General features: G+C 43.1%; 3 protein-coding genes across 6 annotated transcripts; 2 read left to right on the top strand and 1 right to left on the bottom strand.

Annotated features, from left to right (window-relative positions):
* Positions 1-46,392: 46,392 nt before the first annotated feature.
* Positions 46,393-88,958, bottom strand: GEMIN6 (gem nuclear organelle associated protein 6). Of its 2 annotated transcripts, none has more exons than XM_030195896.1 (3): positions 88,717-88,958; positions 49,073-49,220; positions 46,393-47,101 (listed from the first exon to the last, which is right to left on the bottom strand). In XM_030195896.1, the coding sequence occupies exons 2-3, from the start codon at positions 49,198-49,200 to the stop codon at positions 46,732-46,734; spliced, it is 498 nt and encodes a 165-aa protein (XP_030051756.1). In that variant the 5' UTR covers positions 49,201-49,220; positions 88,717-88,958; the 3' UTR covers positions 46,393-46,731. The 2 variants fall into 2 exon arrangements, with proteins under 2 accessions (XP_030051756.1, XP_030051757.1); XM_030195897.1 differs by having other exon boundaries at positions 49,073-49,217; positions 88,717-88,957.
* Positions 88,472-139,406, top strand: SRSF7 (serine and arginine rich splicing factor 7). 3 transcript variants are annotated; one of them, XM_030195894.1, is made up of 8 exons: positions 88,472-88,563; positions 89,613-89,793; positions 97,663-97,839; positions 98,737-98,811; positions 115,397-115,450; positions 122,115-122,168; positions 138,068-138,100; positions 139,081-139,406. In XM_030195894.1, exons 1-8 carry the CDS (start codon positions 88,536-88,538, stop codon positions 139,133-139,135), a joined length of 657 nt encoding a protein of 218 aa, XP_030051754.1. In that variant the 5' UTR covers positions 88,472-88,535; the 3' UTR covers positions 139,136-139,406. The 3 variants fall into 3 exon arrangements, with proteins under 3 accessions (XP_030051754.1, XP_030051755.1, XP_030051752.1); XM_030195895.1 differs by having other exon boundaries at positions 97,660-97,839; positions 122,115-122,144; XM_030195892.1 differs by having other exon boundaries at positions 97,660-97,839.
* Positions 139,407-158,297: 18,891 nt separating this feature from the next.
* On the top strand, positions 158,298-506,133 carry LYST (lysosomal trafficking regulator). The gene is made up of 52 exons (XM_030195890.1): positions 158,298-158,359; positions 200,354-200,552; positions 203,883-203,973; positions 215,421-217,491; positions 221,438-222,488; positions 224,897-225,058; positions 231,124-231,277; positions 245,924-246,150; positions 259,353-259,419; positions 264,660-264,769; positions 276,772-277,183; positions 281,415-281,553; positions 283,814-283,987; positions 289,885-290,045; positions 291,622-291,812; positions 297,231-297,476; positions 300,530-300,703; positions 306,738-306,884; positions 307,553-307,690; positions 315,686-315,884; positions 317,383-317,514; positions 323,723-324,356; positions 330,146-330,323; positions 337,847-338,016; positions 348,549-348,779; positions 350,029-350,195; positions 352,148-352,300; positions 364,234-364,425; positions 368,559-368,737; positions 374,011-374,217; positions 374,424-374,600; positions 382,863-382,939; positions 387,351-387,539; positions 397,589-397,734; positions 397,839-397,932; positions 403,878-403,939; positions 407,867-407,922; positions 413,372-413,524; positions 418,128-418,372; positions 433,335-433,401; positions 435,171-435,327; positions 444,108-444,248; positions 456,357-456,574; positions 460,913-461,143; positions 463,371-463,560; positions 463,760-463,896; positions 470,385-470,483; positions 471,970-472,109; positions 481,478-481,575; positions 490,097-490,253; positions 495,170-495,241; positions 501,382-506,133. The coding sequence occupies exons 2-52, from the start codon at positions 200,361-200,363 to the stop codon at positions 501,518-501,520; spliced, it is 11,394 nt and encodes a 3,797-aa protein (XP_030051750.1). The 5' UTR covers positions 158,298-158,359; positions 200,354-200,360; the 3' UTR covers positions 501,521-506,133.
* The last annotated feature ends 46,201 nt before the right edge of the window (positions 506,134-552,334 follow it).

Below are 552,334 nucleotides of genomic sequence, written 5' to 3'. Positions count from 1 at the left end.
AATGACAGTTGAAGAGCACTTTTCAAAATCCACTCAGCCTGAGTGAGTTTTGCATAGAGTATTCAACACAAAGCCATTAAAATACCATGGACTTAGGCCCAGATGCACTAAACCAGCCCCCCCCCCCCCCCACACCACCACACACACACACAAAAAGCCCTTACCTTAGCAATCTGCATTGCTGCAAACCGATTTGGAGAAAACCGGGCATGCACAAATGAAATTGCATGCAAATGAGCTGCTCCCTGTTAGCTCATTTGCATTCGAATTCCTTCATTGGGAGGGAAGCCAGTCAGTCAGCTGAGCATGTGCAGATCAGCTAATTGCTAAGCGTGGCCGCTCTGAGCATTCATACACGCAAAGAAGCTTCATGTATGAAAGCCGTGTAAAACCTTTTTTTTTTCTTTGAAAACTGCATTACTGAAGCAACGTACAGCATTGGGGCATGAGAACTGTTGTGCTGCAAACAGACAAGGCAGGAAATCACTCTAATCTTCCTTCTCTAAACACAGGCTTCAGTTGCTATCAGAATTGCTTGCCTGCCTGCCAATCACAGCGCATTTAGCTGACACCAGAGAAGCTAAACGCACTGTGATTGGCTGCTGAAACGGCTCAAGCAGGGAGCTCAGGGGGTGGGGTGGGGGATTTGTAGCTGCGTGTATGAGAGCCTTGCAAAAGTTTTTTTTTTTTTCTTTGAAAATTGCTGTGTTTCCACCAGGGGTGAAGCAGCAGGGCATGAGAACTGTTCCATTAGGGGGACACAGAGCAGCGAGTGATTAAACAGAAATGTTGTGCTGTAGACAGATGGAAGGCAGGAAATCACTCAAAGCTACCATGAGTAAGAGTGCATCGCAATCCCATAAAGACCCAGAGCGCCATGCAGTGAAGCAAACTAGCAAGGGCCCGCGACACCACGTGTCTCCGGCTCCTCACTCGGATTTGGCGGCATCTCAGTTGGAGTTGCGCCCTATTGCTGCGACGCAAGAGTTAACGAGAGAGCTAGCTAAATCTCTCCAAACTATAAGAGAGGAGATTAAATCCTCTAAGAATGAAATACTTGAGAAGATGGAGATCTTAAGCACTGACCTGAAGGAGTTGGGTGGCCGCGTGGAGGATCTAGAGGGCCGAGTGGAGGAACAAGCTGTGCAATTCACTGATCTAGCCTCAAAGGTGGATTTGGTTTCTTCTCAATACTCTGCTCTCCAATTTAAAGTTAATGATCTGGAGAATCGCGGTAGAAAGTGCAACCTTTGTTTCCATGGCGTTCCCGAGTGTGGAGAATTGGAGGATGTCCCAACCGTTGTTCGGGTCCTATGTGCAAAGCTGCTGGATACGGATCCATCTGAGGAAACAATTGAGATTGATAGAGCACATCGGGCTTTTGGAAAACCACTGGACAATAGACCATGAGATATCATTGCTAAATTTGCTTCCTAGGCTGCACAAGAGTGTTTCCTAAAAAAGGCCCGTCAAACGCCATATGTGGATTACAATGACTCTAAAATTCAGATTTTCCAGGACTTTCAGCCTTTACGCTGTCCCAAAGGCATCTCATGAAGCCGGCTCTGGAAATTCTAACCAAGGGGAAGATTTCCTACAGATGGGCTTTTCCGTTTGCCCTGCTTTTTACTCTAAGGGCAAATGCATCGTGTCTGTCATCTTGCGGAGGCATGGAAGGCTTTGCATGAGGCAAGATTGGCCCAGTCACCTGTCCCGCCGGTGGAAATAGCCACCTCTACAATGGATCGTTTGCAAAAATGGAAGCGGGTTGCACTTAAGTCGAGGATTTCCTCACATAATGTTTGACTCTCTGATGGGACTGTCTAATGATTTGCGCTTACTCATGTGATTGTTTTAATAAGGGTTGAACTGCTATTATTAATATCTGCTTTTAGATAATACATGAAGGTATGAAGGTTGGGGGGTTTTGTAGTCTATAGCAGAGGGGGAGGATGCTTGTGGTGGGGGGGGGGGGTTGGGTTGGCTGGTTGGGTGCTGTGATATCTTTTCCTTTCTGTTTTTTACCCATCCTGGTCTCCCTTGAGGCCATAGTTTGGTGTGTGATGGGAGGAGGGGTTGGGTGGTGGTGGGCGTTGATGGGGGGGTCTGATGGAGAGTGTGAGTGGTGGGTTGGTGCTGCTTAGAAGTGGGTAGTGTCAGTGTGGAACTGTGTGAAAGAGGTTGGGCAGGGAGTGGGGGGGGGTTCTCCCCCCCCCCCTTCTCCTTCCAACATGTTCTAGTCTGCTTGGTTTTCATGTTCTACTAGAGTTAACAAGCCTGTATATAAAATGAGTGTGGATCTAAAGTTCTTGACATACAATGTTAAGGGTCTGAACTCCTCAAAAGCGTCAAAAGCTATTTAAGGAATTACTGTTCCATAAACATGTTGTATTTCTACAAGAGACTCATTTAAAGAGGGAACATGAAAAATATTTGACTCATCATCATTACCCACATGTCTATTGCGCTTCTGCTGCCGATGCATCAAAGAAACGGGGGGGGGGGGGGGGGGTTGCAATCTTGCTTCATTCTTCCTTGCAGGTTCAGGTATTGAAAATCAGGCGTGACCCTGCTGGTAGATTTTTGCATTTACATGTATTACTGAATAATTTAGCTTTTCCCCTGGTCGCTGTTTATGCGCCCAACGAATCTCAGGGGGAATTTTTTGTCAGGCTTGGCAAAGTTGTCCAATCTGATCCCTATGGTAAACTGGTATTAGGAGGCGACTTTAACGCATCTTTTGACCCAGTCTTGGATAGGTCTGGTGTAGTGTCGGGAATCGATGTTAAAAACTCTAAAGCGCTGGTTGACCTAGCCCGAGCTTTAGCCATGTGCGATGTGTGGCGACTATATCATCCTATGGAATGGGATTATTCCTTTTATTCCCATTCTCACAATTCTTACTCCCGTATTGACCATTTGCTATTTGATATCTCTTTGATTCAGGGGGGTTGCCTCTCAGGTATTGACCCCATTACTATTTTGGACCATTCTCTGACCTGGGTTCAGCTTTTATCCTTTTGTGAGGAAGACAAGATAGTAAGTGGACTTTAAAGGTCTCCTTGCTGAAGGAGGATAAGATTTTAGCCAACTATTGAACACTCTTGAGGGAATACCTTGACATTAATTTGAACTCGGGTCCTTCTCTGGGGATTATTTGGGATGCCTTAAAGGCTGTAACAAGGGTTTTTTTCTTAAAACAGGCAAGCACTCAGGCTCGGGCCAGGCGAAAGGAAGTTGCAGACTGCATTTCACAATTGTCTCATTTGGAGGATCTTCATAAGTCTTCTCACTCGATCTCTATATTGAGGCAGATCCAAGCTCTCTGTTTTAGATTAGATAATATTTACTCGGACCAATTGCACTTTATCCGGGGCCAACAACAGCAACTTCAGTACTTTAATCATAATAAGCCTGGTCATTCATTGGCCCTTAAATTGAGGCAGCAAAGATTTGATCATGCTATTCTTCAGATTGGAGACGGTAAGAATACAGTGTTGACTACGTCTTCTTTGATTTAGTCCTTCTACCAGTCTTTATACTCGGCCGATTCTACGATTCACCCGGATGCTATTGGGGCCTTTTTATCATACAAAATATCCGGAATGGGTAGAATACAATATCAACACAACTCGAGCACTTCTACCTTATATATACTAAGCTTGGGGGCACTCTGGCAGGCACACCATAAAAAAGTGGAGAAAAAAAGACTTCAGAACAACCGGTATCACCTCGTTTTTAAAGGACACACCTTAATTATAATTATAATGAGGGAACCATATACAATCATGTGTCTTCACAAAAAAAACTCCACATACATTTTTAAAGAGGCACTGCCATGTGTCACCACAAACTTTGTAGGAGACTCTAGTCACTCATTTAAGCTTGGAGAATCATACTTAACGCACGGATGTCTTCGCCATTTTTCATTCAATCCAGGTCAAAGTGATATATTTTTTTCAAAATTTCTTCAAATCCCGACAGGGAGACCCTGTTTCACTATTTCTTAGCTGCCTCAGGGGAATATTTTTCTTTCCTTCTCATCCAAGCATTTTAAATTCACGTGCGTCTCCAAGACACCCTGGAACAGAAAATGGCCTTTTTATCATCCCAGAACCTTCCTTCTTTGACAGAGGTTTCATTGTCTGTTAGATGGCATCATCCAAGTGGATGAAGTTGTTAAAGTTATTAAGGATTTGCCCACCGGGAAGGCACCTGGCTTGGATGGCTTACCAAATGACTTTTATAGGACTTTTAGGGGGGAGCTTGCTCCTCTCTTGGTCGAGATTCTTAATGGAGTCCGGGAAGGGGAGGTTTTACTTCCTTCTACGATGGAAGCCTGGATAGCAGTGATTCTGAAGCCAGGCAAAGGCAAGATGGACTGTGCCTCCTATTGTCCTATCTCCATTCTTAATTCTGATGTTCAAGTTATAGCTAAGGTCCTAGCAAATCGACTAGCCAAAGTTCTTCCTGATCTAATCCATCCTGATCAAGTTGGGTTTGTTCCCCAAAGACAAGCTAATGTTCACCGAATGGTTAACTTGCTGCACGTAACTGCAAAGTCAAAAAAACCCTTGTGTCTTCTGGGGTTAGATGCCTTTCGTGATGGGTGTTATGGAGTGATTGGGATTTGGGTCGGGATTTAGGGATTGGACTCAAGATAATACCAGAACAGAGCTCTAGCACCAAAATAACTAGTGCTTATTCAAAAAATGGAGAAAAAGCCCTCAGAAACCGTGGGTAAATCACCCAGGGTTTAGTGCGTGGTTATATGTTATTCACATTGACCTATAACACACGCCACAGTTCTATCACTGGGCAAAAACCTCCATTTTGGACAGGCTCTTGATTTTTGGCCTTAATGTTGCTATTAAACAAAAAAATAATGTTATTTTGAATCATTCAAAAATATTTTTCAAATAAATTTTTCTTTTCAAATTAATTTAGCTTTTCTTTTTCTTTTCTCATGTAAGTAAAGCTACCTTCTAGAGTGACTTTAACATCATCAGCATATCAAAACAGTTTGCACTTAGCTTTTAAATCAGGCACTCTTCACTGTCCGTTCTACGGGAACCTGTTTCACCCAGTAACGCGGCTTCATCAGGAACGGAGTGCTTTGAAGTATATGCTGGAAATCTGAAACAAGCAAGACCGATTATACAGTCATGACAATAGAAAAAGAAATCTGCACAACGTAGCAACTGCGCACAGAAAAAAATATATCACACCGTGATCCAACATACTTTAGATAGAAGCATTTCAAAATGGCGCCTCAGCGTCCACGTATGACCAGCTGACTTAAATGTTTACGTGTACAGTGGTGGAAATAAGTATTTGATCCCTTGCTGATTTTGTAAGTTTGCCCACTGACAAAGACATGAGCAGCCCATAATTGAAGGGTAGGTTATTGGTAACAGTGAGAGATAGCACATCACAAATTAAATCCGGAAAATCACATTGTGGAAAGTATATGAATTTATTTGCATTCTGCAGAGGGAAATAAGTATTTAATCCCTCTGGCAAACAAGACCTAATACTTGGTGGCAAAACCCTTGTTGGCAAGCACAGCGGTCAGACGTCTTCTGTAGTTGATGATGAGGTTTGCACACATGTCAGGAGGAATTTTGGTCCACTCCTCTTTGCAGATCATCTCTAAATCATTAAGAGTTCTGGGCTGTCGCTTGGCAACTCGCAGCTTCAGCTCCCTCCATAAGTTTTCAATGGGATTAAGGTCTGGTGACTGGCTAGGCCACTCCATGACCCTAATGTGCTTCTTCCTGAGCCACTCCTTTGTTGCCTTGGCTGTATGTTTTGGGTCATTGTCGTGCTGGAAGACCCAGCCACGACCCATTTTTAAGGCCCTGGCGGAGGGAAGGAGGTTGTCACTCAGAATTGTACGGTACATGGCCCCATCCATTCTCCCATTGATGCGGTGAAGTAGTCCTGTGCCCTTAGCAGAGAAACACCCCCAAAACATAACATTTCCACCTCCATGCTTGACAGTGGGGACGGTGTTCTTTGGGTCATAGGCAGCATTTCTCTTCCTCCAAACACGGCGAGTTGAGTTCATGCCAAAGAGCTCAATTTTTGTCTCATCTGACCACAGCACCTTCTCCCAATCACTCTCGGCATCATCCAGGTGTTCACTGGCAAACTTCAGACGGGCCGTCACATGTGCCTTCTGGAGCAGGGGGACCTTGCGGGCACTGCAGGATTGCAATCCGTTATGTCGTAATGTACTACTACTACTTAACATTTCTAGAGCGCTACTAGGGTTACGCAGCGCTGTACAAATTAACAAAGAAGGACGTTCCCTGCTCAAAGGAGCTTACAATCTACATCTCAGTGAGGGAGGATGCATGACCGTGGTACGTGGATTAGTGGTATGTGGATTAGGGAGATCCAAGAAATTACAGGCCGGTGAATCAGACGTTCATACTGGGACAATTTATTTCTGTCCGGAGCGTACTACCATAGCTGGTGGACTCCTATATTCAGAACTTTCTATATTCAGAACTTACCCAACTATGGAACGCCATAGAGATAGGGTTGGAGTTTGTAGCCCTATTTAACTGGTGTCCTTGGTCACCCTTCCTCTTCTCCTCAGGATCCAGAGAATGGCTAGTTTTTTGCTTATGCATTAACCGGTCATTTTCAGCAGTACTCTCTCTTCCGTTCTTTTATAGATCTAAGAGGATGTTCATTGCGCTCTTAGGGTCATTTCATTCTTACCTAGACGACTGCCTAATTGGAGAAAGTCTTATCAGCAGAGTTCTCAGGTCACGCACCGGGTGTTGCATTTCTTACAGTCTCTAGGTTGGGTGGTGATTGTAGCCAGGCCTCTCATTTGATCTCTCATTTGATCTCTCATCAGATATCTCTGATTTTCGCTTTGTTTAGTCAGGTTGGCGCACAGTCTTTTGTCTCCTCTGCAAACATCCCAGTTTATATTTTTCTTGGTGACCTTGGGCCTTCGGCCATTTCCTCGCTCTATTCTGCAGAATGCAATTGTTTTCGGGGGATTTGTGTTGTTAATTGAAGCGCTGTTTAGAAAAAAAAAAACGAACGGCGGCCATTTTGAATTCGCCCTCTCCTTCTCCCTCGCAGCCTGCAGGGCTTTCGGTACCTCCGTTGGATGTTTTTTCTGCAGGAGCACTGAAGATCACGGAAGACCAGATGCCAGTCTCCGAGGCTGGGGAGCGCATTGCCTGGGGCAGTGGGCCCAGGGTCTTTGGTCTCAACTGGAAGCAGTTCAATCAATCAATTTGTTGGAGACCAGAGCGATCCGGTTGGCCCTGCAGCACTTCAGGCCTCTACTAATAGGCAAAGCGGTCAGAGTTCTGTCGGACAATGCCTCGGCAGTGGCCTATGTCAACCGTCAGGGGGGAACGAAATGTCGTCTATTGTGTCGGGAGGCGGAGAGTCTCCTCGCTTGATCTGTATTTGTGTGGAAGCCCCAGTCTGACCTGTTTTTCACTGCTCAACCCTGTTGTCCTATGGTTGTCATAGTTAGCACAAGTATGTAGGTGCAGCACACCTTGGGCTTTGTTTGACAGATGAATTTGAAGCCAGATTAAAACTTTTTTTTTTTTTTAAGGGTCCAACCGCCACCTGAGACTGAACATGTCCAAGACCGAGCTTATCGTCTTTCCACCAAAACCCACTTCTCCTCTTCCTCCACTTTCTATCTCAGTTGATAACACCCTCGTCCTCCCCGTCTCGTCTGCCCGCAACCTCGGAGTCGTCTTTGACTCCTCTCTCTCCTTCTCTGCGCGTGTCCAGCGGATGGCCAAGACCTGTCGCTTCTTCCTCTTTAACATCAGCAAAATTCGCCCTTTCCTCTCTGAACACACCACCCGAACTCTCGTCCACGCTCTCATTACCTCTCGCCTGGACTGCTGCAACTTGCTCCTCACCGGCCTCCCACTTGGCCATCTATCCCCCCTTCAGTCTGTTCAGAACTCTGCTGCACGTCTCGTGTTCCGCCAGAACCGATATGCTCATGTCACCCCTCTCCTCGGGTCACTTCACTGGCTTCCGATCAGATACCGCATTCAATTCAAGCTTCTCCTTCTTACCTACAAATGCACTCGGTCTGCTGCCCCTCACTACCTCTCTACCCTCATCTCCCCTTGCGTTCCCGCCCGTAACCTCCGTTCACAGGATGGATCCCTCCTCTCGGTGCCCTTCTCCACCACCGCCAACTCCGGGCTCCGCTCATTCTGCCTCGCCTCACCCTATGCTTGGAACAACCTTCCTGAGCCCTTGCGCCGGGCCCCCTCCCTGCCCGTCTTCGGGTCTTTGCTTGAAGCCCACCTCTTCAATGCTGCGTTCGGCACCTGGCCCTTGCCGTTCAGTGGATCCGGGCTGCCCCGGTTTGGCTGCCCCTGTCGGACCGACCGTTCACTTGTCTATTGGATTGTGGGCTCTTTGAGCGGGGACTGTCTCTCTTTGTTAAATTGTACAGCGCTGCGTAACCCTAGTAGCGCTCTAGAAATGTTAAGTAGTAGTAGTGTTACCAATGGTTTTTGTGGTGACAGTGGTCCCAGCTGCCTTGAGATCATTGACAAGTTCCCCCCTTGTAGTTGTAGGCTGATTTCTAACCTTCCTCATGATCAAGGATACCCCACGAGGTGAGATTTTGCGTGGAGCCCCAGATCTTTGTCGATTGACAGTCATTTTGTACTTCTTCCATTTTCTTACTATGGCACCAACAGTTGTCTCCTTCTCGCCCAGCGTCTTACTGATGGTTTTGTAGCCCATTCCAGCCTTGTGCAGGTGTATGATCTTGTCCCTGACATCCTTAGACAGCTCCTTGCTCTTGGCCATTTTGTAGAGGTTAGAGTCTGACTGATTCACTGAGTCTGTGGACAGGTGTCTTTCATACAGGTGACCATTGCCGACAGCTGTCTGTCATGCAGGTAACGAGTTGATTTGGAGCATCTACCTGGTCTGTAGGGGCCAGATCTCTTACTGGTTGGTGGGGGATCAAATACTTATTTCCCTCTGCAGAATGCAAATAAATTCATATACTTTCCACAATGTGATTTTCCGGATTTAATTTGTGATGTGCTATCTCTCACTGTTACCAATAACCTACCCTTCAATTATGGGCTGCTCATGTCTTTGTCAGTGGGCAAACTTACAAAATCAGCAAGGGATCAAATACTTATTTCCACCACTGTACGTTACGTAATAAGCGTCAGTAAAAGTTGTACCAGTCAATGGAGTTGTTCAATCCATTCAGTTCCAGAGTATCAAATTCAAAGATCCACCTAGCCTTAATAAAGTAAGTTTACGATTTCCCCCTCTATGATGGATCCCTACCTGATCTAGCACAAAACATTGTAGCTCTTCAAATTTGTGTTTGTGTGAGATGCAGTGTTCCACGATTGGTTCTTTAACAAGAGTTCTACGGATGTTAGATCTATGTTCCAGGATTCTGACCTTCAGTGATCTTGTTGTCATACCTATATAGATTTTATTACAGGGACAGCTTAAATAATATACAACGTGGTCAGAGGAACAGTTTGTGAATTGTGACAATTTGTAAACTTTTTTGGTTTTAGGATTGACAAACTGTTTGGTCTCCTTGGTAATTTTGCATATCTGACAGTGACCACATTTGTAATGTCCTAGAATTTTACTCTTACTAACAGTGGAGAGTCTAGCATCAGCCGGACTGATGATCTCTTTGATATTATTCGTCCTAGCAAAAGCAATCCGCAAATCAACATTTTCAAACATGCTCATTGATTTCATAATATCCCATCTGTTTTTAATTAAATTTGCAAGGTGAGGATTGTGTTCATTGTATTGCATGACCATCGTAAGTATATTTTCTTCTGTTTGACATTTTGGTGTACTGGTCAAAAGCAAATTCCTGTCATCATATTTTGCCCTGCGGTATGCCGTCTTGAGAACGAGCTTGGTGTAACCCCTGTCAGATTGAGCATCAGTTTTTTCGCCTGGATTTTGAATGTAGATAAATCAGTGCAGATGCGTCTCAATCTTAACATCTGAGAAAATGGAAGGCTATTTTTGAGATGTATGGGGTGACAGCTCGAGTTATGCAGGAAGGTGTTTCTATCTGTGATCTTCTTTAACACTTTGGTGACAAATTTGAAACAATGTTGATCTCTAAATCCAAATAATGCATTTGTCCTGTTCAATTGTCTGTTATTGGACTCAAGCTCTTTACAACTCTCCTAGAGCATGTGTGCGAATTAATGGTAGCAATTCTCCTACATTCCCTTTGTCTAGGGGGACACGCCAAGGATGTCCTCTCTCGCCAATGCTATTTGCCTTGGTTATGGAACCCCTTGCTATTGCTATTGCTATTGCTATTCGCTCTAATCCTAGTATCTCGGGCATTATAGTAGGTGGTCAGGAATACAAGTTGGCAATGTTTGCTGATGATATCTTGCTTTCCTTAACCAAACCGTTACTCTCCATGCCTAACTTAATTAAGCTTTTAGTGGACTATTCCTCCGTTTCGGGATTCAAGCTCAATATGACTAAATCGAAAGCTATGGCTATTGGTATCTCTAGTCCAATTTTACAATCCTTACAACAAGCCTTCCCTTTTCGGTGGGTAACCCGAGGTATCAAGTATTTGGGGATTCTTCTTACCAAGAACTTTTCTGATTTATTTTTGGCTAATTACCCTCCCCTCTTGCGGGAACTATATAAAGATCTGGAGGTTTGGGGTTCCATTGAGTTATGGTTTGGACGGATTGCTACTCTGAAAATGAATGTGTTGCCACGTTTGATGTATCTCTTCCAGGTTCTCCCTCTTATTTGTTTCGTAACTTTCTCTCAGGTCTCCAAGATCGCTTTCTTTGCTTCATTTGGTCTAATAAAAGGCCACATCTCTCTAGAACATTGCTGTATCGGGATCAGAAAAAGGGTGGTTTGGGTGTTTTGAACTTGTATTGGTATTACAAAGGTGCTCGGGCTGCTATTGATGGTTTCACGCGAGCCCCCAGAAGCGGTGGATTGGGTTGGAGCAGGACTTGGTAGGTTCGTGCCCTTTGCGTTCATGAGTGTGGCTTCCTCAGAGATATCATTCATTGGGTAGGGATGTTTGTCCCTCGATTTCGACAACGTTTTACTATTGGGATAGTTTATTTGCCAAGCCTGACTTGGTCCTTTCCAAACTTACACCAGTTAAAAATAACCCCCTTTTTCCACCTGGTCTTGAACTAGGGCCATTCTTGAATTGGTTTTCTGCGGGTCTAGATCTGGGGTCAATTTTTTGATGAAGAAGCCTTTATTCCACTCAATACTTTGGCTGAAGCATATGCAAATTCTCCTAAGAATATTTTTGCTTATATTCAAGTGAAACACTTTCTTTCTGCTGTTGAAATAAAGGCCAAGGTAATTCGAGAGGACTCCTTTTTGGAAGATTTGTGTGAGGACTCTAAAGGAACGAGGGGTCTTATCACTTGCTTATACACTTATCAGCATAGGCAGGTGCAGCCTCCCGTTGAGCATCGATTACGCTAGCATCGGGAACTGGGCTTGACATTGGGTGATGATGATTGGAATTTTATGGAATACGCTTTATCAAGGATTTCTATTTCTGTTCCTTTTAAAGAAAATGCTGTAAAAGTTTTATACAGGTAGTATTTGACTCCAGCGCACCTTCATCACATGTTTCCGAAGGCATCCCCATTGTGTTGGAGGGAGTGTGAGAAGGGTACTATGGGTCATCTCTGGTGGTCTTGCATTAAGGCTCGGGCTTTCTGGAAAGCAATTCAACACAGACTCCAGAGTTGCCTCTCTAAGCCTATAAAGTGGTCACCTGAATTTTTTCTTTTTCCTAAAACACCTCCTGGCCTTACTACATCCCAGTCCTTATTGGTTCGCCATTATATGTTGGCCGCTAGGGTCACTGGCCGCTTATTGGAAGTCTCCTCAGGTTCCTTCTTTGATAAAATGTTTAAATAAGTTGTGATATATTTGTGAAATGGAGAGGCATTTGGTGCCATACGTCGCAAAACTCTGTCCAAGTGGGAAGCTATTTGGGAACCCTTTGTGTCACGTTGTTCGTGTTGAGAATCTGCGGTTGGAAGGAGGGGGGAGCGGGAGTTGGGGGAGGGATGGGGGAGTTGGGTTTCTTTTTTTCTCTCTCTTTGGGGGGGGGGGGGGAAGAGATGTAAAATCTTGTTACAAATCTTAGGAGTTTTTTGTATGCCAACTCTCTAGTTTTGAGAGATTAATATATTGTTTATTTGTTTCTGCTGTTCGTTTGAAATTGCACGGTTTTATACCTGTGTTGTATTTGCTTATGTTGATGGGTGTGACTTATTTGCCTCTAATGTCTCTCAAAACCTAATAAAGACTAATACAAATTAAAAAAAAAAAATTCAGTGCTGAAGGTAGCGGCTGTTCTCCGAGGACAAGCAGGCTGCTTGTTCTCACGACTGGATGACGTCCGCGTCAGCCCCCACCAACCGGAAGAAGCTTCGCGGGCGGTCCGCACGCAGGGCACGCCCACCGCGCATGCGCGGCCGTCTTCCCGCCCGTGCTTGACTGTTCCCGCCAGTTCCTTTTTTTCCGCGACTGGAGAGAGTCGTGCCTTCGCCGCTCTCTCTGTTTTCAGCCCCGGAAAAGCCGTCGCGTTTACGCGAACCTCTTTATTTTATTTTATTTAGTTGCCGCGCGCTCCACTTTTCTTTCTTTTATAAAAAAAAAAAAAAAGGAGCACACGCTCCCATTTTCCCTCGTTTCTAGCGGGGGCGTCGCGTTGCGGCCTAGTGGCCGCACGGTTGATTTCTTTTTCGAGATGTGATTACCGCCACCATCGACGACTTTAACTTCGCCGACGCGATTTTTCCGTCGATGTCATCGAAGGTCCCGAGTGGATTTAAAAAGTGTGGTCGCTGCGGCCGGCCGATCTCGCAGACCGACACCCACGCTTGGTGCCTCCAGTGCCTCGGGCCGGAGCACAATATCAAGTCGTGTTCCCTGTGTCTCGGTCTCCGGAAACGGACTCAGGTTGCGAGGCAAGTTCTTCGGGACCGTCTTTTTGGAACTTGCGCCGGCCCCTCGACGGCATCGGTATCGACGGCCGGTTCTTCGGTACCGGTATCGATGCCCGAGAAATCGGCACCGATGGCATCGACCCCAGGAGCACAGGTCCCGTCGGCCCGCCGGTCCTCCGGTGAAGGTAGGGGTGAGAGGCCGCGTGGGCAATCGGCCCCGGTCACTCCCTCGGCCCATGCCCCTCGGGACCGAACCCTGTCGGACCCGGTTCCTCGTGACCGAGGGGGATCGACCTCCTCCTCCTCTGCTCCACCTGGCGCCGATGACGGGCATCGCAAAAATTCACACAAGCACCGTCATCGGTCGCCCTCGATGCACCAGGGTTCCGGTGCCGGCAAGGAGTCGACGCCGAAGCGTCCTCGTCGAGAGGAGAGATCCCCTTCGGTTGTGGAGGTACCGCCGCGTCAGGGTCCCAGCACTTCGGTGCCGTCTCCTGGACCCGAGCAGCTTCTGGCACCGACACCTCTACCGGCCCCACCGTCTTTCCCGGCAGCGGGCCTGGACGAGTGCCTCCGAGCCATCCTTCCGGGGATCCTGGAAGGGCTGATGCGCCAGGCTGTGCCGGCGCCGGGGGTGCTTGCGCCCTCGGCGCCGTTGACTGTGGCGCCGGCGAGCTCTAGCCCGGTGCCGAGGCCGTCGACACCGCCGCCGCTTGCGGCGCCGGTCTCGTCCGCCACGCAGGTGGAGTCCCCGTCGATGGAGGGAGCTTCGTCCCCGCCGGCACGGGAGTCCACCGCTCGACGACACAGAGGCCTCGGTGCCTCGACGTCGAGCCGGGCCCGGTTAAGGACTCAGCTACATGAGCTTATGTCCGATACCGAGGAAGAGGCCTCGTGGGGGGAAGAGGAGGACCCCAGATATTTCTCCTCAGAGGAGTCTGCGGGCCTCCCCTCTGACCCCACGCCTTCACCGGAGAGGAAACTCTCACCCCCGGAGAGCCTCTCTTTTGCCTCTTTTGTCAGGGATATATCTATCTGCATTCCCTTCCCCGTGGTCTCTGTGGATGAGCCGAGGGCTGAGATGCTCAAGGTCCTCGACTATCCATCACCACCTAGAGAGTCCTCCACGGTGCCGTTGCACAATGTCCTCAAAGAGACACTGCTTCGGAACTGGATGAGACCATTATCTAATCCCACCATTCCCAAGAAAGCAGAGTCCCAGTACAGAATCCACTCGGACCCAGAGTTAATGCGGCCCCAATTGCCCCATGACTCGGCGGTCGTGGATTCTGCTCTCAAGAGGGCACGGAGTTCGAGGGATACCGCCTCGGCACCCCCGGGGCGGGAGTCTCGCACTCTGGACTCGTTTGGGAGGAAGGCCTACCAATCCTCCATGCTCGTGACCCGCATCCAGTCATACCAGCTCTATACGAGCATCCACATGCGGAACAATGTGAAGCAACTGGCGGACCTGGTCGATAAGCTCCCGCCGGAGCAGTCCAGGCCTTATCAGGAGGTGATCAGGCAGCTGAAGGCGTGCAGAAAGTTCCTGTCCAGGGGTATCTATGACACCTGTGACATGGCATCTCGTGCTGCGGCCCAAGGTATAGTGATGCACAGGCTCTCATGGCTGCGTGCCTCTGACCTGGACAACCGCACCCAGCAGAGACTGGCCGACGTCCCTTGCCGGGGGGATAATATTTTTGGTGAGAAGGTCGAGCAGCTGGTGGACCAACTGCATCAGCGGGAAACCGCCCTCGACAAGCTCTCCCACCGGGCGCCTTCAGCATCCACCTCAGCAGGTGGACGTTTTTCCCGGGCTCGGCAGGCTGCGCCCTATTCCTTTGCAAGGCGTAGGTACACCCAGCCGGCCCGAAGGCCTCGTCAGGCACAGGGACAGCCCCAGCGCGCTCGTTCTCGTCAACAGCGTGCGCCCAAGCAGCCCCCTGCGCCTCCACAGCAAAAGCCGGGGACGGGCTTTTGACTGGATCCACGGGAACATAGCCGCCCTCAAAGTGTCCGTACCGGCCTCTCATAACCTCCGACCAGTGGGTTCTCCAAATAGTGCGGTGCGGTGCGGATACGCCCTGAATTTGGCCTCCCTGCCACCAAATTGTCCTCTGGGAGCTCAATCCTTCAGCTCCCATCACAAGCAGGTACTTGCAGAGGAACTCTCCGCCCTTCTCAGCGCCAATGCGGTCGAGCCCGTACCACCCGGGCAGGAAGGGCAGGGATTCTATTCCAGGTACTTCCTTGTGGAAAAGAAAACAGGGGGGATGCGTCCCATCCTAGACCTGAGAGGCCTGAACAAATTCCTGGTCAAAGAAAAGTTCAGGATGCTTTCCTTGGGCACCCTTCTGCCAATGATTCAGAAAAACGATTGGCTATGTTCCCTGGATTTAAAGGACGCATACACTCACATCCCGATACTGCCAGCTCACAGACAGTATCTCAGATTCCGCCTGGGCGCACGGCACTTTCAGTATTGTGTGCTGCCCTTTGGGCTCGCCTCTGCCCCACGAGTGTTTACAAAGTGCCTCGTGGTGGTGTCGGCGTATCTACGCAAGCTGGGAGTGCACGTGTTCCCATATCTCGACGATTGGCTGGTCAAGAACACCTCGGAGGCAGGAGCCCTCCGGTCCATGCAGTGCACTATTCAACTCCTGGAGCTGCTGGGGTTTGTGATAAATTACCCAAAGTCCCATCTCCAGCCAACCCAGTCTCTGGAATTCATAGGAGCTCTGCTGAATACCCAGACGGCTCAGGCCTTCCTTCCCGAAGCGAGGGCCAACAACCTCCTGTCCCTGGCTTCGCAGACCAGAGCGTCTCAGCAGGTCACAGCTCGGCAGATGTTGAGACTTCTGGGTCATATGGCCTCCACAGTTCATGTGACTCCCATGGCTCGTCTTCACATGAGATCTGCTCAATGGACCCTAGCTTCCCAGTGGTTCCAAGCCACCGGGAATCTAGAAGATGTCATCCGCCTCTCCACCAGTTGCCGCACTTCACTGATCTGGTGGACCATTCGGACCAATTTGACCCTGGGACGTCCATTCCAAATTCCGCAGCCCACGAAAGTGCTGACGACGGATGCATCTCGCCTGGGGTGGGGAGCTCATGTCGATGGGCTCCACACCCAGGGTCTATGGTCCCTCCAGGAAAAGGATCTGCAGATCAACCTCCTGGAGCTCCGAGCGATCTGGAACGCACTGAAGGCTTTCAGGGATCAGCTGTCCTGCCAAATTATCCAAATTCGGAAAGACAATCAGGTTGCAATGTATTACACCAACAAGCAGGGGGGCACCGGATCTCGCCCCCTGTGTCAGGAAGCCGTCGGGATGTGGCGTTGGGCCTGCCGGTTCGGCATGCTTCTCCAAGCCACATACCTGGCAGGCGTAAACAGTCTGGCCGACAGACTGAGCAGAGTCATGCAACCGCACGAGTGGTCGCTTCATTCCAGAGTGGTACGCAAGATCTTCCGAGAGTGGGGCACCCCCTCGGTGGACCTTTTCGCCTCTCAGACCAACCACAAGCTGCCTCTGTTCTGTTCCAGACTACAGGCACACGGCAGGCTAGTGTCGGATGCCTTTCTCCTCCATTGGGGAACCGGCCTCCTGTATGCTTATCCTCCCATACCTTTGGTGGGGAAGACCTTACTGAAGCTCAAGCAAGACCACGGCACCATGATTCTGATAGCGCCCTTTTGGCCCCGTCAGATCTGGTTCCCTCTTCTTCTGGAGTTGTCCTCAGAAGAACCGTGGAGATTGGAGTGTTTTCCGACTCTCATTTCGCAGAACGACGGAGTGTTGCTGCACCCCAACCTTCAGTCCCTGGCTCTCACGGCCTGGATGTTGAGGGCGTAGACTTCACTGTGTTGGGTCTGTCTGAGGGTGTCTCCCGTGTCTTGCTTGCCTCTAGGAAGGATTCCACTAAAAAGAGTTACTTTTTCAAGTGGAGGAGGTTTGTCGTTTGGTGTGAGAGCAAGGCCCTAGAACCTCGTTCTTGCCCTGCACAGAACCTGCTTGAATACCTTCTGCACTTGTCAGAGTCTGGCCTCAAGACCAACTCAGTAAGGAATCACCTTAGTGCGATTAGTGCTTACCATTATCGTGTGGAAGGTAAAGCCATCTCTGGAGAGCCTTTAGTCGTTCGATTCATGAGAGGCTTGCTTTTGTCAAAGCCCCCTATCAAGCCTCCTACAGTGTCATGGGATCTCAACGTCGTCCTCACCCAGCTGATGAAACCTCCTTTTGAGCCACTGAATACCTGCCATCTGAAGTACTTGACCTGGAAGGTCATTTTCTTGGTGGCAGTTACTTCAGCTCGTAGGGTCAGTGAGCTTCAAGCCCTGGTAGCTCATGCTCCATATACCAAATTTCATCACAACAGAGTAGTGCTCCGCACCCACCCAAAGTTCCTGCCGAAGGTGGTGTCGGAGTTCCATCTTAACCAGTCAATTGTCTTGCCAACATTCTTCCCCAGGCCGCATACCCGCCCTGCTGAACGTCAGTTGCACACATTGGACTGCAAGAGAGCATTGGCCTTCTACTTGGAGCGGACACGGCCCCACAGACAGTCCGCCCAATTGTTTGTTTCTTTCGACCCTAACAGGCTAGGGGTCGCTGTCGGGAAACGCACCATCTCCAATTGGCTAGCAGATTGCATTTCCTTCACTTACGCCCAGGCTGGGCTGGCTCTTGAGGGTCATGTCACGGCTCATAGTGTTAGAGCCATGGCAGCGTCAGTGGCCCACTTGAAGTCAGCCACTATTGAAGAGATTTGCAAGGCTGCGACGTGGTCATCTGTCCACACATTCACATCACATTACTGCCTCCAGCAAGATACCCGACGCGACAGTCGGTTCGGGCAGTCGGTGCTGCAGAATCTGTTTGGGGTGTAAATCCAACTCCACCCTCCAGGACCCGAATTTATTCTGGTCAGGCTGCACTCTCAGTTAGTTGTTCTTCGTAGGTCAATTTCTGTTATGCCCTCGCCGTTGCGAGGTTCAATTGACCTGGGTTCTTGTTTTGAGTGAGCCTGAGAGCTAGGGATACCCCAGTCGTGAGAACAAGCAGCCTGCTTGTCCTCGGAGAAAGTGAATGATACATACCTGTAGCAGGTGTTCTCCGAGGACAGCAGGCTGATTGTTCTCACCTACCCTCCCTCCTCCCCTTTGGAGTTGCGTTTTCATCTTTTTTGCTTGTCATTCAACTGGCGGGAACGGTCACGCACGGGCGGGAAGACGGCCGCGCATGCGCGGTGGGCGTGCCCTGCGTGCGGACCGCCTGCGAAGCTTCTTCCGGTTGGTGGGGGCTGACGCGGACGTCACCCAGTCGTGAGAACAATCAGCCTGCTGGCCTCGGAGAACACCTGCTACAGGTATGTATCATTCACTCTTCTGTGCATTGGGTCGGAAAATGGCTGTGCATCAATTTACATGCACGTTTGTATAGTAATTAGCTCATTATAATAGCTTTGCATTCTGTTTTCTTTAGCTGCTACTGTGATAGGAAAATAGCTCAGAGAGACCTTTTGTGCATGTCTTTTGTTTTACTCCTTTCTTGCTAAAACTGGTATAAAACCTACATTGCTGGTTTGTTAGGTTTAATGTATCTGGGCCTTAGTGAATTTTGGTACAGGCGTAATCTATAATAAATGAATCTTGCCTTGGTCAATGAAATTAATCACATAACTAGCACTGACCTAAAAAATGAACTCTGTGAGTTTTGGAGAAATGCTCTTCAGTTTGTAGTTATATGAAAGTTGTTAGCCTTCAATGTGAATTAGTTCCTGCAGTTTTCCAGTGGAGTTCAGGTACGATGGTATGGCACAAAAAAAAAGGTTATCATTCTTCCCCCCCCCCCCCCCCCCATCTTTTTATTTATGCTTGTAACAGAAAAATAAAACAAGTAACACTACTTACAAAATCATGTCAGAAACAGAAGAACCATAAAAGAAATAAACTGTCAAAGCATCAACACCCCATGACTCTACGTTGGCTGCAGTCCACAGTTAATGAGCAGTTTACCTATGTAAAAAGGGTTTCTGCAATGAAGTTGATGTTGAACGTAGACATGGGTGCACAACATATTAAAATGCATGAAAGAGAGCCTATTAATTACCCCACTATGATGTCTACAGCAGGCGGTACACATGAGAAACATACTGCCGGACCCAATCTTCCTCCCCCCTGCTGACCTGACCCACCTGCCAAATGCTTTCCCTATTGTCTAGCACACCCTCTCAGTCTCTGACATGACCATCCTCCCTCCACTGACTACATTTAAAAATCTTTGGTGTCTGGTGGCACCCCCTTTCCCCGGACTTAATTTAAACATGTTCTAGTGCAGTGGTTCTCAAACTTGTCCTGGGGTACCACCAGCCAGTTGGATTTTCAGGATATCCCTAATGGATATTCTTTAGAAATCTGCATATAACAGATGTGACAGGCATGCAAATCTGTCTCATGCATGTTCATTAAAGATATTCTGAAAGAAATAGGTTCCATGAGCTAATGCTCTGGGAGGCCAGGGAGGCTTGCGGTAACCCAAAGAAAAGAAAGATCTTTGTTAATATATGGTCTAAATATTTACAAAGTATCTCCCACAAGGCTAGAAGTGCAGTGCTTAAGAAATTGGATACGTCCTAGATAGTGAGACATCCAGCAGATATTTGCTCCGGATTTTGGACCGGTTAAGACCTGTAATAGATATTGCTAGTATAATTACCATGAAATAAGTAGATAAAGGTAAAGGAGTAAAATAAAGGGGAGGTTTGGGGGGGGGGGGGGGAAGGGGGAGGAAAGGATGTAAAATAATGATGATGTTAGACTAGATGCATATGTACAATTATGACATGACTGAATGTTTACAAAATGTTTGACTTTATTGGTTTTGTTTGACGTGGTACATCATCAATAAAAACCGTTGAAATATTTAAAAAAAAAAGATATTCTGAAAACCTACCTGACTGGTGCTCCCCCAAGACAGGTTTAAGAACCACTGGTCTAGTGCACTACCCAACCTGACTGACCCCATTGCCCCTGACTTAAAAATATAAATGTCCTTCATGTGGTGTAAATGTTAATATTGCAGCTATGTACTGATCTACAACATGCTACCTGAAGGCAATGGTGTTTAGTTTGCAGGTAAGTATTCACATGAGCGAAGTCAGGACAAAGCACACATGTCCGTAAATTATAAAATACTAGACATGATAAAGGCATGATTATGTCAAAATCACTTTGAGGTAGATATTTGCCCATTTGCACAGATTAGAGAATGACACGGGGACATGCAGTAATCCGTGGAAAATCTGTCTGTTTACTGCAGATGTGAGAGCAAAACTTTTTACCGCCCTGCGGGATCGGTACAAAGCTTTGCTCCTGTGGTAAAAAAATAAAAAACAGTTGCTGTTACCATTCTTGGTCTGGCATTTCCATGCCTTCCTCCCTCCCTCCCGCAGTAGCTCTACCTTATGCAGCTAGACCAGCTGAGCTGACAACAATCCTCACTGGCTTGCACCAGGACCTTCACTCTGGCGGCTCCTGTGTTCTGATACAATTTCCTGTTAAGTGAAACAGGAAGTTGTATCAGAAGGCGGGATATAAAAGTTGCTTACCTGTAATGGTTGTTCTCGGACAGATGATCTTGCAGCCACACAAGTGAAGTGAATCTCCTGCGATGTCACTGACCCGGACCAATACCAAAGCATTAAAGCTTGTAAAGCCATATTACAATACGCATGTGTGCAGATTTCTGTTCTAGTCAACACTATATACTGTCATGTAAGAACGTCATTCTTTTCCTTGGCTGCTGGATAGTTAGCTCATCCAGTGACCTCAATTAAGTGATAATTAAGGGTGGGGGAAGTAGAATACTTGCATAGGTTGCTGAATCAGTTTAAAAGAGCCTGTTCAAAAGAGGCCCCTTAGATTCAAAAGTATATAAAGAGGAAAGGTCCCACTGACCTTTCTTTCTGAGAAGTTCTGAGAGAAGAGGACATTTCTCTGGTAAGTGAATGCTACTTTGCTTTGTGCTTTGGGAACTTAAAGATTGGGGTTTAAAGGAGGAATTGTAGGTTAGTGTTAGGCAAAATTAAAAAGCAAATTTCAACAGCTAACAGAAAACAGCTAATCTCCACAGTCTTTTCCACTTAGTTTTAAAAGCTTTGTACCACAGCATTAACAGATAGAATCTAACAGCCACTGCAGGATCTAATTTAGTATTCCCCCCCCCCCCCCCACCCCTTGGACAACTCCTCATTTATAGTCAGTTATTGTAATTAGGGTAACAAGCAAGGAGTGCTCTTATAGAGTTTTAAATACATTTCATCACCATCTAAGAAGGAAATACTAAATAAATCATACAATATACTATATAAAGTAAAAGACACTTTTATATTAGGCTAATATCCTTAATACTGTAGCAAGTTTTAAATTATTGAAAAACTCAAAAACATTAAGATAGAGTCAGCAGTCCAGCAGCGAGAGGGGTGCTATCCAGTCTTTTGCATTGAGTGTCACATGTATGATTATCTCCCAGTTGGTGAGATGTCATATGTTTGCGCACAATGCAAAGAGCTCCTAGCTCTTAGAGAACGTGTCTGTTCTCTTGAGGCTAGAGTAGCAGACTTGGTGGAGCTGAGGGAGACAGAGAGGTACATACAGGAGACCTACAGGGATGTTGTAGAGAAGTCCCACCTCCAGTCTAGTTGCCCTTGTGCTACCTTGGAGGAGGGAGGTCTCCTAGAAGGACAGCATCACCCTGGTGAAGTAGGAAGTACTCCTGTAGCCAGGACCTGCCCACCAGGGGATGTACTAACCTCTCGCACCGAGGATATGTCTCCAAGTGCTGCCCGGGAGGGAAAGGTTAGGACAGCTGTTGTAGTTGGTGATTCGATCATTAGGCATATAGATAGCTGGGTGGCTGGTGGATGTGAGGATCGCCTGGTGACTTGCCTGCCTGGTGCGAAGGTGGCGGACCTCACGCGTCACCTAGATAGGATGACGTTTAATGTGAGCAAGTGCAAGGTGATGCATGTGGGAAAAAAGAACCCGAATTATAGCTACGTCATGCAAGGTTCCACGTTAGGAGTTACGGACAGAAAGGGATCTGGGTGTCATCGTCAATAATACACTGAAACCTTCTGCTCAGTGTGCTGCTGCAGCTAGGAAAGCGAATAGAATGTTGGGTATTATTAGGAAAGGTATGGAAAACAGGTGTGAGGATGTTATAATGCCGTTGTATCGCTCCATGGTGCGACCGCACCTTGAGTACTGTGTTCAATTCTGGTCGCCGCATCTCAAGAAAGATATAGTAGAATTGAAAAAGGTACAGCGAAGAGCGACTAAAATTATAGCGGGGATGGGACGACTTCCCTATGAAGAAAGACTAAGGAGGCTAGGGCTATTCAGCTTGGAGAAGAGACGGCTGAGGGGAGACATGATAGAGGTATATAAAATAATGAGTGGAGTGGAACAGGTGGATGTGAAGCGTCTGTTCACGCTTTCCAAAAATACTAGGACTAGGGGGCATGCAATTAAACTACAGTGTAGTAAATTTAAAACAAATCGGAGAAAATTTTTCTTCACCCAACGTGTAATTAAACTCTGGAATTCATTGCCGGAAAATGTGGTGAAGGCGGTTAGCTTAGCAGAGTTTAAAAAGGGGTTGGACGGTTTCCTAAAGGACAAGTCCATAAACCGCTACTAAACGGACTTGGAAAAATCCAAAATCCCAGGAATAACATGTATAGAATGTTTGTACGTTTGGGAAGCTTGCCAGGTGCCCTTGGCCTGGATTGGCTGCTGTCATGGATAGGATGCTGGGCTCGATGGACACTTGGTCTTTTCCCAGTATGGCATTACTTATGTACTTATGTAACCGCCCCCTTTCATTTTGATACAGTAGCTAGCGGCAACGTAAGGGAGGGTTGGGAGGGATTGTGTGGCTGCAAGATCATCTGTCCAAGGAGAACTACCGTTACAGGTAAGCAACTTTTATTTCTTCCTGGACAGAGTATTTTGTAGCCACACAAGTGAAGATTCCCAAGCTACACAGGTAGCAGATTGAAAAAATATACATATGCATACTCAAATGTACAAAAAAGGGTATCTGGTACCTATATCAGGAGGAGGTGGTAGTTGATGCCCCAAATTACAGAAGAAAGGACAGCATGACCAAAGGCTGCATCAGTAGATGATGCTGTTTCGATGCAATAATGTTTCACAAAGGTGTGCATAGTTGGCCACGTAGCTGCTCTGCAAACGTCCTGTAAAGAAGTTCTTTGCAAATGAGCCTTTGTGGCTGCCATGGCTCTGAGATTATGAGCTGTGACACAAGGAATGGTTGAGGGACTAGATGTCTCTGAAAGTTGATAATATAAGGTGATACAATTTGGAATCCATTGAGAGAAAGTTCCTTTCATTACTGGTTGTGGTTGGAGAGTAGACCGAAGTGACAAAAATAATTGAGAGAGTCTGTTCTTGGATTTGGTTCTATCCAAGTAAATGGTTAGGGCCCACAGACAGTCTAGAGTATGAAACCTCTTGTGATCCTCAGAGTCATGTGGAGAAGGATAAAAAGTTAGAAGTACTATTATCTGATTTAAATGAGAAGGTGAGCTACTTTAGGTAAGAACTTCGGGTGAGTGCGAAGCATGGCCTTATCACAAAGTAACTGAGTATACGGGGAGGGTAGTGGACCAAAGCCTGTATCTCACCAATACGGTATGCTGAAGTCAAAGTTACCAAAAACATTTTCCAAGTAAGATCTTTGAGTTCTGTGCTGTGAAGTGGCTTGAAAGGAAAAGTCATAAGCTCATTGAGCACTAAATTAAGGTCCCATGCTAGTGTTGGTGATCAAATGGGAGGGTAGAGGTGCATGAGCCCTTTTTTATTATTTCTTTATTTATAGTTTTATATATAGTTACACAAGTAATAAACTTGTTACATGTAACACAAAGAGTCAGGGAAATTTAAAAAAATATTTTGTCTTAAAAATTATAGACCATAATCAAATACATTTTCCCTTTTAACCCCTTACCTTAGACCACAAACAAAGGGAGGAGGGATAAATAGATCGAGAAAATCAAAACCGGAAAAGCTAATTAAACATAAGGTTTAGCCCTAACCCAACTTATCAAATCTCTTGCCGGCTGTTCATATAATTACCCTTGCACCTTCTTCAGTTCTATAAATGCTCTCAACTGGAATAAAGAAAACATATTTAACCCCCAAATATCTTATTATACATTTGCAAGGATAAGCTAGTAAGAAAGTTGCTCCCATCTTCTTCGTTTCTTCTTTCATATTTAGGAATTGTTTCCTCCTTTCTTGAGTAATTTTGGTTACGTCAGGAAATATCTATAGCTTTTGGCCACAAAACGTTTGATGTGCATTCTTGAAATAAAGTTTTAGTATGCTGTTAAAGTCTTGCTCAAACACAAATGAGATCAAAAGTGTGGCCCTATTTATAACTTCAGATAAAGAATCTAAAATTAAAGAAATGTCTCTCAAATCTTCTTGTTTCTCCTCTAACTGAATTTGATCCACTTCCTCAGAAATCCTCGCCTGAACTTTCTTAACAGAAAGAAAATATATCTTATTTATTGGGGGAATATTATCAACAGGTATCTTCAAAACTTCAATCAGATATTTTTTAAACAATTCTAAGGGGAGGATCCCAACCGGCTTTGGAAAATTCAATATTCTCATATTAAATTTGCTCTTTTTCGTCGTAAATTTATATTGTCCTGCATAACCATCGAGACATTTTCCTTGATATTTGAAATATCATCTTTAAAAGTCTGTACCTGATCCTGGAAATATCCACTGTAGAAACTAGATTCGTTATCTCAGACGTTGATTTTTCTATTGAGGCATTCATTTTCTCTATTGCCTTCCAAAAGATGTCAAGAGTCACCACCATGGGGGGATTCAAAGATCCCTTTCCAGATTTACACCACTTGCCTTAGATCGCTCCAGGGGAGAATCGTCTCCACAGGCTCCCAAATCCACGACTTCCGTGTTCTGTGAGCCTAGTTGCTCCTCCCGTATCATGGCAGGGCATGGTGGGATACCGGCCTCCGGGGGGGGAAAGCATAGTATCATGCTCCAGGAGCATTGGGTTCTCGTCCCTGGCGTTCAAGGCGGAGCTACCCCCCAGTCCCATCTTGTGGGTGCCAGAGAGTGAAACTGTCCAAAGTCTGCTGTCTTGGGGAAGAAGTCAGGGCTGGAGACGGTAAGGCCCTTGTCACCCCTTTTCTTTTTGTATGGGGCATATTGGCACCGAGAAAAAGCTCTAATGAGAAAAGACGCCAGCAGATCGTGCATGAGCCCTTTAAAGAATCTTTTTGAAATAAGATGCTGCATAAGGGTCAAATCGTCAACAGGGTCATGGAACACTGAGAGAGCTGATAGATGTAATCTTATTGAAGAGTTTGATAACCCTAATTCCGAAAGATGGAGAAGATAATCCAACAGATGAGATATTGGGGCAGGGAGGCCTTCTGTCCATGGGATCTGGAAGGCATCTTCAGCTATTCTGTTCGGACTGGAAAACTTTGAGCAACATTTTTCACATTTGGTATTGAGAGGGGACGCAAATAGATCTACTAGAGGATGACCCCCACCTGCTGAAGAGGGCGTGCGTAACAGTGGTCTTGAGTGACCACTCGAGTGGTTGTAGTTTCTGCTGAGAGGGTCTGCTAGAGCATTTTGCACCCCGGGTAGGTAGGATGCTGAGATTGTGGACTGGAGACTTAAGACCATATGCCAGATTTATAGAGCTTCCATGCACAGTTTTCGGGAACCGGTACCCCCTTGTTTGTTGATATAGTACATCACAACCTGGTTGTCTGTTTGAACGTGAATCTGCTGATGAGATAGGTGAGTGTGAAATGCCTGAAGAGCTAGCCTGATTGCTCACAGCTCCAGGAGATTTATACTGCACGTTGCTTCTTCAGGAGACCAAAGACCATGTGTCTTGTAAGAATTCATGTATGTTCCCCAACCCTGCTTGGAATCATCGGTGGTTAGATAAATGGAAGGCAGAGCAGGACGAAATGGCATACCTTGAAGGAGATGTGGGGTACGAGTCCACCATTGCAGAGAAGTGTTTAGATGGTGAGTAAGCCCTATTTTTGCTGACATAGGGTGAAAGGCTTAGATCCATCTGTCTCGCAGGTGCCATTGTAAAGGCCTCATATGCAGCCTTGCTAAAGGTACCACCGGTATAGTAGCTGCTTAATGACCCAGAAGGACTGATAATGTTCGTGCTGTTGTGAATGATACTTGAGTCAGGTGAGAAATGAGAATGTGAATTTGCGTGGCGCTGCTGAGAGACAGTACACTAACATCTGAGGTGTATGAATAACAGCTCCTATGAATTTGATTTCTTTGAACTGGGAGGAGTTGAGATTTCTTTTAGTTGATGAGAAAACAGAGTCTTGAGGAGAGAGGTGGTCTTCTGCAATATTTGGAGAGCATCTTGAGCAGTTGGGACGAGATGAGCTAATTGTCTAGGGAAGGGAAGATGGTTATTTCCTATTGTCGAAGATGGGCTATGATCGTAACAACACATTTTGTGAACACTCTCTACACTGAAGAGAGGCCGAAAGGGAGAACAAGAAATTGGTAATGGTGAGATCCCAATGGAAAACGAAGATACCTTCTGGAAAAATGGTGAATTGGAATGAGTAAATATGCGTCTTGAAGGTCGAGAGCAGTTGTGTGGCTGGTAAATGTTTAACAACAGGCTCTCTCCCCGGTCCACCTCTGTGCCCCCCCCCCGCCCCCCTCTGCCCCCCCCCCCAAATTGCAGAGCTGGCTATAGCCGGGGAGAGAGCCTGGGGGGGCCAATGCATTACTCCAGGGGAAAAAAAAGTAAATGATCCCAGGTTCCAATCTAATTCATGTTTAATGTGGGATAAAATGCCATAAATAAGTAAATAAATAAATATAAACTTTTAATGTTGAGCACCTGATTCTCAAAGTGAACATATTCCAAACACTATAATGAAAATAAAATGATTTTTTTCTACCTTTGTTGTCTGGTGACTTTGTTTTTCTGATTATGCTGGCCCAGTATCCGATTATGCTGTTATCTGTTCTCTTAACTCCGTTTCCAGGGCTTCCCTTCCATTTATTTCTTTACTTTCCGCCTTTCTTATTCATTTCTTGCCCTACATCCGTAAGTAAAAGCTGGGTCCTCCGCAGACTTGACTGTCCAGTGGATCCAGCTTCTGCCTATTTTCTTCATCCATGTGCAGTTTTTCTCCTCTCTTCCTTTTCCCTCATCTCATCTCCTTCCTCGCTTTTCCCTCCCCTCCATCCATGTCCAGCATTTCTTCTCTCCCTTCCCTCTCCTCCATCCACACATGTCCAGCAACCCTCCTCTCCCCCATGCCCTCCCCTGCATCTACCCATGTCCAGCAATCCTCCTCTCCCCCTGCCCTGCCCTCCCCTCCAGCCACCCATACCCAGCGATTGTTCTGTCTCCCCTGACCCTCCTCCAGCCACCCATGCCAGCGATTGTCTTCTCTCCCATGCCCCCCACTTCAGCAACCCATGCCAGTGATTGCCCTCTCTCCCCTGCCCCCGCTCCAGCCACTCATACCCAGCGATTGTCCTCTCTCCCCTTCCCCCCTCCAGCCACCCATATCCAACAATTGTTCTCTCTCCCCTGCCCCCTCTCCGGCCACCCATACCAGCGATTGTCTTCTCTTCCCTGCCCCCTCTCCGGCCACCCATACCAGCGATTGTCTTCTCTCCCCTGCCCCCCTCCGGCCACCCATGCCAGTGATTGTCTTCTCTCCCACCCCCCCTTCGGCCACCCATGCCCAGCAATTGTCCTCTCTCCCCTGCTCCCCCTCCAGCCACCCATGCCAGCAATTGTCCTACTACTACTACTACTTATCATTTCTATAGTGCTACTAGACGTACGCAGCGCTGTACACTTGAACATGAAGAGACAGTCCCTGCTCGACAGAGCTTACAATCTAATTAGGACAGACAAACAGGACAAACAAGAGATAAGGGAATGTTAAAGTGAGGGTGATAAAATAAGGGTTCTGAACAAGTGAACAAGGGTTAGGAGTTAAAAGCAGCATCAAAAAGGTGGGCTTTTAGCTTAGATTTGAAGACGGTCAGAGATGGAGCTTGATGTACCGGCTCAGGAAGTCTATTCCAGGCATATGGTGCAGCAAGATAAAAGGAACGGAGTCTGGAGTTAGCAGTGGAGGAGAAGGGTGCAGATAAGAGAAATGTACCCAGTGAATGGAGTTCCCGGGGAGGAATGTAGAGAGAGATGAGAGTGGAGAGGTACTGAGGAGCTGCAGAGTGAATGCACTTATAGGTCAATAAGAGGAGTTTGAACTGTATGCGGAAACGGATAGGAAGCCAGTGAAGTGACTTGAGGAGAAGGCTAATATGAGCATAACGACCCTGGCGGAATATTAGTCGTGCAGCAGAATTTTGAACAGATTGAAGAGGAGAGAGATGGCTAAGTGGGAGACCTGTGAGAAGCAAGTTGCAATAATCTAAACGAGAGGTGATAAGAGCGTGGATGAAGGTTCTGGTAGTGTGCTCAGAAAGGAAAGGGCGAATTTTGCTGATATTATAGAGAAAGAAACGACAGGTTTTAGCAGTCTGTTGAATATGTGCAGAGAAGGAGAGGGAGGAGTTGAAGATGACCCCAAGGTTACAAGCTGATGAGGCAGGAAGGATGAGAGTGTTATCCACAGAAATAGAGAATGGGGGAGGAGGAGAGGTTGGTTTAGGGGGAAAGATAAGAAGCTCAGTCTTGGTCATGTTTAGTTTCAGACGGCGCTGAGACATCCAGGCAGCAATGTCAGACAGGCAGGCTGATACTTTGGCCTGGATTTCGGCTGAGATTTCTGGTGTGGAGAGGTAGATCTGGGAGTCATCAGCGTAAAGATGATACTGAAAACCATGGGATGAGATCAGAGTACCAAGGGAAGAAGTATAGATGGAGAAGAAAAGAGGTCCCAGGACAGATCCCTGAGGTACACCAACTGACAGTGGGATAGAAGTAGAAGAGGATCCACTAGAGTATACACTAAAGGTACGCTGGGAGAGATAAGAAGAAAACCAGGAAAGAACAGAGCCCTGAAATCCAAGTGAGGACAGCATATCAAGGAGTAGGCTGTGATCAACAGTGTGAAAAGCAGCAGATAGATTGAGAAGGATGAGGATAGAATAGAGACCTTTGGATCTGGCCAGGAACAGATCATTGGAGACTTTAGCAAGGGCTGTTTCAGTTGAATGAAGGGAGCAAAAGCCAGATTGAAGTGGATCAAGAATAGCTTGAGATGAAAGAAAGTCAAGGCGGTGAACAGCACGTTCAAGTATCTTGGATAGGAAAGGGAGGAGGCAGATAGGGCGATAGTTGGAAGGACAGGTAGGGTCCAATGAAGGTTTTTTAAGGAGTGGTGTGACTACAGCATGTTTGAAGGCATCAGGAACAGTCGCAGTGAACAATGAAAGATTGAGGATATGACAGATAAACGGGATGACAGTAGGAGAGATAGTGTTAAGTAGATGGGTGGGAATAGGATCAGAGGAACAGGTAGTTAGTTTCGACGAGGAAAGAAGATGTGTAGTTTTCTCTTCAGTGATTTCAGAAAAGGAAGAAAAGGAGGCACGGGTTGGAGGGTTGAGAGAATGGACTAAGGGAAGGAGAGGTGGAAGTGACCTGGTTGAGAATTCGAGTTTAATCTTGTCCTCTCTCCCCTGCCCCCTCTCCAACCACCCATACCCAGCGATTGTCCTCTCTCCCCTGCCCCCCTCCGGACACCCATGTCCAGCGATTGTCCTCTTTCCCCTGCCCCCCCTCCGGACACCCATGCCCAGTGATTGTCCTCTCTCCCCTGCCCCCCTCTAGCCACCCATACCCAGCAATTGTCCTCTCTCCCCTGCCCCCCTCCAGCCCCCCCTCCAACCACCCATACCCAGCGACTCCCTTCTCTCCCCTGCCCTCCTCCTCCTCCAGCCACCCATGTCCAGCAACTCCCTTCTCTCCCCTGCTCCCCCTCCTCCAGCCACCCATGCCCAGCGACTCCCTTCTCTCCCCTGCCACCCCCTCTAGCCACCCATGTCCAGCGACTCCCTTCTCTCCCCTGCCATCCCATCCAGCCACCGAGGTTGTTCAGCGAATTCTTCAGGGCAGGCAGTCTTGCCTGCCCACTGCCAGCGCTGACTCTCCCCCGCTGCTGGATCGCTTTTCAACATGGCTGCCGAGACTTACAAGGGCGGCCTCCAAGACTTCAGCAGAAGTCTCGCGAGGCCGCCGCTGGAAGTCTTGGTGGCCATTTTTAAAAAGCAATCCGGCAGCGGGGGAGGGTCAGCGTCGGCAGCGGGCAGGCAAGACTGCCTGCCCCGAAGAATTCGCTGGACAAGGGAGGTGAGGGACTGGACCCTGTAGGAGGGAGGAAGGAAGGAAGGAGAGCCGGCTCGCCCTCAGGAACAACCGGCTCGCAAGTCGGTAAAAAATTTAACAATCGGCTCTTGCGAGCCGGTGCGAGCCGGCTCCAGCACACCACTGGTCGAGAGACACTAGCCAGGCATTTTGATCTATAAGTGGGAGAATCCTTTGAAGAGTTGTCATTCTGAATTTTTCTTTTTTGATAAATTTGTTCAGGGATCGTAAATCTAGAATAGAGCGTAGGTCACCCTTCTTTTTCGGGATAAGAAAGAATTTGAAACAAAAGCCTGTATTCCGGTGAGATTCCTGTACCAGTTTGATTGCACTGATTTGCAGGAGACGATTTATTTCTTCCTGAAGGATATCGAGGTGATAGGAATGAACCTTTGAGGTGAAAATGGGAGTGTGAGGTTGAGGTTTCGCAAAGTTGGAGATGTTATCCCTGTTGCACAATCGAAAGAACCCATCTGTCTGACGTTGTTAGGAACCATTGTGGAGTGAAAAATTGAAGTCGGCCTCCAACTGGTAGCTCTACTGTGATTGCAGGGTCAAAAAGAAGATAGCGGTTTAGATGCCATAGCGGGTGCTGGCTTAGGTGTTCTCCTTTCTCTACAGGACTTCTTTGATTGCTGAGGCCTATTTTGCTTATTATTGTACTTGTAGTTTGAGTTGTACCTATTGAAAGGGAATGGTTTATGAGAATTGTATCTCTTTTTAGATGTGTAGTATGATGAACGTTGAAAAGAAGATCTAGGTTGGTTTAAGTTGTCATCTTCCAAAGTATCTAGGGTTGTGCAATCTTGTTTGATGTTATCTATAATGTCTTTAACCCTGTCACCAAAGAGGTTATCTCCTGTACAAGGAGCATCAGCTACACAGTTGTGAACATCTTCGCGTAGACCTGATGCCTTTAACCAAGCCAAACGTCTGGTGGAAATGCCCACTGCAGCACCTCTAACTGAAGTGTCATAAGAATTGTGGGCGGCTCGGATTAAGTTAGTTGCACATTCCTCCTGGTTTTGTAGTAGTGGTCATAGTTGAGGTTGTATTATAGCTGGGAGAGATTCAACCGCTTTGCATAAATTTTCCAGTATGGTGAATTGATAATCAGTATAATGAAAAATATTAAGCCCTATCCAGGCATTGAGCATGGCACTTTGATACATTTTCGTGCCTAATAAGTCCATTAGTTTCATTTCTTTAGTTGGTGGACAATTAGAGTGGTCCCACATGGCTGAATGAACCACAATGGACTGATGAGACAACTGAGGCTTACCAAATCCCAAAATGTCCTGAACTTTGTATTTTCTATCCAGACTTTTGTTGGTGTAGAAGTAAAAGGTATAGACCAAAGAAGTTTATGTTGATCTGCTAGAACATCATGTAACGGCAAAGCTATTATTTCTTTTGGCGCTTCCTTGTAGCGAAGAGCCTGTAATTTATTTGAATGTGGATCAGGTTGAGAAGTTGAATGAATTTCTAAGGCTGATGCCAACTTTATGAGAAATTTCGGATAAAATGTATCCTCAGGTTGAGAGGATTTAGATCGTTACGGAGGAGAGGGGTCTGAAGATAAACCCGGAGTGTCCACATTGTGGTCAGAAGAATGATCAGGAAAGGAGCACCTGGAGTGATACTGAGAATGTATAGGAGAAGAGTCATAGTCTGAAAAATTTCTGCTGCCATAGATTCTGATGTAGACACTGACCATGAACGGTTTCTATGCGACGGAGAATGACCCGAATGTGGCAGAGCAGCTGCAGAGTCTGAAGGTATCTGAGAAGTAGAAATCTGGTGGTGATAGTGCTGGTGCTGATTTTTTTAATAAAAAATCACGAAGAAGATGGAAAAGGTCCAGATTAGATTGTGCCACTTGAAAAGAAGAGGAGACATTGCCAATAGATACCATATCTAAACCCACTGGTTTGTGCATAGGAGACATCTTTATTGTTTGTGGTCTGCCTGCATTCTGGAACGAGAGATGGTATCTGAATTGGAGAGGCTTGAGTATGAGAAGGAGAAGAGGAGCCATAAAATTGCTGAGATGAAGCATTGTGCTGATGAGAAGGGGAAGAGCTTGTTCGGTTCTGATGAGAAGGGGAGGAGTTAACAATGATGATGAGAAGGGGAGGAGTTATGCTGGTGCTGACGAACAGGAGAAGAGCTACTTCGGTGCTGAGAGTGGTGATTGGAATGACGGTGCTGACGAGAATGAGCTCGGTGTCGATGAGGCTGGAAAGAGTCAGATCGGTGCCAATGAGAGTAAGGAGATTCAGTGCCGTGCTGAAGAGCAGTGAGCATTCTAGCTCATTTAGCAGGAGATTGTGACTGCTCCGATGTAGGAGATAGGAGGGACATGCACTGACACTAAGTCTTGGCACTGACAACTGTAAGCTCTGTCAAGCAGGGACTGTCTCTTCATGTTCAAGTGTACAGCGCTGCGTACGTCTAGTAGCGCTTTAGAAATAAGTAGTAGTAGTAGTAGTGAAATAGCAAGTTGTGGTGGCAGAGACTGAGGAGAGATCAACAGCTGTTGAACCGGCTGCTGATTTCGGACAGAAACCGCAGCATCCAGATTTTTAACAGCCAGGGGTTCTTCTGAATGTTTTCTTTTGCTTGTAGCTTTTTTGCCAACGTGCTTAGAAAGCTTCTGATGAGGTAAGTCATCGGCGACGGCTCTCATTTTAAGATCTCTGATTTTGTGTGTTTGAGGGAGCATGCTAGCACACTTGTCACAGTTAGAATCTAAGTGTGCCTTCCTTAAGCACCGAATACACTGATCGTGGGGGTCTGAATTAGATATCTTGTTATTACATTCGCTGCAGCGTTTGAAACCCTGTTTCTTTGATGACATGACAGGGAATATAACAGCTACTAAATTAAATTCCTTGAAGGATGAAATTATGAAAAAAAAAATTTGAAAACAACTAAATTACTTGTGAGAAAACTGCACTGTAAGGAGATATTGAGTCAATGGGTCTGACTGTTAGTGTGGAAAGAAATAAACTGAAAGGAGGCGGTTCTTACAAGACAGTATATAGTATTGACTAGAGCGGGAATCTGCATGCATGCATATTGTAATATGGCTTTACAAGCTTTAATGCTTTGGTATTGGTCCGGGTCAGTGACGTCGCGGAAGACTCACTTCACTTGTGTGGCTGCAAGATACTCTGTTCAGGGAGAACCAGCAGAGGGAAGGACCTGGAACAAGCCTGTGTTGGCTTAGCTGACCTGACTGCTGCATAAGAGAGCTGCAACAGCCATCACCACTTGCGCTACTGGATGCTTCATGTAAGTCTGGACTCTGCAGTGGCACAGGGGCAATGGCATGAGCATGCGTTCTGCTGCTCCCTTTGTGCTGGGTATTGGAGGTCAGCTCACACACCAGGAGTAACAACCAGAGAACCCACGTGCTCTTCCTGTCTCTCCCATGCGCTGCTGCACTTGAGGGAATGGGGAGGTGGGGGTTTACAATGCTCTGAGGGAAGTTACTTTAGGTTTGAACATTTTTTCTTAAGAAGAAGTGAAAAACTCATTGGAGAGCGTTGCTTTCATCTCCTCTCTGCCTGTTGCAGGTTTTGTTTTTAATACCATCATCTTTTTGACTTTCTGATGGTTATTGCATGGTTTTTGCTGTTTGGATTTCAGGGCTGAAACCTGAAAGAGCAACTGAACGCAATCCCAGGCTGTTGGAGCTTGCTGTACCCTAAAGGCCCTCTTCTGAGCCAGAAGCTTATCCATTATTTCTAGAGTAAGTAAAACTACTCCTTGGCTGGTGTCAAAGTGCACCCCTAGGTACTCCAGCACCTGCATGGGTACCAGGTAGCTCTTGGCATAATTCATCTCCAAGCCAGGTGTTCTAGCAATCTGATCACTCTGGCCATTGCTGTTCATGAATCCTCCAAATTGACATGGATTAACTCAACATCCTACTAGGGGTGAACTTGAATTCACTCCAGGTGCAGAATGCTGCTACCATGTCCTTAGCAAAAGTCTGGGTGCTGATGCAAGCCTGAAAGGAAGCACCCTCAACTGAAAATGTTTAACCATCACACAAAACTGCAGAAAGCACTTGAATACATTCCTGATGGTTATGTGGCAATCCTTGGAAAGATACTGGGAGGACAAAAGCTTTCCAGGCCTGACAGGCACTATTACTGACTGCAAGGTCTCCATGCAAACGTATGGGACCTTTAAGAAGGCATTGGCCCTCATTAGTTTCAGAATAGGGCAAAAACATAGCTTCCTTCATGGTGACCACAAAGTAGATGGAATAGTGCCCCTTGTCCCATTCTGAAATGGGAACTGGTTTGATGGCTCCCAACTGAACCAAACAAAATGTGTCTGTGACAATTCATTTGTTTGATGGACAGTCCATGGGGCAACACCATAAAACCACCTGAAATGGGCTTCATGAGTGACAAAGTGTTGCACTGCTTTCAGGACCCACTGGTCAGAAGTCACCAGGGCCCACTTCCAGTGGAATAAATAGAGCCAGCCCCCATCTGCATTCCCCCAGAAAAGGCTTGCTGATCCTCATTTGAGACTTTTGGCAGCAGTGGAAGAAGAGAATAGGGTTCACCATCCTCCTAGCTCCCTGAAAAGGCTGACCCTTCTCTCTGACCTGGAGGGAACAGAGATTTTTTTCACTGTGGCAGAATCCATCTTTTAATTTTAGACTGATTCCCAGAACCTCTGGATCCTGAACCTGAACACACATTTCTCTTGGGAGACATCCAAATTCTCGACTAACTTCTCCAAGTCCTCCATGAAGAACAACTGACCCCAGAAAGGGAAGCTTGCTCAGATGAGATTTGGAGGCTGCATCAGCCAACCAATTTTTGAGTAGGAGGCAACTGTGACCAACCACTACTGAAGCCACTGATTGAGCACTGATGTGAATCAAGTTAAAAAGAGAATTCAGCTATAAAAGCTGCTCCCAACACCTGCCAGACTTCCTTCAGCAAAGCAGCCAGCTGCTCAGCTCAGTGAAACACGGCCCTAGCTATGTAACCGCTATAGACCACTGTCTAAACACTGATTGTCACTAAGCCCAAAACTCATTTGAAGAGATGCTTCACCTTCCTATCATAGGAGTCCTTCAAAGCCTGCCTGCCATCTATCAGAATGATCTTTGTCACCACTGTCACTAGCATGCCCACTTTAGGGAAATGAAGAAGCTTATTCAGAACGTTACATGGTAAAAGACTAGAACCCAGCCCATCACCTTGGTGCCCCATTGCACCATATTCAGAGCCTCCTATTCTACCAGGACCATCTGAGAGAACCTTGTGTAAGAACAAAAGCCTCAGCAGGGTTTCAAAGCCCTTCTAAAATTGGATCCCCATCAGTGACTTTTTCACAAGCTCTGCCACTCATGTGGACACCTCAACTGCCTGGTCAATAAGGGAGGCAACTGTTCCTGAACTAATGGGGAATTGTTATCATCTTCTGAGGAGATTTCCTTGACTACCATGGGAGAGCCATCCTCATCCTCTAGCCCCCAGTCCTCCTCCAAGATAGATGCAGTTGGGATTGGAGCCTGCCCATTCTTTGAGACCCTGCAGGGCATCCTAGAACCCTTCTCCCCCAGCTTGCTCTCTGCAAGGGCCCTGGGGCCACTCCTGCCTACCTGAAGACCTGACCTGCTTCAGAACCCTGCACAGGTGGACCCTGGAGGCCTGCCAAGGCAGATCAGAGGTACATTATCAGAACCTGAAGATACTGGGGTCCTGAATTCACATGGGCTCTTGGGTGGGATCTCTGTTCTCTGACTACTAGTAGGGGTAAGGAACAGTACCTCTCTTGGGGGGGGGGGGGGAGGACTGAGGCCTCAGCAGAGTGAGCCATGCAAGATCCATGCAGTATGGCGGCAAAAGTAGTCTTCCCTGTTGTAGTAGGAACCAGCAGCACTGCTGATGCACCAGTTCCTACATCGTGCCGTGCATCAGGACTGCCACAATCGCCACTAGTTGACCTGTACAGAGATTCCCCGTAGCTACTGCCTGAGGCCTGAGCTGTCCTGCTTCTCTGAACCATTTAGTGTGTCAGCTCAACTGCAGCAGTTTTCCAGAGTTAGGGAGGCAGGATCTAAGAAGACATATTGGAGGGTTGGAGCCAAAAGAACTCGCCCATTTGGTAGTGGCCGTTTGGGACCACTGCCAACACAGCCACCCAGAGTGAGAACTGGTGGGTTAAGGTGCAAAGGGACACAATCCTTTCCGAGCTCAATCAGAGGAAATGGCCATGGACTGATTCCTGAAGACCACTAGCCAGGGACTCCTACCATAGGGCTGCAGGCCATGGACAGTCAGGGCTGGCCAGAGGAATTCCGCTGCACCAGTCTAACCTGCACCATCTGCTAGAGGTAGAGAAATACTGGCAAGTTTTAGGCTGCACCACTACCCTCCATCTGCTGGTAGGGTGAAAAGGAACACAATTTAGGAAATAGGTACATGCAAAACTAATTACAAGTACTTAAGTTGCACCATTGGCCACAGGGATATAAAAAAAAGAATGTAAATAAAACAGAATACTTGGTTGGGCCACTGTGTATTCATGGGTCACAAGATACTGTACAGAAATATAACACATAACACACAAACGTGTCAAAATATCAGTAAATGGAGACATCAATAAAATATATATAAACATAAAACTGTCAGTAGCATTAGCCAAAAAATAAAAAAACTAAAAATACATATCACGTATTGACGTGTTTATATATTGTTTTATTGATGTCTCCATTAACTGATATTTTGACATCCTTACGTGTTATGTTTTATATTTCTGTACAGTATCTTGTGACCCCTAAGGCAGGCAGTCTTATCCACTGAAACATAGTCCCATGTCATGTCCCTGTATGGTGCTTTTCTAATAAAGTTTGTGACTGTATCAATTTACCCATTGGAAATCATTGAGTCATTCCCTTCTCCTCTCTCTGCATCTTGGATTTAATGTAGGGGTTCCATTACTGCCTTTTGTTTTTCTGTTATGCATTTATCCTCCAGGAATTTGTCCAAACCTTTTTTTATTTTAAACCCAGCTTAACTGTATGTTGAGTGGAAAACACATTTTCTCCTACTGGTTTTAATGTGCTACTGTTTAATTTCATGGCATGGTCTGGACACTGGACATTTCCTCTTAGATGGGCAGGTGACACCATTAAATATTTAGGATTGCTAATCCCACATCATTTGTCCAGTTTACATGCACAGAATAGTGACCTTGGAGAAGTTAAATAGGGGGAGACTTATCCCTTTTATATCTGATACATGCTAAGGCAAATTGCTTCACTCGAGAGAGAAAAACTGTCCTTTGCTCAAAAGAACGTAAGAATAGCCATACTGGGTCAGACCAATGGTCCATCTAGCCCAGTATCTGGCTAGATGGACCACTGGGCATGGACCATCATTGGGCTCATTTTCAAAACAGAAAAGCATCTAAAAAGTGGCATAAAGCAGCATTTGGGTGTTTTTGTCAGACCTGTGAGTTCTTGTACCAAGCAGAGTGCGGCCGAGCCCGGTACTCGGAACAGGTTCTGCTTGGCGGCCAGACAACCCCGGGTTTCACCTGCGCTGCCCGCTGTTCCCCAGAGGTTGAGCCCCTGGGTGCGGGCGGCCTGTAGGGCTTACAAGATGGAGCAGGAAGCAAGGTGATGAATGTGATGGCCAGACAGGCAGCAGGCAAGAGAGTGATCCAGGTACAGGCAGAGTCAGGAGGCAGGCAGCAGCCACGAGAGTAATCCAGTTACAGGCAAGGTCAGGAGGCAGGCAGCAGACAGGAGAGTAATCCAGGTACAGGCAAGGTCAGGAGGCAGGCAGCAGACACGAGAGTAATCCAGGTACAGGCAGAGTCAGTAGGCAGGCAGCAGACACAAGAGTAATCCAAGTACAGGCAGAGTCAGCAACGAAGAACAAAGTAGAGGAGAAGCACACTACTGAGCAAGTAACACCTACTAAAGTAGAAGCCGAAGCAAGGAGTCTAGGGAGCGCTCAGCTGATAAAGTATTGGTATCTGACATCAGCAGGGAGAAGGGGCACAGCCATAGGACAAGAGCAGGGGAAGGAGGAACCAGAAGACCAATAGGAGAGAAGCAAGGGAAGCCAGGTAGAGGAACAGCAGACCCAGGTGCGTGGAAGCAAAGCAATCAAGGAGCCTGGAATCCAGGCAGAGAGAGAGCAGAGCCAGTTGCATGGAAGCAAGCAATCAAGGAGTCTACAGCCAGAGAAGAACTACACACATATGACTCAGGGCTGTGCTAGTCAAGTGTGCGTGTTGATGGGACCCTGCGCAGCCCAAGGACACCGCTTGCATTGAGGTAGGGGACAAAACAGTTTTTCTCACAAAAACGTCCAAATCAGTATTCTCAAAACCTATTTTTAGACGTTTTTCTATGAAGTCCGTCAGAAGTCCGTCCAAAGCTCAAGGGGGCATGCCAAGGGCGTGTTTAGGGTGGGACTTGGGCATTCCTAACACTTAGATGTTTTTCAGCCATAATGGGACAAAACAAAAATGTCCAGAACTAAAACGTTTTGAGCTAGACCTGTTTTTATAACCAATAAGGCACAAAAAGGTGCCCTAAGTAACCAGATGACCACTGGAGGGAATCAGGGGTGACCTCTCCTTATTCCCCCAGTGGTCACTAATCCCCTCCAAGCCCCCCAAAAATGTGATGAAAAACATTACTTGCCAGCTTGAGATGTTTTACTCAGATCCATTAGATAGCATGTAGGTCCCTGGAGTAGTCTAGTAGTGGTGCAGTGCACTACAGACAGATGGACCCAGGCACCTACCTCTCCCTACCTGTTACACTTGTGGAGTAAACTGTGAGCTCTCCAAAACACACCAGAAACCCACTGTACCCACATATAGGTGCCCTCTTCACCCGTAAGGGCTATGGTAGTGGTGTACAGTTGGGGGCTCAGCAGACAAGGTAAGGGAGCAATGGTGAGATGTGTACCTGGGAGCTTTTTATGAAGTCCACTGAAGTGCCCTCTAGGGTGCCCTATTGCTGTCTTGGGATGTCAGGGGGACCAGTCTACTAAAAATGCTGACTCCTCCTACATTCCAATGGCTTGATTTTGTGCGTTTTGCACTTGGACTTTTTTTTGTTTGTTTTCAAAAATAGACCCAACAAAAAACATCCAAATCAAAAAACGTCCGAAAAAACAAAATGTCCAAATCGCAAAACAGTATTTTCGGGAAAAGCAAAACAGTATTTTCGGGGAAAAAAAAGATAAGACATTTTTCGTTTTTTAAAATGACTTTCTTTCCTATTTAGATTTTGGACGTTTTTTGCAAAACGTTCAAAGTCGGACTTAGATGTCATATCAAAAATGCCCCTCTTTCTGAAACAGAAAAAAATATCCAAAACGTGGCATAAAGTAGCAGATGGACCGTTTTTTTTGCCAAAACATCCAAATTGCTATTTTCAAAACCTATTTTTAAGACATGTTTCTATGCAGTTTGTACACAGGCTTATTTTCGAAAGAGAAGGGCGCCCATCTTTCAACACAGAGATGGGCATCTTTCAAATCGGCATAATCGAAAGCTGATTTTGGGCATCCCCAACTGCTTCCCCGTCGCAGGGATGACCAAAGTTCCTGGGGGCATATCAGACGTAGCGAAGGCGGGAGTGGAGCGTGCCCAGTGGTGTGCTGGTAAATTTTTAACAACAGGCTCTCTCCCCGGTCCACCTCTGCGCCCCCCCCAAATTGCAGAGCTGGTTATAGCCGGGGAGAGAGCCTGGGGGGGGGGGGGCAATCTAATTAATGTTTAATGTGGGATAAAATGCCATAAATAAGTAAATAAAAATAAACTTTGAATGTTGAGCACCTGATTCTCAAAGTGGACATATTCAAAACACTATAATGAAAATAAAATGATTTTTCCTACCTTTGTTGTCTGGTGACTTTGTTTTTCTGATCATGCCGGCCCAGTATCCAATTCTGCTATCTGTCCTCTTAACTCCATTTCCAGGGCTTCCTTTCCATTTATTTCTTTACTTTCCGCCTTTCTTCTTCATTTCTTGCCCTACATCTGTAAGTAAAAGCTGGGTCCTCCGCAGACTTGACTGTCCAGTGGATCCAGCTTCAGCCTATTTTCTCCATCCATGTGCAGTTATTCTCCTCTCTTCCTTTTCCCTCTTCTCATCTCATTCCTCACTCTTCCCTCCCCTCCATCCATGTCCAGCAACCCTCCTCTGCCCCCTGCCCTGCCCTCCATGCACCCATGTCCAGCAGCAACCCTCCTCCCCCCTGCCCTCTATCCACCCATGTTCAGCGACCCTCCTCTCCCCCCCTGCACTGCATCCACCCATGTCCAGCAAACCTCCTCTCCCCCCTGCCCTCCATGCTCCATCCACCCATGTCCAGCAAACCTCCTCTCCCCCCTGCCCTCCATGCTCCATCCACTCATGTCCAGCAACCCTCCTCTCCCCTCCATCCACCCATGTCCAGCAACCCTCGTCTCCCCCTGCCATCCCCTCCATGATCCACCCATGTCTAGCAACCCTCGTCTCCCCCCTGCCCTCCTCCCCTTCATCTGCCTTCTTCGAGCCCCCCCCCCCCCCCCCCGGTCGTCTATCATCCAGCTGCCCTCTGCTCCCACCCCGACAGACCTGGTTTCCTTCCTGCGCCGCTGCTTGCCTTTAAAATTTTTATTTTCCCTCGAGGCGCGCCGCTGTTAAAGCGAAGGCAGCAGGCTCAGCTGAGTTCCAGCCTTCCGTTCTGTTCTCTTCCCTCGCATCATGGCTCTGCCCTCGCGCAAACAGGAAATACGTCCGAAGAGGGCGGAGCCATGATGCGAGGGAAGAGAACGGAACGGAAGGCTGGAACTCAGCTGAGCCTGCTGCCTTCGCTTCAACAGCGGCGCGCCTCAAGGGAAAATAAAATTTTTAAAGGCAAGCAGCGGCGCAGGAAGGAAACCAGGTCTGTCGCGGTGGGAGCAGAGGGCAGATGGATGATGGATGACCAGGGCAACGGGGGAGCAGAGGTGAGCCGGCTCGCACTGCCCAACAACCGGCTTGCAAGATGCCAGTAACTTCAACAAGCGGCTCTTGCGAGCCGGTGCGAGCCGGCTCCAGCACACCACTGAGCGTGCCTAACAGATGGGCGTCCTCGAGTGATAACAGAAAAAAGAAGAGCACCCCTGACGAGCACTTGGCCGACTTGACTTGGTCCATTTTTTCTTACGACCAAGCCTCAAAAAGTTGCACGAACTGGTCAGATGACCACCGGAGGGAATCAGGGATGACCTCCCCTGACTCTCCCAGTGGTGACTAATCCCCTCCCACCCTGAAAAAAACAACTTTAAAAACTTTTTTTGCTAGCCTGAAATGTCATACTCGTCCCTCGCAGCAGTACGCAGGTCCCTGGGAGGGGAGGTATGTGTGTGTCAGTGGAGACATAGTGAAGGCGTGGACGTCCTTCTTTCAAACATTTTGGATGTCTTCAACTTCCCCCCCCCCCCCTACAGGGATGGCCAAGGACGTCCTTCTCACAGAAACATCCACATTTTGGACTGCCATCGCAGGGAATGAGGTATAGCAAAGGATGTCCAACTGCCATTGCAGGGACAGAGGCATAGCGAAGGACGTCCTCAACTGCTATTGCAGGGATAGAGGCATAGCGAAGGACGTCCTTCACCCATACTCTAAAAAAAAAAAATAATAATAATAATAATTCTCTGGCAAGCACTTGGACGTTTTCACCTGGACTTGTATTTTTCTAAAGTTGTAGATGGCAATTTATTTAAGGTTGTAGACGGCTATTATACACGCAGCTTGTCTGCATGTATGAAGCCGTCTTTGGCATGTGCAGAGCAGCCATGCATAATGCTTGGCTGCTCTGCACTGGCTTCCGCTCCTTAGGAAGGAAATCGTGTGCAAATGAGCTAACAGTGAGCAGCTCATTTGCATGCGATTTCCTTCATGCATGCCCGTTTCTTTCCAAATCGCTAAGGAATCAGTAAAGGAAGGGCTTTTTCCGTTCAATTAGTGCATCAGTTAGTCCACTGCAGTGCCCCCTAGGGTGCCCGGTTGGTGTCCTGGCATGTCAGGGGGACCAGTGCACTACGAATGCTGGCTCCTCCCATGACCAAATGAGTTGGATTTGGTTGTTTTTAAGATGGGCATCCTTGGTTTCCATTATGGCTGAAAACCGGGGACAACCATCTCTACATTTATGTCAACCTAAATGTTGAGATTTGGACGTCCCCAACCATATTATCGAAACAAAAGATGGACGCCCATCTTGTTTCGATAATACGGGTTTCCTCACCCCTTTGCGGGGATGTCCTGCAAGGACTCTCTCAGGAAAACTTGGGTGCCCTGTTCGATTATGCCCCTCAGTGTGTCCAAATCACAAGCGGGTGTGTCATGGATGGGATTTCAGCATCCCCAATACTTAAACATTTTTCTGCCATAATGGAACAAAGCAAAAACGTCCAGGACTAAAAGTTAGGTGTTTTAATGTAGACCTGTTTCAATCACAACTGAGTCAGAAAAAGGTTCCCCCCTAAATGACCAGATGACAACTAGAAGAGTTAATGCATGACCCCGCCTATTATTTATTATATTTGTATCCCGCACTTTCCCGCTCATCGCAGGCTCAATGCGGCTTACATAGTAACAAGAGAATACAATCTGTAGTATCTGAATCAACAAAGGAGGTATGTGGTAGGACAAATGAACAAGGGTAAATGGGATAAAAGAGGTATGAGAGAAAGGATAGGGATAGGTAAGGAAGTGGAGCGATGAAGAAGAGGTAGGGGAAGAGCATGGAGGGTAAGAAGATTGGTAGGAGGTAATTTCTGAGCCATTGTTGTTAATGATTAGATGAACTGGTAAATGGATGGGTTGCTTATGTTTGCTTATGGTAGTTCAAGTCATTTGGGTAAATCTGTTTCAATAGATGGGTTTTCAATAGTTTCCTAAAGGGAAGGCATTCACTAGTTGATTGAATGTATCTTGGTAGAGCATTCCAGAGTTGGGATCCTGGGGTAGGGGAAGTTAGATGCATGATATGCTTTATACTTTAGTCCTTTGCAATTGGGAAGGTGCAGATTAAGGTATGTCTGTGAAGATGGTGACCTGTTTCTGGATGGAAGATCTAATAGACTGACCATGTAACTTGGTGAAACTCCACGGATGATCTTGTGTATTAGTGTGATGGCCTTAAAGTTGACTCGTTCTCTAATAGGGAGCCAATGAAGTTTCATATGGAGGGGTGTTGCACTTTCAAATCTAGGCTTCCCATAAATAAGTCTAGCTGCTGTATTCTGGGCAGTCTGAAGTTTCTTCACGATTTGGGTCTTACATCCATCGAAGATACTATTACAGTAATCAGCGTGGGTGAGTACCATGGATTGTACCAAATTGCAGAAGGTATTCAAGGGGAGATAAGGTTTCACACGTTTCAACATCCACATCATGTTGAACATTCTCTTGGTGATGGATGTTGCGTGGTCTTCAAGGGATAAATATTTATCCAATGTAACTCCAGGGATTTTCAGATTGTTGGATATAGGAATTGTGGTAACGGGAGTAGTGAGAGTGGTTGGATATGTGGAATATTGGGAGGAGAGGATTAAGCATGCCAACCGGGCACCCTAGGGGGCACTTGTACCAATTAAAAAAAAAAAGTTTCATACCTCCCAAGACCATAGCTCCCATCCCTTGGGGGTTGAGCCCCTCAAATCCCCCGCAAAACCCACTGCCCACAACTCTACACCATTGCTATAGCCCTTATGGCTGAAGGGAGGCACCTACATGTGGTTACAGTGGGTTTTGGGGGCGGTTTGGAGGCTCCCATTTACCACCACAAGTGTAACAGGTAGGGGAGGGGGGGGATGTACCTAGGTCCATCTACCTGAAGTCCACTGCACCCACTAACAACTGCTCCAGGGACCTGCATACTGCTGTGATGGAGCTGGGTATGGCATTTGAGGCTGGCATACAGGCTGGGAAAAAAGTTTTTAAAGTTCTTTTTTTTTTTTTGGTGGGAGGAGGTTAGTGACCACTGGGGGAGTCAGGGATGGTCATCCCCAATTCCCTCCGGTGGTCATCTGGTCATTTAGTGCACTTTTTTTGGGACTTGTTCGTGAAAAAAAGGGTCCAAAAAAATGACCCAAATTCGCGCTAAAAAAGCCCTTTTTTGATTATCGGCCGAAGGCACCCATCTTTCCTCGACTGATAACCACGCCCTAGTCCCGCTTTCACCATGCCTCCGACACGCCCCCGTCAACTTTGCCCATTTCTGCGACAGATTGCAGTTGAAGACGCCCAAAATCGGCTTTCGATTATACCGATTTGGGCGCCTTTGCGAGATGGGCGCCCATCTCCCGATTTGGGTTGAAATATGGGCGCCCAACACTTTCGAAAATAAGGCTGCTAGTGTATCTGGATTTTCAAAGTACCTCATGAAAGACTCCAGAGGAAATTGGCGAGTCATGGGATAGGAAGTAGTGTACTATTGTGTATTAAAAACTGGTTAAAAGATATAAAACAGAGAGTATGGTTAAATGGTCAGTATTCTCAATGAAGAAGGGTAGATAGCAGGGTTCCCCAGGGGTCTATGCTGGGATCGCTGCTTTTTAACATATTTATAAATGATCTAGAGATGGGAGTAACTAATGAGGTAATTAAATTTGCTGACAACACAAAGTTATTCAAAGTTGTTAAATCACAAGAGGATTGTGAAAAATTACAAGAGGACCTTACAAAACCTGGAGACTGGGCATCCAACTGGCAGATGACATTTAATGTCAGCAAGGGCAAAGTGAAGCATGTGGGAAAGAGGAAACCTACTCCTACTACTACTATTTAGCATTTCTATAGTGCTACAAGGCGTACGCAGCGCTGCACAAACATAGAAGAAAGACAGTCCCTGCTCAAAGAGCTTACAATCTATAGCTACGTAATGCAAGGTTTCACGTTAGGAATCACCAACCAGGAAAGGTATCTAGCTGTCATAGTTGATGATACGCTGAAACCCTCTGCTCAGTGAGCAGCAGCGGCTAAGAAAGCAAATAGAATGTTAGGTATTATTAGGAAAGGAATGGAAAACAAAAATGAGGACGTTATAATGCCTTTGTATCGCTCCATGGTGCAACTGCACCTCGAATATTGTGTTCAATTCTGGTCACCGCATCTCAAAAAGGATATAGTGGAATTAGAAAAGGTACAGAGAAGGACAACAAAAATGATAAAGTGGATGGGACGACTTCCCTATGAGGAAAGGCTAAATCAGCTAGGGTTCTTCAACTTGGAGAAGAGAAAACTGAGGGGAGATATGATAGAGGTCTTTAAACTAATGAGTGGAGTGGAACGGGTAGACGTGAATCATTTGTTTTTCCAAAAATACTAGGACTAGGGGGCATGTGATGAAGCTACAAAGTATTAAATTTAATATGAATCTGAAAAAAATGTTTCTTCACTCAATGTGTAATTAAACTCTGGAATGCGTTGCTAGAGAATGTGGTAAAGGCGGTTAGCTTAGCAGGGTTTAAAATTGGTCTGGACAGCTTCCTAAACGAAAAGTCCATAGACCATTATTAAAGACTTGGGGAAAATCCACTGCTTATTTCTGGGATAAGCAGCATAAAATGTATCAAGTTTTCTGGGATCTTGCCAGGTTTTTGTTACATGGATTGGCCACTGTTGGAAACAGGATGCTGGGCTTGATGAACCTTTGGTCTGTCCCAGTGAGGCAATACTTACGTACTCCAGTCAATGTAAGAAAAAAAGGAGACTCTTAGAAGGTGGCTGCAGGTGGATAGTTGCTGTAGACTAATCCTCTTTTCACCCTACATTGACTGAGATACTGTCAACTTGGATATAAGCCACTATCCTCTGTTTGTCTTTAAAGTGGAAGAGAACATATCTGAATGACCAGACACGGAGCTGCATCCAAGAAACTTTTTATCAAGTGAAGGGCGACTGCCACAACAATAGGAGCTGAGTTTAAACAATTTCCTGCTTTACTGAAGATGTTTCAATGAATCTGATAATACATGTTTGTATCTTTTTACAGATGACACTGTACCAATAGTCCAGCACAGAAGTACAGCAGCAATTTGTATGAAATAAGTAAACTGACTGGAGTTACCTCAAAATGAGTTTAGGGCTCATGTTTTCAGTAAGGTTGTTATATCAACAGCTGACTTTAGTACACAGAAAACTAGGCACAGAATAATTCTTAACAGTATGTTACACTAAAATAACATTAAAGCAACCAAATATAAACATGTATGAAAGCAGTTTGATAAAAGTTCCTAGACCAGTCTCCATTCGGTAATCAGTGAGTGATAGCACTTTGGATGAGGGCCTGGACTCTGGACAAAATAATCTCATTAGAGCTGCTGCAATTTTCTGGCCCATAGGGTGGGTCTATGGTTAACACACCAGCCACACATAGTGTTCTTTGTTCATCACCTTGTTGTGTCACAGGAATGTGGTTTTGCTCCAGCCAGCTCTTCAGACTGTTCTTCCGCTTCTCCAGGTCCTCTTTACTAAAGGTTTTGATTTCTTCTGGCATGAATAAATATGCCAGTCTCTCTTTTATTTCATCATTCCCTTCATCTAGTATGTCCACCTTCTGCACAGCATGGCCCATCACCACTGTGACAGACACTTTGCCGTCTTCCAGAACATTTACCAAGACTATGCTGTAAAGAAATAAAAATTAGATGGTCAGAAGACAAACAGCATCTGAAAGGGTACAAAACTATACTGCTATAGGAGGAGAGAAGATTTCCTTCTTTTAGTGAGCATTGAGAAGAGTTCGGCCACTTGGTGGGGATCTACCTGTCAGTGATACAAGTACAACATTAAATGGGAACAGAGGAGGCCGTGAAGAAAGGAGTATGAGTCAAATCCAAGGCCTGTAAGAGTCCACGACTGCACTGAAGTGGGCAATAACAAAAATATATGAGAACTTTTAGGATGGATATTTTCAAATTTATGGAGACATGGGAAAAAGATTTGGTGAGGAACTGACAGCATGAAGGAGGGGTTTTAAGGAGGTTTGCAAGTATCCAATAAGCAACTTGATTAAGGTGAATGCTACAAAATTCTTTATAGGTGGTATATGACTCTGGCAAGGTTGAAGAAAATTCTCAACAGCAATGTACAGACAGTGGAGGGATTGTGATAAGGAGGGTTCTTTTTGGCACGTTAGATGGCCATGCCCAAAAATAAGGGAGTATTGGAAGACAATGGTGAGGTAATAAAGGATATGACAAGGAGGGAGTTGGATTTAGACCACAAGCACTTGTTATTTGGGGCTGATCAGAAGTAAAAGAAGATTAATCAAAATGAGAGTGATAGATGTGAGGTGTGACACTGTAGGCCATTTGATAGGGTTGGAGGCTCCGGCTCTTAAGTTGTAGGAGTAGACTGAGTTATATTGGAAAAATTAACAGACATTCAGAATAAAAAGTACAGTGAAGAAGCTGAGCAGTAGGAATGACTAGTGGCATCTATGGGGAAATGAAAATCAAATATTCCACTAAAGTGGGGGGAGAGGAGGATTATGTTAGCGAAGGGGACAAAGGGAGGATTCAGCCAATTTACAAGGAGGGAACAAAGAGTGAGAGTTGATGCTATGGGAGAATATGGTGTGGGGGAGGGAGATGGGCACACAAAATCTCATCTTTGTTGGTATGCTTCACATACCAGCTGGTGGTGAAAAGGAAGCATTGTAAATTAAAAGTATACAAAAGAAGAATGGAGTGGCATGGAGGATGGAGGAGTAGCCTACTGGTTAGTGCAGTGGACTTTGACCCTGGGGAACTGAGTTCGATTCCAACTGCAGCTCCTTGTGACTCTGGGCAAGTCACTTAACCCTCCATTGCCCCTGGTACAAAATAAGTACCTAAATATATGTAAACCTCGCTTTGAATGTAGTTGCAAAAACCTCAGCAAGGCAGTATATCAAGCCCCATTTCCCTTCCCTTTCCCATATTAGATAATGAAGGGCAACACATATGTGAAGGGAAGTGGAGGGAGGAAGTGGGGTATAAAGTCGGGGAGCAGGCTGAAGTTGAAGGGTTAGTGGGGGAAGAGGCAGCTATGCACAGGATAAAGGTTGGCAGAGGACATTAAGCAGTGAGGGAAACGTATATGTGTGTTTAGATAAAAGGTGACAGTGTGATTATTCTGTAAGTTGTATGAATAAATAATGAGTTTTGCCCAGGCTCTGTCCATGTACGCCTCTCTGTCAAATACATGCTATGTAAGATCTACATATATTTACAGAATAACGCTTAGGCAGATTTTTGGCATTTATATATGTCATTATTCATGCATGTATTTGGCATGTAAATTTTAGCGCCCACTTGGGCTGAATATTGGCACTTCCAGCTTTAGTGGTTAGAAGGGATAGTCAGTGGCACTGTCCAGATAAGTATCGCTGAATATTCCCTCGGGGTCCAATCAGTGTGAGTTAACCAGATATGAGCCTACTTAACCAATTAACTCATTTTGAATAAATCAACCTCAAAGTAAATATCTACATGCACCAGGAGCTGCTTATTGCGACCGACCGACCGATGCTGTTTCTTCAGTTAAACAAATTTTGGCTTTCCCATCATTAGGCTGTTACACACAAGATAAGCCAGACCTCACTAATAACTTACTTTGCAGTCACTGGGTCTACTGTTAAAACCCATCCCCGATACTCATTCTTCTCATCTGCTGTCACCTTGATTTCTTTGTTCATGTAATCTTTCCAATCTAGAGGACTTTTCTTACACCAGTCTGTCATGATTCATAAATTCCAAGCTGCTGAAAAAAATGTAACATATTCTTATCAATTTCTAATCTAAAAGTTCTACACCTTAGCTAATCTATGTCATTCTAATCTTGATTGCGGACTTGGTGAATGTTTTTCATTTTATGTTACATTTATAGATTGCTTTTCTTTTAATTTTACAAGGGTCACTTGCAAACAGTAATAGATTGCTTTTCTTAAACAAAGGTCAACCTAAAGTGGTTTACAACTCAAAAAAGTATAGCAAGACAATATTTTTCAAGAAGAATTTAATAGGTAAAGAACTAGGTAAACCAGGAGTCATGCCCCGCTGTCCTTCCCTCCCAGGTGGTGGTGAACAATTCTTTGGGGAGAGGGGCAAAAATCTGGAAGACGATGATGGCTGAAAACAATGTAAATGCAGGCCAGGAAGCAGTAGTAACCCATGTGGGCCAGAAGAGGCAGGTTGGGAGGAACAGCAGCCCATAAGATGAAATATTTATTTTTTATTCACATTTATTTACTGCCTCTATGACAATACCGAGGCTATTTACAACAGCCTAAAAACAGTACATTCTCTCTGCTACCTACATAACATAAGAACATCCATACTAGGTCAGACCAATGGTCCATCCAGCCTAGTATCCTACTGCCAGCAGTGGCCAAACCAAGTCACAAGTACCTGGCAGAAACATCATTAGTAGCACCATTGCATGCTACCAATCCCAGGACCAGGACAAGCAGTGGCTTCTCCCATGTCCATCTCAATAATAGGCTATGGGCTTTTCCTCCAGGAACTTGTCCAAACCTTTTTTAAACCCAGATACACTAACCGCTGTTACCCACATCCTCCGGCAACGAGCTCCAGAGCTTAACTATTCTTTGAGTGAAAAAATATTTCCTCCTATTTGTTTTAAATGTATTTTCTTGCAATTTCAATGAGAGAAAAATTTATTCACCATCACCTGTTCCAATCCACTCAGGATTTCGTAGACCTCAATTATATTCCCCCTCAGCCTTTCCAAGCTGAACAGCCTTAACCTCTTTAGCCTTTCCTCATATGGGAGCAGTTCCATTCCCTCTATCATTTTGGTTGCTCTTCTTTGAACCTTTTCTAATTCTGCTATATCTTTTTTGAGATACGGCGACTAGAATTGAACACAATACTCAAAGTGAGATCACACCATGGAGTGATACAGAGGCATTAATTTTTGATCTTATTTTGCATTCCTCTTCTAATAATTTCTAGCATCCAGTTTGCTTTTTTGGCTGCCGCCAAACACTGGGCAGAAGATTTCAGCGTATAGTCTACAATGACACCTAGGTGTTATCCTTGACTGCTGACTACTAAAGTGAACCCTAGCATTAGATAACTATGATTCAGATTATTCTTCCCAATGTGCATCACTTTGCATTTGTCTACATTAAATTTAATCTGTAATTTGGATGCCCAGTCTTTTGTAAGGTCTTTCTGCAATTCTTCATAATCCACATGCGTTTTGACAACTTTGAATAGTTTCATGTCATCCACAAATTTAAACACTTCACTTGCCCTTCTGATTTCCAGATCATTTATTAATATGCTACATCCTTTTTAATGTTCTTTGGCCAAATATTGTCAATTTATCCTCACATTCTGGGAAAATTCATCCAGGCCTCAAGCCTCTCAGAAAGCTTGTTCCTAAAACCACACTTTAACCTATTTACAAGAGTGCATATAATTGGATTCTTGACAAACCCACACTGGTAGCCTATTCCATAGACTTGGAGCTACCATCCAAAAAGCCCTGTGCTTTATAAACTCCAACCGCCCGCCACTCCTTACCTGAAGGTGGCTGCAGCAGTTCTGTATCTGCCAAACATAACTTCACCAACAACTGATGCGGACTAGTAAATCTGCCAGATAGTGCCATTCCATTCCATACACCAGGACTAAGATTTTGAAAATGCTCCTGAACTCCACTAAAGTCAATGGAGTCTCTTCAAAACTGGTGTGACATGCTCCCTACTACCCAGCTGACCCACTAGATGAGTTGCATTTTTCTGCAGCAACCGCCCCTTCGGCAAGCACATAAAAAGTGTATTTCCACAGTCAAGCCTGGAGAAGATTGATACTTGAACCACCACACAAACCTGATCCTATGTAAGATAAAACAATCTGTTGTGTTGAATCAATCTAGGCTACCAAAAAACTAAATGAATAAGCCTTCCTATATGATCATTGAAAATTAAACCACTGTCCAACTGAACACCCAAGTTCCTAACAGAATCCTGCAGCAGAATATTAATACCCCATCTACCACAGCATCCTGCATCCCATTCCCTCTAAACTAAAGTGCCTCTGTCTTATACACACTAAGACAAACTAGTACTGTGCAGACAATTACCAACAACCTGTAGCTTACCATTGGGCTAGTGACTTTCCTTCAAACCACCAGTATGAAGTGGAACAAAAATCTGAATGTCATCCACCTAAAGATGGAACCTCAAACTGACTGATGCCAATACAGCACACAATGAAGCTAAAAAGATATCAAGACTAGTGACAACACCGAGCCCTATGTGATTCATAGTTAATTTTCTACTCCACTACAAAATCATCTTGCCATCTCTTCATCTCCTCAAATGGGCATGATTAATAATGTCAAGAGCAGCTGACAAATCTAAAAAGTCTACCAGCATGCCCTGTTCTCTATAAAATTGCCTTATAAACCTCACCCATCAAAGCCACAAATACTGTCTCTGTACAGCAAAACCAGCTGCAACAGCTTTCTGGTGTACTCCAGGATGTGTGTGCTCAGCTGATGGCCTTGAGGGCTACTACTACTCGGAACCCCAATCTCACGGCCCAAGCACCACCCCAGGTGGCTGCAGCTACTATCCGGATTCCTGTTCCATCTTGGTTTGATGGGACTCCTCAGGCCTCCAGGGAATTCATGTTTAATGCAGTTCGAATTGCAACCAGCTTGTTTTCCCTCTGACCGTGTACAGGTGACTCACATCGTGTCATTGCTGTCCAGCCAGGCCCTTGCCTGGGCAACACCGCTTTGGGAATAACAGGATCCAATTCTTACGGACCTTACTGCCTTTCTAAGATGATTTCGTCTGGTTTTTGATGAACGTGAACAACCGTCCTCTGCTGCCAGTGAACTCCTACACCTTCAACAGGGCTCTTCTTCTGTGGGAAAATACGCTATTCCTTTTCGGACGTTAGCAGCAGAACTGCATTGGAATCAAGAAGCCTTGGTGGCCATATTTTGGCACAGTCTAGCAGGGAAGATCAAGGATGAACTCACTGGTTGGGAGCTCTCCATAGCCTTAGATGAACTCAATGCTCTATGTATTCACATGAATATACGCTTTCAAGAACAAGCCCAAAAGAGGGCTTCATCCTGGCGAGTGGCACATCTGGCCCCTCTGTTTCAACAATTGCTTGCACCTTCTGAAAAACGTACAGACGAACCTATGCTCTTGGGACGCTACCAGCTCTCCAAAGATGAAGAGCCAAAAAAAAGATATAGACGAACCAAAATTATGGGGAATCAGGCCAGTTTGTGAATAGTTGTCCACACAAATTGGGAAACTCCCAGGCCTAAAGCGTTCAGGGGAAGTAACTCTAGGTCTGTTTCCTGCTTCCCCTGTCTCCTTATGTACCTTCTTGGTTCTCCTATATTGGAATTCTCATCAGTTGGAAGTTCATGCCCTGCTGGAAATTTGTTTGATGGAGACCTGGTACAGAAATATCAGATCCCCACTACTCCCTTGACTGCTCCTCTACGCATTTTATTTTTATATATTTTGGTTGTTTCACTTCATATGTATGTACACACACATTTTTTTATTTACATGTTTATAACCTTTTATTTACATATTTTGTATTATTTATTATAGACCCCTGAGGCAGGCACTTCACCGAAACACAGTGCCGTGTCGGGATTTACCTAATAAAGTATTTCCATTCTACTTATCGGCCTCCTGTTCTTGGAAGAGCCCTGCTGATCTCACTACTCTTTTGGCGAGGATTCTTACACATAGTGGACCACAGTCTTCTGCTTTTGTGGCTTCTGCCCAACATTTTAAGGGGACAAACAGTTGTGCATCCAACCAATAGATCTCCGCGTAGGCCTCATGGGCCAATAAAGAAAGTGACATGGCCGGCAGAGAGGCCACGTGGAGGGGCATAATCGAACGCAAACGCCTATCTCCATGGGCGTTTATCTCCGAGAACGGGTCCGTGAAGGGGCGGGCCGAACCGTATTTTCGAAAAAATGGACATTTTTGAGCTGGGCGTTTGTTTTTTTTAGCGATAATGGAAACTAAAAACGCCCAGCTCAAAAACGTCCTAATCCGAGCCATTTGGTCGTGGGAGGGGCCAGGATTGGTAGTACACTGGCCCCCCTGATATGCCAGGACATCAACTGGGCACCCTAGGTCAGTGCAGTGGACTTCAGAAAAAGCTCCCACATGCATAGCTCCCTTACCACGGGTGCTGAGCTCCCAACCCCCCTCCCCCAAAACCCACTACCCACAAATGTACAACACTACCATTGCTCTTAAGGGTGAAGGGGGCACCTACATGTGGGTACAGTGGGTTTTGGAGGCCTCCCATTTACCAGCACAAGTGTTGCAGGTGGGGGGGGGGGGATGGGCCTGGGTGCACCTGCCTGAAGTGCACTGCGGTACCCACTAAAAGTGCTCCAGGGACCTGCATACATGCAGGCCTCTACGACTTGTTGCTGCTGTATAACATTGGCACACCAGTTGACACCTGAAGGCTAATCTCTCCAAAAACGTCCTTTATTGGAATAAGCACGTTTACTCACAGTTAACTGCAGAGGTTCTGCCCCACTGGCAACGAGTCTCCCTGGTACTGAGATTAGCAGTAGGTCAGAGCTGGCAGAATGCTGTACAATGCCCTCTTTCAGCCACATTCAAGGTAAGAACTAAGTTGTCTAACGTGGCTAACACAGGAAAGGGAACTAAAACTGGCTTACAAAAATGGCCACTACCGCATGGACTACAACAGGAAACACAACAGGGCACACTCTGACCCAGTAGGCAGGGGGAAAAGCACCATGGGAGAAGAGCCTATCAACTACCAACATCGTGAGACTGTAACACAAGCTAATGAAATCATGGAGCCCAATACCCTACACCCACCACAATGCAATGCTGATGTGACCCTGTAGTGCACCCGAGAGCCACATCTGACTCAGGGAAAGGCTGTGAGAGGATCGAACACATTCTGCTGTCATGGAGATGGGTACGGCATTTGAGGCTGGCATACAGGCTGGGAAAAAAGTTTTTGAAGTGGGTTTTTTTTTGGTGGGAGGGGGTTAGTGACCACTGGGTGAGTCCGGGGACGTCATCCTCGATTCCCTCCAGTGGCCATCTGGGCAGTTGGGGCACTTTTTTGGGACTTGTTCGTGAAAAAAAAGGTTCCAAAAAAAGTGACCCAAAATCGCGATAAAAACGCCTTTTATTTTTTCGATTATCAGCTACAGACGCCCATTTCTCCTCGGCTGATAACCACACCCCAGTCCCGCCTCCGACACCCCCCCATCAACTTTATTCGTTTCCGCAATGGAGTGCAGTTGGAAACGCCCAAAATCAGCTTTCGATTATACCGATTTGGGCGCCTTTGCGAGAAAAATGCCCATCTCCCGATTTGGGTCGAAATATAGGCGTTTTTCTCTTTCGATTATAAGCTGGATAATGTCTCAGTTGGTAATATTGAAAATATGTGCTATTCCCGAGTCCATACTCCCATTGCAAGTCTGCCATAGGACATATTTTGCCCTTTTCTGTAACTATATGGAATAAGTATTGTGCACCATGGGAGGCCCAAGTATCAAAAGTGATATGATGCATCCCGCTTGCCAATTAAAGAAGGTGCAGGTCTAAAAGGCCCAGTTCCCCACTTCTCTTGCGGTTTATATAGTGTCGCCATGGGTAAGCGAGGGTGCTTTCTACCCCATAAAAAAATGCTTAGCAAGCCATCAAGGAGCTTACCATGAGTGCACGATATCAAAAGTGGCAGCATTTACAGCACATATAGACATCGTGGTATCAATACCATATTATATAAGACAATTCGGCCCGAGATAGACAAAGGCAAATGCTGCCACAATTGCAGTTTGAGGCTCAAGTGAGAGATTAAGGGGTTAAAATTGAGCAAACACAGCCAGGTGAGATCTTGAGGAATCACAATGCCCTACTATTTGGGCATTGTGATTCCTCAAGATCTCACCTGCCTGTAAATCGGAGCGCCATCATATAATAAAGAATTTCGTTTTGTTTTGTACTGGCAATCTCAGCTTTATGTGCATAGTTATGTATTTTCGCAATCACCACTTGAGGCCTCAGGTCCCTAGTGGCTCGTTGCCCAAGGCGGTGCGCTCTTTCCAACCTTATAGACCCAGAGTTACCACCCATTAGAAATTCAATGGCAAGCCAGTCCTCCAGAGTGGTAAGCAAACAAGCCTCTGCTATAGTATTCGGGAATCCCAAAAATCAGATTTCCTCATCTGGAACGGTTTTCCAAATCATCCAATTTGTCAGATCGCTGTTGTAGGTTTAATTTCAAAGCATCCAAATATGCCAGCTCCGGGAGTATTGCATCCTCAATGGTCAACACACGTGCCTCTAACTCTGTAGTGCACGACCGTGTCTCAGTAAGCAGGTTTTCCAAGTGATAAATTTGCCCCTAAAGAGTCAAGTCGGGGGCCCAAAGCTCCTGAAATGTCTTTTGTTATATCCGCCTACACTATCTCCATGATCTCCGAAATTGCTGCAGGTAAAAGGGCCACCATCTTGCCTTCTCTGGGTTTCTTTCCCCCTCTAGAAGACATTTTGCCACTCTCCCAGCACAGAAATTTGTCCATGTGCACTCCAAGGACGTGATTATAGTGTTGTAATGTCACTCACGTAAATCTAGAGCAGTTTAAAAAACAGTATAGAGCAGTTTAAAAAGGAGCATAGGGCCCAGGGCCCAGGATCTAGCTGAGCACATGTCTGCCAACTGCTACAGCATCACGTGACCTCGTTTTAACATTTATAACTGATATGGAAATTGGAATGACAAGTGAGGTGATTAAATTTGCAGATGATACAAAACTATTCAAGGTTGTTAAAAAAAAATGTGTGGACTGTGAAATATTGCAGGAAGACCTTAGGAAATTGGAAGATTGGGCATCCAAATGGCAGATGAAATTTAATGTGGACAAATACAAGGTGATGCACATGGAAAGAATAATCCGAATCATAGTTCCCTGATGCTAGAGTCCACCTTGGGAGTCAGCACTCAAGAAAAAGATCTAGGTGTTGTTGTAGATAATACACTGCAATCTTCTGCTCAGTGTGCAGTGGCAGTGGCCAAAAAAGCAAACAGGATGCTTGGAATTATTAGGATAGGGATGGTGAATAAGACCGAAAATACTATAATGCCTTTGTATCGCTCCGGTGGATCCGCATCTCGAGTATTACGTTCAGTTCTGGTCACCGTATCTCAAAAAAAGATATAGCAGAATTAGAAAAGGTTCAAAGAAGAGCGACCAAGATGATAAAGGGGATTAAAGTCCTCTCGTATGAGGAAATGCTAAAGAGGATAGGGCTCTTTAGCTTGGAAAAAAGACAGATGAGGGGTGAGGTCTACAAAATCCTGAGTGGTGTAGAATGAGTAGAAATAAATCAATGTTTTACTCGTTCTAAAAGTACAAAGACTAGGGAACACTGGAGGAAGTTACATGGAAATACTTTTAAAACAAATAGAAGGAAATATTTTTTTCACTCAACAAATAGTTAAGCTCTGGAACTCTTTGCCGGAGGATGTGGTAACAGCAGTTAGTGTATCTGGGTTTAAAAAATGTTTGGACAAATTCCTGGAGGAAAAATCCATATAGTCTGCTATTCAGATAGACATGGGGAAGCAACTGCTTGTCCTGGGATTTGTAGTATGGAATGTTGCCAAGATTTGGTTTCTGCCAGGTACTTGTGACCTGGTTTGGCCACTGTTTGCAAAACAGGATACTGGGCTAGATGCACCATTGGTCTGATCCAATATGGCTATTCATGTTCTTACACAAATGAAACGGACACTAGCAAGGTTTTTCTCGGCTTCCCTGCAGCCACCCATGTCCAGCGACCCTCCTCTCTCCCCTGCCCCCCCTCCAGCCACCCATGCCCAGCGACCCTCCTCTCTCCCCTGCCCCCCCTCCAGCCACCCATGCCCAGCGACCCTCCTCTCTCCCCTGCCCCCCCTCCAGCCACCCATGTCCAGCGACCCTCCTCTGGACATGGATCAGCTGTGAGTCATGTTTTTTTTTTTTTCCCCGGGTTCTGAAGTTGCCATCATAATGACTACGGTGGTGTCAGCCTGATCTACAGAGCCTAGCAGACCAACTCGGAATGAGCCACGGTCCCAGGCAAGTCAGAACGTTGGAGGTGAGAATTATTATATAGGATGCATCATAATGGGTCTAGTGATATCAGCTAGGGCTTCGGAGCCCATCTGTGAAGAAAGTTACGGACACAGGCAGGCAAACGCATAGAATGTTGGAGGTGAGAATTATCATATAAGATATGGGCTAGCACTGACTATCTAGTCCCAAATCTGCCCACAGCAGTCAGCGTTTCAAAAACTGCTGACTGCCACGAGCTGAATATCCTCGTCTGCTTTTAAGTAGCACGTGAAAACCTAGGACTAACTCATTTGGTTGTGATAACTTGGAGCTAGTAGTGGCCCGGTGAGAATCCAAAATCTTTACTAAGGGGCCACAGAAAACAATATGGGACAAACTATAATCTTCCAATTGATTGTCTCAGTAAAGCGAAAATACTTACATGTAACAGGTATTCTCCGAGGACAGTATGCCTTATATTCTCATTTATGGTTAATGCGATCCTGCATTGCCTGGTCCAGAGCTTATGATGCTATGAAGAGCTGTGGAGTGCAAGACACACTCCACTGCCCATGAGCGAGTGTCTTCCCGCCTTCCACAAGAGCGTAGTTATCGCAGTACAATATTACAGCATATATAATAAAAAGGCAAAAAAAGGAGACAACTCTAAGGGGACATGGGAGGGTTATGAGAATGTAAGGCCTGCTGTGCTCAGAATACCTGCAATAGGAAAGTATCTTTGCTTTCTCTGAGGACAAGCAGGCCTATTTATTCTCATGTATGGGGGAATCCCTAGCTATCAAGCTCACCAAAAACAACCATTTGTCAATTGGGCCTCACAATGGCGAGGAAAGAACACAGATTAACCTGAAACTATATACAACCTATGTGAGCTTGCAGCCTGGAACAGAAGAAAATGGGCCTGGGGGGGGGGGGGGGGGGGGGGGGGGGGGGCGGGGTGGCGGGGTGGAGCTGGATTCTAGACCCCAAACAGATTCTGCAATACTGTCTGTCCAAACAGACTGTTGCGTCGGATATCCTGCTCAAGGCAGTAGTGTGATGTGAATGTGTGGACCGAAGACCATGTTGCAGTCTTTCAAATTTCCTCAATGGAGGCTGACCACAAATGGGCTACCGACGCAGCCATGGTTCTGACATTGTGAGCCTTGGCATGACCCTCCAGGGTCAGCCCAGGCTGAGCATAAGTAAAAGAAATGCAATCTGCCAGCCAATTAGAGAGGGCAACCCCGATCCTGTTGGGATCAAAAGAAACAAACAGTTGGGCGAACTGTTTGTGAGGCTTACTCCGCTCCATATAATAGGCCAATGCTCGCTTGCAGTCCAAGGTCTGCAAGGCACTCTCGCCGGGATGGGCATGAGGTCAGGGAAAGAACGTTGGCAAGACAGTTGAGTGGTTCAGATGGAACTTCGACACCACCTTAAGCAGTAACTTAGGGCGCATGCAGAGGACTACTCTGTTGTGATAAAATTTGGTATAAGGTGCATCCACTACTAAAACCTGAAGCTCATTGACTCTACGAGCTGAAGTAACAGCCTTCAAGAAAATGACCTTCCAGATCAAGTACTTCAGATTACTGGAATTCAGAAGTTCAAAAGGAGCTTTCATCAGCTGGGTGAGAATGATGAGGTCACATGACATTGATGGAGGTTTGACAAGGGGCTTTGACAAAAGCAAACCTCTCATGAAGCGAACTAGAGGCTGTCCACAGATGGGCTTACCCTCTACACTTTGATGATAAGCACTAATCACATTGAGGTGAACCCTTACAGAGTTGGTCTAAAGACCAGACTTGGAAAAGTGTAGAAGGTATTCAAGCAGGATGTGTATAGGACATGAAATGGGATCGCAGGCCTTGCCCTCACACCAGACGGCAAACCTCCTCCATTTAAAAGAGCAACACTTCTTAGTGGAAACTTTCCTGGAAGCCAGTAAGACCCTGGAAACACCCTCTGACAGATCCAAGGAAGCAAATTTTAAGCTCTCAACATCCAGGCCGTGAGGGCCAAGACTGGAAGTTAGGACCAAGAAGAGACCCCTCGATCTGCATGATGATGGTTGGAAAACACTCCAATCTCCATGGTTCTGTCGAGCCCAGTAAGGAGCGATCAGTATCATGGTCCTGCAGTCCTGCATGAGTTAACAAAGTCTTCCCCACAAGAGATATGGGAGGATATGCATACAGAAGACCTGTTCCCCAATGAAGAAGGAAGGCATCCGACGCTAGTTTGTCATGGGCCTTGAGCTTTGAACAGAACTGAGGGTCCTTGTGATAGATGCGAGTGGCAAAGAGATCCACCGAGGGGGTACCCCACGCTCAGAAGATCTCGCAGGCAATGTTCAAGTTGAGAGGCCACTCATACGGTTGCATTATCCTGCTCAGTCTGTTGGCCAGACTGCTGTTTCTGCCCACCAGATAAGTAGTGCAAAGGAGCATATCATGCTGCAGATCCCAATGCCACATCCAAATGGCCTCCTGACACAGAGGGCATGATCTGGTGACCCTCCTACTTGTTGGGGTAATATACTGCAACTTGGTTGTCCATTTGAATTAGTACAATTTGGTGAAACAGTTTATTTCTGAAAGCCTTTAGAGCGTTCCAAATAGCCCGAAACTCTAGGAGATTGATCTGCATAGCTGTATCCTGGGCAGACCAAGTACCTCGAGTGTGAAGCCCATCTACATGAGCTCCCCGCTCCAGGCAAGATGCATCCGTCATCAGCAATTTTTGTGGCTGATGAATTTGGAATGGAAGTCCCAGAGTCAAATTGGATCGAATAGTCCACCACAACAGGGAGCGAGGAAGCTCCGTGGACACTTGGATGACATCTTCCAGGTTCCCTGTGGCTTGGCACCACACTGAGAATCTAGGGTCCATTGGGCAGTTCTCATGTGAAGATGTATCATGGGCATCACAAACTGTGGATGCCATGTGTCCCAACAATCGCAACATCGAACTCTAGTAGCTCGAGCATCTGAATAGTCCTCCATATGGACTCCCGAGCACAGTCCTCCAAAGTGATCTTCACCAGCCAATCACTGAGATAAGGGAACACATGGACTCCCAGTCTGCACAGCAACGCTGCAACTATCACTAGACATTTGGTAAATACCCTGGGACCTGATGCACGGTATTGGAAGTGCTGTGTTTCCAATCAAAACTGTAGATACTTCCTGTGGGCTGAAAGTATCAGGATGTACATATATGCTTCCTTTAAGTCCAGAGAGGATAGCCAATGATTTTCCATTCTAACCATTTTAAACTTTTCTTTGACTAGGAATTTGTTCATGGCCTTTAGGGCCAGGATGGGACGCATCCCCCGTCTTCTTTTGCATGAGTAAGTACCTGGAGTAGAATCCTTTCCCCTCGTGGAACAGGCTAAAATGCATGGACCTTCAGAAAGGAAATGAGTTCCTCTGCAAGTACCTGCTCATACTGACAGCTGAAGTAATGAGTTCTCAGTAGGCAATTTGGAGGTTTCTGATACCAATTGAGGGCGTATCTGAGCTGGACAATTTGGAGAACCCACTGGTCGGAGGTGATGAAGCCAGCTTTTGTGAAAATACTTTAGTATCCCTCTGACCGGCAAGTCATCTGGCATGGACACTTGGACAGTGGGTATGCTCTGCTGGAACCAGTCAAAAGCTCGTCCCTTGCTTTAATTGGGGACCAGCAGGTGCCTCAGGTGCGTGCTGTTGATGAGTAGTAAGTACCCCTTCTCAACTTGCCAAAAGACCTCCCAGAAGAGAAGGCATATGCAGAAGGCGCCTGGTGGGAGAAGGAAGAGATACTAACAGTATGTTTATTGATCTGGTCACCGACCTCTTCAATCTTCTCTCCAAAAAGGCTATCCCCTGGCATGGGGCATCCGCCAATCTCTGCTGAACCACTGGTTCCAAGTCAGAGATATGCAGCCATGAGAGCCTATGTGCGAGACCACAAGCGAGGGTGGGAAGTGGGCCAGTGGAATAACACAGTTGGACAAGTATGAATGCAAAATATTTATTTACAGGATTCCCGGGCCTGTTAATTCACAGGGCCCAGGCCATAGTGTTATTAAACATGCCTCTGGCAGCAGGCCTACCACACGACTAATATTTCGCCAGTGTCGTTATGCTCATATTAGCTCTCTCCTCAAGTCACTTCACTGGCTTTCTATCTGTTTCCGCATACAGTTCAAACTCCTCTTATTGACCTATAAGTGCATTCACTCTGCAGCTCCTCAGTACCTCTCCACACTCATCTCTCCCTATATTCCTCCCCGGGAACTCCGTTCACTGGGTAAATCTCTCTTATCTACACCCTTCTCCTCCACTGCTAACTCCAGACTCCGTTCCTTTTATCTTGATGCACCATATGCCTGTCCTCTCCTTTTCCGGCTCACCCTCCAATTTCCACGCCTCAGCTCTTCCTCTCTCTAATCATCACCTGATCACCTTCACACTTCACCCTCCCCTCAGCCCCGCCCCAACATTAACCACTACTTCCAGGAATTTCCAGGCTATTGACCCTCCCACCTTATCCTCTAGTATTTCTAATCTTCTCCCCTCCATCATGTCCTCAGAGTCTGTCGACAAGGCTGTCTCCGCTTACAATGCTACTCTCTCCTCTGCTCTGGACACCCTCGCACCATTCATCTCCCGTCCCACAAGGTGTACTAATCCCCAGCCCTGGTTGACCCCTTGCATCCATTACCTTCGCTCCTGCGCCTGATCTGCTGAACGCCTCTGGAGGAAATCTCGCACCTATTCAGATTTCCTTCATTACAAATTCATGCTATCCTCCTTCCAGTCCTCCCTATTCCTTGCCAAACAGGACTACTACACCCAATTGACCAATTCTCTCAGCTCCAACCCTCGTCGTCTCTTCGCCACCCTTAACTCCCTCCTCAAAGTGCCCTCCGCTCCCACCCCCCCTCACTCTCTCCTCAATCACTGGCTGACTACTTCCGCGACAAGGTGCAAAAGATCAACCTTGAATTCACTACCAAGCCACCTCCTCCTCTTCCCTCTTCAACCCTCTCCCTCAACCAACCAACCAACTCTTTCTCCTCCTTTCCTGATATCACTGAGGAGGAAACCGGCCGCCTTCTTTCCTCCTCGAAAAGCACAACTTGTTCCTCTGATCCCATCCCCACCAATTTACTTAACACTATCTCTCATACTGTCACCCCCTCCATCTGTCATATCCTCAACCTCTCTCTCTCCACTGCAACTGTCCCTGACACCTTCAAGCACGCCGTAGTCACACCTCTCCACAAAAAAAACATCACTTGACCCTACCTGTTCCTCCAACTATGGCCCCATCTCCCTCCTACCCTTCCTCTCGAAAATACTTGAGCGTGCCGTTCACAGCCGCTGCCTTGATTTCCTCTCCTCTCAGGCCATCCTCGATCCACTTCAATCTGGTTTTTGCCCTCTACACTAGACAGAAACAGCACTCTCTAAAGTCTGTAATGACCTGTTCCTTGCCAAATCCAGAGGCCACTACTCCATCCTTATCCTCCTCGATCTATCCATCGCTTTTGACACTGTCAATCATGATTTACTTCTTGCCACACTGTCCTCATTTGGGTTCCAGGGCTCTGTCCTCTCCTGGTTCTCCTCCTATCTCTCCCACCACACCTTCAGAGTACACTCTCATGGTTCTTCCTCCACCCCATCCCGCTCTCTGTTGGAGTTCCCCAGGGATCTGTTCTTGGACCGCTATTAAATGGACTTGGAAAAATTCCGCATTTTTAGGTATAACTTGTCTGGAATGTTTTTACGTTTGGGGAGCGTGCCAGGTGCCCTTGACCTGGATTGGCCACTGTCGGTGACAGGATGCTGGGCTAGATGGACCTTTGGTCTTTCCCAGTATGGCACTACTTATGTACTTATGTACTTATGTACTTCTTTTTTCAATCTACACCTCTTCCCTGGGCTCACTGATCTCATCTCATGGTTTCCAGTATCATCTTTATGCTGATGACACCCAGCTGTATCTCTCCACACCAGACATCACCATGGAGACCCAGGCCAAGGTATCGGCCTGCTTATCCGACATTGCTGCATGGATGTCCAACCGCCACCTGAAACTGAACATAGCCAAGACCGAGCTTATCATCTTTTCACCAAAACCCACTTCTCCTCTTCCTCCGCTCTCGATCTCAGTTGATAACACCCTCATCCTCCCAGTCTCATCTGCCCGCAACCTCGGAGTCATCTTCGACTCCTCCCTCTCATTCTCTGCGCATATCCAGCAGACAGCCAAGACCTGTCGCTTCTTCCTCTTTAACATCAGCAAAATTTGCCCTTTCCTCTGAGCAAACCACCCGAACTCTCATCCATGCTCTCATTACCTCTCGCCTTGACTACTGTAACCTTCTCCTCACTGGCCTCCCACTTAGCCATCTATCCCCCCTTCAATCCATTCAGAACTCTGCTGCACGTCTTATATTCCGCCTGAACCGATATACTCATATCACCCCTCTCCTCAGGTCGCTTCACTGGCTTCCGATCAGATACCACATACAGTTCAAGCCTCTCCTTCTCACCTACAAATGCACTCAGTCTGCAGCCCCTCATTACCTCTCTACCCTCATCTACCCGCCCTAAACCTCCACTCCCAGGACAAATCCCTCCTCTCAGTACCCTTCTCCACCACCACCAACTCCAGGCTCATTCTGCCTCGCCTCACCCTATGCGTGGAATCAACTTCCTAAGCCCCTACGCCAAGCCCCCTCCCTACCCATCTTCAAATCCTTGCTCAAAGCCCACCTCTTCAATGTTGCCTTCGGCACCTAACCTTTATACCTTTCAGGAAATCTAGACTGCCCCAATTTGACTGCCCCTACTTGACTGACTGTACATTTGTCCATTAGATTGTAAGCTCTTTGAGCAAGGACCGTCCTTCTATGTTAAATTGTACAGCGCTGCGTAACCCTAGTAGCGCTTTAGAAATGTTAAATTGTAGTAGTAAAATAGTAGTAATACACTTCCTGAGCCGGTATGTCAAGCTCCATCTCTGGCCGTCTTCAAATCTAAGCTAAAAGCCCACCTTTTTGATGCTGCTTTTAACTCCTAACCCTTATTCACATTTTCAGAACCCTTATTTTATCATCCTCACTTTAATATTCCCTTATCTCTTGTTTGTCCTGTTTGTCCTAATTAGATTGTAAGCTCTGTCGAGCAGGGATTGTCTCTTCATGTTCAAGTGTACAGTGCTGCGTACGTCTAGTAGCACTTTAGAAATGATAAGTAGTAGTAGTAGTAGTTTGTGGCTGCCGGGGTTGCCACACCCCAAACAAAGCCATGAGGTTTCAAGTCTCTGTCAAAGTTCAGGTCTGGTTCCCGACAGACCTCAGCAAGCTTGTAATGAAAACACAAAAAGATTGGCTTAACTCAGCCAGATCATAGATTTGTTTAGTTGGGGCATACGCTGGGGCTTCTCCTCTTCCTCCCCTGGGCCTCCTTAACTTCTATCTGGCCCTGTCTTTTAAACTTCCCAGTTCTGTCTCTGCCCCTTCTGGGGTGGGACTTGCTCTCTTATAAGGTGGGCCAGGCTAATTAGAGAGGGAATTCTCTTAAGGGTGAGGGGCAGTGTCCTATACACCTCATCACACTGTACATTGCTATACTTTGGGCAGAGATCCTGGATGCCGCATCAAAAGTGTCGTAGGTGCCTCTGGTCAAGAACCTACAACACACCATCTGCTGCTTGGCCAACTGGCAAAGTGACTTGGCCTGCTCCAGTGGGAGAGATGTCAGCCAAATGTAGCAGCTTGCGCACCGAGTCCCACGAGTATCCGCTCATGAAGAGCTAGCACGATTGTATACGTTGTTGGATTATTTGTAGTAAATAATTAGCAGATTTGAGTACACACAGCTTCAGCTTTAGAAATGTTAATTTCTTTCTTCATCTCTCTCTCATTCACCCCTGAATAATTCACTGCTGAGTCACTTTAAAGTTGAAGTAACAAAACATCTGTTTACTCACAGTTTGTAGTTAGATTATAATCAGACAGGCTTATATATACATATTACTATACATTTGTATTATCAGCTCCTTCCATGTGCTTAGATGGTAATGGATGCTCACACCACCATAGATCCTCTCAGGTTAGGAGAGATCATGAGCTCCATGTGCTCCATGTGCTGCATGTGCTGTGTCTGCTGCATCTAAACCCCCACAGGAAGTTGCATAGCTGTGTGACCTCTCTAAGTAATTCACATCAGAGGTCACAGAGTAATCACAGAGAAATAATAGGTGACAGGCAATGCATGTAAAATACAATACATTCCAACAAACCCCTTCTCATGCATAACTGTCATGCAATTATTTATTCATACAAAGTCCAAGCTTTATACGCAAATTCACAAAATGTTCTCTGGGTAACGGTTTGGTCATGATGTCAGCTGTCATCTCACTGGTGTGACAATAGTGTAGACTGATGACCCCTTCTTTCGCCAACTCTCGCACGTTGTGGTATTTCGTTGCGATGTGCTTGGTGCGTGACTGAACCTTGTCATTCTGTAACAGTCGGATGCAGCTCTGATTATCTTCCATTATCTGGATTGGTCTCTTTTCAGCTATTCCAAAATCCAGCAAAAGTTTTTCAATCCACATCAGTTCTCTGCACGCTTCCGATACGGCCACGTATTCAGCTTCTGTAGAAGACAAACTCACAATACTTTGTTTATGACTGGCCCATGAAATTTGTACATTTCCATACATAAACACATATCCACTTGTGGATTTATAATCAGAATGATCCCCTGCCCAATCTGAATCACAGTAACATATTAGTTTTGGATTACTATTGGCTGAAATCTTTAATTTACAATCAATGGTACCCTTTAAATACCTTACCATCCTTTTAACTGCAGTCCAATCTGATTTGGTAGGTGAGCTGACCCTTCTGCTCAAAATTCCTACTGCATTTGCTATATCAGCCCTGTATGTGGTAGCTAGATATAAAAGCTTACCTATGGCTGATCTATATTGGATGTTATCTGGTAAAGGTTCTCTTACTGTTTCATCCTTCAGAAAATCAGTGATCATGGGAGTGCTTACAACTTGGGCATCTTGCATACCTAAACTTTCAATAAGCTCATTTATTTTCTGCTTCTGGCTTAGAAGATAAGAACCATCATTTTGTTTCTCAATTTCTATACCAAGATAGTATGACACATTACCAAGTTCTTTTATCTCAACATTGAGGTTTAAACACTTTACAATGTCCTTGTACTCTTGCTCACTTTTGCTTGCAATGAGCAGATCATCAACAAAAGCTAAAATGTATGCATATTGTCCATTTGTGCACCTAGTGTACAAGCATTTATCTGCTTCACCTTGCTTAAATCCTAAATTTGTCAATATTTCATGCAATTTTTCATTCCAACATTTTGCACTTTGCTTTAATCCATAAAGACCTTTGTTTAATTTACATACTAGCTGTCTTTGTTTTGTATTTATGAAACCTGTTGGTTGTTCCATGTACAAGTCTTCAGTTATATCTCCATGAAGAAACGCTATTTTCACATCAACGTGGTTGACTTGCATGCCTTTTGAGACTGCAATGCTCAGAAGTGTTCTGATTGTCGTGTGTTTCACTACAGGTGCAAACACTTCATCAAAATCTTCTCCATATTTCTGAAGATATCCCTTTGCCACTAATCTGGCTTTATACCTTTCCACTTTTCCTTGTGCATTCCTTTTTAACTTGAATACCCATTTGCATCCTATAGCTTTCTTGCCAGGAGGTAATTTTGTAAGAATCCAAGTATTATTTTTATCCAATGCATCAATTTCTTCTTGTGCAGCTTTATGCCATTCAGCAGCTTCTTCTGCTGACATTTTCTCAATCTCATCCCATGTTAAGGGCTCTTGAGCTTCTGCTGACTTTGTTAGGTAAGACAGTCTTGGGGGTGGAACACCTTTGTTTTCCCTGGATGAGCGTCTGACAACAGGTTGGTCTGACCTTTCCGCATCCTCTAAATCTGAGAGTCCTTCTCCAATTGATTCCCCTTCTCCAACTGTACTGTCTTCTTCAATGATCCTTTCTTTGTCTGCTTCCTCTGCCTGTTCCTCGTTAGATACAGGTGAGTTGCTTTCAGACATCTGCCTTGGTATGGCATTTATATACACTGGCATGTCTATTATGGTTCTAGTTTCATATTCTGGATGATAAGGCTCATCTGGGATAATCCAGCCTTTATCAACCCTTTTGTTTTCATCAAAATATGTAACATGTCTTATGCCAACAATGCCAGTTTTCAGATTCAAAATTCTATATCCTTTGTGTCCTGGAGCATAGCCAACTAAAATGCCCCTTTCTGTTGTGGAATCCAGCTTATGCCTTCTTTGCTTTGGTACATGAGCATATGCTGTACTTCCAAATGTTCTTATGTGTGACAGGTTTGGCTTCCTACCATGCCATGTCTCATGTGGTGTGCGCTCAGCGCCTTTAGTTGGCATTCTGTTTTGTAGGTACACTGCTGTGAGAATGGCTTCCCCCCATAGTCTTTTAGGGAGATTGCTATCTGACAGCATACATCTGGTCATTTCCACAATTGACCTAAATTTTCTCTCTGCAACAGAATTTTGCTCTGGTGTATAAGCTACTGTTGTGATATGTTGAATGCCTTCTTGTTCTAGAAATGTGCGCATGCTTTGTGAAGTGAACTCACCACCATTGTCGGTCTGAAGAACCTTTGGTTTTCTTTCAAATTTATTGCTCACCATGGCTACGTATTTCTTCAGCATGTCTGTGACTTGACTTTTTTCTTTCAGCAAATAGGCCACACAGTATCTAGAGAAATCATCCAAGAATATTAGCACAAATCTGTTATTTCCCAATGATGGGATATTAAACGGTCCACATAAGTCACTGTGTATTAAGTCCAGCACTTTATTACTCCTATTTCCTGTGTATGCAGGAAATGAGGGTCTCACACCTTTTTGAGTAACACAGTCTATGCATTTCTCCATTTTACCAGCATCTGCACTTATCTGAATGCCGGTGGCCAGTTGCTTACTGTAAAGATCCTGGATCACCTTAAAATCACGATGTCCCAGGCGGCGGTGCCAGATTTCCGGACTACATTTACCATCATTCTTCCTTACTTGCGCCATATGTGAGGCTTCACCTGAAATGTTCAGCTTATAAACATCATTATGCATAAAAGCTTCAGCATACACTTCATCATTTTTAGAGATTGTGCACTTACTGTTTTCAAAATGAATCACAAATCCCTTCTTATCTAATGTAGATACACTAAGCATATTGCAAACTGCTTGGGGAATATACAAGACATCACTTACAGGAATTTCTTTAACTTCATTAGACACTTTGCATTTTAAGAATCCAATACCTTTTGCTTGGATCTTAGCAGTCCCTGCGTTTGCAGTTTTAAGAATACCTTCCTCTGGACACATTTCCTGAAAGAAATCTTTACAATTGGTTAAATGGCATGTGCTCCCTGAATCCAAAATCCAAGTACTTTCATTTGAATTATTATTTACCATAGTCAAAGATTTTTCTGCCATTAGAAAGCCCTTGTGTTTATCTTTGTCCTTCATACATTTCCTGGTTTGAAAATTCTTTAGTTCCATTGGCTTAGGTGAGCTAGAGGGAGTGTTTTGTGTTTCCTTACACCATTTAGATACATGTCCCTCCTTTCCACATGAGTAGCAAATCAGCTTGCCCTTGGGTGGAGTTTTCCCATAGCTCCGCCTTCCTCTGTTCTTTGCCAAGAAATTTGTTTCATTTCTCTCTGACTTGCTTTGAGAACACATCTCCTCAGAATCATTTATTATGCATTCCTGCCTTAGTTTTGATGTTGCCTGTTCAAAAGATTGCCCTTCAATGGCCTCATTTACAGACCTAAAAACATCAAACTTCTTTGATAGTGAGGTAAAAAGAAATGCTCTTTTCAATGCATCACACATGGGAATTCCAGAAAGTTCTAGCTTTTGAAATGAAGACATAAGATACATAATGTGATCATTACATTTACTTTTATCCCTTAATTTGGTTTCATTCAACTCTGCTAACCAAATTGGTTGCTGCTTTGCATATGTAGTTGCATACATAGTTCTCAGTTTATATAAAATGTCCTTTGGTGTATCTTTTCCCTCCACTAATATGGCTTGTTTCTCTGAGAGAGCTTCCAAAAGCATGCACTTCACATAATAGTTTGCATTGTCCCATTCAGCCATATTTTCAGCTGTTCTGTCTTGGTCTAAGCATATATTTAATCTTTTTGCTCGAAGGAGACATATGAATCTTAGTTCCCACTTCTGATAATTAAACTCAGTTAATTTAGGCACCTTGAGAGAATAGAACAATGGTGAATTTCTTCCCTCAGCCATTTTCTTAGCCTTCTGTCTGCTGTGTGGGGGGAGAGAGAGACAGACTGAATCTTTCCTTTAAAACTTAAGAGAAAAATGTGGCCTTTTTTTCTGCCTGGTAATATTTCTCTTCTTTTTCAATTCCTGAGCCCTGGGCCCATAACCCTTTTGTTGGATTATTTGTAGTAAATAATTAGCAGATTTGAGTACACACAGCTTCAGCTTTAGAAATGTTAATTTCTTTCTTCATCTCTCTCTCATTCACCCCTGAATAATTCACTGCTGAGTCACTTTAAAGTTGAAGTAACAAAACATCTGTTTACTCACAGTTTGTAGTTAGATTATAATCAGACAGGCTTATATATACATATTACTATACATTTGTATTATCAGCTCCTTCCATGTGCTTAGATGGTAATGGATGCTCACACCACCATAGATCCTCTCAGGTTAGGAGAGATCATGAGCTCCATGTGCTCCATGTGCTGCATGTGCTGTGTCTGCTGCATCTAAACCCCCACAGGAAGTTGCATAGCTGTGTGACCTCTCTAAGTAATTCACATCAGAGGTCACAGAGTAATCACAGAGAAATAATAGGTGACAGGCAATGCATGTAAAATACAATACATTCCAACATACGTGACATGAACATAGAGGCCTGAAACATCTTCCTTCCAAAAAAGTCCAAGGTTCTAGCTTCTCTGCCTAGTGTCGCCGAAGCATAGACACTAGAACTCTTGGCTCTTCTAAGGGCATATTCAACCAGAAGGGAATCATGAGGCAACTGAGGCTTATCAAACCCCTGGGTGCTGTGAATCCGGTACACGGTATCTATCTTTCTGGGCAGTACCGGGACATAGGGGACTCCCAGTTCAGCACGAGAATGTCCTGCATCTCATACAGTGGTACAGTCACAGCCTCTCTAGGAGGAGACTCGTAGTCTAGGACCTGGAGCATCTTGGTTCTTGGCTCATCCTTCACCTTCAAAGGAAATGGAATGGCAGCCACCATTTCCTTGATAAAAGAGGGAAAGTAAGGCTCTCAGGAGGAGGCTCTCCTTTCCTGTGGAGAGGAGAAGTCGGAAGGCATGTCATAAGATTCATCCTCCAAGAAGTACCTGGCTCCTCCTCTGACTCCCATGAGCGCTTCTCATCAGTATCAGTCAAAAAATCCTCAAGGGAGGGCTGAGACTGAGCCTGCCTCAACTTAGAGGAACCATGTCCCCAAGAGGGGTGTTGAGAAATCGGCTCCCACCTCAACTCCAGTGAAGCTTCCTCCACAGACATTGAGGGGGTACCGGTTTGAGTGACAGTCGACACTGGAGCCACATTCGACACCAGTGTCAGAGGCTGTACTACAGGCTGAGGGGCCAAGCGGGACCACAATGGGAGGCGCAAGCACCCCCGATGCACTCCATTGCAGGAAGCCAGCCAGCAGCTCAGGAAGCAAGGCCCAGATGCACCCATCAAGGGCCAACACTGGGAAAGGTTGGGGCATCAGCTCAGAGACAGGCTGCAGAACTGCTGGGGTTGAGCGGGAGGATGGTCCTGGAGATCTCTGCACCTCTTGGCACCGACACTTCTTGGGTACCGAATCTCTTGGTGCCCCGGAGCACTCAGCACCATGTGTTGAGGGGAATCTATGCAGATGCTTCTTGGCCTTAGCCCTGAAGCCGGTCATCAATGCTCCTTGGTGCCGACGAAGATGTTGAATCCTCACGTCACCTTGGTATTGGGTCTGACACAGGCCAGTCCCAGGGGCCCTGCACTGTAGTCGGCATTGAGGCAGGTGGCCACCCACTCAATGCACAACTGCTCCACAGGTCTAGCAGCCATATGCACCGATGCAACACCCGGTCTATGCCACCATTATCGAGGATTCTGACCATGCTCCAAAAATCCTCTTCCGCTGAGCTTCTCTGGCTAACTGGGTCATTTTATTCATATGAAGACTCAAGGAGTATCATGTCCTCGAGGCAGGACCGGAATTTGTGAGCCCTTGGACCACTGCCGAGGAGCGGCAGAGGCAGGCAAGACCACCCTGGAACTGGACACAAGGATGAGCAGGATTGGAACTCGGGACTGGAGTAGTAACAGAGGCAGGCAACTAGAACAGGCAGAACAGGAACAGCTTCACCTGCGCTTGACCACCGTTCCTCCGGAGTTGAGCTCCAGAGTGCGTGCGGCCGGCAGGACTTGCAGGACAGGGCAGGAACTGAAGACCCAGAGAACCCACCCTGGGTTCAGGATACACGAGGAAGGCTTGGCAAAGCAGACAGAAGAAGTAACCAGGAACTAGCAGAGTCTTGGGGCTGGCGGCAGACAATAGAATAAACTTGGAGCTAACAGAGTCTTTGGACAGGCGGCAGACAATAGAATAAACCAGGAGCTAACAGAGTCTTTGGACAGGCGGCAGACAATAGAATAAACCAGGAGCTAACAGAGTCTTTGGACAGGCGGCAGACAATAGAATAAACCAGGAGCTAACAGAGTCTTTGGACAGGCGGCAGACAATAGAATAAACCAGGAGCTAACAGAGTCTTTGGACAGGCGGCAGACAATAGAATAAACCAGGAGCTAACAGAGTCTTTGGACAGGCGGCAGACAATAGAATAAACCAGGAGCTAACAGAGTCTTTGGACAGGCGGCAGACAATAGAATAAACCAGGAGCTAACAGAGTCTTTGGACAGGCGGCAGACAATAGAATAAACCAGGAGCTAACAGAGTCTTTGGACAGGCGGCAGACAATAGAATAAACCAGGAGCTAACAGAGTCTTTGGACAGGCGGCAGACAATAGAATAAACCAGGAGCTAACAGAGTCTTTGGACAGGCGGCAGACAATAGAATAAACCAGGAGCTAACAGAGTCTTTGGACAGGCGGCAGACAATAGAATAAACCAGGAGCTAACAGAGTCTTTGGACAGGCGGCAGACAATAGAATAAACCAGGAGCTAACCGAATCTTTGGACAGGCGGCAGACAATAGAATAAACCAGGAGCTAACCGAATCTTTGGACAGGCGGCAGACAATAGAATAAACCAGGAGCTAACCGAATCTTTGGACAGGCGGCAGACAATAGAATAAACCAGGAGCTAACCGAATCTTTGGACAGGCGGCAGACAATAGAATAAACCAGGAGCTAACCGAATCTTTGGGCAGGCGGCAGACAATAGAATAAACCAGGAGCTAACCGAATCTTTGGGCAGGCGGCAGACAATAGAATAAACCAGGAGCTAACCGAATCTTTGGGCAGGCGGCAGACAATAGAATAAACCAGGAGCTAACCGAATCTTTGGGCAGGCGGCAGACAATAGAATAAACCAGGAGCTAACCGAATCTTTGGGCAGGCGGCAGACAATAGAATAAACCAGGAGCTAACCGAGTCTTTGGGCTGGCGGCAGACAGAGGAATTAACCAGGAGCTAACCGAGTCTTTGGGCAGACAGCAGACAGAGGAAATAACCAGGGATAACAGGGTCAGGGCTGAAGCTTCAGACTCCAAACACAGAGCAAGGCAATAGAAGGACTAGCAGTCCACACACACAAAGCAGAAGGGCAGGAGCCCACTCGGAAGGACTAGCAGTCCACAGAGACAAATAGCAGATGGGCAAGAGCCCCAGAGAAAGGCTAAGTAGCAGCGCAGCAGTGCACTCACTAACCTGTCGACCTTTTAGCATAACACATGCAAAGGTCCTGAATGCCAGTACAGCACTTCCTTATGAAGGCTCTCACTGATGATGTCACCTACAGCAGGACAGAAGCAGGAAACACACTGCCACCAAAGAGAGGCTTGAAGCACATAGGAAGGCAGACAGGAGCCAACTTCGAAGCTGGAACAGAACAGGCGGACTTTTAGTATAACACATGCAAAGGTCCTGAATGCCAGTACAGCACTTCCTTATGAAGGCTCTCACTGATGATGTCACCTACAGCAGGACAGAAGCAGGAAACACACTGCCACCAAAGAGAGGCTTGAAGCATATAAGAAGTGCACACACAGGAAGGGCAGACAGGAGCCATCTTGGAAGCTGGAACAGAATATGCGGAAGCCATCTTAGATGCTGGCTCCCCAGAGAGGCATAGCCCACACAGGTGTGGTCTAGTGAAGTAATCAGCACACAGAGACAGAGACAAAACTAACACAGAAACAGACAGAAGCCAGCACAGAGGCTGACCCCCAGAAATAAGGTAAGTCTGAGGGTGGTCACGACCACAGATGTGATAAGGAGACATTAGAACTTACCTACTAATTTGCTTTCCTTTAGTTCATCCGGACCGGCCCAGGAACTGATGGGTTATGCACTCCTTCCAGCAGGTGGAGACTGAGAACTCTGACTCTAGAGACCAATAAGAGCTCTGGCCATCTAGCCCTAGATTCAGTATATAGATAACAAAGCAGGAGAAGAAGAAGGAAAGAAATACCCCCATTCTGTGGCACCAGGAATCTCAGCAGCCACCCTATTAGAATTATAATGTGCAATAAAAGACACAGACTCCACTGTCCTGCACATTCATAGAGTTGTTCGGCCAATTGTGCCTCTTGTCTTATATATATATTTTGTTTTTTTTAAAGCAACGCACAAAGCAGCTTCATCCCCAACAGTGGTGTAGCCAAGGGTGGGCCCAGGCCCACCCACTTTTGCCTCAGGCCCACCCAATAGCAGCACACCTATGAAGTGGCAGGCAGGGATCCCCAGGCCCTACCTGCCAAAAATTCTCAACAGCTGTCCCTCTTGCATACCTTGTAAATAGCAGATCTTCACCTGCAACAAGCAGCGACTGATACATGCTGTTCGCACCGGTCCTACAGTCTTCCCTCTGATATGTTCCTGCCTATGCAGAAACAGGAAGTTGCATCAGAGGGAAGACTGTGGGGCCAACATGAGCAGTGTGTATTAGTTGCTGCTCGCTGCCGGTGAAAATCTTCTACTTAAAAGGTACGCGGGGGAGGAGGGATGTTTGAGAGACCATATGGCATGCAGGCAAGAGATGGAGAGACCAAATCACTTGTGGGACAGGGCGAAGTTCTTCTGCCCACCCATGCTGGGCCCAGGCCCACCCAAAATTGGGTGCCTGGCTACGCCCCCGATCCCCAAACCAATATACGCCACCAACACGGAACAAATCAATCAGTAAACTCTCAATACTGATAACAATGAAAAATGGGTGGGACCTGGACCAGTCCATAGGGACTAAAGGAAAGCAAATTAGCAGGTAAGATCTAATTTCTCCTTCCTTAGCGTGCCTCTAGACCGGCCCAGGAACTGATGGGAAGTAACAAAGCAGTACTCTAAGGGAGAGACTCTAGCAATCCTGCCGTGAGCACCCTCATACCAAAAATTGCATCCTGACGACACTGCACATCTAATCTGTAATGCTTTGAGAAACAATGCAAGGAAGACCAAGTTGCTTCCTTACAAATGTCCAAAGGCAGCACCAGAAAGCGTTTTGCCCAAGAAGCCGCTTGACCTCTAGTAGAGTGGGCCTTGACTCCCTGCAGAGAAGGTAAGCAGAAGCTATCATCTCCTTAAGCCACCTAGAAATGGTTGGCTTAGAAGCTGCTAACCCCTTATAGGAGCCTCCAATGAGCAGAAACAGACGGTCTGAACGTCGGAATTCCTCCGTAACTCATAGTGTTTAAGAACTCTCCTGACATCCAAAGTGCGCAACTTGCACTGTTCTTCAGAATCAGAGGAAGAGCCTAAGGCAGGCAACACTACAGACTGAGAGATATGAAAACGCAGGACAACCTTAGGAAGAAAGGAAGGGATGGGACGCAACACTACTTGCTCTTTAGAAAACTCCAGAAAAAGGCTCAAAGAGAGATCTAGTAAGGACTGACAAAACCAAATTAAAATCCCAGGCAGGAAAGATAAACCTAGAGGGAGGACGAAGGAGACCTACTCCTTTCAAAAAATGAGACATCTGGATGACTAGATAAGGATGTACCCTGCGCACATCTCCGAAAGAAAGACAAAGCTACAACTTGCACTTTAAGAGAAGCGAGCATCGAGCCTTTATCAAAGCCATGTTTTAAAAACTCCAAGAGCTCCAGAATGGAAGCCCGCAAAGAAGAAATATCCCGATCACCTCACCATGCCTCAAAAATTCGCCAAATCCTAATATAATTCAGAGACGTCAAATGACAACATGAGTGAAGAATGGTAGAAATGACCTTGGATGAGTAACCCCTCCTCGTTAACTGTGCTCGCTCAAGAGCCAGGCCGTAAGATGAAACCAAGCCGGATCTAGATGAAGAATCAGCCCCTGAATGAGCAGGTTGGGACTCTCTGGAAGCCAGAGGGGAGGGGCAGCTTGGAGGCGCATGAGATCTGAGTACCACAGTCTGCGAGGCCAATCTGGAGCTACTAAGATCACCTGGCCTCGCAGATCTATTATCGCTTGAGATACCTGCGGCCTGAACTGAGAAAATCTGCCTGGACGTTCTCCATCTCTGCCGCATGAGACGCTGAGAGGGCAGCCAAATGAAGCTCTGCCTGTGTCATAAGTTTCAATGCCTCCTGAGGCAAAAGTTGACTCCTCTTTCCTCCTTGTCAATTGATGTATGCTAGAGCTGTAGCGTTGTCTGACAGAATGTGTACCGATTTGCCTTTTATCAGGGAAAGAAACGCCTCGAGAGCCAGACGAATTACCCTGGTTTCCAAGAGAGGAGACCCTATGCAAACCTCCCCAGTCAGTGGGCTCCCCAGCCCTTGAGGCTGGCATCTTTAGTTGCCACTATCCACTGAGGCAGATACAATTGCACCCCTTTGGTCAAATTGGTTCATAGCCACCAAAATAAGCTGCTGCGCCCCCGCAGCCGTAGAGGCACTCACTTGTAGGGAGTCCGTTTGAGGAGACCATCTAGACAGGAGGGAAGACTGAAAAGACCTCATATGCGCCCTGGTCCAAGGTACAGCCTCTATTCCTGCCGCCATAGAGCCCAACACTTGCAGATAGTCCAAGGTGCAAGGAACATGACTGAACAAAGCCTGACTCTGACTCTAACGTGAGGATTCTGCTGTGAAGAAGAAAGATCAGACTTCGAACTGTATCGAACAACACTCCCAAGTACTCCAGGGATTGAGAAGGTACTAGGTGATTATTGGCTGAGTTGACCATCCAACCAAGGGACTGCAGAAATTGGACCACTCATTCTGTAGCCTGCAGACTCTCCTGATACGACTTCGCTTGAATCAACCAGTTGTCTAAATATGGGTGAACCAAGATGCCCTCTTTTCTGAGGGCCGCTGTCATGACTACCATAACCTTGGTAAACGTACAAGGAGCTTTGGCAAGGCAACGAGAGTGTTCGAAAGTGAACATGCAGGCCCAGGACTGCAAAACGGAGGAAACGCTGGTGCATGAGACAAATCAGAAAATGCAGAGATATGCCTCTGTCAGGTCCAGTGCTGTTAAAAACTCTCCTGGCCGGACGGCAACTATCACCAAGCAAATGGTTTCCATCCAAAAACTGGTAACCTTAAGGTTCGATTGACCACCTTGAGATCCAATATTGGGCAAAAAGAGCCTTCCTTCTTTGCAAACACAAAGTAAATGGAATAAAGGCATTGCCTGACCTCTGACACAGAAGTGGACAGATAGCCTTTAGTTGCAGGAGCCTCAACAGAGTGTCCCAAACTGCACCCGCCTTAACGCGAGACCAGCATGGAGACTCTAGAAAGGCGTCTGAAAGAGGCAGAATGAACTCTAAGGCATACCCGTCTCTAATAACCTCTAACACCCACTGATCTGTGGTAATCTGGGCCCGCCTCCAATAAAAATATGTTAACCAAGCTCCCACAGGAATCAGAGGAGGGACCCTCGCACCTTCATTGGGCTGGATGGGCTGAGGACTGGAAAGAAGAGCCGGGGTCTCTACCCCCTTGGAGGGAGCCTCGAAAGGACTGATTTCTCTGGAAAAAAAAAAATCGAGACCTCTGAGTTTGAACACCTCTACCCGACCGAAAATGGCAGAAATCTCGCCCTTGCACACAGCTAAGCGCAGGACCCCGAGGAGAGACTCTAGGTCGGTCTTCCGGAAGACGAGGGACTTTCGTATCTCCCAAACTGCGAACCAACTTGTTTAATTTGTCCCCAAACAAAAAAGTACCTTTGAAAGGAAATTTGCTTCATTTGCACTTCGAAGCCACATCCACTGACCAACCTCTCAACCAAAGAGAATGGTGAGCCGATATCCCTAAGGCCATAGATTTAGAAGAAACTTGTACTAAATCAAACAAAGTGTCTGCCAAAAAGGCCAAACCCATCTCACTTTTGTCCACCTCTGCATCTATAGAGGCTAAGTCATTGGAAGACTCTCTCGGCTCACCGAAAGCATGCTCTAGCCACCCAGGAGCTACAAATGGCCACTTGCACCGCTAAGGAAGAGATGTCAGAACTACTCTTCAAGAGGGTCTTTACCTGACGATCCTGAACATCTCGAAGAGCTGTGCCTCTATCTACTGGAACCGTAGTGCACTTAGTGACCACCGACACTACAGCATCTACAAGGATCATCAGAAGCAACTTGTCAGCATCTGGGACTGGATAAAAATGAACCATTGACCTAGCTAACCAAAAAGGAGAATCGGGAACCTCCCACTAAGCCTGAATGTCCTGATGCATAGGAAAGGTTTTCCCAGGTCACCTAATACCTTTAACCAGCAGATCTACCTTACGTTCCTCCAGGATTGTGGGCTGATCCTCCTCAAAATGCAATGTAGTAGCCACCAAAGAGAGAAGCTCCTGTAGATCTTCCTTGTGGAAAATTTGAACGACAGACGGATCCTCACCTGGGAGCGAAGAGTCCGCCCCCGCGTCGGATGAACCAGGATCCTCTAATTGCTGATCTAACCCATCTATCTCTTCTAGAGAGGGCATATCCAAGTCCTGGTCTGGGGTCTGAGCCTCTTCTAGCCCCCAGGCCCCTCTGGTCCTCTTTGCAGGAATCACCTGTTTAGTCATAGACCCCCCCAGGAGAAGAAGAACCTGCCTGCTTAAACAAAAAGGCCTGATACATTTGTAGTACAAACTCTGGAGGGAACTCCCCCCCCCCCTCCTGGAATCCCATCAGGTCGGGCGGCATTACAGCCAAACGGGCAGCAGATTGAGGCAACACTGAAGAAGGCCAGTCCTCTGAAAGAGCAGGGGTTGGCAAAATGGCGGCTGTTCCCGCTAAGCTGGGAGCATTAACTGCTGCACGAGCAGCTGAAGAAGAGGAAGGTGAGGGAACCGCTATCAGCATCATGGAAGCCAAGGGAGTAGAACCGGCTACCCCAGTGAAAGTACTTACATGAGCAGGAAGCTCCTACTTCCCGGCGCTGATAGACAGTGCACCTCCACAGTTTCTCTGACATGACACAGCTCTCGTTGCTGGCTCCCTGCGCGATTTTCTCTTTTTTTTTTTTTTTAAACTCAGAAGTGACAGGCAGTCCTTGGGACCGGAGCAACATTGTGCACTGAGCTTCTCTGCTCATTCGCGCCCTTTTTCTGTCCTGTGGCACTTTTTTTTGTTTTTTTAAATGTGGCTGCCTCTCCGTTAGCTGCAATGTTCTCCTGCTAGAGAGAATATTATTATTATTACATTTGTATCCCACATTATCCCACCTTTTTGCAAGCTCAATGTGGCTTACAATTCATCGTGGATATTGGAAATAGAAAAGAATGTACATTTGGATTTACAGCAAGTTTTGGGTACATGATGGTGAAATACATAATATTGGGAATAGAAAAGAGTATACATTTGTTTTAGCAGAAGTTTTGGTTACATGATGGTGAAATACATAATAGTGTTAGAGTCAAAGGCATTAGGTACAAGAAGGTATGGGAGCAAAAGACAAAGAACATTCCTGGATATCTAGAAAATCTAGAAGAAGGTCGAGTTAAGCATGTTGTACCTTATGATATATTTTGTCGAAGAAATAAGTCTTCATGGATTTGCGGAAAGTGGTCACTTCGTAGACCGATTTCAGGTTATGTGGTAGTGAGTTCCAGAGCTGTGTACTTGTGTAGGAAAAGGTTGATGCATGCATCGATCTGTATTTCAAGCCTTTGCATTTAGGAGGATGAAGATTGAGGAATGTGCGGGAGGATTTTTTTTGCATTTCTGGATGGTAGTTCTATTAGATCCGACATGTAGGCTGGGGCGTCTCCATGGATGATTTTATGGACCAAGGTACAGAGTTTGAACGTGATGCGTTCTTTGAGTGTGAGCCAGTGTAGTTTTTCGCGGAGGGGTGTTGCGCTTTCGTATTTTGGTTTGCCGAATATAAGTCTGGCTGCCGTGTTCTGGGCTGTCTGGAGTTTTTTGAGTATTTGCTCTTTACAACCGGCGTAGAGTGAGTTACAATAGTCCAGATGACTAAGTACCAGTGATTGTACCAGGTATCGGAAGACATTCCTTGGGAAAAATGGTCTGACTCGTTTTAGTTTCCACATTGAATGGAACATTTTTTTTAGTTATGTTTTTTGCATGGTTCTCAAGTGTTAAATGTTGGTCAATGGTGACTCCAAGGATTTTTAGGGTGTCTGAGACTGGTAGACTTAGATTGGTTGTGTTGATGGTGGTGAATTCCTTCTTGTTGCGAGGTGAGTACTAGGCATTGGGTTTTTTCGGCATTTAGTTTCAGTCGAAATGCATCTGCCCAGGAGTTCATAATATGTAGGCTTTGGTTGATTTTGTTGGAAATTTCTCTTAGATCGTGTTTGAGTGGGATAAAGATTGTTACATCATCAGCATATATGTATGGGTTTAGATTCTGATTCGATAATAACTTAGCCAAGGGTGTCATCATTAGGTTGAATATGGTCGGTGAGAGGGGGGACCCCTGTGGAACTCCGCATTCAGGTGTCCATGTGGCTGATGTTGTCAAGTTTGATGTCACGATATGAGCGGGTGGTTAGGAAACCCTTAAACCATCTGAGAACGTTACCTCCGATTCCGAAGTATTCTAGGATGTGTAATAAAATTCCATGGTCGACCATATCGAATGTGCTTGACATGTCGAATTGTAGCAGTAGTATGTTGTTGCCATTTGCTATCAGTTGTTTGAGTTTGGACATAAGCGTGACTAGTGCAGTTTCCGTGCTGTGATTAGATCGAAATCCTGACTGGGAATCATGCAGTAACGAGAACTTGTTTAGATACTCTGTGAGTTGTTTGGTCATGCCTTCTGTTATTTTGGTGAGTAGGGGAATGGATGCTACTGGTCTATAGTTCGTTAGTATTTTTCTTTGCATCCTTGGGGTATGGGGGTGAGTAGAATATTACCCTTCTCCTTTGGGAAGAGTCCATTTTGTAGCATGAAATTCATATGGTTAGTTAGGTCCATTATAAATTGTTGGGGGGCCGACTTCATGAGGTTGTTTGGGCATATATCTAATTTACAGCGAGATTTGGCGAATCTTTTAAGTGTCTGTGAGATAAGATAGTCTGGTAGTATGGTGAATTCAGTCCAGATCCTGTCTGCTGGGTGGATTCCGGGTTCTGGGTCTAGGCATTCTAGGAGTGTTGTATATTCAATTGGGCTGGCTGGTATTTTGAGTTGTAGTTTTATGATTTTCTCGTTGAAGTATCTCGCCAAGTCGTCGGCTCCTGGAGTGTCTTTGTTGTTGTTGGTGACTGGGGTTGTATCTAGTAGTTTGTTCACGAGTTGGAAAAGTTTGTGTGTGTGTTTGTAATTTGGCCCGACTTCAGTTTTGTAGTATTGTCTTTTGGTTTGTCTTATGGCATATTTGTATTTCCTGCGGAGTAGTTTCCACGCGTTTAGAGTGGGGTCATCTTTTTTTTTGTTCCACGTACGTTCCAGTTTCCTAACTTGTGTTTTGAGTTTTTTTCAGTTCTTCATTGAACCATGGTATTGAGGTTTTTCCTGTGCGAGGTTCTGGTTTGAATTGGGGCAATGTTGTCTAGTATCAATTTGCATCTATTATCCCAGTTAGAGAGGAATTGGATTGTGTTTGTCTTTGTTGTCCATCCGTCATTGTAGATCTGTTGCCAATATTCAGTTGGGTCTATTTTTCCTTTTGTGGTGTTTCGTGGTTGTTTGTTTGTTAGGTATGTCTTTCCTTCTCCATTGGAGGGTGATGTTTGCTATGTAATGGTCTGGCCATGGTACAGGTGACCAATTAGTATTAGTTAATATAAAATTTGCGTTGTGATCAAATTTGTGTGTTATAATGTCTAGTGTGTGTCCTTTTTTGTGTGTCGGTTGTGTGTTTGGTTCTTGTAGGTTCCAGAGCTGTAGGAATTCTTTGCAGTCTTGGGTGCTTGTTATAGTGAGATCTTCCAGGTGTAGATATCTCCTATTATGATAAGGTTAGAGGAAGAGATACAGGTGTTCGAGATAAAGTCCATGAGGTGTGTTTGGCTATCTCGCCAGTTTCCTGGAGGTCTGTAGAGAATGACTGCGTTAAGGTGTTCCTGTAAGTTTGGGTGACTTATTCTTATGGAAGCGATTTCAAGTTGTGGCTGAATGGATTCCGCTGTGTTTGTGATGTTGAATTCAGATTTGTATAATATGGCTATTCCTCCTCCTCTTTTTCCGTTTCTTGTCCAGTGTGTAATTCTGTATCCTGGCGGACATAGTTCTAAGATTATAGGGTCTTGAAGGTTATGGACCCAGGTTTCAGTGATAAATAGGAGGTCAAGATTGTCTGCAGTAATCCAGTCTGTTATGGTTTCTGTTTTGGATATTACTGATCTAGCGTTTACGTATCCCATTTGGATTGAATGGTAGGGTTCGATTCGGGGTGTTGATGTCTTAATTTGTATTAGTTGTCTGCTTTCCAGATGTCTAGTTTTGTTATGTCCTTTCTTCCCTTTCTGGTGGTTGTTTCCGTATGTATTTGTTTTTCCTTTTAGTTCTTTGTTATTCTTTTGTTCTGGTGGGTTATACGTAGATTGCATATGGGGTGCGTATGTTGTGCGCAGGTTGGTGTCTGTGTTTGGAATGGTCCATACGTGATGTATTAGGGGGAGTAAGTAAATTATCATGATCAGTATGTTGGTTTTCATTTTGGCTGTTATTCTGGGTTCGTAGTATGTAATTCGATTTGTGTAACAGGTGATAGTTCAATTTATGTAGCAGGTGATAATTCAATTTTTGTAGCGGGTGATAGTTCGTGTTGTTATTAAATGTTTGGTGGGTCGTATATAGAACTTTAAAAGGTCTGATTTCAAGAATGTTAGGACATTGGCAGATGGAGAGGTTTTGGCGTGTGTTTCACGGTAGCAGAACAGTTAATACGTTTATATTGGCATTACATGTTTAAATGGAGTAAAACATTTGTAAAGCAATGCACTCGGCAACAATTGTAAGCAGGCACTAAAAGCAATGCATTTAGGATCAGTTGTAAGCAAGCATCAGAAGCATTCTTATTACAGTGATTTTAGCAATCATGGCAGCCATGTATTTAGAGTGTCTATGCATGCAATTTGTCATAAAGGTTCTTGCTATAATGTTGTAGCAGATAAACAAGCAAAAGAAAGAGTTAAACTGTGCAGGCATGCAATTACCACCGGAGTTCCTTGCTACGGTGTTGGCAGCAGACAGACAGCATAGCGTTAACCTTTGTTGGCTTTCTCGTCCTGCCTGGTGTTGTGTTGGTCGATCGTGAGTCGGGTCAGTCCAGGGTTTCGATGAGGTCGCTGCTGTTCCACTCGTGTACAGCCTCTCTGTCGCTCCATAGGCTCCCTGCTCCGATCAACGGTACTTTCGGGGGTTATATCCAGAGGGGGGTTCTCTGCGTTCTCGGATGGCTTGGGGAATCGGCAGTCGGGTAGCAGTCTATGTCTGTTCGGATGCGCGGCTCCTCGTTCCGTCATCTCGGGCCATGCGGTCGGCGTCTCCCTTCTCTCATTCTCCGGGCGCAGCGATGCCTTGGTAGCCTCTCTGGTGTGCTGAGCTGGAGTTGCGGTTAAGGGAACACAACCTCGTGGCACCTCGTGGAATAAGCACTCCCCAACTCCAATAGCGAGTAGTGCTGCCAGGGGCTACTGGAGGAATCTAGGGGGAGGGACCCGGTATCCACAGGTGTAACATCCCTGAGATTGACTGAAATGTGCACAGAACTCAGCCGCTAAAATCAAAATTCTCCAGTGCCCAGAAGAAAAAGACTAGAGAACCAATCCCTTTTTATTTTATTTTAAATATAGAAAGAGAAACAGGAGACAAAGAAATAAGTCCTAAAAGAGACTGAAGGGCTCACCTCCTTCCACCTGCTGGACATTGAGAATACTGAATCTAGGGCTAGATGGCCAGGGCTCTTATTGCCTCTCTAGAGTCAGAGTTCTCAGTCTCCACCTGCTGGAAGGCGTGCATAACCCATCAGTTCCTGGGCCGGTCTGGAGGGACGCTAAGGAAGACACAGTTAGAAGGACTACAGTTAGGACCTAGGCACTAAAGACACCAAGAATGGATGACCCTGTCAGCGATTGTCCAATTGCACCAGGTACAGCACTTAAAGCCACTGGGAACCTGAGTGGACATAGAAGGAAAAACCTCTGCAGCCAAATCAAACGACTCAGTGGTGCCTGAAAAATGGGCAAGGCACCAGAGAAAAAGAAAAGGAAAGCATGACCAAAGTCAAGGTCTAAAAACAGCCCAGTGATGTGGAAAAAGAAATAAAAGTTAAAAGTGGGAAAAAAGAACTAAAAAGAATGAGGAAAGTCACCTGAAAAGGAAACCAAAAAAAAAAAAAAAAAAGAGGGCAAGCCGAAAGGCACTCAAAAAAAGCTCTCAGGACCGAGATTGAAAAGCAGCAGGAATAAAACAACCACTCTTCACCGTGGTAAAAAAGAACTGCAGTAACTGTGCTGTCACTGCAGGCGCGAAGGCACTCGCTCATGTGCAGTAGCAAGTCTCGCTCTTCGCAAAGCTCTTCTTTGCTTGTCAAAAGCTCTAGACCCGCAACACCGGATTACCCTACCCATATGTGAGAATAAATAGGCCTGCTTGTCCTTGGAAATATAAGTTCACAATAAGAGTCCCTGAGCAACAGTTTCTGAAAGAACACATAGAATCTCATTTGCAACCTCCCTTAGATCTTCTAAGATGAACCTCCTCCCACCCTGCTCTATGTTCATTTTGCACTGCCCCCCTCCCCCCAGAAACTGCTACCTTTGCTTAGATAGACTATATTGAACAAAGGTTTCTTTGAGTGACAAATGTATAAAATTGTGTTTGTGTTGATCTGACCTTCCCTAGTCAAAATGCAGGCAGGAAAGCATTTTGAACCAAAATCCAATTCAAAATCTGAGGCAAGCCTTCAGAAGAGGTTGAGGAACTGAAAAACATAGGGTTAACACATGTCTTTTTAAATTCTAAGAAACTGCCTTGCTGAGCTCACCTCTCGCCTAGACTACTGCAATTTGCTTCTCGCTGGTCTCCCGCTCAGCCATCTATCTCCTCTTCAATCTGTCCAAAACTCTGCTGCGCGTCTTATATTCCGCCAGAGTCGCTATACTCACATTAGCCTCTCCTCAAGTTGCTTCACTGGCTCCCTATCTGCTTCCGCATACGGTTCAAACTTCTGCTTTTGACCTACAAGTGCATCCACTCCGCAGCTCCTCAGTACCTTTCCGCTCTCATCTCTCCCTACACTCCTCCCCGTGAACTCCGTTCGCTGGGTAAATGTCTCCTGTCGTCCCCCTTCTCCCCCACTGCTAACTCCCAGCTCCGTTCTTTCTATCTTGCTGCTCCCTATGCCTGGAATAGACTCCCTGAGCCAGTACGTCAGGCTCAGTCTCTGGCTGTCTTCAAGTCTAGGCTTAAAGCCCACCTCTTTGCTACTGCTTTCGACTCCTAACCATGACTCTCTTACTCAACACCCTCACTTATCACCCCTACCACTGCAATTTCCCCACCCCTAGCTGTCTGTTCGTCTGTCCAATTTAGATTGTAAGCTCTGTTGAGCAGGGACTGTCTTTTTTCTTTTATATTTTATTTATTGGTGTAAATCATTATTTCACTACAAATTATGAATCTGCAATAGGCATTTACAACAGGAAAAAAAAAAAAATAAAAACAAGAAATAACATTTAAAGCCTGTTTGTCCACAGATAAAGAAACATGGTTCCAAGAATCAAGAAATAAAAGTGTAAATAACAAACAATAATTAATCCCCACCAGTTGCTACCTCAGGGTACTGATCCCAGCCTGCATTTTATGGAGGGCACACCACATTCATATCTACTCTAGCATCAAGAAATTCTTTTAACTGTTTAGGGTCAGCAAATTGAAACTGTTTACCCTCAAGCGTTAAATTACATATACAAGGAAATCGTAGTACAAAGTTTATTCCCAATGCCAACGCTCTAGGACGCTGTTCCAAAAAGGCCTTGCGCCTAGCTTGAGTGGGCCTTGAGAGGTCAGGAAAAACGCGAACCTTTGAACCCATAAACAGGTTTTCTAAGTGTCTTAAGGAAAGTCTTAGTATTGCATTGCGCTCAGGTTCCAAGACAAAAGTAACAAGCATAGTAGTCCTCTGGGTAATAATCTCCAGTGAGCTCTCGAGGAATGAAGTTAAATTCATTCCATCCCCCACCATTGGGAGGTTTCCATCGCCCCCCTGTGGATTCCAGATGTAATAGGCCCGTGTTATGGGGGGCAATGAATCCTTGTCCATTCCGAGAATGTCCACCATATATTTCTTAATCATTTCAACAGGTGAAATCAGAGGAGATTTAGGAAAATTTAGAAACCTAAGATTAAGTCTCCGAATCTGATTCTCCAGATATTCTGTTCGTTTATGGAGAAAAACATTGTCCTTAACCAAAGCAGTCTCTAAAGTTCCCATTTCTTGTAATTTAGTATTTAAATGTTCCAATTTCAAGGCCTGCTGCGCAGATACCTGTGCTTGGAATAACGCAGCTTCAGAAATAGTTCTTATATTGTCAGTATTTTCTTTCAATGTAGGTTGCATGGAGATTTGAATATTATGTACCATATCCCATAGTGACTCTAATGTCACAATTGCTGGTCTAGTCACGCCAAAGATTCCAGGAGGGGATTGAATTTGAGCACCAACTTCAGATAATTTAGAAACAATTTCCAAAGGAAGTACCTGTAAAGCTGATTGAAAAAGCATTTCTTTCGGTTGGGGACCATTTTCTATCGCCGCAGTCCTTCCCTCGAGCAGGTTAGGTTGAACGCCTTCATTCTCCCTCCCTGCTTGGGCTATCGGCAATTCCCTTCCGGGTTGAGGCGGAGCAATGCGCTCTACAGGGCTCAGGGAAGCCCCGTTAGCGCTCTCAATCGACGCCGATGCGTCGAGAGCGGCAGAGGGGGTCGAAGTTCCCCGAGGTCCCGGTTGCTGCGTTGGAAATTGCAGAGTCGTCTGCCGGAACGCCGAGGGTGTCCCAGGAGCCGAGGAATGCTCCCTAACTTTCCCCCTCCGTTTCCCCATTGAGGAGGGCACAGAAACAGCGAGAACAGCAGAAAGAACTACAAAAGACCTCAGCAGCAAACTCAGGTGCGTCCGGTCAGAGCGCCATCTTGGAACCTGGGACTGTCTTTTTTCATGTTAATTTGTACAGCGCTGCGTAAGTCTAGTAGCGCTATAGAAATGTTTAATAGTAGTAGTAGTAGAGGCACCTCTTTGCTATTCCCACTGACCTGGGGGGGGGGGGGGGGGAGACCTAAGAGTATTTTGTAAAGTGGTATGCATAAATTCTAATGTGCTGATCTCAAAAGTGGGTGTAGCCATGGGCGTTCCTAAAAATTATGCAGTGTTATAGAATATGCCCAATCCATGCTTGTTAGACTTCCCGAACCTGTACGTCTAGACCCCTTTGGCCGTTTTCAAGTCCAAAGTTAAAGCCCACCTCTTTACCACTGCTTTTGACTCCTAACCACTGCTCACTTGCCCTGTCCTTTTATCCGCACCTCTTTATTCCCTTACCCTTAATTGTTCTGTCTGTCTGCCTTATCTAGATTGTAAGCTCTTTGAGCAGGGACTGTCTTTTTTGTGTATGGTGTACAGTACTGCGTATGCCTTGTAGCGCTATAGAAATGATAAGTAGTAGTAGTAGGTTTTAGTTGGTGTAAATGGTTGCACGTAAATTTTAGTTGCAGGAACTAGTGTTAAACTATGTTAAACTAGTGTTAAACTATGCCTAATAGCGCTGCTTTTTTTTTTTTCCAAGCCCAATATTTTTGGCACAATCTATAGATTTCACCCCTTCATACTGGTGTGGATGGGCAAAAATGGATAGACCACTTCGTCTTTCTCTCATGTTTCTATATTTCTTGTGTACACAAGCTATTTACCAATTAAGCAAAAGTTAACCTTTTTTGCAAGTTCTATTTCGCCCCGCAGTTCTGTATTTGTATTTTAATGCAAAAGTGTCCGACATTTAAAAACTGCATTTATAAATCTGCGCAACTAAACAGAATACAAACGGGGTTGCCATGGAAACTAACGTCTGTTTCTTCCCCCGCTGACCCGCTTTGTTTTTACACAGTAACCGTTCACGCGCATGCGCAGCAACCCCCCCCCCCCCCCCCCCCCCCCCAAGAGTACGAGTCCGACGCGCGCCCACTAGAGAGCGTACTACCTACGCAGCAAGTGAAACAGTTCGTTAAGAGGGGAAGCATGTCGCGCTACGGGCGTTATGGAGGAGGTAAATACCAATATTTTCCTTAAGGGGCAACACTTAAAAAAATAATTCTGTAATAGGATGGTCAAGGTGATGCGTTTTGTTGTTTTTTTCAAGCCCATGTTGAAAAGAGACGTGGTCTTAGAGTAAGAAGTTGCGAAAGATGGTTAGACTTACCTTCGTATGGAAGCTGTATACGGCCACCGATAGCGTAATGGCACTTTTATGTATTGGAAGCCCTCGGTACTGGGAAAAGGAGTAGAGCGAGGCAGATTATTTGTGTTTGTACGTTGAGGCGAAGGGATAACCGCGTGCGCTGACGGATCGATGCAGACTAGAAGGCCTATGGCCGCCGCCTCCTCATTTTCTTTCTCCCTCCCTCCCTTTTCTCCGTGTCTGTTTTATGGCGCGGGTGAAAGTAAGTGGTCACGTGTCGGGCCGCGCGCGCTCTGGAGCGGGAGTGGTAAGGTTGCGGAGCTTATAAAAGATCCGGAAGGATCGTAGTCTCGTGGCCAATTAATAAAAGGTAGGGTACATTTGGTAAAAGCTCTTATTTTGGGGCTTAAAGAAACAGGCGAGGTTTAGTTGTATACACGTGATGAGGTTTCTGCAGTAGAAACGCAGCTTTAAATGTGACTGGGTATGAAAATACCTGACTGTAGCTCGCTTTGTAGACAGATCGCAGGTTGTTGCAAGGAAGGATGGAGATGCCGCAGCGTGTGTTGCGCGCACCTTTTGTATTGTCTGTGAAATATTTGCGGTAGAGGGATTGAGGGTGTGTGGGGAGGATGAAATCTCGCCCGTGTCGTGGTGTGAAAAAAAAAATGGTGCAGCGGGTATGGCGAGAGGAAAGGTGACCTCGCTTTTTCTTTCGGATCACGGCGAAAGAAAGGATGGCTCTCTGCTGCCATCTTGTTTATATCTAGGAAGAGAGCATTGTTAATGAACATGTTCCAGTATTGCGCCATTTCTAAGAGGCGACTAACTACTAGGAACAGGCTGCATTAGGATCGACCCTTCTTTAGACATGACGAGCTTCTAACCATTTTGGTGTTATTGTTTTTAATCAACAGAGACTAAAGTGTATGTTGGCAATTTGGGAACGGGGGCTGGTAAAGGAGAATTGGAGAGAGCTTTCAGTTACTATGGTCCATTAAGAACAGTGTGGATTGCAAGAAATCCTCCGGGCTTTGCTTTTGTCGAGTTTGAAGACCCAAGAGATGCAGAAGATGCTGTCCGTGGATTGGATGGGAAGTAGGTACTCTTATAAGTATAGTGATTTTTTAATTTGAATATCTGGTTAGTGTTAACTTATGTCTGCTTTTAATTAGCATTAAATAAAATAGGTTTTCATATATAAAACTTACTGGTATTTATTTCTCTTTAATGAAATTCTGTAAACAAAACTGTATAATCTGCCTACCTCTATATAAATTCCGTGGGTAGTGTGTGTGTTAACAATTTCCTTGAATAATTATTGTTGGGTTGGGGGTGGGGCTAGGGGTAACAATAGATTTTGTGCCTATTTTTGGCAGACCTTTTTCCTTCAGAAGTAGTACATGTATGCATACAAGTGTCATCTTACCTCTTATTTGTTTCCCTAGCCCTACAACCTGGCCTTGAAAATGCATCCATACAATGAACTACGTAGATGCAATCAAATGTTTTAAGTAGGGGTGGGCAACGATTAAAAAATTTAATTGTATGGTTAGTCATGGCATGCATTCTGGACAATAAAACTCAAGGAGTAGAGTTTGCGTTTTTATAGTCACATTTCCTGTGGGTTCAGCATCTTTGTTCTGGCTGTCATCTTTCTTGCCCCAGTGGCCCCCACCCACACACAGAACTTCTTCCTTGGCCGCCTTCCTCCTTCAGGAGAGGGGTGGATTTGAGTGGAGAATAAGGAAGAGGTACTGGATTTGTGAGGTGGGAAGCTGAAAAGTGTACTGGAGGAATGGGGGCAGAAGAGGGAGAGGACGATGCTGCTACCTGGGGGGGGGGGGAGACAGACATCAACTGCATGCTACTTCTCTGCCTGTGTGCCAGCCCTATGCAGCACACCAGTTGAAAGCCTTGGCAGCTGGGTAAGAAGATAGCCAGAAAAACTTCTCTGAGTAAATGACCCTTGTAAGAAGGGAATGATAGCCTTGGGAAACTCCCTGTCTCATAGCACGAGATTAGAACTGTAACTAAAGAAAACATGTATGCCGGAGCAAATCCCTGGATTATTTTAAATAGAAAACAAACTTTGAAGATTATTCTTGCCTCTGTCAGCAACAAGTGGAGCTGAACATACAATTGAAGACACCTTGTTGAACTTCAGACAACAAATACGTTGTATAGCCATGTTCTGTAATGTCTGTATCTTTCTTTGTAATTTTTAGTATATCCCAAATATATCATATTACAGTAGTCAGTTATTTCACACAGGATAAGTTTAGATTGATCATCTTAGATTTGTATTTCTAAAATTGCTGTCTGAATGACTGCTAATATTTTAAAGTTAAATAGTGAAAAGACCAAGTTTCTCTTGATCAGTTATAATGGAATTATTTCACAGTTTAAAAAAATTGTGGGTGACCTATCAAGTTCCAATATATAGATCAGAACTTGGGAACCTCAGGTGACTGGGCTTGTAGAGAGATTCTTGTGGCTAAAGCACAACCTTAAGATTTTATTTCATAGACCTTGTTCAAAGTTAGAATTAAGAATGTGTGATATCGGCATACACAAGTATCTGAAATTCTGCAGCCTCTAGATTGTAACACAACGATGACATAAGCACCGTGATCAAAATTGGAGAAAGTGGAGAACCCTGAGGGACTCTGCAAGGTGCAATCCACTTCTCTAAGTAACTTCCATTCCTCTTGACCAAATAAGATCTCTCTTAAGAAAACCCCTAAATCAGTCCAGAGCATAGTCAGTTATACCAATATTGGCTGAAATTCTCAATAAAATCTCGGTCCACCACATCAAATGCACTTGATAGGTCAAACTGCTCTTCTGAAGCTGAGGAGCTGTCCTCCTAAGAATGACAAGTCTCTGGCCTTTTTAGTTATCATTGTTGAGGGATACAACCAGATGTGTAGGAGAACCCCCCCCCCCCAGGCTTTCCCTTCCATGGGGCTCTTGATTGTTGTATCAGAATGGGTACCAATGAGATAAGAAAATGTAGGAGAGGTTCTGGCAGCCAGATTTAGGTTCTTAAGCAGAAAACTCAAATCCAGAACCTCTAGGGTAGCATTTTCTGAAGAGCTACCCATTCCACATGCAGGGCCCAAGAGTCAGGAAGAGCTCCAGAGTCTCAATGCATGAATGAGGCGATGGTGCAGGGAGGGAGGGTTTTAGATTTGTAAGGAACATGGCAACATTCTGGGGAAAAGGGGGAGCCTATTCCAGAAGGATGGGTTCCACTTTAACCAGGATGGGACCAGGCTGCTGGCAATGGCATTTAAAAAGGAGATAACGCAGCTTTTAATCGAGAACCTGGGGGAAGGCCAGAGGACCAATCGCTGGAGTTTGTGCTACTCATGCATGGGACATTCTTATTGAAATGAGCTTGGGGTAGGGGGAGCTCAGGGCTAGGACACCTCCCCCTCTCCTCCAGGATCTTGTTCTTTTTTACAGCTGCTCTTGGCTAAGTGGCCCAGGGTTGAGGACATTTGGACCCAGACGATGACTGCTTCTCAATTGCCCCTCAGGAGCCTTGGAACTTCTGGAGGAGGGAGAACTGCTGACGCAGGAGGGGCATGACCCCGCAGCGTCTTGTTTATTTAGGAAGGAAGAGCTTCTCACTTTGATCATTAGGGCACTCAAATATTTCTCTGCCGGAGGAACTAAAAGCTGCGCCAAATCTTTTCACATACATGAGGCTGTGAGGATCCTGATATCAGCTCATTGGGATTTGCTGGATGCATGGCTACGAGTGGCACAGGCGATGACATGCCTCTATTCCCTGCCAGCGTCTGGTTGAAGTCCCTTAAATTCCCTATGGTGGGTTCTTTAGTCACGGCGGTCACAAAGAAGACCACTTTTCTGGTTGAGAATGGCATGGTTCTTGAGGATCCTCAGGACTGAAAGCTGGAGTTTTCTTTTGTGGTGGCAGCACTTAGTCTACAGGTGACCATGTGTGGCTTCTTTGTGGCCTGAGAATGCCTTTCATGGGTGCGCGTCAGCCAAGAAAGTCTCTTTGGTAGTCACGGCACGTTGCTGGATTTGGCTACAACATTGGGTTGCAGATGTGGCCTCTAATTCGCAGCTGACAAGGTTGCCTTTCAGAGGGAAACTTTGTAGAGAAGATTAAGGCACAAGGGTCATCGCTTACCTGAAGAGGCTAAGCACTGGCACCCGGGACGGACGCAGGCATTTCAGAGGCCTCGCTTTCAGCAGAAATAGCAGTCCTTTTGCGGTGAACATTGCTCCTTGGCTTCTGCCTCTAGAGCGCAGCCCTTGGCAAGAGGCCCAAAATGATGGGTCCCTGGCCCATTCCCAACTGGCGGTTGGGGGACAGCTGTCCCGCTTTCTGGGGGAGTGGGCCAGGGTAACTGCCAACGAATGGGTCTTGGAAGTAATCCGAGACTGCTATATGCTCGAGTTTGCCTGGCCCTTGCCTGACTTCTTCTTGGAATCTCCCTGCAAATCCGAGGCCAAGAGAGCAGCGGTGTGAGACCCTTGCCATCTTGTTGCAGTGCGTTCCGTCCCACTGGGGGAGTGTGGCTTCGGTCGGTAAGGCGGCTTTTTGGCCTGTTTTGGACCTGATGGTCGTAAACAAGGCCTTATGGATTCAGCACTTCAGAATGGAATCCTTGCACTTGTTCATTGCTGCAGTGCAAGCGGGGGCATTCTTGATGACTCTCAATCTGAGGCATATCTGCACATCCCCATTTGGCCTCCTCATCAACAGTTCCTGCGATTTGCGGTGCTCAGTCAGTACTGGCAGTTTCAGGTGATACCCTTCAGGCTCACGCCTTGGACCTTTTCAGAGGTGATGTGGTCGTCATGGGTGCGCTCAGGAAGGAGGGGTGCAAGTAGTATACCCCTATCTGGCCAATTGGCGTATTTGGGCACCATCCCATGAATAGATCCTGAAGGCAATGGAACAGGGTGATCACTCTTCTGCTGTCACTGCCTATGAGTGTCGTGCTGGGAGTCACAGAGGGAAGGAGATGTGTTGTCCCCTTTTTGCAAAGCATCTCAATCATCAAAAGGAAAAATCCCCTTAAGCAGAACTAGGCTGGGCAGAGGTCAAAACAGACCAGTTCAAATGCATGCCAGGCTTTTTGCATATGGTAAATAAGACAGTCATAAGAAAATAAATGGTCACAGGGATTTGCTACAGCACTGTTACTTGGGCAGTATGGTAAGCTCATAGAAACCGTTCTCCAAAACTCATTGACTATATTCTCTTTATAGGCCAGATGCTTTACCATCAGCATATTGTACCGCCCCTGCCATGTTGGCTGACATCTGGGCTTTGGCAGGCTTTCATTACCAAAGGTGTTATAATCCCCAATTCCAGCTTGTTGGCATTTGCATCTAAAATAGAGTTCAAATAGGTTTTCAATTTCTGGACCCTTTGGGCTGTTGCCCCTTGCATACTGGTTTGTCTTGGAGAAGACATTGTACGCTTTCCTTCACTTCAGAGAGCCCTCCCACACCTTCCGTGGGCAAGCTGCAAAACTAAACCATGGGCTGGAGTATTTTCATTAATTTTCCATCTCATTCAGCTGATTTCAAAAAACACAGTTCCTTGGAGTAACAACAAACAGGATCCCTACATCAGCTTAGCTTCTGGTCTGAGCAACTTTAGCATGGCACTATGCCCCTCCCCTTTCCTGCTGACTCTGCAAACCTAGGTCAGAGTGTTTGTCTGATTGAGGCTCCTGACAACTGCATATCCCAAGTGACCTAACAACTCCTTCACAGGGCTTCTTACTACAGGTTTGGTAGTCTATTTGCCCCTCCCTCCATAACCTCCACGTTCCCCACAAGTAGCCTTGAGCACAGGTTTCTCCTTTACATACTGTGGGGACCTCTGGTACCAGAGGGCCTGAGCCACTCCTAGTATTTTCCTGGGCCTTAACCTCAGTACCCCTCACTATGGCTTAACTGGGGACTCTATCAACCTGCCCTTAGTTTTCAAACCTAAGCATCCATGGCTCCCTCAGTTTCTCCTGTCATAATTCTCAGAGACTGTCAAATAATCAGGTATGCCTAGGGTCACCACCAGTCCTTGCTGCCTGGTGGCACCAAAGGTGTCGACATTTTAAACACTGGGCTGTGAAATAAGACAGTGTGGTACATTGGGCTGACTTACCCTTTTTTTTTTTTTTTTTTTTTGTAATAGGAAGCCTTTAATAGACGTCTAGCTGCTGGATTCCCATTCAGATGTAGCTTGCTTCCTTTTGGGGGGGGGGGGGGGCAGATGTGTCCCTGAAGGGTCAGTGGTACCTAATTTTGTTTTTTGAGGACACTCGCTGTGCTGCCCATTTGAGAAGGACTTTGGTGCCTGATCTATCTTTAAGCAGTATTTTAATGGTGATTTGTTTGGCTCTGAATATCTGAATTGCAAACTTTTCATGTTGAGACCCTTTCTTACATTCTTCAGAGGATTTTTGTTTCCATTCAGACTGTCCTTTTTGCCAAAGGTGGTGTTATCCTTTGATTTCAACTATCAGGGTGACCTTGGAAGGTGGAAGTTGGGCATTTTCATGGTTGAACTGAGCTAGAGGATGCCATGATAGGCTGTTCTGTAGCAAGTCCTGCTGCTTTTTTTCCCCTCCCCCCTATTTTAATGGCATCATGCTATGGCAGGTAAGAACTCCTTACTTTCATTTTGAGGTATGAAAAATGAATTGTCGACAAATGTCACGTCTTTCAGCGTTTTACTACATTTCTATAAATCCACTATGTCCTTGAGCAGTCATGTGAACTTATGCTGCTTTTTTTAAATAAAATATTGGGTAGAAACACTGCATTTACCATTTTTGGCAGTTAAAATGTGACTTTTTGAAATGTGAAATTTGAATGTTGAAAAACTGATTTCAGCTAATGCTAAAATTGCATATAGTCTTTTTGACAGCTCACCTTTCTGTAAGGGCACTGTGGCACATAATTAGGTGAATCTTTATTGTAAGATTGTGTTTAATTTTGTAGTAAAATAGCAATAATGGTTAGATGCTGTTTATATTTACTTTTTTTTTTCTTTCCAATCCATTGGATATTGGGAAGAAGTTAAACAGTTGAGAATGTATGTTGGGGTTGAAAAAAGTAGCTTTTTAATGGAAGGGGTCCAAATTTTGTGATGAGGAAAAAGCAAAGAAGTGGAAAGGCAGCATGTGAAAATGGGTGCTGAAAAAAATGTTGCCTCTTTATTCCTTTGGTTCTCATTTTAAGTGATGCGTGTCTTAGGCACCAAATTGGTCCACAACATATTCTTATGGGGAATTGTAGTAAGAATAAGCATGACAAACTTGGTTTTAGTCTTAATCTTCAAACATTAATATATGATAGCAGGATGAAATGGAACAGCAAAAGATTGATACATATCTCTATCACTATTTAGGTCTAATGAAACAACACATGAACAGTAAGCATAAAGGTGGAAGACATAATATTTTCCCTTCATATGGAAGGTACAGGACACCCAAGGGGCCCACTTATTAAGGTGCAGCAAATAGTGGCCTTAGCACACCCTCTGTGCGGGTTTTCCCCATGTGCTAAGCTTTTCTATTTTTATTTTGCTGTAGCCATAAAATGTCCAATTGTCCCTTAAATTTTATATTAATTCTCATACACAAATGCTGCTAGTGTGTAGCCAATTAATTTATTTTTTTTAATTACTGTTTATGCACTTGCTGCTGCCTATTTTCTTGGTGTTAAGAGCTTGCGCGGTAATCTTGCACTAACCAATTAGGGCAGCTACATTATCAAATGCTGATTAGCGCAGGAATGCCCTCCGACACACTCTCCTCCAAAGAAAATAGAAAAATCTTTGAGCTCATGGATTAGCATATACTAAAATGGCACTTCCTGCAGGATGCCTGAAGTGTCCTGCAGTATGCCATTTTAAGCTACATTAGGCACATGGTTTCATGTACGGTAGAAGTCCAGGAAACCGTGTTCCTAATATAGCTTAAAGTGGCATACTGTAGGACACTTCAGGCATCCTGCAGTACGCCTGAGAAGACGGGCCACTACCCAAGAATCTGTACTCCCACTCCTTCTGATGCAACTTCATTTCAATTTTTGTGACGACTTCCTGAGAATTTGGAATCTGGACCCCCCCCCCCCCCCCCCCCCCCCCCCCCCCGTGTGGATACAAACCTTTTAAGAAGTCTTGGATGTTGCAGTATTAGCAGCCCACATCCTGCTTTCCCTTCCGATGCAACTTCATGTTTTTGGAAGGGGCAGGATGGGTCAGAGGGAATGGCAGGGTGTGGGTTGAGGCAGCCTGTGAGCTGCAGCATCGAAGACTTCAGGTTTGTAGACTGGGGAGCCTCGGGCAGGGCCATTGTGGGGGAGAGAGACGCCAGACTGTGCGGGGAGGGAAGGAAGGGGTCATAGACGCTTGGGGACTTGGGCTCCTTCCGACAGGTGCTTACTTACTGTCAGTTTCCTATTATCAAAATGACTCCAGCTCAGCACCACCATGCATTTTGACTGCATTACAGTTCAAATTGTGAAGCCAGCGTCAGTTTTGATAGAGATGGGATAGACTGGCAGGAGGAAGATAGGTGCTGTCTGAGAATTCAGAAAATCCAAAAATCAGGACTGACCTAAGCCCAAGCAGTCTAGATTTTTCACTTCTACTATAATGCAGTCCCTAAATTCCTGATAGTGTGTAAACCATTTAAAAGTAACCTTTTTTTTTTAAGAGAGGAAGTTCGCTCTGTTGCAGGCCACTTTCTAAAGATTACCTGGCAAATCCTATTAAACCTTGACCATAGGGAATGGTACTTTTCAAATGATTCAAGCTGGTCGCTGTCGGAATGCTGGATTCAGGTGTGGAAATACTTTAAGCCATGTGTGTGTAACTTAATTAGACCATACCTAACTTTCCTATCCCAACAGTAACAACTCTTAGTAACTTGTAAAATAATGTAAACGTATGAATTGTTGTAGGGTGATTTGTGGCTCCCGTGTAAGGGTAGAATTGTCAACAGGAATGCCTCGTCGTTCTCGCTATGACAGACCTCCAGCAAGGAGACCATTTGATCCTAATGACAGGTGCTATGAGTGTGGTGAAAAGGGTCATTATGCTTATGACTGTCACCGTTACAGCCGTCGCAGGAGGAGCAGGTAAGCTTTTCTTTAGTGAGATGGTATATGTTTTTATTAATCACTATTTTATTTTATTTTTTACTAGCAAAGAAGAGAATTTTATAAAGCGTACAATGTAATAATTAAGAATAGTGTAATGTTCCGGTGTGTATTATTTGTTTTTATTTTTTTACTTGTTAAAATATTAATAATCAACCTGGTCAAAACCTTTCAGGTTTCTTCGTTTGAGTCAGTCGCCTTGATTCAGAATGTCACGAGCCTTAAGATTTCATGCTGAGGCGCCTTGCAAATCCGACCATTAAGATTCTCCTAGACCTTGAGGTGATCAGCATAAGAGGCCAGATCCCCTCGTGCCGCCTTCACCTAGCTTCACCATTAAGATTCTTTAGAGGCCAGAAAATTTGAGACGACCACCATAACACAGTAAATTTTGGCTTTCAATTGTGGGGCCCCCTTCCGGTTTAGAAAGAGGAACACCAGATTGACCACATTCCCACGTAGAAAAATCTACTTGCGTCAATCAAGCCTCACCCTGGCTCATTTGTGGCTGTCAATTTGATCGTCGTTAGATTGAAGAAAACTACAGTAGATGCAGCGAACGGCTGATAGATACTTCTAGATCGTCTAGATCTTCTAGACCTTGGGCCAAAGAGGGTCGACCTGCAAACTTGCAAGGTTTATTTTACCTACAAATTAGTGTTTTTTTATATTAATCTTTTAAAATGTTAAACTGAAATGTTGATTCAATTTAACCACTCTCTTCTAGGTAGTAAATGTAATAGGCCCATAGTTATTTTTCAAACTGGCAGACATTCTTTTTATAGTTGTTTGAAATCTTAATTTTCAGCAGTGGTACATGAGCAGCAAAAAGCTAATGCACCATTTAACACTTGTCCTTTCAATTTGATGCATTAGGTCCAGGTCTCGATCACATTCGCGGTCCAGGGGAAGGAGATACACTCGTTCACGCAGCAGAAGCCGTGGCAGGAGGTGAGTTTCACGTTGGGCACTACTTTTGCTGAATAAAAGGCCTTTTAAGCTTTCAAAAGTGTATTACATATGGAACATTGGTTTTATATGCTATAACTGCATGCCAATTAGATGCCTTTGGGCTTGGTCAGATGCTTCTGTTGCAGAATAGTAACAGGGTAAAGCTTTAAGCAGGGCCTAGTGGTTAGTGCAGTGGACATTGATCCTGGGGAACTGAGTTCGATTCCCACTGCAGCTCCTTGTGACTCTGGGCAAGTCACTTAACCCTCCATTGCCCCTGGTACAAAATAAGTACCTGAATATATATAAACCGCTTTGAATGTAGTTGCAAAAACCTGAGAAAGGCGGTATATCAAGTCCCATTTCCCTTTCCCTAATAAAACATGATTGTATTGGGAGCGCTTTACCTTCAGAATGTGCCACTTCGTGACTGCTTCCAAGGTGCAGACTAGCTTAGTAAAATCAGTAACTACCACAAATCCATTTTTTTCCACCAGATCAGAATTGGGAATATCCCTCTTGGTGCAGGTGGCACCGAAGAAGGTGGATACACATGGGCTAATTTTCGGAAGAGGAGGATGCCCATCTTTCGACACAAATCGGAAGATGGGCGTCCTCACAGGGTCATCCAAATCGGTATAATTGAAAGCCAATTTTGGACGCCCCAGCTGCTTTCCATCGCAGGGACAGCCAAAGTTTAAGGGGGTGTATCGGCAGCGTAGCGAAAATGGGACTTGGGCGTGCCTAACACTAGGAGGTCCTCGACCCATAATGGGGGGGGGGGGGGGGGGGGGAGGACATCCCTGATGAGCACTTGGATGACTTTACCTGGTCGTGTTTTTCTCACGACCAAGACACAAAAAGGTGCCCGACATGACCAGATGACCACCGGAGGGAATCGGGGATGACCTGTTACATAGTAACATAGTAGATGATGGCAGAGAAAGACCTGCACGGTCCAGCCAGTCTGCCCAACAAGATAAACTCATGTGCTGCTTTATGTGTATACTTGACCTTGATTTGTATTTGCCATTTTCAGGGCACAGACCGTAGAAGTCTGCCCAGCACTAGCCCCGCCTCCCACCACCGGCTCTGCCACCCAATCTCGGCTAAGCTTCTGAGGATCCATTCCTTCTGAACAGGATTCCTTTATGTTCCACACATTTTTGAATTCCGTTAGTGTTTTCATCTCCACTACCTCCCGCGGGAGGGCATTCAAAGAATCCACCACTCTCGCCATGAAAAAATGCTTCCTGACATTTTTCGAGTCTGCCCCCCTTCAATCTCATTTTATGTCCTCTAGTTCTACTGCCTTCCCATCTACGGAAAAGATTTGTTTGCGGATTAATACCTTTCAAATATTTGAACGTCTGTATCATATTGCCTTTGTTTCTTCTTCTGTATTGTATCACCCCTGTTTCTCCTTTCCTCCAGGGTATACATGTTCAGGTCAGCAAGTCTCTCCTCATACGTCTTGTAATGCAATCACATACCATTCTTGTAGCTTTTCTTTGCACCGCTTCAATTCTTTTTACATCCTTAGCAAGATACGGACTCCGAAACTGAACACAATACTCCAGGTGGGGCCTCACCAACGACTTATACAGGGGCATTAAAACCTCCTTCCTCAGCGACCCTCCAGACTGGTCAAGACGCTTGGGTTATGCACTCCTACCAGCAGAGGAAGACTGAGAAACACTGAGCTTTGAATGCTGTACATATAACCTGTGCAAAGCCCCAACTAGCCAGTCTTTTCTCAGTCTCCAGCAGAGGTAGAAGTACAGCCTGTGCAGTCTTACTAGTCTGGTGAGGTATTAAAAAAAAGGTAATTTGGGAATTTTTATTTTTTTCCCTGTTACTTGCTTAGAACCCTGTGCTTGGTTTTAAAAATTAAAAAAAAAAAAAAAGAGGAAAAGTGCTTCAGGGGTCTGGGTCTGGTGGGGCTCGGTCTTTCCCCTTGGGGTGTCAAACCTGCTTAGTCGGGTCCCTCCCCCTCTGCTGCTCCCTCCGGTTTTGGCAGCTTTGTGCCTCGGCTCCCGTGTCTGGACGGGAGCCTTGAGTGCCCTTACATTCTGCAGCTGTCAGTCTTCATTTTACTTGTTGAAAAAAAAAAAAAGAATTCTCGGAGCAAAAGAAGGAGGAGTGGCCTAGTGGTTAGGGTGGTGGACTTTGGTCCTGAGGAACTGAGTTCGATTCCTGGCACAGGCAGCTCCTTGTGACTGTGGGCAAGTCACTTAACCCTCCATTGCCCGCCGCATTGAGCCTGCCATGAGTGGGAAAGTGCGGGGTACAAATGTAACAAACAAACAAAATAAAACAGCTCTGTTAGCTTCCTATCGTTTTTGTGCTGACCAGAGGAGCAGGGCTGTTAACTTTTAGTGAGAGGCAGATCTGCAGTTTAGTGCAGGCTTTTACCTGGGGTCGGCAGATGTCCACGGCTAAGCTTCTCCGTTGCCGTGCGTGCTCGTGCCGAGGGATAGAAGCGCCCGGGGGGGGGGGGGGGCAGTGTCGGTTCTGCGGGGAGCCGAAGCAGGTATCCGCGGCTCCCCCGGAGTTGAAGGCTGAGGTCCCGGTAGTGTCGGCAGCTCCTTTAGCATTGGGCACGCCCGGCCCTTGGCGGGAATGGCCGCCATTTTTAATTCTTCCCGCCCTGCAGACCCTGCTGTATTGGAGCCGGTGTATCCCTTCCTGAGTCAGCCTTTAGGAAATGAAGGGGGGGGGGTTGGTTTTCCCCTGAAACTTGTTTGGACACTTTATCAGGCATGGAAATCGCCCCCTCCCCAGTTGGATTCTACAGGGGGAGAGGGCAGTCCCCTTCTACCTAAAAGACCCCGTCTAGAGTGGGCAGATGAGGTAGAGTGTTTTTCCCCTACAGGCTCAGAAGCTATCAGTGAGTTTGGGGAGGCTGATATTTTTGAGGGCTCTCAGGAGCAGGATTGTGTGATCCCTGGGGAGGGTCCCTCAGTGGTACGGATATTTCATAGAGATGAGCTTGCGGAGCTTATAGATCAAGTGACTTCTACGCTTAAGTTTGAGCAGGCAGACATTCCTGTGGGAGAGGTGAAGCAGGTGGACCCTTTGGTTAAGGGTATTCAGCATAAGGCGTGGTCCTTTCCCATGAATAAGGATCTCTGGGAGATGATTTCTCAGGAGTGGGTGTCTCTTGATTCTCTGTGTAAGGTGACTCGGGCAATGGCGAGGCTTTATCCTCTTCCTCAGGAGGATAAGGACTCTCTTAAGGCTCCCACAGTGGATTCTGTGGTTACAGCGGTCACTAAGACTACGGCTATTCCTGTAGATGGTGGTGCCGCTCTCTGTGATCCCCAGGATAGGAAGTTGGAATCTTTTCTGAAACGTAGTTTTGATTTGTGGACTCTGGCCCTCCAGGCTTCTGTGTGTGTGGGGGTTTGGTAGCTGGAGCTTGTTTTCGCTGGTCAGAGAAGCTCTGTGATGATTCGGGGATGTTGGGGCTTCTTGTGTGCAGGAATTAGCCAAGTTAGAGATGGGGGTGTCGTTTTTCTCCAATGCGCTTTATGATTTGTTGTGAGCGTCAGCCAAGAATATGGCCCTAGTAGTTGGAGCACATAGGGCTCTATGGTTACGAGGTTGGGTCGCAGATGCAGCCTCAAAGTCTAAATTATGTTCTCTTCCCTTTAAAGGTTCCATGCTCTTTGACGAGGATTTGGATAAATTGGTACGTGGTCTTAGTGACGCTAAAGTTCCTCGTCTTCCGGAATTTCGTCCCAAAACAGGTGCCAGAGGGGGGGCTTCGCGGGGACGTTTTTGGGAAGCCTGACGGTATAGACCAGGTAGGTCTAGTGGAACTAATAGAGGTCATTTTTTTTTTTTTTTCAGTGCACCCAGTCCTTTTGTGGAGGATGTGACTTCTTGGGGGTTCTAGTTTGGCGCGCAACCCAAAATGAAGGTGTGGGGGCCAAGCCTCTGGTGTGGTAGGTGCTTGTCTGAGTCAGTTTTACCAGAGATGAGTCCAGATCACATCAGACCAGTGGGTTCTCGAGGTTATTCGAGATGGGAATGTGCTGGAATTCAAATGTTCACTCCTCGAGTTCTTTCTGGAGTCCCCATGTCATTCTCGTATAAAGGTGGCAGCAGTACGGGACACGTTCCATTTGGTCAATCTGGGCAGCAAGGAACAGATTGTTCAATTTATTTTGTGGTGCCAAAAAAGGAAGGATCCTTTCGACCTATTTTAGATCTCAAAAGGGTCACTTCTTCTCTAAAGGTTCCCTCCTTTCAAATGGAAACGTTATCAGTCATTGTGGCAGTTCGGAGTGGGGAGCTCCTCACTTCAATGGATTTGACAGAAGCTTATCTGCACATTCCCATTCGGGCATCTCATCAGCGTTTCCTTTGTTTTGCCGTCTTAAGGAACCATTTTCAGTTTTGTGCGCTGCTTTTTGGTCTTGCAACAGCTCCTCGTGCTTTTTCCAAGGTTATAGTAGTGGTGGCGGCAGCGTTGCGGAAGCAGGGCATTTTAGTGCACCCTTATCTTGACGATTGGTTTGATTCGAGCCAAGTCAAAGATGGAGAACGAGGCGGCTACTGCTCGAGTGGTGAGTTTCTTGGAGTGCCTTGGTTGGGTGGTGAATCTGGCCAAGAGTCATCTCAGTCTGTCGTAGTCTCTGGAGTACCTGGGGGTCCTTTTCGATACGGTAAAGGGCTGGGTGTTTTACCGCCGCTTCGGATAGTCAAGTTGCAGGATCAGATTTGGCGGCTTCTTGCAGTGAGATATCCGACGGCCCGTGCTTACCTTCAAGTACTGGGGATGATGGCGGCGACCATAGAGGTAGTTCCTTGGGCCAGGGCGCACATGCATCAGTTGCAGTCAGCTCTTCTGAGCCGTTGGTCTCACCAAATGCAGGACTTGGAGGTGCATTTGCCGTTGACCGGCCTTCCCCGTCTCAGCCTGCAGTGGTGGCTCCACACGTCCAACCTGGAAAAAGGAATGCCTTTGGAATCCTCAGAATGGATAGCTCTCACAACTGATGCCAGTTTGGGAGGTTGGAGAGCTCATTGTCTTGGGCAGGTAGCCCAAGGCCGGTGGTCTTGGGAGGAAGCGCAGTGATCCATCAATCGGTTGGAGCCCGGGCCATTCGGTTGGCTCTTCAGTCCTTCCGGAATCTGCTTTTCGGAAAAGCAGTCAGAGTGCTCTGCGACAACGCCACGTCCATGGCCTATGTCAATCGGCAAGGAGGTACAGAGAGTCAGGCGGTCTCACAGGAGGCGGCGGAGTTGTTTCATTGGGGAGAACTTCATCTTCAAGCTCTTTTGGCTGGTCATGTGGCCGGGGTGGACAACGCGGGCACTGATTATTTGAGCAGACATACTGTAGATTCCGGAGAGTGGGCACTGCATCGGTCGGTTTTCGCTCGCATTGTGTTGAAATGGGGTCTTCCAGTGATGGATCTCATGGCGACAGCGGCCAACGCGCAAGTACAACAGTTCTTCAGTTGAAGAAGAGATCCTTGGGCGGAGGGGATCGACGCGCTTCTTCTGGCCCCAGGAATTGCTGTATGTTTTTCCGCCGTGGCCTCTAGTCGGCCGAGTAGTTCAGCACATCGAGCGTCACTCAGGTCTGGTGATTTTGGTAGCTCCGAATTGGCCGCGTCCGTGGTTCGGAGATCTGGTGCGTCTAGTGGAAGCGGATCCGATTCCATTGACAGAGGCAGTATTATTGTGTCAGGGTCCGATCGTAATGCCAGACCCGTCTTCGTTCTCACTTATGGCTTGGCTCTTGAAAGGAACAGGATGAGAAAGAAAGGGTTTTCTTCTAGGGTCATCGCTACGAGGTTAAAGTCGCACAAGTGTTCCACTTCTCTGGCGTATGTTTGCGTCTGGAGGCTTTTCGAGCACTGGTGTCAGGGTCAGGCATTTCTCCCTTTTCATACTTCAATCGCAGAAGTGTTGGATTTTTTGCAGGATGGATTGGATAGGGGTTTGGCCCTGTCTACCTTGAAGGTGCAGGTTGCGGATTTGTCCTGTTTCCGGGGAAGGATTCAGGGGAAGTCCTTGGCTTCTGCACCCGATGTGGTCCGTTTCTTGAAAGGGGTCAAATTGATTCATCCTCCTTGGCGTCAGTTGGTTCCCCCATGGGATTTAAATCTTGTTGTGGATGCTTTGGTTCGGCCTCCGTTTGAACCTTTTTGGTTTCGGCTACTTGTAAGGATCTCTCCCTGAAAGCAGTGTTTTTGGTGGCCATTACGTCGGGCCGGAGGGTTTCGAAGATTCATGCTTTGTCTTGCAGGGAGCCTTTCTTGTCTTTCTCCAAAGAAAAGGTTTCTTTAAGGCCAGTGCCTTTTTTTGCCTAAGGTGGTTTCCAATTTTCATGTGAATCAGACAATTTCTCTGCCAGTCCTAGGGGATAAGGCAGGAGATTCAGAGCAGCATTGTTTGGTTAAACTAGATGTTTGGCGGGCGTTAATGTTTTTACCTGAAGAGAACTTAGGAGTTCCGGGTCTCGGATCGTTTGTACGTTCTCCATGGTGGAGCTAAGAAGGGTGCAGCCACTTCCAAGGCAACTATAGCCCGGTGGTTGAAGGAGGCTATTGCATCTGCCTATTTACTGAAGGGCCGTAAGGTGCCCCTGGCGTTTTCGGCTCATTCCACTAGGGGAGTGGCGGCCTCTTGGGCGGAAAATAGTATCCCTCCACTGGATATTTGTCGGGCAGCAGTTTGGTCTTCCTTACATTCCTTTGTGAAACATTATAGGATTGACATTCATGCGAAGGAAGAGGCCAGTTTTGGTGCGGCAGTTTTGACCTCTGTCCTTCGGGGGTCCCGCCCACAGATGTTTACTGCTTTTTTTTGTTTGTTTGTTACATTTGTACCCCGCGCTTTCCCACTCATGGCAGGCTCAATGCGGCTTACGTGGGGCAATGGAGGGTTAAGTGACTTGCCCAGAGTCACAAGGAGCTGCCTATGCCTGAAGTGGGAATCGAACTCAGTTCCCCAGGACCAAAGTCCACCACCCTAACCACTAGGCCACACTCCCAAGCGTCTTGACCGTTCTCCGAGGACAAGCAGGCTGCTTGTTCTCACGACTGGGTTGACGTCCGCGGCAGCCCCCACCAACCGGAAGAAGCTTCGCGGGACGGTCGGCACGCAGGGCACGCCCACCGCCCGTGCGCGACCGCTCCCGCCAGTTCCTTTTTTTCCGCGCCTGGAGAGAGTCGTGCTTTGCCGCTCTCTCTACTTCAGCCGCCGGATTCTTGCGATCGCGTATACGCGGATCGCGCTTCGTTAATTTAATTTAATTTCCTTTTATTATCTTTTCTTTTAAAAAAAAAAAAAAAGACTGCGCGTGTGGAGCACGCGCTCCCCTTTTTCCCTCGCTTCCAGCGGGGACGCCTCGTTGCAGCCTAGTGGCCGCTCGGTCGGCTGGTTTTTTCGTGGTGTGATTTTAGCCACCATTGCCGACTTTGTCTTCGCCGACGCGATTTTTCCGTCGATGTCCTCGAAGGTCCCGAGTGGATTTAAAAAGTGTGGTCGCTGCGGCCGGCCGATCTCGCAGACCGACACCCACGCTTGGTGCCTCCAGTGCCTCGGGCCGGAGCACAATCTCAAGTCGTGCGCGCTGTGTCTCGGTCTCCGGAAACGGACTCAGGTTGCGAGGCAAGTTCTGCGGGACCGTCTTTTTGGAACTTGCGCCGGCCCCTCGACGTCGACCTCGACGGCATCGGTATCGAAGGCCTGATCTTCGGTACCGGTATCGATGCCCGAGACATCGGCACCGATGGCAGCGACCCCAGGAGAACAGGTCCCGTCGGCCCGCCGGTCCGCCGGTGAGAGTGGGGTTGAGAGGCCGCGTGGGCTGTCGGCCCCGGTCACTCCCTCAACTCGTGAGCCACGGGACCGAACCCTGTCGGACCCGGTACCTCGAGACCGAGGGGGATCGACCTCCTCCTCCTCCATGCCCTCCGGCGCCGGTGACGTGCACCGGAAAAAAGACAAGAAGCGCCGTCACCGGGAGCCCTCGGTGCACCCTGAAGGGGAGTCGACGCCGAAGCGTCATCGCAGAGAGGAGAGATCTCCGTCGGTGGTGGAGGTACCGACGCGTCGGGGTTCCGGCACCTCGGTGCCGTCTCCTGGCCCCCAGCAGCTTCTGGCACCGACACCCTTACCGGCCCCACCGCCTTTCCCGGCAGCGGGCCTGGACGAGTGCCTCAGAGCCATCCTTCCGGGGATCCTGGAAGGGCTGATGCGCCAGGCTGTGCCGGCGTCGGGGGTGCTTGCGCCCCCGGCGCCGATGACTGTGGCGCCGGCGAGCTCTAGCCCGGCGCCGGGGCTGTCGACACCGCCGCCGCTTGCGGTGCCGGTCTCGACCGCCACGCAGGTGGAGTCCCCGTCGACGTCGATGGAGGGAGCTCCGTCCCCGCCGGCGCGGGAGTCCACCGCTCGACGACACCGAGGCCTCGGTGCCTCGACGTCGAGCCGGGCCCGGTACCGGACTCAGCTACATGAGCTAATGTCCGATACCGAGGATGAGGACTCGTGGGGGGAAGAGGAAGACCCGAGATATTTCTCCTCAGAGGAGTCTACGGGCCTTCCCTCGGACCCCACGCCGTCACCGGAGAGGAAGCTCTCACCTCCTGAGAGTCTTTCCTTTGCCTCCTTTGTGCGGGATATGTCTATAAGCATTCCCTTTCCCGTGGTCTCTGTGGAAGAGCCGAGGGCCGAGATGCTCGAGGTCCTCGACTATCCATCACCACCTAGAGAGTCCTCCACGGTACCGCTGCACAATGTCCTGAAGGAGACGCTGCTTCGGAACTGGGTGCGACCACTAACTAACCCCACCATTCCCAAGAAAGCAGAGTCCCAGTACAGGATCCACTCTGACCCAGAGCTCATGCGGCCCCAGTTGCCCCATGACTCAGCGGTCGTGGATTCTGCTCTCAAGAGGGCACGGAGTTCGAGGGATACCGCCTCGGCGCCCCCGGGGCGGGAGTCTCGCACTCTGGACTCATTTGGGAGGAAGGCCTACCAATCCTCCATGCTCGTGACCCGCATCCAATCTTACCTGCTCTATATGAGCATCCACATGCGGACCAATGTGCAACAGCTGGCGGACCTGGTCGATAAGCTCCCGCCGGAGCAGTCCAGGCCATATCAGGAGGTGGTCAGGCAGCTGAAGGCGTGCAGAAAGTTCCTGTCCAGGGGGATTTTTGACACCTGTGACGTGGCATCTCGTGCTGCGGCCCAAGGTATAGTGATGCGCAGGCTCTCATGGCTGCGTGCCTCTGACCTGGACAACCGCACCCAGCAGAGACTGGCTGACGTCCCTTGCCGGGGGGATAATATTTTTGGCGAGAAGGTCGAGCAGATGGTTGACCAACTGCATCAGCGGGAAACCGCTCTCGACAAGCTCTCCCACCGGGCGCCTTCAGCACCCGCCCCCGCGGGCGGGCGTTTTTCCCGGGCTCGGCAGGCTGCACCCTATTCTTTTGCGAAGCGTAGGTACAACCAGCCGGCCCGAAGGCCTCGTTAGGCACAGGGACAGCCCCAGCGCGCTCGTTCCCGTCAACAGCGTGCGCCTAAGCAGCCCCCTGCGCCTCCACAGCAAAAGCCGGGGACGGGCTTTTGACTGGATCCACGGGAACATAGCCGCCCTACAAGTGTCCGTACCGGACGACCTGCCGGTCGGAGGGAGGTTGAAATTCTTTCACCAAAGGTGGCCTCTCATAACCTCCGACCAGTGGGTTCTCCAAATAGTGCGGTGCGGATACGCCCTGAATTTGACCTCCCTGCCTCCAAATTGTCCTCCGGGAGCTCAGTCTTTCAGCTCCCATCACAAGCAGGTACTTGCAGAGGAACTCTCCGCCCTTCTCAGCGCCAATGCGGTCGAGCCCGTACCACCCGGGCAGGAAGGGCAGGGATTCTATTCCAGGTACTTCCTTGTGGAAAAGAAAACAGGGGGGATGCGTCCCATCCTAGACCTGAGAGGCCTGAACAAATTCCTGGTCAAAGAAAAGTTCAGGATGCTTTCCTTGGGCACCCTTCTGCCAATGATTCAGAAAAACGATTGGCTATGTTCCCTGGATTTAAAGGACGCATACACTCACATCCCGATACTGCCAGCTCACAGACAGTATCTCAGATTCCGCCTGGGCGCACGGCACTTTCAGTATTGTGTGCTGCCCTTTGGGCTCGCCTCTGCCCCACGAGTGTTTACAAAGTGCCTCGTGGTGGTAGCGGCCTACCTACGCAAGCTGGGAGTGCACGTGTTCCCATATCTCGACGATTGGCTGGTCAAGAACACCTCGGAGGCAGGAGCCCTCCGGTCCATGCAGTGCACTATTCAACTTCTGGAGCTGCTGGGGTTTGTGATAAATTACCCAAAGTCCCATCTCCAGCCAACTCAGTCTCTGGAATTCATAGGAGCGCTGCTGAATTCCCAGACGGTTCGGGCCTACCTTCCCGAAGCGAGGGCCACCAATCTCTTGGCCCTGGCTTCGCAGACCAGAGCGTCTCAGCAGATCACAGCTCGGCAGATGTTGAGACTTCTGGGTCATATGGCCTCCACAGTTCATGTGACTCCCATGGCTCGTCTTCACATGAGATCTGCTCAATGGACCCTAGCTTCCCAGTGGTTCCAAGCCACCGGGAATCTAGAGGATGTCATCCGCCTCTCCACCAGTTGCCGCACTTCACTGCTCTGGTGGACCATACGGACCAATTTGACCCTGGGACGTCTATTCCAAATTCCGCAGCCCACGAAAGTGCTGACGACGGATGCATCCCGCCTGGGGTGGGGAGCCCATGTCGATGGGCTTCACACCCAGGGTCTGTGGTCCCTCCAGGAAAAGGATCTGCAGATCAACCTCCTGGAGCTCCGAGCGATCTGGAACGCACTGAAGGCTTTCAGAGATCGGCTGTCCTGCCAAATTATCCAAATTCGGACAGACAATCAGGTTGCAATGTATTACGTCAACAAGCAGGGGGGCACCGGATCCCGCCCCCTGTGTCAGGAAGCCGTCGGTATGTGGCGTTGGGCGTGTCGCTTCGGCATGCTTCTCCAAGCCACGTACCTGGCAGGCGTAAACAACAGTCTGGCCGACAGACTGAGCAGAGTCATGCAACCGCACGAGTGGTCGCTCCATTCCAGAGTGGTACGCAAGATCTTCCGAGAGTGGGGCACCCCCTCGGTGGATCTTTTCGCCTCTCAGACCAACCACAAGCTGCCTCTGTTCTGTTCCAGGCTTCAGACACACGGCAGGCTAGCGTCAGATGCCTTTCTCCTTCATTGGGGGACCGGCCTCCTGTATGCTTATCCTCCCATACCTTTGGTGGGGAAGACCTTACTGAAGCTCAAGCAAGACCGCGGCACCATGATTCTGATAGCGCCCTTTTGGCCCCGTCAGATCTGGTTCCCTCTTCTTCTGGAGTTGTCCTCCGAAGAACCGTGGAGATTGGAGTGTTTTCCGACTCTCATTTCGCAGAACGACGGAGCGTTGCTGCACCCCAACCTTCAATCCCTGGCTCTCACGGCCTGGATGTTGAGGGCGTAGACTTCGCTGCGTTGGGTCTGTCTGAGGGTGTCTCCCGGGTCTTGCTTGCCTCTAGGAAGGATTCCACTAAAAAGAGTTACTTTTTCAAGTGGAGGAGGTTTGTCGTTTGGTGTGAGAGCAAGGCCCTAGAACCTCGTTCTTGCCCTGCACAGAACCTGCTTGAATACCTTCTGCACTTATCAGAGTCTGGCCTCAAGACCAACTCAGTAAGGAATCACCTTAGTGCGATTAGTGCTTACCATTATCGTGTGGAAGGTAAAGCCATCTCTGGAGAGCCTTTAGTCGTTCGATTCATGAGAGGTTTGCTTTTGTCAAAGCCCCCTATCAAGCCTCCTACTGTGTCATGGGATCTCAACGTCGTCCTCACCCAGCTGATGAAACCTCCTTTTGAGCCACTGAATACCTGCCATCTGAAGTACTTGACCTGGAAGGTCATTTTCTTGGTGGCAGTTACTTCAGCTCGTAGGGTCAGTGAGCTTCAAGCCCTGGTAGCTCATGCTCCATATACCAAATTTCATCACAACAGAGTAGTGCTCCGCACCCACCCAAAGTTCCTGCCGAAGGTGGTGTCGGAGTTCCATCTTAACCAGTCAATTGTCTTGCCAACATTCTTTCCCAGGCCGCATACCCGCCCTGCTGAACGTCAGTTGCACACATTGGACTGCAAGAGAGCATTGGCCTTCTACTTGGAGCGGACACAGCCCAACAGACAGTCCGCCCAATTGTTTATTTCTTTCGACCCTAACAGGCTAGGGGTCGCTGTCGGGAAACGCACCATCTCCAATTGGCTAGCAGATTGCATTTCCTTCACTTACGCCCAGGCTGGGCTGGCTCTTGAGGGTCATGTCACGGCTCATAGTGTCAGAGCCATGGCAGCGTCGGTGGCCCACTTGAAGTCAGCCACTATTGAAGAGATCTGCAAGGCTGCGACGTGGTCATCTGTCCACACATTCACATCACATTACTGCCTCCAGCAGGATACCCGACGCGACAGTCGGTTCGGGCAGTCGGTGCTGCAGAATCTGTTTGGGGTGTAAATCCAACTCCACCCTCCAGGACCCGAATTTATTCTGGTCAGGCTGCACTCTCAGTTAGTTGTTCTTCGTAGGTCAATTTCTGTTGTTCCCTCGCCGTTGCGAGGTTCAATTGACCTGGGTTCTTGTTTTGAGTGAGCCTGAGAGCTAGGGATACCCCAGTCGTGAGAACAAGCAGCCTGCTTGTCCTCGGAGAAAGGGTATGATACATACCTGTAGCAGTTGTTCTCCGAGGACAGCAGGCTGATTGTTCTCACCTACCCTCCCTCCTCCCCTTTGGAGTTGTGTGTTTCATCTTTTGCTAGTCATTCAACTGGCGGGAGCGGTCGCGCACGGGCGGGAAGACGGCCGCGCATGCGCGGTGGGCGTGCCCTGCGTGCCGACCGTCCCGCGAAGCTTCTTCCGGTTGGTGGGGGCTGCCGCGGACGTCAACCCAGTCGTGAGAACAATCAGCCTGCTGTCCTCGGAGAACAACTGCTACAGGTATGTATCATACCCTGTCTGGAGGGTCGCTGAGGAAGGTGAAATTAGGTCTTACCTGCTAATTTTCTCTCCTCTAGACTCTCCAGACCGGTCAAGAGCCTGCCCTGTATATAGGTAGATCAGGAGGTGTTCTTTTGAGCCTAGTTATTTTTGATACAGCTGATAATTGTTGCTTCAGTTGCCAGGTGCTGTTGCTGGTACGAGTCTGGTACAGGTTGATTGCTCTTGTGACCAGCCTGTGGAAGCACAAACATTCTTGGTTTTGAGTTACCACGTACAGGGTTCTGTGCGTGGTTTGGTTTTATTTTCTGCTTTGTTATTGATATACTGGCTAGTTGGGGTTCTGCACAGGTTATATGTACAGTGTTCAAAGCTCAGTGTTTCTCAGTCTCCCTCTGCTGGTAGGAGTGCATAACCCAAGCGTCTTGACCAGTCTGGAAGGTCTAGAGGAAAGAAAATTAGCGGGTAAGACTTAATTTCACCTTTCTTCTGCTGGTCACACCTCTCTATACAGCCTAGCAACCTTCTAGCTACGGCCACCGCCTTGTCACACTGTTTCGTCACCTTCAGATCCTCGGATACTATCACCCCAAGATCCCTCTCACCACCTAACACATACGTCTCCTGTGGATTTCTACTCCCTAAGTGCATCACTTTGCATTTCTTAGCATTGAATTTTAATAGCCAAACCTTAGACCATTCTTCTAGCTTCTGCAGATCCTTTTTCATGTTTTCCACTCCCTTTTGAGTGTCCACTCTGTTACAAATCTTAGTATCATCTGCAAAAAGGCAAACTTTACCTTCTAACCCTTCAGCAATGACACTCACAAATATATTGAACAGAATCGGCCCCAGCACCGATCCCTGAGGCACTCCACTACTCACATTTCCCTCATCCGAGCGAATTCCATTAACCACCACCCTCTGGCGTCTGTCCGTCAACCAGTTCCTAATCCAGTTCAGTTCACCACATTGGGTCCTATCTTCAGCCTGTGAAGTTTATTCAAGAGCCTCCTGTGGGGAACCGTGTCAAAAGCTTTGCTGAAATCTAAGTAGATTACATCTATAGTACATCCATGGTTCAATTCTCCAGTCACCCAGTCAAAGAATTCAATGAGATTTGTTTGGCACGATTTACCTTTGGTAAAACCATGTTGTCTTGGATCTTGCAGCTTATTGGCTTCCAGGAAATTCACTATCCTTTCCTTCAGCATCACTTCCATTACTTTTCCAATAACCAAAGTGAGGCTTACCGGCCTGTAGTTTCCAGCTTCTTCCCTATCACCACTTTTGTGAAGAGGGAACACATCCGCTGTTCTCCAATCCCACGGAACCTCTCCCGTCTCCAAGGATTTATTAAACAAATCTTTAAGAGGACCCGCCAGAACCTCTCTGAGCTTCCTCAATATCCTGGGGTGGATCTCAACCGGTCCCACGGCTTTGTCCACCTTTAGATGTTCAAGTTGTTCATACACACTCTCTTCCGTGAACGGTGCTATATCCACTCCATTCTCATATGTACTTTTGCCAGTCAATCGTGGTCCTTTTCCAGGATTTTTTTCTGTGAAAACAGAACAAAAGTATCTATTTAGCAAATTTGCTTTTTCTTCATCATTATCTACATAGCGGTTCATAACATCTTTCAGTCTCTCAATTCCCTTTTTAGTCTTCCTCCTTTCACTAATATACCTGAAGAAATTTTTGTCACCCCTCCTTATATTTCTAGCCATTTATTTCGCTTTCGCCAGACGTCACTACTCCCCCAGTGGCCACTAACCCCCTCCCACCCTCAAAAAATATCTTTCAAAAATATTTTTTGCCAGCCTCGGATGTCATACTCTGCTCCATCACAGCAGTATGCAGGTCCCTGGAGCAGTTTTAGTGGGTGCAGTGTACTTCAGGCAGGCCCATTCCCCCCTCCCCCCACCTGTTACATTTGTGGAGGAAACGGCGAGCTCTCCAAAACTCACCACAGTCCCACATCTAGGTGCCCCCCTTCACCCGTAAGGGCTATGGTAGTGATGTACAGTTGTGGGTAGTGGGTTTTAGGGGGGGGGGGTTTAGGGGGCTCAGCACACAAGGTAAGAGAGCTGTGTACCTGGGATTGCCGAAAATCAGGATTTGGACGTCCCTGACCATATTATCAAAACAAATGATGGACGTCCATCTTGTTTCGAAAATATGGGTTTCCCTGCTCCTGCATTGGGACGTTCTGTGAGGACGTCCTCATGAAAACGTGGGCGTCCCTTTCGATTATGCCCCTTACAGTATCAATTGCCGTACCACTCTGGTGGTTGAATCTGACCTCAAACCCACATGGTTGCATGTCTGACCTGGAACTGGTAGCTCAGGAGAGGTTGGCGGACATTCCTTGCCAAGTGGACAGCTGCTTTGGCAATAAGGTAGAGGAGGTCCTAAGTTGTGAAGAATAGTCTAAATCATAGTTACTTGATGCTAGTGTCCACCTTTAGGAATCGGTGCCCAAGAAAAAAAGTAGACAATACGCTGAAATCTTGTGCGTGGTGGCAGCCAAAAAAAAAAAAAGCAAACGGGATGTTGGGAATTATTAGGAAAGGGATGGTAAATAAGGCCAAGAATATTATAATTCCTTTATTGTTTCATAGAGCGACCTCACTTTTGAGTATTGAGTAATTCTGGTCACCATATTAAAAAAAGATATAGCAGAATTAAAGGTTCAAAGGAGAGTAACCAAAATGATAAAGGGGATGGAAAGGCTGAAGAGGTTAGGCTTTTCAGCTTGGAAAAGAGATGACTGAGGGGAGGGGAACATGATTTGAGGTCTACAAAATCCTGAGTGGTGTAGAACAGGTAAGTGAATCAAGGGGTGTTTATTGTTTAACTCTTTAAAAAATACAAAGAATGGGGGACTTTTGGTTCATGGAAATAATTTTAAGACCTACAGAATTTTTTTTTTCACTCAACGAATAGTTAAGCTTTGGAACTTGTTGCCAGAGGATGTGGTAACAGTGGTTACCATATCTGGGTTTGAACAGGCTCCTGGAGAAAACGTCCATACTCTGATATTGAGGTAGACATAGGGGAAGTCACTGCTTGCCCTGGGATTGGTAGCATGGACTGATGCTACTATTTGGGTTTCTGCTAGGTACTTGGGACCTGGATTGGCCACTGTTGGATACAGGGTACTGGGCTAGATGGACCATTAGTCTGACCCAGTATAGCTATTATGTTCTTCTTATTGCCTCTCTTCTGTCTTCTTACTGAGAAGAGTATATGACTTCCTTATTTTACCTTTCTGGAGTTCGCCCTTAATCAGCATTTTAAGTGGCAGCTTCTCTAGCAGGTCCCTATGAACCTTTTTTCCCTATAACATATTTAAGTTGCAAGTTAGGAAAAATAGCACTGTGCCTCAACTTCTAACTTTCCTAAAATTCTAGAATCTGCTGTATGCATTAATTTTTACCTCTTTTATGTACTAGCTATGTGTCTTATCTGTTTTTTTTTTTTTTCTTTTTGTTTTGTAAAGAATATACACGAAATAATTCTTCATTGTTCTTTTTATAGATCCAGGTCTGATTCTGTTCGCAGGTCAAGATCGGGTTCAGTCCGTCGCTCCAGGTCTGTTTACATAAAAAGAAAACAAATCCCAAATAGCATGTTTGCAAAATTGCTTTTTGATAAGTGTAACAGTATATGATTCAGTATGTAGTTTTCATTCTTTAAAAATGGTTCAGTGGGTAATCCAGGAGGTTATTTTATTGGAAAACTGTGAGATTTCATAAATTTTTTTACTTAACAATGGTTTGAAAAGAATTGAGACAAGCAATATTTTTAGCAACCCACCAGTTTTTAACATCTAGTATTTTTGGAGTTTATTTGGTTCTCTGAGAACAAGCAAGCCTGCCTATTCTCACAAGTGGGTGACACCAACTGCATCGCCCAGTCTGACACTTATGACAAGCAGAAGTAGAGCCTTGTGGAGTGTGAGACTCCACTGCGCATGCATGAGTGCCTTCCCACCTGCTGCAAGAATGCGGTATCTCAGTTCTTCTACCGCTGTGAGGAGAGGTTTTTTTTTTTTTTTTAAACTGGGTCCTTTATTGTGTTCCCATTAGTGGAACCCATTTCTTATCTCTTCTTCCCCCCCCCCCCCTGTTTTTAAAAAAATACTTTCTTACTCAGCAATCCTCCAGACAAGACCGTTCAAGACGCTTGGGTTATGCACTCCTACCAGCAGAGGGAGACTGAGAACACTAAAACTTCTTATACAAGTAGCCTGTGCAGACCTTCTACTAACCAGTATTTTCTCAGTCTCAGCAGAGGGTAGATGTGTGCAGCCTGTGCAGTGTACTCAGTCTGGTAGGACCGTTTGGGGTTTCTAGGTTGGGTTGTAAATGTTAGAGAACCCACACTTGGATCTCTATTACAGGGTGTAAGTCCTAAGGGGCTTCTTATTCCCTGTGGGATGTCACACCCGCGTGGCCAGGTCCCTCCCCCTGTGCTCTTCCTCTGGAGGACTGCTTGACCTTGGCTACAGACCTCGTTCTGTACCTTTGAGGCATTTAAGCATCAGCAACGACGTTTAAAAAAAAAAAAAAAAACGTTTTAAAAGGTGGTTATTTTGGCCGTTCTTGTGGCAGTCCAGAGATAAAACGTCTTCAAGGACGTTCTTGCCTTAGGCGGTTTTGCCTATTAGTCTGTCAGAGCACAAAGCAACTGTTTGTTTTTATTGTGTTTGCGGCCATTATGTCTAAGCCGGCAAGGTGTCAGCGCGAAGCGCGGCGTTGAAGTGAAAGGTGGCCAATGTAAATTTTGTGGGGAGCCTACGTTGTCAGTGCTCTTGTCCCCCCTGCTTTCCCCTGAGTCGGCAGAGGTGTTGGGTGATGATTTGGCCGCACATTCCAGGCCGGCAACGGCGGGGCCGGTTTCGGTGGGAAACGCGGCCATTTTGGCTGTGCGTCCCGGGTCGGCCTCGATGGAGCCATTTTTGGCCGCGCATTCCGTACCAGCGCTGGGGGACCCGTGTGTGGCGAGAAGCGCGCCTAGTATAGTTGCGGATCACGCGATGGACCTGCCGCTGTGGGAGCGAGGGGAGTCCGTCGCGGAGACTGCGGGAAGTGTTGTTGGGGCTTCAGCAGGGGGGGGGGGGGGGGGTCTGGTTTCCCTCCTGAGTTTGTTTGGTCTCTGTATAATGTCTGGAGAGCTGGCCCCTCAGGCTGTTTGTTCCCCGGAGGCTGCTAGCTCAGTAGGAGTTAAGCGCCCGCGGATGGATATTTCGGAGCCTATGGAGATACTTTCTCTGCCTGGGTCGAAGGTTTGGAGTGACCCAGGAGAGGAGGATCTCTTGGATAAATCTGAGGATCAGGATGGGCTAAGGCCTGGGGAAGATTCTTCAGTGGGTCGCATTTTTCATAAGGAGGAGTTGTTAGAGCTCATTGATCAGGTGATCTCTACTTTGAAGTTTGCTCTGGCGGCCACTCCCTCTGCGGAGGGACCCCAGGTAGATCCCTTGGTTAAGGGGATTCGGAGAGCTTCCCGTTCCTTTCCCATGAATTCAGACATTTAGAGAGATGGTTTTTCAGGAATGGTCTGTGCCGGAGGCTGCTTGTAAGGTGTCTAGGGCTATGGCGCGGTTGTATCCCTTGCCTCCGGAAGATTTGGCCCTGCTGAAACCACCTACTGTGGATGCGGTGGTTACGGCGGTTACTAAGGCTACAGCCATTCCGGTGGATGGCGGTGCAGCCTTACGGGATCCTCAGGATAGGAAGCTAGAGTCCATTCTGAAGCACAGCTTTGATTTGTCGGCTTTGGCCTTGCAAGCCTCTATGTGTGGGGGCTTGGTAGCCAGAGCTTGTTTCCGTTGGGCGGAGAAGCTCTTGGATGAGCCTGCGTTACATAGGACTGGTTTGGTTCAGGAGCTGGCCAAATTGGAGATGGAGTCTTCGTTTTTGGCGGACACCCTTTATGATTTGCTAAGGGCTTCGGCTAAGAATATGGCTCTGGCGGTGACGGCTCGCAGGGCTCTTTGGCTTAGGGGCTGGGTGGCAGATGCGGCCTCTAAAGCAAGGTTGTGTTCTCTACCTTTCAAAGGTTCTATGTTGTTTGGAGAGGACTTGGATAAACTGATGAATGGTCTTGGGGATACCAAGGTCTTACGGTTGCCGAAGTTACGGCCTAAGTCGGCTAGTCGAGGGGGTTCGGCTACAGGTCGGTTTAAGGACGCAAGGCGGTACAGGCCGGGCAGATTTGTATCTCCTAAAAGCCGTTTTTTCCAGCGGACACAGTCCTGTCGAGGAGGTCGGGGACTCCTCCAGAGGTGCCGGAAATGGTAATAAGTCCTCCTTATGAAGGTGTCCGGGTCCAGCCTCTGGTGAAGGTGGGGGCGCGACTTCGTCTGTTTTATCAGGGGTGGACCCAAATTACTTCAGATCAGTGGGTGCTGGAGGTCGTTCGCAACAGTTATGCGCTCGAGTTTGAGCATCCGCTGCCGGATCTGTCTCTTCCCTCTCCTTGTCACTCTCGAGTCAAGTTAAAGGCTATTCAAGAGACTCTGGGTCGCTTAATCCAGTTGGGAGCTGTGGTACCTGTTCCTCGGCACAAGTTGGGAATGGGTTGTTCCATTTACTTTGTGGTGCTGAAGAAGGAGGACCAGTTTCGACCCATTTTAAGATCTCAAGAGGGTCAATGGGGCACTCAAGGTGCCATCCTTCCGCATGGAGACTCTGCGCTCGGTCATAGTGGCTGTTCGTAGGGGAGAATTTCTCACGTCACTGAATCTCACGGAAGCCTATCTGCACGTGCCGATTCGAGAGGCCTATCAGCGTTTCCTTCGTTTTGCTGTTTTAGGGAGGCACTTTCAGTTCTGTGCTCTGACTTTTGGTCTGGCAACGGCTCCACGCACCTTCTCCAAGATAATGGTGGTGGTAGCAGCGACTTTGCGGAGGCAGGGAATTCTGGTGCATCAGTATCTGGACGACTGGTTGATCCAGGCGAAGTCTCGGGCTCACAATATTGCGGCGACGGCTCAGGTGGTCGCGTTTCTGGAATCGCTCGGATGGGTAGTGAATGTAGTCAAGTCAGTTGATCCCATCGCAGAGTCTGGAGTACTTGGGCGTATGGTTCGACACGGCAGTGGGTCGTGTTTTTCTGCCGGATTCTCGGATCGCCTCTCTTCAGCAGCAGATCCGGCTGTTAATGTCCGTTCAGAGTCCGATGGTTCGAATGTACCTTTGGGTTCTGGGTCTCATGGCAGCGACGATAGAGGTAGTACCATGGGCCAAGGCGCATATGCGTCAGCTTCATTCGGCTCTGTTGTCCCGGTGGTCTCCCCAGGTACACAGTTTGGAGTTGCGGTTGCCATTGAGGGGGGCTCCTCGGCGCAGTCTCCAGTGGTAGCTGTGCTAGGCCCATCTGAAAAAGGGCATGCCGTTGGAACCGCCTCAGTGGGTGATTCTGGTTACAGATGCCAGTCTGCTGGGCTGGGGAGCTCAGTGTCTCGGTAAGTCCGCGCAGGGGCGGTGGTCGACGGAGGAAGCTCAGTAGTCTATCAACCGGTTGGAGACCAGCGCGATTCGTCTAGCTCTGGCGTTTCGTTCAAGTGCAGTCGGAAAGGCCGTAAGAGTCGTGTCCTACAACGCGACAGCGGTAGCGTATGTCAACCGGCAGGGCGGTACAAAGTGTCCGCGGTTGGCAATTGAGACGGCTCTGCTCATGAGTTGGGTGGAAAGGCATCTAGTGCAGATTTCGGTAGCACACGTGGCTGGGGTGGACAACGTGAACGTGGATTTTCTAAGCAGACACATGTTGGACCCCCGGTGTTCGACCAGATAGTTCTAAAGTGGGGAATGCCATTAGTGGATCTCATGGCGTCGGCACAGAATGCTCAGGTTCCTCGGTATTTCAGTCGGCGTCGGGATCCGCGAGCAGAAGGGATCGATGCGTTGGTCCTTCCATGGTCTCAGTGGGTGTTGCTGTACGTGTTTCCCCCGTGGCCCTTGATAGATCGAGTCCTACAGAGGGTAGAATGTCATGCAGGTCCGGTGATGTTGGTGACTCCGAATTGGCAACGTCGGCCATGGTTCGGGGATCTGATGCGCCTGTTAGAAGGCGAGCCTCTGCGGCTGGGGGGCTCAGTGCTGTTGTGTCAGGGTCCAGTTGTCATGCCGGATCCGGCTCGGTTCTCTTTTGCGGTGTGGCCCTTGAGAGGGAACGGTTGAGAAAGAAAGGGTTTTCTCAGGTGATTCAGACGATGCTGCAGTCTCGCAAACGTTAGACATCTTTGGCCTATGTGCGCGTGTGGTGCATATTTGAAGATAGGTGTGGGGACCAGGCATGTGTCCCTTCGACAGGTTCTGTGTCGTGCATTTTAGATTTCTTGCAGGATGGTTTTGAGAAGGGCCTTTCATTGTCATCTTTGAAGGTGCAGCTGGCTGCTTTGGCGTGTTTTCGGGGTAAGGTGCAGGGCAGGTCGGTTGTATCTTCCCCGGATGTGGTCCGTTTTTTGAGGGGGGTGAAGTTGCTTCGTCCTCCTCAGCGGCCAGTAGTTCCTCAGTGGGATCTTAATATCGTTCTTCTCTTTGGCGGGTTCTCCTTTTGAGCCCTTGGAGTCTTGTTCGATAAAAGACCTTACTATGAAGGTGGTCTTTTTGGTAGCTATATCGTTGGCTCGCAGGATTTCGGAACTTCAGGCTCTTTCATGTAGGCCTCCGTTTCTGTGGTTTTCTAAGGAAAAGGTTTTGCTGCGTCCCGTCCCTTCGTTTTTGCCTAAGGTGGTATCCTCCTTTCATGTCAATCGGGAGATTTCGTTGCCGGTCTTGGGAGATCGGGCGGGGGATGCTTCTCAGCATCGTTTGGTGAAATTGGATGTGCACAGAGTGTTGAAGGTTTACTTCTGCAGGTCAGAGGACTTCAGGTCTTCGGACAGGTTATTTGTCCTTCATGGGGGGCCTAAGAAGGGAGCGGCTGCTTCTAAGGCATCTATAGCTCGGTGGTTGAAGGATGCCATCTCTTCGGCTTACATATTGCATGGCCGTACGGTGCCGGTGGGGTTCAAGGCACATTCCACTAGGGGGATGGCGGCTTCTTGGTCAGAGAGTAGTTTTGTTCCACCGTTGGACGTTTGTAGAGCGGCGGTGTTGTCCCTCCTGCACTTTTGTTAAACATTACAGAGTGGATGTACAGGCAAGGGAGGATGCCAGGTTTGGAGCTGTAGTCCTGTCCTCTGGGCTTCGCAGATCCCACCCTTAGATGTGTTTACTGCTTTGGTACGTCCCAAGCGTCTTGACCGGTCTGGAGGATTGCTGAGGAAGGTGAAATTAGGCCTTAACTGCTAATTTTCTTTCCTCTAGATCCTCCAGACCATTCAAGAGCCCACCCAGTGTATCGGGCAGTTCAGTATGATATTTTCTTTAGACTTCAGTTGCTGATATGTCTAGTAGCTCCTGTGATTTGGGTCCTGGAGTTTTACTAAGGGCAGTTTGTGCCCATCTGCAGTTGAATTCCCCTGTCTTAAGGGGAGGAGATCTGAGTGTGGATTCAGTGGTTTTGTTTAGGTGGAGGTGTTTTGTTCCTCTGCTTTGTTACTGTTTTACTGCTTAGTAGAAGGTCTGCACAGGCTACGTGTATAAGAGGTTTTAGTGTTCTCAGTCTCCCTCTGCTGGTAGGAGTGCATAACCCAAGCGTCTTGAACGGTCTGGAGGATCTAGAGGAAAGAAAATTAGCAGGTAAGGCCTAATTTCACCTTAACAGGAGAGCGCTAACAAGCTGCAGCAGCACTTAAGGTACAGAGAAGCAAGCAGCATGTCTCAACTGCGTAAACCATGCTGCAATAACTGCAGAAAGCCACAGAGGAGAACAAGAGTATCTGATGTGACCTATCACAATGGGGGGGGGAAGAAGTAACATGGGATGAATAGGTAGGGAGTATAGGAAAAGAAAAAGGCAGGGCATTGCTCTGTTCTTGATACAGGAGAATTTCAGAACTGCTACATTTTGTATTCTGTGTACACACCACAAGGTTTTGAGGTGCTGTCTGTTCTACCAGGGTGCCTACCGCTACCTGAAATACTGAATTCTTTCCTCCCAGAAACTTGCAGTCTGATCGTCAGACAATTGTAGGTTCTTTTTCATTAATGCAGTAGGACATGAAATTTCTTGCCCTTTATATTGAGGGATATTGCAAAATGGTGGGCTGTAATAATCATGGTTCAAGATTTTTGTACTGTTGAATGTCAAACTCATTTTGATGAAGCTAGTACTGAATAGATTCTATTTTTGATTTCAGGTCTAGATCTCGATCAAGATCAAGATCCAGGTCCGTTTCAAGGCCAAGAAGCAGGTGACATTTGTTATATGTAGGACAGTACTTTGAAGTCAGTATGAACTTACTATTTCTTGGTACTGTTCCTTCCCTTAGTTTTGTTCTTAGTACTCCTTTTTAATCATTTTTCTAGCCTAGCCATAACCCTTTGCTAAATGTTTTACATGGTCAATTGTCAGTTACTAATGCTGTATATGTGTGCCAGCCTAGAGTTATGATGGAAAGTGCTGTCTCCATCATTCACAATGTAATGTAAATGCTTTCAAAAATACCAGAATCTTCTCAAGAATAAGAGTTTATATTGTGTTTTTATTTAATACCTGTTTCTTAGCGTCTGCTCCAGACCATTCCCAAAGAGTATATGCTCTCCTGTTTTAAAACCAGGAAAGAGGCAACATATTTGATAAAAATTTGAACATTTGTCACCTGAAAGCAAGTGGTGTATGTTTGTCGGAGATTGGAAAGGAAATGGGACTTGATATACCGCCTTTCTATAGTTTTTACAACTACATTCAAAGCAGTTTACATAATATATACAAGTACTTATTTGTACCTGGGGCAATGGAGGGTTAAGTGACTTGCCCAGAGTCACAAGGAGCTGCAGTGGGAATCGAACCCAGTTCCCCAGGATTAACCACTAGGCTGCTACTCCTGAAGTTTAAAATTAGACTGATTTTATAATAGTAAATGTAGTAAAAGCCAAACTTTTTTTATACTACAGTGTAGTGACAAACTTCTGTCATTTCACTTCATGCACAACTTGCATACAACACTTTTTTTTTTTTGCTTTCAAGCAATTATAATGTATGCACAAAAGGTTTTCTCATGGATACAGAGGCAAGATGGCGTCTTGAGCAGAAGCAAGTACCTGAGCTCTTGAACTGTCGTGGTTTGTCGGCGGAAGCGGTCTTTTCTTCCCCGTTTACATGGGGAAAAGAAAAGGGAAATCCAGGGGGCAGGCCTCCTTAACCCCTGGAGGGAACCCCGTACTTCGCCAGACTACACTGACGATGTTTGCTACTCAGGCACTGGGAACTCCAACGCTCACTGCGAACGGACATTCCCTCTCTTTCAGAGAGGGAAGCCCGCAGCATAGAGGAGATCTCTTTGAGCTCTCCCTCGAGCACGACACCTCCCAGACCGGGTAGCAGCTTTTTACAAGCAGAGGAGCAGATCAAAGAACAACCTGGAGCAGTGATTGCTTCTTTGTCTGGAGGAGGCCCCCCTGCTACTTCTACCCCAGAGTTACTATCTTGTGAAGGACGGGAGATACCGTCTCCTTCCCTGGAGCCTGCTACTGTGATCTGGAAGAAAAGAGAAAAGCCGAGCATGGTGACATTGGACACCCTATGGGATGTGATTCAAGAGCTGACCGGCTCTCTCCTCCAGGTAACTCAAACTTTTACAGAAGAAATGAGTGGTTTGAAAAAGACCTATATATCTTTGTCTGAGACTGTTCAAAAACAGGAGGAAAAAATTCTAAAGCTAGAAGGCGAAATAAAATCCTTACAAACTTTTGCTGGGGCAGCCATGAAAGAAAGGGAGATTGTTAACAGGAAATTAGAGTACCTGGATAACAATGCCAGAAAATTAAACCTAAGACTGCTTAATTTCCCAAAATCTCCGATTATATCGGCTCTCGATATGTTAAAGAAATACTTTAATGAAATTCTGGCTATTCCAAAAGAAGCATATCCTCCAATCACCCGGGCTCAATATATTACAGGAAAAGGAACTTCAACACAACAGCGATTGAATCTAACTGAATTTCTTGAAAGTTCCTTTGAAGTAATTACTGAGCGCACCACTCTTTTGGTATCATTTGTGTTTGAATCTGATATAACATCTTCCGTTTATACTTTAAACATATGAAGGCATTGTTCCTTGGTTCCAGAATACAAATGTTTCCAGACTTAAACAGAGAGACTTTGAAACGAAGGCGTGAGTTTTTGGGTTTAAAGCAGAGGACTCTTACTCTGAAAGGAACATTCCTATTGAAATTTCCCTGCAGATGCTTTCTTTCTCTTAACTCTGTTAACTATATGTTTACCGATCCAAAGAAAATGCGAAGTTTTATTGCCTTTAAGAAGGAAGAGAATCGTTCTAATCAGAACAATCCTGTAGGCTAATGCTGTTGAATTCAATTGTGGGCTTAGTAGTTCTTCTGCTCCTATGTTTATAGTATTTCTTATTTTGAATTTTTGCATTGTGTTTTGCCTCACTTAAATAGTGGACTAAATAAATGAAAGTATTTACCTAGAGGAGGTTACACCTCCTAGATCTATATCTCTTTTTCAGTTTTTTGTAAAATTCAGTTACTGCTTTTGCAGTCATGTTATGTGATTGTAAAATTAAAAAATTATAAATAAAGAATTAAAAAAGAAAAAAAAAAAAGGTTTTCTCATATTACCTATTTGAGAATAAGTGGGCATGATACATATGGATGACATCATCCATGGAGCCCGGTGTGGACACTGCCATAGTGCACTGTCACATAAGTGGGTGCCGTCCTGCCCGATTGATGCTCAAGTGTGAGACCAGCAGTCTTAACGTTTTTCTGCAGAACAGAGAGGTCGGATTCTTAATCTGTCCTTAATATGTCTTACTTTCTTTTTGGTGCCTTCCCTTTTTTGGGGGACATTTTTTTTTTTCTTTTATCAATTTTATCTCCCCCTCCCCAAGTTTTTTCATTTTTTCATCCTTTGGGGCCTCTGAGCCCTCTTAACCAGGCAGTATTGACCATTTTTGGATACAAAACTACTATATCTCCCCGGGCCATTGAACTTTTTGACCTTACGTCAGCTGTTTGGGGTCCCCCCCCCCCTCCATGTCGTTGCGTGCTGAAGTATACTCTTCAGTAGGGATCATAAAGAACAACCATACCATTTCAGGCACAGACCTCCCATAACGCTGTGATTGGCTCAGAGACTTCCCGGTCTCTCAGCTGAGTGAAGCACTGCCAAAAAAGATGTTTTTATTATTGAGGGGGGGGGGGGGGGGGGGAATGACGGCCAAAATGGGCGTTTTTTTTGGATGGGCGTCCTCAACTGCACTGTCCCTTGGATCGAGCCGCATCGGAGGGGGTGAGCAGTGTGGCGTCTTCAGGCAGCACAGGGAGGCATATTTGGCATGTGCAGAGCAGCCAGGATAACGCTTGGCTGCTGTGCGCATGCTCGACTGGTCGATTGGCCAACCGTTTAACGATGGAATAGAGAATGCAAATGAGCTACAATGAGCAGCTCATTTGCATTCCCTTTCCTTAATGCTTGCCCGTTCCTTACCGATTCGCTAAGGGAATCGGTAAAGGAAGGGCTCTAACGATTGTTTAGTGCATCTGGCCCTCAGGCCTTGCTTCCAGAGCTTCTGGAAGGACTGCTGCATCACCCTGCATCGATGGGGATGCTTGCGCCTGCTGTGCTGCCTGCTGCAGCTATGTCTGGCCCTCCACCCATGGTGAGGAATCTGAGCTTGGCACCGCTTGCGTTTCCGGTATCGGCTGCCACCCAGGTTGACTCCACACCCATGGAGGAAGCTTCGCCGCAGTCCATGCGGGGATCGGCTCCTTGACATCGCCATTGAAACCATGGGTCTTTGGCGTCGAGGCGGGTTTGGTCTCTGAAGTCACTGAGGGAAGTGCTCGCCAACGCTGAGGAAGAACGCTCGGAGTTAGAGGAATATCCCATATACTTTTCCTCCGATGAGTCTTTTGGGATACACTCTGACTCCTGAGAGCCTCTCCTTTTCTTCTTTTGTTTGGGAAATGGCTCAGGCCATTCCATTCCCAGTAGACATGGAGGATGAGCCCAGGGCTGAGATGCTTGAGGTCCTGGACTACACTTATCTACCTAAAGAGGCAGTGACAGCTCCTTTGCATAAGGTACTCAGGGAAGTCCTTACACGAAACTGAGCATCCCCTCTCTCTGGCCCCGTGATCCCTAAGAAGACAGATTCGCAGTATAGTATCCATGGTGAACCTGGGTTGGTGAGGTCTCAGTTACCTCACAACTCCATGGTGGTGGACTCTGCCCTCAAAAGAGCCAAGAGTTCTAGGGACTATGCTTCATTGCCCCCAGGCAGAGAAGCTAGGATTTTGGACTCTTTTGGGAGGAAAATGTATCAGGCCACCATGCTTGTTGCCCATATAAGATCATACCAGCTCTTCACGAGCATCCACTTGCAGAACTCTGTGCAGTAGCTGTCCAGTTTGGTCGATGCCCTCCCTCTGGAGCAAAGCCGAACCTTTTTGTCAGATGGTCAAACATCAGAAAGCTTGTCGTAAACCAACACTTTTGATGTAGCATCCAGGATCTCTGCTCAGGGTATAGCAATATGCAGACTCTCATGGCTGTGTGTTTCTGACCTGGACCATTCGGTCCAGCAGAGGATTGCAGATGTTCCTGGGGGGGGGGGGGGGGGGGGAATAATCTTTTCATGGAGAAGGTGGAAGATCTAGTTGACCAGATCAAGAAGCACACATGCTATGGCTTCTCTCTCCCGCCGGGTGCCTTCTGCTACCACCTCAGCTAGGAGGTATTTTAGTGGGTCACGGAGTGCTTCCTATTCTAGGTGTAGGTACACCCCCACGTCCCGACAGCCTACTCAGGGTCAGCCCCAGAATGCTCGTTCCATCAACAGTGTGTGCCCAAGGCCCCTACTGCGTCCCAGCAAAAGCAAGGGACGGGCTTTTGACTGGCTCCAGGGAAGCCTAGCCAAAATAAAACTTTCTCTGCCGGACGACTTGCCGGTCAGGGGAGGTTAATGTTTTTTCACCAAAGGTGGTCTCTCATAACCTCCGACCAGTGGGTTCTTCAAATAGTCGGGTTAGGGTGCACCCTCAGTCTGGAATCCAAGCTTCCAAATTGCCCATCGGGCGCCCATTCATTCAGCTCGCAGCACAGGCAGGTACTTGCAGAGGAACTCTGCCCTTCTGAAGGCCCATGCAGTCGAGCCTGTTCCACCAGGGGAAGAAGGTCTGGGATTCTATTCCAGGTACTTCCTTGTGCAGAAAAAAAACAGGGGGGATGCGTCTCATCCTAGACCTAAGGGCCCTGAACAAATTCCTGGCACGAGAAACGTTCAGGATGGTTTCCCTGGGCACCCTTCTTACCATGATTCAGGAAAAGATTGGCCATGCTCTCTGGACTTAAAGAACGCTTACGCTCGTATTACCTTCGATTTCCGCTGGGAATGCAGCATTTTCAGTACTGCATACTGCCCTTTGCCCTAGTGTCAGCTCCCAGAGTATTCACAGAATGTCTAGCAGTAGTTGGTGTCGCTACACAGACTGGGAGTGCATGTGTTCCCTTATCTCGACGATTGGCTGGTGAAGAGCAGCTCAGAAGATGGTGCTTGGGAGTCCATGCGGAAGACTATTCAGGTGCTGGAACTCCTGGGATTCGTAATAAATTATCCCATCTCACTCCGTTTCAGAAATTGGAGTTCATTGGAGCATTGTTCAGCACGACAACGGTTCGAGACTAAATTCCTGAGGCGCGGGCAGACAACCTTCTGTTCCTGGTGTCAAGGGTTCAATCATCACAACAAGTCACAGCTCAGCAGATGTTGAGACTTCTGGGGCACATGGTCTTCACAGTTCCTGTTACACCCATGGCACGCCTGCACATGAGATTTGCTCAGTGGACCCTAGCTTCCCAGTGGTGTCAGGCTACTACTTTCACCCTCCTGTAGATTTCAACCTCTTCTTCCACCTCAGTCTCACTGTTTTTCTTCCTTTGTAATCCACTCCATCCGTCTATTTGCTCCTCTGCCCTGTCCGAGGACCAGTCATTTATTGACCCCCTGATAAGTCCCTTTCTTCCTTTCTCACTGACTTTGATGCCTGGCTTTCCTTCTTTCTTGAACCTTCATCTCCTTCCCTCATTCTTGGGGATTTTAACATTCATGCTAATGATCCCTCTTACTCTTATGCTTCTCAATTTCTTGCTTTAACATCCTCTTTCAATCTTCAACTGTGCTCCACTGCCCCCACTGTCTTAATCATATCCTCTTCTCAAACTGCTCACTCTCCAGTTTCTGTGCCTCAACTCTTCCCCTCTCTGACCATCATCTGATAACTTTCACACTGACACCCTCCTCCCCAGTCCCGTCCAATCTTAACCAATACATTTAGGAATCTTCAGGCTATTGACCCTTCTACTCTGTCCTCCAGTATTTCAGATCTCTTCTCTACCACTATGTTATCCAAGTCTGTCAATGAGGTTGTCTCTTTCTATAATACTATTCTCTCCTCTACTCTGGATACTCTCGCTCCTCCCATTCCCCATTCTGTAAAACATACCAAACCCCAGCCTTGGCTGACCTCTAGAATCTGCTACCTACGTTCCTGTGCCCTCTCTGCTGAACGGCCTTTGGCTGAAATCCCGTGCTCATGCTGACTTCATACATTTCTAATTCTTGCTGACCTCCTTCCAGTCTGCTCTTTTACTTGCCAAACAGGACTATTACATCCAGTTGATATTCTCTTGGCTCAAACTCTCAACGTATCTTTGTCACACTGAACTCTCTCCTCAAAGCGCCTTCACCTCCACCACCCCCCCCCCCCTTCACTTTCCCCCCAGACTCTGGCTGAGTTCTTTCATGATAAGGTTCACAAGATTAAACTTGAATTCTCAACCAGGTCACCTCCACCTCTCCTTCCCTTAGTCCATTCTCTCAACCCTCCAACCCCTGCCTCCTTTTCTGAAATCACTGAAGAGGAAACTACACATCTTCTTTCCTCCTCAAAACTAACTACCTGTTCCTCTCATCCTGTTCCCACCCATCTACTTAACACTGAGGCATATTTTCAAAGCACTTAGCCTTCCAAAGTTCCATAGGTTTCTATGGAACTTTGGAAGGCTAAGTGCTTTGAAAATATGCCTGTCTCCCCTACTGTCATCCATTTTATCATATCCTCAATCTTTCACTGTCCACTGCGACTTCCTGAAACCTTCAAACATGCCGAAGTCACACCACTCCTTAAAAGAACTTCATTGGACCCTACCTGTCCTTCCAACTATCGCCCCATCTCCCTCCTCACTTTCCTATCCAAGATACTTGAACGTGCTGTTCACCGCCGTTGCCTTGACTTTCTTTCATCTCAAGCTATTGATCCACTTCAATCTGGCTTTTGCCCCCTTCATTCAACTGAAACAACGCTTGCTAAAGTCTCCAATGATCTGTTCCTGGCCAGATCCAAAGGTCTCTATTCTATCTTCATCCTTCTCGATCTCTCTGCTGCTTTTGACACTTGATCACAGCCTACTCCTTGATATGCTGCCCTCACTTGGATTTCAAGGCTCTGTTCTTTCCTGGTTTTCTTCTTATCTCTCCCAGCGTACCTTTAGTGTATACTCTAGTGGATCCTCTTCTACTTCTATTCCACTGTCAGTTGGTGTACCTCAGGGATCTGTCCTGGGACCTCTTCTTCTCTTGGTACTCTGATCTCATCCCATGGTTTTCAGTATCATCTTTAAGCTGAAGACTCCCAGATCTACCTCTCCACACCAGAAATCCAGGCCAAAGTATCAGCCTGCCTGTCTGACATTGCTGCCTGGATGTCTCAGCGCCACCTGAAACTAAACATGACCAAGACTGAGCGGCTTATCTTTCCCCCTGAACCAACCTCTCCTCCTCCCCCATTCTCTATTTCTGTGGATAACACTCTCATCCTTCCTGTCTCATCAACTTGTAACCTTGGGGTCATCTTCGACTCCCTCTTTCTCGGCACATATTCAGCAGACTGCTAAAACCTGTCGTTTTTCTCTATAATATCAGCAAAATTCGCCCTTTCTGAGCACACTACCACCTCTTATCACCTCTCGCTTAGACTATTGCAACTTGCTTCTCACAGGTCTCCCACTTACCCATCTCTCTCCTCTTCAATCTGTTCAAAATTCTGCTGCATGACTAATATTCTGCCAGTGTCGTTATGCTCATATTAGCCCTCTCCTCAAGTCACTTCACTGGCTTCCTATCCATTCCGCATACAGTTCAAACTCCTCTTATTGACCTATAAGTGCATTCACTCTGCAGCTCCTCAGTACCTCTCCACTCTAATTTCTCCTTACATTCCTCCCTGGGAACTCCGTTTACTGGGTAAATCCCTCTTATCTGCACCATTCTCCTCCACTGCTAACTCCAGACTCCGTTCCTTTTATCTTGCTGCACCATATGCCTGGAATAGGCTTCCTGAGCTGGTACGTCAAGCTCCATCTCAGGCTGTCTTCAAATCTAAGCTAAAAGCCCACCTTTTTTTTTTTTTTTTTCTAAATATATATATTTTTTATTATTTTATCATTTTACTTAATTACATTCACATTTATCACATAAATGTAAGGAAATACAGACATTAATATAAAAAGGAAAACATTTTCTCTCAAGAATATATATTTGCATAATTGTCCACAATTGGAAGATCCAAAATCCATTTATCACATAAATGTAAGGAAATACAGAAATTAATATAAAAAGGAAAACATTTTCTCTCAAGTATATATATTTGCATAATTGTCCACAATTGGAAGATCCAAGATCAGGAAAACAATCTTAAAGAAAATAAGAAAAACTCAAAATGGTTAATCTTACACTTCACATTTTCTGAGGGAGGAAGGTTAATCGGTTATTGCAGCCAGTACAGTGGTAACTGAAGGAAGTTGTTGCAGAGGATTCTTCATCTGTTTCCACAAACTCTATAATTTCTTAGGTTCAAACAAATAAGTAATAAGGAAAATAAAACACTTACAAGGGAATCGTGCTAGGAAGGTCCCACCTGGGGCAATGATTCCTGGCTGAAAAGCCAAGACTTCACACCTCCCAGTCTGCAATTCCCTTGATGTGTCAGGCAATATATTCATCTTTGAACCCCAAAAACTATCAACCATATATCGGAAATACAATTTCAAAACGTTGTTACTATCTAATCAAATCACTAATTTGACTAAAGTCACTAATAATATAAATCTATAGCTTCTGAATTTTCCAAAATGTCAGTTAAACACATCTCTTTTCTCTGAAAGAAGATTTTAAAGGAAATATAATTTTAGTCACCAAAAGGTGGCTATCAGAAGGTATTAGCAAAGTATCAGAGAAATATTTCTTCAAGAATTCAGTAGCTAATATATAGGATATTATAGGTAAATTTATCATTCTCAAGTTATTTTCCCTTAATTGGTTCTCCAGAAATTCCAATTTTTACAAGAAAAATAACTATTCTTCATTACCAAATTATCTAATTTTCATAGAGAAGCCATTTCTGTAATCAGTCTGTTTTTATATCTTGGACTTCCACTTTGTTAGATAAGTATTAATATAAATTCTTTAACTCGCATAGTGAAAAATTTTAAACATCTGAAGAAAAGTTATTCACATTCTGCTGCAGTTCCTATAGTATGTCCTTTATGACATTATTGGCTTCACCAAGTCCAATTTCTCCACAGAAGCCGCTCCAGATATCTTCGGGGGGGAAGAGCTCACTCTCCAATCCCCCAGTTGGTTTATTATCCAGAGTCGATGCTGCGCCAGGACCTCCTCGGGTCACATGAAAATCCTAACCCACTTCGGGTGTTTCCATTATTGACCTCCATAGCGAAGCATTACTATTTCCGGGTCTTGGAGGGGTCGTGCCAACAGGGGGACTCAAAGTCACTCCCTCCACTGAGATTCGGCAATAAAGCCTTGCTGTTCCCCGAAGCAAGAACCGATATTCCTGACGTTATAACCCCAAATCTCTCCAAAATAGACTGAGAAGTGGTGGGAACCCCAGCCGTGTTCGAGGAGGACAGCACCACGGCTTTGCCTTTTCTCTTCCCCATTCTCTGGGGAGCGCGCCTTCTTCAGGCATTCTGGTGTAAAAGGGGAACTCAACTAGCGTACGTCCTCCCTCAACACCATCTTGGATCCTCCAGGTTGGGACACTCTTTGTCTGGTTTCTCCTCAGAGGCCTGTCTGATATGGGTAACCCTACAGCATAACCCTCTGAGTCATTGAAACACGGAAGCCCCTCCACCACTTGCAAGGTGGTGTCCCTTCGGAGGGGTAAAAGCCCACCTTTTTGATGCTGCTTTTAACTCCTAAACCTTATTCACTTGTTCAGAAACTTTATTTTATCATCCTCTTGTTTGTCCTCTTTGTCTGTCCTAATTAGAGTGTAAGCTCTGTTGAGCATGGACTGTCTCTTCATGTTCAAGGGTACAGTGCTGCGTACGTCTAGTAGCGCTTTAGAAATAAGTAGTAGTAGTAACCTAGAAAATGTCATCTGAGTGTCCACCGACGTGCGTTCCCATCAGTAGTGAACAATTCGATCCAATTTGACCATGGGACATCCATTCCAAATTCCTCAGCCGTAAAAAGTGCTGACGGATGAATCTCTCCTAGGGTTGGGGGATCATGTAGATGGGCTTCAACCTCCTGGAGCTCCAAGCGATCTGGAACGCTCTAAAACCTTTCACAGATCGACTGTCCAACCAAATTATCTTAATTCAAACAATCAGGTTGCGATGTACTACCTCAACAAGGAACGGGGGGGGGGGGGGGGGGGGCACCAGATCTCGCCTTCTGTGTCAGGAAACTGTCCAGATGTGTCTTTGGGCGTATCGTCACGGCATGTTTCTCTAAGCCACTTATCTGAGAGGCGTAAACAGTCCTGCTGGCAGGTTGAGCAGGGTAATGCAACCTCATGAATGGTCTCTGAATATGGGCGTGGCCTGCAAGATTTTCCGAGCATGGGGCACCCCCTCAGTGGATGTTTTCGCCGCTACCTCACCAGTGGTCTCTGAATATGGGCGTGGCCCAGAAGATCTTCCGAGCATGAGGCACCCCCCCCCCTTTGGTGGATCTTTTCACCGCTCAATTCAATTACAAGGTCTCTCAGTTCCAGCCTTCAGGCCCACGACAGACTAGCGTCAGATGCCTTTCTCCTGCATTGGGGAACAGGCCGGTATGCGTATCCTCCCATACCTCTGGTGGGGAAGGCATTGCTGAAACTCAGGCAAGACCACGGACCATGATCCTGTTCGCGCCATATTCGCGCCAATTTTTCTCCAAGGGCAAGCAGCCTGCTTGTTCTCACTGATGGGTGACGTCCACGGCAGCCCCAGAAACGGAAATCTTCATAGCAACAAAAAGTTTGCTAGAGCCTTCGAGCGCGCAGGCCCGCGCATGCGCGGCCATCTTCCCGCCCATCACGCGATAGTTTCGCTTCAGTTCACTCAGATGTTTGAGGTCCTTGACTATCCTTCGCCACCTACGGAATCATCCACTGTTCCTCTGCATAATGTCCTTAAAGAGACATTGCTGAAGAACTGGAAGAAACCACTAACTAACCCCACCATTCCCAAAAAAGCTGAGTCCCAATATCGGATTCATGGAGAACCTGAGTTGATGAGGTCACAGTTACCTCATGACTCTATGGTTGTGGACTCTGCTCTCCAAGAGGGCCAGGAGCACTAGAGATTACACCTCGGCGCCCCCGGGGCAGGAATCTAGAACTCTTGACTCGTTTGGGAAAAAGGCCTATCAGTCTTCTATGCTCGTGTACAAGATTCTGTCATACCAGCTGTACACGAGCATCCACATGCATGATAGACCTTTGGTCTTTCCCAGTATGGCAATACTTATGTAACAATGTAAAGCAACTGGCGGACTTGGTGGAAAAGCTCCCTGTGGAGCACGCCAGGCCTTTTCAGGAGGTGGTCAGGCAGCTGAAGGCGTGTCATAAATTCCTGTCCAGGGGTGTTTATGATTCCTTTGATGTTGCATCCAGAGCCGCTGCTCAGGGTATAGTGATTCGCAAACTCTCATGGCTGCGTGCCTCTGACCTGGACAATCGAGTCCAGGCTTGCGGATGTCCCTTGCCGGGGGGGGCGGTAATATTTTTGGCGCGAAAGTTGAGCAGGTGGTCGAACAGCTCCACCAGCGGGAAACTGCTATAGACAATCTCTCCTGCCGGTCGCCTTCAGCTTCTACCTCAACAGGTAGGTGTTTTTTCCAGGGAAGAAGGACTGCTCCCTATGCCTACAATAGGCGTAGGTACAATCCTCCTTCCCGACAGCCTTCTCAGGCTCAGCCCCAGCGCCCTTGTTCTGTCAACAGCGTGCGCTCAGACAGGCCCCTGCACCTCCCCAGCAAAAGCAAGGGACGGGCTTTTGACTGGCTCCAGCTGAGCATAGCCACTATCAAAGTGTCGGTGCCGGACAATCTACTGGTCGGAGGGAGGTTAAAATTTTTTCACCAAAGGTGGCCTCTTGTAACCTCTGATCAGTGGGTTCTTCAAATAATCCGGTTAGGATACACCCTCAATCTGGAATCCATACCTCCAAATTGCCCACCGGGAGCTCATTCTTACAGCTCCCAGCACAAGCAGGTACTTGCAGAGGAACTCTCCGCCCTTCTAAAGGTCCATGCGGTCGAACCCGTTCCACCAGGGGAAGAAGGGCTGGGATTCTATTCCAGGTACTTCCTTGTGTAAAAGAAAAAGGGGGATGCGTCCCATCCTAGACCTAAGGGTGTGAATAAATACCTGGTCTGAGAAAAGTTCAGGATGGTTTCCCTGGGCACCCTTCCTCCCATGATTCAGGAAAATGATTGGCTATGCTCTCTGGACTTAAAAGATGCTTATACACACATCCTGATACTTCCAGCTCACAGGAGGTATCTTCGATTCCATCTGGGAGCGCAGCACTTCCAGTATTGTGTGCTGCCTTTTGGTCTGGCATCTGCGCCCAGCGTGTTTACAGAATGCCTGACAGTAGTTGCAGCGTCGCTACGCAGACTGGGAATGCATGTGTTCCCTTATCTCGATGATTGACTGGTGAAGAACACCTCAGAGGCAGGAGCTTTTCAGTCCATGCAGATGACTATTCAACTGCTGGAGCTACTCGGGTTTGTGATAAATTACCTCAAGTCCCATTTTCTTCCTGTTCAAAGACTGGAATTTATTGGAGCTCTGCTGGATTCACAGAAGGCTCGCGCCTATCTCCCTGAGAAGAGAGCAGACAGTCTTCTGTCTCTAGTTTCCATGGCCAGAGCGTCTTAGCGGATCACAAGCTCGGCAGATGTTGAGACTTCTGGGCCATATGGCCTCCACAGTACACTTGACACCCGTGGCTCGTCTTCACATGAGGTCTGCTCAATGGACCCTAGCTTCCCAGTGGTATCAAGCTGCAGGGAATCTGGAGGATGCGATCCAGCTGTCCACAATTCCCTTCAGTGGTGGACAATTTGATCTAATTTGACCTTGGGATGTCCTTTTCAAATTCCTCAGCCTCAAGTGCTGACAATGGATTCATCCCTCCTGGGGTGGGGAGCTCATATCGATGGGCTTTACACTCAAGGAGCTTGGTCCCTCCAGGAATCAGGTCTTCAGATCAATCTCCTAGAGTTGCGATCGGTCTGGAACACTAAAGGCTTTCAGAGATCGGCTGTCCAATCAAATTATTCAAATTCAGACAGACAATCAGGTTGCCATGTACTGCATCCAAGCAAGGGGGGCACCGGATCTCGCCCCATGTGTCGGGAAGCCGCTCAGATATGGCTTTGGGCTCGCCATCATGGCATGTTTCTCCAAGCCACGTATCTGGCAGGCATAAGCAGCAGTCTGGCCGACAGGTTGAGCAGGATCATGCAACCTCACGAGTGGTCGCTCAACTCGCCCATAGTGTGCAAGATCTTCCAAGCGTGGGGCACCCCCTCAGTGGATCTTTTCGCCATTCAGATCAATCACAAAGTCCCTCAGTTCTGTTCTAGGCTTCATGCTTAGGCCGACGACAGACTAGCGTCAGATGCTTTTCTCCTTCATTGGGGGATGGGCCTTCTTTATGCATATCCTCCCATACCTCTGGTGGGGAAGTCTTTACTGAAACTCGGGCAAGACCGCGGAACCATGATTCTGATTGCTCCTTTTTGGCCTTATCAGATATGGTTCCCTCTTCTTCTGGAGTTGTCCTCCGAAGAACCGTGGAGATTGGAGTGTTTTCCAACCCTCATTACTCAGAACGAGGGGCGCTTCTGCATCCCAACCTCCAGTCTCTGGCTCTCATGGCCTGGATGTTGAGAGTGTAGACTTCGCCTCCTTGGGTCTTTCTGAGGGTGTCTCTGGAGTCTTGCTTCCAGAAAAGATTCCACGAAGAGGTGTTACTCTTTTAAATGGAGGAGGTTTGCTGTCTGGTGTGACAGCAAGGCCCTAGATCCTCGCTCTTGTCCTACACAGACCCTGCTTGATTATCTTCTACATCTGTCAGAGTCTGGTCTCAAGACCAACTCCGTAAGAGTTCACCTTAGTGTGAGTAGAGCTTTTCATTATCATGTAGAGGGTAAGTCTATCTCTGGACAGCCTTCAGTTGTTCGATTCATGAGAGCTTTGCTTTTGTCAAAGCCCCCTGTCAAACCTCCACCAGTGTCATGGGATCTCAATGTCGTTCCCACCCAGCTGATGAAGCCTCTTTTTGAGCCACTGAATTCTTGCCATCTGAAGTACTTGACCTGGAAGGTCATTTTCTTGGTGGCTGTTACTTCAGTTCGAAGAGTCAGTGAGCTCCAAGCCTTGGTAGTGCATGCTTCTTATCTCAAGTTTCATCACAACAGAGTAGTCCTCCGCACACACCCTAAGTTCTTGCCGAAGGTGGTGTCGGAGTTCCATCTGAACCAGTCAGTTGTCTTGCCAACATTTTTTCCCCCCTCATACCCGCCCTGCTGAACGTCAGTTACATAAATTAGACTACAAGAGAGCATTGGCCTTTTATGTGGAGCGGACAAGCCCCTTCAGACAGTCCACCCAAATGTTTGTTTGTTTTTCGATCCCAACAGAAGGGGAGTGGCTGTCGGGAAACGCACCATTTCTAATTGGCTAGCAGATTGCATTTCCTTCACTTATGCCCAAGCTGGGCTGAATCTTGAGGGTCATGTCACGGCTCATAGTGTTCGAGCCATGGCAGCGTCAGTGGCCCACTTGAAGTCAGCCACTATTGAAGAGATTTGCAAGGCTGCGACGTGGTCATCAGTCCACACTTTCACATCTCATTACTGCCTCCAGCAGGATACCCGACGCGACAGTCGGTTTGGGCAGTCGGTGGTGCAGAATCCCACCCCCCTAGGCCCATTTTTATTCTGTTCTAGGCTGCACTCTCAGTTAGATGTTATGCTTCATAGGTCAATCCTTGTTATGTCCTCGCCGTTACGAGGCCCAATTGACCTTCTTTGTTGTTTTGAGTGAGTCTGGGTGCTAGGGATACCCCATCATTGAGAACAAGCAGCCTGTTTGTCCTCGGAGAAAGCGAAGATACATACCTGTAGCAGGTATTCTCCGATGACAGCAGGCTGATTGTTCTCACAAACCCGCACGCCTCTCCTTTGGAGTTGTCCTTTTTCTTTGTTGTTGCTTATTATTTAACTGAAGCAGGACTCTCGCACAACGGGTGGGAAGATGGCTGCGCGGTGTGCGTGCTTGAAGGCTCTAGCAAACTTTTTGTTGCTAGGAAGATTTCCATTCCTGGGGCTGCCGTGGACGTCACCCATCAGTGAGAACAATCAGCCTGCTGTCCTCAGAGAATACCTGCTATAAGTATGTATCTTCGCTTTACATGCACACCGGTTAAAAGCCTTCCCATATCAAAACTTTCCGGCAAATGGAGTCTCAAAAGCTTTATTTTGCTTTTTGTATCTGATTTAGGAACTATCATCAACCTACAGGTTGTGGCAGACCAGCCTAGAATTACATGATAAAATATTTGATTTGTATATACTTTGATCTCAAAGTTGAGATGAAATTTGAATAGCTGTTCTTGCATGACAGCTAATAAATGGATAGGTTACTGAAGTATGTTACATGGATGTCATAGCAGTGAAAATTGTCCTTTTTGTAAAGAAATGTCTGATCACATGTATTTATGTAACTTTTTTTTGTCCTTTTCATGGTTTGATAGATCAAAATCAAGATCAGCATCATTAAAGAGAAGGTAAGATGACACGTTCTAAAAACTGGTGTCTATGTAGCTGGATTGTAATACTTCCTGTTCAGGTTTTTGCTTTGTGCTTGCTAAGAGCCGCTAATACTTCCCCTTTTTTTTCTCCTCTGATCGTTTTATGGCAGTGATTCCCAAACCTGTCCTGGGAGAACACCAGCCAGTCATGTTTTCAGGACTCTCATAATAATGAATGTAGATGAGACTGATTTGCATACCAATGAAGTAGTGTATGCAAATCAATCTCGTGTATATTCATTGTGGGTATCCTGAAAATCTGACTGGCTGGGGTACCTAGGACAGGTTTGGGAATCGCTGGTTTTGGTAGTAGAACTTAGTATATATTAACTGCATAGTCAACTGATTTCAGTTGCTCTTGTTAAAATGAGGAAAGGTCCACAGTTTTGTTTTTGAGACTTGTTGGGGGAGATAACAGCATTTGTTACTTGTATGTATGTTTGTGATTTTTTTTTTTTTTTATTATGTATGTCTATTATTTAAAAACTTCTAGTCTGCCTACAACTAGGCAGATCACAATTTTGTTAGCTGCTTGGTTTAAGTGGGATACAAGTTTTTAAAATAAATGGGTCGCTGGTGTACAGAGTATTACAAAACTGCTTACACTTTTTTTTTAACAGTTGAGGCAGCTGTGATTGATTTAAGCAAAAGACCTGGAAAGAGTGGGATGTTTTTTTTTTTAGACTAAATATTTTTTGGCTAGTTAAGCTATACGTTTCTGTTGTGCCAAGCTGCTTTTAGTTTAATATAAACTAAGGATCCTGTTTACTAAGGTGCGTTAGTGTTTTTAGTGGCCTACAGTTAGCGCACACTCTAACCATGTAGGCGCCTATAGGGATATTGTAGGCATGTATATGGTTAACGCACCTATAACACTGCTTAGTAAATGGGGCCTTAAATTATTAGCAGAAATGACATGAGGTTGATTAAACTTTTTTTTCCTCTTCTCTCCTTAGTCGTTCGCCATCAGGAAGCCCTAGAAGGGGTGGAAGCACTGAACGAGATATCTAAATTGTAACAACTTAGGAAGAAAGTTATTTTGTTTACATGACTATAAGGGATTTTGTGATGCCTGTTAGACAAATATTAGGACCTCAGTGCTGGTGGGAGGGAAGGGGGAAGGGATTTGGCAGTGATTAAACAATTAGAATAAGATTGGACATTTTAAACTTTGGAAATCCATACCAGTAAGTTAGTGGACAAGTTTTTGTTTTGTTAACATCAAATGATTTGATTGTGGGATTTTTGTATCTGCACATTAAAATATGTACTTCCAATTAAACTTAGTTCTTTGTTTTAACAAGGCTGTTTGAGTTTGAAACATTGGCTTATCAACATTTAATTTTGAGAGTTCAAATTTCTTTTCATCCTGCCATGCCAATCTAGACAAGGGTTGTGTCCCTTTCTGACCAGTAAATGGAGATAGAGATGTTGATTTCAGCCAGTTGCATCACCAGCAATAAGGGTCAATGCTGGTTCAGAAACTTCAGTATTTCTTTACTCCAGCAGATGGTGCAGGTAGAACTGGTGTGGTAGGTGCGCCTGGCTCCCCAGGGCACAGTCCATGGCCTGTGTCCAGTGAGTTTGAGTCCATCAGGGCCTTGTTGTCTGGGTATAGGCCATAGCCCATAGTTCAGGATGAACTAATTGAGGAGTCTTTTTTTTTTTTTTTTTTTTTTTTTTCCCCTCATTCCCCAGTCCAGAGTTCCATTTCACTTAGCTCTGTGTGGGTGCATGGGCAGTGCTAACTGTGGACTTTGCCAGCCAGGGGGAATAGTAGGCTATCTTCTACTTAGGGTGCCACTGCAAAGCCATAGAGGCCAAAAGAAAGGGGGGGGGGGCAGCTTTGTACTGGGTTTAGTTCCACAGTCATGTAAGGCAAAGAAGTTAAAGCTTTTTTAAAACTAAAGTAATACCTGCACTTTAGGTGTGCAGTAGTGGTAACTTTGATTCCGTGGAGGGGGAGAGACCCAGACTCTGCAAGCGCACGGTCCAGGAGTGGAGAGAAAAGAACCTGTGTCTAACCTCGTGCACAATGATCCTGGTGAAGAGAAAGGTGTGGGACTTGGATGCCAGTGCCTCAGCATCTAGCCTAGGGCTAAAGGATGGCTTGCTGGGAGGGCTCTCCTTTTACTTTGACAGAGTGCAGTAGTAGTGTTTAAAAGCCAACTGACTGGGCAGAGTGGCATCTATTGGCAGTCTTAGCAGTTCATATTGTTGGGACTGAGAATATGTAGGTGGACTTGAGCCATTAGATTCAGCGGAGTAGTAGTGAGTCCTCAGACCCTCCAGATAATGATGGCTTCCATATCATCATGCTGATCAATCCATAGACTGGTGGTTGTGTCCATCTACCAGCAGGTGGAGATAGAGAGCAAACTTTTGCCTCCCTATATGTGGTCATGTGCTGCCGGAAACTCCTCAGTATGTTCTCTATCTCAGCAGGTGGTGGTCACACACAGCAGCAGCTCTGGCTAGGCCTCCAAGCCTAATTTTTAGGTTTTGTTGAGTGCCTGGGGTTGAGGGCTCTTCTTGAGCAAGTGCAAACCTGGTGGCGCCAGGTCCCTCCTTTTCTCCCCCCTCCCGCTGGCTCCGTTAAAAAAAAAAAAAAAAAAAATTTTGAACGTCCTTAAAGGCGTTTATTTCGACGTTTATTTAAACGTTTATTGCAGCTACTCACTGGGACACCAGGTCGTTACAGCTCGGAGCGGAAAGCAGGTAATTTTTACCTTTTTATAGCGGGCAGGGGGTTCCCCGATTGATCTCCACGTGGCCTATGGCGTCGGAGGGCGAGGGCGCAAAGAGTCGCTCCCCGGATCGCTTGGGCGCTTCTAGAGGGGATGCGGGGGTCTTAAAGTCTGATTCGCCCTTGTTGGGTGACAGTTTTATGACCGATGAGTGTCCCGGTCCTTCCTCCGGTGTGGCGGTTTTTCCCGCCATAAACGCCCATCCCCCGCTGCTCGCCTCCGCCATCTTGGCCGGCCACGCGGCTCGGACGGCTTCTTCTTGGGCCGCCCTTGAGGTGGGAGACATTAATGCCATGAACGCCCTTAATTTGGGCGACGGCACAAAAGCGGCTAAAGTTAAGCGCCGTTCTTCCCGCGCGGCTCCTTCGCGGAGTGTCGCGCCGGACGCCATCTTGGATGCGCAGCATGTCTCTCCCCTGCTCTTGCGAGCGCCGGTTGAGGGTGCGTCTAGGGCTGTAGCCCAGGCTGCGGAAGTGCACAGTCTGGGGGGTTTCTCCCCCGAGTTTGTTTTGCTGCTGCATCAGGCCTTCCTTATGCAAAACGCTGCCCCTGCTCCCTCGTCTGGTAAAGAGGTTGAGGCCCCCGGAGGTAAACGCCCTCGGGTTGATTCCCAGGCCTTGGAGGACTTTGTCTCCTCCGATGTAGATGAGGGCAGCGTATTTGAGTTCTTCAACGGTCCTTTGCGGATTCCTTGGAGGAGACGGATCCCCGCTCGGATGGAGCGGATGACCCCTCTGCAGCGCGGCTCTTTAGCTCAGAGGCTTTGCCCAACCTGTTAGTGCAGGCCATGGGTATTTTGAAGATTTCCTCTCCGGAGGACGTCTCTCCCTCAGCCCCTGTTGGCTCTGCCATTATGCTGGGGACGAAGCGCCCGCCTAGAACCTTCCACGTGCATGATGCCATGCACACCTTAATTTCGGCTCAATGGGATGTCCCGGAAGCGAGCCTTAAAGTGGCTAGGGCTATGTCCCGCCTCTATCCTTTGCCTGAAAGTGAACGTGAGGCCTATCTGTGGCCTACCGTGGATTCTTTAATCACTGCGGTGACTAAGAAAACGGCATTGCCGGTGGAAGGTGGCACGGCCCTAAAGGACGCCCAAGACAGAAGATTGGAGGCGGCCTTAAGGTTGTCCTTTGAGGCGGCTGCTTTAAGTTTGCAGGCCTCAGTTTGCAGCTCCTATGTGGCCAGGGCGTTCCTGACTATGGTGCAGCGGGCTTCCCCCTCGGATCATTCCTTGAGGGCTGATTGGCCGGCCCTGGAATCGGGCTTAGCCTATTTGGCAGACTTGCTGTATGATGTCTTGAGGGCCTCAGCTAAAGGCATGGCTCAGACAATCTCTGCGCGGCGGTGGCTTTGGCTGAAGCATTGGTCTGCTGACCACGCCTCTAAATCCCGCCTGGCTAGATTGCCTTTTAAAGGCAAGCTGCTCTTTGGGGTCGAGCTGGACAAAATCGTGACCGATCTCGGCACGTCTAAGGGCAAGAAGTTACCAGAGGTCAGGGCTCGGGCTAGTACTCGCCCCGGTACCTCCAGAGGACGGTTTCAGGAAGCCCGTCGGTACCGCCCGGGCAGGTCGGGCTCCTCTGCCCCCTCTTCCTTCAAGAGGAACTTCTCCCCCAAGCAGCATTCCTTTCGCAGAGACCGCCGTCCCGGAGGTGCTCCCTCCGGTCCTCCCCCAGGGTCTCGTACCCAATGACGGGGCCTTGGTCCACGCCCCAGTGCAGATTGGAGGACGGCTGTCCTCGTTTCTGGGCGAGTGGACCACAATAACTTCAGACGCTTGGGTGCTGGAAGTCATCAGAGACGGCTACAAGCTAGAGTTCTGCCGACCCTTAAGAGACGGGTTTGTACTCTCTCCCTGCAAGTCTCTGGTCAAAGCTGTGGCAGTGCAGCAGACCTTGGACAACCTGATCCGCCTGGGTGCGGTCGTTCCGGTGCCAGAAAATCAGCTTGGCAAGGGGCGTTACTCCATTTACTTTGTGGTACCAAAGAAAGGAGGTTCTGTACGGCCTATCCTCGACCTCAAAGGGGTCAATCGGGCCTTGAAAGTTCGGCACTTTCGCATGGAGACTCTCCGCTCTGTTATAGCGGCAGTGAAGACAGGGGAGTACCTGGCATCCTTGGACATCAAGGAAGCGTACTTGCATATTCCCATCTGGCCTCCTCATCAACGCTTTCTGCGTTTTGCAGTACTGGGCCGACACTTCCAGTTCAGAGCCCTCCCGTTCGGGTTGGCTACTGCTCCGCGGACCTTCTCCAAAGTAATGGTGGTCATCGTGGCCTTCCTGCAAAAGGAAGGAGTACAAGTCCATCCTTATCTGGACGACTGGTTGATCCGAGCCCCCTCTTATGCAGAGTGCGGCAAAGCTGTGAACCGGGTGGTTGCTCTTTTGAGCTCCCTGGGGTGGATCATCAACTGGGAGAAAAGCCAGCTGCGCCCAACTCAGTCCCTGGAGTATCTGGGAGTTCGATTCGACACCCAAGTGGGCAGAGTGTTCTTGCCAGACAATCGGATTGTCAAGCTTCAGGCTCAGGTGGACCAGTTCCTAGTAGCCTCTCCTCTTCGGGCTTGGGACTATGTGCAGCTGTTGGGCTCTATGACGGCCACGATGGAAGTAGTGCCCTGGGCCAGGGCTCATATGAGACCACTACAACACTCTCTGCTGCAGCGCTGGACTCCGATGTCGGAGGATTATGCTGTGCGCCTTCCCTTGGACCCAGCAGTGCGCAAGGCGCTGAGCTGGTGGACGCAGACAGACAAGTTGTCTGCAGGAATGCCTCTGGTGACCCCGGAGTGGATTGTCATCACGACGGACGCCTCTTTGTCGGGCTGGGGAGCCCACTGCTTGGGAAGGACAGCGCAGGGGCTCTGGTCTCCTGCAGAGGCAAAGTGGTCTATCAACCTCCTGGAACTCAGAGCCATTCGGTTGGCGCTTTTGGAGTTCATCCCTATACTGGCGTTGAAGCCAGTACGGGTGCTGTCGGACAATGCCACGGCTGTGGCCTATGTCAACCGCCAGGGAGGTACCAAGAGCGCCCCTCTAGCCAAGGAGGCCATGAATCTATGCCAGTGGGCGGAAGCGAACCTGGAACAGCTGTCAGCGGCCCACATTGCCGGAGTCATGAATGCAAAGGCGGACTTTCTCAGTCGCCATACCTTGGAGCCCGGAGAGTGGCAGCTATCTGCTCAGGCGTTCTTGGACATCACGAAGCGCTGGGGCCAGCCGAGCCTAGATCTGATGGCGTCATCGGCCAATTGCCAAGTGCCGCGCTTTTTCAGCAGAGGACGGGACCCTCGATCCCTGGGAGTAGATGCTCTTCTCCAACAGTGGCCGACACAAGAGCTTCTCTATGTGTTCCCGCCCTGGCCCATGTTGGGCAGGGTGCTAGACCGGGTGGCAAAGCATCCAGGCCGGATAATCCTGGTGGGTCCGGATTGGCCCAGACGTCCCTGGTATGCGGACTTGATCAGGCTCTCAGTCGATCCTCTGCGGCTGCCAGTGGAGCAGGGCCTGTTACATCAGGGTCCCGTGGTGATGGAGGATCCCTCCCCCTTTGGTCTTACGGCCTGGCTATTGAGTGGCAGCATCTGAGAAAGAAGGGCTTCTCAGACAAGGTCATCGCCACTATGCTGAGAGGGAGGAAGCGCTCTACTTCTACGGCTTACGCCAGGGTTTGGCGTACCTTTGCAACGTGGTGTGAAGCGGGCTCACTTTCTCCCTTCACTGCTCCAATTTCTTCAGTGTTGGCGTTCCTGCAAGAAGGTCTGGAGAAAGGCCTGTCGCTCAGTTCCCTTAAAGTTCAGGTAGCGGCTCCGGCTTGCTTCAGGGGCCGCCTGAAGGGTGCTTCCCTGGCTTCGCAGCCAGATGTGGTGCGCTTTCTCAAGGGAGTTAATCACCTGCGCCCTCCTCTGCACTCAGTGGTGCCTGCGTGGAATCTCAACCTGGTACTAAGAGCCTTGCAGAAGCCGCCTTTTGAACCCTTGTCGAGGGCATCTCTGAAAGACCTGACGTTGAAAGCAGTCTTTTTGGTGGCTATCACTTCAGCCAGAAGAGTTTCCGAGCTCCAGGCACTCTCATGTTGAGAGCCTTTTCTGCAGTTCACTGAGGCAGGAGTGACTATTCGCACAGTGCCTTCCTTCCTGCCCAAGATTGTTTCTCGCTTCCATGTGAATCAGCAGCTCTGTCTCCCTTCCTTTCGTAGGGAGGACTACCCAGAGGAATTCTCTGCTCTCAAATATCTGGATGTGAGACGAGTTATCATCAGATACTTGGAAGTGACCAATGATTTCCGGAAATCGGATCATCTGTTTGTCCTGTTTGCGGGTCCTCGTAAGGGTCTGCAGGCTGCTAAGCCTACAGTGGCAAGATGGGTCAAGGAAGCCATTGCAGCAGCTTATGTGGCCGCGGGGAAGGTGCCGCCTATCCAGCTGAAGGCTCACTCCACTAGAGCTCAGGCGGCCTCGATGGCAGAGGCCGGGTCCGTCTCCTTGGCAGAGATATGCAAGGCGGCAACTTGGGCATCGGCCCATACATTCTCCAAGCATTACCGCTTGACTGTGGCTGCTCGGGCGGAGGCCCGGTTTGGAGCTTCAGTGTTGAGGTCAGGGATTTCAATGTCCCGCCCTGGGTGAGTACTGCTTCGGTACATCCCACCAGTCTATGGATTGATCAGCATGATGATATGGAAGGTAAAATTATGTATCATACCTGATAATTTTCTTTCCATTAATCATAGCTGATCAATCCATAGCCCCTCCCAGATATCTGTACTGTTTATATTCTGGTTGAATTTTAGGTTCAAGTTTAGTCTTCAGTTACTTCAGGAGGACTTCGTGTTCAAGTTTTTTCACTTGGATTCTTCAAGAGTTGAGACGAGTTTGTGTTACAGTGAGCTGCTGCATTCCTCTCCCCTCCGTTTTACGGGGCTGGATTGAGACTTAAATTCTGCCGGCACTCCCTCCCGCTTCGTGGGGCTGTAGGGCAGCTTTGTACCCCTCCCGCTTTGGCGGTGTTAGGGTCAGTCAGCTCCTCCCGCGGTTGCAGGATAAGCCAGATCCCCCCGCATCGGCGGGGTGGTGTCCCTCCCCCGCTCCGCGGGGATGAGCTGGACGGATTCCCCTCCCCCACTTGTGTGGGGATGAGCTGGGTTAATTCCCCTCCCCCGTTTCGGCGGTGGTGAGCTGGGCAGAGTGTCCCTTTGTGGGTGTAATTCTCTAAGTGCTGAGTCCTGCGGATGGAGCTTACTGAGGAGTTTCCGGCAGCACATGACCACATATAGGGAGGCAAAAGTTTGCTCTCTATCTCCACCTGCTGGTAAATGGACACAACCACCAGTCTATGGATTGATCAGCTATGATTAATGGAAAGAAAATTATCAGGTATGATACATAATTTTACCTTCCTCAGCAATCCTCCAAGACCGTTCAAGACGCTTGGGTTATGCACTCCTACCAGCAGAGGGAGACTGAGAACACTAAAACTTCTTATACAAGTAGTCTGTGCAGACCTTCTACTAACCAGTATTTTCTCAGTCTCGGCAGAGGGTAGATGTGGGCTCTTAGATGAGTCTGAGGATCAGGATAGGCTAAGGCCTGGGGAAGATTCTTCAGTGGGTCGCATTTTTCATAAGGAGGAGGAGTTAGTGCTCATTGATCAGGTGATCTCTACTTTGAAGTTTGCTCCGGTGGCCACTCCCTCTGCAGAGGGACCCCAGGTAGATCCCTTGGTTAAGGGGATTCGGAGAGCCTCTCGTTCCTTTCCCATGAATTCAGACATTAGAGACATGGTTTTTCAGGAAGGTCTGTGCCGGAGGCTGCTTGTAAGGTGTCTAGGGCTATGGCGTGGTTGTATCCCTTGCCTCCGGAAGATTTGGCCCTGCTGAAACCACCTACTGTGGATGCGGTGGTTACGGCGGTTACTAAGGCTACAGCCATTCCGGTGGATGGCGGTACAGCCTTACGGGATCCTCAGGATAGGAAGCTAGTCCTTTCTGAAGCGCAGCTTTGATTTGTTGGCTTTGGCCTTGCAAGCCTCTGTGTGGGGGCTTGGTAGCCAGAGCTTGTTTCCGTTGGGCGGAGAAGCTCTTGGATGAGCCTGCGTTAAATAGGGCTGGTTTAGTTCAGTAGCTGGCCAAATTGGAGATGGGGTCTTCGTTTTTGGCGGACACCCTTTATGATTTGCTAAGGGCTTCGCTAAGAATATGGCTCTGGCGGTGACGGCTCGCAGGGCTCTTTGGCTTAGGGGCTGGGTGGCAGATGCGGCCTCTAAAGCAAGGTTGTGTTCTCTACCTTTCAAAGGTTCTATGTTGTTTGGAGAGGACTTGGATAAACTGATGAGTGGTCTTGGGGATACCAAGGTCTCACGGTTGCCGGAGTTACGGCCTAAGTCAGCTAGTCGAGGGGGTTCGGCTACAGGTCGGTTTAAGGACGCAAGGCGGTACAAGTCGGGCAGATTTGTATCCTTCTAAAAGCCGTTTTTTCCCGCGGACGCAGTCCTTTCGAGGGGGTCGTCGAGGAGGTTGGGACTCCTCCGGAGGTGCCGGAAATGGTAATAAGTCCTCCTTATGAAGGTGTGCGGGTCCAGCCTCTGGTGAAGGTCGGTCGGGGCGTGACTTCGTCTGTTTTATCAGGGGTGGACCCAAATTACTTCAGATCAGCGGGTGCTGGAGGTCGTTAGCAACGGTTATGCTCTCGAGTTTGAGCACCCGCTGCCGGATCTGTTTCTTCCCTCTCTTTGTCACTCTCGAGTCAAGTTAAAGGCTATTCAAGAGACTCTGGGTCGCTTAATCCAGTTGGGAGCTGTGGTACCTGTTCCTCGGCATGAGCAGGGAATGGGTTGTTATTCCATTTACTTTGTGGTGCCGAAGGAGGAGGAGGAGATGGCTCTGCTCATGAGTTGGGCGGAAAGGCATCTAGTGCAGATTTCGGCGGCGCAAGTGGCCGGGGTGGACAATGTGAATGTGGATTTTCTAAACAGACACATGTTGGACCCTGGAGAATGGTCTCTGCACCGGTCGGTGTTCGACCAAATAGTTCTAAAGAGGGGAATGCCAGTAGTGGATCTCATAGCGTTGGCACAGAATTCTCAGGTTCCTCGGTATTTCAGTTGGGATCCGCGAGCGGAAGGGATTGATGCGTTGGTCCTTCCGTGGGCTCAGCGGGTGTTGCTGTACTTATTTCTTCCATGGCCCTTGGTACAGAGGGTAGAATGTCATGCGGGTCCGGTGTTGGCTCTGAATTGGCAACGTCGGCCGTGGTTCGGGGATCAGATGTGCCTGTTAGAAGGCGAGCCTCTGCAGCTGGGGGGCTCGGTGCTGTTGTGTCAGGGTCCAATTGTCATGCCGGATCCGGCTCGGTTCTCACTTGCGGTGTGGCCCTTGAGAGGGAACGGTTGAGAAGGAAAGGGTTTTCTCCTCAGGTGATTCAGACGATGCTGCAGTCTCGCAAACGTTTGACGTCTTTTGCCTATGTGTGTGTGTGGCGCATATTTGAAGATTGGTGTGGGGACCGGGCGTGTGTCCCTTCGACAGGTTCTGCGTCGTGCATTTTAGATTTCTTGCAGGATGGTTTTGAGAAGGGCCTTTCATTGTCATCTTTGAAGGTGCAGCTGGCTGCTTTGGCGTGATTTCGGGGTAAGGTGCAGGGCAGGTCGGTTGCATCTTCACCAGATGTGGTCCGTTTTTTGAGGGGGGTGAAGTTGCTTCGTCCTCCTCTGCGGCCGGTAGTTCCTCAGTGGGATCTTAATATCGTTCTTGACTCTTTGGCGGGTTCTCCTTTTGAGCCCTTGGAGTCTTGTTCGATAAAAGACCTTACTATGAAGGTGGTCTTTTTGGTAGCTGTATCGTTGGCTTGCAGGATTTCAGAACTTCAGGCTCTTTCATGTAGGCCTCCGTTTCTGTGGTTTTCTAAGGAAAAGGTTTCGCTGCGTCCCGTCCCTTCGTTTTTGCCTAAGGTGGTATCCTCCTTTCATGTCAATCAGGACACAAGAGCACAACCAGTGTATCGGGCAGTTCAGTATGATATTTTCTTTAGACTTCAGTTGCTGATATTTCTAGTAGCTCCTGTGATTTGGGTCCTGGAGTTTTACTAAGGGCATTTTGTGCCCATCTGCAGTTGAATTCCCCCGTCAAGGGGAGGAGATCCGAGTGTGGATTCAGTGGTTTTGTTTAGGTGGAGGTGTTTTGTTCCTCTGCTTTGTTACTGTTTTACTGGTTAGTAGAAGGTCTGCACAGGCTACTTGTATAAGAGGTTTTAGTGTTCTCAGTCTCCCTCTGCTGGTAGGAGTGCATAACCCAAGCGAGTGCCTTAGTTCTGCTGACAGGAGCTTCTCTGTTTCTTGATCACTCTTAGGGTGTTTTTTGATACAGCCAGCCACCTGTTCCTTCCGTTGACTACAGACTGGCCCATTGGCCTTGGTATGCAGACCTTTGTCTACTTTTATTGGTCTGCCAGTACTTATTCCCAGGGGGAAGGGAGTCTTGGTTCAAGGACTGGTTGTGATGGAGGATCCAGATTCCTTTTGGGTGACTCTGGCCCTTGAGAGGCAGCATTTGGTATAAGACATTGTGACCCTTCTCAAAGCTTGCAAATGCTGCACTTAGTACATGTCCAGGTCTGGAGGACCTTTAGAGAAATGGTGTGCAGAGCAGCAACTTGTCCCCAGCAAAAAAAAAAAAGTGATGGCACAGGGTCTCTCTAAATTCTCTCAAGGTTCAGGTTGTAGCTCTGTCTTGTTTCCAAGATAAATCTGGGAAGTTTCCCTTACTGCTCATCCTGATATGGTGAGGCTTTTGCACAGTCAACACTTTTGTGCCCCACTCAGCAGCAGTTTCCCAGTGGGACCTCAACTTAGTACTTTGGGATGGTCTCCCTTTAAAGGCCTCGCCCTCAAAATCACCTTTGATGACCATATCCTTGGCAAGGTGGGTCTGTCTCCAAACTTCAGGTCTTTTTCCTATAGGTATCTGTTGTTGTTGTTGTTTTTTTTTTTTTTTTTTCTTTTCTATTTGTTTTACCATTTCACCTTGACCCAGGTAGGTCTTTCTTCCAGCCACCTCCAGAAGCACATGAGACAGCTTCTCTGAGTTCAGACTGGATGTCTGCAGGGTCTTGATACCTAAAGGTCGCCAATTCATTTTGAACATCGGAAGCTGCTTGTCCTTTCTGTGCGCTTCAAAAGAGCAGTGTCTGTCTTTCATTGCATGTTGGATAAAGTCAGCAATTGAGTCGGCTTTTATAGTGAAATATAAAGCAATACTAATTGAGCTTTGCATTCACTTCACCTGTGCCCAGACTACATTTTAAGCAGATGTAAGCAGTTACTACAGGAGATAGTTGCGATTAAAATTTTAAATTGTCCAACAGCCCTAGTTATTGCTGAGGCTACATGCCCTATGTATAGGATAGTGGGTAGGTGCAGTTACATATACAACGAGGGGTCCTTTTCCCAAGCTGTGTGAAAAAGAGCCCTGTGCCAGTGGCTGTTTCCCCCCACATGTCAGGGCCCTTTTTACCGCAGTGGGTAAAAAGACCCTAGGCATACAGTGGGGGAAATAAGTATTTGATCCCTTGCTGATTTTGTAAGTTTGCCCACTGACAAAGACATGAGCAGCCCATAATTGAAGGGTAGGTTATTGGTAACAGTGAGAGATAGCACATCACAAATTAAATCTGGAAAATCACATTGTGGAAAGTATATGAATTTATTTGCATTCTGCAGAGGGAAATAAGTATTTAATCCCTCTGGCAAACAAGACCTAATACTTGGTGGCAAAACCCTTGTTGGCAAGCACAGCGGTCAGACGTCTTCTGTAGTTGATGATGAGGTTTGCACACATGTCAGGAGGAATTTTGGTCCACTCCTCTTTGCAGATCATCTCTAAATCATTAAGAGTTCTGGGCTGTCGCTTGGCAACTCGCAGCTTCAGCTCCCTCCATAAGTTTTCAATGGGATTAAGGTCTGGTGACTGGCTAGGCCACTCCATGACCCTAATGTGCTTCTTCCTGAGCCACTCCTTTGTTGCCTTGGCTGTATGTTTTGGGTCATTGTCGTGCTGGAAGACCCAGCCACGACCCATTTTTAAGGCCCTGGCGGAGGGAAGGAGGTTGTCACTCAGAATTGTACGGTACATGGCCCCATCCATTCTCCCATTGATGCGGTGAAGTAGTCCTGTGCCCTTAGCAGAGAAACACCCCCAAAACATAACATTTCCACCTCCATGCTTGACAGTGGGGACGGTGTTCTTTGGGTCATAGGCAGCATTTCTCTTCCTCCAAACACGGCGAGTTGAGTTCATGCCAAAGAGCTCAATTTTTGTCTCATCTGACCACAGCACCTTCTCCCAATCACTCTCGGCATCATCCAGGTGTTCACTGGCAAACTTCAGACGGGCCGTCACATGTGCCTTCCGGAGCAGGGGGACCTTGCGGGCACTGCAGGATTGCAATCCGTTATGTCGTAATGTGTTACCAATGGTTTTCGTGGTGACAGTGGTCCCAGCTGCCTTGAGATCATTGACAAGTTCCCCCCTTGTAGTTGTAGGCTGATTTCTAACCTTCCTCATGATCAAGGATACCCCACGAGGTGAGATTTTGCGTGGAGCCCCAGATCTTTGTCGATTGACAGTCATTTTGTACTTCTTCCATTTTCTTACTATGGCACCAACAGTTGTCTCCTTCTCGCCCAGCGTCTTACTGATGGTTTTGTAGCCCATTCCAGCCTTGTGCAGGTGTATGATCTTGTCCCTGACATCCTTAGACAGCTCCTTGCTCTTGGCCATTTTGTAGAGGTTAGAGTCTGACTGATTCACTGAGTCTGTGGACAGGTGTCTTTCATACAGGTGACCATTGCCGACAGCTGTCTGTCATGCAGGTAACGAGTTGATTTGGAGCATCTACCTGGTCTGTAGGGGCCAGATCTCTTACTGGTTGGTGGGGGATCAAATACTTATTTCCCTCTGCAGAATGCAAATAAATTCATATACTTTCCACAATGTGATTTTCCGGATTTAATTTGTGATGTGCTATCTCTCACTGTTACCAATAACCTACCCTTCAATTATGGGCTGCTCATGTCTTTGTCAGTGGGCAAACTTACAAAATCAGCAAGGGATCAAATACTTATTTCCCCCACTGTACATGGCCATGAGGTAAGAGAACTCTTACCGCATGGCCATGTGACAGGGAGCCCTTACCGTCACCCACTGAGGTGGTGATAAAGGCTCCTGTGCTAAATGGGCAGTATGTGGCGATGCCCAATTACCACTGGGTTACTGCTGCACAAGCCATTTGGGGGGGGGGGGGGTATTTTTCCCACGGAAATGGTGCATGCTCGGGGCAGGACTTGTGGCGGTGGCCTCGTTGGGCAGGCGGTAGTCCCAGAAGAACGAGCAGTAATCCCACGTTGGTCTTACTGCTGCCCTGTAAAAGTGCCCCCAAGTTTCTAGGACTGTGCAAAGTAGATTAGTTCAGCTTTAGCACACAATTATGTAGGCACCCAATATGAAAAGGAGTTCTGCATACAAGCTAACTGCCATGGCAATCCCATGGTAATGAAGATATTAGGTAATTAGTGCAGATGCAGAAAAGCATGCAGAAGACCCAAAAGCTAAGCACAGAGCTCTAAATGTAAACTTTGAGGAGGAGACACGAACTATTATCTGCTACATAAATTGAAATACATACTAGGGACCTCAGAATAACAGCCAAAATGAACACCAACATACTGATTATGATAATTTACTTCCTCCCCCTAATATATCATGCATGGACTATTCCAAATACACACACCAATCTGCCCACAACATACGCACCCCATATACAATTTACGTATAACCCACCAGAACAACAAACAACTAAAAGGAAAAACATATACGGAAATAACCACCAGAAAGGGAAGAAAGGACATAGCAAAACTAGATATCAGGAAAGCAGACAACTAATACAAATTAAGACACCAACGCCCCGAATTGAACCCTACCATTTAATCCAAATGGGATATGTAAACGCTAGATCAGTAGTAACCAATACAGAAACCATAACAGATTGGATTACTGCAGACAATCTTGACCTATTTATCACTGAAACCTGGGTCCATAACCTTCAAGACCCTATAATCTTAGAACTATGTCCACCAGGATACAGAATTACACACTGGACAAGAAACGGAAAAAGAGGAGGAGGAATAGCCATAATATACAAATCTGAATTCAACATCACAAACCGAGCTGAATCCATACTGCCACAACTTGAAATCGCTTCCATAAGAATAAGTCACCCAAACTTACAGGAACACCTTAACGCAGTTATACTCTACAGACCTCCAGGAAACTGGTGAGATAGCCAAACACACCTCATGGACTTTATCTCGAACACCTGTATCTCTTCCTCTAACCTTATCATAATAGGAGATATCAACTTACACCTGGAAGATCTTACCACAACAAGTACCCAAGACTGCAAAGAATTCCTACAGCTCTGGGACCTACAAGAACCAAATACGCAACTGACACACGAAAAAGGACACACATTAGACATCATAACACACAAATTTGAACACAAAGCAAACTTTATATTAACTAATACTAATTGGTCACCTGTACTGTGGTCAGACCATTATATAGCAAACATCACCCTCCAATGGAGAAGGAAAGACCTACCTAACAAACAAATATGAAAAACTTACACCACAAGAGGAAAAATAGACCCAGTTGAATTTTGGCAACAGATCTACATTGACGGATGGACAACAAAGACAGACACAATCCAATTCCTCTCTAATTGGGATAATAGATGCAAACTGATACTAGACAACATTGCCCCAATTCAAACCAGAACCTCACACAGGAAAAATTCAATATCATGGTTCAATGAAGAACTGAAAAATCTCAAAACACAAGTTAGGAAACTAAAACGTACGTGGAACAAAAAAAAAAAAGATGATCCCACTCTTAACGCTTGGAAACTACTCCGAAGGAAATACAAATATGCCATAAGACAAACCAAAAGACAATACTACAAAACTGAAGTCGGGCCAAATTACAAAGACACACACAAACTCTTCCAACTCGTGAATAAACTATTAGACACAACCCCAGTCACCAACAACAACAAAGACACTCCAGGAGCCGACGACTTGGCGAAATACTTCAACGAGAAAATCATAAAACTACGACTCAAAATACCAGCCAGCCCAATCGAATATACTACACTCCTAGAATGCCTAGACCCAGAACCCGGAATCCACCCAGCAGACAGGATCTGGACTGAATTCACCATACTACCAGAAGATCTTATCTCACAGACACTTAAAAGATTCGCCAAATCTCGCTGTAAATTAGATATATGCCCAAACAACCTCATGAAGTCGGCCCCCCCAACAATTTATAATGGACCTAACTAACCACGTGTATTTCATGCTACAAAATGGACTCTTCCCAAAGGAGAAGGGTAATATTCTACTCGCCCCCATACCCAAGGATGCAAACAACTCACAGAGTATCTAAACAAGTTCTCGGTACTGCACGATTCCCAGTCAGGCTTTCGCTCTAATCACAGTACGGAAACCGTACTAGTCACGCTTATGACCAAACTCAAACAATTGATAGCAAACGGCAACAACATACTACTGGTACAATTTGACATGTCAAGCGCATTCGACATGGTTGACCATGGAATTTTATTACACATCCTCAAATACTTCGGAATCGGAGGTAACGTTCTCAGATGGTTCAAGGGTTTCCTAACCACCCGCTCATATCAAGTGACATCAAACTTGACTACATCAGCCACATGGACACCTGAATGCGGAGTTCCACAGGGATCCCCCTTTCACCGACCATATTCAACCTAATGATGACACCCTTGGCTAAGCTACTATCGAATCAGAATCTAAACCCATATATGTATGCTGATGATGTAACAATCTTTATCCCATTCAAACACGATCTAAGAGAAATTTCCGATGAAATCAACCAATGCCTACACATTATGAACTCCTGGGCAGATGCATTTCAACTGAAAAAACCCAATGCCTAGTACTCACCTCGCAATACAACAAGAAGGAATTTACCACCATCAACACACCTAATCTAAGTCTACCAGTCTCAGACACCCTAAAAATCCTTGGAGTCACCATTGAGCGACACCTAACACTTGAGAATCATGCAAAAAACATAACTAAAAAGATGTTTCATTCAATGTGGAAACTAAAAAGAGTCAGACCATTTTTCCCAAGGAATGTCTTCCGCTACCTGGTACAATCACTGGTACTTAGTCATCTGGACTATTGTAATTCACTCTACGCCGGCTGCAAAGAGCAAATACTCAAAAAAACTCCAGACAGCCCAGAACACGGCAGCCAGACTTATATTCGGCAAACCAAAATACAAAAGCGCAACACTCCGCGAAAAACTACACTGGCTCCCACTCAAAGAACGCATCACGTTCAAACTCTGTACCTTGGTCCATAAAACCATCCATGGAGATGCCCCAGCCTACATGTCAGACCTAATAGAACTACCACCCAGAAATGCAAAAAAATCCTCCCGCACATTCCTCAATCTTCATCCTCCCAAATGTAAAGACTTGAAATACAAATCAATGCATGCATCAACCTTTTCCTATACAAGCACACAGCTCTGGAACACACTGAGGCTCATTTTCAAAGCACTTAGCCTCCCAAAGTTCCATAGAAACCTATGGAACTTAGCCTCCCAAAGTGCTTTGAAAATATGCCTCATTGTCACGTAACCTGAAAAAGGTCTACGAAATGACCAATTTCCGCAAACTCCTGAAAACTTATCTCTTCGACAAAATATATCACAAAGAACAACACGCGTAACTCTACATTCTTGAAGATATCCAGGAATGTTCTTTAATGTCTTTTGCTTTCACACTATCATGTACCTAATGTCTATGGCTTTAACACTATCATGTATCTCACCATCATGTACCCAAAACTTGCTGTAAAACCAAATGTACATTCTTTTCTATTTCCAGTATCCACGATGAATTGTAAGCCACATTGAGCCTGCAAAAAGGTGGGATAATGTGGGATACAAATGTAATAATAATAATAATATAGTCAGCGCTAGATACTCCTGGGACAATTCTGTGTATAAAAATAAAAAATTCTACACACTTTGGTGTCCTTTTACTAAGATGCGTTAATGAATTTAGTGCATGCTATTGCTAAGTGCCTCACAGCCCATTGTATATCTATGTGCTGCATGGCACTTGACACACTAATTTGTTAGCATGTACTAAATCTGTTAGCGCACTTTATTAAAAGGCCCAACTTTATTTGTAATTTTCTTGTGCCAATTCCCCCATTATAAGGGCTGGCATTTCCCTCCAAATGCGTACACCCCCCACCTTTTTTTAGTCCTGCATCATATAACATACAAACACATTATCCACCTTTCTCCAGTTCCCACTAGGCAACCCCATGTACCTCAGCTCCCATCCCCATGGCATACACCACCTCATACACCTTTCTGCAGCCCCTCCACCCCCTCCCTCCCTTTCTGCCTACCTGCACTTGCATCATTACAGTGCAGCAAGAGAGGAGCTGCACAGCAGCACATCGGGCTGCTTCCTCCTCTGCTGCCTTCCTGGGCCCCACCGTTCCTTTGAGTCACGTGGGCCCCTGTACAGAGGACCCACTGAGGACCAAAGCATTAGAGAAGGTGGGAAGCAGCCCGATATGCGGCTGTACAGCCTCTTTCTCTTGCTGCACTGTAGTAGTACATGTGCAGGTATGCAGAGAGGCAGCCAGCTGCAAGTCAAGCATATTCTGCAGACTGCAGACTTCTGCACAGGAAAGGTAGAATTCTATATGTTCTGCAGAGGACGGGAATTCTGTGCAAATTCAGCATTGCTCATTAGCACATTATTTTATTTATTTATTGCATTTGTATCCCACATTATCCCACCTCTTTGCAGGCTCAATGTGGCTTACAATTCATCATGGATACTGGAGGTAGAAGAGAATATACAATTAGTTTTACAGAGAGTTTTGGGTTACATGGTGGTGAAATACATGATAGTTTTAAAGAACATTTCTAGATATATTAAAGATAGTGCAGTTACACGTGTTGATCTTTGTGATATATTTTGTCAAAGAGATAAGTTTTCAATAGTTTATGGAAGTTGATCAATTCATAGACCGTTTTCAGGTTGCATGGCAACGCGTTCCACAGTTGTGTGCTTGTATAGGAAAAGGTTGATGCATGCATTAATTTATATTTCAAGCCTTTGCACTTGGGAGGATGAAGATTGAGGAACGTGCAAGAAGATTTTTTTGCGTTTCTGGGTGGTAGTTCTATTAGGTCTGACATGTATGTTGGGGCATCTCCATGGATGACTTTATGGACTAGGGTACAAATTTTAAACGTGATGTGTTCTTTGAGTGGGAGCCAGTGTAGTTTTTCACGTAGGGGTTTCATATTTTGATTTGCCGAATATTAGTCTGGCTGCCGTGTTCTGGGCTGTCTGGAGTTTTTTAAGTATTTGCTCTTTGCAGCTGGCGTAGAGTGAGTTACAATAGTCCAGATGACTATAATTCCCCTAGGGGCAACTAATGACAGTTCTACACATACAGCGTTTAAAAACTGTATGCACAGCAGAACATCTGTTTGCTTGGCAGGGCTAAACAAACCAAGTTCCAACTCTCTCAAGGTTCTTTAGTTGCCAATACTGTGTTGAGCAAAATATTGGTAGGGCCACACCCCTATGGATCACTCCACTGCATATGATGCATAGAATAGCAGCTCGGCATATGAATAGTTGTATTCACATGCAAGTCAAAGTACTGATGATACGTTTCTTGTTTTCATCAAACCTCTGCTCCTCCTCTTCACGGAAGCCAACAAAAACAAAAAAAAAGAAAAAAAAGTTGTGAATGCTCATTTAAGAAAAAGAAACAGGGATAGAATTTTAATTTCAGTTCACGTAGGGAAAAATATGCATATGCAACTCAGGCATTGATATAATTTTGTTGGGTGCCACAATACTACCACAGGCGAGCGAATGCATCTGTCAGTTTTCTTTCCCCCACACAGATGATTTGCATTTGATTTGTTTACTGGACTGAGGAGCAACTTTCTTTTTTTTGTATATGTGCCTTAGGAAGCTGTACGCTAAACTTTAGTACAAAGGCATAGCCTTTCTATATTGGTCCATATCTCCACTGTGCCTCAGGGAGACTTCCAGATGTTGCAAGAGAGTGAGATAATGGATTCTGCGGGTATAATAACACCACCACCTGCCTTGCCCTAGCCTGTGGACCGTCCAGACCGTCCGTGTGCGTGTGAGCTGAGCGCGAGCGACCTAGGCTGGGCATTACAGACAGGGGCGTTTCCGTTTTGATGCGCATGCGCGGAAGTGGTTTGTATTCGCCCCCTTTCCTTTTCCGGAAATCTTGGAGGCTGGATGTAGAAGCGAAGGAGAGAGGAGGTGGAATTGTGGCATCTTGTCAACGGCGGCGAGGTATGGAAAAAAAAAAAAAAAAAGCTTTATTGGGTAGTATTGGGATGGGGAAGTCGGAATTTGGGGTTAGGTTACTCCTTTTTAAGTAGCTCAAGGGAAATGGCTTGCGCAGTTGGCTGCTGTTTTCTTACGCAGGTTTTGTTAGTCCTGTCAGTTTGGCAAGACCAGCGTCAGGGTGCAGGCATCCTTGTGGTGTTGTTTCTACTTATCTGCTTCTTGGGACAGTGTAGAGGAGATCGGCAAAAAAGTTGGTCGAGCTAGGGCCTGGCAGGCTGACCCATTTTAGATGCATATGACCTATGTAAAATAGAGTATTTTGTTAATTTGTTTTTTGCTTTTTTTTTTGTTGTGAAATTATAAATAGTGCTTGAGGATAGTTTGTGTTTTGTTTTATTGTTATTTTTATTTTAATAGATCGATGTGTTAAATTTCAGCGTCCCAGCAGTCAGAGTAACCAGGCACTCATAGTTACATGATGATAAGATATAGTGAAGTTTGTCAAACTTGCACACTTTTCATTCTTATCTGGGAAAATTGACTGTGCTGCAGACAAAATGGAACATGACAGTTTATTTTTATATGTACTAATATATAAGCATGTAGGTATTGTGGTTTCTTTGCAATTTGAGTGTTGAGTAACTTCAGTTACGTTTTTACAATAGATATTTTATTTGTGTGGCTAGGAAGTACTGAAGTAGTAGGATGCCTTCAGGGGTTTAAAGTGCTCTAGACCAGTGGTTTTCAACCCAGTTCTAAGGGACCTCCTGGCCAGTTGGGTTTTCAGGCTATCTACAATAATATGCATTCAGAAAAACAGAGGGGAAGAAAAAAATTGTCAGTCTCGATGAACAGTCCTTGCACTATCCATAAATTAATCTATCTTACAACTCTTTACAAAATTCAGGTTCTGTTAAAAAGGTCCATCCAAACACATTATAGCATAGCTGCTCGACAGAGGAGCCCACTGGTCAGTCCACAAATAAAACAGCTTGCTTCCAAGTTCTCCAGGCCCAACACGATATCATGTTTTGCCAACACTCAAACCCTGCTTCAGACTTCTCAGACCACACTATGATGGAGTAAAAACAGTGATTTTTTTTTCTGTGTGGGATGACATTTTGAATATGAACTGATAATAGTCAACTATATGCGGTGCAAATTGAATTAATTTGTGGGCCATCGTTATTGAATGTTCCAGAGGGAGGACAGGTGGGTTGAACATTGGGGGATATTTGTATGTTTATAAATATTGAATTCAATAAAGATTTAATATGCATTATGTAATAAAATTGTTAAGTGGTAAATGATTATGACTGTATCAATGAATATGCATGAGATAGATTTGCAGGCACTGTTTTCTTGAGTTGAAAACTACTGCCCTAGAGGTATCTTCAGCCATGTACCCCCTTTCAGTTAGCTTTCAGATCACTAGGCTCCCCTCCCCTGAGATACTGATAACTAAATGCAACAATCTTGATCACAAAACCATCCTGTAAAAATGCATAATTTGATATTATACTTCTAGATAATAAACAGTAATTTACTCAGGTAAATAACTATATGAGAACTGTCCAACCTCCCTGTGGGTAAAACTGCACACCAATGGTTCTTTGAGTTTGTGTCTGTTAGAAGTGATTGTTTTGAATTACTAAACATAAGTGCTTGCTGTTGCCCTAGGTGACTGCCTAGTTTGCGTAATGGTTAGGCCTGCCCAGTGTAGCAGTAGCATTTTTTGCAACAGCTGTTGTATTGATGAACTTCAATGTTTTTGTTATTAGTTAATATTCTTCAGGCACTGACATCCTTCTCTGTGAGTAAGACTGTCTCATGACTATCATACATCCTGTTGTATCTTCATGCTGAGGAGAAAATAATAGTTTGAAACAATTTTTGAAAGATTTTGTGTACATTTGTTTCTAATTTATTTAGAGAATGAAACCGACAGAACTCTAAAATATTGCATCTTTGGTTTTTAATTTGTGTTTTTTTAAACACATTTGAGAAGATCAGGCTTGATTGTGTTCTTTGAATAAATATAAATGTAGCAAAAATTGTGTTGAAAGGTCTTTTATTTTGTTGAAGTGTTCTAGTTGCAGATTGTTTTTTGAAATGCATGTTGGATTTTGGATGATAACTATTTTCTTATAATTCTCATTTTTTTCTTTGTTGACTTTGAGTTGGTATTTACATGACTTTGCATTGTGTTTGGTTTTGTTTATTATAAGTGGACCAGTTGTCATTTAGCTACTAAGCATTTTTTCCATAGACACAAACCCTCTGATTCTATAAAGTTGCGTGCCCAACTTTATGTTTAGCATGGAAAGTTGTGCATGCAAGTTATAGAATAAGGAAAATACCACCAAAAGATAATTCTGAATGAAGAGAGGCTTTTATGATAACAAAAACACTCCTCAAGCCTGAAAAAATATGTTTACTGTGTCATCAATGAGAAAATTAAATATATATATATATCCTGTCTGTAACTGCTAAATTATATGAAGAAAGGGAGTAGAGTCCTCAGTATCAGCGTGAAGGCAGTAACCTGTGCCTGGCCATAAAAGCAATAAGGGTCTATTTAAACCTCCTCTGCAAAGGCCTCTGACATTGCTGTTGCACTGAAGTGCTTCTTACATCCCAAGACTGATTGATATGTTAAAGTTTGGCAGCAGATACGATTGGTAATTGGCTCCTGACGACGAAGCCAAACAAGGCTCCTTATTGAACTGGAGAATGCCAAGCCACCATGGTGTTTTTCAGCTAAGTGCTGTTTAGAGCACTATCGTTATTGAACTGTGTGACACTTTTCATTACACAATTTATGTTGAGTTTGGGCTGGATTCACATATTATTTTGTGCATGTTAAGAGGGAATGATTGGGATATGAGTCCAGGGACGTAAGAAGTACTTCAGCGCAGCATCGATGTGAGAGGCCTTTATTTATTTATTGCATTTGTATCCCACATTATCCCACCTCTTTGCAGGCTTAATGTGGCTTACAATTTATCATGGATACTGGAAATAAGAAGAGAATATACATTTGGTTTTATAGAGGGTTTTGGGTTACATGGTGGTACAGAGGAGGTTTAAATAACCCTTATTTGCTTTTATGGCCAGGCACAGGTTAGTGCCTTTTCTGATTCTGAGGACTCTATTCCCTTTCTTCATATAATTTATTTATTATAAACGGGGTTGTATATTTAATTCTCTCATTGACACAGTAAACATATTTTTTTCAGGCTTGAGTGTGTTACAGAATAAGGTCAGTTGCAGATGTAAAGTAATGTAATGAGTTAGTAATTGGTGTTAATGAGCAATAATAGGCTATATTTGGTTTTGGCACTAACTGGCATTAATTAGAAGTTCTGCACACAACTGCCCTTAATTGGTATTCTATAACATGTGCATGCAAATTCTGTTTTGCATACCTGCTGGGGGAGTTAGCCTTGGGTAAGTCATGGACATTCCTAGCAGTTAGGCACATAAATGCTAGTATTCTGTATTGCTCCTTGACACAACTGCACCTTTGAATATTGTGAACAATTCTGATCACCGCATCTCAAAAAAGATACACCAAGGAACGCATTCCCACCAAGGAATACATTGCCTTCAAAGTTTGCACTCTGGTACACAGGATCATCTACGGCGAAGTCCGTGAATACATGTTGAACCTAATAAATCTGCCACCTAGAAATAGTACCAGTTTATCCAGAACTTATCTAAATTTACATTATCCAGAATGCAGTGGTCTTAGATACAAATCTACTGATGCATCCAGCTTCTCTTACATAAGTACAAAACTATGGAATGCATTATCTAAAACCGTTAATTCAATTCAGAACCACCTCAACTTCAGGAAGACAAGGAAAACCACCTTGTTTAAGAAGGCCTATTCCCCAGACCCAACCTGATCTTCGCATTTTTGCGACACACCGAAACGATGGATTGTATTTTGTATTTTACCCAGATGGAGCCTATCTCTCCAGTATTGTGTAAGCAACTAGTGGGAAAATGAGGGGTATAAATGTGTTAAATAAATAAATAAATACAGCTGAACTAGAAGAAGTATGGCGAAGGGTGACCAAATGATTAAGGGAATGGAACAACTTTCTTATGAGGAAAGGCTAAAGAGGTCAGAGCTCTATAGCTTGCAGAAGAGAAGGATGAGGGGAGACATAATAAAGGATGATAAAATAATGAGTGGAATTGGTAGACATGAATTGCTTGTTTACTTGTTACAAAAGTACAAGGACTAGAGGGCATGCAGTGAAGTTACTAAGTAGAACATTTAAAACAAATCGTAGAAAATATTTCCTCACTCGATGTGTAAAAAAAAATCTCTTTATACTTGACTACCAAAGTCTACTCTACCACGAATAAACTATAATGCAATGCCACTCTATCTCTAACTCCGAATATGATCTGTTTATACTTCACTGTTTAATCTACTCTACTACGAATGAACTTTAACACAATACTACTCTATCTCTAATTCCAAATATGAACTCTTTATACTTGACTGTTTAACCTACCCGTGCCAACCATGATCTCTAATATAATACCACTTGTATCTCTCACTCTGGAAATGGCGGTCGCCATGACGGAACAATGTAAGCCACATTGAGCCTGCAAATAGGTGGGAAAATGTGGGATACAAATGCCACAAATAAATAAAATAATTATGTGTTTGAGCTAATTGTTAATTGCACAGAATTTTATTTGTCATCCATACCAATGTTGAAATATAGGGTTGAATGACTAGTATATCATGGGTATCCGAGCATGTACTTCTCCACTAGTTGAAGGGGGAGGGGAAAATGTAACATTTGATGCCTAGCAACATTATTGTGTGTTCGTGGTGTTTTTAGCAAATATGTTATTATTGTGTTATAGTGAATTTGTATTTCTTGACCTGTCATCAATAAAAACCGTTGAAACATAAAATAATTAAACGTTGAAATTCATTGCCAAAGAATGTGATAAAAGCTGCTAGTGTAGCAGGGTTTAAAAAAGGTTTGGACACGTTCATAGAAGAAAAGTCTGTACATGATTATTAAGGTGGACTTGGGGAAAATTCACTGCTTATTCCTGGGATAAACAGCATGGAACTTATTCCTCTTTTGGGATCCTGCCAAGTACTGGATTTGCCTTCAATGGAAACGGGTTATTCCATAGCGTCCCACAGATCAATCCAGAGACTTGTGGGTTGTGTCCCTCTACCAGCAGGTGCAGATAGAACCTCTGAGGTTTGCTATATGTGGACCTGTGCAGCTAAGTAAACCTCAGTATTCTCTCTATCTAGCAGGTGGAGGGACATCTCTGTGCAGCTCTGGTTTGATCTGGCTACTGAATATATGTAAACCACTTTGAATATGGTTGCAAAAACCTCAGAAAGGCAGTATATCAAGTCCCATTTCCCTTGTTGGGGATTTTGTTTGGCATGCCGGCATGTTGGGAACATGAAGGTTGCTTGTTGATCTATTTGGGAGAAGATTGCGCTTAATTTTAGTGCAAAGCCCTGCATACAGATAAGTTTGGGTTTTTTTTGTGTGTTGTGCGCAGCTTTGAATTTGTGATTTTTTTGCTGCGTGGCTCAATTTTTCGGATATTGTGTTTTAGGCCTGTGAACATCTTTGGTTCACGGGGGAGGATCCTTTCTTTGCAGGTTTGTGATTGATAGCTTCCGGGTTTTTGGAATGGCAGTTTTTTTTTCACATTTTTTTCACATTTTTTCACATTTTTTTGGAGTTGTTTCCTGCTGTTTCTTTTTGCTGGAGTCGGAAGACAATGGTTGGGGCCTTTTGTGGGGAGCTTGAGGTTGATTGGGAGTAGCCCCTGGGCAGTTTAGGTTTTATTAATAATTAATAATTTATTAATTAATTTATTGACTCATAACCACTTGTAACCACTTGCCTCCACCTACCCTCCTCTCCTCCTTCCTGTACACATTAATTGATTTGATTTGCTTACTTTATTTTTTGTCTATTAGATTGTAAGCTGTTTGAGCAGGGACTGTCTTTCTTCTATGTTTGTGCAGCGCTGCGTATGCCTTGTAGCGCTATAGAAATGCTAAATAGTAGTAGTAGTAGTAGTGTCCTTTGGGCCTTGTTTAGCACAGCTAGGGGTTGAGTGGCTGTTTGTAGCTTCTGGTGTACACCTGGTGGGTGCCAGGTCCCTCCCGGTCTCCCCCTACCTTTCCTCTGTCGTCCGGGGCTGTGGGCCTGATCAGGTGTTGCCTTTCTCTCCTGAGTAAAAAAAAAAAAAAAAAAATAAGCGTCTCTTTAAGAGACTTTGTTTTGTTTAATCATATGGAGGAGCTAGACGTTCTGCCGCGTTTGTGGAGCATGTCAGTGCCTTCTGAGGCGGATAAGCGCTGCTCCTGGTGTGGGGGCCGGAGTGCAGCGTCGGGGGAGTATGATTCGTGCTGCCGTCAGCCCATAGCGGGTGTTCAGCGCGACAGGGGTTCCCCTCAGGCATGCGGTGAGTCGGATAGTTTCGGCGGTTTCCTCGGGGCGTTTAGTGCAGCGTGCGTTGGCTTGCACCATTTTTTCCTCTCAGGTGCGACCAGCTCCGCACATGGCGGTTGACAGACAAGAGGCACAGCGCGCTTCTGTGGCACAGGCTCCGATGGAGGAAAGCAATTTAGAGGGAGCAGGGGAGTCCCTTTCAGTTCCTTTTTCCCCGGATTTTGTTTTATTAATGCACAATGCCATTCTTCTGAAGAAGTCAGGAGCTTCTCTTCAGGCAGCCCCGTCTCTTCCTGAGCAAACTTCGGTTGCCGCAGCCTCTGTCTTTACTGCCAAAACATTCCTGGGTGGAGATTTTGGATCCCGAGGAGCTATCTGACACAGATGGCCCGGTTTTGTCTCCAGGCTCTTCCTCAGAATCATTGGATTTGGAGATGAGGTCACCCTGCCTTCTGAGGAGGGGGATGACCCGATGGCTGCCCGCCTTTTTTTTAGGTTTCAACAGTTTTTATTAATGAAGCTCAAAAATGGTGTTTACAGAATATAAATGTCTTTACAATCAAGCAACACACACCAAGTACTGAAATTGTACGATATTGCTCGTCTCCATTAATCTTTTAACTTTATCCCCCCCCCCTTGTACTGTTAACTAACATGTAATCAACAAGATCTATTAACCACAATTTCCCAACAACCCTTCCCCCCCCATCTTTCCATTCAACCAATTGACACCATATGTTCAAATGCTTGCCCCCCAAAGATATAACCACCTTCAGGTATCAGCTGTACATTCACAAAGCCTTGAATTAAGATCAAACCATAATGTGTTAATTTACTCCTCTCCGTAAGAGAGCCAGGGGGCCTGTGGTCTGATGGCCCTCCTACCCCTCTCCGGAAGACGTCCATATCCTGCTGGGGAAGGGCTAATATAACTCCAAATAGGTTCCCCCCCTTTATTACCCCCCCTCCTAAGCCCCCCCTCCCCCCCCCCCCCCCCCCCCCCCCCCCCCACCGTGGTCTGCTCTACTGTCTTTCCAATTCCTAAATGGTGGTAGAAAGAGGACTATAATCCCAATTAATTTCCATTAGTTGCCGAGGGAAGTTTGGACAATGCACCAAGTTTATTAATAATATGACTCCTCGCCCTATGGGACAAAGTGTTAATATATCCTTCCCAGGTAAGGAAAAAATTGCTTTGTGTCCGAGGGTTAAGCAGAGAGTCCTGGAGCTCCATCGTAAGTAAATCATGTAGGCGATTCCTCCATTGCCAAAAGGAGGGGTTCAGTTCTTGTGTCCAGTTAACAAGTATGCACTTCATACCCACCAAAAAAGCCTTATGGGCCATTATATTCTGGTATCTCGTACCCCCCTCCACTGGAGCATGGCAACCCAAAAGAATACTCGTAGGCTGCTGATTGACCGTTTTCCCTCCTATTCTTTCTAAATATCTAACTATCCTGGTCCAGAAGGCTGTTATAGCTGAGCACTTCCAAAAGGCATGGTAGAAATTATTGTCCGGTGCCCCACAGCGTCTACATTGGGCAGATTCTATGTATCCCATCTGATTCAGTCGAGACTGAGAGGTATATGCCCTGTATATCACTCTGACCTGGCATTCTCGGAGGTTTGCGTTTTGCGTCCATTTCAGAACTCCCCTCCAACCCTTTAACAAATCTCCCGGGGTGATCCCTCTTTGTGTGTCTGCTGACCATTTTGCTGCCACTCGTGTGAGGTCTCCCTGTGGTCTTGCCAGTAGCAGCCTTTTATGTAATATGGATATCGAAATAGGATCCTCTGATATCATCTCAAATAATTCCCCCATCTTAGTGGTCAGATCAACACCAAGTGCATCTCGGGGAAGTGAAGCTATATAATGTCTAAGCTGTTCGTATGCAAAACATACCCCCCAATCCGCTTCGTCTAGGTTTAATTCGGCCATTGTTTTAAGATTACCACTAGGCTCCAACCAATAATGTAGAAGTACTTTGTCTCCTTCCCCCCAGGATCTCACTATAGGATTTTCAGCCCCTGGGCGGAACGCCTCATTCCCTAGAAGGGGTAGTAATCTACTACATCTAGGATCAAAGGACCACAGCCTAGCCAAGTCCTTCCATATGGCCTTTAAGGGCCCCACTAATACACTAGTCCTCAACCTTGTGGGTAGGTCCTTCAATGTCCCATGTAAGACATACATCAGGTTTAAGGGGCTACACCTTGCTATTTCTATCCCCAATGGGGTATAATCCTCCCTCTGCAGATACCAGTCCCCTAGGTGGCGCAGTAAACATGCTACATTATAGCGTTTAATGTCCGGCATTCCCATCCCCCCGTTCCTCCAAGGCCTCACCAGTTGTGAAAATCGTATCTGGGGTCGTTTCCCAGCCCACAAAAATTTTGAAAGCAGTTTTTGTAAAGATCTCACTTCCTGGTGCTTGAGATATAATGGGATTGTCTGTAAAAAGTAAAGCCATTTAGGGAAAAGCACCATATTAAACAAGGAGATGCGGCCTATTAACGATATCGGTAGCCCTGCCCATCTTCCCAGTGTCCTCTTGGTGTCTTCTAGCAAGTATTCTACATTAGCACTATATAGCAGCTTGGGGTCCTTGGTGAGTTGGATCCCTAGGTATTTAAACGCCTCCCCCACTCTCTTAAGTGGACAACATAGACTTTCCCACTGCTCCTCCCTCATGTGAAGTGTCATAACCTCAGATTTGTCTAGATTGAGCCGAAAACCAGAGTAATCCCCAAATTCAGCAAAAATGTCCAATAGTGACGGTAAGGACACCTGGGGGTCCTGTATTATAGTCAAAAGGTCATCTGCGAAGGCCGAGATCTTAAAGGAAGTTTGCTGTATCTGTACCCCTCTCACCTCCCTCATATTCTGGATTTCTCTTATAAGAGGGTCAAGCACCAACACAAAAAGAAGGGGCGAGAGGGGACATCCCTGTCGGGTACCCCTGGCAATCCCGAACGTCGCAGATGCCTGCCCGTTTACCCATACCTCCGCAACAGGCCCCTGGTACAGCGTTTCTATGGCATGTAGGAAAAACCCCTCCATCCCAAATGCCTTCAGGGAGGCAAACATGAAGTCCCAGTTAACCCGATCAAATGCCTTTTCGGCATCAAAACTAATTATTAAGGCCGGGGTTGATGATTCATGTAGGCTTTCCAACGCTCCCAGAATCTGTCTCATATTTCGAGCTACTGATCTTTCTCGTACAAAGCCCACCTGAGACTCCTCCACTATCTCCGGCAGGATCCGTGCCAGTCTGTTTGCCAGAATCTTTGCCAGTAATTTTGTTTCAAAAGGAAGCAAAGAGATAGGTCTATATGAACTGGCTAAGAGTGGGTCACGGCCTGGTTTTAACAGGACTATGATTTGTGCCTTCCTTAAAGACTCTGGTAGACCCCCCAGCTCTATACATTTATTGAAAACCTCTGTCAGGCAGGGTACAATATCCGAGCTAAGGAGTTTATAAAACTCAGAGGAGAGCCCATCCACTCCTGGAGACTTATGCAACGGGCTGGCACGTATACCCCAACTCACCTCGTCCTCTGTTATTAATCTATTAAGGCTACTTTGTTGTATCTCTGTGATCTGGGGCAGTGATTGTCCTGCTAAGTAACACTCGGCTTGAAGCCCCTGATCTTCAGGAGGGGAATATAAAGCTTCATAAAACTGCCGGAATACTTCATTCACTCCCTCCAGAGTATGCTGAGTACTCCCCTGTGCATCTCTGATTTGTGACACATATCTGGAACCACCCATTTGCTGTAACAGTCGTGTCATCAATTTCCCTTGCTTATTTGCGTGTTTATATAACTGATAACGATAATAAAAATTTGATTTTTTGGCTTTGGCATGTATTAACTGGTTCAAAGATGACTGGGCTTCTAATAGTCTTGATTTATTTAAGGGCGTTGGGTTAGCACCAAATCTCTGGCGTGCCTGTCCCACTACCTTCCCCATCCTGACTATCTCTGCCTCTCTAGATCTTTTCTTATAGGAATGATATGAAATTATGGCTCCTCTCAGCACGGCCTTGGCCGCTTCCCAAAATAGTATCGGGTCTAAGTGATAACTATTCTCATTAAACTCTGAATATTCTTTCCACTGGGATTGTATATAGGAGGCAAACTGTGGGTCGTAGAACAGTTCTGTGGGAAATCGCCACCTAGGCTTCTGAGTTCTATCCCCATCACACCCAATTGTGATCCACACAAAAGCGTGGTCTGAGACCTGTGTTGGCCCTATCTCAGCCTGTTGTAACCAAGGAATCCTATTTGCCGAAACCAGGATATAGTCGATTCTGGATAGTGTATCATGTGCCCTAGATAAATGGGTATAGTCCCTCTCTCCCGGATGGTACAGGCGCCATGCATCAACTAGATCTAACATCGAGCACAGCCGTGGGACTCCCTTTGTCAAGTTCACTGGCCCTACTCTAGAGGCTCCAGTACTATCCAGCAATGGATCATATACTGAGTTAAAATCTCCCCCCATAAGTATAGGCATCTGATCAAAAGAGTGCACATGTCTCACCAGGGTCTGATAGAACCTCCTGTCATATTGGTTTGGTGCATATATATTAATTAGTAAGAAAGGGTGGTTATTTACATGAGCTTCTAAGAAAACATATCTTCCTAGCGGGTCCACAATTACTCGTTTTTTTGTAATATGAAGCCCTTTGCGGAATAGGATAATGACTCCCGCCTTTCTATTTGGTGACGGGCTTTCCACGTAGTCTCCCACCCACCATTTACACAACTTCTTATGTTCTATTGCTGTTAGGTGTGTCTCCTGTAACATTGCTATATGTGCCTTTTGTCTATTTAAAGTCTGTAGAATCTTACTTCTTTTGATTGGGGAGGAAATACCCCCCACATTCCAAGATATTAGCTTAACCATAGCCTATCCTATTTGGCTCACGTATGTTATTAAACCTGTTATAAAGAGAAAGGTGTCCCAGCCTACACCTCCCTCTGCTGCCTTGTATACTCTCCTCACTTCCTAATTGACTTCTCCTACCCCATTTACATGCCATACTCACACAGACCTGCTCCCCACCGCTTCCCCTATTCCCCCCCTCCTCCCCTCCCCTCCCCCCCATGAATTCCCTCCCCCCCCCTCCAATCTGTAAACCCTTGAGTTCCAACAGGGAACTCATCACGTATAGTGTCCTTTCCCCCTCTTTTTTAAGTTACCATCTGCTCCCTGGGGAAAACCCCAACATGTATTATTTATGCCTGTCTCCATTTATTGAGACCGGGTGTTTACCTTATGTTTACCTTATACCCCTCTGTCCATTTATTCCCTTGAGACCAAAGATTAGGTATGGAGATATAGTCTCTATTCATACTTAACAGTCTTCTAGTCCATGTCTCAAAGTCTCTTTCAACTCACATGCTCCGTCAAAGACTTTCTTCTTTAAAACACCATTGTTCCACCATCAGGTTGCAGATTCCTGTACAATACTCTTGAGGAATTCTTTAGCTGCAGCCACCTCTGCAAAGAGTTTATCTCCTCCCTCGTACTGCACCTTCAGTTTAGCAGGATATATCAGCGCAAACCTGATTTTTCTCTCATGTAAAGCCGCACACACGGGCGCAAATTCCTTTCGCGCCGCTGCTACACGTGCTGAGTAATCTTGAAAGCAAAGTATCCGTTGGCCTTCACAGCGAAGCTCTCCTCCTGCCCTTACCGCCTGCAAAATCGCCTGTTTGTGGCCATAGTGGAGAATCTTCATTATCACCGCCCGCGGCCTCGCCGCGCCTTGGCGCTTCGGCCCCAGCCGATGTGCTCTCTCGATGCGCAGCGGGCCCGGCAGGTTATTCATTTTTAATGTGCTCTGAAGCCAGGTTTCTAGAAAGCTGCCCAACTCTGAGTCCTTTATGTGTTCCGGGAGCCCAATTAGTCGTAAATTATTACGACGAGACCTGTTCTCTAAATCGTCTAGTTTGTTTTCTAGCTCCACTATTTTCTTCTGTAGTACCTCCACAGGTTGTTCGGATGTCACTGCTCGGTCTTCCAGGTCACTTATCCGCTGTTGCATGTGGTCCAAATCGAGGTGGAACCCGTCAAGCCGTTCGTGGGCAGATTCTGCGCGGTCAAACAACGCTTGCAGTTTTTTATCGAGGGCCGCCTCTACCGCCGCTGTCACCTCCGCGGTAATTTCTGCTGTCCATACTGAGCAAACGCTCGAATTCGGCGAATGCTGTCCGGGCGCCATCTTGGATTCTGCGATCTTGCCTTTCTCTTTGTCTTTTTTAAGCGTTTTCGCCGCCATTCTTCTTCACAAAGTTACCAAACAACAACCACCCGGTCTCCAAGTGTAAGGCTGGCGAAATTAAAGTTTGTTTTTCCCCTTTGAGGCTGTTAATATCGTAAGATGATGGGGGAATCGCAGGAGCTCAGTTCCAACGTGACTTCACTCCTGCATCACACCACGTGATCTCTGGCTGCCCGCCTTTTTAGCAGGGAAGAGCTTCCCTCCCTGATTATTAGGGCTTTTGAGGTTTTGGCCATTTCACCCCCCTGAATCGTCAGGAGGAATAGGTCTGGTGCCCTCTATTATGTCTGGCACCAAATGCCCACCTTGTTCCTTTCATGTGCATGAGGTCATGAAAATCCTTATTTTGACACAGTGGACTTAAGGTTGCTAGAGCTTTGTCGCGTCTTTACGCTCTGTCTGCTGCTGACTTAGACTTGCTGAAGGTTCCTACGGTGGATTCATTAATCACAGCGGTCACTAAGAAAACCACTATCCCTGTGGAGGGTGGCATGGTGCTCAAGGACCTTCAGGATCGTAAGTTGGAGACTTGCTTGCAGCTGGCCTTTGAAGTAGTGGCCCTTTCCCTGCAAGCTTCAGTTTGTAGCTCCTATGCGGCGCTGGCATGCTTATCGTGGGTACAGAAAGCCTCCTCTCCGGAGGACCTCGTGGCTATTTTGCCAGCCTTGGAGTCCAGTTTAGCCTTCCTTGCGGATCTTCTTTATGATCTTTTGAGGGCTTCGGCGAAGGCGGTTTCCCTAGCGGTCACTGTGCGTCGCTGGCTATGGTTGCGACATTGGGCTGCAGACATGGTCTCTAAGTCATGGCAAGGCTTCCTTTTAGGGGAAAGCTTTTGTTTGGGACAGACCTAGAACAGATTGTGAAGGACCTCGGTGACTCTAAGGGCCAGTGCCTCCCAGAGGACAGGCCCAAATTTGTGCGACCGGCGGGACCTAGACCTAAGTTTAGGGATACACGTCATTACCATCCAGGTCAAAGGGCCTCTTTTCAGAGAGCAAGGTCTTCTCAGAGACCTCAGCCCTTTCGAGGTGACAGGCGGGCCTTCCTTTCCAATAACAGAAACGAGCCCGCAGCCAGGTCCGCCCAATGATGGGGCCCTGGCTCATCTCCAATCGGTTATTGGGGGCAGGCTGTCCCTATTCCTGGTCGAGTGGACCAGGGTAACATCCGATGGATGGGTCTTGGAGGTTATCAGAGACGGCTACAAGTTGGAATTGGATCATCCGATAGTAGACTCGTTTCTGGAATCTCCTTGCAAATCTCCCGCCAAGGTGCAGGCAGTTCGTCACACCCTCCTCAACTTACAACTAGTGGGAGCCGTCCAGCCTGTGCCCCCAGCAGAAAGAGGGTGCAGACTCCATTTATTTTGTGGTGCCAAAAAAGGGCGGTTCTTGGCGACCCGTCCTAGATCTCAAGTGCGTTAACAGGTCCTTACGGGTTCGGCATTTCCGCATGGAAACCCTCTGCTCTGTGATCGCAGCGGTACAGCCAGGGGAGTTTTTGACGTCTCTCGATCTTAAAGAGGTCTATTTACACATTCCAATTTGGCCTCCCCACAGGCGTTTTCTTCGCTTTGCAGTGCTTGGTTGTCATTTTCAATTCAAAGCGATGCCCTTTGGCCTAGCCATAGCACCTCAGACTTTTTCCAAGGTCCTTGTCGTAGTGGCAGCCTGTCTCAGAAAGGAAGGGATTCAAGTCCATCCTTATCTAGATCACTGGCTTGAGCGGTTGTCTTCTTTCGAGGAGAGTCGACGGGCAACCGACAGAGTGGTCGGGTTGCTTCATTCGTTTGGTTGGGTGATCAACTTCCCAAAGTGCAGCCTTACGCCCTCCCAGATGCTGGAATACTTGGGAGTGTGGTTCGATACCCGAACAGGGATAGTTTCTCTTCCTCAGCTCGAGCACAGCGGTTGCAGGGTCAGTTGCGAGCTCTGTTCCAAACTACGAACCCGCGGGCTTGGGACTATGTACAAGTTCTGGGTTCCATGGCCTCCACCTTGGACATCGTAAAGTGGGCCAGAGCTCACATGTGCCCCCTGCAGTGGCACCTTCTGAGCCATTGGTCTCCTGTCTCGGAGGATTACGAGGTTCGGGTGCCATGTTCGAACCATCTGCACACAATCATGCACTGGTGGTTAATTCAAAAGAATCTGGTGCCGGGCATTCCTCTGCAAATCCTGGAATGGAAGATCGTGACCACGGATGCATCGCTGTCTGGTTGGGGGGCTCATTGCCTTCAACAGATGGCCCAGGGCATTTGGACCTCGACGTAGGCGTCTTGGTCGATCAACTGCTTGGAGTTGCGTTTGATTCGTCTGGCCCTTCGGGAGTTTCTGTCTCTTCTCTGTGGTTGCCCAGTTCGAGTTCTCTCGGACAATGCGATGGTGGTCGCCTACGTGAACTATCAAGGGGGCACCAGGAGTGCACCACTAGCTTGCAAGGTGGCCCTGATCTGCCATTGGGCAGAGACTCATCTTTCTCATATGGCGGGGTCACAGAATGTGCAAGCGGACTTTGTCAGTTGCCACCAGTTGGAGCCGGGGAAGTGGACACTCTCCCCTCTGGCCTTCGATCAGATAGCTGCCCATTGAGGGATGCTGGTGATGAACTTAATGGCCACCGCATTCAATGTGAAGGTTCCCCATTTCTTCAGCAGGGGAAGAGAGCTGGGCTTGGAAGGCATTGATGCTCTTCTACAACCTTGGCCCAGGGGCCTGCTCTGTGCCTTTCTCCCATTGCCTATGGTGGGCAGGTTACTGACTCGCATTGCTAGTCATCCCGGTCGAGTGATCCTGGTGGCCCCGGATTGGCCCAGACCTCCCTGGTACGTGGATATGATTAGGCTCCTGTTCGATCGTCCTCTCCGGCTCCAGGCGCAGGATGGTCTGTTGCTGTAGAGACCAGTCATGATGGAGGATCCCTCCCCCTTTGGTCTTATGGCCTGGACCTTGAAAGGGTGAAGTTATCGCTACGATGCTTCAGGCTCGGAAAAGATCCACCTCGATAGCTTATGCTAGGGTGTGGCGTACCTTCGATTCGTGGTGTGCGAGTTCAGGATTATCAGTGGTTTCTGTATCGGTTATCCTCGCTGTGTTTTATTACCCCCGTCCCTTGTCCCTTGTCCCTTGGGAGGGGGGAACCCTTTAGCCCTGTGGGCTGAAAAAATAAGAGAGAAAATCAGACTTAGTTGTAGGCGCACCAGTAAAAAGCTTTATTGGTATATATCACTTAAGCCAATACAAAGTAAATATTCTCTCTGGAGCAGGTTGTCAGACAGCAAAGCCAGATGCCAACACTGAATAACAAAGACTGCTCAGCTCACACTGTCCCAGCCATTACATATATACTGTTATAAGTTTTGTTTCTCCCAAATCATGTGATTTCCCATAAACTAGAAACAGCAAAGCAGAAAGTAGTCTGTGCCATATATGGATTGTTCCCGTATCATATCAGTCTCTCCCAACGTGTATTCACGTGGACACCAGGTGGTATTGGCTAATTATAACAATATTCTTGTGTCCTCTCACCCCAAGACTGAAACATTAAGCTCACTGTATCCTCAGTCTCTCACCACGTCCCAAGGTTATATCCACATTATATGAAAGGCACACTGAGCTCCTGCCAAATGGGCGTCTGTGAAGTGTCTGTTCTCAGCTCCTGAGAAAGCACTGTATGTTTCAAAGATGGCAACTTATTAGGCCAACTTGTGAGAACCAAACAGAGCAATGCACAGGCGTCTGTAGCAGGCCTAGGCCTTAGTAAGAGGCCTAGCATAGGAAGGAACATACATTGCGTTTCTTCAGGAGGGTGTACAGAAATCACTCTAGTTGAGTTCTCCTAAGGTGCAGGTGGCAGCTCTGGCATGCATTAGAGACCGGCTTCAGGGGGCGTTGATTGCCTCCCACCCGGATGTGGTTCATTTTTTGAGGGGCGTAAATCGGTTGCGTTCTTTGCACGTGCCAGTTCTGCCATGCTGGAACCTTAATCTAGTTCTCAAAGCGCTTCAGTGTCCTCCTTTCGAACCCTTATTGGGGATTACGGTTAAGGATCTTACCTTGAAGGCAATTTTCCTAGTAGCCATTACTTTGTCTCGGAGAATTTCAGAGTTGCAGGCTGTTTCTTGCAGAGACCCCTTCCTGCATTTTACGGATGCATCGATTAGGACAGTTCCTTCATTTTTGCCCAAGGTGGTTTCTCGTTTCCATTTGGGGCAGTCTCTGCATTTGCCGACTTTTCGCCAGGAAGATTACCCCGAGCAATTCCGGGCTGTTCACTGCCTCGATGTAAGGCAGGCTCTTCTCATGTATTTGGAGGTGACAAATTAATTTTATCTTTCTGACCGTCTCTTTGTTCTTTTTAGAGGCAGTAAGAAGGGTCATATGGCTTCTAAGGCCACCGTAGCCCGTTGGGTGCGGGAAGCCATCAGTTCAGCGTATGTGGCATTGGGCAAGCAAGCCCCTGTGCAAGTTCATGCTCATTCTATGAGAGCTCAGGCTTCCTCCTATGCAGAGTCCTGTTTGGTTTCTCTGGAAAATATCTGCAGAGCCGCTACATGGGCTTCGGTCCATACGTTCACTCATCATTATCGGGTGGATGTGGCAGCTTGGCAGGATGCAGTGTTTGGCTCGTTGGTGATTTCTGCTGGGTTGGGGGTGTCCCGCCCTATTTGAGGACTGCTTGGGTACATCCCACAAGTCTCTGGATTGATCTGTGGGATGCTATGGAATGGAAAATTAATTCTTACCTGATAATTTTCTTTCCATTAGTCCCAACAAATCAATCCAGAGGCCCCCCCCCCCCCCTGGATTTACTGTCTGTGGTTTTGTTTCGGTTGGTTAGTTTTTTCGGGTTTCGTTGTTCTGAATGTTCCTTTGATTAAATAATAAAAACAAATAAATTTGGAAGTGGTGGAAGTATGTTGGACATTTGGTCTGACAATGTCAGGAGAGTTTGCTATTGGTTCCATTCCACTGCTTTGGTATCGTTCATACTGAGGTTTACTTGGCTGCACAGGTCCACATATAGCAAACCTCGGAGGTTCTCTCTATCTCCACCTGCTGGTAGAGGGACATAACCCACAAGTCTCTGGATTGATCTGTTGGGACTAATGGAAAGAAAATTATCATAGTAACATAGTAAATGACGACAGATAAAGACCTGTACAGTCTATCCAGTCTGCCCAACAAGATAAACTAATTTTACATGGTATGTGATACTTTATATGTATACCCGAGTTTGATTTGTCCTAGCCTTTCTCAGGGCACAGACTGTAGAAGTCTGCCCAGTACTGTTCTTGTACTAAGTTCTGAAGCTAACATTAAAGCCCCTTAAAATGTACACTCCAGCCCATCCCTTTCTATTCAGTCACGATCAGGGCGTAAACCGTAGAAGTCTGCCCAGCTCCCATTTTGTCTTAGGCAGGGAAGGACTGGTTGTTGCGTACCTCAATCAGTCTCTTGTGCCGAACCTGTGTCAGATCCCTAACAGCAATATTGTTTTGCCCAGGAGAAACTTGGGAAAGTATCTCCTCGGTTGCTCTCTGGAGAGAGAGAGCCAGCCAGCAAGTCTAACAAGAGAAGGAGGAAGGGTGAGAGAGGGACCTGGGGTGACCAGGTATCTCCCCAAATGCGGCACTGCCCAGCTGTACACCCCAGGCTACACTGAACTAAGATAGAACAGGAGCCAGCAGCCACAAATCAGGAGCATAACAGGAGACGTCTATCTGCCTGCTGGAGATAGAAAATACTGGAAGAGCTAGGAGCATGACATCCCATATACCACTTCAACTCAGTGTTCTTTATCTCCACCTGCTAGTAGATGGACATAACCCACAAGTCTCTGGATTCATCTGCTGCTGATGCTAAGGAAGAGGAAATTAGCGTGTGGCTATTAAAAAAAAAAAAAAAACCCTGACCATGGCCATTTTTCAGCCACGCTAGAAAGTGGCCAGAATGCACAGCAAACCCATGCACTAATCGCAGTGCCAGCCGCTTTCTAGCGCAGCTTAGTAAAAGGACCCCTAAATGCTTTGAAATACACCTCTATGTGCTTTGAAAATGAGCACCATTTCTTGATGAAAAAAGTTAACTTTGCAAACAATATTTTAATTATTTTTTTAGGATTGTTACTTTTTGACAGATTGTTGATTATCATTTTAAAATGATTGTCATAATGTTATATAATTACAAAAATATATTTCTTTTTATGCCTTTTACTAGTTTAGGCAAGGAATATTTTATAATAAAAAAAAAAGTAGAGTACCAATATGTTAAGGCAGATTGTTAAGCATATAAACATTCCCGTACTAGGACAGACTGAAGGTCTATCAAGCACACGGAAAAAATAATTCGCTCCGGGTGCAAATGGAAGCTGTAGTCTGTTATAGAGGTCATCTTTTCCACACTTCTTTGGCTTCCCATCTTGATGTTTGTTTTCTCAGTGGAGTGAACCGTATTAAACTGCCGTTGCTTTTCCTGTGCCCAGAATGGAACTGCAATCTGGTGTTGAGGGTGCTACAGAAAGCGCCCTTTGAACCGTTGAAGTGATCTATGTTGAAAGATCTGACGCTGAAGACTATTTTTCTGGTTGCCATTACCTCGGCACGCAGAGTATCAGAGCTTCAAGTTCTGTCTTGTCGGGAACCCTTTCTCTGTATTTCTCTGGAAGGAGTGATGGATCATACTGTTCCTTCTTTTTTGCCCAAGTTGCTTACGCCTTTCCATCTTGATCAGGCAGTGGTTTTGCCTGCCTTTTGGAGAGAGGCATACCTGTGGGATTTTTCTTCCTTGCATCTTTTGGATGTGCGCTGGGTTCTCCTGCGCTATTTGGAAGTTACTAATGATTTGTGCAGAACGAATCACTTATTTGTTCTGTTTGCAGGTGCACAGAAAGGAGACATGGTGTCCAAGGCCACAATTGCCTGATGGCTGAAGGAGGCTATTGCGGCAGATTCTTTGGTGCAGGGTAAGGAGGTTCCCCTTCACTTTCGGTTTCACTCTACTAGGGCTCTAGCGTCCTCTTGGGCGGAGTCTCACCTCCTGTCGTTGCTCGACATTTGCAGGGCAGCAACGTGTTAATTGGTTCACACTTTTTCAAAGCATTACCGTCTTGGAGTGGCAGTGCTTTCTGTTGGGACTTCAGGTTCCCGCCCTGCTTAAGGACTTCTTTGCTACATCCCACAAGTCTCTGGATTCAACTGCTGCTGGCACTAAAAAAAGAAAAATTATGTCTTACCTGATAATTTTCTTAACTTTAGACACAGCAGATGAATCCAGAGGTCATTCTGGTATTGTCTGGTTTATGGGGGGACTACAAGGCTGTTTGATTCCAGTTGCTGCTGTTCCAGGGTTCTTGTTGTGGGTTGGTTTTGGTTGCTGTTGGTTTTTTGCAGAATTTCATTCAAATTTTATTGGAGTTATCGTGGGAAAGGAGGAAGCTCTTGCAAGTGCTCTCTTGACTCTGGTTTCCTTCTGCTTTGTTATTCGAATACTGGATGAACTAGGAGCATGGTGTCTCAGTGTTCTCTATCTCCACCTGCTGGTATAGGGACATAACCCACAAGTCTCTGGATTCATCTGCTGCATCTAAGGGAAAGAAAATTATCTTATAAGACATAAGTTTTCGATTAGCATGTGGTCAGTACTGCCAGGAACCCTTACTGCCACCTATTTAGGAAGCGGTAAGGGCTCCCGTGCTACTTCTGTGCTAATTGGATAGTGTACAGTAATGTGCCCGTGCTACCCAATTAGCACAGGCACGCCTAGTTCTCTGCCCTCAGACATGCTTCCTGTGGCAAAAATAAAATATATATTTTTTATCGTCGGAAGTAGTGCACACTGTTGCCCAAACTACTACAGGACACAGCACGTAACATAGTAACATAGTAGATGACGGCAGAAAAAGACCTGCACGGTCCATCCAGTCTGCCCAACAAGACAAACATATGTGTATATCTTACCCTGCAATCCATATCCATCCATGCCCATCTGTCCCCTCCATTCATCCCTATCCAGCAATTCCCCTCTCTCCATGAGCCCTGCCATCCCAATCCATGCCCATCCATGCTCCTCTGTCACCTGCCCCCTCCATTCATCCCTATCCAGCAATTCCCTTCTCTCCCTGAGCCCTGTCCTGCAATCTATATCCATCCATGCCCATCTGTCCCCTCCATTCATCCCTATCCAGCAATTCCCCTCTCTCCCTGAGCCCTGCCCTCCCAATCCATGCCCATCCATGCTCCTCTGTCCCCTGCCCCCTCCATTCATCCCTTTCCAGCAATTCCCCTCTCTCCCTGAGCCCTGCCCTCCCAATCCATGCCCATCCATGCTCCTCTGTCCCCTGCCCCCTCCATTCATCCCTTTCCAGCAATTCCCCTCTCTCCCTTCCATGACACCCCCTCGCATCCATGCTCCTCTCTCTCCCATGTCCCAGCCTGGCCCGCCCTCTTCTCCCCCCCCTTCGCATCCATGCCCCCCCCCTTCGCATCCATGCTGTCGTTTCTCCCCTGCCCTCCCGCTCCCATTGTTCAACTTTACTGCCCACCCTCTTCTCGCCCCCCAACATCCCTTTTTTTTTTTTTCTTTTTAAATTTACCTCCGTGGTGGTTCCGGTAGCGCAGCGTCAGGGAAGGAGGCGGCGCTCCCGACGTCTAGCCTTCCCTTCGCTGTGTTCCGCCTTCTTCTGACGTCATCCTTGACGTCAGAAGAAGGCGGAACACAGCGAAGGGACGGCTAGAGATGTCGGGAGCGCCGCCTCCTTCCCTGACGCTGCGCTGCCGGAACCGCGTGCGTGGGTGCGATCCGTTTTTTTAAAATTTTTTTCCGCCCTCGATGTCATGACGTTTGACGCGAGGGCGGGGCAGAGATGGCTGGCTGGCTTCACACCATGAATCCACGAACCCTACAGCCAGGGAGTGTTTGAGTGACTTCAGAACGTTGTCTTCAGAACGTTCACGGTGCGTTTTATTATATTAGATAATTGCAGGTGCTTGTATGGTGCTAATGGCCTCCAGCGCCTGTGTTTGTTTTTGAGCGTTGGGGCCTAAGTGCTTTGAAAATGAGCCCCTTAGTAATCTACGGAACTTTGTAAGTCTATGTGCTTTGAAAATGAGCCTCATGAGTGTGTTCCTAAGATGATACTAGAATTTTAATATTTATATCTTCTTGTATGCTGAACTACATCCTAGCTTTATTATTGGGGAATGTGGAGTGGTTTATAGAACTGGGAGTGACAGGGTTATACTGAGTTTTTGTCTCATCCTGTATAGCAGTGCTTCTCAACCCAGTCTTTAAGGCATATCCAGCTAGTCAGATTTTCAGTATATCCTCAATAAATATGCTGAGAGAGATTTGCATACACTGCTCCCTTGTTATGAAAATTGTGAATATCCTGAAAACCAGACTGGGTTGAGAATCATTTCTCTATAGTTTCCGGACTTAATTCTTATATGGAAGAATTCATTGAATGGTGCTATGAAATAATACTTGTTCTCTGTGTGGCTGAAACTGGATAAAGGAGGAGTGGCCTAGTGGTTAGAGCATTGGTCTTGATATCCAGAGGTGGCTGGTTCAAATCCCACTGCAGCTCCTTGTGATCTTGGGCAAGTTACTTAAACCTCCATTGCCTCGGCTACAAAATTAGATTGTGAGCCCTCTAGGGACAAGGAAATACCCAGTATACTACTACTACTTATCATTTCTATAGCGCTACAAGGCATACGCAGCGCTGTACACCATACACAAAAGACTGTCCCTGCTCAAAGAGCTTACAATCTAGATAAGACAGGTAAACAGAACAATTAAGGGTAAGAGGATAAAGGACAGGGCAAGTGAGTTAGGAGTCAAAAGCAGTGGTAAAGAGGTGGGTTTTGAGTTTGGACTTGAAAACGGCTAAAGACGGGGTTAGACGTACAGGCTCAGGAAGTCTATTCCAGTGTACTTGAATGTAACTAACTTTGAGCTACTACAGAAAAGGAGTGATCAAAATCCAAATAAAGAATAATAAATACAGGAGTTTCTAAGGCCTTTGAGACTTACAGTATCTTTTATTGCTGATTTAAAGGGGGGGAGGGGTGTGATGTACAGAAATGTCACTTTGACTTACCTCCCCCAATACTTGGGTTGCCTCCCCTGTGCCCTCCCCAGTACTTTTGTCTAATGGTGCCACTGGAGACGTGGTCTGGGCGAGGGGAAGAAGAGCAGGCATAGGAGACACAGGCTGCTGAAGGAAGAGGAACTGAAAGAGAAAGCGGCTGTATGTGATTGGGGAAGGGGCTACAGAAAGATGAAAAGGAAAAGAGGTAATGATAGACTTGAAGGTGTGAGAAGTGGCATGAGGGAGTGAGACTAGAAAGAAGTGAGATAAGAGAAGGTAGAGAGACAGGCTATGGAGAGACAAATATATGGAGTAAAGAGAAATGAAAGAAATGAGAGGAAGACTGGAAAAAATTAATAAAAGTTAAGAAACATGAAGTTAGAGAGGAAGCATAAGAGAAAGAAAATAAGCAGAGACAGGATAGAAGAAAAACCATAGACATAGAAGTAAATATGTCTGTGATAGCTCAGCTAGGTGAAGGATGAGGAATAGCTGGTATTTTGCCATTTTCCTCCAGCCCTATGGTCACCAGGACCAGATAACAGTTTGTGATGCCTGTTCTGAAAAATGCTCTGTAATGGCAAGGACCTATAGTCGAGTCTCAGAGGAATAGAGAGGAACATCATTTCCCCTTTTCTCAAAAATAAGTCATTCCCCCTGAGTGTTATGGATTGGCTAGGCTGGACTGGAAGGGAGACTGTGGTACAGATGGGCTGTTGGTGGAAAGGAGTAGGAAGAGAAGAAAAGTGAGGTGAGGTAAACTGATGGGGATGAGTTTGGGTTGGGAGGCAGACTGGTGATACTTTAATTGCTTCCCTAGCTCTTCCTTTAGCCACAAATTCTCCCAGTGTGTACATTACCTATTATACTCTGTTTAAATACAGTCTGGCTAGTTGTGCCCATGATCCCACCATACCCATAACGACTTGAACACAACCCTCACACTCCGTTATTCAGAATCTCTCACTGTACAGCTGCATAACCAGATCCTCTTGTTCTTTGCTCTCTCTTTGTAATCACCAATTGTATTTCTTCCCTGTTGTGGCAATGTCATAACAGATCTTTGTAAGCCACATTGAGCCTGCAAATAGGTGGGAAAATGTGGGATACAAGTGCAATCAAACATATAAATGGCGAGTGACCGACTCACTCGCAAATGCGCAGTAGAGACTTCCCTCTCTGTCCCGCCCCCGCGTCAATACGTGATGACGGGGGGGGGGCGGGACAGAGAGGGAAACTGCGCCGCCGAGGTTGCTGCCGCCACCCCTCCACCCGGCCCGGGCCCTCTCTTCCCTTCTGAACTTACACATCCATTCGCCGAACGCAGCAACGCACATCAGCTGAGCTGCACTGAGCCCTTCCTTCTTTGCCTGTGGCCCCGCCCTCCTGTGACATAACGTCAGCGAGGGCGGGACACACACAGGCAGAGAAGGAAGGGGCAGCTCAGCTGATGTGCGTTGCTGCGTTCGGTGAATGGATGTGTAAGTTCAAAAGTAAAGAGAGGGCCCGGGCCAGGTGGAGGGGTGGCGGCGGCGACTTCAAGGGGGGGGGGGAAGCGGTGGCGACTTCGCGGGGGGGGGGGGAGCGGTGGTGACCGCGGGGGTAGGAAAACCTCAATACCAGCCCGTTTTTACGGGCTCAACGGCTAGTAAATAAATAAAATTTTGAAAAGCTGGCTCCACTGCATGGTGCAGAGAACAGGAAGCTTTAGTTATTTTATTTGAAGGTTAAAAAGAATTAATAAATAAAACCCCCAAAGTTTTTGTATGCAGGACATGAAAATCCTAGATGCCAGAGGGTAGTTTCTAGTTGCCATGGCAATCTAACACCTGGGATTTGTCTAGCCCTTGATAAATTCATAAACTGTCATCTTCCTTTGCTGGCAAATTGATTTGAAGAAAGGAAACAAAGTTACTTAACCAGTGATGACTCATTCTCACATGAACACAGTTTTGAATTTAGGAAGAAAATTGCAGAGTCATTTTGAGTTTGGTGTTTAATGTCTGTAGTTGAGTTAAAAATCTATTTGCTAAAACATTTGGGAGCATAAAATAATGATCCAAGTTGAATATTGCATTTTTATTTTAAAGCACGGCAATTAATGGTGTACTGTATGCTTGGGATGCTATTTTCCTACATAGTGCATCTAATTTTATAACCACGCCTCATATAGCAGTTATCATGAGTTGCTATAGTCATATTTGCCAAGTCTCTTGAATTCAGGGGGATACTGTTATCTACAGCACACAAACAATTCTACCTCATGCACAATTAGTTTGGGGGCAACTATGGCAGGCACACCATAAAAAAGTGGAGAAAAAAAGACTTCAGAAAAATCGGATCCACCTCATTCTTAAAGGACACACCTTAGATATAATGAGGGAACCGTTACAATAATGTGTCTTCACAAAAAAGAATCTCCACATTAACTTTCATATGAGCACTGCCATGTGCCACCACAAACATTGTAGGAGACTCAAAAACTCACTTATCCAAGCTTGGAAAATGTACTTAGCTCATTATAACGATGTCTTCGCCATTCATAATCCAATCCAGGTCCAAATGCTGTACTTTTTCAAAATTCCTCAAATCCCGACAGGGAAGCCCTGTTTCGCTATACCGTAGCTGCCTCAGGGGAATATTTTCTTTCTTTATAATCCAAGCACTTTAAATCACTCTCCGTCTCCAAATCATCCTGGAACAAAAAATGGGTCTTCTACAGTGGTGCAGTTTCTCCCCCTTCCTCCAATCATCGTAGACAGCAGAGGCATTAATAAGACGTCATCTCCTGCTTCTAGGATACCAGAATTTTGATAAGAGCTGCAAAATCTCACAGGTCTTAGCACAAGAATGGTCACATAGTAGTAGCACGAGATGATGTGTTGTTAACGCTTCTGCTGACTGGAGATGAGGATGTATGCCATGCCATCAGCTCCCTAATTTAAAACAGGAACTCAGTAAAGTAAAGCAGGAATTGGATGCACTTAAAGCAACTTCTAGGACTACACAAAATCATACTGCACAGAATCATACCAAATTCTCACCACTGCCTCAAAGGATAAAACCACCTAAGACTAGATGGTTCATGGTAGGCTCAGGCAGACTTCGTTATGTGACACGGAAGCATCCGCCTTCACAAGTGTTGCCCCTACAGAATTCTTTTGCTCCATTACAGCACTGTGATGTTCCTGAAAATAAAACTGAGGCGGAAGAAAAAGAAAAAGCAATGAAGGTGGAACAAAAAGATATGAAGGTACCCAAAGAGAAAAGACACCCCCAAATCACTAATGTTGAAATACATACCAGGAAATGTAGATGGAAAGTGATGACCACAGATGCTCGCAGTCTAAGCAATAAAGTTCATGACCTTCAAGCCCTGATGTTGGAGGCAGACTTAGACGTTGTTGCAATCAAGGAGACGTGGCTCAATGGTTCCCATGAATGGGATGCAAACATACCGGGCTATAATCTATTTAGGAAGGATAGAGATGGCCGTAAAGGTGGAGGAGTAGCTCTGTATGTGAGAAATGATATTGCGGTGACTGAAATGACAGGGACCTGGGGAAAGGAAGAAGCGATATGGATCACCTTAAAAAGAGATGATAGAGGGGGGTCACGTGATGCTGTGAGGGGAAGTGGACGTGCCTAGCTTCGCCCGCTCAGGGAACCTCATCCTTCGACTCTTTTTGTTAGCAGAACGAAGTTAATTGGAACTGAAACTACCTCAAATACCGGAGAAGAACGCATGGACAAATTTCTAAGCAGACATTCAACGCAAATGTCCTCAAAATCTTCAAAAAGAATACAAGATCGTGCGCGCATGGGGGAAGACAAGATGGCGTCGACGCCACCATCTCCCTCGCAAATACAACAGCCATCCACCTTGATCCCTGAGATAACAGAAGCGGTAGTAAAAGCACTGGATCCCCGGTTTTTACAACTATCGGAACAGATAGCAGGGATTGCTCAGTCTACCGCGGAACTTACTCGGCGAGCCGGGGAGTTGGAGTGTAGAGTATCAGACGTCGAAGACATTCTGGAATCACACTCCTCAGCGATAAAGCAGCTGGAATTCTTAACTAAATCTCAACAAGAGAAGATTGAAGATCTAGAAAATAGATCTCGAAGAGAAAATTTGCGATTTCTCGGCTTTCCTGAATCGCTGCCAGAAAAATCTTTACTAACCACTCTGCAAACTTGGCTAACAGCACAATTTCCGTCAGCGGGGGAAATTTATCCTATCACCCTAGAACGTGCTCACCGAGTGGGGCCAGTCCGTGCGACGGACAATAGGCCCAGGATCATAATCGCAAAGTTTCATCGATACTCACAAAAAGCACAGATTCTAAGTCATTATAAAAGCCATCCGGAGGATGTAAAATTTGATGGGCAGAGAATACGACTCTTCCAGGATTACTCCGGGGCTCTTTCCACGAAGCGACGGACATTTTCTCCAGTTTGTGCGCTACTAGTAGCAAAACACCTACGCTTTTCCTTACAATATCCAGCCATACTGAAAGTTTCACAAGGGAATCGCTGGCACTCATTCCACTCGCCTGAGGAGGCAAAAAGCTGGCTGGAGACATTAGAAATAGAATCCTGACGGGTTTGATTGACTTTTATTGAAACTTATAATTGTAAAAGAAATGCTAATGGTAACTTGTATAGAAGTAAGTTCCAGAGATATAGTGTAATAGAAAACGAAATGTTATACATTATAAATGAAGGATGGGGGATCCCTTAGGGCATCATTCTGACTATTGTCCCGCGCTTGACGTAGAAGGTCCGGGACAAAATGGTGGGAGTTTGGGGGTTTAAAAGAAGGGGGGGGGGAGGGAAGGGGCTGGGAGTGTGGGTAAGAAAAAACTATATACTGCTAAGTGCATGCAAAAAATGATAAACGTGAAGGAGGTAATAGCAAATAATTATAAATCCTTGCGGTCTAATTTCTCAGTGGGTTGCCGTCCAAAAGTCCATGACGGTTTTCCCCAATCTGAGAGATTGGTCAGCAGGTTAGTGTCTCAGAGAGAGTGGTTCCCGGAGGAGGCTGGGCATCCGGGGGCTCAAAACAAAATGGTTAAAATCTTGAGATGTGGTGACAGGCAAAACCAAAAGGTGCGGTCAAACTTAGAATAGTTTCATGGAATGTTGCCGGCATCTCATCCCCAATAAAACGTTCCAAAATATTGACCCAATTAAAAAGACAGAATGCAGACATAGCGTGTCTGCAAGAAACAAAACTAACGGACACGGAACACCAAAAATTGCAGCAGCAATGGGTAGAGCATTGTTACTACTCGTCTGCGGACAAAAAACGTAGTGGGGTAGCCATTTTGATTAAAAAAAGATTGCAATGTCAGACACAGCTATTGTATAAAGACAGTGAAGGTAGAATAGTACTCTTGAAGGTAAATTATCAGGGTCAAAACTTTTACTTATGTGCACTCTATGGGCCTAATGGGTATTCACAATCCTTTTTTCAATCTCTTATAACTCTGGGTCATAAATACCTAGATGCCCCTTGGGTTTAGGCAGGTGATTTCAATACAGTCTTAGACCCACAATTGGACCGATCATCACCAAGCCCTGGCCCGGGGTCTGGGAGGAAGGGAGGACTTGCTCATTTTTGCTCCACCTTACAAGTGGTAGACCCGTGGCGTCTACTAAATCCTACTGTCAGAGATTACACACATCAATCGAAGGCCCACCAAACTTGGTCACGCATAGATTATATACTGATATCTACCACTTGGTTTCATAAAATCCACCAAGCTATCATTGGCCCTTTAGCTGTTTCAGATCATACTCCAATATGGATAGGTTTGAAAATGGAGGAGAGAGCTAGGGAGTCTCATATGTGGAGATTCCCCTCTTATTTAAAACAAGATAAAAAATTTCTAGAACATCTACTATTGAGTTGGAAAAATTATGAGGAAACAAATCTAAGCTCCTGTTCATCTGCAACACTCTTTTGGGAAGCTTCCAAGGCAGTGATGCGAGGAGAGGTGATAGCATTTATGAGTGCTAGAAATAAACGTTTAGCGACTGCTATTATTAATCTAGAAAAGGATTACCGAAAAACAAAACAGATATTTATAGCAAATCCAACACCCTTAAATAGAGAGCAGATGAATGCTTCCTTAGCGGCCTTAAATGCATATATTCACGAAAAAACTAAATCCAGACTAATCTTTAGGAAACATAACTACCAACGTTTTGGAAACAAATCCGGGAAATTACTAGCACACCTGGCACATTCTGAAACTCATTCGAAATTCATCCCTATGATAAGTACAGAAGGTGGACGCCCTACTTCTACTCCAACAGAAATGGCACATGTTTTCCATTCATATTTCAAAAAGATGTACACAAGGCCACAAAATGAGCAAGGCCCGGTTTTAACTGATTATCTTGAAGACGCAGGTCTACCAAAGCTATCTTCAGCAGCTCAGCTCCACTTATCACAGCCTATCCAAGCCGTAGAAATTCAAAAAGTAATTAAATCCCTGCCAGGAGGTTCATCTCCGGGCTTAGACGGCTTTTCCCATGAGTATTACAAAATGTTGGAGTTACAATTGTGTGGCCCATTACTGGATTACTATGATGCAGTGGTGGATAGGGGTTTTTTCTCTTCTCTGGAAAATGAAGCGTTGATCACTCTAATACCAAAGCCCGGTAAACCGCGTGATAGGGTTGAATCCTATAGGCCTATATCCTTACTAAATGTTGACCTAAAAATTTTGGCCAGGATTCTAGCTGACCGACTAGCTATTCATATACCTCAGGTAGTGGGAGAACATCAAGTAGGATTTGTACGAGGATGTCATTCTGTCCTAAATGTGAGGAAAGTACTTTTATCTATAGCTCATTGTAAATCAAACAAACAACAATTAGCATTGGTCAGTCTAGATGCGGAGAAAGCATTTGATAAGGTTCAATGGGATTATTTATTTCAGGTTCTTACACATATAGGTATAGGAGGTTGGTTCCTACAGGCTATTAAATCTCTATATTACAACCCGACTGCTAGTATTTTGGTAAATGGATATAAATCACATTCATTTGAGGTGTCCCAGGGAACGAGGCAGGGATGCCCATTGTCCCCATTATTATTCTTGCTTTATTTAGAACCCTTATTGCGAACCATACAGCAAGATACGGATATTTTTGGGGTTGAGTTGCCGGAACAGCCAGTGAAGATATTGGCGTTTGCGGATGATATTTTCCTCACGCTCACTCGACCAGATAGTTCTATACCAAGATTACTGTCAACACTAGATGAATTCACCTTTTACTCAGGATTCTCCCTAAACTATCAAAAATCATTGGTCTTACCAATTCAGTCTGAAATAAAAGATAATTGGGTTGGCCCATTCCCGTTAAAGTGGGAATCTACAGTAGTAAAATATCTAGGGATATATATTCCGGCGGATCTATCACAACTATACCATAAAAATATAGAGGCCCACAAAACCAAAATGGAAGAGGTAATGCGGGGCTGGCAGGGATTACCCATTTCATTGCTGGGGCGAGTGGCGCTGTACAATATGATCTTATTTCCAAAATGGATTTATATGTTTCAAACTCTGCCACTCATGTTGAGTTATAAAGACGAAAAATGGTTGGGCAGGCAGTTAACCAAATTTCTTTGGCAAGGGAAAAGAGCACGTATATCACTTGTGAGAGCTATGTTACCACGTGTCAAGGGGGGATTGGGGTTGTTGAATTTACGCCTTTTCACAGTAGCTAGTAGTGCTCGTCACCTCTCTGACTGGTTCAGATCGACTCAATTTTTCACCTGTACCAGGTCAGAAATATCCCTCCTGAAACCACAGCATTTTGCCCATTGGCTCCATTCCACGGCAAAGGGAACAAACCTCTCGAGACACTTAAATATAATTTTTCGGCCTCTGCGTAGGGCATGGAGGTTGATGTGTAGAATATATGCTATAAACCCTAAGATGACCCCGTTACTGCCAATTCAAGGGAATTGTGATTTCCCTGTGGGAGATACATCGCGAGTATTTCAAGTGTGGGCCTCGAAAGGGATATGTTATCTCTTTCATGTGATAACGGAGCAGGGGACTATTAAGCCATTTCAAAGTTTATGTGAGGAATTTGGTCTAGCCGAAGGTGACATATTTGCATACTATCAAATTCGCCACTATGTGCAAACCTTGGACAGTAGGATGCTCACTTCAGAAGTATGGGAGAGACTGAAGGATATATTGGATTTAGAGGCCCAACTCCGCACCCCGCTAAAATACTTTCATGGCATGTTGAGAGATAGAATTGGAAAATATGATTATTCGAAAGAAGCACAGAAATGGAGTCAAGAGTTAGTCTTAAATATGAGACCAGACCAGGTAGAGTCTTGTCTAATGTCAGTTTATCATCTAACAGATAATGCCAGTTGGTGGGAGTTGCATTATAAGTTTCTACTAAGATTACATATCTCACCACACAGAGCATATCGGGCTACTCTACGAGAAAATAACAACTGCCCAAGATGTACAGAGGAACAAGCCCATTTGGGCCATATGTTTTGGACCTGCAGGAGAATCAAGCCATTTTGGGTAGCTCTCACAAGACATGTTTCTATCTTTTGGAAAGCTGTTTGGCGCCCGTCACCGGAGCAATTGTTTGACATCTTCCACATACAGAGTCCTATACCACGAGGCATGAAAATCTTCCTGAAAAAAGCTATGTTGATGGCAAGGAAGGTGATATTGCAGCTGTGGTTAGATCCGGCTGGGCCCACGATCGCACGCTGGCGCTCGTCAATGATTCAATTTTGTACTTTGGAACGTTCAGGAATATCAGACTTAACCTCAAAGAAAGGAGATATATTTTGTACCACTTGGGCACCCTTTTGGGACACATTGACTTCATCAGCACGAAGCAAGATTTTGAATTTATAAGCTGGACTGAACGCAAAGAGATAGATATGCAATAGCAGGAATAGGCAACTGTTCGGAGGGAGGGGGGGAACGGGAGGGGGGAGGGTGGGAGAGGGAGAAAACATAGTAACATACTTATTTGTTTATTCTGAGACGAGACTAACTGTTAAACATGGTTTTCAAACTTGTAAAATTAATCTGACTTTCAATAAAGAGATTTATATAAAAAGAGATGATAGAACCTCTGTCCACGTGGGTGTTGTCTACAGACCTCCGACACAATTGGAGGAACTAGATAAAGATCTGATCGCGGATATTCAAAAGTTGTGAAAGAAGAGAGAGGTTCTGTTGCTGGGAGATTTCAATCTGCCAGATGTAGATTGGAAGGTTCCATCTGTCGAATCGGAAAGAAGTAGAGAGATCGTGGATGCTTTTCAAAGTGCTCTGCTCAGACAAATGGTGATGGAACCCACGGGGGAGGGAGCGACGCTGGATCTGGTGCTCACAAATGGGGTTAGTGTGTCAATTGTCCGAGTGGGTGCCCATCAAACAGTTTGGTTTGATATGACAGCTGAAGTGGAGGGCGGCCACTCAAAACTCAAAGTCCTGGATTTCAAGCATGCTGACTTTAGTAAAATGGGGGAATACCTGAAGAAGGAGCTGATAGGCTGGGAGGATGAATGAGAAGTGGAAGGACAGTGGTCCAGGCTGAAAGAAGCTATAAATATGGCTACAAACCTTTATGTAAGGAGAGTAAATAAAAGCAAGAGGAAAAGGTAACCGATATGGTTCTCCAAGCAAGTGGCTGAGAAAATAAAGGCTAAATAGTTGGCATTCCTGAAATACAGAAAAACTCAAGAAGAGGAACACGGGGAGAAATACTGGATGAAACTGAAAGATGCCAAGAGAGAGTTACGTCTGGCAAAAGTGCAAGCGGAAGAACAAATGGCTAGAAAGGTAAGGAAGGGTAACAAAATTTATTCAGGTATATTAGTGAAAGGAGGAAGACTAAAAAGGGAATTGTGAGACAGAAAGATACTGCAATCTGCTATGTAGATAATGAAGAAGAAAAAGCAAATTTGCTAAACAGATACTTTTGTTCTGTTTTCACAGAAGAAAATCCTGGAGAAGGACCACGATTGACTGGCAAAAGTACATATGAGAATGGAGTGGATATAGCACCGTTCACGGAAGAGTGTGTGTATGAAGAACTTAAAAGTCTAAAGGTGGACAAAGCCATGGGACCGGACGAGATCCACCCCAGGATATTGAGGGAGCTCAGAGAGGTTCTGGCGGGTCCTCTTAAAGATTTGTTTAATAAATCCTTGGAGACGGGAGAGGTTCCGTGGGAGTGGAGAACAGCGGATGTGGTCCCTCTTCACAAAAGTGGTGATAGGGAAGAAGCTGGAAACTACAGGCCGGTAAGCCTCACTTTGGTTTTTGGAAAAGTAATGGAAGCGATGCTGAAGGAAAGGATAGTGAATTTCTTGGAAGCCAATAAGTTGCAAGATCCGAGACAACATGGTTTTACCAAAGGTAAATCGTGCCAAACGAATCTCATTGAATTCTTTGGGTGACCGGATAATTGAATCATGGATGTGCTATAGACGTAATCTACTTAGATTTTAGCAAAGCTTTTGACACAGTTCCCCACAGGAGGCTCTTGAATAAACTAGACAGTCTGAAGATAGGACCCGAAGTGGTGAACTGGATTAGGAACTGGTTGACGGACAGACACCAGAGGGTGGTGGTAAATGGAATTCGATTGGATGAGGGAAAGGTGAAGAGTGGAGTGCCTCAGGGATCGGTGCTGGGGCCGATTCTGTTTAATATACTAGTGAGTGACGTTGCCGAAGGGTTAGAAGGTAAAATTTGCCTTTTTGCGGATGATACTAAGATTTGTAACACAGTGGACACCCCGGAGGGAGTGGAAAACATGAAAAAGGATCTGAAAAAGCTAGAAGAATGGTCTAAGGTTTGGCAATTAAAATTCAATGCGAAGAAATGCAAAGTGATGCACTTAGGGAGTAGAAATCCAAGGGAGATGTATGGGTTAGGTGGTGAGAGTCTGATATGTACGGACGGGGAGAGGGATCTTGGGGTGATAGTATCTGAGGACCTGAAGGTGATGAAACAGTGTGACACGGCGGTGGTCATAGCTAGAAGATTGCTAGGCTGTATAGAGAGAGGTGTTAATGCCCCTGTATAAGTCATTGGTGAGGCCCCACCTGGAGTATTGTGTTCAGTTTTGGAGGCCGTATCTTGCTAAGGATGTAAAAAGAATTGAAGCGGTGCAAAGAAGCTACAAAAAAGGTATGGGATTTGTGTTACAAGACGAATGAGGAGAGACTTGCTGACCTGAACATGTATACCCTGGAGGAAAGGAGAAACAGGGGTGATATGATACCTTTCAAATATTTGAACCTCTGTATTAATCCGCAAACAAACCTTTTCTGTAGATGGGAAGGCAGTGGAACTAGAGGACACGAAATGAGATAGAAGGGGGGCAGACTCAAGAAAAATGTCAGGAAGTATTTTTTCATGGAGAGAGTGGTGGATGCTTGAAATGCCTTCCCACAGGAGTTGGTGGAGATGACAATGGTAATGGAATTCAAAAATGCTGGGATAAACATAAAAGAATCCTGTTCGGAAGGAATGGATCCTCAGAAGCTTAGTGGAGATTGGGTGGCAGAGCCGGTGGGGGGAGGCGGGGCTAGTGCTGGGCAGACTTCTGCGGGCTGTGCCCTGAAAATGGCAGATACAAATCAGTCAGGTATACACATAAAGTAGCACATATGAGTTTATCTTGTTGGGCAGACTGGATGGACTGTACAGGTCTTTCTCTGCCGTCATCTACTATGTTACTATCACGCTTATTTTTGAAAGAAGGGCACCCATCTTCCGACACAAATTGGGAGATGGGCGTCCTTCTCTCAAGGTCGCCCAAATTGGCATAATTGAAAGCCGATTTTGGGTGTCCTCAACTGCTTTCCGTCGCAGGGATGACCAAAATTCACCGGGGGGGGGGGGGGGGGGTGTCGGCAGTGCACCGAAGGCGGGACGGGGGCGTGGTTAACAGATGGGCGTCCTTGACCGATAATGGAAAAAAGAAGGGGTCCCGTGGGAGGCGGGGCTGGTGGTTGGGAGGCGGGGATAGTGCTGGGCAGACTTATACGGTCTGTGCCCTGAAGAACACAGGTACAAATCAAAGTAGGGTATACACAAAATTAGCATATGAGTTATCTTGTTGGGCAGACTGGATGGACCGTGCAGGTCATTTTCTGCCGTCATCTACTATGTTACTATGTCTCTTTTTTTTCAGGACCAAGTCTCGAAAAGGTGCCCGAACTGACCAGATGACCACCAGAGGGAATCGGGGATGATCTCCCCTTACTCCCCCAGTGGTCACCAACCTCCTCCCACCCAAAAAACAAAATTTTAAAAACATTTTTTGCCAGCCTCTATGCCAGCCTCAAATGTTATACCCAGCTCCATCACAGCAGTATGCAGATCCCTGGAGCAGTTTTTAGTAGGTGCAGTGCACTTCAGGCAGGTGGACCCAGGCCCATAATCCCCCTACCTGTTACATGTGAGCCCTCCAAAACCCACCACAAACCCACTGTATCCACATGTAGGTGCCCCCCTTCATTCCTAAGGGCTATGGTAGTGTTGTACAGTTGTACAATTGTGGGGAGTGGGTTTTTGGGGGGGGGGTTGAGGGGCTCAGCACCCAAGGTAAGGGAGCTATGTACCTGGGAGCAATTTGTGATGTCCACTGCAGTGCCCCCTAGGGTGCCCGGTTGGTGTCCTGGCATGTAAGGGGGACCAGTGCACTACAAATGCTGGCTCCTCCCACGACCAAAGGCCTTGGATTTGGTCATTTTTGAGATGGGTGTCCTCGGTTTCCATTATTGCTGAAAACCGGGGATGACCATCTCCAAGGACGACCTAAGGACAGCCATCTCTAAGGTCGACCTAAACATTGAGATTTGGGCATCCCAGACCGTATTATCGAAATGAAAGATGGACACCCATCTTGTTTCGATAATATGGGTTGCCCCGCCACTTCGCGGCGCCGATCTTAGAAATGGTTGTCCCGGTTCGATTATGCCCCTCCACATTACTATGTAGAAGTGGGAGATGGAAAGCTGGTAAGCAAATTATTGAAGACCCATCTTTTTGAAAAAATTTACGGAAAGAACCAAAACACATAAAGTCCACACTCACTGTTCACTAATGCATCAATACATCCACTTCTGAACTCTCATCCCCCGTAGTCTCACCTCACTCATACCTTTACCCACAGAAATATGTATACCATACATAATGCCCTTTTAACCTCCCGCTGTCTCTTTCCAATGTTTCAAGGTTTTATTCCAGTGTTTATATTCCTTAACAACACTTTAATTGTCTCGCATAACTCTTCACAATGTAATCCATAACCAAGTTGTAACAAATTGTATTTCCATCATTCATATCATATTGTAAGCCACACTGAGCCCGCAAAAAGGTGGGAAAATGTGGGATACAAATGCAATAAATAAAAATAAATAAATAAGAGAGCAGAAATGATACTAAGTGAAATGAACTTTCAAATAGACACAGTCAATTTTTGCACGACAGTAAAGTTGTCCTGGGCTACATCTACAACCAAACCAGGAGATTTTATGTGTATGGCAGCAACAGAATCGAGCATATATGGAAGTCAACACGACCAGAACAGTGGCGGTGAGGCAGCCTGGGCAAAGAAATCCTATTAATTTGGTGTTTAACTTTTCAGTCCTGCAAGTGATGGAATGCCATCTGGGTTTAATTTGCTCAGAAGTCTAGCTTTTGCTAGACTAGAGGTTAGAAAGGTCAGAGAGAAATGAAACTTTCTTTGTCCCTTTTTGAGTTAATGTTAGTTCAAAGGTATTATTTACCACATCTGGATACCATTATAAGCAAGGCATACTGGACAGTTTCGCAGGCAGATTAAAGGATTAGGCTAATGCTGGTTAGAAGAAGATAGTTTAGATTTAGATATTCTTGATGATTTAGATTTTGTCTTATAAGGAATTCTGATTTCTGCTTATTTTAGAATATGTTTTATTCTGTGTAATTAATAAGTTCTATTTCTATGTAGAATATCTTTTCAATTCAGTGTTACATCAGTGTCTGACTTTTCAAGTGAGATTGTCTGCAGTTTAAGAGGTCATCATCTGGTTTGAATTATCCACAGTCCTAGCTAGTTTTGTGTATGAAACTAATAGGTGAAAGAGGTCAGGACAAGTCAACTCTTCTCCTTGATTAATTATAACAAACCATGTCTGTGTGCCATTAAGCAAGACTGGCCCCTTGGCCCCTTGACCCCTTAATGAATGCCAGAGTCCAGTTAGCAGTTTAAGCTATGACTTGGAATATGAGAAATAATAATAAAATTTAAGAGATAGGTGCCACATTGTCTAGTTTGAGAGGCCCCAGGTCATAGGTCAGTTTAGGAAATATCTCAAACCTATGTAACTGATATTTTGGAGTAAATGTATAGAGATAATTAGTTCAAGACAGGGTAATCAATCTATTCTTTACCATCTGGTGAGAAAGGGGGGCTAGAGAGGTGTAGGACCCTATATAACTGAGAGCAGAAGCAGCTTACGTTAGAAGAGAAGAAGGAGCTGAGACAAGAGAGAGGACAGACAGGAGACGCAGGATCCAGAGAGCTGAGGAAGAGAAGAAGAGACCTAGTGCTGATGTCCTACTTTGTTTGCTGGCAAATAAAGAAGACTTCTCTCTCATTCTGGTGTGTGGTGTTTGACTCCTGAAGTACCACAGATTCTGCTAACAATAGTGGTAATTCCTGCAACAGCGGCATGTGCCAACTAACCAAAATCCAGAAGACTGTGCCACCAGAGCTGATAACCATGTGGTTATCAGGACTCGATTTTTATTTTGTTACATTTGTATCCCACATTTCCCCTTCCCGCAGCCAAGCCCCGTACTACGATCCCCAGAAGCCCTTGCAAGAAGGGGAGAGGAGGCTAGCTCCAAAAGGTTGGAACGGATTTCCTACCTCAGCAGGGGGAGCCATGGCTCAGTGCAAGGTGAGCCAATTACTCCCTTCTCCCCTAGAGGGAGGAAGAGAGATGAAGCTCAGGATTTCGACCCCTATACAGCACCGAAACAGTACTACTCACTCTCCTAACCAAATTCAAGCAGGAAATAGCAATAGGCAAGAGCATTTTCCTCCTCCAATTTGACATGTCAAGTGCGTTCGACATGATTAACCATAACATACTGCTAAGACTCCTAGAATACTTCAGGATCAGTGGTGGCATTCTCAATTGGATTAAGGGTTTTCTAACCACAAGAACATATCAAGTGAAATCAAAAACAAGCATATCGTTACCGTGGAAACCAGGCTGTGGAGTACCACAAGGATCACCACTATCAGCGATCCTTTTCAACCTCATGATGACTCCACTAGCCAAGACCTTATCCACCCAAGGCCTTAACCCATTTATCTACGCTGATGATGTTACATTATACATCCCCTACAAACATGATCTGGCAGAAATCACCAACGAAATCAAGCTAAGTTTAAACATCATGAGCTCATGGGCAAATGCATTCCAACTAAAACTCAATACAGAAAAAACACACTGCAGATTACTGTAATGGAATCTATGCGGGATGCAAGGATCAAATCATAAAGAAACATCAGACCGCCCAAAACACAGCAGCCAGGCTTATATTTGGAAAAACAAGTTTTGACAGCACCAAACCACTCCGAGAAAAATTGCATTGGCTACCAATCAAAGAACGTATCACTTTCAAAATCTGCACGACTGTTCATAAAATTATTTACGGCGAGGCACCGGGATACATGACAGACCTCATCGACCTGCCAACCAGAAACACCACAAAATCTGCACGATCATACCTAAATCTCCACTACCCGAGCAGCAAAGGACTCAAATACCAATCCACCTAAGCATTCAGCTTTTCCTACCTAAGCGCACAACTATGAAACGCATTGCCAAAAGCAGTAAAAACTACGCTCGACCACCTAAATTTTCAGAAAGCACTAAAGACAGACCTGTTCAGAAGAGCATACCCCACCGACCCAACATAAAAATACCTGTACACTTGCGACACAATGTAACCAAATACCATAATGGACATTACCTGACTCTTCTTCCCCCTTTCCATCTCTAAGTTCCCCCCAATTGTGCCTACCATACATGTACCTCATTCTACCACAATATCACTTTGTATTAATTCATACCATGTATTTGTTCAGACCGGAGTCGGCTAACGCCGTTAACGGTAATATGTAAGCCACATTGAGCCTGCAAAAAGGTGGGAAAATGTGGGATACAAATGTAACAAATAATAAAAATAATAATAATAGTATTTACCTGTGCAGAATGATCAGAGGGCTCTAGTGCGGCAAACAATGAGCGTGCCAGGGAATAATGTAGAGCTCATTTAAATTACATTTACATGATCTCATTGGTATTTCCTCCTCCTGATTGGAGAACTACGCTCTGATCCTCCCATGCTTCTACTGCCTTAACCCTACGCCAGCTCAGAGCTGGCATTAGAGTTAAGGGGAAAGCCTCCCTCCTGCTCTGACAGGGCAGTCCAGGCTGTCAGTGTCAGCCCCGGGGGTCCAGTGGATTCCTGGACCCTGCTCGCAAATAGAAACCAGCCTGGTGGTCCAATGGGACCTCTGTCCTCACTCCCCACCCCCACCCCTTCAGCCGCCGCTGCTGTGGGTCCAGTATAACCCATGACAGGGGGCCTGACGATCCTACCCCACTGAAAAGCGTTCCTTGGTGGGCTAGTAGTGGAGGGATCTCCCCGACCCAACTCCCTCCCCAATACCTTAGAAGTTGGAGGAGTGACTAGCACTCCCGCCACCTCAAAATGGCAGCACCCTGCTCTTCCCGGTGCATCATGGGATGCACGGGATGGATATAACTTTCATATAAAAGAGAAATTCCCTTATATGGAAGTTAAACTCCACCCCATGCATCCCATGATGCACTGTTCAGGGTGCTGCCATTTTGAGGTGGAGCCCGCTGAGGAGGAGGGAGTGCTAGTCCCTCCTCCAACTTCTAAGGTACTGGGAGGAGGTTGAATTGGGGGATCCCTCCACCACCATTAGCCCACCAGATCGGGCCCCCTGATATGGGTCACACTGAATCCGTGGTGGCGGGGGGGGGGGGGGGATTGAGGGCAGGGGTCCTACTGGACCACCAGGCTGGTTTTTATTTGCTTGTGGGGTGGGGGTCCACTGGACCCCTGGGGCTGACACTTGACAGCTCGTGTCCTGGGCATGTGTTTGAACGCATGTGCCAGGCGTAATCTGTTTTGCAGCCTCATGATGTAAGCTAATAGTGCACATATCATTTGCATACTATTAGCTTAATCATGAGGGAGTTAGATCAGAGTGCTGTGGCGGTAGGAGTTTTGATCATCGGTGTCTAAGAGGGGAGTGGTGTTCTGAATCAGCTAATGCAGACTTCAGCCTTCTTGCACGTCAGTGATCCTGGTCTTTAACTTGGGAAAGACAGTTCAGGTGGCAGTGATAAGCAGATGCTTTACTCTGATAGGAACTGCATGGATAGAATTTCTGATGTCGTGTTCTGATATGTGTGACAGATTTGTTCTGGGTTGGAATCTCCTGCAGGTCCTGGTAGATTTGTATGTGCTGTTTCCATTCCCATTCTGAGGAATTCTGGGCCAACGTTTCGGTTCCTTAATGTAGAAAGACTGGAGGTTGCAGCTGTGATCCTTCTAAGAGGGGGTACCTTGGTGAGGGGCATTCTTTAGCTCAGAGGAACTTTAAGGCATGCTAGGTTTTTGCCCAAAGAAAGAAAAACAGGAGGCGGGAAGTTGGATATCCTAGTATAAGTAGGACAACACTGAATAGTGTTGATTAAACTGACTAACCTGTGTGAAAATCTAGCACACTTTACTGCAACAGCCCCTTTGTATTTATACAGCAGTTGCAGAGCATGGTCTGTATGTAGGAGGTAGGAAAGATACATGTATACAGAAATAAACTTAATAAAAATGCTATCATATCTCACTTGCCTAATTTGCTGTGACCACTCTTCTGAGCAGTACTGCACATGAAGGAGAATCATTTTCACTAATATCAATACTTACATGGCAGCCTCCATTCTATTCCATATAGAATACTTCTGTAATAGGATTAGGAGACTTGCATGTAATCTCTTGGATCTGTCATTCCCTTCTCCAAAAATCATCAGATTCAAGTCCTTACATGTACAGACTCTTCCCTATCAGCAAAGGATTAGAATGAGCTACCGATTCAGGTAAGAACCGTGAACCACTATTAAGTGTTCCGCAAACTTTTGAACCCCTACTTATTCAAGAGATTTGTGTCACAGAATGAAAAAGCAATCACAGTTGGCGGGAACTAATTCCTTCTGATGACTTCCAATGTCCATGATTTGTTCTAAATGCTATTGGTACTCTGGACAAATGTATTTCTTTTCTTGATGCAAGTCACATTGAACTCTATATGGGAATATTGGCGACTAATAAGAAGTAAAGTAAAGGTAAAACTATTTAAAGAGATCAGTTAGGAAAGCATAGAAAGAGTTTTAACTGTTGTTGTTTTTAAGGCTTTATGTGGTAAGCTTTCTCCTGTTTTTGCATCCACTTTACACCTTCATTAGCCCACTTGGTTGCTATCTTCATAATCATCAAACGTTTTAGATGTACCTTCCTTACGTTGTCTATTTGGAGGAGTGTAGGAATTCTATTTTTTTACATTAAAGGTCCACAGTTGTGGAGCAGACTTCCAGACACACTTTGATCGCTTTGAGATATAAAAGAGTTTAAATCTATGTTAAAGACCTTGCTATTTCAGGAAGCCTATAGCATCTGCCCGCTGTAATTCTGATAAGTGTTTTCTGGCCTGATATAATTGCCTGAACTGTTAATCCTATACAATGTAAATATTGTATGTTAATGGTCATGCTGTGAAGGTAATATGGATAGAGATTGTATTATTTTGTTTTTGTGCTATACTGTTGTTTTATTTATTTTATGCATGTAGGGCCAGATTCTATATTCTATAAGGGGTACCTAGATTTAGGTGCGGTATATAGAATATAGAATGGATTCTACGAAAAAAAGTAGTACTTTGGTTTTGGAAGCATATATAAAAGTAACAGTATTTTAAAAAATGTATTTCATTTACTTTTTCTATTTTATTTTTCTTTGTAGCTTAGTCATGAGCAGTGCCAGTAATTCACTGGCACGCGAATTTTTGACAGATGTCAACAAACTATGCAATGCAGTGGTCCAGAGAGTAGAAGCCAGAGAAGATGAGGAAGAGGAAAGCCACATGGCAGTTCTTGGACAGTATCTGGTGCATGGTCGAGGATTTATGTTATTGAACACACTGAATAGCATGGTTAACCAGGTAATAGTTTTATCGTTCAGTTTGTTTTAAAGTGTTGACAAAAAATGAATAATACAAATGAGTTTGTTGTGTTACCCGTACAGTTTGTATTTTGGTGCCAACATTTTCCTCTTCCCTCTCACCATCACACCATCAATCAACAGTTGGGTTCTCTGGTTCAGTTTCTCAAAAAAAAAAATCCTTTTTCCTTCCTGAATTTGTATGTAAAATTGGTTTAAACATTTTCCCCTTCCCTCTCACCATCAACCAACAGTTGGCCCAATTGAGCAATGTTAGTTACTGATGCTAGGGATTCCCCACTTGTGAGAATCTATAAGCCTGCTTGTCCTCGGAGAAAGTGAAGGTATTTTCCACCCCAAACAATTTCTCTGTGAATGCAGTCCGAGACCAAGAAAATGTGGCAAAATGATACAGAAATATTTGTTTTGGGTTCCACAGGCTTGATCAAAAAGAATTTCTGAGCACACCTAGATTCTTTTACATGTTACATCTCACAAACTCAAGAGGGATATTCTTTTTGGTAAGATGAAAGTTCTGCAGTGAGCACTAGCAGTAAATTTGAGTGAGATTATACTCCACATATCCTGGCTTAGGAGTGAGGTTCATTCCTGTCATGGTATGCGCAAAACTTACCTCGTTTGGAGAAGTTGCCCATCTGAGATAGGCATCTGTTGCAAGGCTGCATCATGAACTGCTGTTCTTATATTTACATCCCTTTTATTTTTTTGGATACTTACTCCCAGTACAAAGCAGGGAGTAAGAAAAGGAGGCTCTTCCAAGAAGCCGGAGAAGACGTATGTAGAAAATCAAATCTTTATTCCAAGAAAAACACTGACACACTTGTCTCTGACTCGACACAGCTGATCCCACAGCAGTGGAGGAACGTGACCAACTGCAGACACAACACCAGAAGGGAGGAGATAGCAGTATGACCAACAAGGCACTTCCAGAAACAACAGGAGAGTGATGAATGTTCAATCAGCAAAAACTTTAATTCATATGTGACCCAACACGGCACCGTGTTTCATCAAGATGCCTGCCTCAGGAGTCTTTTGGTAATGGGTAACAAAATGTGGGTAGTCAATACAAATAGATGGTCACAATTAGTCTGATTTGTAGAAACAGGAACACAATACTTGTCTTGATTGCGGGAGAGGGGGAGAGTCGCACACTGATACCGAGCATATTGAATCTTTGAGGAGTCAGCAGTGTCTTCTAAACCTCATGCTCGGTATCAGTGTGTGACTCTCTCCCCCTCCCGCAATCAAGACAAGTATTGTGTTCCTGTTTCTACAAATCATCAGACTAATTGTGACCATCTATTTGTATTGACTACCCACATTTTGTTACCCATTACCAAAAGACTCCTGAGGCAGGCTTCTTGATGAAACATGGTGCCATGTTGGGTCACATATGAATTAAAGTTTTTGCTGATTGAACATTCGTCACTCTCCTGTTGTTTCTGGAAGTGCCTTGTTGGTCATACTGCTATCTCCTCCCTTCTGGTGTTGTGTCTGCAGTTGGTCACATTCCTCCACTTTTGTGGGATCTCCTTTCTGGATTGTATACTACCACAAGTGATATCTGCTCCATGGTTTTGCCTTCCTTGTATTCTAACTCCTGATGAAGGTGCATTTTAGCGCCGAAACACAGCTGTGTCGAGTCAGAGTCAAGTGTGTCAGTGTTTTTCTTGGAATAAAGATTTGATTTTTTACATACGTCTTCTCCGGTTTCTTGGAAGAGCCTCCTTTTCCTACTCCCTGCTTTGTGCATTTCTTTGCGTAGAAACTTAGTGTACCTCCACCTTTGTGTTGTTTTTTTCCCCCTCCTACTTACTCCCAGTGCCATCAGTAGATTTGATCAGTCTTTCTGCCTGAGAGTTAAAATCCGACTCCATTTTCTCTAGGCCCCATATTTAGGAGTATCTTCTCTTCGCCACCACCTTTCTCCCCAAAAGCAATATGGAATCAAGCCCATTAGTTTGTTATCTTCTCTTTTTGTTGCATTTCTTGCTTGTGTGGCTGATTGCCCTGCCTGTTGGTGGAAAAGATTGGTTGTTTTCCTCTAGTAAGTTCTTCTTAGACAGCAGGGTAATCAACCACACATATCCTCAGTGGTTCTGAGAATGTCTATCCATATTAGTGCTAACTTGTGTGGCTGATTAATTTACTATCTATGGAGAACATAGAGGCAAGGAAATTAGTTTTTATGTAGCTTAGAATTTCATTTTATATAGTAAGGTTTTATTCTTACTTTTACTAAGGTGCACATGCTTATCGCAGTTTAGGGAAAGAGGAAAAGGGATGGGATTTGATATACTGCCTTTTCTGTGGTTGCAATCAAAGCGGTTTACATATTATATATAGTACTTTTTTTGTACTTGGGGCAATGGAGGGTTAAGTGACTTGCCCAGAGTCATAAGGAGCTGCAGTGGGAATCAAACCCAGTTCTCCCGGTTGTCAGGTCACTGCACTAACCATTAGGTTACTCCAAAGGGGTTATCACGGGATGCACTGAGCATCCTGTGGTAAGTTCCAAATGTGTGCGTGGAAACCATACGGTAAAAAATATTTTAAAATTTTTCTGAGAGGGAGGGTGGAGAGTGGGAGCTTCTGTATTAATCAGTAAGCGCACCTACATTGTTGTTCACTAACTGATTAGCACAGGACTAGCACGTGGGCCCTTACTGCCTACAAAATAGGTGACGCTAAGGGCTCGTGTGCTATTAGCATGTGGCCATTAATTTGGAAAATGGAAAATCTGCCATTTCCTGGCCATGGTAAAAATGGTCTTAGTATGCAGTAAGGGTGCACTATGGCCACTTTTTACCGCAGCTTTGCAAAAGGACCTCAGTATACTTTTTTTTATTATGGTTTTCAGGCTTAAAGATAAAACTGGGTGTGCTAATTGTAACATCTACTTTCCATCCAAGAGAAACTGTTTACTTTTAGTTTCCACTTAATGGTTTTGTTCTCACTTTGATGTGAAATTCTTTCAACATGAAAGGCTTGGATAGCTTATATTTATAGAAAAAGTTGCAGGGAAGTATAAAATACCAAGTGGGTCATCTGATTGGCTGTAGTTGATGAGGTGTGGCATATAGTTAAATGGTTTATGTAGTTTTCAAACTCAGGAGATTTGACAGGGAATCTTCTACAGTGTTAGCTCTGTAGTACACAGAGAATCCTGAAAAGGGAGTGTTTACAAGAAAAAGAATAGATGCTTAGATGGATTCGTGTTTATGAGTCCTAAGTACCACAGAGGCTTGCATTTATTTTGTAAGATTACAAGACCTATATTTTAAATAATTTGTTTCTCTTGTCAACATAGGATCTAACATGTCGAGAAGAGTTACTTACTCTCTTATTGTCACTTTTACCCCTGGTGTGGAAAATACCCATCCAAGAAGAAAATTCAGCAGGTATGTTTTTTTTTTTTAATAATCTTCCACTCAATTAAACTTCTGTTAAAACAATTGAAGGAGTATTTCCTGTATAAAATATTATTATTTGAAGGTTTGTTTTAATTTTACAGTCTATGCTGAAAGTACATTTTTGACATGGCACTTTTATTCCAGTAACTAACACCAAGAGTGTGCTAGGATTTTGTAGTCTTATTTTCCTAATATCAGGGCTACAAATCGTAGGATGTGAGTTGAGAATAATGAAAAAAAAAAAACCAAACAAACAAAACTGTTCACCTTCATTTATTTAATATACCATTAGGTGTTAATAGCATTCTTCTTTAGGGTCTCGGATGTGATTGGATTTAATTTATGACATGATGGTTGAAAAAATTGCAAGTGACAACTGGTTACAATTTGGTTGAAATAGAAGTAGCAGTTTTTTTGCATTTAAGTGGTGTATTGCTAGCTGTCCTCCTTTCACTGTCTTGTAGTGATTAATTCCCATTCACTCCCAGGTAGCTCTTAGAAATCTTATAAATATATGTGTGTGTGTGTGCATCATTCACAAATATAAGCTGGACTATTTTATATTATTAATATTGTGAGTGATTCATATATATATATATGTTTCTAACATTTTGAAAGACCTTTATACAGATGCACTTATTACTGGATGGGCATTTGATTTTAGTGGAGTTTTTTTCAGCTTTATAGCTTTTTTTTTTTCTTCCACTTCATAAGAGATTGTTGGATCTGTGATTCATTAGCGGTAGCCACCAAATTGGGAACTGGTTTCCTGTTGCAAGTGTTGTAGCACTGAGGTCCACGTTTCCTTTTTTCAGCTCTTATAATCTTATAAAACAGATGGCTGTAAGTGGATCTTCCTGTGATACTTGGGATTTTAATTACCTGGGCTCAGACTGACTGGTTAAATGTCTCATCTGGACATGCAAGGGGAAGTAAAGTTTCCAGATGCTATAAATGATTGCTTCATGGAGCAGTATAGTCCAGAATCTGACAAGAAGGAAAAGTACTTCAGATCTTGTCTTTACTGGTATACAGGACCTGGTGCTAGGGGCAATAGTGGTGGGGCCGCTAGGCAAGTAATCCCCATGCAATCAAATTTATCATCGTTAGAATGAAAATGATTAAAACAAAATACTAACATTTTTTTCAAGTAAATCCAAAGCAAAATGGCGACGAGGGAGTTGGCTGGACCTCTGGATGGCCAAAAGGTAGAAGGAGTGCTCAGGGAGGATAAAACTAAATGATTTCTTTGCCTCAGTCTTTACTAAGGAAGACTGTGGTGTCATATTGATGCCAGAAACCACCTTTGGTGATGATTTGGAGCAACTAAAGCACACCACTTTCAATCTAGAAGATTCAATTAAAAAAATTGAAAAACTCGATCCACAAGTCGCCAGGACAGGGTGGCATTCACCCCATAGTTCTGGAAGAGCTAAAACATGAAACTGCTATCCTATTGCTAATAATCTGTAACCTATCTTTTAAAATGGCTACAATAACAGAGGATTGGAGGGTGGATGATGTAACGCTAGTTTTTAGAAAGGTCTCCTGGAGTGATCCTGGAGTCTGTAGATCAGAGTGCCTGATGTTGATGCTGAGAAAAAGGGTTGAAGCTATGTTAAAAAAATAAAGTTACTGATGTGGAAAGGAGTCATGGAAAATAGATCTCATTGTGAGATCTGCTGGGTATCTTCAACCTGGACTGTTTGTTGCTGGAGACGGGATGCTGGGCTCAATGGATTTTGGTCTGACACAGCATAGCTTTTCTTACGTGCTTATTGTGTCTTTATACTCGAGTGTGTTAACACAATTTTGAAATCTTGTCTTGAAAAAGATATAGTAGGCTTAGGTATACTTTTATATTACAAATATAAAAAAACTGAAAATGTCAGAAAAGACTGCGTTGGCCCACCTGTTTTGTCACTGGTCTTAATAGTTTTGTTGTCATCTTCCCTTCACTGACGTTTTCCATTTATGCTTGAACTCTGCCAGTGCTTTGGAGCTTGTAACCTCCACTAGAAGTCTGTTCCAGGCATCCGTCATCCTCACAGTAAAAAAGTGTTTTCTCACTTTTCGTTTTTAATTTGCACTTTATTTGGAAGTACATCAGAAACAGTTTACACAGCAGCGCACTGGGCTGAGAACCAATGGAATTTGGTTCAACTCCCACTGTAGTAACTTGTGATCTTGGGCAAGTCACTTAACCCTCTATTGCTTCATGTACACATTTAAATGTTGAGCCCTTCAGAGATAGAAAAATATCTACTGTTTTGATAGTTTTTGGGTTTGCAGGTGGTATGTAAGAAGATATATAAACTAAGGAAATAACAAATAATTCAATTTGCATTACCTAACCAATGCCAAGCCTTAGCTCCAATAATTTTTTCCTCATTACCCCACCTTCTCATCTTTACTTGCTTCCTCATCCAACCCTTTCCTCTTTACTTGACCTGTGATCAGAGACCTCCCATAGAGATAGCCATTGCCATTTAATGGTCATTATTTTGCTCATATGACAAATGCCCCATAAATGTTTTCTATAACTTTAGCTTCTAATGTAAGTGCTATTTGTGTGCTAAAGTTATAGAATACTAGTAATTATGAGCATGAATGTTACATTCACGTGCATAAGTGCTAGATGCTTGCACAGCGGTATTCTGTAATATGAGTGTGCAAGTTGCATAGTGCGTAAATTCAAAGAGACGTGACTGGGAGGAGGCACATGGTTGGGTCATGGGCGTGTCAAACATTTATGCACATAGGTTATAGAATATTTCCATTTGTGCGCTAATGTGCTATATTTAGGCATGCACATTTACACCAGCTATTGACATGGTGTAAGTGAGCATACCTAAATTTTAGCATGCAAATGCTGGCTTAAGCTAGTATTCTATATCTCAGTTTGGTATGTCCGGGGTTGGGGCCAGAAGGTAACCCCTACCAGCTGCCTTCTTTGCCTGCATATTCAGAAAAGAACACTGTTGTCCAGATAGGCTCAGAGAGAGAGCATTTTTGGAGCAAGGTCCGAATTGTTGATGGACTCGAGATCGGTGTTGGCTCTTGCACTGGCATCGGGTGCATCGGTCCCTATGGCTGCTAGACTCATGTCCAACACTGGGAGTGGACATACATTGAGCAAGTCTCACTTGCCTCAACGCCATCTGCTGTGCAGGGCGCCTGGGGACTGGCCAGCATTGGATTTGACTTCATCCTCGTTGGCACTGGGCGGTGTTGATGCTCGGCATCGGACAAAGGCTAAGAAGCACAAGCATTGATCTCCTTCGACGCATGGTGCCAGGAGCACCAGGGCACCGAGGAATCTTGTCCCTGAGAAACATCTGCACCAAGAGGATCATTCCCCTCCTTCGAGGAGCTACCAATGCTGGGGTCTCCATGCAGCTCGGACCAGGTACTTGAGTTGACACTGGCAGTTCAGCAGCGTGTCTCTGAACCAATGCCCCAGCCTTTTCTGATGTCATCCCTCAATGAGCATATCTGGGCCATGCGGGCATACTGCAGCAGAGTGCATTGGCATCAGGGGTGCTTGAGCCAGCCATGCCTCTTCTTGCTGCCTTTCAAGGCCCTCAGCCTGTGGTGAGGTCATTAATGCCAGTGCCGCTCCAGGCAAAGACCAAGTTCCTCACATTCAAGACAGACTCGGTCTCAGCCCTCCCATGAGGCGTTCTTTGCTGAAACCATTATTGAGTGCTCATAGGCGTCTGATGAGGACCCTAGGTACTTCTTAGAAGAGTAGTCCTATGGTATACCATTTGACCCCTCCCCACCAGAGGAGAAATGGACGTTTCCACCTCAGAACCTCTTCTTCCCAGCTTTTGTCCGGGAAATGGTGGCTGCCATTCCAGTTCATTTGGAGACAGAGGGTGAGCCCATGGGGCTGAGATGTTCAAGGTCCTGGACTATGACGACTCCTAAAGAGGCTGTGACTGTCCCACTTCACAAGATCTCGCATGATGTTCAGGTAAAGAACTGAGAGTCCCCTTTTTCGGTCCTTGTCCTCCCAAGAAAATCGATACCATATATTAGATCCAGAGTTCCCCTGGGTTTGATAGGTCACAGTTGTCTCATTATTCCATGGTGGTGGAATTCGCACTCAAATAAGCCAGAAGTTCCAGAGACTTTGCTTCAGCACCCCCAGACAGAGAAGCATGAACTCTGGACTCCTTTGGGCGGAAGATGTATTAGGCTTCAATGTTAATCTCCCATATACAGTCATACCAGTTCTACACAAGCCTCTACTTGTGGAATCTGGTGCTGACTGGCGGATTCTCTCCCACTTGGGCAGGCCGAATCGCTTCATAATCTGGCCAAACAGCAGAAGGCATGTTGTAAATTCCTGACCAGGGATACTTACAATACTTTTGATATGGCATCCAGGATTTCTGTCCAAAATACAATGAAGTGCAGACTTTCATGGCTATGTGTCTCAAACTTAGACCAACGGTCCAGCAGAGGTTGGCGGATGCCACGTACCGGGGGGGGGGGGGGGGGGGGATAAACTTTTTGGAGAGAAGGTGGAAGAGGTTGCAGACCTCATGAAGAAACACACTGATACCATCGATACTGTCTCCTACCAGATGCCTTCTATTATTAGTAATTTTTAATTGGTTTTATGCACTTTAACAGATATAACATACTGTCAAGCTAAACACAGCCATAAAGTTCAAAAACAATTATTACAAAAACATCCTTATTCTCCCACATACACCCCAATTCAATTTGGCTTCCTTAGACCTCAAAACATGGTACAAAAGGGGGCAGGAATTAGTGAAGTTACATACAAAATTCAAAAGTAATTACCAAAGAAATTTATGGTGTCGTTATTCTCAGCTTTTCTTTTAACTCTAACGTTGTTCTGCTTCCAGAAAGGACTTAAGCTGATCAGGTACATAAAAAACATATTTTATCTGATTTAACCTGATGAGACATTTACACGGATAAGCCAGGAGGAAGGATCCCCCTAATTCTACTACTTTTGACCTCATAGAAAGAAACATTTTTCTTTTTTCCTGAGTTGATTTGGTCACGTCGGGATAGAGCCAAATTTTTTGGCCAGCAAAAATGCGGTTGGTTGATTTAAAATACAATCTCATTATTGCATTCAAGTCCTGTTGAAAAACAAATGAGGCTATCAACGTCTCTTTCAGTTACATCTTCCATAGATTGCTCCAAAATAGCTGTGACATTTTGTAAGTCATTTGATTTTTCTCCTTCTACCTTTTTCATTGTGCTAGGTATATAATAAATCTTATTTAATGGAGGAACAACTTCCTGTGGAAAATTCAAATTTTCTTTAAAAAATCTAACAAACCTTACCAGATGCCTTCTGTACCCTTCTTATTGAGGAGGTTTCCGGGCAAGTTGAAGACAGGTCCCTACTACTCTCAAAGGCATAGGTACACACTTTCTTCTCACCCTCCTCAGCAGTCTCAGCGCACTTGTTTTCATCAACAATATGCGCCTAATACCCAGCTAGCTCCCCAGTCAAAACAGGGGATGAGTTTTTCCCTGGCTCCAGCAGAGCATAGCTGCCGTAACAGTGACTGTGCTGGATGACCTACCAGTGTGAGGGGTTGGTGGGAGGCTGAGTTCCCCCCCCCCCCCAAGAAAGGTGGCCCCTTGTAACCTCCGTCCGGTGAGTTCTCCAAGTAGTCCGTCTTGGTTGCGCCCTGCATTGGTGTCAAAGACCACAAAATTGTCCTCCAAGAGCATCTTGCTTCAACTTTCATCACAAGGAAGTACTTGCAGAGGAACTCTGTGCCGTTCTAAGTTTCAACAATTTTTTATTGCTGACATCACAAACAATACAGCCAACAGGCTCAGCATAAATCAAAAGTCAGAAATAAAACAAACGGTATAATAGCCAAATAAGGAGCTCATCATCAAAAGTTTTAACACGTCATCCTCCCTGGCCCCACCCCCATAATCCAGCAGCTCGTACAGAACCTTAAACTTATCTAGAACAGAAATATCCCTTAGTATTGTACAAATGAAACATCCCCTACAGCCCCTCCCCCCTCTAGACCACTCTGAAAATGAAATAACCAGCCACCTTTAACATATTTAACAACACCTACCAAACACACACACATACAAAAAAAAGGAGAGGTGTACACACTGCCATTTTATATGTAGGCCCCTCCAGTTCTCCTTGACCGAAAGCCTGGTAGGCAACGCCAGGGACTTATCCAAATTCAATTTAAAGCCCGAGAAATCCCCATATTTACCAAAGCTCTCCATCAACGTTTCCAAATATGCTTGGGGGTTGACAATATTGAAAGATTACAAGAGGACCGCGTGAGACTGGGGAATTGGGCGTCCAAATGGCAGATGAAGTTCAACGTTGAGAAGTGCAAAGTGATGCATGTGGGAAGGAGGAACCCAAATTACGGCTATGTCATGCAAGGTTCCACTTTAGGAGTTACAGACCGAGAAAGGGATCTGGGAGTCATCGTGGATAGGACATAGACATCTTCTGCTCAATGTGCTGCGGCGGCCAAGAAGGCGAACAGAATGTTGAGTATTATTAGAAAAGGGATGGAAAACAAGCATGAGCATGTTATAATGCCGTGTTATCGCTCCATGGTGCGACCGCACCTGGAGTATTGTGTTGTTCTGGTCGCCTCATCTCAAAAAAGATATAAAGGAATTGGAGAAGGTGCAGAGAAGGGCGACAAACATGATAAAAGGGATGGGACGACTACCCAATGAGGAGAGGTTAAGAAGACTAGGACTCTTTAGCCTGGAGAAAAGGCGGCTGAGGGGTGATAAGAGGTCTACAAAATTTTGAGTGGGGTAGAGCGGACAGATGTGAAGCATTTGTTTACACTTTCTAACAATAATAGAACTAGGGGACACAAGATGAAATTAGAATGTGGTAGGTTTAAAACAAATTGGAGAAAGTTTTTCTTTACTCAGCGCGTGGTTAGACTCTGGAACTCATTGCCGGAGAAGGTAGTGACGGCAGCTGGCCTTGCTGAGTTTAAGGGGGGTCTGGACAGATTCCTGAAGGAAAAGTCCATTGATCGTTATTAAATTTTGGGATTTTGCCAGGTTCTTGGGGCCTGGATTGGCCGCTGTCGGAGACGGAGTGCTGGGCTTGAAGGACCTTTGGTCTTTTCCCAGTGTGGCAATGCTTATTTACTTATGTACCAATAAATCATCTGCAAATGCGGAAAGTTTAAACTCTTGGGAACCGGTATTGACCCCTTGTATGTCTGGATTACTAACAATTTCCCTAATCAACGGGTCTAAAGATAGGACAAAGAGCAGGGGTGACAGCGGACAGCCTTGACGAGTCCCCCAACAAATCTCAAATTCCGAAGACAAGACAGCGTTAATCTGTAATCTTGCTTTAGGAGCTTTATGGAGAGTTCGCACAGCATCCTTGAAAAAACCAGTTATCCCATATCTTCGAAGCACCGCAAAAAGAAATCCCCAAACCACTCGATCAAACGCCTTCTCTGCGTCAAAACTGACTAACAAAGAAGGCTGACCTACCCTCTCCATATGTTCCATCGACAGTAAAAGCTTTCGCATATTATGAGTTAACGTCCTTCCACGGACAAATCCCACCTGTGGCTCCACTATTAAGTCCGGAAGCACCCACACCAATCTATTTGCCAATATTTTTGTGTAGGGTTTATCCTTTGTATTCAAAAGAGAGATAGGTCTATAGGAAGAAGGCTGCGTAGAATTCTTTCCAGGTTTCAACAGTAGTACAATTTGTGCCAATTGAAGAGATTTTGGGATGTCTCCCGAACCTACAAATTGGGTAAAAAAAAGACTGCAAAGTGGGAACAATCGATGTGGAAAGCAATTTATAAAATTCCGCTCTAAATCCATCCGGACCTGGCGTCTTACCCAGAGCGCTTTGCTGGATTACCAAAGCCACTTCATCTTCCGAAATGGGGGCATTAAGCGTAGCCAAATCCGCTGCGTCACAGCAAGGCAAATCCAAACTTCCCCAATATATGTCCCCCTCCAAAGTAGTCTCTTCCGGGTATGCGTACAGATTTTGATAGTATTTCTTAAAAACTGCAGCAATCTCCCGATCAGTATGTACCTTCATAGCATTGCCCCTATCAACCTGAGATATAATCCGAGACCCCCTAGACTGCCTAATCAAATGAGACATGAGCTTTCCAGCTTTATTCCCATGAAGATACAACTGATATTTGTAGTACTTAAATGATTTCAGCGCCCTCTGATGAAGAAGCTCATTGAGAGAAGATTGAAGCGCAATTAGGGAACTTCTCAATCCTGGGGACACGGCTACCCCATATTGACGTTGGACCTGCAATCTCAGCCTTACGCTTGAAGGAAGAATAAGCTATTATCTCCCCTCTCAACACAGCTACGCAGTCTGTGAGTCCATGTGTTTCCCTACCAGGACGATTGGCTGGTGAAGAGCACGTTGAAGGATGGTGCTCAGGAGTCCATGCGGAGAACTATTTGGATGCTAGAGCTACTAGGCTTCATTTTAAACTACCCCATCTACTCCTGGTTCAGCAATTAGAGTTAATTGGAGCCCTGCTAGACACACAGCAGGCGTGTTCCTTTCTCCCTGTGCCGAGGGTGGACACTCAAGTAGCACTCACCACTTGGGTTCGAGCCAGCCAGCAGTTGATAGCTCAGCAGATGTTGAGGTTATTAGGCCACATGGCCTCCACTGTACATGTCACACCCTTGACATGTTTTTACATGAGGACTGCCTAGTGGACCCTACCTTCCCAGTGGTATCGGGCCTTTGGGATAACACTGGAGTTGGTTAAGTCCTCCTCTGGTGTACAGTTCGTTCCAGTTTGACCCTGGGACTTCAATTCCAAATTCCTCAGTCCCAGAAGTTGCTGATGACAGATGCATCCTGCCTGGGGTGGGGAGCTCACTTGGATGGGCGCCACACTCAGGGTGCTTGGTCAGCTCAGAAGACATATCTTCAGATCAACTTTCTGGAGCTGCAAGCAATCTGGAACACTCTAAATGCTTTCAGAGATCAGCTGTACAACCAAATTGTACTCATTTAAATGAACAATCAGGTTGCAATGTATCCAGGCCACAATCCTCTGCTACTTTTTCTAGAAGATTTGCAGGATGATATCAACGCTTGAATTAATATATATCTTAACATCGTTACACTCCTACTCATCCTCCACCTGAAAGGACTATGCTCCAACGCTCATATCCAAGGCAGCAGCGGGGTCAAAAATCCCAGACAGCCTCTCAGTCTAAACAGCCTAATTTTTGACTCCTTCCTAGAGAGCATTGCCACTGTACAGTTGTCCATGCCAGACCTACCTGACAGAGAGAGGCTCTTTCTCTTCAACAGAGATGGCCTCTCATAATTTCCAACCATTGGGGGTGCACACCATTCAGCACGGCTACGCTCTGTGTTGACAAAAGAAGACCTTCCAAACATTTACCAAGAGAGTCTTGTTTCCGCTCCCTCCAAATGAAATTACTTTGGGAAGAGCTCTCGGCCTTCCACCGACAGAATGTAATAAAACCAGTTCCTCTTCCAGACAGGGGTCGAGGGTTCTCTTCCAGATGTTTTCTCATACCAAAAAAGAGGGGGGGGGGGGGAGTACATCTAACTCTCAATCTATGAAACTGAAACAAGCTTCTTCTCAAAGGAAAACTTTTGCATGGTATCCCTGTGGTCATTAATTCCCATGATACAACTCAAAGACTGGCTTTGCTGTAGATCTCAAGGAGGCATGAACGCACATACCTATTCTCCCTGCACACATAAAGTTCCTCTGCTTCTGCTGTGGAACTCTGCACTATCAATACAAGGTCTTACCATTTGGCTTTGCCTCGGCTCCTCAAGTCTTCATAAAATACCTGATAGTGGTAGCTGCAACACTTTGGAGGTGGGGCATATATGTCTTCCCCTACCTGGATGACTTTTTAATCAAGGGATTACTTTGAGCTGAAATTCGAGTTGCTCCACAACTACTACTGAAAAAGGTGTGAGCAAAAATCTAAATAAAAAATAGTCCTCCACTCTGTTAATGCTGTTCTCTGCTTCACCCATGTTTGTTTCACCAATTCAGACTTCTCAAATTTACTTAGCACTGTGTTTAATATTTCAGCTTTGGAGTCGTGTTTTCTACCCACTCTCCATCAAGAGTGCATAGTCTTTTCCCCTGCTTTCTGATTGCAGAGATTGATATTTTGTGTGCAGTATCTTCCTATTTCTGCATACATTTCTTTTTTTTTATTATTATTATTTTATTTATCACTTTTTACAGTTTGGTTCAAGTACAATTCTTGAAATCAGCAAAGATGACTATTAGTCATTTATAATATAAAGGAAATACTTAGAACAATCTAGATTAAGCAAATGCATACATTTCTTTCATTGCCTTATTCTCTTTGGTTTAATGCATTTAAGCATGCTTTACTAAAGTTTACTCCAAGTTTCCCTGTGCTGTGGGGCAGCCGTTTTGAAGGGCCTGCAGAGGACCCTGTTTAAACATAACTGTTCACTAAGCCAACGAGACCAGACTGGGACTGACATTCTTGCTTTTCTATGAAGAAAGAAATGTAGCTTACTTTTAGTTTTAAGCTGTATCATAAGGCTGAAGGTAAGGTAGGGAACGCATACTTGTATGTGTGTTTTCAGCTGCATGTGTGCAGAGTAGTCTTTTGAGCTTTTCTAGCTCTAACTATGGCACTCAAGGCTGGCACAACGGGATATGCAAATTAAGTATGGCTGTCGGTTCTGATTCTTGGGGAGCGAGCATGCCAGGCAGGAATAGGGCACCTCTTTATGCTTATTTTGCTTGCTTATGGTAGTAGTAGTTTGGAAGGGAACCATGCTTAAGCCCTGCCACATCCTGTCCCGTGACAGAAAGTTGTTGGAGGGATGAGAGATGGGAGCTCTGGAGCATGAGCAGTAGGCCCTGTAGTGTTTTTTTTTTTCCTGGACGAGGGGATTTAGAGTGGCAGTGGCAGCAGGCATAGGGGAGGGGGCAGGGAATTTGTGATGAGGTACCGGACATGGTGGTGGTGGGGGGAGGGTACAAATGACTTATCCTGCTGTCCACAGAGAGCATGATAAAAGTAAAACAACTTTGGTAACCCTGGGCAGTGTCTATGAATGTTTCTCATTGATGGTATTAGATGTACCACCATCAGCATCCACATGTTTTGTACAGATGAGATTGGGATTCGGGAGGTGGTGGCTGAAGGAGGAAGGAAGGAAATGCAAAAATATTAATGTGGTCACGTTAACTATAAATTCAGCACAATTATTAGGAGAAAAACAATCAAGTCTGTAAATATGTGAAAAAAATATGAATCTTCTATTTGCAGTGACTGCCGGGTGCATTGTACTAATTTACAGTATTTTTGGCTCTTGGTTAGCATAGTACAAAATGTTTAATAATTAACCTATCTTTGTTGTTTTTCAGATTTTAATCTGCCTTTCTCAGTGGATGCATTGTTGACCAAAGAAGCAAGTTCAAGTTCTCTAAAACATTCTCAGGAAAGGCTGGATGCTCAAGGAAGTTCCCGTTTGCCTGTTCATGTACCCTCCAAATTACTTCCTTCATATCGGAAGACTAGGCATCTTCGCAAAACTAGCCATCACTATTCACTGAGAGATGGACTAAAATCCCAGTTATCTACTTCAGATTCAGAGGCAAATTCGGATGATAAGACATCAACAATGGTTAAGCGTAGGCATTCACATTTTTTACAACCTTTTTTAACTTACCAGCCTAAAGAAAATCATTCAGCAAACCAAAGTGATCCCCTACAATCAGCTGAAGCAAATTTTACTTTAGAAAATACTAGAAATACAATGCCAGGTCAAGAGTTAAATTCTGAAACCTTATGCGAATCTGCTGCAATTTCCATTGTTAATAATATGGAGAACTCTCCCTTTGACTTATGCCATGTCTTGTTATCATTGTTAGAAAAAGTTTGTAAATTTGATATTGCTTTGAATCATAATTCTGCACTGGTAGCCAGTGTTGTACCCACTTTAACAGAATTTCTCTCAGGATTTGGAGATTGTTGCAGTCTGAGTGATCCTTCGGAAAGTAAAGTAGTTTCTACAGGTTGGACAGAGGAGCCAATAGCTTTGATTCAGAGGATGCTCTTCCGGACAATATTACATCTTATGTCTGTAGATATTAATAGTACTGATGAAATGCCAGATAACTTAAGAAAAAATATGACAGATTTATTGAGAGCAACTTTGAAAATCAGAACTTGTTTGGAAAAATCTGTTCCTTTTGTCCCAAGGCAAAAAAGAACACTGGAGGAAATTCAAGAAGATTTTACATTCTCCAAGTATCATCACAGAGCATTTTTGTTGCCAGAACTTTTGGAGGGAGTGCTACAGGTTTTGCTCAGCTGCCTTCAGTCTGCTGCTTCTAACCCTTTCTATTTTAGTCAAGCTATGGATCTTGTCCATGAATTTATCCAACACCAAGGATTTGAACTTTTTGAAATCACAGTGCTTCAAATGGAATGGCTAATCTCAAAAGATGAAGGTGTGTCTTCTCAAGCTTCAGAACATATTAAAGTCTTAATAAACAGTGTTATGAAAATAACCAGTACTGTTAAAAAGGTGAAATCAGAGCAGCTTCATCAATCAGTGTGTACAAGGAAAAGGCATAGACGGTGTGAGTATTCTCACTTTATGCACCACCACAGAGATCTTTCAGGCCTTCCAGTTTCTGTTTTCAGAAATCAGATGTCCAAAAACCCCTTTGAGTGCGTGGAAGGAGAAGTTAACTACCCTGGGAGATGCTGTTGTATTGCAGTATGCTCTCATCAGAGTCTGCGACTTCTACAACAAGTTTCTTTGACCAGTACCTGTATGCAGATCCTCTCAGGTATTAATAATGTAGGAATTTGCTGTTGCATGGATCCGAAATCTGTGATTACACCATTACTTCATGCTTTGAAAGTACCAGTATTAAAAAATTTCCAGCACCATATACTGAATATCTTGAGCAAACTCATTTTGGATCAGTTAGGTGGAGGAGAAGTTTCTTCAAAAATTAAACAAGCAGCCTGCAATATTTGTACTATTGATTATGATCAACTGGCTGAATTCAAGGAGATACTTTATGAAACTTGTATGGATAGTGGTGCAACATCTAATTACTATGGTACTTCCCATAAGTTTCAAGGAATCTTGCCTTGTGGGGGATCAGAAGATGTGCTTTGGAAATGGGATGCCTTGGAGGCTTATCAGATCCTCATCTTTGGAGATGATCACCAGCTCAGTCTTCAGATCACAAGTCATCTGTGTGATTTAACTCAAAAGGCCAATGTCGTAGTTCAGTGTAAGCTGTACACTTACATCATTAGCCCTTTGCTCCAAAGAGGAATAGAGATAGCTCATCATTCTCAGCAACTTGGCACATCTGCTGCTTGCACTTATGCATGCAGCTATCATACCAAATGTTTACCTCCAGGAATACTCCAGATGTGTTTACAGGTCTTGCCTGCCTTACTTACATCAAGGTTAGTAAACTTTTAGAATATTGTTTGATATGTATTTAAGCATGGAGTTAAAACTGAATGGGGGAGAGGTATTACTACTGCTAGTTCTTATAACTTCTATAGCACTACTAGATGTATGCAGTGCTGTACACATATGCATGTACTTTCTGTCTCTAGTGGTCTCACAATCTAAGGTGTGTTTTTTTTTTCTGTACCTGGGGTTATAGAGGATTAAGTGACTTGCCCAGGGTCACAAGGAGCTGCAGTGGGAATTGAACCAAGTTCCCCAGGATCTCGGCTGCACTAACCATTAAGCTACTCCTCCACTGCAAGGATCCAAGTTGGCTTTTAGTTTGCAGTGTAATCATTTTTATGTACATAAAGATAAGTGCATAATAACAGCAAAATCAAACATCAAGTATAATTCTTTAATGTTATGTTATATCCAATCGTTTTATTAATTTTCAAAACAAAGCAAAGCGGTATTTATGTACTTATTAATTTTCAAAACAAATCAGCAGTAACACAATAGTACACATCACAACTTCAGTCGTTCTTGATTCCGTCCCTCCCCTCAACCCGCCCTTCCCAAAGCCATTCATGATATCACTTAATCTTCTTGGAGTTGGTCATTGAGAAGGGATACCACCTTTTCCTCTTCTTGACACTGGCAGATATAGCTATCAAATGCACCATCTCTATAGGATCATATGCACCTGCATACTCCAGTGGGCTAGTGTGGCAGGCCACTCACCAATTCAACAATATATAATGTCTAACTTGCATGTAGCTATATAGTTCTCATGCTTCAACATGGAACTCCTCCTGTAAGGAGGCAAAGCTCCATTCAGATAGCTGTTGCTGACCTAAAAATTGCCCCACCATATGAGATCTCATTCTCTTCCATTTCTGGAAATGTGCCTCTCCCATACCAAAGGGAAAATCCCTATTCCCTCACAATTGAAGATGCTTAGATACTCTGGAGAAGGAGGCCCCCAACTTCTTCCTTACTGAAGTCCATGGCTATCGAACTGGCCGAATCAGCAAACTCTGCTTCCCATATGGGCATGAAAATTTTGCATGCACAGGCCAAAGAATAAGGCCATACTAACTGACCATCCAGCTCTGTATTTGTATACTCGGAGGCTTCCACTAACCAACCTCTTTATGATCCTCAGTGGACAGCTAATATTATACATCCAGAGGTCTATGAAGTCAGTGGGGAAGCTTACTTCCCCTCCAGAGGATACGTTTTAAGATTCAGACTATAGTAGTGTGTGTGGAAATTGGCTGAGGAACCTTCACAGATAAAGCCAGACCATGGGTTAAAAGTGAACAAAAAGTCTTTAATACTGTGATGCAAACAGAAAAATCTAAACCTGTTCCTCTCACAGGCTGTTAAAACAGCTGGGAGTTCAATATTAAACAAAGAAAAAGAGTTCTGGTTTCAGCCAGACAACAGAAGCATTTCAGTGTGCACAGAGTTTATTTAATTTAAATGTATTTATTTATTGGGGACTTTACTATACCACTTTAATTTACCATTCAAGACAAGGCAGTTTACTGGCTAAAATTGCACAAAGAAAGGAACTACATCGATAGATACTAAAGGCAAACACTCCTACCAACCTAAGGTATACTTACACATTCCCAGATCAGTCAAATCCAGCCAGGCCAGGTGCCATAGGCCTGCTGAAAAAGCCATGCTTTGACAGCCAGTTTGAAAGCTTCCTGCCTCCCAGTTACCTTTTGGGTCCTTCAAAGGTATGCTGTATAAGCATAGTCTGGAGGTCTGTTTCTTCCTGCTCTGGGCCTCTCTGGCGTGTCTGGGCTCTGGAGTTTTATTCTACTTGCCTGAACCACACCTTTCCTGCTCTGACCTGACTGAGTCACACACACCCTGCTGAGCCCTCGAGAGCTAGGCTTCTTAAGGTGGCCCTTGTGTGGGAGTGTTTTTAAGGGCAATCGGCAACTTCATCACACAGCCTTATTGAGAAAGTGTAATACTGCAATAAACTTTAACACAGCTGTGTTAGAAGTAATTCCCCTATACAGTTTGTTAGTGTGCATTTTGCATAATAATTGGATTGAGATTAGTGCACTGGTTAGCACACACTTCTTGTTTGCTGTTACCCTTGCTACATGGGAAATAAGCTTAGCACACACACATTAGTTCTAAATCAGAAGCTTGGGGTATTTTATTACATTGGCACGTTGTAGTACTGCAAACATTTCCGCTGTTATGTCGAATATTCACACTAGTTCACCACTCTAATAAAATTACTAACAAACAGAGAGCAGATTGTAATTGAGATATTCTGCTATAGAAATTATGGAAGCTAGTAATAGAGGTAAAGGGAAATATAACAAGATTATATTTTGGTAAAATTTTATCTATTTTTTTGTATTGTGCCACAGTATAAAATTAAGAGGGTTATTTTAGAAACATCTCCATTTGTAAATAACAGCTTTTATATGTGTTGGATGGCTACATGTTGAGTGATGATTTTAGAAAGCTGCTATTTATACATGGAGATCCACACCTAGCATAGATTTTTAAGGTGGAGTGGTATGGGAATGGATATGGTGTGGTTTAGGTGGGAAATAATCTACCTGTATATTTGCTATTTTTCAATGAGAATACACAGAGACCTAAAAATCTCAAAGAGACACATTCAAATATCAGCTTAAAGAGGAAGGTACATAAGTTGGCGGATCCACATCTCCTCATCAACTGACAAAGAGTTTAAAAGTCTGCAAAAGTGGATGTGCCAATAGATATACATGCATCCTGCATGTCCTTATATTATTTTAGAAAAGGCTCTGCTTTATGTATAGAAATGTATTTATTTATTTTTTAAACACGAGCAGTATTGTGAATGCTTAGACCTGGGTATCTCGATTCCCATCCCAACATTCTGAATAAAACTAGCTTCACAACTAACTCAAGAACTTGTTCTATACTATGTTTTGTTTTTTTCTCTGTCCTGAGCGGTATGTGCTATGCATTCTCACCTGCAAATGCAAGGAAAACGTAGTTCAAAGATATGCCAAATCAATTGCAAGCAGTGGCATGGCCAAGGGGGGACCTTGCTGAGCCTCCACCTGTGCTGTTTCAGCAGTGAGAAAGCCAGTGGGTGCTTCAGCTGTGGATTCTGGCACTTCCGTACATGCTCAGTTCTGAGATTGCTTGGAAGTGCCGGCAGCCACTTCTGAAGCCCCTCTCCAGTTTCCTTGCTGCTGAGGCAGCAGGAGTGGGTGCTCGACCAGCGAATCTCTTTGGTTAGTGGGCTTGGGTGTCCCTGCCAGCAAAGGTATAAGTGGGGGGTGGGGGGGGGGGGGGGGGAGAGAAGATCTGAGAGGAAATGCTTGGCCCCACCACTCCACTCCTGGATCTCCCAAGAACTGGACTTCTGGCTATGCCCCTGATTGCAAATATAGATATTTCATAAATGTGACTAACTTTATGAATAGAACACTTTTTGATAATTTACTGTACAGTCTGTTTGTTTAAGGAGATATTTTGTATAGTTGGTATACTTTTGGCCCAGTTTTGAGCTAATAAAGTTTCTGAGATTTTGTGGATGAATAACTTGTGCTTTTGGTTATTTTCTATTTGATATTTTATTCTTGGCTGGAGTGAAAACAAAGCCAATTATTCATTCTGCTCCTGAAAATAGGAAACGTTAGCTAATTCCTGGATAATTAATGTAGATTTTTGTCATTCACTGAAGAGAGGTAAATTTGTAACATTTTTAAACATTTGTGTGTGTTTGTCACTGAGAACCAGAAAAACTTGAATGTGCTTCACATCAGTATTTGATCATTTTCTGAGAATAAGGCAATTAATAGTGATAAAGTTTAATTATCCTTACACTCTTTACTGTGTATATGACTCTAGTGCATTCTTTTTGTTCTGTTTGTGCTTTTACAGCCTGGTTTATTTATTTGTGTTCTTTTTCCACAGGGTAATACGAGACTTGTTTTTAAGTTGTAATGGAGTAAACCAAATAATTGAGTTAAATTATTTAGACTCCATTAGATGTTATTCACTTAAGGTATTTGAAAGCCTAATATGCAGCTTGGAAGAACAGCAGAAGGATCTACTAGTACCAGAATCTGAATCTGGAAGTATAGGGAGCGAACTGAAGGAGTCCACATTATATTTAACTGTTCCTGTTTGTCACCAGCAAACATTTTCAGATGCTTCTCAGAGCCTGAGTAAGTTTTATGCTGGTTTGAAAGAAACTTGTCCAAAGAAAAAAAAAATTACTAACCAAGAATTCCAAATCAACATGATAAACATATTCCTCTGCATGGCTTTTTTATGTATAAGCAGAGAAATGGATTCTGATAGAGACTCAGCCAATGATTCTGAAGATACTTCAGGTTATGATAGTACTGCAAGTGAACCTCTAAGTCATAGGTTACCAAGTTTATCTATGGAGAGCATTGTTTTGCCCTCCCCAGACCAAATACAGCGAACAGCAGATATTTGGTCTATGTGTCATCTGATCTACATGTCAAATTTAGTATTCCAAAAACAATTTCACAGACTTGGTGGTTTTGAAATATGCCATAGATTAATAATGATGCTTATCCTGAATTTTGCCAAGAAGAAAGAAGGGGTTAATGAAAAGAATGAAATGAGTCTATGTGCAACTGAGAACAAAGATTTAACGGATAGATTTTCTAATGAACCTGTTTTAACTGAGTTGTCTTCATGCCTGACTGTCTGCAAAGAATTAGGACTATCGGAAAAAATTATTGGTTCAGATCAGAGCATTGCCAGAGCAGGACTGTTGAATGAACAAGACTTTAGAACTTCACGTGGCAATTCAACGACTGTGGAACAATCTTCAACCAGAGGAACTGAAATTGTGAAAACAGAAATGAGTCTAAAATCAGAAAGCGAGTGGTCACATCAGAGCATAAGACTGTTTGAAGCTTTACTAAGTATTTGTCTTCACAGTGCAAGTATCAGTCAACAGAAGGCGGAAATGGAGTTGTCTTATCAGGTAATATTTATTTTTAAATTTGATATCACTTGCTACCCTAAATATAATGTTACACTAGTAAATATTTAAACATCACAATCGGCTTATAAATTAGTCATGGGTATTTATTTATTTGTTGCATTTGTGTCCCACCTTATCCCACCTCTTTGCAGGCTCAAAGTGGCTTACAATACATCATGAGTAGTGGAAGAATGTTAGTAGAATAAACATTTAGTATTGCATGATCTTGGTAGCATGATGATAAAAGCAAAGTAATAGTATACAAGCAGATGTTAAGAAACAGTTCTGAAGTTAGATAGGCGAGTTGTGCATATTCACATGGGTTGATCTTTTTGATATGCTCTATCAAAGAGATGGGTCTTCAGTAATATGCGGAAGTTCTTTCTTTCGTGGATCGATTTCAAGCTGCGCGGCAAGTGCGTTCCATAAGTGTGTGCTCAGGTAGGTGAAGTTTGACGCATGCATTAGTTTGTATTTCATTCCTTTGCAACTGGGGAAGTGCAGATCAAGATTCAGCACCACTATCAGAATAGGAAATGGTGCTAAATATCTATACAGAGTGGTCAGCACTGGAGCTATTCTGATAGCGGCAATATTGTGTACATCATCTGGCTAAAAGATTTGGATAAAGATAGCACAACATTTTTGTGGGACCCTTATATGGCCGTTACATGGCACCTTGACCCTCTTGGTGGTAATACTGCAAGACTACCACTAGGGATCATTGGTGCCATTTTGAACCCAGCGTAGGCAGGAGTGGGAGTGATAGGATTGCTCCTCACCCTACTCCAAGAAATATGACAAGGTTAGCCCGGGATGAGGGGGCATCAGGAGGGAGTGTGAGCTGGTGGGGCAAGAGAGACAGGTTGTGGGGAGGGGGAGGTTTTGATTTCATATGCTGGCCCTTATAGGAAGTGGTTAAACAATAGAGGCTCTATAGATCCTCAGGTAGTCTATTGAGACAATAAAGGAGCAGACCCCATTACAAAAATCTAAATGTGATTCAACCATAGAATGAAATAGTGTATATAATTTGTCAAAAGTCAAATAAGGTTTCAACTGACATAATATCAGATGCTGCAATATGATCTTTCATAGACAACACACCCAAATTCCTAAGGGGCCCTTTTGCAGAGCAGCAGTAAGCCCAGTGTGGGCTTACCGCTCGCTTTTTCGGGATGGCTGCCGGCGGTAGTCCTGTCCTGCGTGATTCCGGGGGAAAAAGAAAACCCCATGGAAATGGCGCGACAGTAACCCTATGGTAATTGGGCATCGCTGTGTTAGCACAGGAGCTCTTATCGCCACCTCAATGGGTGGCGGTAAGGGCCCCCCCTCACATGGCCATGCGGTAAGAGTTCTTTTACTGCATGGCCATATGTGCTTGGGGGCTTTTTTTAACCTGCTGCGGTAAATGGAGCCTTGGCACGCGGGAAAAATGGCCCTCGCCACCAGCGCAGGGCCCTTTTTCCCGCAGCTTGGTAAAAGGGCCCCTAAGTGATTTAGATGTTCCAATGTAATGCACGTTCAATATCACTGAATCAGGAAATTGAAGAGCAGAGGTAGCTTTCAAGTATATAACGCCTGTTTTATTTCCATTTTAAGCCATAGTTAGCCAATATCCATTTTTCATTTGCTTGAAGATATAAAGATAGAAGCCTTACAGTATCAGTCATATTAAATTCTATTAGAACCAAAAATTGTATATTTTATGCATAAATCATATATTTTACTCCCAGTCAAGATAACACACAACAAATAGGTTGAGTGCACAAATTAAACAATAGGGTAGATAAAGAAGAATTTGAGGCACCCCAATTTTCAGTGGCACTTGAATAAAAACTTGTTGATAATAATTAGTCAAAAAATGTAATGCAATCTAATATCGTTACAAGTATCCCTATCTCAGGAAGCCTGTGTAACAAAATGACTTCCATCAAGTACTGAAGTTAATGGATGTGAAAACTTATACAGTTGAGACATTTTGGTTTCTTATTCTTAATTTTGTGGTGAGAATATAGTCACTGATCTAAACAATAGCAAATATAGATGTGAACACAGCTCTTTAACACGGTACTAACACCTGGACATTGTGAAAGCGATTTCTCATTGGTAAGATATTTGCAGGAGAATAGGAAGTTGGTGAAGGATCTGAGCAGTGCTTTGGGTAAAGAATGTCTTTATCTGATGAAGTCTGTACTATGTAATGTATTTTGTTTGACATTATTATATGCATTCAAAGTATGTATTATACTTCAATGTACTTCCTGTCCAGCTATATTTGGGAGGTTTCTATGACTTGTTTTGTAACAGTTTTTTGTATGTATTTTTTTGTGAATTCCAAAATTTTGTCATATTTAGTTATGCATATCAAAACATGCTCGGCTAATTATTTTTTAAAATTTTTTTAGAGCTTGTCTGTAGAGCAAATACTATCAGAAATAAGAGAACAAATAACTTGGTCTGGAATAGTTGAAAATGAATTGGCTAAACCCCTCTTTGATTCTCTGCTTCGCATTGCTTTGTCAAATTATTCTTCTGATTTTGATCACACTGAAGAAAAAACTGAAAAGGTATGTCATTTTATTAAATTCACTTAGCTGATATTATGAATATAATTTCTGTGTTATGTTTACCTTTGCATATACATGCTTATGATCTGAAAAATCAAAGACCTCATTATGTTGGAGCACAGGGTCACTACAAAGACTGGAAATTGATTCATATTCTTGAATCATCTTCATAGTGTTTGAATAGTACAAGACTTACACATGAGTAGAAAAAAATTTATTGTCATGCATACTGTTACGGAGCTAAGGGACTTTTGTTGTTCTTGAAACTTTTATATTTTTGCTTTGTCTGTGTTTTGAGCTTATTCTGTTCTTTAACTATTTGCTGTTACTTGCTTTTAGTTTGCCCTCCACTACAACTTTCCTGTTTTTCCTTCCTCTGTTTACCCTCTTCCTCTTTTTCTTTCCCTCCCATTACTTGTTCTAGTTTTTTGTCTCCTCCTCCTCTTCGAAATTCATTTCTTTTTTCTCAACCTCTCTAAAATAGGTTCTACATTAAAATAGTCTTGTGATAAGTGTCAGCCATGAGTTGTAGTGATATATTCTATCAGGTCTGAGCATGGTCATGACAACTTGCCTTTTATTAGGCTCAGCTACGATGGCTATGGTTTACCTTTTGACCCTGATCCAGTTGACGTGATGGGATTCATAAGAAAATAAGCATTGCCATATTGGGACAGACTGAAGGTCCATCTACCTCAGTATCCCGATTTCAACAGTGACAAATCCAGGTCACAAGTACCTGGCACGATCCCAGAACAAACACAAAAAGTAGCACATATGAGTTATCTTGTTGGGCAGACTGGATGGACCTTGCAGGTCTTTTTCTGCCGTTATTTACTATGTTACTATGTAATAAAACGGATTTTATGCTACTTATCCTAGAAATAAGCAGTGGATTTTCCCAAGTCCATCTTAATAATGGTTTATGGACTTTTCCTTTAGGAAATTATTCAAACCATTTTTAAACCCTGCTAAACGAATTGCTTTTACCACATTCTCTGGCAACGAATTCCAGAGTTTAATTACACATTGAGTGAAGGAATATTTTCTGTGGTTTGTCTCAAATTTACTACCTAGTAGCTTCCAGGTAAGACGTTCCCTATGCATCAGGATATCGGGGACGTCATTCAGGCTCAGTGGGATGTCCCTGATTCTGTTTTTCGGCCTCCTAAGGCTATGGTGCGTCTTTATCCAGTCCCTGAGGTAGACAAATTTCTTTTAAAGCCCCCTGTAGTGGACGCAGTGGTCTCTGTGGTTACTAAACTTAATACAGTACCTGTAGATGGGGGCCAGTGGCGTAGCTAGGTGGGGCGCAGGGGCAGCGGTCGCTCCCCCAAACAGATTTTTAGAAGAGATGGCGCCTAAGCGCCAAATGCCTGCTGTACTAATAGCTTTCTCTGCCTCCTCCCCCGCAAGTTTTGCACCTACTCCTCCTGTCTCTTCCGCCCGCTCTCTCCCATCTGCGTAGTCGCTCGTTTTTAAAGCCCTGAGGCGTTTTCCCATCCGACACCAGCGATTCACATAGCCAGCCTTCTTCTAGCGTCGGGCCCTCTCCCTCGGATGCGTCCCACCTCTGCGGAAGACAGGAAGTTGCATTAGAGGTGGGACGCGCCTGAGGGAGAGGCCCCCGACGCTGGCAGAAGGCTGGCTATGTGAATCGCCAGTATTGGACGGGAAAATGCCTCAGGGCTTTAAAAACGAGTGACCACATGGATGGGAGAGAGCGGACGGAAGAGACAGGAGTAGGTGCAAGACTCGTGCAGGAGGGCAATGAAAATCACGGAAGAAGTATGTAAGACTCGGGGGGGGGGGGGGGCTGGGCTGGAGAAGGGAGAAAGCGGCCCAAGAAGGTTTAATAGACAGGAGTGGAACTGAGCCTATCTAGTCCGTTGTAAGCAAGGAAGCCAGTTTTGCTTAATCTGTGTCTACTCCCCCGCGCAGTTGTCATTGCTGTTCACGCGAAACAAAGCAAGCAAACTTATGAGATGTTGCATCCACCTTGTAAATTTTGTATTGTTGATCCATCTGTAACAAGGCTAAAGTAGTTTCAGTTGGATAGGCAGTGCCTTAAAAGCTGGAGGAGAAAAGAAATAGCAATCGAATATCACTAAAACAGCTTCATAAATTATTATAGCCGCTGGTAGAAACCGCAATTATAAACTCTATAGGTTGAGCTCATTTTTCTTCACTGTTCACTGATAGGGACACAGGGGCACTACTAGAAAGGGGGGTAATGAGATAGGGACACAGAGAGGGCACTACTGGAATGGGGAGGAGGAGATAGGGACACAAAGAGGCACTACTGGAAGGGGGGAATGGGAATATGGGGAGAATGGTGAAAAAGGGGTGAGATAGGGAGAAAGAGGTAATGCTGGAAAAGGGGGGAAGATGGGGACACAGGGCAATGTTAGAAAAAGGGAGAGATGGAGACAGCAGGAGGGCAGATATTAGAAAAGGGGGAGATGAGGAGACCAGGTAGGCTTGTGCTGAAAAAGGGGGGAGATGGGGACACAGAAAGGGCAGATGCTGAACTTGGGGGTGGGATAGGGACAAGGGACACAGAAGGGAGATACTAGACAGGACAAATCGTGGTGCAGAGGAAAGAAATGTCAGATGGACAAGAGACCCTGTAAAGGCAGAAGAAACAGAGAAAAACAGAAAAGAGACAGTGGAACCAAAGCAAATGAGAAAATAAATTGTTCAAACAGTAGAAAAAGGTATTTTATTTTGAATTTGATTTTAGGAATATGACAGTATTTAAAAATGCACATCGCCGATGTCTTCAAATTAGCAACCCTGCAGGGGTCCGAGTGCATTTTCTTAAGTAATTTTGAATGTACTGCGGCACAGATTTTGATGGGTAGAATCAGGGACTGCAAATCCCACATGAATTTGGGATGTCAGTTCACACTAGGACTGGTTGGAAAATCTCCCTTCTGGCAGCTCTATGCACAGCTATTTCATAGTGGGGACATAAAATGAAAGATCAGTGCCAACAGATGTAGAGAAGGAAAGGAAGACAAGAGGCGAGAGAAGAAATGGAAAGGCCAACCTGGAAAAGAATTTGTATGGCCGACTCATGGAACATGGAAAAAAAAGACTGAGACCAGCCAAATTCCCAGACAACAAAAGTAGAAGAAAATTATTTTTATTTAATACTTTGTAAGTACTGAGATGTACCTGCTTTGTAAAAGGTACATTATTTTTTCTATTTTTATTTTGCGAAGTACATGAGAAAATGCATTTCTGTTTCTTTTTTACCAGTATTGCACTGTTTATAGAGTCTGGCTTCCTTGGGCAGAGAGGAGTGGGGGGTCTATTTCAATTTTTGTTTTTTTTTGTTGTTGCTCTCTATTCTGTGTTAGATTGGTAGCATGGAATGTTGTCACAATTTGGGTTTCTGCCAGGTGCTTGCATCCTCCATTCTAGCTCCCAGCTGTCTGATTTCCCCACGAAGATCCGCTCCCAGCGAGGCTAGGTCTGCCCGCACCCCATTAAGGTCTCTTCTCATCTCCTGCATCCACTCTTTGATCTCAGAAAAATGCATTGTCTCTGCACTGACCGACTCCATGTTCGGCTCGAACAGATCCTTTGGCAAGGAGCTCCCGGAGCACAGAGCCGGTTGCGGGGCCTCTGACATTGGATCTGCCACGCGGTCTGCTGCTATACTTGCGAACCCGAATTGGGACAAATCGGGCTGTCACTGCATATTTTGATTGTGATATTAGCAAATCTGGCCACCCTACCAGCACTTTGCACACTAAATCGCTGCTCACCAGGCTGATTTTATGAAGGGTAATCACACTTTAAACCGAGGGGGAGCAGGAGCTCGTTCTTCAAGCGTCCATTATGGTCGGTGACGTCACTTCCTCCTCCTTTTCCTTATTTAAAAAAAAAATTCTCATTATTCACATTTTATCTGGTGCCATTACCACTGTACCTACCAAAGTAGCTGCTGTAACTAGTTCTGTATCCGAAGTTTCTAATAGCGTGGAAACATCTAGCACTTGGTTATCTTGGGGTTGCTGAAAATCTTCAGATTTAGTAGGCAAATAATAATATACTTGCAGAAAGGGAGGAATATTTTCTTCAGCAACCCCCAATATTTCCTTAATATAATTTTTTAACATTTCACGAGGGGAAACAGCAAATTATTTAGGAAAATTTAAAAAACGCAGATTACTTCTAGAGTACTTTTCAAGCAATTCTGTTTTGTTCCTCAAACTAATCAAGTCTTTAACCATATTGCTTTGAAGTGTCTGCATTTGTTGAAGATTTTTCTCTTGCTCTTGAGTTTGTTGATTCAAAAGTTTTAGTCTTTTGTCCGTTTTCTTTAATTTCCCTTCTAAGACAGTCAAATCTTGACTTAATTTTTGAACCTGGGGGCATAATGCTCTACCCAGGTTCGCTATTAAACACCATAAATTGTCCAGAGTCACCTCATGGGGCTTAGAAAATAAAGTAGTAAATTGGGTAGTCAGTACCTCAGACGTCTGAGTAGAATGTTCTCTCTCCATACTTGCAGTTTCCATCTCCCTCGTTGCTGTAACTGTCGCTTCAGAACTTATTGCTAGAGTTCGCAGACTTGGACTCCCCCTAACTCCCTCAGGTTCACATTCTGCCTCTCGTCGCTCAGCTCCTTCTAATTCTTTCTCATGCCAGGCTAAGGATGCCGCCATCGGGGAGCTGCTTCCATGCGACTGCGGGGGAGGAGCTCTTTCGTCAGGGAGAGGGGAAACCTCCAGCCCTAAGTGCAAACCGGGTCCTCCATTCACCTCAGTTCGAACAAGCGGGCTGCTCACCGACGATGTTGGGATCCCGTCTTATTGCAAAAAAGATTCAATTGAACCAGACTGAGTCGGGGAATTCTGCCGCTGAGAGGCTGCAGCAACGGCTTTACCCCTTCTCTTTGGCATTGCGGTAAGGTACGAATTGTAGACAGCTAACACGCACGTCTGGCTTAATCAGCGGCCATGTTGGAATCTAAATCCACTGTTTATTTCTAGGGTAAGTAGCATAAAATCTGTTTTACTGTTCTGGTATCTTGCCAGGTACTTGTGACCTGGATTGGCCACTGTTGGAAACAGGATACTGGGCTTGATGGACCTTCAGTTTGTCCCAGTATGGCATCGCTCATGTTCTTATGTTCTTAGTTTCCAATCCATGGCAGAGCGGGACATGGGTTTGATTGTGTCCAATGACCTTGAAGTGGCCAAATAGGTATAAAAAGCAACGGTCAAAGTCCAAAGGATTCTTGGGTGCATAAGGAGAGGGATGACCAGTAGGAAGAAAGGGGTGATGGCGCCCTTTTATACGTTTCTGGTGAGGCTCCATTTAGAGTACTGTGTGCAATTCTGGAGACCGCACCTATGGAAAGATATAAACAGGATAGAGTTGGTCCAGAGGGCGGCTACAAAATTATTAAGTAGTCTTGGACATAAAACATAAAAAGACAGGCTTATGAACCTCAACATGTATACGCTGGAAGAGAGGAGGGAAAGAGGAGATATTATAGAAACATTTAAATATCTCAGGGGCATTAATGTACAGGAAGAGAGCCTTTTTCAAATGTAGGAAAACTCTAGAATGAGGGGGTATAGGATGAAGTTAAGAAGAAATAGGCTTAGGAGGAATCTAAGAAAGTGTGCATTTAGGGAAAGGGTGGTGGAAGCGTGGAGGTTGTGGAGACGAGGACTATGTCAGAGTTTAAGAAAGCATGGGACGAGCATGTGGGATCCCTTAGGAAAAGGAGTTAAGGGTTACAGAGGATGGGCATACTGGATGGGCCATTTGGACTTTATCTGCTGTCATATTTCTGTTTCTATGCTACATAACATGCATATTTAAATAGACCCAGGCCTGGTATATTATAAAATAAGCAGTGTTTCTTATTTATCAGTGCTGTGAAAACTAGTGAATTTAGCATTTTTTATGTACTAGAAAGCAAAAGCTATGAATATCCACAATAAATTTTCATGTGTGGGGGAAATTTAATGTGAATTTTTACAGAGAATTGTGGCACTGTTTCATTCTTTGTAAGATAAGTTGTTATTTTTATGTTGCAGCTGCATCAGATGAAGGAGGAGTTAGTGTCTCATCCTGAAGATCTCTCCGAAGAAGCTGAAGTGTCTCAAAGTTGTGGCTTTCAGAATTTTGGTGAAGAAGGTGGCTATGATGCGGACAGTGAAAGTAACCCTGAAGACAGTGAAACCTCAGAAGGTAATTACATGCTTTAGAGAGGCGTATTTTCAAAGCACTTAGGGGCCCTTTTACAAAGGTGCGCTGAAAAATGGTCTGCGGTAGTGTAGACGCGTGTTTTGGGTGCGCGCAGAATCATTTTTCAGCGCACCTGTAAAAAATGCCTTTTAAAAATTTTTGCTGAAAATGGATGTGCGGCAGAATGAAAATTGCCGCACGTCCATTTTGGGTCTGAGATCTTACTGCCAGCCATTGACCTAGCGGTAAGGTCTCACATTTTAAACCGGCTGATTACCGCCTACGCGCCAGAGAACAAAAATATTTTCTGGTGCGTGTAGTGGACGCATGTCAAAAATGAAATTACTGCAAGGGCCACGTGGTAGCCGGGCAGTAATTCAAAACTGATGTGCGTTGGGCGTGTGTAGGCACCTGCGTGGCTTAGTAAAAGGGCCTTTAGACTTACAAAGTTCCACAAGTTACTATAGAACTTTGTAAGTGCTTTGAAAATGAGCCCCAGAGTCGTTTGTATTACTGGCTACTGTAAGCAATTATCTTGAAATATAAATCCAAATAATGCACTTTGAAAAACCAGTCTTAACAACATTTTATATTTCTAAAAGAACAGCTGACTTTGCGCTGTCCTACAGCTGTGTCACATTTTCATGGAAACTCACAGTTTATACCATTTAATTAAATAGCATTGTAGTGTCTGCTGTGTAAACTGTCAGTGGAGTGGGAGGAGCGGCCTAATGGTTAGTGCAGCAGGCTTTCATCCTAGCAACCTGGGTTCGATTCCCACTGCAGCTCATGGTGACCTTGGGCAAGTCACCTAACCCTCCATTGCCCCAGGTACAAAAAACTTAGATTGTGAGCCCTCTATGGACAGAGAAAGTACTTGCATATAATGTGTACAGCGCTGCATACATCTAGTAGTGTTATATAAATGATTAATAGTAGTAGTAGATCTGTGATATAATCAGTTTGTCCACATTTTCAAGTGGCCACTGCTGTATTATAGTGTTGGGTAAGTGTAGATTTTCCAAATGTAAAATACTATATTTTGTATTAAAAAAAAGACTATATATATATATATATATATATATATATATATAATATATAGCAATCTTACTATTTCAGAATGTTTCTATACATAGTTGTTCAGGTAATCATTCAACATCAACTAAGCAGTTTTAAAACTTGTTCATAAAAAACAATATACACAATGTTTTATTCCAAAGTTGAAACTAAATTAGTAAAAGCAATGTTTTAAAAATAACTCAGCATGGGTATGTATCAGCAGAATTTTGTTCAGATATAATGTACCAATCATTATATTTAATAAAACAATAACATATTCAAAAGTATTTATAAATACATAGAACTTTTGTCAATATTGCAAGATACTACTTCCATTATCTAGAATAAACAGATATTTTCTGAAATTATCATTGGTCAAATAGATAAAACTATATGAAATATAAAGTAAATTTAATCAAGTAAAGAGCTTTTGGGTTTGTACAAATGTCCTGATTAATTAATTAGGATTTATTTACCGCCATTTTGAAGGAGTTTACTCAAGGTGGTGTACAGTAAGAATAAATCAAACATGAGCAATAGGCAATTACAGCAGTAAAAATATTAAAATAAGAATACAGAGTATGGCATACACAATATGTACTAGAACATTTTAATTGACATTGTAGGGTATAAGAAAAGATGGAACATATAGATAGGTAAGAGAGTAAGAGGAGTTAGGAAGTAAGGTGACTAATTTAAAGAAAGTTGCACACGAGGTCAGAGAGATGGTTAAATATTATCTCAGTCTGGGTAGGAGTGGTGTGATTTATTATTCCCTCCCTCCCTTGTCCCTTGGGAGGGGAGAAACACCTCAGCCTTGTGGGCTGTAAAATAAGAGAGAGAGAAGCAGACTTAGGTATAGGCGCACCAGCAAAAAATCTTTATTATGGTATATCACTAAGTCAGATACAAAATAAATGTTCTCTCTCTCTTGGAGCAGATTGTTACACAACAAAGCAAATACTGGCTAACAAAATCTGCTCAGCTAACACTGTCCTGGACATCACATATATACTGTTGCAAGTTACATTTCTCATAAATCATGTGATTTCCCCTAAAACTGGAATCAGAAAGTAGCCTATACCATATATGGGTATATCAGTCTCTCCTGATGTTATGTGCACATGCACACTTGGTGGCCATTGGCTAATTACTTATCTGTATAGCGTGCACAACCAGAACAATACCCTTGTGTCCTCTCTCTGTCTATCTCCCCTAATGAAACATTCTGGACATGTTAGGCTCATACTGTGTCCTCAGCCTGTCAGCAACTGCCAAGGTTACCTTATATGAAAAACATACTCAGCTGCAAACAAATGCTATGAAATGTCAGTTCTCAGCTCCTGAGATAGCAATGATTGTTACACAAGATGCTGAGTTAGGTTAACATGTGAGAACCAAACTGACAGTACAGGCCTTAGGCCTAGCCCTTAGTAACAGGCCAAGCATAGGAAGGCGTATACAGTGGATAAACATGTCCTGCTGCAGTATGTGTCAGACTCTTAAGGTCTCTTACCTGAAATATATATTTTTTAAATATATAAGAGATAATTCATATCACACTACCCAAACTAGTAGAGGGAACCATATTCTCACAATAAAGTCTGCTACTATTGTGTGTTTTAAAAAAATGTGCTCCATAACAATGGTCAGATTATGGTAATCTTGGTGAAAGGTACATGTATGTTAATCAGCAATAACATAAACTTATTTTTAATAATAAAATACTTGCAGGGAAATGTTTATGGAGATGAATGAAACATTCTATCATTTAACATTAATAGAAGAGGATGAATTTTGCCATATGTGATAATTGGTATTTCTCACATCAGAATACGTTGTCAGCATGCAGGGTAGATATCAGGCTTCCCTTAACCCCACAGATCTAGTCTGAGTTGGACACGTTTTCTTTTTACAGAGAAAGTTAATGCAGAAAAAAATAGAAGAAAATTGTCCCATCTCAGTACTTGCCAAAATTATATTTGCCAATGAATGCCAGCTCTTAAAAGTTATGAATAAGCCATATGGAATGACATTGTCACTAAAGATGCCTGCATATTAGAAAAGCTCTGTCAGGGCTGAGCTGAAAAAGAGGTGCAAGCCTTCTCGAACAATACATTGTAGAGTAGTAGTTAATGTGGGCAGCCCCTGAGTGCATGCGTTTTCCATGGAAGGAATTTAGAAGGCTTCAAATACTCAATTGGCAAGACTGTATCCAGAGCTGAGAGGGGCTGAAAGTCGAGGGAGTGAAGAAAGCATGGTGGTGGTGAGCACAGTGTTGTTTGAAGAAGTCAAGACATGTGAAAGAGCAGAGGTGCAATTGGGTGAGTTACTCAAGCTTATGCTGGAACTGAAAGCCAAGATGAAGTCAGTATGTTCCAATATATAAAAAATGTGGTAGATGATATCAAAGATATCTGCCTACAGGGCCAAGCGGAAGAAATTAAAAAAAAAAAAAAACCCATGACATTTTGGCTTGATGGATCTGCAAAAAATCCCCACACAGCCATGAAAAAGGGGGTGAGCAATTTGTTGGAAAAGAGAAAATCTTGAGAATAGGACAAGGAGATATAAGTTTCATTTCAGAGGTTATCCTTGAAGGGGATCACTAGAAGGATTGTGTGGCAGTTGTACATGCGATATGTACATGGCATTATATGGGCTGAATCCAGTATATATTGATATTGCCACCACACTGGTTCACCCAAAACATTAGCAAACACTATTTAAAACAGTAGTAAAAGGAATTATTACAAATAATGGACTGCCTATGCATGGTCCAACTATAAAAAGTCTAAAGATGTTCCAGTTGGATAGGCAGTGCCTTAAAAGGTGGGGGACAAAATATTTTATTTTTTTACTTATTTGACATCTTAATTTATTTGAAAGCTTCCTATATGTAATTATAAATACCATGAAATAACAATTGAATATAATTAAAATTGCTTAAAAACTATTGTAGCTGGAAGAGAAACAGTAGTTATAAACTCTGTATTTTGTGCTCATTTTTCTACACTGTTCTATACAATACAGTTGGCCATCACACATTCAAAGTGTTGGCATTTGCATACGACCTGTTGCTTACATTAGAGGACTCACTTACACACTTGCTACAGGCTGTCGAGGAGTATGGAGCGCTATCAAGTTTTCGATTAAATCTACAAAAATAGTTGGTGCTCCCATCTTCTCCAGATCTAATTCAAGATTGGAAAGGGCAATTTCCCTTGCAGTGGGCTACCCAGTAGATTAAATATTTGGGAGTTATCATTCCAATAAACCTACAGAAGCTATATGATAAAAATGTAAGGCCATTATTGACCAACACTAGCAATGGTTACGACTCTGGGCGGCACAGCCGCTTTTCCTGATGGGACGGGTTTCACTGTTCAACATGATGCTGGCCCCTCAGTGGCTCTCTGTGTTTCAGATGCTATGACTATTTTTAAAACGACGGGAGGAGCACCAGTTGAGCACGGTCATCCAGATGTTTCTGTGGGGAGGGAAGCGCCCTAGACTACTGATTGCGGTTCTACAGAAACCCAGGGCCAGTGGAGGACTAGGGCTTCTCAATATCCGTTATCTAACTATAGCATGTTCCATGAGACATATACGAGATTGGCTGACAGGATCGAGTGCATTCTCGGCCACTTTAGTCGAAAGTGCTCTTTCGCCAAGGGTGCATGTTAGCTGGCTCTTGCACACCATCCTAGGCAAGTCAGACAGGGCTGCCTGGAGGTGGTTGTGAAGGAGGCATAAATTCTCTGCTGCAGCAACTCCATATCTGGAGATATATCGGAATCCTGACTTTCCGGTGGGAACAACCTCTTTGGTTTTTGCCCACTGGGGGAGACAGGGAATACTAATTGTATCAGCTGATAAATGAAGAAGGGAAATTAAAGCCCTTGGTGGATCTATAGAAAGAATACAAATTGGACTGTAATTCACATTTTGCCTACATGCAACTTCATCATTATGTCACCAATATAGGCTGGACGCATTTGTCTGAGGATGTGCAAGATACTTTGAACTCAGCTCTCACTGTGAGAGCCAAGAATGATGTACCCTTGCGATACCATCACAGATATCTACAAGATTCCACTGAGGAATTGAACTTTCAAAAGTTGGCTCAGGCTTGGACATTAGAACTAGGAATAGCATTGTCTGAAGAGCAATTTAAACATTATGTTCTGAGCATATCGCGTTGTACATCTTTTACCCGCTTGTGGGAGTTACAATATCGCTTTGCACTTTGCTTATACATTTCTCCCTATAGGGCGTATAGAGCAAAGTTTAACGCCACAGGAGAATGTCCAAAATGTCTCCACAGCCCTGCTACACTGAGCCACATGTTCTGGACATGCCCTGGAGTACAAAGATTTTGGTATCAGATAGTGACAACAATATATACCTATTGGGGCCATAGGGTCGAAATTCATCCGTTATTGCTGTTTTATGTATTCCGATATTCCAAGCCTGCACCACCAGGGTTTAAACAATTTTTACAAAAAGCTATCTGGACGGGTAAGAAAACAATATTGGTGTGTTGGAGGGAGCCCTTGGCTCCTATAATTGGGATGTGGCGCATACAAATGATAAGATTGTTACAGATTGAACGTTGTGAAGTGGGAAGTGCTTCCCTTTTGTCTGAGAGGGGTAGGCGCTTTCGACAGATCTGGGATCATTTTTGGGATACATTACAGCCTCAAGCACGAAGCAGAACTTTGAACCAGCCGTAGACATTATACATATATCTCTTCCGACAGATAAGGGAGAGATCTGGGTTAGTGGGAAAGGGGTGAGGAGGGAGGGGGGAGAAGAAAAGAAGGGCTTGTGGGTTAATTGGTAAGTTGTAAAATAGCTTGTTATTGTGATATTATATTGTTTGAATGGCTTAATAAAGATGAGTTAACCAATACAGATGGCCAAATTTCAGTGAAGATATTCTGTTTCTTGATGGGTTCATCTTAACTGTTGTTGTAATTTGCTTTGGGAAGCCTGGTGTTATAAAGATGGAATATACTGAAATTAAATGGAAGTAAAATTAAACTCTCCTTTCATTGGGGCACATGGATTCACATCTGCATCTGTTTTGTAGAAGTGTTTAATTAAAGGATTGGGTAAGTATATCTGTAAAGCTGTTCAAATGATTTGAATATTGTGCTTTAAAAATATGCTAAAGTTCCCTAACTGACATAATAGACCTCCTTTTACCATGATTTATATTTGTGGCTTCATGAGAGTTGCTGCTAGGAATTCTTCAGCTTATATCGCTATTTAGTATTACTGGTTGTCCTGCACCTTGCATTTCTGGTTTCAGCCAAAGATATTTTCAGCATGCAGTCTCCATGCCTTTACTTCTACAGATTTTTAATTCATATGAAATGTTTTTCAATGCATATTTTAATATACTTATGTTGTTGGAATTGTATTTTGTTTATGTTTTTCATTAAAGTATTTAGTAGAGTTTTTATGTTTATGAAGGTGGCTATTTTGTCAAGAGAGCTATTTTGTCAAGGGCTATTTTGTGGGAGGGGCCATTTTGTCTAGGCAGATTTGTCAAGGGCTATTTTGTTATGTGCCGATTTGTCAAAGACTATTTTGTCGGGGATATTATGGTTAGCCCACGGGCTATTGAAGAACTGAGTTTGGCTTTTGTCAGATTTTAGTTTGTTTTTGGGAAATCTAATAATTCTGGGGAACATTAATAATTCATTTAGAGGACCTGAACACCACCTCAGAAATATTGTTTATCCAATTATTAGGAATCTTGGGTTTTAGAACTCATGTCTCTTGACATTTTATTGATCTTGTTGCTACCAGAATGTCATCTTATGTTAGATTTTTAGAGCCGAGGCCTTGGACGGATCATTACTTCCTTGTCTGATGCATTTAAATGCAAGCTGTGTCTCTTTGTGAATAGGGAGAATTTTGCAACTGAGTGTTTGACTCAGTTAGAATTGACCCAATCTTCTAACTTAAATCAGAAAGTGTCTTCTGTTTTTTACATATTTAAAGTTATATTGGATAAGTTAGCTGCTTGGTGATGGGTTAAAAGTAAACATGTTATGAGAGAAACATGGTGTAATGAGGATCTTGGGGAATTGAGATGCGAGGGGGGGGGGGGGGAGGCTGCAGTAGTTGAAGAAGTGGAGGAAAGATCCTATACTTGGTAACTTGGAAGCCTCTAAATTTTTACTGGCTTCCTATAGAGCTAAGGTTAGGTCAAGTAACATAGTAGATGAGAGTTTTTCATCTCCTTTGCTTTTTCTCACTAAATGTGAGTTTTTTGCGTCTGGGTTTTTTTTCTCTTTTTCCTTCTTAGGGAACCAATGATATTAACCTACTCCTGATAAAACAAGGATATAATAAGTACTTTTGTATTTTTCCTGTTTGGAGGTTTGAGGTTTCAATTGTTTTGTAATATATTTAAAGTGGAGGTTTTTCCACAATTAAAGGGACACTCACAAACTAACTATATATAAACTTTGCAACCTCCTTTTAGAGAGTTAGACTATCAAAAGAATGCAATTGGGGTCACCCATGTGGACTCTTCAAGGCGACTCCCAAGAGACTAACACACAGAGTACCAATACCTCTTGCCCCTATCCCCATCCATCCAATCTCAAATACAAACCCAATCTCTCCTTCCCTCTCTCCACCCCCAGTCTGGAAGCTCCAGTAAAACTGTCTTACGGATTCAACAAATAGCTACGGACTTTAGGAGAAAGACCCTTTCAAATGAGGAGCCAAGTTTGCTGGAAAGTTGTTCAAGCTTTAGGCGAACTTCACTTTGCATCCAATCGCTCCATTTTTAAGAGACGATACAATTAATTTCTCTATTCAGTCAAAGGTGGAGGTTGGGGCTGCCTCCAATTCCTCAAAATACACTTAACAAGCTAAAGCACAAGCTTTCTTCAATAAAGAGTTTTCTCCTTTTTGTAATACCAAGTTAGAAAACAGATGTATGTCAGCCCTCAGTGTGATACGCTGATGCATCGCAGAGTACAAATAGTTCATAATGTGGTGCCAAAAAAGGCGTAAGACTTTACAAGTTCAAAATTTATGAGTATAGGTGGCCAGGCAAGCAAAACACCTGGGACACTGTGCACTCTGTGCAAGTCCAGCTCTGAATGCCCTGTTAGGAGCAACATACATCTGCATCAAAAACTTATATTGCTGTTCCTGTAAAGACACTGAGCGAGTTAATATAGTAACCTGCTTCATCAACAGACGTAAACCATTGCCCGTCACTTGTTCCTGAGGAGGCAGTTATGCATTACAAGCATTGGCCAAAACCTCGTAGTTCCATTTCAAGCTCAGTGCCCCCAAGCTGATTTGATAAAAAGATAAACTGGCCTTAGTCTGTTTAAGAGTAAGAGTCTGTCACCACATCAGCCATATCTTTTGTCAGAATTTATTTATCCAAAGAGCTGATGTAATGATGAACTTGACCAGATGCATACCAGTCCCAAGGAGTCAACAGATCCTCCGCTTGCAGTACAGCAAGAGATTTCATAGTACCAGATTCAGTAACCACATCTTTGACATATTATAATCCCTTGGCATGCCAGCTTTGAAGTATCGGAATCAAGGTCTTTATTCCCCCACAATGGAAGCAATACATTGAATCATGATGATATCTTCATCTTTATGCATAGCCAGAGCCATAACTGCCTCATGGACCGCAACAGTGGATGATGTAGAGAGTAAAAAATTACATGAGAATGCCGAAGATGTAGATAGAAACTACATAACAATTCCAGCAGTGCTCAGATATCAGTCATGAAGTATGTCGCTTAAATCTTTCAAACTCTCATTTCTTAAAAAATAATTTTTGAGGGATCCTCAGAATACCAGGCATACAATGAACATAATTTACTTCTTTTAGTGCCAAAGTAGCCTTTCCTCACAGGAACCAAATTTTTTAAATAAAAATTCCTTGTGAAAAAACTTAATTTTGAACTTTAAGTATTCAATAGAAATCAAACAAAATAAAACATGGAAAAGAAAATAAGATGAAACTTTTTTTTTTTTATTGGACATAACTTAATACATTTCTTGATTAGCTTTCGAAGGTTGCCCTTCTTCGTCAGATCGGAAATAAGCAAATGTGGTAGCTGATAGTATATATAAGTGAAACATCCAAGCATTTCATTGACAGTCTTTAAGTAGAAATTGCAAAACATGGTTTTCATATTACTTACCTTCAAAGTGCTGCTCAAACCACTAGTCAGCTAACCGGATCTGCTGCCAACATGGCCAGGTTTCGCTTCCTTTGTCAGGGTAGCAGTTCGCTGTGAAAAGATAAAAATATGTCAGTGACAGGTTCTGTAAAAGCACACGGCACGTCTTCAAAGCAAGCTCTCAGTACTCATAGTTACACTCCTTAGTAAGCAGCCAATATGGCGCTGGCATCTTTAACCCTTTAGTGTCCAATGTTCCCGTAATAAGCCATATAGGAACAGATTGATGGGAACATTGGACACTAAAGGGTTTTAAAGCGCTATTAAGCAAACACATGACTGGTAAAAAGCACTGATAGGTCCACACTCCTGCATCAACCCAAATCATCAGCTGTCAGATTAATAACCACCATTCTAGTTCTGCATTTAAACCAAGAGGTTGCACAATATCTAGCAGATAGATCCAGCATTGTTATTTAAAATTGAGCATTTGTTCAGCATTCCCACCCTGTATGAACAGTATCAATTATTCTCCATCTAATATCTTGCCAAGAATGTTGTAACTCCTGCCATTATTGAACAATATGGACAGACAAAACTTTATTTATTATCCAGGATTTATGTTCCGTAAGACGTATCTTAATAGGATGAGATGATCTGCCCACATATGCAAAATCACACGGGCTAATGATCATATATACTGTGTTTCTAGTGATGCATGACATATGAGAACGTGATATAACGTGTTGAAATGTAGTAGGGCAAATCCAGTCTAAACTCTCTATAGTCAGAGGGCACCATTGGCATCCCCCACATTTGAAATGACCCAACTCTTCCTCCGGGGTCTTAATATAATCCATCCACTTGTAGGATAAAAATTCTCCAATGGATTTACCACAACAGAAGGCACAAATGGGGTGTTCTTCAAATTGATCATGAACCTGCAAAATTATTCCAATGAGAATGGATAATTGAAACAACTTTCGAGTTCATGACAGAATAAGGTAACACTGCTACCAATCTCTCCTCCTGATCAGGTTGTTGATAATTTAATAATAACTCCCTTTGAGCAAATTTAGCACTCAGATAAGCTCTATGTACAACTTTCTCTGGATATACTCTCTCCACAAAACACAAAAACAATCTTTGAGCTTGAAATTGAAAATCATCAAAAGATGAACAAATAGGTCTAAGATGAAAGAATTGACTGATAGGCAAACTTGCACAAAGGTGGTATGGGTGAAAGCTGTTAAAATGTAGGACCTCAAGCTTAAAAAGTGTTGCCATTTGTTAACAAAATTTTCAGCCCTATAGAGATAATTAGGAAACCTCCAAGATTTAGTTGCCTCACCTATTTGAAAGCCTTGGACCTCCAATCATACAAGAGCATGATTGGATAATATAGGAAGCTCTCAGCCTTCAAAACCCTGGGGAGCAGTGAAGAGGTCACAAATATTATATCTATATAGGACACTGTAGGATGGGCCTGGGCTACATGTGTATAGTCCTTATCCAAGGGATGAAAAATTCACCAAGAGTTCTCCAAGCCCAGCAGTTTACAAAACGGACCCAGCCCTCACGCTGATCTCTGGTCACGAGAACCGACTCCACCCATCTGATCCATCTGTTGATCCATAACTGCATTAAAATCACCTGCCAGTATAATAAGTTAGTGTAAGTGTGGGCCACAAATAGTTGTTAGCTGCTGAAAAAAATGAAAGATTAAACACAGGTGCATATATACTTAACATCACCAATTCAGATCCCAGCATTTCAAAATGTACCAATTCCCATCTGCCAGACTCATCATGCTCCACTCTTATTATATTGTAAAAAGCAACAATTTACTAAATAATATAGCTACACCAGCACTATTTATATTGCCCGTAGAATATACAGCCTCCACCCATCCCCCATTCAATTTTTGGTGTTCAATGTATTGTTTCTTGAAGACAAGCTATTTGCATCCCTTCCTTCTTCAACTCTTGTAACTCCTTAGTGCGTTTAATGGGAGAATGAAGACCAGCAACATTCCCGGAACAGATCTTCAGGGTGGACGATCCCACAATCCTCAAGCACTATATTAATTACAAGCTCCAACAGTGGCCAATTGAGGTCACAAGTACTGGACAGAATCCAAAATAGTGGCAAGATTCATGCTTCTGATCCTAGGGACAAGCAGTGGCTTTCCCCATGTCTATCTCATTAGAAGACTATAGACTTTTCCTCAAAGAACTTGTCCAAACCTTGTTTAAACCCAGATACACTAACCACTGATTCCACATCCTCTGAGCTTATCTATTTGAGTGAAAAAAATATTTCCTCCTGTTCATTTTAAAAGTAGTACCATGTAACTTCCTTGAGTGTCCCCTAGTCTTTGTGCTTTTTAAAAAAGTAATAAATCGACTCAGTATTTTGTAGACCTGTATCATATCCCCCCTCAGCTATTGCTTTTCCAAGCGGAAGAGTCCTAACCTCTTAAGCCTTTCTTCGTATGAGAGGAGATCATCCCCCTAATCATTTCAGTTGCCCTTCTTTAATTCTGCTGTGTCTTTTTAAAGTTACGGCAGCCAGAATTGCACACAATACTCAAGCTGTGGTCGCACCATGGAGAGTTACAGAGGTATTATAATATTCTTTATCTTATTTTCTATCTCTTTCCTAATAATTTCTAAAATTCTGTTTGCCTTTTTCGCCACTGCTGCACCCTGGGCACAAGATTTCAGCATATTGTCCACAATGACACCTAGATCTTTTTCTTGGATGCTGACTCGTAGAGTGGAATCTACCATCAAATAAATTTGGATTATTCTTCCCAATGTGCATCACTTTGCACTTGTCCACATTAAATCTCATCCGAAAAGTGACCATCCCAGGGGACTCTTCAAGATTTATGTAATTAAAAGAGAGGAAACCCCAAATCCATTAGCCGCCTTAACAGGGTATGGTTGATGATGTCAAAAGCTATAGCGAGGTCTAACGCCATACCTTTATTGTCTAGGGCACTTCTAGACTCCACCCAAGAAGCTCCTTTTTTTTCTACCAGGCACCAGGTATATAGAATTTGCTCCCATAACATATATGTCTAGAACATTGTCTAGATGCTTTCAAAAAGAATCTAAAAGCTCATTTTTTTCACTTACATTTTCAGAAACCTAATCCGGTGTCAAGGTATTCTTGTGGATACTGTATGAGTGAACCTAGTGCAGGGGTAGGCAACTCTGGTCCTCGAGAGCCGCAGGCAGGTCAGGTTTTCAGGATATCCACAATGAATATGCAGGAGATAGATTTGCAAGCACTGCCTCCATGGTATGCAAATCTATCTCCTGCATATTCATTGTGGATATCCTGAAAGCCTGACCTGCCTGCGGCTCTCGAGGACCGGAGTTGCCTACCCCTGACCTAGTGGATCGAACTGTTTATTTACAATTTTGTTTTATTTGATCTGTGATTTTGTACTGTTAGTTTGATTTAGTGTTTATCATGTACACACTTATTTCACTTAGCATTTTTATAGACTTGCTTTGACAGTGTTGTAAACTGTTCTGTTCGACTTAAGAAGGGCGGTATATCAAGAAAAATAAATAGATAAATAACTAGATCAAAAGAATGTAATTTCTATTATTGAAGCTATATCTCACATCATTGATCAAGAAGACCAGAACTGTTTCATCACCATGATACTTTTGAATCCACACAGTCAAGCAACAGTGCTTCTGAGGACTCCATGTAGACAAGCAATTGATGGTAAACAAATTTCTTCATAAATATGCTCACAAATGGAAATTGTGAGACGGGATGATAAGAAAGTAAAAGCCCCTCAACTTTCATTTCCATCTTTGAAAATAGGCTGAATAATTGCATGCTTTGAATGTTTAGGTAAAATACCCTGCATCAATGAAGAATTCACTAAGCTGGATACAAAGGTCTTGTCCTATGTTTACGATTTATTGGGTCAGACAAACAATGTGTTGCCTTAACCGCCTAGCATTTCCTCTTTGTCACCTACCATCACCAAGTTAAATATGCCCAAAGAGTGTTGAGATTCTTGTACCTCTGCACGTCCTTCACCATCACAGTTATTTGCTTCCAAAGAATATGAGAACAAAAATGCATTCAAAGGGTCTGCAATATTTAGCAAAACATCCGAGACCAAACTTATATTCTATCTCATTTGAAGTTCTTAAAAAAAAAAAAGCTAAACTGGTGTACTGTAAGACCTAAACATATTTTTGAATTAAACTAGAAGCACTAGTAGATTTTTTTTCAAGACCCTGAATAGATGCCTAGATCTATCACTTTCACCAGACAACAGGGTTCCCCAATAATGTGCAAAATTATTGGAATTGGTGTCTTGAAAGCAGTAAAATTGTGTGACTGAAAGCTGAGAGATCTCCAATAATGCAGAGAATAGTGGTAAAATCAAGAGCTAAAGTAGCATAGGCAATGGAAAGACTTTGTGGGTCAAATGGTCCTTATTGTCTAACATCCTTTTTGTACAATATGAAATATATGCAAGAGGATTTTGGAGACCATTCTATATAATAATTCTCACCTCCAACATTCTATGCGTCTGCCTGCCTGTGTCCATAACTTTCTTCACAGATGGGCTCCGAAGCCCTAGCTGATGTCACTAGACCCATTATGATGCATCCTATATAATAATTCTCACCTCCAACGTTCTGACTTGCCTGGGACTGTGGCTCATTCCGAGTTGGTCTGCTAGGCTCCGTAGATCAGGCTGACATCACTGTAGCCATTATGATGTCAACTTCAGAACCCGGGGAAAAAAAAAACCATGCCTCAGAGCTGATCCATGTCCAGAGGAGGGTCGCTGGACATGGGTGGCTGGAGGGGGGCAGGGGAGAGAGGAGGGTTGCTGGACATGGGTGGCTGCAGGGGGAGAGGAGGATCGCTGGACATGGGTGGCTGCAGGGGAGCTGAGGAAAACCTTGCTAGCGCCTGATTCATTTGTGTCAGAAACGGGCCTTTTTTACTAGTATTTATAGTCGCTGGACATGGGTGGCTGCAGGGGGGGGCAGGGGAAAGAGGAGGGTCGCTGGACATGGATGGCTGCAGGGGGTCGCTGGACATGGGTGACTGCAGTGGGCGCAGGGGGAGAGGAGGGTCGCTGGACATGGATGGCTGCAGGGGGAAAGGAGGGTCGCTGGACATGGGTGGCTGCAGGGGAGCCGAGGAAAACCTTGCTAGCGCCCGTTTCATTTGTGTCAGAAACGGGCCTTTTGTACTAGTATTTATATAAATAGATCCCTTCAAGGTTATCGGTGTATATGAGTTGAACCACCATAGGCATGAGGTTTCAAAAGTTACATGCAGTTGCATATCAGACATATAATTCATTTTGTAGTTATTAATTCTACACTGTTGTTTTTTTTTTAATGTACAGGAGCAGATATCAAAGCTGATGCAGGAGATCTTGGCCCTTCTAATTATCCTGGTAATCTTATGGAAAATATCGCTTCAGGAGAATTAACTTACCCAGAAGTTTGCACTTTGCTGCTCCACTTGTTGTCGGCTGGTCATGCAAACCTAGATTTACTCTCCCATGTTTTCCATGGTTTTCTTAGAATTATACAGCACAAAGAAAAAAATGCTACTTTACTCATCCATCAGGTTTGTATTTGCTGAGATGATGAATGTATTTTTGTTAGAATGTTATATCATAACTAGAAATGTTAATATTAGGTTAGGATTTTAAAAATATGAAGTACGTTGTTCAAAAGCTTTATTCTGACATTTAACTGTCTTAACTCTCTTTGCTGGCTTGATGATGAGCATAGCAATTGAACTGGCCCAATAAAAAGGTATCACCTGCAACATTAGGAGAGAGAGAAAATTGCTATACTACAACATCAAGAAAAAAGGATTGCTCTTCAAAAACAAAATAAAACCTGCAATTACTTAGGACTGAAAAACGTTCAAATTCTGTTAAGTACCACAGATGGATTAAAAAAAAACCCAAACATTTCTATCAATCAGAAGGTTCTTGAGCTGTGTAGGATAAAAGAAAATATAACTAACATTTTGATTCCATACTGGGATTGGTGCTATTTAACATATTTATAGATGATTTGGAAATCAGAACGAGTGAGGTGATTAAATTTGCAGATAATACAAAACTATTCAAAGTTGTCAAAACACATGTGGATTGTAAAAAATTGCAGGGATGCCTTAGGAAACTGGAAGACTGGTCATCCAAATGGCAGATGAAATATAATGTGGACAAATGCAAAGTGATGCACATTGAAAAGAATAATCCAAATCATAGGTACCTGATGCTAGGGTCCACCTTAGGAGTCAGCACTCAAGAAAAAGATTAGGTATCATTTTAGACAATATGCTGAAATCTTCTGTGTAGAGTGTGGTGGCAGCCAAAAAAGCCAACAGGATGCTAGGAATTATTAGGAAAGGGATGGTAAATAAAACCAAGAATACTATAATGCCTCTGTATCACTCCATGGTGCAACCTCATCTGCATTGAATTCTAGTCGCCGTATCTCAAAAAAGATATAGCGGAATTAGAAAAGGTTCAAAGAAGAGCAACCAAAATTATAAAGGGGATGGAACTCCTCTCGTATGAGGAAAGGCTAAAGAGGTTAGGGCTCATCAGCTTGAAAAAGAGATGGCTGAGGGGGAATTATGATTGAGGTCTACAAAATCTTGAGTGGTGTAGAACAGGTAAAAATAAATCTATGCTTCACTGCTTCAAAAAAATACAAAGACCAGGGAACATTCAATGAAATTACATGGAAATACTTTAAAAGCAGAGATATATTTTCACTGAAAGAATAGTTAAGCTGTGGAACTCGTTGCCAGAGGATGTAGAGCAATACAGAAGCATTATAATATTCTTTGTTTTGTTTTCTATTTCTTTCATAATAATTCACAACATTGTTTGCTTTTTTGGCTGCTGCCACACACCGAGCAGAGGATTTCAGCATATTATTCTAGATCTTTTTTTTTTTTTTTGGTTGGTGACTCCTAATGTGGAACTGTAGACACTACTAGAGACAGAGGTAATCACTCAGGGGGTCTTTTACTAAAGCTTAGCTTGAGTTATCTGCAACAGGGCCCATAGGAATAAAGTGGGCCCTGCTGCAGATAACTCAAGCTAAGTTTTAATAAAAGACCCCCTCAGGTAGCAATTACACTGTACACGATTGGCTAGGGATATGACAGTGCCTAAAGTTTTGACCTTAGGTTCTAGCTAGGCAGTCACCAGTGAAGAAATAATGCGAAGGTGGAAATATTTATTATATAGTAACAATGACGACAAGCAAGTACAAAAATATATTATGCAACAAATGCTAAAGATTACACCAATAGATATATGAAAAAAAGGAAAAAAAATCAAACATATAAACGGCGCGTGACCGTACTCACTCGCAAATGCGCAGTAGAGACTTCCCTCTCTGCCCCGTCCCCGCATCAATATGTGATGACGGGGTCGGGACAGAGAGGGAAGTCTCTACTGGCATGCTGCAGACGTCGCTGCCGCCCCTCCATCTGGCCCGAGCACTGTAAACTTACATCAGCACGCAGCAGCAGGCACATCAGCAAAGCTGCCGTCGGGCTTCTTTCTCTGCCTTTGTCACGCCGTCGCCGACGTTACGTCACACGAGGGCGGGACACAGGCAGAGAAGGAAGCGCGCCCCGACGGCAGCTATGCTGATGTGCCTGCTGCTGTGTGCTGATGTAAGTTTACAGTGCTGCTCGGGCCGGGTGGAGGGGCGACTCCGGGGGCGGGGGGGGGGGGCGCCGCCGACCTGGGGGGGGGGGCTCGGAAACCCCCCCATTCCAAAAAACGGCTAGTATATACAGAGCACGTACAAAAACATGGGCTGATGAGACAAAGTCAGCACGGATTTAGTGAAGGGAAGTCTTGCCTCACCAATCTACTGCATTTTTTTGAGGGGGTGAACAAACGTGGACAATGGGGAGCCGGTGGATTGTGTATCTGGATTTTCAAAAGGCGTTTGACAAAGTGCCTCGGGTCTGTGTTGGGACCGCTGCTTTTTAACATCTTTATAAATGACCTAGAGATGGGAGCAGCTAGTGAGGTAATTAAATTCGCAGATGACACAAAATTATTCAGGGTTGTCAAGTCGCAGGAGGAGTGTGCAAGATTACAGGAGGACCTCACGAGACTGGGGGACTGGACGTGCAAGTGGCAGATGAAGTTCAGTGTTGACAAGTGCAAAGTAATGCATGTGGGTAAGAGGAACCCGAATTACAGCTATGTCATGCAAGGTTCCATGTTAGGAGTTACGGACCTAGAAAGGGATCTGGGAGTAATCGTTGATAAGACATTAAAAACATCTGCCCAGTGTGCTGCGGCGGCTAAGAAAGTGCACAGAATGTTGAGTATTATTAGGAAAGGGATGGAAAACAAACACGAGGATGTTATAATGCCGTTGTATCGCTCCATGGTGCGACCGCATCTCGAGTATTGTGTCCAATTCTGATCACCGCATCTGAAAAAAGATATAAAGGAATTAGAAAAGGTGCAGAGAAGGGCAACGAAAATGATAAAGGGAATGGAACGACTTCCCTATGAGGAAAGGCTGAGAAGGTTAGGGCTCTTCAGCTTGGAGAAAAGGCGGCTGAGGGGTGATATGATAGAAGTCTGCAAGATAATGAGCGGAGTAGAGCGGACAGATGTGAAGCGATTGTTTACACTTTCAAACAACAACAAAACCAGGGGACACAAGATGAAGCTAGAATGTGGTAGATTTAAAACAAATAGGAGAGTTTTTCTTTACTCAGCATGTAGTTAGACTCTGGAACTCGTTGCCTGAGAATGTAGTGACAACAGCAGTCCTTACGGAATTTAAAGGGGGTTTGGACAGATACCTGAGGGAAAAGTCCATTGAACATTATTAATTTTTTTATTTTTTTTTGAGGGGGGGGGGGGGGGGTTGCCGGGTTTTTGAAGCCTGGATTGGCCGCTGTCGGAGACAGGATGCTGGGCTTCATGGACCCTTGGCCTTTCCTAGTATGGCGGTGCTTATGTACTTATATTTGATTTCACCACAATAATATATCCTGAGAAGAAATTACCAACATAGCAGCAAAGTTAGGCTAATGACCACAGGTCCTGAGACAATCAGTCCTTCACAAGGAAAGATCATAACCTTGAGCAATATAGGAATAACCATTTGTCTCTCACCCTCAGTAGTCCTCAGCGCTCTCTGTAAATGGTGATGACGTGGATCCTCTTCAGAGCTCAGCTATTCCAGTGAGCCCCTGTTATCAGGGCAGTCTATGTCCTTGACCTGAAAGTCAGCTGGATGTTCAGTGTTGGGAAATCTATAAATCAGCTACCAAATTGTTCCTGGTGCTCTCTCAGCACAGCCAGTCTTTGAAGATGGGTCAGCTCCTGACTTTGGCCTTGGCTATACTTGGCACACAGAAACCCAGTTTACAGGTGTTCTGGGAATCCAGTCTGTCTCTGAGAGATGTTCACACCATCATGTCCTCTTCTCTTCTCTTTGTCCTTTCCTTTTTCCAAGTCCAGAATTGGTACAGTCCTCTGGATCCACAACCAATCACCAATCGTGTACCCTGCCCCACAGGTTACATATGGACATAACATTGAGGGACCTTGTGGGCTTCCAACAAGAACATCTCATCAGTGGTGGTCTTGCAGTGCCAAACTCCCCTTCATGGTTCACAGATGTTAACAGAGACACTGTCTCTGAATCTTGCTCCTCCGTACTTTCCCAGGAGATAAACTGGAAGGCAAGACTGAGTAAACACCATGTCCTTGAATGAAGTCACTAGCACAGGTGTGCCAGGAAAGAAATGCAGAGCCCTTCTAGCCCAGCATCTTCTCTCTCTTTCTCCCCTCCCCACTCTTGAAGCCTTACATCACTGTCCCTTCTGTCTTATCTCCTGCCCTCTCCCCCGTGTTCCAACATTTCTCCCTCTCTCTTCCCTCACTGCCACTGTCTGACAACTCTCCATCGCTCCCTTCTGCTCCTGGATCCAACATCTCCTTTCTCCCCTCTCCATCTCCGGTGTATCTTTCTCTCCCTCTCATCCACCCCGAGGTTCAACATATCTCCCTCTCTCCACTGTCCACCGTCTCTCCCTCTCTTGTTCCATGGATCCAACACTTCTCCCCCCCCCCTCATGCAGCATTCTCTCCCTTCCTCCTTTCCATTGCCATGTCCAACATTTCTGCCTCTTTCCCTCCCTTGTGCCCTGTCTAACATCTCTTGCTTCCTCTCCTCCACCATCATGTCCAACATTTTATCATCTCCCCCTCCTCACCACCCCATGTCCAACATTTACCATCTCTCCCTCCCCACTAGCCCTATGTCCAACATTTCTCCCTCTCTCGTCCCTCTCCCCTCTTTATGCAACATGTCCCTATCCCCCTCCCCTCTACCACCATATGCAAGATTTTTTCCTTGCTTACCCCTCTCCACCTTATGTCCCACAATGCTCTCTCATGACCTCCCCCCCCCTAACCCTCTCACTTCAGAGGGGCAGCACCCTTAATAGCGCCGGTATTGCAGGAAGCAGGCTGAGCTCCCACAATCCTGCATCTGCTTCCCTCTGTCAGTGGCAGCGGTAGCGATTCCCATACACGCTACCTACCACTGCTAACCCGGAAGTGTCTCCTCTCTCACATCCTGTGACTCCTGCCCCAGCAGAAACAGGAAGTTGTGACAAAGGGGACGGGACACGGCAGAGGAGACACTTCCGGGTTAGTGGCGGTAGGCAGCATGTGTGGGAATCTCTACCGCTGAGAGAAGGACATGCAGGATCATGGGAGCTCAGCCAGCTCCCTCCACTGATGATAATCCGGTGCTGATAAGGGTGCTCCAGTGCTGGGTGGGCCTAGGCCCAACCAGACCCACCCTTGGCTGCGCCCCTGATGCACATATACTCACAGACACACTCTCTCTTTCCTGGTACTTTGCTGTTTCTGCTGTTCTCATTCAGTCAGTGCCCCTCCCCTAAACCTGTTCTGCACACCATCATGTAAAGTTCTTTTATTTGCTGCCAGTCCGTTTTCTCACTTTTTACCCCATTCCCTTTATTTATTTATTATTACATTTGTACCCCGCGCTTTCCCACTCAAAGCAGGTTTAATGCGGCTTACATAATAATAAGGATTACAGAGTATTGATATAGACAATGTAAGATATTTATAGTAGAGTAATAAAAGAGATAGGTGGGTAGGGATGGGCAAGGGTGAAGGGAGTAGGAGAGGTATGAGTAAGGGGTAGGTGAGCATGAGGGGGGGGGTAGAGGGGATGGGACAAGGGATAAGCATAGGGAGATTAGGTGGGAGATGTAGTCTGGGTCATTGTCATTGTCACCTGGATATGTGTTGGGTAGATGGGCCATATTAAATTGGATCATTTGGGTAGGCTTGCTTGAACAGATGAGTTTTTAGTGATTTCCGGAAGGGTCTGGGGAGGGCATTCTCAACAACCCTATTCACTTGTTCCACTGGCTCTCTCCAAGGCCCTGTGCAGAGCTCAGCTTCCCCCCACAGCACTTGCAACTCGGCCTCTCATTTCTGTGACTAGAAGCTTTCCTATTGACTGGATCCTACCACAGCCTCTGCACAGAAAGGGGAGAGGAGGCTTGGAGAACTGTAGAGGGCTAAACTTTGAAAAATATCCAGACACTTTAGCCATAATTCTGGCTTCAAGACAGTTAATTTAGAAAGGGGGATTCCTGAAAAAAAAATGGAGCTTTGGCCCCTAGGCATGTGCCTAGTTAGAGCCAGATTAAGGAATGAAACTAGGCACATGCCTAGGGGCCAAAATCCAGTTTTTAAAAAATGTTTTATTCCTTAATCTGGCTCTGAGTTCCTACCCTTCTAAGGAAGGAATTTTCTAATGATGAAGAAGCAAGACTTTTCAGACACATTGGACCCTCACCTTTCTGACCAGTTGTGGAGCTGATCACCAAAAGGGTTGAATTGAGAAGACTCCCTGGGATTATCATCAGACCTATCTCCCTTATTAGCAAAGAGCATATCCCACTGGAAGACCTATCATTTCCTAATTGTATCAGCTAGATAATGAGACTCTCTTCCTGATCCAGGAAGAAAATGAATCTAGATCTGAAATGTTATGAATACTCAATTTCATTGAGATTGAAAGATATGGTAGCAGTACCAGTTACCTACCACCCTGTCAGAGCAGAATGAGGCAAGTACCACCATTATGAGTGCCAGTTGCCAGGAAAATGGATATAAAATATAATTCTAACCAATTTTGGGTTTTAGTTCAGTACATCTGCCACATCACTGAGCAGTAGTGGAGTCAGTTTTAAAGAAAATAAAGTGAACCACAAAGTATTTTAGCACATGTTCGGGAGAGAAGCAAAAAAACCTAGAATTCATCAGTAAAAAGGTTTTTCAATCAGCTATGCTTCCATCAACTCTGTATGATTCTACATTTGCATGGGTATTTGCAAAAAAAGATAGAAAGTTTTGGGAATCCGTATTTTGCTCAAATAAAGACAAGTTTGAAAACCACTTGCAAGATATGCAGGAATGTTAAAAAGACTCGGCACCTTTAGCATATAAACTTTTTGATATATCTGCTTATATTTCAGCTGCAGTCAGAGGAGATGGCCTGGTTTGTATTTTCTGGCTTGTGTGAGGACATTCACACCCGGGTAGCAGGCATGCCTTGCACAGGAGAGAATCTAATGAGAAAAGAAATAAAAGAAACACTTGCAGGCTTATTTTCGAAAGAGAAGTACGCCCATCTTTCAACACAAATCGGAAGATGGGTGTCCTTCTCACAGGGTCGCCCATATTGGCATAATCGAAAGCCGATTTTGGCCGTCCCCAACTGCTTTCCGTCGTGGGGACGACCAAAGTTCACAGGGGCGTGTTGGAGGCGTAGCGAAGGCGGGACTTGGGCGCAGTGGCGTAGGAAGGGGGGCGGGGGGCGGTCCGCCCCGGGTGCACGCCGCTGGGGGGTGTCGGATCCGTGCTGGTGCACTGCCCTCTCTGCCCCGGAACAGGTTACTTCCTGTTCTGGGACAGAGAGAGCAGTGAACCAGTGCGGAGCTGACACACCCCAGCAACGTGCAGTCGGGGCGGATCGGCCCTCCCGCCCGTCCCTTGCCGCAGGTATGCGCTCCAGTGGGAGGAGGGTTCGCCGTGCTGCACCTGGGGGGGGGGGTGCGCAGCGGCGACCCGCCCCGGGTGTCAGCTCACCTCGCTACGGCTCTGCTTGGGCGTCCTCGACCCATAATGGAAAACAAAAGGGCGTCCCTGACGAGCATTTGGACGACTTTACCTGGTCCTGTTTTTCTTACGACCAAGCCACAGAAAGGTACCCGAACTGACCAGATGACCACCGGAGAGAATTGGGGATGACCTCCCCTTACTCCCCCAGTGGTCACTAACCCCCTCCCACCCTCAAAAAATATCTTTCAAAATATTGATTGCTAGCCTCTATGCCAGCCTCAAATGTCATACTCAGGTCCATCACAACAGTATGCAGGTCCCTGGAGCAGTTTTACTGGGTGCAGTGCACTTCAGGCAGGCGGACCCAGGCCCCCCCCCCCCCCCCCCCACCTGTTAAACTTGTGGTGGTAAATGTGAGCCCTCAAAAACCCAACAGAAACCCACTGTACCCACATCTAGATGTCCCCCCTTCACCCGTAAGGGCTATGGTAGTGGTGTACAGTGGTGGGTAGTGGGTTTTGGGGGGCTCAGCACACAAGGTAGGGGAGCTATGTTCCTGGGAGCAATTTGTGAAGTCCACTGCAGTGCCCCCTAGGGTGGCTGGTTGGTGTCCTGGCATGTGAGGGGGACCAGTGCACTATGAATGCTGGCTCCTCCCACGACCAAAGGGCTTGCATTTGGTCATTCGTGAGATGGGCGTCCTTAGTTTCCATTATCGCCGAAAATCAGAAATGACCAAGTCTAGGGATGACCATCTCTAAGGATGACCTAAATGTCAAGATTTGGGCATCCCCGACCGTATTATCGAAACGAAAGATGGACATCCATCTTGTTTCGATAATATGGGTTTCCCCGCCCCTCCACCGGGACGTTTTGCGAGGACGTCCTCAGCAAAACTTGGGCGTCCCCTTCGATTATGCCCCTCTTGATCTCTTAAAGATCATATTGCCACTGTTCAGATTCCCATCGGAATGGGAGAACAACTGTTTCAATGCGAGAGGCATAGTTATATAGGAGAAAGTACTCATTATGAATTTTCAACAGTATCCCTAGAAAATATATTGTCTGCTTTGCTTTCCCCACCATCCCTCCCTTTGTGGCAGTCTTCTTCCTCCATTACCCTTTCTAGTAAAGCCTCCTCTCTCTTTTCCTATAGACGCTGTGTGTACTGTAACATCCTTATAATCTAACTACTGTAATCAGCACTGAACCGTGTTTAGGGGATTTTAGCAGTATATAAGCCCTAATTTGATTTGATTTCTTTGCAGTCTCCTCTCTTCCTCTACCAGATGTCCCTTTGCAGCATGTTTGCTCCCATATCTTTCCCTCACATCTTTTGCTAGTGCTCTGTTACTCTTGTGTCCTGCATTCCTATCCTGTCATTAGCCTACCCTGCCCAAATGACCATGAACATGTATTCTCCCATCTCTTTCCCTCTATTCCTGGCCTTCCTTGCCTTCCCACGTTTTCAAGTAAACTGGGCAATATAAGATTGGTAATCTGGTTCTGGACACTTCATACCCAACTACTGCCTTCCTGCATGGCTTACATATCTGCAGTTTGAACCATTTGGTGCTCTTTAGATCTCTGTAGCTACCTGGGAAAGTTGCTAATACATAGCCTGTCACTCCTGTCTACCCCCCTCCTCCTGTACAGACTCCCCAACATCCTCCTGAAGACCCTCTTACATAAGCCTACCACCCCCCTCCCTGGTGCCTACAGGAACTGCTCCATGGTGTTCCATAGGAATCAGGTAGGAATGATCATCAGACGCTCCCTATACATCGCTGGGTTCAAAATGCACCTGCAATGCCTAACAATAGTCTTGCCAGACTACTGCAAGGAGTCAGGCCGCCATACAAGTTACTCAGGAGGACTGATGGCATCATTTCTTTAGCAATAAAGCAGCTTGCTGTGTTCATCGTAAGCTGTATTATTCAGTTTATATAATATGCATTTGCATGCTTTGCATTTCATTGTTAGATAGCCTGTGACATCTTCAATTAACGTGCATTATGGTAATATAACATACAATATTACTGTTTTAATATGTGTTAAGGGGCAAATAATATAGGTACTGCCCCCTAACTTTAGTTGAATTTTTCAACTGAAAACTCAGGATACTATGTTTTACTGAAAATAGACTACAAATTTAAGGGGTCTTTTTACGAAAGTGTGATAACAGATTTGGTGCATGCTAAATGATAAGTACATAAGTAATGCCATACTGGGAAAAGACCAAGGGTCCATCGAGCCCAGCATCTTGTCCACGACAGCGGCCAATCCAGGCCAAGGGCACCTGGCAAGCTTCCCAAACGTACAAACATTCTATACATGTTATTCCTGGAATTTTGGATTTTTTCAAGTCCGTTTAGTAGCGGTTTATGGACTTGTCCTTTAGGAAACCGTCCAACCCCTTTTTAAACTCTGCTAAGCTAACTGCCTTCACCACATTTTCCGGCAATGAATTCCAGAGTTTAATTACACGTTGGGTGAAGAAAAATTTTCTCCGATTTGTTTTAAATTTACTACACTGTAGTTTAATCGCATGCCCCCTAGTCCTAGTATTTTTGGAAAGCGTGAACAGACGCTTCACATCCACCTGTTTCACTCCACTCATTATTTTATATACCTCTATCATGTCTCCCCTCAGCCGTCTCTTCTCCAAGCTGAATAGCCCTAGCCTCCTTAATCTTTCTTCATAGGGAAGTTGTCCCATCCCCGCTATCATTTTAGTCGCCCTTTGCTGCACCTTTTCCAATTCTACTATATCTTTCTTGAGATGCGGCGACCAGAATTGAACACAATAGTCAAGGTGCGGTCGCACCATGGAGCGATACAAAGGCATTATAACATCCTCACACCTGTTTTCCATACCTTTCCTAATAATACCCAACATTCTATTCGCTTTCCTAGCCGCAGCAGCACACTGAGCAGAAGGTTTCAGTGTGTTATCGACGACGACACCCAGATCCCTTTCTTGGTCCGCAACTCCTAACGTGGAACCTTGCATGACGTAGCTATAATTCGGGTTCTTTTTTCCCACATGCATCACCTTGCACTTGCTTACATTAAACGTCATCTGCCATTTAGCCGCCCAGTCTCCCAGTCTCGTAAGGTCCTCTTGTAATTTTTCACAATCCTGTCGCGAGTTAACGACTTTGAATAACTTTGTGTCATCAGCAAATTTAATTACCTCGCTAGTTACTCCCATCTCTAAATCATTTATAAATATATTAAAAAGCAGCGGTCCTAGCACAGACCCCCTGAGGAACCCCACTAACTACCCTTCTCCATTGTGAATACTGCCCATTTAACCCCACTCTCTGTTTCCTATCCTTTAAGACAACCATAGGAATATAACGGGCATCTTATCATTTAGTGCACCGTAGTAAAAGGACCCCTAAAAGCCTAACTTAAGATCCTAAATTTAAGAACTCAGCTTTTTTTTTTTTTTTATGAATTGGGCTGCAGAAAAAATATATATAGTTAGATGCCAAATAAAGGAGGGGTGGAGGTGGTGCCAGGATTTCTTTTTAGCCTCGGTCAGTGCTTAATATTTTTATTCAATGCGCTACTTATACAGATAGCAGTACTGAATATATGTATTAAGCTCCAGAGCCAGTGTTCAAATTAATGTGGTGACTGTACTTGCTAAATATTGGCCCCTATGGGGTCGATATTCAGCCCATTGCAGTAAGCGGCTGGTAAGCTTCCAACCGTGGGCTTAACTGATCCCCTTATTTGTAGTGTCAGGGCATGTGCTTCTGACATTGAATATCCAGGCTGGCCCATTCCTAACCTAGCTAGTTAGGGGACGGCTGGCTAGTGGTGCTATTCAGTGGCACAAACCAGCTATTTCAGGACATCTCCTGTCCAGTTAAACGCTTTTGAATATCAACCCTATGATTTTAAGGGTCCCTTTTACTAAATTATGGTAAACTTTCAGTTGGTGTGGCTTAATTCAGGATTTTACCACACAGTAGCTGCAAATTTAACATGGCACCTATTAAGGATATTCCCATTATCTTTTAAATTTAGGTTGTGCATTAACATTTTGAGTAATATGTGGTACTTGCTCTCAGATAACACAGAAACACTTAGCGCCTTCTATTTAGGCAGTATGTGGTAAGTGCAGCGCATTAACTGCCAGGTGCCTTTGATGCCCGATCTCTGCTCACACGCCTTGATGCAAAAGCACTTAACACCTGGTTTACTATACGCTAGCTACAAAAATACCACAAAGCCCAACCATTAAGTGCTTCACACCTTTTAGTAAAAGGGCCCCTGAGTATCACCTCCTACTTAACTATTTAAAAAAAATGTAGAGAAAATGTGTTTGCTTTTGGGGGAAAGTGGTTGATTTCACTAGCAATTTTTCATTAGCCCCCCCCCCCCCCCCCCGATCACTAAGCCACGCTAGCACCAACACAGCCCATTCACTTTGAATGGGCTGTGTCAGGGCTGCTGAGGGGGGGGGGGGGGGGCGGGGGGGGGACAAAATTCCCCGGGCCTCGGCTGCCGACGCTGCAGTTCCTGGTCTCACCTGCCTGCCTTCTCGGCTCCGGGCCCCATGCATTCGAAGTGGCAGTCACAGATCGCCTCCCTTCGGGCCTTCCCTTCCTGTGTCCCGCCCTTGCGGAAACCGGAAGTTACATCAGACGAGGGTGAGACACAGGGAGGGAAGGCCAGAAGAGAGGCGATCTGCGACTGCCGCCTTGAATGCAGGGGGCCTGGAGCTGTGGTGGCAGGCAGGTGAGACCGCGGACTGCAGCGACGGGGGGGGGTGGCAGCAGTGGGGGGAGCAAGGGGGGGCGGCAGGGGCTGGGGGAGCGACGGGGGGGGGGGGGGCGGCAGAGGCAGGGCGGCCTTGCCCCTTGGCGGCCCTGGGCATTGCCACGCGGATTAGTAAACAGGGCGGGGGTAAATGAGTAATCCAAAATTACTTTTCCACAATTTAAGATTATATAATAATTTTGGTTACAACATTTAAAATTATATAATGATTTCGACTGTAAAACAAATATGCAAAATGAAATCAAAGTGAGATTCTAATGTGTTTGCCTTGTGGTTAATGATGTACCCCTGAGCCTTTGAGTTTAAAAATACATCTTAAAGGACCTTTTACTAAAGTGCAGTAAGTAGTTACCAGGTAAATTAGTTTGCACTTCCACATGGCCGTGATAACCATCAATGTGCTAGCATAACAGCAAATGCTAATTCATTCAGTGGAATATGTAGGGAATATTTGTGGACTGTGCATTGCAGTTAGCACATGGTAATTGCTGTCACCTCTGCAACTAGTGCCTTTTTTCCTTCTGTCATTCCTGTTAATACAGGAGAAAGATATTACCTTTGCTGAACTGCATGGATAGATATTGGGAACATCCCCAGCAGTTATTGTAAAGATTTTGCAGTTACTACATGGCAATTCTGGCTTTTTTTTTTTTTTTAGAAAAAGGCCCACTTAGTACTGAATATTGACATGCATCCTGGTGTATGTTACTGTTTAATTGGTATTCTTAGAATATTTGTAGTCAAAAGTTGATACTTTGCACTCAATTTGTCATATTGGAAAATGTTTATGGATTAATACTTACACTTAAACTAATAATTTTTTTTCCGTGTTTCCTTTGTTATACAGGGAGCTGTAAAAATTATATTGGGAGGGTTTCAAAATATTTTGATGCAGACAGACCCTATTTTCCAAGGTTGGTTTGAATTATCTACATTATTTAAAATATTTTAATCATAGTATAAATATATCTTGACTTGCTAACTAAAACAGAAACAGTTAACTAGATTAAGGAGCAAGTTACAAAAATATGATGTTTTTGCACTTACTGCACCTTAAGTGCAAAACTTAAGATGTTGTAGATGTGAAACATAAATGTAGGAGGCATGCCGACATCTGCATTCTATTTACTGCACAGATATCCCATGGGCTTGCGTCTTTGGGAGATTGAGTGAAATAGGTATTACAGGCAGGGGCGTATCTGGACTCGGGCGGTAGGGGGGGCCAGAGCCAGAGGGAGGGGGCACATTTTAGCCCCCCCCCCCGGCGCCACCGATCCCCCCCCCCCGCCATTTCCGGACCCCCCCCTCGCCACCAATGACACCCTCCCCCGCTGCTGTCACTTACCTTTGCTGGCGGGGGACCCCAACCCCCCGCCAGCCGAGGTCCTCTCTTCCATGCAGGCTGCGCCGCTGCAAGTTGCAACGCTTCCTGTTCTTCTGAGTCTGACGTCCTGCACGTACAACGCGCAGGACGTCAGACTGAATTCCAAATTCTGAGTCTGACGTTCTGCACGTTGTACGTGCAGGACGTCAGACTCGGAAGAACAGGAAGCATTGCAACTTGCATCCTGCACGGAAGAAAGCACTTCGGCTGGCGGGGGCTTGGGGTCCCCCGCCAGCAAAGATCGGCGACGGGTTGGTGGCGGGCGGGAGGGAGGTGGAGAGGGTCTGTGGTAGGGGGGTCCAGGGCGAAATCTGCGGGGGCCCTGGCCCCTGTGGCCCCACGCAGATACACCCCTGATTACAGGTACTGTTCTTGTCTGGTGATGTTTTTCTTCAGTCGAACCTACTGTGCTCTGAAGAATGGAAAGCAATCATCTGATTGGCAACCATTGTGGAGAGTGCTTCTTTGCTGGTTTTGTTTAACATCTTTGAGTTCTTTAGGGGAAAACACCTATATTTGTATGCAGATTATAATTTTTTGCTTATTTCAGTTCTTAGTTATTTAAGTGCTACCTATGTTAACATCACTAATGTCAGAGGGGGTAGGGAACTAGTGGAGCCGACAGCTGCACGACTGCTCCGTGCACCCCCTTACTGCCAGCACCTGGGGTAGACTGCCCCCACCACCCCACCCTTGGTACGCTAGAGGTTAAGTGACTTGTCCAGAGTCACAAGGAGCTGCAGTGACTTTAACCGCGCAATTAATTTGAATTGAAATTCAGCCCTTGTTATGATGAATTCTTTTATTAAGGATAGGAATGTAATGGTTTAAGGTGAAATCAAACAAAATAAAACATGGAAAAGAAAATAAGATGATACCTTTTTTATTGGACATAACTTAATACATTTCTTGATTAGCTTTCGAAGGTTGCCCTTCTTCCTCAGATCGGAAATAAGCAAATGTGGTAGCAGATAGTATATATGAGAGAAACATCAAAGCATTACTTTGACAGTCTGACAGAGTGGGAGGGTGGGGGTATGCATGGGGACATCAAAGCATTTCATTGATATTCTAACAGAATGGATGTTGGTAGGTGAGAGGAGGGTAATAAACAGAGAAATAAACAAAGAAATACAGCTTTATGTTCTATAATGAGTTAGAAAACCCAGATCCTTATTAAGTCCTGTTTGTTGGGTGTCAAAATATTCAATCATTCTTATTTCAAAGGTCTTACGTTCCTATATTGTTTTAAAATTACCTTTCAGTATTCTTACTGTGAAATCACTGGTGCCGTGTTATCAGATGTCAAGCTTCTTTGGGTCACAACGGTTAAGTGCATGCTCCAGTTAACTGCATGTATTTCTTTGGCCTCAGACCCTTCTTGCACTTAAGTGGATTTCACTGTATATGTACCGTTAGCTGTACTGAAGGAGGGAAATTTTCACACAGTGGATTTACCTGGATAAAATGTTTTTTACCCTCAAAAAACACCTTTTAAAATTGCTGTTACAATTTTATGGCATTCTCTCCTGTTCTCACCAAATCGTTTTTGGAGGGAGGGAGGTTTTATTACTATCTCTTCTCCCAAATATCTGTTTTAACTACAATAACTATTCGAGATCGGGTGATCACGGGACAAGATGGCGGCATGAATTTTCGTGGCATGCAAGCTCTGGATGTTTGTCTCCTAAAACTTTTTTCTTCTTACCAATAATGCCCCATACTAAGTGTAAAGGGTTGGTGAAGGTTGAAACCTCGACGCCTCGACCCCCTGTAGGACAACAATGGACAGATACGCCACAAAAACGCCTACTCCGATATCCGGGGGGAGTCCCGCTGCCTCATGGGAAGGAACTCATGGAGGCTTGGGCCTTGATACCACCTTATCTCCCCCGGACCACCGAGCGCCGCCTCAGCCTGAAGGGCGCCTCCCCCAACAGGGGCACAGCGGACCGAACCCGGTAGTGCAGCAACCCCTGAATCGAGGATTGGAGGTGGCGATGACCGATGGAGGGAAGAAACAAGAAGTTTTTCTTCCTCAGCCTAGTGCTTCGACGAAGTGAACTGGGACGGCGACGCTGGAGAATGTTTTAGAAGCTCATAAAAAACAACAAAGCAGTGGAATCAAATGCATTTATTGGAACAATACCCACAGGTACAAAACAAAAACAAAAAGGCACACAATTGCTTACAAAACAGTAGATAAAAAACAACAAAGCAGTGGAATCAAATGCATTTATTGGAACAATACCCACAGGTACAAAACAAAAAACAAAACAAAAAGGCACACAATTGCTTACAAAACAGTAGATAAAAAACAACAAAGCAGTGGAATCAAATGCATTTATTGGAACAATACCCACAGGTACAAAACAAAAAGGCACACAACTTGTGTGCCTTTTTGTTTTTTTTGAACCATTTGATTCCACTGCTTTGTTGTTTTTTATCTACTGTTTTGTAAGCAGTTGTGTGCCTTTTTGTTTTGTTTTTTGTTTAGAAGCTCTCCAGCGCTTGGAGGCATCAATAGCCAATTCCACTAAAGAAATTTCATCCCTCGTAAGTAAAATAGATTTACTTTCTAATACAATGGAAAATACTAAACAAGAATTTAATACTCAGATGAATGATTTAAAACAAGAGGTGAAGACTATACAGGAATTCAATGTGATAACAGTAAAAGACAGACTTTTTGGCCATTGGAAAATAGAACAGCTTGAAAATTTTCATCGTAGATTGACGCTTCGCCTTTTGAATTTTCCTAGATCTATTGGAGTTAGCCCACTGGACGCTTTTAAGAAATATCTAGTGGAAATATTACAATATACCCCAGAAATGTTTCCGCCAATAAACAAGATATATTACATACAGCCAAAAAAAATTACCTGATTCACAATCAACTCCAGAGGCTCACTCCATACAGAAAAGGGACGTATTGAATATAACAGAAATTCTAGATACTTCTATGACTGAAGAAACTGAAAGGTGGACTTTGATAGTCTCCTTTGTTTTTGAACAGGACGGAACATGTTAAAAGATTGTATTTCAGAAATGCAAAAACACTTTGCTTAGGTAAAAAAGTATGGATGTTCCCAGATGTAACAAGATCTACTCAGGAGAGAAGAAAAGCTTTCTTAGCCATGAAGGCTGATGTTATAGCTCTGGGAGCATCCTTTTACTTAAACTATCCATGTAAATGTGTAGTAAAGTTTTTAGGAATAAAATATGTGTTTTTTCAGTCTGAACATTTGAGTGAATTTATTAAGCTGAAGAAATTGGCTGCTGGTTAGAACAAGCTAAGTGGTGTTAGATAGAGTAGAGATCTTCTATGCTATATTGCTTTAAATTTTGTTTACATTTTCCTTATGTTTCATTTTCCTTCACGGGTCACCAGGTTTTAGTGGTCTAAAGAGGATTAATCAATATGCTTCTAGAAAGTTATGTTAATAGTTAGTAATATAAATCCGTATTGCCTTTTCAAGTTGTGTATGACTTGTAATGTATATTGAAAACGCAAAAAAAAAAAAAACTACAATAACTATTCAGTTTCGTTATACACCATTTGCCCTCCAGAAACAAATTTTATTTTATATGGTCTGAGCCTAAAGAGAATACATGAACTAAATACAGTATGAGGGTTTTGTAGGAGATGAAAAAGTTTGAATGTTTAGCACTTCAGATTTTGTTGTATGGAAGGTGAAAGCTGGTTGTAAAGAGCTGCTCAAAAAATCTGGAAGATGAGAAGAAAGGTGAAAAAATATAGTGCCCATTATTTAGCCTGTGGTGGTCAGCATTTTTAAGCCTTGGGCTGAGTTAAGCTTGGATATGCATTGCTGGGCCATGTTTGGGCTCCTGCATTGAAAATTCAGGTCAGTGCAATCACCCAGTAGTTAACTGGATACCGGCCATATTCAGACCTATACCAGGTTAGTCTTTTTGCTTTCCTAACTTTGTGTTTGCATAACTGGTTAGCAGACTGAATATCGCCACTAATTAATTAAGCGCTGGCTCTGCCCAAGCTCTGCCATGTCAGTCAGAGTTGATATTCAGCAGCATTGCCTGGTTAAGTGCTGCTGAATATTGGTGGCCGGCCTGCTCAAAAGGCCTAAACCCTGCTGAATATCAACCTATAATTTTTATAGGAATTTGAGTGGAAAGGAAAAGAAAAAGATGAGCAAATCCCAACACCCTGCAACACAACATAATCAAAGATCGTACTGGACAATTTACTATCCTCTTTTCCCTCAACCCATGACTCCTGATTCACCTCTATCTCATTTGACCACAACACAATCTTGTATTTGTTATCAACCGAAATGGCAAACGCCTTTACGGTACTTTGCAAGCCACATTGAGCCTGCAAATAGGTGGGAAAATATGGGGTATAAATATAATAAACAAATAAGAGCAAAAGAATGAAATGAGGCAGGTACATTTTAATTGAGTTTGTAACATATGGAAGATGCTTAGAGACTGATTTAAGGTATCCAGGTTTTTCCAGTTATGATAACTTGTACTGCAAGTGTATGCACACATGCACTCCCAAGCCTGGGATGAAAGTTAACCACTGATTATATGTAATGCTGTTGAAAGTGACCAGATTGCGATGAAGTTTTGGTCATTTAAAAAAAGTTTAAAGTGAATAGTTTTTACGTCCTTTCTGGTTGTGATCATTATGGCTGTTTTGAAAGCTGTATTGTAGTTAAAATTTATGATGCAAAGTAACATTTTTTTTAAATGTTATATTATAGTAACTTTTTTCCTCCAATTTAGAGTGCCAGATAGTTTTAACAAAATTGTTGGTGTCTTTAATGGGCTCAAGAACCTATTCAGAAGAGCTGGCCCTTCTCATGAGAATATTTTTGGAAAAAATACCACCTACAGTGAGTATGGAAAGCAATTTAAAATACTTTTAGTATGACTTGCATTTTCATTCCTTGACAGGTTGCAAAGCTGTCAAGTTAGCCAGTTCCAGGAGGGAGAATTTTTAGCCAGTACTGGTTTTGAACTTATGTTTGTGGTCCCTACTTCTACCATCAGTGCTACAGGTTCAGTAATCATAAGATTAGGGATGTTAAAAATCTAGTGCTAAATTAAAATAGCCTTCCTGAAATTGGCAGCTCTGGGATTGCATTTTTTAGGAGAGGCTGCAAAATAAGCAATTTGTAAAACATAACATTCATCATATGACACTTTTTCCATTTTTCCATTTGCAGACCTGGGGTGTGGTGTATGTGGAGTTTGTGTTTATGGTTGGAAGGTCTGTATAGTGTTTTCTGGGGGGTAGGGGTATTGGTGTTTGTATGGGAAGAGTTTGAAAAGTTTGTATGTGTCTCTATGTGGCTAGCTGGAAAGGTCTCAGGGAATATGTATTTGGTGACTAATATGGGGCATGGAGAGGTGTGTCTATAGAGTTGCATGTGTTGAGCTAGGAATTTCAAAGTACATTTCATGTGGGAAGTTTTAGACTGTGTTTAAAAATTTGGAAAGTTTGCAGCATTCGATGGCCTCACTCAGAAGTATTTCCTTAGAGATCCAACACAAGCTTGTGCTGCTTCTCGCAGTGTTTCTAAAGAGAGACCAGCTCTGATTTTTACCATCTCCGTGCAACTGCAGCTCAGCTACTCTGTTCTCCCGAAGTAGCAACAAAGTTATCAAAAAGTGACTGAGGAGATAGGCGCCTTAATTCCGGGGTCAGCAAAGAGTCTACCCGGGAGAGAATCCCATAGCTCCTGCTTCCGTGGAGCTCTCAAGCAAGCATTTCACTCACCGTTCTGGCTGGCCTGTTCATTGCGCAAATAAATCTGTTGGTCCCATCGAAAGAGCAGAAGCCCTGGGCTTGGAGGGATTAGGACAAGCTTTTCCTTGGTGTTCTCCATAAAACAATTTCAAAGGAAAAAGAGCAGCAAACACAGGTCAGATTAATGTCACCACCTTAGCTCCGTGCCCAAGAATCTACTATAGTTGATTTTAAGAATATAAGAATAGCCATACTGGGTCAGACCAATGGTCCATCTAGCCCAGTATCCTGCTTCCAGCAGTGGCCAATCCAGGTCACAAGTACCTGGCAGAAACCCACTTAGTAGCACCATTCCATGCTGCCAAATCCCAGGACAAGCAGTGGCTTCCCCATGTCCATCTCAGCAACAGACTATGGACTTTTCCTCCAGGAACTTGTCCAAATCTTTTTTAAACCCAGATACACTAACCGCCATTACCACATCTTCTGGCAACGAGTTCCAGAGCTTAACCATTGAGTGAAAAAATATTTCCTCCTATTTGTTTTAAAAATATTTCCATGCAATTTCCCCTGGTTTTTGTACTTTTTTGAATGAGTGAAAAATCGATTCACCTCCACCTGCTCCATACGACTCAAGATTTTGTAGACCTCAATTATATTCCCCCTCAGCCATCTCTTTTCCAACCTGAACAGCCCTAACCTCTTTAGCCTTTCCTCATATGGGAGCAGTTCCATCCTCTCTATCATTTTGGTCACTCTTCTTTGACCCTTTTCTAATTCCCCTGTATCTTAGTTTGAGATATGGCAACCAGAGTTGAACGCAGTACTTAAGTTGAGGTTGCACCATGGAGCGATACAGAGGCATTATATATTTTTGGTCTTATTTTGCATCCCTCTCCTAATTATTCCTAGCATCCTGTTTGCTTTTTTGGCTGTCATGGCACACTGAGCAGAAGATTTTAGTGTATTATCTACAACTAGTATAAAAGGCCCGTTTCTGACACAAATGAAACGGGCGCTAGCAAGGTTTTCCTCATTTTGCAGTTGCCTGTGAGGTGCGATGCCCCCCCTCCCGGCGCCATCCCACCCACGGCGATGCATCTGGCCGCAGCCATCCGACCCACCGTGCCCATCGCACCCACCTTCGCGTTGGTTTGGCGGCGGGGGACCCGGAACCCCGCCACCACAAGTCCTGTGTGCTGACTACGGCGTCATCGTCGGCGTTGGTAGCTGTGCAGGGCGGAGTTCTGTGCGTCTGACGTCTTGCACGTGCAGGACGTCAGACGCACAGAAGCCCTGCCTCCACAGGCTAGGAACGCTGAAGATGACGCCGTAGTGAGCAGACAGGGCTTGTGCTGGTGGGGTTTCAGGTCCCCCGCCGGCAAAGCAACGCGAAGGTGGGTGCCGCGGGGGGGGGGGGGGGGGGGTGCTTGGAGGTCCTTGTGTTCAGCTGCAGCTTTGGGGGGGGGGGTCTACGAATCTGTGGGCGGGGCTTGTATTTTTTGAGGTTTGGTGCGCGGGGAGGGGGTGGTGTTTGATGTGGGAACAGCTTGAATGTTTTGAGGTTTGGTGCGCGGGGGGGGGGGGTGTTGGATGTGGGAACAGTGGTCTCCGGAGTCATTTGCACTCCGGAGCTTTGGAGGTGCGTCCCCTTTCCGCGGGTGGGTTGGCAGGGGGAGGAGTAGGGAAACACGCTCCGCGTGTTTCCCTACTCCTACTCCTCCTCCCCCTGCGTGGGTGCGAACCGTTTGTTTAGTTGAGTTTTTTTTTCCTGCCCTCGACGTCATGACGTTTGACGCGAGGGAGGGGCACGGGTCAGTGGGGTGGCTTCAGCACCATGAATCCACGAACCGTTCTGGGAGACTGACTGACTTCAGTGACGTCAGTATCCTCAGAACGTTAAGGTTGCTTTTTATTGTAGTAGATGACACCTAGGTCTTTTTCTTGAGTGCCGATTCCTAAAGTGGATCCTATAATCATATAACTATGATTCGGATTATTCTTCCCAGTGTGCATCACTTTGATTTTGTCTACATTAAATTTCATCTGCCATTTGGACGCCCAGTCTTCCATTTTCCTTTGGTCTTCCTGCAATTTTCACAGACCGCATGCGTTTTGACAACTTTGAATAGTTTTGTGTCATCTGCAAATATAATTACCTCACTTGTCATTCTGATTTCCAAATCATTTATAAATATGTTAAATAGCGCCAGTCCCAGTACAGATCCCTGTGACACACCACTATTCACCCTCCTCCATTGAGAAAAATGACCATTTAACACCCTACCTTCTGTTTTCTGTCCAATCCTTCCTTCCTTCCTTATCTAGTCAGTTGAGTACAGCTCTCGGTCACTCTATGGATCAGTGTTTGCCATGCCTTCTGATCTCTCTCAGCTTCTTTCAGTTCTGCTATGTTCATTCCAGTATCTTCCTTGATAGTATCTATTCAGCGAATTCTAGGGTGGCCTCTTTTTCTTTTGCCACTAACCATTCCAAGCATGATGCCTTTTTCAAGGGACTTGCTTCGTTTGATGTGACCAAAATAGGAGACCTTTTGGTTTTCTATCTTGGCTTCCAGTGAAATGTTTGGTTTGATAAATTCCAGAACTACTTGGTTTGTTATTTTGGTTGTCCATGGAATATGTAACAGTTGTCTCCAGCACCATAATTCAAATGCATCAATTTTTCGCCTGTCAGCCTTTCTCAGCATCCAAGATTCGCAGCCATATGTTGCTATTGGGAAGGTGATTGCACTGACCAATCTACATTTGGTTGCCAGTTTGATGTCCTTGCTCTTCCAGATGTTGTTCTTGCTACCTATCGTACTTCTTCCAAGTGTCAACCATCTCTTAATCTCAGGGGTACATTCACCATCATGATTAATTTTGAAGCCAAGAAAGATGAAATCTTTGATGACTTCAATTTCTTCATTATTGATCTTGATGTCAACATTCACATTTTTTGTTGATGTCATGATCTTTGCCTCTTTGATGTTCGGGTGCAGTCCAATCTTCTCACTTTCTTCTCATCCTGATCAGACGTTCAAGATCCTTCTTATTTTCAGCCAACAGGGTGGTGGTATTAGCATATCGACCGTAACCTTACACTGGAGAGCCAAGTGAACTCTACAACCAAGAAAATGTTCCACTCAGTGTGGAAATTCAAACGCGTGAAACCATTCTTCCCGAGGGAAACATTCCGCAACCTGATACAATCAATGGTACTAAGCCATGATGACTACTGCAACGGAATCTATGCGGGATGTAAAGAGCAGCTCATAAAGAAACTTCAGACCGCACAAAACACAGCAACCAACTTATATTTGGAAAAACGCGATTCGAAAGCGCCAAACCCCTCTGAGAAAAATTGCACTGTCTCCCAATCAAAGAACTTATTACTTTCAAGATCTGCACCCTGGTCCATAAAATTATTTATGGCTAAGCCCCGGGATACATGACTGACCTCATAGACCTACCAACCAGAAACACAGTCGTATCAACACGTACATACTTAAATCTCCACTACCGAAGCTGTAAAGGACTCAAGTACAAATTAACTTATGCATCCAGCTTCTCCTACATAAGCACACAACTGTGGAATGCACTACTAAAAGCTGTGAAAACAACATACGACCATCTCAACTTCCGGAAATTACTAAACACCAATCTGTTCAAAAAGGCATACCCTACCGACCCAACTTAAGTGTCTGAACCCTGCAACACCATGCAACTAAAGCTTGTAATGAACACTATATAACTCTTCTTCTCTACGATTCTCAATGTGTCTATCAGGGGCATAGCCACGGGTGGGCCTGGATGGGCCTAGGCCCACCCAGTTTGGGTTCAGGCCCACCCAGCAGCGGAGCGGAGGGAGCAGGCAGCGCTGATCCTGCATCTGCCTCCTTCTCTCTGACGGCAGCGCTTCCCAGACGCTGCCTACCGCCACCACGATCTACCTCCTCCCTCTGTCTCACTCTCAACAGCAGTGGTAGCGTCGCGATTCAAGCACGCTACCTCCTGCTTCTAACCCGGAAGCGTCTCCTCTGCAGAGGTGGACCGGGGAGAGAGCCTGTTGTTAAACATTTACCAGCACACCACTGTCTAGTGCCCACCCATCCAACCTGTTGGCCCACCCAAAAATTGACTTCTGGCTACGCCACTGGTGTCTATAACATCACTTTGTATTTGCTTCTCTACCGGAGTTGGCAAACGCCTTCACGGTACTATGTAAGCCACATTGAGCCTGCAAATAGGTGGGAAAATGTGGGATACAAATGCAACAAATAAATAAATATCAGAGGTTGTTGATGTTTCTGCCACCTATTTTCACGCCAATCTTGGACTCATCTAGGCCTGCTCATCGCATGATGGTTTCAGCATACATGTTGAAAGCTGCTGGTGACAGGATACATCTTTGTCATGTGCCTTTTCCAATCTTGAACCAATCTGTGTCTCCATATGACATTCAGACATAGGCGGTTTGGGGAGGCTAAAGGGGGTGGTGTTAGGGGTGGGGCCAGGGGTGGAGCTTAAATCCATAATTATTACAAAATCCTTCTGTAATGCCAAATGTCTAAACTGTCCTATCTCCACTATTCATGATGTATTGTAAGCCACTTTGAGCCTGGGAAAAGGTGGGATACAAATGCAACAAATAAATAAATAATTGTCTGATAACACACAGAAAAAATAAATAAAAATAAAAGTCACAATTAATACCTTTTATTACATTTAGATATTAGATATGTATCATATGTCAAAGAATAAAGTGGTTGCTCAAAGCATATACTAACCACAATCGCTCAGCTGCAAAACACTATGCACAACTTTGTGCAAAAACACGCTCAGAGCGTTACTGTACCATAAATATTACACTGGGCAGAACCTAATACACCAATATACCACCCATATGGAAAATGCAGACCGTCAACAATATGAAATAAGGGATCATATCATCTCAATTCTCATGTAGAGCCACAAAACACCTAATTCATGTTTAATTTGGGATAAAATGCCATAAATAAATAAGTAAATAAATATAAACTTTTAATGTTGAGCATCTGATTCTCAAAGTGCACATATTCCAAACACTATAATGAAAATAAAATGATCTTTTCTACCTTTGTTGTCTGGTGACTTTGTTTTTCTGATCATGCTGGCCCAGTATCCGATTCTGCTGCTATCTGTCCTCTTAACTCTGTTTCCAGGGCTTCCTTTCCATTTATTTCTTTACTTTCCGCCTTTCTTCTTCATTTCTTGTCCTACATCCGTAAGTAAAAGCTGGGTCCTCCGCAGACTTGACTGTCCAGTGGATCCAGCTTCTGCCTATTTTCTTCATCCATGTGCAGTTTTTCTCTCTTCCTTTTCCCTCATCTCATCTCCTTCCTCACTCTTCCCTCCCCTCCATCCATGTCCAGCATTTCTTCTCTCTCCCTTCCTTCTCCTCCATCCATGTCCAACAACTCTCCTCTCCCCTGCCCCCCTCCAGCCATCCATACCCACCCAGCGATTCTCTCCTCTCCCCTGCCCCCCCTCCAGCCATCCACACCCACCCAGCGATTCTGTCCTCTCCCCTGCCCCCCTCCAGCCATCCACACCCACCCAGCGATTCTCACCTCTCCCCTGCCCCCCTCCAGCCATCCACACCCATCCAGCGATTCTCTCCTCTGCCCTGCCCCCTCCAGCCATCCACACCCACTCAGCGATTCTCTTCGCTCCCCTGCCCCCCCCTCCAGCCATCCATACCCACCCTCAACAATTCTCGCTCCCCTGCCTCCGTTGCAGCAGCCGCAGTGAAAGCCTGTCTCTAGCCTTGTAAGCCTTCCCTTCATTTCCGTCAGTGTCCCGCCCTCGCGGAAAGAGGAAATGACGTCAGAAGAAGGCGGGACACTGACGGGAACGAAGGGAAGGCTTCAGATCCTTTTCTCAATAGAGAAACCTCAAACTTGTAAATTTCCACCAATCTCTTTTCACTCATATTTTCTCATTTACCACATAATCAGGCACTCTTTTATAATTTCAGTTCTTTCTATCAATCCTTAAACATGGAGCTCAAAGCTGCATGACCTCGCAGTCCAAATCTTCAGTTGCTCTCTGTTCCCGGGCAGATTTCTAACAGGAGCTGCTCATCCATCTGAATACAGATTAACATACAGACACTCTAAAGGGAATTTTTAGTCAAAAACAATAGATAAATCCTTCATTTTTGGATCAAAACATTTTTGATCAGAGCCATGCCATAACATTAAGGCTGTAAACATTTCCAACAATTTTTACCCATAAATATGCAAATGAGAACCTCCCAAAAAAGGACTAATTTGCATATGATTTAAACAAATTTGAGTACATAGCATACCAATCCCATCTCCTAGCACCTAAATTCTGCAATTAGATTTAATACAAATACTTTTAAAACTTATTTTAGCACTTTTAAAATCTCAGGTGTCAGTGCAAGTCTCTTTGGTATGAACTGCTCATGCAGGAAGCCATCCTCATTAAATATCTCCCTGGCAACCCAGGACACCTCCAGCCAACCCCCCTGCTCTTCCAGCAGTAAGGTAAACAAATTAAACCATAAACCAATTTCTATAACTGGTTACACAAGGCTAGAGACGGGTTTTCACTGCAGCTAGGATGGAGGTAAATCAACAATTTAAATCCCCCAGGGGACTCCTGGGAGAAACAGCTGATCCATCCTGCTGCAGCAGGAGAGGCTTAGCCTCCCCAAGCCTCTTATACCGGACGCCTATGCATTCAGACTGTAGCTTATTGATCTTGATAGAGTGATCTTATGAGTTCAGTCAGGTGTGGTGATGTGCACATCTTCTTCAGGCAGGTCCAGAGCTTGTTGCCTTCAAATAATTGATAAAGCACATGTAGAGATCTCTCTGGTACTCCCTAGCTTTTTCCATAATCCATCGAAGGTTGGCAATATGAGCATGAATGCCTCTTCCTTTCCTGAAGCCAGCTTGCACATCTGACAACTCCCTGTCGATAGTTATACTGAAGCGCTGTTGAAAGATCTTCAGCAGGATTTTGCTTGCATGTGGTATCAGCGCTATGGTGTGGTAATTTGTGCAGTCCTTTGTATCCCTCTTCTTTGGAATTGGGATGAAAACTGATCTTTTCCATTCTTTTGGCCACTCACATGTGTTCCATGTACATTGGCATAATACTGTTAAGGCTGCCACTGGTATGGGCTCGAGCAATTATGTTGGTATACCATCAATTCCTGGTGTTTTTCGGTTGGCTAATTGCTTCATTGCCCACATGACTTCTTCCAGAATATTTGGTTCCTGCTCCGGTGTCTCATCCTTGTCTGTCAGATGGTTCTGTTGTTCACTTTCATATAACTTCTCTGTATATTCTTTCCACTGATCACATATTGCTAGCTGGTCATACAGTTCCTGGCCATTGCTCCCACAAACTATTGCCTTGCGAGCCATGAATGTCGACTGTGCCCTCTGCACAGGGGTGTAGAGTTCTCGCATATGACCTTTCCATCTTCTGGCACTGTCCATTCCAGATGTTCTCTTTGTCCTTTCTGTTTGGAAATCTACATTTAACCTTCTGAAATCTTCTCTGTTCCCCGTTGTTTTGACCTTCCTTCTCTCTTCTTCAATACTGATGGTTGAATCGGAAACCCACTGAGCTAATTTTGATGGTTTCTTGTGTGGGATATGTTCTAGTGCGGTTTCGATTACATGTGTTTTCATTTCTTCCCACAGTTTGTCTGGGTGTCTTTCTTCCATGGGGGATGTCAAATCTGTTCTGTAGTTCAGCTGTGTAGCTGGCGCTGATCTTGTCTGTGTCAAATCTCTTTGCAGCTGCCAATTGTTTGGCATTGCAGAATCTGAGTTTAACTGTGGCTACCAGTAACTGGTGATCTGATCCACAGTCAGCACCAGGGTATGTCTTCACTGCCAAGACTGAACTCTGCCACATTTCCTGACACAAGATATAGTCTATTTGGTTTCTGTGTTCTCCGCTTGGTGATATCCTGGTGTACAGCCAGTGTTTGGGTTGTCCAAACCAAGTATTGGTGATCATTAGCTGATCTTGGCAGAACTGACCAGACAATCTCCTGCCTCATTCTGCTTCCTAAACCAAATCTTCCAACAATTTTGAGTTCTGCCACAGTTACCACTTTGGAGTTGAAATCACCAATAATTTAGATAATGTCCTTATTTGGTGTTTGGCTTTAAAGCATCCTGAAGTTCACAATAGATCTCTTCAACCTCTTCCTCAGGTGATCTGCTGTTGGGGAATGTATTTGCAGGACTTTGATGTTAATGGGGCATATATTTGCAGGACTGTGACGTTATGGGGCTTCCCTCTGATTCGGGTGGCCATTATTCGGTCACTCAATGTCTGATAACTTTCAATGGCTTTGGCAAATTTTTTGTTCATGATAAAGCCCACCTCTTCATCTTATGGTGTCATTGCCAGAGTAGTACACCACATGCTTACTCAAATTGAAAAAAACCCATTGCCAGTCCAGTGTATTTCATTGATGCCCAGTATGTCAGTGCTCAGTCAATTCATTTCCCTTTTCACAATATCCAGTTTTCCTGTGTTCAGGCCATTTCTGTCCAGTAACCAATTCTTAATCCACAGAAGGACATTGCCTCCTATCCCATGATTCCTTAATTTTCTCAGGAGTCTCTCATGAGGAACTTTGTCAAAAGCTTTCTGAAAATGTAGATACACTACATCAACCGGCTCACCTTTATCCACATGTTTGTTCACGCCTTCAAAGAAATAAATCAAATTGATGAGGCAAGACCTCCCTTGACTGAATCTATGCTGACTCTGTTCCATTAAACCATATTTGTCTACGTGTTCTGTAATTTTATTCTTTATAATAGTTTCCACTATTTTGCCCAGCACTGAAGTCAGGCTTACCAGTCTGTAATTTCCCGGATCACCCCTGGAACCCTTTTTAAAAATTGGCATCACATTGGTCACCCTCCAGTCTTCAGGTACTATGGACAATTTTAATGACAGGTTTCAGATCACTAGTAGCAGATCAGCAATTTCATGTTTGGGTTCTTTTAATACTCTGGGGTATATACCATCCGGTTCAGGTGATTTATGACTCTTTAACTTGTCAGTTTGGCTCATACATCTTCCAAGTTCATTGAGATTTCTTTCTGTATCTCCGCATCATCACTCCTGAAAACCATTTCCGGTATAGGTAGATCTCTTACAACTTGTTCTGTAAAGACCAAAGCAAAGAATTCATTCAATCTCTCTGCTACGGCCTTGTTCTCCCTGAGTGCTCCTTTTGCTCCTTCCTGATCTAATGGTCCCAGAGATTCCCTCGCAGGCTGTCTTCTTCTGATATACCTGAAAAAAAAGGTGTTACTATGAGTTTTTGTTTCTGTGGCAAGTTTGGCTTGACAGTACTTATGTTGCTTCTTATTTTTTTCATTTGGATCCTTTTCCCATTTTTTTTTGAATGCTGTTGTTTTGGCTCTAATAGCCTCTTTTACCTCACATTTTAACCATTTTGGCTGTCGTTTGCTCTTTTTTCCACCTTTCTTAATATGTGGAATACATCTGGTTTGGGTTTCCATGATATTTTTAAACAACATCCATGCCTGATTTAAGGTCTTAACCCTTGCGGCCGATCCTTTCAGCTTCTTTTTAACCATTTTCCTCATTTTGTCATAGTCGCCCTTTCGAAAATTAAAAGCTGCTACAGTAGATTTCCTTAGTGACTTCACTCCAGATATTAGTTCAGATTTGATCATGTTATGATCACTGTTTCTCAGTGGATCCAACACCGTTACCTCCTGTACTATGCCCCGCATTCCACTAAGGATTAGATCCAAAATAGCTCCCCCTCATGTTGGTTCCTGGACCAGTTGCTCCAAGAAGCAGTCATTTATTACATCTAGACATTTTACCTCCCTAGCACTCCCTGATGTAACATTTATCCAGTCAATATTAGGATAATTATCACCCATTATTATAGTGTTGCCCAGTTTGCCAGATTTCCTAATTCCTGTAAACATATTTTAATCTTTCTGTTCATTCTGTCCTGGCTGATGGTAGTACAGCCCTACCAGTATATTCCTTCCCTTCACACCTGGAATTTCTGTCCATAAAGATTCTGTGCTGCTATCTGTTTCATGTACAATGTTTATTTTGTTTGACTCTATTCCCTCTTTAACATATAGCGCAACCCTCCTCCAATTTGATCCAGTCTGTCACTTCAATATAATTTGTACCCTGCTAACAAGTGCCCCTTTGATTGTCCTTCCACCAGGTCTCTGAAATGCCTATTATATCTACCTCTTCATTTAGTGCTATATACTCCAATTATCCTATATTATTTTTAAAGCTTCTAGCATTTGTGTATAGACACTTCAAATTGTCTTTTTTTCCTTGTGTCTACAGGCTGCTTTGAAGTTAATGGGGATAATTTGTATCCTTTACTCTGTTCTGACTTTCTTTCATCATTATTGGAACCTCTCTATTGGTATTCCCTAAAAAATCTGTTTCAGTAGTATCCTTCAAGGACTCCTGGGTGTCTGTCGCCTCCCCCCCCCCCCCCTTTTTAAAGTATTCATAAGTCTTCAGTTTCATTTTTGAGGTCATTTAGAACTCCGGTGTAGATACCATCCGGTTCTGGTAATTAGTTACGTCTTTGTTTGCCAGTTTGTTCTCTTAGAACTTCCAGGTTCACTGTGTTGTGTTTCAGTCCCTCTGTGTTATCACCATCAAAGAATGTTTCTGTCTAGGGTATCTCTCCAACATCCTTCTCAGGAAAACTAGGTTGCATCGTATGCTGCAGAATCAGATCACAGTTGTTCACCTCTTAGCTATGGGAATCCCCACTCCTCTGCTGGTTTAATCCTGCTTGTTGATAGAGGAAGCAAAGTTGTTCATGTGTAATACAGGTTTGATTTATCGCATTATCTGATAAGAACCTTCTTCCTCCTTACAAATAAGCAACTTTGCTTTCTAGTCCTATCAGTCTGACATACTTAATGAGTTCTAACTTTATTATTGTCAAAAACAAAGCAGAATAACAACAAAAATGAATAATTGTTTATGTATAAAGCTATTTTACTGGCATAACTGTTGATCACGAGTTAATATTCCATTAATTATTTTCATCTTTTTTATATATTTCTAGGATATACTACTTGAAGGAATTTTGAAAATTGTAGAAACTAATATCGATATGAGCCCATTAAAGCACCTCACCTTCCCTGTGCAGCAGACTTTGGGCAGCATCCATACTTCACAAAAATCTGTCAGTGCACTCAGCATAAAGGCTATAGGGATGTTAAGAAGAGCAAAACATTCACGGGTCAAGAAGGAAACGGACAGCAATGGTCAGGCTCAACACCTACTTTCCTCTTGGCACATTGCTCCTATACACTTGCCTTTAGTTGGGCAAAACTGTTGGCCACATATGTCTGATGGTTTCAGTGTTTCCCTGTGGTTTAACATGGAGCATAATATTGAAACAGGAAGCTCTGCAGAGAAAGGAAAGAAAAAGAGAAACAAATTGGTCTTCAGAGACAGCAGTATTAGTGATGCAGGTATGGATTTAAGTTCTCTTTGTCAAATACAGTTTATAAGGGATGTAAATGGTTTAAAACATTTATGTATATTGTTGACTCACTGATGAAAAGATATAAAATGTAGCCTATATTGTTAATTGTGACCATTTTTTTCTGTTTTTTCCTTATTCCATCTCTTCGTCTTTTATTTTTTATTTGGTATACTGCAAATTGTTATAAACATCATAGCGGTTTACAAATGAAATCTAGAAAAAAAAATAGATATGGCAGTCAGGGGACAAGAGAGAAAAGAGGGAAAAGAAGGTGAAAACATAATACATACATCCCTCCAAAGCTGAAAGAAACCAGTATGCAAAAGAGAATAACAGTCTTGCAGCCCCAAAAGAGTAGGGACTGGCCTACCTACTGCATCCATAAAAATGCAGTGTAACATCTTCTCTAAGTTTCCTTTTGAAATTTTTATGTTACTTTTAGAATACAAATCTAGGGGGAAGGAGTTCCCAAAAGGGGGGATAATGCAGAGGAAGACTGAGCAGCAAGAATGTTTTAGCCTGATGCATGAAAACAAGGGATACTGATGGAAGATTGCCACATAAGGAGCAAAGGGGATGAGAGGGACAGCAAGGAATAATGGAGGATCCCAAAATAATGGCAGACCTGTATAAAAGGCACAATGAATCAACAGGAGAATTTTAAATTTAATTCAGGCAATCATGGTAAGCCCGTGCTGTTTAAAAGTGGGCTAACGTGATCCTACCTTTCTGAATATAGATCAAATTGATGGCTGTTCTTTGTATAAGCTGTAAACTTTTGAGAGAGGAAACTGGCAAACCCTTAAAAAGAGCATTACAATAATCGAGTTTAATTACTAGGGCATCAATGAGAGTAAGAAGAACTTTTCTGTCCAGATAAGGTTTAAACTCTTGCATTTCTTCAAAGGTTTTTTCAAACTTAATAATTCATTTTTATGTTTATATTTAACCAAATTGTATTTATTGACACAAGTGTCCTTCAGCTCTTTTGGGCTTACAAATCAGTTTGAACCAGCCTTTGGTGAGTTACAATGCCTTGAGTCTTCATTCACAACTGTCCGTGATTTTCTTTTCCCTATTGTTATATTCTCTCCCCCACCAAAAAAAATTACTTGGCTCAGCTATTACAACAGTCGGGGCCACATATTGCAGCATCCTCTGGAGTGTGGTATTGAGAAACATGGATCTGGCCTCCTGGGGCTATGACTGCTGTTTCTGCAGTAACCCCAATTAGCTCAGGGAGCAGAATCCTGACCCAAAAATCAACGTCGGGTTCCAAGCATGCAGCAGGCAACACTGCCACTAAATCACTGGGCTGGCTGATTCTAACTTTTATTTATATGAATATGTCATGTTTGTACTGAAGATTATACTTTTTCCTGTTTTTTTTCTTTCTGCAATAATAAAGCTGCCATAGTAGGCACTGATAATGCATTTCTGCCCCTCTTGTATTAGACCCTCAGTCTCACGTATCTAGCTATCACATGTTGGCTTCCTGTATGTGTTTGTGTGTCTGTGTATGTATGTACATACAGTCATAAGCAAAGGTTTAGGCACCTCTGGTTAAATTGTATGTTTCACTGAATACCTAAGAGAACATAAGTTTTGAATAAAAATAAAAAATACAATGCCTACATGATACAAAGTTAAACATTATTATTTCTTCAAATTTTAATTCACAATTACTATTTATATGTTGATTTTAATAGATTCAAATAAAAAAAAAATCGGGTAGATGCAAAAATTTGGACACCTTTCCAGTAGTATTTTGTAGCACCTCCTTTGACAAAAGTTGCTGCTTCCAGATGTTGCATGCAGCTAGTTAAGGTTGGTAGTTAGTAAATCAAACTAAAGTATTACATTTTACTACAGTACCAGTTAGCCACACAAGTTCATAATTCGCAAAGTAAATTTCATTTTTTATTGCACATGGGAACATTACACATTCCTGGCCACAGCAACACAAAGATAACAGGCCCTAAGTGAGGCCCCCAGTTCCTTCCCTGGCATCAAATGTACCCCACCCCAATCCAAGCCCCTAATCCAAACCTCTCAACACATATGTTTGTATCCTCTCAATTCCCTCTCCCAAGCACCTACCAGAGATTTCCAGATAGCTAGTTGGGGATCATAAGCAATCCCTGGATGCTTTCACCCTTTGGATGCCTGAGACAATGAGTTTTTTTTTCTTTTTCAAAATAAATCAGTTAAAAGTAATACCAAACAGTCTTTTGCATTATTTCTGGAAAGTATCATCCAGCAGTTTCAACCCTTAACTCCATAAAGAAAGGCCTTTGCATGAAAATGCTTTCTGGGTACTAGTTACAAGCTGATTATCTGCAGACATCTGCAACAGCATTTAATTAGTGGAGCACAGCTGCTATACAGGAATATTTCATTCCATGATCACACAAATATCAGTGGACTTTCCCTTGAATGATAAATCTTAGTAAGTGCAATCCAAATCATAAAATTTTGCATGTAAATTCATTAAGAAGACAAATTGTTCTTCAAAATATATGCATTAAGGTTTGACTCAGTGGCATTCAATTCCTAGGTCAGTCTTTATTCCCTGTGGTTGACTGGTGCAGGAGATGCTCAGAGGCAGTGCTCACAGCCTCAGGAATGGAGAGAATCCCAAGCTTAGCATTATGGAGACACCCAGTGGCTGATCTTAAGGCCTATTGATAGAATTTCAGAGGGAGCCCTGTTTGGCTCCTAGAAAAGGTTTGCTATTGCAGGGGGGATCTAAACATAGAGGAATAGACTCAGAGTAATTATAATTGAAAACTTATAGGGGCCCTTTTATTAAGCTGTGGCAAAGAGTGGCCTTAGTGCACACTTCAAGGGTCTTTCCCACATGCTAAGGCTGTGGGTAAAAGCAGGGGTAAAATAGCTGATTTTCAGAATTTTCCATTACTGGTGACGCATTTTCCCATTAGTGCGTGAGCCCCTACTGCCACCTCCTTCATGAACAGTGTTATCCCAACATTTGTAGGGCCTTTTACTAAGCTGTGGTAGTGTTTTTGGCACACTAAAAATAAACATGTGCTAAACGCTAGAGAAGCCCATATATTCCTAAGAGCGTCTCTAGCATTTAGCGTGCATTAAAAACGCTACCGCATCTTTGTAAAAGACCCCCTTAGTGCATTTTATTATTTTATCCTTTTCATAATGAAAAGTACCCCTTACCTAGAGATTCCTACTGATCCTTCTGCTTGTTGATTTAAAAAAAAAAAAAAAACCTCCCCCCTGAACAGCTTTGTAAAAGTGGGGGGTAAGGTACTTACAAATGTTCTCCATAAACAAATAGATAATTAGACTAGTGTGGCAACAGCTGCCTCCTCACTAGGCTTTTCTGGACTCTCTGAGTTTTTCCCTTGTCAGGGACCTTCAGATGAAGTTGCTCACTTGTATGGCTGATTATCCTACTGTTTGTAGAGAAAACTGTTAGTGAAGCCATTTATTTATTTTTATTTTTTTGTTATTTTTATTACATTTGTACCCCGCGCTTTCCCACTCATGGCAGGCTCAATGCGGCTTACATGGGGCAATGGAGGGTTAAGTGACTTGCCCAGAGTCACAAAGAGCTGCCTGTGCCGGGAATCGAACTCAGTTCCTCAGGACCAAAGTCCACCACCCTAACCACTAGGCCACTCCTCCACTCCACATTTAGCTTTTTGTTCCTCATAGCTGATCATTTGACAAGAATTTTTAAAAACATATTACAGTGGTCAACGTTGTAGGGTATGGTGTTATACATAAAGTAGGTAGAGTAACATTTTGATCCAAGTAAATACATGGTAGAGGATTTCAGTTATATGGTGGCATCTTCGATCCAAAGAATCAACTGATTCTGCAATTTAGGAAATGAAAGCTGACTTTAATCAAAATTGGATGAGTTATATATAAATAAAAAGTAATCCTGCATTGTATAACCTTGGTTCTCAATCCAATGTTTGGGAATACACCCAACCAATCTGGTTTTTGGGATATCCACACTTCAATGTGCATGAAAGTGTGCATGAAAGATTTCCATGCATTGTCTCCATTATATGTAAATCTATCTCATGCATATTAATTCTGGATATCCTGTGAGATCTGGGTTGAGAATTAGTGCTGCACAGCAGCTGGATATGTGTTGGCGTGATGTTTGTGTTTAAGCTGTGAATACCTTTTTTTTAATAATTACATCAAATGTCTGTTTACTTTTCTAGAAGGTGAAAGAAGAGCTGGATATCATAGTTATGGGGATACACTTGTGGAAGATGGCTGTGTTCATATTATTTCTCTAGGATCAAAAGCACTTATGTTGCAAGTGTGGGCAGATTTGAACACTAGAACCTTTATTTTTAGGTATGATTATTTGACTAAAATATATTTTTAAAATAATTTTAGAAGGGTAACTGACTTGTAAATAAAAATACATTTTTTTAAAATTTAAACTTGTTTTTATATATCACCAGTCCAAATATATTTTCTCTCAATGGTGTATAATTAAAATGTAAAACGTACAGTCCACAGAAAACAGACTTGCAATACATTTACAATATTCTCGGAAGCACATTTAAAGTTTATTTTTATACATTCTGAATTACTTGCATGTTTTTCTTTAACCTGGCAACAATACTAGCTTGGGATTCAGTTTTTGTTTTTCTTTTTTTTTGTTTGGTGGTATATTAAATTCACTAATAAACGTACACTTGAGCTAGGAACTAACTTGTGCACTGAATATAACAGCTTGAAAAGCTGAGTAGTAAATCTAAAATACAAATCCACCTCCTCCTCCCCATCCTATTTCTGCTCCCAGACTCCTATTCCTGCAGAACTAGCTCTTAATGGTTTTGCTAGGTATTTAATTTTCTTTGTTGTAAATTTTGCTGTGAAACTAGTAACTGAACTCTGTGCCTTTCCTAGTAGTTGTTGTATATGGTGACTCCTTGGGGCTAAACTGTGTAGTTTGCTGCTAGTTGACGTATATAGAGACGTATTTTCAGAGCACTTAGACTTAAGTTCCATAGGTTACATGGAACTTTGTAAGTCTAAGTGTTTTGAAAATGAGCCCCATAAATTTTTCCCTGAGAGGACATATTTTAAACATATGTTTCTCAGATTTGCCCCGCACTTCGGTCCGGGTCAAATGGATGCAGCGTACTTGGAATGGGAAAAATTAGGCCTTACGGAACTAGGCCAGATGTATGAACAGGATAACATAATCTCCTATGCAGATCTATGTCAAGGGCATGGGCTCTCCCCTTTGCAAGCCTTACAATATTTCCAGGTATGAGACTTTATTAAGAGACTGGCAGAAGAAGAACTAAATCTGTCTGAAACCCTCATGGAGCAGAGTATGCAAAAGGGGGGAGGTAGAGGCGGGATTACTCGTTTGTACAGAGCCCTCCTGGCATCCGACAACCCATTGGAGTATTATACATCCAAATGGGAATCGGCAATGGGAGTGACCTATGCGGCCACTAGGTGGTCACAGTCCCTCAGATCACTGCTGCGAGTATCAATATCAAGTGCACTGGTTGAAAATGGCTACAAGATTTTATACTGATGGTACTATACCCCTAGCAGATTGGTAAAAATGTTCAAATCAGGGTCTGATCTCTGCTGGCGACAATGTGGTTTAAAGGGTGACATGTCTCACATTTGGTGGACCTGTACACATACACGCCGACTTTGGTCAGAGGTACTCGATATGTTAAATAAAATAACAGAGGTGACCTATCCCCTCAGCATGGATCAATGTCTACTACACTTTAAACCGAAAGGAGTCCAGGGATCTGCTCATCATTTTGCCACATACTTGTTTGTGGCATGCAAATTGATCATTGCGACAGCCTGGAAAAAACCATGTCTGCCGGGGCTCCAGTCGGTTATGGAAAAACTGGACAGGATTCAGTTGATGTCAAAGCTTATGGCTCTCAGAAGGGGACAGATTGTTCAATATTACAAACTGTGGGAAGTATATGATAAATGGAAAAAAGCCAACCAAACTACAAATTCATAACTTTTCCCAGACATGCATGGGGGTGGGGGGAGTTTAGATTAGGGGGGGGGGGTGTAAGAGAAAGTAACGAGGCAGTTATTTGAGGACACTTGTTTACTATGTTCACTTGCTTTCTATGTATAGGCAATTTAAAAATCTTACACTGTATCGTGTATAACAAGATATATTGTGCCTTGAGTACTATGTTCTGTTTGAAAAATTATAAATAAACACATAAAAAAAAAAGAAAATGAGCCCCATAATCTCTCAGTGGGGATACAGGGCAATACTTGCTGCTTTTGTACAGTGCAACATTGGGGTTCAAATGTAAAATACATTATTCAATTATTCTTTCCAAACCAACAAAATATTTTGAATTTGTGCTGTTTAAATCTCCTTTCTCCTCCATGCCAAAGAGAGAGACAGCACGCGCGCACACACACTCACACACACACACACACACACTCACACACTTGTGCCTATGCTCACATATGCATAAGTAGAAGTTGGAAAGAGGTTCATGAGTCATGTTGTACATTCTTTGTCCACTTGTTAGTTTATTACTGCTGGTTATTGTTTGTGTAACAAGCAGCTATTTTCTTTTAACTTCTGTTTCCTTAGATTATGCATAGATCCAAATGATGAAATGAAAGCTGGGGTTCTAGCCCAGGCTAAATCCCATGAAAATATTTTTCTTCCTGGTAAATGGCAGCATTTAGCATTAACATATTTTCAAGAACCAGAAGGAAAGAAGAGCATCCATGGAAATCTCTCGATATGGATCTCTGGTGAAAGGTACTGTGTATTCAAGGATATTCTTCATTATGTATGTTGACCAGTTAACAGAATTTTTTCTGCTAAAATGTTAAGTTACATTTATAGATTACTTTCCTTGAACAAGGTTCAACCCAAAGTGAATTAGAGCAAATCTAATACAAGAGTTCAGTATGTACACGATAACAATAGTACAATAAATGCATCATGGTAACATCAATAAAACGCACCTTTTTTTCTACCAGTCTAGAGGTATAACTCAGTTCACCCCACTCCACTGGAGAAACGAATGTACTAAACCAACTACTAAAGCTTTATATGTGAACTGTGTATTTGTGTATTTATAGTGTGTAAGAGTATATATGTGTGTCTATGCAGCTTAGATGCTAAATGTGAAACCACTGTCGATAAAATGCAGCTGCTATTTTAAACAAGGAGAGAATAACAATGTTGCTCATCAGTAACAGGCATTTTCTACAGACAACAGGATTTATCAGGCATGTAAGTGGGTGACATCTTTGCATGTGCCAGGATAGAGCAGCCTTCCCAGGACTCAGGACTAAATGTAACATTCTGAGCATGTATAACTGTTCTTGTATACAGCAGTCTGCAATTTCTCAGTTCATTTCTTAAATAAAGAAGATATCCAACCTTCGGGAAGGTGGGAGGCATTGTTGTATGATCAGTCCTGCAGTCTGTTGAAAACACCTACTACAGGTGAGCAGCATTGCTTTTTCCATTCACTCTTTGAGGAATTACATCGACAAATGAGGAAAATGAAGTGAGAACTGCCTAAGTACAGCAGGAAATACAAAGTGTTATTTGAGGAGCCATTTGTTAATCAAAATCAGACAAATAAATGGTTAAGGATAAGTGAATTGAAACCTAAAGAATGAACGATTGATAGTTGCGACCCAGTACAGCAGATTACGGACAAGATGGTTTATAACAAGGAGAGGAAAAAAAAAAGGTACAACAGATACCTGTAGATTCTTTCTCCTGGACAAACTCTTAAACCTGCAGATCATCCTGTATAATAATTTGCACCTCCAACGTTCTACGTCTGGATGCCTGGGTTCGTAACACACTTCCCATTGGTCCGCCCTGGCAATGACATCAGAGGGCGGATCAGTGAAAGGGAAGGGAAGCCAGTACCAGCCAGCCACAGAGCGTTGGAGGTGAGTAGAGAATCGCCCCCTCCCTCCCCCCCGTCCTTCCTCCGAGTTCCAGGCCTCCCTCTCCTCCAAGTTCCAGCCTCCCTCCCCCCTCTCCTCCGAGTTGCAGGACGCCCCCTCCCCTTCGAGCTGCAGGACGCCCCCCTCCCCTCCGAGTTCCATGCACCCCTCTCCTCAGAGTTCCACACCCCCGCGCCTCCCTCCCTCACTCTCTCCCCTCTGATTGCATGCACGACCTGTCCTTGCCTTCCTGCATGCAGGCTGTAATTTAAAAATTCTTCCCTCGGGGTCCAGCGTCAGCAGTGAAGGCGAGCGGCGCTTCAGCCTGCCTTCCCATTTGTCTCAGCTCTGCCTCTGGTCCCGCCCTCATTTCCTGTTTCCGGAAGGGCGGGGCCAGAGGCAGAGCTGAGACAGATGGGAAGGCAGGCTGAAGTGCCGCTCGCCTTCACTGGTGACGCCGGACCCCGAGCTAAGAATTTTTAAATTACAACAGGCACTTAGGAAGGCGAGGGCCAGGCGGAGGACAGGTAATGCTTGCACTCGGAAGGGAGAGAGAGAAGAGGGAGGGAGGCACGGGGGTCTGGAACTCGGAGGAGAGGGAGGGAGGGGGTCGGTCCTGTAACTCAAGGGGGAAGGGGGGAGGTGGACTGTCCTGAAACTTGAAGGGGAGGGGGCGTGGAACTCGAAGGGGAGGGGGGCTGCAACTTGGAGGAGAGGGAGGGAGGTGGGGAGGGCATTTTATTTATTTATTTATTGCATTTGTATCCCACATTTTCCCACCTCTTTGCGGGCTCAGTGTGGCATCAGAAACGGGCCTCTTTTACTAGTGTTTTCATAATCTCCTTGTTGACCTGAGAGCTGGAACTCTTTCTCCACAAATGATCCTTGGGTCTTCCTGTTTGTTCCCTCCATGCAATTGCCATTTAGCCAATTTCTGCAATGCTGAGGTTATAATAGAGTCCTTCCCAGATTTAACAATATCTTTCCTCAGAAGTTGCCATAGTTCCTGAACCACAGTGCCTTTCCACAATAGTTACCAAAAATCCAAAGGAAAACAGTAACATCTGATATTTTTTTTATGGAGTAACCCGAACACTTTCTTAAATTCTCTCTGCCTCTGTAGTGTAGTATTAGACAGATCACTCAAAATTCCAATTTGATGATTGTCTCATACAAGTTCTCCAACACTTTTTGCTTTTTTTGAGGAAAAGTTCTTTATCTTGAAAGTTCTGGAGACAAGCAACAGTATCTTTTGAGTAGTCTCACCTCTTGGGCCCCAGCACTTTGTGAGCCATCTCCACTTTATGCACCTGACCAGACTCTCCTCTGCTTTCCTGGTTGTACCCACTACTTCCTGAACTAATTGTTGCACCACCTGCACAGTGTCACTGTAAGCCTCTATTTCAGGAATATCTGTGCTCTTTGTATTTCTTCTTGAGCTGTTTTCTTTTTTTATTATTTTATTTATTGATGTTAAGTAGTTATTACAAAGACAATCTTTGCATAGGAAGCCATAAGAACATATATAAATCCAGAGGGAAAAAATTATGATTTTACTTCAATGAATAACACTTCTGGAACCAAGTGAAGAAATCTAAGAGAAGATTAGGTATATAATCACAAAAAACAAAACAATCAAGCACTGTTTTATTTATTTATTTGCTGCATTTGTACCCCACATTTTCCCACCTATTTGCAGGCTCAGTGTGGCTTACGCTATGTTGCAAAAGGTATAATCATAAACAGAGTAAGAGGTATGGTCTAATTTAACATATTACTGTGTAAGAAATTAGGTAGATAGGTCAGTAGAATTATTTACATAACACAAAATAAATAAGGTAAGATATAATGACCAATAGTGATGTGATTAACATAATCAAATTAGAAGGGATCAGTATTAGTTGGTTTAGATATAGAATGGAATCAAGTCATTAAGGAGGATTTTTATTGTAAGTCTCTTCGACTATGTGGAATAGTGGCTATTCACTTATCTCATAACTGGAATACAATGATATTAGCACCTGAAATCAAATCTATACAGCTTCTTTTCCCTCCAGAAAAAACTGCAGTTGTGTGTGTGTGGGGGGGGAGGGAGTTAAAAAAAACATATTTAACATTATTCATGGAAATAATACATTTGCGTGGAAACCGTAATTGAAATGTTGCGCCTAAGTCAAACACTTTTTGGCAAAAAGTCAAAAACTTTTTAAACCTCACTCGAGTCCATTTAGATACATCTGGAAAAATAAGAATTTTACCCTCCATAAATTTGCAGTCCTTCAAATGAAAATGTAGACATAAAACAGCTTCCTTGTCCAGACAAAGGATGCTAAAAGAGTTGCTTGAGATAGATTTCTTCAGTAGATATTTCCAGAATGTTAGTTTAAACTATCTGAGGAAGGATCTCCTTGAGCATATTCTAATGAACTACTACGCTTCTTAACAGGAGAGGAGACAAAGAGGCTCATTTTCAAAGCACTTAGCCTCCCAAAGTTCCATAGAAACCTATGGAACTTAGCCTCCCAAAGTGCTTTGAAAATATGCCTCAAAATATATCTTATTCAAAGGTGGTAAAGTTGTTTCTTCATAATTAAAGACATCCTTTAAAAATTTATAAAATGCCTCTTTAGGTGTAAGTGTAAGCAATTGTGGAAAGTTCAGCCATCTCAAGTTCAATGACTTAGCATAATTCTCAAAGTTTTCAATCTATCAATAAAGAACCATCTTGTCCCGTGATATAGTAACTTGAGTAGTTTTAATTTGTTGAACTTGAATTTCTATATTTCCCACCTTTGTATCCAAAGCTGAAGTCTTTTTCTCCAGAGCCTGAATCCTACCTACATTCTGTTAGATAGCTGGAAGAATCTTTGAAGAAATAGTGTAAAGAGCTTCTACAGCTTGCCAGATCGAGTCCAGCGTGATTGCTGCTGGTTTGATCAGTGGTGGCAAGAACTTCTCCAGAGCTGCAGCCTGACCTTCCAGTTTCTTCCCCACTATTGGGGCTACAAACGCACCCTGTGATGTCATTATGCCATGAAGGGCCTCACAGCCCAACCTACTCACTCCTGTAGAAGATGCCAAAATCAATCATGGCCCTCCAAGATCCAGCTGCGAGTCTTTCCCAGGAGGCAAGGGAGTAACAGGTCTTGTGGCGTTCAGCGAAACCTCGCCCCCGTGGTTCAGGTTCTTCTCTTCCACCCGAACAGCTGGTATGTCCAAAGCAGCACTGATATGCTGTGATTTCAGCCTGCCGCTACTGGGGGAAAACCACCCAACGAGCATGTTGAACTGATGGTTTCCCACGACACAGGCATAGTTTCCAAAAAAGGTAAGAAAGTGGCAGAACTGATTCTCACGCATCTCACACCACTGCGGCCATCTTGATTCCCCTTGATCTGTTTTCTAAGTCCTGCACCTGGCTGAGCAGGTCCTGGGTGCACTGCTGTATATCCTAGCTCTCCTGCATGACTGTCATAATTTCCTTCTGCTCCCCAACTCTTCTTTCCACCTCATCCATTCGACCTACCAGCTGTGCACTGTCTGTATGGATCTCCTTCATTGTTTCTCTGGTCTTCCTCCACACTGTTTGAAACTTGGTTTTAATTTTGGCTACCCACTTTTTCAGATTGCCTTTAGTGAATGCGTCCTTCTCCACAAACTGTGGGCTCCACCTTCATCTTCCGACGCACTCTTTCCCAAGTCTAAGTGCCTTTCATGGTCACTCGTTTGCTTGCACAGCTTGGCACCTATATGTCCTCTGCTTTCTTTTTTTCCCACCATACTGATTGCTCCACTGCCTAAGACACGCTGCTTTCTGAAAGCTGAATCAAGGACTTTTTGTTGCTTACAAAGGGGAATTACTCAGTTCAGCACTGGAGTTCTGGATTCACGCTGTCATGTGCCTTCCTGACGTCACTGGAAATCATAAATAAATTGTTATTAATTAAGATAGTTTTGTGGTGGATACAAATTTCAAATAGATTAAGATCTCCCAAATCATTTTACTGGTACCTTGGGACTTTAACCTAAACCCACAACTGATAAAGTGTTGGTAACTTAAGCCATTTCATTAGTAACATAGAGACTGATGTATCTTAGGCACCCATTTTCAGCTTCCTATTTGCCTATATATTTAGGTGCTGGAAATGAGTGCTGAGAACCTAAATTACTTGCTGTGACCTGACATGCCCATTTTGGAAGATCGATGTTGTAATTTAGACCTTTGACTTATTAGCTTGATAGTATTTAGAAGTAAAAGTCGGTAAACAAATTATAGGAGGTACTTTTTGTATTGGAATAAGTACATTTGTCACATATCTCAATAAACTAACACGATGACCACGTTCTTTGTCATGCTTTATTTTTTTTTTTACTCCAATCCCAAGAATATGGTTTAGACTATGAGATGAAAATGGGAATGTGTGTGTAATAGGAACTCTGTGGGTGCAGTGGGTCCTGAGCAAACCCAATATTGAGTAAGCGTCTACATTTGTGTCCAGACATCATCAATTTGCATTGTGTTTGGCACCCCAGTCATTTGTGCATGTGTAGGTGTATATGTGTGTTGGTGGTGGGGTGGGGTTTGGATTGATGGTAGGGTGTTAACTCATTTTGGGACATGATTACATTATGACCATTGCTACAGCAGAATAATTTGAACCTTGCTTTTAAAAGAAAACAAAAAGGAAAAAGTATGATGATTTAGTAATCCAAATTGTAGAAACCTTTTTGTTTTATTTTTAGAAAACCTGATGTGAGTTTGGATTATATGCTTCCAAGGAAAACAAGTTTATCATCTGACAGTAATAAAACATTCTGTATGATTGGCCACTGCACATCAACCCAAGAAGATCTGCTTCGATTAGCTGGAAGATGGCATTTTGGAAATTTACTACTGTTCAATGGTATATATATGTTGTTTTATTTTTGCACCGTTATATGTATTTTAGGTATTAACATATAGGGATCAACAAAATTGGTCTTAATTAAAAAACTTGCATAAAGAGAATTAACAAAAAAGGTGTGTGTGTTGTCTAAATCAGCCTCTGAAAAATGGAGAAGAGACAAAGTTGAGAACATTAAATGAAATAGGTGTAATGCATGTTACTTTGATTGAGAAAGTGAAAAGGAAGAGTATTTCCTTTGGGTGTTATAAATGAATGTTTTGTGCCCATTCATCATCTCTGATTCAGCCCATTGAGAATAGTTGTTAACTTTATCTATCATGTCTTATAATTCTCGGATGGTTACAATAAGACATACACACTCCATCAGAACAAAATATAAAAGCACAATAAAACAGCACTAAACAAGACAAATTAACCCCCACTTTCCACACAACAATCATATTGAGTAGGCCATATGAACCACTTTGAGCTTGCTTATGTAAAGGCAGTATGTCAAGTAAAGAATAAATATAAACATGCACCCCAAAATTACAATTTAAAATTTGAACATTAAATTTTGCAATTAAAATATCCTAAAAATCTCTGTAAATAATGCATTGTCATGTCATGCTTCACATTGTTAATGCAAGCCATATGTCTGCTCAAACAGCATTGACTTCGAGTTTTTTTTTTAAGGCACCAAGATCTCAATCGTTCTTAATGTTAAAGGGTAAAGTATTCATAATTGAGGTCCTGCTGCCTTAAATTTAGAACAGCAGTACTCTTCTAATCTGATCATATATGAAGGGATTTCAATCAAAAGATTTAGACTCAAACAAATGTCTGGATGGTTGTTATATCCTTAAAATTGCTTTGATCATTGGAGAGACCAAGTTATTCAAAATTTTAAAAAACAGCAACAAAATTTTAAGCTTAATTCTATACTCAATGGGAGGCCAATGTAGATGTTTTAAAATTGCAGAAATATGGGTATAGCATTATGTTCTTTATCATGATAACAGAATTGATCCTGGGACTCCATGGCCATTTATTTATTTATTTGTTTATTTGCTTACTGAATTTTTTAGCCCGTCCTCCTACAAGAATGGATTACAAGATTACATTGCAGCAAGATATTTCTTGTTTGCATTCTGCTGTTTTCTCTCTAGATTTGCTGTCATAGTGATGATTCGCTAACTGAAGGACATAAAATTGTCTCCCTTTGGAAATTAGAGCAAGGACACCGCTTTAGTAGCCAGTAGGAGCTGAGGTTTTGGTATGCTCAGTGTTTTATCCCTTGCTGGGTTCTGGGCACAATTTTTTGCAGTGCTCCTAGCACCAATTATAGTTTGATCTGACAGTTGAACTTGGGCATGATAATTCAACTGTGACAAACTAGATAGCATTTCGTATAGTTAGTAAGATCACTGCAGTTTTCAAGTATGTGTTCCTGTAATATGACCTATCTAAAATAGTTTACATATTTCACACCCATTATGCACAAAATAGGAACGAGTAGATTGATGTGAATGATATATTCAGCTGTTCATTTATTGTGTTTCAGAATGAGTTATGTTTTTATTTTTCAAAATAGGTGCAAAGATTGGACCAGAAGAAGCATTTTACTTATATGCTTATGGGCCAGATTTTATATCTTTAATGCCTTGTAAATATGGAAAAATGGGGATTAATTACTCCAAGTATATCAGTGAAGATATTCTGCAATGTGAACAGATTAAAGAACTTGTTATGAATAATAAAGATGTGGATATTGGACCACTAATTGTAAGTAACTATTTTTTTAAATGAAAGATGATTTCAAGAGAAAATACCCGTCGCCCCCAAAAGAATATATATCCATCAAATATCAGTAAAGCATGATGTAGTATTGAAGGTGGTAGTGAAATGAAGCTTTAAGATTGGCATACATTAACAATAATAATAAGTGAAACAAACATCATCTTAAAACATGCTAGCAACCCTGAACCTTCAGTCCTTGTGTTTGGCAGAGGGATTACATGCTTGGGGGTGGGGGATTTTTAGGGTCCACTGGACCACCAGGGCTGAGGTCTGCTGGTCTTCCACATTCCTCCCACTTGTCGGCAAATCCTAATGCCAGCTTTGAGCTGGTGTAGGGTTTGCTGCTGGAGCAGCGCCCCTGGGAGGAGTACGGGAGACCCTCTTTTGCATGCAATTAGTGGTCAGAGCTGGTGAGCTTGTTACACACGCTCGTCGACTGATCCTGGGGCAGGGGCAAATGCTGGCGCTAGTCCAGTGCTAATGGCTTCTCGTGCCCGTGTTTGCTTCTGATCGTCTGAGGGCATTTAACTTTGTTCTTTTATTAGCCATTTAAGAACCTCTGTTCATCAGGGGCTGTTGTAGCTTCTGAGGGGAATAATGAGGTAATGGCTGTGCTAGAGGAAATAAATACACCTTCTGCACCTGGGCCTGAGCTCCTGCTCTCCACTAGGAATAAAGAAACTGAAATACCAAGTCTATGTACAGGTTGTTTATTATGAAAAGAAAGTTCTCCGAGGACAAGCAGGCTGCTCGTTCTCACTGATGGGTGTGCGTCCACAGTGGCCCAGGAACGGAGGATTTTTCCAGCAAAAAAATCAAAAAAGCTTTAAGACAGCTTCCGGATATCTCAACACTGAGACCTGAAGGCAGCTTGGAGTCTTTTTAGCCACAGCAGTGTTGATTTCTACCACATCTGCGGGTGAAGCTTTGCCAGCATGTCAGGAACCCTTTCTGTGATGAGTAGTGCAAGGTAGATGGAGACTTGGGCGTCACCTATAGAGCATTTTTATGAGTCTGACTCAGAGTGCTCCTGGGACTCTGGTTTTCTTGGATGAGGAAGGGGTCACCAGGTCTCCTTTCATATCATTTCTCACTTCTCTTTTGAGAAAAGTCCTTAACTGACAAGCTTTCATTCATTGTTTTTGTGAAGGAGATGGCACAAGCCATCCTATTTAAGTTAGAGGTGAAAGAGGAGCCCAGAGAAGCATTCCTCAACCCACCCCTGAAGGCTGTGGTAGTGTCAATTCACAGAATTCTGATGGATGTTGAGGTGAGAATGTGGGAGACTTCTTCCCCATTTATGCTATTAACAAGAAGGTACAGAGTGCAGATGCTCACAGATTGGAGAAACAGCAGCTTTTTCACCCTTCCATGGTGGTTGAATCCACTCTGAAAAGAGCCAAAAGCTTCAAGACTCGCTCCTTGGTGCCCCTGGGAGGGAAGCTTGGACATTGGAATCTTGGTTTTCAGAATGCTATGTTTGTGTCCCACATAGCATCCTAAACCAGTCAACAAGGAGTGAGGAAACAAAAGATGAGGAAGCCAAAGCAGGATGATGTAAAAAAGTCTTTAATGCTTCCAAAACACTGCAAGCGTATTGTCGAAAGACTAGACATGGCCTTGTTTCAGCTGGTGTACCTTCATCAGGAGCCTTGACAAACACAATGCAACAAATATGAGAATCAGGGAAAGTACAGTGTTATAAATATCAATCTTAATTGTGCCAAACGGCACCGTCGATCATCAGATGAAGCAGTGTTTCACATGCAAATAACATCTTATCAGTTCTTCATGAGCATGTGGGATATTGTGCACAGTTCAGTGGAGTTTGCTGACATTCCCTAGGAGAAGGCTGAAGAACTTTGTGTCTTAGTAGCCAAAGGTCCCCCATGGCAGCAACAGATGGGAAGAGGCACAGTGGAGCTAACTCAAAAGCTCTGTCTTTGGGGCTGGAGAAAGTTCTTATGCAGGCTTCTGTCAGATAACATCACCCATGTGTGAGGATTTATGTCCTGTTGTCTCAGAGAACACTTGCTACAGGTAGGTAACTGTTATACTGGCCTATAACTGTTATACTGGTCTGCAGGATTTGACTCCTTTAGTACAGGAAATATGGTGGCCTGCTTAAAGGCTGTAGGCACTAACCCAGAAATCAAAGAAGCATATCTTATTAGTATTAAATTTCTTTATTAACAGCAAGTGAACAAACCATCAGAAAATGATTATAAAAGTTATAACATGAAGTTTGCAATCATAATATGACATAACTTTATAAAAGCTTTTGGTCCTCCACCGCTTTTAATTCTCCCCCCTTCCCTCTCCACCCAACCTGCCCCCTTCCCTTAATGCTTAGAGAGAAACTATATTCTCTTTATGTCCATTTAGATCCCACACTCCCGTCTTAATATCAGTGCTAAAGATCTCAAGTACCCATGCAGGGTTTTGGCTCTTATAATCCCACATGAAATGCTTTTACTAACATAGTAGATGACAGCAGAGAAAGACCTGCATGGACCATCCAGTCTACCCAACAAGACAAACTCATATGTGCTACGTTCTGTGTATACCCCTCAACCAACCTAACATCCTGTTTCCATAAGATCCCCCAATCCCCCTCCCCCCTGTTTCCCATTTCAAACTCTAGGTGACTTGAAATGAAATTCAGTACAAACCAAATTTCCACTTCTAGAAACATAGAAACATGACAGCAGATAAAGGCCACATGGCCCATCCAGTCTGCCCATCCATTCCTTCCACTATTTCTTCCTGTCCCTAAGAGATCCCATGTGCTTGTCCCCATGCTTTCTTGAATTCACCATCTCTCCAAGATATGGCTAAAGTTGGGGGCAGGGGGGGGGGCTGTTTATTAAACTTTTGATGAACCTGGGAGTTTAATGGCGTCCCTTCAGCCTTTGCCTCCCAAATAATTTTGTAATTTGGCCCTACAATGAAAAGTGGACCCTGATCTGTCCATAGAACTAACCAATGTGTAAATTGAGCTAATGCATATTGATCCCCTGGGCCCACTGGGATTCCTTGCTGCAGATTCGCAAAAGACAAACGTGTGCTATGTAATTTAAACAAATTCTCATGCAAACCACCCCACTCTGTGCCGAGCAAGCAAACACAGGATTTTCCATACCCTGTAAAAAAAAAAATGCATTCCCCACTATAGGCAAAAGATCACTGCTATGAGAATTCTGTTTCCACATTATCACAAGACTGCAATTGGGGGTCATAACCACCAATTTGAATCTAAGTGGTAACAGAGCAAGAGCAGAGGAGGATTACTCTTGCCCCAGCTATTATATCAAAGAATTAAAATAAAATCCCACTGTAATAACGCATATCTTCACATATGCCAGATTCATTGTCTAAAATAGCCTATATATGTATACAGACACACACATACTAATATAAATCTTCATCTATTATATCACCAGGGATAGCCTGGTAAGCACTGGTGCTGGGGACAGAGGAGTTGGGGGGGGGGGGGGTTATGATCTTATGATATTTGGATGGGAGAGGGTTGGGACTTTGATTGAGCTTGTCATGGGTGGGGACAGGGCTGATTTGAGAAGACTATATATTCTTTAGTTTGGCGGCAGCTATGCAACCTGCCTGCCAGCGTGGAAGTATTTAACTCCACCTCTTGAGGTGGCATTAATTTCACCCATGGTGTTGGCAGCTGTGATAGTGTACAGTTACGTATTTTGCACTTTCAGTGCTGCCCACTCCCATTCTTCACCCATACCCTACCCAGTTCCACCTCACAAAGCCTTAAGCAGTTAGCACATGATTTTTAATGTGCTGCTGTTTTTAGTGTGTGCTAGCTGTTAGCACAGACCCACGCTAATGAATCCTGTGTATTAAAACATCCATTGACTGTTTAACGCACTTTAGTAAATATCTCTCTAAAACGTTTTAGTGCATGCTGTTTTCCAGCATCACACACTAAAAGCTGTAGGCTACTCCCTAGGCTTTTAAAGTTACCTCCACCCTCTCTAGTGAGGATTGGTGAATAAGTGCTTAGTGTCAAACTGGAGTTTTGGTTTTTATTAGCTGTTTAGATCAAGGCTGGCCCAACCATTAGGCAAACTGGGACAGTGGGTGGGGGGGGGGGGGGGGGGCAACAAAGAACAACTGCTCTTGAAGCAGAACAATAGGTTCTGGAAGAATGGGCAGTTTTGAAATAGCCCATTTGCCCTTCTAAATGACTTTTGGAAACCACTCTCCTTATGTATGTATTTATAAAACTTTAATATTTAAAAGCATGATGTCCAGATTCGTGTTTTAGAAGATTGTTCTGGGAATGATGATATTGGGATGATCATGATTCTTGAATTTAATTATCAAAATCTTGTTGGGGGGGGGGGGGGGGAGAAGGCAAATTCCACCCACGTGAGCATCCGCCTGCAAAATATTCACCATTGTATCTTGATGCATGCATATAGAATATCATATATTGGAAAATGTTTATTACCATGTATATTTATTCACATACTTGTATAAATGACTAGAATACTGGCTTTTGACATAAGGTAAAGCTGCCTCTAACTAGCCGGCTCCTTATGGAATTACCCTTCAAATGTACATCCCAGGCTATGGATTTTCAGCAGCACTATCTACATTCCTACAGCACTTAAGCCTTTTGTGTTAATCTACCAATTGTTATAACAACTTATACTACAGTTCCTGTAAAGTTTATTTAATTTATCAGACCCAACAATCTGGGATGAAATGGAAAATAGATATATATATTTTGGTGGAGGGGGGGGGGGAGGTTGCTAGGAGTATAAAAGTTAATTGAAAGTGGATTCAAGGCTGAAGGCTCACCTTGGGCACCTAATACCCTTGTATTGGACCTTGTTTAGATTGATTGTATTTTAAATTATTTTGCTTCTGTATTGATTTATATTTGTTTTATATTGCATAGTGAAATGTATTTTATGAAATATATGTTTTAAAGTTTTTGTAAGCTGTTTGTGTGAACTGTTAGGTTTCACAACCTGAATTATAAATGCAATAGAAAATTCCTCCCCGCCAATAAAGTTACCCAGTTTTCAGAGTCCAAATGGGGCAGAATGATCCTCAGTTGCTTCAGCACTGGTGGACTGGAATGTCTGGGCATGTGTCTAGGATTGCGTACGATTCAGAAGAGGAATGAGGGTAAATGGATAGGAAGGCTATAAGAGAAGCCCTCTGGATGGGAAACATTTTATACGGTTTGCAGCATAGCTTTTATTGGCAGGGTGCAAGGCAGGCTGCAAAAATAAAAGAAATATAAAATTGTTTTTTTCTTTCACTAACAAAATAAGATAATGTAGTAAGTACGCTATTTAAAATCTAAAGTGAGTGTAAAATTTGAGCTTCTTTGACAAATCATATTTGTTTATGTTCTAGGAAAGTCTTGCTGTTGTGTATACCACAAATTATCCTGCTCAGTATATCATCTATGAGCCAGTTATTAGACTGAAAGGTCAAGTGAAAACTGTTCCTGCTCAGAGACCTTTCAGTTCAAAGGATGTGCAGAGTAATGTACTGGATCCATTATGTCTGAAAACACTCCAGCTTATGGAACACAAAAATCTACAGGACATATTGCATGAGATAGGTGGCACTGGAGCATTTGTGTTTCTGTTTGCTAGAGTAAGAAACTAATATTTTAAAAAATAAAAATTACTTCTTTTTTTCCTGTTTTTAAGATTTGTAGATCATACTGAATGAATGTTCTTTTTCCTTTTGTGTGCACATGGTTCTCTTCTGGATTACAAAATTGTTTTAAAATTATCCCTAATCACTTGAGGATAGGCAGACTGTGCTGTTTCATTAAGCAGGCATCTTCAAAGTCTGATATTCATATACAGAGCTGTAGATGTGCTTTTGTATAAAAGCAGTATAAAAATCCCAGTTTTTTTTCATAATACAAGTTTTTATTCATTTTTATTTTTAAAAAATATTTTTTTAGATATATTTGGCTTGATATTCAGCAGGTGGTTGTACAAGAAGTTAAAGAAGGCAAAAGGATTTGTTCAAGCATTAGTAGGAAAGTATATTATGAGTAAAGTTGTAAAGGTGTTATATTATAGTCGGATAGGTGTTGTATTATAGCTAGTTAAGGGTTTTCGTGGTAGGCTTTGTTAAAGAGGTAAGTCTTCAAGGCTTTGCGGAAGTTAATTCGTAGTATGTAATATTAGGTGAAATCAGGGATGCGGTAAATTCTTTTTCACATCATTATCTGTTTAGGTAGTGACCGCACAGTGGATCCTATGCATGTATAGATGGTGGTGCTAAATATAGGTATTAGCGGTGACCATGCTGTCTTTATCTGTTTAGTTCATAAGGTCTAAAGTAAGAGGATAACTTATCTATTTAGTAGCTAGATATCACCGCTAATTGGATAAATTCTGGTGCTGCCTTCCACCCTCCCCTAATGTGGCTCCTAATTATATGGATGCTATCTGGCCGTTTAGGGCCATGCTTACGAAAGCTTAGTGTGCCCATAGGAATAAAATGGGCTGCACAGCACTTAGCATGTGCTAAGCTTTAGTAAACATGGCCCCTACAAAAAAACTTTCATCCATGGAGATTACATATTGTCTAAGTGACCCTTTTCCTTCTTCCTGGCTAAAGATGCAAGAGCTGCATCTGCTACCAATGTTGTTATCTATGATCTTTCAAAGCTTATCATTAGGACAGATCCCTGATCTTTGGAAACGCGCTATTGTTCAGCCTACTCTTAAAACAAACAAACAAAAAAAACCCAATTAAAACCAACCAGATAAAAAAATAAAACCCCACTCTTGATCCATCTATACCTGGTAACTATCGCCCTGTCTCCAATTTGCTTTATGTCTAAAGCATTAGAGAAAATCATGTTTAATCAACATGTCCTTTTCAGAAAAAATACTAGCTCTCCATCCCTATCAGTCAGGATTTCGACCTCATCATAGCACTGAAATTGTTATAACAGCACTTATCAGTGAACTTCACTCCCATTTTGATCAATACAACACTGTCTTAGCTGTTTCTCTTGATCTTTCTGCAGCTTTCGAGATGGTCAGTCATTCCCTCCTGCTTGCCCACTTGTCTTCTTTAGGTATCTTGGTTCACTTCTTTTTTATCACACCACTCTTTTCATGTTATGTTAGTTAATAATGTTTGAGTTCAGGGTTCTCGGGGGTGGGGGGAGGGTTCCCCAAGGCTCCATTCTCTCCCCTCTTCTATTCAACCTCTTTTTGAGCCCGCTTGCTGCTCTTATTCAGTCCTTTGGCATTTCAGTACACTTCTATGCAGATGACATACTTCTGCTATACCCAACTTCCCCGTCTTCCTCTTCTCTGGCTCCACTCCATGCTTGCCTTAAGGCAGTTGCGAGCTGGCTCAAGGAACACCAGTTAGTACCAAATGCCCATAAAACAGTAGCATGTTGGTTCAAGGGTGCACCTTTACCACCACTGTTCCCTATTACTTCTTTTGGTACAACCTTCTTTCTGCTACTTAGGAATCATCCTGGACTTCTCTTTCTCTCTCTTTCCTACCACACATTTCACATCTAACACAAATTTGTTTTCTGGTTTGTTTTTTTCGTCAACTCAGTACTATCTGACACCTTCTTGATACTTCAAACTTTCATGCACTAATTCTTGCTTTCTTTACATCATGACTTGATTATTGCAGCATTATTTATGCTGACGTCCCTCACTCGGCTCTGCATAAATTGCAAACACTACAAAACACGGTTATTAGGTTATTATGCAAGATTCACCGTTCAGATCATACTTTACTGCTGTTCAAAAAATATCACTGGCTTCCTGTTGAGCAATGGATCACCAATAAAGTTGCTCTACTTACCTTCAAGGCTCTTCGAATTTGTATCCCTCTCTCCCCTGCCTTACCATCCCCTACTGTCCCACAAGATCTCTCCGTTCAATTAATGATCATAGGTTACTCTTCTTTCTTTCCTCATACACTTGGAATAGTTTACCCATCACCCTATGAAGTAATACCTCACTTGAGTTTTAAAGCAGACTTAAAAACCTGGCTCTTTCAGCAGACCTTCGGGCAGACTAGCTGACTTAAGCACTGGCTATTCCGTTCACCTCTGCTGTTTACTCTCCTGCCTATCCTTTTCTCTACATATTCTCAATGTGATGTTATATTGAATTATTTCTTCTTTAACTTCTGATATGACTGTATTGCTTTCCTATAATTTAATGGAGTTTCTTTCCTTTTTTTTTTTTTAGTCTGTACACCGCTCTGCTTGTCAGAGCAGTATAGAAAGTCTTAGAAATAAATAAATAATAGTGATTTAATGGCTTGATGATATCCATATAATTATTTTTTTTAAATCTACAACCATTGGCAAATGCATAACTCCTGCTGAATATCAGCCCAGTTATTTATTGTTGTATACAGATTTTACTTGTACAATCTGTTGGAAAACTGTCTTTAAAGATGTATCACTCAGTTGCAGACTAAATTGACTAGTTTTATTTAAATTTAAATATGACCACTTTAAAGAAAATGGTCATCACTTTTTTTTTTCTGGGATCACATTTTTACATTTTGAAAAAGAAAAGTTGTTATCTTATTTTAGAGAACATCATAAAATATTTTGTAAGTCTTTTCAATATATAGAATATGCAAATAATGCTTTTTGCTGTGTTTGTAATATTTTGTTATAACTAATATTATTTCAGATTGTGGATATCAGTAGCTGTGAAGAGACTCAGGCTTCAGCACTGAAAGTTATACTGTCTTTAACAAAATACAATCATCAGAGAATCCAAGAGATTGAAAACTGTGGTGGTTATTCAATGATTAATCAGGTGTTAATCAAACCAAAGTGTATTATTGGCTTCCACATGTTAAAGGTATAATGCTTCCAATTCTTTGGTGGGGTTTGATGTATATTAGTCTTAAATTGTATAAGCCAAAGGCAGATGCCATGATTTAAACTTTCTGAGTGGGATGAATACACTACAGAACCACTTTTGTCTTCTTCCAAAAAGGAGCGAGTTGTTAATGTTAATAATAATAAAAAGTGGTACATTTCATAGGACGAGGAAGGTTAACCATGTTCAGATCTGTATAAGATAGAAATATTTGTAGCTCCATAGATAATATAATTTGTATATTTATGTATGCTAGATATTTAGGTACCAGTATGTACATGAGCCTAGAAATCTTACGTTTAAAAAATATATTTTGTAGACAAGCAGAATGAGTTAATCACACAATGATTCCATTTGTTAGAGCAGACCCTTGGCCTGCTTTGACCTGCATTTCCCCCCCCCCCCCCCCCCCCCAGTGGGCAATCTGGGCAGAGTGAAATCCACTTGCTCCTACACTTGAGGGCTCTGGCAGAAAAATGACAGCCATGACCTCTAGTGGTAGCCTCACAGTACTACCGCTGAGGTCAGCCCATAGCGGTAGTACCACAAGAATACCTCTAGAGATCATAGCTGCCATATTTCTGTCACAGCTGTCAGAAGCAGGAGCGATTGGGGTTTGCTGTAGAGGCCTATCGAATTTTGGTTTCAGTTTTGGCAACGAAACTGGCCCAGAGTACAGATTTGGTTTTGGCTGAAACCATAACTCCCATCCTTGCCCCCATGACCACTCTGCACCGTCCTCTCTCCAAACTGTTGGCCCCCCTCATCTGCAGAAAGTCCATCCTGCCTGGCCAGCCTCAATCCAGCAGAGAACCTGCCCTCTGTGGGCCACCCACTAACTCTGTCCTGCCCCCACACTTAGGCCCTCCCCGGTCTTACCTTTGAAACCATGGTAATCTAATGGCCTCTTTAGGACAGGAGCTAACCCCAGTCACTTCTGTCCATGATGGCTCTCATGGCAGCCATTTTGACTTTGGAGCTGGCTGGGGGCAGGATTGACTTGGGATTGCTCCTGCCCAAAAGAGGGCCAGGGAAGGGCTTACATGTGGGAAGAGGATGGAATTGGTGAGCTGCTTTGGGGCGGGTTTTCTGCCGGGGGAAGCTGGCCCAGCAGGATGGGCTTTCTTTGGAGGAGGGGGCGAGTCGACTGTTTTGGCTTCAGTTCTGACAGAAACTGAATAGCAAATTTAAGCCATGATTTGGTTTCGGTTGCCCTCTAGTTTGCTCCTTCCCAGATTGCCCTCTGGCCCAGAAGGGGGCCTACTTGGATATAGGGGGAGGGGCTTCTATGGTTGGGAGCCCAAATTTTGTTAGTGGTGGAGATTGGAATGGGGGAGGCTGATATCCCCTTATGCAGGTCTTGGTTGAATACTGGCCATGATGCATATAAGAGCTGGTGGCTAGAGCATGGCCAGATAGCTGTAGATATTCAGTGCCAGTGGTCCAGCATTGAATATTTGGGGTTAATTTAGCTGACAACTGTCAGAAGTTAAAAGAAAATGCTGACTGCCTCTGGCTGAATAATGACCAGCATATATCTAGAGCATAAAACATATCAGAATAAAGCAGTCCTGAGTGTTCAAAGTCTTATAAAATTGCTTTGTCCAAATAAAAACTGGTTGCCTACATAGGAACTAATTTTTTAACAGGGCACCTTAAAACCTTTTCAAAAAAGTTTCTGTTTTGAGTCTGATTTTGTAACAGGACACCTATGTGGGAAGTCCACAACAGTGTAGCTCCAGTAGTGCACAGATGCCTACACACATATTTACACTTGCTTCAAAGATGATGTAAATGTATGTGTGTGCTCCAAACTAGAGAATGACACGAAGACATGTCCTCGCCCCATCCCCGTGGGTTGCATAAGAACATGAGAGTAGCCATACTGGGTCAGACCAATGGTTCATCTAGCCCAGTATCCTGTTTCCAACAGTGGCCAAGCCAGGTCACAAGTACCTGACAGAAACCCAAATTGTGGCAACATTCCATGCTACAAATCATGACTATCTCAATAGCAGACTATAGCCTTTTCCTCCAGGAACTTGTCCAAACCTTTTTTTAAACCCAGATATGCTAACCGCTGTTACCGCTTCCTCCGGCAAAGAGTTCCAGAGCTTAACTATTTGTTCAGTGAAAAAATATTTCCTCCTATTTGTTTTAAAAGTGTTTCCATGCAACTTCCTTGAGTGTACCCTAGTCTCTGTACTTTTGGAACATATAAAAAATCGATTTACTTCTCATTCCACACCACTCAGGATTTTGTAGATCTCAATCATTTCTCCCCTCATCCTTCTCTTTTCTAAGCTGAAGAGTCCTAACCTCTTTAGCCTTTCATCATATGAGAGCAGTTCCATCCCCTTTATCATTTTGGTTGCTGCTGTTTGAACCTTTTCTAATTCCACTATATTTTTTTGAGATATGGCGACAGAACTGAATGCAATACTCAAGGTGCGGTCGCACCATGGAGCAATACAGAGGCATTATAGGTTTTTTGGTCCTATTCACCAACCCTTTCCTAATAATTCCTAGCATCCTGTTTGATTTTTTGGCTGCCGCCGTACAGAAGATATCAGCATATATTCTACGACAACACCTAAATCTTTTTCTTGAGTGCTGACCCCCAAGGTGGACCCTAGCATCAGGTAACTATGATTTGGATTATTCCTTCCAATGTGAATCACCTTGCATTTGTCCACATTAAATTTCATCTGCCATTTGGATGCCCAGTCTGCCAGTAATATTTGTTTTAACAACCTTGAATAGTTTTGTGCCATCTGCAAATTTAATCACCTCACTCGTCATTCTAATTTCCATATCATTTATAAATATGTTAAATAGCACCGGTCCCAGTACCGATCCCTACGGCACCACTATTCACCCTTCTCCTTTGAGAGAAATGACCATTTAACTGTTCCTTCTGTTTTCTGTCCAATAACCGATTCCTAATCCACACCAGAACCATTCCTCCTATCCCATGACTCTTTAAGTTTTTCAGGAGTTTCTCATGAGGAACTTTAAAAGCTTTCTGAAAATCTAGATACACTACATCAACCGGCTCAACTTTATCCACATGTTTATTCATGTCTTCAAAGAAATGAAGCAGATTGGTGAGGCAAGACTTCCCTCCGCTGAACCCATGCTGACTCTGTCTCCACCCCATCCCTGCAGGTTCTGTCTTTGTCCCTGCCCCGTCCCCATCCCCATCGGCTCTGTCCTTACCTGCAGAGGCCTCGAACACTATGATTTTATATTAAAGTATAAACAGGAACAATATGCTGTAAAAATGTTGTTTATAAATCACAAATAGAAAACAATAACAACAATGAGCAACTATAACAAACCCCTCCCACCACCCTTTACCCTGCCAACTCCAACAATAGCTGACTTCTACTTCCCCAAGGAATCCTAATCCACGGGTACAAAATACAACCCGCTCTGTATGCCCTAATGGGGGAGAAATATGCCATATGAAGCACTGTTATGATTTTTTAATCTGTGGATGAATAAGTCATCAGCAATCTCAGGAGTCAGCCTAGTTCTCCTGTCTTCCACATTCCTTCCTGCAATAGAAAATGCCTTCTTAGATGTGCAGGATTCCCCATGCAGATTTTGCTAGTTGTGGCCAGCATGTTTGCTTGTTTTTCCAAAAAAAATCAAAATATCATCGTTTGCATCACTCAAATATAAACAGCCCAGTTCATTAACAGGCTTCAAAGTAAAAAATGACATGGGGACAAAGTTTGTCCCTGTCCTCACGGGCTCTGTCCCGTTCCTGCCCTTTCCCCGCGGGCTTTGTCCCCGCCCCATCCCTGTGGGCTCTGGGTTTTGTCCCTGTCCCCTCAGTTACCATGGGACCCCATCCCCATGTCATTCTCTACTCTGAGCATGTACTTGCATATTTTCTAAAATACACATATATACATTGCAACTCTGCAGTGTATCCCTTCAAATACTTAAATGCAGATTGCATAAAAGCAGAGACACAGTTTCCATGTACATGCTATTTATATGAATAAATGGCCACACAATTTAATAGGTTGCATAGAAGCCTATGTGCTTTTATAAAATGTACACCTGCAATGATATGAAGAAGGATGTAAATGTGTGCCTGTGTGTGTACATTTATGGGATAATTTTCTAGAATTTTTCTACAGACAAGACCTGTTTTACATGCAGTAAAGGGCTTTTATAAAATGTGTGGCTTAAAAAAATACTTTCATGGAAAATGTGTACCTTTTGCATGATCTCCACATAGGTGTTCCCGGTAGCTTGGATTTGAACAGAGTGGAGGTAGAATTGTGATAGACATGTATATTCGATCCAATGTTTGCATACATGCATTTAGTGCACACAAATTTATATCTTCAGAAAGTGTGGTGAATGCATGGAATGGCCTCAGCAGAGAAGTTGGAGACAAGGACTGTATCTAAATTCAAGAAAGCAGTGGAGGATCTCTAAGGAAAAGGAAGGGAATGCAGATGGATGGTCCAAACAGGCCTCTGGTCTTTGCTGTCATTTTCCATATTTCTATGCAATCATAGTAACATAGTAACATATAGTTACTATGTTACTATGATTGCATAGAAATATGGAAAATCTAGAAATGGAAATACCGTATACCTCTAAATATGTAATACTAATGGAGCAGACTGATCTGAACAGAAAAGCTTCTCTGCCCTCATTTTCTGTTAAAAAAAAAAAAAAGAAAAGAAAGAGAAAACCAAGCAAACTAACAAAAACTAGGAACTATCTTCTGGCAGGTAGTGCAACCAGACGTAATGTTCCTATAATCCAGATACAGCACACATGGATAGCATGGCAAAGAGAAATCATACCAGAAAAATAAGGCCAACCAATGCCATTCAATGCACTGATTAAAAACAAAAAACCATAATTGAAACTATAAGGGGGAAAATAGCCAAACTGAAAAACTCTCCAAAACTGGACTTTACTGGAAAAATACTGTTTGAAGAAAAAAACAATCATTGGGCTCTGTGAAAAAAAGGCAGTGAGGACCTGCACAACCACTGTGTAATTTCAGCCTGCCAATAGGTGGGAAAATGTGGGATACAAATGCAACAAATAAATAAGTTAATAATGGACCATAAGAAGGCCTTGAACCAAAGGAAAATGCCTAAAGAAGCTGCCTGCACACTCCTTCCAATCAATCTAGCAGTATTCCAAGGCTAATTTAGGGGTCCTTTACTAAACTGCGGTGAAAAGTGGCTTTAAGCAGCAGCAGTAAAGTGGCAGTTTTTCCCTATTTTGTATTAATTGCCGTGTGCTAACAGTGCCCTGTAGAAGCACGTTGTTTCTTTAAAATCTGTACTTTTGTGTTTAGGATTCTACATGGAGAAGCACCAAAGTATCTGATATGACAAACAATTTATTTTTTGTGCCCTAAATATAGTCTAATCCTTTCATATCCTTTAAAATACAAAAAGTATCATAATGCAATCTTTGCATTTCAGGCAGAAAAATATTAGAATTCTCTTCCTGTCTTTATTATTAGATCAGAGACATGGTATTTAAAGTTTAAAAATCTTTTGTAGGTGGTAAGGGCTCATGTGCTAAACCTGTTCTAACCAGTTAGCACAGGAATGCTCACTCTCTACCCCCTGACACTCCCCCTCTAAAAAAATAAAAAATTCAGAGCATGCATATTAGCGTGCAGCAATTTGACTTTTACCATAGGACACTTGAGCATGTCCCATGGCAGGCCATTTTCAGCTGCGGTAAGTGTGCGGTAGCGCTTATTGCAGCTTAGTAAAAGGGCCTCTTAGATTTTAAGCTCGGGATCTCTGACTATTTTGCAGCTCTATGATTCCTTTGCTTATATAATTGTTTATAGCCTGTGTAGTGTTATGTACAGTGCCAGCGTTATAAAAATATGAAAAGTTTGAATGCTGTTCAAATACATTAAAGTATCTTATTCCCAGTGATTTAATATAAAACTGTAAAAATATCAGCTTGCTAGTTTGAAGTAATTCTAGATATTTTTTTTGTTTTTAAGACCCTTCTTGAAGGTTGCTGTGGTGATCAGATTCTTACCATTGAGAATGGACAGTTTAAGCTTGATGTAGATTCTCCTGCTATAATCCAAGATGTTAAACTGCTTGAAGTTTTGTTGCTGGATTGGAAAATATGGTCCAAAGCACAGGTATTAGAGTTTTATTGTTATTTGAAATCAAATTAAGGCAAAATGCTGAGAGGCAAAGTTTTAATGAACAAGCAGAGAAAGTAAAACCTGAAAAATAAAAGATAACCCATGTAATTTTCATAATAACAAAATCTACAGCTTTTTCAAATGCAATACATAAAACCTGACATGGCCATGTTTTGGCATTTGTCTGCCTGCATCAGAATAAAATATAAATAAAAAAAGATCATGACGATCTATGAATGAAAAAACCTTGAAAATGAGAGATTAATTTCTTTTTGAAATTTCCTAGGTAATGTTTTCTTCGATTTTAGGAGTTTGATTATATTTACTAATCCTGCACAATTGCAAGAGCGAGATATCAGTGTTGAGCAGGATCTGATGGCTCATGGTTAGGGAGCAGTAGAGTCCCGACGTTAAGATTAAGAGAGGCACTTTCAAAATCTGTACTCTGAATATGCATGTATTATTCTTTCTTTTTTATTTATTCATTAATACACTTCATACTCCAATGCATAGCAAAAATTTATCTAAACCTCTTTGCCACTCTTCATCTCAATCACTTAACCCAGAAAAAGCCAAGACTCCTCATTTTTCAAACACAAGATGAAGGCTTAATCCTAAATATATAATAGTCTTCTCATTTTTGTTTTCCTTATTATTTGCAGCCTGGGATCTGGGAAACTCTACTAGCTGCTTTAGAAGTCTTGATTCGAGCTAGTCATCGCCAACAGATGTTTAACATCAGACAATTATTGAAAGCTCGAGTGGTTCATAATTTCTTGCTTGCCTGCCAAGTTCTACAGGTATGTTAGATATTCATCTCAAGTGTTTACCTAAAATATGTTACATTTGCATAATACAAATTCTGCTCTGAACCTTTTATACCTTATTAATAAGTATATGTGTTGTAATCAGTGTCATGGCACAGATGTCTCAAATTACATTCTGTTTGAAAAAAGAGAGATCATGGTTCAAGCAGCAAAGTTGCTGGATAGGGCACCTTTACACAGGATAATTATTATATTACAAAAACATTTTTCAGTCTAAGCAATGAAATTTGTGAAATAGTACATTTCTAGGTCAAGTCTTACCAGCCTGTTATGTTCTAACTTCAGTATCTTTAGCTTGTTCCTAATAGTACTGCAAGATAAGCTTTCAGTATTTTATCCACATCTGTCCTCTTCATCATGCATACTGCTGTCTAGATACTACATCATCCTGACCTGAAACTTTATACCTTTGCCTATTCTTCATGATTCATCTTCTGTGAGTCTTCTCTAATTATTCCCTGCATGCCTTGCTTTCTCTATTCTTCCTCCTAGCATCTTCTGCCTATCCCTACTGTACTTTGTCCCTAGTTTTGCTTCTACCAGAGGAGGCTGGGAAGTTAAAAAAGTTAGATGGTACAACAAGTGATAAGTCATCACTGTACCTTATCTTTCGTTGCTCCATTTTCCATCCTTTATATTTTTTCACCTCTGCTTTTGTTGATTAATCCTAAGCTTTTCCTAACTCTTTTTTGTTTTGTAGTCTTCTCTATTTCTTTCCTGCTCTTGAAACTTTTCTTCTTGTCATCTCATTTATACAGCTTCCTTTTTTGTCATTTCTTCCACCTTTGTCTGCTTATCGATGTATTTGTTTCTCCCGGCCTGGCTATTTTGCACTTCTCCATGGTCCGGCTTATCTCTGTGCTTTCTCTTTCTACCAGTCTAGCATGCCCATCCATCTCTCCCTAAGCCTCCTGAGTTTCCTTTCCAGCCCTTCTACCTTTTTCCTCCTTGCACAGACTGGCCTGTCTTTCTTCTCTTTAGCCTAACCAATCTGTCATTATTTTCCTTTTCTACTTCGTGTTCTATGCCTTTCTTATCCCTTGCAGTCTCTCTCTTCTCTCATTCCCTGTTTCCCCTGCTCTTCCTAGAATTACTCCTTCCCTCCTTCTCTCATTCTGGTCTTGCTGGTCTTGGAGGGGCTTGTGGAGTAATTGAGGATTGTAAGTGAGAAGGGATCCCTGTATGCAATGCTTTGAGTGTCAAAGTAAGTATCGTGGACCCGGCGGGTAAACATTGTTTAATTGATATGGAAGGTTCAGCTTGCGATTTCTGTGTCTTTAAGTAAAATTGTAATCTGTAAGTTTAAAGTGCCTGCGAGCACACATTGATGCACTGTGTTTATAAAAATAAAATAAAATAAAAAAAAAAAAAAGAATTGCATGACTCCCGACACAGAAATTGTTTGCTGAAACGCAGCCGTGTCGAGTTCTTTTTCCTGTGCCACGAACAATGGTTGATGAATCGAATATTAAAGGCTTATTGACATTTAAAAAAAACAAAACAAAAACAAAGTAAGTATCAGTTTTTCTGAGGTCACATAAGTTTTATATAAATAATCCTTTATCCGTTTTCAAGCAGTAAGGTGGACACATTCAGTTTGGTGAGACCATTATACACCCAAACCCAGTCCTCTTTACATTCCCTTTTCCAGTTCCTAACCTAGGTAGAAACCTCACCAACCCCTATAGTGAGCATACTATACACTTGGAGAGATTGTGCACCTTGTGGTTGAGAATGCCCTACACAGTTAATTGAAGTAGGTCCTCCCAAGCTCTTCCCTGTTGCCCTGGCTTAAGATGAAATATCAAGCCTGAACATAATAATAAAACTCAATATGTCAGAAACCATACTGCTTCCTAAGATCATACTGCTTCTGAAGATCTTCAGAGTCAACCAGCTGCCCAGTCCTAGCCAATTCCTTAATCCTTCTGCCTAAAGAGGTCTTTGATTGTAACCGTGGCTCAAATGCTGAGTTGTAGCATATTGGTTCAAACCCAGAGAATTGCGTCTTTTGTACTAGCTGCCTACTGGTTAGTGCAGTGGGCTTTGATCCTGGTGAACTGGGTTTGATTCCCACTGCAGGTCCTTGTGACTCTGGGCAAGTCAACCCTCCATTGCCTCAAGTACAAAATGTCTGCATATAATATGTAAACTGCTTTGAATGTAACCACAGAAAAGTGTATATCAAGTCCCATTCCCTCACCCCCCCTTCCCTCCCATACATTAAGAGTAATTTTAATATAGGGATTTTTCATTGCAGAAACTGATTTCTGTTCTTCCTGCAACCATATAAACACTCCAAAAGGAGTGTCCCCCACTTGAGCCTGCTTTATGTGTACCCACTGCCTCCCACCTCATTCTTTTTTCCATTCATTGGGCTGCCTGGTAGTAGGACTTAAAATTAGATACATTCAGGCAACCTTTGCTCTTATGTAGGTATAGGACATTCCAGGTACTTTGGGAGGTTTTCTCTTCCAAATAAAACAAAATGCTTGCTTAGGATGTTAAGGATTCGTCTGACAAGGTAATTGGTAAAGCTTGAAATAGAAATATTCGACATGTCCAGTGCCTTCGATATGGTTAATCATGGAATATTATTACATATACTAGAATACTTCGGAGTAGGAGGTGTAGTTCTCAAATGGTTCAAAGGATTCCTGACCACAAGATCATACCAAGTAACAACGAACGCGACCTTATCACCCCCATGGATTCCTGAATGTGGAGTTCCCCAAGGATCCCCCCTTTCACCAACTCTCTTCAACCTAATGATGATACTTTTAGCGAAGCTTCTAGCCAATCAAAACCTTAACTCCTACATATATGCTGACGATGTCACAATATACATCCCATTCAAACATGATCTAAAAGAAATTCAAACATGATCTAAAAGAAATCACCAACGAGATCAACCAGAGCCTCCAAATCATGCACTCCTGGGCAGACGCATTCCAGCTAAAGCTCAATGCAGAAAAAACACAATGTCTTGTACTCACTTCACAACACAACACAACACAAACAACTACTCTACCATAACCACACCATACTGTTCTCTACCCGTCTCACAAAATCTGAAAATTCTTGGAGTTACCATTGATCGAAATCTCACACTAGATGCCCACGTGAAGAATACGATGAAAAAGATGTTCCACTCTATGTGGAACCTCAAAAGAGTGAAACCGTTCTTCCCGAGATACATCTTCCGTACCCTGGCACAGTCAATGGTAATAAGTCATCTCGACTACTGCAACGCACTATACGCGGGCTGCAAAGAACAGACTATCAAAAAGCTCCAAACAGCCCAGAATACAGCAGCCAGACTCCTATTCGGAAAAACCAAATATGAAAGTGCAAAACCCCTAAGAGAGAAACTTCACTGGCTCCAACTCAAGGAAAGCATTGCGTTGAAGATCTGCACGCTTGTACACAAAATCATCCACGCAGATGCCCCGATCTACATGCTAAACCTCGTGGACCTGCCTCCCAGAAATGCCAAAAGATCAGCCCGCAAATTTCTCAATCTGCATTTCCCCAGCTGTAAAGGACTGAAATACAAGCTGATACACCCCTCCACCTTCTCTTACATGAGCACACAGTTGTGGAATGCATTACCTACAGCCCTGAAAACTATTGAAGAGATAACTAACTTTCGCAAATCTCTGAAGACACATCTTTTTAACAAGGCCTGCAAAGATAACCCTTAACCTTATAAAACTACCTCATCAACCCATCCAGTTATTAAAATCCACAGTTTACATCACCCAGCCTAACACCTCCCCTCTCTCTTCCCTTACTTAATTTTGTCACATTACCAATTGTATCTGATTTAATCTTTGCACATTACAAACTGTATCTGATATCCTTTAGACTATGTCATAACTACACTCTGTAAGCCACATTGAGCCTGCAAATAGGTGGGAAAATGTGGAATACAAATGCAATAAATAAATAAATAAATATACTCATTGTAGCATTGGCAGTACGTCCCAACTATGATAGCTCAGTAAAGTACCATTGTTTCAGAACGTGCTTAATGTTTCTAACTAGGGTCCCATAGATGGAAATGGGACTTGATATACCGCCTTTCTGAGGTTTTTGCAACTACATTCAAAGCGATTTACATATATTCAGGTACTTATTTTTGTACCAGGGGTAATGGGGAGGGTTAAGTGACTTGCCCAGAGTCACAAGGAGCTGCAGTGGGAATTGAACTTAGTTCCCCAGGATCAAAGTCCACTGCACTAACCACTAGGCTACTCCTCCACTCAACCTATAAAGGTTCCGCCAATCTTTTGGGATTCAGATTCCTAAATATTGCACCCCATTTTTGGCCCACTTGAATTTAAATTTATCTTTAAACCCGCTTCCATATCCTTCAGAAGCCCAACACTGTCTCACACTTCCTTGAATTGATTTTAAAGCCAGAAACTTGCTTTGTTTCTGGATCTCTTTCAAGTTTGGGTTAGGGTAACAATGGAGATGTTAGGGAAAATATAACATCATCTGCAAATAAAGCAGTCTTGTATTGTTTATCAACATTTATCACCCCCCCTTCCCCCCAATATCCCCTTGAGGCATATTTTCAAAGCACTTAGCCTTCCAAAGTTCCATAGGTTTCTATGGAACTTTGGAAGGCTAAGTGCTTTGAAAATATGCCTCCTTGTTACCTAATTCACTCAGGAAAGGATTCCACGCAGAGCCCAAAGGGAAGGGACTGGACTTTTCAGTTCCGATTTGTACACCCTTTCTAAAATGCCGTCTAAATATATTTAAGTTTGAATAAATATAATGTATTCATATGAGAAGACCTGGCAAGGTTGAGGGTGAACTGTCTATGGAGGTCCTTTTATGCAGCTCAAACCTTTTTGCCAAAAGTTTTTTTTCTTTACAAGTGAAGAGTAGCCTTTCATCACTGTTGATAAATTCACTTAAATTCTGCTTTTCAAAGTGTAATGGACAAAACTAGGATGAATTGAGCCCTTTAAGCTATTTACCATTTTAGAGCAGTTTTCTTTCAGTGAATCTTGGTGCTAGTAATAGCCAAGTTGTTTTTTTTTCTTAATTGTGTTCAGTAAAACAGTTTGTGTTATTTTACATAAGTGTTTTCTTTATCAAATAAGATAAAAATTCTTTGACACATGTAAGGTTTTGTCATGGCCTGTTGAGCTCTATTTTAAAGTTTTAGCTATTTGAAAATTTGCAGTGTTAATTCAAGGTAGAAATGTATAGTAAATGCTATTTTCATTGATAGAAAAAACAAGAAAAGGGAGATATACTCTTGATATGGATGAATCTATTAATTAAAAAAAAAGTCTTTAAGTCAGCAGTTACGGACTTTTATACCATGCTATGTTTTATTTAACTAAGGGCACATGGGAACTTGGTATTTGTAACCCTGGAGTTTTATTTTTAAGATAGTCATTTGCAAGATTGCCCTTGATTTTGTGTGCAGTGGCCATCTGCATTTAACATATGTAATGCAAGCTCTTTACTTCCTTGCCAGTTGGCATTTTCATCTCTCTCACTGATTGTCTATCTGCTCTTTCATTCTGATTGTTCTTAGAGGCAGATGCACTAAAGCTAAATGAGCCTTTAATGACCCTCCAACGAGGAAAATTTGATCCGTTGCATGCATCAAAGGGCTTTTACCGAGGAAGCCAGCAGCTAACGAAAACGGAATGGAGATGAGCAATTAGTGTGAAAACCCCATTGAAACGACATGCACTAACCTTTTCCGATTGCCTTTACGCAGGAAAAAGGCAGGAAATCTAACGAGAGGTCTGGACCTCTCGTTAGGACAGCTCTGTGCCAGGAAAAATAGTAAAGTGAAAAAACAAACAAACTTTGAGCCAATCCCAGCGCATTAGCAGAGCTAAAAGCGCTGTGATTGGTCCAAAGGACGTCAGAAAACACATCAAATAAAAAAAATAAAAAAAGGATCGGGAGGGGGCAAGGGCGCTCATCAGGAGCGTCCTGTATGGACGGCCTTGCCCCCCCCCCGCTGCTCCCCACTTTCCGCCGCTCCCCCCCCCCCCCCCGAAAAAGCAAAATGCTAGCTGCCCCGGTCCCCCTCCCTTCCTGTTCCTGTGTTCTGCAGAGCTAACTCCGCCTCCTGTCATTCTTTCGCCCCGTGCCCCGCCCCCGCTGCCCCCCCTGAGGTCAACTACGCCGCTGCCCCCCTCCACCGAGACCCCCCTCCCTATTAACAACCCGAGCAGCGCCTCTCACCTCTTTCAGAAGCGCTGCACGGGCAGGAAGATCTATTGTGCCGGTTGTACAGAGTCTCCATGACGTCTCTTCTAACCTGGCCCAGGCCCCGTCTCCTTCTGACGTAGGTTACTTACGTCAGAAGGAGGCGGGGCCTGGGCCAGGTTAGAAGAGACGTCATGGAGACTCTACAACCGGCACAATAGATCTTCCTGCCCGTGCAGCGCTTCTGAAAGAGGTGAGAGGCGCTGCTCGGGTCGTTAATAGGGAGGGGGGTCTCGGTGGAGGGGGGGAGCGGCGTAGTCGACCTCAGGGGGGGCAGCGGGGGCGGGGCACGGGGCGAAAGAATGACGGGAGGCGGAGTTAGCTCTGCAGAACACAGGAACAGGAAGGGAGGGGGACCGGGGCAGCCAGCTAGCATTTTGCTTTTTCGGGGGGGGGGGGGGAGCGGCGGAAAGTGGGGAGCAGCGGGGGGGGGGGGGGGGGCAAGGCCGTCCATACAGGACGCTCCTGATGAGCGCCCTTGCCCCCTCCCGATCCTTTTTTTATTTTTTTTATTTGATGTGTTTTCTGACCGGGTAGCCACGTGTATGTGTTGTGGCTTTTTTTTTTGTTTGTTTTTACGTTTGCAGCATGCGCAGAGCAGCCAGCAAAACGCTTGGCTGCTCTGCGCATGATTCAGGGGCCGATTACAGATGTGTATTGTGATTCTTTGATACATTGTACGTTTGAATACCGATCTGAGCATGTGTGACTTTTTTTTTTGGTGCATTCTTCGTTTTTTAAAAATCGTTAGGGACTTTAACGATTTTGATTTTTTTACGTTTGGTTGCTGCATCTGCCTCTTAGACTGTTCAAAAACAAAGGGCAAAGCAGGCTTTTCCCTGCCTTTTTTTTTTTCATTTTATCTGTTTTCTCTTTGTTGTTTCTACTTCATGCTGATTCCAGTCACACAAAAATTCAAGTTTTTTTTTAACTACAATGAAATGAGATGACCTCTGTTAAATTCAATTTGCTTTAATCGATCTAATACTTCTCATTGACCCATTTCACACAGACTTAAACTATTGAACATCTTTTCTATTCCATGATCATTTCGAGGCTAGACATTAGCAATTTACTTCCAGTAGCTTTTATCCCTGCAGACTGGTTGCTCATCATGTCCCAAGGGTCACTTGAATTTTCCCTCTGATTAATTTATATATGTATATGCTTTCCCTTTTATATCACCAGTCTTTCACTATCCCCTGAGTTTTTCCCCAGTAGCTTCTGTTCCTTTCATTTATAACACAGGTGTCTGATTTCAGCTTTTTCCCTTCTTTTTCTTATCTTTATGCATTTCTTTTGTATTGTTCTTTAATTATTTTTATTGTTGGAGTCTTTTACATGTTATAATGGCTTTATTTCTTGTTTCTGTACGGTATTTTGATCTAAAGCATCTTGTGGAAGTGTCTAAATATTGATTAAAAGATGTTTATTGTTCTGCAGAATTACTGTTCTCAGAATGGAGGGAAATGTTATATGGAGACCCGAAGATTAGTATTATGGCATTTTTCTGACCCATTTCTTTGCCCCTTCCTTCAACTGTACACCAAAAATTCGTATTTCTAATGTATAAAATCAGTTGAAATGAGATAATATAAAGCAGTTTAGAAGGATTTGAGAGTGCTTATTTAAAATTACTTGTTAATTTCTTAACGTGTACAAATGCATTTCTTTTTCAGTCAGTATATAGACGATCTATTACATTTTCCTTTGCAGGAACACCGAGAAGGGCACCTCACGTCCATGCCTCGGGAGGTTTGTAGATCATTTGTGAAAATTATAGAAGAAGTGCTTGGATCTCCTCCAGACCTGGAATTACTGAAACTGATCTTCAACTTCCTTTTAGCAATTCATCCTCCCACTAATACATATGTGTGCCACAATCCAACCAACTTTTTCTTTTCCTTGCATATCGGTAGGTATGATATTGTACTTATCTGAAATTCAACATTGGTTAACAGTATGTGTTACCATTGTTAAAACATATATCTACCATAGGCCTCATAAGAATAAAACGGGCTCTGTGGTAGATAATGTGCATTAACTGCAGTAATGCACACTGTTAGTAAATAACCCCCTAAATGTATTCTTTGGGCATGTTGGCACTAAACTATTTATGCAGTGTGTATGATTATAAGAGGGTAAATGAGGTTTATATATGATAAATACACTTTACATTTCTAGTTTATGTTCTTAGTTTTATTGTCTCATGTTGTACCTTATGTTTTTGTATAGTAGTCAGACTTCTTGTGCATCTCAAAATACTGAATTTTCAAATCTGTGAGGTATAAAATCCAGTTTTTGTTAATTTTAATATGATGAGCCAGCTTAGTGACCCAGCAGCAGTGCTGTTTGGAAGACTCAACCTGGTCTCTCTTTGTGCAAGTTGTCTTAAGGAGAACGTATTGGATTTCACGACAGCCCTTAATTGCGAATTCCCACATATATGCTCATTGACCTTGTTTGACCATGGAGAAAGCATAGTTCCATACTTGTAACTGGTGTTCCCTATGAACAACAGGATAAATCTGTTAGATATTCTTTTCCAAGGGGACAATTGGTTTATACATACCTTTTCATCTCCCTTTGGAGTTGATTTTTTTTTTCCTTATAAGCAGGCGCGTAGCCAGACTTCGGCGGGAGGGGGGTCCAGAGCCGAGGTGAAGGGGCACATTTTAGCCCCCCCCCCCTGGCGCCGCCACTGCTGACACCACCCCGCCATTGCCGACACCAACAACTTTGACCCCCCCCACGCCGACGACCCTCTCAACCCCCCTCCTGCCGTCAACCCACTGTCGCCCTCTGCTACCTTTGCTGGCGAGGGACCCCAACCCCCGCCAGCCGAAGTCTTCTTTCTTCGTTTTGTGTCTGAGTCTGACGTCCTGCAAGTACAACGTGCAGGACATCAGACTCAGAAACAAAATGAAGAAAAAAGACTTCAGCTGGTGGGGGTTGGGGTCCCCCGCCAGCAGAGGGTGACGGCAGGAGGGGGGGGGTCCAGGGCCAAATCTACGGGGGCCCAGGCCCCCGTGGCCCCATAATAGCTACGCCCCTGCTTATAAACTCTGCTATGATTGAAGGTGTACTGTAGTCCTGGCTACATATGAGCTGAAAGGCTTTCTAGGCTTCTCTAAGTCTGATTATTAAACATGCTGTCCTCTACACGGTTGAATGATATCCACATGTGGAAATGATTTATCCTGCAGTCCTCAGAGAGCATTAATTACAGGTAGGCAACTTTGTTGAATAAATATGATATAGCCTCTAGTCGATAGCAAGGAATAGAAATTTTGAAGGGGTGAAATTAGATGAAGTAACAGTAATTGCTTTTCATTAGTTTTTTAAAAATGAATTGTTAAGTGAAATTAAATAATTCAAATGCTAATCAATTCAGCGCTCAATTATGTTTCTAGACGGCAAGCTTTTTCAGGAAAAGGTGCAGTCTATTGTGTATCAGAGGAATTTCAGCTCTGGAGAACGGTCTAATACTAGTCCTGGGGTTCTAATCACAAGTCCATCTGACTTTTCTGCAGGACCATGTGAAGGTAAAATGGCATTTTTATCAGATACATGGGATAATTATCAAAACTGTGTTGGCAGGTAAAAGGTCTGTGGGTGCTACCTGCAGATTTTAAAGTTTTCAGAAGGAAAGTATTGTTTTCAAAAGGGCCCCAAAAAAGTAGTTTTTCTTGGAAGTGTTTTTCCATGTATAGTCTACTCTTGCACCAGAATTGAGGTTAAAGGTAGGTGTGATGTTGACCAGTGTATACACTTTTACCTATGTACCCGTGCCCTTTCACCTAGATGAATAGCTATTTACGTTGGTAAAGACAGGCCTCAACAAAATTTCATTAAATCTAGGAGCCAGCCCGAAAACGTGGACGCCACCAAAGGAGACCTCCTTCCCATCCCTTCAACATTGTCCCCAGTGAAGGTTGGGGTGGGAGAGGTGTGAATCTCCTCCCAGATCAGTAGTAGCTCTTTCATAAACCGATTTTCTAAGGTTCTTTTCCTATTTTGTGTCTGGACAAAGTTTAGTAAATCAGTTCCTTAAGGTTCCTTTGTAAATCAGTGGCAGAAGTCAACAGTCTCCCTTCCCAAGGTATGCCATCAGCTGTGTGACAGCACCCCCTGCTGTCACACAAAGATGCAAAGATGCAATTGCCTCGTTGGTGATATGCAACATAGCCTGTGTCCCCACCAGTCTCTCTGCCATTCAACTCCTCCCCTCCCAGCCTTCACTTTCTCTCTCTCTTATCCCGCACCCCCAGTCTTGACACAGTCTCTCTTATCCTGCAACCCCAGCCTTCAGTACATTCTCTCTCTTTCTCTTATACTCCCCAGCCTTCACCCCCCTCTCTCTCTCGCTCTCATACCCCCCCCCCCAGCCTTCATCCAGTCTGTCTCTCTCTCTCTTATACCCCCACAGCCTTCACCCATTTTCTCTCTCGTATCTTCCAGCTGTCACCGTCTCTCTCTCTTTCACATACCCTCCAGCTTTCATCCAGCCTTCATCTCTCTCATACCCCTCAACCTTCAACAAGTCTCTCTCTCTCTCTCTCTCTCTGACACTGCCACCTATTCCCTTCACCTTGCAGGCTGCACTCACAGAAGAAAAAGAATTCTTCCCAATCCCCTGCTGCAATTTGGCTCTGTATGCTTGAGCCACACAGTACAGGAAGTTTGTACTTATCTCATGGTTTGAAGTCCTGCAAGACTTTGTGAGCTTCCTGAATCATGGTCTGAAACTTAGAGTCAAAACGTGGCACAGTGCAAAAGCAGGAAACATACCGTTAAGGCAGCTGTACAATCCAATTTCTAGATGCCATGGTGACCTGGTGCCCAGGATTTGAAAATGAGCCCCATTGTATCTTAAATACCTTATGGATATGTAAGTATATATGTATGCACACACATCTAAGGAATTACTATAATTTTTCAAATCAAATTTGTTTCCATTAATTTAAATCAGATTTGGAATTCAATAGTTGATATCAGGTTGGAATTGCTTCTAATTTGCAATTGAATATGAAATTGATTTAGTGTTTGGAGCTGACTTTGAATATGAATTTAGATGTCGTTGGGATCTGAACATGAATGTGTACCATGGTTTATATTCCATTGTTGTATCATAAATTAAATACTTAGTATCCTTTTTTCCTATGGTATCAAAAATGCAAACAAAAAAAACAAAGGTTGTCAAGCTCTGTAACTTGTTAAGGATCCATTGACACAAAAGAACAATGGTATAAGACTGCTTGAAAAATGGACAGTCAAAAAGGAAACCTAAAAACACAAATAAACATCGTGTGATTCTGTCCATGAAAGGAAAGCAAAATTGAACACTCAAAGGGAAAAAGTAAAATAAATTCCAAAAGCAAAATCCAGAAAAGGAAAATGATTATGAAAAATATGAAACATAGAAAGCATTAAATGTAAACATTAGAAGTTCTCATCTTAAAAGTAGTCATGCTAAAAGTAATCCATGGGTATGGAATATCTTTTTATAACCTAAATTGAAGGAGGCAAGAATGAATGAGGTATACAGTGAAATAAACAAATGTAAGATCAAGTGTGCTGTAAATAAAAAGGAAATTAGTACTTCCAAATTATAACTTGTAACAAAGATCCTTGTATATTTGTAGTTAGAGACATTAGTGTGGATCCCTGTCAGGGAGTAAACATGAAATAGATTAACAAACTGTTAAATTTGATACAGTAAAAGATAGGATAATACAGAGGCTGGTCTTGCTGAAACCCATTCAATTATTAAAAAAATCTCAAATGATTACCCTTAGCATCCTCCTCTTGACGGGTGTCTTTCATTGCAGCATAGCATGTGAAAGAATGACACAATGTGGCAAAGCGCAAATCTGCAGGGTTTTTATTGGACCTTTGCACCTGTCATTCCAGGCGTGCCATTTGAGTTATTTTTGCCTATCCAGCAACTGTATGGAGGGGACTTTTCTTTTATCCACCTTTTAAAATACATTTGTTGGCCAGTAATAAAACTTTTAACACATTTTTTCATAGCCCTAGATGGAAGTCCCCCCTCCCCCAGCTTCCCAACATCAGTAAACCAAAATACATTCTAAAGTTGTTCTACTACATGCTAGATCTTTGCTGTCACCTGTGTCTACAACCCATGAAGGTGGAGGCATTCTAAAAAGGAATGAATCCATGTTCCTTTGTTCTGCTTTCATTTAACACAAATGTCATTCCCCCGAGCTTCACCTGGAATCCTTTGGTTCTCATAATTTACGCCGAATGCAATATCTCAAACAAGATTCCTATTAATCAGCAATTTGATCCCTTCTTTCCATAGATGTACAAGATCCTCCTCTGTGACTCCAATATATTCCAGTCCTCTGACCATAACCTCCCCAAGTTGTACATACATGTGCCTGCAATCCACTTGTGCATTTCCATACTAAATAAAAAGTTTATTGAACTGTGGAGGGAATTCAAAGTCTTCATCCAGCTCTGTTACCCTCAGTTTCTTTTTGTTGTTTCCATAATGTGCCAAAGTAATCTTACAAAAAATGCATTAGATGTCCATTTGGAAGTTCCCAAGCCCCTTTGACTTGCTCAAAAGAGGGAAAATCTTGATCCTTTTTAGCAAATCTCCCAATCTTCTACATCCTCTAGAGGCTCAAAGTTGAAACCTAGAACATCCTAGGTCAGGTGCAAAATCTGGATTCCCCACCAAGGACGGAAAAGATGAAACCTTTGGAGAGATGTTCAGAATCTTTGTTTTTTGTTTGCACTCAGCTATGTAACGCACTGCCGTGCAACCTAAAAACGATCTACGAACTAACAAACTTCCGCAAACTACTGAAGACACATCTCTTTAACAAGGCTTACCACAAAGATCAACCAATGTGAATATACATAACTCCTCCACATATAGTCAGTCAGAACTGTCTTACAGTATCTGCTTGTTATACTACTATCGTGTTTTTTCATGATCATGTTGCCCAAGATCCTTCTGTAACACTAAATGTCTTTCCACCACTCATGATGTATTGTAAGCCACATTGAGCCTGCAAAGAGGTGGGAAAATGTGGGATACAAATGCAATAAATAAAAATAAATAAAAAATACTATTGGAAAAAAGGAAACTGAGTATTTGGTTTATGCTACAGCAGTGGCATACAAACCATGGTACACATTCATGTTCAAATTCCAGTGATATCTAAATTCATATTCAATGTCAGTTCCAAATTCTAAATTAATTTCATATTCAATGGCAAATTAACAGCAATTCCAAACTGATATCAATTGAATTCCAAATCTGATTTAAATTAATGGAAACAAATTTGATTTGAAAAATTATAGCAATTGCTTACATGTGTGTGCATACATATTTATTTATTGCATTTGTATCCCACATTTTCCCACCTCTTTGCAGGCTCAATGTGGCTTACAATACATCATGGATAGAGGAAATGAGAGTAGACATTTGGTGTTACAGAAGGATTTTGGGTTGCATGGTAATGGAATACATGATAGTAATAAAACAGAAGGCATTAATTTACATTTCTGGATATATGTGAGAGTTTCACATGCTTTAGTCTTTATGGTATATCTTGTCAAAGAGATGGGTCTTTAGTACTTTACGGAAGTTGGTCAGTTCATAGGTCGCTTTCAGGTTACGTGGCAATGAGGCATATTTTCAAAGCACTTAGCCTTCCAAAGTTCCATAGAAACCTATGGAACTTTGGAAGGCTAAGTGCTTTGAAAATATGCCTCAAAGCGTTCCAGAACTGCGCGCTCATATAAGAAAAGGATGCGTGTGTTAATTTGTACCTTAGACCTTTACAGTTGGGGAAATGAAGATTAAGGAATGTGCGAGAGGATTTTTTTTAGCATTCCTGGATGGTAGGTCTATCAGGTCTGACGTATATATACTTACATATCCATAAGGTATTTGAGATACAAAGGGGCTAATTTTCAAAGCACTTAGACTTACCCCCACCTTTCTTTCTGCAAAAATACACCACCAGTTGTTGTCCCTTTGTCTAATTTCCTCCCTCACTATCTTGTAACAATGAGAAGTGGGCCCTGCTGTCTGCTATGGTGGTTCTAAATTCTGATGGTAAATATTTTTTTGCCCATGATATAAGGCTAGCACATGAATATCCAGGGTCCTGAGTCCTTACTTATTAACTTAGCTAAACTAATTATAGCAGATTTCCTTCTACATGAAAACGATCTCAAATACTTTTAAACTATCTTTCATCCTTCTCCGTTAACCAAAAAAGTGCCATTTGCAAGGGTCATAGAAGTTTGGAAGGGCCACCATTTTAAGTAAAGCATTGTGCCCCAACAGTGATAGCAGTTGGTCTTTCAAATGCCCACATATGCGTTTGTTATGTTCTATTGGTTGAGGACAGTAAGCATATACATGATTTTGACATCTGCATTTAAATATATACCCAGATATTTTACACTGTCCTAAGTCTTGCCCCATCCTTGACCATCTTTAAATCTAGATTGAAAGCCCACCTCTTTAACATTGCTTTTGACTTGTAACCACTTATAACCACTCGCCTCCACCTACCCTCCTCTCCTCTTTCCTCTACACATTAATTGATTTGCTTGCTTTATTTTTTGTCTATTAGATTGTAAGCTTTTTGAACAGGGACTGTCTTTCTTCTATGTTTGTGCAGCGCTACGTACGCTTTGTAGCGCTATAAAAATGCTTAGTAGTAGTATTTTAGATGAAAGGCAAAGTCCCTCTCTCCAAAGGTTTTTTCCCCAGTATTTCTGATTTTTCAGTTTTTCAGGCCATAGAAAGCTTCAAACTGTTAGCATATAACCTTGGGGATATATCTCACTGGATTGCCTAGAAACAACAGAACATCATTGGTGAATAAGTGTATCCTTTTGTTCTCTATCCTCTAGCTGAATGCTTTGAATAAACAGCAATGGGGAGAGAGGGCAGCCTTGATGCATTCCTCTCTGTAAGAGAAAAGGGGAAGTGAGTCTCCCATTTATAACGTTTAAAGTGTGTTCACTTACACACAAGATAATCTATGGAGAAGCCCCTGAATACATTCTTACACTTAATCGATCTGCCCTCTAGGAATGCCTAGAGCTCTGCAAGGACTTACCTCCATCTTCATTATCCCACCTATAGGCATGTAAAATACAAGACTTTTTATGCTTCGTCCTTCCCCTTCATCAGCACAAAATCCTGGAATGTCCTGCACGACAACTTAAGGAGCTCATCGACCATCAGCAGTTCAAGAAGTCCTTAAAGACCTTCTTATTTGCCAAGGCTTATTCCCCTGGCTACTCCTCTGTTTAACCTCTGCCACTTGTTGGCTCTTCACCCCTGCCCTTTGCCCGTGTCATCCCGTGTACCTTCCCCTCCTGTCACATTCTGTTTCTGTGCCATCTCTATATTGAATTGTATACTCTTGACTTAATGTAAGCCACATTGCGCCTACTTATGTGGGAAAATGTGGGGTAGAAATGCACCAAATAAATAAATTAATAAGTAGTTGTGCTTCCAGATTTTCCAGACGCTTGTCAGAAAATACTTATTAATTTCAATTCAAACTATATTGAATTTGTAAGCAAATTTCAGAGATGAACGAAAAATCTGCTGCCAATCTAAATTGCCACCTAACAAAATGGCTTTTGTTATGTATTCATGATACGGAAAGAAATATTTAAAAGATTTATCTTTAATCAGAATGAGGATTTTGTATTCATCTAAGCATTTATTCTATCTTATCTTCCTAGACAATACAGCTTCCATGTCTTCTTCACACACAACACTTTCTGTGATGCAGAAACAACGTTCTAGAAGTCTACCAGTTTCTCCTCTCTCTTCTCCTCAAATGATTTCAAGGAAGGTTGTTGGCAGCTTGGGGAGGAGCATAAATGATTTAAGAGAAGCTACCGGCAATTATACTGCCGACCAACAGGAGAACTGTAGTTTTGCTGGGAGTTCAGAGACCTTAAAAAAATTACAAGAAGAACTGGCAATCAGCAGTTGTGAGTCAGCAAAAACAGTTTGTGTTTCATTAGAGTTACCGGCGTCCCCTTCATTTATTGAAATCTCAAAAGAAGAGTTAGACTTGCCTGTATTTCATGGCACAAACAGAGACACGGATGTAGAAAATGTCTTTGGTGATGAAGGTGCTGGAGATGAGTTGTTCTTATGCCGTCCCGATAATCTGAAAAGGCTGTCCTCTTTCCAGAGAAATCATGGTAATTTTACAAGCCTGGGGTTAGCTTTTCCTGCACAGACTGGATCATCTGCGTTTGCAAGTTGGCCAAGTACTACAGAAGAAAAATTAGTTCCTGAAGAATGGGAAAACTTTTCCTTTTCTCCACTTTATGAACCTGACATGTCTTACACTATGGATGACAGGTACTTTTTCTGTCCTTTTTTTGGCTTCCTTTCTAGATGGAAGTTCCAGCTGCATTGTATGATGCCAATAATTTGAGTATGTTCATGCCTTCTAAAATACTATTGATTCAGAAGTATTAGATATAAATTGGCTGTCAAAATGTGATATGAAGATGCAGTTTACGTGAACTACATTATACATTTATGTGTCAGTGTTTAAAATAAGTTTTCTTCAGTTTGGCAAATCCTCTTTTCTTATATTCAATTTTATTGATGTTTTTAATTAGTAATTTTTTTACTTTGCCAATGATAACTACAGGATCCCTAAACGTTTTGCAGGATCCCCCAAACATCACAGGATTTCATGTTGTTTATCTCCCCCCCCCCAGGGATTAGCAGTGGCTTTCTTTCACATCTGCCTTAACAATTTATGGCATTTTCTTGAGGAGCTTGTGCAAACCTTTTTTTTTTTTTTTTTAACCCAGTTACACTAACTACTATGATTCTGGCGCTAGAAAATAGTTTAAGTTTCTAGCACCGGGGATGTGCCTGGCAGTAATCAGTCAGCGCTGCACACTGCCAGTTAGTACTGGAACCCCTACCGTCTCCTAAAGAGGAGCCGGCAAGAGCTCTCCCAAGAAATAGCCACATAGCATGTGTTTAACTTACCGCATGGCCATTTCCTTATTTAAATGAAAAAGAAAAAGCTTTTTACTGATGATGGTAAAAGGGGTTCTTGCCGTGCAGCAAACCTGCACGCCAATGTCACTGTAGAGCCCCCTTTATGCCATTTAGTAAAAGGGACCCTAAATGCGCTGATGAAAAAATAGGGAAAAATATTTATTTTAAATGTACTACTTAATAACTTCATGACCTGTCCTTTAGTCTGTGTACAACTGAAAAAAGTGAACATTTGATTTGCATTTATCCGTTCCACTCCAGTCAGGATTTTCTAGATCTGTATCATATCTCCCCCTCACCTCTTTAGCTTTTCCTCACAGCTGTTCCATCTCCTCTATCACTCTTTCCCTTCTTGTTGCGTTTTTTTTTTTTAGTTTAGAGGCATTATGGTATTTTTATTCTTCGTTTTATTCTCTGTTCCTCTCCAGATAATTCTAGGATTCTGTTTGCTTTTTCGGATCCAAAGGTACAAGTAGGAAAGCACAGCAAAATCTTTAGAGTAGGGATGGACCAATAGATTTCCACAAAAAAAGAGGGACTAGAGGTCACACACCAAAAATCTTTAACAAAATAACAAGTCAGTGTTTGTAACTTTGATGAAATCAAAGTACAAAGACTCACAATAACATCACAATGTCCACCAGAGGATGCTGAAACTGAACCCAAAGACCCGACACAGACCCGTGTTTTGGCATATGAGTGCCTTCTTCAGAGGTCACAATATCGGAGTGGGAGGCCCAGAGGGAAGCAACAATTCCCCATGGCATGTGTCTCTACCAATAATTTGTGAATTGCAACCCTACAATCAGATATTGTGATCTTTGAAGAAGGCACTTGTGTGCCGAAACACAGGTCTGTGTCGGGTCTTTGGGTTCAGTTTCGGTATCCTCTGGTGGACATTGTGATGTTATCGTGACTCTTTGTACTTTGATTTCACATGCTTTTTTTGGATGCCGACAAACACTAAAAAGAAGATTTCATTGTATTGTGGGTCATGAGTCATGCATTTGATATAGTGCCTTCTCCGAGGACAAACAGGCCATGTTCTCACATGTTGGTGACATAATCCATGTCACCCAGTGCGTAGTGTTTTTAAAGCTTATATATCTTTAAGAGCACGCGCTAGCATCCCTAACACGTGTGCACGAGTGCTTTCCTGCCTGCCGCGAGAGCATGGGACCAGCAGCCTCTCTTTATCTGCAGTGAGGAGAGAATACGGTGTCCCCCGCTCATCACAGCGTCTGGTGCGTGAGTTGATTTTTTTTGTTTTTAGCTTTTTTATGCTTCCTCGGTACTGCTCTACTCTTACCTCTCTGTACACTCCTCCCCTGGAACTCCTTTCATTGGGTAAATCTCTCTTATCTGTACCCTTCTCCTCCACTGCCAACTCCAGACTCTGTTTATTTTGATGTTCCTTTCCAGATCCCTTCTTTCTCTCTTTGTGTCACTGCTTCTACTTGTGTTCCTTTCTGAATCCCTTCCTTCATCCTATGCATCAGCCTTTCTTCAGATGTTTCTTTTCAAAGCCTTTCTCTCTCTTTATCAGCTTTTCTTTTGTTCTTCCCTTCTGAGGCTCCTTTTTCTCTTTCTGCATACACCTTTCTTGTGGAGCAGCTGCCTAGTCTCTTTGTCTCTTCCCCCCCCCCCCCCCCCCCCATTTCTGCTATAGAAGTCTTCAGTTGTGTTAAGATGTTATCACTAATGTGTTTCTTTTCTTTGAAGCTGCCAGGTGCCCTTGACCTGGATTGGCCACTATCGGGGACAGGATGCTGGGCTTGATGGGCCTTTGGTCTTTTCCCAGTATGGCATTACTTATATACTTATGATCTTTAAAATTAAAGATCTTAAATTTGTGTGTGTTGCTTTTTGCATCTTTTCCTTTGGAAGTGTTCTTCTTTCCTCCAGTTTGTGGCAAACTCTCATGGTATACCCTCTTGATTTAAATATAGGGTTTATAGCATAAAGGTAGCAAACATTATCTTTCTTTGTAGGAATCTGCTTAATTGTACTTAATCCTTTTAACATTTTTAAAAACGTTTTTGGTTTATCTATTACATAGTAACATAGTAGATGACGGCAGAAAAGACCTGCACGGTCCATCCAGTCTGCCAACAAGACAAACATATGTGCATACCTTACCTTGATTTGTACCTGCCTTATTCAGGGCACAGACCGTACAAGTCTGCCCAGCAGTACTTCCCGCCTCCCAACCACCAGTCCCGCCTCCCATCACCGGCTCTGGCACAGACCGTATAAGTCTGCCCTCCACTATCCTCGCCTTCCAACCACCAACCCCGCCTCCCAACCACCAGCCCCAGCACAGACCGTATATGTCTGCCCAGCACTAGCCCCGCCTCCCAACCAACCAAATCTGCCACCCATTCTAGGCTAAGCTCCTGAGGATCCCTTCCTTCTGCACAGGATTCCTTTATGTTTATCCCATGCATGTTTGAATTCCGTTACCGTTTTCATCTCCACCACCTCCCGCGGGAGGGCATTCCAAGCATCCACCACCCTCTCCGTGAAAAAATACTTCCTGACATTCTTCTTGAGTCTGCCCCCCTTCAATCTCATTTCATGCCCTCTCGTTCTACCGCCTTCCCATCTCCGGAAAAGGTTTGTTTGCGGATTAATACCTTTCAAATATTTGAACGTCTGTATCATATCACCCCTGTTCCTCCTTTCCTCCAGGGTATACATGTTCAGGTCCAGTGGGTGGATGAACAAGTCCACCATATTCTTTATTTGTAACCAGGTTGTGATTTTCATTTGCTTCTGCCATCTCTATCCCTAGTGCTTAAGCTACCGGTGGGCATCTTTTTATCCTGGCTGATGTGTGGCTAGTATGCATTCTTTCTTTTATTTCCTACTGTGCTTCAATTGTAGTGTTGCCTTACTGAGATTCAGTATAGATTTTATTCATTGGTGTCACCACATGAAGATACTCAGCAAGATTTGAGGAGAACTCACAGATACATAGCAACTGCTGAATTTTCTGTTGTGTTCAGTTTTGAGCTCTTATGAGAAAATTGGTATTCTGCTATCCTTGGAGAATGATTGTTAGGGGAAAGCAATATCACTTTATTGGATCATGAATGTTACTTTGCAAATATGAGAAAATTTAATAAGAAATAAAATTCAGAACAGTATCATGATTATGTAGGATATATATGGGATTTTAATAAATGGACTTGGAAAAATTCCGCATTTTTAGGTATAACTTGTCTGGAATGTTTTTACGTTTGGGGAGCGTGCCAGGTGCCCTTGACCTGGATTGGCCACTGTCGGTGACAGGATGCTGGGCTAGATGGACCTTTGGTCTTTCCCAGTATGGCACTACTTATGTACTTATGTACTTATGTACTTATGACACAATAATACCCGAATTTACTCATATTTCCAGAGTTGGTAGTTTGTTCTGCATTCAGGAATTTAGTACTGGTGATCATAATGATTTTTTTTTTTTTTTTTACATTTGGAGGGGCATTTTTGAAAGGGATGTCCTTGCAAAACAACGAAATTCAGGGGCGGGGAAACCTGTATTTTCGAAACAAGATGGACGTCCATCTTTCGTTTTGAAAATACCATCAGGGGCGTCCAAATCCTTAAATTTGGATGTCCCTATACATGGACTTTTCTGACTTTTGGCGATTTTCGAAACCAAAGACGTCCATGTCAAAAACGTCCTAATGCAAGCCATTTGGGCATGGGAGGAGCCAGCATTTGTAGTGCACTGGTCCCCCTGACATGCCAGGACACCAACCGGTCACCCTAGGGGGCACTGCAGTGGACTTCATAAATTGCTCCCAGGTACATAGCTCCCTTACCTTGTGTGCTGAGCCCCCCAAAACCCACTACCCACAACTGCACACCACTACCATAGTCCTTACGGGTGAAGGGGGGCACCTAGATGTGGGTTTTGGAGGTCTCGCTGTTTCCTCCACAAATGTAATAGGTAGGGGGGTATGGGCTTGGGTCCACCTGTCTGAAGTGCACTGCAGTACCCACTAAAACTGCTCCCGGAACCTGCATGGGCGGTCATGTACCTGAGTATGACACCTGAGGCTGGCACGACATATTTTTAATGATGTTTTTTGAGGGTGGGAGGTGGTTAGTGACCACTGAAGGAGTAATAATGGGAGGTCATCCCCGATTCTCTCCAGTGGTCATTTGGTCATTTTGTGCACCTTTTTGTGCCTTAGTCGTAATAAAAAAACGTCCGGGTGAAAACGTCCAAGTGTTCATCAGGGACGTCCTTGTTTTTTTCGATTATGGGTTAAGGACATCCAAGTGTTAGGCACGCCCAAGTCCCGCCTTCGCTACGCCTCCAACATGCCCCTTTGAACTTTGGCTGTCCTTGCGACGGAGTGCAGTTGGAGACGTCCTAAATCGGGTTTCGATTATACCGATTTGGATGTCCCTGGGAGAAGGACGTCCATCTTCTGATTTATGTCGAAAGATGGATGACTTCTTTCGAAAATGAGCCCATTGGTGTCACAATAATAATAAAAGTGTATTTTATTAACTAATACTTCTGATGTAATCACTGTTCCCTTGATCAAGGATCTGAAGAGCTAGGAATTAGTGAAAATCCTATCATTCAAGTAACTCTTCTACTAAAGCAGCAAATTGAGTTCTGTCATTAAATGCTCAACTTGAACTACAAAAAGTTTGGTCAGTAAGCATTGTTAAATTTGGATGTCAAGATTTTTCTTCTTTCATTTCAGTCTATCCATTATTAAAATCAGTTTGCTGCTTGTGTTTTTCCACATTTAAAATCTGGAATTTTTCTCAAAATGTTGAATTTTTTCTTGCCAGGCATTAATGAAAACAAATGAACAAAACAAACATTTTTTTCTTTGCCTTAAAGTCTCTCTCTCTCTCAGACCTTCACATTGTTAGGTAGAAGAAAGATAAGATTTCTGTGTTGCCTAAAAAATCTAAACTCTCCCACGTTTCTGTTAGTACATTGCTTTTCAGCATGTTCTAAACTTGTTCTGAACTCCTGTCCATCAGATTCATGAGGAAACTAATTGCAAGAATGTTGATTACCAATTTTCTTCTAATTGTTTGTGGTTTTTTATGCTGCCTGTACAGTTTGAGTCTGACACATGTTTTTTTGTTTTTAGATCATCAGAAGATTGCATTGTACTTATATGCTGTGGGCTTTATGATCTTTTACGTGGAGTTCTGCTAATCCTTCCAGATGTAATGCTTGGGGATGTGATGGACAAATTGATCCAACCAGATATTCTTATTGTTCTCGTCAACCATCCTTCTCCACTGATACAACAAGGAGTTATTAAAGTAGGTATTTATACTGTGAAATTATTTCTTGCATGGAAAACAAATTATGTTTGTTGTATAGCTCAGTAAATAGAAGTATTTTATTTTGTGCCTTGTATCTGCTATGCATGATCAGTAGTCATTTCATTGTGTAACGTTGTTTATTTCTGTTGACAGCAGCAAACCATAGGTAGGACCCATGTAGCAAATCATATTTCTGTATGCCTATTCAGATTCTACTGTACATAGTAGAGTGGCCACTGCAGTAGCGTTCTGCAAGGAAAGATATATTTTTAAAACTTTTTTTTTTCATTTGGTGTTGTATCTATTCTCATTTTGGTCAATTTTGTTTTAGTGCACACTTACATGAAATAGCATATGCTAAACTCAGTAGTACATTCTGTTTTATGTTTGTATATACAAATGGGGATACTTTTTAAAAAGGTTTTCTGTGGAAAATTCCTTCTGTAAAATTACACAGTGGTATAAGGTATGGTATTGCATACTTAGATCTACCATGCGTAGGCATTTCTGAGGGCGTAGTTTAAGTGAAGCAAGGGTGGAGTTGTTATTATGTGTATGAGCTCCACTCACTATTAACCAAGGAAAGAATGTGGAAAATATAGTCCATGGTACTTATATTTTTGAAACGGTATTGACCTTCTGCCGGCAAGGGGGATTGGTGTCCCTAGACTTGCCTGACTGCTGGCCTCAGACCTAAGACAAAATATGCAGAAGTAGTTCACTGATGTGGTCCATTCAGTGATAAGGTGCAAAAAACTGCTATTCTCATCAAGTAACATAGTGGTACCCTTAAAAACCCTCTCTCGGCCCAGCTCCAACCTGGCTTCCTCTCCCAGGCAGTATTAGAGCAGAGGGCAATGGAAGTCCTATTGCTCTCATAGGTGTAGGTATCCTCCATCCTTCCACTCCTCCAAGTCTAGACAAAGGTTTCGCTCTTGTCATAGGCGGTCGGTGGCCCAACTGTTTGGGGAGGCTAAAGGGGTTGGGGTTAGGGGTGGGGCCAGGGGTGGAGCTTAAATCCATAATTGTCTGATAACACACGGAAAAAAAATAAATAAAAATAAAAGTCACAATTAATACCTTTTATTAAATTTAGATATTAGCTATGTATCATATGTCAAAGAATAAAGTGGTTGCTCAAAGCATATACTAACCACAATCGCTCAACTGCAAAACACTATGCACAACTTTGTGCGAAAAAACACTCAGAACCTTACTGTACCATAAATATTACACTGGGCAGAACCTAATACACCAATATACCACCCATACGGAAAATGCAGACCGTCAACAATATGAAACAAGGGATCATAATATCATGATACGTGTAGAGCCACAGAACACCCTAATTCATGTTTAATGTGGGATAAAATGCCATAAATAAGTAAATAAATATAAACTTTTAATGTTGAGCACCTAATTCTCAAAGTGGACATATTCCAAACACTATAATGAAAATAAAATGATCTTTTCTACCTTTGTTGCTTAGTATACAATTAATCTGAGGAACTACGACCATTTTTATGAATTCCATTCTTCCCCACCACAAGGGTCCAGCACTGCCATGCAGAGATCTTGGACATCATTGGATGTAAGTCTCTATGAAATAATATTCTTAGATAATGGAAAACATCCATCATCCACCTGAGCTCAAAATTTCTGATATCCTCCTTTATCATATCAAGATGCATTTGCATCGCCTCTGAAGTATTCCTGTTTATATTCTGAGAAAATTCCTTTACAGTAGCAAAGAACAATGTAAGCGATAGTCTAAGTCGCAATAGGAATATTAACATGCTGTATGCTGCAGTTTTACATTCTACTTCCAAAAAAATTTATCCTGCTACTAGTTTAAGCCTGCCTAATAGGAATCAGATTAATCAATAAAGGAGAAAGGAGACACCGAGACACCCCTGCCACGTACCTTTACCTAACTCCATCTCTATCTGAAAAGCCCCATTAGCTAGTATTCCTGATTTAGGTGACGTGATACAATGCTTTTATATGTAGGATAAAATGACTACCATAGCTGAACCAATCTAATACCACAAACAAATCTGACCATTCAATATGGTCAAAGGCCTTCCCTGCATCTCCAGGAAAGTGATTAAATAGCAGCTCATCCATAGCTTCTAGAAGAAATGATAGAGGGAAGACTTGGATCTTTAAAAAATACTTGATGTTTCTGGCAATTTCTCTTCTTCCTACTTTGTACAGGAGGGTAACAATCTTCTCTGTAGGTGTTTCAGTATCTCATTTTCCCCCAACAAATTCACTTATGTGAAATGTTAATTTTATTTTAATTACATATGAATTAAACTCACCAGGCTTTGAAAGCATTAATCCTCCTGGCATGACCAAAAAATATCTAGATCTGTGATCCTACTTTAAAGTATTTTGCTGCAGAGACATTCCTTCTCTGCTCCTCCCACCCAACCAGCGCCATTATATCCCCAGTCTCTTGTTTTCCTCTGACCCCCCCCAGCTGTGCCCAGCAGTTTCCCCTTCCAGCTTTACCTTTGGCAGCTTACACAACTGTGGCAGTAAGAAAGCAGAGAGGCTTCTAGGAACTAGAAACCCACAGCAGCAGGGGGTGGAGTTGAAAAAATGTTCCTGCCATGATCATCCGTTCAACCTCTGCCAGAGCTGAACAAGTGCTTCTACTGCAATCAGCTGATTCCAGGGAATAAGTGGGGGAGAAGCATAGGCGCCCCGTAAAAGAAGCTGTGACCTTTTCTGCCGCCGCCCACCCCCCGCTGAGCCCTCAGCTCCCCGACCTTCCTGCAGTGGCCGCCCAGCGTTTAAACCTTTTTAAGTTGCAGCGATGGCTCACTTCCGCTCCAGCCTTTCCCTTCTCGCTCAGTGTCCCACCCTCGCGGAAACAGGAAATACCTCATCAGAGGAAGGCGGGACACTGAGCGAGAAGCGAGAAGGGAAAAGCTGGAGCGGAGGTGAGCCGTCGCTGCAACTTAAAAAGGTTTAAACGCTGGGTGGCCACTGCAGGAAGGTCGGGGAGCTGAGGGCGGGCTCAGCGGGGGGGGGGAGCAGCGGCGGAAAAGGCGAGGAAAGGTCACAGCTTGGCTGGGGAGACTTAGCCTCCCCAAGCCTCTTATATGGGGTGCCTATGGCTCTTGTCCAAAACAGCAGAAGGCCCAAAAGTCCCAACCTGTGTTGCAACCAAAGCCAGGAATGGGGTTTTGACTGCCTTCACAAAAACATAGTTTGTCTCTGTATTTATTCTGAACAATGTACCTGTAAGAGGGAGTATACATTTTTTTGCATCTAGATATAGCCTTTTATAACCTCAAACAGTGAGTTCTCAAAATATTCTGAATAGGATTCCATCTTCAGTTAGTAGACCAATCTCCAAATTGCCAACCAGGAACACGAAGTACATATACATACATAAGTACATAAGTGTTGCCATACTGGGACAGACTGAAGGTCCATCAAGCCCAGTATCCTGTTTCCAATAGTGGCCAATCCAGGTCACAGGTACCTGGCAAGATCTCAAAACAGCACAATACATTTTATGCTGATTATCCCAGAAATAAACAGTGGATCTTCCCAAGTCCATTTTAATAATGGCTTATGGACTTTTCTTTTAGGAAGCTATCCAAACCTTTTTTTAAACCCCACTAAGCTAGCTGCTTTTACCACATTCTCTGATAATGAATTCCAGAGTTTAATTACACGTTGAGTGAAGAAATATTTTCTTCGATTCATTTTAAATTTACTACTTTGTAGCTTCATTGGGTGCCCCCTAGTCCTAGTATTTTTGGAAAGAGTAAACAAGTGATTCAAGTCTACCCGTTCCGCTCCACTCAGTATTGTATAGACCTCTATCATATCTCCCCTCAGCCGTCTTTTCTCCAAGCTGAAGAGCCCTAGCCGCTTTAGTCTTTCTTCATAGGGAAGTCATCCCATCCACTTTATCATTTTTGTCGCCCTTTTCTGTTCCTTTTCTAATTCCACTCGGCCTTTTTTGAGATGCGGTGACCAGAATTGCACACAGTATTCAAAGTGCGGTTGCATCATGGAGTGATACAAAGGCATTATAAATCCTCGTTTTTATGGGGTTGTGTTGTGTTTATAAAGTTTTATGAGTAAAGTGGTGTAGCTGTGTTAGTCCACTTTTAAAGGTAACAAATAGAAATATCACAAAACATAGAAAAGAAAATAAGATGATACCTTTTTTTATTGGACTAAGCTAATATATTTTTTAATTAGCTTTCGAAGTTAACACCTTCTTGAAATCAGAAATGAGCAAATGTTAACAAATATCAGAATATATAAGTAAAATATAAAAACATTCCAATGACAGTCTCACAGGAAGAGGGTGGGGTGGGTTAGATGAGAGACGGGGGAGAGATGGATGGGTGATAAGACAGTGACAAAGCAGTATAATTTTATGGTTTATAATGAGATAGAAAAAACAGATCTTAGTTAAGTCTTGTCTAGTGGCTGTCAAAATATTTCATCATTTTGACTTCAAAGGTCTTATGTTCCTGGATTATCATAAAATTTCCTTTTAGCATTCTCACCATTGAGTTTTTTCCCAAGGCACAAAGCATTCAAACTAGAATGCTTATGTGCAATGTTCAGCACATGTAAGATAACAGTACGAGGATGCTCTTTCTCTGACCCCCCCAGGGCTGCCGAGAGGGGGGGGGGGGAATTCTCAGGGCCCGTCTCTCTCGCTCTCCTGCTTATGACAGGACCCGGGTGATCGTGTCCCAACAGGAGCAGGAGAGAGAAAACTCTGACGCTGGGCCCCCCTTGGAGGCTAGGGAGGACTCTGAGGAGCAGACACAGCAGGCTGGCGAGGGTCTCCCCCAGGGCCCGTCAGCAGAAGAGATCTTCCTCCAGCGCTGCTCTTCTTCACTCTGCCGCATTGCCTGGGCTGCTTTTCCCCTCAGGCCGCGCATGCCCAGTATAGCAGGGTCAGGCCACGTGGCAGAATGAAGAAGAGCAGCGCTGGAGGAAGACTCTTCTACTGGCGCAGCCTTGGGATCACCGCTAGCCAAGGTATTTACAGTTGTGGCAGGGGGTGGCAGCGGTGACATCGACGATCCTTGGCGGGGTGGGGGAGGGTGACAGTAACCCTGCCCTGGGCCCGGCTGAGTCTCTCAGTGGCCCTGCCAACTTCTTAGGGCCTAGTCTGTGTACCTGTTCCACATGCAAGGACTCTAGGTGCTGGCTCAATTGTAATGATTGGGAGAGCCAAGTCTCCAAGAATCTGCTCACCTCCACATTCGCTATGGCCTCCGGTAGACTATCTAGGCACAGATAATTCCAGTGGGAGCGATTTACCAAGTCATCTACTTATGCTTTAAGTCTTTACCTGCTTGCATAGTTAAGACTATACCTGGGCTGCAGACTCCGTGCATACCAGCTTGCTAGTATGTTGCTCATGGGTATCGAACTGTAGCCTCAAGCTGTCCAGCCTCTCATGTGCTGACTCAGTCCTGTCAAATAACTGCTGTCATTTCTTGTCTAAAGCTGCCTCTACTGCCACGGTGACCTCAGCGGTAATCTCAGTATTCCAGGCAGAACTAATGGAGGGACTTCATGGGCGGCTTTGGTTCGCCATCTTGACTTAACTCCCATGCAGCTTTTCCTTTTCATTCTTGAGCATTTTGGATTCTATCAGCCAGGATGTCTCTGTGAAGAACTATCCTGATCTGGTACAGGAGCGTTCCACTCCTTACAACTTCTAAATGTGTGAGGTTTTAGCAATGGTAAGTGAAGATTTGTGTCGGGGTGCAGAAGCCAGGACATTCAGCGTCCAATCCCCTTCATTGTGTCACATGACCAAAAAATTCGTATTTAATTAAAAAAAATATTAAAGAATATCACCAATAGTAGTACAAATTTGCAACATGAGAACACTGAGGGGGAGGAGTGATGTCACTTCTAGAGCCAGAAGAAGTGCCAGAACGTTATCACCACCCCCTTCCCCACCATTCCAGCACAAATTAAGCCCTGTTTTTAGCTAATAATAGACTAGAGGAAGTCCTGCCTGACAGCGGGAACAGGTGCACAAGCATGTAAGTCTACCAGAAAACTACTTGAAAAAGTTGCTGTTGGTACTGCTTCCTGTACTGGGTGGTGTTGGTGGTGTAACCCATTCATGAGGATTTAATTCCTCCTGTCCTTGGAGAACACCTGCTTACAGGTAAGGAACTTTCTTGTTACTATTTTACATGTATGTCCTTTTATTATAATATCCCTTTTTGACAACATGAGGTTAGACCAAGCTTATAGAGTGCCAAAATCTGTATAGAACAGCTGGCATGTTCACATTCCCCCCAATGTTCAAAGCGATTTAAGTGGGCAGGAGAGGATCCTGCCCACTTAAACCGCCTGTTGCTGTCTGACCCTCAATAGTCAATGGCAGTAAACCGGGCAGTGCCACTGAATATCGCTTCTTACTGGCCCCATAAAAAGTGAGCAATTCAGGGGGCTGTACTGGTGGTGGTTTTAGGGAGGAGCCCGGGATTATGCAGGTGTCAACAATATTCAATGTTGGCACCCTCATAGATAAATGAGTTAATTTAGAACAACTCAAAAGCTTAGCTATGGGGGCCCTGGCACCGAATATCGGCCAGGACCTGCATAACTATATTTGCCCCTGAAAGTCCCCCCCCCAAATAATCCCCTTTCCGGCCTCCCAAAGAGCCCACCCTTTCTCCTTCCTCCCCCTTCCTCCCCCAGCCTGTGATACTTAAAGCCTCTGACCCCTGTTGTGAGTCCCTCCGAGGTGTAGGTAGGCTCTCCGGGCCTACCTGATGTCCCTGGTGGTCCGTGAGAGTCGGAGGCAGGAGTGAAGGCATAAGGGTTGGGGGAAGGGAGGGGCAAGTATCTCAGGCTGGGGGAGGGGAGCGGGGCTTTTTGAGAGGACAGGAAAGGGATTGGGGAGGGGGGCTTTCCAGGACCAAATTAGGTATGCGAGTCCCTGCTGATATTCAGCTGGGCCCACTTAAGATCTGGCGACCAGCCCCCAGTATTCAGTGCCGGTGTCTGGACATGGCCTGACACTTAATATTGGAGGCTAATCTTGCCAGTGATGGTAAGCATTTTAAAAAATTCTGACTACCGCCGCCAGCTGAATATCAGGAGAGGGATTGTGTTTGTCATAGGGCTTGAGAAAGTTATACAATGAAAATGAAATTTAGCTTATATTTAAAAAACTATGGTGCCCTGCTATCATAATTAGCTTCTTTTAATATTTTGTTAAATGTGTTATAAAATTTAAGGCTAATTTTTTTGACATGACTCACTAAGGCTTTTCTCCCATTCTGTGTCTCTTGGGTAAAAAAGCTTATTAAATCCAATTCTTTGTGAACATGAACTGTAGAAAATGATTTTGTAAAAATAAATTACTTCCAACCATTGAGTTTACTCTAAAGAAGCAAACAAAATTAAGTATGTAACTTTTTAATTTGTGTTATAACACGTTTTAAATTTATGAACACAAATGTATACATCTTAAATTAAAATATTTCACTTTTTCCCAGTTACTAGATGCATATTTTAACCGAGCATCCAAGGACCAAAAGGAAAAGTTCTTGAAAAATCATGGATTCTCCTTGTTGGCAAATCAGTTGTTTCTTCACCATGGAACTCGAGGTCTGTTGGAATGCTTTTTGGAAATGCTGTTTGGACGATCTGTTAACCTGGACGAAGAGTGAGTAAATCTGGAATTAAAAGTCTTAGCCCTCAGTATGACTCTTTTTTCCTAGGGCAAGGCTTAAAAAATATATTAAGTGCTTCAATCCTAGTCTACCTAACAATTTGTTTACAATCCACTAGAAGAGTGGTTGTGAAAAAATAAGTCACTTGGTGGCATTCAGCTTATTTGTACTTATTGGTGAGAATGTGAGAAATTAACAAAATGTTTCAGGTTTTCTGAGGCTTTGCAAATAAATGAAACTTAGTGGACAATCTTCAAATATATGTGTATGCCTATATATTTATTATATCTTAAAGTGCCATTTCTAGTCACTTTCATGGTGGTCATCTGTTTTCTTTTAAATTCATAACTGATATTTAATCAAGAGTCTCACAGGATCAAATCATTTCTTTAAGCATATAGTCTAAATCACCTAAAGCTTCTTTTCTCCCCGGAATGAACAACATTTGCAGTTAGATGAAAGTAATCTAGAAGTTGAATTTGGGGGGGGGGGGTCTTCATGGACAGCAAGGGAATGGAGCCATGAGTCTGGTGGGTGTTGTCAATGATATTGCCTGGATCTGAAACTTCTGCTCTTCCTATTAGTTCTAAAAAGCTTAGTGTGCATTTCTAAACAGACATGGCATCTCCCTCTCAACTAAGAGTTCCCTATCCCACTTTAGTCCATGATATAGCTTAAGGGCTGCCTTTTTAAAGTGGATAAGGGGGCAGAATTTTGTGGCGTCATTCCCTTGCTGTCCTTGGAGAACCCCTATTACAGGTAAGTAATTTCACTTTCTTTGTGGACAAGCCAGGAGTGGAGCCAGAAGTCTGAGTGATTCCAGAGCTGGCGGTCATGCAAACATCAAATGGAAGGTAGAATCAAGCAAGAAGATTTTTTATTTTTAATACAGATTGGCCAAATACACTCTCTATATGAGAAAAAGTATCCAAACTATAGTAATTAGTGAAAGTATAAATAGAAGTACTTGTCTTTTGCAAATGTCTACGATGGAAGTAGTTCTAGGATTTGCTATCATGGCAGACTTTGCACATAATTGGTGACTTACGCAACCTCTTGATGGTTCACTGGCCTTTTTATAACAGACTTTGATGCAGTCTGAAATCCACTTAGGTTGCTTACTTACTGCACAACCTATCTGTTTCTCTTATATGAGTCAGAAAGTTGTGATTCTTTCCTTATGTTTTTGGTCACCTTTAAATGGTAGATTAAAGCTCTTGTGCAATCCATCTAATCCAGAGTAGATTTAGCAGAGTTAGGGTGGAGTTTAGTGGGAAGAAACTGGTAAAATAATGTTCTGATTAAGGTGGAACTCTGAAAATGCCTTTGATAGAAAACTGGGGAGAACTGTGTCTCATAAGAACTGAGTACATGGGTAATGGCAAACCAAGGCCTGAAGTTCACTTATCTTTATTTATTTATTTATATTTATTTGTTACATTTATATCCTACATTTTCCCACCTATTTGTAGGCTCAGTGTGGCTTACATAGTACCGGAACGGCATTACAGACTCCGGTGTAAACAAATACAAAGTGATGATGTGGCAAGATAAAGTTCATGTGGCACAGCCACACTAGGGAATCGTACAATGGAAGAGTTGTGTTATGTCCATTATGTTCTTTAGTTTTGTTGTGTTGCAGAGATCAGGCATTTATGTTGGATCGGTAGGGTGTACCTTTTTAAACAGGTTGGTTTTTAGTGTTTTCTGGAAGTTTAGTTGGGCATACGTAGTTTTCAAGGCTTTTGGTAATGTGTTCCACAGTTGTGTGCTTATGTAGGAAAAACTGGACACATAAGTTGATTTTTATTTGAGTCCTTTGCAGCTTGGGTAGTGCAGATTAGGTGCGTTCGTGTTGAATTGGATGTGTCTCCTCAAAGTGCCTTCACCTCCAACCCCCCATTCACTTTCCCCCCAGACTCTGGCTGAGTTCTTTCATGATAAGGTTCACAAGATTAAACTTGAATTCTCAATCAGGTCACCTCCACCTCTCCTTCCCTTAGCCCATTCTCTCAACCATCCAACCCCTGCCTCCTTTTCTTCCTTTTCTGAAATCACTGAAGAGGAAACTACACATCTTAATTCCTCCTCGAAACCAACTACCTGTTCCTCTGATCCTATTCCCACCTATCTACTTAACACTATCTCTCCTACTGTCATCCCTTTTATCTGTCATATCCTCAATCTTTCACTGTCCACTGCGACTGTTCCTGATGCCTTCAAACATGCCGTAGTCACACCACTCCTTAAAAAAACCTTCATTGGACCCTACCTGTCCTTCCAATTATCGCCCCATCTCCCTCCTCCCTTTCCTACCCAAGATACTTGAAAGTGCTGTTCACCGCCGTTGCCTTGACTTTCTTTCATCTCAAGCTATTCTTGATCCACTTCAATCTGTCTTTCGCCCCCTTCATTCAACTGAAACAGCGCTTGCTAAAGTCTCCAGTGATCTGTTCCTGGCCAGATCCAAAGGTCTCTATTCTATACTTATCCTTCTCGATCTATCTGCTGCTTTTGACACTGTTGATCATAGCCTACTCCTTGATACGCTGTCCTCACTTGGATTTCAGGGCTCTGTTCTTTCCTGGTTTTCTTCTTATCTCTCCCAGCGTACCTTTAGCGTATACTGTAGTGGATCCTCCTCTACTTCTATCCCACTGTCAATTGGTGTACCTCAGGGATCTGTCCTGGGACCTCTTCTTTTCTCCATCTATACTTCTTCCTTTGGTACTCTGATCTCATCCCATGGTTTTCAGTATCATCTTTACGCTGATGATTTCCAGATCTACCTCTCCACACCAGAAATCTCAGCAGGAATCCAGGCCAAAGTATCAGCCTGCCTGTCTGACATTGCTGCCTGGATGTCTCAGCGCCATCTGAAACTAAACATGACCAAGACTGAGCTTCTCATCTTTCCCCCTAAACCAACCTCTCCTCCTCCCCCATTCTCTATTTCTGTGGATAACACTCTCATCCTTCCTGTCTCATCAGCTCGTAACCTTGGGGTCATCTTCGACTCCTCCCTCTCCTTCTTTTCACATATTCAGCAGACTGCTAAAACCTGTCGTTTCTTTCTCTATAATATCAGCAAAATTCACCCTTTCCTTTCTGAGCACACTACCAGAACCCTCATCCACACTCTTATCACCTCTCACGTAGACTATTGCAACTTGCTTCTTACAGGTCTCCCACTTAGCCATCTCTCTCCTCTTCAATCTGTTCAAAATTCTGCTGCACGACTAATATTCCGCCAGTGTCGTTATGCTCATATTAGCGCTCTTCTCAAGTCACTTCACTGGCTTCCTATCCGTTTCCGCATACAGTTCAAACTCCTCTTATTGACCTATAAGTGCATTCACTCTGCAGCTCCTCAGTACCTCTCCACTCTCATCTCTCCCTACATTCCTCCCCGGGAACTCCGATCACTGGGTAAATCTCTTATCTGCACCCTTCTCCTCCACTGCTAACTCCAGACTCCGTTCCTTTTATCTTGCTGCACCATATGCCTGGAATAGACTTCATGAGCTGGTATGTCAAGCTGCATCTCTGGCCGTCTTCAAATCTAAGCTAAAAGCCCACCTTTTTGATGCTGCTTTTAACTCCTAACCCTTATTCACTGTTCAGAACCCTTATTTTATCATCCTCACTTTAATATTCCCTTATCTCTTGTTTGTTCTGTCTGTCTGTCCTAATTAGAGTGTAAGCTCTGTTGAGCAGGGACTGTCTCTTCATGTTCAAGTGTACAGCGCTGCGTACGTCTAGTAGCGCTTTAGAAATGATAAGTAGTAGTGGTAGTAGTAGTTGGTAGGTCGATCAAGTCTGTCATGTATCCCGGAGCTTCACTGTAGATAATTTTGTGAACCAGAGTGCAGACTTTGAAAGCAATGCGTTCTTTGATTGGGAGCCAGTGTAGTTTTTCGCGAAGGGGTTTTGCACTTTCAAATCGCGTTTTTCCGAAGATAAGCCTAGTTGCCGTGTTCTGAGCGGTCTGAAGTTTCTTTATGGTTTGCTCTTTGCATCCCGCATAAATTCCATTGCAATAGTCTACATGGCTTAGTACCATTGATTGTATCAGTTTGCGAAATGTTCCCCTTGGGAAGAATTGTTTCACACGTTTGAGTTTCCACATTGAGTGGAACATTTTCTTTGTTGTGGATGTCACTTGGCTCTCTAGTGTTAAGTTGCGGTCCATTGTAACGCTGAGGATATTCAGGCTGTCTGAGATACGGAGGGTGTAATCTGGGGTGTTGATAATTGTGGGTTTAGCCGCACTGTGTAGGGATGAGACATTTGTGTTTTTTCTTTGTTTAGTTTTGGTTGAAATGCATTTGCCCAAGAGTCCATGATGTTCAAGCTGATCTTGATTTCGTTGGTGATTTCTGTCAGTTTAGATTTGTAAGGAATGAATATTGTGACATCGTCTGCATAGATGAAAGGGTTAAGGCCTTGGTTGTATAAGGACTTGGCTAGTGGGGTCATCATTAAGTTGAAGAGGATCGGTGATAGTGGTGATCCTTGTGGTACTCCGCAGTCTGCTTTCCACGGTGATGATATGTTTGAGTTTGATTTTACTTGATATGTTCTTGTGGTTAGGAAACCCTTGATCCAGCTAAGTATGTATCCACCAATCCCGAACTTATCTAGTAATCTTATTGATATATTATGGTTTACCATGTCGAATGCGCTAGACGTCGAATTGGAAGAGGAGGATGTTTTTGCCTATTGCTATTTCCTGCTTGCATTTGGCTAGGAGAGTGAGTAGTACTGTTTCAGTGCTGTGGCAGGGGCGAAAACCTGACTGTGATTTGTGTAATATTGAGAATTTGTTTATATAATCTGTAAGTTGTTTGGCTACCATGCTTTCTATCAGTTTGACTGACAACAGAACGAATGCTACTGGACGGTAGTTAGTGATTTCATTTGTTTTTTTTCTTGGTGTCTTTTGATATCGGAGTGAGTAGGATATTGCCATTTTCCTTAGGGAAGAGACCTTGCTGAAGCATGTAGTTTAGGTGGGATGTGAGGTCTGCTATGAAGCGGTCAGGGACAGATTTCATTAGGTAGTTGGGACAGGTATCTAGTTTACTGTGACTGTCAGAGAATTCTGATCGCCTGTGCAACTGCATCGACGGTAAGGAGGGCAAATTTTAACCAGGCTCGGTCAGCCGTGTATTCTCCAGTGGTTGGGTCCAACTCATTAAGGAAGGTTTCGATGTCAGTGTTGTACTGAGGTAGTGTGTTGCGTAGGTTTGCAGTTTTTTCATTGAAATACTGAATTTTTTATTGAAATTTTTTCATTGAATGTCTGGTGATAACTATCAGAAATAATAACTTTTATGGTAGGTGTAGAAGCGAGGCTTGGGCTTGTGTCAGCTGCATGAGCACTACATTTAGTCCCTTAATGATGCAAGCGGTTTTGTTGGTGGCTTTGTCTTGAAGAGTCTACTCATGAGTCTGGTTACCAAGGATTTAATAGATATTAGTCGTTTCTCCATAGATTACTGAGAAGTGCAAACATACTAAGTATGTTCCAAATTCATTTTGGAAAGGTGTCAAAAATAGTCCAGTAGTAGGGATAGGGTAGGTAGTAGGACTTTTGGCTCATTGAGCATGCCATAGAGAAAAACATTTCTATTTTGAGCTATAGTTTGTTTTCTGGAAACCTGAAGGATTTGAAATATATCTTTGGTTATTGATAAGGAAGCTGCTAGTTGGCCTTCACAATCTTAGCTATCAGCAACATTGACTGAAGGTTGGGATGGAGAATATATCCCACCTGTTGGATTAGAAAGGAGGGGTCATCTAATCATAGAAGGAGATCTTTTGATATGGCTACAGCCTTAGAAACCAAAACTGACAGGCCAGAATGGTTCCATTAGTATGTCACATGTTTAGCCTCAAAGAAGTTTCTGAATGACTCGACAAGGTGGGGGGGGGGGGGGGGCTTGTTAGTATTACTGGAATTCCAAGTTTTTTCTTCCAAGGCATCTTGGAAAAGTCTGTTCTTGGCTGGTCTTCTAGAGCTGTAGTGCTGGGAAGCAAAGAAATTGATTGCAGGTATGCCCTAGTGATCTATTATGGCTTGGACTACTCTGTTGCTGAGAAACTTGGGGGTTCATTTTCAAAGCACTTAGACTTACAAATTGCCATAGGTTACTATGAGGGGCACTTTTGGTATGACATCTAAGTCAGACTTTGGACGTTACATGCTAAACGTCCCAAATCCGAATAGCAAATGTAACCATTTTCGAGAAAGCAAAACTTCTCTTTTTTTTTTTTTGAAAATGCCATTTGTAACAAGGTTTTGTGCTCTGAGCGTTTATCTTTTTAGGCCATTAAAAAAAAACCAAACAAACCCCATGCACAAGTGAAAAACATAGAAAATCAAGCCATTGGATGTAGGAGGGGCCAGCATTTTTAGCAGACTGGTTCCCCAGACATCCCAGGAGAGCAATGGGGCACCATAGGGGGCCCTGCTGTGGATTTCATATAAATTCTCCTAGGTACACATCTCACCGTTGCTCTCTTATCTTGTCTGCTGAGTCCTCCAAAACCCACTACCCTGAACTGTACACCACTACAGTAGCCCTTATGGGTGAAGGGGGGCACCTATATTTGGGTACAGTGGGTTTCTGGTGAGTTTTGGAGGGCTGGGTCCACCTGTCTACAGTGCACTGCACCCATCACTATACTACTCTGGGGACCTGTATGCTGCTCTAATGGACCTGACTATAACATTTGAGGCTGTCATAGGTGCTGATGACTATTATGTTTAAGCCTTAATTACTAAGAATAGATTATTATCCATAAAGTATCAAATTCTGTTCATTACCATAACAGTTATGCACTCTTAATATTTTAATATTTTAACATATATCATTCTCCACATCATTATTAGAATGTAACCTTTAACAAATATTATGTCCTCCTAATGGATTAGTGTTCACACCTTCTTGTAATGTCCAAAATCATTGTCCAAGGAGGAGCACAGTCTTGATAATCCTTGTGGATAGATGAACAATGTGTCAACTTCGTTCTGTGTTATATTTTTCTCCTCAGTTCACTTTGATCAAACCAATACCTTATAACCATGGAGGTATTTAATCAATGCAGTTCAAACGATGTTTGTATTTTGCCAATATATTATCCCAATGAAGATCTTAGGTCAGCATAGAATACAGCTCTGCACAGGGTTGTATTTTGCCATTGGCGTCTTCAGGAGCCATTCAACTATCACTGCAGTTCAGTGACTTCAGCATATTCAAAGAGATTTTCAACTGCCACTCTCTCCTAGTAGCGTAACTGTTAATAATAACACAGCAACGGTAATTTTTAATTTCTTCATCATTTTAAGCGCTGTTACATCATATGGAAGACTGTTCAGATTGAACTGCCCTTCCTCATGTTTGAACCATCGTAAATTCTGTATTATTTTTATTCACATTTTTTGGGAATGGGAGGGGGTCAGTGATCACTGGCGGAGTAAGAGGGGGTCATCCCTGAATCCGTCCAGTGGTCATCTGGTCACTCAGGGCACCTTTTTGTGTCTTATTCATTGTAGAAGTTACAAATAGAGGACGAAAGAGATAATATTGTAGTCTTTACAAAACTCTTTCTCTTATGTGATAGCTTGCCAGACTAAGTGTCTATATATTCACTGAATTTGTACAAACAGGTCTAGACTAAAATGTTGAAGTTTTCACCCTAGACATTTTGGTTTTGTTCCATTATGGCTGTAAAGTGCCCAAGTGTTAGGTATACCATAAGCCCGCCCTAATCCTGCCTTCAAAATACCCCTGACATGTCCCCTTGTGATTTGGACGCACTGCAGATGAAATGCATAGATAAATGTCTGCAAAGCAGGTTTCAAAAATACCAGTTTGGATGTTTAAGAAGAAATCCATCCCAATGGTGCTTTGACACTTTTTGGATACATAAGTACATAATAAGTACATAAGTATTGCCATACTGGGAAAGACCAAAGGTCCATCAAGCCCAGCATCCTGCTTCCAACAGTGGCCAATCCAGGTCACAAATACCTGGCAAGATCCCAAAAAAGTACAAAACATTTTATACTGCTTATCCCAGAAATAAGCAGTGGATTTTTCCCAAGTCCATTTTAATAATGGTATATGGACTTTTGCTTTAGGAAGCCGTCCAAACCTTTTTTAAATCCCACTAAGCTAACCGCCTTTACTACATTCTCTGGCAACAAATTCCAGAGTTTAATTACACGTTCAGTGTGGTTTACATTCTAGGTGAGACAAAAGCAAATAGTGTTAGTGTTGAGGTTTGAGAAACATTAGAGACCATTGGATTAATGCATGAGACTAAAAACATTAAGGGAAGGATAATGGATGATACTAGGAGGTAGAAGTCATGATGGATTGTTACGAAGCAGTCTTTGGGAAGAGAAAGGTCTTTAGCCTCTTCCTGAAGTTGAGGTAGCTGTTTTCTGTTCTGATGGGAATAGGTAGAGAGTTCCATATTTTGACTCCAAGAATGGGGAATAGAAAGTTGAAAATCTTCTGATTTTGAATTGTCTTTTGGAATGGTGATGCTAGCATCAGTTATTGTTTCATTCTGTTAGACTGGACAAGACATAGCAAAGTGGTTTTAGCAGTTCAGAGGTGAAGCCCTGTAGGATTTGAAAAACAAGCAGCTTTGAACCTGAGTGTTTCTGCTGTGGGAAGCCAGTGCAGTGTGTTAAGATGTGTTGAAACACTCTATTCAATGTGTATATTAGTCTAGCAGCTGTATTCTATATGATTTGCAGGTTTTTTCTGATATTGACACATCTTCAGCATTGTGCCAGTCTGGTGTCAGTTAAGTACTGAGGTTGATGGTTTTTGATTTTAAATAAGTGTGAAAACTTGCTTATTATAAACATAAAAAATTAGAAGATCTATCTCAGCATGGGAGGCAGACAATTAGTATGCAGATCTGGAATAGCTTTGTGCTATTAGAGATCGCATAGCCGATTCAATTGCTCAAAGATGGCCTCCAAGCTGTATTTATTCCAGGAAGATTTGCTGGGTAGCTTTGTTTGCATAGTTCTATATGATTTTTACCACCTTTGCTTGGTTTGGACACTCCTTTTTATATTTCTAACTTTTCATTTAGGAGTGATATTCTTTCTCCTTGCTTTTTCTGAGACTATTTGAGATTCTGCCAGGTACTTGTGGAAGCAGGATACTGGTCTAGATAGATCATCGGTCAGCCCCAATGTGACTATTCTTATGTTCTAATTTTTTCTTAAATTATTTTCCCCCTTTATTGCTCTTTCTCAGCTCCTATCCTCTTCCCCCTTCTCTGTCTCCCTTTATTTTCTTCCTCTACACTCCTGATTTCCATTCCGATAGAGACTTGTTTAACTGCAGTCAGGTGTGAACTTGCCTTCTACTGGAAGCATACCAGTTCTCTGAGTATTTGACAGTGGATCTATAGATTAAAGAGAGTGATGTTAATTGAGCTGTTGTCAGGCAGGAGACTCATGAAAAATTCAAACAGGAATGGGATGTATTGCTTCAGTATTTAAAAGAGAACTGAACTAGGTCAGTGCATGCTAACACCCAGGACAAGGGAATCGTGGGGGGGGGGGGGGGGGGGGTGGATTATGGAATCTAATTGAAATTTCTTTTACATTAAGGAGTTGGCTTTATTAGCTTTGGAGGATGCTAGTTGGTTTATGTAAAAGTATTGCAGATGGCTGTATTTGCTTTGAATAACTTAAATAATAAAAAAGAAAAGGGGGAACGGAGGAAATTTTGAACAACTCTTTTGTTATTTGAAGTTATAGGCTGATTCATGGAAAAAAACAGTTGTTGTTTACCTAATGGTTATTGTATGCTGAAATTGTAAATAAAAATTTACAGAAAAAAAAGGAAAGAAGAATATTATTCCAAACGTTTATTAGAAGACTAGTAAAACATGCCCGTTTCTTGCGCAAATGAAACGGGCGCTAGCACTTTTTCCTTCTGAACCTCCCCCCCTCCCTACTCACCCCTTCGGCGTTCTGAAGACACTGACCGCCATTGTTGCGGACCTTGGCACACCACCTTCAATCTGCTGTTTCGTTGGTTGTGAAGCTACTGACGCCATTGCTCCGCCCTTGACGTCATCACGTTTGATGCGAGGGCGGGGCCCCAACACAGTGTTTTCGGTGGCTTCACCACCACGAAGGCTTCGAACCGGAAGGAAGTGCCCGGAGGACCTGACAGTGACGTCAGTGTCCTCAGAACGTTGAGGGTGAGTTTTATTATATAGGATACTTCCCTCAAGTTCTCATGGTGTTGCTTGCACATATTTTTTAGGTAGGGCTGTGTTAATAACAGGGAGTGAAAATATTTAAAAATATAAAAAGCAGCAACATTATGGGAAACCCATGTGCTCTGTTTCAAATGCTGTATAAGGTATGTTAAATGGAAAATAATTTTGTGTCACCTTTTTTGACTTTTTAGGAAGACAAAATAATGCAGTTAGTCAAATCTATAATCAGCTTAACTTCTATTATTTATTTAAATAGGTTTGATCTGGAAGAAATGAAAAATATTAGCCTTTTCCGGAAGTGGTGTGTTATTCCTGTTCTTGGACTGATAGAAAATTCACTTTCTGACAGCACTTTCCTACACAATTTATTTTATCTGCTGCTTCAGATTATGAATTCCTGTTCGAAGGTGGCAGATCTTTTACTCGATAATGGATTGCTGTTTGTGCTGTGCAATACTTTAGCGGCCTTAAATGGATTAGAACCAAAGTAAGTGCTAAATTTAATCCTAAATCGGTTTATATTTATGATATTAATATTGTATCAATTGCAACAACCAGGTATGTGTCTACCATATATAAGGAAGTCAGCCTAGCACACCCTTGCTGGTCTAACAAGTTATCCAATGAGTTTGTCCTTTGCCTAGCATTGATCTAGCTCTACTTTTTCACTATTACTACTCTCTTGCTTTCCTGCTGTCCAGTTGTCCTGTTCTGGTTCCTGCTGTTTTACCTGCTTGTGATCTGTTTGCTGTCCTGGCTGCCTTTATGTTAGACTAATAACAAGAAAGGATTTCTATCTCAACAAACCTGGTTGTTGCAGGTGATACACAGATGTATGTTTTCATCATGTATATATAAACACTGTTATCCAGATACCATTTATCAGAAAAAATGATTTTGTCTATGCAGTGACGCTTTCATCTATACAAAGTTTAATATTTTTGCTAAAGGGATGCTTCCACCACCATGCTACTAAAACAATTTCAACAACTAATTTGCAAATGTAGATCGCTATTAAAATGCAGTGTTGGGCTTTTCCTCATCTTAATTCACTGCAGGAGTCACTAACCTATGGTATCTCCAATACTGCAAGTTATTTTATTGACTCATGTGGTACATCATCATGAATAATGTAGCCTTTTATCATCTTTGCAAGCTGCGCTATTTTTTCTGCCAAGAAGCATCTTAATGGAGCCAGGCATTAAAAGAATCTTCTCCCCTACCCCTAAAGTCCCCCTCCCTGTGGTTTGTGTTCAGGGGAGGGATTCGGGAGAAAGAGGCAGATGGTTCTTTTAATGCCCAGCCCCTTTAAGATGTGGCCCAAACAGAAAAAATAAAGGTAGCTTTATTCAAGTTACTTAATGAGATGTTTTGCACATTTCATTATTATGTATCCCACATGACTAAAATTAACACATTATTAGCACATTTTTGTTGTTTAATTTTCATTATTGCTGTAACCCACTTTAATAACTACCCTAGTGACATTATTTCAGCACATTGCGATCACAACCCATAATTAGAGATGACCTGTATTTGTTTAACTTATGCGGTTTTATATAGGATACATTTTTATATAAGCAGAGCTGGTAAATTGAAAAATTATGCATTTTAAAAAATATATATGTAACACAACAAGGCTTTTATATCTGTCCCTTGTTTATTTCTTTTGCATTCAAAAATATGGTTCCTTTTATTCCATAATTAGTGTGATTTTTCTGGGGTTTGTTTTATAGTATCTCCCTGAATGACTACAAGTTACTCATATGTGATATACAACAGCTGCTGGTAGCAGTAACAATCCATTCGTGCAGTTCCTCAGGTTCTCAATATTTTCGAGTTATTGAAGATCTGGTAATACTACTTGGATATCTTCAAAAGAGCAAAAATGAAAAAACACAAAGTAAGTTAAATTGTTTTGAGAGATTGAGTTAAATAGTTAAAACATAAAAGGATTTCATTGTGTAATCATAACTATCATTAAATCATAACTTTTTTTTGGAACTTCATTCAAAAACTGTATGCTAGGTTCAATACAGAGCAAGATTTACAACATTTAAAACAAAATACAATATAATGAATTAAAACCTGAATAAATAGTAAACTTATAGTATTCCTACACAATACATGATGTGCATGTTAACTTCTATTTTGCTGTTCTGTGATTTGATAAAAGTTGAAATCATTCTTTCTTAAAATTTTTCAAAGTTACAGAATTAGGTTAGTCAATATTACAGAGGTCATTTTAGAAGCTTTGTGTACCATCTGCAAGTGTAAATAATGGCATTTACATGTGTAGATTGAATACACATGATTGAGTAATGGCATTTACATGTGTAGATTGAATACACGTGTAAATGTCAATTTAAAAATGCTGCTGTTTACATGTGTAAATGGCCCGGCACACACAGATTTGAAAGGGACTTGGTTTGGTCAGCCCAGAACTTGTGTATTTCCTATTTTGCAATGGGAAAATGACCTCCCCTTCTCCAAGCCTTACTATGGCACACTCTCCTTGCTCTGCCCTGCCCCCCAGGGCCGCCTAGAGACATAGCGGGCCCGGGGCAGAACCGGACCTACACAAGCTGCCCCCCTCCCACCTGCCTGCCCCCCTTACCTTTCTGTCTTTGCCTCTGGGCGTGGGAGGGGGCTGGCAATCTGTTTCCTGCATGCCTGTTCCCACAGTCTGTCCTTTCCTGCTCCTGTCTGTGCCGGGAGTTAGGACCTGGATGATTGCATTAACGCGATATCGCACTAATGCAATCATCCGGGTTCTGGGTGGCATGCAGGAGCAGGGGAGGAGAGACTCAGAAGCAGGTAGGAAGAAGAAGCTTGCTGGGCCCAGGGAATTTTGCACCCCCTCTTGGCGGCCCTGCTGCCTCCAATCTCCGTATGAGTCACTGTCACAGTGTTCTGTCCTCCCTCACCCTCCCCATGGCTCACTATTACCTTGCTATCCCCTACCACCCCACAATCACTTGCTCTGTCCTTCTGTGAGGTAATTTTATCAAGGCGTTTAAGTGCATAAATTGCTTTTGTAAAATTGGTGTTCATGTCAGCCAAATGATAAGGTGGCCTTTTTAAAAATTACCTTCATATGTGGTAAAATAAAATTAACTTGGCCCCATGAATGGGGCCTTACATTCCAATTTTCAGCCAAAACTGTGGGGTCCTTTTACTAAGCCATGTAAGCTTCTACGCGTGCCCAACGCGTGCCAAAATGGAGTTACCACCTGACTACCGCGTGGCTCTTGTGGTAAATTCATTTTTTGCGCGTGTCTGAAAAATATTTTTTTATTTTCGGGCACGCGTAATGGACGTGTGCCAACTGGCATTTGACACGTGTAGGTCATTACCGCCCGGTTGCTGCATGAGTCTTTACCGCTAGGTCAGTGGCTGGCGGTAAGGTCTCAGACCCAAAATGGACGCACGGCAATTTTCATTTTGCTGCACGTCCATTTTCGGCAAAAATTTTAAGAAAGGCCTTTCTAAAGGTGCTAAAAAAATGGATTGGCGCGCACCCAAAACCCGCGCCTACACTACCGCAAGCCATTTTTCAGCGCACTTTTGTAAAAGGACTCCTAAGTGGCCAAAGTTTGAATAGATATATGTGTGAATATGTAAATATGCCTGCACAGTAGCATATAATTTTTAGATCTTGCACAGACTTTTAAATGAGTAGAAATTAATGAAAAATAAATACAAATTTAAAATATATGATTATAGAACATATGCAGCCTCTTGTAAGATTTCATTATAGTATTAGTTTGATAAATTTTATATCTGCCTGTTTGGATTTCTAAGTATTGAAGCAGTCATTAAAAATGCTGGGGTTTTTTTTCTGTTGCCCTACAGATATGGCTATTGCACTACAATTCCGAGTTCTCCAAGCAGCTATTGACTTTATAAAAACTACAGCAAATCAGGATTCTCAAAATCTTACCTGCTCCATCCATTTACCATCCACACAGCACCATGCAATATACCAAAAACGTAAAAGTATTGCTGGTACGTAGTGATATTAAATTTTTTTATATACTATAAAAAATGTTTGACTCATGAACTTATTCAATGAGGTAGTAAATGTAGTATTACATCTTGGGTTTACAAGATACTGCAAATCTGAAACTTGTTGGTCACGTGATATACTTTAGGTTAACTCAAAGAGAATGATGTACTAAGAAATGTGAACTATTCTACACACTATACTAAAACACAAACAATACTGGGCATAGGAAAAAAAAAACCTTGTAGTTAAGTGTAACTTAGTATGGTCTGGACAATGATTTCTTCCTTGTATAATATATCAACAGAATATTCACAACATTTCAGTATAAAAAGCTCTCACAAAACTAATGAGTACATATTATATGGAGATATACCATCTTGTCATTAGTGAAAAGGAAATGCTATAATCACCACCAAAATCTGTATTTATTTCAAACAAAATCATAAAAATAAAAATATAAACCATATCAGCTAGTGCACTTGGTACCACCAGTGTATTGACAAAACTATACCAGTTTCTGAGAGCCAAATTCTTTCTTTCTTTCTTTCTTTCTTTCTTTCTTTCTTTCTTTCTTTCTTTCTTTCTTTCTTTCTTTCTTTCTTTCTTTCTTTCTTTCTTTCTTTCTTTCTTTCTTTCTTGGGAATTACCATCAATGTGTGCTGTTTTCTTCAGACAGATTATCTCAAACGGTGACTATGTGTAGTCCTGAGAAATTAGCGATATTATAGACAGACTCAGACTGGAACAAGCAGGAGCATATCAAAGGGTCCTTTTATCAAGTGCTTGATAGGATCATCCAGATACCCTAGAGCCTAATGGAGGGGAATGGGCAGCGGAACTCCTTTTTGTTTGGGGGTGCCCGAGCTCTACCCCTAGGACCACCCCCAGCTCCACTCAAGATCCCGCCCAAGATAATACCACTGATGCTGTCTCCTTTCCAGCCTTCCTCCCATGCTTTCTTTAAATAGACAAGCCTATCATCAAAGGATTTTTAAAATAATTCTTTTGCCCAGCACTTCAGAATCCACAAAAATATAGCTAACAATATTTAAATGAACTTCTTTTGCTGATATTAAAATTTCTTTGTAAAATCCTTAGAAGAAAAAAGTACAGTTTACTTTTTTATACTGTGCATAAATTGTACCCAATATATCTGAATGTATCTCAGCTTGAGCTGCTACTGAGAAAGGTGCAAGCTAAATTCAAAACCAATATCAAGTACCAGCATCTCCCATCTACTCTATCTCTCTGTATCCCCCTCCATATGCTCCCCAGTGTCCAACATCTCCCCTCCATCTCTCTATGTGCCCCGTGTTCAGAATCTCCCTATGTCCCACATGTCCAGCATTTCTCTTCCATCTTCAAGATGGGGAATCAAAGTCGGCAAAATTAAACTAAAGCAACTTAAAATGAGCAAAAAAAAAAAGCTAACAGACCTCAAACCACATGAATCTGATGTCCAGGTATCATTTAAGAGGAATTCTAGGAAAGAAAAGGAGTCTAAAAAAGCTTTGCAACTGGATTAAAGGAAAGATTCTTAATGCAAGAACATATCTATCTGGTTCTGTGGAAGAAGACTGACTGGAGGGGCTTCACGACACACATACGTGAGTGATAGTGTAAACACTTCCAGGCTTTTCAAGATCTAGCTATTATTGTTCCATCCTTAGCATTGTCTGATGAAATTATTCATCCTGCTTATCCATGGAGGAATCATTTGCTGTGTAATAGCATTCTGCTACACAGTCTACTAAGGGCCCATCCCATCTACTAAAACAGTTACAGTCTAAAATGTATTATCAAGGATCTGCAATCTATCCTGGTCAATAATGCTACTACTTCTCACAGGCTTTTGGTGAGGGGAAGGGGACATTGTGCTCAATATATGGATGGACACTATGTACATATTTCATAGCAGTAAATCATTAAAGGTTTGTAGGCAGGTTTGTCATTTTATTGTGTATGTGGTTGATATTTCATTTTATTGTCTTTTATTGGCATGCAGATAGTGTGGCCCTGAATGGCACTGCACGCAGCATCTCCAACCACTCCCCACTTCCCATGAGTACCAGCATGATGCCTTCAACTTGATCCCTAGTGGTAGTACTGCAAGACTACAGCTAAGGCCCAGAACTGTCATTTTGAACTTGAGTGGAAATGGGGGCAGGAGCATTGGGGTTCACTTCTGTCCTGCCACTATACTACCAGAGAAAGGTCTTTTTATGTGCTGGATGGGGAAGAGTTCTTCTGGTATTCATTGGTTCTGGAGGGTGGAGGAGTGTCATGCCTGTACTTATTGGAAGGTTGAAGGTGGGTGGAGTTGCTGAGTGAGGAATCAGAATGATGTAATGCATGGGGTCTTGGTAAATGTATCCTTTTTTACCTTTCTTCTATTTTCCGTTTATAATGCTTTTCTACTATGAGCAAATATCAGAATATTGGAAGAAATGGGATATTAAACATCCATAATCATGGGAATTCTTATCGCTAATGTAGTAAATCAGAATCATATTGTAAAGTGCACGTAAAGACATTATTTTGTGTTATCTAGCTATATTCCTCCATGGAAAGCAAACCTGTAGCTCTTTGTATTCCTAAACAGTATGTTCAATGGGATTAAAAATATTTGAGAATATTTGTGAGAAATTCAACTGACGTATTATAATTATTTAAAACCAAGGTTCAGTTGCAATGAAAGAATCCATTATTCCACGAATGCCAAGGCAGCACTTTTGCTCCTATGGTCAACTTCCGATGCTGTCTACCTTCAGTGCGTCTAGCCAGAAATCATCTCTCCAGTTTCCTACTAGATCTGCTTCATATATGTTCCCCAAAGGACCAGGTGCAGTAATGGTAGCAGCAACAGAAAACATTTTTAATGAAATGTTTTCATGGGATTAGATTAGACGTGATGCATGTCTCAAACTAAAATATAATAATTCAGTTTGGAATTAATATTTTTAGTATCTACTTACCCATCTGACTCTAATTCATTGTTGCAATATATAGCAGTATGTATAACCTCTTAACAGCGAACGGTTTATATTTCAAGATTGTGTGTAAAACAGCATTTTTTTTCAGTAGGCTCAAATGTTGTGAATAAAAGAAATTTTGACCTGTGAAGGATAACTTTCACATACATCTCAAAATATGCAAATTTAATTGACCATTTTGGCATTTATAAATGTGTGTAGTCCAGAATAACTGTCTGGTCAAATAAGCCATTATTTCAATTTTAGCTATCTTTGGAAGATTCTTTAATATTGCACACAATTTTTATTCAGATTCAATAAATTGCCTCTTTCATTATGACTTTTAAAGAAGGGGTGTAGCCAGACAGCTGATTTTAGGTTGGCCTGAGTCCAAGGTGAGTGGGCATGGAATTTGTTCCGCACCTCCTCCCTGCTCCACTGTGTACTCTCTGCCCCTTCTCCCACCCGTCCTCCCGTAAACCCAAAAATTAAATACCTGAACAGGCGGGAATCCCTAAACCCCGCCAGCTGAAGATTTATTCCTCGGGCAGCCAGCACACTTCCAAACAGCAGTTGCCTCAAGAGGGCGCTGCTGACTGCAGGCTGTGCATGCTCAGTGCTTGCACATATGTAAAAACTGAGCATGTGCAGAGGGCCTGGTGTTGGCTCCCAGCAGATACTTAAAAGAGTGCTGACTTCCCAGGGAGGAAGAAGTTTTCAGCTGATGGGGTTTAGGGATCCTCGCTAGCCACAGCAAGAATGCCACAATTTTGGGTGGGCCTGAATCCAAATTATTTGGACCCTGGCCCACCTGTAGCTACACCACTGCTTTAAAGTATATTGTGTAGTTTCTGCTAACTATCACTTTTAGTCTGTCTTTCCTTGACTTTATGCTTTTTAGTTCTTTCTTGATCTCTGTGTACCTTAATTTTTATTTCATCCAGAATTTTTGTATTTGTTTCATTTTTGTAAATACAATCAGAGTACGCTCTTTCATCTGGTAAGAGCCTTATTTTTGGCATTGTGACTACTTCAGTTTAAATATAATCAGAGACATGGTAGAGCTCAGTCCTAACTTAGTTGTTGGGAATACAGGTTAGCTAGCTCCCTGTAATATTAACAGAGTGAAAGCTTGGTTGGAATCTAAGGGGCCTTTTTATTAAGTTGCGTTATGCACCATTGCATGCCTAATGCAACAAAAATAGCGCAGGACATGCTAAAGTGTTCTGCATTAGTTTTGCTATCTGCAAGCGCTAAGCATGCGGTACTTATTTTTTTTAGGGTTTTTTTTTTTGAGGGAGCATGTCAGGGCAGAGAATGGGCTTGGATGTGCTACTAGTGGCCTAGTGGTTAGAGTGGTGGACTTTGGTCATGGGGAACTGGGTTTGATTCCCACTGCAGGCACAGGCAGCTCCTTGTGACTATGGGCAAGTCACTTAACCCTCCATTGCCCCAGGTACAAATAAGTACCTAAGCCGCATTGAGCCTGCTATGAGTGGGAAAGCGCGGGGTACAAATAAAAAAAAAACTATCTTGCTGATGTTACTGCCTCACTAACTGGTTAGCGCATCCATAATACGGGAGCCCTTGACACCTCCTAAATAGGAGGCGGTAAATATTCCCAGGTAAATATTTTTAAATGGCCACTAATGCTAACATTAGAATACAGCCATATATTCAAGAACTAGAAAAAGGCCAAATTTATGACCACACTAGAAATGGGCTTAGTGAGCGGGAAAGTCCCACATAAGGGTGTGCTAAGCCCATTTTGTAGTACAGCTTAGTAAAAGGGCCCCTAAGTGCATTCACTGAAGCAGTGGAAAACATGCACTTGTCTATGATGACAATGTAGTTAACTCCAAAACCCTGACCAGAATGCTTTTATTCTCACTCTGAAGTAGCAGTATGGAGTTGGAAGATAGTTTTTAAAGGATTTTATGTAAAAACATTGCAGTAAATTAACATCTTTGTTTTTTCTGTAATAGGTTTTCTCGAGGGCTTCCCAAACCCACCCTTGTTGTATTCATGCTCTGTCACAAATTTCAGATTCAAATGATGTCAACTTCACACACTGTACTTAGACAAAATATTTACAGTGTAGAATGTTAGTGTGTGTTTCTAGAAATCATCACTCCTAACTTGGAATGAGATCTGCATGATCAACCTTTTGGAGCTAGATGGAATGTGATAGAGCCCAGTAAGAAAGTTTTATCACCAAAGACGATATAGATCCCAACACTGTTCTTAAAAGTATAATTCTGAGTAGATTAAATGCTTCCATTCTCTGGTATAATTGGATGACCCATGTAGTGTTTGTCCCTTTGTTTCCCCTCCAAGTATTTGCTTAGGTAGTGCTTTGCCCAATGCTGTTTGGCTCTAGGTTTTTGTTTGTTTTCCTTATCTCTGTTTTCAGGATCATTGAATGTTTCTTCATTGTTTGTTGCCACAGTCACTTTCTGAAGGGTATCTTGTTGCTGTTCACAATGACATCACAAGTATGTCTTTTCACCATCAGCACTGATACTAATTTTGAACGTGTTCAGTACTGAAGTATCCTCCAATTCCACATGAAGCATTTTCAGTGATTAAGAAAAATTTATTTTATTGGGATTTAGTAACCACCTTTATACAGAGATTCACACAAGGCGGTATACAGCACGTACAGTTTAACACTACACCTCCAATTGTGTTGACAGTATAACAATACTAAAATGGCCAAATATAAGCATAAATACAATCTATGAGGTAAACTTGGGAATGGCAAATTGAAGTCTAGTAATAGGATTAACACAATAGAGTATCAGAAATATATACTCTGTAGAACAATCGTATAACAGAAATATGATAAATGTCATAGTAACATAGTAGATGATGGCACATAAAGACCTATACAGTCCATCCAGTCTGCCCAACAAGATAAACTCATTACATATGGTATATGATACTTCATATGTATACCAGATCTTGATTTGCCCTTACTGTTTTCAGGGCATAGACCGTAGAAGTCTGCCTGGCACTGTCCTAAAATTTCTGAAGTTGTTGTCAAATCCCCAGAAAAACTCCACTCCAGTCCCAAGTTTTTTCAGCCACAATCAGGGCATAGACCATAGAAGTCTGCCCAACTACAATTGTTCTACCTAAACTCTGCTAAGCTTCTTTGGATCCATTCTTTCTAAACAGGATTCCTTTGTGTTTATCCCATGCAGTTTTTGAATTCTATTACTGTTTTCATCAAGACTGCCTCCCGCAGGAGGGCATTCTAGGTGTCTACCACTCTCTCAATGAAAAAATACTTTCTTACGTTATTCCTGAGTCAGCCCCCTTTTAACCTCAGTTCATGTCCTCTAGTTTTACTGCCATCCATCTCTGGAAAATGTTTGTTTGCAGATTAATACCTTTCAAATATTTGAACGTCTGTCATATCACCCCTGTTTCTTCTTTCCTACAGGGTATACACGTTCAGGTCAGCAAGTCTCTCGTCGTACGTCTTGCTGCGCAAACCGCATAACCATTTTTGTTGCTTTTCTTTGAACCACTAGCAAGATATGGCCTACAAAACTGAACACAGTACTCCATGGGCCTCACCAACGACTTGTACAGGGGCATCAACACCTTTTTTCTGCTCGTTACACCCCTCTCTATGCAGCCTAGCATCCTTCTGGCCGCGGCTACCACCTTGTCGCATGTCAGGCAAATACAACTATTTGTATATTACAATAAAACATCTTAATAGGTAGCCAAGGGGGCAACTGCAGTTAATAGATAAGAGAAGATGGGTAGTACAAAGTCGATTATGATAAATAGATGGATGGCAAAACTAAAGGCAAATTATATGTACATTTAAATAAGATATCAGTAACTGGTCAAAGTTGTTTTACCTGTAATACAATGTTCCCTAACTTTTTCAGCCGATAAAAAAGGCATCATCTTAATTTCTTTTCTATGTTTTGTTTTATTTTGTTACCTTTAAAAGTGGACTAACATGGCAACCACATCACTTTACCTTGAATTCAGAAACTTTTGCATAATTCTGGATTTCTTGCACTGGGAGAGACTAACAAGGTTGCACAATGCACATCTTTCAACCAAAGGTTCTAATGTAAATACAAACAGTAATGCAGACAGTGAGCAATCCCTTTATCCATCAAATTAAATATTCCCCCAAACCCATTTTCTCAAGCATCTGGATCATAAAACTCCAGTAAACCTGACTGAAAGCCTTTTCTGTATAAATTGCAAAGAAGAGCCATCCATAAAAGATTTAGGGTGAAAGTTATTAACGTGGGCTACTGTTGTCAGATTATTTAGCACAGGGTCTCATTGTATAAAATGGGACCCTGTTCTAAAATAACATGACTTGTAGTAAAAACAACCTGACTTAACAGTAGTCCATGTTTATAACTTCCCCCCTTAAAACCTTCTAATTTTATTCTTGCATACCTATCTAGCATGAAGCCCCCTGATCTCTGTGAGCCCGTTGAGTCATGCATTGCAAGACCCTTTTAGCCAAAAGTCAGCATTGTAATATCAAAATTCAATAAAGAAATTGGTCTATAGGAGTTGCATAATGATGTGTCCTTCCATGATTTAGGCAGAACAGTGACTCTTGCCTTCAATAAGGAGTGTCCTAATTTTCCATCTTCCCTTATTGCATTAAACATCCTCAATAGATAAGGGCCAATAAGCTTCTTTCATGTCTCTTTAAATTCATGTATAATCTTGAGTGGAGATCTGTCTTTCCACTATTTGGAAATATGTGGAGGGTAAGCATAGGCTGGGAAGGGGTGGTTCTTTCTATTTCAGTTTTTGGGCAATGTGTTCAAACATGCTAGTGGTGAAATTGTGGTATAATCAATGCAATGTTTGGACCAATATTTTAAAATAAATGTTTTGGTTCCAATAAAATTTCAAATAGAAAAGAAATGTATTTAATAGACTAAACTAAACTTGTATACTTTTGTTCAGTAGTAATATAGATATTTTAGGCAACTCCAGTCCCATAGATAATTCATAATCTCTTCCAATCCACCTGCACCAAAACTACTTCTATCAAACCCTTTATGAGGAGGGTCTCCGACAATAGACGATGTATTCTAGAATAAGAGCCAGTAACTTGTGATGATATACAGTGGGGGAAATAAGTATTTGATCCCTTGCTGATTTTGTAAGTTTGCCCACTGACAAAGACATGAGCAGCCCATAATTGAAGGGTAGGTTATTGGTAACAGTGAGAGATAGCACATCACAAATTAAATCCGGAAAATCACATTGTGGAAAGTATATGAATTTATTTGCATTCTGCAGAGGGAAATAAGTATTTGATCCCTCTGGCAAACAAGACCTAATACTTGGTGGCAAAACCCTTGTTGGCAAGCACAGCGGTCAGACGTCTTCTGTAGTTGATGATGAGGTTTGCACACATGTCAGGAGGAATTTTGGTCCACTCCTCTTTGCAGATCATCTCTAAATCATTAAGAGTTCTGGGCTGTCGCTTGGCAACTCGCAGCTTCAGCTCCCTCCATAAGTTTTCAATGGGATTAAGGTCTGGTGACTGGCTAGGCCACTCCATGACCCTAATGTGCTTCTTCCTGAGCCACTCCTTTGTTGCCTTGGCTGTATGTTTTGGGTCATTGTCGTGCTGGAAGACCCAGCCACGACCCATTTTTAAGGCCCTGGCGGAGGGAAGGAGGTTGTCACTCAGAATTGTACGGTACATGGCCCCATCCATTCTCCCATTGATGCGGTGAAGTAGTCCTGTGCCCTTAGCAGAGAAACACCCCCAAAACATAACATTTCCACCTCCATGCTTGACAGTGGGGACGGTGTTCTTTGGGTCATAGGCAGCATTTCTCTTCCTCCAAACACGGCGAGTTGAGTTCATGCCAAAGAGCTCAATTTTTGTCTCATCTGACCACAGCACCTTCTCCCAATCACTCTCGGCATCATCCAGGTGTTCACTGGCAAACTTCAGACGGGCCGTCACATGTGCCTTCCGGAGCAGGGGGACCTTGCGGGCACTGCAGGATTGCAATCCGTTATGTCGTAATGTGTTACCAATGGTTTTCGTGGTGACAGTGGTCCCAGCTGCCTTGAGATCATTGACAAGTTCCCCCCCTTGTAGTTGTAGGCTGATTTCTAACCTTCCTCATGATCAAGGATACCCCACGAGGTGAGATTTTGCGTGGAGCCCCAGATCTTTGTCGATTGACAGTCATTTTGTACTTCTTCCATTTTCTTACTATGGCACCAACAGTTGTCTCCTTCTCGCCCAGCGTCTTACTGATGGTTTTGTAGCCCATTCCAGCCTTGTGCAGGTGTATGATCTTGTCCCTGACATCCTTAGACAGCTCCTTGCTCTTGGCCATTTTGTAGAGGTTAGAGTCTGACTGATTCACTGAGTCTGTGGACAGGTGTCTTTCATACAGGTGACCATTGCCGACAGCTGTCTGTCATGCAGGTAACGAGTTGATTTGGAGCATCTACCTGGTCTGTAGGGGCCAGATCTCTTACTGGTTGGTGGGGGATCAAATACTTATTTCCCTCTGCAGAATGCAAATAAATTCATATACTTTCCACAATGTGATTTTCCGGATTTAATTTGTGATGTGCTATCTCTCACTGTTACCAATAACCTACCCTTCAATTATGGGCTGCTCATGTCTTTGTCAGTGGGCAAACTTACAAAATCAGCAAGGGATCAAATACTTATTTCCCCCACTGTATAATCCCTTCTCCAACCCATTTTAAAATCTCCATACATCTACTAAACATTTTAAACGTCTACTTCCCCAAACCTGCGTCCCCCCACCATAATTATCCATCCTGGAGTTGATAGCTAGTCTTTCTTCATACATCCCCCTCCCACAAGCACTATTAAGGCCTCTCCGATGTGATCCCCAGAACTTCAGTGAATTGCCTCTGATTGTAATTTGAGGCACGGATACTAAGCTAGTTTACTCTCATCAATTTTCAAATCCACCATAATATAATGACCCTTTACATCTGTCTTTACTCCCATCACCTCCACATTCTGCTTTCATGAGATTAGTACCCCACCCCTCCTAATCTGGGTTCCAAGCTTTTATCTGTAAATATTTATATGGGAAAAATTTATTATGCAGCATAAAATATCTTACTGCAGGCTGTACTTGGGCATCCTGCAGTAAGTTCCAAATCGGCACGAGCTAACCATGCACAAAAAATGTTTTAAAATTTTTATTGGAGGAAGCATGTCTGGGGCAGAGAGTTGGCATTCTTGTGCTAATCAGCACGTCTGCATTACTGCGCGCTAACTGGTTAGCATAGGATTACCATGTGAGCTCTTACTGCATACAAAATAGGTGTCAGTACGTGCTCACATTAGTGTATGGCCATTAATAGAAAAAATAACAAATCGGCCATTTTCTGGCTGTGGTAAAAATGGCCTTAGTGCGCGGAAAAACCCACGTAAGGGTGTACTAAGGCCACTTTTTATTATAGCTTAGTAAAATACTTTTACAAAAAAATTTAACAAAATGGTTAGTTGCTTCCATATTTCTACAGCTATAAAATAACTAGGATCAGGCCTGAGGGCCTGTATCAAAGAAAGTAGTTTCCAACTCAACTTTCAATTCCCTAAAAAAAAAAAAAATTAACCCCCCCCCCCCCCCCAAAAAAATAGTTACTTTAAAAATCCTTCCAGAAAAATGCCTCATGACTTAAATAGCTGTGCCTTACAACACGAAAAAGCACATTAAAAAGGAAGATCTTACATTTTTATGATGCCAAAGAGCAAAATCACCAGCTAAATCAAAGAGGGGATTGATTGATTGATTTTTATTTACTACATTTATATTCTGCCTTTATCCAAGGCGGGTTACAATATTCACATACATAGTCTTGAACATGTAACAATCGCTAAGCATGTTAAGGTAAAACATGTCATTAAGACTGGTCCTAACAAAAAAAAAAAAAAAAAACAACCAAACAAAGAGAAAGAAAGGTCAATCAGCTAAGTCTTCATGTAGCCAAAAAGGCTTTTACAAACAGATGCATTTTTAGCAGCCGCTAGAATTGTTGAATATCTTTGTATGGACTCAGGTATCCGGGTAGAGCATTCCACACGGGCAGCAATAGAGAAAGCCCACAGTTGTGTCTCATGCAGGAGCAGAACAGCTGCCTTTGAAATGTTAAAATTTCCTACAGTAAAGATGATTGACAAGTGAATCAGTGCATACATTAAAATTTTTAAAAAAGAACCCCCACCCCTTATAGATCTATATAGCATTATATAAAAAAGGAGTAAATGATGGCATATAGGGGGGGGCCTTTAAGTCTTCCTAGTTTCACTCCTTGTGCTGGCTTTCCCCTCACTTATGCTTTCTCGAATTCATTAATTTTTGTCTTCATCACATCTCTTGGGAAAGCTTTCTATGCATCTACTACCATTGCCTGCCCTTCTCCCCCAAGTTTTGAGACCTTAACATCTGCAAAGTTGAAACAAAACATGCTAAAAACCCATGCGTTTTAACATGTAAACTGGCAGTGCGGTTACAAAACCTATGAAAGGTTTAACCTTACTGTAATCCAGGCTGCCAAGTATAAGCAAGTGATTGATGTGGTTGACTTTGGAGGACATCTACACAAAGAACAGCAGCTATCATTTTTAAAAGCAACCCCGATTTCTATTTGTTTGCTCTTTATGTTGTGATCAGGTTCAAAATATGATGGTCATGAAAGTGTAGATATTTCAAGAATTTTAATCCTCTTCCTGAAAGAACGAAACTGAAACTAGAATGGAATAAGGATATGTTGAATTTGATTAATAGATTTATTAAATAAATTTCCAGCCACATTTCCAATTCTAAATATTTAAGCCTATTTCTTTCTCTATAGTAATCACCGTTATGAAAATAAATTAACGTACTGATATGTTGTATGTGAATGACTGATACTGATAATGTTTTGTTCTGTGATGGAAGGTCCTCGCAGATTTTCTTTTGCTCAGGCTGATACACTGCTGATGAGAATGCGTTCAGTGGCAAATGATGAACTTACAATAATGATGCAGCGGCGAATGAGCCAGGAGAATCCTATAAGAGCCACTGAGACTGAATTTGTTCAGAGGCTGCAGAGACTTACTGTTTTAGCAGTAAATAGGTTAATTTACCAAGGTAGGAGCAAAAGATTTAAATGGTTTAATTTTGAGATAGTTGTTTATGCAAAGAGTACTTTGTTTATATTAAACATTTCATTCTTTGATATATCCATAAATTTGTTAATAATTCTCAGGGAAGTTTTCAAATTGTCTATACAGTTGCAAAGTATATGTGGACTGAAAGCTAATTTTTTAATAGAAATTACCTTTGTTGTTCATTTTGAAAATTAGCTATTACCAAACATGTTAAAATTACCAATGTAACTTTGCACCTGCTATTTTGTATTGTGACTGAATAAAAGGAAAATTGGGTTTGTATATCAGGGGCATAGCCAGACCTTGCGGTAGGAGGGGCCAGAGCCTGAGGTGGGGGGGGCACATTTTAGTCCCCCCCCCCCCCCCACCGCCTTGCCACTCACCCCACCGCCCTTCCACACTCCACAACAGCAAATGGACAAATCCAAAAAGTACAATAGTAGAAACATTGCATCCAAATAACTTAATTTTAGTAAAACTGCACCGCCTTGCCGCTCCCCCCACCGCCCTTCCGCACCCCACGGCAGCAAATCTTTTCTGTGGGGGTCCCCAACCCCCCGCCAGCTCAAGCCTTCAGCACCAGTCTCTGCCCCCGCTGCATTCCCTGCCCTGCTCTTTCTTCCTCTTCACCTCCTGCATGCTCCTTTAAGTGAAACTGAGCGTTCAGGATTAACGAGGAGTCCTCTTTACTCAGAAAGGTTTATCCTTTAAATTGAGATATCTCCGTGAATACTGAAGTCTTTTTTTTTTCTCCACCAACTCTTCATTGAAACTTACAAGATACACCTTCAAATATGTGGTATATAATTGTAGAATTATTGTCATAATATTGATATTGAATTCTACAGTTTTCAAATATTGTTAAGGTAATTGAAATCACCCATTTATTATTTATTTATTTATTTATTTGTTACATTTATTATACTGTTGCCCAATTTGCCAGCTTATCCTAACTTTTTAAAACATTTTTTCATCTATCTGTTTGTTCTATCCTGGCAGATGGTTGTATAGCCCTATTTGCCCTATCAGAATACTCCTTCCCTTCGCATATGGAATTTTTATCCATAAGGATTCCACATTGCCATCTGTTTTATGTAGAATATATAGATTGTTTTGGCTCAATTCCCTCTTTAACATATAGTGCAACCCCCCCACACCAATTTGATCCATTCTGTATCATTGCAGTGTAATTTGTACAATGCTAACGTAGTGTCCCATTGATTGTTCTCCTTCAACCAGGTCTCTGGGGATGCCTATTATATCTACCTTTTCATTTAGTGCTGACTCTGGTCCCGGCCATTTTGAATCGGCGCTGGGACTGGAGTCAGCAAGAAACAGTATGCAGGCACTCCGGGCAGGAAAGAGGGGGGTCTTTCCTGCCCTGAAGAGATCACTAGACCACCAGGGCAGTATAAGTACATAAGTACATAAGTAGTGCCATACTGGGAAAGACCAAAGGTCCATCTAGCCCAGCATCCTGTCACCGACAGTGGCCAATCCAGGTCAAGGGCACCTGGCACGCTCCCCAAACGTAAAAACATTCCAGACAAGTTATACCTAAAAATGCGGAATTTTTCCAAGTCCATTTAATAGCGGTCTATGGACTTGTCCTTTAGGAATCTATCTAACCCCTTTTTAAACTCCGTCAAGCTAACCGCCCGTACCACGTTCTCCGGCAACGAATTCCAGAGTCTAATTACACGTTGGGTGAAGAAAAATTTTCTCCGATTCGTTTTAAATTTACCATACTGTAGCTTCAATTCATGCCCTCTAGTCCTAGTATTTTTGGATAGCGTGAACAGTCGCTTCACATCCACCCGATCCATTCCACTCATTATTTTATACACTTCTATCATATCTCCCCTCAGCCGTCTCTTCTCCAAGCTGAAAAGCCCTAGCCTTCTCAGCCTCTCTTCATAGGAAAGTCGTCCCATCCCCACTATCATTTTCGTCGCCCTTCGCTGTACCTTTTCCAATTCTACTATATCTTTTTTGAGATACGGAGACCAGTACTGAACACAATACTGCAGGTGCGGTCGCACCATGGAGCGATACAACGGCATTATAACATCCGCACACCTGGACTCCATACCCTTCCTAATAACACCCAACATTCTATTCGCTTTCCTAGCCGCAGCAGCACACTGAGCAGAAGGTTTCAGCGTATCATCGACGACGACACCCAGATCCCTTTCTTGATCCGTAACTCCTAACGCGGAACCTTGCAAGACGTAGCTATAATTCGGGTTCCTCTTACCCACATGCATCACTTTGCACTTGTCAACATTGAACTTCATCTGCCACTTGCACGCCCATTCTCCCAGTCTCGCAAGGTCCTCCTGTAATCGTTCACATTCCTCCTGCGACTTGACGACCCTGAATAAATTTTGTGTCATCGGCGAATTTAATTACCTCACTAGTTATTCCCATCTCTAGGTCATTTATAAATACATTAAAAAGCAACGGACCCAGCACAGACCCCTGCGGGACCCCACTAACTACCCTCCTCCACTGAGAATACTGGCCACGCAATCCTACTCTCTGCTTCCTATCTTTCAACCAGTTCTTAATCCATAATAATACCCTACCTCCGATTCCATGACTCTGCAATTTCTTCAGGAGTCTTTCGTGCGGCACTTTGTCAAACGCCTTCTGAAAATCCAGATATACAATATCAACCGGCTCCCCATTGTCCACATGTTTGCTTACCCCCTCAAAAAAATGCATTAGATTGGTGAGGCAAGACTTCCCTTCACTAAATCCGTGCTGACTTTGTCTCATCAGTCCATGTTTTTGTATATGCTCTGCAATTTTATTCTTAATAATAGACACCACTAGGCCCGCCAGCCTGCCCGTTTGTTTGGAAATCCGGACAAACGGGCTGGCTGGCAAAACCCGCCCGGTTGCCCGGCCATGTCCTCAAAAAGAGGAGATGTCCAGGTAAAACCGGACATATGGTAACCCTAGCTACAGTAGTGCTTCAGTAGCTTTGCTCTTACAGTGTCAGTACTGCATTTGGAGCTATTTGTGGTCACTTGACCCATGTATATGTGTGGCAATCTGCTAGTCTTCAAAGAAATAGTTCTTCACATAAAATAACAGTAAATGATGGCAGATAAAGACCCGCACAGTCCATCCAGTCATGGATCTGAATGTTGGACCAGAGCTTGAACTGGCAGTTCTCTCTTTACAAACTGCAACAAAAATCAGAACACCAGAAAAATTAGAACTCAAATCAAGCATTAAAATATACATTAAAAAACTGCTTCATTTCTCTATCGTTGTGAGCACTTCAAAATCTCCAGGTGCAAGTTACACTCCTTCATGATCAAATACTGGCATCACAAATAGAGCAGCTGGCAATTTGCCACAATGCTAACCACATATAAGGAGTTACATTTGATACAGTCTTCGAAGAGTGGTTTATAATTTTGGTTGCACCAACAATCTTGCAAACTGACAGCATTTTAATCACTATCAACCTGAAGGCGTCTTGCCCTCCCCCTCTGAGGTATACTCATAGCATATGATATGAATTTTTAAACCACAGTATAAGATATCAAGTCTATATGTGAAATAATACAAAAGTGATTATGTATAGAACAAAAAAAATCATTCTACCCCAACTTCTTTTTCTAATAAGTTTAAATCACTTTCTGTTTTTTTTTTTAAATAAATAAATAAAGGAGCTTATATTGAGAGGCACTGTTGCAGTGTGGTAGCACTGTTCCTATGTACAGTTGTTGAGAGACTGTCAAAACATCACTTAATATAGCCATCAGCCAGCTTTTCCTAATAATACGGTTTCGTATATTTGCTTTTAATTTCATCAAAACTCTGATATGATTGATTGATAGCAAATGTTTCACTTTTATAGTTCAGTTTCTTTCTGATTCACTGAAGTAAAACATAAGACTATTTAAATAGAATAACCAGACCTCAATCCCACAGAAAAGCAGGTTATGCAATAAAAATTAGTAATTTGGGGATCTGATTAGATGGCAAGCACTGTAACATAAATGGAAGTATTTTGATTTTCTGTAAGGTAATACTATAGTATATTTGTTTAATCTATGGATGCCATTCTAAGACTTTTAATATTCTTTTTTTAAGATTTGAGTGAAGATTGTCTTGATGTGCTAAGTGGACCGGAGTCTACAGTCCAAAATAGGTTCTCAGGATTCCAATTTGAAACTTCTGAAGGAGTAGTTCAACAAGACTTACCTAACATCATGAAAACCTTTAAAAAGGAAATGTTTAAAACCATGGTTGAAGGCATTAAAATATATCTTGTGAGTCTTTAGATGAAGTATTTTTAGAAATGTCTTATTAACCCTGGTTAATGATTTTACTTTGTAGAATACTGTTTGTTTCTAGGAAAAATAAATTTTGTCCTCTTAACAGATGCACTGATTAAGTATTCCTAGGGCCCAATACCCAGCCTGTGGTAGTCAGCAAATATAAAGAGGCTGACCACCAGAGGCAATAAATGACCCAGATATTCAATTCTGGGCCTAATCATTGAATATTTGGGTCTGGCCAGCCACCAAAAATGATCTGAGTAAAGAGCAGTATTTAGATGTTATTTTAAATTTTATCAAATTACTCTTTATTAATACAATTATTCCATCATTATTTAAAATCCACACTTTCTATAGTCCATTTCAGTTGTATTCATGTTCTTCCAAAATTCATAACATACATTAATGCTGTTTCAGCTCATTGTCCATCAATTCTTTGTACAAACAATTCCTTTCTTGCAGCTCTACACAGTGCTGTGTTTCACCAACGGCGTTTTCAGGAGCTGTCTAAACATCGCATTAGCACAGCGATATATCATTCTGATTCATCCATTGTATATATAAGACAACTGCAATGGAATAAACAGATTTTACATCCAACTTCTTTTGACACTATCTCTCAGACAGGAGATCTGTTCAGTGGATTTATCCCGTGCACCTCCGGTCAATCGAAAATAACATCTATTCCTATAAGGTTTTGAGAGAAATGAAATGGGCACTAGCAAGGTTTTCCTCGGAGTGTGTATGTTTGAGAGAGAGAGAGTGTGTGAGAGATGGAGTGTGTGTGTTAGAGAGAGAATGAGAGAGAGAGACAGAGTGTGTGTGATTGTGTGAGAGACGTGTCTGTGTGTGTGAGACTGTGTGTGTGTGACAGAGATAGAGTGTGATAGACAGAGAGCATGTCAGAGAGAGTGTATGTGAGAGACAGTAAGTGTGTGCCCCCTTCTCGCAGGTCACCAACCCCCCCTCTCGCAGGGCCCCCATCCCCACCCCACCCCCACCTCTCTGGTCTCAGGACCCCCTCCCCACCTCCCTCTCCCCTGCCCCCCTCCAGCCATCCATGTCCAGCGACCCTCCCCTCCCCCTGCCCCCCCTCCAGCCACCCATGTCCAGCGACCCTCCTCTCCCCGCGCATCAAACCCCCTGGCCACCCGCAGCTGCCACTGGTAACACTGTCCAGCTGCTACTGCTTCTCCTGTTGAGCAGCAGCGGCCGCTACAAAAAGAAAAAAAGCAATAAATGTTTTGTGGTGCTGCACTTGATGTTTAAAAACATTTATGGCTTTTTTTCTTTTTGTAGCGGCCGCTGCTGCTCAACAGGAGAAGCAGCAGTGGCCGGACAGCGTTACCTGTGGCAGCTGCAGGGTGGCCAGGGGGTTGATGTACTTCGGGGGGGGGGGGGGTGTTTGATGTGCCAGGGTTGGGGGGGGGGGGCTTGGGTGATGCGCCGAAGGGGTGTTTGAGCGGCGCACTCACAGCTGATTCCCAGGCAGGGGAAGGAGTAGGGAAACACACGGAGCAAGTTGCTCCGCGTGTTACCCTACTCCTCCCCCTGCCTGGGAATCAGCTGTGAGTGACGTCAGCCCGGCTACGGAGCCTAGCTCAGCAACTTCAGGAGCCACGGACACAGGCAGCTACATTAGAACGTTAGTGGTGAGAATTATTATATAGGATTTCTTGAACAGCACTTCTTTTGCCTTTTTTTTTAATCTCAGTTACTCATATGGAGAACCATATCAGTTTCCTTTTTCTCTTTTATTTACTTTCCTTGCATAAAGGTCTGTAGCCTTTTTTTATAGCTCATTTTAGCGTGGAGCACTGTTTTCGTTTCTCATATTTCTTCCCATCCTGTCAACCCTTTCTTCAGGTATTCCCCCATTTTACTAAAGTTAGCATGTTTGAAATCTGTGACTGAGGGGCAGATGCACTAAAGCTAAATGAGCCTTTAATGACTCTCCAACGAGGAAAATTTGATCCGTTGCATGCATCAAAGGGCTTTTACCGAGGAAGCCAGCAGCTAACGAAAACGGAATGGAGATGAGCAATTAGTGTGAAAACCCCATTGAAACGACATGCACTAACCTTTTCCGATTGCCTTTACGCAGGAAAAAGGCAGGAAATCTAACGAGAGGTCTGGACCACTCGTTAGGACAGCTCTGTGCCAGGAAAAATCATTAAGTGAAAAAATAAACAAACTTTGAGCCAATCCCAGCGCATTAGCAGAGCTAAAAGCGCTGTGATTGGTCCAAAGGACGTCAGAAAACACATAAATAAAAAAAAAAAAAGGGTCGGGAGGGGGCAAGGGCGCTCATCAGGAGCGTCCTGTACGGACGGCCTTGCCCCCCCCCCCCCCCGCTGCTCCCCACTTTCCGCCGCTCCCCCCACCCCGAAAAAGCAAAATTCAAGCAGCCCCTGCCCCCCTCCCTTCCTCACTACTCTCTCACCTCAGCTCCGCCTCCCGACATCCTCCGTCCTGTGCCCCGCCCCCTTTTGGGGTCGTCGCCGCCATTCCCCTCCTCCATCGGGCCCCCCTCCCTCTTACCGGGCCCGTGCAGCGCCTCACTCCTCTGTCCGAAGGCGCTGCACGGGCAAGAAGAAAGCTGATGCCTGCCTTCGCCCAGCTTCGATGGCGCGTCTTTCTCCTGCTGGGCCCGCCCCTGTCTGACGTCGGTAACCTACGTAGGTTACTGACGTCAGACAGGGGCGGGCCCAGCAGGAGAAAGACGCGCCATCGAAGCTGGGCGAAGGCAGGCATCAGCTTTCTTCTTGCCCGTGCAGCGCCTTCGGACAGAGGAGAGAGGTGCTGCACGGGTCCGGTAAGAGGGAGGGGGGCCCGATGGAGGAGGGGAATGGCAGCGACGACCCCAAAAGGGGGCGGGGCACAGGACGGAGGATGTCGGGAGGCGGAGCTGAGGTGAGAGAGTAGTGAGGAAGGGAGGGGGGCAGGGGCTGCTTGAATTTTGCTTTTTCGGGGTGTGGGGAGCAGCGGGGGGGGGGGGGGGCAAGGCCGCCCGTACAGGACGCTCCTGATGAGCGCCCTTGCCCCCTCCCGACCCTTTTTTTTAATTTTTGTTTTGATTTGGGAGCCATGTGCTTGTGATTTGACTGTGTTTTGACTGTTTGTGGCATGCGCAGAGCAGCTAACATAACGCTTGGCTGCTCTGCGCATGATTTGGGGGCCGATTAACGATGTGTATTGTGATTCTTTGATACATTGTACGTTCTATACCGATCTGAGCATGTGTGACTTTTTTTTTTTGGTGCATTCTTCGTTTTTTAAAAATCGTTAGGGCCTTTAACGATTTTGATTTTTTTACGTTTGCTTGATGCATCTACCCCTGAGTACTACGTGCTGAGTTGAGCACTCCTAGTCGTTCTGAAAAGTTGGTTCTTATGCCAGCCAGTGACTCAGAGGGCAGGACTGTTGTCTCTCTGTCAACAGACTGCTGGTAAAAAGAATTGTTTTAACAGATAAGTGATTGTAAAGGTCTGTTTGGTTGAAACAGTGATAATTGCCTAAGATTGCATTGTTTCTTAAATGTAATTATTCAAAATGATTGATAATTTTTTTCTTTTGTGTTAAACATTTTCAGGCAGGGTATTAAATACCAGAAAGGGTAATACATTACATTATTGGATACAGCTTTTTACATTTTTGTTTATATTCTTTAATATGATTCTTGTTATTGCTTCCTTTTTAAAAGCATTGTAAATGCATTCTGTACTGAGATATAGTGCTTCACGTGAGTATATTATTGGGGTCATTTACTAACCTTTAATGCACACAAACACCATTATCTATCTATGTATTTATATCCCACATTAACTGAAAAGTCTAACAAAGCAATTCTATAACTGGATGCCCCTATGACACTTATGCCATACGTAGACTGTGCATTACTTTTCTGTAAGGTAGGGTGTAAGTGCTATAATGCATAACTGTAAGGAAAGCATACATGGGAGCGGAGCCTGGGCAGGCCATGGGTGTGTTGCTAAGCATCACATGTAACTTATAGGATACTACAATATCTACAAAATCCAGTGATCTATAGTGTTCAAGGAATATGGTTTAGAAGTGTCACTCTGTGGTATTATACTTTTCCACAACGATTTACACACTGCAATTGTCACCGGTCTATACCTCCTCCCTTCCACTTTAATCAACATTTCACTTATAGAGTACTATCAATTATGCACATTACGTAGTACACTTAAATATACTAACCTACGCCAGCCATTGACCAGGCTAAGTAGTCACACCTAAAGTTTGGTGTGCCAGTGTGACTTTATGCTAGTATTCTGTAATGGCTTAGGTGCACCCAGATGCCATTATAGAATTGGCATTCAGCATGCAATATTGTGGCGCCCACAGAGGAGCACCAAGTTATAGAATTGCCCCAAGAAGATAGCAAATTAGCATGCATAATAAAAGTATTAAAAATTAAACACATAGAATATAAATGAAAAGATTACAATAAAAAATACAACACATATGTAAAACAATATGGCTTACATTATTTATCCCAGCACCCATTTTATGTGATGGTGTCACGAAACGCTTAGCCACCCGCCTGGGGTTACCCCGCAGCCACTTAGAGGGTCTATCCCCAGCACAACTCAGGTCTGCCTGCACCTGCCGCTTGTGCTCTACACTATCATTCACAAACCCAACACACAAACTAGCAGGATTCTTTATCAGTCCAGATAAGCAGAGTGAACAATTTCGTTTATTCTCATAAAAATTGAACACTGATCAAAAATGTGCAAACAGTAGCAAGTAATTGAAAAATGGATCAATTAGAAAACTAACCAAAACATCTATATACTGTCTAAACAGTACCTGGGAAGATCAGGACATATAATTCTTCACAGAACCTTAGAAAAAAGATCTGTCTCTTTCTTCTTCCAGGCTAAGACTGAAGCAACACCAGCAGTACTGGGTAATTTTTCAAACTCCAGGCCAATCAGAGCCCAGAACAGTCAAGTTCCAAAGAAAAACTGGTTACATCACTACAGACACTTCCTATTATCAGTGTGCCAAATAAATAAGCATGCACCATCTGTTGGCCAAACAGGAGAAATACATTTCAGAACATAATGCAGGAAAATATCCAATACATTTTACATGCTTAAAACACACTGTTCCTTCACAGATGGGCCGTGCAGTAAATTGCACATGTTGACAGCTAGTAAATATCTACCTGTTTCTGCAAAACTCATTCAGTGAAGCTTTGTTAAACAAAAATTATTCTTTTCCTGGCGCAGAGTACAGGAAGAAGTAGCAGTCCTAGGCAGCAATGGAAAAACATATTCTGGTCCTGCAAAGATACTTTTCGAGTACAGCTGGGACGACTGCTTGTGCATATTTTATCTCCGGATCAACCATTACAAGACAGAAAGCAAGCATTAGAAATTGTGCACGAACCAAAGTATCAAGATATAATGAGAGAATGTCTTAATCCAGGCTTGCAAGTAAGTGTTATAGCTCTTGGAATTGGTCTAAGAAACCTTTTCCTGTTGTTCTTCAAAGTTAACATACCCTGTTGTGCTTGCAGTGATTTGCTTTTCTACCTGAGTGATGTGAAGATCTCATATAATCTTAGACAACATAGATAATGTTTTTTGTGGGTTTTTTTGTATTACAATAAAAATAACACGTCTTTTTCTGTTTTAATTAGCATGGGCCCAAATTAGCCTTGTATTTGTATGAGTTCATGCATGACCACAAGGAAGAACTGACAAAGGATGAACTTACAGCCGCAGGATTGTTCATGAATGTACTAAAGTTATCTGGTTACAGATGTATCCCACCTAGTGCCCCCCCAAAGCCAGACCTCATCAGAGCTATCAAAGAGGTATGTGAATATTTTTTTGTAGTTTCATTTTTATTGGAATTTTTTAAAACATCCTGCAGCATACAACCAGCGTAACCTCTGTACCAAACAAGTTAGACATCCAACAATATTTCTTCACTCTGTCACATAGACCATACCCTTATACCACCTTGGCTCTCATTCTTATCCCTCCTTCTCCCCATTACATCCCTTATTCCCTCCCAACCACCTCAGAAGAAGGGGAGTCTTCCTTAATCCATCCCATGTAAATCAATTGTTTTGTAGCCAAAACGTCACAACATATGTAGTCTGGGTCTACCACCATCTAATGTGTAGTTGTACCTTTTGTACCCAGCATTCCAAACCTTGTCCCTATTCCACTGCCTCCTCCACCAACCCCTTCTCACCTTCCCTAATTCATCGTATTCCCTCCCCCCTCTGTCATTTATATGATTTGCTCTTTATTTTATCTTATTGCTCTAAGTACACAACTGGTCTTTCTCATTCCTCTTCCTCATTATACTTTTCATTCTAAATATGTGTTAACTTTTCCATCCTCCCAAAATGCTTCAAACAACTCTTCCAACTTTGCAGTGTTTTAGGGCCTCTAAAGCTTTCCAGTGTCCTGCTGTATTGCACCTCACAGCCATTGCTCCTATTCTTATTAATTTCTCTCTCTTTTTTTTTTTTTTTAGTAATGATACTAGGTAACAGCTCCAATAACAGTACCTTGGGATACAAGTTCAACTTCCTCCTAGTTATAACCCATATTTCCATTACTACTTTGTTTCAGTATTTTCATATTTTGGGGCAGTACCATGAGATGTGCCATAAAGATCCCTCTTCCTCAATATCACAGGACATACAGAATTTTGAAGGCATTTGAGCAATTTGCTTATCAAGTACTTACCTGCTTCCATAAATACCCTCTTCCATGTTGCCTCGGTCTCTAGGTCCTTTTCCCAAACTTCCAAAAATTTAATATTGACAAACTGCCCACCTCTCAAATAGTCATACAGTTTTGTAATTACTCCTTCAGGGTTGTCATAGATTCCCACCAGGGCCATAGCAACCTAAAAATTGCACCCTGTGTGATTTGACTACCATGGCGCCCCGCCCTGCCCCCAGAAGGAGGTTGGGGGTCTTTGGGAGGGGAGTGCAGGCTCTTCAGGGTAAGGGATTTTTTTTAGGAGAGGGGCTTCAGGAGAGGGATGGATGCGCTTGGAGAAGGGTGTACAGCTTTGGAGATAGGTTTCACAGCCAACTGATAGTCTGCAGGGGGGCACCAGAGACCCTAGGCATGGCCCTGAACAAAGTTATACTGTTTATGTATCCACTACAGCGATCTGGCCCTTCTGGCAATGTTAGTTGTAATAGTATTGGAAGGATAATCAAGAAATCATTGTCAATTAACTGTTACCCATAGATTGAGATCAGTTTTATCGTGGGTCTCTACTCTGTAAGATTAATCCCTTGAATTAGGCCTACAACCAAACACTACTTCAAGGGAGTTAAAAAAAAATCCTATACCCTGAAAGAAAAATCTAAATCACTGAATATCCCAATAATAGGTAAGGAAGTACATTGAATTTCACCCATAGAGTAAATCTGAACAGGTTCTTAGATCTTACACTAAAACTACCAGCTTCCTCTATCCCACAGAACAGGAGTAGGAAAAAAAAATAGGGTTGGTACTTTGATAGGCCATTTTTCATTTCCTTTATCCACAAGTATAACAGCTTCTACATTTGAAGTATGGCAAAGAAACAACGAGCCCCCTAAAGCTGCATCTCCCAATACAGCTTCTTCCTCTGTCCAGACTGAATGCTTGGACCAAGGCAAGATTCTTGTTTCATGTAATAAATGTATGTACCTTGAATCTGTCATGAAAGAAGTACAAGAACTAAGAGAGGAGGTGGCAAAACTAAGAAATATCTGTGACAACCAGAAATTCATCACAGAGATGCATGTTGAAACATTGGGGGCTTCTAGTAAAGGGAGAGAAGATCTTGAGCAGACAGAGCACAGCTCGACACAGGCCACCAGATCCTGCAAGATCAACCCTCCAACTCCATCTTCTGGTGAACTGAAGAATTGGTTCGCAGCCCTGGAGGCAGAAGAGCTAGAAACATCTCAAAAACAGGAGGAAACAACAATGAAAAATCCCAATACCACTGGTCAAGTGACCAATAAGAAGTGAAAAGTAGTGGTTGTTGGAGATTCACTTCTAAGGGGTACTGAAGCACCCATCTGCCGACCAGACATGTTGTCAAGGGAGGTGTGCTGTCTGCCTGGTGCTAAGATTTGTGATGTTGTGGAAAGATTGCCTAGACTCATCAAGCCTACTGACCACTCTCCTATGCTGCTCATCCATGTTGGCACGAATGATACTGCTAGGTATTCTACTGAACATATCAAGTGAGACCATGGTTTGGATCAGAGGGTGAAGCACCTAGGTGCACAGGTAGTGTTCACATCGATCCTTCCTGTTGAAGGTAAAGGCTGAATGAGAGAAGCTGACATCCTAGAGCTAAATGTATGACTGCGTGGATGGTGCAAACGTGAGTGCTTTGGTTTCGTAGACCATGGGATGATTTTCCAAGAGCTACTGAGCAACAATGGTGTCCATCTTTTAAGGAAGGGATGGAGTGTCTTCAGCAACAAACTGGCTAAAGTACTAAAGAGGGCATTAAACTAAACTTTTTGGGGATGGGTAAAAAAGACTCCAAAGTTATAAATAACCCTCAGGAAGGTAGGACATTGAATGCCTCTATAGAAGAGGAAAAAAAGTAATATCTGGAGAGCCTTATATACCAATCTGCGCAGTATGGGAAACAAACTTCTAGATCTAGAAGCTACAATGATAGAAGCAGACTTGGCTTTAGTGGCAGTCACGGAGACATGGTTCACGGAGAACCATGACTGGGATATAGCTATACCTAGCTATAATCTATTCAGGAAGGACAGGGTAGGAAAAAATGGTGGAGGAGTGGCATTATTTGGTACGAATAAAATTAAAGTGACAGAACTGCAGGACACATGGGGTACAGAAGGAGCGCTATGGGTTAAACTGGAAAGAGGGAAAGGAAAATGTATTTACATTGGAGTAATATATAGGTCACCTTCACAGTCAGAACAAATGGACAAAGACTTAATTGAAGACATCTACAAGATAGCTAGGAAATGGGAAGTACTACTGATAGGTGATTTTAATATGCCTGATGTCAATTGGGGTGATTTTAATATGCATGATATCAATTGGGGCGCTCGTGCTTCAGGGTCGTCCAGAAGCAAAGGGATCTTGGATTCCCTACAGGAAGAATTGTTTCAGCAGTGGGTAATGGAACTGGCACGGGATGGAGCTATTCTGGACCTGGTGCTTACAAATGGAAAGAATGTTTCTATTATGATATAGTAGAAAGAGGGAGCGAAGTACAAACAAAACTCCAATCAAAGAAAAAAAGCACCAAGGGCCTTAAAAAAAGGGCACAGTTCTTTTATTATCAACGTCAAGTAAAAACAGTTATTCATGAAACACCCGACACGGACCGTGTTTCGGTGCTGTCGCACCTACATCAGGGGTCGCAATGATGACGGGGAAGGTATTTTTAAAAAATCCAAAGCAGCTGAATTATCGTCTGGTATATCTCCGTATATTCAAAAAATTACAGCTGATACTCTCAGTCAATGCCGGTATAAATGCATATAACCTAATGACATTGATAAAGATGTTTGTTGTTCAATCTCTCCGTGTATTTAGAAAATCAATGTTTCTAAAATACAGAGCTAGTCCTTTCTGTCAGTATTGGTGTCCGATAGACAAATTTGTTGGATGGGAATAGCTGAAGGAAGTAGAACAGCAGTGGAGAAGACTGAAAAGAGCTATTTTAAAGGCAACTAACCTTTATGTTAATAAATTACATAAAGGAAAGAGGAAAATAAGTCCGCTCTGGTTCTCTGTCCTAATTAGATTGTAAGCTCTGTCGAGCAGGGACTGTCTCTTCATGTTCAAGTGTACAGCGCTGCATATGTCTAGTAGCGCTATAGAATTGATAAGTAGTAGTTGTAGTTCTCGAACATAGTAGCCAAAAAGGAAAGGAGATTAGCCTTCATGCATTATAAGACGACTCAAAAAGAAGAAGACAGGCAAGAATACGTGGATAAGCCAGGAGAAGCTGGAAAAGCTGTCAGGAAAGCAAAGATGCAAATGGAAGAAAAATAGCTAATGTGGGTAAAGTTGGGGGATAAGATGTTTTTCAGATCTGTAAATGAACGGAGGAAGTGCCATAATAGAACTGTAAGGCTCAAAGTTGAAGGGGAGGAATATGTGGAAGCGGATGAGGATAAAGCTGAACTGTTTGACAACTATTTGTGTTCTTGAATGAAAGGCCAGGGATAGGACCGCAGAAAACACATTCAAATGGGGATGGATATATAGTAGACGAAGACCCGTTCTCAGTGAACTGTGTTTGTGATGAGCTAGCTAAACTAAAAGTACACAAAGCGATGGGACCTGATGGGATACATCTGAGGGTGCTCAAGGAACTCGGAGAAGGTCTGGCGGCTCCACAGACTGACCTCTTCAATTCTTTCTTAGAGTCCGGAGTGGTCCTGGGGGACTGGAGAAGGGCGGATGTGGTCCCTTTGCACAACAGTTGGAAGTAAGGAGAAGGTTGGGAATTACAGACCTGACAGTCTGACCTCAGTGGTGAGTAAACTAATGTAAACGCTTCTAAAGCGGAGGATTGTGAAGTTTCTCAAATTGAATGGAATACAGGGACCCGAGGTAGCGGAGGGGCACTAGATGTGGTGTACTTAGATTTCAGCAAAGCCCTTGACACGGTTCTGCACAGGCGACTCATAAATAAACTGAGTACCCTCGGTATGGGACATAGAGTTACTGACTGGGTTAAAAATTTGTTGAATGGAAGGAGACACAGGGTAGTGGTAAATGGAGCTTGCTCTGAAAATAGGGATGCTTATCAGTGGAGTACTGCAGGGATCGGTCCTAGAGCCAGCTCTTTTTAACATCTTTGTGAGTGATATTGCAGAAGGGCTGTCTGGTAAGGTTTGTCTCTTTGCGGTTGATCCCAAACTCTGCAACAGAGCGAAGCTTGAGGAATGGTCTGATATTTGGCAACTAAGTTTTAATGATAAAAAATGCAGGGTCATGCACTTGGGTCACAAGAATCCAAGGGAACGGTACAGTATAGGGGAATGAAGTGCTTCTGTGTACAAAAGAAGAGCGGGACTTGGGGGTGATTGTGTCTGATGACCTTAAAATTTCCAAACAGAAAAAGCGACGGTCAAGGCCAGAAGGATGCTTGGGTGCATAGGGAGAGGGATGACCAGCAGGAACAAAGAGGTTATAGTGCCCTTGTTTACAGTGGGGGAAATAAGTATTTGATCCCTTGCTGATTTTGTAAGTTTGCCCACTGACAAAGACATGAGCAGCCCATAATTGAAGGGTAGGTTATTGGTAACAGTGAGAGATAGCACATCACAAATTAAATCCGGAAAATCACATTGTGGAAAGTATATGAATTTATTTGCATTCTGCAGAGGGAAATAAGTATTTGATCCCCCACCAACCAGTAAGAGATCTGGCCCCTACAGACCAGGTAGATGCTCCAAATCAACTCGTTACCTGCATGACAGACAGCTGTCGGCAATGGTCACCTGTATGAAAGACACCTGTCCACAGACTCAGTGAATCAGTCAGACTCTAACCTCTACAAAATGGCCAAGAGCAAGGAGCTGTCTAAGGATGTCAGGGACAAGATCATACACCTGCACAAGGCTGGAATGGGCTACAAAACCATCAGTAAGACGCTGGGCGAGAAGGAGACAACTGTTGGTGCCATAGTAAGAAAATGGAAGAAGTACAAAATGACTGTCAATCGACAAAGATCTGGGGCTCCACGCAAAATCTCACCTCGTGGGGTATCCTTGATCATGAGGAAGGTTAGAAATCAGCCTACAACTACAAGGGGGGAACTTGTCAATGATCTCAAGGCAGCTGGGACCACTGTCACCACGAAAACCATTGGTAACACATTACGACATAACGGATTGCAATCCTGCAGTGCCCGCAAGGTCCCCCTGCTCCGGAAGGCACATGTGACGGCCCGTCTGAAGTTTGTCAGTGAACACCTGGATGATGCCGAGAGTGATTGGGAGAAGGTGCTGTGGTCAGATGAGACAAAAATTGAGCTCTTTGGCATGAACTCAACTCGCCGTGTTTGGAGGAAGAGAAATGCTGCCTATGACCCAAAGAACACCGTCCCCACTGTCAAGCATGGAGGTGGAAATGTTATGTTTTGGGGGTGTTTCTCTGCTAAGGGCACAGGACTACTTCACCGCATCAATGGGAGAATGGATGGGGCCATGTACCGTACAATTCTGAGTGACAACCTCCTTCCCTCCGCCAGGGCCTTAAAAATGGGTCGTGGCTGGGTCTTCCAGCACGACAATGACCCAAAACATACAGCCAAGGCAACAAAGGAGTGGCTCAGGAAGAAGCACATTAGGGTCATGGAGTGGCCTAGCCAGTCACCAGACCTTAATCCCATTGAAAACTTATGGAGGGAGCTGAAGCTGCGAGTTGCCAAGCGACAGCCCAGAACTCTTAATGATTTAGAGATGATCTGCAAAGAGGAGTGGACCAAAATTCCTCCTGACATGTGTGCAAACCTCATCATCAACTACAGAAGACGTCTGACCGCTGTGCTTGCCAACAAGGGTTTTGCCACCAAGTATTAGGTCTTGTTTGCCAGAGGGATTAAATACTTATTTCCCTCTGCAGAATGCAAATAAATTCATATACTTTCCACAATGTGATTTTCCGGATTTAATTTGTGATGTGCTATCTCTCACTGTTACCAATAACCTACCCTTCAATTATGGGCTGCTCATGTCTTTGTCAGTGGGCAAACTTACAAAATCAGCAAGGGATCAAATACTTATTTCCCCCACTGTAAGTCCTTGGTGAGGCCCCATTTAGAGTACTGTGTGCAATTCTGGAGACCACACCTACGGAAAGATATAAACAGGATGGAGTCAGTCCAGAGGGCGGCTACAAAATTGGTAAACGGTCTTGAACGCAAAAAATATATGGACAGGCTTGGGAACCTCAACATGTATGTGCTGGAAGAGAGGAGGGAGAGGAGATATGATAGAGATGTTTAAATATCTCAGGGGCATTAATGTACAGGAAGTCAGCCTTTTTCAAATGAAGGAAGACTCTGGAATGAGGGGGCATAGGATGAAGCTAAGTGGAAATAGGAGGAATCTAAGAAAGGATTCATTTAGGGAAAGGGTAGTGGAGACGAGGACTGTCAGAATTTAAGAAAGCATGAGGCAAGCACGAGGATCCCTTAGGAAGAGTTAGTAGACTGGATGGGCTATTTGGCCTTTATCTGCCGTCATGTAAGTCAGGCCTTGACAAATTTTCCTTAAATCTACGGAGCCAGCCCAAAAGCTTAAAAGTCAGCAGCTGAGACCTCTCAATTCTCCTTCCCCACCACTTCAATATTATCCCCAGTGAGTTTTGGAGGGGTGGGGGGGGGGGGGGGGTGGTATCAGCTTCCAGATCAACAGTACCACTTTCAGAACCTGATTTACTAGTGCTCTTTCCCTGTTCTATATCTCTGGGCAAAGAAATTCTGGTAAATCTGTCTCTTAAGGTACCTCTTACGCATAAAATACTGGTGGCACCTGGAATAGTTTTTAGTGATTCATCCTGTAGGAGTAGTGGCTTTAGGTCGTTTATGATTTATGATATATATGTCTACCTCTTCCCTTTGTGATATGATCTATATATTATACCTAAATAGACCCCTTACCACTCTTCACGACAACCCATAGCAACTCACCTGCTCCTTTCTCACTTTAAATGTCTCCTTGGCTTTTATTTTGTATCTAGCATATAAACCTAATACCCTTGCTTTTTTTATACATGGTTTTCCAAGATGTTTTTCTCCCTTTCTCTTTTGTTTTCTCTTGCTCTCTTGACTAGCTCTTCTGTCTCTAGTTCAGCCTTCCAATTTTCAACCATTATTTTAAATGTCTTCCATTTTTCTACATTCACTGCATTAGGTTGCTAATACAGGTTTCTGTACACCTCCCCATTCATTTGATGTTATGGCTTTTATACTTCATGCCATAGTATGGAGCCCCATTTTTAAATTTAAGTTTAAAAATTACAGTTTACAATATAAATACAGCATTTCCTTTCCTATCATTGATCTCACTGTTGTTTTCTGTGTTTTTCATATCTTTCAGGAGAAAAATAAGTATGAAACAGAAGAAAATAGTAACAAGGCAGCTTGGGAGAAAACTATTTCAAATAACCTGCAAAAGTAATAATCCCAATCATTTAAATTTTTTTTTTCAATTAGTGGGTTTTTGGGTGGGGATGGGCTCTGCAGTGCCTAGGTTAAAATAATAATAATAATATTAAAAAGCTTTATATTTAATGTGGGCATGTTTCTGGGTGGGGGTCAGCTCTGCAGTGCCCAGGACATTAAAAAAAAGCAAAAGGTTTTGTATTTAATGCTGGTGTGCTTTGGGGTGGGGCGGGGATACCATACTAGGGGAGGGTATGGGTAAGAGGGTAGAAAAGGGCTGATTCTAGGCTACAGGTAGGGATGGAGGGGGGCTGAGGGAGCAGATGCCTAGCTATCGGATGGATGGTGAAGAAGGGAAGGACTGATGCTGGGCTACGGGAATGGATGGTGAGGGTAGAGTAGAGAAGGGAAGGGAAGGGCTGATGCCAGGTTATGGGGATGTAGGGGAGTAGGGAAAAGAAAGGCTGGATGGGGGGAGGGGGTTAGGGGAAGGGAAAGGCCAATGCTGGGCTACAGGGATGGATAAGGGGTAAGGAAAGGAAGGGCTGATGCTGGGCTACAGGACAATTTCTAATTTTTGGTCCTTAATTCTGTAATTGATGAAGGTTGGTCTGAGTTCTGCATTTGAACAAGCAGGTGAGAGATTTTGCTGGCATGTGGTTTGTTGGGGAATCTGGGAGTCTGACTTGTCTGGCCTTTCCAATGGGATGCATATTGCTGTTGTGTGTATTCACTTCTGCATTTTTAAAGGTACTGTTATTAGTATTTCTATTCAGAATTGGTTAAGTTTGCAACATAGGTACTAAGAAGCTTCTTTGCAGGATTTACTGTTACTTCACAAAGTACCTGGAGGTGAAGGGATTTTGTGTTGCCATTATTGAGGTGCTACCAGAATTTAAATACATTTTTCCTGTGGAAAGCTTTAAGAGGAAACATTCTAGCTATGTTCTGTATGCTACAAATTCCACAGTAGGTAGAAAAGGAAGAAGTCTTCAAAGGTATATTTACCAAATTTTAAATGTTTGATTATTACAGCTTAATAAGGCATATATATTTATTATAATGTAAAGTTGAAGGATATGTGCCAAACTGTGGTCATTTTAGTTTGTCAGCACCATAAGGGAGATAGAGTAGAGCCGGAGGAAGGGAAAAAGACTTCAAAGTTTACTTAATCAGGCATTTGTTAAAGCAAAATTTGAAGGATATATGCTATTGCTGTAATTATATTGCAGGATCCTGTCATGTGTATTAAGATGTTTGCCATTATTACAGACTTATGTCTGGTCAAGTTTAAGATATGGGATAATGTAACTTTATTACAAATATCTGTTTTTCTATTAAGTATATATGTGGTTTATATTGATGCAGGGAAGCCGTTGGTCAGACTTGTTAGAAATCCATCATTACGTGCTACTCATAGTGCCCACCCATATTAGCCCAGGTCCACCCAAAATGTCAGGTCTGATGGACAGTGTAGGGTATAAGCAAACATGGAACATATAGATAGGTAAGAGAGTAAGAAGAATTAGAAAATAAGGTGACTAATTTAAAGAAAGGTGCACATGTGGTCAGAGAGATAGTTAAATATTATCTCAGCTAGGGTAGGAGTGGATAGACATGTCCTGCTGCAGTATTCCTTCTGAGCCCTCCCCTCCATTTGATAGGAGACCGTCTCCACCTGACAGCAGGCTCCATATTCTCACAATCCTGCCCACCTCCCTTTGGCGTTGTCTCTCTTCATTTCTTATTTGTTTTTTTACTTTACTATTAAAATGAGAGAGTCACGTTTGCATGGCGAGCGGAAAGGCACTCTTGCATGCGCAGTAGGGCGCGGCTCTCACTCTCCTCAAAGCTGTTGCTTTTTGCTAATGGCTTAAATGCTGGACCGGGCGATGTGGATCGGCGTCTCCCTTGTTGTGAGACTATGGAGCTTGCTGTCCTTGGAGAATACCTGCTACAGGTAAGTATCTTCGATATCTCTTTTTATAACAATGTTGAGGTTTTATATACTGTTCATACTACAAGGATAGAAGGCAAAATCCCCTTCATCCATTCAGCAGTTATTGGGCCTCTTTTACTAAGTCACGCTAGTGATTCTTGGCATGGCAAATGAGAGGAAGCCCATTCAATTCCTATAGGCTTTCTCTCGTTTGCCACACAGGAATCGCTAGCGTGGCTTAGTAAAAGAAGCCCATAGTGATTGAACTGTTATTCCTTGCATCCATATTAGAAATTATGCCAAAAAGTTGTATATCAAGAGGACAATAATAAAAAAAAAACCTTTGTGTCTTAAATGCTGTTTTACCCCGTATGCACATAGTGGTACCATGCACTTTATCCGTGGAGTTTAGCAGCATTCTAGGAACGGAGTTAGGTTGGGGAAAAGAAATATACCCATAGTTTTGCCTTCAGAAGTATCCTCTCAAATAACAGGTGCAAATTTGTGTTGATACGTTTTTGCTTAGAAAAAATAATGCGTTAGGGAGGATCCAAATCTAATTTTTAACCCTAAAACCTAATCTCTAAAAATTGAAAAATAAATCTTTGGTCTGAGTGTTCATATTCATAAATTACACATTACTGAAAAATATAACCACTTGTATGCAAATATCTACATATAAATACCTTAACTATTTTTCATTAAAACATTTTACCTAAATAAATTTTTGTGTGCTCAGAAGTGTTCAGTACCCAGTATTTCACCAATGAAAAAGAAACTATTTTTCTGTCATTTCACATTTTTGTTTTTATTTTTACATTTTACTTAGCCCATGTAATTATGCTTTATCGTGGCAGACCTATAGAAGTAGATGTAAACACAGAAGAACACAGTCCTTGCAGGCTAAAATCCACAAGAAACACAGCGAAGATGACACAAGAATAAGGTCTTAGACGATGTGTAAAAAAGTCCACTTTAATCGATGAGTCCAGACCAATAGAGTAACACGAGGAGACTCAACACAGCCGTGTTTCGGCCAACCGGCCTGCCTCAGGAGTCATTATATTTTTTTGGAATGGTCTGTGAAGTCAAGCTATGTCTGTCAATCTGTATTAGAACAGAGACCTCGTTCATAGAGCTCAATACACTGAAAATACGTTGTACAGGGTCAGCAGTTGAACGTCACCTGTTTAAAACGCAAAAACATAAGCAAGTACCCATGAAGTTTGAAGCTAGGTAGATTCATTATTTACCTCATAATGCACCACATTTATTCTTTTGCCTGGTGATAACTCCAACAGAAGTTCTAAAATTACTCATATTCTGTCCTCCTTTTCTGTCTCCTTATTTGTCACAAAAACCAAGGATACAATGAGCAAAATGAGTGTAAACAATAGCATAATATTATTATCTGAAGACCAATAAAAACACATAAGACAAATTATATTGAACCATACAGATGAGTCAGTAGAGTCCTGTGTCTCTCACAGCTGGTAGGATCAGTTGCCAGCTGGCAGGGTGATGTTTGGGTGGTCTCTGGCTTCTCAGTTGCTTTACCTTGCCTCTTCATATCAGACACAGCTAAGAGTTGTTATTGTCATGTGCCAGGCTGTCAAGGCAGAGGCCATTCCTTTGCAGGACTCAGTGTTGTTTCCCCCACCCCCACTCTGCATTCCTTTATGCTTATGCTAACCAGGGTCTCACATAGCTATTCAGTTGTTTTCCATGGTAAAACAAACCATACATTTTTTCCACTCCTCATTTTTTCCTCCTTTTTCTCTCCTTTCATTCTCAGCCCTTGATTTCTTCCTCCAGGGGCCAATGTATATATGTTGCTTTCCTCGTTTCCAACCCAGCCTTGATCCACTATTGTTCCCTACAGGCAGCAGAAGAGTCATTTCATACTTGCTCTATATAAGTTCTAGGAAAAAGAATAAGAGCTTGCCAGTCTGTTGCCATTTGTGAAATATATTCTTGGCCCTCAAAATAAGCTCTTCTTGGACTATCAGAAATCCTGAAATTTCAGAATGCTTACTGTAATTTAACACAAACATATGTATTAAAGTGAAATCAAGTCCGCATAACCCTAAACCAGAAGGATTAGCAATGTTGTTTAAATATCTGAGGGTAACCTACCTGAGAAATTGCAGCTCCACAATTACTGCATAATATAATTTGTCTTGGTCTCAGTTTACATACGTGCAAAGTTTTTTCATAGTGGTGACTTAAACAAATTACAAGATTTCTTCTTTTCATTTCTCCTAAAATTTGTTTTCCTTCAGTCAGAAATGAAGGCATTTTCTCTTTCATCAGATCTCTCTGTCTAAGAGATTTTAAAGGCTGATGTATATTACTATTTTGATCATTTGCCTCACCACAAACAGGATATATTAATGTAAAGTGCTAGAAAATCGTTGATTTCCAGCAGCATAGATTTTTACTTGTTTTGTAACTTTATCAAGTTTTCTTTGTGTGTGTTTACAGTCTTTTTCAGCGCCTGGATACAAAATCAAAGGACATTTCAAAAATAGCCGGGGACATTACCCAAGCAGTATCCTTATCACAGGGAATGGAGAGAAAGAAAGTAATCCAGCATATCAGAGGAATGTACAAAGTAGATTTAAGTGCCAGCAGACATTGGCAAGAACTTATTCAGCAACTTACACATGATAGGTGAGCATGGTTTACTGTATCAAATGTTTGGGTGTTCCTGTAGTATTTTAAGAGGTAGATTGGCACATTGTGAATACTGTAAAGGATATGAATCAAAATATGTTTAAAAAACAAAGTATGTTGCTCTTCTTTAGCACTCACAAGGGTGGCATAGCAGCAGTAAGACTAAAAGTAGCCTGAACATAATTTAAGCTCTACTGCTAAAGCAAATTTAGGTGAAAGCCAGATCAATGCAAAATTGTTTTAGATAAGCCCAAGATATAGAGGTATATTAGAATAGATAGAGCATATTAATAATAAAATAGTAATAATGTTGGATGTAATTTTTTCTGACTCTGAACATCAGGCTTAATATCTTAAAGCTAGAGCTGTCGATATTGTGCTTTCTTCTTAGTATAGTAACTGTATTTGGATAGTAGTAAGGTCTTGAATTGTAATTTAAATATATTTTTGTGTTAGGTGTCAGTCAAAATAATTATTTTCTATTATTGTTTTCTGGTGGGAGGTTTCATTTTCCTTTTCCTTACATCATTCTTGCTTTTTCTCTCCTTAGGCTTAGGGGCTGCTTAGACACATCCAACTTCATGCGACTGTTTTAAGTTTGAACATTTACAAAACCTTTGAGTCACTTTTCTTGTCAGACAGATTGCGATTTGATTTCTCAGAATTTTCATTTCTAATTTTTTGTCCTTCTGTAATTAGGGAAGTTGCGGTGACCATGTTAATTTAAGCACAGGAATTTAATATGTGTATTTAGCACCACTACCCCACTCATTCTATAACCTTGCATGCATAATTTTACAGTTAGTGTGCAAAAGTGCACATGAAAGTTATAGAATACTTACACTTATGTGCCTAACTTATTTGATAAATTAGCTGCTAATTGGCAGTAACAATGGATTATTGGTAATAATTAGTTAATTAGAGCCAGTTGGCAGTAATTTGCAGTTACACATGTAACTGCACTTAGTATTCTATAACATAAATTCTATAGCATACAACTGCAAGGGAGGTGTGGGCATGGGCAGGTCACACACATGCCCAGCACTTATGCACTAAGGTTGTAGAATACCGACAGTTACATGTTCAACTTTAACATTTAGGCACAGGCACTTACATCAGACATTGACATGTAAATGGCCGTGCCTAAATGTTTGCACCTAGCTGCTGACTTATGCAAGTATTCTATAATTTGTTACATTTGTATCCCCCATTTTCCCACCTATTTGTAGGCTCAGTGTGGCTTACATAGTACCGGAGAGGCGTTTGCAGACTCCGGTGAGAACAAATACAAAGTGATGTTGTGGTAAGATGAAGTTCATGTGGCATAGCCACATTAGGGAAACGTACATTGGAAGAGTTGCGTTTTGCCCATTACGTACTTTAGTTTTATTGTGTTGCAGGGATCAGGCATTTAAGTTGGATCGGTGGGGTATGCCTTTTTGAACAGGTTAGTTTTTAGTGATTTCCGGAAGTTTAGGTGGTCTTACGTCGATTTCAAGGCTTTTGGCAATGCGTTCCATAGTTGTGTGCTTATGTAGGAAAAACTGGATGCGTAAGTTGATTTGTATTTAAGTCCTTTGCAGCTTGGGTAGTTCAGATTTAGATATGATCTTGTTGATTCTGATGTGTTTCTAGTTGGTAAGTCAATCAAGTCTGTCATGTATCCCGGAGCTTCACCGTAGATAATCTTGTGGACCAGGGTACAGATTTTGAAGGCAATGCGTTCTTTGATTGGGAGCCAGTGCAGTTTTTCGCGGAGGGGTTTTGCGCTTTCAAATCGCATTTTTCCGAATATAAGCCTAGCTGCCATGTTTTGAGCGGTCTGGAGTTATGCATCCTGCATAAATTCCATTGCAGTAGTCTACGTGGCTTAGCAACATTGATTTTATCAGGTTGCGGAATGTTTCCCTCGGGAAGAGTTGTTTCAGGCGTTTGAGTTTCCACATTGAGTGGAACATTTTCTTTGTTGTGGATGCCGCTTGGCTCTCTAGTGTTAAGTTGCAGTCTATTGTAGTGCTGAGGATTTTCAGGCTGTCTGATATAGGAAGGGTGTAGTCTGGGATTGTTGATGTTTGTGGGATTGTCCGCACTGTGTTGGGATGAGAGGATGAGACAATGAGATTTTTCTTTGTTGAGTTTTAATTGAAATGCATTTGCCCATGAGTCCATGATGTTCAAGCTGAGCTTGATTTCGTTGGCGATTTCTGTCAGTTTGGTATTGTACAGAATATACAGTGGTGGAAATAAGTATTTGATCCCTTGCTGATTTTGTAAGTTTGCCCACTGACAAAGACATGAGCAGCCCATAATTGAAGGGTAGGTTATTGGTAACAGTGAGAGATAGCACATCACAAATTAAATCCGGAAAATCACATTGTGGAAAGTATATGAATTTATTTGCATTCTGCAGAGGGAAATAAGTATTTAATCCCTCTGGCAAACAAGACCTAATACTTGGTGGCAAAACCCTTGTTGGCAAGCACAGCGGTCAGACGTCTTCTGTAGTTGATGATGAGGTTTGCACACATGTCAGGAGGAATTTTGGTCCACTCCTCTTTGCAGATCATCTCTAAATCATTAAGAGTTCTGGGCTGTCGCTTGGCAACTCGCAGCTTCAGCTCCCTCCATAAGTTTTCAATGGGATTAAGGTCTGGTGACTGGCTAGGCCACTCCATGACCCTAATGTGCTTCTTCCTGAGCCACTCCTTTGTTGCCTTGGCTGTATGTTTTGGGTCATTGTCGTGCTGGAAGACCCAGCCACGACCCATTTTTAAGGCCCTGGCGGAGGGAAGGAGGTTGTCACTCAGAATTGTACGGTACATGGCCCCATCCATTCTCCCATTGATGCGGTGAAGTAGTCCTGTGCCCTTAGCAGAGAAACACCCCCAAAACATAACATTTCCACCTCCATGCTTGACAGTGGGGACGGTGTTCTTTGGGTCATAGGCAGCATTTCTCTTCCTCCAAACACGGCGAGTTGAGTTCATGCCAAAGAGCTCAATTTTTGTCTCATCTGACCACAGCACCTTCTCCCAATCACTCTCGGCATCATCCAGGTGTTCACTGACAAACTTCAGACGGGCCGTCACATGTGCCTTCCGGAGCAGGGGGACCTTGCGGGCACTGCAGGATTGCAATCCGTTATGTCGTAATGTGTTACCAATGGTTTTCGTGGTGACAGTGGTCCCAGCTGCCTTGAGATCATTGACAAGTTCCCCCCTTGTAGTTGTAGGCTGATTTCTAACCTTCCTCATGATCAAGGATACCCCACGAGGTGAGATTTTGCGTGGAGCCCCAGATCTTTGTCGATTGACAGTCATTTTGTACTTCTTCCATTTTCTTACTATGGCACCAACAGTTGTCTCCTTCTCGCCCAGCGTCTTACTGATGGTTTTGTAGCCCATTCCAGCCTTGTGCAGGTGTATGATCTTGTCCCTGACATCCTTAGACAGCTCCTTGCTCTTGGCCATTTTGTAGAGGTTAGAGTCTGACTGATTCACTGAGTCTGTGGACAGGTGTCTTTCATACAGGTGACCATTGCCGACAGCTGTCTGTCATGCAGGTAACGAGTTGATTTGGAGCATCTACCTGGTCTGTAGGGGCCAGATCTCTTACTGGTTGGTGGGGGATCAAATACTTATTTCCCTCTGCAGAATGCAAATAAATTCATATACTTTCCACAATGTGATTTTCCGGATTTAATTTGTGATGTGCTATCTCTCACTGTTACCAATAACCTACCCTTCAATTATGGGCTGCTCATGTCTTTGTCAGTGGGCAAACTTACAAAATCAGCAAGGGATCAAATACTTATTTCCACCACTGTATATTATGACATCGTCTGCATATATGGAAGGGTTGAGGCCTTGGTGAGATAAGGATTTTGCTAGTGGAGCCATCATTAGATTGAAGAGTATCGGTGATAACGGTGATCCTTGCGGTATTCCACAGTCCGCTTTCCATGGTGGTGATATGCTTGAGTTTGATTTTACTTGGTATGTTCTTGTGGTTAGGAAGCCCTTGATCCAGCTATATCATAAAGAACAACACGCGTAACTCTACTTTCTTTAAGTTACCCAGGAATGTTCTTTAATGTCCTCTGCTTTCACACTATCATGCATCTAACGTCTATGGCTTTAACACTATCATGTATTTTACCATCATGTAACCAAAACTTCTGCTAAAACAAATGTATACTCTTTTCTATTTCTAATATTATGTATTTCACCATCATGTACCCAAAACTCGCTGTAAAACCAAATGTACATTCTCTTCTATTTCCAGCATCCACGATGAATTGTAAGCCACATTGAGCCTGCAAGAAGGTGGGATAATGTGGGATACAAATGTAATAATAATAATAATAAGTATGTTTCCACCAATCCTGAGTTTGTCTAGTAATTTTATTAATATATTATGGTTTACCATGTCGAATGCACTGGACATATCGAATTGGAGGAGGAGGATGTTTTTGCCTGTTGCTATTTCCTGTTTGAATTTGGCTAGGAGAGTGATTAGTACTATTTCAGTACTGTGGTGGGGGCAAAACCTGACTGTGATTCATGTAGTATTGAATGTTTGTTTATGTAATTTGTGAGTTGTTTGGTTACCATGCTTTCCATCAGTTTGACTGCCAACGGGATCGATGCTATTGGACGGTAGTTAGTGATTTCATTTGTTTTTTTTCTTGGTATCTTTTGGTATCGGGGTGAGTAAGATATTGCCATTTTCCTTGGGGAAGAGACCTTGCTGAAGCATGTAGTAAAAAACAATAAAGCTATACAAATACCTTAAAACCTAAAGAGTCCCCACACCCCTATTCCCTTCCACCAACTGCCCTCAAATCTCAAAAACTGAAGAGAACCTGTGTTCTTCTAGCTCTCTCCAGTACCCAGAATAAACAAAATCCACCACTCCATCACTAAACGTCCTCCCCAGCTACCTATTTCCAACCCCACCCTAACAGCAATAACTCGTTTGAAACCAATCCAAACCCAGGCTAAAATGTGACATTGTACCATTAAAAAGTATGCGCATAATTGCAGAAGGAGGTGGTGGCGTAGCTAGAACACTGGCTTTGTCCTTCTGGGATAAGGATTTCAAATCCCATCACTGGTGCCTGTGCACCTCCACCCTCCCTACAGATATAGAATTTGCACATAGCATCCCTATATGCCTAACTTTAGGCAACCCTTTCTCATATGAAGCACAGATACAGTATCCGGTGACCATTCTGTTTTTATTCCACATGCAGATCTGAGTAAGCTACCTCCACATGTGAGGGGTCATGTTGTTTGAAGTTACGTAAGAATGGTGTGGAAGAAATTTAGCCGGAAGATAGGAGAGAGTCCTCAGATTAACCTGCTTCTTCCTTTGGTGGGCAGTGCAGATTTTGAATCTGACTTGTTAGGTGGGGTCTTCAGTAGGTGGGCGGCCAGGCAACTTAGATGGGTTGGAGATCTTTAATGATCAAGGTCGTATGTTATTGTCGGACGAAGTACAAGTTCATTGTGAGTTAGGCACTGTTGATTCCTTCTCTTTTGCTCAGTTGAGTCACTGTGTATTGAGTTTGAAATGACCTCATCTATCTGTCTCCTATGCACATGTCTTTGTGAGCTGGGTTAAATTGGACGTAGAGGGAAAGATACGTCTTAGGTACCCCCAGATGTGGGGTTTGTAAAAGTAACTTGTGCTTGACTGGAAGATCTATGCTGTGAGGTTGATGCATCCAGGTTGCAGGCTTGTTTCCAAACTCTTCCTTCTCTTTTGACTGTGTAACTTTAAGGGAATTGGAATATACATTTTTGTTGAGCGTGCATATTGCCTCTTGGAGAGCCTTTAAGGCCCATCTGTGTGGATGGGTGTTGCCCAAAATGTAGCATTAGTAGAGCTAATCTGGCCCACATGTTTTAGCTCTGTCCTGTTCAAACTTTATAGTCACTATTCTGGGCCCAGATGTAACAAAAATACTTGCTTGTGACTTAGATATGTTACCCCATCTCTTCCTTTTTCAGGAGAAGGAATTGGCTGGAGTACGTCTAGTAGCACTATAGAAATGATAAGTAGTAGTAGTTTTACCTGAAGGAGATGCATCATTTTTTTTCCCAAACCCTCCATTACTACCAAAGAAAATGATACTACTGCATTGGGAATTGCCAATATCACCAAACTCCTCTCAGTGACATAAGCTTCTGTTCGACCTATTACTGATTGAGCACAGGAGTGTGGGGTTGGGAGACACTTGCAGATGGAAGACTTTTCAATTTATCTGATAGAGATAGGAGCCTGGTATTAAATGGCTGATTAGTTTTTGTTTTGTACTTTGTTGCATGTGTGTAAGATAACTTGTTTTGTTTATGCTACTGTTGCCACTATATAATAATGCAGTAATGTTTGCATTGATCTGACTGAAGCTGACTGCTGTTCAGGCTTTGGTTTGGGGAGGGGTAGAGGATGGGTTTATAGGTGCAGAGGAATTTAAGATTTGGAAAATGGAAAAACCCATGTTATCTGTTTTGCTGCTGTGTCCTACATGTTCATAAGGAACTTAGCCGAGATTGGGTGGCAGAGCCGGTGGCGGGAGGCTGGGATAATGCTGGGCAGACTTATACGGTCTGTGCCAGAGCCGGTGGTGGGAGACGGGGCTGGTGGTTGGGAGACGGGGATAGTGCTGGGCAGACTTACACGGTCTGTGCCCTGAAAAGGACAGGTGCAAATCAAGGTAAGGTATACACAAAAAGTAGCACATATGAGTTTATCTTGTAGGGCAGACTGGATGGACCATGCAGGTCTTTTTCTGCCGTCATTTACTATAATGGCTCCTTTGACATATTCCTTGTTATAGATGATGGCTACCTTATGTTCTGTTTAGCATAACTAAACAGAGCATATTTTCATTGTTAGTGCAGGTAAAAACCCACTGAGCCCCAGGGGTTGCCATTGTTTGTGTGTGTGCTATGTTTTGATGTGGTTGAGCTCAATAATGATGTTGAAACAAACAAAAAAAAACTTTAGGCGGTCTGTACTGAATTACCCCCATACATGTAGTCAGTAGGATGGAACCCCTCTCTTATGAGGAAAGACTAAAGAGGTTAGGGCTTTTCAGCTTGGAAAGGAGACGGATGAGGGGAGATATAATTGAGGTCTACAAAATCCTGAATGGTGTAGAACAAGTAGAAGTAAATCGGTTTTTTACTTGTTCCAAAAGTACAAAGGCTAGGGGACACTTGAAGTTACATGGAAATACTTTTAAAACAAATAGGAGTAAATATTTTTTCATTCAATGAATAGTTAAGCTCTGGAACTGTTTGCCGGAGAATGTGGTAACTGGTTTTAGTGTAGTGTATCTGGGTTTAAAAAAGGTTTGGACAAATTCCTGGAAGAAAAGTCCATAGTCTGCTATTGAGACAGACATGGGAAGCAACTGTTAGCCCTGGGATTTGTAGTATGGAATGTTGCCACAATTTGGGTACTTGTGACCTGACTTGGCCACTGTTTGGAAACCAGGATACTGGGCTAGATGGACCATTATTCTGACCCAGTATGGCTACTCTTATGTTCTTACATTCTGTTATACTTTTAGTTTAGGCCCACTAATTAGTGGACAGTGGCTGAATAGTACCTTTATCTGAATGATTTTTGCAGCCTGCCCTTCCTCCACCCTTCCTCCACCCACTGACTGTATGGATAATATCAGGTAATTTAGATAGATTTTTGGCCCAATACTATCCTTATAGTGTATGAAAATGACCAGATAGAGCATAGTTTTAGATTCACCAACTGACATCTGAATATTGACTCCATAGGTTTTGTTTTGTTCAGCCACAGACTGTAGTGTTTAGTGTGTTAAGGCACATGAACATGTCAGGTGTGTCGCAGTAGAAAAAGGTTGAGAACCACTACTCTATAGTGATAGCACTCATAGAATCCAGGGCTAAGTTTGGTAATAGTTTTGAGAAAAATGCCAGCTCATCCTTTTCATTGATGATCTTACACTGCCTGACAACTAAAGTTGTATACAACCCTACTGCAGCTTCTACAGTGTCCTGGAATGCGTTCAGGAAATTGTCAGTGTCAGTATCGTACTTGTTTTCCTAAGCCAGCTAATGGAGGCCTGTGTATTTCTGAAAGAGAAACTGTGTGATAAACATATCTATTCTACTTGAGCCTTCAGGTCTTGTCTATGGTTCAGATGTTTTTCACTCCCATTCAAATTCACCTGTGTATGGTATTGGACCAGACAGGAGAAAGTAGAGGCTGGCCAAAAAGATGACCCCATCAAAGAAAATAAAGTTCACACAGACTCAAGTATACCTTCTAACCAAAATACTGTGGACTTCAATCTCTGGTGCTCAGTAAAAATAACATGGAGGAAAAGACCTCAAAAGGCCATGATACTCAATGAAAACTCACAGAAGATATAGTACTCAATTGACACACACATCATCATTGGCCAAAAAACCTCCATGTACTCTTTTTCTTATCTTTTCTTTGCTGTGCTTTAAAACAATGTATAGTGCAAATCACAAAATCTTCAATAAACAAACTTTTAAATTGCAAGATGGCACTTATCTTTTAGCTCCCCCAACGGGGTTCTGTTTCGCCCAAAAGCTTTATCAAGGGACTATGTATCCGTGTGGCATTGCATATGCTGTCTCACCACGTGCTACTTTTCTTAAGAAATTCTGTAAACCAGTTTCAAAATGGATAGGCTGGAGTGGGGCTTTGACGGCAATTCCAGTAGGTTTAACATAAGGACAAAATCAGGCGGACTTCTATGGTCTATGTCCTACAAACACCAATGAAAGACTCGGGATAAAGTATATAATATCACATTCATTGTTAATTTAAGTATGACATGATAATGAGTGTGATTATTGGGCACACTGGATGGACCATTCAGGTCTTTATCTGCCATCACTATGTAAGTTTTATTCTTGTTTTGTATTTTGAATTTGCATTAAAAAAAAGAAAATCTTTAACTGTTACATGCTCATCGAAGATCCTGCTCCAATACTTAGCTTACCTGTTAGAGTTTGGGATTAGCAGTTCCTTGGTCAAGGTGTACTTGAGCCTAGTAGCAGAATACCATGGCAAATAATGAGAACTCATTTCACATAGTAGCAAGCAAATTCATTAAGCCATTATAACATTTAAAACCCCCACTAAAGAACCAGGGGAAATATGTTTTACCGGGGGACAAAGCATGCATCCAAAAAAACAACTGAAATGCAACAGTTGGATAAGTCTTTGCCCTCCCCCCCCCCCCCCCAACCTCCCAAGTTGATACTTTAGGGAAGCATCTTTGGTGATAGTTGCATCTGTGAGTCTGTCGGGATAGGTGTTCACAAAAATTGAACACCAAGGTGTGTCTGTATTAGACCATGGATTTTTATAAACCATGTTTACTATTCTTGGGGTGCACTGATATGAAATAGGAAATGGAAGTCTGTTTGTAGGCCTGCCCAGACCATTCTCTCTTTCTGCCCTACCCATACCCCCTTGCCATCTAGATGTAGTGAGCATCCCCTACATGTTTAAAATCTGCCATTTACAGCTGGGGTTGCTTCTAAAATAAGGGTCTTTACCTTTTGGCTATAAAGCAACAAAAAGCTAACATTTTGCAAAGGGATGTAGACTTCCTGTAGCAACTATTTCCAGTGTTAAAGCTAGGTCCTAACCTTCACTTGTTCTTGCATTGAAATTTATTGTAATTAAGTTTTGAGAAAAGTGGTGTGAACTCTAGTATTAAAAGTCTCAAAGAGATGATAGTTGGTATTAAAGAATAACATTTGCTTTAAATGGAGATATTGAGTGGTATCTTGCACCCTTCTTTTCTCTGCCTGATATGTGTTTCTGGTTCCTTTTCTATTGAAACATCGACATTCTTATTTATGTATTTATTGGTTTTTAAAACACCTTGTATGTATATTTCTATTTAGTCATACGATTTTTGTATGGCATTGTTGTATTTATCACTTGTACCTACTGAGCTTGTAAAATAAAAACAGTTCACAGAAAAACTTTCCAATATATTCACTTTTCAGAGCACTTTGGTATGATGCAGATTGCTACCCCACTTCTTGGCAACTAGACCCAACCGAAGGTCCCAACAGAGAGCGGCGACGTTTGCAGAGGTCCTATTTAACAATTCCTAACAAGTATATTCTTAAGGATCAGCAAAAACAGGAAGGTAACTTTTAAATTACTATACTGAAATAGTAATAAATTGTATTATTTCCATGGATACAGTGAGTGTTTTGATAACATTATTCCTTTCTTTGTTTTCCACAAAAGTAATCAAATCACCGTTGTCCTACTTATTTGAAGACAAAACTCATTCCTCTTTCTCTTCTACTGTAAAAGACAAAGCTGCAAGCGAGTTGATAAGGTAATTTTAAAACTGAGAATATTATTGCATTGATAATGTAGAACATATTTTTTTTCTTTGTCTTTCCCAGCAAGACCTTTCTTCTGACTTCAGTTTTCAAATAATTTTCAGATATTGCTAATAATTCCTTTCTCATTTTTATTACGAAGTCATTTTCAGTGGACACAGTGGTCATTTTCATTATCGGTGGACACAGTGGTGCTCATTTTCAAAATACATAGATTTACAAAGTTACATAGAGGCTCATTTTCAAAGCACTTAGCCTCCCAAAGTTCCATAGAAACCTATGGAACTTAGCCTCCCAAAGTGCTTTGAAAATATGCCTCATAGTAACCTATGTGCTTTGTAAGTCTATGTGCTTTGAAAGCGAGCCTCTGCATGTCTCATTTTCCTCACATAAAGCTGCCTCTTGTGGCAGGGGGAAAGTGTTAGTGTTGTAGGACTAGAGAGTCAAGAACAGCCCTTTCCTCACTTTATCCTACCTTTCCTCAATGGTAAAAGGTTGTGTGGATCATATGGTTCTGTTACTAAATCTCTGTCAGAGACTTTTTTTTTTTTTTGCAACTGGGAATTCTAAATACCAGAAAAACAAACCAATAAGCCAGGAACAGTAGATAACCACAATAATATGCATGTATTCTTTATCTTACATAAGGCTTACAAACTAATGGGTTTTCTGTGGGGCCTAGTGCTCTCAGTGGTTAAATTTAGCCATTGAAAAAGTAGGTAATCCCAGAAGCATTACCATGGTTAAGCAGAGAAAGACTTAACCACCTACTGCTGATTCTTATTGCTGTGAATTCAATTAATAAACTCACTCACTTATAATCTTCTAAACAGACGGGGGTAATCCACTAAGAAATAGTCCTCATTCAATCCAGCGTCTCTATATTCTACAAACTTTAACAGAATTATAAGTCACAGACCTCAGTAGCGACTCGTTTCACAAGAGCCAGACACACTCCTGGCTCGCCTTGCCTCCTCACTGGTCTGTATAGACTTAACTCATTCAACTTACTTGATTTAACTTTGCTTCATACATTTTTTATATATGATTTTTCATATAGTGTGCAAAGATTGAGGACTAGACCCTGATGCAGCCTATGCAAAACATGCTGCATGTCAGCCTGTGGTCTCTCAATTGAATATGATAAGTATTATGAATATTTACATATTTTTTAAAGAAAAGTTTTTGATATAACAATCATATAATCATATATAAAAAAGTATGAAGCAAAGTTAAGTCAAGTAAGTTAAATGAGTTAAGTCTATACAGACAAGTGAGCAGGCAAGGCGAGCCAAGATTGTGTCTTGCTCTTATGAAATGAGTCGCCACTGAGGTTTGTGACTTATAATTCTGCTCTGCACAGTCTATAAAAGTTTGTAAAATATAAAGATGCTGGGTTGAATGAGGACTGTTTCTTATTGCTAGGCATAATAATTTTGCTGTTAGTCCATGGTGATTAAATGGCAGGTTTAATCTAGTGGTCAAAGTTTGGTTTTCTAAGTTTATTATCATTTTTAGTCACAACTATGTGCAACTGAAAATGAACATAAGATCTTTAAGTGTTCTGGGGTCAGCTCAGAATTGATCCCTAAGCTATCATATTGTTGAAAGCAATCAATGTCAGACCTCTGTAGTTGTCTTTTGAATATGTACTTGGACACCATGACTTGCTTCTGTGTCTTTTATGAGTTACATTTTTACTTTATTTATAAGGCTTTATATACCACATTCCTGAATAAACATTCAATGCAGTTTGCAATTAATAACAAATAGTACAATATCACAACAGAATCATAAAAAATACAATTAAAAAACAAAACAGAGAATTACAGCATAAAATTCAACAGAAACATTAGCTGTAAACCCAAAATAAAAGCATAGCATTAAAAATAGATATGATCACCAACATTCTATCCATCTGCCTTTGTAAGAACATCAAAAGCTTCCCTTGGCTAGTTTTCAAAGGCCTGAATGGTTTATACCAATGAATTGTAACCTACAATAGGATTTCCAATCTGCAGCATCTTAAAAAGTAACACCAAAGCCTTAAATGATATCCACTGTTCAATAAGCAGCCAATGTAACTACACCTTGACCTGAAGAACACTGTCTCATTTCTGGAATTCCATAGCTATCCTGTCCTCTGTATTCTGGACTATCTGCAGCCATCTTATTCAGATGTGCGTTATAGAAGAAGAAACTGCATTAAGCCAGAATACCGAGCACAAAATGATGAACAACAACAATGCATAGAGGTGAACCATTTAAAAATGGTTTCAGTCTAACCAAATAAAGTTTGAAATGCATTCCACATAGCTGAAATTTGAGATCCAAAACTAATCTTACTGTCCAAGAATACTACAAGATCTTTAATTGTGTCCTTTGGAGACCCCAAATCACTTTTCTTCGTTTTTATTTTATTTATTTTTTGTTACATTTGTACCCCACACTTTCCCACTCATGGCAGGCTCAATGCGGCTTACATATTGTATACAGGTACTTATTTGTACCTGGGGCAATGGAGGGTTAAGTGACTTGCCCAGAGTCACAAGGAGCTGCCTGTGCCTGAACTGGGAATTGAACTCAGTTCCTCAGTTCTCCAGGATCAAAATCCACCACCCTAACCACTAGGCCACTCCTCCACCCTAAACCAATCACCTTTTCCAAATAACAAAACTTCAGTTTTCTGATCATTCACACAAGGCCACCACTTGTTTCTGATGCTTATTATACATAAACACAATCTCCTCCTGTCTGATTGTATCGCTGGCATAACTTCTGCTCTAGTAAATAGGTTTATTTGCTAATTTTACTTATACATTTTCCTGATTCTTGGACCTTATATTGTGGACTGAGTATATTGAAAATGTTTTTCTGTTTAGTTAATTTTCTCTTTGTTATTGTATAATTTCTGATATTTCTGATAACTATTTCGTTTATGAATGTTATAAAAGAAATAATAAAGAAAATTAATAATAAAAAAACACAATCTCCTCTGGCATGGTTCTAATAGAAATACAATCTGTATGTCATCAGCATAGACAAAAAAAAAGCAATCATAGAAATATACTAAAGTACCCAATGGGCAAAGAAAAATATTGAAAAGAAGAGAAGAAAGTACTGAACCTTGCAGTACTCCTGTAAAATTCTCTCCTACTCACCAGTAGAATCTCATTTCCCTTATCCTTAAAAATTCTTTCCCAAATAAAAGAACCATGCCATTCCAAAACTTTACCTCCTAACCCCACTTCCCTATATGTTTAAATGAAAAGTTAATAATCCACCAAATCAAAGGCAAAAGAAAGATCTACAAAAATCAAAATTGCTACCTCTATCATGTCCAGGTACGTATATAACATAAGATTAGTTATACTGGCTCAGACCCATGGTCTACCTAGCCTAGTATCCTGCTTCAATAGTGGCCAATCCAGGGTTACAAGTACCTGGAAGATTCCCAAATAGTAGTAAGATTCTATACCACTGATCCCAGGACGAGCAGTGGCTTCCCCCGTGTCTGTCCCAATACCAGACTATGGACTTTTCCTCCAGGAACTTGGCCAAATCTTTCTTTTAAAAACCCAGATGTGCTAACCACTGTAACCACATCCTCCGGCAATGAGTTCCAGAACATTTCCTCCTATTTGTTTTAAAAGTATTACTGTGTAACTTCATTCAATGTCCCCTAGTCTTTGTACATTTTGAAAGAATAAAAATTTGATTCATTTTTACCCATTAGATTTCTATCATATCCCCTGTCAGCCATCTCTTTTCCAACCTGAAAAACCCTAACCTCTTTACCCTTTCCTCATATGAGAGGAGTTCCATCCCTTTATCATTTTTGTCACCCTTCTTTGAACCTTTTCTAATTCTGCTGTATCAAGGTGAGGTCACACCATGGAGCAATACAGAGGCATTATAATATTCATTGTCTTTATTTTCCATCCCTTTTCTAATAATTCCTAGCATCCTGTTTGGTTTTTTGGCCGCCACCACACACTAGGCAGAAGAGTTTAGCATATTGTCTACAATGACACCTAGGGACCCTTTTACTAAGGCATGTAGGCACCTACGCACGTCCAACATGTGGCAAATTGGAACTACTGTGTGCCCCGGGTGATAATTCCATTTTGACAATTACCGCCCAGTTAATGCATGAGACCTTACCGCTAAGTCACATATAGTTGCTAACAGAACATTCTAATAGAATTTGGCCAATAACTCAGGCCTATAGTACACTGTACATGTTAGACATTCCAGCCTTTTTCCGCCCTGGAAAAGGGCAGATTATAAATAATAAATCTAATCTAAATCTAAACTTTTACTGCAACCCTGTCTTAAGGGAGTTAGTATACACTCATTCTGCACCTGGACTAGCATGCCACACACACTGTAACTTAGATCAGTTCCTTATCCCTTGCTTAACTATGCAACGAACTTGCCTTGAGTTTAGCTAGCCATCAAATTATCCCAATTGACTCAGTACCACACATCTTGCTCCCATCATATATCTGCTCTTGGTCCCTCAGCTATATGGTAAGCCATATTGTAGAAAATCTTTAGCATCATATCTATGTTAGTTGAATGTTCTAATGCATGCTTATTAGGTGTATCAGTATTATGCTAACATTGTATTATATCTCTGGTACTTGAATTCCAGTGCTGTTCAATGTGTACATTTTTGATACTGTTTCACGGTAGTTCTATTATTAGATTTCAATTTACTGTTTTCAAGTTTACCTCATTTGTTGTATTTATGTTTATTCTTGGTTATTTTACTATTGTTATGCTGTTAAAATTGTAAGTCTTATGTTAAACTGTATGTGCTGTACACCACCTTGGGTGAATCTCTTTATAAAGGCAGTTAATACATCCCAATAAATAAATAAATACTGAAGCAACTAGGCTGTGCTAAATTTAGCTCGATGAAGCACAAGTTAGTAAACAAGTGGATGAGAGCTCATTAGCCCTGTATTCACATATTTTGAATATGTGACTTTCTTTTTTAGATACTCTGTTTTCACTCCTATAGGACAAGTTAGTGTGTAGCACTAACACAGACACACACACTAAAAGTAACATGTATTAATACGAGTCATTTTATCATTTTGAAAGTGGTAAAACCCATTATACCTTAAACGTAGAGGCTACTTTCTTGTTTTGTTTATAGCTATTTCAGTGAAGAGATCACTCAACAGATTTCTGTAGGGTCTGTTAGTTATTTTCTATAGTATAATTAAATTACTTGAATGTCCTATGCAAATAATTCAAGCCTGTATAGTCTTTCTACATACATAAGCTTATTATATAGGTGATCCTTTATTGGACCACTGTAACATTTGGATATACTTTTTAGGTAATGAGTAGTCAAAACTGAATGCTTACCCTTAAATGTGTTTTGACAATCACCTTGTAAAATGAAAGGATGATGTCCTTGTTCCTTGATTCTAGTGACCTTCTACTTCCCAATCCATGTTTAATGCATGCCAGGGTGCTCATCTTTGGCTGCTGCTGCTTGATTTGCTTTGTGTACTGATTCTGTTTATCATGTTATATACTTACCCAGATCTTTTTTCTGATTAGTGTTAACAAGTAGTGTCCCATTCGAAGTATTTAGCTGTTAGTTTTCTTCCTAATTTCCTAAAGTATTTATACGAGCCTTTGTATACTGAACAACATGTAAAATTAAGATACCATATTGGAGTACACTACACTGGCTGTGATGTGTTCAGATTGGAGATGAAATCACTTTGACAAGCAGCTGGTTATGTGCACATTTTACTGAGTTGTACTTTCCAATCAGATGCTTGTTACATTATGTGTGTCTCTTTTTTTGTTTGTTTGTTTTTGATTCTTTAAACATAAAGAATTAAAAAAATCAGTAAAGACCTTCCCAATGTTTTTTTTTTTTAATAAAATTTGTTTATATGCCTATTCACAGGGTTAACCGAAGGTGTATCAGTGTAGCTCCTTCCAGAGAAACAGCTGGTGAACTATTACTAGGTTTGTGAATATTTTTTTAAATTTCTTTATACTGCAAGTGATTATGTCATTAAGTCTATTTGTGTGCATTCTTTGATTAAGTAACACTTAACATAGACATTTCTAATGTTTCAGTTTTTCCCCTTTTTAATTTAGTGCTTTTCTTTCTTTTGCGTGCATTTGTATCTTATAGCTATGTACACAGAATCTGAAAAACATTGTATGAACTCCATTTTGCATAGCAGCTCTACCTGAGAAACAGGACATCCAGGACAGAACAGAACATACACATTTTCTTGGTATTTTACAAAAGGCTCTGCTGTAATTGCCAGAACATATAGTAGGAACAGCAATTTTATAAAAATAGCTGTAGACAAAAAGAGTAGCATCACTCTGCAGCTTCCACATGTAAGTGCCATCATTTTAAACATGGAAGTGGTGATTTTGCAACTTCCACATGTAAATACTGGTACTTTAAACATATACCTTTCAATTTTCAAAGTTATTTAAGCAAACAGGAGAGGCTCCTGCCTGCTTAAATCGCTCAAAGCTGCCCAACTGTTGATATTCAGCTGCACTTAACTAGGCAGTGCTGCTGAATATTGGCTTTGACTGGCCATAAAAAAGCTGTTCTAAATTCAGCTGCCCCTATTGAATATCAGCTGGGACCTACATAACTATGTAGAGCCCTCTGAGCCCCCTCCTGCCCACCAAAACAGTCTCCCTCCTTCCCTTCCCTCTCCCCCTAGCCCGTGACATTCACAACTCGCCTCCCCTAGAACAAACCCCCACCCCCTGAGGTTTGATAGACCCAGGCCTACCTTCAATCTCTGGTGGTCCAGTGGGGATGATGGGGACATGCTGGAACCCCACTCGCCCTTATTGGCAGCATCCTCAAAATGATTGCCACAACCTCTTGAAAAATAAAGGAATGTGTTTCTATCAGTTTTCTTCTTGAAGATGGTGGTCTCAAAACCATTTGTTATCCTTAACACATAGATATCAGAAAATGAATCTCTTCTCTGTGGTATGTGATTCATTTAATGTTTTTGAATTCAAAAAAGTCAACAGGTCATCTAATACAGTGTTTCCCAAGTCCAGTCCTGGAGTACCCCTTGCCAGTCAGGTTTTCAGGATATCCACAATGCAAATCAAGTTCATGCATATTTATCCACTCCTTCCATTATATGCAGATCTCTTTCATGTACATCCATTGTAGATATCGTGAAAACCTGATATCCATTGTAGATATCGTGAAAACCTGACTGATTACTCTAGGACTGGACTTGGGAAACACTTATCTAATATACCCGACTAAAGCAAAAGTACATCTATAGTGTTTGCTTGATAACTTGTTGACAAAATCCATTGTGTCTCAAATGAATCCATAAATAAAACTTGCCACGGAGGGTGCCATTGTCGCCCCCTTGGCCACCCCCGATAGCTGTTGATAATTATTTTTTTGTTTGAGGATTGTTTTTATCAGCCATGGTGGCTAAGTATACTATAAACGATGTAGAGATTGATTGCAACCATCTAAACAATGTGTAATACCCCGTGGTATTAACATATATAAAGACTGCACATCTAGTGTCACCAACCACAAGTCATCAGCATCTTCCATATTGATGTTTGACAGCTTTTTCATAAAGTTAGTCTCAAATCTCGAATGTACAAAAATGTTGACACTGCCTTAGGACATAAGAAGTAGTTGATGGAAGCTGATAAGGGCTAAAATAGTGACCCTTTACTGGAAACAATTGGTCGACCTGGTGGATTATTTAAAGCTTTATGAATCTTTGGGAACATATACAAAACTGGGACTATATCTTCTTTGTATATAAAAACTATCTTTCTCGAGATGTGATATACCCTGCTGAAAACCCCATATCAACTAAATCTAATGTTTGTTTTTGCAATCAACTCATGAGGAGAAAATTTTTCTTCACCCAACGCGTAATTAAACTATGGAATTCGTTGCCGGAGAACGTGGTGAAGGCGGTTAGCTTGGCAGAGTTTAAAAAGGGGTTAGACGGTTTCCTAAAGGAAAAGTCCATAAACCGCTACTAAATGGACTTGGGAAAAATCCACAATTCCAGGAATAACATGTATAGAATGTTTGTACATTTGGGAAGCTTGCCAGGTGTCCTTGGCCTGGATTGGCCGCTGTCGTGGACAGGATGCTGGGCTCAATGGACCCTTGGTATTTTCCCAGTGTGGCATTTCTTATGTACTTATGAGGTCAGCATCCAAACATCTATACTCAGTGGCATTGGAAAGTTGTCTCTCAACCTCTATTTATGCATGCATGCATTTGTGCCCCTCATTTTCTAACCTAGTGGTAAGTTCAGTGTGCCTTACAATTAACTTAGGTAGACAAGTATCAAGTTGTGAGGGTGAATGCAAGCCTGCTTCAGTTATGTCTGTGATCTTGTGCTATGGTGTGGTGGCCGAGATCTCCTTGGCTATGTGATTTCGTTAGAAAGGAATTTCCTGAAGAGATGAGCTTTTGTTTATTTTCGCAGTGTTGGGTAGTTGTTCGTGCCTTTTAAGTCTTTCGGTAGAGATATCCAGGTTTTGGTGCAGACATATGTGAAACTGGTTATGTGTAGATTTGTATCTTAGGCCTTGGCATTGGGATAATGAAGAGTTAGATAGGATCTTGCATTCTTGTTTGCGTTGCATATTGGTAGATCTATCAAACTATGCTATATGATTCTTATATTCTGCTCAGTTCAAAAGAGATTCTGAGCGGATTGCAAACAATAAGTCCTTCAGGAGAATTTACAATTGCATATCTAAAACATTGAAACAAAAAAAAATCTTCCTCATCAATTGCACATATAAAATATTAATTACAGTTGTATATCTAATACATTGAGAAGTATCTTTCTCATCAAATACATTCTAACTTAAAAACACCTTTCTCATCAAACAAAAAAGACTTTAACGCTTTCCTGAAGGAATAATATTGTGTTGTTCTCCAAATTTCTAAAGACAGTCTGTTCCAAAGCCTAATTCCCTGGTGTAAAAAGGAACTCTCTATCATGATTTTCTTCCGAACACCCTTAAAAGATGGATAATTTAATTTCAAACAATGTTCTAATCTACCTGAGGAAAAGGCCAGCCATTAATTCTGGAGTGAGGCCGAAGATTATTCTGTGGACCACGGTGCATATCTTGAAGGATATGCGTGCTTAGCCAATGTAAGTTTTAGAGTAGTGGACTTGCTCTTTTGAATTGTTTTTTTCCGATTATAAGTGTAGCTGCTGTGTTTTGTGCTGTTTGTAGTCTCTTTAGTGTTTGTTCCTTGCATCCTGTGTCGATTCCGTTGCAGTAGTCTACATGGGAGAGGACCATGGTTTGGACGTGTGCGGAATACGTCTCTGGGGAGATGGTTCTTTATACGCTTGAGTTTTCACAGTAACTTCTGGAATTTGGGGATGGGTGTTCCCATGGCGTTGATGTTTGTGAAGCGTTCAGTATTGTGTGGTAATGTTAGTATTAGGCAATGTGGCTTTTCTATGTTTATTTTTAACTCTTCAACATAGTCACATTGGCTCCATATCACCACCACCCTACCTTTGTCAGCTTTTGTAATGGCCACTTCTTACTTTTTAACGGTTTCAAGAGCAGCTAATTCCTCACAAGTACAATCCTGCTCATTTTATAATTTTGTGTGCAAAATTGCACACACAGGTTACAGAATAGTGCCAGTTACGTGCATAACTTAGTTTCATGATTAGATGCAAATTGAAACTAATGACCAATAATTGGCGACTATTGGAGTTAATTGGTAGTTACATGCGTAACGGTCCTTAGGCTGTATTCTATAATGCTAGCATCTAAATTCCATAGCATGTAACTGCGAGAGGGGCGTGGATGTGGGAAGGGCAAGGGGTGTGCTTTTGGGATACTGAGGTTTTATTCATGTACGTTTTTCTTTAGGAAAATCAGGAATGTATTTTGTGGAAGACAGTGCTACAGATACAGTGGAAAACTCTGTAAGTATGCAGTTTTACTTGTATTTTGCTACAATCCTTATTTTATAAACCATAGAGATGTTCATTAATGTGCCTTAAAAAAGTTAGTATACAGTAAATAAATCTAATATATGGTAACCTATGAATTAGTGCTAATGCATGTTAAAAGGCTTATATGTTTTTTTATTAAAATGAATGCATGAAACAAATCTAGGGCCTCTTTTACTAAACCGTGCTAGTGATTCCCATGCCGCAAATGAGAGGAAGCCCATTCAGTTCCTGTGGGCTTCCTCTCATTTGCTGCACTAGGAATCGCTAACACAGCTTAGTAAAAGACGCCCTTAAAAAACTGAAAATATTTGAGCCCTATACACATCCTTAATAAACAGAGGCTAATGGGTTTAAACAGCCTTTTGATATTTCTTCAAATTCAGTTTCTTGAACAACCATGTAAGACATCTTTGTTGAATTCCATTTCTTAACAATTTGTAAAATGCATCTAAAAACAGTTTTTAGTATTTTGGAGAGTTAACACTATCATAATCAAGTCTCCCCTGTATGTGGCCACTTTTCCCATAATTTAATGTGGCCAAGTGCAAAGTTGTGCAAATAGAGAAGAATAATCAGTGGTGTAGCCATAGGTGGATCAGGGCCCACCCTGTTTGGACTCTGGCCCACCCAAAATTATGCACTCTTGCTATGACTTGCAGAGGTCCTCAAACCCTGTCAGCTGAAGATTTCCTCCTTCTCAGGCAGGCAGTGCTCTTTCAAACAGCAGCTCGCAGCACTTGCATTGAGCTGAAACCAGCACCAGCCCCTCTTCACATGCTTAGTTTTCATGCATGCACAGCCTGCTGGCCGTGGCATCAGCTCAAGGAAAGTGCTGCTGGCTTGTTTGGAAGAGTGCTGACTGAGCAGGAGGAAATCTTCAGCTGGCGGGGTTTGTAGATCCCCTCCTGCTCAGGTATTTAATATTGTGGGCTTGCAGGTGGAGGGAGGGATGAAGAGCAGAGCAGAGGGGGGTAGGGCATGAATTCCATGCCCACCCACCTTGGACTCAGGCCCACCCAAAATTGGCTGTCTGGCTACGCCCCTGATCTAAATTATAACTACAAATTAGGGGTCACCATTCAGGAAAAGGATCAAGGCAAGGACAATTAGTTTGAAATCTTCTGCTCAGTTTGCAATGGTGGCCGATAAAGCAAACACATTATTAAGAATTGTTAGAAAAGGAATAGAGAATAAAACAAAGACTACCATTATGCCTGAGGAGGAAGTGACATCACAGACGTGGAGGGGCATTTTCGATATGACGTCTAAGTCTATCTTTAGACGTTTTGCAAAGAACGTCCAAAATCTGAATTAGAAAGAAGTTCATTTTCCAAAAAGAAAAATGTCTATATTTTGCTTTCAAAAATACTGTTTCTAACAAGATTTTGTGCTTTGGACATTTTGTGTTTTGGTCCATTTAAAAAACAAACAAACATCCAAGTGAAAAACGTAGAAAATCAAGCCATTGGGATGTAGGAGGAGCCAGTATTTTTAGTAGACTGGTCTCCCAGACATCCCAGGAGATAAATGGGGCACCCTGCTGGACTTCAAAAACATGCTCCCAGGTACACATCTCACCGCTGCTCCCTTATCTTGTCTGCTGAGCCCCCCCCAAAACCCACTACCCAGAGCTGTACACAATAGCCCTTATGGGGTGAAGGGGGTACCTATATGTGGGTACAGTGGGTTTCTGGTGAGTTTTGGAGGGCTCACAGTTTTCACCACAAATGAGACAGGTAGAGGAAGATAGGGACCAGAGTCCCCCATGCCATGGTGCACTGCACTGACCACTACACTACTCCAGGGACCTACATGCTGCTGTAATAGATCTGGCTCTAACATCTCAGGCTGTTATAGAGGCTGCTAATTCACATTTGTAGGAGGTGGGAGGGATTCAGTGACCACTGGGGGGTTATTGGGGAGTCACCTCTGATTCTGTCTAGTGGTCATCTGGTCATTTAGGGCACCCTTTTGTGCCTTATTCATTATAATCATAGGTCTAGCTCAAAACATCTTAGTTTTAGTCCTGGATGGTTTTGTTTTGTTCCATTATGACTGGAAAAGGTCCAAGTGTTAGGAATGCCCAGATCCCGCCTTTAACACGTCCCTGAAATTCCCCCTTGTGATTTTTGTGAGAAAAACGTCCAAATGCAGATTTATGCCAATTTTTGGACATTTTCTCTTTTGAAAATGAGGTCCACAGTAACATAGTAAATGAAGGCAGATGAAAACCTGCATGGTCCATCCAGTCTGCCCAACAGTCACATTCATTATCAAAGCATTATTGAACCAACAGTCAAACAGTATTATTACAACATTTTCCCATTTACTCATTTTCCCCTCACCCACTGACCCACACTAATACCATGTGAATGTGGTATAAAATATTCATATTTGCTCTTGATCTGTCCTTGCCATTTTCAGGGCTCAGACTATAAAAAAAGTCTGCCCTGCACTGGCCCTACTTCCCAGCTACTGGAGTTGCCGTCTAAACCCATTCCAGCCAATCCTGATCTATCTGGAGGAGTGGCCTAGTGGTTAGATTGGTGGACTTTGGTCCTGGGGAACTGGGTTCGATTCCCACTGCAGGCACAGGCAGCTCCTTGTGACTCTGGGCAAGTCACTTAACCCTCCATTGCCCCAGGTACAAATAAGTACCTGTATATAATATGTAAGCCGCATTGAACCTGCTATGAGTGGGAAAGCGCGGGGTACAAATGTAAGAAAAATAAAATAAAATACACGGGACACAGACTGTAGAAGTCCAGCATTGGCCTCACTTTTCCACTGCTGCAATCAAAGCCCATTCCATCCTATCCTGTCTTCTACGGGACACAGATCATAGAAGTCCGTCCAACATTTGCTTCACTTCTCTGCTACTGGAGCTGCTGTTTAAGCACCACTCCTGCATATCATAAATGATCTTATAACTGTTGATGTGTTAAGTTTTGTTTTGCTACTATTCTCTTTCTGTTTAGGGATCCTTTGTGTCTATCCCATGCATTTTTGAATTCCATCACTGTTTTTCTGTCCTCCATTGGGAGGGCATGCCAGTTGTCCATCACCCTTTCCGTGAAAATGTATTTCCTACTACTACTTAACAGGGTTACGCAGCGCTGTACAAATTAACATAGAGGGACGGTCCCTGCTCAAAGAGTCCCTGATGTTACTCCTAAGTCTACCACCCCACAACCTCAAATTATTATGTCCTTAGTTTTACCCCATCTCCATCTCTGAAAAAGATTGGTTTGTAGATAAATACTATTCAAGTATTTAAATATCAGTACCATATCTCCTTTATCCCTTCTTTCCGCTAGGGTATACATATTCAGGTCATAAGAATATAAGTATGGCTAAGTATGTCCTTAGCAAGATATGGCCTCCAGAATTGAACACAATATTCTAAGTGTGGTCTCACCAACGACTTGTACAAGGGCACTAACACCTCCCTTTTTCTGCTGGTGTTTCTTCTCACTATGCAGCCCAGCAACCTTCTGACCTTGGCTACCACTTTGTCACATTGTTCGCAGCTTTGAGATCCTCCGACATTATCACCCCAAGGTCCCTCTCCCAGTCCGTGCATATCAGCTTCTTTGGATTTTTTACTCCGTTAATGCATCACTCTGCACTTCTTCACATTACATTTTAACTGCCAGACATTAGACCATTCTTCTAACATCTTCAGATCTCTTCTTATGTTTTCTACTTCCTTCGGTGTTTCCACTGTGTTACAAATCTTTGTCATCTGGAAAAAGACACACTTTTATTTCAAAGGCGTCAGCAATGTTACTCACAATATATTAAGCAGATTCTGCCCCAGTATCGATCCCTGAGGCATGCCACTACTCTCCTTTCTTTCCTCCTAGCAAATTCCATTTACTACCACCCTCTTGTCAGTCAACCAATTTCTAATCCAGTTCACTACTTTGAGTCCTAACTTCAGTCTGCTAAGTTTATTGATGAGACTCATATGAGGAACCATGTCAAAGGCTTTGCTGAAAACCAGGTAGACTACATCTAGCACGTGTCCTTGATACAATACTCTGGACATCCAGTCAAAGAAATCAATCAGATTCGTTTAGCATGATTTTCCTTTGCTGAAACCATGTTGTCTCAGATCTTGTAAGCCATTGGTTTACAGGTAGTTCACTATTCTTTCCTTCAGCAGAGCCTCCATTATTTTTCTAACCACTGAAGTGAGGTTTACCCACCTGTAGTTTCCAACTTCTTCTCTGTTACCACTTTTGTGAAGAGGTGCCACATTCGCTCTTCTCCAAGCCCACAGAATCTCTCCTGTGTCCAAGGATTTGTTAAACAGATCTTGAAGAGGACCTGAAAGAACTTTCTCTTCTCATGCAGTGGTTTTTTTGTTGTTGTTTGTTTGTTTTTTAACTTTTTTTTGCCGATTTTCAGCTTTTTCTCATCTAGTCCTCCTCAGCCTACTGGCTACTTCTGTTCCGATTAATTCCTTTATTTAGGTTTTTCAGCATTTTTGAGGCTTTTGTTTTATTTTTTTTTGGACACTTTATTATGAATTCATGTTGCCCTAACATAGAATATATAAGAAAGAAAGAGAGAAAATAAATAGGAAATCTCCCAACAGAAGTATTTATTATTCCTCCATTGGCTTTTTTTTCTCTTCTTTTTGTTTAAGAGCATCCCATAGCTAGGAATTTTTACTTACGGGTACTTCTGTAATGTTTGTCCTTTGAAAAAGCAAACTTGCTTTCCTGTGATAGATATTTCAAAAGACAGCAAAGTCTACCCACTTTCCTGTGAGTTGACTTTCTGCTAAGCTTAATATAAGACCAAAAAGAGCTGTGCGTGATGGTGACTACCAGATTACCATTCACACATTCAGTAAAAATATGTGAAAAGTTCTGGAAGTTTCTAAGGAGGAGATCTGTCCTAAGCTTTATCAGGTGATATCATTCAGGTGCAGACTGGTTAGTCTGCTGCCCTTGGAAAACACTAGTTAAAAGTAAGCGGCTTTGTTTTTCCTCAGGCACGTTTAAGTAGAGGAAGAAAAATACACCAAGTACATGTCATTTGCAAAAGTATGTGGAGTATTTCTCCCTTCAGCCAGCTGCCAAAAAAAAAAGCAAGTGCAAAATATACAGGCCGTTCTAAGGGGCATATGGTAAATGAATTTTCAGAAGGAAAGTACTCACTTTAATTTCCCTGAGGAAATTTGGGTTTAATACATGTGCTAAATTGCCCATGTAGTTTCCAACTTCTGATGTGTGGGTTGTTTAAAAATTGGCCCCTTTCTAAGCATTTTGGGAACAGAGATACATTACATGAAGAGATCTCACATAAAAAGAATACTTTAATTTGTATGTAGCTTTAATACAGATCACGTTTCAGTCTTGCTAAACATTGTTTTTAATAAAAACTCTTTAACTATATATTTTTAAAGACTTTCCATGGAGAAACTGAGCCAGCATCATTTTCTTGGACTTATGAAGAAATCAAGGAAGTTCATACACGTTGGTGGCAATTAAGAGACAATGCAGTGGAAATATTTTTAACTAATGGCAGAACTCTGCTTCTGGCATTTGACAGCATAAAGGTATGGTAAATAGAGGTTTTCATGCTGACATATAACATAATACTTGATCAAAATTAATTTTGTGTACACATAGCATACATACTATACAGAAATATTTTAGAAAAATGAATATTCAGATGCAGAATTTATATAGGCGAGCACTGGCATATGAAATACAGAAATGTATGAGATATTGGAAATGAGTTAGTCATTTTCACATTCCCTGGTGGGTTTGGCAGATCTAATCTGTGGATCTCAAGCTAGAATCCTACTAGTTGCAATGTAGGAAAAAGAAATCAGTGAATAACCAGAGTTCTAAGAGGGAGCTGTCTTATAAAATTACAACATGCTTAAAAGTGTGTGTGGTGCAGTTAGGCATGTACTTGTATGTGACTTTAGAATAGGCATGCTCAAGGGAGGAGTTTGGGCTAAAGTGTGGTTCATTCCAAGTTACGAGAGGCAGTGGACTATTGTATCGTCTTATCGAAGTCTGACAGTGAGAGACAGAGAAGAATTACTCACCTGTTAAGTGCAATTCTACATAAGTGATCTCTGTCATGTTGTATGAGAGAAAGTTTTTACATATAAAAGAGATGACAATGGGAGAGCCAAGGTGGCCACAGAAGCATAGAACGCTCTCTGACTACCGTTCATGATGGTAAAGAAAAAGGGAAAGTTGAGGCTCTTTCCCTTAGAGCCTCAGCCACAACCTTTGACTCTCTCAGGTCCAATGGATACTTACCTTCAGCGGTCAGGTTCAATATCTTTGGCAGTTGGTGTGTCGTCGGCTGCATGTAGCTTCGACTCTGAGTTATCTTTGATGCCCGACTTGCAATTACCTCCGTTACAACCTTTCTTGGCAAGTCTTGAAGTCCCGGCTATGGAGTAGCAGCCGAAGCTGCTGGAGTCCTCTGTAGCACAAGGGAAGGTTCCTGGGACACAAGGAATAGTGGTTGTTCCACCTCCAGATCAGTACGCTGGGAGTTTGTCTCTGGGGGATGCCTCAGCAGACCTAGGAACAAGCCGTGGATTGACCCTGGAAAAAGGTACTGTTTCACAGGCTATACCATCTGAAATAGTTCTCAAGAAGCTTCCTGTGTTTAACTTAGAGACTGTTTGGACTGTGGTGTCTGATCTTAGTATGGCTCTTTTAGTACAGTTTGCCTCTATTAACGTTGGTATCCAAAATAATTTATCAAATATAACAAGTTGTCAGAAGCAAGTTGATATGTCAAGAAATTTGGAGGAACATGGCCAGGTTCACAATATAACAATATTTTGTCCCCACAGATTTGGCTTTTGTGGGTTTATTCTAGAAATGATTTGTATATTGTATAAAGATCCCTGGGTTCATGTTTTAATGAATGGCATCCTCTCCCCTCAGTTTAGTCTACAAAGGGGCACATGCCAGTGTTGTCTTTTGTCCCCTACTCTGTTTGTCCTATGTATAGAACCACTGGCCCTTAAATTTTTGGAGGCCCCAGATAGTCATAGGATAAGGGTGGCCCAAAAGGAGTTCAAATTAGCATTATTTGCAGTCGACTTGCTGGCAGCTTTTCAAAGACTGAAGTTTTCTCTACCAAGAGCCTTAGGTTTGTTGATTGGTTACAGCCAGAAATCTGGCTTGTGGGTACATCTAGATAAATCTGAGGCTTTGTGCTTGACTAAGGACTTAAGTAAAACATGGTTGGGGTATTCCCCCTTAGCTGGGCAGTTAAAATGATGAAATATTTGGTTTATATAGTCCAAGAAATTTGTTCAATATATATTCCTGTAATATCTCCAAATTAATGCGGGAAACTAAAAGGTTCTGTGATGGGTGGCAACATTTCCCTCTTTCGTTGTGGGGTCTTATACAGTTGTTGAAAATGATCTTATTGCCAAAGTGAATGTACCCTTTACAACATTTGCCACTAATTAAACTGAAGGGTTTACACAATTGGAGCAAGCTGATTAGATGATTTATATGGGGCACAAAACGACCGCATGCTTCTCTGTGAAAATTGCAACTGCTTCGCAGGGAGGGAGGTCTGGGTTTGCCAGACTTTAGAACTTATAATTTCGATTTACAATATGCCAGAGATTGGGTGTTTCAACCTTCAGATTTCTGTGATATGGAATTTGAAAAGGAGATAGGTGAATGAATAACATAAGCTAGTAACCTTCCTGCATTAAAAAAAACAAAACATGTTTTGATTAAACCTGTGCAATGGGCATGGACTTGGTAGCAGGTGTAATTCCCGATATTGTTCTTTTAGGACATACATGTTTAATCCCTTTCTGAAAGGGATTAAACATCTGTGAACTTTCCACGCTCTTGTCCCATCCAAGATATGCCCAGACCATGCCTCTTTGCCATTTGCATGCACTTGGGTTTGATACGTGCATATCCTGGCTTTGTAAATAGAGAGTTGCACAAGGACACAAATTTCATGCATCCCCGCTCATCCCCACTGGATTCAAACCCATACCCACCCGTACCTACTAAGATCCATTCCATTCCCACCCATCTCTGCAATTAATCTCTTCCATACCCACAAGAGTCAACCCTATTATTTACTTACTCGCAGCCCTCCATTTCCTCCTGACCCCCAACAGCCTCCTGCGTTTTTTTTGTGTGGTATTCACTACTCAACCAAAGAGTGTTCCAATCCTCAATCTGGTGTTCCAACTTCTGGTTTCTTCAGGATTCCCTTGAACCCCATTCCCTTGCAGCTCTCTGAGTGTACAATGGGGACTTAGATGTTTGTTGCAGATAAACATTTAAGGGCCTAAGTGTATGTGCCCTTAAAGTACCATATGCTAACTGCAATGTGAAGTCTATGCCTTTCCACATCCAAAACCTGCCCTTTTCCCACCCCCTGAACAGCATGCAGTTAGTGTGTGCTGTCATGACTGCGCAGCAACATTTAGCACACCCATGTGTTAACAGTGTACACATGTGGAGGAGTATTTTTGGTATGACGTCTAAATCCAATTTTGGACATTTTGGGAGAAACATCCAAAAATCCAATAGCAAACATGGCCATTTTCAAATCAGAAAATCGTTCAACTTTTTATTTCAAAAATGTTCATTTGCTACATGTTTATGTGCTCAGTGCGTCTATCTTTTAGGAACATTTTTGAAAAAAAGGTCCAAGGGAAAAACGTACAAAAACAAGCCATTGGGATGTATGGGGGACCAGCATTCTTAGTAGACTGGCCACACAGACATCCTAGCAGAGCAGTGGGGCACCCCAGGGGGGAACTTCAGTGGACTTCACATAAAAGGTCCCAGGTACACATCTCATTCATTACCCCCTTATATTGTATGGGGAACCCTCCAAATCCCACCTAAGAACCTACTGAACCCAACTGTACACCACTACAATAGCCCTTATACCTGCAGGTGTCACTTATATGTAGGCACAGTAGGTTTTTGGTGGGTTTTGGAGGTCTCACACTTTCCACCACAAGTGTACCAGTTAGAGTGGAATGTGGGCCTGGGTCCCCTTTTCTACAGTACACTGCACCGACCACTAGGCTACTCCAGGGATATGCTTACTGTTTCTTTCACATCTTTTGGGGGTGGGAGGGGGACAGTAACCACTGGGGGAGTAAGGGAGGTCATGCCTTAATTCCTTCCAGTTGTCATCTGGTCATTTAGGGCACCTTTTTGTGACTTAGGAATGATTGAAACAGGTCTAAACCAAAACATCTAACTTTTAGCCATGGATGTTTTTGCGTTATTCCATTATGGCAGAAACATGTCCACATTTTGGGAATGCCTAAGTACAGCCCCCAACACACTCTTTGGGATTTGTATGCACTGTAGAGAAAAAACATCTCAAATCTGAGTTTCAAAAATCATGATTTGAAAAATGTTCAAATGCCACATTATGCCAATTTTGAGACATTTTTCTCTTTTGAAAATGAGCCCCTTAGACTTTTATCTTAAAAGCCCCATTCCTATTTTGGATGTGCATGGTCTGACATTACACATGTCACACATCTAAATCTTTGTTTTAGAAAGTCAGGATATACATGTCCAAAATCCAAATACATGTATATGGCAAGGAGGCATGATCTTGGATGTATTTTGGGCAGGGCAAAAATACATATGGCAGGATTTACACCTGCTCCCAGGGAAGTCTACATTAGAGAAAGTTGCATGCTTGTGCAGTTCTTCACTGCCCCTTTAATCCCCCCTAGAGTTTTTTGCCCCTTCTATGACAACTTCAGAAAACATAGATGTGTATGTTTCTAAAGTGGCTGACAGACACATGTAGATTCTTTAAATACTAACATAACACATGAATGTGCTGGCTCATACATATTTATGTTGCCATGTTGACTCCATTGATATTTCAGACATTGATGCTTGTAAAATGGATGTTCCACAGCTGGTGTACACATGTCCATTCCTGGATGTATTGTAGATCTGTTTCTACATTGGCAGATAACTGTTCTAAAATACTAGCGGAAAGTGAAACATCCCGATCTGGTCATCTTGATTCTTATTTGTGCGTCCTTTCTTTCTAATATCCACCTTTTAATAATCAGACCCAATTATCTTGGACTTATTAGAAATGTTTATATATGTTATTACTTGTGAATACAACAAAGATTTTTTTTTTTTTTTTAGGTCCGCGATGATGTGTATCACAATATCCTAACAAACAAACTTCCAAATCTTTTGGAGTATGGGAACATTACAGCTCTCACTCAGCTGTGGTGCACAGGACAAATCACTAATTTTGAATACCTGACTCACCTAAACAAACATGCTGGACGCTCCTTCAATGATCTTATGCAGTATCCTGTATTTCCATTCATTCTTGCTGATTATACTAGTGAAACACTTGACCTAAGTGATCCATCAATTTACAGGTGACTTAAAAGTAAATTATTTGTAAAAATAATTGTATATACACTCTACATGCTAACAGAAAAAGTCTAGTTTAATTTTTAATGAAATTTGCCAGAAATTTGTAATTTTATTTTTATAATCTGGGTACCTCCTCGCCTTGAGAATCCAGTTGACCTTTACCCTGTGCTTGCACTCTAAAGTAATGTTGCACAAGCAGCTATCATCAATTTTGGCAATAAAGGTCAACACAGTGGTAATAGGTACAACACAAATGAGGACCTGGTTATCATATTGGTCCAACAGAATTTGTAGAAGTAAGTGTCAACAAACTAATTACATTGCTCTGTGATGCAAGTTTCAAGTTTATTCAGTTTTGATATACTGCTCTTGCGGAACCTTTCAGGGTGGTTTAAATAAAATAATCATATTTAGGTATGATTTAAGTATTCTGTACTGTTATTCTCACCCCCATCTCAGAAAAGATACACGTAAACTAGACAAGTATAGAGAATAATAAATGATACGATAAAGGAGATAGAAGGGCTCCTTTGCAAAGAATGTTTTGAATTCTTTTTTGTCCTTCTAACTGCAAATAAATCAACTGTAGAGAAAAACGTTTTTTTAAATTGAGGCAATTACAACTAGTCAGATCCTATTTCAATCAAGGTGCTTTTGCTTTGTTGGTCCAGTTCTTAATATTACCTCATCTTGATTATTATAATGTCCTTTACTTGGGTTTATCCTCTAAGCGTCTGAAAAAACTTCAACTAATTTAGAATACCTCGGCCAAATTAATTTTTACTCAATAAATTTAGTAGTATGTCACCCGACATAGCTACATTAGTTACCTGTACATGAGAGGATCCTTTTCAAATCAGCCTGCTTGATGTTTATGATCCTTTATGGGGTTACATGTCAACCATGGTGACATTGTGACTGATAGCATCTCCCTGGGAGGAGGGTGGGGCTGAAGCACTTCTGGTGAGGGGAGGACTGTGAGTTATCAACGGGTGTGATCGTGGAGTGCTAGAGAGCTGGGGTTTTGATGCTGGGGAGTTATATGGGCTGCACTCATGGAGGGAAGGGTGTGATCATAGGCAGAAGGGGGAGATGTTTGCAGTGAGTAGCCAGTAAGGTGATGTAAGAGGGTAGCCCTTATTGCACTTACTGGCAGTTGTCCTGCACTTATTCATGATGCAGAGCAGATATAAATCCCGTAGTTTATCTATTGAGTAATACATGTGTATCCCCTATAAAGAATTGAGAAGTCACATGTAAATGCTAATCCTGCCCTCACTCCGCTCATGGAATGCCCACAGAGGTAAAAGCCAGCTTTCTGAAATTGTTTTTTTTACATGTAAGCTATATGCATGTTCATATCACGAATAGGAATTCGATAAAGCTTACACATTTTACTTAACAGGAGCTGCATAATTAACAGCTCTTCTTAGAAAGAGATAAGTCCCAAAGCTGAGTTTCAATTTCTAAATCTTGTTCAGCTAATATGGAAATATTTTCATACCACCTCTCTAAATCTTCCTATATCAATTTTCAGGCACACAGTCATCATACAATCAACTAAAGAAGTTATATAGTCCACCTTCACTGACCATCAAATATTCATACCATGGAACTACTTCATTACATAGCCTAGAGCAATGATTTTCAACCCATGAGATAGATCTGTATGCTCTGCCTACTTAGTTTATAAATCTATCTCATGCATACTCATTTTGGATATCCTGAAAACCTGATAGTCTGGTATGCCCCGAGCACTAAAATTACCAATTACAATTAAAGACTCCAGTCTAATATTAATTGTAGAGATAAATTCAACATTGAGGAAAGGGTTATTAGTAAAACAGAAACAAAGTAAATTGTGTCCATTTCAATCAGTAATTTCTATCATTATCATTCATTTACAAAATAATACATGGTTTGGCACCTGAATACATGTTGGATTTAATTGATTTACCAGCTCAAAATGCAGCTGTAAAATCCAGAGAATAATTATACTTCATTATCCTAAATATCAATACATCACATTCAAGTCTATATTATGCAAAGATTTCTCTCACATAGGCACTAAATGGTGGAATGATTTACCAGATGAAATTAAACAAATTTCTAACTATTTAATATTCCAAAAATTTCTGAAGAATTTTCTCTTTGAAAAATTCCTGAAATAAGTATGTTATCCTTCAAATTCTAGTATTGCTATAAAAGCCTATGAACTCTACCTAAGTTGCTCTATCAGATTGATCTTTACATCACTGTTTGTATCTGCTTTTACTTAATTGTTGTAAGCCATATAGAGCTGAATAATTGGTATTCGGATGTGGGATATAAGAACCAAAATAAATTATGTTGAAGAACCTATTAATTCACTAAGGTATTTCTGATGAGCAATATCACTTCATTACTACTACTACTACTATTTAGCATTTCTATAGCGCTACAAGGCGTACGCAGCGCTGCACAAACATAGAAGAAAGACAGTCCCTGCTCAAAGAGCTTACAATCTAATAGACAAAAAATAAAGTAATCAAATCAATTAATGTGTACTGGAAGGAGGAGAGGATGGTAGGTGGAGCTGAGTGGTTACAAGTGGTTACGAGTCAAAAGCAATGTTAAAGAGGTGGGCTTTCAGTCTAGATTTAAAGGTGGCCAAGGTTGGGGCAAGACGTAGGGGCTCAGGAAGTTTATTCCAGGCGTAGGGTGCAGCGAGACAGAAGGCGCGAAGTCTGGAGTTGGCAGTAGTGGAGAAGGGAACAGATAAGAAGGATTTATCCATGGAGCAGATAAATCCATCTCCCTGACTGCCAATTCTGGGTTGATGGTCAACAGCACAACCACAAGGGCAAGGCTGATTTAATACCATACCATGACTCAGTTGTACAACAAATATCAGATATCTGAGTCATAACCAAATTATGCAACAACTGGATCTTGTTCTTGACAGTGAATTAAGTACGGAATATCCAGTTAAAAAACTTAGATGGTAACTTGACGGCATCTTTAATTACGGGTAGGTAAGTCAGACACCGCATAAGAGTGTCACCTCTAATCAACCTTCAATTTCAAGAGTATCTCAGACCAAAGGGCTCATGTTTGCCTCTATTTGTTATTGTTTATTTATTTTAAAACTAGTAAAAAAAGGCCCGTTTCGGTATGAAATGAAATGGGCGCTAGCAAGGTTATCCCTCTCTCCCTCCCTCGCTCTCTCCCTCTGTCCCCTCCAAGTCCCACGGCCCCCTTTCTTCCCTTCCGATTTCCAGGCCCTCCCCTCCCTCTGTCCCTCCAACGAGTTCCAGTCCCCCCTCCTCTCTGTCTCACAGACACGTCCTTGCGATGTCTCCACCCACGGCCCTCCCCTCCCCGACACTGACCCTGCCCATCCCCCTATACATGCACATCGCCCCCCCTCCAAAATCGCCAATCCCCCTCTGCTACCCTCCCCCCCTCTTACTGGGGTCCCGGCGGCAGCAGTGAAGAGCCTCCTGAGTCTGCTGCCTTCCCTTCTCTTCGCTCTGATTCTGGTCCCGCCCTCATTTCCTGTTCCGCAAGGGCGGGACCAGAATCAGAGCTGAGAGTGAACAGAAGGGAAGGCAGCAGACTTGTGAGGCTCTTCACTGCTGCCGCTGGGACCCCGGTAAGAGGGGGGAGGGGAGAGTAGCAGAGGGGGGTTGGCGATTTTGGAGGGGGGGCGATGTGCACGTAGGGACATCTCTGCAGCTCCCGCTGTTCTTCAACACGTGTCTCTCACTGGGATCGTAACCCCCTGCTGACGTCAGGCAAGCAGGGCTCTACTGCTGGCCAGTGACGTCAGCAGGTGGTTACGATCCCAGTGAGACACTTTAGAACGTTCACATAGCAAATTATTATATTAGATGTTTATACCCCCTGCCTACCACTAGGTTGCTTACAATATTAAAAAATAAAAACATAAAATTCTAAATATAAATATTAAATCAAAACATCCACAAAACAATATCAAAACACTGAATCAAGAGAGTCATGACAGGAAAACTATCTAGAGTTACCAAATAACTCAAATACTAGTGAAAACTTGCACGTACAAGTGTGTCTTTAAAAGGTTAGAGCTCAGCTTGGAAAACAGATGGCTCAGATGAGATATGATAGAGGTCTGCATAGTCCTGAGTGGCGTACAATGGGTAAAAATGAATCAATTTTTAAAAATCTTTCAAAAAGTACAAAGACTAGGGGACACAATGAAGTTACATGGTAATACTTTTAAAATGAATAGGAAGAACTGGAACTTGTTGCTGGAGGATGTAGTTACAGTGGTTAGCATATCTGAATTTAAAAAAAAAGGTTTGGACAAGTTCCTGGAGGAAAAGTCCATAGTCTGCTATTGAGATAGACATGGGGGAAGCCACTACTTGCCCTTGGACTGGTAGCATGGAATCTTGCTACTGTTTGGAATTCTGTGAGGTACTTGTGGCCTGGATTGAGCACTGTTGGAAGCAGGATACTGGGCTAGATGGACCATTGGTCTGACCTTAACAATGGAGGTGAGAGTCACTCCCTAGGGAATGAGATCTCTTTAAGCCCGGATGCCCGATCCCCGCCACAGTGTCAAGCTCCCCGGTTTCTGTGTCTGATTGGTGGGCGCATGAGTGTGCTATGGCTTCAACTCAGATTGCAAAACAGAAAAAAAGCACACAAGGGCCTTCAAAATTGGGACAATAGGTGATAATTCAGAAAATGACCCGACACGGGTCGTGCTTTGGTGTAATTCCGCTTGTGTCAAGGGTCAGAATCATTCCAAACTTCTAATGGTGTCTTGTGGAAAAATGACAAGGCTTAAATAAAGATAAGTGTCACTCAGATTGTCTGCAGAATCGCAAAACAGTATCGCCGCTTCTTGATTAGAAGAATGCCGTCGGTAAAGAAAATACTGCTAAAACCAGATTGCAACATTTCCAGGCCAGAGTGGTACTGCTGTGTCAGTGGCATTAGAACAAGTATGTGCAGAGGAGGGAGAACAGCTTCTAAGAGGGAAGATGACTAGAGCCCTTCCAAAGGCCAAGTGAGGAAATGTGGCTGAAGAATCTGATTTGAGAAATTTTACCATTATAAGTCTTCCACATACTCTAGTAAAACAGAAAGACAAAGACATCTGAAATGTCCGTAGAGAATATTTTGTTAGCTACCTCCAGTTTAGCATAGACAGCTATCCCTGTAGTGAAAGACCTAAAGGTTCAGATTTTAGATTTACAGAGAAGATTGCAAAAACTAGAAACCTTTGAACATGACTTTCTGGGATAGTCTCTGAGGAGCTAGAAGATGTACAATGGGTGCAGGATGTTCAAGAAGTGATACATAAAGATATTAAGAGTTTGCGTTTGAAACTAGAAAATGCAAAAAAAAAATACTAGAAGTGTGAATTTGAGATTAGTAAACTTCCCATTTGATAGCAAAATCTCTCCGAAAGACATGTTAAAAATGTATTTTGCTGAGGTCTTTAAAGTTGGATTTGGAATAAACAAATTTAAACATAAAGTTGGATTTGGAGCAGATTCCATTGATTTTGAAGGCTTATTTTCTTTAAAATCAGCGTCGTTATCAAACCATAATGGGAAACCGTACTTAGACCCTTTGGAAGCTGTACCTGAATCTGTGCAGTTGGATGATGATAAGGCAACAATGATAATAGCTGTGGGTAGTAGCTCAAATAGAGACTGGATACTACTACTACTTAGCATTTCTATAGCGCTGCCAGGGTTACGCAGCGCTGTACAATTTTAGCATGGGGAAGGACAGTCCCTGCTCAAGAGAGCTTACAATCTAAAGGTTACAAACTATGTAGTCAGTGTAGGTAACTTACAACTTATGTAGTCAATGTAGGTAGCTTACAATCTAAAGGTTATAAGCTATGTAGGGAAGGTGGTTAGGCGCCAAAAGCAAGGGAGAAGAGATGGGCTTTGAGTAAGGACTTGAAGATGGGCAGCATGACGTATGGGCTCGGGAAGTCTGTTCCAGGCATAAGGTGATGCGAGGCAGAAGGGGCGGAGTCTGGAGTTAGCGGTGGTAGAGAAGGGTACAGATAGTAGTGATTTGTCCTGAGAGCGGAGGTTACGGGTGGGAACATACAGGGAGAGGAGGGTAGAGAGGTAAAGGGGGGCTGCAGATTGAGTGCACTTGAAGGTCAATAGGAGAAGCTTGAACTGTATACGGTAGCGGATCGGGAGCCAGTGAAGCGACTTGAGGAGAGGGGTGATATGAGAGTATCGATTCACGCGGTAGATAAGACGTGCGGCGGAATTTTGGACAAATTGAAGGGGGGATAGATGGCTAAGCGGGAGGCCAGCGAGAAGAAGGTTGCAATAGTCAAGACGAGAGGTAACGAGCGAGTGGACGAGGGTTCGGGTGGTCTGTTCAGAGAGGAATGGACGAATTTTGCAAATATTAAAGAGGAAAAAGCGACAGGTCTTAGCTGTTTGCTGGATATGGGCAGAGAAGGAGAGGGAGGAGTCGAAGATGACTCCGAGATTGCGGGCTGAAGAGACGGGGAGGATGAGGGCGTTGTCAACAGAGACGGAAAGTGGGAGAAGAGGGTTTGGGTGGAAAGACAAGGAGCTCGATCTTTGCCATGTTCAGTTTCAGATGCCGGTTGGACATCCAGGCAGCGATGTCTGAGAGGCAGGCCGAAACTTTGGCCTGGGTTTCGACTGTGATGTCGGGAGTGGAGAGATAAAGCTGGGTGTCATCAGCATAGAGATGGTACTGGAAACCATGTGATGAGATCAGCGAGCCCAGGGAAGAGGTGTAGATCGAGAAAAGAAGCGGTCAAGGACAGATCCTTGAGGAACCCCAACAGAGAGCGGGATGGGGGTGGAAGAAGTGCCGTTAGAAAATACTCTGAAGGTGGATCAGGTGGACAGGGAGGAGCTGGATCAGGCGGACTGGAGCAGGCTGGATCAGGCAGACTGGAACAGGCTGGTGCAGATGGACTGGGACAAACTGGATGAGCTGGGTCAGGCGGGCTGGAACAGGCTGGAGGAGGCGGACTGGAACAGGCTGGTGCAGATGGACTGGGATGAGCTGAATGAGCTGGGTCAGGCGGGCTGGAACAGGTTGGAGCAGATGGCTGGAACAGGGAGAAGCTGGATCTGACGGACTACGGCTGGAACAAATAGGGAGAAGCTGGATCCGACGGACTACGGCTGGAACAAGCAGGGAGAAGCGGGATCCGACGGACTGCAGTAAGCTGGAGCAGGTAGTAGGTGGGTTGGAACAAGCTGGAGTAGATGGCTGGAACAAGCAGGGAGAAGCTGGATCCGACGGACTGCAGTAAGCTGGAGCAGGTAGTAGGCTGGTTGGAACAAGCTGGAGTAGATGGCTGGTATAAGCAGGGAGAGGCTGGATCTGGCTGGGTCGGGCGGACTGCAGCTGGAACAAGCAGGGAGAAGCTGGATTCAACGGACTGCGGTAAGCTGGAGCAAGTAGCTGGAACAAATAGGGAGAGGCAGGAGCAGGTAGCTGGAACAAACAGGGAGAAGCTGGATCCGACAGACTGCGGCTGGGCGAGCTGGGCGGCAGGACTGGAGCAGGTAGGTGGAACAAGCAGGGAGAGGCAGGAGCAGGTAGCTGGAACAAACAGGGAGAAGCTGGATCCGACGGACTGCGGCTGGGCGAGCTGGGCGGCAGGACTGGAGCAGGTAGCTGGAACAAGCAGGGAGAGGCAGGAGCAGGTAGCTGGAACAAACAGGGAGAAGCTGGATCCGACAGACTGCGGCTGGGCGAGCTGGGCGGCAGGACTGGAGCAGGTAGGTGGAACAAGCAGGGAGAGGCAGGAGCAGGTAGCTGGAACAAACAGGGAGAAGCTGGATCCGACAGACTGCGGCTGGGCGGCAGGACTGGAGCAGGTAGCTGGAGCTGGCTGGAACAGGTGGACTGGAACAAGATGGGGTAGAGGAGAGCTGGGCAGCAGGGCTGACACACTCTGGAACAGGCTGGATTAGGTGGGCTGGAACACTCTGGAACAGGCAGGATTAGGTGGGCTGGAACAGAGGAGAGCTGAGCGGCAGGACCGGAACACGCAGGAAAAGACGGAGAAGACGGACTGGAACGATCTGTGGCAGGAAACAAATCAATTAGCTTGCCGTCTGGACCTGGAGCTCCGTTGAGGTTTAAACGGTGGTGCGTTTAAACCTGGACGAGTGGTGCTGGCCGGCGATGGAGTCTCCCGGTCGGGCGCTTCAGGCGCTGCCACGCGGGCAAGTCGCGTCCGCGTGGACGGGTTGATGGGCAGGGGTGCCAAGCCTGGTTCCTGGCGGGCTCTCTCCTCGCTCCGCTGTGACTCGATTCCCGGGCAATTCCTGCCGGGGGGGGGGGGGGGCGCGGCGGCGGTGCGAGGGTTCCCGGGTCGGCGAGGCTGAGGCCTGGTCAACCAGGGTATCCACTCGAGAGGATCCCTCCCGGGCTGTTCTGCCGAGGAGTAGGCCGTCGGACCGTGAGCTTCTGGAGCGACTTCAGTCCTGTTCCGCAGGTGGTTCACGTCCACGTGGCGTATTGATCTCTGGTGTGTTGGGCTTGTAAGCGCGCCGGGCAAACCTTTTCTTCCCCCTACTCTGTGATTCCCGGCCTTCCCTCTCCTGTCTAACTAGATCGGGAATAGGTGTGAGATGTGAGTGGGGGAATCGCGGGTCAGTTCCCGGTGGCTCACCTCAGTTCTCGAAGAGCTGAAGTCAGATCCCGTAGCATCAGCCCCTTTTCCAGGGTCAGCGGGATCTGCAGAGTGAATCAGTTCGTCCCAGTGCTGTTGCTTCGCTACAGGAGGCAGCGGTGATCCGTCGGGACTGTTTGTCGCTTTGTTGCAGTGGCTCCGCAGGAATTATTAGTCAGCGGGCCTTTTCTTTGTCGCGTGGTCCGCTAGCCGCGTGAATTGCTAGGCCGCTCCGTTCTGAGTTTGGGTGGTAAACGTGGGCGCTCCGGCCGATTGAGATACTCAGGTATTGCGCTGCTCCTCTGGCCCCTTTCGGGCAGTTCTCCACTCAGGTGAGGTGCGCAGATGGTGTTCCTGCCGCTTCGTGCTTCTATTCTTCTGCTGGCAACTGGGGTAGTGGATACTCAGGCAATATTTAAAAATTGTCAGAATATGTTTAGAAATATAAGAGTGTCAGTATTTCCTGATTTGTGTAAAGAAACTCAGAGAAGGAGGAAGCAATTACTGTTACTAAAGTGTGGAGTCCTTAACTTAGAGGTAATCTTCTTTCTGAGATTTCCCTGTAAGTTTATTACCACCTGTCAGGCTACTAAATATGTACATTGGGATCCAACACACTTGACCTTTTTTTTTTTTTTTTTTACTACAAGAAGGCTTTCTAGCCCTCCTTAGTAGATTCGTGAGGGGGTTAGTAAATAATGTTCCTCTCCCTTAACAAGCTCAGGCTCATCAAAAGATTTCACTCTTCTTTATTTCCTTCATTTACATTCTTGAGTCCCATTATGGACTATAGTAGGCTATAACAATAATTTATTTATTTATTTATTACATTTGTATCCCACATTTTCCCGCATAGCAGTAGGCTCAATGTGGCTTACAGGTTCTGGAGAGGAGAGTACTAACTCCGGGAATATATACAGAGTGGAAAATAGAGTAGCAGTAGGTGAAAGGAAGCTGATAAGGTTCCGGAAAAAATACAACTCTGAGAAAAATATATAGTAACATATAGAGAGAAGTAATCCCAGTAAGGCTGATAAGTCTCCGGGGATGGGACTACAGCTTCTAGTGAGCAATACAGAGTAGGATAAGGGTAGAAGTACACTTAAATATAACTGGAGTGGTAAAATTCGTACAGTTTGAAGTAATAGGATTATGTGGAAGGGGTATTGTTCATTTCTTAGTTCATGTGATTCATTGTTCATGAATTCAGGTCTTCTGGGTTGGCTTTCCGAAAGAGGTGAGTCTTGAGGTCTTTTTGGAATTTTAGATGGGTGTTCACAGTTCTAATGTTTCTAGGTAATGAGGAAAGGAGGAACAGGGGTGATATGATACAGACGTTCAAATATTTGAAAGGTATTAATCCGCAAACGAATCTTTTCCGGAGATGGGAAGGCGGTAGAACGAGAGGACATGAAATGAGATTGAAGGGGGGCAGACTCAGGAAAGATGTCAGGAAGTATTTTTTCACGGAGAGGGTGGTGGACGCTTGGAATGCCCTCCCGCGGGAGGTGGTGGAGATGAAAACGGTAACGGAGTTCAAACATGCGTGGGATATGCATAGAGGAATCCTGTGCAGAAGGAATGGATCCTCAGAAGCTTAGCTGAAATTGGGTGGCGGAGCAGGTGGGGGGAAGAGGGGGTGGTGGTTGGGAGGCGAGGATAGGGGAGGGCAGACTTATACGGTCTGTACCAGAGCCGGTGATGGGAGGCGGGACTGGTGGTTGGGAGGCGGGAAATACTGCTGGGCAGACTATGGTCTGTGCCCTGAAAAGGACAGGTACAAATTCAAGGAAGGTATACACATATGAGTTTGTCTTGGGCAGACTGGATGGACCATGCAGGTCTTTTTCTGCCGTCATCTACTATGTTACTACGTTACTATGTTAGGTAATGCGTTCCAGAGCTGGGTGCAAATGTAGGAAAAGCTGGATGCATATGTTGATTTGTATTTTAGTCCTTTACAGTTTGGGTAATGCAGGTTTAGAAACGTTCTTGATGATTCGATGATGTTTCTAGTTGGTAAGTCGATAAGTTCGGTCATGTAGGTTGGGGCCAGATCATGGATTGTTTTGTGGACCAGAGTGTAAATTTTGAAGGTTATTCATTCCTTGATTGGTAGCCAGTGCAGTATTTTGCGTAGGTGTTTAGCACTTTCGAATCTTGTCCTTCCGAAAATGAGTCTAGCTGCCGTGTTCTTCGCGGTCTGGAGTTTCCTTAAGATCTGTTCTTTGCATTCCGCATATACGGCGTTACAGTAGTCAACATGTGATAGTACCATTGTTTGAATTATGTTACGGAAAGTTTCCCTAGGGAAGAATTGTTTAATCCGTTTGAGTTTCCACATTGCATGGAACATTTTCTTCGTGGTGGCAGAGGCTTGGCTCTCCAGGGTTAGGTTGGTATCAATAGTAATTCCAAGGATCTCTAGTTTGTCCGATATTGGGAGAGTAATAATAATATGGATATGTCATGTTACTATTTGAATATTTGATATTCTGATGCTGTCCCTTTGAAAAGCCTGTTTTTCTGTACAAGTTTATTTGAATTGTAATTGATATAATCCTATAAATAAAGTTTAAAAAATAAACTTACTTTGTCAGAGTGTACCTTACCCCCCCTTTTACAAATCCGCACTAGCGTCTGCTGGTGCGATAATGCCAACATAGCCCGTTCAGAGTGAATGGGCTGTATTTGCATTGCTGCACAGCTTTGTAAAGGGGGAGAGGGGGTTAGTGTCTTAGCCCATATGATCATTATGTACAGGAGAGGCTGATTTCTTTCCAAACCTTAATGTCAGATTTATGCAGTGCTTCCTTCATTTGAATCCTTCTATCAAGCCACCTATACTAGTATGGAACTCCAGCATGGCTGTGTTCCTGCAGATGAAATTCCCTTTTGAATATCTAGTCTCTAGAAGACTAAAGCACCAGACATGGAAAGCCACTCTTTTGGTAATGGGTTATGTCAGCCCACAGAGTCACAAGGCTTTAAGTAGTAACTTGTCCACTTTATACTAAATTCTATCATACCAGAGTGGTGTTTGCCAGGTATGCCAAGTTGCTTCCGAAACGTTTGTTGGATTGCCATCATTTTTCTGAAGGCTGCATGCCAATAAATGTTAAAGAGCCCTCTTAGATTGTATGAGAATCATTGTCATCTGTCTTGAGCAGACTAAACACCTTAAATAGTCTATCCAGGCTGCATTTTCTTCATTTACATCCAAACTACTTTGATTCATGAAGGGTAATCCTATAACAGGATGCTTATGTGGGATATTTAAAAGGCACCTATTTTAAGTCCATTTTAGAATGGCAACATAGACCCATTGGTGCCTTAATAAATCTGCACTCTGAATTAGTCCCTAAAGCACACACATGCCAACATACACATTTGTACCTTCTCTGAAAAAGGCATACATATATGCATGTACTCTGTGTGCATGCACACATCGTAACTTCACTTACCTACATGCAGCATGGATACAAGTATACACATCTTGTTAGCACGTGTACTTACAGGTAAGTATATTACACTCATAAAAGACCTTTTCCATATACAAAATAGGCTTTGCATGGGCATAAAAATCTTTATAAAATTACCCCATTTCATTTTGTCAGAATCATGGCTTTGTCCAGGGCCATTTTGAGATCAGTCTCTTAAGATTATGTACATGGCTACAACAAGAACTTAAATTCATACCTTTATATGTCGTTATATAGTGCACACAACAACAAGAAGTTTGGACAGTCTATTCCCTTTTGGTCTCTTTGATGGTTAAAGCCCAACTCCAGCTTCTCTCAGGACCCATTCTTTCATTTATTTTATTTAGAGTTCTGTTGTACAAAATAAATGTAAGAGAGGGAACTCCAACCTGACAAAAACACTTAGTACTACTACTACTAATAGCATTTGTATAACGCTACCAGACGCACGCAGCGCTGAACACTTGACATAGAGAGGTAGTCCCTGCTCAAAGAGCTTACAATCTAGGTAGAACAGATAGACAAGACATAGAACGGGCAAGGGAATTAATGGGTAAAGAGGAGGAGGGCAAGTGAGTAGTGGTTAGGAGCCAAAGGCAGTAGTGAAAAGGTGGGCTTTCAGCATAGAAACAGGAAGAGATGGAGCTAGACGTATGGGTTCGGGAAGACGGTTCCAGGCATAAGGTGCTGCGAGACAAAAGGAACGAAGTCTGGAGTTAGTGGTGGAGGAGAAGGGGGACGACAAGAGAGATTTGTTCAGAGAGCGGAGTTCATGGGGAGGAATGTGGGGAGAAACAAGAGAGGAGAGGTAATGAGGGGTCATAGAGTGGGATGCATTTAAAGGTCAGTAAGAGGAGTTTGAACTGTATACGGAAGCAGACAGGGAGCCAGTGAAGTGATTTGAGGAGTGGGCTAGTGTGGGCATAACGATTCTGGCGGAAAATAAGTCGTGCTGCAGAATTCTGGACAGATTGGAGAGGAGAGAGATGGTTGAGTGGAAGACCAGTGTGAAGTAAATTACAATAGTCCAAGCGAGAAGTAAAAAGGGTGTGTGGATAAGGGTTTTGGTGGCGTGTTCAGAAAGGAAGGGGCAAATTTTGCTAATGTTAAAGATGCTTAGTACTGATGTGTTTGAGAGATTGTTGTTTTCCCCTGTTTGTTGTGGAAAGTCCTTGGAAGTCCCAGTTTTGTGACTTGGTGATTCATCTTAGGGAAAATTAAGTTGCTTGTTTTTAACAAGTGTTCTTTGAAAATAGCAGAATCACCAATCACCTATATCCACATTAACGTAGCTCTGTACACTTGAAGATGAAGAGAAAGTCCCTGCTCGACAGAGCTTACAATTTAATCAGGACAGACTAACAGAACAAATAAGGGATAAGGGAAATAATAAGGTGGGAAAGATAAAACAGATGTTTCTGGTATTAGGCTTAGTAATATAACTGGGGCATGCTGTATAAGTGTGCATGAGGACGCAGGACATTGTATGTATGCCCAGAGGGACCATCATGTTTTTCCTAGAAAGATCTTGAAATGTGTGACTGGTGATTCCTCTGCTTTTAGAGAACACTTGTTGCAGGCAAGCAGTTTTATTTTAGCAAAAGTTTGGTTTTACATTACTCTTTGTGTTGCTCTTTTTAATTTAATGTTTTATTCATCTAATGGTGGATGACATTTGCACTTAAGTTGATCAGTACAGTATAAACTCTCCCTTGAATATACTAGTAATATTAAAAAGAAGCAAGGTATTTCTAGGAAATGCAGTTGGAAGGGATTTAATGAACTCAAGTGTAAATGTCATCCACCATTTACACTTGTTAAGTATGAAAATGACTTTTAAAACTTAAGTCATATATAAGCCCTTGTTTAAGAAGTATTTATATGTGTAAATAGCAACATTTACAAATATAGATAGTATACATTTTCAAATTGCAATTTTCTAAAGCCATTATTTGCATGTAGATCTCCAGGATGCCTAGCTTTCTAAGGGGAATGGTGTGGACATGGTTTGAGCAGTCCACAAAAATGTGTGTTTCCCATTTTAGAATGGAAAAACAAACCTACCTATTTGAAATCATTTCTTTGTCAGTTTTTAACCAGCCCTGAGGCATACACAAACACCAATAAAGGGGCAGTTGCAAAACAGCATTGACTCCCTCCCCCCCCCCCCCCCCCCCCGAAGCTCACAGCAGGAAGAAGGTGCACCTCTGAGCTTACCCCTGGCACCTACCAAGGGTTTCCTGCTTGCCCCTTATTTGGAAGCTGACCCCTAGCGTTACTACTGCCAGGCTGCTGCTAGGGGTGACTGGCATCTCTTTGAACCCTGGTGGTCATGGTCCAGGATCTCTTCTACCCCCTTCACTAGCCACCAGTGAAATCCCTGGTAAGTGCCAAGGATGAGATCGGTAGAGTGGGGTGAGGATTGGGGTGTCAAGAGCAAGGATTTTCCAAAGCTGCAGCAACACACATTAGGAAGAGTAGGACATTTATTTCCTATGTGCGTTTTTTGTTTAAATCACTGCTTTCTCTGGACATCCTGTCACATTTTATTTCATAATATTGAATTTATATACCATCTATCTGAAATTCTTTGTTTGCCAGTGGCCTTCTAGGTATTTCATAAAATGCTCAACCTCCAGAAGAGCCTTTTGTAAAATAAAAGGAGACATGAGCATTCCCTGACCTGGACATTTGAATTCCCAACCCAACGCGTTGTCTAAAATGGACCTTATAGTGTATTATAATGTATTTTCTAATTTTTTAATATGTATATCTAAAGTTTTTTTATTGACCATTCCTCCATTGCAGAAATCTGGCAAAGCCCATAGCTGTGCAGTCGAAAGAAAAGGAAGATCGTTACGTTGACAACTACAAGGTCTGTTAATAGAATTTTGCTTTTTTTCTCAATTTATATATTTTTTATTCTTTTAAAATTGTAATGGAAATAACATAAAGGAGGTGATTTTATAAGTGACTTGAGTATGTAAAACCATCTTTTATGCACTCAAGCTGGTTCTTGAAAAAAATTACCTGGAGATCTGTGCGGAAACAAGAAATGAGGGTGGGACCAGAGGCAGAGCTGAGAGTGAAGAGAAGGGAAGGTAGCCCGCTGAAGCGCCGACTCGCCGAGCCTGCTCGCCTTTCACTGCTGCCGCCAGGACCCTGATAAGATGACTTTTAAATTCTGGGCGGCATGCAGGAAGGCGAGGGGCAGGCGGACTCTGTTGAGGGAGATGGGAGAAGAGGTCAGGCAGCAGGCTGGCTCCTGGCTGGGAGCTTCTGGTTCCGGCCAGGAAAATTGCATGATGCAGCGCCCTTGAAAGCAGGCGCCCCCCTGCTGTGCTTACCCCGCTTAGCGGGTTAGGCTGGCCCTACTGATACATCACCTTTCTGTGGCACAATCAAAGTGATTTACATATCATTTACGAGTGCAATAATAGTTACATTGCAAAGGAGAAGAGAGAAAGGAAGAAAAAAACACAATGAAAATAAAACTGCAGAGCTCCTCAAACTATACATCCCAATGCCCTACCTCTCCCAGAATGGGTCCTCAAACACTGAAGTAAAGAAATGTGACCTAAGTTCTTTCTTAAATCTTTGCAGGCTGGGCTTAAGCCTAAGAAAATTAGGAAGAGAATTCAAAAGGGAAGGGGCCAAAAAGTAAAAGGCAAAGCAGCAAGTGCTCTCAAACCGTGCCAGCACTGGCACCGGAAGAACCAACCTATTTTGGTTCTGGGATCTCAAAGATCTTGAGGGACAGTATGGAGTCAGCAAATTGGAAACATAAAGAGGCAATTCAGAACAAATTTTTTTTTTTTTTAACCTAGGGCAACATGCCGTCTGCTCAGTAAGCTTAGCTATAAACAGCAAATTAGATATAGGTCTATAGCGAGGGAAGGAGGCCCAAAGGGAAGCAATCTGCTGCCCTGCTGCCTGCAGCGCTTTCAAACAGAGGTGAGAGGTGCTGTGATTTCAATGCAGGGGGCCCAACCCGGTGGCAGATGGTCGACGACGGCGGCCCTGACCATAAAACTATAGAATATTTTGCTTTTACATATCCCAACCTCAAAATTTGTCAGATTTAAGTCAGTTTTCCAGTCCTCATTTGTTTTTGTGGGAATAAAATTCTGGAATGAGCGTCTGGGCATTTTTACATCTTTCAATAGTCTTTTGCTATTTAGAAAAATCCTTAAAACATGGCTATTTGAAACATTTTCGAAATAAGTTTAATACTGGATTCTCTTTTATAGTTTATTTGATTTTTGTCTTTTTTTTCTTGATTGTTACATCCCAGGTATTCCTGGTTCTTTTTGATGTAAACCTCATAGAACCAGCACTGTTTAGTTTCTCAGAATATTCTAAATAAATATTTGTGAGATATATTTCCATACATCTGGCCTGAAAACCCAATTAATTTAAAAATGGGCCCTTGTAGACTTGCATACCCTGTTGTAAACGGTGATCATTGACTCAGTCTATCCATAAATTATTGAAAAACTAATTGTAGTTTCAATCAAAAATAAATTGTGTTTGGTTATTTTTCAGTTCATCTGAATATATCTACATATATTGCATTTATATTAAAAGTGCTGTTAATTATGCAAGCATGTTCTCACTGTTGTGCTTTATTTGTACTGTTTTTAGTACTTAGAAGAGGAATATCGCAAAGGTGCCCGAGAGGACGACCCAATGCCACCTGTGCAGCCTTATCATTATGGATCACATTATTCAAACAGTGGAACTGTGCTTCACTTCCTTGTTAGAATGCCTCCCTTTACTAAAATGTTTTTAGCTTATCAAGGTGAGTTTATTTCCTTTTCATCTGCATTGTGAGTTATATTGAAAGTAGAGTGTCTGTATACAGTGGAACCTCATTATAGCATGATGATTGGGATCCATAAAATATCACGTTAAATGTGGGGTCACATTATATCAGGGTCAATGGAACATGAACAGATATGAACCAAAAATTGATCTGCTACAAAACATTTATTTGATATAAACCAAGGCATTCACACAACATAAGAACATAAGAATAGCCATACTGTGTCAGACCAGTGGTCCATCTAGCTCAGTATCCTTTTTCCAACGGTGGCCAATCCAGGTCACAAGTACCTGGCAGAAACCAAATTAGTAGCAACATTCAATGCTACCAACCCTGGGACAAGCAGTAGCTTCCCTCCATGTCCAGCTCAATAACAGACTTTTCCTCCAGGAACTTGTCCAAACATTTTTTTTTTAAACCCACATCCTCCGGCAATGAGTTCCAGAGCACAACTATTCTTTGAGTGAAAAAATATTTCCTCCTATTTGTTTTAAAAGTATTTCCATGTAATTTTATTGAGTGTTCCCTGGTCTTTGTACTTTTTGAAAGAGTGAAAAATTGATTCTCTTTTACCCGTTCTACTCCACTCAGGATTTTGTAGACCTCAATCATATCCCCCTTCAGCCGTGTCTTTTCCAAGCTGAAGAGGCCTAACCTCTTTAGCCTTTCCTCATATGGGAGGCGTTCCTTCCCCTTTATTATTTTGGTCACTCTTTTTTGAACTTTTTCTAATTCCACTATGTCTTTTTTTGAGATACGGCGACTAGAATTGAATGCATTGAGCATTATGATTGAACTACTGTATATATACAATGCTATTGAAACATACACTACAGTACTGTACTGTGCTAGTACAGGAACGTATCTAGCATGGTCTGTTTTCTTATTGCAAACTGTTGGCTTCTTGCAAAATAACAAATGCTTAGTGGCTGTAAACTTTTGATACTGTCCACGTTCTGAGTATCTAACCATCCCAAACTTGCCTCAAGATGTTCTTTAGCCTCTGACACTTTTGGAGGAGCAGGAGGAACATTGTAATCATGTTCCTCATTGTCAGAGTTGTCTTCTGATGGCGTGGCTTTGACTTTTCGCTGTACATTTGCCACAATTTCTTCATCAGTCACATGCTCTTGAGTGGGACATTAGTGGGACACTCATCATCAGCTGACACAATTTAGGTATCATTATGCAGATATTCAATTATTTTAAGTGCCTCTTCAGCTAACTGCATGTTCTCTGGAGGAAAGCCAAAAAACATCTTCTTGGTCATCACCCTCTCTAATTGTATCTGAAGGGAATACAGATCCAAACCTCTTTATCCAGCATCGCTCAATGCAAGTTGCCGAGATAGCATCCCAGGCCTTTACACTAAGGTGGCAAATCTCCTTCAGGTTGAGTGATGCCAGCGTTGCATCAACTGTGTCATCAATTGTGGCAGTGTTATCTACCACAGCAAGGAGTGAGGAAGCAAAGAATGAGGAAGCCAAAGCTGAGTGATGAGGACAATTCAATTTGTTTCCAAAGTACTGCTAGTGTATAATTATAGTACAGCAAGAGGCCCTCACTGGATGCCCACCGGAAGGGTGGAAGGCCAGATTTTAGGACTCAGGCTGTAAAAATACCAGCTAGGTTTAAAAATCTATGACTGGCTGAGCAAGGACTTGCTTTTCCTGCAGGTTAATATGTGTTCTACTTTGAGACCTATCCACTGGAATAGTGGTGGGCCAAGCTACATAGCTTTAAACAGCTGAAAAGCACTGACTAGGCCTGATAACAAGATGATGGCCTTATAGCAGAGAGCCTGCAAGAGCAAGGACTGCTTGGTGAGTTCTAATGAAACCTGGTGCTACTTCCAATTTGAGTGTAACACACATGATGTAGAAATTAAAGACAGAAATGATAAGAAGTTTGGTTCATAACACGGAGTCTGTCTTTAATAAGTTGGCACCCAGATCACAAGATGTTATGAAATTGATATATCCATATTTAGATATCTTCATAAGAACAAAGTGTTTACAAAAAAGGAAATTACACAATAGCTTGCAATAGCTAATGTTTGGATGTTTGGATGTCCGTATCTAGGGAAGTGTTTACAAAAAAGGAAATTGCACAATAACTTGCAATAGCTAAAACGGAAAGAGGGGCACCTGACCGGAGGGCATGACTCATAGATTAAGCAAGATTAGAGAAAAAAAATCCCTTCCCATAGACTTGTATTAGGACCAGATACTATATAAGAGAAGGGCATCAGATAGATCGTTGGAGGTTCTCCCCAACGCATCTAGGACGCAGAGCTCCAGTCAGCTGAATCCAGAATTTGTCTGATGAATGTATCTGATTAAAGTCTGATTTGGTAAGAATAAAAAGACTATTTCTTTAACTACACTGTTTCTGTCCTTGCTTCAATTTATTCTCTATCTTCTATCTGTTTTGCAAACTAACACACACACACACACACACACAAGTAAGATTTCTCACTGAACATAAATAGCCAAAGATTCATTTAGATCCAAAGAGACAGAAAGCTGTGGTCATGGGAATAAGATTCGAACTGAGCCTTCTGATGCCTCCCCAACAGCGATACCCATGGGAAGGGGTCTCACAGGAATTCAGGGAGGTGGTTAAAAAGATCTCAGAAGAACAAACCCTCTGTACACCTCCGTGTGGAAGGATCCCACGGGGGTCTATAGAGGGGTAATTAAACACTAGCAAACAATCAAAGGACTTGAAATGGCAGTGTTTCGGCAGGTGTGCCTTTTCATCAGGAGCCCTAATAACAAAAAAATGAATACAAATCAATAATAAAATGTAACTTGGAGCAAATAAATCAAAAGAATTCACTAAACCAAGCTGTGCTGAACAGCACAGTCAAACAGCAAACTGTCAGCATTTTGCATGCAAATTATTACGTCTGATAGTGCGTGAGGATATTTAAACAATCTGTTCTCGCCAAAACCATCAGCTGTGCAATAAAAGAAAACAAAAAACGAAATACTGAAAAAATTAAAAAGTAAAAATGGAAAACGATGAAATATTTCTGATCTGAATTGCATTAATGAGTGTAATGAAAACCATATCTTAAATAAAAATGAATCTAAGAAAAGAAATCAGAAGTTGAGCCGTAATAAGAGACCATGGAGGACCCCACAAAAAAAGGTTCAAAGGGCTCTTTGGTTTATGTTTCAACATTTTTTATTGATGACATAACAAAAAGGATATCAACAATCCCTCAGAAACAAGGAAAGCATAGTACAAAATCAATCCTGCTAGATCAATGCAACGAACATCTCACATCATCAACATTTTAACAGTTTCTTCCCCCTCCATACCCTTAACCCCCCCTCCCCACCCCTTCAACCCTCCAAACATCCAATTGGAATATACATGTAACAGCACTTTCAACATATTCAGTCCACTTATACGATCACAAAGACTGATAACCAAGAGAACGTAATCAGCTCGACCACCTCTGTCTGGCACTTGCCGGTGATCTGGCTGCTGGATAAATGTACGGCCCAGCAGGATGCTCATATCCAGCAGACCGCCAAGACCTGTCGTTTCTTTCTTTACAACATCCGTAAAATCCGCCCCTTTCTTTCCGAGCACTCTACCAAAACCCTCATCCACACCCTTGTCACCTCTTGTTTAGACTACTGCAATCTGCTTCTTGCTGGCCTCCCACTTAGTCACCTCTCCCCTCTCCAGTCGGTTCAAAACTCTGCTGCCCGTCTCATCTTCTGCCAGGGTCGCTTTACTCATACTACCCCTCTCCTCAAGACCCTTCACTGGCTCCCTATCCGTTTTCGCATCCTGTTCAAACTTCTTCTACTAACCTATAAATGTATTCACTCTGCTGCTCCCCAGTATCTCTCCACACTCGTCCTTCCCTACACCCCTTCCCGTGCACTCCGCTCCATGGATAAATCCTTCTTATCTGTTCCCTTCTCCACTACTGCCAACTCCAGACTTCGCGCCTTCTGTCTCGCTGCACCCTACGCCTGGAATAAACTTCCTGAGCCCCTACGTCTTGCCCCATCCTTGGCCACCTTTAAATCTAGACTGAAAGCCCACCTCTTTAACATTGCTTTTGACTCGTAACCACTTGTAACCACTCGCCTCCACCTACCCTCCTCTCTTCCTTCCCGTTCACATTAATTGATTTGATTTGCTTACTTTATTTATTTTTTGTCTATTAGATTGTAAGCTCTTTGAGCAGGGACTGTCTTTCTTCTATGTTTGTGCAGCGCTGCGTATGCCTTGTAGCGCTATAGAAATGCTAAATAGTAGTAGTAGTAGTAGTTATAGCCTCCCATGTTCCGGCCAGACGAGACTTATGGACCAACAATGCTTGAGATGGTTCTCCAGAAAACGATCAACATAATCACTGTGATCATACGACAGTATTGAGCCCCTAGGGGGACCCTTCAGGCTCTTTGGTTTAAATTCTGAGATTGATTACAGTGTATTGATTTAAACCTTTTTTTTTTGGGGGGGGGGGGGTCCTCCATGGTCTGAGTTCTACGTTTTTAAAGGACACGGTCATTAGCTCCCTCTTTAATCTTCCTTATAGTATTTGTTCATTTTTAATTTATTTGCTTCAGTAGTGTAATACTGAGTTTATTACTCATATGATACCGCTTTTCGGCACTGGTTTTTTCCATTTATTCACATTTCATTTGAGATCTACCGGCACTGGACACTACTTTCTTGGTATTGTAATTTTCTGATACATGTTCATGGAACATGAAATGGTATCCATCTGCATTTGTTTTTTGATTTGACTTCTATTGTACAACTCATGTTTTTGGCACTATAAGACTTTTCTAACACACTCGTGCAATAATATATGACTTGGCTTCAATCCAGCTCCCTTGTTTTAGAAGCTTTTATCCTATTTGTTGACACTGGCTCTTCTTACATTATCATGATAATAGATATTTGATGGTTATAACTGCTTTTCACAACTGTTTGCTGTGTTTTCTCCCGATTTCACTTTCAGTATTTGTTTATTTTTCATTTATTCCTTTCAGTGGTATGCTACCTTTACTACCTGTATGATATTGCTTTCAGTCGGTCCATCTGTAAAAAGTCAAAAGCTCTTTCAGTTGGATAGGCAGAGCCTTAAAAGGTGGAGGATATATACTTTTTTTACTTATTCGACAGCTTTTTAATTTATTTGAAAGCTTCCCATATGTAGATATAAATATCACTAAAACAGCTTAAAAAATTATTGTAGCTGGTGGAAACAGCACTAATAAAGGCTGTATCTTGTGTTCATTTTTCTACACTGTTCTATACAAATAGTAATGGTCAAATTTCAATGAGAATATCCTGTTTACTGATGGGTTAATCTTAACTGTTGTTGTAATATGCCTTAGGTAGCCTGGTGTTATAAAGATTGGAAGTAAAATTAAACTCTCCTTTTATTGGGGCACATGGAATCACATCTTCATCTAATCTCTTTTGTAGAAATGTTTCAGGGACAAGTAGTTTTTATAAGTCAAAATAATAAAAATATTTTCTTTCATGCAGATCTCTCATTTGTTTAAACATAACTAAATGGGCTATAAGCCCTTAATTCAGTCCACTGGTTTTCTTATAGTTTGTCCTTGTGGTGATGTATACTGTGCCAAAACTGTAAGTATATAAGTGAGAATAAATAGAAATGCTACTAGCAATAAAGAACGACAACATGGATGCAGCAGCCCGTCTCTTTTTATCCAGCCTCCTTGGGTTCCTGCAGCCGGCAGTGATTCACAGTCAGAGGCCATCTCCATGGCTTTCCTTATGCCATGTCTCACCCTCTCTATTGCAATTTCCTGTTTTGACGCTAAACAGGAAGTTGCAGTAGAGGTGGAATGCAGCAGGAGGAAGGTGGCACGGAGATAATCTCTTACTATGTGTGTATCGCTGCTGGCTATATGATCCTGTAAGTGAGACCTGCGGGGAGGAAGATGGTGAAGCACTTATGCCTGAGGGCAGTGTTAGCAGATGCTGATATAGAGTCCACTTCTCTGCAGCTTTGAGTATACCCGTTCTGTTTCTGGCTATAGGGATTCAAATTCAATGGAGATTTTTATGATGAGCATGCTCATGGGTTGCTCAATATCCTGTGCATATTTTGAGAAATTCAGCTTGTTCGAACATTGAGTGGTAGAGTGGTGGACCAGGTGGTTAATATTATACATTACTTGGACAACCAGTTTGAGGGAGGGGGTGGCAATGCCTACAAGTGGATGCCTTCTGTGCATTTAGAATTAGCAGATTAGTTCCCTACAGCCAGCATGCCTTGGCCACTTTGGGTTTATAGGTACGTGATGTCAGAGTATCTCAAAGGGCCCTCCACATCATGTTGCAGAAGTCCAAAACCAACCAGCAGCAGAAAGAATTGGTCATAACTCTGATTTCAACAAGGTCAGAACAGACCTAAAGCCAGAAAGAAGCAGCTAAATCATCAGAGTTCAGTATATGAAGATTATATATTTATCCCTCACTGCTGAGGCTCTTATTCTAAACTTTGGGAAGTACACTAAATAAAAATGTATTTTCAGAAATTATTCATCCTTCCAAGGAGATTGTTTTATTCAGGAATTGGTATTTCTCAGCACCCACACACATACTCCTGTTTTTATTTTATTATTAAAAAAAAAAAAAAAAAGCAATCAGAATTTCACTCACCAACTCTTTCCACTTATCTCAGCTAAACAACCTCTTTGAACCTACTGCTTGAGCCATCAGCCAGTCAAATGGCTTTTAACTGTCACTTGATGATTCTCATGCACACTTCTCTGCAGTCATATTCTCCTCTCAATGTACATGCTCAGCACAAACTTTCAACCAGCCAGAACATTTATAAATTTTAAACTGTCATTACTATTTATTTTTATCATTCCCCATTCTCATTTGCACATTTCATCCAAACCTCTTGTCTTTAATTTGAACACTGTGCAGGCTCACCCTGAATTAAGAATTCATCCCATACCAGGGACATATATAGCACTGGCTGTATCCTCTCAAGCAACTTCAACACAGCCAGAGTTTGTCTACTGTACTTCCATAAGGCTATTATAGCACCATTCAATGTATAAGAGGAAAAAAGGCCTCACAGAGCTCCTAGACTATGAACATCTAATGGAGCTTAAACGGATCACTTTAGACCCTCTGTTCATCATTGGCCAAAAACCTCAAATAATTTGTGATGTTTTAGAGTCCTTCACAACACTAAATATTGATAAATTCTTATCTTGATTATGTCTTGTTATCTTGCTATACCAAGCTACTTAACAGGGTGATATAATGAATATATGTAGTTTGAAAGAACACTTATCTTTCAGACCGCTTACGCTAGGACATTCAAGCACTTAACGTTTCCTTTCTCTCTCCTCGCTCCAAGCCAACGGTGGCCAGCATTTCGTCTCGCTGCGTCAGGGTCTTGGTGGCGGAAACTGCTTCTGTGGGCATAAAGAGAAGAAGAACTTGTTAACTTATGTCCTTGATGTCTTACATACTCAAAGGAAGTCTCAAAGTAGCCTTACTGGAATCGGGTTGTACTAGAAGTTCAGGACACAGTGATTGTACAATAATGACATCTGCTAAGTAATCCACTTCCAGCTGTTGAGCGAATTCAGGCTAAAGTTTATCTTGCATTGGGATCTGTTCTTCCAGGAGGTTGTCAAGCCTAGCTCTGTGTTACAGCTATATAGACAAGGGGCCTAGACCCCTTACTGAAAGAACCAGGCACACCCATTAAAGGGGGGCCGACCACAACCGGGCTGAAGGCCAGCGAAGACAAGTGTGGGGGAGGGTACAGGGAGGGCCTAGCTAGAGAGCAGAGGTAGTAGTGGGAGGGAAACAAGGGGTAGCAAGGGAGGGGGCAGGAAAGAAGGGGAGGAGCAAGGGAGGAGGAGAGAGGAATTTGAACTGCACAGGAAGTCCTTTTGAATTTGGAAGCAGGAGAAGAGCAAGAAGATTTTCTTGGACCAGTTCTCAGATTCCCACATTGTGGTTTTGAAAGACTAGCTTTTTCAGCTTTCCTTAATCCTGGGCTCTTGCCATTTCTCTTTGCTATACTTCTGTAACTTCTTTTCTGTGTTCTCTCATTTTTATTAATGCTGTAAACTGCCCTTTTGGCTTTGTGTCCTAAGGGCAGTCTAGCAAGCTTTATGAATGGATGAAAAAACACATACAATGTAATCAGTCCAAGTGTCATTTCAAAACAGGTCACTTACTACAAGTTTGTATATGTGCAGTCCATAGGAAGCTTGACAGTAAAAGTATCATGTCCTCTTCATGCTTTGAAACAGCAGTAATAGTAGCAAAACACATTACTAAAATGGGGCATACTTACTGGGTAAAATCATGCTGGTTAAAGTCTAGACTTACAAATACGTTAGCTGTAACTACAGCAATGGGCTTCCTTGATTTGACTGGGCATTCCAGATAAGAGATCCTAACTTCCTCTCAACACTGTATAATTCTAGCTATACCTGTAAATTATTTGCTGTAAGATTGAGAACATTGTCAGAATTTAGTAAATCACTATTAAATAAGTATTTTAGACTTATTTTTGCTATTTACTTTTTTAATCTTTAAAAATGTGCAGTAATTTCTCCTAAAGTTAATATGGTCCTGCTTCCCAAAGGATCCTTCTGTTTATTGTATGAATAGATCAAAAATGTGCATTGTAAACAGCATCTATATATTTGAATAATAGCATATTAACTGATGATGATACATTGAATTTGTTTTCTTCACAGATCAGAGTTTTGACATCCCAGACAGAACCTTTCACTCGATGAACACAACCTGGCGTCTCTCATCATATGAGTCAATGACAGATGTGAAGGAACTTGTCCCAGAGTTTTTCTATCTTCCAGAGTTCTTAGTAAACAGAGAAGGTATTGTATGTCATAGCATAATGTGACAGCAAAAGAGATGGTCGAAGTACAATAAGAATACAAAAAAGCACTAAGGGCCGTTCAAGTATGGGATAGTCAATAGTCCTTTATCAGACCTGACATGGACTGTGTTTTGGCATCAAACACCTGTGTCAGGGGTCGATAGAGTCAGTCTATCAAAAATATTAGGCTAAAAACCATACAGGTAGTAAACCAACGGCCTAGTGGTTAGGGTGGTGGACTTTGGTCCTGGGGAACTGAGGAACTGAGTTTGATTCCCACTTCAGGCACAGGCAGCTCCTTGTGACTCTGGGCAAGTCACTTAACCCTCCATTGCCCCATGTAAGCCGCATTGAGCCTGCCATGGGTGGGAAAGCGCGGGGTACAAATGTAACAAAAAAAAGTTAAGTGTCTCATCCATGGAGAATCAAAGGGTGTCATAGTACACCAGAATCCTAGAGTTGGTGTCAAAACGTAACTTAATAGAAAGTAATATTTTGGGGTGGGGAGGGTAGGGGAAAAGGCATGTAGAAGAGATACAAGCTGTGGAGTATCAGGTAGCAGAGGGTTCTTTGGAAGTCGAGAAGCCTACTTAAGCACAGAGGGAACCCAGTGTCTAAAGGAAGGTGTTTCAGAACCTTATTCTGCTTTCTGTATTCATATGGTGCAAAACTGCTTTCGAACTTGACGCCATTGACTGCTTTGGAAAACCTTATACAGTAAAGACTATATTCTAGGGGGAGGGGGGAAATAATAATATTTGGGAATATATATTTTTATGTATGGTATATATATAGTGTTTTTTTTTAATTCATTTTTATCTGCAGGTGACACAGTGGGCCCTTTTACCAAAGTGCTACACACAGGTTTTGTAATTACCCAGCATCTTCCCATATGGTTAACAGAGAGACAATATACATACCATGTGTTAACTGCATTGTAGATGCACTTAATGTCATCTATTAAGGTGGTAGTAAGTGATCTGCATTATCTACTGCAGTTAACAGTTAATATGTGCTAAGTTACCATCATTGCTCCATTCCCAACCCAGTTCCTCTCTGTGCAGTTAATATGCCAGCTAAGTGTCAAGCCTTTGTGTTAGTTGTTAGCATGCAGTACTTCCCAGGTTACTTCTTAATGTATTTTAGTAAAAGGTCTCCAGTGTTCTTAGCTTCTATTTTAACATGTTAATCATATTTGATATGTACCTATTAATTCAGCTATTGAAAATGAATTTAGATGGCTAAAAAGTAAAAATTAACCCAGTATTCAAGTAGCAACACCTGCTACCCAGACAGGTGTGATTTTCAAGTACATCATCCTATTTCACTTTGATTACTCTATACCTGGGAATTTCTGCAAAGTTGGTAAATCAACTCCAGCTTTTACAAAATACCTCTGCTAGATTGATTTTTAGAGCCCAGAAATATGATAGCATCACTCCCCTGTTGACAAGGTTATACTGGCTGCCAATCTAGGCCCAAGTTTTGTTTAAGGTGGCTTGTATAATTTTCAGTGCACTTTGAGGTTTCATCCCAGAGTATTTCTCACACTCCTTAGTAATTTTTGCATCTAAACATTCACAGCGATGGCATTGTTTTGTGCTTGAATTCCCTTCTATTAGAGGAATTTCATTTAAGCAAAATTTTGATTCATCTTTCCTATTCCAAATAACTAAGCTTTGGAATGGTCTCCCTTTACAAGTAAGACAATTTTCTTCTTTCTTGGGTTTTCATCGTGCTCTGAACCTTTTTATTTTGCAAAACATTATGCCAGTAATAATTGAGTATTGCTTTTGTATGTGAATCTGTCTTAATTTTGTAGTTCTGGTGTATGCTCCAGTCTTAACTAAAAATTGTATGTATGGGCAACAAATATAGTAAATACAATAGAATAAAATGGTGATAATTCCACTGGAAATTATTATAGATTGCCCAAGCACTGTCTGGATAGTGCTGGGATAGTCCATGGGTAGACCCAGGGCAGTGCCCGGAGTTATCCAATTAGCAGCAGTCTGCTAACCAGGTAGCTCTCCAAATTATTGAGTGGAGGAGTGGCCTAGTGACCTAGTGGTTAGGGTGGTGGACTTTGGTTCTGGGGAACTGAGGAACTGAGTTCAATTCCCACTTCAGGCACAGGCAGCTCCTTGTGACTCTGGGCAAGTCACTTAACCCTCCATTGCCCCATGTAAGCCGCATTGAGCCTGCCATGAGTGGGAAAGCGCGGTGTACAAATGTAACAAAACAATTAAGATAGGACAACCTTTATGTTGTCAAGATAGCAGGCTGAATATCACTGCCATCCAGATAGTGTTGAAAGTAGTCACCTTTTCCGGATATTCAGCATCAGCCGCTACTGGAAACCATCATTGACTATCCAGATTTAATTCATTTGCAGCTGAATATTGACACAAGCATTTCCAGTGTTTAAAAATGTTAAAGTACCTTTCTAGTAGCTAGTAGTTTGTTAATTTCCAGCCAGTAATCACATGGGACTGCTGAATTCAAAATAATTGACATGATTTCAGTTAACTAGTCTGGGTGGAGACTACTAAATAAGGGAAATCAAACCCCCCCACTCGGTGCATCTCAGGAACATGGGGCCCAGATGCTGCCATTTTCCAAGATCGCATCTACTTCTTCAAGGTAGGATAGGGTGGGAGGTTTGGGGGGTACTGCTACTGTAGACATCAGGGATTTGTTTTTATGTTGGGTGGAGGGAGGGCCAGGCCTTGGGATTTTATACTTTTAAGTTGGGATTTGTCCTCAGGCTCAAACAGTACTGATAGCTTTGGTCAGACTGAAGGGCATGAGGACAACTTGGCTGGCTCCCAGAATGGAGACAGAACATAGTAGGAGGGGAGGGGGAGGTAAGACGTAGTTTGAAATCTGGGGGAAGAAAGGGTGTGATGCTATATGGTGGGGGATGAATGAGGGGCTTAGGATGGAAGGGATTCTTGAGGCGTTAGTTGGGTTGGAGGAGTGTATGGAGGGAAAGGGAGGGCTTTGAGGTAGAGGGTGTTCTTTATGTGCAGTTAAAGGGGTATCCGGTGGGAGGGAGAGGGTTCAGGTGATAGTGGAGAGGTCATATAAGTACATAAGTACATAAGTAGTGCCATACTGGGAAAGACCAAAGGTCCATCTAGCCCAGCATCCTGTCACCGACAGTGGCCAATCCAGGTCAAGGGCACCTGGCACGCTCCCCAAACGTAAAAACATTCCAGACAAGTTATACCTAAAAATGAGGAATTTTTCCAGTCCATTTAATAGCGGTCTATGGACTTGTCCTTTAGGAATCTATCTAACCCCTTTTTAAACTCCGTCAAGCTAACCGCCCGTACCACGTTCTCCGACAATGAATTCCAGAGTCTAATTACACGTTGGGTGAAGAAAAATTTTCTCCGATTAGTTTTAAATTTACCACACTGTAGCTTCAACTCATGCCCTCTAGTCCTAGTATTTTTGGATAGCGTGAACAGCCGCTTCACATCCACCCGATCCATTCCACTCATTATTTTATACACTTCTATCATATCTCCCCTCAGCCGTCTCTTCTCCAAGCTGAAAAGCCCTAGCCTTCTCAGCCTCTCTTCATAGGAAAGTCGTCCCATCCCCACTATCATTTTCGTCGCCCTTCGCTGTACCTTTTCCAATTCTACTATATCTTTTTTGAGATACGGAGACCAGTACTGAACACAATACTCCAGGTGCGGTCGCACCATGGAGCGATACAACGGCATTATAACATCCGCACACCTGGACTCCATACCCTTCCTAATAACACCCAACATTCTATTCGCTTTCCTAGCCGCAGCAGCACACTGAGCAGAAGGTTTCAGCGTATCATCGACGACGACACCCAGATCCCTTTCTTGATCCGTAACTCCTAACGCGGAACCTTGCAAGACGTAGCTATAATTCGGGTTCCTCTTACCCACATGCATCACTTTGCACTTGTCAACATTGAACTTCATCTGCCACTTGCACGCCCATTCTCCCAGTCTCGCAAGGTCCTCCTGTAATCGTTCACATTCCTCCTGCGACTTGACGACCCTGAATAATTTTGTGTCATCGGCGAATTTAATTACCTCACTAGTTATTCCCATCTCTAGGTCATTTATAAATACATTAAAAAGCAACGGACCCAGCACAGACCCCTGCGGGACCCCACTAACTACCCTCCTCCACTGAGAATACTGGCCACGCAATCCTACTCTCTGCTTCCTATCTTTCAACCAGTTCTTAATCCATAATATTACCCTACCTCCGATTCCATGACTCTGCAATTTCTTCAGGAGTCTTTCGTGCGGCACTTTGTCAAACGCCTTCTGAAAATCCAGATATACAATATCAACCGGCTCCCCATTGTCCACATGTTTGCTTACCCCCTCAAAAAAATGCATTAGATTGGTGAGGCAAGACTTCCCTTCACTAAATCCGTGCTGACTTTGTCTCATCAGTCCATGTTTTTGTATATGCTCTGCAATTTTATTCTTAATAATAGCCTCCACCATCTTGCCCGGCACCGACGTCAGACTCACCGGTCTATAATTTCCCGGATCTCCTCTGGAACCTTTCTTAAAAATCGGAGTAACATTGGCTACCCTCCAGTCTTCCGGTATTACACTCGATTTTAGGGACAGATTGCATATTTCTAACAGTAGCTCCGCAAGTTCATTTTTTAGTTCTATTAATACTCTGGGATGAATACCATCAGGTCCCGGTGATTTACTACTCTTCAGCTTGCTGAACTGACCCATTACATCCTCCAAGGTTACAGAGAATTTGTTTAGTTTCTCCGACTCCCCCGCTTCAAATATTCTTTCCGGCACCGGTGTCCCCCCCAAATCCTCCTCGGTGAAGACCGAAGCAAAGAATTCATTTAATTTCTCCGCTACGGCTTTGTCCTCCTTGATCGCCCCTTTAACACCATTTTCGTCCAGCGGCCCAACCGACTCTTTGGCCGGTTTCCTGCTTTTAATGTATCTAAAAAAGTTTTTACTATGTATTTTTGCTTCCAACGCTAATTTCTTCTCAAAGTCCTTTTTTGCCCTCCTTATCTCCGCTTTGCATTTGGCTTGGCATTCCTTATGATCTATCCTGTTACTTTCAGTTGGTTCTCTTCTCCACTTTCTGAAGGATTGCTTTTTGGCTCTAATGATTTCCTTTATCTTACTGTTTAGCCACGCCGGCTGACGTTTAGTCTTTTTTCCCTTTTTTCTAATACGTGGAATATATTTGTCCTGAACCTCCAGGATGGTGTTTTTGGCAGACAGTGGTGGTGGAGTATCTGACATAGTGGGGAAGGGCATAGGGAAGGGACAGTTAGATGTGGGAAAGCCTAAGTGCATATGGCATACTGTTATTGAGAATAAAAAAATACCTTTGCAGAAATTCTCGTTGTATGAGTTCATTCCTTGCAGCATAGGCATGCCGGTGTGATTGAACCGGCTTTGATACTGGTGTTGCCTGTACCTCCTTGTCCTCTGTTCCCTTGTTATGTGGCTCCAGTCCCTCAGGGAGTGGTATTCTGCACTATTGCACTATAGTACTAGGTTGTGCATTATACAACAAGCCAGGAAAATCTTGCAAACCTTTTCAAGTTTGTACAGTAACTCCCTTCTACATCTATCCAGGTACCTGAATCTGGGTTTGATGCGTCCAAAGGTGAATTTGGTGATGGCGCTGGTGTCTTGGTGGGCCCTGTTGTAATAATCCTTGGCTTCATTTTATTTATTTATTTCCAAACTCTTTATATTCCACAAATTAAGCCTATACAGGCAACTAGGCAGTTTACAATAGCTAAAAAAAAAAAAAAAAACCCAGGTCCTTTCTCTAACTGCAGGTGGGGAAAAAGAGAAAAGGAAAAAAGTTTCATTGCTGGGTCTGATGATGGAAGTCATCAGCCACCTTCTCTGAGGGTAGCCCCAATCACCTGTGCGAGATAGGAAGAGTGACAGAATGGACATGATGTGAGTGGAAAAACAGAGCTATGCGATGGGGTACTGCACCAGCTGCCTACATATTGCTGATGAGAGCTAGGCTCTGGTATACGGAACTGTGGGGTTCTGTAGGTGTCAGTTTGTGCACTTCATACCTATGAGGCATCCACCAGTGATCTTTCCACTCTCAAAGCAGTCATGAATCCCAGATTGTGCCAGGATATATGAATCGTGACATGATCCTTGGAATCATAGGAAAGTGTCAGTGATCTTCCTCTCTGCATTGCACATGACTTGCATATTCATAGAGTGGAAGGCCTTTCTGTTGCAGTAGATGAGCTCTCTCCCTTTGGGTGGCTTGAGGGCCCTTTGGGTGCAGTCAGTGACACCAAGGAGAGAGTGGTAGCTGACTATCTCATAGAAATGAGATATAGAAGGTTGTCTCTGCCACATGATTTGGGGGAATACAGTGTATTCAGCAATGTGTTTAAGAAGGGCTGTGAGGAACTGTGTGATGCACAGGGAGATGGCTGACTGGCTGAGGCCTGCTGTGACTGCCAGGGAGGTTTGGAAACTGCCAGTGGTTAGAAAGGGTAGCACAGAGGTGGCCTTCAGGTGGATGAGACCGGGTGTCCCCTGTGAGTGATGGGGTGGGGGAAGAGGCTCCAAATTTTGGCAGAGATGATGAATATCTTCCTTTGTCAAAGCAGTAGCACCCTATGCACTTCTTTTCATTGAGTTCAAGGAACTATGTCCTAGGGCGTATATATCCTGTGATAAGGATGTGGCAAGTTGGGCCTCCTCTCCTCCCAGTATTCTTCATGCAGGATGGTCTCAACAGTCCAGATGTTCAGACATCTCATGGCTTACAATTCCCACCGCCAACACTCAGAGCGCTCTGAAGAGCTGGCAAGGGAGGGGGGCATTTGCTCTGAGACTGGCACCTACAAGACGTCATGAGCAAGAGTTGCTATGATTGTGTAGAGATAGTACTGGGTCAGCTGCACCCCGAGTGAGAACATCCAAAGGAGGGGGCTAGGGAAAGTTTGGGGAAATGCAAAGACATCTAATAAGATGCGCTCTGAGCATATCTTGTTTATACTTAGAACTTGATAGTATGTGAAGTCATTTTGATCAATTGATAAGGTCCAAGAACCCTGGTGACAAAGCTGGGGTCCATTGAAATGAATAGGGTGAAAATAGTATAAAAATGGGAGTCAGAAGGGTATTAGAACAGAAGGAAGGCTACAAGAGAAGGAGGGTGACAGACGTGTCGTGGACTGCTGTTCAAACCATACGAATACCTGTTTTGCCTGTACTGCTGTTGGTAAGATGGAAATAAACTATCTTCTTATATCCCAGCGAGTCCTTCTGATTATGGAGTCCGTTAATTCCTGGACTGTGTAAGATCAGTCTGGGGGAGTATGAGGTCAGAATAGGTGGGGGAACACGCAAATTATATACAGCTCCCCACCACCAACACCCAGAGCACTCCATACACCAAAACCAAGAATGTGACAATGTGAAACAGCACAGACGCTGAAAGACAACAGGACACAACTCTCAGACACCACCTAACTTGCACACACATGCAGACTCAGAACACAAGGGGCTAGGGAGTGAGAGGCAGCTGGACATACACTGACAGAGAGAGGCTAGGGTAGGGCAAAGACAGGGAGAAATGTGGAGGGGGCTCACAGATGGGTACACGACATGGTGACCAGGGGGGGGGGGAGGGGTTGGGGGCAGGGAAGGCTGAGAGCTGAGTGGGAGAGAGAGAGGTTGCACTGCTAGAACTGATGGGGGTTGAAGACAACCAGTGTGGGTGGACAGTGATAGCAATCGGGCTCACAGACTGTCTAAGCTATCCTCAATTTAGCAGCAATGCTGGCAGTCAGAGGGATATCCTACAGTGGCACTTACTCATCTTTTATAGGTGGTCTAAGTCACGTGGACGTCAACATGCTACCTGAAATCGGGGATACATATTGAGAACATCACATCACCCATGATACACCCTCAACACATCTCCAGCCATCTTAGATGTTTTTGTGGCTTATATGTTTAGCCCCAGCCTTTTATAAAATGGTTCTTATACATTTTAGGAGTTTGTCAGTGTACTGGGATATTGACTTTTTTTAATGATGTTTTTACTGAAAATATTTTAGATGACATTGAGTATATAAACACAAAAGACCAACAACAAGTGATCAATGCAAGAGGATATAAGTATAATATGATACAAAATTGATACGAGTCCTAAAAATAAAAGGGAATAGTTAAATCAAAGACAGAAAAGCATCTAGTTTCCTCCATTTTTGAATATGACTGTTATACAATGTAAAAGTGTTAACTAATATGTTTTCATATTTTCTATAAATAAAAACCCAATTCCACCATATGTAAACAGTTAAATTCGCCCTTTCCTCTCTGAGCACACCACCCGAACTCTCATCCACTCTCTCATTACCTCTCGCCTTGACTGCTGTAACTTACTCCTCACTGGCCTCCCACCTAACCATCTATCCCCCTTTCAGTCCATTCAGAACTCTGCTGCACGTCTTATATTCCGCCTGGACCGATATGCTCATATCACCCCTCTCCTCAAGTCACTTCACTGGCTTCCAATCAGGTACCTCATACAGTTCAAGCTCCTCCTTCTAACCTATAAATGTACTCAGTCTGCAGCCCCTCATTACCTCTCTACCCTCATCTCCCCTTACGTTCCCACCCGAAACATCCGCTCACAGGACAAATCCCTCATCTCGGTACCCTTCTCCACCATTGCCAACTCCAGGCTCCGCCCTTTCTGCCTCGCCTCACCCTATGCTTGGAATAAACTTCCTGAGCCCTTACGCCAAGCCCCCTCCCTGCCCATCTTCAAATCCTTGCTCAAAGCCCACCTCTTCAGTGTCGCCTTCGGCACCTAACCTTTATACCTCTATTCAGGAAATCTAGACTGCCCAATTTGACTGCCCCTATTTGACCAACTCTACATTTGTCCTTTAGATTGTAAGCTCCTTGAGCAGGGACTGTCCTATGTTAAACTGTACAGCGCTGCGTAACCCTAGTAGCGCTTTAGAAATGTTAAGTAGTAGTAGTAGTTAAATGAGTATTATCTTCCAGTGACTGATGATCAGTTTTTGGGTGACAGAAATTAGAAAATCAAATAAAAGTTTGTCTTCTTTCAAAAGTTGAGAATTCAACACAATGCATTTTCAAATGACATATTTTAAGGAGAGAAGTTCCTGGATCTGAAGAATGTCAAGGATTTTATTCCAAACCTTTGACCAAAATAGTTAGAGATCATTGCATTCAAATATCATATGAAAGAGGTTACCAGTTTCAGAATGACAAGACCAACAAAGGTTGTTAGGTGATGATGATCCAGTTTTATGCAATTTTATTAGGGTTTAAAAGTGGTGGTGCCAAAGGAAATATAAAGACTGAGGAATCGAAGAGGACTTGGAAGCTGTTGAACTATGGATCCAAAAAATTGTTCACTAATCATCATTTAAGAATTCCTTTTACATAATTGAAAAACTTTGTAAAATAAAGAAGCTTGATGAGAAGAAAATAATAATTTGTTAATAGAGGTATCAAACAATCATTAGAGAAGAAATTACATAACAGATTTGTATTTTTAAGACATGATGTAATTGAAACCAAGAAAAACAAATTGTGAATAGGGTTGGTTAAATTTGGTTGTAGTGATCAAAGTTTTTGAAAATCCCATTGATGGATAACTGATTTATATACCAATTATATTTCTGCCAAACAGGCAGCTAGTAAGTTTCTTATTAATTAAAATTGTAGTATTGTTCTAGATAACTGAATTATTTATTGAGATTTATTAATTACCTTTATGAAGAGATTCACCCAAGGTGGTGTACAACAGCTTGACGTAACTTAAAATAGTAAAATGACCAAATGTAAGCATAATACATAATCAATAAGGTAAACTTGGAGACAGGCAAATTAAATTCTAGTATTAGCAATGACATGATACAGTATCAGAAATATACACATTAAAACAGCACAGTAGAATATTCATTTAACACAAATACGGTAAATGTCAACAGTATACAAATGATACACTATAACAGGCAGCATGGAAGAACATTCATATAACATAGATATGATACTTTCGATGCCAGCACAATACAAATGATGCACTGTAAAAGGCATGCATTAGAACATTCAAATAACACAGATTTGATCCTCACATTGGTTCAAGATTGGATTACTGTACTGACAATAAGGGCCTGGACCACTACATGCAAATTCTCCAAGGACATATAGAGACATAACTGCTGAATCATACTCAGGGCCTAGCCACTACTGAAATCAGCTTGGAAAATGTCAGTTGTTAGTCCACATACACCTCCAGACTCTTAATCACATTACAGAAAGGAATCTGAATCTCACAAACTGAATAAGAACTGATGAATGCCACTTCTCCATATAAAGAGCTTTGTATTTCTTTAACAACAGTTCCAGATCTGCCAATCCATTCCTCAGTAAACTCATCTCCTCCTTCCCTTCACTCTTACTTGGGTCTAACAGTTGGAAATTATCTGTATAAGAATAGCATTTTAGCCCCAAGTCCTGAATCGTCCTACCCAAGGGGGGCCATATAGATATTGAAAAATATAGAGATAAAACTGAACCCTAAGGTACACAACTTATTGAGAGCTAGGAGAACAACAATCTGTTACAGTCCTCTGAAACCATAGTAAATCATACCCCAATCCTACTTCCCTCAACTGCTCCAAAAAATACCTGATGATGTACTGTATTGGAAGTTGCAAAAAGAGCTAATAGAATAAAATTGCCTGTCTACCTCTATCTTGACACAAAGATCAGCAATTGTAAATGTAACACATCTCCACCTTACCTATAATTAGAACTCTTTTTTCTTATATCTGCTTACTTAATTTCTATTATGTTATTCAGGTTCTCTACGTAACACTAATTGTTATCTTCCTATCTATTATCTACCAATATCGATACATTGTAAGCCACATTGAGCCTGCAAATAGGTGGGAAAATGTGGGATACAAATGCAACAAATCTATATATATAAAAGGCACTTTGAAGCCTCAAGCCGGAAACTTGAGGCGCCCGAGATATCCGGTTTGGCCCGCAGGCCCCAGTCACTGTAGCTCCGCCCTCGCGCCAAAACGCGATGATGTTGAGGGCGGGGCGGCCCTCGCGTCAAAACGCGATGACGTTGAGGGCGGGGCGCCCCTCGCAACCACGTCACTGAGGGACGAAGAGGAGAGGTGTGCAACTCGGAACGGAGGCACGGAGGGGGTGTCTGCGACTCGGGAGGGAGGGAGGACAGGGGGGGATTGCCCTGCTAGCGCCCGTTTCATTTTTGCCAGAAACGGGCATTTCTTACTAGTAAATAAATAAAATGTAGTTCATTACAGATAGCAATAAAGTCTTTGTCCCATGATTAACACAGAACCTAAAATGTAATCCATTTGGCATTTGCTTTGCATCTGTTCTTTATACTAACTTCTCTAAAAATACACTGATCTAAAATTCCCGTTGCTCTGTTGGTTCTCGAAAAAAAACCCGTGATTGCTTACTTGTTCTCTGATGACAACAGTGCAGTGAACCACACAAACAGTCCGTCTTTCCTTGGGAAGTTGTTTTCTATGCTTGTCTTCTAATCTTACCTAACCTGATAAACTGAACAGGTGCAGGTTTGGTGGCACATTGGAAACCACTATGCATGCCTAAAACTTTCCAAGAAAGCTCTGGAAAATCTTCTGCACTACAATTCTGCTGCCCATATCTTGAGAACATTGAACTGCTGTAATCAGAAACTCTTTTTTACAGGTAAGCAGTTGCACTTTATTTAAGACCTCTATTATAGTAGTAAACAGAAGTTTTAAAACCTTTGAACTTAAATGGTTTCCAGCAGTGTCAGTCCTTTCAGTCTTCTGTTGCCATGAAATCTGTCGATTGATATCTGTGAATAGGCTTGAATCATGAAATACTGTATTATATTTGTAACACTGGTTTTTATATAATGTTGAAATTAAAGTTGTTGACATAGTCATTATAGCTATGTTCATACAACATTATTTTAGTAGACATGTTAATGAATGTCAATTGTGTTTTGATTCATATATCAAACTGCTTTATATTTTTAGGTTTTGATTTTGGAGTACGTCAAAATGGTGAACGAGTGAATCATGTCAATCTCCCTCCATGGGCTCGAAATGATTCCCGCCTCTTTATCCTGATACATCGACAGGCCTTGGAATCTGACCACGTATCTCAGACTATTTGTCATTGGATTGATCTAGTATTTGGACATAAGCAAAAGGGAAGATCTGCTGTTCAAGCTATCAATGTCTTCCATCCTGCTGTGAGTACCTTATGTAAAATGTTTATATTTTTGTCAATGTGTAGTTGATATAAACTGTACCACGTTTAAAATAAGGAGAATATATTCTAGTTCTCTAGAATATATTAATGGTTTAATTAATTCCTTTAGAGCAGCTCATCCTTCTTTATGAGAAAGATGCAAAATCTCCAAAAGTTTTACTCAAACCATTAATATTGTATTATTTCATTTAAACTACTATGTCTAAGCTAGCATGAGAAAGAGGTACCAAGAATATATTAAATACATTTTTATTTAAGTAATGCATGTGCTTTTGCTTATTTTCACAATGCTCCACAAACCCTACGCCAGCTTCGAGCTGGCGTAGGGTTTGCCGTGGGAGCAGCGCCAGTGTTTGCCACGCTGCCCACTGTGCATTGGGGAGGAATAGGTAATACCCTCTTTTGCATACATTTGCATGCTACTTGATTATCGGGGCCTGAGTTACTTTTGATTACCTTAGTCTCAAAGGCAAAAAGAATAGTTATCCAAGGAGGACATGCATTTCTCTTACAGTTTGACCTATCGGTGGCCTTTGATACTGTCAATCATAGCCTTCTTTTGGAAAAACTGAGTTACTTGGGACTAACAGAAACAGTTATGGAATGGTTTAAAGGATTTTTGGGAGAAAAATCCTATGTTGTGAAAAAGAAAGGTGCCCTCCTTAATCTTGGAAAGTTGTGTATGGGATTCTACAAGGTTCTCCCCTGTCTCCCATATTATTTAAGAACATAAATATAGCCATACTGGGTCATACCAATGGTCCATCTAGCCTGGTATCCTATTTCCAACAGTAGCCAATCCAGGTCACAAGTACCTGGCAGAAACCCAAGTAGTAGCAACATTCCATGCTCCCAATCCCAGGGTAAGCAGTGTGTCTATTTCAATAGCAGACTATGGACTTTTCCTCCAGGAAGTTGTCCAAACCTTTTTTAAACCTAGATACACTAACCACTGTTACCACATTCTCTGGCAACGAGTTCCAGAGCTTAACTATTCGTTGAGTGAAAAAAATATTTCCTCCTATTTGTTTTAAAAAGTATTTCTATCTAACTTCATTGAGTTGTCCCCTAGCCTTCGTACTTTTTGAAAGAGTCTGCAAAATCCTGATGGTGTAGAACGAGTAGAAGTGAATCAATTTTTTACTCTTTCAAAAAGTACGGAGTAAAAAATTGATTCACTTCTACTCGTTCTACACCATCAGGATTTTGTAGACTGCAATCATATTTCCCCTCAGCTGTCTCTTTTCCAAGCTGATTAGCCCTAATCTCTTTAGCCTTTGGAGAGGAGTTCCATCCCCTTTATCATTTTGGTCGCTCTTCTTTGAACCTTTTAAACCTTTTCTGTATATTTTTTAAGATACAGCGACCAGAATTGAGCGCAATACTCAATGTGAGGCCACACCATGGAGCAATACAAAGGCATTTTAATGATCTCAGTTTTGGTCTCCATACCTTTTCTAATAATTCCTAACATTCTGTTTACTTTTCTCAGTGTACAGCGCTGCGGACATGTAGAAGCTCTGTAGAAATAAGGAGAAGGTTTCACCATATCAACGATGATGCCTAGATCTTCCTGGGTGGCGACTCCTAATGTGGAATCTTGTTTCATTAGTTATAGTTTGGATTCCTTTTTCCTACATTGGGAGGGATCAAGAGATTCGAATGAGTCTGAGGGGCTCTTGTGTGATGGAATGAATCAGGTGGAGGTTGGGCAATTGTTTTTACCTGCTAGGCCCAGTTCTTCAGAAGTAAGGGAGCCCACTTGAGGAACACTATATTTGAAATTGCTACTTTTGGGAACATGTAATACCCCATGCTTCAGCAACACAAAGCTAAATTTATGGCCATAAAATTTCTCCCAATAAAATGAGGTTCAAATGTGCTGTTTTACCACAGTATAGCAAATAGGTCCCTTAGAGGCCAGTGTATGATTGTAGCTTCACGAACAGGGTGGAATATGCAAAAAATATCAAACAATATGCATTACTATATTTACAAGTTATATAACATGCTATTTTATAGTTGAGAAAACATTTGCAAACCTTAATTGCAAAATCACTACTTAGCCTAAATAGAATTGCATGCAGAAAATTATGCAAATGGGTGATTTCCACTCAGTGAACTTAGTAACATAGTAGATGATGGCAGAGAAAGACCTGTACGGTCCATCCAGTCTGCCCACTGGGTTTTGTTAAATTTTTCACATGAAAATCAAATCAAGATCTATTTGCATATTATGTGAATAGACCAGCATCATGGGAAAAATCATCTCACAGTATTGAACTTTTCCCATGGAAACTTCAGTGGTTTGGTTTATTAGCGCCTTAGTGTTGTTGTAGATATTCCATGAAGGTTTTTACTACTACTACTATTTAACATTTCTAAAGCGCTACCAGGGTTGCGCAGTGCTGTACAATTAACAAAGAAGGACAGTCCCTGCTCAAAGGAGCTTACAATCTAAAGGACAAAAAGTGCAGTCAATCAAGATTGAGGCAGTCTAGATTTCCTGGATACAGGTACAATGGTTAAGTGCCGAAAGCAACATTGAAGAGGTGGGCTTTGAGCAAGGATTTGAAGATGGATAGGGAGGGGGCTTGGCGTATGGGCTCAGGGAGTTTATTCCAAGCATAGGGTTTCTACTTGTGTGTGTGTCTATGTATATATAGAGTTCATATAACCTATATAATAATTTGGACTTCCAACGTTCCATCGCTGCCTGGCTTTCTGGGTTCATAACATCTGATGACGTCAGCCAGCCTCCAGTGTTCCATTCCCCGTCACTGCCCTGCCCTCGCGTCAAAGCGTAATGACGTCAGTGGGCGGAACAGTGAGAGGGAAGGGAACGCTGGAGGCGAGCTGACGTCAGGAGGGATGTTACGAATGGAACGGAAGCCAGCGCCAGCCAGCCAGAGAATGTTCAGGTGCAAATCGAGGGGAGGAGAGAATCATGGGACATCAAAGGGAGGGAGGGAGGAAGGGGGAGGGCAGGGCAGAGGAGAATTGATGGATGGGATGGGAGAACAGTAGAGGAGAGAATCGCAAGACACGGATGGGAGGGCAGAGAAGAGGAGAATCGCTGGACATGGAGGGGAGGGAAGAATTGCTGAACATGGAGGGGAGGGCAGGGAAGAGGAGAATCGCAAGACACGGATGGGAGGGCAGAGAAGAGGAGAATCGCTGGACATGGAGGGGAGGGAAGAATTGCTGAACATGGAGGGGAGGGCAGGGAAGAGGAGAATCGCTGGACATGGAGGGGAGGGGAGGCTCAGGGGAGAGACAAAAAAATCGCTTACAAGAGAGCCTTTCTAGGGCTCGTTTCATTGTTGAGCAAATGGGCTGGGTTCCACTAGTTTTATATAATTTTAGATCCCACTGCTGGGCTCAGGACTTGGGGCGGCCGGATATTGTTCTAGATTTTGATCAGTTGTCGGCCTGTATACCTACACTGTCGATAAATGCAGATATCCGTGAATGCCAATATCGTATTTTGCACAGAGCATACTTGACTAAGGCTCAAATCTTTAAGATGGGAGGGGTGGCAGACCCCCTGTGTTCAAAATGTGGGAGGTAGGCGTGCTCCTTTTTTCACTGTCTCTGGGAATGTCCGACAATCCAGGCATTCTGGACCAGGTTGATTGTTTCTTTGGAGGCGCTGTTGAGGATGACAATTTTATTTTTCCCCCTTGGAGTAATCCTTGATAAATACAAATTATTTGCTCTACCAGGTAGAGGGGCTCAATTATTGGTGCACAAGGCTTGTATATTGGGCAAACGGCTCATTTTGAGTACGTAGAAAAGTGATTCCCCGCCAGAGTATTGGCACTGGCGAAATAAATTACATGATCTCTTGTTGATGGAGTGCAGAATGGTTGGATCCTACCCCCGGAGACAGGCATTTTTGACAACTTGGGACCCGTACATACAATCTTGGTCCCCAAGGGCTCATAGCTTTGTACTAAATTACCTATAGAAGTATTGATATCCCCGTTTTTTTGTTTTTTTTGGGGGGGTGCAGGGGGCAGGGAAGACTGGGTGAAGGATTTATAGTTATTGAAATGTATTTGATGGCAGGTGTTTTCATGTTTTGCACATATAATACATACAGGGGAAGGGTGGGGATAAAAAATTTGTTAAAAGTTTGATAACAGATTATATTGTTTTGCCTTTACTGTGTACAGTTTTATATTTGAATCTCTGTATATGTGTATTTTTGGATGTGTTTACTCTGAATTGTCATCAGTAAAACTGTTGAAACATAATTTTAGATCCCATGGCCATAGTCTGTCTTATATTTTGGTTATTTTCTTTTACATTTTAGACATACTTTGGAATGGATGTTTCAGCTGTTGAGGACCCAGTTCAAAGACGTGCACTAGAAACCATGATAAAAACATATGGACAGACCCCTCGTCAACTCTTCCAGACAGCGCATGTGAGCAGGAATGGATCGAAGTTGATCATGGAAGGAGAACTTCCTGCTGCCATGGGATTATTAGTACAGCTAGCTTTCAGAGAAACTAGGGAGCACACAAAGGAAGTCACTTATCCGGTATGTTACACTTTGATTTAAGTATTATGGAGGTCTTTTTTAGCTCTAGTTATCTGCAGCAGGACCCATAGGAATAGAATGGGCCCTGCTGCAGATAATTCAAGCTAATATTTAGTAAAAGACTCCCTATATTTTTGTTGGAAAAGGTCAAAATAACTGCTAAACCCTCAAAAAGATTTTGTGAGCAGTGAGGAAGCCATTTGTAGCTACACATGTGGTGCTATGTCATAGTCGGGACACATGGCAGTAAAGCTAGAAGGTCAAATTTACTAGAATACTTTGCAAAATTATGTAAACCTTTATGTAACCTAGAGCAGTGAATTACAATGTAGTTTACACCATTGCTTTTGAACTTATAAAAATACTGCTGAAATATATTGCTTTAGTTCAAAAAAAGTAATTATTACAGCATTCTCTTCCCAAACAGAATTATTCATAGCTTCATATGCCAGCCTGCTGGGACCTGGAGAGAGAAGGTTGTAGCTGCAAGTGACAGCCTGCTTTGGCCCAAAGAGGGGAGACTGTAGCTGTAGGTGTCAATCCCGAGGGCAGAATGGTCAGCCTAAGCAACCAGGATGGAAGAATGAGAGAGAGAGAGAGGGGGCTAGAGGAAAGGGGCAGAAGAGAGAGATCGCTGAGGGAGGGGTTGTAGAGAACAAAAGTCCTGGAAATTCAAGGGAAAAGACCCTGGGGTAAGAAAATAGAGAGAGGTGGAACTGTGGGAGTGGAAAGCAGAGAACTGGGAAGAAGGAGAGAAAGTGAACACCAGGGGGTGGACAGAAAAATTGGGGTGGGGGGGGGCAAGAGGTGAGGAGTGGTTGACCCTGGGAAGGGCAGGAACTGAAGAGCAAATTGGGGCTTTGATTCTGAAATGAATGGGAGGGAGAGTTCAAGTCTGGGGTGGTGTCAAGCTAAAGGGGGAGAAATCTAGAGATCAATTCTGAGGATGTAGCTAGGGTTTATGTTGGAGGAATTCTAAACAGGATATTGATGTTAAGCATCTTTGAATAATATTTTTTTCTGTATTGTGTAAGAAGTTATTACTAAATCCAAAACACTCTTCTATGAACTAACAATTCATGTACCACTTATAAAATAGCATATATATAGCAAAACAGTGTGATTACCATGAAGAGGTATACGATACCTGGTGATGCTGCAAGTTTCAGTGTGATTTATAGCTGATTGAAACCGAGACACCTTGACACAGCTATGGCAAAACTCTGGCCATTGTTAGTGTGGTTTGCAGCACAAATTGAAACGCATATTGTTTTGAAAAAACTGTTTTTGCACATTTTCATTTCTTTTTGTCACTGTATAAATAGGTAACCAGCCAACTTGATATAGCAGTTAGATTTAGCGATATAATTACTTGAAGAAGTTTTTTATGCCCATGATTGAAACCACCCTATAAGTCCTGTCATTAAATGTATGTGAATTTAACCGGTCCAAAAACATCAGCGGGAATGCTAGATTATCCAGTGAATGAACCCAGCTGTATCTAATAATTGCTTTCTCTTTGTTATTCTTCAAGTTCCAAAGTCATTGTCAACCAGCATATCGAGATTCTTGGAAAATTCAAATATTTATTATCACAAAATCCAATATATATTCTTGACTTGTACAAACATTTTTCAATTTTGTAGGAAAGTTTTAAAACACTTCCAAATTGAGCAGGATAGGTTCTGAGGCTTTTTCCCCTTCATTGTATATTATTTGAGCAAAGAAAGGCTGCAGAATTTTAAAATATTGTTCACAGAATTTTCAATTCTTTTGCACAGAATTCCTCTAGCAGTAGCTATATTTTACTGCAGTGCATGCAAAGAAAAAGTATTTCAACATGTAATCATTATTTAAAAGCTGCACCTACTAGCCAGACTCGGGGTTCATGTTTACTGAGTTCTGGAAAGTGCTGTGCTCTGTGATGTCTGAACCAACATTTGTTTGCTGTGCTGGGTTGACTCAGTGAAGGATGGGTGTTCTTATGGGAAAAAATCCAGCACAGCTATGAATGAAGGCTTATGGCACTGTAGTCCAGTAGAGGCCGATATTGTTTTATCTTGAGCCACAAAGAAGTTGGCTAGGTCCAAGTGCTGTTTAAAGATCAAAACCCAAAACATTTTTAGGGATATCTATTTACTAGGCTATAAATACGTTATAACTTTATTGCTTCTTCTTGACCATGGTCTTTTAATTTGTCTAAAATTTTTCTGCACTTTCATTCCAGAGTCCTTTGCCATGGATAAGAGGTTTAAAGTGGGGGGAATATGTAGGGTCTCCAAGTGCACCTGATCCAGTTGTTTGCTTTAGCCAACCTCACGGAGAAAGATTTGGCTTATTACAAGCTCTACCAACTAGAGCCATCTGTGGATTATCCAAAAAGTTTTGCCTGATGATGGTATATAGTAAAGAGCAAGGTAAAAAAAAAGAAAGTATGAAGAATTATCTTTATATCATACTATAGAAAGTTCACAAAAGGTACTCTTAAAAATAATATACAAATACTATTGCATTATGAAGTAAAAGATAGTAGAAAGAATCAAATAAATGTTTTGATTTTATTGTCTTGTTTCCAAATTTTTGATATCTTACTTAACTATACCGTCTCTACTTTAGGTGTAAGGAGCATGCATAGCACAGATATCCAGTGGTCAGCAATTCTAAGCTGGGGATATGCTGATAATATTTTAAGACTGAAGAGTAAGCAGAGTGAACCTCCAATAAATTTTATACAGAGTTCACAGTTGCATCAGGTACAGTACATGCTAAAATTTGACATTTGTTCAGGTTCTTCCATTCTAGAGTTTCTAATTATAATTTCAAGTTCAGAGAGGATCACTTGATGCATTGTGTGGAGCAGACATGCTGCTCTGGAGGCCCCCCTCTTTTAAAAGCATTTTTCGGCGATTTTCTTAACTTTTGCAGTCACCACATTACAGCATTAGCTGAATGATTGCATGAACAAGTTCCTCTTTTCTTCCTGAGAGGCGCCATGATATCAAAAACTAATCAAAAGGAAACAAAGAAAAGCCACAAAGGAGAGGAGAAAATGGCGGAGCCTCCCAGCCCCATGGTATCAGCTTTCACTGCATATCAACTGGAGCAGCTTCTCACACTGTCTCAGGCATTGGAGCCACAGCTGACAAAGCTCTTACTACTACTACTTATCATTTCTATAGCGCTACTAGACGTACACAGTGCTGTACACTTGATCATGAAGAGACAGTGCCTGCTCGACAGAGCTTACAATCTAATTAGGACAGACAAACAGGACAAACGAGATTCAGTCACTAGTATCTAACCATAGAAACTTTGCTCACGGAAACAAACCGCCGAACTGGAGAGCTTGAGTAGCGGGCATCCACCATGGAAGATGGTTAAGTAGCCCTAGAGACACAGGTAACGTGCCTGCATGAACAACTGCGGGAACATGTCCTTAAGTTGGACGATATAGAGAATTGCACCAGACGTAATAATGTATGGTTTGTGGACTTGCCTGAAACTATCCCTGAAGCTACTTTGCTACATTGTCTGGCGCACTGGCTCTCTGGCAAAGACCTGGAAAGTGCTCACAGGCTGGATCACAAAAGAGATGGTGCCGTGCAGCCCCGTGCAGTGGTGGCTCAGATTTTAGACTTTTCACACAAAGTGGAACTTTTGTGCCTGTACAAATGCAATAAAGACCTTCTGGAATCTGATGGAGATTCCATATTGCTTTTTCAAGATTACTCACCAGCTTTATTAGAGCGTTGAGATCAATTCTTTCCCTTGTGCAACGTTCTTTCTGATCACAAAAAGCGTTTTCTTTTTTAGTATCCTGCTGTTTTAAAGATCTATTCTGAGGGCCAATGGCGAGTGTTTGAATCAGTTGCGGAGGCCCAGGATTTTATTAATCAGCTTCCTAGTTCACCTGACTGAACTTGACAACTCTGGACCTCACTTTAATGAAGGCCCTGGTAGGGCTCCTGATTATTTCCACTGTACATCTGTACATAAGTAATACCACACTGGGAAAAGACCAAGAGTCCATCGAGCCCAGCATCCTATCCACAACAACAGCCAATCCAGGCCAAGGGCACCTGGCAAGCTTCCAAACGTACAAACATTCTATACATGTTATTCCTGGAATTGTGGATTTTTACCAAGTCCATTTAGTAGTGCTTTATGGACTTGTTCTTTAGGAAACGGTCTAACCCCTTTTTAAACTCTGCCAAGCTAACCACCTTCACCACGTTCTCTGGCAACGAATTCCAGAGTTTAATTATGCGTTGGGTGAAGAAACATTTTCTCCGATTTGTTTTAAATTTACTACACTGTAGTTTCATTGCATGTATATTATTGCTTTGCACTTCTTTCTGAATATGCATGTCATTAATGGTTTTTTGCAGGTGGGACTCAACTCATTACTTCTAGTGTAGTGGGGGCTCTCCTACCTCTATGTGGACCTTGTGTGCTCCTATCACGATGTGTGGTGGGATGGGGTATATTAGGTTTTGGTTTTTGGGGGTTTGGGTTGGTTCATTGGGGTTCACTGCTGGGTCAGAGGTATATGGAGATATTGTCAGCATTTTTTGGGCTGCATGGCATGACTGGCTCAACTGTCTGCATTGGTGTATTTGGGATGTCTGCTCTTGGAATTATTTTTGTCTTGGGGTGGGGCTGGGCACCCTAATGTTTTTGTGTCAGAATCTGTGGATATGCTATTTCCCCGGTGTGACCCTGAGTAAGTCTCTAAGCCGCCCTATTTGTCTTCTCTCCTGGAATGTTTGTGGAATGTTAACCTCTCCCGTTAAACCCACAAAACTTTTGGCCACCTTAAAATGGCAAAAAACAGGTATTGCTTTTTTACAGGAAACGAGACTCTCAATGGCCGAGAATCTCAAATTGCAGCAGCATTGGATGGGAGAGGTTCAGTGCTTGGCGGTATTGATTCATAAGTCTTTAGCTCATCAGACCAAACTGTTAAGGACCAAGAGGGCTGTTATGTGGGGCTTCAGGTAAATTTACAAGGTCAGACTGTCCTGCTGGTTATGGTATATGCCCCAGTTGCAGCAGAGACTGGGTTCTATGCACATTTGCTGTCACTTTGCCAACAATACTCTCACTTGCCCATAGTGTTGGCGGGGGACATGAATCATGTATATGATCCGGGGATGGACTGATCTGGCCAAACTCGTGACTGTTCTTCAGGGAGGGCAACTTTGTTGGAATCTTTTTGTGTGGCCCTTGTTTAAGTGGCACTTGCTCCACCTGGATGAAAGAGGTTTTACTTGTTCCTCTAGAGCACATTATATGCTTTCACGGCTTGGTTACATTTTTGTAACTTGCAGCCTGTTTTCCCAGGGTCTGCTTGAATTGGGCCAGAAGAGATCTTGCATCATGCTTTGATTTGGCTAGATCTGCAAGTCACACCTAATTTTTGGCAAACCCTGGGATGGTGTTTTCCTTTGTATTTATTTTTTTCCGCTAAGTTTTCTTCTTATCTAGCAAATAAATGGTCTGATTTTTTTCACTTTGAACCAGCAGCATATTGATGACCCAGTTCTTTTTTGGTCCACTGCTAAAGTAGTGCTCCGCAGAAATTATTATTTCTTATGTCAGTGCCCATAACAAGCATAACACACAGGGTATAGTGGAGCTGGAGCATAAATTACAGACGATAAAGAAAAGGTATGTGCAAAACCTGTTCCCTTATTTGAGACCTTTACTGCCACTTGAACGGCCTTAAACAGCCTGCTTCGTGAGCTGGTCTCTAGGTCCTTAATAAATGTATAAGTTCAGCAAAAAAAGCAGATAAATTGCTGGTGCAGGTCACTAAGACGCCAGTCGCGTTTTGTTCCTGCTTTGCAAATACCGGAGGGTACAGTTTCCTCCAAAGTAGAGGAAATTGCAGCCATTGTTCATCAGCATTTTGCCGCTCTTTATGCTGCTGATGGAGTTAGCCCAGGGATGGAAGCACGTGTGAAACATTTGCAGTCTTCTTGCATGCCCCACCTTTCCGTTGAGGACATGGAGGCCCTTAATCACCCCTTAGCAGCAAAAGAACTACAAAGGGCCATTTGAGTGCTGAAACTTTTCTCTGCACCAGGTTTGGTCGGGTATGCTGGCGAGTTTTATAAACTTTTGAAAGGGCAGATTATTGGCCCTCTTCTAGATTATTATAATACTAGTAAAAAAGCCCCGTTTCTGATGCAAATGAAACGGGGGCTAGCAATGTTTTCTTCTGTGTGCATGTGGGAGTGTGTGTGTCCCTGCCCTCTGGCCTCTCTCCCCTCCCCCCTCTGAGTCCTTCACTGTTACAGAGCCAGCGATTTGATTTCGTGCTCTGCTGTTTTCCTTCACTGACTGTGTTACAGAGAGGGCGGGGCAGACACTCATAGGGAAAAAGGATATCTCGCCCCCTTCACACTTCCGGCTGGAGGCTTCATAGAACGTTGGTGTTGCCTTTTATATAGAGAGATTGTAATTGTGGACCGCAGCTTTTCCCTCCACACTAATATGGCTCTTATCAGTCTTTTACCTAAGCCAGAACAGGAGGCTACACTACCTGGGTGATACCAATTGATTTCCTTTATCATTGTTGACGTCAAGCTTTTAGCTTGGGTCCTTGCGGACCGACTGGCACCTCTCTTACCTACCTTAATAGCTGAAGACCAAGTGGGTTTTGTTAGAGGTTGTCAGTCAGTGGTTAATGTTCATAAATTGTTGTTGGCAATACTCTATGTTTGCGAAATGGGGGAAGCGTTCTTGGTGACGAGCCTTGATGTGCACGTGCATTTGATCAAGTAAGTTGGCCCTTTATGTTTACCTTGTTACACTGTGTGGGCCTGACAGGTTGGTATCTCCAGGCTATTATAACGCTCTACATGTCCCCGCAAGCCTTCCTACTGGTTAATGGGGTTCGCACACCGTTATTTCCCATCGAGGGACCCGACAAGGGTGTCCTCTTTCCCCGCTACTCTTTCTTCTTTCTTTGGAACCCCTTTTATGCATTTTTCGGGCAGCAGAGGAGGGGAAAATGGTATTAGTGCAGGAACATACCTTAAAAGCATTAGTATATGTGGGTGATTTGATGTTAATTTTGGATGAACCAAAGCATGCTCTTCCAACTTTGCTTCATATTCTTGCTCAATATGGGGAACTGGTGGTATTGAAGTTTAATCTGAATAAGTCTCTGGCGCTTCCGCTTTCCTCATAGATTCATGCCAAGTGTGTTGGGACTTTTCCATTGAAGAGGGCTGAAGAGCAGATATGGTATTTTGGAATTAACATTCTATCTGATCTATCCAAACTATATGATTGCAATATGCACCCTTTATTGTCTGAAACGAAATGATTATTGCAACTCTGGATCGCCTACTCTCTTTCTTTACTAGGCCACATTAATTTGTTAAACATGATGCTTGCTCCCCGATGGCTGTATGTTTTCAGATGTTGCCCCTCTATTTAAAGGGACATGAGGAGCGCCTCCTACATAGGCAGTTACAGCACTTTCTTTGGTGAGGCAGGCACCCCAGACTTTCTCTCTCAGTGCCTCGAGCTCATGTTGGCTTGGAGCTTCTGAATATTAGATATTTGATTGTAACCTGCTCCGTGAGACATATTAATGATTGGTACACGGGGACTAGTTCATATTCTGTAACTTCTTTAGAAACCTCTTTCTCTCCTACAGTGCACATCAGTTGGCTGCTACATACTATGCCCAGAAGATCTGTTCCTGTGCTGCGGCATAATCCTATTCTACTTTCAGCTCAGGCTGCTTGGAGACAGCTCTGTAAATGTCACTGTTTCTCTGCGGCCATTTTTTCTAACCCTGACTTTCCTCCTGGCTCTGATTCTCCTGTATTTATGCAGTGGCGTTCTTTGAGAATACAGTACTTAACCCAGCTCTTGACTGAAGAAGGAAAACTTGAAATCTTTTGGGAATCTTCAAACAGAATTCCAACTACCATCTACTGACTTTTTTGCTTATGCTCAACTCACGCATTATGTTTCTGGTTAGGGATGGGTCAATTTTAGCAAAGATGTTCAGGACACTATCAGTACTGCTCTTACCTTGAGATCTCAGAACCGAGTGCCATTGCAATATCACCATCTCTATCTCCAGGATACTATAGAGGATTTGGATTACAATAAACTGGCTTCTCTATGGTCCACAGGTTTGGCTACATCAGTAACTCCTGACCAGGTAAAAAACTATGTGTTGAATGTTCAGCGTCTTTCTTCAAATGCCAATTTTTGGGAATTACAATATAAATTTGCTCTCAGTCTTTACATTTCTCCTTCCCGAGCCTCTTTTGGTGCTTCAGGGTCATGTCCCAAATATCAGGATCCGGAAACATTGAGTCGCATGTTTAGGACCTGTCCTCTGATTGCTCAAGCGGAGTCAGCAGACAACAAAGGACTTCTGCTGTCGAGATTTTGGGTCCCCCGCCAGCAAAACTACGTAACGCAACGGTGGGTGGGATGGGGGGGGCATCACGGTGGGTGGGATGGCGGCGGGGACATCGCGCGGAGGCAGTGACAGCAAAAAACGAACAAACCTCCAAAGCTTGTCTAACTAAATATTCCAGAGATCTCAAGTCTCTTGGTATGGATAAATGAACCAGTGCTTGCCAGGACATTCTTTCTGCAACTTTTTCCTACCCCATTTGAAGACTGTACCTCCTGGTCTAGTGCCCTGAAAAATGCAGTCGATCAAATTGCTACCTTATGTCCCTTCACCTTAAACTTCATATCTGTCATCTTGGAGAACTGCATCTTCTAAAAAGGGAAACCCACAAAGCAAAATGTGGTCTGGAGGTTCACTAGGTTCCCCTCAGCTAGTGTTATTTGTAGGGAACATCAAAGAGATTATTTGGATAGTTCTAAGAGAGCCCAGATTACTTTTAGCTCAAATTTAATTACATTGTGTGTCAACCACTGAAAAAGTCTCTTTCACCTTGCTACGAACCTTGTCACCGCCCCCCCAGCCCCCCTGACACAGTCACATAGCCAGAGCCTAATGCCCTTACTAGTTTTTCACCCATAAAATCCAAGATCTCTGCTTCAGCCTTCGCTGCCCGTTTTCTTCATCTGGCCGGAGAAGGCCTAGCATTGAATATCCAGATCTAATTTAGCAGGCGACAGTCAGCACTTTAAAAACCACTGACTGCCGCTGGCTGAATATTAACCTATAATTTGCAGTCTACTTAAAATATTAGAATATTCTAAAATCTTATATCCTCTGTTTTTCTGAAAGGTAACAAGTTGTGCCTGGGTCCCTGACAGTTGCCAGCTCTTCACGGGTAGCAAATGTGGTGTCATCACAGCGTATATGAATAGATTCACCAGTAGCACGGTACGTATTTAACAAAATATTAATTGTTTTTTTCTTCTTTTTCGCTTTCAGTTTTATAATCAGTGGCATGTTTTAGATTCCTTTGCTTCTAAGGGAATTCTGAGAAAAAAATGTAAATTGTTTACAGTATTTTAAAATTCTGCATACTTGATTTGTCCAAATAACACAGCCTTTGAGTAATTAGTGTTGCTAATAATTCAAAATGTATTACAAAAAATGGAAAATGCAGATATTTTAATTGAATTGTGTGGAATTACTCTTCATAGTCTTTCTTCTCCCTTGCCCCCCCATAAAGTTTGCACTCTCTACCCCACCTCCCTCTCTGTTCTCCTCTTGCCCCCTCCCCCCATTTTCTCCGCTTTCAGTCTAAACCTTTTACTTCCACTCCTGCTTCTGTCTTCCCATCCCCTCTTACCTTCATTACCTTTCTCAGCCTCTCCTTCCCTTTACTGAGTACCAGTATCTCTTGCTGACCTCCCTCCCCATCTGTCTTCCCTTTCTGTGGCGCTCACTATCCCGCCTCTTTCCCCTTCCTGTACCCCGGTATATCTTCTCTTCCTCCCTTAGCAGGCTATTTGTACATATAAGACAAAATAAAATATTTCTTAAATGCCTCTTTCTACGCGTTGATGTCTCAAAATTGGTTTTCTATGCGAGCTTCAGCAGTGGCAGTAAAATCCATGCTGCTTTCTGCTGTATACCCAGTAATCATTACTTACTGTTTCTGCTGTTCAATTCTTCCAGCTGCACTGTTTGAACTGCCAGGAGCATATTTCAGAGTCCCAGGCAGCTCAAGCAATGCTGCTGTAAGAATCACATAGTTGCAACTGGAAGGAGATTGCTTATGTTTTCTGGACCAAAAGATAGAGATACATCTCAGTTACCGGAAGTATATCGGATTTGTAATGGGGGAATACCACTACCAGTATCACAACATGCTCTGTAGCCTTATATCTGCACCATGTCGGTTCATAAAATAACTTGCCATGGTAACTATACGTCTAGCGGTAAGGGCTCAAATGCTACACACACAGTGCTCATGCAGCGTATGACAATGTGGCCGCGCTACGTTGGCAGATTCTGTTCTAAAATACTGGCTAATCCTAAGACACACTGACCTGCACGTCTTCATTCCTACTTCTACGATCTTATCCTCAGAAATTATTGCTGTATATATTGAGATGCTTTTCTGTCTTTCTTTAAGCAAGAATATCACAAGTCTATGAATGATGTTGATACTCATATGTCATATGAGAAATTTTCAAACATTAGTTAACAACAGGTAAACTTAAAAAATAAAGGGCTCCTTTTACAAAGTGGCGCTATCAATTAGCATGCGAAGAAGCCCATGGGAATTGAATGTCTCATTCAGCTAATCAATAGCACTGTTTCATAAGAAGAGCCTTAAATTTCAGCTTTTATATGAACTTTTATTTTCAATAATAATTATGTGAATATGTCTTGTTACATTTTTTGTGTGTTACAGCCATCTGAGATTGAAGTAGAGTCAGAGATTCACCTGTATGGTCACGTAGCAGAGATAACCAGCTTATTTGTTTGTAAACCATACAGTATAATAATCAGCGTAAGCAAGGATGGAAGCTGTATTATATGGGATTTGAACAGGTATACTGAGCCGAATAAACATTTTCTTCTTTACTTATTGTGAATTACAATGTTTTTTTACACATTGAAATCATTGTCCGTTACAAACATTAACTCAAACAGGCACATAATCTGTGGATGCTTGGGCATTTAAAAGAAAATGATTTCCCATGATTCTCTTATAAACTAGAAAATAGCAAATCATTTAAAATGAAAGGATTTCAGCAGTAATCCTAGAAGGCCAGGCAATGGTCCTTCAGACCCCTAGAGCAACAGACTGGTCTTCTGTGCACATCGTATAGAGATTACCAAGGAAAGCAAATTTAGCAGTAATGTGGTAGCTGTATTTCTGGTGTAGCTCTGTAGAAATAGATTTTTTATTTGGTTTCAAATTCTGGATGTACAGAAGATTGTGACATTAACCAACCCTTATCCTTTAAGCCTGTGAAATGTGAAGGATCAAAGAAAAAAATTCCTCTATTCAAGCATACTTCTTTTTTTTTTTTCAATTCTCTTTATTGTCATCAGTACAATACATGCTTATAAAATGCATGATCTAGTACAAACCACCAACTCTTATAACATCAAAACTTTCGTCACATAAAAACATAACCAGTGTACATAAAGCACAATTGCACTAACATTTTCTTCTATACCTTCCCCTCCCCCCTGCCCTGAACCCCCCCAGGCCTGCCCCCCTCCCCCCCTATATGATCTTCATCGGTTCTAGGAAACCTTACTATCTTAACATATCTTCTAGTTTCTGCCAGAGCACTGCGTACTGCCTGTTATCTAAATTTGGAGATTTCTTATACAATATGTTCTCGTGCTTTGCTATATCTTTAACCTTTGCCACCCAACAGGCATAGGGTACTGGTTCCGCCCTGATCCAACACTGCAGGATAGTTTTTTTTGCTGCCAGGGTAGCCATATATAAGAACCTCCTCTGCGGTTGAGAGAGCCCCTGTTCCAGGAGATCTGCCTGGTCCCCCAGTAACAACGCTGGATAGGACCATTCTACCGTCCCCTGGATTATTGCGTTCAGTACCCCAAATATTTGATTCCAAAGTTCTAATTTAGGGCATTCCAGGAAACTATGCAGGAAGGTGCCTATGCCTGCCTGGCATTTGGGACATATGTCTGATTCCCACAACTTCATTTTCTTCCCCTTTTCACAAGTGATAAATGCCCTATGTAGCAGTTTAAACTGGGTTTCTTGCCAGTCTGCACATTTAACAAATTCGGCTAATGACACAAACAGGAAATCAAACTGAGGCTGCGTATATTCAGTTCCCAGCTCTCTATTCCACGCAGCGACAGCTCCTCCCCTCCCCCCATCTGGTATAGCCATCTTCGTCAGCTTGTACCACATAGATAATTTATTGGCCTTCGGGGGTAAACATATCACTTTTTCATCCAATTTCCCATATGACCATCCCTTCCCATACTTCCTCCACACCTGTAGCCAGTAATGTCTTGCTTGTAGGTATTGTAACATGTGATTGTTTGGAACCCTCCATATTTCCTTCACTTGCGAGAAGGGAGGGAAGCCATCGCTCTCCGTGGGTACCAAGTCTCCCCAAGTCACACACCCTTTTTCTGCCCATCTTTTAAATACAGATGGTCCCATACCTGCCGGGAAGTCTACCAGCCCCACTATTCTCTGAAAGGGCGAGACAAACGGGCTTCTATCCTGTCTGCTCCTCCACCACTTCCATGCCAAGCGGAGCGGTGTAAGAAAGCTATACTGCTTGTTTGCAATGGTACCCAGTCCTGGTGATGTGTGTATTAAATTTATGAACGAATATGGTTTACACCAGTCCTCCCACCATTGGTTTGGAGTAAATTTTGATTGGCCACTGATACCTTCGTAGATTATACGCATCAGGGCTGCCACATTGTAAAGTCGTAACTCAGGTAGGTTAAGGCCTCCCCCCTCCCTGTTACGTATCAACATCTGGTGTCCTATGCGTGCACTTTTATGCCTCCAAATAAAGGATCTTATAATGGATCTAAATAGCCTCTCGTCCTGCCTCTTAATCCATATAGGTATTGCTTGCAATGGATATAATAGCTTTGGTAACAGAACCATCTTAACTAATGCTATCCTGCCATAAAGTGATAGGGGGAGATCTTTCCATCTCTCACAAGTTATCCTGATCTTATCAATTTGTTCCAATATGTTTTTCTTATACATCACTTTAGGGTTAGTACTCAAGAAGATCCCCAAATAGCGCATTGCCTGTGATACTGGTGGTATAGGGAGCCTGCCAAATCCTGGTTTATCTTGGGTTCCTGATAGTGGGAGTAATTCAGATTTTTCACAATTGACCCTTAACCCCGATACGTCCCCGAATTGCTTTACTAAGAGTAGTGCCTGATCTAGGTGAGTGAATGCGTCTTGCAGATACAAAAGGATATCGTCTGCAAATAAGTTGATGCGGATCTCCTTCCCCCCCACCATGAGGCCCCTAATCCTGTCGCTTTGTCGTATTTTAATCGCCAATGGCTCAATTGCCAGCAGGAACAGGATTGGCGATAGTGGGCACCCCTGCCTTGTTCCCCTTTGTAACTCAAAGTCTTCTGTTAGGGTGTTATTTATTATCAGCCTCGCTCTCGGCTTAGTGTATAGAGACTTAACCCATTCAATAAATCTACCACTAATCCCATATTTCTCCATCACCCAAAAGAGATACTGCCACGATATGCTGTCGAAAGCTTTTTCCATATCTAGCCCCGCTATCACCTCGTTCCCTTTTGTTCCTTTATAGGTGTGTATTGCTGCCATTGCCCTAATAAGATTCATTGAGGCATATCGACCTGGGACAAAACCCGCCTGGTCCTCCTGTACCACTCCAGAGAGCGCCAGATTCATTCTTCGCGCTAAAATAGCTGCAAGAAGTTTGACATCCTGATTTAACAGGGATATGGGTCGGTAAGAACCCACCTGGCCAGGATCCTTTCCTGGTTTAGGGATTAAGATAATATGTGCTAGATTTTGATTATTTTTCCCTTCACCTTCACCCCCTGATAAGTCATTATAAAAGTCAACCAGTGGTTTAGTAATATCTGTCATTAAGATCTTATAATATTCCGGCCCATATCCGTCTGGGCCTGGGGCTTTAGTCAGTTTTAATGCTTTAATGCCTTGCCTGACCTCCTGCTCTGTTATAGGGGCGCTTAAGTGTTGTGCCTGCTCTGTGTTCATCTGTGGTACCTGTAAGCCCTCAAAGAAAGCGTCCCTCTTTGGTAGGTCCAAGTCCCTTACTGCGTATAATGACTGGTAGTAGTGAACAAATTGTGTATGTATTTGAGCCTCTTCTTGGTATACTCTGCCTGCGCTATCTTTTATTGATGTAACAATCTGTCTTTTCCTATACGGTCTCACTAGGTTTGCCATAAGTTTCCCTGCCTTATTGCCCCATTGAAATAATTTGAATCTCTGATAGTATATATCCCGTTCTGCTCTGGCATTAAGCAATTGGTCAATACATTTACGGAGCCGACCCAGTTTCTCCCTGTGCTCTTTATCCATGCTTCCCATATGTTGCCTGCGCACTTGCTGGTACTCAGCCGATAAAGTTAATAACTCTGCCTCTGTTTTTTTCTTTTTCCCAGCGGTATACGCCAATATATGGCCTCTCAGAACAGCCTTGGCCGCCTCCCAGTATATCACTGGACTCACTCCCGGAGTATTATTATCCCTTTGATAGTCTTCCCACTTCTCTCTCAAGTATGTTTTAAACGCTTCATCTCTATATAGTGCAGGGGAGAACTTCCATATCCTCTCTGAGGTCCCCTTAGTATATTCTATAGAGTACCCTATAGCTGAGTGATCTGACAGTGTGTTGTCTAGTATTTGTGCTGCTTTTGAGACTGGAAATAGGGCCTGTGATACAAGAAAGTAGTCTAGTCTAGAATACGAGTTATGTGGATTAGAAAAGAATGTAAAGTCTGAATCATAGGGATGCAGAATTCTCCACACATCTATCAACCCCAGTTGGTGTATCAGAAAATTGACTCCCCTATGTTCCCATCCCTTTGTTTTGGGTTTACTTGGTTTACAATCAATAGTGGGGTCTGCAGTAATATTGAGATCTCCTCCCAAGATTCTCTGGTATTCCGGGTACCGCGCCAACTGTGCTACTATATCTGAAAAGAATTTATGGTTATAGGTGTTTGGCCCATATATGTTGCAAAGGCTGAGCTTTCGGCCCCACAGCTCTCCCATCACTATAACGTACCTTCCCTCTTTATCTTGTAATACCTTGTGGATGGCTAAAGGTAGCTGTTTGTGTACCAAAATAGCAACTCCCCTTTGTCTGCTGTTAAAGGATGAGCTAATTACCTCTCCCACCCACCCTCTCTTCAGTTTCACATGCTCTGAATTGGACAAGTGGGTTTCTTGGAGAAAGGCTATGTCCGCTCCTTCCTTCCTAAGCCAGGATAGTATTTTAGTGCGTTTAACTGGGGAGTGAACCCCATCTACATTCAAAGATAGTATCTTCAAGTTAACCATCTCCCATTCTTTTTTCCATAATCTGCATGTCGTCTATTTTAATCTTTTTATGTTCCCGGTTGGCCTCCCAGCTGGACCCACCAGGAACTTTCTGCTCCTGAGTATCGGTTTCCATCATAGAGTTTTCCCATCTTTCCCTTTGCAGGCAATTCTCTTCCCCCCCACCCTTCCCTTCCCCTCTCGAATTCCCCTTGCTGTCCCCTTCCCCCTCATTCACACAGTCCCTAATTCTTCTCCCTCCCCTCCCTCCCCCTTCCCCTTCATATCTCTTCTGATTCCTCCTCTTCTTCATCCTTCTCCTTCCCGTCTTCATACAACAAATACAAACATCATTACTCCTCCCTCGAATACTTTGCCCAGTGATACATCCCCTATCCCCATATTCCATTATCATCTCCCCCTCTTGAAAACAACATTACACAGTCCGTGTACATAACATTCTTTTAGCTTGCTAGAATTATCTCTTAGAATATTGCTCGAGATCTCTGTACTCTGCTTCATTACCACAGTTCCATGTTTACTACATCACCTATTCGCTTAATGTCAGACTTCATAGGATCAGTATCTTTGTTAATAACCTGTTCATGGCATTTTTTGCCTGTTTGGGGGCATGATTTTTCCCGCTGATATCTCAGTTCTGACCCCCGCCATATGGAATCTCTTGACAATAACTGTTACCCCCCCATCTGGGACTTTCCAGTTAGGCTCTCGCTGTACGAGCACAGAGTAAAAACATTATTAAATCAAACCAGTATATCCCATTCGATCTGTCCCTCGAAGAGGTGTCACCTTCCTTAGCTATCCTCCTGCTGATACCACTGTGTTCAATTTTCCCGTGAACACCTTTCCAGCTAGATTCTCTTTGTGTAATCAAAAAATAAATTCAAAGTTAAAGCACGCCATTATATCCCATTCGATCTGTCCCACGGGGAAATTTTACCTTCAAATAGCTATTCTCCTGCTGGTACTTCTCTATTCAAACGTTCCATATACGCCTTGGCTTCTGCTGCTTCTTGGAACATCAGAGCTTTTCCTTCGTGCCACACTTTTAGCTTTGCAGGGTATAAAAGCGAAAATCTGATGCCTTTGCTGTACATCTGAGAACACGTGGGAGCCATTGCTCTCCTTAGCTGCGCCACCGCCAGGGAGTAATCATTAAACAATAAGAGCTTATGTCCCTTGTATTCCAGCTGTGCTTGCCTAGATCTTCCCTGCTTTAGCAGCGTTTCTTTCTCTCGCCAATTTGTATAATGAGCAATTGCTGTTCTGGGTTTATTATCTCCTTCTTTCCTGCTCCCGATTCGATGCGCACGGTCGCACTGCCATGTGCCGATATCTTCTCCTAGGCCCAACTGCGTCGGTAGCCACTCGCTAAAGAATTTATATAGTTCTCCCTCTTTTACTTCTTCGGGAAGCCCTACCACTCGCAGATTGTTGCGTCGGTTTCTATTCTCTTGTTCCTCTACCTGTGCCTTGAGGGCTGCTGCTTCTTTCTGCAGGTTCTCAATCTGGGCCGCCATATCCGTTGTTGTGTCTTCTTGGGTAAGCATTCTCTGTTCCACCTCTGTTAGCCGGCGGGCCTGCGTGTCAAATTTCTCATTAATTTCCTCAACCGCCGAGTGGATTTTGTTCAAACGGTCTTCCAATGCCGCTGCTACAGTTGAGGAAATCTCTTTCGCCCAATCTCCCGCGTTTTTCTCCGGCCCAGGTAGGGAGTCTGAGGGCGTCGCCATCTTGGCCGCCTTTCCTGCGGGAGTGTGCTTTTGTTTTAAGACGCCCTGATTTCTAGTGGGCATACCGCTTGTCCCGTTTCTTCGATTGCAGTCCCCTTTTTGCTGTGCGTTCTCTGACCTTTCGCTCTATTCTGGGGTCTTTCAGGGTATAAGAAATGTTTCATATAGCCGGTTTTTGCAAAGGATTCGAGGGAGCTCTCCCTTCTTGCTGCTGCTCAGGAAGCAGTCATCACGTGACCCCCCTCAAGCATACTTCTAAACTGTGCTTGATGGACCTTCAGTCTTTCCCAGTATGGTGATACTTAAGTTCTTAAGCTCATTTTCAAAAAGAAGCTTCCCGTAGAGTTTCTGCACATTTTTATGCCTGCTGTGAGGTATTTCAGTATGAAATTCTCACACATGGCCAACCTCTTCCAAACTAACCCACCTCTTTTTTTGCCAGAGGTAAAAGTACCATCACTATAAGCAGCTAGATGTGGAGGGGAGCGGTTGGAGGTAGGAGAATATTCAAACTCCCCATTTCCTGAGGTAAAATGCTGTTTTATGCATGGAAATGGCTTTAAAAATCCTCTTCAACCTGCTACAGTTCAATGGGGAAGCTCACCCAGTCAGGCAGGCTTTCAGGGTATCCACAATGAATATGCGTGAGATAGACTTGCATGCACTGCCTCCTTGTATTGTACATCTATCTCGTGAATGTTCATCGTGGATGTCCTGAAAACCTATGCCCCGAGGACTGGGTTGAGAAGCGCTGCTCTAAAATTCATCATTTGCTTATTTCTGTCAGACCTAAATAAGTGGCAGATCAGGAAACAAAACTTGTTCGTGGCTAATAAGATGGCTACATCAATGAAGTTTTCCTAGTTACTAAGGGGCCCTTTTACTAAGCCATGTAGGCGCCTATGCACGCCAATTCAGAAGTACGGGCGGTAATTTCATTTTTTATGTACGTCCATTATGCATACCGGAAAAGATATTTTATTTTCCGATGTGCGGTGCAAACTGGGTGGTAATCGGCATTGTACACAAGCTGACGATTACCACCTGGTTAACACGTGATACCTTATCACTAAGTGAATGGGTGGCGGTAAGGTCTCAGGCCCAAAATGGACACGTGCCAATTTTCATTTCGCCGCCGCAACTCCATTTTCGGCCCAAAATAAAAGGCCTTTTTTTGCAGGCACACTGAAAAATGAACCTGCTCACGTCCAATACATTCGTCTACAACAGCGCAGGCCATTTTTCGGCACACCTTAGTAAAAAGACCCCTAAGAAAATCCCTTGGAAATTAATTTCTGGAGACTGAGAGCTAGATTTACTGAAGTGCCCTACCATGTTACAGGGGCGTAGCCAGCCTTCCGTGGGGGAGGGGTCCAGAGCCCAGGGGGAGGGGGCACATTTTAGCCCTCCCCCGGCGCCGCCCCCCCACCGCCGACATTGCCGCCCCCCCTCCCGCCGCGAACCCGCCGCCGCTGCAGCCTACCTTTACTTTTGCTGGCAGGGGATCCCACTCCCCGCCAGCCGACGTCTTCTTCTCAGTCGCTTCCTGCTCTTCAAGTTGTTTGCTGACGTCCTGCACGACGTCAGACTCAGAGAACAGAACTGTTCTCTGAGTCTGACGTCCTGCACGTACAATTACGTGCAGGACGTCAGCAAACAAATTGAAGAGCAGGAAAGACTGAGAAGACGTCGGCTGGCGGGGAGTGGGATCCCCCACCAGCAAAAGTAAAGGTAGGCGGCGGCGGGGGCGGGTTCGCCGGGAGGGGGGTCCTGGGGTGAATCTGCAGGGGCCCCGGCCCCCTCAGGCCCCACGTAGCTACGCCACTGCCATGTTATGTGCTAGTGCTGTTGACATTCATCATTAGTATATAGGTCCTAGCTGATGTTAATGCACATTAGCATATTTTAATAATGTAATCCTATATTAGATGATATTGTTCTGACATGAAAAGGTTGAAGTGAAGATTTTCAGAGTTATGGTTGCTTTGTGTATTGTTAATTCACTTATAAAAATTATGTGAAATAAATTAAGAGATCAAGGTTAAATGCAGAGCAGTTATCCAGCTGAAAGGAAAAAAAGAGACACTGATAATGGAACAGAAATTATGGTGAGAAGATGAGATGTGCAGAGGGACATATAAATATATGTATAGGAAAGAGCTAGTGAAAAAGATCTTCCATGAGAAAGCAAGTAGAAGTATGAAGAAAGGATAGAAAGATTTGGAGAAGAAATAAGGGAGTGTAGGGAATAGGCCTAAATAAAATTCATTTGTTTCTGTTGGTATTTTATTTTATCTCTGATGAGAATAAGCCAGTTAGAAGTAAAGAAAACAATAAGAATGGAAAGTTGTGTTTGCCGTAGTATCTGTAACTGAATTTCCTGGCCTCCTTCATTTATAGTATAACTAGCCGTTAAGCCCGTAAAAACGGGTGAGATTTCCAGCTACCCTCCTCGCCGCCGCTCCCTCCCCCCTCCGTGCCGGGCCCCCTGTACTGACCTGACAGTGCCTCTCACCTCCGTGTGAAAGCGCTGCAGGCAGCGGCAGATCGCTCTGCTGCTGCCTGCAGCGCTTCCACACGGAGGTGAGAGGCGCTGTCAGGTCAGTGCAGGGGGCCCGATGTGGAGGAGGGAGGGAGCAACGGCGGGGAGGGGGGTGGTTGGTGCGCACGATGTTCGTTTCCAGGCGGCAGCGTCCGACAGTGACTCCGACTCCGTTTCCCTCTCCCTCTCTGTTCCGCCCTCTGACATCATCACATCTTGACGCGAGGGCGAGACAAAGAGGGAAGTCTCTACTGAGCATTTGCAGGTGAGTCGGTCACTTGCCGTTTATATGTTTGATAATCTACTTTTGTGGGTTTTTTGATTGAATTATTTTATACATTAATGCAATAATATGTTACTCTTTTTGTTTGTTTAGTTTAAGACAATTCTATCTAGAATTGTTTTTTTTTTTAATCCAGTGCAGTTGAGGTGGTATCACCTTAGCTTGAATAATGAAGTGCCATGTTCAACTATCTAAGTTGTTTTAAGATAACTCATTTCCTGGAAAGCATGACAATCCAGACAGTATGAGTGAATATTTATTGGTATTTTTACAAGCAGTCTCTTTGAGGGTCTTGTGTCTTATTTTGTTCAGGCTGTGCTATGTGCAGAGTCTTACAGGCCACAAGAACCCTGTGTCAGCTGTTTCTGCCAGTGAAACAACAGGTGATATTGCTACTGTTTGTGATTCAGGTAAGCATACGACCAAATTAAAAGTCTGTTTAGATTCGTAGTCCTCTTTATAGTAGCTTTCTGCATGAAGCTTAAATCTTCTAAGAAGCTGAAGATTTGGTTTTATGCTTAAAACTGGGAAGGGCAATTTTCTAATGTTTTTAAACACCTAAATAGTGTAAACCAGTGGCGTAGCCACAGGTGGGCTTGGGTGGGCCAGGGCCCATCCATTTATGGCTCAGGCCCACCCAACAGTAGCACATGTTTAGTGGTAACTGGTGGGAATCTCAAGGTCCGCCAGCTGAAGATTTTCCCCTGATGGTAACGAAAACGCTACTCTCCATGACACCGGCACCTGCGCATGCTCAGTTTTCAGTGCATGCCTGCTGCCAAGGTAGAAAGAAGCGTTTTTCCACCAGCTGAGATACTTTTTTTTTGGGGGGGGGGAACACTTGGTGCCCACCCAAAATCTGTTGTCTGGCTACGCCCCTGGTGTAAACATGGTTTTTGAAATGGTAATTTTATGGGTGACTTTAACACTTAGTACTGAGGGGTAGATGCATCAAGCAAATGTAAAAAAATCAGAAACGTAAAAACCTTTACCGAATCTCAAATAACGAAGCATGCTCCAAAAACACAGCCCCAAAAAGTTTGGTGCGGTATTGGAAAGAACGATGCACTAATCCCCGTCGGTAATCGGCTCGTAAAGCATGCGCAAAGCAGCTGCTGGCTGCTCTGCGCATGCCAGAAACGTAAGAACAAAAAGAAAACACAAACACGTGGCTCCCTACTTTCCCCTGCATGTCTCCACAAACATTAAAGGATCGGGAGGGGGCAAAGGCGCTCATCAGCAGCGTCCTGTATGGATGGCCTTGCCTTGCCCCCCCCCCCCCCCCCGAAGTCCCCGCTGCTCCGTTTGTGAAATAAAAGCTTTTAAAAATGAAACCTTTGCAGTTGCTGGGCTCCCCCTCCCTTCCTGTGTCTCTCTTCTTTAGTCGGCAATGCTCCGCCTCCTGCCCTCCTCCACCTCCGTGCCCCTCCCCCCCGATTTCGTCCCCGCTGCTTCCCCCCCCCACCGGACCCCCCCTCCACCACAATGGCCGGTGCAGCGCCTCTCACCTATGTTTGAAGGCGCTGCACAGGATGGATCAGCTATTCTTTAGCTCTTCTGTCTCCTCCGATGTCTCCTTTTTCTTCCTGTGTCCGCCCTCCTCTGACGTCAGCTATCTACGTAGATAACTGACGTCAGAGGAGGGCGGACACAGGAAGAAAAAGGAGACATCGGAGGAGACAGAAGAGCTAAAGAATAGCTGATCCATCCTGTGCAGCGCCTTCAAACGTAGGTGAGAGGCGCTGCACCGGCCATTGTGGTGGAGGGGGGGTCCGGTGGGGGGGGGGGCGCAGCGGGGACGAAATCGGGGGGGGGGGGCACGGAGGTGGAGGAGGGCAGGAGGCGGAGCATTGCCGACTAAAGAAGAGAGACACAGGAAGGGAGGGGGAGCCCAGCAACTGCAAAGGTTTCATTTTTAAAAGCTTTTATTTCACAAACGGAGCAGCGGGGACTTCGGGGGGGGGGGGGGGGGGGGCAAGCAAGGCAAGGCAAGGCCAGGCCGTCTATACAGGACGCTGCTGATGAGCACCTTTGCCCCCTCCCGATCCTTTTTTAATTTAGTTTCCTTTTTTATTTTAGGCACAGGGAAGCAGGGAGCCACTTTTCTTTTAAAACACGCCAGCAATTTGGTTTTTCATCGTGCAGGGGGCAGTGGGGAGATGACAGCTCAGGCTTTAACGACAGGTCTGAGCTGACGTTAAATTTCTGGTGGTAAGTGAATCGTTGCTATCGTCGGTATGGTTAGTGCATTCCGAATTGTCTACATTTCAATGGTAGTTTCTCATTTGCATCCCAGTTTCGTTAGCTGCTACTACCGTCGAAAAATAGGCTTTAGTGCATGGAAAGGATAGGAAATTCTTCCTTAAGGGCTCATTTAACGATGAAAAACGTTTAGTGCATCTGGGCCTGAATTTTTACTTGTTCAGTTAGGCTCCTACAAACATGCTTGTGGTAGATGCACTGACAAATAGGCACAGAGAAATCACAGCAGCTACTTTTATGCACTGTCCCTCTTCAAAATGAACCTCTGTGTAGAATTAAGAGGGAAAGAACTTACTTACAGAGTTCCATAGGAACCTATGGAACCTAGGCTTACAAAGTGCTTTGAAAATAACCCTCATAATGTGCCACAAGTTAGGCACCAATTTGGCATGTAAGTTTTGGAATTCACAAGAAATTAAGGGGTCCTTTTACTAAGCCACAGTAAAAGTTACGGTAGTGTGGACGCGCGTTTTTGGTGCGTGCTGGGCTATTTTTTTACCATGGCTGGAGAAAAAAACTTTTTTAAAATGGTGACAGTAAGTGGCCGTGCACTACAGTTAAAAGTAGCACACAGCTATTTACTTCCTGAGTTCTTGCCACCAACCATTGACCTAGCGGTAAGGGCTCAAGCGCTACACACACAGTGCTCATGCAGCGTATGACAATGTGGCCGCGCTACTGATTTCCGCCGGGAACAGCCCCCGCGGTAGAAAATATAAAAATATTTTGTGCCACAGGAAACAGTGCGCACCAACTTGGAAATTACCACCAGGTGAGCGCGCTGACCGGGCGGTAGTGTCAATTTGATACGTGTTACACAAGTGGTAGCCCTATCACTGCTTTGTAAAAGGGCCCTTCAGATCCAAAACGGGGGTAAACAGCAGTTACATATGCAAGTGCACTTAGGCGTTATTCTGTAAGGTAGCACCTAAGTGCTTTAGCGCATCAGTGCAAGGAGGGCATGCATGTGGGCGAAGTATGGGAAGGCCATGGGCAGGTCGCACATTTAGGCACAGCACTTATAGAATGCTGTACAGAATATTAGACAGTGAATCCCAAAACTATGAAAATTCAGCAGTGTAAATAGAGAACCCCACCCAATTCACAAATGTGATAAAACCTAAATCCAAAGTAAATTTTGATGCGAGTTTGCGGAGAGCTCAGTATAGGCTGTCACTGCAGCCAAGCACAACTTCAATGAGTTTATCTGCTAGGTAGCGGCTCACTGAAAGGCTCTATACATCATAACTTGCTCTCCTATGAAAACTCACAAATAAGCAGTGATCAAAAATCGTGAACACACTAAATAAGTGAAAATAACTAAATCCTTAAATGAGATTCTCTATCAAAATTTATTGCCGAAGCTCATACGATGGAGGAAAACAAAAAAGCTTCGCCAAAAAGCTATATTGAAGAGTGAGGTTGACATCAATTGCCTCTTTGACTCTTAATCACACTGGAAATGGAGAAACAGAACGTGAGCAAACGTTTCTGAATTTTGTAGCTCCTAATCATGAGTCTCAAATGTCCTACAGAAATTTCTGTTTCAAAGAAGGTCTTCCTCAGGGACGCCAGTGGATACAATGAAAATGTCCTCCATCTCCAAATGATCCTGCGGAAGTGCCTAAATATAACATAGTAATATAGTAAATGACGGCAGATAAAGACCTGTACAGTCCATCCCAGTCTGCCCAACAAGATAAACTCATATTCATTTTCAGTACTCTGATTGGGGGAAAACGGCAGATGTTCTGTCATTTGTGCTACCTCTCTGGAAGTTATTTGAGCTCTTGGGTACCAATTAGGTCTGCTCTCAACAACCACAGATTGCAAAAAAATACAGGAGCAAGAGGTCAAGTTTCCAAAAACGGGTGGGAAAAAAAAGCAGGGAGAATTCATCAACATTGATTTGCTCTCTCTCTCTCTCAGAAACTGTAATTATTCATTAAGATCATTAAAAAAACACAACGAATAACCAGATCCCTTAGATCCAGGAAGGAATACAACTTTAGTTACCCACAAAGTTTTCTAATAACACACACACACACTTGAATCCAACAAAGTACTTACTTTCAGGAACAGAAATCCAAGTATTTCTGGATTTCAGATCATTCTGCACCACCCAGTGTATTGAGTACATCTGTAAACTGCGGAACTTCTAATGCAAAGCTAAACTTCAAGCTAAAGTGATAGTGTCACTCAGTTTTGCCTGGCTGCGCACTGCACTTTCCCAAGTGATCGGTTCAAAGGGAGCCGCCCCGACCCGAGGGGTCCCCCAGCTTTTACTCAGCCAGGCCAGCAGCTGCTGGACTTGCAGCCCCCTGCTAATGGCTCCCACCTCGTCTTCCAAAAGCTCTTAGGCGGCAGCCAGGCGCGACTGCTTCCAGTTCTTGTTCTTCTTCCACCACATCCACAGGAAGAGCCCGATCAGCACCCAGCTGACGCTGAAGCCCAGGTAGCCGACCAGGTAGACGGGGATCAGGCAGAGAGACACCCAGACCAGGTAGGAGAGCACCTCCAGCATGAGCTGGTTCACGGCTATTGTGTGCTCCTTCTCCCCAGGGGACTCCCCCAGCTCTTGCTTGGCTTTCGGGGCTGTTTCCATGCTCCTCTTCGTGATGCTCCTGCGTCCATTACCTGTTTCAAAGTTAGAGAAGTAACCAATAATCCATAGGAAAGTCATGCTCCATTCAATACTTTCAATAAGTCCATGAGGAATTGACTGCATTCAGTTCAAATATCCAGTATTGTTCACGCATGGACAAGAAAGCTTCACGGTCTCCCTGAAAATGAAAAGAAATTTGTTCTATCACAAACCACTGCATCTTTTCAAAAGTGTGTCCATATTCGATACAGTGGTTAACCATAGGGGTTGTTAGTACCTGATTTTTAAGTCTGCTTCGATGTTTTCTTAGGTGCTGTCTAATTGCCCTGCTAGTGCGCCCCGCATAAATCTTTAAACAGGGACATATGATTACGTAAACTACATTTGTAGACAGACAATCTGTCTCACCTTTCAGTTTATAAAACTTCAGGGTGACTGGATTTTGCCAGACCTTCAGAGTCAAAGACATCGGGCACGCCTTGCAGTGCCCACAAGGTTTGTGACCTGTATTACGCATATTCTCTAATTCATCTTGAGAATTAAACGTAGTAGACACCAGATGGTTGGACAGATTCTTCCCCCGATGTAACTGGAGGACATGCCAGTGTTTGTGTATGCTCTGAGCTATATCAGCTGATTTCTCCGAATGAGACAGAACACATATTTGCCTATCCTGAGGTTCTCTATGATTGTATTTTAATAAGAGTTCAGGATTAGCATAACGAGCCCTAAGATATGCTTGTTTGACTACACGACCAGTGCCCTTCGCCACAAAGTGCTGTGTTAAAATCTGGGCTTGCTGTTGAAATTTCTCCGTTGTGCTACAGATCCTTCTAATGCGAAGGAATTGACCAATCGGGATTGCTTTTTTTAGTTGACGAGGATGACAGCTATCATATTGAAGATAATTATTTCTATCAGTGGACTTGCTATAGACAGTAGTAGCGAGGCGGTTCTGTATTCTTGATACCGTGGTATCTAAAAAGGTAATTTGAGTCTTACTGTACGTATGAGTAAATTGTAAATGGGGATCCAAGGTGTTGATCCAAATCATAAATTCCTCCAGTTGTTCTTCAGATGCTTTCCATACAAAAAATATATCATCAATGAACCTTACCCAGTTGGAGATCTTACCTATCCAATTGGAGGAATAAATGAATCGCTGTTCAAAAATCCGCTATACTAGGTGCTGCTGCATTGCCCATGGCCACCCCTTGTTTCTGCAAGTAAAACTTATCAAAAGAAAATTTTTCCTTAAAATCAAGGTCGTTATATTCATCAAAAACTGTGTAGATACGCTGTGATCTGTTGATCTACTTGTTAAACATTGTTGAACTAAATGAATTGCTGCTGTTTGCGTGATACTCGTATAAAGAGTTTTAATGTCTAGAGTTACTAATAGGCAATCTGTAGGAAGATCACATACAGCTTGGATCTTAACCAAAAAATCGGTAGTGTCTCGTATATACGACTGTATTTGGAGTACCAAAGGTTTGAGAAAGTGATCTAGAAACTTAGATAAAGGTTCCAAAACAGTGCCTCTCAGGGAGACAATCGGTCTCCCTGGGGGCCTATGTAAAGTTTTGTGTATTTTAGGAACCATGTAAAATTTTGGAATGCTGGAACTTTTCACTTTCAAAAATCTTTGTTCAGCTTTAGTGAGTTGGCCCTGGGCAAACGCCTCATCCTCTATTGAGGCAATTTCACCAGTAAGGTGGAATGTAGGGTCTTCATTCAACATAGTGTACCATTGAGGGTTATTGAGATGTTGAGAAACCTCTTCAAGGTAATCTGTACGATGTCAGACCACTTATCTGCAGGCTTGATAATTAAGCGAGGATCTGTTTTTAGTTGCTTAAGAGCCTGCATTTGAATTTGGGTAACATTGATACAATTTTTGTGGAGAGGCTTGTTCCATTGTTGAAATGTCCAGTAATACCAGCTCTCTAAAAGTAGAAATCGCCGGGTCCATAGTACTTGGAGGAAGCCAATGGAACGTGTCCGAAAAATAGATTCATCTGTAGATGGGGAATCAGCAAAATATAATTTAATCTGCAATGACTGTATTATCCTCGCCAAATCTCTTCTAGCTGTAAAGGGCTAATGTTTGACAGATGGGACATAAGAAAGTCCCTTGCTTAACAGATTACTTTGTTCCTGCGTGAGAGGGACTCCTGATATATTGATGACTAATGAGTCTTCGGGCTGTATGACCGTGTTTGTGGGCAGTCCCGATTGTCCAATGGCGTGTTTTGGGTGAGTCCAGAATTTGTACATTTTCCCGGGATAACAGAACAAGATAAAAACATCTAGGGCAAAAATTGGGACATTTTTATCTGGACCTGTTTCAGTCATGACTAAGTCACAAAAAGGTGCCTTAATTGGCCAGCTGACCACTGTAGCGATTAAGGCATTACCCCCCCCCCCCCCCCCACTTAATCCACCAGTGATCACTGACCACCTTCCACCCCTGAAAGATTTGACAGTGACAGTACATACAGGCTCTATGACAGCTTCAGATATTATATCTATTCATATTAGAGCAGCAAGCTGGTCCCAGGAGTAGGCATGGTCAGTGCAGTGGACTGGACTGTAGAGAAAGGGACACAGGTCCCGTATCCCACTCTAACTAAAACACTTATAGTAGAAATTATGAGCCTTCCATAACCCACAAAATATCAACTGCACCTATAGATAGGAGAGGGCTTTTGTAGTGATGTACAGTTAGGTACAGTAGGTATTTAGGTGTTCCTGCAGGGCTCACGAAACAAAATAAGGGTGTTAAGGTGGGATTTGTACATGGGTCTCTTTATGTGAAGTCCAGTGAACTGACTACTAGGCAACCCCTGTGCTCTGCTGGGATGTCTGTATGGCTAGTTTACTAGGAATGGTGTCACACAGCCATCCCTATGGCTTCTTTTTGTGCGCTTTTCTCTGAGACATTTTTTTAATGGTACCTAGAGAAATACATACTGAGCATGAAAACATCTTGAATTTAGAAATTTTTAAAACAAAAAAAAATAGGCCTTTTTCCGGTTCAAAAATTGATGTGTTCAGGATGAGAATTTTAGATGTTTTCACCAAAATGTCTACAATTGGACTTGGATGTCATATCGAAAATGCCCCTTTAAGTGTCTTTATAAAACAAGGCCAAAGTAAACTAGGTGTGCCGTTATAAAATTACCCTTTATGAGGGCAGTTCTATAACAGGGCGCCTATTAGGAGCCTGTTATATAAATGAAAGCAGACGTCTTGCATGAGCAGGTATATTCGTGCCCTTATGGTTAGACACAAGCACTTAAACCAGTCATAGCGCTGATGTAAATGCTTACACCTAAACACTAGATATACATGTGTAACATGCCTATGGAACTTTGGAAGGCTAAGTGCTTTGAAAATATGCCTGTATAGTATTCTATGTAAAATATGAAGTTTCAAATAAACAAAGTGACAGTCTCGCTTTATTGTCACCATGTTCAGCTTTATCATTAGCTAGTCTTGCTCAGCTAAAGAAACAATAAGCAAGAGAGTACGTCTGAAAAATTTTCTCCCCCTGAAGCAGCGGTTGGGTCCCGTGAAACGGTGGGGTGAATGATATAGCTGCTATGATATACTACACTTGAGTTAAGTGGCCAGTTTTTTCACAAATTTAAGAAAGTATAAAAATGTAAAATATTAAGTAAAAGTGAAGATAATTGGTTTATGGCAGTGATTGATAAAGCAGGTTTATTCAAAGATTTTTTTTTTAACCTGAATTAACCTGCATTTTCTCAGACCTTTTCCTCCCCGGTCTATGATTCTATTTTGTATTTGAGTGCAAACAGTGAGGCTAGCTAATGATAAAGCTGAACATGGTGACAGTGAATTGAGATTGTGACTTTGTTTCCATGTAAGATATGCACATATTATAGAATAGCACTTACATTTTTGGCATTCATGTGAGTATTTTCACCTCACATTCATGTATATGCTGGTTCTAATCTTTTATGTGTGTATTTGGTATGTAAATGTTAGTGCTTTCTTCATAAAATTGCCTCCTAAACATTGAAATTGTTGTGTTTCAGTGGGAGGGGGAAGTGATCTCAGGCTTTGGACAGTGAATGGTGACCTTGTTGGACACGTACACTGCAGAGAAATCATTTGCTCTTTGAGTTTCTCTAACCAGCCTGAAGGAGTATCTGTTAATGTGATTGCTGGTGGATTAGAAAATGGAATCGTAAGGTAAGGATCTCTTCTGTTTTTACCTAATGTATTCAGGCACATTATAGAGGCAGTTTTAAAATTGACTGTAGTGAGACAGTCTGTAAGTACTTTTGATTTGTGGGCTTTGCTCCAAACTTCAAAGCAAAGTATGCATATATTTTCACATTGATATTTGCACCTGCTATTTTGTGCAGGTAGTTTTTGAATGGAAAATATCACATGTGAACTGAAAGTGCAGCTGGTTCATGAGGCAAAATTTCCTCTCCCACCTGCAGAGCCCCAAACCCTTAAAGGTAGCTAAAAATACAACATTTTTACCTATGACAGTGGCTTTTAAAATGACCTAGTTACAACTGTACATTCTGGGGACAAGTTTATAACCTACAAACTACATAAGTGGTTCTAAAATATGTACTTTGGAAAGATTTTCAACTAGAACTCATATGGGTACTTCCTTCTATATTCAGCTGGCATCAGGCAGGGACCCCCGGATATTCAATGACAGGTCGTATCCAGTGACCGAGATTGAATATCCAGTTTCATCTGCGGCAGCTTAACTGGTTAAACCAATATTCAGCGCTAATTGGTTAAGTGCTTAGCAGTTAAAGATAAGGCTTCTATTTATGTGGCCTATCTTAACCACTAAACTTAGCCGGTTAACGCCTAATATTCACGCTGAACCAACATAGCCAGTTAGTGACCAGCCGCTAAGCGCTAATATTCAGTGGGGATAACCGGCTGTCTCATGCTGAATATTAGCAGTTAGCCGGCTAAGCCCTTCATGAATCAAGGGAAGGGGCTCTCTCAGGCCCCAGCTGCCTCTGCTTCTCTAGGCAGCCCAGAAGCAAGGACTGCATCAAGCCACAACTGCTAATTACTTGCTATACAACCTGGCTACAGGACATGCCTTGTGCAGTATTTGACATGCAGATACCAGAACCCCAGTGGGGAAGGGGAAGATATCATTTTATGGTTGAAATTAGCAAATGAAGGAACTCTTTTACCAAAGGGTGATAAAAGGGACCCTGTGGTGGCGGGCCGAGGCCCCCTTTTACTGCTGCCTGGTAAAAGGAAAATTCCGGCTGGGACTGGAAATTTCCATGCAGTAAATGAAACATTTGCCATGCGGCTATTTCCTGGTGGAGCCCTTACTGCCTCCTGTTTAGGAGACGGTAGGGGCTCCAGTAATAACCGGGCAGTGATTACTACCAGGCGTGCCCCTGCCGCGCGCACACACAAAAATATTTGCGGGAAGGAAATGGCACGTGATGGGGGCCAGAACTAGCACCGGGCTCTGGTAGAGCTGGATCGCTGCATGCCATTGGTGCAGTTAGCCCTACTGCAGCATAGTAAAAGGGCCCCAAAGTGTTTATTTTATTTATTTATTTATTGCATTTGTACCCCACATTATCCCACCTTTTTGCAGGCTCAATGTGGCTTACAGAGTGTTGTTATGATGCAGTCATTACATGATCTTAAATACAGTCGATAATAGGCTGAAGGTAAGTGTTGTGAGAGGTGTTTTTGATGCACCTGAGTAGTTTGAGGAATGATTTATTAAGGATGTTTTTAGTAGGCTTTGTTGAAGAGATATGTCTTCAAAGATTTGCGAAAGCTGGTTAGATTGTCCATCTTTTTCAGGGCCATGGGTAATGCATTCCATTAGCAACATTGTTGGATTCAAATATTGTCAATGAATGTGACTATTCTGCAACCAAAATTATAAAAACACGTTTTCCAAGATTGCATCATCATATATAATTACCTATATGTGATTGGCATTGGTGCATATTTGCCAAGTGCCCTGTTTGTGATGCCAGTGTTTAATTATGAAGGATTGTAACATGCACATAGTGGCAGGCGCGGCTCTAGCCAGCTTGATGGGCAGACCAGAGGGACTGTTCAGCTCTTTATCACCATTAGTTACTATTTTACTTTATTGTTCCTCAAATTGAAATGAATGCAGTACAAAAATATTTTCCAGTATGAAGATAGTGTACTAAAGGTGCACAGAAGAAATATTTTAGTTCTGAGGTTTTTTTTTTTTAATTTGAAAAGGCCATTTATTTATTTAGTTCTGCATCTGTGCCCCAGTTTCCCACCTATTGATGATAAGGCCAATGCAACATTTTATAGAAGTGAACAGCAACAACATTACAAGCAGCCAACAGAAATGACAGTACAATCCCAGTGCCTTAGGGAATTACTTTTGCAGATGACATGACCTTTTAAGAAAAAGATCAAACTTGCTCCATATTGAACCTGAATGTCCCCAACTCCCTCCCGCAAACAGTTTCAAATGACTCCATGGTTACATACCCACCCATTGTATATACAGTGCTTCAAGAAGTAAGCTCAGGTGTCCCCCCCCCTCCTTTCCCCATCATTCCTCCGCACACTGCTCTCAGCTCCATGTCACAAATATACTGCACTTTCACGTCTGGTGTCTGCTTTATGATGTAGGGAACCAACTCTGTTTTCCATAAACAAGCCAAAGTCAAGCAGGCACTGGCCAAGCACAAAGTGAGCAGCTGCTGCTGTGCCAGAGTAAAGTCTCTCATCTACCTACCATACAAATATATTGCAGGGTCCCATGGACTCTGTCTACTCAACCAACTTTGAAGCTGAACTTGCATATTTCTCCAGAAAGCTCTGGCCTTTTCACATGTTCACCATATATGCCCCATGACTCCCTGCATCTTCCCCAATAAAGTGGTGACACATATGGAAACACATGATGCAACCTGACAGGAGTTAAGTGCCAACAATACAAAATTTTAATACTATTTCCCTGCTGTGGAGATTGTGGCTAGTGCAGACTCCATGGTCTCCCATTCCACTTCCTTGTAAGGAGTACCCAATTCTCCCTGCCACTTAAATCACTGACCTAAAGACACCTTACTTATGTCCCTCAAGTGTCTATAAATAATTGCAGTTAGCCATCTGGCACTTAGGAAGTCTTCACAAAAAAAGACTCCTCCCCCCCAAGTATCTGTTACATAACAAGGAGGCATATAAACTGCCAACTCTTCCAGTAGGATTTGAGGTGGGATACAACAAAATAAAAACTGATACAACCATCAGGAATTACAAATAACAAACAAAAATTTAACTATAACATTAAAAAAATTCATTGATTGCACTGAAAATAAATAAGCCTTTAAAGCCTTGCAAAAATTTTTAAAATGCCTAAAAAATAAAGACGAAGATCAATGAGAAGACGATTCCAAAGCTGAACTGCAAGGAAATTAAATGAATGAGAGAAAACAGCTTTAAATCTAATTTGTGTAACAGAAGGTAAAGCTAAAATTAGTGAATTACAAGTCTGAGACCTAGCACTAGATTGTAAAATTCTAAAAGATTGTAAAAGATCTTCTGCACAGACACCATACAGAGATTTAAAAATCAGGCATAGTGCTTTGAAAACAGTCCTTGCTTGAACTGGCAACCCGTGCAATTCCAACAACAAAGGAGAAACGCGATCAAACTCTGATTTATAAAAAATCACCCTGGCTGCAGAATTCTGGACCAGCTGCATTTTAGACATATTTTATAGCTACTCCTAAATATAGGGAATTACAATAATCCAGCATAGAAAGAATAGATAATTGAACAATTATCCTAAAATGATCTTGTAAAAAAAATAAGAGTGAACCAATCTAAGTTGCCTCAGTTTAAAATAGGCCTTCCGAATTAGATTATTTACTTGCAGCTGTGTTAACATTGAAAAATCTAATAAAATAGCCAAGATTCTAGGTTGTCTTTCAACTGGTAAAATATAATGTCCTTCCAAAACAACAGATTTGGAAGTATTTGAATCTAATAAACTAAACCAAAGAAGCTTGGTTTTTTTCGGTGTCCCAAGTTAATAGACCAATCAACAATTTTTCTTATGCTATCCTGAACCATGGACGAAATGGAATCAATACCCTGCCTAACAGGAATTAACAAAAAGATGTCATCAGCATAGGACATTCTCGTCCCAGAACAATTTTTCCCAAAATACTCATGTAAATATTATACCATAGAGGAGAAATGGGAGAACCCTGAGGGACTCCACACAGTGGTAACCCCACCCATGCTGTGCCCCAACACTGCCCTTATACACTTCTACCAGCAAAGTACACGCAATCATGTCATGGCATGTACATTTATGCCAGGCAATATTTTATAAGTCATTTAACACATATAAGAGAGTGACTATATGAAATTGCTTCCTAAGGAGGTAATTTTAAAAAGGACTTACATGTGGAGAACAGCTTTTTCTGTACTTGAGTAGACTCATATTAAATTACCCTGGAGGTATACATACACAAAAGAGGTGCATACTTTTGTGTGATAAGTATATGAGCAATCCTGAAGGTGGAGAATAGATGGTATTGGGGCAAGATCAACATTTATGCATCTGTTTTAAAACAACTATAAGTCTTTACCTATTTATATTGTTGTGAACATTAATGATTTGCCTTTCCCAGCAAAGGGTTATCATTTGGTGAAGTTGTATTTTAAACTATGCGTACATGTGCTAATTCTTTTTGACATTTACACATACAAGTTTAGATCTCCCTCAGAGCAGTTGTAAATTTTCATTGTAGACATAATGACAGACTATATGTTGTGCAACTTTTTATCTGATATCTTCAAGGCCATCTGCAGTAGTTATGGGTATTTGATGGGAGGTTGGTGTGCAGCGAAACTGATAATACACTGCCATTAGAACTACTAGAAAAAAAATCCATAAGAAGCGATAAGTTGCTAAAAATATGAGCAGATAACTGTTTTATCACAGTGTTGCTTTTCTTGGGTGTTGATGAATTTGTTTTTCGGTTGAAACATTTTTTTAAAATATCTTGCTTGATTGGAGAGGTTACTTTGGAAAAGGAAGTAAAAGGATTATGAACTTATATTTTTTTTCTTTCTCTTCTTATTCTTAGGTTATGGAGTACCTGGGACTTAAAACCAGTTCGGGAAATTGCATTTCCTAAATCAAATAAACCTATTGTAAGGTAATAACATTCTTTTTTCCATTTACTGAATCTATAATTCTTTATATTAGTTTTTGCAGCTGTTGTCCTCCTCTCTTTTCTTTTCCATGCCTCTATGGGATATTTAAATTAGTTATGATAATGTTAGCCTTTAGGTACAAAAGATTTTTCTTCATAGATTATTATTATTTTATCCTTTCATTTATAAAATATGTTTTTTTAAAAGCAGACTCAAACCCCCAGATTCTATATATGGTGCTCAAAATTGCGTGTACAATTTTAGTAATGAGCCAATTAGTGCCAGTAATTGGATGCTAACAAATAATTATTTGAGTAATTTGGCAACAATTTGGCCTTGCGCATGCATCTAAGCGCTATTCTATAAAAATGCATGTGCAAATATTTTAGCATGCAGCTGAAAGGGGGTGTGGCCACGGGAGAGGCATGGGCGGATCAGGGGCATTCACTAAAGATGTGGGGAGTATTATAGAACTTGGGTGTTCCTGGGGATATACGCTAGGTTCCAGTTGGTGTAAATCCTTACACCCAAAGTTGGGTGCTATTCTGCGTGCTATTCTATAAATGGTGCCCAACTCAGGGCACTGTTTATACAATAGTGCTCAGTGCGCATTTTTTTCCAGAGCCCAAATTTGGACACCATTTATTGAACTTAGTTCAAAGTGACTCAAAATATGCATATTATATGTAATCATAGGAGCCCTTAAGCTGTGGTAAGCACAATGCATGCTTACCGCAATAGAAAATGGCATACCATGGGGTGCACTTAGGCATCCCATGGTAATTTTGCCATGTGTATGCACTACTGATGTGCTGAAAATATTTATTGGTAGGGAGCGTGTCGGAGGGGTGGAGAGTGGGTGGCAGGGGCTTATGCACTAATGCCCACACGCTAATGTGAATATAAGCACGTGGCCATTATTAGAAAATCCCAAAAATCGACCATTTTACCCTAGCACTCTTTGAGGGTCTAGTTTATGACTCTTCTAGAGAACAGGCATAAACTCACATACCTATCCTTCTTGCCCACAGAAAGTTCCTGCACTTCCGCTGTGGAACTCAGCATTATCAGTAAAAGGTCTTACCATTCGCTTGGCTTCGGCTCCTCGAGTCTTCACAAAATGCCTGATAGTGGTAGCTGCAGGTGGGGAATACACATCTTCCCCTACCTTGATGACTGGTTAATCGTGGCAGCTTCCCGGGAGGTGGCACAGACTTCAATTCTGTTCACCATAAGGCTCCTAGAACTCCTTGGGTTTGTGATAAATTTCCCCAAATCACATCTTCAACCTGTTCAGACCTTAGAGTTCATCCGGGGCTCTCCTTTACACTTCTTAGGGTCAAGCCTTCCTCCCTCAACTAAGAGCAGACAGCATAATGAGTCTCTCTGCTCACATTTCCAAATTCACCCACGTATTTGCTCATCAGATGCTCTGCCTCCTAGGTCATATGCAGGCTTATTTTTGAAAGAGAAGGACGCCCATCTTTCGAAACAAATCGGGAGATGGGCGTCCTTCTCCCAGGGTCGCCCAAATCGGCATAATCGAAAGCCGCTTTTGGGCGTTCCCAACTGCTTTCCGTCGCGGGGACGACCAAAATTCCTGGGGGCATGTCGGAAGTGTAGCAAAGGCGGGTCTTGGGCGTGCCTAGCACATGGGCGTCCTCAAACCATAATCGAAAAATAAGGGTGTCCCTGACGAGCACTTGGATGACTTCACTTGGTCCTTTTTTTCTTACGACCAAGCCATGAAAAGGTACCCGAACTGACCAGATGACCACTGCAGGGAATCGGGAATGACCTCCCCTTACTCCCCCAGTGGTCACTAACCCCTCCCAACCTCAAAAAAAGTGTTTTAAAATATTTTTTCCAGCCTCTGTTCCAGCCTCAAATATCATATCCAGCTCCATGACAGCAGTATGCAGGTCCCTGGAGCAGTTTTAGTGGGTGCAGTGCACTTCAGGCAGGCGGACCCAGGCCCACCCCCCCACCTGTTACATTTGTGATGGTAAATGTGAGCCCTTCAAAACCCACCACAAACCCACTGTACCCACATCTAGGTGCCCCCCTTCACCTGTAAGGGCTATGGTAGTGGTATACAATGGTGGGTAGTGGGTTTTGAGAGGCTCAGCACACAAGGTAAGGGACCTATGTACCCGAGAGCAATTTATGAAGTCCACTGCAGTGCCCCCGGTTGATATCCTGTCATGTCAGGGGGACCAGTGCACTACGAGTGCTGGCTCCTTCCATGACCAAAGGGCTTGGATTTGGTTGTTTCTGAGATGGGTGTCCTTAGTTTCCATTATTGCCGAAAATCAGAAACGACCAAGTCTAAGGACGACCATCTCTAGGGACGACCTAAATTTCAAGATTTGGGTGTCCCCGACCGTATTATCGAAAGAAAAGATGGACGCCCATCTTGTTTCGATAATATGGGTTTCCCCGTCCCTTCGCCGGGATGTCCTGCGAGGATGTCCTCAGGAAAACTTGGGCGCCCCTTTCGATTATTCCCCTTCAAGGTGTCCACAGTCCATATAATACCATTTGCTCGATTCCACTTTTGAATTTCTGAGTGCACACTCTCCTCTCAGTGGTCCTAAGCCACAAGATTACTCTCGACCAGTATTTGAGTTACTCCACATCTACCACACTCTCTACAGTGGTGGATGGTTCCCCAGATTCTCACCCAGGGACTTCCATTTCAGCCCCTTCTACATCACAAACTCATCATCACAGATGTTAGGTTTGGGTGCTCACCTTGATGGTCTCCACACACAGGGTTCTTGATCCCCTCATATGAATCCCCTGGAATTGCAAGCAGTCTGGAAAGCCCTCAAAACTTTCCAAGACTGCATACTCAACCAAATAATACTCATTTGCACAGACAGCCAGGTTGCAATGTATTACCTGAACAAACATGGAGGAACAGATTTTTACCACCTCTGTCAACAAGCAGTCCAGATATGGACTTGGGCAGCTTCTCGAAATATCTCTTTAAGAGCTGTTTACCTAGCCGGCAAACAATGCTGTTGCAAACAAATTGAGCAGAGTCCCTCAGTGTCACGAATTGTCCCTCAGCATTCCGGTAGCTTGTCGAATATTCCAGCAGTGGGGAACCCCAGTGATAGATCTGTTTGCTTCTGCTTCTCAGAACAACAAACTACCCTGCTTTTGTTCCAGGTTTTCTACGCCCACCGTTTAGCCCAATGCATTTTTGCTTCACTGGACTACTGATATTCTATATGCCTTTCCCCCACTGCCTCTCATAGGGAAAGCTCTTCTCAAACTATGTCAAGACCAGGGGGGCTTGATCTTAATTACTCTCTACTGGCCATGTCAAAAAAAGTGATTATGAGTGGCTGAAGTGTGAAGGAGATTACCCACATTCTGACAATGGTGGAACTTATTGCACCAATTAATGGTGCTAGAACAGCAAGATGTGCAGATGTCACCAAGCCAGAAGCAGGCAATTTTGTCCATTTAGGGGGAGTGTATACACTTTTTGTCACCCAGAGCGTGAAACATGATCCTTAATACCTTTGCATAGGAACTTGGGGAAGGGGGGGGGGGGGGGGAGACTAGGTCAGTTGTAATTTTGAGTTTCAGAGACTGGGAGATGCTTACTATTATGGTCACTAGCCAGACTACTGGTCTAGTACCTCTGGCACTTTAAACGACCCTTATCAAACCTATTCTTAAGAAGTCAAATCTTCATCCAATGCAGGTGAAGAATTACCAGCCAGTATCAATCTCTAAAATTCTAGAATCGGTGGTCTTCTTTCAGCTTCAATCACATATAGAATCAATCAGTGATTTACACCCAGAGCAATCAGATCAGGTTTCAGTACAGAGACTGTCATCACCGTGCTTGTAAGCGAACTCTACAGCCACTTGGAATCGGTCCAAATTGCTTTAATAGTATCACTTGACCTTTCAGTGGTGTTTATTTGATTGACCACAGTCTTCTGTGCTTGGTCTCCTTAGACATTTCAGGAGCAGTAATGAATTGGTTTTCTTCTTTCATAGGGCAACATACATTCAAGGTGACATAGCCTTCCTCTATGTCTTCCTTTCACACTTTGTCTTGTGGGGTCTTACATGGATCTATTCTCTACTTTTTGATCTTTTTGTTAGTCCTCTGGTACTACTAATCCAGTCTTATGGTATCAGTTCTTACTCTTATCCAGACGATTTCTTACTTATATATTATGCTGATCTGAAAACTGTTAATCTACAGCCTCTTCAGAACTGTTTACATAAAGTAGCATCTTGGCTACTAGATCACTGACTTATACTGAACCCGGAAAAAACAGTGGCCTGCTGGATTACATGCCCTTTTCTCCTCCCTATTTCATGCACACTCTGTTCAATAGGCAAATTACTCCAGTTAGTTCATTTAAATACTTAGGAATTATTATTGACTCAACACTTTCTTTCTCCCCACAGATTTCTCAAGTTCTTAGAACTGATTTTCTACGTAAGCTGAGGTCCATTTGTAGTATGGTTGATTTCAACTCTCTTTGTTCTCCGTTACATTAACTCACAATATGACTACTGTAACGTCATTTACGCAGGCATTACGAAGTCTAATCTTCAGTATTACAGACCTTTCAAAACACTGCAGCATGAATTATTTGCCATGCGAAACGTCACTATCATGTTACACCACTTCTTAGGCAGTTTCACTGGCTTCTGATTAAGTTTAGAATAACGTTTAAGAATCTAACTCTAATGCTCAAGATTCTATATAGCAATAATCCTGCTTGTGTGGCATCTTTAATCATTCGTTACACTCCATCTCGCACTCTCCGATCTCTTAATGTTTGACAGTTTTATTCTTTGTTACTAAATGCTTTTTCTTTCCTGTCAACCAATGAAATTCCTTTCTATTTCTTTTCTTTTTTTTTTTTTTTGGTGTATGATTTTGTCTTGATTCGATAGTGAATGAATCAGTAAGCAGTATAGTAAATGAACGATAAATGATATCATCGAGCCCTGGGAAGGGTGGGCGAAGAAATGGGAGGAGGAAGGAATATGCTAGGATCTCAGGCAGGCTGCAAATGACTTGCGAAGTGTAAGAAATAAACAGTGCTATGGGACAAGAATACAAGAGTGGGGGGGGGGGGGGGGGGGGTAAAACAATTGAAAATTTGATGGAGTAGGCTTACTTAACAAGATTAGTGTGTTTATTTAGGTGGGAAGTTACAACGTGGACTACCATTAAGACGTGTTATTTCACTGTTAACCCCAGGTTTTAATAACCAGGTCTTATTGTATAAAATGGGACCTATGCTAAAAAAACACAAATTAGTGGCAAAATAACAAGTCTTGTCAGTAGCCCACACTGATAACTACACCTCTCAGTGTGGTATATTAATACTGTTTGTATTCTGTGTTGAGCTATTTGTCAGTAAAAAAAAATGTGTTAAAATTAAAGCAGATGCTATATGTTCCTGGCTGCTACTTTTGTATGCATATACCCCTAGACAGTTTTATAAGTTCCTAAAAGACAGTTAAGTCTCTTAGGGGCCATCTTACAAAGGCACACTGAAAAATGGCCTGCAGTAGTGTAGATGTGTGTTTTGATTTGAGCGTGCACAGAATCATTTTTCAGCGCACCTGTAAAAAATACCTTTTTAAAATTTTGGCGAAAATGGATGTGCGACAAAATGAAAATTGCTGTTCATCCATTTTGGGTCTGAGACCTTACCGCCAGCTATTCACGTAGCGGAAAGGTCTCACGCGGTAACCGGGTAGTAATGGTCTACGTGAGTAAAATGCCAGTTACCGCCCGATTACAGCCCGCATGCCAAAAATGAAATTACCGCAAGGACCACGTGGTAGCCGGGCGGTAACTCAAAATTGATGCGCGTTGGGTGCGTGTAGGTGCTTACGCGGCTTAGTAAAAGGGCCCCTTATAAAATTACCTTCTTGCTGAACACTCCGAAAGGAAATATTACTCTTAAAATAGCTGAAATATTAAAAATGAAAACACTATTATTGCTGCAATAATAATTTACTGATTTGTATTCATTCCTTAGTAGCAGAGGTAGGGTTCCCATCCTTGCATGCCTTATAGCTCCTGCTGTTGTACAGTAGAGAAAATTGTATTCTGATTATTAAAGGTCATTTAAATTTTTTCCAGTCTTACATTTTCCTGTGACGGTCATCACTTATACACAGCAAACAGTGAGGGAACTGTGATAGCCTGGTGCCGGAAGGACCAACAGCGCCTGAAACTGCCCATGTTTTACTCATTCTTCAGTAGCTACGCAGCTGGCTGATGGTCAGACTTACATATAAAACATTCCATCCTTGAAGGAGTTGAAATCCAGATTAAATGGACTTGGAAGAGTGAGCCTTGCTCCACAGATTGATCTCCTTTTCTGATTAAGTAGCTAGATATCACAGTGCAAGTCAAAAAAATATTGTAAGTGTATATGAATTTGATTTGAGATGTGTGCAGATCTCAAGACACTTTTTTGCCATGTATGTTCAGAGGTCAGCAGTGCAATGTCATGTCCAGATGCCCCTATTGAGCTTAAATAGTATAAGATGTGATGGTACTTTTTTAAAAATTATTATTACATAAACTTAAGTATTTCAAAGGCTGTTGCGTTGATAAGGACCTTATTTCTTGTATTCTTTATGTTCTAAAATATCAATAATGTCACATTTTTTGTTTTTACTCAGTGACTAAATATTTATATAATTGTCTACATATTTATTATTATACACTTTGTTCTTCCTTCTAAACATTCAGCATTTGAGCAGCAATTTATTTGTGTATTTTTGCACTTACCATTGTATGAAGTGTCTTATTTCTTAATTATTTTAATCACCAAAGTACAGCACCACAATTTAAAAGTTTTAAATTAGGTTCCAAATGTTGTGATCATTTATATTGCTATATAGCATGCAAACTTGTGTTGCTTTCCTGTGTACAAGAATGTGGAAATAGATTTTCACTGTATTTTTTAGTTTTGAATCTGCCTTGCTTCAAAGAAGTACAAACTTACGTATTATAGGAAATTCAAGTAAATTTAATTTTGTGTAGCACTAACTATCAGAACTAAAATGGAAACTAGCCATCATGCACAGTGTAAGGGTTCTAAAGTCGAGACCTGCACCGGAATGGGGTTTGTGGGATTCACATGGGGATGGAATCAATTTCTGTGGGGTTCCCGTGGGGACGGAAGCAATTCCTACAGGGTTCCTGTTTAAGTATAAGCTGCACCTGCGCCAGCCTCTCACCTCCAAGTTCTTTGAGTGCTGCCTCCTCCTCCTCCTTGCTTTAACAACGCAGATGCGGAAAGTCTTTCATTAATCCTCTCTGCTCCAGGGCTGATGCGCAGGCCTCAGCTATGACACAGACATGAGCATCAGAGGTCACCTGACATACTGGCGCGTGCATGTGGCAACCTCTCAGCACACAGAAACAAGTCTTACATGTGTGCACCAGAGTGTTCCTAGTTTAAACTGTTCCTTCCTTGCCTGCAGTTCTGTGGCTCAAACCTAATGAGAGACAGAGCCGACTGGAAATTTTTTTTTAGGTACCATTAAATTCTTGTAGGGATGGGTGAGAACAGGTTGAATTCTTGTGGGACGGGTATGATTCCAGTGGGGATGGGTTAGATTCCAATGGGGATGGGTTAGATTTCTGTTCCCGTGCAACTCTGTATTCTAAAGCCTATATAACAACTAGTAATATCCACTGTGCATCATGTGAAATTTTATTTTTTAAACAGCATTATTAAAATTCATGAGGTAGCTCCTCTTCAGTTCTCTTGAGCCCCCTTGTGCCAGACTTATTCAGAAGAGAATCACAAGTTGTGTCACACAAGCTGTAGGCAAGGCTATATGGGATGAACCTGGAGAAAGCTGTATCTGGTCCTCATGTTAATACTAGTAAATTCCACTGTGCTCATCCAAATATGGTTTGCATATGTTATGCAGCATACTTGGGGGTTTTGCTGGGTTATACAATTTTAAACTTTCACATTGAGGAATGTATATTGTAACAGAGAGCCTACATTTGGTCAGGGGCAGTTAGGAAGGGGTTGCTGATTGGAAGTTATTGTAAAGGGGGCATCAAAAACTCACAGAATGGGGCCTACATCAACCAAGGAGACCTGTCTTCCAAGGAAAAAAAAATCCCTAGTGAGACTCAGATGTGAAGGAGAAAGGGGGCAGAATGCATGATGAGCACCGGATGAGATGAATCAGGTAGGAGAGGCTTATGTTTAAAAGAATCTGAGACTGATCTTCTCTCTGTCCTGTCCACTTGAATTAGTAGGCAAGAGACAGAGTAAATTGCAGTCACTGCTCAGAGAGAGGGCTAGATGTTTCTTACTAGTGGCCACCTTCTGCAGTCACCGCCTCTTGCTGCCGCCTTCTTATCGTGCTTCTGAAGAAATTGTCCATATTCCTCTGCCAGCAGGATCTTCACCACCTCACAATGACCAGTGACCTGCCACTGCTGATGATGGTTTTTTTCCCTGCATTTTCCAAGAACATGTCCTGTGACTTTACCAGGGCAGTCATGAACTCATAATGTATGTTAACCAATTTAAAAGAAACTGTATCTTCATAACCAATATGAGTCAATACACTTTGCTGTATATGAAGCAATCTGTGATGCTGTTACGAAAGAATTTAGGATAATTATGCACCAAGGAGTTTAAGAAATGTACATCCTAATGGTTATTATTGCTACTTATGCTGCTGAAATATTGCATGCTACATGCTGGCAACTCTTTGGCGAGGGGAGGGGGGAATTTTCAAATTCTCACTGGTGCAAAGTCTGCGGGTGTGTCTAACTCATGGATTTTGTACTAGTTTTGCTTTGAAATTTACTGTAGGGACATTTGCACTTTTTCTGTAGACAATATTTAGAGGTTTTTTATGAAGGTAAGCACGTATTTTAAGCAAAAAAATAAATTCTTTGAAAATTGCCTTCTCTTCCCCAACCCCAGCATAGGCCTGTGTTTCAATACCAAAATATAAATTATTTTGTCACACACAAAACAATCTCATATTCACTTAGCTTTATGATCAGGAGATCTATTTACATCTCATTTATCAAGTTAAGAATCCAAATATGATGATTTCTAAATCAGGTAAAAGTTGTGACTATGATGGAGATAGGAAGTAGGAAACTAAATGCTTTTAAATACTTTCCTGTTACAATGGTGGAGTGTTGGTTTCTAGTATGAAGACTAAAAAGTGATACATTTCATTAATTTACTTTCTGGCATACACTAATTGGCAGTTTGCTAAGAATCTACTTGCAATGACAGGCTACATTAACTATTTATGCTGAAAATTGTATTATTGATGAATGGAGGAAAAGACTTCAGTGTGCAATCAATTCCTTTTTAGTCGATTGACAGATTAAAGACAGTTTGATTTTTAGCCATCACAAGTCAAAAACCTCCTCCTCCCTTTCGTTATTATGTATCATTTTAGGTATTTTTTAAAATTTTAACTAATAATGTCCTTTCTCATTCTTCAAAGATTTGACTGTAAATAAAAACCGATGGATATAACAAAAACGTAGCTGTCCCACAGGCTTTAAAGCTGATGGAATGAAAAAGCCTATGGACAGCTACGTTTTTGTTATATCCATCGGATTTTATTTATAGTCAAATCTTTGAAGAATGAGTTAAAATTTTAAAAAATACCTAAAATGATACATAATAACGAAAGGGAGGAGGTTTTTGACTTGTGATGGCTAAAAATCAAACTGTCTTTGTCAATCGACTAAAGAAGCATTGATTGCACACTGAAGGCTTTTCCTCATTCATCAATAATACAATTTTCAGCATAAATATAGCCTGTCATTGCAAGTAGAGACTTATTATGTGAGGCAAGCTGTCAGCCATTAGATTTTTATTTTTGTAGAAATCTGCAAAGTATATTTTCAGAGGAACTCTGTATTTGTTCAGTTTGATATTTTTTTTTATATATAATGCTTCTCATGATTTTATTTGTCATATACCTCTTATATAAATTCTTCTGTGCTTCAGGATTTTTACATGCACCTGTGATCTTGATGCCAGTGCAAAGATAATAGAAACAATGTATACCTGATTATGGAGGTGTATATATACGCTTTGCAACTTCTTTATGGCATATGATATGCGTATAGATGAATTTGTTGATAATGTTTGAAATCTGTAAGCTGGCAAGTTAAATTTACTGTTGAAATTATGAGATGAAACATGTAGCAAAATGGTGCTAAGTATGTTGCAGTCCAATCAAAATAGTAATGCTTTCTGATTATGAGAAAATATTGTCAAACATTTATTAGCAACAATGGATTCATAGTGGATATTGTTGTAAGTTTAGCAGTCTAGCTTACTTACCACAAAAAAAAGTCCTGTATTAATGTTTTGGACATGATTCCATTGGTTGTTAAGCAAAAAAAGAAAAAAAAAAAGGAAAAATGATATTGTATAATATTGTGATATGTGTTGTTGACAGCTTTATAATTTGGATTGTGGAGTTAAGACTACAATAGAAGCAGCTTTTTAAAAAAAAAGTGTTTACAAAAATGTAAAGTTAAGAAGATATCAGAATCTCAGGAACCATAAAGTCCACATTAAGGACCAATTAATTATACTGCATGCATTTAAGAAATCCATGGTTGCAGTAATAGGAAATCCATTACTATGTGGAGCCCTTTTAAAGGTATAAATCTGAACCATGATCTTTATGGAAAAATAACATCCATGAAGTCCTCAAAATCTGTACTATTCCATAAAAGTCTTACTTTAACACATTTGTTTTACAGCAATATAATCTTCTTTCATAAGTTTTTTTTTCAGTATGTACATGTAATCCTTTAGACAGCTACAGTGTTCCACAGCAGATGCTCTGGAAACCCACTGTGAAATATAGCGCTAAAGGCTGGAGTTACCAACAGTTACTAATAAAGCACTTTAAAGGCATTGGCGCATAAGTCCCTTTGCATAAAATGGGACCTGTGGCAAAATAAAATACATTCACAGTATTAACACGCAGCAGCACTTGCTATTAACTCTAGCACTATATGCTGGATCTATGTGTGTAACGTAAGTATCGCTTTTTAAAACTTACTACCTGTTTACAGAGTGGTATTTAGGGCTGCCTTTAATCTCATAAGGTAATGACTACTTTCAGTACAGGTCAAATTTGTGCACTTGTGTTGGTACGTTGTCATAGATAGGAACAGATTAACCCTCTTTTAATGTTTTCTTAGTTCACAAAGCCTATGGTATTCTAACAAATGTTGTGAAATAGCATTCCTTCAGTGTATATTCTCTGTCAGTTATGCACTTCTACTTAAATCTTCCCCCTTCCCCCCCCCCCCCCCAAAAAAAAAACAATTTCTGACCTGTGTATGCTGTAATATGTACAAGAGGAGTATAGCATTAAATTAATAACATTTCTTTATTTCATCCAGTGCAATGCTATTAAAACTGCTGGGAAAAAATCTATTAAGAGTGTTATTTTTATATTTCATTTAATTATATTAGCAATTTTGCTCATTTCATGTGTGCTTTGTTTTGTGCTCATACTGTGATAGAATATGTGTGCTGGATGTGTTTTAGTAGAAGTTTAATTCCATTTCCTGAAAAATATGTTTTAAACTTCAGTGTCATGCAGCTCCAAGCTATTTTGTTATCAGTACTTTCTAATAAAGATTGAGAGCATATTAAATATGAATTTGAGACTGGCAAAAATTTGTATGCCTCTTATTGTGTGTGTGTATATATAGAATGGTAAAGGTGTATTCATCAATATTTGTGTGTGTGTGTGTGTGTATATAGAATGGTAAAGGTGTATTCATCAATATTTGTGTATTTTGTGTGATTAGTAGTAGTCGTGTGTATTGTCCCTTCAGTGTGCTCATGTCTCTGCTTCTTATTCGGTGTATTTATATCTTATAATTCGTAAGGGTAATTTTATAACAGATTGCCTAGATTGAGATGGTAAGAAGGTGCCCATTTGTAGCCTGTTTTATGAAGCTACATAGGCACATTTGTAGGGTGTTAAGTTCTAACGCATACTTGGTGCATGTGATAACAACACAAAGCTCATTAAAGCATTTTTCAGTAAGTAATCTTTTTGCACGTGCTAAGCTTGTATTTATATTTTGAATTTCTTTTTGAAGGGGATGTGTCAGGGATGCAGAATGGGTTGTGAACACCACTATTCATTTAGCATGTTGACATTTGGCTATCACATCCAGGAGTGGTTCTGGGCCATGATGCAGGAAGGGATGAGGTGCTTTCTCAGCCGGCACGATGCTGTGGCATCTAGGGCATTGACATTGGCTCCACAGGAGCTGCAACCCATTCTCAAGGTTTGTGCTTTGCCTAGTGCTAATGTCTCGAGGAGTTCCAGAGCAGATACACTCCCAAGACTCTGTCAATTTCCAGTTCCTTGAGGAAGGACGCTTCCTCGGAACAGCAGAGGACATTGGTTCCTTGGCATTCTCATCCTGGTCCTAACCATGGAGGCAGAGTCTGAGACAGGCACAGACTCACACACTTTCGGGGGGGGGGGGGGGGTGTTTTTATGAGTCTGATTCGGACTACTCCAGGAGAGCATAGTTGCAATCCCAGTAACTGTCCTTGATGCCCTTTCAGCAGGAGGGAGGCTGAATTTTTTCCAAGAAAGGTGGCCCCTTGTAACCTCAGACCAGAAGAAAATGTAGGTTCCCCCCCCCCCCCCCCCCCGGGAGGTTCAACAACGTTATCATCAGTCAAATCCTGGTTGTCCTTACCTGACACATGGTGATTTGGTAGAATGTTCAGCATCAAGTTCATGAACAGATGAGAAAAATTTCAATTTTGCCTCCATTCATTTTAGATCATCAGTTGCAACTAGCTGTAAAAGCTATGTTCTAACCAATTCTAACAAAGTTCTTGATTTTTAAATGAATACGTTTTTAGCATTTTGAAATTATTGAAAAGAAATAAAAGTAAAAAATAGTTATATTAATGATTAAAATGAACAAATAATTCGGACCTATGACTACTACTACTACTATTTAGCATTTCTATAGCGCTACAAGGCATACGCATGAAGAGGCAATGGCATGTTAAGAGTTTACTGATCTCTTGACAAATGAACTGCCACCATACTGCTTGTGCCACTCAGGTCCTTGAAACTAAATATTAAAATTGGGTATACTGTAATTTGGTGGATACAGAAAAAAGAAAAAAAAGACTAAGTTATTTATGGAGTATGAAGTGATTGATGGAGTAGTATGTGATTTGTTAATACCACACACAGAGTATATGAGGTGCTTGACATTTCTTGGGGTTTGCTGTTTATATGCATGTGGGGAACATGTTATTATGCAGACAGTGTAATTCTTTTTTTTATGTGGTCAGAGTAATCAAGTTCTTATGTAACTAAGTAGTCAGCGGCTTTATAGCTCAGTCTTCCCTTTTGAAGTCATTACAGAGAGCTATAAAACATATATTTTGAACCTTATATGTACTGTTATTAATTTACATTGCTGCAGTTTTGTTTTATGTTGTTGTGCTGTTGGATGGAAAATACATTGAAAATACATATTGAAACAAAGGGGTTTTAGAGGCACAGGGTGCTTTATACAATATTTACATCAAAATCAGTGGGGATTTTCAATGATCTAGGGTGGTAATCCACCTCTAATGAATATTCCTGCATGGGTGAGTTGTATCTCTGAGAAGTTCACTCTTTCACTTAAAAAATGTTTGCACTACATATTTTCTTTGAATATTGTAGCGGTTTTCATTCCTGGCAGCAACATGGAACAAACAATATAATTATATGGATTAAAATAAGTGGAAGTGGTATCTTCTAAAAAATTATGGTGTATAAGATAAGTTCCTTAATTGATTTGATTTGCTTACTTTATTTTTGTCTATTAGATTGTAAGCTCTTTGAGCAGGGACTGTCTTTCTTCTATCTTTGTGCAGCGCTACGTACACCTTGTAGCGCTATAGAAATGCTAAATAGTAGTAGTAGTAGTAAGTTCCTACACAGCTTTGTTAATTTAGTACTCCGGATATTAATGTTTTTCCCAAAGCCATAGGAGCCAACTTTTCAAAATTAGTGGGGGTGCTAAGCCCAGTGGAAATAACCCCTTCCTGGACACATACAAGGAATTTTCTCAATATTGGGGGTGCTCAAGCACCCACAGAGTCGGCTCCTATGCATCAAGATGAAAGTGCACTGCCAATCTAGACTGCAAGAGCGCGTTGGCTGCTTATCTGGAGTAGACCAAAGCCCATAGAAAGTCCACCCAGCTCTTTGTTTCTTTTGACCCCATTAGGATTGCCATTGGTAAACACACTCAATTAGCTCACAGACTGCATCTCCTTTACTTATGCCCAGGCTGAACTGACTCTGGAGGGTCAGGTCAAAGCTCACAACATCAGAGCCATGGCTGCATCATTTGCCCATTCTGGATTCAAGAATGAAACTAGAACCAATAGAGCACAGACTTTAAGGAATTGTCAACTCACAAATTTGAGCTCATTTTTTGAGATCCTTTCCCCTTGAAGTAAAACACTTAGAAAATTTCTCTGTGTACACAGAGATTCTGGTTTTGCTTAGCTTTGTAATTTTATATTAATCACACAATAAATACCAGCCTCAAAACAGTAGTAACAATTCAGCAAAACAATAAATTCTTCAAGTTACGACTTTGAGATCATACAACATCCCATGAAGAGAAAACTGCTTGATTATTTAAAGATGGAGAAAAAGTCTCAAACTTAAGTGACAGCAATTTCACCACTGTGTACAGCTGTCATAAATCAGTCGGACAAAGATAGTAACAACCGCTCCTGGAAAAAATACTGAAGGTTAAGCACCAGGAAAGAATCTAAATTGCACTTATCTGCTTCTTCAGTGATGACAAGCACCTTCCAGCATCCTTAATATTGAAGCATTCAATGGGGCATGTCGGCAGTGTACTGAAGGCGGGATGGGACGTGGTTATGAGATGGGCGTCCTCGGCGGATAATGGAAAAAAGAAGGGCGTCCCTTATGAGCATTTGGATGACTTGGTCCAATTTTTTTCACGACCAAGCCTCGAAAAGGTGCCCAAACTGACCAGATGACCACCAGAGGGAATCGGGGATCACCTCCCCTTACTTCCCCAGTGGTCACCAACCCCCTCCCACCCAAAAAAAAAAGTAAAAACATTTTCTGCCAGCCTCAAATGTTATACCCAGCTCCATCACAGCAGTATGCAGGTCCCTGGAGCAATTTTTAGTGGGTACTGCAGTGCACATCAGGCAGGCGGACCCAGGCCCATCCGCCTCCCACCTGTTACATTTGTGGTGGTAAATGTGAGCCCTCCAAAACCCACTGTACCCACATCTAGGTGCCCCCTTTACCCTTTAAGGGCTATGGTAGTGTTGTACAGTTGTGGGGTTTGGGGGGCTCAGCACCCAAGGTAATGGAGCTATTCATGGGAGCAATTTATGAAGTCCACTGCAGTGCCCCCTAGGGCATGTGAGGGGGACCAGTGCACCGGTCCTGGCATATGAGGAGGACTAGTGCACTACAAATGCTGGCTCCTCCCATGACCAAAGGGCTTGGATTTGGTCGTCTTTGAGATGGGCATCCACGGTTTCCATTATGGCTGAAAACCGGGGACGACCATCTCTAAGGTCGACCATCTCAACATTTAGGTCAACCATCTCTTAGGTTGACCTAAATGTTGAGATTTGAGCATCCCTGACCGTATTATCGAAACGAAAGATGGACGGCCATCTTGTTTCGATAATAAGGGATGCTCCGCCCCTTTGTGGGGACATCACATAGTAACATTGTAAATGACGGCAGAAAAAGACCTGCATGTTCCATCCAGTCTGCCCAACAAGATAAACTCCTATGTGCTACTTTTTGTGTATACCCTACTTTGATTTGTACCTGTCCTTTTCAGGGCACAGACCGTATAAGTCTGCCCAGCACTATCCCCGCCTTCCAACCACCAGCCCCGCCTCCCACCACCGGCTCTGGCACAGACCGTATAAGTCTGCCCAGCACTATCCCCGCCTCCCGCCACCGGCTCTGCCACCCTCAGAGATGGACGCCCTTAGAGATGGGCGTCCCCATTTGAAAATGCCCCTCTGTATGATCTAAGTAGTAACTTGAAGAATTTATTGTTTTGCTCTAATTTTATATGTGAAAATGACCAGAATGTGTACTTTTACATAACCTGCGGGTGTGCAAGTATTGTACATAAGTACATAAGTAATGCCACACTGGGAAAAGACCAAGGGTCCATCGAGCCCAGCATCCTGTCCACGACAGCGGCCAATCCAGGTCAAGGGCACCTGGCAAGCTTCCCAAACGTACAAACATTCTATACATGTTATTCCCGGAATTGTGGATTTTTACCAAGTCCATTTAGTAGCGGTTTATGGACTTGTCCTTTAGGAAACTGTCTAACCCCCTTTTAAACTCTGCCAAGCTAACCACCTTCACCACGTTCTCTGGCAACGAATTTCAGAGTTTAATTACACGTTGGGTGAAAAAAAATTTCTCCAATTTGTTTTAAATTTACTACACTGTAGTTTCATCGCATGCCCCCTAGTACTAGTATTTTTGGAAAGCGTGAACAGACGCTTCACATCCACCTGTTCCACTCCACTCAATATTTTAAATATCTCTATCATGTCTCCCCTCAGCCGTCTCTTCTCCAAAGTGAAAAGCCCTAGCCTCCGTAGTCTTTCTTCATAGGGAAGGGCAGAAACCTCATTTTTAAAATTTAGGGCTGTTTAGAAAACACCTTAGCGGTTAGTGCAGCAGGCTTTGATCCTGGGAAACTGGGTTTGATTCCCACTGCAGCTCCTTATGATTCTGGGCAAGTCACTTAGGGGTTCTTTTACTAAGGTGCCCCGAAAAATGGACAGCGTTAGTGTAGGTGCGTGTTTTGGGCGTGCACAGATCCATTTTTCAGCGCACCTGTAAAAAAGGCCTTTTTAAAATTTTTGCCTAAAATGGACATGTGGCAAAATAAAAATTGGTGCATGTTCATTTTGGGTCTGAGACCTTACCGCCAGCCATTGACTTAGCGGTAGGGTCTCATGTGGTAACCGGGCAGTAATCATCCACACACAAAGAATGATGAGTAGCGCCCAGTTTCCGCTATGTGCAGGAAAATAAAAATTATTTTCTGGCGTGCGTAAAACATGAAATTACAGCCCAGGCCTTGCATTATCCAGGCAGTAACTCCAAAATGATGCACGGGCGCGCTTAGGCACCTACACGGTTTAGTAAAAGGGCCCCTTAAGCCTTTATTGCCCCAGGTACAAATAAGTACCTATATATACTATGTAAACTGTTCTGAATGTAGTTGCAAAAGTCACAAAACGCCAGTATATCAAGTCCCATTCCCTTTCCTGAATCTTGTTTTGTTTTTCCTTGTGTCCAATATTTATATATTGCAGTGGCATTCCTAGGGTGGCTGACACCTGGGGTGGATTGCCGATGCGCCCCCCCCCCCCGGCGAAAGGCCACCTCCCCCGTGAAAGGACACACCTCCCCCCCCCCCCCCCGGCAAAAGGACACCTCCCCGGGTGCATTTTTACCTGCTGGGGGAGTGCCGCGCGCCTGTCTGCTTTGCTCGGTCCATGCTCCCTCTGCCCCAGAACAGGAAGTAACCTGTTCCAGGGCAGAGGGAGCACGGAACGAGCGGAGCAGACAGGCGCGCGGCACCCCCCCAGCGGCGTGCACCCGGGGTGGACCGCACCCCCCCCCCCCCCAGGAACGCCACCGATATATTGTCTTCTGGATAATGCTGCTGTTCTATGCATCATTCCTTCCCTTTTTGTTTCAGTTCATTGTCTTCAATTTAAATCCCTTTTCCGGTGTGTCACTGTTTCTATGTTTACAGTTTTATTGAAATTCTATACATTGCCATGACGTTTTCTGCAAATGGTGGCTTTTCAAATACTACTAAGGTACTTGTGACCTGGATTGGCCACTGTTGGAAGCAGGATGCTGGGCTAGAAGGACCATTGGTCTGACCCAGTATGGCTATTCTTATGTTCTTATTAAACAGGCAGAGTTGCAATTTACTCAGGTACTTTACAAAATATGTGCAAACATTTCTGCCTGCTTCTTCAATAGAACATGAAAATTAAAGTTTAATGAAAGAAAAAAAAATATAGACAACAATTATGGAATAGAGCTCATCTGCAGAATGTATATAAGAATGTAATATCAAGCTTGACCAATATAGATATGGAAGAGATCAAATGATAGTATTAAAATTAAGCAAGTCTGTTGAATCATGTATATAAGATTTTATTTCTGACACCATAGAATTATGAAACATATCAGTGGCTCAGACTATGATTAACGCTTGCCAGGCAACTCGCAGTTCTGCGGCTGGCTTCTGACCGGCACATATCGTTTTGAGAATAAGTCCAGTTTTTTTATTTGATACAGTGACTTCCAGTATTTTGGAGAATACATTTTAATGTCTTATTGATAAGATTCAGGTAATGTACCATTTTTCTTTTTCTCATCAGAGAGATCAGACAATACAAAAAAATTGCAGTTACCTTCATTATACGGTCCATTTGGAAGTCTTAATCTTTTAATCTGGAAGATCATTGCGGCTAGTTCTTCCTCTCTATCTGGTGAGCAGGGCAGGGGGAAGTTACACCGGCATTACACCGGTTTCTTTTTATCACATTTATGTTTCTTCTTTTTTTTCTGTTGCACAAAGTGGTTCACAACGGCATAAACTTACTGAGCATAGACACTCAGTCTTACTTTTAGAATAGACTCATAAAGTTTGCACGCTTTGGGGATCATTTCGAAACCTGGCACTGAGAAGAGGGGATTTGTGTGTTGGCTTATCTATTGGGTTTGTAAACAGAAACCTGAAGATGGTAGAGCCTTTCAGGCCTAGTAACTGACGTGCCCACTCTATGCCTCATCTACTCCACAGATGACCTGCCCACTCAGCTTGGTTGTCCTTAAGCCTCTTCTAAACCTGAAAAAGGAACCTCAGTTTCCATTTAGTATAATTCTAAACACTGAAGGGGTTTGCTGCCATAACAAAAACAAGAAGAGGGGCTCAGTAATCCCAAAATATCACCTAGTAGCCAGACTCTTGTATACAATACACCACCATAAAGATGGCAGATATACTTTGCAAACTTCAACATTCCAATAAAAAACTGAAAATAATTTTTTTCTACCTTTATTGTCTGGCCACTTAATTTTGCTAATTGAAGTTGGCTCTTGTCTATGGTTACTGCTTTCCTGATTTCTCCTATATCTCTTTCCAGGCTTTCCTGTTCATTTGTCATTTTGCTCTCCTGTCTTTGTCACATCTTTCACTACAATCATCTCTGACTCTGATATTTTTGTTTCAGCTTTCTTCTATTTTTCTGTCTGATCAGATTTCATTCATTCAATCTCCCTTTTTTCACTTTGTCTACCTACAACTTCCCCACAAAGACTCCAATTCCCCTTCCTCTTATTTCCCAGTCCCTTTAATTCTTTCTTCTTCCCCCGTGCTATCCAGGATCTCCTTTCTCTCTCTCTCCCCCACCCATGTCATGCAGTAGCTCTCTTCCCCCCCCTCCCCCATGGCCATGTCCTCTCTCTCCCCCTACCAACCAGCATTGCCTTATCTGTCTGTCTCTCTTCATCCATCCAGCATTACCTTGTATCTTTCTTCTCCCATTCAGCATCACCCTCTCTCTTCCCCCATCCAGCATTACCTGGTCTCTCTCTCTCATTTCTTTCCCCATCTAGCATCACCCTACCTCTCATCCACCATCTCTCTGTCTTTCCCCCATCTACCATCACTCTATATTTCTCTGTTTCTCTCCTCGCCTCCCAAATCCAGCATTGCCTTATCTCTCTCCTCTTCCCCTATCCAGCATGATTTGTCTCTCGTCATCTCTCCCTGTCCCCATACTCTAGCATTACCCCTTTTCTCTATATATATTCCCCTCCCTCCCACTATTCACTATGCTTTGCCTCAATAGTCCAGTGGTTCTCAACCCAGTCCTTGGGACACACCTAGCCAGTCAGGTTTTCAACAATCCCACAATGAATATGCATGAGATAGATTTGCATGCCCTACCTCCATTGTATGCAAATTTATCTCATGTATAAATTCACTGCAGTTACCCTGAAAACCTGACTGGCTACTGGGTTGAGATCCCCTTCTCTAGTCCGATTCAAAATACAAGCCTTCAGGCACTATCAAAGTCTCTTCCTCAGTTTGATAGGGTAACACCTCTTCTCATGATCCATTACTGGCTCCCTGTTTCATTCCAAATCCAATATAAGATTTTCTAACTTTCAAAGCTTTGCATTTCGGTACTCCTTATCTTTTGGCCCTCACTATTCCCTATACTCCATTGCGCATCTTAAGTTCTTTAAACGATCACCGATAGGTTTTGCTGAGTCCTAAATTCACCCAACAAGAGCAGACCAGATGTCGTGCTTCCTTTTCCATTGTCCCTTCTACCTGGAATAATGTCCCATTGTCTTTTTCAAGAGAGCTGTCTATGCCCAAATTTAAATAATTCATAAAAGCATAGCTTTGTCCCCCATTTTTGGTGTCTCTTTTGATGTGGCCTCAAACTGGTATTTATGTTTCTCTGTCCCATCTCCTGTTGTCTGTAAGTATCTTCAATGATTGTCTCCTCTGTCTTATGAATCAGATTGTAGTTTTTTTCTTTTTCCAATTCTTTTGTCTTTTTAGATTGTAAACCACCTTGCTCTGCTTGTCGGTATTGAACAGTATAGCAAATACGAATAAACCATAAGTAATGCATGACAATCCCCTTGCCTCCAGCACTATGAAACAAGGAACACTTCCAAATGCTTACTATGTGCATAATTACAAATATAGAAGCGTTTATGGTGTGTATGTTTCCACCAGAAACTGAAGCCTGTATTAAAGTTTACAATGATTATCAAGCCCCAAGCGTGGCCACAGTTCCTGAAGGGATGCTGCAGAGGGGCGAGAGCCTCAGCCATTGCTCAATGGCAGTATCTAGATCCAGAGTACATACAGGGGGCTCAGGCCGAGGAAGGACTGTTGCTGCAATGGCAAGACTGGGAAGTGGAATTGAAATGAAAAAAAGGAGGAGGGAAAGAAAATGCTAGGCAGTTGTGGGAAGATGATTTATAGCAGCAATAGCTTGATGAAAGCCAATTCTAATTCAGCTGGAAGACCCAGCGAGCAGGAGGAATTTCCAAGCTCAAAAGTCTGAAAGGGTGGGCAACATTGCTATTGCCCTGAATTGTCCTGATTTTCTTGGTGGCTAATAATTAAAAACAAATGAGCTGAATTCTGTAGCTTTGGAGATTCTCTTCCAGCATCTGCTCCCTCTCTAGCAGAGGGACACAAGGTATTACATTTCCTTGTGTGCATTTTGGGTTTAAAACTCAATTTCATTCACGCCTGTAGCTTGTGTCTGTGCTTTTTCCTGTCTTCTAGGCCTCAGATTCACATAAGCCAAGATGAGAATGGCCCCTACCAGCAAACCAGCAACTGCTGCCACAATTGGTACCCAGAAGGGAACTGTGCCCCCTTCCTTTGGGGGAGTGTTCTCCTGCTCCAGAGGGCCACTGTTTTTCATTGTAAAGATGTAGGGCTGCATCTGTATGGGAGGAAAAACATAAGCCATTGGAAATGGAAATGTCGTCTTGGGTGGGGGTAGGGGTAGGGGTGGGGGAGACAAAGGTTCAAGTTTCTTTTTGCTAAATGTCACCCATCTCAGAGAAGAAAGAGCAGAGGAATCAAGGATTTATAATAAAGGATATGCATTCATTTGAAATGATCTGGACTTCCCATATCGTTTCATGTTGTTTTTCAGCTGAAAATGACAGGGTACCCACCTCCCCCAATATTTATTTTTTGTCCTGTGTAGTAAATTTATTTATTTATTTAACACATTTATACCCCACATTTTCCCACATAGTTGCAGGCTCAATGTGGCGCTTAGGGCTACTACTACTACTACTATTTAGCATTTCTATAGCGCTACAAGGCATACGCAGCGCTGCACAAACATAGAAGAAAGACAGTCCCTGCTCAAAGAGCTTACAATCTAATAGACAAAAAATAAATAAAGTAAGCAAATCAAATCAATTAATGTGAACGGGAAGGAAGAGAGGAGGGTAGGTGGAGGCGAGTGGTTACAAGTGGTTACGAGTCAAAAGCAATGTTAAAGAGGTGGGCTTTCAGTCTAGATTTAAAGGTGGCCTCCTTTCCAACAGTGCTTGCATGCATGAACAGTGCACATGTCTGCACAGTATTAAAAAAGTATGCTTAAGAACAGACTGCTGAAAACAAGTGTGCACTGCTCAAGAACAGTACTGCCTCCAAAATCTGGAAAAAAAAAACCCCCGACACAGGGAACCAAACAAAAAAGAAGTTTTGGAATGCACTTCCCTAGTTATAACTAGACTTTCCACAATCTGATTAATACCATTCTGGGTTTTTTTTAAATTTTTTATTTAATTCAGGTTTAGAAGCAGTTGTTCTGGAGGTTTTGCAGTGTCTGAACATGGTGGGGAAATAAACAACAGGAGGACAGGTGCAGGATGAAGCGATTTCTCTCTCCACCTTTTCTTTCCTTGTTTGTCCCCCTCCTATGTCCTCCTCTCCATTCTCTTCTTACCAGAGTCTCACTCCATACTTATTTTGTCCTTGTGTCCTAAACCTTCTCGTCTTATATTTCACAAATTTAGGGGTCCTTATACCAAGCTGTGGTAAAAAGGGCCCTAGCAGGGACTGTTTTTGCCATGTGCTAAGGCCGTAAAAAGGCAGACAGAAATGCATGTCCAAGTAGTAAGATTGCTCTTACCACGTGCCCATAGGGTGGGGGGAGCACTTATTACTACTCATTGAGGTTGTGGTAAGGGCTCCCAAGCTAACCCAGCAGTAACCGGGTAGTGCGCAGTTCTGCCCAATTACCGGCATGCTCAGAAATACAGGCTGATTTTCCCTAGCATGGGAAATGGCGTGCACAGGGGCTGGGACCACTGCTGGTGCCTGCGTTGGGATGGCGGTAGCTCCAGATTAGCGTGTGGTAAGCCCGTGTTGGGCTTACTGCTGCTTTGTAAAAGGGCCCCTTAATGAAATAACTATTTTTCCCATTCTCTGAAGGCTGCCAATGTGTCTCCTCCACTATTTCTGCTGCACCTGCTATGCAGGCACCTACTGTTTAGGTGCCATTCCCTGCCCTACCTGCTTACAATGTGCATGAGCACTGCTACCTTCTGTAACCCATGCTGGCCATTCTTGTCCATATGGCTCCTCCCTGCAGCCAGTGGAGTGGAGAAGTGACCTAGTGGTTAGAGCACCAGCCTTGACATCTAGAGGCACCCAGTTCAAATCCTACTGCTGCTCCTTGTGATCTTGGGCAAGTCACTTAACCCTCCATTTCCTCAGGTACAGTGGTGGAAATAAGTATTTGATCCCTTGCTGATTTTGTAAGTTTGCCCACTGACAAAGACATGAGCAGCCCATAATTGAAGGGTAGGTTATTGGTAACAGTGAGAGATAGCACATCACAAATTAAATCCGGAAAATCACATTGTGGAAAGTATATGAATTTATTTGCATTCTGCAGAGGGAAATAAGTATTTGATCCCTCTGGCAAACAAGACCTAATACTTGGTGGCAAAACCCTTGTTGGCAAGCACAGCGGTCAGACGTCTTCTGTAGTTGATGATGAGGTTTGCACACATGTCAGGAGGAATTTTGGTCCACTCCTCTTTGCAGATCATCTCTAAATCATTAAGAGTTCTGGGCTGTCGCTTGGCAACTCGCAGCTTCAGCTCCCTCCATAAGTTTTCAATGGGATTAAGGTCTGGTGACTGGCTAGGCCACTCCATGACCCTAATGTGCTTCTTCCTGAGCCACTCCTTTGTTGCCTTGGCTGTATGTTTTGGGTCATTGTCCTGCTGGAAGACCCAGCCACGACCCATTTTTAAGGCCCTGGCGGAGGGAAGGAGGTTGTCACTCAGAATTGTACGGTACATGGCCCCATCCATTCTCCCATTGATGCGGTGAAGTAGTCCTGTGCCCTTAGCAGAGAAACACCCCCAAAACATAACATTTCCACCTCCATGCTTGACAGTGGGGACGGTGTTCTTTGGGTCATAGGCAGCATTTCTCTTCCTCCAAACACGGCGAGTTGAGTTCATGCCAAAGAGCTCAATTTTTGTCTCATCTGACCACAGCACCTTCTCCCAATCACTCTCGGCATCATCCAGGTGTTCACTGGCAAACTTCAGACGGGCCGTCACATGTGCCTTCCGGAGCAGGGGGACCTTGCGGGCACTGCAGGATTGCAATCCGTTATGTCGTAATGTGTTACCAATGGTTTTCGTGGTGACAGTGGTCCCAGCTGCCTTGAGATCATTGACAAGTTCCCCCCTTGTAGTTGTAGGCTGATTTCTAACCTTCCTCATGATCAAGGATACCCCACGAGGTGAGATTTTGCGTGGAGCCCCAGATCTTTGTCGATTGACAGTCATTTTGTACTTCTTCCATTTTCTTACTATGGCACCAACAGTTGTCTCCTTCTCGCCCAGCGTCTTACTGATGGTTTTGTAGCCCATTCCAGCCTTGTGCAGGTGTATGATCTTGTCCCTGACATCCTTAGACAGCTCCTTGCTCTTGGCCATTTTGTAGAGGTTAGAGTCTGACTGATTCACTGAGTCTGTGGACAGGTGTCTTTCATACAGGTGACCATTGCCGACAGCTGTCTGTCATGCAGGTAACGAGTTGATTTGGAGCATCTACCTGGTCTGTAGGGGCCAGATCTCTTACTGGTTGGTGGGGGATCAAATACTTATTTCCCTCTGCAGAATGCAAATAAATTCATATACTTTCCACAATGTGATTTTCCGGATTTAATTTGTGATGTGCTATCTCTCACTGTTACCAATAACCTACCCTTCAATTATGGGCTGCTCATGTCTTTGTCAGTGGGCAAACTTACAAAATCAGCAAGGGATCAAATACTTATTTCCACCACTGTACAAACAGATTGTGAGTCCTCCAGGGACAGGGAAATACCCAGTGTACCTGAATGTAACTCACCTTGAAATACCACTGAAAAAAGTGTGAGCAAAGTCCAAATAAATAAATGAGAACAGAGCTTTGCTATACAAATAATCCTTTTTTTTTCTTAAATAAGGATCCAGGATTCCCTTGTAAGAAGATGAATAGCGGTTCCTAAATTGGGAGTCTTTATTATTCACAGGCAAAATAACCGGTGCTTCTGCTCTACTTACAGCTGTTGGACACTTAAGTCTGGATCTATTGTGGGAGAAGTCATTGAAGTCTTGCTTCAGACCAACAGGCTCCAGCTAAGAAAAAACAAACAATAGTAAGAAGATGAAGTAAACGTAAAGATACATTTCCTACTGCTCATTTAGAATCCCACCCAATGTGTCTATGTACCATGTTATTCCAGAGGGTGATGGCCATTTCAGCATGACCTCGTTCACTGAAATGGAAGCAGTCCACAGAGAAGAAACTTGGGTCTGGATTTCCATTCTGTAGAAAAGAAAAAGCTTCATTTAATTGTTCAGCTTGACTTTAGAAAGTATATGCTTCTGGTACCCTGCATCTCTACGATGACAGAATTAACTGGCTGCTGGGTCTGTCTGGCAGGCTGCAGGTACAATAAAAACTAGGAGGATGAAATTTAGCCTGTGGCGCTCAGTGTTTTGCTGACTGCTGATGGCGTTATGCCCGGAAATTCAATGCTGGGCCATGCATGGGCTTCGGCATTGAATTTCTGGGTTTGCGGAGGCGGCAAAAACATAACCGCTTAAGTACGATATCCACTACTACTACTTATCATTTCTAAAGCGCTACTAGACGTACGCAGCACATAACCAGCACGTAACCAGCTATGGGGCACCACAGGAAGGTAGGACTGACTTTTATGTGGTCATATTTATGCAGTTATCCTGGCCAATTAAGTACTGAATATTGGCACTTAACTGACCAAGTGCTGACTTCTCCCCCGGAACACTCTCAAAATACTGGGTTTTGACATAGGCACTAACTGGACATTTTCAGGAGCACAAACTGGCTGTGAAAATGACCAGTTAGCCCTGAATAGGTGATTTATCCAGCCAGGAGCCATTTCTAGCCAGTTAAATTGATTTGAATATTTATTTATTTGTTACATTTGTATCCACAATAACAGTCAATACTGCGGGTCTACTCACACAGAGAGTGAGACTTGAACAAAGAATGGAGGGAGGGAGGAGACCTCAGACTGGTGAAATTCCAGCAAACTGCTGATAATGCTCTGATTAGAGGGTCACCGTAAATCAATCATTGATCTCGACCCAACCACCTCCCTCTACCTGGAACAATATATTTTTTGTATAAAAATGTTTTTGAAAAAATGCTTAATCCACCATGTGTCCCAAAATTCGTTTCCGAGGTTGCATCAAGCTAAGTGGTTTTTCTACATTATATGCTGGTTGAATTTTGGTGGTGCAGAGCTGTGACTGCTGGCTGAGTGGCCCAATCTTTAGCTGGAGTACCATTACTATAATAGCACATGTATTTCCCCTCATGATCCCTAATCTCTAGTGTACATGGACAATTTAAGTTCTCTTCCTTGCCTATATTCCTTATGAACGTGCACATAAGAAACCATTAAAATGAGACTGCTGTGCATTTCGTGCACAGGTGAGCAATTCCCACTATTACGCACGATGCTCATTCTCTTAGAGATTCAGGGCTTGGCATGCTTAATAAAGATCTACAAGTTACCACGATTCTGCTGGAAGTCAATGTGGTCATCCCCTATTCTCCCCTTGTTTCTTGGCAGAAGTTCAACATAAATCAACTCACATTGTCCAATGGGACGATGGTGTTCCTGAAGAATGGCTGGACCACGACAGTGAAATCTTCACGGGATGCATACCGCCCACTGTGGATCATGGCACTGCTTCTTAGCTGCATATTTTCAGAAATATAAAAAAAGAAATTAAATGGCAAAGAAAACCTGGGCAAAAATAATACTGTGATGGCCAGTGGGGGAACCTCCTTGTCAGGACTGCTTCTCAGAATATTCAGACTGCATGCTTATCAAGTGTATCTGAATACATGCAGTCTAAAGACTAGCCCAATTTGTAGATTGTGGCTATAGTGGACCAGGCTGTGGCCTTCATGGATGAGATTTGAGCACTCTTGCCCTACAACTACAATTTAAGTTCTCTTCCTTGCCTATATTCCTTATGAACGTGCACATTGGATAGCAGAGCCGGTAGTGGGAGGCGGGGCTGGAGGTTGGGAGGTGGGGTTACTGCGGGGCAGACTTATACGGTCTGTGCCAGAGCCAGTGGTGGGAGGCGGGACTGGAGGTTGGGAGGCAGGGATAGCGCTGGGCAGACTTATATGGTCTGTGCCAGAGCCGGTGGTGGGAGGCGGGGATAGTGCTGGGCAGACTTATACGGTCTATGCCAGAGCCGGTGGTTGGGAGGCGGGGCTAGAGCTGGGCAGACTTATATACACAAAAGTAGCACACATGAGTTGTCTTGTTGGGCAGACTGGATGGACCGTGCAGGTCTTTTTCTGCCGTCATCTACTATGTTACTATGTAACTACATAGAAATGGAAATCTGGGTCTTACTTGAAAATCCCGGTTGACTCTTTTCATTTCATTTAGCTCTGGAGATCTATCGCTTGGATTTATGAAGCATGAGCACAGATTCCTGAAGGGTAAAAAAAAGGTCATAGTGGTCTTCCAAAACATATATTTCCATAAAAGAAGGGAAGATTGTACAGTTCCTAGCTTTACTTTAGTTCTGTGCTTCTGTTCTTCATGCAGAGATGTGATCATATGCCTGTGCCACATAAGTGTTGCCATACTGGGACAGACCGAAGGTCCATCAAGCCCAGTATCCTGTTTTCAATAGTGGCCAATCCAGGTCACAGGTACCTGGCAAGATCCCAAAACAGTAAAACAAATTTTAAGCTGTTTATCCTAGAAATAAGCAGTGGATTTTCCCAAGTCCATCGTAATAATAGTTTATGGACTTTTCTTTTAGAAATTAGTCAAACCTTTTTTAAACCCTGCTAAGCTAACTGCTTTTATCACATTCTCTGACAACGAATTCCAAAGTTTAATTACACGTTGACTGAATAAATATTTTCTCTGGTTTGTTCTAAATTTACTACTTAGTAGCTTCATTGTGTGCCCCCCAGTCCAAGTATTTTTGGAAAGCGTAAACAAGGGACTCACCTCCAGGCATCATCCCCCTCACTTTATAACAAGTTGTCTAAAATAACATGCCAATTATGAAAGTAAATTATAGAATACTAGTACAGTACAGTCTCGATTATTGACGTAAACGGGACTGATCCGTTGTTGGATAATACAGAAAACAATGAATAAACCCCCCAAACAACGCACAAACAAAGGCACAGAGTTCCCAATTTTCCAAAACTTTTTCTAAAACAAAGATTTTTAATAGAAATAAATACAATGTTGTCAACGGGGGGGGGGGGGGGGGGGGGGATCTGTCAGATATGCCGGATGGTAGGATTAGTGAAGGTCAGATAATGGAGACTGCACTGTACTTATGTGCGTGGCTACTAGTTATGTGTGTACACTTATGCACACAACTGCCAGTGCATAAATGCAAGGGGGTGTTCACGGGGGGGGGGGGGGGGGGGGGGGGGGAAGAAAGCATGGGAGTGGCCAATTTATGCATGTAGCTTACAGAACACTTTACGTTACACGTGTAACTATGCATTTGGGCATGTACATTTGTACATTTATGCCTGCTATTGACATGGTGTATGTTTGGGGGCCTAAATTTTGGTGTGCTGATGCCAAATTGCACGAGTATTCTATAAGACTGTTTACACGCTTAAGTGCTCTTAGAGAATAGACTCACAGCCCGTGTAATTTGGGCACTTATGTTTATGGGTTTTATTTATTTGAATAATGAATTTGAGTACATATTTGAATATGAAAATAATATTGTACAACACAATCAAATCTCAAAAAATAAAAAATAAATAGAGGAAAACTGTTACAATGTTACATTTTAAAAGGAAATAAGAGGGGGAGGAGAAGAAAAAGAGCTCTTGTCAGAGATCACAAAGAGCTTTAAAAAAAAACAACCCCCCCCCCAAACAAGTATATAATGCTTTTGTATTGCTCCATGGTGCGTCTGCACTTTGAATATTGTGCTCAATTCTGGTCACCTCATCTCAAAAAAGATATAGTGGAATGAGAAAAGGTACAGAGAAGGGCAATGAAAATGATAAAGGGAATGGGACGACTTCCCTATGAGGAAAGTCTAAAGCAGCTAGGTCTCTTCAGCTTCAAGAAAAGACAGATGAGGGGAGATATGATAGAGGTCTATAAAATAATGAGTGGATTGGAATGGGTAGACACGAATCACCTGTTTACTCTTTCCAAAAATACTCGGACTAGGGGGCATGCAATGAAGCTACAAAGTAGTAAATTTAAAATGAATCAGAGATAATATTTCTTCACTCAATGTGTAATTAAACTCTGGAACTCATTGCCAGAGAATGTGGTAAAAGCAGTTAGCTTAGTGGTGTTTTAAAAAGGTTTGGCTAGCTTCCTAAAAGAAAAGTCCATAAGCCATTATTAAAGTGGACTTGGGGAAAATCCACTGCTTATTTCTAGGCTAAGCAGCATAAAATGTATTGTACTGTTTTAGGATCTTGGAACCTGGATTGACCACTGTTGGAAACAGGATGCTGGGCTTGATGGATCTTCGGTCTGTCCCAGTATGGCAGTACTTATGTACTATGTACTTAAGAAGGAGTACAGAGGGTTGTTTTTGTTTTTTTAACATCTACTTGGTCTGTGAAGAGGTATGGATGATACACTACTACTACTTAACATTTCTAAAGCGCTACTAGGGTTATGCAGCACTGTACAATTTAACATAGAAGGACAGTCCCTGCTCAAAGAGCTTAAAATCTAGAAGACAAGTTAACGGTCAGTCCGATAGGGGCAGTCAAATTGGGGCAGCCTGGATTTACTGAATGGTAAGAGTTAGGTGCCGAACGCAGCATTGAAGAGGTGGGCTTTAAGCAAAGACTTGAAGATGTAAGTAGAGAAGGGAAAGGTAATGGGACTTGATATACTGCCTTTCTGTGGTTTTTGCAACTACATTCAAAGCGGTTTACATAGTATATACAGGTATTTATTTGTACCTGGGCAATGGAGGGTTAAGTGACTTGCCCAGAGTCACAAGAAGTTGCAGTGGGAATCAAACCTAGTTCCCCAGGATCAGCATCTGTTGCACTAACCACTAGGCTACTCCCGTTCAGAGGAGACCCAGAGCTATTATTCTGATGAAACTGTTTGACTCTTTTTGCAACCACCTTAATTTTATGGACAGACTCTAATTGTTTTATTTTTCTTTTATATTTACTTTACAGGAAGGCCCTTTAAAGGGGAGTTTCATTATAAACTTGAGAATGGTCTCCAGTCCTTTTTTTCTGCCTTACTCATTTATTGTGACTCAGTGTGTTTAATCATAAAGTATAGTAGCTCATTGTCAGGGGACACTTTATGGTCTGTGCACTATGAGAGAGAAATAGGGAGGACTGGAGTATATTTAACCACTAACAGTATTACATTTGTTTTGTAAAGGGAATGGGATTTGATATACTGCCTTTCTGTGGTTATGATCAAAGTGGTTTACATGTAATATACAGCTACTTCTTTTGTACAAGGGGCAATGGAGGGTTAGGTGATTTGCCCAGGGTCACAAGGAGCTGCAGTGGGAATTAAACCCAGTTCGCCAGATTCTCCTGCTGCTGCATTAAGCATTAGGTTACTCCTCCACTCGTCTGGGAATCCCTAAACCCCTAGCATTCTGAAATATCCAATACACCTTCTGCTCAGTGTGCTGCTGCGGCTAAGAAAACAAATAGAATGTTAGGTATTATTAGGAAAGGAACTGAAAACAAAAATGAGGAAGTTATAATGCCTTTGTATCGCTCCATGGTGCGACTGCACCTCGAATACTGCGTTCAATTCTAGTTGCCGCATCTCAAAAAAGATATAGTGGAATTAGAAAAGGTGCAGAGAAGGGCAACGAAAATGATAAAGGGGATGGGACGACTTCCCTATGAGGAAAGGCTAAAGCGGCTAGGGCTCTTCAGCTTGGAGAAAAGGCAGCTGAGGGGAGATATGATAGAGGTCTACAAAATAATGACTGAGGTTGAACAGGTAGATGTGAAGCATCTGTTTACGCTTTGCAAAAATACTAGGACTAGGGGGCATGTGATGAAGCTACAATGTAGTAAAGTTAAAATGAATTGGAGAAAAGTTTTCTTCACTCAACGTATAATTAAACTCTGGAATTCGTTGCCGGAGTATGTGGTAAAGGCTTAGCAGAGTTTTAAAAAGGTTTGGACGGCTTCCTAAAGAAAAAGTCCAAGACCATTATTAAATGGACTTGGGGAAAATCCATTATTTCTATGATAAGCAGTATAACATGTTTTGTACTTTTTAGGGATCTTGCCAGTTATTTGTGACCTGGATTGGCCACTATTGGAAACAGGATGCTGGGCTTGATGGACCTTTGGTCTGTCCCTGTATGGCAATACTTATGTACTTATGCACTTGGTAGCGTTTCATTGCTGCTGTTTTTGGTTTGTTTGTTTTAATTTGATCATGGTACTTACGGCTTTAGTACAGTGCAACCCAAAGTCTGTTGATTAAGTTGACGCAACCCTTGGATCTCCATTATCTCCACCATGTTCACAAAGGCTCGAGGGACCTGTAGAGACACCACAGGAATATCAGATAGGCTAATGAAGAGAAGATCAAATATCACCTACCCAGTGGCAGAAATTAACAGAAAGTAGTCAATGAACAGATATATTTTGGGGTCTGTAAAGCAGTAAATAATGGACCAAGTAGGATGCCTTACACTCACATAGACTCAAAGCTGAGAAATTAGTGTGAGGTATAAGCATCTATTGGTCGCAGGTCCTAGATCTTTAATGCTTTATTGTTACCTGAGAGACTGTGAAAACACTTGCTGAGAACTGTATGGTCCCAGAAGAAAACAGAACAGTTGTTCTGGAGGCAACAATACAACAAGTTTCTTGGGAGATAAAGGGTCAATTAACAAACTGGTTTGAAAGTTGGATTGGAGGGGAGGGATTAGGGACAGAGCTGACTCAAGGGCATCTGACACCCTAAACCTTCAGCTGTCCATTCCCCACCAAGGGGTGTATCAAGACCCAAACCTCCATACCTAGCATCTCCTCTTCCCTACCTCCTACTCCCAAAAGTTATCCAGCACCTCCTCTTCCTCACGTGTTCTCTCTCTTCTTTCCTACCTTCCCCTCAGGTGTTCTGCATCTTCTGTTCCTTACTCCATCCCTCCCCAGGCAAGGTTCTAAGCACCTCCCCATTACCACCTCAGCCACCCCCCCCCCCCCCATATAGGCATCCAACATCTCTCTGCATCCTTCCCCTACTCCTAAAATCGTTCAGCATCTCCCCTTCCTCCCACCAACATATTTAGCATCTCCCTTACCTTCCTTCCCTGAAGTGTCCAGTATGTTCTCCTTCCTAACTGAGGTGTCCAGCAACTTCTTTTCCCTTTCCCCTGTCTCCAATGTGTCCAGCATCACCCCCGAGTGTTCAGGAATTTCCCTTCCCTACCTCCTCTGGGGCGGAGCTTAGGTAACCATCAGCTTGTTTAAACAAACATCTCTGGCTGGCACAGAGCCCTGAGCATCTGTGCATGCTCAAGGCCTGCCAGATCTCATCTTTTCTGAAACAGAAAGCTCGGAGTGCATGAGATTTGGCAGGCCTTGAGCATGCGGATGCTCAAGCCCCACTCCAGCCACAATGGGTCTTTTTTTAGAAAAGCTGATGGCTGCCTTAGTGCCTCCCTCAAATTGTGCCATCCTATGCAGATACCTAGTTTTCCCTGTGGTCGGGCTGGCCCTAATAGGGACAGGATGGTAGAGGCTAACTGGTGGAAGAGGTGAGTAGGGGTTGAGATTGACTGGGATGGGTGAGGAGAGTGTATGAGTGATGATGGGTTCTGAAGAGGTGGAGATAGAAGGAAGATGGACTGAGAAAGAAGATGAGAAACTGAGGGAGAGAGATTTTGTTTTAGTCATTCTTGAGTAGCTGGGCTGGCTAAATCAATGGAGGGGGGCTCACTTGCCCAGGTGCTGTCTGCTTTGTCTGACAATGGTCCTGGCTCTTACATGGAAGCAATTAATCAAAAGTGGCCCCTGCTTGAAAAACTGAAAAGGGGGCATAGAGGAGTAGGAAAAAATGGATATGGATAAAGAGAATTCTCAACCGTACCATACCACAGGCGTATCATCCTCTAGGACAAGTATTTCTCATCATTACAGTTAACAGCCGCTGAAAACAGCAACCCCATCTATCCTGTTACTAAGCTCGATGGCATTGTGAATCTTACCTCATTATAGAGAATATCCAGAGCGTCTTGAATGTGTCTTACATAGTTTTCCACTGAATATGTTTCCTGAATGAAGAGAATTGACAAATTTAATTAATTCATACCTGGAGCTCAGAACAGCCACAGCCACAGCCACATGCACAGTGACCAGGGGAGAAGAAGATGGAGATAACCATTTTATATATAAATTAAAAATACTGAGAAGAACTCTTCTAGTGCCTTCACCCCCTTATAAGAAAGGCTCCCACTTCTAGCAGAAGCCATGTTTTGATATCTTACAACTAGTGGAGTAGCTAGGATTGAATGGGCTCTGGGTGGAAAAATTAAGATGGACCATTATAATACCATATTTCCCAAGGTAGGAAGGGCTGACAACAGGTCCCCTTCAATGCTCCAGTCAGGGAGTGGTAGTGAGGCTTCTAGTGGGGGGATTGGAAGTTGAGGGGTATCTGAGATTGAGTGTGGGTGGGTTGATATTGGAGGTAGGACTGTGTCTGAGTCTGGGGGTTTGTAGGTAGGGCAGGTCAGCACATACATGCGGTACGTAGGACAGAGTATATGGGATGTCTATGATGGAAGAGATGTCTAAGAAACCTTCCTCTGCTCTGGATACCTTCGCTTCTCCCATTCCCTGTTTTGTAAGGTGTACCAAACCTCAGCCTTGGCTGATCTCTAGAATCCACTACCTATGTTCCTCTGTCCGATCTGCTGAATGCCTTTGGTTGAGATCCCATGCCCATCTGACTTCATACATTTCAAATTCTTGCTGACCTCCTTCCAGTCTGTTCTTTCACTGGACTACTACACACACGTGACAAACTATCTTGTCTCAAACCCCCAACATCTCTTTGCCACATTGAACTCTCTCCTTAAAGTGCCTTCACCTCCATCCCCTCCTTCACTTTCTCCCAGACTAGGGCTGAGTACTTTCATGATAAGGTTCACAAGATTAATCCTGAGTTCTCAACCAAGTCACCTCCACCTCTCCTTCTCCTAGTCCATTCTGTCAACCCTCCTTCAACCCCTGCCTCCTTTTCTGAAATCACTGAAGAGGAATGTACACATTTTCTTTCCTCCTCCAAACTGACTACCTGTTCCTCTGATCCTATTCCCACCCATCTACACTGTCATTTCCTCAATCTTTCACTTTCCACTGCAACTGATCCTGATGCCTTCAAATATGCTGTAGTTACACCACCCCTTCATTGGACTCTACCTGCCCCATCTCCCTCCTCCCTATCTTATCCAAGATACTTGAAAGTGCTGTTCACCACTGTTGTCTTGACTTTCATCTCAAGCTATTCCTGATCCACTTCAATCTAGCTTTCACCCTCTACATTCAACTGAAACAGCCCTTGCTAAAGTCTCCAATGACCTGTTCCTGACCAGATCCAAAGGTCTCTATTCTATCCCCATCCTTCTTGATCTCTCTGCTGCTTTTGACACTGTTGATCACTACCTACTCCTTGATATGCTCTCCTCACTTGGATTTCAGGGCTCTATTCTTTCTTGGTTTTCTTCTTATCTCTCTCATCGCACTTTTAGTGTATGCTCTGGTGGATCCTCTTGCACTTCTATCCCACTAACAGTTGGTGTACATCAAGGCTCTCTTTTGGGACCTCTTCTTTTCCCCATCTATACTTTCTTCCCTTGGCGTTCTGATCTTCTCTCATGTTTTTCAGTATTACCTTTATGCTGATGACTCCCATATCTACCTCTCCACACCAGAAATTTCAGCAGGAATCCAGGCCCAAGTCTCAGCCTGCCTGTCTGACATTGCTGCCTGGATGTCTCACCACCATCTGAAACTAAACATGGCCAAGACTGAGCTTCTTATCTTTTCCCCTAAACCCACCTCTCCTTTCCCCCCATTCTCTATCTCTGTGGATAACACTCTCATCCTCCCTGTCTCATCAGCTCATAACCTTGGGGTCATCTTTGACTCCTCTCTCTCTCTTTCTCTACACATATCCAACACTGCTAAAACCTGTCGTTTCTTTTTCTATAACATCACCAAAATGTGTCCCTTCCTTTCTGAGCACACTACCAAAACCCTTATCCACACATCACCTCTTGCTTAGACTACTGCCACTTACTTCTCACAGGTCTCCCACTAAGCCATCTCGCTTCCTTTCAATCTGTTCAAAACTCTGCTGCATGGCTTATATTCCGCCAGTGTCACTATGTTCATATTAGCCCTTTCCTCTTATTGCCTTACAAGTGCATTCACCCTGCAGATCTTCAGTACCTCTCCTATCTTATCTCTCCCTACATTCCTCCCTGGGAACTATGTTCATTGGGTAAATCTCTCTTATCTGTACCCTTCTCCTCCACTGCGAACTCCAGGCTCCGTTCCTTTTATCTTGCTGCACCATACACTTGGAATAGACTTCTTGAATCAGTACCTTAAGTTCCAGCCCTGGCTGTCTTCAAATCTAGGCTAAAAGCCAACCTTGTTTTATAATTCCCACCTTAAGTAATTCGCTTATCCCTTATTTGTCCTGTTTGTCTGTCTTGATTAGATTGTAAGCTTTGTCGAGCAAGGTCTGTCTTTAACATGTTCAGTGTACGTCTAGTAGCACTATAGAAATGATAAGTAATAGTAGTAAACCATGTTTGTCTACGTGTTCCGTAATTTTATTCTTTATAATAGTTTTTATTATTTTGCCTGGCACTGAAGTCAGACTTACCAGTCTGTAATTTCCCGGATCAACCCATTCCTCAGGGTACACCTAGTCCCTTCGGGTTTTCAGGATATCCACAATGAATTTGCATGAGTTAGATTTGCATGCAATTCTATCTCATGCATATTCATTGTGGATATCCTGAAAATCCGGTGGGACCGGGTTGGGAATGGCTGACATATACAAACATCCTCCCTAGCAAGACACAAATAAACACACACACACACACACGCGTCTGCTAAGTTTCAGGAGGGCCATATATGTGTGAGTAGGTTTATTGAAATTATGGTTTCATTGTTCTATTATATATTGGCTAATGCATGTTTGTGGCGAGTATTAAATAAGAGAACACATCATGCCTTCGGGATGATATGCACAGACTGTCACACAGGTTTCCTTCCTCAAATATAGATAACTTGCTAACTTATGCTCTCATTATTTTTTCACACAAAACAAATGAACAGATGGCCAGATAGCTCTAGGTCATGTTGGCCTGGGCAAGCTAACCAGACTTGGCTTTAACCCACTGCATCTATAGGCCTGTAGTTCTTCTCCTTCTTAAGAACCTGGAACCACAAATTCATGCCTGGAATAGGAGTAAAGCCAGGACCAACTCAGTCTGTGCCTTTGACCATACAGCTAGTTGGGCCACCCCAGTTCTATAGTATTAAGAAAGATCCAGTGACTGGCAAAGGCTCTGTTTGCCTGAAATCTCATACGTACGCTGTCCAGGCAGTACTGACACAAGTCATTGCCTCCGATGAAGACAGTGATCAGTTTCCAGTCTTCCTGAAACTGGATTTCCTAGGAGAAGAGAAGAAGGACTCAGAGGAGAATGCATATCTACAGGTAGTGGTCTGCAATCACAATGAAATGGCAAGATACGGTAAGAAAGAGAGAGAGAAAGAAAGAAAGAAAGAGAGAGAGAGAGAGAATCATACATTTATTTCTTTTATTATTTGTTACATTTGTACCCCACACTTTCCCACCTATTTGCAGGCTCAATGTGGCTTACATGATACCGTAGAGCTGTTAATAGACTCTGGAGTAAAGCAAATACAGATAATGGTTAAGTTGGGGTAGGAACCACATGAAGGAACATGTGGTGGGGCCGTACAGAGGATGGCAAGGACAGATGAAATTGTTTGGTGATCAATATGGACTGTGGTGGTGTAGTGTCACTGATTTCAGGCATTTAAGTTGGGTCAGTGGGGGAGTAAGCCTTTTGGAACAAGTGGGTTTTTAGATTTTTTCTGAATTGGAGGTGGTCATAGGTGGTTTTCATGGTTTTTGGTAGTGCGTTCCATAGCTGTGTACTGATGTAGGAAAAACTGGATGCGTAGGTTGATTTGTATTTTAGTCCTTTGCAGCTTGGGTAGTTAAGGTTTAGGTATTGTTGTGCTGATGCGGAAGTGTTTCTGGTTAGTATGTCAATTAGGTTCATCATATATCCCGGTGCTTCACCATGGATTTATGTCCCTACCTATAGCAGTTTAAGCTCATACACTGATGACAGGTCCTGGCAGAGAGACGGCAATCCTCATCATGAATAAGGCTGCCAACTGGATCCAGAATCACAAGACAGAATTGATCCAGTCCTGCATGCAGGGACTTATAGTTCTGATTTCCCCATTGCATTCCCTAATAAAAGCAAGACTACAAGTCCCAGCATGTACTGGGGTAAACCCAGGACTGGATCAACCCAGTCCTATAAATCTGGATCCAGTTGGCAGCCTTACTCCTGATACGTAAAGGCTAACCTACGTACAATAGCCCTGTGAAGTGCTCTCTGCACACACAACAAGCCAGTTTGATTTTCTTATGGGAGATTTGGCCAGTGTACAAACAGATTCATGTTATGAGGACATTAAATCACCCACATTATCAGAGCTACCAAGTTATCCAGGTCCAGGAGAGAAATGTTTTGGCAAGGCTTGGTTTTAGGCTTACTTCCCAAGGCAGGGTGGTATTTTGTAGTCCCTGATTCTACTCATGAAAAATGTATTAATTTATTTGAAAGATTTGATAGCGTACATCACGGTGGTTTACACAAGAAGAGTGCAGACGGGTCCATAATGCATCAGGATAGGGTTGTCAAAAATCCAGGTCTAAAATTTCCCATCTTGAACCAGGTAACTTGGCAGCAGGCCAAAATGGAACCATCCTTAGCTCAGAACTTACATTTGATCTGTTCAGAAGTCACATTATGATGTCATTGAAGCCATGTTCTCATGAACAGAGGGCTCTCACTGGATAAATGCCGCAGACTGGTCGACATTTAAATACTTGAAAGGTATTAATATAGAAAAAAAATTATTTTCCAGAGAAGGGAAAGTGGTAAAACTAGAGGACATGAATTGAGGTTGTGGGGTGGTAGACTTAGGAGTAATATCAGAAAATTCTATTTCACAGAGAGGGTGGTGGATGCCTGGAATGACCTCCCGAGGGAGGTGGTAGAAAAAAAACTATGGCTGAATTCAAAAAGGTGTGTGGGATGAACACAGAGGATCTCTAATTAGAAAATGAATGATAGAAAAAACAAAACTTACAGGGTTGCATATGTGTTTGCATGTGAAGTGGTATTTAGATGGCAACTCTGGATGCATCAACTGAGGTCGATGCTGGGCTGGCTTGTATGGTCTGAGTCCTGCATATGGCGATCTGGATTAGGATGGGCTGGAGAGACCTTCGAAGGAAACTTCAGTAATTTGGAACGCTAGGACAGTGCCGGGCAGACTTTTACAGTCTGTGTCCCACAAATGACAAGACAGATTTGGATAGATTGGAGTGGGCTTTGATGGCAACTCCAGTAGTTGGAACATAAGGTCAGAGCCAGGCGGACTTCTATGGTGTTCCCAGAAAAACCAAAGAAAGACCTTGAATTGATAATGAATGTGACTGTTGGGCAGACTGGATGGACCATTCAGGTCTTTATCTGCTGTCACTTACTGTGTTACTATGTTTTATTCAATATAGAACACAGGTAGGGTGAACAAGATAGTGGAACAAAGTAAAAGCTTTGTGTATGTATTGATTTTATAGTGCTTTCAAAGGTTACCATAATGAGAATGATCAGAATCTAATGGGATTCTGATAAGATCATGGTGGAATTTCTGTCCAAGCTGGGACCTCATTGATGCAGTTCAGTGGAAACTCTTTGTGTTTAAAATTTTAGATGGTCAGGTACCAGATTATCTTGTCGATGCTATTTTAATGTATTCTGCTCCTAGAACTCTTCGTTCCTTGCAAGAGATCAGACTGATAGTGCCTTCTGTATTAAAGTGTTATAGGATGACTACTAGAAACAAGTCTATTATTGGCCAAGGTATAGAGATCAGTTGTTACTCTACTTTTAGAAAAGCGATTTAAATCTCTCCTGTTCAATCAATACCTAATGGATTTCGCTGCTGATACTTAGATTGGTTTGATTGATTTATTGTACTTTGGTGGATCTGTCCACTTACTTTTTTTCTTGGGATCCTCCTTGAGCCTTTCAGGTACAGAGGAATAGAAATGACCAGATTAGATTAGATTAGAATTACGCCCGTAGTTTAAAAACCACTGACCACCATGGGCTGAATATCAGCCCCGAGATGTCTCTGCGAAGGAGAAGCCCATAAAAAAAGGTTTCTCTCTCTTATTATTTTCATCAGTTTTTGAGAATGGTTTTCTGGTATGCAGAAGATAAGCAATTTACTCAGATAAAATAGTTTTTACCAGTTCTAATCAGCTCTGTGAAGTTGACCCTCCTTCACACAGCTGAAGGTAACAGCAGGCTTTTAGTCTTATTGAGAGGCATATTATTTAGATTGTAAGCTCTTTTGGGCAGGGACTGTCTCTTTGTATCAGGTGTTCAGCGCTGATACAAATGCTAATAATAATAATAATTATTATTATTTAGGACAGAGAAGGAAAAGTTTGCATATAGATTCAAGTTTTCTCATGTACTATCTACAGAAATGCAGGTGCAAGTGGCTATGCAAACTTTGCACCCATGGCAAGGTCCAAAGCAAATGCACACATGAATTTTGTTTCTGAAAAGGTATACAAAGTCTGTGGGTAGAAAGTAGGCACGATCTTTTCTCCCTTTATGTTTTTAGGCTTGTTCCACTCAGAGACTGGGGGGAACACCCTAGAGCTAGTTAATATTGCCATTTGAAAATGGTACTGGTTAAATACTAGCCCACAAAAATGAACTATGTTGACAAATTATAGGTGAATTAGCCAGATAAGGGTGAGAGGAAAAAGGAAAGTGACCCGGGACAAGATGTGTGGCTTTCACTAATCGCACAATTCAGTGTAAAGGTGTTTGATAGTTGGAGGATAAACATGGAAATTTATTATCGCATAACTTCTCAGCACTGCGGGACTGTATGACTGGCAAATGAGTGCCGGTATGGGGAAAATGTAGTAGTCAAATCATTATCTTTGATCCTCAGTTCCTAACAATTTTTCACACTTCCAGGTACAGCTGAAGGATTCACACAGTACTTACGGTGCTGCTTTTCATCAGATCAACCAGGGCACGGGCTTGGGTGGACATATTGCTGTACAGAGAGAGAGAGAGAGAAAAATACTCATTTCAGAAAGCAAATAAATGGCCTCTCAGTGGAAACAAAAGCTGAAAGCGAAGGGAAACCAGGGTTCATGTCCCATTAATGCTCCTTTTGACCTTGGGCAATTCACTTATCCCTCCATTTCTTCAGGTGCAAACATAGGGGCCGTTTTAATAAACAGGTCACCTAAAGTCAGATGCCAATCTGTACACATAAGTTATAGGATACTAGCTTTTATCTGCGTGTTTGATTGTTGGTTACCTGTATAAGTGCTACCTGCACCCTCAGAGGAATTATATAGCATTGGTGAGCAACTGGCTTAGCGTATAAATGCAAAGGGGGTGTATAGGTGGGTGGGGCTTGGGCAGAGCATGGGTGGGTCCCACATAACTTACTGAATACTGTAAGTTACATGCTAAGATGCTGCATTTAGCCATGTGCATATACGCCTGCTATTGACATGGTGGAAGTGGGCACCACTGTTCCCACTAAGCTGAGCGGGAGTCCTCCAGCTACAGTCCTGCCAGTGGGAGGTGCTGTTTCACTATCACATTTTCAATAGTGAGGGACAGGCAGGGTCTGCAGGACTCTAGGGAACCTACCTCTCTCTAACCATTGAAAACACAGTATTGAAACACCACCTCACTGGCAGCAATGTAGTTGAGGGACTCCTGCTCAGCTTAGAGAGAACAGTGATGGGTGCGCCTAAAGGTTAGAAGGCAGATGCCAGTTTACATTAGGATTCTATACATGTTGGCACCCAAATCCATTATATAATTAGCGCTTAGCGCGCTACAATCTTGGCACCTAACTTTGGCTGCCCTTTCTAGAATTGCCCCCACAGTACATGAATTAATATATGGTGCTGGTGCGTGGCAGCGGTAATCGTTACCACATTAGCATGGCAGCGTAGGCTAATTCATGTTACTGCATAGCCTGGTGGTTCCCAAACCTGGTCCTGAAGGCACCCCAAGATGGGAATGATAATAGCAGATCAGTGATAGATAAACAAACTTTATTCATGCAAATAGCAAAATAATAATCGAAGAGTACTAGATGCCATGATTATTGCTAATTTCTTATGTGTTAATTTTTTAAAATTTTTATGTGCTAGTTATTTGCCATGATTATTGCTATAGTTATTTCTGTTTATTATCATTGGTATTGATGATTTTAGTTTTAATCTAATATGTATTTTATTATGTCATGGGTATTCGTATATCTCCCGTTGTTGTTTTTATTATTATTTAGTTTATAATGAGCTTGTTTTAATCATCTTTATATTATGTATGTTTTTAATTGTTCTTTAATTAATTCGTTGTTCTTGTGTTTAATTTTATCATAATTCAAATTTATTATTTTGTAGCCCCTGAGGCAGCCCTTTTTGGGCGAAACACGGCCAGTGTCGGGCGATGCAAGGAGTTTTGCTATTTGCATTAATTAAGTTTGTATATTTATCACTGATCTGCTATTACCATTCCCATCTTGGAGCTTGCGGATCAATTGCCTTTCTGTTTTTTGGGACCTGAAGGCACCCCAGCCAGTCAGGTTCTCAGGATATCCACAATGAATATTCATGAAAGTGATCTGCATGCACTGCCTCCCCTGCATGCAAATCTTTCTCGTGACTATTCATTGTGGATATCCTGAAAATTGGACTGCCTGGGATGCCTCCAGGAACAGGTTTGGGAACCACCGGGCTATGCAGTAATATGAATTAGCCCATTATGGGTAGGGAATGGGTGTGGACTGTGCATTGTAGTAGGGTATGGTACTTTACGGTGTATTGTCATTGATGCAAATAGTGGGGATGCACTTACCTCACAGAAACATACTTTTCTATGCAGTAACTATATGAGACCATGCTGGGAACACCTTCAACAGCGCACAGGCTTATCACTCTCCACAGGTTAATTTGTGCGTCTAACAGTGATAAGCATAGGAGCTAGCTCTGTGGGTGCTGAGCACCCCCAATGTTGAACAAGCTCCTTCATTGTGTCCAGGGAAGGGTAATGGTCTTGAGTTTAACACCCCCCAATCATTTAAAAATGTATTTATTATTTTGCTCACACCTTTTTCAGTAGTAGCTCAAGGTGAGTTACATTCAAGTACACTGGATATTTCTCTGTCCCAGGAAGGCTCACCATCTAAGTTTGTACCTGAGGCAATGGAGGGTTAAGTGACTTGCCCAAGATCACAAGGTGCAGTGGTGAGATTTGAATTAGCCACCTCTGGATTGCAAGACTGGTGCTCTAACCACTAGGCCACTCCTCCACTTACTTTATTTTCTTGAGATCCTCCTTGAGCCTTTCAGGTACAGAGGAATAGAAATGACCAGATTAGATTAGAATTACACCGGCAGTTTAAAAACCACTGACCACCATGGGCTGAATATCAGCCCCGAGATGTCTCTGTGAAGAAGAAGCCCATGAAAAAGGTTTCTCTCTCTTATTATTTTCATCAGTTCTTGGCACCTATGACAGTAAGTGGAAAACTTTACCTTACTTTAGTAAAAGGGCCCCTTAGATTGTAAGCCCTCTGGGGACAAGGAAATACTTGCTGTGCTTGAATGTAATTTGTGTTGAATTACTAATAAAAATGCGTGAACTAAATACACCCCCTCTCAAAAAAAAAGAGATAAGCACAGAGGATTCCCAGTTGCACAGAAGGGAAGCGAAAGCAGTGATCACAATGTAGTCTATGACACTGGACCAGGAATGGGAATGGGCAGAACAGATGGGAGGTATATTCTTTAGCTGTCATTCTCTGCTTCTATGTAGAGATCGGCCTATGAAAAATAACTTTGGCAGTCCGATCACAGAGTATGCAGAGAAGCCAAGTTACCCAGTTCCAGGGTGGAGATTTTGGGACAGTTCTGGTTTTGAACTTACATCCCAAAGCAGTGGGATGATTTGTAGTGACTGGTCCTTCCCATAGCTTGTCATTGCATATGAAATAAGCACATTTTTTTTCCCAAGTAAGCTTTTTTAAACAAAACATTTGTCATAAAAATTGGCACATACATTAATAAATACTATATCCATTGACAAAGAAAGAGGTTTATTGTAGATCCTTATCAGTAAGCCAGTTTTCTGTGGATATGTTTGGCTGTTCAGAACCAGGGAACCTCATGCTAAGCAGGGATTTGAAAATATGTATACAGCAGATCCAATAAGTTCCTTTATTTTTCAAAGACATGTCCACAGTGGGGTGGGGGGGGGGGGGGGGGGGGGGAATAAAAAGCATCCCTACTGTTCAGCCAGACATGAAGGCATCCTTGGCTGAATACTAGTTCTAAAATAAGATGTTTGCCTATAAAGTAATTTCAGAAACCCACTCCTCAGTCGCAGGGAGCATCCATCTAGTGGCTGACAGGAGTCCTCTGTTGTTGCCCAATGCGATTGAAGAAACAGATGTGTCAACCTCACTGCTCCCCCTGCTGGACATAACATGGATGCGATGCTAAGGCTTAGCTATTTACTCTTGTCAAATCATGGGTTTGTAAACCTTACTCTCAAGCAGAAAATCTCTGTTTATCTGGTAAGACCCAGATCATGGCAAAACGTTTTAGATATCATTACAAAGGTCTCTTTGTTAGGCCACTCCTGGGCAGATCGCATTCCCTGCTATAATTTACTGCTTATGAATGACCCACATTCACTGCACACTTACTGGGCTTTGGATCCAGATACAGCCATGTTAAATCCCTTGTTTTCCTTCCCAATGCCAGTAGAAAAGCCACGTAGTCTTGGATTAAATTTTTTCAAAATATCTTGAAAAAGAAAAGATGAAACACAGGTATGACACTGTCCACTTCTTCCTTTTATACTTAATGATGATATGTCATTTTTATAGCATTACTAGATCAACACAGCACTGTACAATGCTGATAAGAATTCAGGTACAAAATGTCCCTGCCCCCAAGAGCTTCCAGTCTAAGTGTGCACCTGAGGCAATGCAAAATGAAGTAACTTGTGCAAGGTCACTAGGGATGTCACTGACAGCAGTGGGATTGAAACCCTGGTTTCCCTGGTTCTCAGCCCATTGCTCTAACCAGTAGGTCACTTCCTAACTCTCCTCATCCCTCAATCAAATCCAGACTGTGTTTTCCCTCTCCTCCCCAGTTAGTGGCTCCCTGGTATTCAGGACTGCTCTTGGCCTGGTCAGACAAAAGAATCCCAGCAGAGTCAGCCATGCATGCCACCTCTTGGGCATGGTCAGCTCCACACTGACTGGTGGTACTTTAAAGAGACATAAAGTGGCATAGTCATCAATGTGGGATACCATTAAGATGGGTTATTTTACCAGTAACGTGCTATTTCAGCACAGGTTCCATTTTACGCAATGAGATATCGCTAGAAATGGAAAGCTTTTTTGTAAAGTTTGTTCTAAATTGTAAGAAATATGAGTAAGGTAATTTTGAAGTCCAGGAACACTTGATTATCAAGGACAAGTCTCCTTTAAAGTCTCGGATGAATCCGATTGGTCTGTACCGTCAACGTCCATTTAAAATGCGGCCGCCATCTTAAGAAAAAAAGTGCTGGTTAAGATAGACGCCGACATGTATACCAGGTACGGATAAAGAGTTAAAGTAATATAGTAACATAGTAGATGACGGCAGAAAAAGACCTGCACGGTCCATCCAGTCTGCCCAACAAGATAAACTCACATGTGCTACTTTTTGTGTATACATTTCCATGAACTCTCTAATCTCTCAAGAAAAGTTTTAAAATGAAAACTGTTCATTTGTTTGCAGGACGTTGTAGAAAACTAAGGGTGCAGCTCCTTAGGAAGCACCAGCGAAACAGGAGCTCGCTGTCGGGCGTACCCATTAATTCCAGAGCAACAGCAGCTAAGTGCCAGTTTAGTCTTCATTATATAGGATGAAACATGTTAGATAAAAATTAGAAAAGAATTAGAAAAATAAATAGCGGGGTTTTGACTTATGAGGATGCTCGCCAGCTGTTCTATAAGAGGAAAAGCCAAATCTCTAAAGTAAGCAGCCGAGCAGAGCGGGCCACTGTGTAAGATATATCAGTGTGCACCGAGTATCTGAAGTCTTTCCCTCGTAGTTTGGAAGAAAACATAGAGAGACATTTTACTTGCAAGGTGTGGATATATAACTATATATGTACAAGCACTTATAAAACGTACATATTTAAATCCATTTAAATATCTGGATTCACAAATTTTTTTAAATAAAAAAGTTTTCAAATCCTTCTGAAACAAAACATAGGAAGGTTGATGCTTAAGACCAGGAGGTAGATTATTCCATACTCGAGGAGCCTGGTATAAGAAAGAGGTCTCCAAAACTTTTAAATTTAATACTTTTAACTGATGGGCTGACAAGGTCCATCCGACGTAATGACCCATTAGAACTTAGTCTGGATGAGTACAAGACCAACTGAGGGGCCCTTTTACAAAGCAGTGGTAAGCTCAACGTGGGCTTACTGCTTGCTCTTTCGGGACTATCGCCAGCCCAACGCGGACAACGGCGGTAGTCCCACCCCGAGCGTGTGCCATTTCTGGGGGAAAAAGACCCCCCCAGAAATAGCTTGCGTGGTGGTAACCCTGTGGTAATCGGGCATCGCCACGTGCTGCCCGGTTACCACTGGGTTAGAGCGGGAGCCCTTATCGCCACCTCAATGAGTGGCAGTAAGGGCTCCCTGTAGCATGGTCATTCAGTAAGAGTTCTTTTTCCACATGGCCAAATGTGCTGTGGTAAAAAGGGCCCTGGCACATGGAAAAAAATAGCCACCAGTGCAGGGCTCTTTTTCCAGCAGCTTGGTAAAAGGGAAAGGGGGGGGGGGGGAAGGGAAATGGGACTTGATATACCGCCTTTCTGTGGTATTTTGCAACTTCATTCATATACACAGGTACTTATTTTGTACCTGGGGCAATGGAGGGTTAAGTGACTTGCCCACAGTCACAAGGAGCTGCAGTGGGAATCAAACCCAGTTCCCCAGGATCAAAGTCTGAGGGCCCCTGAGTGACCTGGACTGGGGTTAAACTGTGCCAGATCTTAAAAATTATACAGCAAGCTTTAAAAAGTATGGTATTCATGCCTGCAACGGCAGCCTGTGTAATTCCTTCAATTGGGAATTCGCATGGTAAACTTACTCCTCTTAAAAATCAGGTGAGCCGCCATATTTGCAACAATTGCAAACAATTCCTCAATTTCACTGAAATGGCTAGATATAAAATATTACAGCTCCAGCAGGAGAAGGGGTTCTCCTCCCTTGCAAAATCAACTCCCTCATCCCATCAAGATGCAGCTCTTTCCAGAAGTCTGACTGACTCATAAGAGGATGGGGAACGGGGATGGGACTTGATATACCACCTTTCTGTGGTTACAATCAGAGTGGTTTACATATTACATACAAGTACTTATTTTGTACCTGGGACGATGGAGGGTTAAGTGACTTCTGGAGTAAGGTTGTCTGGATAGATAAGCCAAAAATTGAACTTTCTGTTCATAACAACAAATTAGTTTTTTTTTATAAAAAACAAACACCTCCTTCTTAAGTACAATCTCATTCTACCAGTAAATGGTGGTGGTGGAAGTATCATGGTGTGAAGCTGTTTAGCTGCATCAGGACCTGAATGGCTTGTGGGGATTGCATACATTAGAGCAAATTAAGGGCCCTGTTTACTAAGCTGCGCTATAGGTGTGCTAGATGCCCTTAGGAATATATAAGCTTGGCAACACAATCCTCTCAGTACTTACTGGGTAAAGTCGTTTCTGTTTCCAGTGAGCCATCTCCACCAGCACTGCAGGATAACAAGATTGACAGTCAAGTGAATAGCCAGTGGTAGTTATGCTCACCACAGAGCAACGTTCAGGATGATCAGGGAGATTACATGTTTGGACACAACAAATAGGAATAAATATTTTTTTCACTGAAAGAATAGTTAAGCTCTGGAACTCACTACTGGAGGATGTGGTAACAGCGGTTAACATATCTGGGTTTAAAAAAGGTTTGGACAAGTTCCTGGAGGAAAAGTCCACAGTCAAAAGTCAACTATTGAGATAGACATGGGGGAAGCCACTGCTTGCCCTGGGATTGGTAGTATGGGATGTTGCTGCTATTTGGGTTTCTGCCAGGTACTTGTGACTGGAATGGCCACTGCTGGAAGCAAGATACTTGGTGGCTAGATGGTCTGACCCAGTATGGCTATTCTTATGTTCTTATTTCTCAAGCACTCATACAAACATACGTCTGTTTTTTTTTTAGAAGAAGAATTAATGAACAAAGTAATGCTACTTCAGGAATCTCTGAAAGGAAGGGTGGAAAGATGGAATGAAGGATCTGGAGGGGTGATAAAGGAGCTGAGTGTGAGTATAGAGAGACAGGGGACTGTGGAAGGCATGAGAGGATGTGGAAACGGGATTTGAGAAGAAAAAGGAGGAATGGAACCATATAGTCGTAAGAGAAAAAAGAAAGGGGTTGGATGCCATGAGGGGTTGAGTGATAGGGAAGGAGCTAGTTGGTGACAGAATGAGAGTCAGAGGAAGGTAGATGAGGGTTTTGGAGGAAGATGGAAATGGTGCATTAGGATGTTGATGAAAGAAAGAGGTGGAATAAGAAAGTGGGAAAAGAGAAAGAGAAGTGACAGTGGATGTGCTGGAGAAAGGATAAAAAAATAGGAGAATGAGGGACAAAACCTAACTATGATTGGAGAGGCTGAGAACATTGAAATGGAAAGAAGAAGAAAGAGAAAATTAGTGTCGGACAGATGTAGAGAAGGAAGAGAAGAATATAGGAGGAGAGAGAAGAAATGGAAAGGAGACCTTGGAAAATTAGAAGACTCACACAAGGAAAGTGAAAAAGAGAGCTTGGAACCATAAGAATAGCCATACTGGGTCAGACCAATGGTCAATGTAGCCCAGTATCCTGCTTCCAGCAGTGGCCAATTCAGGTCACAAGTACCTGACAGAATCCCAGTCAGAAGCAAGATTCATGCTACTGATCCCAGGGTCAAGAAGTGGTTTCCCCCTTGTCTATCTCAATAGGCACTTTTCCTTTAGGAACTTGTCCAAATCTTTTTTAAACCCAGATACGCTAACCACTGTTACCACATCCCTCTGGCAAAGAGTTCCAGAGCTTAACTATTTGTTGAGTGAAAAAGTATTTTCTCCTGTTCGTGTTTAAAGTATTTCCATGTAATTTCCTTGAGTGTCCCTTAGTCTTTGCACTTTATGAAAAAGTAAAAAAATCGATTTACATTTACCCATTCTATACCACTATCTAAGTATCTTGTAGATTTCTATCATATTACCCTCAGTTCCAAGCTGAAGAGTCCTAACTTCTTAATCCTTAATGCCCAAAGAAAGCTATAGAAAGAAAAACATTTGGGGGTAGAAATCCAGCAGGATTTAACTGAGTATGAAGGCCCCAGAGCAGATTTCCATGGTACTTAACTGGATGGTGCTGCTGAATTCTGCTTTAAGTGCCATGGCAATATCCAGTTAGTGCCAGGGCAGTCTGGAGGTGGAGCTGGGAGTTAGTTACTTTGCAGCAATGTTCAGTTCATTAACCAAGTAAGAACCTGGATAAAGTTAGGTCAGCAAAAAGGCTGTCCTAACTTTACGCAGATAGTTATCCAGGTAACATAGTAAATGACGGCAGATAAAGATGTATGATCCATCCAGTCTACTGGCCTGAACATCAGCTGGTATCTGGATAACCTCTAGTGGTCAGTCAGTATCTGCATATTCAAACCCAATAAATACTTCAGTCAAGTTCAGCTGGCAGTGTCAATTTTTCCTCTAAGCTGAATGGGAGTCCTGTACCTACATCCTGCTGGGGGTGGGGGGTGGGGGGGGGGGGGGGGGGAGGGGTGCTCTCAAATGGTATGTCAAAGCTTGAAAAAGCTTTGTAGCGAAACATGTGTCATGTCGGATGATAAGTTCCCCTATGCCGACTTACCATTTGAGAGCCAACTTTTGAAATGAATACAATTTTTTTCTATTTAATAATTATTATCAAGAGATTACTATCTAGCAGAATAGAAAGTATTGTAAAGTAGGATGGAGGGAGGTATGGATGAATGACGATATCGGTATGTAAATTGCAACGTGGTACTGCTGAGGTCCTTATACCAGCTAAGTCTGAAAGTATTTTACATGAAAAAAGGTTGAGATCTCTGGATTTATGGACATCGATGTATGATTTGATGGTCCAGATTAAGAAGAATATTTTGCCATATTTAAACTTTTATAAAATAGGCTCAAAATTGGTGTCTTTTTAGGCCTCTCATATAGGTGTCGATATAAAATCAGGCCCAGCTTTGGGAGGATTCCATTAAGTTTTTGTTTGTATGTTTGTTTCTAATTTGTGGTCCCTTATTTTGCATTAGGTGAGGATCTGACTGTGTTTTGTGTGTGTGACCAAGGTGAAAGATTCTACTAGCTTGTAGTTTTCATGTAGGGATCTGTAGCAGTCTCACTTTTTCTATTTTCCTGGTAATAGGTGTATTGGTGCTCTGGAGCCCAGTGTATATTTCCAGTGCTAGGAGCCCTGGGAGTTAGGGCTGCTATAGTATGATAAGTTTGCTATATAGACCATCTCATAAGGAGCAGTGACAATGCCAGAATGCTGGCATTTTGTGAATGAGGCAAAAAGAAATTTCTGTTCCAAAAAGATTAAGACCATGTTAAATTGTATAGCTTCTGTAAATAGTTACTTTCAACTTATTCTTCACAGCAGATTTTAGACTGCTTTGTTTCAAAGGTGGCTCATATTCTCCCTCATTCTACAACAGGTCACTTAAATTTACATACTGATTGTGCATGTAAATTTATAGAAAACTTCCATCTATACAGGAAAGAGTACACTTATGCATGTAAACGACAGCATCGTGGCTAATCACTATTCTGTAATTATGGCATGGCACATAGAGGGGTGTTCAAAGAGGAGGAGCATGGGTTGACATAATAGGCGTAGTTTGACTGTTCCACGGGGGGGTGGGGGGGGGCAAAGGGTGGGCTGTGACACATTAGCAAATTTATTTGCATATATATCTCTTATATATATTCATTATGGTTATCTAAAAAAATAGACCGGATAGGAACCCAGTGAAGATTTTTTTCACTAAAATGAGCTAGCACCAAGGGAAATTTGTCTCATGGTGCCCCCCCCCCCCCACTCACATCCTCATGAATCATCAAGGGGCGTACACGCTGTCACTCACCCCTTCCCCTCACTACTGCAGTCTGCTCTTTCTTTCTCCCTCTCTAAAGCCCTCCTCTTTCTCTATTCCTCTCTCCCTCCTTCTTTTGCCAGCTCTCCCTCTTCCCCCAGTACTCCAATATTTTCTCCAGGTTCTAGATGTGGAAATGCTGTATTTGGGAGGCAAAATGGCTGACAGTGACAGCAAAGTAGTTTCTTATCATCCAGAATTACATCTTCGATGGGTTAGTTTTGTGTATTCCATAGCAGTTACAGGAATGAACCTCACTCTTAAATCAGGGTACGTTGCCTGGAGATGATCTCAGACTCAAACGTACTGTTAATGCTCATCTCAACACTTTTCATTGTGTCAAAAACAGCCACCGACCCCCAACCCCCTCCAGCCTTAATCTTCAATGCCGGTCTCCGGCGCATTCGCTGATCTGTGCTGTGAGTCCTGACTGACATCCTGCATTCACGTTCTGCACGTTCTCGTGCATGCAGGACGTCAGTCAGGACTCACAGCGCTGAAGATGACTAAGGCTGGCGGGGGTTGGGGACCCTCGCCAGCAAAGGTACCTGGTGGCAGCGGGGGAGGGTCAACGGCAGCGGGGGGGGGGGGAGTGGAGGTCAAACGTGGCAGGGGGGGTTGAAAGTAGAGGGGGCCAGGGCTAAATCTGTGGGGACCCATGCCCCCGTGGCCCCACCTAGCTACACCCCTGCAATGCAGTAGAGTGAAGAAGAGCAGCGCTGGAGGAAGATCTCTTCTGCTGGTGGGGCCTGAGGGACCCCCGGCCAGCCTACTGTGTCTGCTCCTCCAGGTCCTCCCCAGCCTCCAAGGGGTTCCGGAACTGGAGTTTTCTCTCTGCTGCTCCTGTCGGGATATGATCACCCTGGTCCCGTCAGGAGTGAGAGAGAGAGAAACCCCGGCGCCAGGCCCAACTTGGAGGCCCAGGCCTGGGGAATTTTGCCACCCCCTGCCACCCCCTTTCGGTGGCCCTGATAGAATAGTAAGAATTACTAGAAACGTTTTGGAAAATAAAACAGGGGATATCATAATCCCTTTATACAGACCTATGGTGTGACAACATATTGAATATTGGTTGTAATTATGTAATTTGTTGCATCTCAAAAAAGACAGCAAATAGAAAAGTTTCAGAGAGGGATGATCACAATTAAATGGCTCCGCCACATGAGGAGAAGCAAAATAGGTTAGGGCTATTCATCCAGGAGACAGATGAGAGGAGACATGAGAGGAGGAAGTGGAATGGCTATATAGAGACCAGTTATTTACCCTTCCATAATACCAGGATTAGAAGATTTTCCACAAATCTAATAAGTGGTCATTTAAAACCAGAGAAAATATTCTTACACTCAGCAGAAATTAAACTGTGGATATGGTAAAAGCAGTTAGATACATTTGACAAAATGAGTTAGACAAGTTTCTGGAGAAAAAGTCCATAAATCATAATTAGCAGGTTATCTTGGAAAATCCAGTGCTCATCCTTGGGTATGAACAAGAAGGATTTGAGCTAATCTTTGGCCCCTTTTTATTGCAAATCTTTGGGATCCTGCCAGGTACTTGTGGCCTGAACTGGTCACTGCTGGGAGACATGATATTGGGCTTGATGGACTTTTGTTCTGAACCCGTATGGCAGCTTCTGTATTCTTATGATCAAAGAAAGAAGGGATCTATGTACAGAATAAGAATTCAAACATACAATAGATTCTGAGAAAAGAGACAAATTCTTTTCTAGCCAAACTTATCTAATAAACACAGGTGTAAGCATTCACCTCCATGAAAGGCCTCGCCATTCTGTTGCCAGGTTCCCCAGATTTGTGGCACGTAATCCAAAGGCAGCCTGCAAATCATTTTCATAGTAATTATAAAATAAGAGAAAGAATGCAAAGGGTCATGGATTTGATATATTGTCTTTTGTGGTACAACTAAAACAGTTTACATTTATTATAAGCAGGTATTTTCTCTATTCCTATAGCCAAACTGGGTCAGCCCTGACAAACTGAATTGACTGTGGTTTTGCCCACTGCATCTGATGTCTCTAATACTCTTTGTAAATAAAGCCTTGGACTCCTGCATTAATTATTGCAGGTCTGAAATACTTAATTCAGTTTTACTCTCCCCTTCATTCACCTTATGGGATTGCTCTAGGTTTCGAGACGGATGAGCTTCCATTTATGTTCATTGTGGCCAGTGTTCCTGCTAAGCTGTGCAGGAGTCTGCTGCCTTTGTTCTTTCTGCTAGGGGTGGTGCTAGGGGTTTATAATTTTTAATCTCTTGGAAAAAGCAAGTTCTGCAGGACTCCAAGGGGATTGGTTTGCTCCTGGCGACTGAAAACGCAGCTCCATCTCCAACAGTAAGAACGTGGGCAGAATATTTCCTTGTAGCTTAGATGGAATGTTGATTGTGGTGCTGATTTCAAAATTCCATTAACATACATGAAAGTTGTCCAGTCTTCAGACTGTCGAAATGGTACAAACTCCATGAGTACTTTTAACCCAGGGTCTTTGCATTAATATTCAAAAAGAAAGTAAGCGAGGACTTTCATTTTGAAAATTTGGTGCTGGTATAAATTATACATGGACTTTTGCACTTGACTCTTCATCCTCTGACCTAAACACACCCTAGGATTATCCAATCTCGATGAAGTAAAATTTATCAGCTTTAACATCTTTTTCAGATCCCAGGCTGGTTTGGTTTGGCTCCTCAGAAACATTTGAGAGCCATTTAAGGCCTAGCCATGTCATCTTCCTCTGTGACTCTGACATGACTAAGACTAAATCCAACATCCATATCTTAATACCAAATATTTCCATCATCCACACACAGCTGCATAAACTAGTGAAGCCATTACTTAAGACATTCAGTCTTCTCATTACAGTTCTGTGTACTGGTCACATTTTGCGTAGTAACATAGTAGATGGCAGATAAAAACCTGTATGGTCCATTCAGTCTGCCCACTAAGATAAACTCATAGTATAAGGTATGATACGTATACTTGATTTTGCTTTGCTTTGGCTGTTTTTTTTCTTGAATTTCATTTCAAAAAATTTTTTTTGTAGGAGCCTTTTCTATAAAAGAACATAAGCGCCTATGTTTTCTTAAAAAATAGAATGTTAGCATAACTGGGTATTAATGCGCTTAACATATAGGCGAATAAATGTAAAACAGGGAGTAAATATCATTTACAACTGTACTCCAAAATCACGTCAAGAGCGTCAATGGTACACATCAATGCTAAATAATCATAAGAAAAATAATCTTACTTTTACATTTATTTTGATAAGATTTTTTAAGAAAAATTTTAAATGAAGATTGCTCAGTTCACATAATGCAGTCACCATACAGCGAGACTAACTAGATGAGATCCATCCTCGTACAACTCATGTACTCATATCAAATAGTAGCAAAATTGCCATACCTGCCATAGAGTCGTCGATGTAAGCGTTAGCACCTACAAGCTGCAGAGATGCGCATAACTTACAGTATTGTTACGCATGTAAGTGGGAGCTCCGCCCATAATCTGCCCCACCCATGTATACGCTTTCCAAATACATGCCATGTAACTTCGTGGGCATTTGTAGCTTAGGTAGCATGCTGACATATATGTGCGCATATGCTAGCATTGTAAACATTTATACACATATGATGCTAAAAAAGACTGGTGCTAAGCATAATTCTATAGTTCCGATTCCTGTGCCTTAACTTTGGGCACCAGATTTTTGCCTGCTGAAACCTGATGTAAATGCGGGTGCCAAAGTTGGGCAAAGAGACCCAGTATTCTGTAACAATGCATGCAACTTTTTGGAAGACCCCCAAAACGCCCATACCCTTCCCATGGCCATGCCCCCTTTTGAGTCACATGTGATGGCACCATGCGTTATAGAATAGGGTGCAGCCAGATGTATGTGCAAATCCTAATTGGGGCCAATTAACATCAATAATTGGTTGTTAGTGGCCAATTATTGCTTCTTAATAGCTTGCTAGTCAATTAAGTTGCGTGTGCATCTTGGGAACGTGGTGTATATAGAATCCAGGGGATAATATGTATGTAAATATTACTGCCTAGTTTATAGAATTGCTCTAATAACATATTAAAAATGAAACAAAATTAATCCCCACCCTAAATTTTATAGTGTTTTTTTCTTTCATTTCATTTTGAAATTAAGGTGGGAAGTTATCAACATGGGCTACTATTAAGATGTCTTATTTTATGGTTAACCAGTTATTAATAACTAGGTCTCTCTGCATAAAATGGACCCAGGGCTAAAATAAATCATTAGCATTCTATTTTCTTACTAAGAGAGACTTCAAGGTTCAGTAGCCCATAATCCCTGATATCCTTCACTTTCTCTTACATCCCCCGTTAATTTTTACACCTTCCTCGTTATCATCACAATGGTCATCTTTCACTCTTCCAACTCTTGAACAGTGCTTTCATGGTTTTCCTCTTTCCTTAGTGATTGTTCTTTCTCTGTACAAATCTCAGTCATCATCTCCTTGTGTTTCCTTTCTTGTGGTGTTCCACAAAGATCCACTCTTTCACCTCTTTTATTCAAGGTCTATTTTAACCCCTTAGCCACTCTGATTCAGTCTTCTAACATTAAAGCATTTCTGTATGCAGATGATATCTTGTTGATCTGCCCATCATTACCAATCAATATTGATCTGACTATCCTCCAAACTTCCCTCAAGCCTCCTGCTGTCTGGCTAAAGGAGCACAAACTGGTCCTTAACCCAGATAAAACAGTTGCCTGCTGGTTGACTAGTTTGTTATCCCAAACCTCTACTATTTCTGTTCTCTTCGATCTTCCAATTCCTACTGTCTCCTCTTTTCACTATCTGGGAGTGATCTTCGACTCACAGCTTTAAGAATCAATTATCCAAAGTTGTGAGGTCAGGCTTTCTTGTCATGTATTGCTATGCAGACACTGGTTCATGATTTTCTAAATTCTCAGCTGGACTACTGCAACTCTATCTATGCAGGAATTCTAACTATCAATTATGTCATCTTGAAAAGATCCAGAATACAGTTATTAGATTGCATTGCCATGCCCATAAACATGACCATCTACACTAGCTCCTGGTTCATTTTTGCGTGTTATTTAAAGTTCTTTGTTTAGCCCAAAAGGCTTACTATTAAGGCTCCCCCTCCTTTTTGGCCTCTTCAACATTACTGTACAAACCTTCTCATTCCATAAGATTCTAGATTCTCACTGTCTAGTTCTCCCTAACCCTAGACAAGCCCACTACAAATCAACTAGATGCTCAGCTTTCTATTTTCTAGCTGCTAAGCTTTGGAATGACCTCCCTCCTCAAATCTATATACAGCAATTTTTCCAAAAGTTTAAAATGGCTCTTAAAGCCTATTTTTTTCATTCAGTTCACCCTGACATTAGAAGGACCTCTGGTACCTAGTTGGGTGTCTGCTGCAACACAACATTTAAGTATGCTAAATAGCTATCTGGTTGCATGATATTTTTATTGGTGTTTATTTCTTTTTATCCCATTGGTGTTATGTTTGTTCACTGCCTTGACCAGTTTGTCAAGTGTACAACATTCAATAACTACTCCCCTAAATGAAACAAGCCTGTTTTGGTGCATTTTTCATTTCATTTGAAAAGGAGCGAATATCTCTAAAGCTTATTGAAGTTTTGGTTTTAACCATAGTTACCCAAGAGAGCTAAAATTTGTGGTGAGAGAAAACTTCAGGTGAGGAAAGAGATGAGAGCTTCTGCTGTTTAGTCAGTGGGTGGGTCCTTTGACTGATCAGTAAAGCTGCTGTCTCCAGATTGGAAGGATAGCTCCTTATGTTGTATGAGCAGAGAAGCAGAACTCAAGAATAATAAAAAAAAAGAAAAACCAAGGAGCAAGGCTTTATAGGGTAGGTCTACCTTCTCTAAGCCAATGACAATTTCCTTGTCTTGCCAGTACATCCGCTCAATACTTACGGTCAATGAATCTCCTAGAGCTGCTACCACTTTGATGTCAGCTGGTCGTAGCTTATGGACTGCAAAACACAACCAAAACCCTGGTTTAATGACAAATTGCTACAAATGAAAAAAACTATGTAGGCAATTAGAAGGAAAATGGACCAAAAACAAAACGGAAATAAAAAAAAACATATGGCGGAAAGCCATAAGAACATACAAGAAAATAAAGAAGGCCAAAGCAGAATACTACAGCACATACA

The sequence above is a fragment of the Microcaecilia unicolor genome, chromosome 3, assembly GCF_901765095.1.
Source record: "Microcaecilia unicolor chromosome 3, aMicUni1.1, whole genome shotgun sequence".
In the NCBI taxonomy this organism is placed as follows: Eukaryota; Metazoa; Chordata; class Amphibia; order Gymnophiona; family Siphonopidae; genus Microcaecilia; species Microcaecilia unicolor.
The sequence above is the reverse complement of the archived record's forward strand: the minus strand, read 5'-3'. Positions and strand labels throughout refer to the sequence as shown.

Excerpts from the sequence above, each read along its gene's own strand:
- SRSF7 (XM_030195892.1), top strand. The coding sequence starts at position 88,536 with ATGTCGCGCTACGGGCGTTATGGAGGAG. Across the intron at positions 97,840-98,736 it reads AGCCGTCGCAGGAGGAGCAG|GTCCAGGTCTCGATCACATT; the intron begins GTAAGCTTTTCT and ends TTGATGCATTAG. Across the intron at positions 122,169-138,067 it reads GTTTCAAGGCCAAGAAGCAG|ATCAAAATCAAGATCAGCAT; the intron begins GTGACATTTGTT and ends ATGGTTTGATAG.
- LYST (XM_030195890.1), top strand. The coding sequence starts at position 200,361 with ATGAGCAGTGCCAGTAATTCACTGGCACGCGAATTTTTGACAGATGTC. Across the intron at positions 463,897-470,384 it reads AGAGTTCACAGTTGCATCAG|GTAACAAGTTGTGCCTGGGT; the intron begins GTACAGTACATG and ends TTTTTCTGAAAG. Across the intron at positions 481,576-490,096 it reads TGCTACTGTTTGTGATTCAG|TGGGAGGGGGAAGTGATCTC; the intron begins GTAAGCATACGA and ends GTTGTGTTTCAG.
- GEMIN6 (XM_030195896.1), bottom strand. The coding sequence starts at position 49,200 with ATGACAGACTGGTGTAAGAAAAGTCCTCTAGATTGGAAAGATTACATG. Across the intron at positions 47,102-49,072 it reads GTAGACCCAGTGACTGCAAA|CATAGTCTTGGTAAATGTTC; the intron begins GTAAGTTATTAG and ends ATTTCTTTACAG.